We start from the raw sequence: 490,472 nt of genomic DNA on the forward strand, positions 1-490,472 counted from the left end.
GAGGAGCTTAATGAGGGAACATAGAAGATCTCAGGGCAGACAAAGCACAGAGGTATTTTGTGTTCTCCCTGGGGACTGAAAAGTAGGTCATGAGACATACTTCTCAATAGCTCTTCCCTCAGCAGGAGGCTTGAGGACCACTTGATCTGATGAATAGAGGTATGAGGAACGTAATAAATGCCTTACAGATTCTAAGATATGTGAAAACTTTCTAAACAATTGAATTGGAAAGGAAAAAGCATTTAAGCAAGAAAAGAAGAGTAATTAGGTGTAAACCTATACTCTCAGTAGCTTTCAATACCAGAATTGACTCATACTCAATGGGAATTCTTACTTTCTTAACGTTCTATTTTTTTTCTCTCTTTGAAACTATTGTAGATTTACAATTATAAGAAATAGTACAAAGAGATTCAATTTGCCCAGTTTCCCCCAGTGGTTGTGTCTTGTAAGACTATTGTGCAGTATTACGAGGACTTCGAGGACTTCGTTCTGGCGTAGAATTCACCATTGTCCTGTCGCGGAAGGTGAAAGCATTCACAGGCTCAAGGAATAGAAGTTAGAAACTTTATTTAAGAAGAAAGGCGCCAGCAGAGAGGCCACTGGGGGTGGGTGGTACCTGGGATGCATCGCACAGTCTCCAGTGGACAACCGCATCTAACTTTAGGTTAGCTTTTTCTTATATAGGAAAGAGGAGCCAGTCAGGCAGGTTTGAGGGCTGACATCCTCACATTGTTTCCTGGGTCTGGTCTGTTTGAAGATAATGTTATCTCCGGACTCCAGACTTGCGTTCAGCCTGGGGTGGAGTGCAAACAATTACATGAACTGTTATAGGATTAAGAAATTACTCTTTTTCTGACAAATCAGACTTGACATTAGTTAGAGAGCTTTTTAGGGTGCTCAGTCTCATTACCAAGACTGTGGAAGAAGTGTTTATAGATGATGCCCGGGCAATTATATGTTTTTAAATTTCCCCGATGAGTCTTAGACCAGCCAGCTTTGGGCAAGCCTGCGTCACAGCACAGGATATGAATTTATAGGATAGAAGAGAGAGAAGGCTGGGGAATTAAATTAGAACTGTCTGCATTTAAGTTGTGTAATTGATGGACATTTGTCACTCTGATTCCACCTGCTGTTTTTCACAGTGAAGAAACCCAGGATTTAGTAAGAAACATCTAAGATTAGTTATTCTCCATGCCAATTTAGACAAAGGAGCCACATTTAACAGCAAAGTGACTGTTATGTTTACAGTAGTTCTTTGAACTATTTATGTTGACACCATTAGCGATATCTGTGATAGACCAATCCTTCCAGTGAAGGACAGTTTAGGGAAAAGTAAACTGAAGCCTCGAGTCGAAGTTGTTGGGAAGCTCTTTATATTACACACACACACACACACACACACACACACACACACACACACTGTTGTCCTGGACATTGACAACATACTTCTGAAGAACCCATGGGTCAGTGAGGAAATCAAAAGGGAAATCAAATATATCTTGAAACCAATGAAAATGGAAACAACATACCAAAACTTATGGGATGCAGCAAAAGCAGTTCTAACGGAAGTTGATAGAGATAAACACCTACCTAAGAAAAAGAGAGATCTCAAATATATGAGCTAACTTACACTTTAAAGAGCTGGAGAATGAAGAACACATGAAACCAAAGTTAGCAGAAGAAAGAAATAACAAAGATCAGAGAAGAAATAAATAAAATGGAGCCTAGAAAAACAATAGAAAAGACCAATGAAACCACCGTGTTTCCCCGAAAATAAGACCTAGCCACACAATCAGATCGAATGCGTCTTTTGGAGCAAAAATTGATATAAGACCGGGCCTTAGATTAAGTTTTGCTCAAAAAGACGCATTCTAGCTGATTGTCTGGCTAGGTGTTATTTTTGGGGAAACATGCTAAGAGATGATATTTTGAAACAGGGAACAAAATTGACAAGTCTTAGCAAGACTAAGAAAACAGAGAGAATATGTATTTTACATGTACATTATATACATACATATATTTACTGATACCACACTGTCTTGATTATTGTAGCTGTTTAGTAGTATATACTAAGACTAAAAGAATTAGGGTCAGTGTTCCAGGTATAGCCATGTTTCTAGGCATGTGGTGGCATTTCATTGTTGTTTTTTCATTTAAGTTTCTGATGGCATATGTGGAGCATCTTTTCGTATGCTTATTTGCCATCAGTTTATCTTCTTTGGTGAGTTGTCTGTTTAGGTCTTTGTCTCATTTTTTAAATCGAGCTGCTTGTTTTCTTATTTTTGAGTGGTAAGAGTTCTTTGTATATCTTGGGTAACAGTCCTTTATCAGATGTGTCTTTTGGAAATACTTCTCCTGGTCTGTGGCTTGCGTTCTCATTCTCCTGATGTTGTCTTTCACAGAAAAGTTTTAAATTTTAATGAACTCCAGTGTATCAGTTATTTCTTTCATGGATCAATCCTTTGGTGTTGTATCAAAAAGCCATCCCCATACCCAAGGTCATCTAGGATATCTCCTGTGTTCTGTTTTAGAAGTATTGTAGTTTTACATTTGTATTTAGGTCTATGATCCACGTGAGTTAATGCTCTTGAAAGGCGTAAGGTCTGTGTCTAGGCTTTTTGCATATAGTTATCAGGTTGCTCTACTGCCATTTATTGAGAAAACTATTTTTACTCCATTGTGTTGCCTTTGCTCGCTTGTCAAAAATCAGTTTACTATGTATATGGGTATATTTCTAGGCTCCCTATTCTGTTCTACTCACCTATTTATCTATTCTTTCACCAGTACTACACTGTCTTGATTATCAGTTGATTTTTGTCGAGAGTTCCAAGATAATGAAATGACAAAAAAAATAGTCTTTATAACAAATGTCGCTATGACAACTGGGTAGCCACATACAAAAGTGTAACTTCATACCCATAATTCTCCCCATATACAAAAATTAACTCAAAATACATCAAAGATCTAAATGCCAGTACTAGTACTATGAAACTCTTAGGAGAAAACCTAGGTGCAAATCTTCTTGAGCTTGTGTTAGGCTGCAATTTCTTATATATAACACCAAAAGCACAAGCAACAAAGGGAAAAAATAGATGAGGTAGACTTCATTAAATTAAATAAAATTTGCATCAAAGGACACTATCAATAAAGTAAAAAAGGCAACCCAAAAATGAGAGAAAACATTTGCAAGTCATATATCTAGTAAGGACGTAGCATCTGGATTATATAAAGAACACTGCCATCCTTTGTCTTGACTAGTTTTTGAGAGACAAAGAAAATAATGTAATTTCCACCCAAGCCTCAGAAATTGTGCAATATCTTTAAATAGACTCTGCAATTCATTCAATTGTATACATGTCCTACGTTTTAGAATATAAGTCCATGTTGCCTAACATTTGTGATCATAAGATTGACCTGGGTAGTTGTTAACTTTCAGTTATCCAGATCTGTCTTCTAGAGATTTTTATTCCTTTGGGTAAAGAAGAGCCCTGTAACTTTAATAAACAACCAAGCGATGTACTATTTTTTCACATTTTATAATATTTATGCAATTATAATAAACAAAAGTATTCATGTCTTTCAACCCATTAATCAACCAAAAAAATGAAGATAATATTATTTACCATTTTATTGATTGAAATATTTATGATTGTAAATTGCATCAGGTTTGATATTTTTGAACACAATTCAGATAGTTTTTCAACTCTCATGGAATAATTGAACAGAAGAAAAAATGTTTCAATTAAGGTTCTTCGAGTTGGAAAAAATCTTCAACATCCTACATTCCATCTTGTGTACAATAGAAGACTTTGTCTAGTCATCTAGGAATTTAAAGCCCTGATTAAGAATATTAATTGGTGGTTAGAATCCACTGCAAAATAGGGTTGCAATAAGCCATAGGAATGTGTCGCTCAGGCAGAATCAGCAGTTACCAAAATGAGCAAATCCAAATGTTCTGTCACTTTTTCTGTAATAAGAGAAAGAGAGAGAAAAAGATATTACTAAAAAGATCATTTAAAATTACCTGGGTATGATACTAGTTGCTTCTAAAAGAGGAGAATTTTAATATGGGACTGTGTAGAGAGGGTATGCTCCACTTCCACAAGCACCTGGGATCCACCTGCTTCCCAGCCCTGCACACGTCCTCCCCCCAACTGGGACAACTTGACTCTTCCTCCATGCTCAGTCCTCACTGAGTCTTGGAACCCACCCAGACCTGAGAGAGGAGAGGATTAGAGGTTGTTTCAGTGGTTTTCTAGAAGTAGAAGCCAATTTTGGGATTAAATAAGAGGAAACACCTGAGAGAAAATGAGACGAGAAGTAGGAAGATCGGCTGAACCTTTAGACTGCAAATGTCTTCAGAGTAAAGGGTACAGGAAGGGAGGTCGGATGGAAGTGTCCTAGATGGTCCTGCTTTCTAAGGAAGGATTGCAGTCTGTCATGGAGTTCAAGAGTAAAAGTGGGGCATCAGTGGAATCCCTTCCCACCTGAATGGGCCCGTTAGGATGGATTTCAAATGTCTGTAGTCAGTAGGATTCCTTGCTCAGTTATGCTCCCTGTAGCTTGAAGCTACATCACAGAGATTCTCAGTTATCATCTGAACTTCAGAATTCAATGTATTGGTCATAGATCACCATTAGTAAGTCATAATAATTAAACTAAATTATTTGATTTATACGTTTGCAGAATATCCAGCAGAGTTATACTGAGAGGTCAAATACAAAACTTTAGAAATGAGAACTTCAGGGAAAGGTAGAAGTGTGTTTCTGTGGCATTTGCAGAAATAGTCATTATTTACTGTGTACAGTGTGCCTAGGCTATCAGAAACATGGATTGTTCTATCATTTTGTGAGGGTTTCCTCATTATGTTGAAAAAGCCAAAATTTAATCTTGTGTTCTTACATCATTTCAGTACAGAAAAAACATGGATTGTAGTAAGTTATGCCCTTGGTTGTACAGATTGGATCATGTTCTCCGGTGCAACTATCGTCCGGATCTTCATACATACTACAGTCTGGCTGTTAAACATAAATAACAACATAAAATTGGTCATATTATGAAATTTTACAATAAAGTGTTCTTTATTCTTAAAACAAGATACCATGCATCAAAATGGAATGAAAATATTTGAGGTTTACAAACAGGAATCAAGGTACCAGAAACCCACTTAGACATAAAATATTATTGATATATTTCTACAACCCCAGTATCATTATTAAAATAACAGACAAATGACTGAATGTATTTTTATAATGTAGCCACTCAGCTCCTGCTTTTCCACATACCTACGTCCAGGCTTTCCCCATTGTTTTTACCACAAGAGATCATAAAACTGAATTTTTTATAATTCCCCTGTCTTCCTCAATGGCTTCACTACTAGATCATCTGACTATTATCACCATATATGTATGTAGTCATATATATTGGTACTTCATGTGTGTATGTAACTATATATATATATATATATATGTATAATTTCTTTAGTGATGACTCAATTCATAATTTACATACATAAACAGTATTGTGTATTCCTACATGACCTGCTCTTAAATGTTTTTGTAACCTGTATTCAGGTGTTTAGAACTGAAGTTCATTTTCTTCACCTCTATATAATATTTCTACTCTGTGAATATGTGAAAATTGTTCTTTTATCCAACTTTGTGGAAAATTGTTGTTTCTAAATCCTCTTGTTTTGCTAGGATAAACATTTCTGCTTTAAGCATGCTGTAACCCATACCAGATGCTTGCTTATAACAAGGTTTACAGTAAATAATGGAATTTTTTGAATAATAATGGAATATTTTACCTTGTCTAAAATGCCAAATGGTTTTATATGGCTGGCAAGATTCCATTTCTTGTACTTAGGTAATAATAACACATTTCTTTTATAACTTTTTGGAGAATCATCCTGTTGTACATTTTGTTTGGTGAAATTTGCTGTTAAGACTTACAATATAGAAAAAATTAAGTTTACCTTTTTTAATTCCCAAATTAACCTATATTAACTTACCACTTTGCGAAGGGGTTTTGGACGTGGATAAGCAGTTTCTGCAATCAGCACCCAAAAGAAAAGTTGAAAATAAGAAGAGGGGAAAGCAATTAGTCTCTGGTAGGAGTACCCACGTCTTTTAGTAACAAAATACCATGCAAATTGTCTGCTCACGACCTGCAGGTTCTGAGATGAGCCTTTTGTGGCAGTATCAAAGCAATAACTTAACAAAATAACTCCAAATCTGGATTCATAGTTCCATATTAATCTAACTCTGTTAAAAGTAATGTATGTGTTGTTTAATAATCACCAAAACCACCTGTGAAGATACCGTAGTTGTTTTTGTTTTTTTAATAGATGAGAGACATCCTAGTCAGAGAAGGCAATACTTTACTTTAGCTTTAAAGCCACTTAATATGCTCTCTATAAAGTATTTAAAGTTAAGAAATTAATTCCTACTTAATTAATTAGTACTCAGGTCTAATTTCAGGGGTCTTTTCAACACCTCACAGTTACTTTGCTCTGAAATTCATCCTCTAAAGGACTTGAAATTCCTTTAAGTCCCCTTGTGCTTAAAGGAAGATAAATTGTCAGGAGAAGGATCAATGACTTCTTTCTTTATACGGAGCCCTGACTTTAGTGGACTCAGAACTGGCAAATGAGAAATGAGTTTCTAGGAAATATCAGATCTAGAAGACATCATTACTCTCCACACTCTGCATTTAGCAACTATGCAATCTGACCTCCAAAAAGAAAAAATGAAGTCAGGTAAATACATTTAGTCATCAATGAACAAAAAGCTAAGTTCTGCTCTTTCTAACACACCTCTCTGTCTTCACCTCCCTAAGGTGGGAAATGAGAATAAGCAATCCACTGATGCAATTTTAAAAAGGGAATTTATAACATGTCCCATTTAATTTTGCCAGTTTAAGTATTACAAGTCTAACAAAAGAAGCTCCTCCATTTCTAGATAATAGTAGTTGTTTCCTGCATTTTCTAAAATGTGTGAATTGCTTCATCCAGAACTGAACAAAGTACTCACCAGAATAAAGAGGAAATGCCAAGGAAATGATGAAAATCGCTTTGATCAATGATGAGAAGAAAGACATTTTTTTCAAGTCTGTAGAAGGAGCCCAAAAGAAATGTTTATAACACATGACAGGGAAAAACTGCCCATTTCCAAGTGAAAGTTTCTTACAGGTAAAGGATCTGCCCACTCTCCGAGATTCCTAATTATAGTGAACTGTTCCCTGTTTTCTTCCCCCAACCCAGGTCTAAGACATGCATGTGACCAGGAGGCCTCATAGAGACTGGGGAGAAATACTAGGACATGTGCTCTTGGCACATTTAAGAAGGAGCTGCTCATTCCCCAACCCTCGGCTCAGCCCACAGGAACCTGACTGCATGTAAGGAAATATGCACATTGGGGTCTTAGTTTTTCCTCACAAAATAGAAACAGTTATTTCAGGAAGGAGTGACCCGGAGCAGTCCTCGTAGTAATTCTACACGCCAGAGCTACCTTTGTACATTCCCCACCTGACCTACCTGGAACAGAGAACGCAGTGGAGAGTGAGGCCTACAGCTCTAGAGACTGTGCCTATTTTGTTCACCTTTCCTTCTTAACCACTTCCACCCAGCTGAGGAGTCTCCTTATTGGGCTGTAGGTGAGGAGCTTGATGAGGTAAAACCCATTGCTCATGACGCATAAGACATGGAGGTATTCTGTGTTCTGCCTGGAGGCTATAATGGAGCATGTGAGAGATGCCACACAAATAATTCTCAATAGTCTTTCCTCAGCAGGAGGTTTCGGACAATTTTATCTGATGTACCCAGAAATATGGGATGAGGGTTAAAATAATAATTGTTGCTTTAAAACCCTAAACTAGAGAAGAGATGTGTAAGCTTTTTATGCTACTGAGTTGGAAAGAAAGGAGAATCAAAGCGACAAAGAGAAAAAAAAGTTTGGGGAACTATAATTAGATAAATACCTAGGCCCTTAGTGTTTTGCACTAGGAGCACATTAGACTTACTTGGCTATTTGACATTTATTAAAGTTCATATTTTGAGATAAGTGGACATACTGATAAGGTGTGAGTACTAGTACAGAGATTTCTTGTATTCCTTTTAAGCAATTTCCTCCAATGGGAACATCTAGTAAAATTGTAGTATAAATTCACCATTAGAAGTGCTCAGAATGTTCCCAGGTGAGTCTTGGTGAATCAGCTTTGGGACCTGGCCTGAGGACAGCATGTGAATATTAAGACCAAGAGAGAAAGAAGCCCCAGGAATGAAATTGACAGCACAAGGGACAATGCCCTGCATTATATGTTGAGTAATTTGATCTGAGGAATAAGTGAGGAAAAAAGATGTGGTCAGTATAGCTAAGCTGACTTAGAATACAGTCTGGATAGTCCAGCTGACCGAACTGGGTCAGGCCAAATGGGCTGATTCGTTTATGCTCAGTTGACAGATTTTTACCTCAGAGTTAAGTGGGAGACCCTGCAAGGATTGAAGTGGAGAGATTTAATCAGAACTGTGTAATCTGCTTCACACTCTCAGTGGGAAAAGCAAATGAAAGTCCTGAGTTCAAATCCCATCTACCACAGAGTAATCTTGATGCTATATTCAGACTTTCTAATCCACAATTTCCTCATTTTAAATGTGAGAATAATAATTTTTGTCTCATAGGATTGTCTTAAGTGTTAGGGATAATATTAAAACAGTCTGCACTTAGGTGGTGTGTTATACTTACATTTGTTACCGTAATCTAATCCGCCTGTTTTTATTAGAAAGAAAGCTAAGATTTAGAAAAGAAACTTTGAGGCCAGAACTGTTCCAGGCCAGTTTAATGGGAGGATTCAAAAGCTCATAAGTTCAATGATTAAGGTCATTGTCAAAGTTGCTGAAAATATTTGACACTAAATATTCCATTTTGGGGGAACATAAAAGTAACCACAATATCACCTCACACCTATTAGAAAGGCTGTCATCAAAAGGACAAGAGGTGACAAGGATAGGCAAGGCTGAGGAGAAAAAGGAACACGTGTGCACTGTTGGTGGGAATGTGAATTGGTACAGCCACTGTGGGAAACAGTATGGGGGTTCCTCAAAATGGAACTGTCATGTGATCCAGAAACCCACTTCTGGGTATATATTTTCTTAACAAATTAAGAGCACAACATAATATTTTTATCCGTAGGCCCTAAGTTGGACAGCACATATCTAGAACTTTTTCACCTTGTATAACTATATACCCATGAGGCCATAACTTACTTCCCTTTTTCCGTCCCCGACCCCTGGCAGCCACACTTTATTTCCTGCTCCTATAAGTTTAACTCTGTTATTTATCACATATAAGTGGAATCATGCAGTATTTATTCTGTGACTGACTTACTTCACTTAGCATAATGTCTTCCAGTGGCATGTTATCGTAAACATAGTCTTTCCTTCATTTATAAGGTTGAATACGTATGTGCATATCACACTATCTTTATCTGTTTTCCTCTTGGTGGACATTTGGCTTATTTCTGTATTTTGATTTCTATGAATAGTGCTGCAATCAACATGGGACTGCAGATATCAATCTTTGGGATATATACCTAGGAGCAGAATTGCTAGATAAATGGTAGTTCTACTTTTAATTTTTTTGGAACCTTCATACCGTTTTCCAAAGTGGGTATACATTTTACATTTCCACTAACAATCTTAGTGCAGCTGGGCTGCTATAACAAAATACTACAGATTGAGTAACTGAGGAACTTAACAGTTTTGAAGGCTGGGAAGTCCAAGATCAAAGTGCCGGTACGTTTACATTTTGGTAAAGGTCCTGTTCCTGGTCCTTATCTGGTACCTGCTCACTGTGCTCTCATATAGTAGAAGAGGGCAGGGAGCTCTCTGAGGCCTATTTTATATGGCACTGATTGTGTTCATGATTGTTCCACATAAAAAGTAACCACAATATCACCTCACATCTATTAGAAAGCATCATTCTGATGACTTCAGCTTCCAACTAAGCATCATTCTGATGACTTCAGCACCCCCAGAGGCCCCACCTCCCAATATCATCACGTTTAAGAGTTAGGATTTCAACATCTAAATTTATGGGGGGCACATTCAGACCATACCATCAACAGTGTTCAGGTTTTCCATTTCTCCACATCTTTGACAATATTTGTTATCTCTTGCTTTTTTTATGATATACATCCTAAAAGGTACGAGGTGATATTGTGATTTTGATTTGCATCTCTGTGATGATTAATGATGTAGGGCATATTTTCATGTTCTTGTTGGCCATCTGTATATTTCCTTTGGAAAAATTGTCTATTCAGATCTTCTAACCATTTTTAATTGGATTGTTTGGGTTTTTGCTGAGTTGTATGAGTCTATATATTTTGGATATTAGCCTCTTATCAGGTACGTATATGATTTGCAAATATTTCCTCCCTTTCAGTAGTTTGCCTATTCATTTTGTTGTTGGTTTTCCTTGCTGTGCAATAGCTTTTAGTTTGATATAGTCCCACTTGTTTATTTTTCCTTTTGTTGCTTTTGCTTTTGGTATCAGATTCAAAAAATTATCTCCAAGACCTATATCAAGGAACCTATTGCCTACGTTTTCTTCCAGGAGTTTTGTGGTTTCTGGTCATGTGTTCAAGTCTTTAATCGATTTTGAATTAACCTTTGTATATGTTGTAAGGTAGTGATCCAGTTTTATTCTTTTGCATGTGACTATCCAATTTTCCAACACCGTGCCTCCATTCCCACAAATATTTATGGAATGATGACCATGCACTTGACATAGTAATAATGGTACATTTTTGTGTTCAAATATTAAATCAATATTTCTGTAGTAAAATTAATTCTAAATGACAATCTGGCCTTCCAACTAAGCATCATTCTTAGAGGTGGAGAGTAATGGACCATCTGCCGTATATCCCAAAATGGAAGACTTAAGTTGTGGATGGCCAGGTCTCCCCAGCCCAAGTCTATCCATCCAACTCAGAAGCATTACATGAAAAAATGAAATCATAAATAAAGGTGCTCTACTCTTTTGTGTCTATTATGTTAGTTCAGTCTGTATCCTAACAAATACAGAAGTTTAACCAAACTTCTGTACAGAAGGTACTTTTCTTTGAATGTTAAGCACATGTATGATGTGGGTCTCTGACTATTGATCGTGATGCTAACAGCTAGGAATGCCTGAGGTCCAGGCCCCGCAGACATTTCCCCGACAGGAGCCAACGTTGTGGCTGGACCTGCCCTTGCAGTTATTGTGATTGTACAATGCACTTGGGGGGGTGTCAAAATATTGGGGAAATTTGAGAAACAAAATGTATTATAAGTCCTGGAGGATACAAGGAATGTCTGAGGGCCACACGGGTATAGAGCGAAGGAGTGAGAATAGACCTGGACTTAGCCTCTATTAGGGTCTGAGAACGGGGTACCTAGGGTGTTGCGGGTTCACTCTTTATTGGTGAATTTAAAACCTAAGAGTGGGAATTAGGGCATGGGAAGGGAAAAGCAGGGTCACTCAAGTGATCAGTTATCTAAGGTACCCAAGGCTTTCTAAAAGGGGAATTTTATGGGTGGGGAATGCCTGGTTCCTTAGCTGGTTGTTTTGCTAGTAGCTGTGTCGTGCAGCTGGCAACATGGATAATCAAAGTGGACATCTTTAAAATGGATGCCTCAGCAATGAAAAGCTTAATGTTAGGCACTTACACTACAACATTTTAAGCTAAAACTTCTTATCCAGTGTTTGCCTAACCTAGGACGTGGGTTAAAATATTAGGCACTACACTTTTCTTTTGAAGATTTTGATTCATTGGAATAGGGAGGGTCTTAAGTATCTATGCTTTTTACATACACTAGAGGCAAGCTATTGTCCTTTCAGGCTTAGTTGTGGAGGTCACAGCTCAGCTCCAGGTCCAGTTGCCATTGCTAGTTACAGGGGGCGCAGCCCATCATCCCTTGTGGGAGTCGAGGAGTTGAACTGGCAACCTTGTGGTTGAGAGCCCACGCTCCAACCAACTGAGCCAACCGGGAGGCAGCTCAGCTCAAGGTGCTGTGTTTAATCTTCGTTGCAGGGGGCAGAGCCCACCATCCCTTGCGGGACTTGAGGAATTGAACTGGCAACCTTGTGCTTGAGAGCCCCCTGGCCCATGTGGGAATCAAAGCAGCAGCCATCGCAGTTAGGAGCATGGAGCTCTAACCACCTGAGCCACCGGGCCGGTTCAAAATCTCTCATCTTCTGATCATAGATTTGTACAGTGACAAAATGGCTGAGAATTGTAATAATGAGTTTTCCTCTGTTGTAAAACTCACTTGGAGTGATTATAAAAATATAGTCTTCCAGGCTTTACTTGGTCTTCTATAATGGAATTTTCAAGTGATTGTCATAAAAGTCTGTATTTTTAATAACCAGCCACACTGCTACATTACGGTTAGTAATCACTACAGTACATGATCATTAACTTCCTTTCAAATTAAAAAGCCTTGTTCTCTCCTCATCCCCATTAATAGAGAATGTACCTTGAGGTACATCCAGTTGTATCCCCATTAATAGAGAATGTACCTTGAGGTACATCCAGTTGTATCCCCATTAATAGAGAATGTACCTTGAGGTACATCCACAAGTGCTGACCAGCACTGGAGAAGGATTGCACTTACTCATACTCTCTGTCATCAAGGTGGCTTTGGGCTTAATGTAAGAGGTATCACTGTCATTAGCAGTGCCACAAAAATCACCAGAATGAAGCTCATACCAGTACTGAACCTAAGACTTTCATAATTTCAGTATTTTAAACCACGGAGCTAATTAGCCACAACCTAATATTACAGACGTAATCACAAAGACAGAGGGAGAATCAAGACTGTGAGAATCAAGACTGTATGTGTAGACTTCTTTATTCCTCTTTCAGGAATTTAGAGATGTAGCGAGAGACATGAATCAAAGAACAGAGATTGAGTTTGTCCTTGCCAGTCTATATTTGGGTGAAGTCTTTAAAAGGAAGGCTCTGCAGTGGACTGGCCTCTGGTGTGGGCAGTTGGGCTGGATAACAATGATGCCCAACTAGAGGCCACAAGCTCAAGATGGAAAGCTGGAAGAAGAGCTTAGAGAAGGACCCGCCGTTGTTTGCTACCTTGCTAGCTTCGGGGTTAGCACACAAGGTGGGAAAACAAATTAATAAGTTGGAGTCTGTAGCATGCCATTTTACAAAGCCAGGCGGGCACAGACTGTCAAAGATTGTAATAGTTCTTGTGACAAACTATGTAGGGCACTAAAAGGTGGAATCCCTGGAAAGTGAGGAGAACTAAGGGAGGGGTGTTATGGTGGTTGGAAATGAAACAGATGGAGAGCCCATGCTGTCCAATCCCTATTACAAAGGGAAATTTTAAACAGTAAGTCTAGACTTCTGATAATAGAGAAATATACCCCGAAACTTTTGGTAGAAAACTTACATTCTTTCTCTGTCCTTGAAGATGTAAATCTTATGTCTTCGATATGCATTCTATGTATAGTGTGTTTCAATAAATCCAATTTGTAGCCGGACAAGATTCTAGTGGAGACTGAGTACCCCTATCACCTAGGGATGTGAAATAACTCATCCATCCCAGTGGGACACCCCACTGCCAATTGCAGTAGCTAATGCCTTTCCCAGGAGTGATGGGCTTGGTGTTCTCAGTGCCGTAGCACATTGATCCATGGTGAGCGTCAGGGCAATGACTGTCTGCCGTGAATTTTATATCTTTATGGTATTGGGTGTCTTGGCAGAGGTCCCCGATCTGGCAAATGGGGGTAACAGGCTCTATTGTTTAATAATTCAAATATATTAAACCCTGGAATAGTACTTTAGTCCACCCGGACAAGGTGGTTTTACCTGTTAGTAATTTAATCTGCTATTTTAATATTCCTTTCTTCCTTTATATTAACCCTCATGCCTGTGGTTTTTAGAGAGATGGAACCTGCTTTTAGTGTCATCTTCTTTTGTCCAGTCTTGCATTTCGTAACCTTTGAAATGTGACCCTTGATCTTTTTGATAAATGTATTTGATGAGTGTATCTGTATGTGGTGCTCAGCTTCTCTAATCCCTTAATGATGGCAGCCTGGTTTGCATTGCAACAGGAAATAGCTTGGCTTAGGCCAGATGCAGGATACATACAAAACAAGGTGTATTTAGAATCCTAACTTGGAGGGAAGGAGACCAATATAATCAATTTGTCAATTTTCCACTGGTTGTGAACTCTGGTGAGGATTCCCAGACTTGTTTGGCAGTTGCCTTGGGCTCTTCATTATGTTCTGTTGAACTTTGCATCTGTTATTTCACCAATGTACCTTTATAGTACATCTTTAGGTTGAGAAGTGTGAGCGCTATAGCTTTGTTTTCCTTCTTCATTATTGTGTTGGCTATTCCAGGTATTTGGATTTCTATATAATCCTAGCACCAGTTTGCAGATATCTACAAAATTACTTGCCATGGTTCTAATTGGGATCACATGGAATCTAGAGATCAAATTGGGGAAGAATTGAGATTTTAACAATATTGAATATTCCTATACACAAACAAGGCATATCTCTGTATTGAGATCCCTTTTGATTTCTTTCACCATTTTTTTTTTGTAGATTTTTGAAAACATACCTTGTACAAATGTTGTTAGGTATTATCTAATGTTTTCGGTGCTATTGTAAATGGTGTTGTCCTTTTAAAATTTCACATTCAGTTGCTCATCTCTGGTGTATAAGAATGGAATTCACTTTGTATATTGACCTTATTTCCTGCAATTGGTAACACACTTATTACCTCTGGGATTTTTTTGGTAGATTTGGTGGAACTTTGTACATCAATGATTATGTCACCTGCTGATGACAGTACATAATACATGACAACAAAGGAAAAGGTTTGATAGGCTGAGATAAGGTGGCTCATAGGCTTTACTTTAAAGATTTGAAATAAGATGGAACTTCAATTATGTACAAAACAGGCAGTTACTACCAAACACATTCATATCACTTCTTGAACAACTATAATGGTCGTGAACAAATAAGTAATTTTCTAACATCTAATTTCCTCACAAGAGCTTTGTACAAGGATTGTTTCTCAATTAACTATAAATAAATCTTTTAAGTATTGATTGTATTCCTTCAACCACTTAAAGATCTGAGAGTTACCGAGAACAAGAATCCACAAGAGGCAGTACATTTATGCATAATTAATCTTTTTTATTCATGAAATCCTTTTTTTCACAGGAAATTATGTATGCCCTGTTTTCTAAAGTAGGGAATTCATTAAAATCATATAGAGTCAGAAATATTAATTTGAGAATCCCTGTACATTAATAGCCGAAAGAATGAATAGGTTATATATTATGTGTGCTGAGATTCCTTACCTTATGCATGGAAAAAAAGTACGGAAATATCTTTCAATGAAATAGGAAGATTAAAAAGTTTTTACCTTTTATCATCAGATACTTTTAGATTGAAATGAAATTTCAAATGTTTATAGATCTATACTCTACAATAATATATTGTAATACCTGTATAGAATCATACCAACTTTGCTACCAATCTGTCTAGAAAATGACTGTATCCTTTATGTATCTTAGAGTCATTTTGTTTAATGACAAGTTTATCCATTAAGATCAAAATAAAATTGTTCAAACAGGTTAATACAGTCACAATTTCTGTCTTTCATACATTCAACTATTTTCTACCTAAAAAGACGATATATGTCCCTATTTTTCCAAGTCCTCTGTATGTGAAGAACACATAAGAAAGTGAACAAAAGCCTCTAAGGAGTTATAAATACAAAGGTAATTGCTAGAAAAAGAGATAAATCTTAAACACCAAAAACATTTTAGAACATAAAAATGAAAGAAAGAAGTCATGTGGGGAAAAAACCCACAGGAAATGTAGTATAATAAAAAGTAATTATTTTAACCAAAAAATATGACATTTCAGACAAGTATTGGTCATCTTTATATATGGCAGTAGACCTAACTCAATAACTGAATTTTTAAAAAAATTGATAAGGCTTACAAAGTAAAATCCAACTGTATGCTGCATCTAAGAGATACTTTCGTAACAAAGTGATTCTTAAGAATAAACTAAATGACAGATATATCTAGGACTCCATGTCTGGACTTTCTAATGTGCATTTTATGTATTTTAACTATGAGAGTAATAATTTCTGTCTCAGATTTGTCACAGATAGGAGAAATAAAATATTGAAACTGCCCACACTTAAGTTGTGTATGAGGACCATATTTGTCACTCTCAATCTACCCTTAATTTTTAGCACTGAAGAAATCTAGGATTGAGAAAGAAACTTTGAGACTGCTAATGTTCAAAGGCAATTTAAGGGAGGACACAAGTTCTTACAAGTATCGAAAATGCTCCCTTAGTATATACTAAAGTGACATTACACTGCCAGTGGCTTTTTAACTTTTCCACATAGACACTATCAGAGAAATCTTCAACAGACTAATTCTTCTGATGTAGGGACATTTGTGGGAAAAGTAAACACAAGTCTACAGTGAAATTACTGGGAAGCCCTTATGTCCAGACCATTAAACTGCCTTTGTGTGTATTTACTAGCAGAAACACTATTATACACAGAATGTATAAAGATTTTTTTAAAAAATTAACCCGTAGAAATGTTAGACACATGGATTATGTAATACGGTTTCACAAAGAAAAAAATACACCGGTTGCTCAACTGTGGAAGAGGTAGAGAATACTATGACTTTGAGACAGAGATTTGAAATAGAGAAAATGGGACCAAGAGGAGGCTCTAGTCTTCCCAGTGTCAGTGACCCCATAGATTATAGGTAAACTACCTCACCGCTCAGGGAAGTAATGGGGGGGAACAGCGTGGATTTAACCTAAATGTGAAAAACACCAACAAAATTCCTATTTGGCCCTCCCACAGATTACTGGGTAGTGCAAATATTTTTCTGTAGACTGCATTCTGTTGGGAGCAGAATTACAGAAGTCTAAATTTCATAAAGTTTCATCAGACTGAAAAACTATATTCTGTAAAATACTGGGTAAAAATCTGTTGTACATCCATACAATGTAGTACTACCCGGTAATAAAGAGTAATAAATTATTGGCACATGCAACAATTTGGATAGCTCTCAAACACATTAATGAAAGAACATTTAAATAATAAGCCTAAAGAAGAAAATCTCAAAATTGTACTTAGTTATTTTATTTATACTACATTCACACAGAGACAAAATTCTAAGGATGAAAACATTACTGATTGTCAGGGTTCATGGCTGGAGAGAGAGTGTGACAATAAAGAGGTGGCAGAAAAGTGTTAATTTGGAGTGATAGACACTTCTATATCGTGATCGTGGTGGTGGATATACATGAAATCTATTTTTACATTCAATAAAGTTTAAGAGAACTATGCACAAAGAGAAAAAAAAGTAGAATTCATTTTATATACGGTGGACTCTTAATACGGTATTTAGTGTAGTCAATAGTGGTATAACATCAATTGCCTATCAATACCATCTCAATTGGTTTTGACACAATACTATGGTTATGTAAAGGGTTATCATTTATGAAGGTAGTTCCAGACTATACGGGAAGTCACTATTACTTATGCAATTTTTGTGAATCTAAATTCAACATAAATATATTTAACAAACACAGAAAATAGATACATAGTTTTCAGGGCTTGGGGGTGGTGGAAGCAATTGACAACAAAACGGCACAAGATAATTTTGGGGGATGAAGACAAAACTTCTATTGCTTGTGGAGTTGGTTATGTCATTGTCTAAGTTTGTCAAACTTATAACCAAAAGAATTGCATTTTAGTATGTGTAAATTTACTTCAATAAACCTAAAACAGGTAAAACCGGTCAAACTTTAATAAGTATATCTTCTATACCTAATTCTGTCAGGATTTACCTACATTTATTACTATTAGAAGAATATATTTTTGTTGTTGTTTAGAACAGTGTGATTGGTAAACTCTAAGCCCGCTGTGTTTTATTGAATAATGTGATGTGGATGTGGAGACTAAGAGATGTGGTTCTTCTTCACAATTTTAAAGCATCCCAAGCATTTCTGAATCTTCAGATGGACATTGTGCCCCATTGTTAAAAGCGGAAAGTTCTTTATTATTTTGGTCCTTTAAAAATAAGGTGGATTAAATGCCTTACTATTCAGTGCAAAATTATTTATCAAACAAATACAGTAACACGTGAATTTAAAAGTTTTGCCATGGCTCTTGATGTTAAAAGTCATTTCAAAGAATTCAACTAATATAATCTGTAGTTTGAAATGATGGCATTTGATGTGCAAATGAATCTTTTATCAAATGTTATTACCTTACATGATATATGGCTTTCGAATGCTACACTGTAGTTTAGAATAAATAAAACTTCAGATTTTTCATACTGAACAAGTTGAGTTAAAGTACACCTTTCTAGCTGCATTTGGACTGATAGTTGTCTAAAGCATTTATTTAATTCTGGGTATTTTCTCTCTGTATATGTGTCTGGAGAGTGACAGGAGGCAAGAAGGACTCCTGGTGGTGACTCAGGAAAGAGCAGAGCAGATGCTTGTGAGTTGGATCCTTGGTGTAAGGAAGGAGACACAGGGGTCTTTCCTTGGTCTTCGCCACAAAAATATTTGTCTTAAGCCATTCTGTTCTCCCTGGACTTCTGGATTCCACATTCAACTCTTATTCCATAAGCTCAGGTTGCACAATTGAGAATGTTATATGAATGGAATAGATTATTTAGGGCAAGCTTCCCAGTTTATGTACTAACTGTCCTTTAGAATTGTGTGCTGCGAGGTAGCTTTTGCAATGATCAACAAAACACAAAACTACTTGAAAGTGTGTGCCTTGTACAATTTGGTGTAATACAGGAGTCGGAAGGCCTGTAATACAGGAGTTGGAAGGCCGTGACAGCAGGAGAATTCTTGGAAAAGTACAAGATGGCTCAGAAAATTTAATTTCTGTGTGTCCAATTCATGGCTCTGAAAGCATTATGAAATGGATGGTGTCTTGGTCCATTCGGACTCCCATAACAAAAATACCATCAGCTTGGTGTTTATAACGTTTATTTCTCACAGTTCTGGAGGTTGGGAGTCCAGCGTCATGGTGCCAGCAGATTCAGTGTTGGCTGAGACCCCACTTGCTAGATGGTCATTTTTTCGTTGTAACCTCACATGGTAAGGGACAAGCTATCTCTCTGGGGGTCTCTTACATCAGAGCATTACTCCCAATCATGAGATCTCTGCCCTAATGCCATAATCACCTCGCAAAGACCCACCTCCCTACACGATCACCTTGCGGGTTAGGATTACAACACAGGAATTTGGAGGAGGAAGACGATCACTCACTCTGTAGTAGATGGCAGTGATGACTTTGCCTCCTGACATCCAGCTGGTTTGAGTGAGTGCACAGGATTGTATTCAATTCTCCCCTGGAGCTTAATAAAACCAGCGGTTAGTCTGCGTGCCATTCTTGGGACTGGAGGAGAAACTTGGTATCTAATGTCACTATTGGAGAACGCTTAATTGGGTAAAATTTTAGCTCATATTAGCAATAATACACATTGATTTTCTTTTATTTTTTAAAGTTAATTTTTCCACTATGATAGTAAATACATCATCAGTACCCTAAAGAGAGATATAGAGATGCAGAAGAAAAGAAAACCTTAATTATATAAACCATAAGCAACTGATTTAATATTTTGATACATTATCTTCCATTAAGATTTGACCTTTTAAAAAATTATAGCAATTTTGTACTCGTGTACTGATTTAGATAGTTTTATGATTATAAAAATAATAAATGCCTATAATCAAAAAAGGAAAGTAATAAAATGTGTTCGTTACGATATGGAGAAACTGTACTCTCATGCATTGTTGGTGGGAATGTAAGAAGCCACTTTGCTTAACAGGCTCTTAAAATGTTCAACATATACCTACCATATGAACCATCCATTCCACTCCTGCTATTTACCCAAGAGAACGAGAAAACACATATGTCTACCCAAATACTTGTGCATTAATGTTCATAGTAGCATTATTCATAATAGGCAAAAAGTAGAAACAATCCAAGTGCCCATCAACTGGTAAATAACTAAACACAATATGGTTGATCAATGCAAAATGGATTACCATTCATCATTTAATTTTAATAAACAACTGACACATGACATAAAGTGTATGAACTTCCAAATCATTATACCTAGTGAAAGAAGCAAGTATAAATGACTACATATCACTTTATTGATATGAAATGTCTGGAAAAGGCAAAATAATGGGGAGAGAATATATGTTAGTGGTTGCCCGGGGATGGAACGAGGAAGAGGGATTAGTTGCAATCAGGTCAGAAGACCCTTTTTGGGGTAATGTAAATAATCTAAAATTGGATTGTAGCAATGATTTCTTATCTCTGTATATTTACAAAAAAACATTGTATTATAACTAAAAATGATAAGGTTTTGGCAAGTAAACATCTCAGTAAACCTCAGAAACAGTAATTTTAGTCAATAGAATGGAAGATCCTAGAGAATATTGAAATCTGATTTTCCTGACCATCTTATCCTTGTCTGATATAGTACCTAACACATAGTAGGCTTTTATGTAATGTGTTGAAGGAAAAAAACCACATATGAACATACCATATTTACGGAAGAACTATTTTAGAAGCTTCTGTCAAGGTAAAGGCCATGCAGCTAGGTGAATGTATTTTTATATTGTAATGAAAATGCTGCCTTAATTGTGAAAACAAAGAGTCTAATGAAGATATAATCATTTAATGTTTTTGAGTGAAACATTTAGGATTTTAAAGTATGTTAGGTTTCATGTTATCAAATATATACTATGTAAGATATTAGTTTTCTAATTGTCATTCAATTTGAACATGGAGAATCAAAATCCTGATATCACAAAATCTTAGAGCGGCCCGAAATGAACATCCTGTGTTCCATCTTGTTTTCCATAGGATTTACCTGATCATTATTAATTTAAGGCCCTGATTGAGAAGGATCTACCAGTTCTACTTGCAGAATCCCCTTCAAAATGCGATCACATTAGAGCCATATGGATGTATGGTTTCATCAGAATTCAGCAAGCACGATAATGATCAAATTTTAATTTTTATGAAGAAGTCTGTAGGGAAAGAAAGAGGTAAGGAAAAATAAATTCTTAAGCTAGTACTCCTTGGGAAGTGCACCGAGTGCTTCCCAATGAGAAGAATTTTGAACTTGGGACAGGGTGGAAAGGCCGTGCTCCACTTCTGTGAGTAGCTGATCCCCACCTGTACCCTGACCCTACACACCTCCTGTTGTGGGATAAGTGACCCTACCTACTTGTTCAGTCCTAACTCCTTCTTTTCCATACCTGAGAAAGGAGAGGATTAGGGATTGTGTTTGTGGTCTTCGAGAAAGAGATGTCAATTTGGGGATTTTAAGAAATGCAAAGATTTTATGAGAGAAAATAGAAAGGGGTCAGGAAAGCTGGTGGCACCTTCTAGTTTTGTGCCCTCCCTATTCCTCCATGATATCACCACACATACCCCCCACACACACACACACACGTAATTTTGTTGGTTTTCACAGTTTTGGTAATTTGCGTAAATAACACAATACTTTGTATTCTCATGTGACTTACATTTTACACATTTCTGTGACCTTTATATAGTCTGATATTTAAGCTGTAATTTGTTTTTTAAAATCCATAAATACAAGAAAATTAGCTTTTTAAAATTGATAATTGGATTGGCTCTTTTTTTCCTTTTCTTTTACTGGGATGAACATTTCTACTCTTTAACCTTTAAGTTCTCTCAGAGGCTTGCATGCAGTAAGGTTGATGCCCCAAATAGAATTATAAGGAAATAGGATATGCGCATTTTTCACCTTGTCACGATTATATCAAATGATATTTTATTGTTGACCGGTATGCAATTTCTTAAATTTAGTGTATTGATAATACAGATTTTCACTTTTTGAAGATTCACCACGTTTGCACATTTTGTTTGGTGAATTATCTTAAAATTTACAATATAAAAATGTTAATACTTTACCTTTTTAACTTCCTAAAGAATCAGTATTACCTTACACTGTTGTATCAATGAAAAGGAAGCTTCTGCAAAACAAAGGAAATAAAAAACACACAGAAGAAAATGACATAAAAGGAAAGTAAAAAAAAAAAGTCTCTGGTAGTAAGTGATCGAATCTCTTAGTAGCAAAAATGTACGAAATTTGCCTGTATCAAAAATGAAAGTAACATGATTCTTTATGGCAGCAGCAAAACACTAACTGTGCAAAATATAGCAAAGTCAAGAATGAGTTTTTCCAAAATTAACCTTACTTTGTGAAAAATGATTTCATTATTTTTAATTATTCCCAACACCTTGCTTAAGAGATATCAATGTTTTTTTAACCTTTATAGTTGAGAGCCCAGTCCAGGGGAAAAATGCCTTGCCAAAGTCACTTAGATATGAAGAAATTAATCAGTTATTGGTGTAACGGTGTGTCTCTATCCGATACCGTACAGATTACCTTATTCTGAAAGTAAAGGACCACCATAGCTTTAGGAAATATAACTTGTTACCAAGGTTATCGATAAGTTGCATCCTTACACAAAGCCTTGAAATAGCAGCATCACAGCTGGCAAACATCAAATCAGATTGTCAAGGAATACCAGAGCTAGAAGAGATCATTTCTCTTCACACTTTGCAATTAACAATAATGGAATGTGAGCCCCCAAAAGGAAAAAAAGAGTTTAGTTGAAGTTCTTGGGTTATAGATGAACAAAGACCTGAAATCTACTGCTCATTCTAACCTACCATTGTGTCTCTACTTCTCTAATGTGGGAAATAAGCAAAAGCGACCCACTGATGCAATTTAAAAAAGACAACTTGTAACATGCTCAGTTTTACGTTACCCGTTTAAATATTCCAAACTTAATCAAAGCAGTCACAGCATTGTTTCCTGAATATCTAGGATATGTGAAATATTTCGTTTACCTAAGACTGGAAAATTTACTCACCAGAACAAAGAAGTGCAAAGAAAATGATGAAAATAGCTTTGATCCATGAGGAGAAGAAAGGCATTTCATCAAGTCTGTGAATGAAACATTCAGAATGGTTTACCCAGGCTCGGGGACATATCCTTATTTTTCTATGAATAGACCAACAGAATCCACATTCCACATGTGATAAATTTCTTACTGGTAAAGGAACTGTTCCAATTCCGTAGATTCCTAATTTAGGTGAACTATTTCCTTTTTTCTTCTACCAACCCTCAGATTCAACAAGATGTAACAGTTCAACAAGACATAACATGTGACCTGAAGTCTCCATAGATATGTGAGAGAAAACCTGGACCAAAGCCTGTTTGCACATGCAGAAGGGGCTGCTTGCTGTCCCAGTCCATTAGGTCAGCTGATAGGAACCTCGCTCCATTTAAGGGAATGTGCACACTTGGAGCAGTCCTCACAGCAATGCTCCACACCAGGCTCCTCCCTAGATCCCCACCTGACCTACCTGCCACAGGTAATGCCGACAGGCCCACAGCTCTTGCAATTGTGACTCTCTGGTTCACCTTAACTCCTCAGTCTATTTCATCCACCTAAGTCGCTTTTATTGATATATAAGTGAGGAGCTTAATGAGGAAACATAGAAGATCTCAGGGCAGACAAAGCACAGAGGTATTTTGTGTTCTCTCTGGGGACTGAAAAGTAGGTCATGAGACATACTTCTCAATAGCTCTTCCCTCAGCAGGAGGCTTGAGGACCACTTGATCTGATGAATAGAGGTATGAGGAACGTAATAAATGCCTTAGAGATGCCAAGATATGTGAAAACTTTCAAACAATTGAATTGTAAAGGAAAAAGCCTTTAAACAAGAAAAGAAGAGTAATTAGGTGTAAACCTATACTCTCAGTAGCTTTCAATACCAGAATTGACTCATACTCAATGGGAATTCTTTCTTTCTTAACATTTTATTGTTTTTCTCTCTTTGAAACTATTGTAGATTTACAATTATAAGAAATAGTACAAAGAGATTCAATTTGCCCAGTTTCCCCCAGTGGTTGTGTCTTGTAAGACTATTGTGCAGTATTACGAGGACTTCGAGGACTTCGTTCTGGCTTAGAATTCACCATTGTCCTGTTGCGGAAGGTGAAAGCATTCACAGGCTCAAGGAATAGAAGTTAGAAACTTTATTTAAGAAGAAAGGCGCCAGCAGAGAGGCCACTGGGGGTGGGTGGTACCTGGGATGCATCGCACAGTCTCCAGTGGACAACCGCATCTAACTTTAGGTTAGCTTTTTCTTATATAGGAAAGAGGAGCCAGTCAGGCAGGTTTGAGGGCTGACATCCTCACATTGTTTCCTGGGTCTGGTCTGTTTGAAGATAATGTTATCTCCGGACTCCAGACTCGCGTTCAGCCTGGGGTGGAGTGCAAACAATTACATGAACTGTTATAGGATTAAGAAATTACTCTTTTTCTGACACGTCAGACTTGACATTAGTTAGAGAGCTTTTGAGGGTGCTCAGTCTCATTACCAAGACTGTGGAAGAAGTGTTTATAGATGATGCCTGGGCAATTACATGTTTTTAGATTTCCCCGATGAGTCTTAGAACCAGCCAGCTTTGGGCAAGCCTGCGTCAGAGCATAGGATATGAATTTATAGGATAGAAGAGCGAGAAGGCTGGGGAATTAAATTAGAACTGTCTGCATTTAAGTTGTGTAATTGATGGACATTTGTCACTCTGATTCTACCTGCTGTTTTCACAACGAAGAAACCCAGGATTTAGTAAGAAACATCTAAGATTAGTTATTCTCCATGCCAATTTAGACAAAGGAGCCACATTTAACAGCAAAGTGACTATTATGTTTACAGTAGTTCTTTGAACTATTTATGTTGACACCATTAGCGATATCTGTGATAGACCAATCCTTCCAGTGAAGGACAGTTTAGGGAAAAGTAAACTGAAGCCTCGAGTCGAAGTTGTTGGGAAGCTCTTTATATTACACACACACACACACACACACACACACACTGTTGTCCTGGACATTGACAACATACTTCTGAAGAACCCATGGGTCAGTGAGGAAATCAAAAGGGAAATCAAATATATCTTGAAACCAATGAAAATGGAAACAACATACCAAAACTTATGGGATGCAGCAAAAGCAGTTCTAACGGAAGTTGATAGAGATAAACACCTACCTAAGAAAAAGAGAGATCTCAAATATATGAGCTAACTTACACTTTAAAGAGCTGGAGAATGAAGAACACATGAAGCCTAAGTTAGTAGAAGAAAGAAAATAACAAAGATCAGAGAAGAAATAAATAAAATGGAGCCTAGAAAAACAATAGAAAAGACCAATGAAACTACCGTGTTTCCCCGAAAATAAGACCTAGCCACACAATCAGATCGAATGCGTCTTTTGGAACAAAAATTAATATAAGACCAGGCCTTATCTAACATAATATAAGACCAGGTGTTAGATTAATGAAATGGTGACATTTCATTGTTGTTTTTTCATTTAAGTTTCTGATGGCATATGTGGAGCATCTTTTCGTATGCTCATTTGCCATCAGTATATCTTTTTCGGTGAGTTGTCTGTTTAGGTCTTTGTCTCATTTTCTAAATCGAGCTGTTTGTTTTCCTATTTTTGAGTGGTAAGAGTTCTTTGTATATCTTGGGTAACAGTCCTTTATCAGATGTGTCTTTTGGAAATACTTCTCCTGGTCTGTGGCTTGCCTTCTCATTCTCCTGATGTTGTCTTTCACAGAAAAGTTTTAAATTTTAATGAACTCCAGTGTATCAGTTATTTCTTTCATGGATCAATCCTTTGGTGTTGTATCAAAAAGCCATCACCATACCCAAGGTCATCTAGGATTTCTCCTGTGTTCTGTTTTAGAAGTTTTGTAGTTTTACATTTGCATTTAGGTCTATGATCCACGTGAGTTAATGCTCTTGAAGGGTGTAAGGTCTGTGTCTAGGCTCTTTGCATGTAGTTATCAGGTTGCTCTACTGCCATTTATAGAGAAAACTATTTTTGCTCCATTGTGTTGCCTTTGCTCCTTTGTCAAAAATCAGTTTACTATATATATGGGTATATTTCTAGGCTCCCTATTCTGTTCTACTCACCTATTTATCTATTCTTTCACCAGTACTACACTGTCTTGATTATCAGTTGATTTTTGTCGAGAGTTCCAAGATAATGAAATGACAAAAAAAATAGTCTTTATAACAAATGTCGCTATGACAACTGGGTAGCCACATACAAAAGTGTAACTTTATACCCATAATTCTCCCCATATACAAAAATTAACTCAAAATACATCAAAGATCTAAATGCAAGTACTAGAACTATGAAACTCTTAGGAGAAAACCTAGGTGCAAATCTTCTTGAGCTTGTGTTAGGCTGCAATTTCTTATATATAACACCAAAAGCACAAGCAACAAAGGGAAAAAATAGATGAGTTAGACTTCATTAAATTAAATAAATTTGCATCAAAGGACACTATCAATAAAGCAAAAAAGGGAACCCCAAAATGAGAGAAAACATTTGCAAGTCATACATCTAATAAGGACCTTGCATCTGGATTATATAAAGAACACTGCCAACCTGTGTCTTGACTGGTTTGGGAGAGACAAAGAAAATAATGTAATTTCCACCCAAGCCTCAGAAATTGTGCAATATCTTTAAATAGACTCTGCAATTCATTCAATTGTATACATGTCCTATGTTTTAGAATATAAGTCCATGTTGCCTAACATTTGTGATCATAAGATTGACCTGGGTACTTGTTAACTTTCAGTTTTCCAGATCTGTCTTCTAGAGATTTTTATTCCTTTGGGTAAAGAAAAGCCCTGTAACTTTAATAAACACCCAAGCGATATATTATTTTTTTCACATTTTATAATATTTATGCAATTATAATAAACAAAAGTATTCATGTCTTTCAACCCATTAATCAACCAAAAAATGAAGATAATATTATTTACCATTTTATTGATTGTAATATTCATGATTGTAAATTACATCGGGTTTGATATTATCGAACATACAATTAAGATAGGTTTTCAACTCTCATGGAATAATTGAACAGAGGAAAAAAATGCTTCAATTAAGGTTCTTCGAGTTGGAAAAAATCTTCAACATCCTGTATTCCATTTTGCGTACAATAGTAGACTTTGTCTAGTCATCTAGGAATTTAAAGCCCTGATTAAGAATATTAATTGGTGGTTAGAATCCACTGCAAAATAGGGTTGCAATAAGCCATAGGAATGTGTGGCTCAGGCAGAATCAGCAGGTACCAAAATGACTAAATCCAAATGTTCTCTCACTTTGTCTGTAATAAGAGAAAGAGAGAGAAAAAGACATTACTAAAAAGATCATTTAAAATTACCTGGGTATTATACTAGTTGCTTCTGAAAGAGGAGAATTTTAATATGGGACTGTGTAGAGAGGGTATGCTCCACTTCCCCAAGCAGCTGGGACCCACCTGCTCCCCAAGTCTGCACACGTCCTCCCCCCAACTGGGACTACTTGACTCTTCCTCCATGCTCAGTCCTGACTGAGTCTTGGAACCCACCCAGACCAGAGAGAGGAGAGGATTAGAGGTTGTTTCAGTGGTTTCCTAGAAGTAGAAGCCAATTTTGGGATTAAATAAGAGGAAACACCTGAGAGAAAATGAGACGAGAAGTAGGAAGATCGGCTGAACCTTTAGACTGCAAATGTCTTCAGAGTAAATGGTACAGGAAGGGAGGTCGGATGGAAGTGTCCTAGAATATCCTGCTTTCAAAGGAAGGAATGCAGTCTGTCATGAGTTCAAGAGTAAAAGTGGGGCATCAGTGGAATCCCTTCCCACCTGAATGGGCCCATTATGATGGATTTCAAATATCTGTAGTCAGTAGGATTCCTTGCTCAGTTATGCTCCCTGTAGCTTGAAGCTACATTACAGAGATTCTCAGTTATCATCTGAACTTCAGAATTCAATGTATTGGTCATAGATCGCCATTAGTAGGTCATAATAATTAAACTATTTCATTTATACATTTTCAGAGTATCCAGCAGAGTTATACTGAGAGGTCAAATACAAAACTTTTAGAAATGAGAACTTCAGGGAAAGGTAGAAGTGTGTTCTGTGGCATTTGCAGAAATAGTCATTATTTTCTGTATACAGTGTGCCTAGGCTATCAGAAACATGGATTGTTCTATCATTTTGTGAGGGTTTCCTCATTATTTTGAAAAAGCCAAAATTTAATTTTGTGTTCTTACATCATTGCAACACAGAAGAGACATGGATTGTCGTAAGTTAGGCCATTGGTTGCACAGACTGGATTATGTTCACTGGTGCAAGGATGGTCCGGATCGTCATACATACTACAGTCTGCCTGTTGAACATAAATAACAACATAAAATTGGTCATATTATGAAATTTTACAATAAAATGTTCTTTATTCTTAAAACAAGATACCATGCATCAAAATGGAATGAAAATATTTGAGGTTTACAAATAGGAATCAAGGTACCAACAACCCACTTAGACATAAAATATTATTGATATATTTCTACAACCCCAGTATCATTATTAAAATAACAGACAAACGACTGAATGTATTTTTATAATGTAGCCACTCAGCTCCCGCTTTTCCACATACCTACGTCCTGGTTTTCCCCATTGTTTTTACCACAAGAAATCATAAAACTGAATTGTTTATAATTCCCTTGTCTTCCTCAATGGCTTCACTACTAGAAAATCTGACTATTATCACCATATATGTATGTAGTTATATATATTGGTACTTCATGTGTGTATGTAACTATATATATATATATAATTTCTTTCGTGATGTCACAATTGGTAATTTACATACATAAACAGTATTGTGTATTCCTACATGACCTGCTCTTAAATGTTTTTGTAACCTTTATTCAGGTGTTTAGAACTGAAGTTCATTTTCTTCACATCTATATAATATTTCTACTCTGTGAATATGTGAAAATTATTATTTTATCCAACTTTGTGGAAAATTGTTGTTTTTAAATCCTCTTGTTTTGCTAGGATAAACATTTCTGCTTTAAGCATGCTGTAACCCTTACCAGATGCTTGCTTATGACAAGGTTTAAGGTCAGTAATGGAATTTTTTGAATAATAATGGAATATTTTACGTTGTCTAAAATGCCAAATGGTTTAATATGGCTGGCAAGATTCTATTTCTTGTACTTAGGTAATAATAACACAGCTCTTTTAAAACTGTTTGGAGAATTATCCTGTTGTACATTTTGTTTGGTGAAATTTGCTGTTAAGACTTACAATATAGAAAAAGTTTACCTTTCTTAATTCCCAAATTAACCTATATTAACTTACCTCTTTGCGAATGGGTTTTGAACGTGAAAAAGCAGTTTCTGCAATCAGCACCCAAAAGAAAAGTTGAAAATAAGAAGAGGGGAAAGCAATTAGTTTCTGGGAGGAGTACCCACATCTTTTAGTAACAAAATACCATGCAAATTGTCTGCTCAAGACCTGAAGGTTCTGAGATGAGCCTTTTGTGGCAGTATCAAAACAATAACTTCACAACATAACTCCAAATCTGGATTCAGAGTTCCATATTAATCTCACTCTGTTAAAAATAATGTATATGTTATTTAATAATTACCAAACCCGCCTGTGAAGATACCATACTTGTTTTTGTTTTTCTGATAGATGAGAGACAACCCAATCAGAGAAGGCAATACTTTACTTAAGCTTTAAAACCACTTAATATGCCCTGTATAAAGTATTTAAAGTGAAGAAATTAATTGCTATTTAATTAGTACTCAGGTCTAATTTCAGGGGTCTTTTCAACACCTCACAGTTACTTTGCTCTGAAATTCATCCTCTAAAGGACTTGAAATTCCTTTAAGTCCCCTTGTGCTTAAAGGAAGATAAATTGTCAGGAGAAGGATCAATGACTTCTTTCTTTATACGGAGCCCTGACTTTAGTGGACTCAGAACTGGCAAACGAGAAATGAGTTTGTCAGAAAATATCAGAGCTAGAAGACATCATTACTCTCCACACTCTGCATTTAGCAACTATGGAATCTGACCTCCAAAAAGAAAAAATGAAGTCAGGTAAATACATTTAGTCATCAATGAACAAAAAGCTAAGTTCTGCTCTTTCTAACACACCTCTCTGTTCACCTCCCTAAGGTGGGAAGTGAGAATAAGCAATCCACTGATGCAATTTTAAAACGGGAATTTATAACATGTCCCATTTTGTTTTGCCGGTTTAAGTATTACAAATCTAATAAAAGAAGCTCCCCCATTTCTAGATAATAGTAGTTGTTTCCTGCATTTTCTAAAATGTGTGAATTGCTTCATCCAGAACTGAACAAAGTACTCACCAGAATAAAGAGGAAATGCCAAGGAAATGATGAAAATGGCTTTGATCAATGATGAGAAGAAAGACATTTTTTTCAAGTCTGTAGAAGGAGCCCAAAAGAAATGTTTATAACACATGACAGGGAAAAACTGCCCATTTCCAGTGAAAGTTTCTTACAGGTAAAGGATCTGCCCACTCCCCGAGATTCCTAATTATAGTGAACTGTTCCCTGTTTTCTTCCCCCAACCCAGGTCTAAGACATGCATGTGACCAGAAGGCCTTGTAGAGACTGGGGAGAAACACTAGGACATGTCCTCTTGGCACATTTAAGAAGGAGCTGCTCATTCCCCAACCCTCGGCTCAGCCCACAGGAACCTGACTGCATGTGAGGAAATATGCACATTGGGGTCTTAGTTTTTCCTCACAAAACAGAAACAGTTATTTCAGGAAGGACTGACCTGGAGCAGTCCTCGTAGTACTTCTACACGCCAGAGCTACCTTTGTACATTCCCCACCTGACCTACCTGGAACAGAGAACGCAGTGGAGAGTGAGGCCTACAGCTCTAGAGACTGTGCCTATTTTGTTCACCTTTCCTTCTTAACCACTTCCACCCAGCTGAGGAGTCTCCTTTATTGGGCTGTTGCTGAAGTGCTTGATGGGGTAAAACCCATGGCTCATGACGCATAAGACATGGAGGTATTCTGTGTTCTGCCTGGAGGCTATAATGGAGCTTGTGAGAGATGCCACACAAATAATTCTCAAAAGTCTTTCCTCAGCAGGAGGTTTCGGACAATTTTATCTGATGTACCCAGAAATGTGGGATGAGGGTTAAAATAATAAATGTTGCTTTAAAACCCTAAACTAGAGAAGAGATGTGTAAGCTTTTTATGCTACTGAGTTGGAAAGAAAGGAGAATCAAAGCGAGAAAGAAAGAAAAAAGTTTGGGGAACTATAATTAGATAAATACCTAGGCCCTTAGTGTTTTGCACTAGGAGCACATTAGACTTACTTGGAGATTTGACATTTATTAAACTTTATATTTTGAGATAAGTGGACATACTGATAAAGTGTGAGTACTAGTACAGAGATTTCTTGTATTCCTTTTAAGCAATTTCCTCCAATGGGAACATCTTGTAAAATTGTAGTATAAATTCACCATTAGAAGTGCTCAGAAAGTACCCAGTTGAGTGTTAGTGAGCCAGTTTTGGGACCTGGTCTGAGGACTGCATGTGAATATTAAGATAAAGAGAGAAAGAAGACCCAGGAAAGAAATTGACAGCACAAGGGACAATGCCCTGCGTTATATGTTGAGTAATTTGATCTGAGGGATAAGTGAGGAAAACAAGATGAGGTCAGTATAGCTAAGCTGACTTAGAATACGGTCTTGATAGTCCAGCTGACAGAACTGGTTCAGACCAAATGGGCTGATTCGTTTATGCTCAGTTGACACATTTTTACCTCAGAGTTAAGTGGGAGACCCTGCAGGGATTGAAGTGGAGAGATTTAATCAGAACTATGTAATCTGCTGGCGAGGATAAATGGCGGCGTGAGGTGAGCCTCTGTAAAGCTCTCCTGGAATTTACAACGAAGTGAACAACAATAACTCCACAAAGGACTCCCTGCACAGCAGACAGGCAAGACGATGAGGCACACTAGTGAAATCACCTACAGGTGGGACATGCGTGCGAGCTGGGGGAGGAAGGAAGGGAGAAGTGCGGAGATGGAGGTTCACGGGCACAGGACGCAGACCTAGCTCAGTGCTCCGAGCTCGCTGCTTCCTGGAACTACCGCAGCTGTGGGAGAGGGAAGAGCTCGAACTGCTAAGGGTGTGCTTATGGCACACAGGGTTGAGGGGGCACCATATAATACGGCTGAACCCAATGCTCACGGCAGAGACCTCGGAGAAAAGACTGAGGGAAGAAGGCTGAAAACAGTGGTTTAAGCCCTCACTGCTGAGCAGAGAACAGAAACCTTAGACACTGAGACTAGCCGCCCCCTCCCTACCCTCCCAGAGCTCGCCCCGCCCCCACCTGCCCGGTGCTAGAAACAGAACAGTAGCAGTGTCAGATCAAAAGTACAGAATATGTGCTATTCTGAGAACTGTGGACCACAGACACAAATTCTCAGCCCAACTAGTTCCGGCAAAGGGGAGGGAGCTGTGGAAGCAGGACCGGCTGTGGTAGTGGTCAACTCCATTGCTCTGGGCCACCTCTCACTACTCACCCCACCCTTGACCCCACAGATAGGCAGTTAAATGAACTCAGAAACACAATCAAAGAACAGCATGAGCATTTTACGAAAGAGATTGAAATTTTTAAAACGAACCAAATAGAATTTCTGGAGATTAAGAACTCAATAGAGGAAACTAAGAATTAAATAACCAGCTTAGGTAGTATAGTTGACCAGATGGAGGAAAGAATCAGTGACATCGAAGATAGAAACCTGGAAATGACACAGATGGAAGAAGAAAGAGACTTGAGACTTAAAAGAAATGAAATAACTCTACAAGAACTTTCTCACTCCTTCAGAAAGAGCAATATAAGAATAATGGGCATACCAGAAGGAGAAGAAGGAGAGAAGGGAACAGAGAATATATTCAAACAAATTGTCAATGAGAACTTCCGAAACTTGTGGACAGAACTGGACCCTCGAATCCAAGACACAAATAGAACACCTAATTACCTCAATCCAAACAGGCCTTCTCCAAGGCACATTGTATTGAAGCTGTCTAAAATCAACGACAAAGAAAGAATCCTCAAGGCAGCCAGGGAAAAGAAGACGGTAACTTACAAAGGAAAGCCCATTAAATTATCATCAGATTTTTCAGCAGAAACTCTACAAGCCAGGAGGGAGTGAAACCAAATATTCAAACTATTGAAAGAGAGAAATCATGAGCCAAGAATAATATATCCAGCAAAGATATCCTTTAGATATGAAGGAGGAATAAAGACCTTTCCAGACATACAGAAGCTGAGGGAATTTTCTAATACACGACCTGCACTACAAGAAATACTAAAGGAGGCTATTCGACCACCATCAACAGGGACAATTTGTGGCAACCAAAACTCAAAAAGGGGGTGAGTAAAGGCCTGAACCGGATTAAGGGAAATGAGAAAGTAAGCGTGCTGAAGAAAATGGAATACTCTAAATATCTAACTTTCTTTTACATAAACTTAAGGGTAACCACTCAAAAAAAAAAAAAAAAATCCAGAACTGAAATATATACTGTAATAAAACAAGAAACAGAGGGAAACATCATAGAATACCACCACTCAGAAATAATAGACAACAACAAAAAGGCAAAGAAACAAAGGAGACACAGCCTTACCAGAAAACTAAAGCTAGAATGACAGGAAATCCTCACATATCAATAATCACCCTAAATGTAAATGGACTGAACTCACCAATAAAAAGGCACAGCGTAGCAGTTGGATCAAAAAACTAAACCCAACCATATGCTGTCTCCAAGAGACACATCTCAGCTACAAGGAGAAGCACAGACTCAAAGTGAAAGGGTGGAAATTGACACTCCAAGCAAATGGTACCCAGAGAAAATCAGGTGCAGCCATATGATATCAGATGAAACAGACTTCAAGGTGAAAAAGATAACAAGAGACAAAGATGGACATTTCATAATGGTGAAAGGGACTGTACAACAAGAAGATATAACAGTCATCAATATTTATGCCCCCAATCAGGGAGCACCGAAAACTACCAAGCAACTACCAACAGAACTAAAGGGAGAAATTGACCAAAACACAATTATACTAAGGGACTTAAATACATCATTGACAGCTATGGATAGATCATCCAAACGGAAAATAAATAATGAAATAGCAGCCCTAAATGACACATTAGATGAAATGGACATAATTGACATTTATAGAGCACTTCATCCTAAAACATCAGACTATACATTCTTTTCTAGTGTACACGGAACATTCTCAAGGATAGACCATATATTGGGACATAAAATCAGTCTCAGCAAATTTAAGAAGATTGAAATCATACCAAGCATATTCTCTGATCACAAGGCTTTGAAATTGGATATCAACTGCAAAAAGAAAGAGGGAAAAAACACAAATACATGGAGATTCAACAACATACTTTTAAAGAACGACTGGGTCAAAGAAGAAGTTAGAGGAGAGATCAAAAGATACATAGAAACAAATGACAATGAAAATACATCCTACCAAAATTTTTGGGATGCAGCGAAAGCAGTTTTAAGAGGGAAATTTATCTCATCACAGGCCTATCTCAAGAAACAAGAAAACTCCCAAATAAATAACCTCATGTTACACCTTAAATAACTAGAAAAAGAAGAACAAATAAAACCCAAGGTCAGCAGAAGAAAGGAAATAACAAAAATTAGAGCAGAACTAAATGAAATAGAGAACAAAAAGACAATAGAAAAAATTAATGTGACAAACAGCTGCTTCTTTGAAAAGACTAACAAAATTGACAGACGCTTGGCTAGACTTACTAAGATAAAAAGAGAGAAGACATGAATTAACAAAATCAGAAACGAAAAAGGGGAAGTTACCATAGACACCACAGAAATACAAAGGATCATCCAAGAGTACTATGAAGGACTATATGCCACCAAATTCAACAACCTAGAAGAAATGGAGAAGTTCTTAGAAACATATAGCCTTCCAAGGCTGAACCATGAAGAACTGGAAAATCTAAACAGACCGATCACCAGTAACGAAATTGACTCAGTCATCCAAAACCTTCCCAAAAGCAAAAGTCCAGGACCAGATGGCTTCACTAGTGAATTCTACCAAACCTTCAAAGAGGATCTAATACCAATCCTGCTCAAACTCTTCCAAAAAATTGAAGAGGAGACAGTACTCCCTAACTCATTTTATGAGACCAACATTACCCTGATACCAAAACCTGGCAAGGGCAGCAGAAATAAAGAAAACTACAGACCAATATCTCTGATGAATACCGATGCAAAACTCCTAAATAAAATTCTAGCAAATCGAGTACAACAATGCATTAAAAAGATTATTCATCACGACCAAGTGGGGTTGATGGCCGGGGCACAAGGATGGTTCAACATCTGCAAATCCATCAATGTGATACATCACATAAACAAAATAAAGGACAAAAATCATATGATTATATCAATTGATGCAGAAAAAGCATTTGACAAGATACAACATCCATTTATGATTAAAACTCTTAATAAAATAGGCCTGACTCACGAGTGGGGCCAACCCCCAGACCCAAGAAATTAGTGAATGAGACAGAGTGATAGTTTAACCCTTGGGTCTCTCACTTTACATGCACTTCTAGTAACTGTAAAAGTTATATTAAATTAAGGACTTAATTAGTTTGAGTATTTGAAAAGTCAGCATCATCATGTACCGCTAAAACTAACCTGCTTTCAGAAGTGGGGCTTCCAGGATAAGGTTTAAAGATATGTCCTCTGGCTTAATAGAAATTCTATGGTTGTTTACTGTGTACAGCTAGTCCTTGAGTAGTTTTTTTCAGTGTTGTTTTATTATAACATTGATGAGAGGCCATAGGAACTAATTCTTGTTTATATCAAGACACTTAATTTACCAAAATATGGTCCTTCATAGATATATTGGTATTTGGGAAGATAAGCCTTAATATTGAGACCAACAGAAATGACTTTCAGTCCTGGCATTTCTCTTTTATAGCTGTGTGATCTTTCTGAGTCTCATTTTCCTCATCTGTAAAATAAGGATATTAAGGGAATGTCCCTGTATGGACAATTAAATGAAAGGATGCATGACAAGTGCGGAACATAGTGGGTGAGACATAGTAAGTGTTCAACAAATGTCTACTAGTATTGCCAGTCTTAAAGTTTAATAATAAGACTATTAGATTGAACACAAGTGTTGTTGCTATTAATTCTTCTGCCTTGATATTTCCTACATATAAGACATTGGGCAAAATCTCGCATTTTTTTTTTTTTCAAAGATTTTATTGGGGATGGAGAACAGGACTTTATTGGGGAACAGTGTGAACTTCCAGGACTTTTTCCAAGTCAAGTTGTTGTCCTTTCAAACTTAGTTGTGGAGGGTGCCGTTCAGCTTCAAGTTGTTGTCCTTTTAGTCTTAGTTGTGGAGGGCACAGCTCAGCTCCAGGTCCACTTGCCGTTGCTAGTTGCAGGGGGCACAGCCCACCATCCCTTGTGGGAGTCGAGGAATTGAACCGGCAACCTTGTGGTTGAGAGCCCGCACGCCAACCAACTGAGCCATCGGGGAGGCAGCTAAGCTCACGGTGCTGTGTTCAATCTTCGTTGCAGGGGGCAGAGCCCACCATCCCTTGCGGGACTTGAGGAATTGAACTGGCAACCTTGTGCTTGAGAGCCCCCTGGCCCATGTGGGAATCGAACCGGCAGCCTTCGCAGTTAGGAGCATGGAGCTCTAACCGCCAGAGCCACCGGGCCGGTTCAAAATCTCTCATCTTATGATCAAAGATTTGTACAGTGACAAAATGGCTGAGAATTGTAATAATGAATTTTCTTCTGTTGTAAAACTCACTTGGAGTGATTATAAAAATATAGTCCTCCAGGCTTTACTTGGTCTTCTATGATGGAATTTTCAAGTGATTGTCATAAAAGTCTATATTTTTAATAACCACCCACACTGCTACATTACGGTTAGTAATCACTACAGTCTTTGATCATTAACTTCCTTTCAAATTAAAAAGCCTTGTTCTCTCCTCATCCCCATTAATAGAGAATGTACCTTGAGGTACATCCACAAGTGCTGACCAGCACTGGAGAAGGATTGCACTTACTCATATACTCTCTGTCATCAAGGTGGCTTTGGGCTTAATGTAAGAGGTATCACTGGCATTAGCAGTGCCACAAAAATCATCAGAATGAAGCTCATACCAGTACTGAACCTAAGACTTTCATTATTTCAGTATTTTAAACCACGGAGCTAATTATCCACAACCTAAAATTACAGACATAATCACAAAGACAGAGGGAGAATCAAGACTGTGAGAATCAAGACTGTATGTGTAGACTTCTTTATTCCTCTTTCAGGAATTTAGAGTTGTAGCGAGAGACATGACTCACAGAAGAGAGAATGAGTTTGTCCTTGCCAGTCTATATTTGGGTCAAGTCTTTAAAAGGAAGGCTCTGCAGTGGGCTGGCCTCTGGTGTGGGCAGTTGGGCTGGATAACAATGATGCCCAACTAGAGGCCACAAGCTCAAGATGGAAAGCTGGAAGAAGAGCTTAGAGAAGGACGCGCCGTTGTTTGCTACTTTGCTAGCTTCGGGGTTAGCAGACAAGATGGGAGAACAAATTAGTAAGTTGGAGTCTCTAGCATGCCAATTTACAAAGCCAGGCGGGCACAGACTGCCAAGGATTGTAATAGGTCTTGTGACAAACTAATTAGGGCACTGAAATGTGGAATCCCTGGAAAGTGAGGAGAACTAAGGGAGGGGTGTTATGGTGGTTGGAAATGAAACAGATGGAGAGCCCATGCTGTCCAATCCCTAATACAAAGGGAAATTTAAAACAGTAAGTCTAGACTTCTGATAATAGAGAAATATACCCCGAAACTTGTAGTAGAAAACTTACATTCTTTCTCTGTCCCTTGAGGATGTAAATCTTATGTCTTCGATATGCATTCTAGGCATCGTGTGTTTCAATAGGTCCAATTTGCAGCAGGACAAGATCCTAGTGGAGACTGAGTACCCCTATCACGTAGGGATGTGAAATAACTCATCCTTCCCAGTGGGACACCCCACTACCGATTCCATTAGCTAATGCCTTTCCCAGGAGTGATGGGGCTTGGTGTTCTCAGTGCCATAGCACATTGATCCATGGTGAGCGTCAGTGCAATGACTGTCTACAGTGAATTTTATATCTTTATGGTATTGGGTGTCTTGGCAGAGGTCCCCAGTCTGGCAGATGGGGGTAACAGGCTCTATTGGTTGATAATTCAAATATATTAAAGCTTGGGATAGTACATTAGCCCACCCGGACAATGTGTTTTTACCTGTTAATAATTTAATCTGCTGTTTTAATATTCCTTTCTTCCTTTTTTTAGCCCTGATGCTTGTGGGTTTTAGAGAGATGGAACCTGCATTCAGTGTCATCTTCTTTTGCCCAGTCTTGCATTTCATAACCTTTGAAATGTGACCCTTGATCTTTTTGATAAGCATATTTGATGAGTGTATCTGTATGTGGTGCTCAGCTTCCCTAATCCCTTAATGATGGCAGCCTTGTTTGCATTGCAACAGGAGATAGCTTGGCTTAGGCCAGATGCCGGGTACATACAAAAGAAGATATATTTAGAATCCTGACTTGGAGGAAGGAGGCCAATGTAATCAATTTGTCAATTTTTCACTGGTTGTGAACTCTGATGAGGAGTCCCAGACTCGTTTGGCAGTTGCCTTGGGCTTTTTATTATGTTCTATTGAACTTTGCGTCTGTTATTTCCTCAATGTAACTTTATAGTAAATCTTGAGGTTGAGAAGTGTGAGCGCTATAACTTTGTTTTACTTCTTCATTATTGTGTTGGTTATTCTAGGCATTTGGGTTTCTATATAATCCTTAGCGCCAGGTTGCAGATATCTACAGAATTACTTGCCATGGTTTTAATTGGGATCACATGGAATCTAGAGATCAAATTGGGGAAGAATTGAGGTTTTTAACAATGTTGAATATTCCTATACACAAACATGGCATATCTCTCTATTGAGATCCCTTTTGATTTCTTTCACCATTTTTTTTGGTGTAGATTTTTGAAAACATACCTTGTACATATGTTGTTAGGTTTTATCTAATGTTTTTGGTGCTATTGTAAATGGTGTTGTCCTTTTAAAATTTCACATTCAGTTGCTCATCTCTGGTGTATAAGAATGCAATTCACTTTGTATATTGACCTTATTTCCTGCAATTGGTAACACACTTATTACCTCTGGGGTTTTTTTGGTAGATTTGGTGGAACTTTGTACATTGACAATTATGTCACCTGCTGATGACAGTACACAATACATGACAACAAAGGAAAGGCTTCTGTAGGCTGAGATAAGGTTGCTCATGGGCTTTACTTTAAAGATTTGAAATGAGCTGGTACTTCAATTATGTACAAGAACAGGCAGTTACTACCAAACACATTCATATCACTACTTGAACAACTGTAATGGTCATGAACAAATAAGTAATTTTCTAATATCTAATTTCCTCACAAGAGCTTTGTACAAGGATTGTTTCTCATTTAACTGTAAATAAATCTTTTAAGTATTCATTGTATTCCTTCAACCACTTAGGGATCTGAGAGTGACAGAGAACAAGTACCCATAAGAGGTAATACATTTATCATAGTTAATCTTTTTTATTCATGAAATTCTTGTTTTCACAGGAAATTATATATGCCCTGTTTTCTAAAGTAGGGAATTCATTAAAATCATATATAGTCAGGAATACTAAATTTGAGAATCCCTAAACATTAACAGCCATAAGAATGTATATGTCATATATTATGCGTGCTGAGATTCCTTACCTTATGCATGGAAATATCTTTCAATGAAATAGGAAGAGTAAGAGGAGTCATTTCATACATAAAGCTACATTAAGTAATCAGCATGGAAAAAATTGACTACATTTATGTTGGCCACCACGTTCTCTAAAAAAAAAAAAACTTGTAGATTATTACATTAGGATCCTGTATGAGGCCCATCGTGTTTCCCCAAAAGCATGATTTGACTAACGGAGTCAACATGGTGGAATCTGTTTTCTAGTGCCCAGGCTTTGTCTTCTTTAGGCCAATAAAATGGCATTTGCTTGCTCAATGTGCTTCTACAAAAACACACATTTTGACCTGACAAGAGTGTGTTTGTAGGAGTAAGAACCAGCCTTCTCTGCCTCAAAATTAATTGACATTGTTGCCTATTTAATTTCTGTAGTGTATGAGAGCTTTGTGTCCTGTACCCACTGTCTTGATTCTGATCTTGCTCTCCATACAGATTCCTACGGCTTTATTAACCCCAGTTTGCACTGGGGAGCTACAATTTGGGCAGATCCCAATGAAGTGTACCTCAGAGGCTGGTTGATCATCTACCCAGGTTCTGAGTATTTCCTAACCCTCAATTCCCTAGGAAGGCTTCCCTCTTACTTCTTACCCCAGCTGTGGACCAGGAGGACAGACATCAGCTGCGGCTGCTTGCTGGGCCTACTTTCTCTATTGATGCTTCTCCAGCTATGACAGTCCTCCTGCTGAACTTAATTTGCCTGAGTTTTATTCCTCTAGTATTGTCTTCCTGCCCATCCCTCTCCCTGTTCCGAAGCATCAAGAGCATATTGATCCAATCTCTGAAAGCTGTGATATTTTGAACCATTTTTCACAGGAAGGGAAACTTTGTGTTTTATTCTATTGATTGATTCACACTGGAATCTTTAGTAGATTCTATCTTTAAATAAGACACAATTGAATGCTTACTTTGTGATAAAGTGAATACATGAAAATCAAGCCTAATTAAGAGTTACCAGAATTTCTGAAATCCAGTTCAAATATAGTATGTAAGATACATTCCTGTTTTATACTGTTTCATCGTATCTCCAGTCACTTTGTTTTTCCTGGGTTGTTTGTGATTATGATCGAATCAGAAACATGAGAAAAATCTAAAAGAAGTACGTCCTGCAGATAGAAATTTTCAAAAATTTTGTCATGAATATATTCTTAGTCTAATTAAAATAGAAGCCAAAGATTGTCTAGAGGTGTAGTAATTAATCTATGATTACTGTTGTTAGCAGCTTAATGAAATTTTATTAATTTAGAGGTGATGTGTTGTTAGAATAATTACAAAAATAGCCCCACAACAAAATTGTTCAGAAATGGTGATTCCCTTACATTGATATAGCATTTGTGCCTGAGTTCTTTAAATGTGTTTGAGTTAATGCCAGTACTGATTATCTAAGATTTCTTAAATGAGGCATTAACATTTCAGATAAGCAGATATGCAGATTTTGTTTCTTACTTAACCTCCCTGCAAAAAACACATTCATTGCTATATGTATTGCCATCTGATCCACAGACAGGAAAGTGTTCAGTGGTGCAACCCATCTTTCTTTCTACATACTTGTCACAGTCAGGCTGTAGAAGTCAGAGGCATTTTAAGCTAAATGACAATTACAGTATGAATAGCATCCCCCACATACTGTGAACATCCATATGTACAAAATTTAGTTCTTCTTGATTTGAATGTTTGGGTATTCTAATTTGAATATTGTAATTTGAATATTCGAATACTTCTTGGAACATAAGAAAGGTTCTGTAATTATAGTGAATGAATAAATGAAAGGAGCTAGACCACAAATCCTATTTATATCATGTTACATCATTTTCTACTATCCTGCTTGGCGCTATTGTCACCTCTTGCAGGACACTTGCAGTACCCATGTATTCAAGTTGTCTGATTACAGCTATTTTAATAGCTTTCAAAGGTTTATATTGAATCCCTTCATTTTTTGCTAAAAATACTGCTCATTTTTTCTTAGGATCAGTACTCCAATTCTTAACAGCGTACGAGACTGTTCCTGGCTCTCATCTCCTATTTCTGGTCATTTCACTTGTATATTTTGATCTCTCTCTTTGTGCTCTAGCCTGAGATTTTTCAATTTGGGTCAACATTTCTACTTTTCGTTCACTGTTATATATGTAGTTGATTTGCCTCTTGGGTCCCCAACACACCTACAATACATAATTTCCCATCACATATTTCCTCAAACAACCAAGCTGTAGTCCAATCTTGCTATCTCTTGTCTCTGCTCAGAAATGTCACTCTGTGCTGCTGGGGAAAACAATATATGCTATCACACATTCGGATGATATAACAAATACCAACTTTGAATTTGTAATCATCCAGATGAAAGTTTATTGGATGTGTTGCCACACTTGCTGGAATTCCAGAGAAAATACCTGCAACCAAAGCATAGATTAATAATAATAATGATAATAAATAATTTATTCTTTGACTAGTTATCTAAAGGCAGAATAAATAATATTATTCTGTATAAAAACAAAATGAAGTATGTATTTTTGGTAATGTCTCTGTTACCCAAACTGGATATCAATCGGCAAGAAAAATCCAAAAAATAAATCTCAATCAATATGCATTCATTTCATCTGCTGTGAGCACACTTTCACATGGTAGTTTATATAACTGTAGCAAGAAATCTGTCAAAATAGGTAATGTGTCCTCTTTGTAGATGAGAACATTGAAGTATAGTAAGAGCATTGATGTAGAAGTACATAAAGACACTCAGTATTGAAGGGGTAGAATCTGCAATCAAATTCATGATACTTATTCTAAGTCTAGTTGGCTTTAAAAGCACTCCTTCATCATCCATTGAGGATTGTGGGCATCAAGAAAAATCATCAATGAAGTCCCCATACATCGTTGGCCCAATTTTTGACAACTACTGAATAATTAAAAGTTTTCCATTGACTAAGAGAAAAGTTATTCACCAGAGAAAATGGAAGACACCAAAATGAAGAATGAAATAGCCTTGATCATTAGAAAGAAAGCCATTTGGTCTTTTCTGTGAACTTACAGTGAGGCTCTGGGAAAAGCAATGAGTTCACATAGCAGTCTGAGGAGACACAAATCCTTGTGTGGGCAGTGAAAGACAAGCCCAGAGGCTACTTCCATGAAGGACGCTTGCTTGAAAAGACTATCTCTGCGCTCGAATCTGTCATCTCTACACTCCTGATTAGAAAGGTCCTTATGCCTCAGTCTTAAATACCTCATGGAGAATAAAAATGTGTATTTTACTAAAAAATTCATTCTTCATTACCTCTTATCAAAAAAGCAGGAGTATGTATATACATATGTATACGTTTTTTTTAAAAAAGAATGAATAGTACAAAAGAAGGATAGAAAGATTACTGAACACAATCCTTGATTTTCTGTCACTATATATTAGAATGTATTCTTTTTTTTTCTGATTTCATTCATTTACAATAATTATTTTTGAGATTCATCAATGTTATACGTACAGATAGGTGATTCTTTTTTTTAATCAGACAATACTATACCATTTTTATGAATACAACATAGTGTGCATAGCCATTTACCTTTTGATGGGTGTTGGGTTGTTTCTATTACAAACCAAACTGTTGTGATATTCTTGTACATAGCTAGAGCTATCTATCTATCTATCTATCTATCTATCTATCTATCTATCTATCTGTGTGTGTATATATATATATATATATATATATATATATATATATATAGAGAGAGAGAGAGAGAGAGAGAGAGTAATTAATGAGGAATTGATTGGTTGAATACTGTGATGGGTGTATATTTTCCTTTTTAGGAAACTGCCAAATTGTTTTACAGAATGCTTTTTCATAATTAAATCCAATATATCACTTTTTTCTTTTCTGAATCATACTTTTGTTGTCATATCAAAGACATTTTTGCCTTTTGCCTAACTAAAGGTCACAAAGATTTCCTTTATTAAAACTCAGTTTTAAGTTTTACATTTAACTCTAAGATATTTTTTGTGTTAATTTTTGTGTATGGTGTGAAGTATGAATTGAAGTTTTTTGTTTGTTTTCTCTTTTTTTTTTTTCATAAAGTTTCATCAGACTGAAAAACTATACTGTGTAAAATACTGGGTAAAAATCTATGTACATCCATACAATGTAGTACTACCCAGTAATAAAGAGTAATAAATTATTGACACATGCAACAATTTGGATAGCTCTCAAACACATTAATGAAAGAACATTTAAATAATAAGCTTAAAGAACAAATCTCAAAATTATACTTAGTTATTTTATTTATACTACATTCACACAGAGACAAAATTGTAAGGATGAAAACATTACTGATTGTCAGGGTTCATGGCTGGAGAGAGAGTGTGACAATAAAGAGGTGGCAGAAAAGTGTTAATTTGGAGTGATAGACACTTCTATATCGTGATCGTGGTGGTGGATATACATGAAATCTATTTTTACATTCAATAAAGTTTAAGAGAACTATGCACAAAGAGAAAAAAAAGTAGAATTCATTTTATATACGGGGGACTCCTAATACGGTATTTAGTTTAGTCAATAGTGGTATAACATCAATTGCCTATCAATACCATCTCAGTTGGTTTTGACACAATACTATGGTTGTGTAAAGGGTTATCATTTATGAAGGTAGTTCAAGACTATACGGGAAGTCACTATTACTTATGCAATTGTTGTGAATCTAAATTCAATTCAACATAAATATATTTAACAAACACAGAAAATAGATACATAGTTTTCAGGGATTGGGGGTGGTGGAAGCAATTGACAACAGAACGGCACAAGATAATTTTGGGGGATGAAGACAAAACTTCTATTGCTTGTGGAGTTGGTTATGTCATTGTCTAAGTTTGTCAAACTTATAACCAAAAGAATTGCATTTTAGTATGTGTAAATTTACTTCAATAAACCTGAAACAAGTAAAACCGGTCAAACTTGAATAAGTATATCTTCTATACATAATTCTGTCAGGATTTACCTACACTTATTACTATTAGAACAATATTTTTGTTGTTGTTGTTTAGAACAGTGTGATTGGTAAACTCCTAAATCTGTTATGTTTTATTGAAAAATGTGATGTGGATGTGGAGACTAAGAGATGTGGTTCTTCTTCACAATTTTAAAGCATCCCAAGCATTTCTAAATCTTCAGATGGACACTGTGCCCCATTGTTAAAAGTGGAAAGTTCTTTATTATTTTGGTCCTTTAAAAATAATCCATCCTTAGTGGATTAAATGCCTTACTATTCAGTGCAAAATTATTTATCAAACAAATACCATAGACACGTGAATTTAAAAGTTTTGCCATGGCTCTTGATGTTAAAAGTCATTTCAAAGAATTCAACTAATATAATCTGTAGTTTGAAATGATGGTATTTGATGTGCAAATGAATCTTTTATCAAATGTTATTACCTTACATGATATATGGCTTTCGAATGCTACATTGTAGTTTAGAATAAATAAAACTTCAGATTTTTCATACTGAACAAGTTGAGTTAAAGTACACCTTTCTAGCTGCGTTTGTACTGATAGTTGTCTAAAGCATTTATTTAATTCTGGGTATTTTCTCTCTGTATATGTGTCTGGAGAGTGACAAGAGGCAAGAAGGACTCCTGGTGGTGACTCAGAAAAGAGCAGAGCAGATGCTTGTGAGTTGGATGCTTGGTGTAAGGAAGGAAACACAGGGGTCTTTCCTTGGTCTTCGCCACAAAAATACTTGTCTTAAGCCATTCTGTTCTCCCTGGACGTCTGGATTCCACATTCAACTCTTATTCCATAAGCTCAGGTTGCACAATTGAGAATGTTATATGAATGGAATAGATTATTTAGGGCAAGCTTCCCAATTTATGTACTAACTGTCCTTTAGAATTGTGTGCTGTGAGGTGGCTTTTGCTATGAACAGCAAAACACAAAACCACTTGAAAGTGTGTGCCTTGTAAAATTTGGTGTAATAGCCCTAATATACAGGAGTTGGAAGGACATAACAGCAGGAGAATTCTTGGAAAACAACAAGATGGCTCAGAAAATTTAATTTCTGTGTGTCCAATTCCTGGTTCTGAAAGCATTATGAAACAGATGGTATCTTGCTCCATTCGGACTCCCATAACAAAAATACCATAAGCTTGGTGCTTATAAACAACGTTTATTTCTCACAGTTCTGGAGGCTGGGAGTCCAGCGTCATGGTGCCAGCAGATTCAGTGTTGGCTGAGACCCCACTTGCTAGATGGTCATCTTCGTTGTAACCTCACATGGTGGAAGGGACAAGCTAGCTCTCTGGGGGTCTCTTACATCAGAGCATTACTCCCAATCATGAGATCTCTGCCCTAATGCCATAATCACCTTGCAAAGACCCACCTCCCTACACAATCACCTTGGGGGTTAGGATTACAACACAGGAATTTGGAGGAGGAAGACGATCTCTCACTCTGTAGTAGATGGCAGTGATGACTTTGCATCCTGACATCCAGTTGGTTTGAGTGAGCACGCAGGATTGCATTCAATTCTCCCCTGGAGCTTAATAAAACCAGTGGTTAGTCTGCGTGTCACTCTTGGGACTGGAGGAGATACTTTGGTATCTAATGTCACTATTGGAGAATGGTTAATTGGGTAAAATTTTAGGTCATATTAGCAATAATACACATTGATTTTCTTTTACTTTTTGAAGTTAATTTTTCCACTATGATAGTAGTACCCAAAAGAGAGATATAGAGATGCAAAAGAAAAGAAAACCTTACTTAAATAAACCATAAGCAACTGATTTTAATATTTTGATACATTATCTTCTATTAAGATTTGTACAGCGATTCTGTACTCGTGTACTGATTTAGATAGTTTTATGATTATAAAAATAATAAATGCCTATAATGAAAAAAGGAAAGTAATAAAATGTGTTCGTTAGGATATGGAGAAACTCTATCCTCATGCTTTGTTGGTGGGAATGTAAGAAGCCATTTTGCTTAACAGGCTCTTAAAGAGTTCAACATATACCTACCATATGAAGCATCCATTCCACTCCTGCTATTTACCCAAGAGAACAAGAAAACACATATGTCTACCCAAATACTTGTGCATTAATGTTCATAGTAGCATTATTCATAATAGGTAAAAAGTAGAAACAATCCAAGTGCCCATCAACTGGTAAAGATATAAACACAATGTGGTTGATCATGAAAAATGGATTACCATTCATCATTTAATTTTAATAAACAACTGATACATGACATAAAGTGTATGAACTTACAAATCATTGTACCTAGTGAAAGAAGCAAGTATAAATGACTACATATCACTTTATTGATATGAAATGAGTGGAAAAGGCAAAATAATAGGGAGAGAATATATGTTAGTGATTGCTCGGGGATGGAACGAGGAAGAAGGATTAATTGCAATCAGGTCAGAAGACCATTTTTGGGGTAATGTAAATAATCTAAAATTGGATTATAGTGATGAATTCTTATCTCTGTATATTTACAAAAAAACATTGTATTACAACTAAAAATGATAAGTTTTTGGCAAGTTAACATCTCAATAAACCTCAGAAACAGTAATTTTAGTCAATAGAATGGAAGATCCTAGAGAATATTGAAATCTGATTTTCCTGACCATCTTATCCTTGTTGTCTGATATAGTACCTAACACATAGTAGGCTTTTATGTAATGTGTTGATGGAAAAAAAACACACGTATGAATATACCATATTTACGGAAGAACTATTTTAGAAGCTTCTGTCAAGGTAAAGGCCATGCATCAAGGTGAATGTATTTTTATATTGTAATGAAAATACTGCCTTAATTGTGAAAACAAAGATTCTAATGAAGATAAAATCATTTAATGTTTTTGAGTGAAACATTTAGGATTTTAAACTATGTTAGGTTTTATGTTATCAAATATATACTATGTAACAAATTAGTTTTCTAATTGTCATTCAATTTGAACATGGAGAATCAAAATCCTATATCACAAAATCTTAGAGCGGCCCAAAATGAACATCCTGTATTCCATCTGTGTTCCATAGGGTTTACCTGATCATTATTAATTTAAGGCCCTGATTGAGAAGGATCTACCAGTTCTACTTGCAGAATCCCCTTCAAAATGCGATCACATTAGAGCCATATGGATGTATGGTTTCATCAGAATTCAGCAAGCACGATAATGATCAAATTTTAATTTTTATGAAGAAGTCTGTAGGGAAAGAAAGAGGGAAAGAAAAATAAATTCTTAAGCTAGCACTCCTTGGGAAGTGCACCGAGTGCTTCCCAATGAGAAGAATTTTGAACTTGGGACAGGGTGGAAAGGCCGTGCTCCACTTCTGTGAGTAGCTGATCCCCACCTGTACCCTGACCCTACACACCTCCTGTTGTGGGATAAGTGACCCTACCTACTTGTTCAGTCCTAACTCCTTCTTTTCCATACCTGAGAAAGGAGAGGATTAGGGATTGTGTTTGTGGTCTTCGAGAAAGAGATGTCAATTTGGGGATTTTAAGAAATGCAAAGATTTTATGAGAGAAAATAGAAAGGGGTCAGGAAAGCTGGTAGCACCTTCTAGTTTTGTGTCCTCCCTATTCCTCCATGATATCACCACACATACCCCCCCCCCACACACACACGTAATTTTGTTGGTTTTCAACAGTTTTGGTAATTTGTGTAAATAAAATAATACTTTGTATTCTCATGTGACCTACATTTTACACATTTCTGTGACCTTTATATAGTCTGATATTTAAGCTGTAATTTGTTTTTTAAAATCCATAAATACAAGAAAATTAGCTTTTTAAAATTGATAATTGGATTGGCTCTTTTTTTCCTTTTCTTTTACTGGGATGAACATTTCTACTCTTTAAGCTTTAAGTTCTCTCAGAGGCTTGCATGCAGTAAGGTTGATGCCCCAAAATAGAATTATAAGGAAATAGGATATGCGCATTTTTCACCTTGTCACGATTATATCAAATGATATTTTATTGTTGACCAATATGCAATTTCTTAAATTTAGTGTATTGATAATACAGATTTTCACTTTTTGAAGACTCACCGCGTTTGCACATTTTGTTTGGTGAATTATCTTAAAATTTACAATACAAAAATGTTAATACTTTACCTTTTTAACTTCCTAAAGAATCAGTATTACCTTACACTGTTGTATCAATGAAAAGGAAGCTTCTGCAAAACAAAACAAAACAAAGGAAATAAAAAACACACAGAAGAAAATGATATAAAAGGAAAGTAAAAAAAAAAATCTCTGGTACTAAGTGATCACATCTCTTAGTAGCAAAAATGTATGAAATTTGCCTGTATCAAAAATGAAAGTAACATGATTCTTTATGGCAGCAGCAAAACACTAAATGTGCAAAATAAAGCAAAGTCAAGAATGAGTTTTTAATTCCAAAATTAACCTTACTTTGTGAAAAATGATTTCATTATTTTTAATTATTCCCAACACCTTGCTTAAGAGATATCAATGTTTTTTTAACCTTTATAGTTGAGAGCCTAGTCAAGGGGAAAAATGCCTTGCCAAAGTCACTTAGATATGAAGAAAATAATCAGTTATTGGTGTAACGGTGTGCCTCTATCAATACCATACAGATTACCTTATTCTGAAACTAAAGGACCACCATAGCTTTAGGAAATATAACTTGTTACCAAGGTTATCGATAAGTTGCATCCTTACACAAAGCCTTGAAATAGCAGGATCAGAGCTGGCAAACATCAAATCAGATTGTCAAGAAATACCAGAGGTAGAAGAGATCATTTCTCTTCACACTTTGCAATTAACACTAATGGAATGTAAGCCCCCAAAAGGAAAAAAAGAGTTTAGTTGAAGTTCTTGGGTTATAGATGAACAAAGACCTGAAACCTACTGCTCATTCTAACCCACCATTCTGTCTCCACTTCTCTAATATGGGAAATAAGCACAAGCGACCCACTGATGTAATTTAAAAAAGACAACTTGTAACATGCTCAGTTTTACATTACCAGTTTAAATATTCCAAACTTAATCAAAGCAGTCACAGCATTGTTTCCTGAATATCTAGGATATGTGAAATATTTCATTTACCTAAGACTGGAAAATTTACTCACCAGAACAAAGAAGTGCAAAGAAAATGATGAAAATAGCTTTGATCCATGAGGAGAAGAAAGGCATTTCATCAAGTCTGTGAATGAAACATTCAGAATGGTTTACCCAGGCTCGGGGACATATCCTTATTTTTCTATGAATAGACCAACAGAATCCACATTCCACATATGACACATTTCTTACTGGTAAAGGAACTGTTCCAATTCTCTAGATTCCTAGTTTAGGTGAACTGTTTCCTTTTTCTTCTCCCAACCCTCAGATTCAACAAGATGTAACAGTTCAACAAGACATAACATGTGACCTGAAGTCTCCATAGATACGTGAGAGAAAACCTGGACCAAAGCCTGTTTGCACATGCAGAAGGGGCTGCTTGCTGTCCCAGTCCATTAGGTCAGCTGATAGGAACCTAGCTCCATTTAAGGGAATGTGCACACTTGGAGCAGTCCTCACAGCAATGCTCCACACCAGGCTCCTCCCTAGATCCCCACCTGACCTACTTGCCACAGATAATGCCGACAGGCCCACAGCTCTTGCAATTGTGACTCTCTGGTTCACCTTAACTCCTCAGTCTATTTCATCCACCTAAGTCACTTTTATTGATATGTAAGTGAGGAGCTTAATGAGGAAACATAGAAGGTCTCAGGGCAGACAAAGCACAGAGGTATTTTGTGTTCTCCCAGGGGACTGAAGAGTAAGTAGGTCATGAGACATACTTCTCAATAGATCTTCCCTCAGCAGGAGGCTTGAGGACAACTTGATCCGATGAATAGAGGTATGAGGAACGTAATGAAATGCCTTACAGATTCTAAGATATGTGAAAACTTTCAAACAATTAAATTGGAAAGGAAAAAGAATTTAAGCAAGAAAAGAAGAGTAATTAGGTGTATACCTATACTCTCAGTAGCTTTCAATACCAGAATTGAATCATACTCAATGGGAATTATGTCTGTCTTAAACATGTTTTTTTATTTTTTTTTTTATTTTTACTTTGAGACAATTGTAGATTTACAATTATAAGAAATAGTACAAAGAGATCCAATTTGCCCAGTTTCCTCCAGTGGTTGTGTCTTGTAAGACTATTGTGCAGTATTACGAGGACTTCGTTCTGTCGTAGAATTCACCCCTGTCATGTCGCTGAAGGTGAAAGCATTCGCAGGCTCAAGGAATCGAACTTAGAAGGTTTATTTAAGAAGAAGGCGCCAGCAGAGAGGCCACTGGGGGTGGATGGTACCTGGGATGGGTCGCAGAGTCTCCAGTGGACAACTGCATCTAACTTTAGGTTACTTTTTACTTATATAGGAAAGGGGAGCCAGTCAGGCAGGTTTGAGGGCTGACATCCTCACATTGTTTCCTTGGTCTGGTCTGTTTGAAGATAATGTTATCTCCGGACTGCAGACTCGCATTCAGCCTGGGGTGGAGTGCAAACAATTACATGAACTTTTACAGGATTAAGAAGTTACTCTTTTTCTGACACATCAGACTTGACATTAGCCAGAAAGCTTTTGAGGGTGCTCAGTCTCATTACGAAGACTGTGGAAGAAGTGTTTATAGAGGATGCCTGGGCAATTATATGTTTTAAATTTCCCCGATGAGTCTTAGAACCAGCCAGCTTTGGGCAAGCCTGCGTCAGAGCATAGGATATGAATTTATAGGATAGAAGAGAGAGAAGGCTGGGGAATTAAATTAGAACTGTCTGCATTTAAGCTGTGTAATTGATGGACGTTTGTCACTCTGATTCTACCTGCTGTTTTCACAGTGAAGAAACCCAGGATTTAGTAAGAAACATCTAAGATTCATTATTTTCCATGCCAATTTAATCAAAGGACCCACATTTAACAGTAAAATTACTATTATGCTTTCACTAGTTCTTTGAACTATTTATGTTGACACCATTAGCGATATTTGTGATAGACCAATCCTTCCAGTGAAGGACAGTTTAGGGAAAAGTAAACTGAAGCCTAGAGTCGAAGTTGTTGGGAAGCTCTTTATATTACACACACACACACACACTGTTGTCCTGGACGTTGACAACATACTTCTGAAGAACCAATGGGTCAGTGAGGAAATCAAAAGGGAAATCAAAAATATCTGGAAACAAATGAAAATGGAAACAACATACCAAAACTTATGGGATGCAGCAAAAGCAGTTCTAACGGAAGTTGATAGAGATAAACACCTACCTTAAGAAAAAGAGAGATCTCAAATATACGACCTAACTTACACTTTAAAGAGCTGGAGAATGAAGAACACATGAAACCAAAGTTAGTAAAAGAAAGAAAATAACAATGATCAGAGAAAAAATAAATAAAATGGAGCCTAGAAAAACAATGTAAAAGACCAATGAAACTACCGTGTTTCCCCGAAAATAAGACCCAGCCACACAATCAGATTGAATGCGTCTTTTGGAACAAAAATTAATATAAGACCAGGCCTTATCTAACATAACATAACATAAGACCAGATGTTAGATTAATTTTTGCTCCAAAAGACGCATTCGAGCTGATTGTCCGGCTAGGTCTTATTTTCAGGGAAACACGGTAAGAGTTGATATTTTGAAACGATGAACAAAATTGACAAGTCTTAGCAAGACTAAGAAAACAGAGAGAATATGTATTTTACATGTACATTATATACATACATATATTTACCGATACCACACTGTCTTGATTATTGTAGCTGTTTAGTAGTATATACTAAGACTAAAAGAATTAGGGTCAGTGTTCCAGGTATACCCGTGCTATTAGGCATGTGGTGACATTTCATTGTTTTTTTTTCATTTAAGTTTCTGATGGCATATGTGGAGCATCTTTTCGTATGCTTATTTGCAATCAGTATATCTTCTTTGGTGAGTTGTCTGTTTAGGTCTTTGTCTCATTTTCTAAATCGAGCTGTTTGTTTTCTTATTTTTGAGTGGTAAGAGTTCTTTGTATACCTTGGGTAACAGTCCTTATCAGATGTTTCTTTTGGAAATATTTCTCCTGGTCTGCGGCTTGCCTTCTCATTCTCCTGATGTTGTCTTTCACAAAAGTTTTAAATTTTAATGACCTCCAGTGTATCAATTATTACTTTCATGGATCAATCCTTTGGTGTTGTATCAAAAAGCCATCACCATACCCAAGGTCATCTAGGATATCTCCTGTGTTCTGTTTTAGAAGTTTTGTAGTTTTACATTTGCATTTAGGTCTATGATCCACGTGAGTTAATGCTCTTGAAGGGTGTAAGGTCCGTGTCTAGGCTTTTTGCATATAGTTATCAGGTTGCTCCACTGCCATTTATAGAGAAAACTATTTTTGCTCCGTTGTGTTGCCTTTGCTCCCTTGTCAAAAATCAGTTTATTATATATATGGGTGTATTTCTAGGCTCCCTATTCTGTTCTACTCACCTATTTATCTATTCTTTCACCAGTACTACACTGTCTTGATTATCAGTTGATTTTTGTCGAGAGTTCCAAGATAATCAAATGGTCTTTTAAACAAATGTCACTATGACAACTGGATAGCCACATGCAAAAGTATAGCTTTGTACCCATAATTCTCCACATATACAAAAATTAACTCAAAATACATCAAAGATCTAAATGCAAGTACTAATACTATGAAACTCTTAGGAGGAAACCTAGGTACAAATCTTCTTGAGCTTGTATTAGGCTGCAATTTCTTATATATAACACCAAAAGCACAAGCAACAAAGGGAAAAATAGAAGAGTTAGACTTCATTAAATTAAATAAAATTTGCATCAAAGGGCACTATCAATAAAGTAAAAAAGGCAACCCAAAAATGAGAGAAAACATTTGCAAGTCATACATCTAATAAGGACCTAGCATCTGGATTATATAAAGAACACTGCCAACCTGTGTCTTGACTGGTTTGGGAGAGACAAAGAAAATAATGTAATATCCACCCAAGCCTCAGAAATTCTACAACATTTTTAAATAGACTCTGCAATTCATTCAATTGTATACATGTCCTACGTTTTAGAATATAAGTCCATGTTGCCTAACATTTGTGATCATAAGATTGACCTGGGTACTTGTTAGAATTCAGTTTTCCAGATCCCTCTTCTAGAGATTTTTATTCCTTTGGGTAAAGAAAAGCCCTGTAACTTTAATAAACACGAAAGTGATGTATTATTTTGTCATCTTTTAAAATGTTTATGCGATTATAATAACAAAAGTATTCATGTGTTTTAACCCACTAATCAGCCAAAGAAATAAAGATAGTATTATTTACCATTTTATTGATTGAAATATTTATGATTGTAAATTGCATCGGGTTTGATATTATCGAACAAACAATTCAGATAGTTTTCAACTCTCATTGAATAATTGTACAGAGAAAAAAAATGTTTCAATCAAAGGATCTTCGAGTTGGAAAAAATCTTCAACATCCTATATTCCATCTTGCGTACAATAGAGGACTTTGTCTAGTCATCTAGGAATGTAAAGCCCTGATTTAGAATATTAATTGGTGGTTAGAATCCACTGCAAAATAGGGTTGCAATAAAAAGCCATAGGAATGTGTAGCTCAGGCAGGATCAGCAGGTACCATAATGACTAAATCCAAATGTTCTCTCACTTTTCCTGTAATAAGAGAGGGAGAGAGAAAAAGACATTACTAAAAAGATCATTTAAAATTACCTGGGTATTATACTAGTTGCTTCTAAATGAGGAGAATTTTAATATGGGACTGTGTAGAGAGGGTATGCTCCACTTCCCCAAGCAGCTGGGACCCACCTGCTCCCCAGCCCTGCACACGTCCTCCCCCCAACTGGGACAACTTGACTCTTCCTCCATGCTCAGTCCTCACTGTGTCTTGGAACCCACCCAGACCTGAGACAGGAGAGGATTAGAGGTTGTTTCAGTGGTTTTCTAGAAGTAGAAGCCAATTTTGGGATTTTATAAGAGGAAACACCTGAGAGAAAATGAGACGAGAAGTAGGAAGATCAGCTGAACCTTTGGACTGCAAATGTCTTCAGAGTAAATGGTACAGGAAGGGAGGTCGGATGGAAGTGTCCTAGAATGTCCTGCTTTCTAAGGAAGGATTGGAGTCTGTCATGGAGTTCAAGAGTAAAAGTGGGGCATCAGTGGAATCCCTTCCCAGCTGAATGGGCCCGTTACGCTGGATTTCAAATGTCTGTAGTCAGTAGGATTCCTTGCTCAGTTACACTTCCTGTAGCTTGAAGCTACATCACAGAGATTGTCAGTTATCATCTGAACTTCAGAATTCAATGTATTGGTCATAGATCGCCATCAGTAGGTCATAATAATTAAATGGAATTATTTCATTTATACATTTGCAGAGTATCCAGCAGAGTTATACTGAGAGGTCAAATACAAAACTTTTAGAAATGAGAACTTCAGGGAAAGGTAGAAGTGTGTTCTGCGGCATTTGCAGAAATAGTAATTATTTTCTGTATACAGTGTGCCTAGGCTATCAGAAACATGGATTTTTCTATCATTTTGTGAGGGTTTCTTCATTATGTTGAAAAAGCGAAAATTTAATTTTTGTCCTTACCTCATTGCAACACAGAAGTGACATGGATTGGAGTAAGTTTTGCCGTTGGTTGCGCAGACTGCATTATGTTCTTTGGTGCAAAAACCAGAAAGATCGTCAGGCATACCACACTCTGGCTGTTACACATAAATAACAACATAAAATTGGTCATATTATGAACTCTTACAATAAAATGTTCTTTATTCTTAAAACAGGATACCATGCATCAAAATGGAACGAAAATATTTGAGGTTTAGCAATAGGAATCAAGATACCAACAACACACATAGACATAAAATATTATTGATATATTTCTACAAACCCAGTATCATTATTAAAATAACAGATAAATGACTGAATGTATTTTTATAATGTAGCCACTCAACTCCCGCTTCTCCGCATACCTACATCCAGGTTTTACCCCATTATTTTTACCACAAGAAATCATAAAACTGAATTTTTATAATTCCCTTGTTTTCCTCAATGGTTTCACTACTAGATAATCTGGTGATTATCACCATATATGTATGTAGTCATATATAGGTATTTGCATGTGTGTATATAATTGTGTATATATATATAAAATTTCTTTAGTGATGACACAATTGATAATTTACATACAAAAACAGTATTGTGTATTCCTACATGACCTGCTTTTAAAATGTTTTTGTTACATGTATTCAGGTGTTTAGAACTGAAGTTCATTTTCTTCACCTCTATATAATATTCCACTCTGTGAATATGTGAAAATTGTTATTTTATCCACCTTTGCGGAAAATTGTTTTTTTAAAATCCTCTTGTTTTGCTAGGATAAACATTTCTGCTTTAAGCAATCTGTAACCCTTACCAGATGCTTGCTTATAACAAGGTTTACAGTCAATAATGGAATTTTTGAATAATAATGGACTAAAATGCATTGACTAAAATGCCAAATGCTTTCATATGGCCGGCAAGATTCTGTTTCTTCTACTTAGGTAATAATAACACAGTTCTTTTAAAACTTTTTGGAAAATCATCCTGTTGTACATTTTGTTTGGTGAAATTTGCTGTTAAGACTTACAATATAGAAAAAATTAACTTCACCTTTTTCAATTCCAAATTAACCAGTATTAACTTACCTCTGGGAAAATGTGCTTTGAATGTGAAAAAGCAGTTTCTGCAATCAGCACCCAAAAGAAAAGTTGAAAATAAGAAGAAGGGAAAGCAATTAGTCTCTGGTAGGAGTACCCTCATATTTTAGTAACAAAATACCATGAAATTGTCTGCTTATGACCTGCAGGTTCTGAGATGAGCCTTTTTTGACAGTATCAAAACAATAACTTCACAACATAACTCCAAATCTGGAATCATAATTCCAAATTAATCTCACTCTGTGAAAAATAATTGTATTTGTTTAATAATTACCAAACCTGCCTGTGAAGATACCATAGTTGTTTTTCTTTTTTTAATAGATGAGAGACATCCCAACCAGAGAAGGCAATACTTTACTTAAGCTTTAAAGCCACTTAATATGCCCTGTATAAAGTATTTAAAGTGAAGAAATTAATTACTATTTAATTAATTAGTACTCAGGTCTAATTTCAGGGGTCTTTTCAACACCTCACAGTTACTTTGCTCTGAAATTCATCCTCTAAAGGACTTGAAATTCCTTTAAGTCCCCTTGTGCTTAAAGGAAGATAAATTGTCAGGAGAAGGATCAATGACTTCTTTCTTTATACGGAGCCTTGACTTTAGTGGACTCAGAACTGGCAAACGAGAAATCAGATTGTCAGAAAATATCTGATCTAGAAGACAGCATTACTTTCCACACTCTGCATTTAGCAACTATGGAATCTGACCTCCAAAACAAAAAATGAAGTTAGGTAAATATCTTGAGTCATCAATGAACAAAAAGCTAAGTTCTGCTCATTCTAACCCACCTCTCTGTCTTCACCTCCCTAAGGTGGGAGATAAGAATTAGCAATCCACTGATGCAATTTTAAAAAGGGAATTTATAACACGTCCCATTTCGTTTTGCCAGTTTAAGTATTACAAATCTAATAAAAGAAGCTCCCCCAATTCTACATAATCATAGTTGTTTCCTGCATTTTCTAAAATGTGTGAATTGCTTCATCCAGAACTGAAAATTATACTCACCAGAATAAAGAGGAAATGCCAAGGAAATGATGAAAATCGCTTTGATCAATGATGAGAAGAAAGACATTTTTTTCAAATCTGTAGAAGGAGCCCAAAAGAAATGTTTATAACACATGACAGGGAAAAACTGCCCATTTCCAAGTGAAAGTTTCTTACAGGTAAAGGATCTGCCCACTCCCCAAGATTCCTAATTATAGTGAACTATTCCCTGTTTTCTTCCCCCAACCCAGGTCTAAGACATGCATGTGACAAGAAGGCCTCATAGAGACTGGGGAGAAACACTAGGACATGTCCTCTTGGCACATTTAAGAAGGAGCTGCTCATTCCGCAACCCTCGGCTCAGCCCACAGGAACCCGACTGCATGTAAGGAAATATGCACATTGGGGTCTTAGTTTTTCCTCACAAAACAGAAACAGTTATTTCAGGAAGGACTGACCTGGAGCAGTCCTCGTAGTAATTCTACACGCCAGAGCTACCTTTGTACATTCCCCACCTGACCTACCTGGAACAGAGAACGCAGTGGAGAGTGAGGCCTACAGCTCTAGAGACTGTGCCTATTTTGTTCACCTTTCCTTCTTAACCACTTCCACCCAGCTGAGGAGTCTCCTTTATTGGGCTGTAGGTGAGGAGCTTGATGAGGTAAAACCCATGGCTCATGACGCATAAGACATGGAGGTATTCTGTGTTCTGCCTGGAGGCTATAATGGAGCTTGTGAGAGATGCCACACAAATAATTCTCAATAGTCTTTCCTCAGCAGGAGGTTTCGGACAATTTTATCTGATGTACCCAGAAGTATGGGATGAGGGTTAAAATAATAAATGTTTCTTTAAAACCCTAAACTAGAGAAGAGATGTGTAAGCTTTTTATTCTACTGAGTTGGAAAGAAAGGAGAATCAAAGCGACAAAGAGAAAAAAAAGTTTGGAGAACTATAATTAGATAAATACCTAGGCCCTTAGTGTTTTGCACTAGGAGCACATTAGACTTACTTGGAGATTTGACATTTATTAAACTTTATATTTTGAGATAAGTGGACATACTGATAAAGTGTGAGTACTAGTACAGAGATTTCTTGTATTCCTTTTAAGCAATTTCCTCCAATGGGAACATCTTGTAAAATTGTAGTATAAATTCACCATTAGAAGTGCTCAGAAAGTTCCCAGATGAATGTTAGTGAGCCAGTTTTGGGACCTGGTCTGAGGACTGCATGTGAATATTAAGATCAAGAGAGAAAGAAGCCCCAGGAATGAAATTGACAGCACAAGGGACAATGCCCTGCGTTATGTGTTGAGTAATTTGATCTGAGGAATAAGTGAGGAAAACAAGATGAGGTCAGTATAGCTAAGCTGACTTAGAATACAGTCTGGATAGTCCAGCTGACCGAACTGGTTCAGACCAAATGGGCTGATTCGTTTATGCTCAGTTGACAGATTTTTACCTCAGAGTTAAGTGGGAGACCCTGCAAGGATTGAAGTGGAGAAATTTAATCAGAACTGTGTAATCTGCTTCACACACTCAGTGGGAAAAGCAAATGAAAGTCCTGAGTTCAAATCCCATCTACCACAGAGTAATCTTGATGCTATATTCAGACTTTCTAATCCACAATTTCCTCATTTTAAATGTGAGAATAATAATTTTTGTCTCATAGGATTGTCTTAAGTGTTAGGGATAATATTAAAACAGTCTGCCCTTAGGCTGTGTGTTATACTTACATTTGTTACCCTAATCTAATCCGCCTGTTTTTATTAGTAAAGAAAGCTAACATTTAGAAAAGAAACTTTGAGTCCAGAACTGTTCCAGGCCAGTTCAATGGGAGGATACAAAAGCTCATAAATTCAATGATTAAGGTCATTGACAAAGTTGGTAAAAATATTTGCCACTAAATAAACTATATATTCCATTTTGAGGGGAACATAAAAAGTACCCACAATATCACTTCACACCTATTAGAATGGCTGTCATCAAAAGGACAAGATGTGACAAGGATAGGCAAGGCTGTGGAGCAAAAGGAACACGAGTGCACTGTTGGTGAGAATGTGAACTGGTACAGCCACTGTGGGAAACAGTATGGGGGTTCCTCAAAAATGGAACCGTCATGTGATCCAGAAACCCACTCTGGGAACATATTTTCTTAACCAATTAAGAGCACAACATAATATTTTTAACCATAGGCCCTAAGTAGGACAGCACATATCTAGAACTTTTTCACCTTGTATAACTATATACCCATTAGGGCACAACTTACTTCCCTTTTTTCCCTCCCGGACCCCCTGGCAGCCACACTTTATTTCCTGCTCCTATAAGTTTAACTCTGTTAGATACAGCATATAAGTGGAATCATGCAGTATTTATTCTGTGACTGACTTATTTCACTTAGCATAATGTCTTCCAGTGGCATGTTATCGTAAATATAGTATTTCCTTCATTTTTAAGGTTGAATACGTATGTGCATATCATACTATCTTTATCTGTTTTCCTCTTGGTGAACATTTGGCTTATTTCCGTATTTTGATTTCTATGAATAGTGCTGCAATCAACATGGGACTGCAGATATCAATCTTTTGGATATATACCTAGGAGCAGAATTGCTAGATAAATGGTAGTTCTACTTTTAATTTTTTGTGGAACCTTCATACCGTTTTCCAAACTGGTATACATTTTACATTTCTACTAACTATCTTAGTCCAGTTGGGCTGCTATAACAAAATACTACAGATTGAGTAACTGAGGAACTTAACAGTTTTGAAGGCTGGGAAGTCCAAAATCAAAGTGCCGGTATGGTTACATTCTGGTAAAGGTCCCGTTCCTGGTCCTTATCTGGTACCTGCTCACTGTGCTCTCATATAGTAGAAGGGGGCAGGGAGCTCTCTGAGGCCTCTTTTATATGGCACTGATTGTGTTCATGATTGTTCCACCCTCATGACTTCAGCACCCCCAGAGGCCCCACCTCCCAATATCATCACCTTTAAGAGTTAGGATTTCAACATCTAAATTTATGGGGGGCACATTCAGACCATACCATCAACAGTGTTCAGGTTTTCCATTTCTCCACATCTTTGACAATATTTGTTATCTCTTGCTTTTTTTATGATATACATCCTAAAAGGTACAAGGTGATATTGTGATTTTGATTTGCATCTCTGTGATGATTAATGATGTAGGGCATATTTTCATGTTCTTGTTGGCCATCTGTATATTTCCTTTGGAAAAATTGTCTGTTCAGGTCTTCTAACCATTTTAATTGGATTGTTTGGGTTTTTGCTGAGTTTTATTAGTCTATGTATTTTGGATATTAGCCTCTTATCAGGTACGTATATGATTTGCAAATATTTCCTCCCTTTCAGTAGTTTGCCTTTTCATTTTGTTGGTGGTTTTCTTTGCTGTACAGTAGCTTTTTAGTTTGATGTAGTCCCACTTGTTTGTTTTTGCCTTTGTTGCTTTTGCTTTTGGTATCAGTTTGAAAAAATCATCTCCAAGACCTATGTCAAGGAACCTATTGCCTACGTTTACTTCCAGGAGTTTTGTGGTTTCTGGTCATATGTTCAAGTCTTTAATCCATTTTGAATTAACCTTTGTATATGTTGTAAGGTAGTGATCCAGTTTTATTCTTTTGCATGTGACTATCCAATTTTCCAACACCATGCTTCCATTCCCACAGATATTTATGGAACGATGACCATGAACTTGACAGTAATTATGGTACATTATTGTCTTCAAATATTAATTCAGTATTTCTGTAGTAAAATTAATTCTAAATGACAATCTGGCCTTCCAACTAAGCATCATTCTTAGAGGTGGAGAGGAATGGACCATCTGCCATATATCCCAAAATGGAAGACTTAAGTTGTGGATGACCAGGTCTCCCCAGCCCAGGTCTATCCATCCAACTCAGAAGCATTACATGAAAAAAATAAAATCATAAATAAAGGTGCTCTACTCTTTTGTGTCTATTATATTAGTTCAGTCTGTATCCTAACAAATACAGAAGTTTAACCAAACTTCTGTGCAGAAGGTCCTGTTCTTTGAATGTTAAGCACATCTATGATGTGGGTCTCTGACTATTGATCGTGATGCTAACAGCTAGGAATGCCTGAGGTCCAGGCCCCGCAGACATTTCCCCGACAGGAGCCAACGTTGTGGCTGGACCTGCCCTTGCAGTTATTGTGATTGTACAATGCACTTGGGGGGGATCAAAATATTGGGGAAATTTGAGAAACAAAATGTATTATAAGTCCTGGAGGATACAAGGAATACCTGAGGGCCACACAGGTATAGAGCGAAGGAGTGAGACTGGACCTGGGCTTAGCCTTTATTAGGGTCTGAGAACGGGGTACCTAGGGTGTTGCGGATTCACTCTTTATTGGTGAATTTAAAACCTAAGAGTGGGAATTAGGGCATGGGAAGGGAAAAGCAGGGTCACTCAAGTGATCAGTTATCTAAGGTACCCAAGGCTTTCTAAAAGGGGAATTTTGTGGGTGGGGAATGCCTGGTTCCTTAGCTGGTTGTTTTGCTAGTAGCTGTGTCATGCAGCTGGCAACATGGATATTCAAAGTGAACATCTTTAAAATGGATGCCTCAGCAATGAAAAGCTTAATGTTAGGCACTTACACTACAACATTTTAAGCTAAAATTTCTTATCCAGTGTTTGCCCAACCTAGGATGTGTGTTAAAATATTAGGCACTAGACTTTTCTTTTGAAGATTTTGATTCATTGGAACAGGGAGGGTCTTAAGTATCTATGCTTTTTACATACACTAGAAGCAAGTTTGGAAAGATTGCCTGTATTGGACTTTTGTGACCCCACTGTGCAACCTCAAAGGTAAAACTTATTTTAATCAAATAACTACCACTTGACATGTTTATTGAGAAAAGTATTTAATGATTGAGAAATGTCTTATATTTCACGTGTAAACATATAATTGAACTAATAGGTTTTCAGATTTTGACAGAGTTAAAATTTGAAATTACAGAATTTTGGAGTTGCAAGAACCTTCTAATTATCTTAGAGTCCATCCTGGCTTCCAAAACCAAATGTATCTACTCATATAGGAGCTTAAGACACTGATTGAAGAGACTAATATTCTGTGGCATCCAACAGCACAATAGGAGTATAAGAGGAGCCATATGAATGTATAGAGCCACGTCACGAAGATCAGCATCGGCCACCATGACTGTAAGTAGTTTTCTGGTTACTTTTTCTGTAGAGAGAAAACAAATTAAAAAGAAAACAATATGTTACATTCCCTCATTGTATCCCAAGTATTTCTCGGGACTGAGTATTTGAGCAAGGTGGAGAACCTGGACGTTACTTCAGGCAGGTGCACCCTGCAAGTCCCCAGGCCCTGCACGTGTCCCCTGTCCTGCTGTGGGGCAGTTTTCTCAGGCCTGACTCACGAGAGGGGCCCACCCCCAGACCCAAGACATTAGTGAATGAGACAGAGCGATAGTTTAAACCTTGGGTCTCACTTTACATGCCCTTCTAGTAACTGTAAAAAGTTATATTAAATTAAGGACTTAATTAATTTGAGTATTTGAAAAGTCAGCATCATCATATACCGCTAAAACTAACCTGCTTTCAGAAGTGGGGCTTCCAGGATAAGGTTTAAAGATATGTCCTCTGGCTTAATAGAAATTCTATGGTTGTTTACTGTGTACAGCTAGTCCTTGAGTAGTTTTTTTCAGTGTTGTTTTATTATAACATTGATGAGAGGCCATAGGAACTAATTCTTGTTTATATCAAGACACTTAATTTACCAAAATATGGTCCTTCATAGATATATTGGTATTTGGGAAGATAAGCCTTAATATTGAGACCAAGAGAAATGACTTTCAGTCCTGGCATTTCTCTTTTATAGCTGTGTGATTTGAGTCTCATTTTCCTCATCTGTAAAATAAGGATATTAAGGGAATGTCCCTGTATGGACAATTAAATGAAAGGATGCATGACAAGTGCGGAACATAGTGGGTGGGACATACTATGTGTTCAACAAATGTCTACTAGTATTGCCAGTCTTAAAGTTTAATAATAAGACTATTAGATTGAACTCAAGTGTTGTTGGTATTAATTCTTCTGCCTTGATATTTCCTACATATAAAACATTGGGCAAAATCTTGCTTTTTTTTTTTTTTCCAAAGATTTTATTGGGGATGGAGAACAGGACTTTATTGGGGAACAGTGTGAACTTCCAGGACTTTTTCCAAGTCAAGTTGTTGTCCTTTCAAACTTAGTTGTGGAGGGCACAGCTCAGCTCCAGGTCCACTTGCCGTTGCTAGTTGCAGGGGGCACAGCCCACCATCCCTTGTGGGAGTCGAGGAATTCAACTGGCAACCTTGTGGTTGAGAGCCCGCACGCCAACCAACTGAGCCATCGGGGAGGCAGCTAAGCTCAAGGTGCTGTGTTCAATCTTCGTTGCAGGGGGCAGAGCCCACCATCCCTTGCGGGACTTGAGGAATTGAACTGGCAACCTTGTGCTTGAGAGCCCCCTGGCCCATGTGGGAATCGAAGCGGCAGCCTTCGCAGTTAGGAGCATGGAGCTCTAACCGACTGAGCCACTGGGCCGGTTCAAAATCTCTCATCTTATGATCAAAGATTTGTACAGTGACAAAATGGCTGAGAATTGTAATAATGAGTTTTCCTCTGTTGTAAAACTCACTTGGAGTGATTATAAAAATATAGTCTTCCAGGCTTTACTTGGTCTTCTATGATGGAATTTTCAAGTGATTGTCATGAAAGTCTATATTTTTAATAACCAGCCACACTGCTACATTACGGTTAGTAATCACTACAGTACATGATCATTAACTTCCTTTCAAATTTAAAAGCCTTGTTCTCTCCTCATCCCCATTAATAGAGAATGTACTTTGAGGTACATCCAGTTGTATCCCCATTAATAGAGAATGTACCTTGAGGTACATCCAGTTGTATCCCCATTAATAGAGAATGTACCTTGAGGTACATCCAGTTGTATCCCCATTAATAGAGAATGTACCTTGAGGTACATCCACAAGTGCTGACCAGCACTGGAGAAGGATTGCACTTACTCATACTCTCTGTCATCAAGGTGGCTTTGGGCTTAACGTAAGAGGTATCACTGGCATTAGCAGTGCCACAAAAATCACCAGAATGCAGCTCATACCAGTACTGAACCTAAGACTTTCATTATTTCAGTATTTTAAACCACGGAGCTAATTATCCACAACCTAAAATTACAGATGTAATCACAAAGACAGAGGGAGAATCAAGACTGTGAGAATCAAGACTGTGTGTGTAGACTTCTTTATTCCTCTTTCAGTAATTTAGAGATGTAGCGAGAGACATGAATCAGAGAAGAGAGAATGAGTTTGTCCTTGCCAGTCTATATTTGGGTCAAGTCTTTAAAAGGAAGGCTCTGCAGTGGGCTGTCCTCTGTTGTGGGCAGTTGGGCTGGATAACAATGATGCCCAACTAGAGGCCACAAGCTCAAGATGGAAAGCTGGAAAAAGAGCTTAGAGAAGGACCCGCCGTTGTTTGCTACCTTGCTAGCTTCGGGGTTAGCAGACAAGGTGGGAGAACAAATTAGTAAGTTGGAGTCTCTAGCATGCCAATTTACAAAGCCAGGCGGGCACAGACTGCCAAGGATTGTAATAGGTCTTGTGACAAACTAATTAGGGCACTGAAATGTGGAATCCCTGGAAAGGGAGGAGAACTAAGGGAGGGGTGTTATGGTGGTGGGAAATGAAACAGATGGAGAGCCCATGCTGTCCAATCCCTAATACAAAGGGAAATTTAAAACAGTAAGTCTAGACTTCTGATAATAGAGAAATATACCCCGAAACTTGTAGTAGAAAACTTACATTCTTTCTCTGTCCCTTGAGGATGTAAATCTTATGTCTTCGACATGCATTCTAGGCATCGTGTGTGTGGGGGCAGAGCCCCGGAAAGTAGTTTCCAGGCTCTCAGCCTCACATAGACAGGTGCTGGCTCACGTAGTAAATGGCCAACTGTGATTGCATGGCCATCAGCTGTGGCTAGTTGGCCGTCAGCTGTAACCAGTGAGCCATTGGCCACTAATATAACTGCTGTGGCTACGCTAGCAGAGAGAGGGAGAGAGGAGAGAAAAGAATGGGGGCTAGCAAGAAGATGGCGGCTGGGCTGGCAAGTGTGGATGGCGGTTTGCGGACAGTGTGGATCCAGCCTCCAGTGAGAGTATAGTGCCGCCAGAGAGAATATAGTGGTATGACTCCCCCATCTATGGCTCCGTGGGTGTTCCTTTTTGGCCTCACCATATCCTGCGTTCTGGTATGGGGAGCGGGAGCAGAGACCCCGCAGGCCTCCCTGCATGACAAATGGCGCAGCGAGCAGGGTCTCCCGCACGACAGTGTGTTTCAATAGGTCCAATTTGCAGCAGGACAAGATCCTAGTGGAGACTGAGTACCCCTATCACATAGGGATGTGAAATAACTCATCCATCCCAGTGGGACACCCCACTGCCGATTCCAGTAGCTAATGCCTTTCCCAGGAGTGATGGGGTTGGTGTTCTCAGTGCCGTAGCACATTGATCCATGGTGAGCGTCAGGGCAATGACTGTCTCCCGTGAATTTATATCTTTATTGTATTGGGTGTCTTGGCAGAGGTCCCCGGTCTGGCAGATGGGGATAACAGGCTCTATTGGTTGATAATTCAAATATATTAAAGCTTGGGATAGTACATTAGCCCACCCGGACAATGTGTTTTTACCTGTTAATAATTTAATCTGCTGTTTTAATATTCCTTTCTTCCTTTTTATTTGCCCTGATGCCTGTGGGTTTTAGAGAGATGGAACCTGCATTCAGTATCATCTTCTTTTGTCTTGCATTTCATAACCTTTGAAATGTGACCCTTTATCTTTTTGATAAATGTATTTGATGAGTGTATCTGTATGTGGTGCTCAGCTTCTCTAATCCCTTAATGATGGCAGCCTTGTTTGCATTGTAACAGGAGAAAGCTTGCCTTAGGCTAGATGCCGGGTACATACAAAACAAGGTGTATTTAGAATCCTGACTTGGAGGGAAGGAGACCAATATAATCAATTTGTCAATTTTTCACTGGTTGTGAACTCTGGTGAGGAGTCCCAGACTCGTTTGGCAGTTGCCTTGGGCTTTTTATTATGTTCTATTGAACTTTGCGGCTGTTATTTCCTCAATGTAGCTTTATAGTAAATCTTGAGGTTGAGAAGTGTGAGCGTTATAACTTTGTTTTACTTTCATTATTGTGTTGGCTATTCCAGGCATTTGGATTTCTATATAGTCCTTAGCACCAGGTTGCAGATATCTACGAAATTACTTGCCATTGTTTTAATTGGAATCACCTGGAATCTAGAGCTCAAATTGGGGAAGAATTGAGATTTTAACAATGTTGAATATTCCTATATTCACACATGGCGTATCTCTCTATTGAGATCCCTTTTGATTTCTTTCACCATTTTTTTTTTTTTTGTAGGTTTTTGAAAACATACCTTGTACATATGTTGTTAGGTAATATCTAATGCTTTCGGTGCGATTTTAAATGGTGTTGTCCTTTTAAAATTTCACATTCAGTTGCTCATCTCTGGTGTATAAGAATGGAATTCACTTTGTATATTGACCTTATTTCCTGCAATTGGTAACACACTTATTACCTCTGGGATTTTTTTGGTAGATTTGGTGGAACTTGTACATTGACGATTATGTCACCTGCTGATGACAGCACAGAACACATGACAACAAAGGAAAAGCTTTGATAGGCTGAGATAAGGTGGCTCATGGGCTTTACTTTAAAGATTTGAAATAAGATGGAAATTCATTTATGTACAAGAACAGGCAGTTACTACCAAACACATTCATATCACTTCTTGAACAACTATAATGGTCGTGAACAAATAAGTAATTTTCTAACATCTAATTTCCTCACAAGAGCTTTGTACAAGGATTGTTTCTCGTTTAACTGTAAATAAATCTTTTAAGTATTCATTGTATTCCTTCAAGCACTTAGGAATCTGAGAGTGACAGAGAACCAGAACCCACAAGAGGTAATACATTTATGCATAGTTAATCTTTTTTATTCATGAAATCCTTGTTTTCACAGGAAATTATGTGTGCCCTGTTTTCTAAAGTAGGGAATTTATTAAAATCATATAGAGTCAGAAATACTAAATTCGAGAATCCCTGAACATTAACAGCCATAAGACTGTATATGTCATATATTATGTGTGCTGAGATTCTTTACCTTAAGCGTGGAAAACAAAGCACAGAAATGTCTTTCAATGAAATAGGAAGAGTAAAAAATTTCAACCTTTTATCATCAGATACTTTTAGATTGAAATGAAATTTTCAAATGTTTATAGATCTATACTCTACAATAATATATTGTGATACCTGTATAGAATCATACAAGCTTTGCTACCAATCTGTCTAGGAAATTATTGTATTTTTTATGTATCTTAGAGCCATTTTGTTTAATTACAAGTTTATCCATTAAGATTCAAAATAAAATTGTTCAAACAGGTTAATACAGTCACAATTTCTGTCTTTCATACATTCAAGTATTTTCTACCTAAAAAGACGATGTTTGTCCCTATTTTTTCAAGTCCTCTGTATGTGAAGAACACATAACAAAGTGAAAAAAAAAAGCCTCTAAGGAGTTATAAATGCAAAGGTAATTGCTAGAGAGGAAGATAAATCTTAAACAACAAAAGCATTTTAGAACATAAAAGTGAACGAAAGAAGTCTTGTGGGGAAAAGACCACAGGAATATAGTATATTGAAAAGTAATAATTTTATCCAAAACTTATGACATTTCAGACCAGTATTGGTCATTTTGATATATGGAAATAGACCTAACTCAATAACTGAATTTTTTAAAACATTGATAAGGCTTACAGGGTCAGATCCAACTGTACACTGCATCTAAGAGACACTTTCGTAACAAAGTGATTCTTAAGAATACAGTAAATGACAGATATATCTAGGACTCCATGTCTGGACTTTCTAATGTGCATTTTATGTATTTTAAATATGAGAGTAATAATTTCTGTCTCAGATTTGTCACAAATAGGAGAAATAAAATATTTAAACTTTCCACACTTAAGTTGTGTATGAGGACCATATTTGTCACTCTCAATCTACCCTTAATTATTAGCACTGAAGAAATCTAGGATTGAGAAAGAACTTTGAGACTGCTAATGTTCAAAGGCAATTTAAGGGAGGACACAAGTTCTTACAAGTATCGAAAATGCTCCCTTAGTATATACTAAAGTGACATTACACTGCCAGTGGCTTTTTAACTTTTCCACATAGACACTATCAGAGAAATCTTCAACACACTTATTCTTCTGATGTAGGGACATTTGTGGGAAAAGTAAACACAAGTCTACAGTGAAATTACTGGGAAGCCCTTATGTCCCATCCATTAAACTGCCTTTATATGTATTTATTAGTAGAAAACACTGTTATGCACAGAAGGCAAAAATATTTTTTTTAATTATACATGAAATCTATTTTTACATTTAATAAAGTTTAATAGAACTATGCAGAAAAAGAAAAAATGTAGAATTCATTTTATAAACTGGTGAACTCTTAATACGGTATTTAGTTTAGTCAATAGTGGTATAACATCAATTGCCTATCAATAGCATCTCAATTGGTTTTAACACAATACTATGGTTATGTAAAGGGTTATCCTTGGATGAAGGTAGTTCCAGACTATACAGGAAGTCACTATTACTTATGCAATTTTTGTGAATCTAAATTCAATTCAACATAAATATATTTAACAAACACAGAAAATAGATACATAGTTTTCAGGGCTTGGGGGTGGAAGGAATTGACAACAAAACGGCACAAGATAATTTTGGGGGATGAAGACAAAACTTCTATTGCTTGTGGAGTTGGTTATGTCATTGTCTAAGTCTGTCAAACTTATAACCAAAAGAATTGCATTTTAGTATGTGTAAATTTACTTCAATAAACCTAAAACAGGTAAAACCGGTCAAACTTGAATAAGTATATCTTCTATACCTAATTCTGTCAGGATTTACCTACATTTACTACTATTAGAAGAACATTTTTTTTTTTTTTTATTGTTTAGAACAGTGTGATTTGTAAACTCTAAGCCTGCTGTGTTTTATTGAATAATGTGATGTGGATGTGGAGACTAAGAGATGTGGTTCTTCTTCACAATTTTAAAGCATCCCAAGCATTTCTGAATCTTCAGATGGACATTGTGCCCTATTGTTAAAAGTGGAAAGTTCTTTATTATTTTGGTCCTTTAAAAATAATCCATCCTTAGTGGATTAAATGCCTTACTATTCAGTGCAAAATTACTTATCAAACAAATACCATAGACACCTGTATTGAAAGTTTTGCCATGGCTCTTGATGTTAAAAGTCATTTCAAAGAATTCAACTAATATAATCTGTAGTATGAAATGATGGCATTTGATGTGCAAATGAATCTTTTATTAAAAGTTATTACCTTATATGATATATGGCTTTCAATGCTACATTATAGTTTAGAATAAATAAAACTTCAGATTTTTCATACTGAACAAGTTAAGTTAAAGTACACCTTTCTAGCTGCATTTGGACTGATAGTTGTCTAAAGCATTTATTTAATTCTGGGTATTTTCTCTCTGTATATGTGTCTAGAAAGTGACAAGAGGCAAGAAGGACTCCTGGTGGTGACTCAGGAAAGATCAGAGCAGATGCATGTGAGTTGGATGCTTGGTGTAAGGAAGGAAACACAGGGGTCTTTCCTTGGTCTTCGCCACAAAAATACTTGTCTTAAGCCGTTCTATTCTCCTTGGATTTCTGGATTCCATATTCAACTCTTATTCCATAAGCTCAGGTTGCACAATTGAGAATGTTATATGAATGGAATAGATTATTTAGGGCAAGCTTCCCAGTTTATGTACTAACTGTCCTTTAGAATTGTGTGCCGTGAGGTGGCTTTTGCAATGATCAGCAAACCACAAAACTACTTGAAAGTGTGTGCCTTGTACAATTTGGTGTAATACAGGAGTTGGAAGGCCTGTAATACAGGAGTTGGAAGGCTGTGACAGCAGGAGAATTCTTGGAAAAGTACAAGATGGCTCAGAAAATTTAATTTCTGTGTGTCCAATTCCTGGTTCTGAAAGCATTATGAAACGGATGGTGTCTTAGGCCACTCGGACTCCCATAACAAAAATACCATAAGCTTGGTGGTTTATGAACAACATTTATTTCTCACAGTTCTGGAGGCTGGGAGTCCAGCGTCATGGTGCCAGCAGATTCAGTGTTGGCTGAGACCCCACTTGCTAGATGGTCATCTTTTCGTTGTAACCTCACATGGTGGAAGGGACAAGCTAGCTCTCTGGGGGTCTCTTACATCAGAGCATTACTCCCAATCATGAGATCTCTGCCCTAATGCCATAATCACCTCGCAAAGACCCACCTCCCTATAGGATCACCTTGGGGGTTAGAATTACAACACAGGAATTTGGAGCAGGAAGACGATCACTCACTCTGTAGTAGATGGCAGTGATGACTTTGCATCCTGACATCCAGCTGGTTTGAGTGAGCGCACAGGATTGTATTCAATTCTCCCCTGGAGCTTAATAAAACCAGCGGTTAGTCTGCGTGCCATTCTTGGGACTGGAGGAGACACTTTGGTATCTAATGTCACTATTGGAGAACGCTTAATTGGGTAAAATTTTAGGTCATATTAGCAACAATACACATTGATTTTCTTTTACTTTTTGAAGTTAATTTTACCACTATGATAGTAAATACATCATCAGTACCCAAAAGAGAGATATACAGATGCAGAAGAAAAGAAAACCTTAATTATATAAACCATAAGCAACTGATTTTAATGTTTTGATACATTACCTTCTATTAAGATTTGACCTTTTAAAAAATTACAGCGGTTTTGTACTCGTGTACTGATTTAGACAGTTTTATGATTATACAAATAATAAATGCCTATAATCAAAAAAGGAAAGTAATAAAATGTGTTCGTTAGGATATGGAGAAACTGTACTCTCATGCATTGTTGGTGGGAATGTAAGAAACCACTTTGCGTAACAGGCTCTTAAAAAGTTCAACATATACCTACCATATGACCATCCATTCCACTCTTGCTATTTACCCAAGAGAAAAAGAAAACTCATATGTCTACCCAAACACTTGTGCATTAATGTTCATAGTAGCATTATTCATAATAGGCAAAAAGCAGAAACAATCCAAGTGCCCATGAACTGGTAAATAAATAAACACAATGTGGTTGATCAATGGAAAATGGATTACCGTTCATCATTTAATTTTAATAAACAACTGATACATGACATAAAGTGTATGAACTTCCAAATCATTATACCTAGTGAAAGAAGCAAATATAAATGACTACATATCACTTTATTGATATGAAATGTCTGGAAAAGGCAAAATAATAGGGAGAGAATATATGTTAGTGGTTGGTTGCGCGGTGATGGAACGAGGAAGAGGGATTAATTGCAATCAGGTCAGAAGACCATTTTTGGGGTAATGTAAATAATCTAAAATTGGATTGTAGGGATGATTTCTTATCTCTGTACATTTACAAAAAAACATTGTATTATAACTAAAAATGATAAGTTTTTGGCAAGTTAACATCTCAATAAACCTCAGAAACAGTAATTTTAGTCAATAGAATGGAAGATCCTAGAGAATATTGAAATCTGATTTTCCTGACCATCTTATCCTTGTTGTCTGATATAGTACCTAACATATAGTAGGCTTTTATGTAATGTGTTGAAGGGAAAGAAAACACGTATAAATATACCATATTTACGGAAGAACTATTTTAGAAGCTTCTGTCAAGGTAAAGGCCATGCAGCTAGGTGAATGTATTTTTATATTGTAATGAAAATACTGCCTTAATTGTGAAAACAAAGACTCTAATGAAGATAAAATCATTTAATGTTTTTGAGTGAAACATTTAGGATTTTAAAGTACGTTAGGTTTTATGTTATCAAACATACACTATGTAAGATATTAGTTTTCTGATTGTCATTGAATTTGAACATGGAGAATCAAAATCCTGATATCACAAAATCTTAGAGCGGCCCGAAATGAACATCCTGTGTTCCATCTTGTGTTCCATAGGATTTACCTGATCATTATTAATTTAAGGCCCTGATTGAGAAGGATCTACCAGTTCTAATTGTAGAATCCACTTCAAAATGCGATCACATTAGAGCCATATGGATGTATGGTTTCATCAGAATTCAGCAAGCACGATAATGATCAAATTTTAATTTTTATGAAGAAGTCTGTAGGGAAAGAAAGAGGGAAAGAAAAATAAATTCTTAAGCTAGTACTCCTTGGGAAGTGCACCGAGTGCTTCCCAATGAGAAGAATTTTGAACTTGGGACAGGGTGGAAAGGCCGTGCTCCACTTCTGTGAGTAGCTGATCCCCACCTGTACCCTGACCCTACACACCTCCTGTTGTGGGATAAGTGACCCTACCTACTTGTTCAGTCCTAACTCCTTCTTTTCCATACCTGAGAAAGGAGAGGATTAGGGATTGTGTTTGTGGTCTTCGAGAAAGAGATGTCAATTTGGGCATTTTAAGAAATGCAAAGATTTTATGAGAGAAAATAGAAAGGAGTCAGGAAAGCTGGTAGCACCTTCAGATCACAAACTTCAGAGTGAAGGAGAGAAGGAGGAAGTTTGATGAAGTGTCTTGGACTTCCCTGAAGTCTGAGAAATGTCAGAAAGGTTGTCTTGGAGGTTCAGGAAACCGTCAGAGGAATTCGTTTATAAAATAAATGGCCCGCTGTGATTGATTGCATAGTATCGCCATAGGATCCCGTATCAGTTACCCTCCTTGAAGGTGGAGGTCTGCAAGGTTGATTCTCGTGGCATCACCAGGATTTGCTGTGCAGCCTCAGGGATTCTGAATTACAACATATTGGTCACAAGGCTGCCATTAGTAAATTATGGTAAAACTAGTTAAGTCAAATTAATTGAATTGCAGAATATTCAGCAAGATATATCGAGAGCTCTAATGTAATCCTCCTTTTCAGAAGTTAGAATTTTAAGGAGCGGTACAAGTGTATGTCATACATATTTTACAGAGTTAATGACAGTTATATTGTGTATATGCTGTGCTTAGATTACAGATTTTTTTTTTTAGAGAAAACTATTTTTGATCCATTGTGTTGCCTTTGCTCCCTTGTCACAAATCAGTTTACTATATATATGGGTGTATTTCTAGGCTCCCTATTCTGTTCTACTCACCTATTTATTGTTTCACCAGTACTACACTGTCTTGATTATCAGTTGATTTTTGTCGAGAGTTCCAAGATAATCAAATGGCATAAAAATAGTCTTTTAAACAAATGTCACTATGACAACTGGATAGCCACATGCAAAAGTATAGCTTTGTACCCATAATTCTCCACATATACAAAAATTAACTCAAAATTCTTCAAAGATCTAAATGCAAGTACTAGAACTATGAAACTCTTAGGAGGAAACCTAGGTACAAATCTTCTTGAGCTTGTGTTAGGCTGCAATTTCTTATATATAACACCAAAAGCACAAGCAACAAAGGGAAAATAGAAGAGTTAGACTACATTAAATTAAATAAAATTTGCATCAAAGGGCACTATCAATAAAGCAAAAAAGGCAACCCCAAAATGAGAGAAAACAATTGCAAGTCATATATCTAATAAGGACCTAGCATCTGGATTATATAAAGAACACTCCCAACCTGTGTCTTGACTGATTTGGGAGAGACAAAGAAAATAATGTAATATCCACCCAAGCCTCAGAAATTGTGCAATATCTTTAAATAGACTCTGCAATTCATTCAATTATATACATGTCCTACGTTTTAGAATATAAGTCCATGTTGCCTAACATTTGTGATCATAAGATTGACGTGGGTAGTTGTTAAAATTCAGTTTTCCAGATCTGTCTTCTAGAGACTTTTATTCCTTTGGGTAAAGAAGAGCCCTGTAACTTGAATAAACACCCAAGTGATGTATTATTTTTTCACATTTTATAGTATTTATGCAATTATAATTAACAAAAGTATTCATGTCTTTCAACCCATTAATAAACAAAAAAAATGAAGATAATATTATTTACCATTTTATTGATTGAAATATTTATGATTGTAAATTGCATCAGGTTTCATATTATTGAACACACAATTCAGACAGTTTTTCAACTCTCATGGAATAATTGAATGGAGGAAAAAAATGTTTCAATTAAGGTTCTTCGAGTTGGAAAAAATCTTCAACATCCTATATTCCATCTTGCGTACAATAGAAGACTTTGTCTAGTCATCTAGGAATTTAAAGCCCTGATTAAGAATATTAATTGGTGGTTAGAATCCACTGCAAAATAGGGTTGCAATAAGCCATAGGAATGTGTGGCTCAGGCAGAATCAGCAGTCACCAAAATGACTAAATCCAAATGTTCTCTGACTTCCTCTGTAATAAAAGAAAAGAGAGAGAAAAACACATTACTAAAAAGATCATTTAAAATTACCTGGGTATTATAATAGTTGCTTCTAAACGAGGAGAATTTTAATATGGGACTGTGTAGAGAGGGTATGCTCCACTTCCCCAAGCAGCTGGGACCCACCTGCTCCCCAGCCCTGCACACGTCCTCCCCCCAACTGGGACAACTTGACTCTTCCTCCATGCTCAGTCCTCACTGAGTCTTGGAACCCACCCAGACCTGAGACAGGAGAGGATTAGAGGTTGTTTCAGTGGTTTCCTAGAAGTAGAAGCCAATTTTGGGATTAAATAAGAGGAAACACCTGAGAGAAAATGAGACGAGAAGTAGGAAGATCCGCTGAACCTTTGGACTGCAAATGTCTTCAGAGTAAAGGGTACAGGAAGGGAGGTCGGATGGAAGTGTCCTAGAATGTCCTGCTTTCTAAGGAAGGATTGGAGTCTGTCATGGAGTTCAAGAGTAAAAGTGGGGCATCAGTGGAATCCCTTCCCACCTGAATGGGCCTGTTAGGCTGGATTTCAAATGTCTGTAGTCAGTAGGATTCCTTGCTCAGTTACACTTCCTGTAGCTTGAAGCTACATCACAGAGATTGTCAGTTATCATCTGAACTTCAGAATTCAATGTATTGGTCATAGATCGCCATCAGTAGGTCATAATAATTAAATGGAATTATTTCATTTATACATTTGCAGAGTATCCAGCAGAGTTATACTGAGAGGTCAAATACAAAACTTTTAGAAATGAGAACTTCAGGGAAAGGTAGAAGTGTGTTTCTGTGGCATTTGCAGAAATAGTAATTATTTACTGTGCACAGTGTGCCTAGGCTATCAGAAACATGGATTTTTCTATCATTTTGTGAGGGCTTCCTCATTATGTTGAAAAAGCCAATATTTAATGTTGTTTTCTTACATCATTTCATTACAGAAAACACATGGATTGCCATAAGTTTTGCCGTTGGTTGCACAGACTGGATCAAATTCTTTTGTGCAAATATTGAGAAGATCTTCATACATACTGCAGTCTGGCTGTTAAACATAAATAACACGATAAAATTTGTCATATTATGAACCCTTACAATAAAATGTTCTCTATTCTTAAAACAAGATACCATGCATCAAAATGGAATGAAAATATTAGAGGTTTAGAAATAGGAATCAAGGTACCAACAACCCACTTAGACCTAAAATATTATTGATATATTTCTACAAACCGAATATCATTATTAAAATAACAGACAAACGACTGAATGTATTTTTATAATATAGCCACTCAGCTCCCGGTTCTCCTCACCTACATCCAGGTTTTCCCCCATTACTTTTACCACAAGAAATCATAAAACTCAATGTTTTATAATTCCCTTGTCTTCCTCAATGGCTTCACTACTAGATAATCTGATAATTATCACCATATATGTATGTAGTCATGTATATTGGTATTTGCATGTGTGTATGTAACTGTATATATATATTTCCCTAAAGAAATTATATATATATATATATATATAATTTCTTTAGGGAAGACAGACGCAATTGGTAATTTACATACATAAACAGTATTGTGTATTCCTACATGACCTGCTTTTAAAATGTTTTTGTAACCTTCATTCAGGTGTTTAGAACTGAAATTCATTTTCTTCACCTCTATATAATATTCCACTCTGTGAATATGTGAAAAGTATTATTTTATCCACCTTTGCGGAAAATTGTTTGTTTTTTTTAAATCCTCTTGTTTTGCTAGGATAAACATTTCTGCTTTAAGCATGCTGTAACCCTTACCAGATGCTTGCTTATAACAAGGTTTACAGTCAATAATGGAATTTTTTGAATAATAATGCAATATTTTACGTTGTCTAAAATGCCAAATGGTTTTATATGGCTGGCAAGATTCTATTTCTTGTACTTAGGTAATAATAACACAGTTCTTTAAAACTTTTTGGAGAATCATCCTGTTGTACATTTTGTTTGGTGAAATTTGCTGTTAAGACTTACAATATAAAAAAAATTAAGTTTACCCTCTTCACTTCCCAAATTAACCAGTATTAACTTACCTCTGGGAAAATGGGCTGTGGATGTGAAAAAGCAGTTTCTGCAATCAGCACCCAAAAGAAAGTTGAAAATAAGAAGAGGGGAAAGCAATTAGTCTCTGGTAGGCGTACCCTCATATTTTAGTAACAAAATACCATTCAAATTGTCTGCTCATGACCTGCAGGTCCTGAGATGAGCCTTTTGTGGCAGTTTCAAAACAATAACTTCACAACATAACTCCAAATCTCGAATCATAATTCCAAATTAATCTCACTCTGTGAAAAATAATTGTATATGTTGTTTAATAATTACCAAACCCGCCTGTGAAGATACCATAGTTGTTTTTGTTTTTTTAATAGATGAGAGACATCCCAATCAGAGAAGGCAATACTTTACTTAAGCTTTAAAGCCACTTAATATGCCCTGTATAAAGTATTTAAAGTGAAGAAATTATTTGCTATTGAATTAATTAGTACTCAGTTCTAATTTCAGGGGTCTTTTCAAGACCTCACCATTACTCTGCTCTGAAATTCATCCTCTAAAGGACTTGAAATTCCTTTAAGTCCCCTTGTGCTTAAAGGAAGATAAATTGTCAGGAGAAGGATCAATGACTTCTTTCTTTATACAGAGCCCTGACTTTAGTGGACTCAGAACTGGCAAACGAGAAATGAGTTTGTCAGAAAATACCAGATCTAGAAGACATCATTACTCTCCACACTCTGCATTTAGCAACTATGGAATCTGACCTCCAAAAAGAAAAAATGAAGTTAGGTAAATATCTGGAGTCATCAATGAACAAAGAGGTAAGTTCTGCTCGTTCTAACCCACCTCTCTGTCTTCACCTCCCTAAGGTGGGAGTGAGAATAAGCAATCCACTGATGCAATTTTAAAAGGGAATTTACAACATGTCACATTTAATTTTGCCAGTTTAAGTATTACAAATCTAATAAAAGAAGCTCCCCCATTTCTAGATAATAGTAGTTGTTTCCTGCATTTTCTAAAATGTGTGAATTGCTCATCCAGAATTGAAAAATGTACTCACCAGAATAAAGAGTAAATGCCAAGGAAATGGTGAAAATCGCTTTGATGAATGATGAGAAGAAAGACATTTTTTTCAAATCTGTAGAAGGAGCCCAAAAGAAATGTTTATAACACATGACAGGGAAAAACTGCCCATTTCCAAGTGAAAGTTTCTTACAGGTAGAGGATCTGCCCACTCCCCGAGATTCCATTATAGTGAACTATTCCCTTTTTTCTTACCCAACCCAGGTCTAAGACATGCATGTGACAAGAAGGCCTCATAGAGACTGGGGAGAAACACTAGGACATGTCCTCTTGGCACATTTAAGAAGGAGCTGCTCATTCCCCAACCCTCGGCTCAGCCCACAGGAACCCGACTGCATGTAAGGAAATATGCACATTGGGGTCTTAGTTTTTCCTCACAAAACAGAAACAATTATTTCAGGAAGGACTGACCTGGAGCAGTCCTCGTAGTAATTCTACACGCCAGAGCTACCTTTGTACATTCCCCACCTGACGTACCTGGAACAGAGAACGCAGTGGAGAGTGAGGCCTACAGCTCTAGAGACTGTGCCTATTTTGTTCACCTTTCCTTCTTAACCACTTCCACCCAGCTGAGGGGTCTCCTTTATTGGGCTGTTGGTGAGGAGCTTGATGAGGTAAAACCCATGGCTCATGACGCATAAGACATGGAGGTATTCTGTGTTCTGCCTGGAGGCTATAAAGGAGCTTATGAGAGATGCCACACAAATAATTCTCAATAGATCTTTCCTCAGCAGGAGGTTTCGGACAATTTTATCTGATGTACCCAGGAATATGGGATGAGGGTTAAAATAATAATTGTTGCTTTAAAACCCTAAACTAGAAAAGAGATGTGAAAGCTTTTTATGCTGCTGAGTTGGAAAGAAAGGAGAATCAAACCGAGAAAGAGAAAAATAAGTTTGGGGAACTATAATTAGACAAATACCTATGCCCTTAGTGTTTTGCACTAGAAGCACATTAGACTTACTTGGATATTTGACATTTATTAAACTTTACATTTTGATATAAGTGGACATACTGATAAAGTGTGAGTACTAGTACAGAGATTTCTTGTATTCCTTTTAAGCAATTTCCTCCAATGGGAACATCTTGTAAAATTGTAGTATAAATTCACCATTAGAAGTGCTCAGAAAGTACCCAGTTGAGTGTTAGTGAGCCAGTTTTGGGACCTGGTCTGAGGACTGCATGTGAATATTAAGATCAAGAGAGAAAGAAGCCCCAGGAATGAAATTGACAGCACAAAGGACAATGCCCTGCATTATATGTTGAGTAATTTGATCTGAGGGATAAGTGAGGAAAACAAGATGAAGTCAGTATAGCTAAGCTGACTTAGAATACAGTCTGGATAGTCCAGCTGACAGAACTGCTTCAGACCAAATGGGCTGATTCGTTTATGCTCAGTTGACAGATTTTTACCTCAGAGTTCAGTGGGAGACCCTGCAGGGATTGAAGTGGAGATATTAATCAGAACTGTGTAATCTGCTTCACACTCTCAGTGGGAAAGGCAATGAAAGTCCTGAGTTCACATATCATCTACCACAGAGTAGTTTTGATGCTATATTCAGACTTTCTAATCCACAATTTCCTCATTTTAAATGTGAGAATAATAATTTTCGTCTCATAGAATTGTCTTAAGTGTTAGGGATAATATTAAAACAGTCTGCACTTAGGTTGTGTTATACTTACATTTGTTACCCTAATCTAATCCGCCTGTTTTTATTAGTAAAGAAAGCTAAGATTTAGAAAAGAAAATTTGAGTCCAGAACTGTTCCAGGCCAGTTTAATGGGAGGATACAAAAGCTCATAAATTCAATGATTAAGGTCATTGTTAAAGTTACTAAAAATATTTGCCACTAAATAAACTAAATATTTCATTATTTTGGGAACATAAAAAGTAACCACAATATCACCTTACACCTATTAGAATGGCAGTCATCAAAAGGACAAGATGTGACAAGGATAGGCAAGGCTGAGGAGAAAAAGGAACACGTGTGCACTGTTGGTGGGAATGTGAATTGGTACAGCCACTGTGGAAAACAGCACGGGGGTTCCTCAAGAATGTAACCGTCATGTGATCCAGAAACCCACTCTGGGAACATATTTTCTTAACCAATTAAGAGCACAACATAATATTTTTAACCATAGGCCCTAAGTTGGACAGCACATATCTAGAACTTTTTCACCTTGTATAACTATATACCCATTAGGGCACAACTTACTTCCCTTTTTTTCAACCCCCCACCCCTGGCAGCCACACTTTATTTTCTGCTCCTATAAGTTAACTCTGTTAGATACAGCATATAAGTGGAATCATGCAGTATTTATTCTGTGACTGACTTACTTCACTTAGCATAGTGTGTTCCAGTGGCATGTTATCGTAAATATAGTATTTCCTTCATTTATAAGGTTGAATACGTATGTGCATATCACACTATTTTTATCTGTTTTCCTCTTGGTGGACATTTGGCTTATTTCCGTATTTTGATTTCTATGAATAGTGCTGCGATCAACATGGGACTGCAGATATCAATCTTTTGGATATATACCTAGGAGCAGAATTGCTAGATAAATGGTAGTTCTACTTTTAATTTTTTGTGGAACCTTCATACCGTTTTCCAAAGTGGGTATACATTTTACATTTCCACTAACAATCTTAGTGCAGCTGGGCTGCTATAACAAAATACTACAGATTGAGTAACTGAGGAACTTAACAGTTTTGAAGGCTGGGAAGTCCAAAATCAAAGTGCCGGTATGGTTACATTCTGGTAAAGGTCCCGTTCCTGGTCCTTGTCTGGTACCTGCTCACTGTGCTCTCATATAGTAGAAGGGGGCAGGGAGCTCTCTGAGGCCTCTTTTACATGGCACTAATTGTGTTCATTATTGTTCCACCCTCATGACTTCAGCACCCCCAGAGGCCCCACCTCCCAATATCATCACCTTTAAGAGTTAGGATTTCAACATCTAAATTTATGGGGGGCACATTCAGACCATACCATCAACAGTGTACAGCTTTTCCATTTCTGCACATCTTTGACAATATTTGTTATCTCTTGCTTTTTTTATGATATACATCCTAAAAGGTACGAGGTGATATTGTGGTTTTGATTTGCATCTCTGTGATGATTAATGATGTAGGGCATATTTTCATGTTCTTGTTGGCCATCTGTATATTTCCTTTGGAAAAATTGTCTATTCAGATCTTCTAACCATTTTTAATTGGATTGTTTGGGTTTTTGCTGAGTTGTATGAGTCTATATATTTTGGATATTAGCCTCTTACCAGGTATGTATATGATTTGCAAATATTTCCTCCCTTTCAGTAGTTTGCCTTTTCATTTTGTTGGTGGTTTTCTTTGCTGTGCAGTAGCTTTTTAGTTTGATGTAGTGCCACTTGTTTGTTTTTGCTTTTGTTGTTTTTGCTTTTGGTATAAGATTGAAAAAATCATCTCCAAGACCTATATCAAGGAACCTATTGCCTATGTTTTCTTCCAGGAGTTTTGTGGTTTCTGGTCATATGTTCAAGTCTTTAATCCATTTTGAATTAACCTTTGTATATGTTGTAAGGTAGTGATCCAGTTTTATTCTTTTGTATGTGACTGTCCAATTTTCCAACACCGTGCCTCCATTCCCACAAATGTTTATGGAATGATGTCTATGAACTTGACATAGTAATTATGGTACATTTTTGTCTTCAAATATTAATTCAGTATTTCTGTAGTAAAATTAATTCTAAATGACAATCTGGCCTTCCAACTAAGCATCATTCTTAGAGGTGGAGAGGAATGGACCATCTGCCATGTATCCCAAAAAAGGAAGACTTAAGTTGTGGATGACCAGGTCTTCCCAGCCCAGGTCTATCCATCCAACTCAGAAGCATTACATGAAAAAATGAAATCATAAATAAAGGTGCTCTACTCTTTTGTGTCTATTATATTAGTTCAGTCTGTATCCTAACAAATACAGAAGTTTAACCAAACTTCTGTACAGAAGGTACTTTTCTTTGAATGTTAAGCACATCTATGATGTGGATCTCTGACTATTGATCGTGATGCTAACAGCTAGGAATGCCTGAGGGCCAGGCCCCGCAGACATTTCCCCGACAGGAGCCAATGTTGTGGCTGGACCTGCCCTTGCAGTTATTGTGATTGTACAATGCACTTGGGGGGGGGTGTTAATCAAAATATTGGGGAAATTTGAGAAACAAAATGTATTTTAAATCCTGGAGGATACAAGGAATGTCTGAGGGCCACACAGGTATAGAGTGAAGGAGGGAGAATGGACCTGGGCTTAGCCTTTATTAGGGTCTGAGAACGGGGTACCTAGGGTGTTGTGGTTTCACTCTTTATTGGTGAATTTAAAACCTAAGAGTGGGAATTAGGGCATGGGAAGGGAAAAGCAGGGTCACTCAAGTGATCAGTTATCTAAGGTACCCAAGACTTCCTAAAAGGGGAATTTTATGGGTGGGGAATGCCTGGTTCCATAACTGGTTGTTTTGCTAGTAGGTGTGTCATGCAGCTGGCAATATGGATATTCAAAGTGAACATCTTTAAAATGGATGCCTCAGCAATCAAAAGCTTAATGTTAGGCACTTACACTACAACATTTTAAGCTAAAATTTCCTATCCAGTGTTTGCCTAACCTAGGACGTGGGTTAAAATATTAGGTACTAGACTTTTCTTTTGAAGATTTTGATTCATTGGAACAGGGAGGGTCTTAAGTATCTATGCTTTTTACATGCACTAGAGGCAAGTTGGGAAACATTGCCTGTATTGGACCTTTGTGATCCCACTGTGCAACCACAAAGGTAAAAGTTATTTTAATCAAATAACTATCGTGTGACATGTGTATTGAGCAAAGTATTTAATGATTGAGAAATGTCTTATATTTCACGTGTAAACATATAATTAATAGATTTTCAGTTTTTGACAGAGACTTAAAATTTTGAAATTACAGAATTTTGAGTTGCAAGAACCTTCTAATTATCTTAGAGTCCATCCTGGCTTCCAAAACCAAATGTATCTACTCATCTAGAAGCTTAAGGCACTGATTGAAGAGACTAATATTCTGTGGCATCCAACAGCACAATAGGAGTATAAGAGGAGCCATATGAATGTACGGAGCCACATCACGAAGAGCAGCATCAGCCACGATGACTGTAAGTAATTTTGTGGTTACTTTTTCTGTAGAGAGAAAACAAATTAAAAAGAAAACAATATGTTACATTCCCTCATTGTATCCCATGTATTCCTCGGGACTGAGTATTTGAGCAAGGTGGAGAACCTGGATATTACTTCAGGCAAGTGCACCCTGCAAGTCCCCAGGCCCTGCACGTGTCCCCTGTCCTGCTGTGGGGCAGTTTTCTCAGGCCTGACTCACGAGAGGGGCCCACCCCCAGACCCAAGACATTAGTGAATGAGACAGAGCGATAGTTTAAACCTTGGGTCTCTCACTTTACATGCACTTCTAGTAACTGTAAAAAGTTATATTAAATTAAGGACTTAATTAATTTGAGTATTTGAAAAGTCAGCATCATCATGTACCACTAAAACTAACCTGCTTTCAGAAGTGGGGCTTCCAGGATAAGGTTTAAAGATATGTCCTCTGGCTTAATAGAAATTCTATGGTGGTTTACTGTGTACAGCTAGTCCTTGAGTAGTTTTGTTTAGTGTAGTTTTATTATAATATTGATTGATGCCATAGGAACTAACTCTTGTTTATATCAATTAGCCTATGGTAAAATTGGTTTTAATATACATTGTTTCACTTAAAGTTGCAGAACCTATGGATGACATTAAGTGAGGACTTATTGTATATGGTTACTAGATTAAGAGAAAAACAGTAGTTCCTAGTGTACTGACACTGTTCTAATAGTAGAAAAAGCAAATATTTGCTATTGTGCTCTTACCTATATGCCCTGCAAAACATACACAAATTACCATAGGTCCTGCCATCTGATGCACAGACCGGTGGGTGCATCTTATTGCAATCAAATGTTGTGTATCTGGAACAGTTCATCTGTAAAATGCAGAAACAAAGAAATAATCAGGGGGTACACATCTGAAAATATGTTCTTAATATCTTACTGCGAAATGCCACACATTAAAAAAATGTAATTTAAATGATTTTGTCAAAGGCCTATAACAAAATAAACAACCCTGTAATCAGAAACCAAATTAAAAAAATAAAACATTTTTTACAAACTTAGCCTTCCCCATCAGATACTTCTCTCAAATCCCATTCCCCTCCCATCTCAGAAGTAATCATTAAATTCCATTTTCCATTTATCATTCACTTGCTTTTCTCCATAGTTTTATCACATACTCATATGTGTTTATTCCTAAAACTGTGTATTATTTAATTTTGGATATTTTTGAAGCATATGTCTAATCATTATAACCTATTCTGGTTTTCTCAAAATATTTCAGTAAATAAAGATTACTTCCTGTGAAAGCTTTTATAATTGTTTATTGAAATAATATAATTTAAAAACCTTTAGCACATCAGTGATTAATTATTGTGTCTCTGATTTGAATCAATCATAGATTGCTAGTAAAAGAAACTTTGTCATAATTTGGCAATATTTTTATACACTGCTGTGTTTTGCACACCAAGATTTTATTTTATTTTTGGATCTATGTTTAAGACTGGTACTGTTTTCCATTGTTAAAGTTGAGGAGTCTGATGACAATCTAATTCTAATATCTTTGTTGATAGTCTTTCTTTCTGGCTACTCTTAAGACCACCTCTTTGTATTCATTTATTTATAGTTTTGTTACAATGTGTGTGTGGATTCTTAAATATTTTTCTAGTTAGAGTGTACTGGGATCCTTAAATCTATTAACAGTAGAATAGAAATTATACAATGTCTGCTCTCAGAGCACAGTGAAATTAAACTAGAAATCAATGACAAAATGGTAGCTGGAAAATACTAAATACTAAAATATGGGAAGATTAAATAAGACACTTCTAAATAATACACAGATCCAAGAAGAAATCTGAAAATAAATTTTAAAACATTTTGATCTAAATGGAAAATAAACTTGCAACTTTTCAAAATTTGTGGGATACAGCAAAAGCAGTACTTAGAAGAAATGTTTTAACATTGGATGCACATATTAGAAAAGAAGAAGGATGTAAAAGCAATTATCTAAGTTTCCACCTTGGAAAACTAGGGGGAAAAAAGCAACTTATAGCCAAGTAAGCAGAAGAAAAGAAATAAAATTATGGCAGAAATCAATGCAATTGAAAACAGGAAATCAAAGGAGAAAAATAAGTGAAATCAAAAGCTGGTTCTTTGAAAAGAACAATAAAATGGGTAAGTTCTTTTCAACTTGACCTATGGATTCAGTACAATCCCAATCAAAATCCCAGCAAGTTAATTTGTGGAGATTAAACTAAATCTAAAGTTTATATGGAAAGGCAAAAGACTTATTATAACACTGTAATATTCAAGACAGTGTGATATTGGCAAAAAAAGAGACAAATAGACCAATACAGCAGACTAGAGAGCCCAGAAACCGACCCCCATAAGTATAGTCAAGTCAATGATCTTTGACAAAGAAGCGAAGGTAATTCAATGAAGCAAAGATTGTCTTTTCAAAAATGGTGCTGGAAAAATTAGATCCACATGCAATGAAATAAATGTAGACACAGAACTTTACCCCTTGCAAAAATCAACATCCAGAGAATGAGAAGACAAGCCAGAAACTGGGAGAAAAGATTTTCTTTCTTTCCTTTTTTTTTAAATTTATTTTTTAAATTTATTGGGGTGACAATTGTTAGTAAAATTACATAGATTTCAGTGTACAATTCTGTATTACATCATCTATAAATCCCATTGTGTGTTCACCACCCAGAGTCAGTTCTCCTTCCATTACCATATATTTGATCCCCCTTACCCTCATCTCCCATCCCCCACCCCCCTTACCCTCTGGTAACCACTAAACTATTGTCTGTGTCTATGAGTTTCTGTTTCTCATTTGTTTGTCTTGTTCTTTTGTTGTTTTTGATTTTCAAAAGACACATCTGATAAAGGATTGTTATCCAAAATATACGCAGAACTCTTAGAATTCAGCAATAAGAACATAAACAACTTGGTTAAAAAAATGGGCCAAAGACTTTAATAAGCACCTCACCAAAAAAGATATACAAATGACAAATAAGCATGTGAAAATATGCTGCACTCATATATCAACAAGGAAATGAAAAGTAAAACAACGGTGAGATTCACCGCACATGGACAATATCCAGACCACTGACAACACCAAAGGCTCACAAGGACGTGGCAACATACTGCATGACTCCAACTCTATGACTTTCTGGAAAAGGCAAAACTATGGAGACAGTAAAAAGATCAGTGGTTGCCAGTGTTGGGGAAGTGGAGTGATGAATAGTTGGGGCACAGAGGATTTTTAGGGCAGTGAAAATACTTTATGTAATTCCATAATGATGGATATATGTCATTATACAATTGTTCAATCTCATAGAATGCACAACACCAAACCACAATGAAAACTATAGCCTTTGGGTGATTATAACGTGTCACTGTGGTTTCATCAGTTGTAGCAAATGTCCCACTCTGGTGGGGGTGTTGACAACATGCATGTGTGGGGGTGGGGGTACATGGGAAACCTCTGTATTTTTCCCTCAATTTTGCTGTGAACCTAAAATTGCTCTTAAAAAATAAATTCTTCATTAAAAAAATACATGTGCACAAGGTTGTTCTCTGATGCAGTATCTGCAATCTCAAAAGTTGGAGCCATTTTAAATGCTGAAATATGAAAGACTGAATTATCTCTTGTACTTTCACACAATAGAGTACTATACAGCTTGTAAATAAGGAATAATATCTGCATGAATAAATGTGCTTCTGGAGCGCTAGGATTTCTGTATTTTCTCCTGGAGAGGGAAATAACTTAGGATTTTACTTTGTAATACATCATTTTTGTTGCAAGAATTTTTCCATATAACAATTCATTTTATAATAATTTACAAAAATTAAATGTTTTCAATTTCCTAATAAGAGGTAACTTACCAGTATTGTGTCATTAGGCCTTTCAGTCAATTCAGTTCCTGCACAAATAAAAGACATTAAATAACATGGTATCTCCTATGATATTTCCACGTCTAGTATTGTGGGAAGGCACGGATGCAGTTCTTTCAATGAGGAAACTACAAGGTATTAAGTGAGCCTTCTTTGGCATTGACTGTGGGTGGGAAAGTCAGATTGCAAAAACTGAACACAGCTGATTTCTACCGTAGATCTAACTTTGTCTCAAAATCATTGTATTATTTAAACCCCACAACACCTTCCTTTGAAGATATCATTTTCTTTGGTGCCTACATTTTATAGATGAAAAACTGAAGATCAAGGAAGACAAGTTGTTCAAGTCATTCTAATATGAAGGAAATTAATTGATTTATTTTCATTGTTTTCCAGTGCCAGAAGAGTGGCCTCACAATTAAAGTAATAGATGACTCTTGGTTTTAAGGTAGATTAATTGTCCCCAGAGATATCAATGAGCGTATGCCTGTCATAAGTGTTGATGTTAGAACTGATAACTGGAAATATCAGACCTGAAAGAGATTATTCTAACAAATTCCATTGGAAAAGATGACCTCCAAAACAGAGAAGGATTTAGTTAAAAGACTTCAGCTATCGAGGTGAGAAAAAAGATGAATTGTATCCCTGCCCTCGTGTCCAATGGCCACTCAAATCCATTACACAGTTTTTCTCCTTTTACAATACAGGGAATTTTTTTTAAATCCATTAATACGAGGGGCATTTGCACTGTATCCTATTTTGGTTTACAAGTTCAAGGATACGAAACCAAATGGAACAACCAGTTTTGTTCTTAGATGACACCAAATCTTGCCTGTATTTTCTAGAATATGAGAAATGTTCTACCAAGGATTGGGAAATGTACTCACCAGAAAAAAGATGAATTGCCAACATTCTGATAAAACTGACATTGATACGCACTCGAAGTTAGCCATTTGATCTCCTCAGTCAGCCTTGAAGAAAGTTTTAAAGAAACCTTCAGAATGTTTAAGACACAGCCCATAAATCTTTTAGTGAGCAGAACCAGAAAGAGAGACCGCTCCCTGGATCCTCCAACTTGAGAAAGAACAGCTACAACATCTGAGCCATTAAATTCCTTTACTTTTCATTAGGGAAGGCTGTTCCCTTTCTTCCTCCCCCTCCAAAATCACTAAGAAATAAGCACATTAAACAATATATAAACAATATATACGGAAACAATATCTCAGGACTATCTTCTGTGTAGCATTTAAGAATATATGCAATTTTGAATGTTCAATTTATCCTTCAGAGAACCAGGCACAGATTTTTAGAAGGAATGGATCTAGAGCAGTCCTGACAGCAATACTACACAAAAAAGCCACCATAATTTATGCCCCCAAATTACCCACCTCAAGAAGAAGAAACAATACAAAGAGAGACTGTGGCTGTCTTATTGACTCTAACCTCCTGAGCTACCTCTGGTATACTGAGTAGTGTATTTTTTAAAAAAATTTGTGTAAGGAAAACAAGTTAGGAGAGATAAGACACAGAGGTATCATGGGTCCTGGCAGTGACTGGGAGGTGGCCTCACACAGATGTCAGCAAAGGTATTCTTATAGCAGGATGTTTAGAGGACAGTTTCATGTGATAGGCACACATGAATGGGGAGGGGAGAAAATTATAAGTGTGCTTGTAGGTCCTACAATAGATGAGAAATGAAATCTTTCTAAGTAAGGGAGCTGTGTAAGTTCAAGAGAAAGGGCAAGAAAAGAATTCCAGATACTACAATTTATGAATATGACTATAACCTTAGTACTTTTAAAACCTAGACAGCTATGAAAACCACCTGGATAGCTTGGTAATACGACCAGTGCCCATGTTCCTTCCCCAAGACTGTGATTCAATTTTCTACATGTATTAGACCCTAGTAACTGGTACCTTTCTTAAGTTTCCAAGATGGTAGTCACGTGCAGCTACAGGTGAGAGTGACTGAGCTAGAGCCACAGAACAAGCTCTGGAAGAGTCTTACATCGTTCTTTCTACTTTTCTAATCCACAGCTTTCATGTTTAATGGAAATATATACAAACCTGTTTGTGGCTAGCTTTATTCATGAAAATTTTAAATAGGATTTCTTTCCAAGTCACTGTATACAAATCAGTTTATTTTATTGCAACATATAATTCATCTAGTGATACACCAACATAAATTAATTTAAATATACTTATAAATGGAAATTTAGCTTGTTGCAAATTTTTATGATCCCCTCTCAAAAAAAAAAGGAAACTAAACCAAAAAATTATAACAATGACTTAAGAGTCTAGAGCCAGACAACAGTGCTTCAAGTCCTAGCTCTGTGGCATAGTAGGTGAGTGATTTTTAAAAGTGGCGTATATTATCTCATTATAAGTTATCGCATTTGTAAAAAGGAGTAAAATAAAATACCAGCTTGTAGTTGTTAAATGATTTGTTACATACAAAATCCTTAAAAGTACCTGATGTTATGCATTCCACATAAGCATAGAATAGAGCTGTAGGAAACGACTGTAGCATTTTCAAATACTTAATGAAAACTTGTTATATAAAAAGCTATATCAGTTATTGACAGAATAGCAAATTGAGAACAGCAATATTTTGAAAAAGATTATTATCAAGTAGGATTTCCAGGACTTCAAGGTTGATTCAGCATTCAAAAAATGAAGATATGTGTTATTCACTATGTAAACAGAGAAAAAGAGAAAAATCATATGACCATCTCAATAAACAGTTATTCATATTTAAAAAAACATTTTGATGAATAAAAATGTAAGTAGACTTACTCAGTTTAATAAAGGACATCATGAAACACAATTAACAGCATAATTCATGCTGTAATTTTGATTGCTTTTCCCATAAGATGTGGCGCTCTCAGTGCAATACAGAAACAAAAAAGAAAAAAGCAGAAGGACAGGGGAGTTTAAGATTGAAAAAAGAAAAGTAAAATTGTCTCTATTAGCAAATGGTCTCTGCAGAACATCCTAAGAACTGTATATTTGAAAAAGCAACTGTAAAAATTAAAAAGGAATGCATTATAGTCACAGGATACAAGGTCAATATGTACTAGAAACAAAAATTGAAAAGAAAAATTTTGTGATTTTTTCCCAACAGCTTTATTGAGGCATAATTAACATACAATAAACTTCATATACTTAATGTGTACAGTCTGATAAATTTAACATATGTATACACCCATGAAACTATAATCACAATCAAGACAGTGAACATATAACATCATCCCCCAAGGTTTCCTCGTGTCCCTCCTATCCTCTCTCACCAGGTAACCAATGATTTGTTGTCACTCTAGATTAGTTTGCTTTTTCTAGAATTTTACATAGGTAGAATATATCATATGTACCCTAGTTTGCCTTTCATTCAGCATAATGATTTTGAGACTCATCCATGTTGTTTTTTGTATAAGTACTTTCTTGCTTTTTATTGCAGAATAATATCCATTATATTGCCTGTCCGTGGACATTTGCAGTTTCCAGTTTGTGGATATTACAAATAGAGCTGTTACGAATATACATATACATGTTTTTCTTAAGTATATATTTACGTTTCTCTTGGGTAAATGTCTAGTAGTGGAATGGCTGGAACACAGGGTGGATCGTAAGGTTAAATGTTTCTTAACTTTTTAAGAAACTGCCAATTTTTTCCCCAAAGTGTTGTACTACTTTACATTCCCACCAGTGGGTCCTGAGAGTTCCAGTTGCTCCACATCCTCACCAACACATTTTTTGTGGGAAACGAGTAAACTCGTCATATCGCTTTTTATACCAAAGCGCGGGAGACGAGAATAACACATATTTTGCACCTCTTTTTAAACTAAAACACTGAAAGTTGCATAGAAAAATATCAAATAGATCGAGAGATATGAATATTTTACGGAAAGTCTAATTTTGGCGAGAAAATGTCAAAAAAGCCCCGCGTTATGACGCAATTTGGCGGGGAAATGCCCGCTTACAAAGTATTGTATGATCAGTCTTTGTAATTTTAGTCAGTCTAATAGGTATAGAGTAGTATCTCACTGTGGTTTTAATTTGCATTTCCCAAATGACTTTGGCTTTTTTTTTTTTTTTGGTTTATTTTTGGTACGATATAATTTACATATAAAATTGTGTGATTTTAAACTGTAAAACATGGTTATTTGATACATTCATATATTGCAATAAGATTAACACCATAGCATTAGATAACACCTCCACCACATCACATAATCATTTCTTTTTTTTGTAGTGAGAACATTTATGATCTAGTTTCTTAGCAACTTTGAAGCATATAATACAATATTGTTGGCCGTCTTCACAATGCTGGGCAGTAGATCTCCAGAACAAATTCATCTTCTAACTGCAAGTTTGTACCTTTTGACCAACATCTCCTCATATGTCCCCACCCGCAGCCCCTGGTAACCACCGTTCTACTCTCTGTTTCTATGAGTTCAGCTTTTTAAGATTCCACATGTAAGTGATATTATACAGCATTTATCTTTCTCTTTCTAATGTTTCTCACTTGATATAATGCTCTTAAGGACCATCCATGTTGTCACAAATGGAATGATTTCCATCTTTCATAGGGTTAAATAATATTCTATTGTGAATATAACAACTTTATCCATTTATATGTTGAAGGACACTGAAGATGTTGCCATGTCTTGGCTATTATGAATAGTGCTGCAGTGAACATGGGAGTGTAGATATCTTTTCGATATTCTGTTTTCATTTCCTTTGAACATATACCCGGAAGTGGGATTTCTAGATTATATAGCAATTCTATTTTGAACTTTTTATAAACCTCTGTACTATTTTCCATAGTGGCTATACCAATTTACATTCCCACCAGTGGTGTATAAGGATTTTCTTCTCTCTTCATCCTCGACAACACTTGTTATCCCTTGTCTTCTTGATGATAGCCATTCTAACAAGTGTGTGGTGCCATCTCATTGTGATTTTGCTTGGCATTTCCCTGAAGATTTTCCAGCACATTTTCATCCACCTGTTGGCTGTTTGTATGTCTTCTTAAGAAGACATACAAATGTCCCCTGCCCATTTTTAAATTGTATTTACTATTATTATCATTATTGAATCATATGAGTTCTGTACATATCTCAGATATTAACTCCTTATAAGATACATGGTTTGCAAAAATTTGCTCCCATTTTGTAGGTTGCCTTTTCATTTTGTTGATTGTTTCTTTTGCTGTGCAGAAGATTTTTAATTTGATGTAATCTCACATAATCATATGAATAATTCTGTAATTTTGAGCTAATGATATCTTATTTTATTTATGTATTTTATTTTATTTTTAATTAAAGTTTATAGGGGTGACCATTGTTAGTAAAGTTACATAAATTTCAGGTATACAATTCTGTATTACCTCTTCTATAAATCACATTGTGTGTTCACCACCTAGAGTCAGTTCTCCTTCCATCACCATATATTTGATCCCCTTTACCCTCATAATGATGATATCTTAAAGCTGTTCATAGCTAATTGCTGCTGAATTATAAAAATGAGTGACCTGAAAGCTTTGTGGGAGGTTTTATCCATTATATTGAACAGTTTCAAGTAGCATAATTCCAACTTTTAACAAATAATATGTTGTTTTCTAATAAAGTATGATTCTTAAAAGTAATCGATGAGGGTAAGGGGGATCAAATATATGGTGATGGAAGGAGAACTGACTCTGGGTGGTGAACACACAATGGGATTTATAGATGATGTAATACAGAATTGTACACCTGAAATCTATGTAATTTTACTAACAATTGTCACCCCAATAAATTTAAATTTAAAAAAAAAGTAATCGAAATAACCTTACTGTGAGTAGAACAACAAGGTGGTCTATGAGACTATTAATGAGTTTACTAGAATACTTTCAGTTGAGTTCTATACCAATAACTAAAAATACTGAGTATTCGTGAAAGAATTTGTTCAATGAGAAACCAAGGTGTGATGAGACTAGCCTATTTGATTTAGACAAATGTCACCTCTCTCAGATGTTGGCCTTACCGTGAGAAAAATTAGTGATCAGATCTGTCTACTAAATACCTAATTTATCCAGAGATAAAATCAGATAGAGGCAGGGGAAATAACAGATATTTGACACAATTTCTTGGCCTTCTTCTCAGTCCTACTGAATCAGAATCTAAACTAGAGAAGTCTAGGAATCAGAAATTTTAGTGACACCTCCTGTGATTCTTAATTAAGTAAATTAGGAAAATGCTGATTTCCAAGGTCTTTGGAATGGAAGTTAAGATTAAAGGGTCATGACTTCAGGAATAGATGTTTCCCATACATAGGTGGGATGTGGCCATACTAACGTGGATACATTTTTCAATAACAGGTCTTTTGTGAAACATTCTAGAACATTTACTTTAGGAGAGATTAATAATTCTAGGAATAAGTTGAATAAGCACAAATTAATGTTGTATGTCTGGCCTTGGGTTATGTTTGCCACTGCCATCACAGTAGTTAAAAGGAAAGCAGGCAAAATTAGAATATGTGTAAAGCAAATACTCTATCACACTTTGAAATAGTACAGCATGATAGATCAATTTTAAAATGCTACGAATCCAACAAACCTTGTATTGGGTTGTTTTTCTTGTTAGGAAATCAGTGATTTTCCAGTGTTTTATTTACAGAATCAGTCCTTTTAAGATACAACTATATTATTCTTTAGCTCTGGGTAATGTTTCTAATTTGAAATGCCTCCACAAATATCCAGAGTGTCCAGCATTGACAGAGAAGGTCATTAGCCTGGCAGGACATTTGGTCCCATCCAAAATGTCAAATGAGATATTTGGTCCACACCAAAAGGTCCTTGATATTTGGTCCTGTCCAAAACATCCATGGAGACATTTGGTGCATAGTTAACTTACATCCTGCTCCTGTGCAAGACTCGAGCCCCGACCCGTCTACCTAACCCCACATGGCATTACCTGTGAGGCTACCGAGGCAGGAGGGTTATTGTGGGCAGTACAGCCACAGCACAATTATTGAACCAATAAAACATGACAGCATTTTTAATGTATTAATCCTGTCAGACAAAAGAATAGATCAATGTTATGGACTATTTGAATGCAGGGGTGTTTTCTTAAGTGTGGATATTTTTGACATACATACCTTGCCTTCTGCGGCAAAGATTTGAGAATAAAGTAATTGATTTGTGAGACAAATCCAGGACACATCCGTAGGAGATTGGGAATGTGAGGCAGGAAAATGAAGGGAGTCAATGAACAGTGTATTTTCCAGCAGGTTACCACTGTGGGAAAAGAAGTTTATTCCATCCTGAGACTCTGAAGGTAGCATGAAACATAAATGTCAGACTTATCCTATTTGAAAGGCAAGGGAGCTGGTATGTTTATATACCAACCCTCATCAGTCATTGATTGAGAGATGCCACCAGGATGTATTGACTTGCTAGTGCTTCTGACATTCTACATGAGCAGAGTATTTAGAGAAAGCCTGTTAGCAAACAGATGGAGAGGCTGGTAGTTGGAAGTTGAGCCCCATGAACTGATATGTAAGGCTCAAAAGAATATGATCAAACAGTGACAGCACTACATCAGAGTGGAGATATCAGATGAAGAATCTGGAGTTCAGAAACAATGATTGGAATATAAATTTGTGAGACACTGACATAAAAATGGAATTAAAAATTCATGAGACTGGGTTAGATCACTCAGGGAAAGAGAGAAGAGAACTATACATTGAGTACTAGCACAGAAATAATCAATGAAATCAATAAAAGAAACCGATAAGGAGCAAGAAACGATAAAGGAGAAAAATCAAAAGACTTTCATATCATTGGAACCAAGTTTTTAAAAATACATGAAGAAAAAAGGAGTAATAAACCATATCAGATGTTGCTGACAGGTAGAAAAAATGAGAGCTGACAATCCACTCTAATATTGCCAACACAAATGTCACTGCTGACCTTAACAAGAGTTAGTCAAGTGATAAATGTGAAAAGCTGATGGGAATGGGATTCAGAGGAAGCGGGCAAATGAGAAATTAACAAGCATAGACAACATTTTTAAGGCATTTTGCTACAATTAGAAGTAAAGAAATGGCACAATAGCAGGTGGAGCAGCTGGAGTTAAGAGAATGTTTCTAATATGGTATAAAAGCAACCTATTGTATTCTGACTGGAAAGATACAGGATAGAAGAAAAAGAAATCATGTAGAAGAGAGGGGATATTCTTGAAGTCAGAGGAAATGAGAGTTAATTTGTCTAAGGTAACAGACAGTAGGCAGAGAATCCAGACACAGGTCTGGGGAGCAGATGTGGTAGTGGGAGTCTATGAAAATTCTCTTCAGATTGTTTCAGTTTGCCTCAGTAGTGCCAGAAGTAAAGTCACTAGATGAGATTGAAAATGAGGCAAGAGCTTTGGGAGTTTTGGAGACATAAATGAGTGACATGTTCATCTAGAAGAGAGTGAGAGCCAATGGCCTAAGACATATAGTATGAATGATTTTCAGGTGGCATTAAATGCCCTCTTGAGTTTTGTGGTAAGGAGCTACTGTGACCATACACGGTGGTTATGGGTGTTATCCCCACAGCTGTGTTCTGCTTCAGGAGTACAGGCACAAACTAGGCAGAATGTCACATTTAACCAGGGATGTCATTCGGCCAAGTGAGTAGGATGAAATCAGAGAAGGAAAGATGAGTTGTGTGTATGTATCTTCATGGAAGAAGTTAAAATGATTGACCATGAAGGCAAACAGAGTAAAGAAGGAAGAAAAGAGATTAATTGGGGAGGGAGAGTGAAAAAGTGGAAAGATCAATATATCTGAAGTCTCGGTGGGATAAAAATCTCATTGGGTTTGGGGTACTAGCGAAAGTGAGCTGGAAATATAGGATGTGTTTGTCAGAAAGTTAGATGCATGAAATTGAGATTATGGAGAGGTTGTAATTTTTGAAAATGACATTGTCTAGGGTGTAACCATAAAAGCAAGTGGTTGAGGTATGATTGAGGACTAAGTCATTGGAGAATAGCTCACAGAACTGAGAGGCCAGGATGTTGCAACACGGTTCATGGAGATTTTGAAATAGCCAAGATTTAAGAATGGGATACTGATAGAGAATGGCAGTAAGCCTGGAGCTAGCATTGTCAAGGGGTGCCCCCGTGTCCATGGATATCAACAATGAAAAATAGTGGGTAGCAGAAAGATAAGCCCCGAATAGTTTATTCATTAGCTATTACAGAAGGCCAGCATAAACCAGCTATATAGGAAAAGTACTTTGACACAGATGTTTAGAGCCGGGAGCTATAAAGAAGAGATAGCGTTGTTTTAAAAACTGAGTAACCCAGGCAAGCGTAAGATAGCTAACTTGTATAAAGGACACTATGTTCAGTTGTCACCACTGCCGGACACCAGAGGCAGGACTGCCTAGGTTATGAATTGTAGTCATTAGTTTAGGAGCTGAAAGGAAAGGTCCATACCACAGGGAACCCCAAATGCAAAGATTCAAGGTGTATAAGGTGTGCATGAAATGTAGCTCTATTTATTTTTCTATCTATTTTTCTAGTAATAAACTTAGTTCTTATCTGGAATTTCCATTTATCCCAAAATCAGAAAACTGGATGCCAGTTTAGAGAAAATCAGTATTTTATATGCATGCCATTTCTCAATTTATATTTTCCTCTTCCCATTTCCTCTTCAGGTGGCAAAGAGCAATAATAATCGTGGAAAGGTTTCATCTTTGGTGCCTGTTCATAATGACATAAACTGAGAAGAACGCTGTTCTTCTTGGTTTTCAGTTTTATCACCTTTCCATGCTGGCTTCCTTGAGGTATCATTGTCTTCATCTGATTTCTAAATTTAATCCTATATCACCTTAAACTGACTTGGAAGTTATACTTTCATCCTGGCCTAAGAGCACATCCGTGGGCTCTCATGTTCTGTTCCTCACCCCTCTTTACCAAATGGAGACAATGTTTGGCTGTTTCTGATACCCATTTACATGGATGGTGGCCCTTTAAGTCTACCCCAGGTCCATCACCTGGATGCTACAGACAGGAGGGTCTACCCACCACTCCTATGTCAGAACAAGGTCATGAAGTTTGTGAGAGCTCACTGACGGCCAATACCTTGAGGAAAGATGGAGGTACAGATTTTCAGTACTCTTGAATACCCAAACAAGTCTGAATTCAGCCAACTCCCTCTGGATACCCATCTCTCCCCGTGGTTGATGGGATGATGGGCCAGAATCCAAAGTCACTCTTCTGAACTATCACCAACATCAAAGTCACATAATTCTTCCCTAAATCTTCTGTCCTCTCAATCCAGAAAGCATTGGATTTGACAAATATAATCAGAAATCTTTTTTTCTTATGGACAGTGATTTTCTATCTAAAAACCAATAATCCATTTATTGGTTTCATTTATTGTTTATCCCAATGTCTTCATATATATATGACTAGAGAAAGAGCTCGCTTGCTCAGAATGAAGTCATCATGTCAGTGATAAAGCATAGGTAATTAACAGCCAAAAGCCTCTGAACTTTTAGCAGATAAAACTCTCTTTAGTTAGAAAGTGCAGGCAGTTTTCTTTTCCCACTTAAATTTAATTTCTGAAGTTACCACTTCTAAAGACACAAAAAGGTTGACACTAGTGCTAAGCATGTCCAAAGACCTTCAAACTTATCTCCTTCCCTTCATACTTCACTTTAATCTCCATGTCCTGTCCCCAAAGTCACAGGTCCGAAGATATTTTTTGCTCATCAGTAGTATTTGGATGTTCATAAGCAAGGTGATTTCAGCTATACAAAATAAATGTTACATTTCTTCACATTCAAGTTTTACCATAAATAATAAGCCCATAATATAAACAATGAAGAGTCAATGGAAGATTTAAGTAGGGCAACAAGATCAGATTGGTGTTCTAGAAGTAGCATTCTTGAAATTCCTATATATTGAGAGAATGGATACATTCCCCTGCAAGTCAAAAAGAAGGCATATCACATTCATGCATGAAAAGACTATATTATAAAGATGCCACTTTTACCAAATTTATGTGACTCCAATCAAAATTCCCGTAGGATTGTGTCTTGGTGGACTGTATCCAATGTCTCTAAAATACATCTGGGAAAACACATTCTCAAGAATATCCAAGAACACAGTAAAAAAATAAATGATGGGTGGATTCCTTCCATTCTTCCTTTCATACATATTACTAAATACCTATCAAGTGGTTTTTTAAAAAAAACTTGCAATGCAGTGCTGTTACAAGGTCAAAATTGGGTATAGATGGGGTTTTTTTCCTTCATAGTCCATACAATCTAATTACCTAGAAGGCAGTATTGTAAAGGGATTAAAAGATGTGCTACTGGCTTTGGAAAGGAAAAAATCAAAGATGTTGGCCAAAAAAGACATAAGGTATCACACAAGACATTCATGGTATTGGTCTGATAAGATTGATGGATAATAAGTTAAAGGGAACATTCATTTTCTAAGATGAGAGAAAATATAGAGAAAGTAAGAGAACATGGGCTTTGGAGTTAAACACATATTTGAATCCCGTCTCTGCCTATTAATAGCTTTGTTAGTAGGTAGTTAGCACCAGCAAATGAATTTACACCTCTAAGCCTCAGTTTCTTTTATACAAGTTTCAGAGTGGTATAAAACTCTCTGGGATAATTGTGAGGAATAAATGTGAGAGGAATGTCAACTGCATTGCCTGATACGGGCAGAAAGAAAGGGATAGATGAATGTGTAGATGCCTATGTAAGTTGATATGGAAAGAATAAAAATAGAAAGAGAGGTAGATGGTAAAGTTTCCAGAATTATAAGGCAAAGAGGAAAAGAAGTTCATCCTGAGGCTTCCCTACTCAGTAAAGAGGAGGTGAAGTTTTGCATTCAAAGAAATGTAGGGAAGGTATGGTCAGATAGTTAAAAAAAAAAAAGAAAAAAGGATAAGTAAAGGAAATGATATGGAGATAGGTGGCATAGGAAGCAACATGACATTAAATAAGAGGCTTCTTTGGGTGTCTGCAGGGCTTAGGTTAGTGGTGATGATAGCAGGACTGTAGATTCCACTGAATGGAATTTCTTCTGTCCTTGCTCCACAACCAATTTCTGGAGCAGAAAAATACGAAACTGAATTTATCCCAAGTTGGAAGAAAGAGGAAGAATAAAGAGCAGGATATCAAGAGAGTGTAGTCATGTCAAAGGGCTAAATATAAATGCCAAACTATGGGACTCAGGCTGGGAAGGGGACTACAAAGCAGCAAAAGGAGTACTAACTCTTCTGGGAGAGTTCACAGTCTATGAGATAGAAATTTTCCAGATAATGCAAATAATTTTCAGGCTTGCTTAAGTTGAGATGGAGTGGAGGGAAGCAAGTGGAGAAATTAGGAGGCTTGAGTATTGCAAAGATTATTGGTTGTCATGCCAGAGTTTCCCAGGCTGGTATAAGAAATTGTCCTAGAAAGATAAAACAGGTAAACCTTCTGAGAAGCAGGATGGACTAGGTGACGGGAGGAAGAAGAGCCAAGGAAGTCTAGAACCAGTATAAAATTCAACAAGCAAGTTCAACAGGTCCTCTGGAATGCGGTAGGTCATTTATCTGATTTGCAGAGGTCATCAGATATTAGGATGCAAATCCTGCTTGTTCTCATGAAGCACAACCAGAAACCACAAGTCCAGATCCTCCAGATCTGTCCCTGCCTGCTGGCGCATGAAATAGCAGAGGAGGTACTTCAAGGCGGGGCTCAAACTACGAAACAGCCATTAGCTGTCCCTGGCTGCAGGAACTTTGCTCAAGGCTAGCTGTGACCTCAGAGTGGCTACAGCAGGCTCCCATTTTGTAGCAGCCTTATTCAGGTAACCTCTCTTCCCCTCTCTCCTTAGGCCAAGGCAGTAACGGGGTCTCTTTGGCTTTCTTCTCTGTCAGTAGGTTTCCCTGTCTGTTTGTTTTCCTCCAGCACCCTCCCGTTGTCTTCTCTGCATATGAAAGTAGGGAAAAACTTCCTCAATAATAAGGTTGCCCCTCATTTCTCTACATGTCCCCCAGCTGCAGAAGAGACAGTTGGAGAAGAGACAGAATGGATAGAGTAGGTAGGGCATGAGGAAGTTGATGAAAGGACTTGGAAAGTATCTTCTCTCTGTGCCTACATATTTCCGTCTTCCTAAAAGAAGAGTTTGGCTAACAAAAATGGAAATTTAGAATGGTTACACTCTTATAGCAATATCACTTGATCTTTTGAATATCCTATGAAGTTTGTACTTTTTTCTGAGGCTCGCATTTCTAAGAGATGTTGAAGCTAGAATTTAAAATCGGATATATACACATATGTATGTATATACCTATATATGAGTACCTATATATGAGTCATGAAAGTTAAAAAAATCATAAAAATTATATCTAGATCTAGCTATAGATATATATCCTGGTTGGTATACATAATCTTTATGATCCAGGACCAACAATTCCATTTTCAATCCATTCTTTGTATTTGAGCATATGTAACTGGCCTGGGAGAAGAAGCTTAGGAAGGAAAAGGAGGACTTTAATGTGGGAGAGACCGGTCCATCCCAGAGAATCAAATGACCTGCATTATAGGGTGGCATGTTCTGATTGTACAGGACAGTTCACATCTGGGATTTTGAAATTCTTATAAATTCTTAGAGTCCATATTCACTAACATAAATGGACCAGTTTAGATGGTCTATTGTGGGGTGAACCTATTGGTAACATGCCTGAGGTCAGCCCTGGTGAGAGCCCTAATTCCTCTTTTAAGCCGGTACAGTGATTATACCCTGGCTGCTGGTAGAAAAACAGGGGAAAAAAGGAAAGAAAGAAAGAAAAAAGGTCTTTTTAATTGTTTCCTTTCCTTCTTTAGAGTAGGAAGGCCCTCTCAGGTCAGAATCCCATACCACTGTGAGACAACCATGGCCAAGTTTATGGCAATGGCACCACCTCAGGGTAGTGGGTTCTCTCATGTTTGGAAAGCCAGATATGCAACAGATTACGTATAAAATATCTTGAGCATTTTCACAGGTCTCCCCAAAGCAGGACATTAGATGAGATCAAATGGCTGCCTTTCTTCACGTGACCATATTTTTCCTGGTATCCTGCACATTGACACATGTTTTTTCAGGTAAGCAACTTGGGAGGGAAACATCTGATCGTCTTTCCGTTGTAGGAAAGAAAAAGGATAATTTGTGGCTAGATAGGAAATGTTTTGCTGAAACATTATGGGCTTGATAATGCAAATTGGTATCCATTGGACATCACAGTTGGAAAAGGGAGTTACTATGGAAAATCCTCCAATATCTGCAAACTAAATAACATACTTCTACATAATTCATGGGTCAAGAAAAATCAAAAGGGCAATTCAGAATTATTTTGAACATGAGGAAAATGAAACAAAATGAAAAAAAGTTTAGGTTGAAAACTGAGTAATTGCCTCCATATCCTTTTCCTGTCACTGCAATGTCACCCCCACCCTGTATGTAACCAGTCTCATCAGTCTCTGCTGTATGTTTCCTATGTTTCTTTTTGCTCAAATAAACGTGTACATTTTGTTATTCTTCTACAAGATAGCCTGCTATAGATGACTTTTGAGTTTGTTTTTGTTTGTTTTAATTTGCTCCTTTTTGTTTTATATCTCACATGAGTGAAATTATAAGTTCTTGTCCTTTTCTGTCTGACCTTTTGCACTTAGCATAATACTCTCATTTGAAACCATGTATTCTAGAATACTTTAAATATCATCTAACAATGAAAGATAAGGAAGATCAGAACTACAGGTCTTTTCTTACTTCATTCTCCCACAGCCAGCTGGTCATTTTCTATCCCCAAGGCAAGACCTGCACCCCTCACGCAACAGTCTCACTAGAGCCAAGGAACTCTAAGTTTCTTGATCATCATTCACTGTCATCTTTAGTTTGGCCTCTTGGTAGGAACTGGCCTAATACTTTGTTCAATATGTCATATTTAATTTTTATAACAATCTTCCAAATGCATACACTTATCCTAATTGTAGCAAAGAGGAAACTAAAGCCAACAAAAGCCAAGTAACTTACTGAAAATAGCATGGTTGGCAAGTTATGCCTATAACCCCAAACAGATTTTACCCTTTCCTCAATGACAAAGCAAATTTATAAATGAAGTCAAGACTGACTGTGAAAATGAAAGTAAGAATAAATAAATAAAGTAGTCACCGCCCACAAATTCTGTTGTGTACTTTTGTGCAAATGAGCAAATAAATCACATTTCTTTATTCAGTCAGTAACTTCAGTGGGTGAAATCATATTCCATGGAAAACTATTTCTTTTAACCTATTGTGTCTGTACTTTATTTCCAGACATTTTGAAACAACACAACCACACTAGATGGCCTAAGGTAAATTTAAATTTCTCAGTTCTGAATTCTGATTTTAATCTGATCCCTGTCTTGTTATGAGAAACCTAAAACATAGTGGAATGTTTCTGTGTGACCATGGACACATATGTTAACCTCTCCACATTTAGATTTACTCCCAGGTAACACAAGCAGGATAATAGTAAAATATACCTCTGACCATTAAATGAAATAACACTAGTCATTTGCTCAAGGTCACAAGGTTAAAAAGTGGTATGTATGTGAGTGATGTCTGAAGCATGGCAGCGTGAGGGTTCCCCTTGACCTCTCCCCTCAAAGTTACAACAAGTTGAGCAGCTGTAATTCAACAAAGGATTCCCTGTGCAACACACAAACACGTGAGTTAGATCCCTGCATCGAAACATTTGAAAGTGGGTGAATCGGAGCAAACAGGGAAGAGGGCAGGGAGAAGAGCAGAGATGGATGCTGCAGACACAGCCTGGAACTCACTGCCAGTCCAGGAGAGGGGAGGGGGGGATTCAGGCTGCAGGTATACTCTCTGTGGGCCCAAGCACTCCTGCCTGAGTGATCAGCATATAATACAGCTGGACCCAGTGATTGGGGCAGAGACCAAATACAGAAGTGCAACAGCTGTGTTCTAGCAGCTGCCATTGCCAGGCAGAAAACAAAGCCATGAAGCCTGGCACCTAACAGAACTAAAGGGAGAAACTGACAAAAATATACTTATAGTAGAGGACCTAAATACCCCATTGACAGCTATGGATAGATCATCCAAACAGAAAATCAATAAGGAAATATTAGCCTTAAATGACACATTAGGCCAAGTGGACATAATCAACATTTACAGAGCCTTTCAGCCCAGAACATCAGATTATATGTTCTTCTCTAGAGCACATGGGACATTCTCAAGGACAGAACATATGTTGGGATGACAAATTTAAGAAGATTGAAATCATATCAAGCATATTCTCTGACCACAGTGCTTTGAAATTGGAAATCAAATATGTGGAGATTAAACATGTTATTAAAGAACAACTGGTTCAAAGAAGAAATAAAAAGAGAGATCAAAAGATATATAGAAACAAATGAGAATGAAAATACTACATATCAAAACCATTGGGATGCAGCCAATGCAGTAATAAGAGGGAAGTTTATATCATTACAGGTCTATCTCAAGAAACAAGAAAAATCCCCAGTAAACAACATTATATTTTAAAAACCTAAAAAAAGAAGAACAAATGAAACCCAAAGTTAGCAGAAGGAAGGAAATAATAAAAATTAGAGCACCATTAAATGAAATAGAGAACAAAAAGATAATAGAAAAAAAATTAATGCAACAAAGAACTGGTTCTTTGAAAAAATTAATAAACTTGACAAACCTCTGGCTTTACTCACTAAGGAAAAAAGAGAAAAGATACAAATAAACAAAATGAAAAAAAAGTTATGACAGGTATCACAGAAATACAAAGAATCATACAGGAATGATATAAAAATATATGCCACCAAATTGAATAACCTAGAAGAAATGGACAAGTTCTTAGAAATATGTAACCTTTCTAGACTGAATCATGAAGAACTGGAAACAACTGAATAGATGATTGGATAAAGAAAATGTATATATATATATATATATATATATATATATATACACACACACACAGTGGACTATTACTCAGCCATAAGAAAAGATGAAATACTGCCATTTGCAACAACATGGATGGATCTTGAGATTACCATGCTAAGCGAAGTAAGTCAGACAGCAAAAAGTCGAGAACCATATGATTTCTCTCATACGTGGGATATAAAACTGAAAGCAACAAACAAACAAGACAAATAAACAAAAACTCATAGACACCCACAGCAGTTTAGTGGATACTGGAGGGTAACGTGGGCGGGGGAGGAGGTAGAAGAGGGTAAAGGGGGTCAAATATATGGTGATAGAAGAAGAATTGACTTTGAGTGATCAAACACAATGCAATATATAGATGACGTATTATATAATTATATACATCAAACCCATATAATTTTATTAACCAATGTCACCGCAATAAATTCAATAAAAGATAAAATAAATTTAATACATCAGAGAGGTCAAGTAAGGTGTTTTTTTTTAAAAAGTGGTATATACAGGATTGATTCCCATTCTTAATACAAACGCTCACTCTCAACAACTGTATTTGAGCCCCTGTCCGCTAGAAGTTCACAAACACATGAATATCTCTATTAACACACTTCTTATAATGGCTTTCTGATATTGGGACTCCAAGTTTAAATGAAAACTTTGCATTTGGGGTTTAAGCTTAGATATTACAATGCTCATGACTTTAAGAAATGTTGGGACGGGTGAAGACACTGCAATCAGAAAAAAACTTGCCTGACCAAAGCTCCGGCAAAGGAAATCCTTGAAAAGGATCATTTGACTAGTTATATTTGACATTATTTCTATGTGGGGCAGAAGTGGCAGAACAAGAATAAATGAGAGGAAATTTATCAATTGTTATCTATATGATACTTTATAATATTTGCAGCCCCCATGTAAAATGTACCACCCAGTGGATCCCTTTTATGACTCAAGATGTCCAGATATAACTGCACCTGTTTGTGCTAGAAATGGCCGCACTTACCAGAATGAGTGTGTCTTTTGTGTTGCTCAGTGGTAAGTTCAAAGTAAAATACCATTATTTTTTTCTCTATATATTTCTTCACAGAAATTTCAAATAATCTTAGCCAAGGAACTAGATTTACTGATGCATGGGATTTTTTTTTTTAAAACAGCCTCTATTATTCACAAAAGATTGTGGACAGACTACATATAAAGTGATGTCTTTTTTTAAAATGTAGTGAACATTCAAAGTTGACTCATTAAAAAGGCAAAGAAAATGTTACATGACATTTTGGTTGAATTGTGCAGACATATTAGTAGATAGTCTATATTCAAGCAATGAATAGAAATCCAATTTTTAAAAATCACTCAAATTTGCCATAACAACTCATATTGACATACCTATGAATAACATCCATAAATGTTGTTTGGTAGGTATAAATAGATTATAGATATAGATATAGACATAGACATAGACACAGGTGTAGATATACACACATGAGTAACAATATGGTTATGTGGTAAAAATTGACAGTTGACTTTTAACAACTTTTAAATAAATTCAATATGAAATTTAGATTTTAAAAAATGAATACTATTCCTTGTAATATATTTTAACTCCATTAGAAATTGTTTTTACAAATCATCTTGTGTCTTGTCAATAACTCTTCCATGACCTATGAGATCTGTGTTGGTAGTCCCCAAGACTACTGTCAGGTTTGATAATTTGCTAGGAGGACTCACAGAACTCAGAAAAGCTGTTATACTCATGGTAATGGTATATTACAATGAAAGGATACAGATTAAAATCAGTAAAGGCAGAAAGCCCACACAATGGAGTCCGGGAGAAAACAGGCACAAACAAGCTTTCAGTTGTCTTCTCCCAGTGGGTTCACACAGGCAATGCTTAGTTTTCCCAGCTATGAAGGGTGACAACAGGTATGAAGTATTGCCAACCTGGGAAGCTAACAAAAGCCTTGGTGTCCCAGCAATTTGTTGGGGGCCAGTCACCCAGGCATACAACACCTGCATGACTGACAAGTACTTAGTCTCCAGACCACTCCCCCACACACCGAAAAAAAAGAGAAGAACATCAAACTGATACAGAGGACCCAGGACCACAGCTGAAAAAACAGGCATTCATCTGAGCATAAACTATCTGCCCTGGCCTTCGACCCTGGGTTACAAAGACACTCTTATCAGGCAGGATACTCCAAGGGTTTATAGGTTATTTCCCCAGAGATAATTTGAGCATCCCCAGTCTGCTAGTTAACTTTTCATGCACATCTTCCTTTGAAAAGAATCCTCATGTGCTTTCAGCATCATATTCCCATCCCATGCGGAAACATAAATACCAGACGAAGGAGAATAAAGTGTAGCCTATGAGCATGCAAAGCTAGTGAAGATTTGAGCAGTGTTGTGAAATGTATGAAGTACTATGCATTGCGGCATTTCTGTGGGTATCTTTTCTTGGTAGAAAAATCTGGCATTGCTATGTTGAATGGAAAGGTATCAAATGGGAATGAACAGGTTAAGGAATGAAAGATTCTCTGCTGAAGCACTTCACAACATACTTTTTGAATAATCAAGACATAGACGAGGAATGTGCAAGCGGTGGTGATGATAAACAGGAGTGGAAGAGAGGTGGGTGTAAAGGGAATTGTAAAAGCAGCTTGCTTTCTTAGGATGTCTTTTGGAAGCTAAGAAAGTGTGAAACAATGCCCACTTTCCTTGTAATACTAATCTTTTTTTTTTTTTTCTTCTTTAGGGAATTTGGTAGTCATCACATTAAATTTGCCAAATATGGAAAGTGCAATTAATGGGTAACAGAGTCCTATACTCATTATTTTCACTACTTAATGCTGAAAATCATTTCTTTTGGATTTTGAAGATATATAAGAAATAATACATTTCTGTGCTGCACCCAAATTTGCAGCAAAATCGAAAACAAAGGAATTAAACTAATGGAGAACCAAATATTGTATTTATTACAAATAAACATCATAATAAAAGAAGCAGTAGATACTCATCTCTGTGTGCTGATTGTTTAAAGTCAGCTTTCATTTTGCTTGGGTCTAAGGTATGTTGTCAAGTAGGCTTACCTGACACTCCCTTAAATTAAATTTACTGCAAATTGCAGGCTTATCTACAAAGTCAGACCCTGCCCCACTAATCTCACTTAAAGACATGAGCAAAAGAGAAAAAAACCCCCACACACATAGAGCTGTTTGAGGCTTTCTACCTCATATTCATGAATGAAGCCCACCTTCGTTAGGTGAGGAAAATGTCCACATGCTAATAGAAGAAGGGAGGAGGAGAACCAAGAGTTTTTTATTGGGGGGAAGTGAGGGGGCCGACATGTTTTGGAAGGACCCAGAGGAATTGATATCATTTGACCCCCTAGTTCCAGCATACTTAATTCCCATTTCATCCCATCATTACTATTACATTGATCAATAAATTCCCTTTGTGGTTATTGTTGCTTAATCTGCCATATAATCTGTCACTTATAACTGAAAGATCTTGACTAATACCGGGAAAAGACGTTATTATTACATTTGAGGCTGGGGACGTGAACAGTAAAACAAGTTCTTGGCCTCTGGCTTCTGTGCTCTGTATCATTACCTGTTTTGGCCACTAGATGTCAGCCTCACTTTTCTATCTTAGTCTGGCTAGTTCTTTATTTAACCAGAAGGTCCAAAGGAGGGCACACAACTACTTTCTCCATCACCTTCCCAGCTAATATTCAGTCTACCTCTGCCGGCAACAGGGACCCTTCTCCTCTTACAGCTTCCTCCGTCCTTGATTTTGTACATGTTTTTGTATATAGGCCAAGGCCGACCCTATTTTAATGAGCCTGAGCATCCATGTTCTGTGTTAATTCTCCGGGAGATTCTAATGCTCATCCGCATTTGACAACCATTTTCTAGACTGAGTCCCCACATTCCTGCATATCCTCAACAGCTGGTGGAATGGAAAGAGCAGGTAACGCAGTCACTAACGAAGTGACATCAGGGAAAGTAACTTCTCTCTGGGCTAACTTGTTTTGTCTATACAATGAGAATTTAACTTTGATAATAAATATATAATTAGCATTTTATCATATACTTAATATTGCTATGTATCCTGCTTTATCTTTGTCACTATATCAAACATGACTAAGCCCAAAATGCATTGGCTGAGAGCCTAATTCAGGGAGATCTAGGCTTTCTGAATTGGGCTGAGGATTTACACCATCTGAACAATCTCTGACTTGTTCCATAACACTGCTAATGGGCTAACATCTACCAGGATTTCCCACTGATGGGAAATTCATGCACGATGAAGCGTGAACACTGCTGTGGAGGTCTGATTGTAAGGAAGCCTGCTTACCTTGCATCCAAACCTACATTCATGATGCTTTCAAAAGGCAGAGCCTTTCATAACAAAACAGAAGTTTACTCTCTCTTCCAATTAACAGTAGAGGACGAATTTTCTGTCTTCTACTCAGTACATACTCAAATGTCTTTTCTCCAGGAAAAATAAAAACGGAAACAAAAAAACTCTAGTTACTTCAGTCATTTCTCAAGTCTTATTTCTTTCTATCGGGTCTGGACATGCTATATTTAGGTAGTTCTCATCTTAAAGTATGTAGACATAACCTTAATTAATTAAGCCTTTTGATAAACTGATAAATCTTATTTTTATAGATTATGTTGGGACACTATTAGGATTGGTGGATTCTTTGCAGTGATGCAGTGGTGGGAGCAGCCAGGAAGAAGTAGGTGGAGGTTCTGTCAGCTCTACTGGGTACATATTTACCTTGTGGCCTTTGCCACTGAAAGGAACTCTGCAGAGGGGCCCTTGCTCACTCAGACAACAGAGTGATTTCCACTGAAAAATGATTCTGAGTCATTTGGAAAACGTGGAGGAGAATGTGTTAAATGTTTCACGGTTTCCTCTTCTTATTGAAGTTAAATTCAATCTAAAATGATTGAATTATTTTAAGATCCAGTGAAATAAGCTTTATTTCTTGTTAAATTCACTGATGTGAATTTAACAGATTATTTCTCCCAAATGCTGGATGAAGTCTGTGTTACTCTACCTTTTGGCTAACAGTGTGGAATCTTATGACTCTTTGCTCACTTAGTAATTATTTATTGAGCAGTTCCTACTCTGTGGAGTGCACTGTGCTAGATACTGGTCTAAGCAAGCAAGCGAGACAGGCAAGATCCTGTCGTGGAACCTGCATTCTAGTGGTGAGAGGTGAATAATATGCAAATAGAGAACAGACAATGGTGGGTGGTAATGAATGCTGTGATGATAATGAATAAAACAGGTCATATAATAACATGTGAGACACACAATGGGAGTTCAATAGCTAGACACTTAATGAATGTTTGAGACCATAAAATCCTAGACACAGACTCTAATTGAAATCATCATAAGAAATCTTGTAATAGAAAATAATATGAAGAAAGAAACATGGAGAAAAGGCAATTAAGAAAAATAATTAGAATTTTTTAATCCAATCTCACATAGAAGTCACAGAATTCAGTACAAAACATTTAACCTAATCACAGAAGACATAGGCTAGAGCATGTCTGATTTACAAGTTGAATGTTTTTAATGACAAAAACAGCCCTTTTACAGAATACTGGAATTGGAGAAAATGGAATCTGTGGACTCGCTCCTTCTTATCATTCAAGTGTGTATTCAAATAGCATCTCCTCTGATCACCAGTCTAATTTGGTGCATATTTCCATATTATTCTCTAGCCCAATATCATGATATATTTTCTTTTACATACTTGTCAACATTTGAAATCATCTTATATTCTATGAATCTTTTCTTTTTCTTTCTTTTTTATTCTACAAGAAAGTAAGTTGCAAGAAGAAAGGCCTTGGCTGTCTTGTTCATCTCTGAACCTCCAGTGAGGATAACACTTCCTGGAACAAAGAAGGGAAATGGTGAAGTTGATTTTTACTTGTGTTTCACTGTTATTAATAATGTTAGGTTAATATGTCAGGGTGGGGAGGACTTACAGGACTACATACCTGAAACACTAAAGAAGCCGATCTATATTATCTGGAGAAAGAAGACCTTTCTAAGCACTCTAGAGCTGTCTTTGCACATCTGAAGGGATATACTTGGAGAGAGAGCAAACTTGTTCTATTGGGGTCCATTGTCGAGAACCAGATTGAATGGAAGCCATAGAGAGATGGGGTTCTCTTTAATATGGTAAAAACTTCTTCTAAGCAGACTGGAAATTCAGTGATCTTTCTTGGTATTGGGTCTGTATATTGAATATCATAACTTCATGGGAAATTGGAGTAAATCCTTCTTTCTTAATATTTAAGAAAATGCTAGTATCCTTATAGATGTTATTAAATGTTCTGTAAAAAGAAAAATAAGTAAACTGTGGCAAATTAAGTTTTGGGGACAATTGAGTTAAACAAAGTGAAAATATTTCTGTGTTGCAAAAAATTTAATACAGCCTTTAATATAACAAAGTACATTGTGAATCCCTCCTAAAGAAATAGAGTATCCAGGGTTTCCCAAATCTGGTTGACCAAGGAATCCTTTTGTCAAGAAATACTAGTTAACATTTTAAGGGATACCAGTGTCTTGTAGATCAAAAGTTTATGATTATCTGTGTGTAAGAAGAACATGAATTGGGGGGTAGTGGTGCAGAGTGCAGAATGTCATAGATTGAATTGTGCCTCCCCAAAATTCATGTGTTCAAGCCCTAATCCCTAGTGTAACCCTATTTGGAGACAGTGCTTTTAAGGTTAAATGAGGTCATAAAAATGTGGCCTTAATCTAATAGGACTTTCATCTTTATTAGAAGACGAAGAGACATCAGGGGTCATACACACAGTGCAAAAGCCATATGAGGACACAGTGAATAAATGGCCATCTACCAGTCAAAGGGAGAGGCCTCAAGAGAAACTAGTTCTGCCAACACCTTGATCTTGAACTTCCAGTCTCCAGAACTGTGAGAAAATTAATTTCTGTTGTTTAAATCACCCATTCTTTGGTATTTTCTTATGATAGCCCTAGCAGACTAATATCTTCTCTAATGTTGGCTAAGTCTGGGGTTACAGGTGTTCCCTTCAGCACTGAGCACAGTAGACATGATTTTACTAATAGGTGCTGGGAGGTTTAGTGTGTGTGTGTGTGTGTGTGTGTGTGTGTAATCTAGATCCATATGGTGTGAAGTTGTGAAGTCACCTAGGAGCAACATAAACCAATAGGAAAAAATAGTTATTGTTTATTCACATCATCTTCTTCCATGATTGGAACTCTTTAGCCTCAGTGATTCAAAGAAAGTTGAATAGAACCAAAACATAGGATCCCTGCGTGTGCTAACTCCCTGTTCCCATGAGACACAAGATCCAAAATGCAAACATCCAGATCTCTTGGTCACTGAGCCTCAGTGCTCACAGAGGCATGATCACAGTGGGGGCTACATCAAAGAACAAAAAAAAGAAGATGAAAAAAAAGCTGAAGTGTGAAGGCATCACACACAGGGAAGGGAGAAGAGGACAGACAAAAGGCGAGAGCTAGTGCAGTCAAATCTAGGCCACTGATTTTAAAACTGTCACAGGCCTGGAGGGTATTGGGTGGAGTGTGCGCTGACTGCTAAGAAGGAAGGAGCCTGGGGGTTGGGGTGGGCTGAGGCAGCAATTAGGAGGGCAAGACAGAATCACATAGGAGAGTTCCAACTTCTTTCCACCCACCCACAATCCTCAGACTTATTTATCATTGGTACATATTAGTATTCCAAGGAGGGACTTTTAACTGAAAAATGTGAAGAAACAACCTAGGCTAATCTCACTAGATGCTTGGGAATCAGAAACACAAGTGGAAAAGGGACTGTCACAGCATTGCACCTTCGATAGATGAGGTGGGTGCACAGGTAGAATCCGTGTTGCCTGACTCTCAGTCATCCTCTTTCCCCGCTGGGACCCTCCTTCTTTCCACATGACGCTCATACATGAAAATCCATGACCCAGCACTCGGTGGCCTCGGCTGCTCATTTAAAACAGCAGCTGTCCCTCCCGATGGCTCTGATTTGGACAGTTTGACTCCCGGTAGTCCCATTTTCAGTGTCTCCAAATCCACCTCTTAGATTTAGATTTAAAGGCAATACACCAGAACAATTAAAAGCTGTGGCTCTTAACTTTAAACTATCCACTTCTGTAAGTCCCTGTTACCTTAGCTAAACAACAGGGTGAATAACCGTATGTATCTCTAAGATTATTGTTAAGTCTTAAATGAGATAATTCACACAGCAGCTATAACACAGTTCAAGCACACAGTAAGTGCTTAATATGTGGTTTTCTTACAATTTTCACTTCCTGTAGCCATTTTTCTATACCTGGATTACTGCTAACTGTGGTGCTGATTTCCCTATTTCCCTCCAGCTGACTAACCCAGAAACTCTTCATTCAGGCCCTTCTCCGATTTAGTTCTCGCACCCATCTCTAACTTTCTAACTTTTCTTCCCTGTGGCACCTGAGATCCATTGGGGAAGAAATTAGGGATTCAACACTCTCAAATTTTTCTTTCATGTTACATTTTTCTGTTTATGTTTTTAATTCTACCCTGTCTTCCCTAGAATGGCACCATTGTCATAGGGATCCTCTGTGACAAGGCCTCAAGTTTGGGCCCCTTGCAGGGCTACAGGGAGGAATAAACAAACTGCCTCAGTGTAAAGTGGGCTGCTTTTTTTACTTCACAGGCTTTATCTTTCATTCCTAAAGGACCCTCCATAATTTGTGACTCACTGTGCAGCTTGAAATTTTCTTCTCAGTGTAAACAGCTGCCCAAACCCAAAGTGACCCACATCTGATGGTTTGAGCTTACTTTTCCTCACCTTTCTAAATCCAAAGACCTTTACCTCCACCCATTCTTCATCTACTTTATCTTTGGATACACCCTGAGGATCATTATGTCAGCCCCACCCTTGAGAAATTAATCTGACACTTTGCCTGGTAGCCACCGCCTCCATAAACAAGTGTTCATGTTCCCCACACCCACCAAGTTTGCACACAGCCTGAACCTCCAAGACCTCTAAACGCTTAATTGCTCACACCTTGCACAGTCCCTCAGAACCTTCTTGAACACTTGACTCTCTTCCCAGCCTACCAGTCTTAACGGCTCCCTGCTCAAGTCTAAGATGCACACACTCCCTATTCATAAAACGCTTTTTTTCCATTTCTCATTCAGTATCATAACATGCGATTTTGAGAGAAGTGTTCAGCCTGGTACTGTTCAAATCCAGTGCTAATACCGCCTAGTGCTCACTGATTATTGTACCCCCGTTGGCTGTCTGACATGCTCGGGTCAATGTCTGTGTCAGGCCTTCTTCAGCTTCCAGAACAACTCAATTCTTCCACTGCACGAGGCAACCCCAGAACTTTATAGCTGGAGCCAACTTTACAGGGGGTTCCCCTTCATCTTTCTTCCTCTCCCTTTCAAAATATCTCTGTCTTTACATTCATCTACTCTTCTCTGTTCCCTATGTTTCACCAGTGCTTTTCGTCATATTTCCTACTTTCCTATCTTTTAATTAGCTACCCTCCACTATGTATCTTAAATTTCTTCTTCTCCCCTTAACTTTAAGATATGCTCAGTCTATCCTAAAACTTGCTAAAGCTTTAGCTTCTTCCATTCCCCTCCTCCCTTTTACTATCAAACATCTAAAAAAATGTTGTAACTGTATCTTTCCACTTTATCCTAATCACACTTTGATCCCATTCCCACTCTTCTTTGATAAAATTGCGTTTTCAAATGACAACAAAGACACCTCTTCTTGAAACCAATGGCCTTTACTCAGTATTCATTCTCTTCAAATGTTCATAACAACCATAAAACTTGTCTTTGTTATTAACAAAGACAACCACTAACAAAGACAACCATAATGAATTGTCTTTGTTAGAACATTCACTTCCCTTCTTTTCCATGACTGAAGTCAACATAGTCTTTTCCATTAATTTGTATCATGATCTGGGGGAGATTATTTAAATCCTCTGAGCCTCAACGTACTCACTGGTAAAATTGGGGGTAATAAAAATTCCTTCCTTAATGAGTTGTCATGAAGCTCACGTTCCATGTCATTAGCTACCATATGTCAAGCTCGGATTGTGATCTTAGCAGGCTGATACACACACACACACACACACACACACACACACACACACACACGACACTGTATATATCATCTCACTTAACTCTGACCACCACCCTGTGAGTTAAACATTATTTCTATGTTACAGATGAGAAACTGAAATGTCCAGAGCTTAACCTATGAGTATATACTCAAAGTCACAAAGTCAACACTGATTAGAAACATGATTCCAAATAAAACCCATTGGGCTCCATGCCCATATTCTTAACTAATGGATTATATTGCTTCCCAAAAAGATGTAAGAATCAGAATTTTAGGGAGTCACGCAGTGTTATTTATTATTAGCTTATTATCTTTTGTAGAGACTGTGTTTCGACTGCACTAAAATAAACCTGCCAAGTAAAGCACTGGTGAGCAGAGCCGTTGGCCTTGTCCCAGGCTTTCATATAACATGTCCTGAAGCTCAATAGACAAACTACAGCCATTTGAACAATTGTGCCTGCACAATACAGTTTATAAGCTAATGTCAGCAACCCCGAGCAGAGACTCTTGGCTCGTCAATAGTAATAATAAGAATCACCATGACAGTTATGTGCACTGCACTTTAGAACCTTTTCATGTAAATGACTCCAATTATGTGAACTCTACTGTGGAAGCAATAGTTCTCACTCAGCAGGGGATGGAACTAAGGCGCTGGGCTGCTTGCTGTGTCATTTGCCAATTATTTCCAGTTCTCCCCCTTCTGATCTTCAAAGGACAAAGTGAGATCACACTCCATAACATCTATTGTTGGGCCACGCCACGTGATGGTGAGGGAAAGTGACAGTGGTGTCACATCTGGGCTAGAAAACTTAATTGTAGAAAAGAGAAATCTTCAAGAACACATCTTCACTTCCCCTTGACAATGAACAACATTCCAAATAGCGACCACTCTGCCCACTTGAGATCCATTGAAGGCAGTGCAGCACGATCGGCTGACCACCATACTGTGCAGCCTGAGTAAAAAATAAACTTGTATTAAGTCACAGAAATCTCGGGACTATATGTTACCAGAACATAACTAGGTCTTCCTGACAGATACAGGCTCACAGCACATAAGTGACTTATCCAAAATCACACAGACAGAAAATGTCAACGCTCTTCCCCAGATTTCTTTAATGCTGAAGTCATTCTTCCTTCCACAAGGTCCCATTGCCTCAAAAATAAAACAATATTTCCCTGGAAGCCAAAATATAAACATAAGTGTGATCTGCCTAATCTGGGTTTAATAGTCTCCATTTTTGTGAAATAAAGTTTGATATTTTTATTTATTTCATAACTAGGCCAAGCAGCCTATACTTAATTTTTTCTACTAAATGAAGTATAGAATTCTAAGTCACAGTCCCCACCTCTAGGGCAGACAGAAAAATACTTCTCACCTCATGTAATTAATGTGTTGGTCAGATAGGAAGTAGTAATTAAGTGACAAGGACAGCAACCCCACCCAGGGTGTGACATTGTGCTTTGAGAGCCTCTCACAGCCAGCACTGACTCTGGATGACCTCATAGGAAAGGTGGAGAAGCAAAGCATTGCCATATAAACATGGCCCCTTCCCGAGAACATGGCTGGTGCAGTTGCTGTGACAGCCCCAAGCAGCCCCTGCCTCACAGCCACCTCCACCATGAAGGTCGCTGGGAGTCTCCTTCTGCTCTGTGCAGTGACCTGCTTCTGCAGCAGCTCAGGTGAGTTAAGGCGTAGACGGTGCCCATTATTCCAAAAACCTCTCCTGGGATGTGAGCATCTGAGAGAAATGTCTGGTCATGTGGATTTAAAGTCTATTGGCTTAGAATAGAAAATGTACTGATTTAGAATAGAAACAGCCCTGGCCTGGAAAGGGAGAATCTTATGTCTCTGCTAGAGTTTGGGGATTTGGGTCTAGTGTCTTCCCTTTCAAGGATTTTTATTTCTATCCATGGAACAAAGAAATGAACTAGTTTCTTCATAAGACTACCATTGCATAAGGACACTGGAAGTTGTTAGATACTATTAGATACTATTCCTGTTATTAGATACTATTCCTTGGTGCAAAGATGCAGAAAAACACGGCTGCCTCTCAAAATCAATCCAGGAAGACTGACATAAAACACAATTCTCCAAAGGCCAGGAGTCAACAATTAGACTCTTACCTGGTTGAAAAATTACTTAGATAAAATAATATTCTAACACCTTTAAGGCATTCCATTGCATTCCTTTATATCAATTAGGAGGGGGAGAATATCAGAGAAGGTGCTTCTACTTCTTAGGAGTGGTGACTGCAATACTGCCCATTGCTATCTGACTTTGAACCATTATCAAAGACACAATGAGCTCCAGAAAACACCCCATGTAATAATGAATAGCGGAAATTTGGGTCATTCTCTTTCCTGAACCAAGGGCTTACCTAACCCATTGGCCATTTGGCTTCCTCAGAAAACAATTGGAATTTTGTGTAAGGGTGGAGTATGTGCATAGACTCATTGCCAGAGGAAATGGAGTCTTAATCTATAGGATCTCATTTACATTACTTAATGAAACTTCAAGTCTTTATTTTTAACATTTCCATCTGTATCTCTCTTTCAGAAGCTGCTAATCTGTCTATAACTATGGTGAGTGTACGGAATTGCATGTTCATTTCAATTCCTATTAACTGTCTTTTAGTCAGCAAATACCTATGAATATATATGTAGGAGTAATTCAGTATGGTTGGAGGGGTAATAAAAGGTAAAGGCAGATGCAGATAAAGAAATCTCCTCTGCTGTTTGAAGAAATGTGACATACATATACATAACCATAGCCTAAAAGGTATTCCAGTGTGAAGTGAGGAAGAGATGGCTTCCAGCTGAGAGGCTGGTGAAGTCTTCATGGAATGGACACCAAGTAAGAGTCAGGACCTTGGTGAATTGCACAGGCTCTGGGTTCAAATCCCAATGCTACCACTTTCTAGCTTTTATGTTATACAGATTCTCTCTTTCAAGCCTTCATTTCTCGCATCTGTAAATAAGGACAATAATAGTAGAACCTACCCTATTCAGTTGGTCTGAAGGTTGAACAAAGAAAATTCCTGTAAGATTTAAATTTAATGCCTGGCATAGAAATGCTCAGGAATTATTAGCTGAATGCACTAGTAATAATAGAAGTAGCACCAGTTGTACTAGTACTGGTCATAGGGGTAATAACACTATTGATAGAAGTATCCTCAGCAGCATCAGAATATCTGAGCTGGGACTTCTAGGATGGTATTTTGCTTCCTGTACTATAGAGGCCAGGGCGCCCTCACTCAGGGGCCAGGAGAAAAGCAGGGTACTCACATGTGTCTGTCACAGGTGGACTGTAGCGTTTACAAGAAGTACCCAGTGATGGCCATCCCTTGCCCCATCACTTACATGCCTGTTTGTGGTTCTGACTACATCACCTATGGGAATAAATGCCTCTTGTGTGCTGAGAGCTTGTGAGTATCATGGGGAAGAAGAAGAAGCCGGGCCCGTGTCTTCCCCCACAAACCTCTCCTCTCTCCATGAGCCTGCTTAACTCTCCATAAACTCTACTCATTCCCACCCAGAAGCAGCTGGGAAAGAAAGAAAACTGACTGCCTCACAGTCAGACTAGGGTTGGGCCCCCATGTCTGCCAGCTTGTCCCTTCCATCACAGAACCTCTAATTCCTGTCAATTATGGTAATCCAACGGGGCCATGGGTTTTCAAATAGCTGTCCCAGAGCCCAGAGGTGCTGTCAGGAGTCACCACAGGGATTAAGGGGATCATTTGGGGTGGTCTCCAATTCCAAGCTCAGCTTTTGACTATTTTAAGTAGTGGACTTCCAGGCAATATCTTGTTTGAAATGATGATCATACGTGCAGAGAACAAACGGATGTTGCCAGAGTGGAGAGAGGTTGGGGGGCAGGGTGAAAAAGGTGAAGGGATTAAGAAATACAAATTGGTAGTTACAAAATAGTCACAGGGATGTAAGGTACAGCATAGGGAATATAGTCAATAATATTGCAACAACTATGTATAGTGCCAGGTGGAATTGGGGGGAATCGCTGCATAGATTATATAAATGTCTGACTACTATGCTATACACCTGAAACTAATATAAAATAATACTTCATGTCAGCTTTAACTGAAAAGAATTAAATAAATAATAAAAATAAATAAAATTTACAAACAAAAATGTTTTAATAATAATTGAAATCCACTATCCTACATGACTTATAAGAGGCAGTAAATACAGCTTGTTCCTTGGATAAACTGTGGCTAGAGGGTGTTTATCCTCAATTTCCTAGTGGCTCTAAATATCTGTAGCCTTAAGGGGCATAGAGGGGACAAAGCTACTGCAAAGATATATTTTTCTCTTATCTAAAATAGGGGGATGTAAACTGCCAGTACTTGTACGTAAATCCATGGACATGTTTTGTTTAGGTATTTTGTTTGACCTGCACAGTGTTTTTGAAGGCAATACAACTAGGAAGATGTGACTTCTTCGGTGCAGAACAGGCAACTTAGCCTTTACTGTTTTACAGCAAGTCTGCTTTGTTCGTTGATAACGCTACGTGTATTTTAGACCACTGGATTTTGGCCACATCTTAGATCTTGTGGTTTTCATCTTTGTGATTATCTTAACAAGTTAGAATATCAGGTTAGGCCCTGAGACCAGAAGGATATGTCTACATATTTATTCCTGTGCAGGAACATTTATTTCCCCGAAGGGAAGCTTCTCCACCATGCGCACACACTAGGCCCTGGACCTAGAAACTAGCTTTCGTTCAGGCGCACTGAAGGGGACTTGCGGAGAACGCTCTCCTCACTAAGGCAGGATCCATTCTCATCACAGGTCCTGCTGACCAGGAAAGGCTGAGGGGCAGACCACTGCAACTTCTCTGTCAGAATCCCTCCTTCTTTGTTGTTTTAAGACACTGGGTGATGAGCCTGGGCTCTGGGATCAGTGGAAGCAGCAGGTGGGGTAGAGGTATCACTGGATTAGGGAAATTCTGCTTCTGCCTCTGTCAGAAACGGCCTGTGGCAAGCACATTCCTTTTCAGAGACTCAGGTACCTCACCTGTAAAATGAGGTTTTGTCTCGTAATGTCTATAGTTCCTTTCACCTGTTTTACAAAATGTCCTTTTGTGTTAATGCATCTTGTTAACCATGTCTTCCCATAGGAAAAGTGATGGAAAGGTCCAGTTTCTTCATGAAGGAAGATGTTAACTTCTCCATAGATGTGGGTGCAGAGCAATGATAATCCTCAGTGTCATCCTCATCGTCCTTGGGCTCTGACTGCCTTCGCCCTCACCATGGCCAAGTTCTGGGGGGAGGAAGGTGCAGAGATAGATGCAATCTCCCCAAAGGCCTCTTTTTTTTATTATTTTTTGTTAAATTTACTGGGGTGATGTTGATTAGTAAAATTATATGGGTTTCAAGTGTACAATTCTGTAATACATCATCTGTATATTGCATTGTGTTCACCACCCAGAGTCAATTCTCCTTCCATCACCATATACTTGACCCCCTTTACCCTCTTCTACCAACCTCCTCCCCTCCCCCATTACCTTCTAATAACCACTAAACCGTTGTCTGTGTCTATGAGTTTTTGTTTGTTTGTCTCGTTCGTTTATTACTTTGTTTTCTATCCCACATATGAGTGAGATCATACAGTTCTTGACTTTTTCTGTCTGATTTATTTCACTTAGCAGGATAATCTCAAGATCCTTTATCTTTACTTTCGTTTGAATTATTTTCTTAGATCAAGGTACTATCTCAATTTACAAAGAAAACTGAAGAATATACAAATTTGGTTGTTCAGGAGAATGTTTTGTACAAGGAATCCAAAGTGGCTTTCAAGAAAAAATGCACACGCGCACACACACACACACACACACACACACACAAATACACACACGTGATCAATGATAGAATGGAGTTCAGATCAATTAAAGTTCAGGCTCTAGAGGGGGAGATAAACATGAATTAAAAAACAATTATGCACTCTAATAAATGCTGTGATATAAGTTTATACTAGGTACTATATTGGAGTACTCTTTCTGTAGGGTAGATCTGATTCTATTATGTCTCTATTCAAAATCCTTCATTGGTTACCCATTGCCTACAGGATAAAATCCAGATTCATGAGCATAGTATTTCTGGCTCAGCCTCTATTTCCCCCATGATCTCTGAAGAACTCTGACTTTAAGCACTTGTGTGTCCCCCAGCCCTCTGTGTCTATGTATGCACAGTTTTCTCTGCTGGAAATGGCCTTCATCCTTCTGGTTTCAGCTCAGGTTCCTCCTATGAAGACTTCTCTGCATTTGGTTTGGCAGAGCTATGGCTGAGGAGTCAGGGGTTGATTTGTAAACAAGTTCTGTCACTTGCAAGTTATATAACTTTGGGTGGGTACTTAAACCCTATGCGGATTATAGAGCTTTTATAGAGATAATTAAATAATACAAAGCACCTTACATGTGACACATACACAATAAATGTTGCTACCTTTTCCTGACAGCCCATTATTTGCTCATCTATTATTTCATAGCATTTTATATAGTACAGTATATACTAGTGATTAGTATACTGCTCAATTTATGGTTAGTATTTCATAAACATTTCTAAATTGCTATGAGGCCATAGAGGAAGGTGAGTCTAATTCTGCCTGGGGTATTGAGGAAGCCTCCTCTTGAGTTGTAATTCATCGGAATAAGTGTGGGTGGGGTAGGGGACAAGTAATTCCAGGTAAAGGGAAAGTAAGTACAGAGGCACAGAACTTGAAAAAAAAAAAATGCATGGGATTTAATTACTGAGCACAACTTCTCAATTTGTAAAAATATATATTGAACACCTACCATGCTCATATCTGAAACCAAACTTTTATTTGTCTATTTTTTTTAAAGATGCTTATTGAGGAAGGGAACAGGATTTTATTGGAGAACATTGTGTACTTCCAGGACTGTTTTCCAAGTCAAGTTGTTGTCCTTTCAATCTTAGTTGTGGAGGGTGCCGTTCAGCTTCAAGTTGTTGTCCTTTCAGTCTTAGTTGTGAAGGGCGCAGCTCAGCTCCAGGTCCAGTTGCCATTGCTAGTTGCAGGGGGCACAGCCCATCATCCCTTGCGGGACTCGAGGAATTGAACTGGCAACCTTGTGGTTGAGAGCCCACGCTCCAACCAACTGAGCCATCCGGGAGGCAGCTCAGCTCAAGGTGTCATGTTCAATCTTAGTTGCAGGGGGCAGAGCCCACCATCCCTTGCAGGACTCGAGGAATTGAATTGGCAACCTTGTGGTTGAGAGCCCACTGGCCCATGTGGGAATCGAACCGGCAGCCTTTGAAGTTAGGAGCATGGAGCTCTAACCACCTGAGTCACCGGGCCGGCCCCTGAAACCAAACTTTTAATTTCAGCTGCCCAACTTGCTCCCTCAGCAGCATCCCCCATCTCAGGAAATGATACTACCATTCATCAGTTGCTCCAACCAAAAGCTTCAGAGGCTTCCATGATGCTTCTTTTTCTCTAACTCCACATCTAATCCATTAGCAGGCCCTGTTGGCTCAAATGTTAAAATAGCTACAAAATCTAATCACTTTTCACTACTTCCAAATCACCCACTCTAGTGAAAATCTCCATAATCTTGTACCTGGACTACTGCAAAACCTTCAAGATTAGAGCTTTTCGGCGCATCAATAAATCCATGGCAAAGGTGATAGACATAAGAAACTGAATTTGGTATTTTGGGATGTATAATTGGCAAAGACACAGTAATTAATTGAAAATGTTTAATGAAAGAGATGAAGGTATTTAATGGCATGTAGTTATGCATATTGTGGTCAGATTTCTAGTTTCTGGCTTGGGTAATCAGGTGGGTATTGAGAAAAGTTATTTATGTTAAGGGTGTCTTACATATTAAAAGCTTAATTTGTTTGTAATATTGGAGTCACTTTTAGTTATGAAAGCTAACTAATGAATATCTGTTGGTAAAAAAATATAGATAGAGGCTATTCTCTCGTTCAATAAAGGAATCACCTCTGTAGGATTCCCGAAGGTTAGTCACCTGGTCTCCAATGGGACACTTAAAATGATAAGGTTCCCATTACCTTTAGTGATGATCAGACATCTCAGATCATCACAAAGTTTCTTTTTCTATCGTGTCAGGATCTATTATTTCCAGTAAGGCCTCAAAGATCCCATCCCTTGCTTATTTTAAGATGGTTCCTAAGTGCTTTCTAAATGTTTTCTTCTCCAGATCACTGTCACCATCATCCTCTTCATTATCATGGTCATTGTCATCAAAATTAACATTTGTTGAGAGCTTAATATGTGCCAGACCCTAAATGAGTGCTTTACATATGCAGTCTCATTTAGAACGCACAATGCGATTATGATGACAATGCTCCCATGTTTCCCAAAAATCAGACCTAGCCAGACCATCAGCTCTAATGCATCTTTTGGAGCAAAAATTAATATAAGACCCGGTTTTATTTTACTATAATATAAGACTGGGTCTTGTATAATACAATACAATACAATACAATACAATACAATACAATACAATACAATACAATACTATAATATAATATAATACTGGGTCGCATATTAATTTTTGCTCCAAAAGATGCATTAGAGCTGATGGTCCAGCTAGGTCTTATTTTCTGGGAAACATGGTATTATTAACTTTATTCCATAAGCTTGTTAAAGAAAAATTATTTGACAGTTCTTAAAAGAGCAAGGAAGACATTATTCAGGGTATAGCTTTGAACACCCCAATGCAATAGGGGAGAGAGATTGGGCTCAACTCCAAATACAAAGGGGATTTATAGCCAAGGAGTGGAATAAGGAACTCAGTAGATGGAAAATTCCTAACAGGAGATATCAAGGGTAGGGGGATTCTTGCTAAATTGGACTAACAATTCTTGCTGAAGGCAGGCCAAGGGCTTATACGTTACAAGTGGGGGGTGAAGAACTTGATTAGATAGTGAGGGTGATCAAATATCACTAGTGGGGGGTTACTTAGCAGGGTTCTATGCTAAGACCTATGCTAAGGGCGAGGCAGGCCAAAGGTGTGGGGGAAGGCCGGGGTGAGGTCAAGATCTAGTCAAGAAGAGGACTCAGAGGAGCCTAACTAAAGTGTGGCCCAAGAGAGTCTTTGTCAAGCTGCAATGAAGACAGAGGCAAAGTTTCTCATTAATCACGCTATGTTCAAGTTGTAATATGACCTCTAAGCCAGAGTAAATGCACATAGTTACTATATGATCAAATGAAGATTTAAAAACCTAAGGATTCACAGTGAAATTACTTGCACAAGCTCATGTAGGGAATAGTGGAGCTGGCAATGAACTCATGTCTGCCAGACTCTCAGAGTTCCAGTTCTCAATAATATTATGACACTTGCCCTCCCTGCTCTCAGACCAACACATTTCAGCTGTCTTTATCCTTTTGAAGGGAAACAAATATGGATTTTAGTCTCCCAGCGTTTGACACTACTTCCGTTAGCAATATGGACAATGTCTTCCAACTCTGTCTACCAAAACTGCAAGAGCTGCTTCCATGATCTTCTCATAGAGTCACTCTATTTGAAAATTGACACATTCTAAGATAAGTGTCCTTGTAGCCTTTCTCAAATGTTTCAAATGAAGCATAGTTTGCCCAAAGTACAATTAACCTTATTTAAACCACAGCCAAATGATTGATGGCTTGTCTATTGAAAGGTATTAGTGGAAGATGTCACTGGCCATGTATGTAACCACGGCCCAGGGCAAAGTTAACATCTGATTTTTGAACCATCAGTCTGTGTTTGGAAACTAGAGAATCATGGCCAAAACTTCAGTGACAGTCCAGCCACTGCAGCCACTAGACCCATTCTTGGTTAAAGTGGCCACAAAGCTCTTTATTGTTGGCCTTGAGGGGGCCTTCTCCTAAGGACTCTTGATAAAGCCTCCACCAGCTAAATGTAGTGTGAATACTCACCAGCTCCATCCATTCTACCGTCTCCCCAAATTTGGGATTCTTGGGAAAGCTATCTCCCATAAAGAGTATGATACCCCTAATGCAATAGGGGAACACCCTATAGGGAAACAAGAAACATTGCTTGTTTCTGTTAAATCAAGACTTGGGTTTTGGTGCCTTTTCTCTGTGCTGTCTGGAGTCTCAACCGGCAACATTTCCCATCTGATGCTGGAGAAGAAAGGAAAGAGGGGAATCTGGGAAAGTGTCAAAACCTAAGTTGCCATGCTGATGACTGTTCCTGGATAAAGTAGTACAACAAAGAATGGACAGTAAATCCAGTGAAATCACTTCCTTGTATCTTCACTTCCTCATGGTAATAACTATGTGACAGATTTATTTTGAAGATCAGATTGTGTAACAGACGTGAAAGCACTCAAAGTTTTAAGGACATAAAGAGGTAAAGAAATAATGCCAGCTCTATTGGTTCCTATGATCTCTTAAAATGTTATGTAACATCATCTGGCTGTCACAATAAAAGAATTTCCATACCTATCAGGTGTTCCTGACCACTTCCCAGGATTCTGTAAAATAGCTATTTCACATTTGAGGCAGGAACTCTTGACAGTATATAAGGCAGCACTCAAGTGGGCTGGGCAGACCCCGGAAAGTCACTTCTTTTGCCTCCATCTGACTGCCCTTGGCCACTTCAACATCATGAGAGCAACAGCCTTTGTCCTCATGGCTCTGGCACTTACAACCATCTTCAGTGAGTATCTCCCTGATAGCACTGCCCTGCCCTGATACCAATAGCTCACGTCATCTTCTGCCCACTTCTGGGATATACCCATCATATAGAAAATAGGCAAAGCTTTCTGAAATGCATTTTTCCCTCCCCCAATAAATCACTAAATCATATTATCTCAGGCACTGAGCAGACCTAAATGGACAACTAAGGCCAAATTCTTATCCATACACTTTGTGTAACTTCTTTGGGAATTGTTCATCCAAACTCTGCTTTGACTTGATATTATTATTTATGAAGACCTCCCTCATTTCTTCATAAAATAGTCCACTCCATTGTTTGACAGCTTGAAATATTCTTTCCACTGTTGAGTTAAAATATGCCTCCTTTGAATTTTCAACCACTGGTCCAATTTCTGCCATCTCTGCCTGCTATATAAGAGCAGACACTTCCTAAATATAAAACTCGCTGTTATTGTTTTTTTTCAAAATTTCCTAAGCTCTAGACTCTCTCCTCCTTTCTCTCTCTCTCCCTCTCCCTCTGCCCCACTCTCCTGCCTCAGCTAGGCCCGTTCTCTTCCCTGAGAACATATCACTAATACCAGAGGCTTACACCTCTCTCTCCAACCTTGGCTAGGCCCATTCTCTTCCGTGAGAATGTATCACTAATACCAGGGACGTAGGCTTCTCTCTCTCTCCGCACATCTCCCCAACCTTGATTAGGACCATTCTTTTCCCTGAGAATGTTATCACTAATGCTGGGAGCCTATGCCTCTCTCTCACCTTGGCTAGGCCTGTTCTCTTCCCTGAGAATGTATCACGAATAAACTGTGCTTGCATATTTAAAATTTTTTTTTTCTAAGCTCTGATTATGAGATGGGAAAGAATAAGACAAACTCCTCATTATTATAACAGCTTTTCCATCCTTTTGGCTACACTCTAATCCCGCTCCAAAAAAAAAAAAAGATCAATGTTGAGCTTCAACCTTTGATAGTGTGCTGATACACAGTTCTGAAGAGAGTCTTATATTTTTATGACAGGTTGAGAGCTAAAACATAAATCAAAGATTAGGTTCTTCCAGAGTTTAATTTTCACTTGTACTTGTTTTTCTTACAGATGTGGAATGTGCCAAATACGGTCAGAAGGTCAGTGCATCCATCTTGATATGAAAGTCCTACTTACTTTTAAAGCCAGCATCAGTAAGGACATTTTTGGCACTATAGACTCATATAATTAAATGTCTACGTGTTTGAAGATTTATTTTTTTAAGTATCAGAACTGCTTTTATTTCAAAAACTAGACATACCTTCCTAAAATGGAGATGATGAAGCCAAGTGGTCAGACCTCAACCACCAGACTTATAAAGTCCTGGGCTTCAATTCCAGGTCTTTGGTCGTGTGGCCATAGGCAGCAGTACGTGCTCACAATAAGATTATTGTGAGACTTAAAGCCAGAGTGTGTGAAAAGGGCTTTAGCATAGTACCTAGCACATAGTAAAACTCAGTAAGAACAAGCCATAATTCTTACAGCTTTTAAATAAGTCACACACGTCTTTGTTCTCTCTATTAAAGAAGGAAGATTTTAACTTAAGCTTTCCTTTATGGCTTATATTAAGTAATGTCTATTGTTGAGAAAATCTAGGTGGGGTTGTAAATTTTTTAAACCAGCAGTCAGGCAATTTGGGTTCTAGTCCAAGCTTTTTAGCTCTGTGACCCTGTGGCCTAGGCCCCTCCTTTCATTTCTTTGAGTCCTTTACCTATTAAAGAAAATCATAAGGTTAAGAATATAAATTTCAGCCCCTGACAGGGCTGAATTCAAGCCGTCCTTCATGATTTGGTAGTTGTGTGAGAATAAAAAGGGTTATCGAATATTAAGCCTTGGTAGTTGCCTGGTCATAGTGTGAGTATTCCATCAATTCTGGTGCTGAGGGTTGAGCAGGTAAGGAGAGGAAGTGGATTCGTGCTGGCGTATACTCACCGTGGAGCTCTACACTTTCTATTTTGCTCCATTAGCCTGAGGTCCTTCTGCTCTGACGCCATACTTACTGACCTTTGTATTGTTAGCACTCAGCTCAGCCCTAAAACTTAGGACGTACATGGAGTATAGTAACTGAAGGAATGAATAAATTAATTACGTATCTGAAGGGGAGGAGGAATTCAACTTTAAGTTTGAGCATATTTCAGGTTATCCGAGTGAAGATATTCAACAATTAGTTAAATATCATGGCTGGAACTCTGGGACAGAAAGAGCTGGAAATGCAGCATCTTCTGTATAGAGCTGGAGTTTGTGTAGACCTCGAAGTTAAAGCCAAGGGATGGAAATAATAGCTATTGTTTATTTATTATTTTCCATGCTCTGTAGTGCTAAGTATTTTACACATATCTTCTCAGTTATATATTTTTTACTTTAATCCTACAATGCGGGTGTATCACCTTCATTTTGCAGATAAAGAAACTAAGGCTTAGAGAGGTAAACTAATTGTCCCAGGGTCATAGCATCAGAATTTGAATTCCAGTGTGTTTGACTTTACTCTCCACACTCTTCAGTTTGCTCATAGATGAAAGGCCCAGAAAATTTTTTCTTGGTAATCACCTACTTGCTCTCACAAGTGGCTCATCAGCTTGGCTTTGCTCCAGGAATTTTGAACACTGGTTCTCAACTACAATGTTAAAATATATTTGTCTGTCTATGTGCTGGTGAAGTGTATAGCAAGTAATTTGTTACCAATACTTAGTGGTAAAAGTTACCAGTGATGTACTAGTTATTAAAACTACAGTACTTACTTCTATACTACATCTCACACTTGCATTTAGATAGAACTTTTTAAGTGAAAGAAATGGCAGGACATGTAGAAAACTGATCCCACTCTCTGTGATCCCAGGAGAATGGTTGTACTTGTGAATGTGCCGTGAGTGTTGAGAACTGATGCATCAACCAGTACCGTGGAAAAGAATGTACATTTAAATAAATTATGGTTTGGTTACCAGCTACCATAAAGAAATTTATCAGTCATGATTTTATATCTCTTATAAAAATCTTTACAGTGGATAGAAACATTTCAGACGTTAGATGAGGACAGACAATTGAAATAAGAAACAAATGTGTTGAGAGCCTTCTGAACTTGCTTGGAAAATTCTAAATCCTGGGAAGAAATATTTGGTTGAAGGAATTGGAAGTTTTTAATATGTATTTCCAGGTTAATTGCAGTAAGTATAGAAAGTTACCACCAGGAGAAGAGAGATCTTGTTTTAGAATATATGCACCAATTTGTGGATCTGATGGCAAGACTTATCGCAATGATTGCTTCTTCTGTTCTGAAGTTGTGTAAGTATTGAAATATTTTTATTTTCTATATTTAAGGAATAATAATTATGTGTTAAGACAAATGTGCCTTAATTCAAAGAAGTGGTTTAGGACACAAGGAATATGTGAATCATCCTGTATCAGTTGACTCTGATAAACAGAATTCCCCAATTTATAGGACTTGGGAGTCATGTATATCCCTACATATTCTGGCAGTAATAGTCAATCAGAGAAGACTAGCATCTCTAAGTTGGAAGGAAACCTAAGGGTCAACTAGTTCAACTTCCCCCTCCTAGTTTATTGCTTAAACTCCTTCTACAAAAGTCACCAAGTCTTCTCACAGTGTATGCTGGATTATTTCCAGGGACAAGGAACATCCCTCCTTGTAGACATGCGAGTCCACATCTATTAGAATGGTTATTGTTGAGCTTCAACAACCAAGTTTGAATACAGTAGAGCCTCCTAATGATTGGTACAAAAGGGGGACAATAGTGGAAGAAACCTTAAGATCTTGTTCTGTTTCAGAGTATGATATCTCAACAAAATATATGTTTGAGTGCTAACAAAAATTAAATTTAGAAAATCAAATAGCCAAAAGTAGTTTAAAGATTACAAAGTAATCATCTGTAAGATATATTTGAGTCAGCTCAAAAAAATTAAATGATGACTGATATACCAGTATTATAGAAACACAGAGTTCCTTTTAAGTATTTTCAAAACATACATGGATGAAAACAAACACCTAATAGATACGACATTTTGTTCTGGTTCTTTTTTTTTTTTTTTTTAATAATGGGCTATTTTTTTTTAACTTTTATTTTTTTAAGTGTGTTTTTTCAGGACCCATCAGTTCCAAGTCAAGTAGTTGTTTCAATCTAGTTGTGGAGGGCGCAGCTCACAGTGGCCCATGTGGGGATCGAACCGGCAACCTTGTTGTTAAGAGCACTGTGCTCTAAACAACTGAGCTAACCGGCCACCCGTGCTTCTTTTTTAGTAAGAAAAAATTACAATCTTTTATGAAAAGTGTCTAAATGTGCGCATCCCCTTTAAATTTAAAAGAAAAACAAAACCCATTAAAATATGTTTGCAGGGATGTAAGCTGTGATATATTTAGAACATTGTCTTTATGTAATCAGCGCCAGTTGCTAACATATTTCTAAAATGCAGTCACTTCTGTTAAAAACATCAGTAAGTGGAGAGACTTGGGTACATTTTCAGAGGTTCATTGGTGAACTTTGGATGCTAATGAAATGCCTAAGCCTTCAGCATATCTCATTTGTTACTATTTTCTCTCCACAGGAAAACTAACAACAAACTTAGCTTTGCACATGTTGGAACGTGTTAAGTCTATCGTGTGATTCCAACTCACAAGAGACATTTCTTCTCCCATATAATGTCGCCACTATTACATCTTGATTTCTTTGTAGAATAAAGTAGACCTAAGTGAGATAAACATGTCTGACTCTTTTTGTTTAGGAATTGAGTCTTCTAGACTAGTTTCACTTTTGGGGTGACATCTAATAGACCATCATAGGGCCATATTCTGGGGGGAGGGGAAGGGCTAATTAAGACCAGCAGCAGGAAACAGAAAATCAAAGAACCTGAAGGTGATGCCTTCTTCTCTCTCAAGTTAGAAAAACATCCCTGAAAAGTTCTGCAAAGTAGGTTTTCTGAGAACTACTTAGTTCTGAAAAGTGAACAGATAAAGAAGGGGTTCAATTAATGCTTCATAAATTAACTAAATTAAGTTAAAATGAATTGAATTTTAGTTATATCAACAAGCAAGCAAGGAAACTATGGTGTCTTACCCCAGATAACCTGGAGGTCAGGTATCAACTCCTGATCTAGCTCTGGCATTAGAATGTATAGCTCTCTAATGTACAGCAAGCAGTGTTTGCTTTCTGCACCAACCCAAACTCTGAATTGCTTCCTCTAGTTCCCATAAAAAGAAGCCACAGACACAAATAATAGAGAGTGGTTGCCTTGCATACCCACAGCCTAAAACTCATCTTTACATTCCTATCTTCTACAGTCAACTCTTGCAACACCGCCGTGCAAATCCTTGTCATTTGTAACATGAGAAGAGAATTGCCATGCAATTTTAAAGATGTACAAACAAAATAAAACTAAAACAATTAAATACATTGCCAAAACCGGTTACTGGAAGTGACGCCTACTCAAAATCTAAGCAATCTCACCTTGTTTCCTTTTAAATTAGTTCTTCCTCATATTTAAGCACAGCAGGCACTACTACATCCCATAAACCGGTCTTTCTGGAATAGGTACCGCCTGTCTCTCAGAGAACCAAGTTAAGCTGAAACAATGACTTTGGAATTTTAATTAACAATAAGAGTACACATCACTAAATGGAAGGCAGATCTACAAATACATGTCTTATCAAAACACAGACACATGGATGTGTCCTGAAAACTTAAGAATTTCTTAGAAAAAAGAAAAAAAAAGCACTGAGTCAATACAAAATTAAGCTTTTTAAGAGTGCCTGCTTAAACACTGGAAAAGAACTATTAGAGTTCTGAAAAATGCTTCTGGAGAGTTTACGAAACTATCCAATCATTCTCAGTTGCTTCTTTCCTAAGAGGTGAGGCACTGAATGCTCAAAAATAGGTTCAGAGCTTATAATCACTTAGGCTGGGCCCAGCCAAGCCCTGAGTGACTCAGCAAAGAAGAGGCCTGGGTTTGGGTTTTCATTCTCCCTGAGCCCAGGTACTGAGTCTCACTCCACATGTGCAAGACCTCAGTTCTGACCACTGCTGCTTCCCCCGCCTGAGGTCCCTACCTCTCTAACCCACAGAGGAGCCAGACCCTCTGGTTCTTTGCACTTCTGGGCTGTGCTCATTGCTTCTTTCCTCCTCTCCACTTTGCCTCTCCTAGAAATGGAGTCCAGTGGCAGACTCCTCAAAATACTGGCAGACTTCTGTGGTGGCGCTCACCTCCCTGGTCGCTCTATCTCTGTTTTGGCTGCCTGCCTGGGTTCCAGTTATTACTTGTTTATGAGGCCCACAGATTGCCTGAGCTACCATGTTTGCTGCCATACCCTGTAGATAATAATGTGTCCACCCTTTCCAACTGAAATTATTTGGTTATAATATAAATGCTTAAGACGTAGAACCATTGGTTAAGATGGTGGTCATTTTGCAATATATATACAACTATCTACCCATGATGTTGTACATATGAAATTAATATGTCAATTAACCTTAATTTTTTAAAAAATGCATAAAAATAAAAAAAAACTTGAAATTAAAAAAAAGAAAAGAAAGAAAAGATGGGGGCTTTGGAGATAACCCTGGGCTCAAATCTAGAATAACCTTGAGTTCGTGGTTTAACATCTGAGTTTCGTTCCTGAACTTCAAAGTGGGGGCAACAGAAGTTCCTTATGGACTGGCATGAATCAATGGGCATACAGTACATAGTATTGTGCCTGGTACATAATTAGCAAATGATGAATGACTTCAAAAATAAAAACAGCTAAAATCTGTGGTTGTCCTGAATTTGTCCCTTAAACACAATGGCAATAGATGGTTCTATGTTAGGTTCTGGCCCCTCATTGTCTTCTTCCCAACCCCACCCTATCACCCCTGGCTGACCCTCTTCTGAGAGACATCACTATGAACCTTCTGTTAGAGCAGGTGGTCAATATTACAGCCACAGAAGTCAACAAAGTGGTTTGATCGCAATGAAATGGAAATACACAGCCTCCCATCAGAGAGTTTGGAAAGACTTTTTAAAACTTACCCTCATTTTTGGTAAAAGAAAAAAAAACAGAAAAAATATATATTTTCTGGTTTTAAGATCCCTGAGAGCAGGGAATTGAGTCCTGTTCATCTTTGTGTTTAAAATGGATAATTGACCATGCTTGACATATATGTACATATATATGTGAGTTTTAAAAACTGCATCAAAAGAAACTTAGAGTCAATGTACTCAAAGACTTGTATTCGACGTCCTAATGGTATTGAGAGTTTCACACTAAATTCTGCCGTGCCTGAAAATCACAAGAGGAACCTGTATTATTTATTAAAGAGCAGAGAACAGAAGAACCAAGTTAGTTCCTCCACAGATTGAGGAATGTTTCTAGTGATTGAGTAACATCCTTGTTGGAGGAGAAGACGGGGCTAAGTTAGGTGGGAGCTGGCAGCCTGAGTTAGGGAGTTAAGGAAGCAGCATATAAAAGGTTGCAGATACAGCTTGTGCTGTTTCTTTTTCTTTTTCTCTCTCCTATGTGAAATATGAAAAAAAAATTTTTTTACTTTAATTTATTTTTAGTGTTGGTATTTTTCTAGGGAACAAAGTTCTTTGGGTTTTTTATTTTTAAAGTATAATTGATATGCAATATTATATTTGTTTTAGGTGTACGGCATAGTGATTGATCTTTATATACCATATGGAATGATCATCACGATAAGTCTAGTAACCATCCATCACCGTACATGGTTATTACAGTATTGTCGGCCATATTTCCTGTGCTGTATATTACATCCCCATGACTTATTTATTTTATAACTGGGAGTTTGTATCTCTTATTCCCCTTCACCTATTTTGCTACTTGTGCTATTTCTTAAACTGCATGATAGACACACGAGCATTTGTGTTGTTGTTTAATTAATATTATTAGTAGTATCATTTAAATTGTATATGTGTATTGTATATACTCTTTTGTATGTATGATATATGACAAAAGAGAGGAAAGAGAAGGAGGAGGATAAAGAGAAAAGCAGTAGGTACACTCAAGTATAAACTGGCCTTGAATTTGAGATTTGCTAAGGGAAAAACATCAATGTTGGACTTTAAGGCATTCTCTTCCTTCTCCAATATCTACAGGCATCTGACACTTTTTCCTCAAGGACAGAGACTTACTCTTCTCCTAAAATTGTCCTAAATTGACCAGAAACTAATCCATACAGCGTCCTACGTTATAGAGAAAATGATGCAGGCTGGAGAAGGTCATTAGGTTTCTCAACTGGCCTGACTATTTCCACTTTCTCCGTGAAAGTTCCCATGAAGAGCAAGGCCAAGAATCCAGAGCATCTAGAATATTCATGGTATAGCATAATAAGCATCAATAAGAACTATCATTACTATTTAGAAATACAAAACACTGATGCTTACAATCCTCACACTCAAGGAAGGATGGCTTTTATGGGATTCCTAACAGATAGTCATGCAGCTGCTTCTTGGGACTCTGAGTGAGACGGAGATCCCTCCTTCCTGAGGCAGTCATTAACGGGGTACATGCATAATATGTGGGGGCTCAAGGGGAGAAGTAAAATGGAAGCCCATGTACTGTATGTCTACAACATATTCAGCCCACCTATTTAAAATTCAGAGCTAACACACACATAAAATCCTCTCCTCCTGCCTCAGCAAATATAGCTTCATTGAACCATGGAAGTTCAGTTTGAAATTTTAAATTCTCAAATTCAGTAGAGTTCCTCAGTGGAATATAGTGACATGGGAGAAGTCGGCCCCCGAGCCCCGGTCTCTCTTTTGGCCTGCAGTCGGTCTTCTCTCTCCACCCCCCAGTTCTCTCATGCCTCGTGAAAAGTCTTGTGCACAGGCACACCAAAGCCTGCCTCGCCCAAATCCCAGCAAACAGTCACTCTGAGGTCACATTTTGGGGTGAAGGGTGTGCATGCCAGCAATACAATCTGCCTTGGGGCAACAGACCTGGGGAAGTTTACACAGGCCTTGTAAGCAGGATCAAGTTTGCTTGTAAATGAAGTTCAGGAATTTAGGATTTCAGGGTATAGTCTAGAAGGAGATTACAAGTGTGTATAGGGCAGATGTCCTACAAGCTCCTAGCCCTCTGGGGAGAGGCATAGGTAGAGAAGAGCCAGAGGGAAGCCCTCTGAAACTTGAGACTCCATCGCAATGAAGCCCTTTTTGCATAGGTTTAGAGATGATACCGTGATACTTACCTTTCAAAACTATTATAAGGATTAACAAATAACATGGAAGGAAAATACTCAGAACATATATGCATGACAATTGTTAACAATGTTAAATGATATAAAGGTTGTAGCTGCTGTTGCTGTTGTTATTATTGGAATATGCTTGGAAAACCGTTAGGTGCCACAGAAACATGGGTAGTATTTTGGTACTGCTGACTCCTCTGGTACTGCTGACATTGAAAGGCTTTGTTATTAATTATTACATCGAGGAGAATCTACGTCTATCATGTCTATGAGTCTGCAGAACCTTTTTAAAACCTAAACCAGAAGCATAGGGGGTATTTCTGAGGGGTTTGAGAGGTCTTGTATCCCTATTTCTACTTTCTGGTTCTAAATTTTCTTTTCCTAAATGAAGGCTTTTCATAGCTCAGCAAATATGCTAGCATGTTTTTACCATCTCAAATCACTAAGAAATATTTTTTTAAAAATATTTTATTGGGGAAGGAGAACAGGACTTTATTGGGGAACAGTGTGTACTTTCAGGACTTTTTTCCAAGTCAAATTGTTGTCCTTTCAATCTTAGTTGTGGAGGGTGCCGTTCAGCTTCAAGTTGTTGTCCTTTCAGTCTTAGTTGTGGAGGGTGCAGCTGAGCTCCAGGTCCAGTTGCCATTGCTAGTTGCATGGGGTGCAGCCCACCATCCCTGGCAACATTGTGGTGGAGAGGACGCGCTCCAACCAACTGAGCCATCCAGGAGCTTAACGGCAGCTCAGCTCAAGGTGCCATGTTCAATCTTAGTTGCAGGGGCGGAGCCCAACATCCCTTGAGACTTGAGGAGTTGAACTGGCAAAATTGTAGTTGAGAGCCCACTGGCCCATGTGGGAATCGAACCAGCAGCCTTCGAAGTTAGGAGCGCGGAGCTCCAACCACCTGAGCCACTGGGCCAGCCCCACTAAGAAATAATTTAATAATCAAGATGAATTTCTAGCTTGAGTATAATGTAAGGACAGGAAGCTTGGCTGACAGTACTAGGTCACCTGTCTTGACTCCACTTCACCACCTTTGGTCACCTCAACCCCCTGAGGCCAGCACTTGCCTCTTGTCCCTTTGTCCTTGCCTTTGAGTTTATCTTCAGTGTATATGTCCCCTTCACCAGTGTCCTTACCCCTGTCTCAGGCAGCAGCAGCCCCATGACCATCTTCTGCCCAGAGAATTCTGAGATACTATTGCGTCACAGACAGGTGCATATATTTTCACCTGGAAGACATTGTAAAATGCATTTTTATCACTATCAAGAAATCATAGAATCACAGAATCTCAGAGCTTGAAAAAAAGTAAAGATCTTAGCCTTCAACTTTCTATTCAGTTTTATTCTATATCTCTGAGAGGTCATCATTTAACGTTTGCTTCTGTCTGGGTATCCCTCAGGATGGGGAATTCAGGCTTCCATAAAGGAGCTTGTTTCATTGTTAGGCATCTTACGTGGTCAGAAAATTGTTTGTTCACCATCTTTTAGCCAATATTTACCTATGCATTATGTGCCAGACACTGGGCTAGAGGCCTAAGATGCAATGATGAGTAAGACCATCCTTGTCATCAATGAATTCTTTATTTTGAGACAAAATGTTAAATAACACAATCTTAAGTTTGTGAGCACTGGGGTTAGATTCCCAGGTTTCAATGCAGTCGATAATACAGTGCTTACACAATTTCAGCTATAAGATGGATAAAGTTTAAGGATATAATGTAAAATGTGACTATAGTTGATAACACTGTGTTGTATAATTGAAATTAGCTAAGAGAGTAGAACTAATGTTCTGACCAAAAAAAGAAGGATAAACATTTGAGGTGATATGTGTGTTAATTAACTAGATGGGAGAATTTTTTTCAGAATCTTATATGTATATCAAATCATCACAATGTATACTTTTAATATCTTAAAATTGTATTTGTCAATTATAACAATTGACCAAAACAATTAATTGAAGTGCAAATGATTGTATTTCTATAATACTATTTGTATAATACAAATACATAACATAAGACAATACAATTGTGGTTAAACTGACTTAGCAGAGTTCTTGCTAAAGCTAGATTTTACAAGGAATTGCACAGATGGGCCCAGGAAAAAGTTCAGGAGCCTGATTCCTGACTAAAGTTTAGTTAAGTAAAGAATCTTGGTCACTAAATTGAAAGAATTATCTGTTCTAAAATGTCCATCTTTATTATTCCAACCCTAGTGCTGAGAAGAACCTCATGTGCCGGGAAATTGGAGAACTGATGGCATTTTTAAAAGACTTCCTTCCTTAAGACTTAGGTCTGATTTTCTTGTGAACTACACCCCATTGCACTTGGTCACCACACAACTTCAGTGTAGAATTACTGATTTTTCATGAGCCTCAGGCCCCTGCCCTGTTATGCAAGCCAAGTATAATAGAAGTCACAGATAATGGACTTGCATTTCCATGTATGTTTCTTGGTTATTTTTAAAATAGGTTTTATGTTGAATATGAGACAGTCAATTCTATGACCAGGGAAGTAGGAATAGATATGTTAATAATAATGGGTAAAGAGATTGCCCTTACAGAACAGAACAATTACCTTTACGGAATAAGGAAAGAAAGGACCCAGAAAATTAGCCCATTAGTATAAAATTGTGGTCTCCTAATCCATCAGTTCTCAAAGAAGTGAATCAGCAATTTAAATGTGTGTGTGTGTGTGTGTGTGTGTGTGTGTCTGTGTGTGTGTGTTCGTGTGTTATGTCTGAGTTACACTCTGGACCTACTGAATCAGCAACTTTGGATTGAGCTGGTGTTAAAGGCAGACATGTAAATTTTGAAAAAGTTCCCAAGAATTACTCATTATAAATTCATCATTTTTACATTTGTTTCTTCTTGCCAGTTGGAAAAACAAAATGTTTTCTATGGGACTGAATAATAATTTAACAGTCAAAACAATTTTAAACCATGCTGTCATGCAATAGCTCTACAGCCTGTTAAACATGAAATATTTTTCCTGGAAGTTTTCTTGGTCTTTGGTGACTTGATGACTTAGCCATTGGTGTCACATGTAAACAGATCCTTTGCAAAGTGACTTCATAATAGGGGCTGAAGTTCTCACGATGGGGCCATAGCCCCTGTTCATCAAGAGAACTGAACCTTGGAGGATTTGGTAGGAAACCCTTGACTGAAGGAAGTCCAGTGGATGACTCACATTGTTCCTCATGGAAAAGATGAAAGTTTTCTTTGTGGTTGTCTTGGTTACTGGCTATTTCTCATGTAAGGATTTGTCAAAGAACACTGGGGAGGGAGTAAACATTTGATCTTCCAAGGGAAGTAAACATTTGATCTTCCAAGGGAAGTAACAAGCCAATGATAACTATTTCCTAGATGTAGGAAGTTTTGAAACTTTGAAGTCTCTCTCAGAGATAAAGAAAGAATTCACTAACTATCGCAACTGCAATGAATATCAGTAGTTAAATCCATTTTTTTTTAATATTCCAAGAACTCTGCCATAGACAGGTTCAGACCGCAGATATTTTAGGGGGTGATGTATGAGAGGTGAAGTCAATATTTGACAGATAATTTGGTGTTTTGAGTTGATAATCAATTTCATCTCTCCTCCCTCTTCTTCCTAATACTTTCCCACCATACCTCCCCCCACACTGGTTATTTCATGTGTGTGTACACACACACAAATGCCTTCTGCACAAAGCGGTGTCCGTTTCTGACATGGCTTACTAACAGAGCACAACCCAATGTTACCAAATCTTAAGAGAGGGCTCAGCACTTCCTAATTAACTCCAGCAAAATGACAGCAACAAAGGATGCCCATTATGTGAAACTAAACCTGCTGGCATCGTGGCTCAGGTGGAGGGCAAGGTAAGGAGGAGGCTCCGCTGCAACAGCTGAAAGAAGACAATGCTGTGAAACAGAATGTGAAATATGAAGGCAGAGGAACTGTTAATACTTTGGGTAAGCAGTTGTTGACACAAAGGTCCCAAACAAAGGAAAAGGCTTCCTTAGAAGCAGATAGAGTTTAGAAAAAGAGTATATTCAACACAGGCAATCGTCAGAGATGAAGGCAGTTATCTGAGATTTCATCAGCAGGTAGCCAGGATGACTATCAAGAACTAGACATTTCTCGAAAATGGATCTACCCAATGAGCAGCCCAACAGTAGATGATATGCAGTCCCAAAGGCAAAAGCTTGGGTTCTCTTCTGCCTCCTAAGAACTGGCTAAGGTTGAATTCTCAGATGGGACACTAAGTGTCCCAGGCATGAGGTGAGGAAGAAAACCGTGTTTGGGAACAAGGCATGGCCAGATAAACCTTGTGATGTTATTGGTTATTAATTTGTGTGATTAATTAATGGGCTAATTAGCTGTTCATATCTCAACACGACATTAGTTTCATCTGATCATTTTTTCTAAACGTTTTGTTTCAGATGTTTTTGGTAAAATTCCACATAAGGTAAGTTGGCTACTTCTTGCATGAGAATGATTTTTCCAATCTTAGGCTTATAGTATTTCTATTAGGTTGAGCTATATTAAACCATATAAAACTGCTAATAGTTGACCATTTTTGATCTCCATAATGGCAATTCATATTGTTCAATCTAAACATTTCTATCAACATAGATCCTGGGAAAACCAGGACTCATCCTGTCTCTTACTGCTCTTTCATGTGCTGATATACCACTGGCAATTAAAGTGCCTCATTTAAAAAAATTTTTTTTTTCCCTCCCTCTAAATTTGTTGCTTTTGCCCATTTTCAAGGCCTTCTCACTTCTTGCCTGTGTTATTGCAATAGCCATCTACTGGTCTCCTTGCATTTAGTCTGATCCATGGGTTGGGACACTACAGTCACCTGTTTTTGAAAATAACAGTTTATTGGAACACAGACATACTTGTTGTTTATATATTGTCTCTGGCTGCTTTCAGCCTATAATAATAGAGTCAAGTAATTGCAACAGAGACCATATGGCTTAAAAATCATAAAATATTTATTACTTTGATCTAAATAGGAAAAGTTTGTCAATCTCTGCACTAATCTTCTCCACAACCACAATAAGGGGCCTTCTAAAAGGCAAATCGAATTGAGACATCCCTTCTCAAGACAGAAACTTCTGTTACTCTAGGAATCTAGTTTTTTTGCATGTTTTACAATAATACTCTCCATAACCCAGCCTCTTTCTCCCTAAAAGGAGAACTCTTCTTCTCTCACCTTAGCTTCTAGTTAACCTATTTTGGAGTTCATGCTATTCCAGTTTTGTGTTTGTGTATGTAATTTCCCCTAATTAAATTATCCTTCTTTCCATACTCATATCTAATTCTGGAAGTCATTTTCATCTTTTAAGAACCCATCAAAGAATCAACTCTTTGGTAAAGGCTTCCTGAACAAACCATGTCGACTTAATCATTAAAAGAGGAGATAAGAGACAGAAACAGTGTTCCCCAAAGAGTGATTTGATTACCTTCTAATAGCATTAGTAACAATTTTAGTTAATATGCTAATGAATCTTTGTTTTTATTTAAACATTCAATGTACTGTTTGATCACACCTCATACATACAAACCATTACTAGTATATATTTATATCCTTGAGATGGAGGCCATTGGATAAAATACAATTTCCAAACCTTAAAATTTTAGCATATTAAGTAGGCCTAATTAGTTTAATAACCCCCTTTTATTAAGAGGGAGAAATTTTCTTTGAAATGCTTCAGGGATCCTTATAAAGAATCCCAAATTTATTCTCAGGTTAAGATGAAGATTCTATTTAAATTTTGAAAATTTGGAAACTTTGTCAAATACATAAAAAGTTTTAAAACAGTGGGTCAAATAGGATTATAGATCACTGTGAAATAATTCTTAATTATCCATTTAATCATTGCAGGCTATTACAGAAAGTTAAATGGCTGGAAGTGAATTTCAGCTCTTTTAATATTAAGATTTTATATACCTAAGCAATCAAAGACCTGATGATAGAAAACATAGGAAATAATTTTAGTAAAACATGAGATCTTTGCTTTTCCTTTATAGTTTGTTATTAAGAACATACCAATGATAAAAGAAAACTCTCCTTTTAACAGAGAAAACCAAACTCTAATTTTGTATCAGTGTACTCTTGATATATTTTTTTTCTTTTTCTTTCCTTCTTTTTTTTTTTTTTTTTTTTTTTTTATATCTTTATAGAGGATATCTGGAACTAGATCAATCTTTTTTCTTTTTTTAAACATTTTTTTATTAGTTTCAGGTGTACAAAACAATGTAATAGTTAAACATTTATCATTTAGATCCCTCACACGGTGATAAACCCTCTCCCCCCATCTACTACCCTCTGACATCGCACACAGCCATTACATTTCCACGGCCTCTATTCCTAATGCTGTACTCCACTTCTTGTAACTATATATATGTATATAAAATTGTAGTTGACATTCATTATTGTTCAGCTTCAGCTTCAGGTGTACAGTGCAGTGATCAGGCATCTACATCATCCCTGAGGTGGTCTCCCTAATGGGACAAGTGTCCATACCCTACAAAATCTTTACAACATTATTGATTACATTCCCCAGATTGACTTTCATATCCCCGTGGCAATCTTGTGGTTACTGACTGTGCTTTCTAATCCCTTCACATTCCCCTTTATCCCCAATGCCCCCTCCCATCTAGCAAACCTCAGTTTTTCCTCTATGTCTCTGAGACTGTTTTTGATTGGTTCATTCATTTATTCTTTACTGTAGATTCCACATATAAGTGAGATCACATGGTTTTATCTTTCTCTGTTCGACTTATTTCACTTAACATCATGTTTTCTAAGTCCATCCATATTGTTGCAAATGGTAAGATTTCATTCTTCTTCATGGCTGTGTAATACTCCACTGTATAAATATACCACAGTTTCTTAATCCAGTCGTCTCCCAATGGGCATTTTGGTTGTTTCCATGTCTTGGCTATTGTGTATAGTGCTGCAGAATATCTTTTATGGCTTTTCTTTAATGTGTGTTACAAAAATAATTACAACTTCAAATCCAAGATATCATGGATAGTCATGCTTATGACAAATCTAAGGTGAGTAGTCAAGCTTAAAAAGGCAGCAAACTCAACAAAAATATTTTAAAAGAAAAATGACACATGAATTTGGAAGGAATCACGAACCAAGGGACTGAAACTTGGGCAACATTGCTGTAAATAAAGGGAGCCATTGAAGTTTGGTGGACAGGGTAGTAGCCTGATGTGCTGGATATGGAAATATCCTGTAATCTGAACCAATGCAGTAGCATATTGTGGCAGCTCATTCCAAATCTGTTCATTACATAATACTTAGGACCTTTCCAAGCCCCCTTCTGCCTGTAGACAAATTATTCTGTTACTCAAGGTCCTCTGAGTCCACCTTACTCCAACTCTGGTAGTACTGTAGAAAGCGAACAAAATGGGGAGATATTGGGAAAATCGGAATCTGGTACATTCTTCTCTCACTATTCCAGCCTCCTAGTCTCTAGAAGAGTGGACTATATAATATATAGCCTATACCAGAGTGGGACCACACAGAGTGACCCAATCCAGGCACCCCAGTTAAAGGGGTGGGGGTGGGGGTGATGAACTAAAAGGATGTCAGAAGCACCTGGACAGTGGTTGTAGCCATTCTCAGACAGTGGTTATTGTCATTTTTGTCACTTCCCAAAATGGTTTGCTTCCCCTCTAACAGGTTACAGGTGTGTATTACACAGTCAAGGATGCAGACTATATAGCGTCAGCTGCCTTTCAAAGTGGAAATCCTAAATATTCTGGCTGCTGAATTTAAAATAAGGAAGTTTTGATCTCTGAAGTTTAAAAGAAGACATTTTTTTCATTGTCTTCTCACTGCGCAACGTAAAACTCCCAAGCATTTATAATAGAAACCATTAAGAGAGCACTACAGGATGGAAAGTTTGACCTGTACGTTTCATTTTAGGAAATTTCGTGCAGTTTTTATGAAAAGAAGTCCATCCAACGGCAGCACGTATGCTCCATAAGAGTCAGACCAGTATGCGCCTCCAATAATGTTACGTACTCGAATTCCTGCGTGTACTGTTTCGCTAACGTGTAAGTGAAAACACCAAATCCAAAACAGAATCCTCCTTTGAGAATATAATGTGTCGCTGACTGACAACACTTCCACGTATGTTGGAAAATGTGTGTGACCTCAAGATGTCATTCTGTAAACTAAAAACAGTATCACTGGGGTTTCGGTTTCACTGGCTGAACCCAAGGTGGGTGAGGGCAGCAGGGACTAAACAATTGAGATTCTGAGTCCTCTCCTCCAACTCCAGCAGAGAAGTCTTGCTTTACCTGTTTTGAACATTAAGTTTCAATATGAAACATTTATCCCCTTCAGCCTGCAGTTGCTTTCTTCTCAGATTAGCAAGGCATTCCACTTGTTCGGAACACGAGGGGACCAAGCACACCTTTATACTAAGTGCACCTGTGTCTCCCTCCATACCTCAGGCTCCAGTTCACATTCTGCCTGGTACTTTCTTACTACATCCTGGGGCAGTTGAAAGGTTGATTTGCTTCAGCACCAAAAGTCTCTGGTTGAATATTTTGCTTAAAGGTTCATATGTGATTAAGCCATATGTGACTAAAAAAAAAAAAAAAAATCCCACTAGACATTACATATCAAGTTTTCAAAAAATAATCATGACACAATGTTAAGTTGAAAATTGAAAACATAAAGATATAAAAGGATTTATAACAGCATGATCAGACTTTTAAAAAATATAATTTTATTACATATACACAGATATATAAAATATGAAGGAGAAGGCATACTGGAGATTTTTGGCAAACTTGTGAATGCGCCTGACTTTAATTTAATGCTTATTGTATGCCAGGGACCGTGCTTGGTGCTACGTAGGAATGATCTCATTTAATATTCAAAACAATCCTATGAAGTAGGTATTGGTGTTAATATTTTATAGATGATGAAACTGATGCTTAAAGCAATTTAGAGACTTTTCCAAGATATCATAGCTCATGAGAGGAGAAACCAAGAAACAAATCCTAGAATCTGTCATCCAAAGCCCTCAGCTTAACTTTGCATTTTTTAACCTCATGATTAGAATTTCATATTTGCCCAGAGTTTTAGGATGTTTCAAAACAATTTCTCATATTTATCCATTTGTCCCATGAATATTCAATGAATGCCTAGTAAGTTTCCCTACTAGGTGAAGGGAAAGCAAAAAAAAAAAGATACTATTCTCAGGCTATTATTTAAGTAATACATGATGATAAGCCTGCTATCACTTAGAAAGTACTCTCCGTACCGGGTGCCTATGAGACCCATATCAATACTGCATAGCAGTAGACAGGATGAAATGATTCATTTTTTACACATAAAGAGAAAAGACTCCCAAGTTACTTGTTTTGCCCAGTGTCAAATAGGAAATATTCACCGAAGATTAAAAATGTTTTTATCATTTTACGGAAGCTCCTACATGGCTATTAACCTTTTTTAAATGGACCACTCTTTTTGTGAAAAACGCAATAGCAAAAGCCCATTGACTATAATGTAGCACGAAATGTAGTTATTGGCTTGCTGTTGTTATTACTGCAGAAGAAGACATATTTTCACTGAAGTTTTCCACCCTGCTCTATTTATCTTGTTCTTGATCATTATGCTCTTGGCCCCCGACAATGAGTCCTTCCTGTTTGTAGTGCATAGAGCACGTTCATGGTCAGCCTCAGTAGGTACCCAGCATTATGATCATTTTACAGATAAGGTAATATCTACTTCAGAAAAGTGAAAAGATTTTTCCAGGGTTCCTCAGCATGTCATTTTTTTCCCCCTCCTTCCACTTAATAACATACAGGTTTACACATTTGCTAAAAGATCTAATAATATTGCACCATGATTACAAAGTAGGGGGGTCTTCGGGGTGAAGGGAGTAGCAAGGAGAGATGTAAATCTCTGTAGTATGGGTTATTTATAAGTCAGGAGTTTTCAAATCAAGGCCTGTCTTCCCTTAAAATACTTACTGTAGCACAACTAGGATAGGAGGAAGAAAGGTTATGTTTCATAACAATGGTCTCTAAATATTTATGTCAATTTTCCCTCAGAGCTTTGCAACTCACTCTTCACATTCAACACTATGGAAAATGCCGAAAAATCTTGAATGTGACATGATTTTTCTTCATCATGAGTGAACCCATGTGAATTAAGCAACGTCTTTCTTTCAAAAAGAGGAATTCATTATACTGCCTTTTTTTTTTTAAATCAATAAATCCTATGTTATGGAAAGCTGCTCTTTAACTCAAGATATATTTAATGAGATGCGCCACAACTGTATTTGTTTCTAGAAGTACAGAATTGAACAGGAAGTGGCCCCTGACTTTGAGCAACTCACAGTCTGATAGGCTAGTTGGACAATTTATTCATTTATTCAGTAAATAATCTTTAAGAGCTTGTGAGACTGAGAGACTTGGCTAGACTCTGGGTCCTCAGTGATAATCAAACCAGGTCTGGGGCCTTGTAGTGTATAATCCAGTAAAAGAGCAAGGAAACAAATGATTATTCAAAATATGATAAAATGTGAGAAAGAGAAAATCCATGGTGTCCAAGAGCCGAACTTGACTTTGCTATAGGTTGGCCTCTTGCTCACAGCTAGGCCTTGATATTCTCCTGTTTAACATAATTTCACAGATCATGAACATCTGACAAAGCCACTCTGTAACCAAAGACAATACCACTCCAAAAGCATGTCTGAACACAGGCAAAACATGAACATTATCCTAACTACAAAATACCAAACATCCCCTATCTAGACTAATATGAGTGAGTGCTGCTTCTTTACCAATTACAACTCTAGCTTTTGGCTCTTCTTCCCTCCTGCAAAATAAAACTTTTTAAGATAACAAATCACAGTGTTACTCCCACTTCCTGAGGATATCCAATCCAGAGGAAAGCCAGTCTTCCCTAAATGTTCCCCAAATTAACCTAATAATCCCCAATCCTACATCTTTTCTAATATCCTTTTACTGAGATTGCCCTATGGCTTCCTGTGTGTGTTTCCTCTCTCCAACTTGTTCAACTAAAGTATTTTTGGTGGTCTTTGGCTAGAGGGCATCACTGACAAATGCAAAACTGGAAAGTGGCTATAATATAATGCCTGTTGCTCAGACCCTCTTTTCTCACTTCTCCAAGGGCATCAAGAATATGAAAATAGGTGACACTTGAACTCTTAAATCAAGGGGTAGGGAATATTTTATTCATTTATTTATTCATTCATTGACTCATATGCTACCTTGTTCCAAGTATCATGTTGGCCGACATTACTCAGTGGATTCAGAGATACAGAATGGAGGGCAGTTCTCTGAGAACATCATATAAAAACACACTCTGATCAAAGAAAACCTCAAGACAACGGAACCCTGAGGTGGGATTAGGGTATCCCAAATGACACTGATGTTTAACAGGACACCCCTTCCCCCACAGCTGAGACTCCCTGTACCCTTTCCCCAACCAGGGATGACATGCTGATTACCTGCTGTGAGCTTCTACCTAATTCCTTGTCCCCATATGATCTTCTTCCCTTTGCTGGAGACTCTTCATTGCCATCTCTCAGTGCCTATTCCCTCCTGACAACGAGCTCCATCTGGTTTCAGGATCTAAGAAAAAAAAAAAAAATCCTCATTTTTCCCCCTTTAGTCTTAAAGAATTTTAGAAGCTCTAGTGTAATCCTCAGGTAAATCCAAGTCAAGTCACTCTTGCTCAAACTTAATGATTTTCAAATAGATTGGTACTATTCTCACAAGAGGAATTTCAAATATGTGGGGACTTGATTTTTGCTTGTCACAGTGATTGGAGTGGTACTCCTAGCATTCAGTGGGCTAAGGCCGCACAATGCACTGGACAGTCCCACACAGTGAAGACTGACCCCTCAAAATGCCATAGTACCCCTACTGAGAAACATCTCACCCATAGGTGGGAAGTATATCACATCCAACCCTCCTGCTTCTCCCCATGCTCACACCAGATGTCAGTAATCAGGGATAGTATGTACACTCCACTGAGCTGGATGTGGCCTCAGAATCTTTCTCAACATGGCAATCCAGGCATGCCTTGACAATCAGGATTTGGTATGGAAGACAAAACCTATTCGCCATTCCTACCTTTACCTTTTTTCTTTTTAAGACTAAGGAAGCTTCATTTAAAAAATTTTTTTTAGAGATCAAGTTTTCACCTGGCACCATAGTCCTATTCCATTTTCTATGCCTGTAGCCATGCCTTGGTTACCTGACTGCTCTCCGCGTCCTTTTAAGATAAGGGCTCTCTCTATCAGGATTGTGAGCTTTGTGGCTGGGACACCGCACCATCCCAACAGGTCTCTCTGTAAAAGCCTGTCTGCCAGTATGCTGTCTCTGAACAAGTGCCGTGAGTGAGCTACGCCCTCTAGTGGGGAAACCACGTGTAGCATATTGAACTTGAAGAACACCTCCCAAAACAATCCAATTCAAAGTGACTGGAATCGAGAAAAAAAGGGGATGGGGCTGTTGCGGAGAGCACGTCCATGTCTCCTGTACCTGAAAAATCCAGAGGAATCTCTGAATTCAGGCATGGCTGGATCAAAAGAGTCTCAAAAAATGTTGCCAGAAAATTTGCTCTTCGTTTTTTTGGATCCATCCATGTTTTCCTTGATGCTGTCTTCATTCTCAGGTTGGCTTTGACCACCCCACCCGACCCCCGTCCCTCTGGTAGATCCTGACAGTTGAAGACTTACAATTTCAATAGAAGAGAGCTTTTCTTTGCCAAAACGTCTAACCAAAGGTTGAGGCTTATTAGATTAGTTGGGATAAGATTCCTGAATCTGTCATTATAGCTCTAAGCATGCTTAACTCTCATTGAAATGAACTGATTACAGGGCACTGCAGGAGCCAGGGGTGAGGCAGTCCCTACTATATGGACTAGAAGAGGATAAAGAATTGTTCCCCAAAGGAATATTGAGGCACTATTGCCAGGAGAAATGAATGCAAGTCAAGCATAAACAAAGATGCTTGGGCACCATCTTTCCTGGCTGCTGTATTTCCCTCCTCTGAGTCTGAGGTTGTCCTCAGGTCTGCCCAAAGCTCAATCTCCTGCTATTTTTCTGCCCTTATTAGCACTAACTACTTAGCCTATTTGTATCATAATAAATTATGATACTCTCAGGAGCTGAAACATTTCACTACCCTGGTAGAAAGCAAAGAAATGTCACCCAGAGATCTAAGCCTCCTGGAAAACACACTTGCATAAAAATACAAAATGATTTGAATTTCCATTCCACAAACCACAGGAAATCTGGTGTCCTCCCAATTTCAGAGGACTCCAGGGCATTTATGTTTTCATGGTTACTACTTACTCTATATCCCTAATTTTTCAGAGTTCGCCATTGGCTCCTCATTTCACCTTCTGATTCTCATGCCTCACTTCTCTACCACTTTGGTGCATGGTAGACCCTCCCATCTTCCTTCATTTCTCAAGCACTTTCAAGGCTACTTGGGGTAACATGTTTTCTGAAGGTTTGGGATAATAGAGGAGAATAATGGTTAAAACAGCATAAGAAATATATCAGGATTCTTTTGGTTAGAGTGATGAAAATCCAACTGAAACTTAGTTTAGGCCAAATGAGAAATGTGTGGATTCATGCACTTAGGAGGGGCCAGGATGGATCTTACTTAATTCAAGCACAGCAGTATCCACAGACTTAAGCAACAGGAATCTTACTCTACATCTCTGCCCTCTGCTAGCCTCTGAATTTCATTAAATGCTGGTTTCATCATCTCCCGTAGAGACTCCATCTACATGATGAGATAATAACTGCTACCACCTCAGTTATGTGTCCTTATAGCTCATGAGCCAAAAGAAAAAGGGTTGGAGGTAGGAAGGAAATCCTGGGGCCCAGCCAAACACCCATCCAATCAGTATGCAACTGCAATTCCCAGATATGGGAAATCGAATGGCTTTTTAAGTGATTGTTTTATAACCCCCAAAAGATTCAATTTAAGCATAGAAATGAGGATTAAATCATATTTATATTATTTTCTGTTAAGAAAGTCTGTAAATAATTGTCATTTAAAATATTTGTCACATAGTAAGAAAATATAGCATCTTAAGGAAAATGATGGATAAGTCTTATGATTCTAATTTGAAACTTTTAACTGAGTATTGATTTAAACTTAAAATTTTAAGTTGTAAAAATAAGAATTTTATTAAACCTAAATATTATTGGCATTTTGAGGAAAAGTTGTCATTTGCCATATTTATATGTTTAATTGAATAGAGTTATGACATTTATTTATTTGGCAAATTTTTTTTGTTTAAAAGATGTTTTTTGTTTGTTAAATTTAAATGCTTAAAAGGAAAATTTGAGTATATTAGATTTATCCACTAATTCATTAATTCCTTTATTCAACAACTTAACTGGGTGCCAACCCCCATCTCTTTATTTCTGAAAAATTGATTCACCTGTACGGTTATTTGATTGTCTCCCCTTCCCAAACTGAAAGTAGAAACATAGCAACTTCTCACAATTGTTTTCTTACAATTAGGCCAATGCCTGGCCCCAGAGAAAGTACTCAGGAAATATTAAATGAATGAATAAACCATGTCAGGCTCAAAACACAACCAGCTTTTAAAAATTACAACTGTTTTCTCCCTGTTACTTTTAGAATTTAAGGACTTTGTTGCTTAATGCTCACTCAGAGCTCATGTTTATAAAATCCTCCCATGTTTTGTTGGTTTGGTTTTTTTGGACCTAACCTCCCACCTTGTGTTTGATTTTGAAACTGCAGTTCTCTATGCATATTGCCTCTGAACAGAGTCCTTTCACAGAATTTCATTATGTAACTTAGAAAAACTTAAGATGCTTTGAAAGTAAACTTCAGAAATATTACATGCCAAGAATTCAGCGCTTGAAACTTCAACTATCGCTGAGAAGGAAGGAAGAAAAAGAGGTCTCTGAACAATCAAATAATAGCTAACCTTTGTGGGGCTTTTGCCAGACACTGTTCTAAGTGTCTACCTACCCACAGAAAACAAATGAGAGCAAGGATGTGAAAACATTGGAATGCATGTGCGCTCTTAGTGAGAATGTAAACTGGTACAGCTACGGTGGAAAAATTAAAGATAGAATTGATCCAGCAATACCACTTTTGGGTATAGATCCAAAAGAATGGAAAGCTGGATCCAGAAGAGGTATTAGCACATCCATGTTCGTTGAAGCATTATTCACAGTAGCCAAGAGGTGGAAGCCATCCAAATGTCTATTGATGGAGGACTAGGCAAAATGTAGAATGCACATAAAATAGATTATTATTCAGCTTTAAAAAGGAATTCTGAGAGATGCTACAACTTGGATGACTCCTGAAGACATTATGCTAAGTGAAAGAAGCTAAACACTAAAGGGTAAATATTATATGACTCCACTTATATGAGATACCTAGAGACAGAAAGTAGAAAGGTGGAGGTGGTAGTAGAATGGGAATTGTTGTTTAGTGGGTACAGAATTTCAATTTGGGAGGGTGAAAAACTCCTGGAGGTCAATGGTATTGTAATTGCACAACAATGGAAATATATTTAATGCCACTGAACTGTACACCTAAAATGGTAAATTTTATGTCATGTATATTTTACAATTTAAAAAAATCACGTAAAGAATCTTTCATGTGCAGACTCAAGCCTTTATACTTGAGACTCACGACAGTATACTTTATACTGGTGCAGCTACCAGTTTTCCTTTTTGATAACTGTGCTAAGAAAATGTACATACATCCAAAAATTTAAAAACAAACAGATGAGGTAGTATGGTACATTAAAGATGGCCACAAACTCTTTGCTACTCCTTCAGTTAAGAGGTGTTGTCTTATTCTTTTCCCCTTGATTCTGGGCTGGCTTAGTGGCTTCCTTGACAATAGAGTGGGACAGAAATAAGTTCTGGGACTTCTTCTAAGGCTAGCTCATAAGTCCTGTCCTGTAGCTTCCTCCTGTGCTGCTTGGAACAGCTCACTCTCTGCACTCTGTGTCCAAGTACTTCCTATCAGAACCCAACTCTTTGCTGTGAGAAACCCAAACCAGAGGGAGAGGTCATGTGTAGGTAGGTACTCTGCTGGATAGCTGTGGGGGAACTTCTAGAAGGCTTCCAGCCTGAATTGCCAACAATGCATCATCCATTTGAGCCTGTAGGTAGTTACAGTCTCAACTGACATCTGGCTACAACGTATAAGAGACCTCAAACTAGAACTGGCCAGCTGAGCCCAGTCCAACCACAGAATCATGCCGATCATTAACAAATGGTGTTAAGCCACTAAATTCTGCAGTGGTTCATTATGTAGGTACCATAATGATGTCCATTTTCTCGTGACAAATCTGAGACTTAGAGTTGAAGTGCTTGTTGTGGTCTCTGCCAGTTAAGTGGAGGAACTCACACTCGAACCACCTCTTTCTGGTCCGAACGCCTGCATTGCTGACCACTAACGACAGTTTCTCGGTCAAAACAGTAGTAATCGCGGAGTCATGACTAATTCCCGGGTGTCAGACTCTAGGCGCATCCCGCGCGGCGACGCGGTCACGTGAAAGAAGGACAGTTTCCCCCCACCCCCGGCCCGTCGGAAATGCCACTCTTAACATGGCTGCGGTGCAGCAACGCCTGCGTCTCACACCCAACATGGACCCCGGGTACCGGCCCAGCCCCGGATGACAACACTCCGGAAATGCTCCGGCGGCGGCGGCGGAAGCGGAAGCGCCGCGGCGGTGGGGGCCGCGGGAAGCGTCGGTAGGGATTCTCCCTCCCTCTCAACCACAACAACAGCCCCGGCCCGGCGTAGGTAAGGCGGTGGCCGGTGGGCCCGGGGACGGGAGGCGGGCCGCAGAGCCCGGGGTGCGTGTGGCGGGCTGCGGGCTCCGGGGCTCCCGATTTCCTGGCTTTCGGTCTCGAGCCCCTCTCGGGCCTAGAGCTCCCGGGAAGGCAGGGATTGGGTCTGTGGTGCTTGGCCTTCTAGGCCTTGGTTGCGAGGTTTGCCACCTTGTCTGAATCGGGCTCAAGATTCCAGCATACAGAACCCTCGGTGGATCTCGATTTCTTCAACAAAAGGAAGGAGTTTGGCTGCGACCGCTTCTGGGACCCCCGTCCCCTCCGGGCGTCCTGAATTCCACGGTTTTAATGTTCAGTCTCAGCGTTTAAGCCAGTAAATTGAAGGGGGCGTGTAGTCCGCGTACTGAGGGGATGTGCCTGCGCCGGACCCAACGAATACATCTGTGAGAGACGCCAGCCCCGGGGTCAGGAACCCCAAGTGCTAGTCTTACCGACTCACTATGTGTCCGTGCCCAGGTCCATTACCTGTACTGTGGTAAGGATGCTTATCTGTAAAATGAATGTTTTGGGTGACTCTCATGCCCCTCCCAGCTCTGAAAAATCAGATTCTCAACTCCCTTTCAAGGAGGCTTTCCTTAGAGACAGACCTGAAAAGCGTGTCTTCCTTACATACTGTATAGCCAGGAGCTGACTGATCAAAGACGTGTATCGTGGTTTTTTCCCCCCGACCCCAAGCCGGCCAAGGGCAAATGGGCACCTAGGAAGGGTCTTGTGCAGTGGGGAGCTCTGTCCCGCAGACTTTGTTTTAGGACCTCATACCAGCAGTGTAAAACACACCAATCTGAAAAATAGGAGACCTTGGGTTTTTTTGCTGTTATCTTGCTGGTTCACTTTGGGCAAATTCTGTCCTCTCTCAGGACTTGAGATTTCTCATCTGGCAAATGAAGGTGTTGAATTGGGTCCCTGGTTCTTAAGCCCCCTCCGTATCCCGTACTCTCAGCACAACTGAAGAATAAAATAATGGCCCTATAAGGCCATGATTCTCTGGGGGAGAGTAAACGTGAGGTGTAGAGGGTACATATGTAGTCAGATAGATGGAAAAATCAGTGTGTGTAATTTTTAACTTTCATTTTTGACAATTACTGTGTAGGTGATCCCTAAACCTTCTTCCCTGTCTTTAAAATTTGTGATGCAGCGATTTTTATGTCTTGTTTAGGTAAAGAATTATTCCAGTAAGGTAAAGGAACATAGTGAAATAAAATTGGGCTGGAACTGGAACTGACGCGTTGGGTCCTTGCAGTTGTGTTTTGTGACTTTATGACTTAGGGCAACCCAGCTTACCTCTCTGGGCCTCACTTCCCGTATCTGGAAAATGAACGATTGGACTGGGTGATTCCTATACCCTTTCGGCACTGTAGTTGTTTGTTTTTTATCTGAGCACCTTGGTGGATGTGGTGTGTTATTTCTTTAGGCAAGAGAGGCTGTCCTAGGTAGGAGACATGGAAGATGTATGATATGAGAATGGGATCAAGTTAAGTGACATGAAGGATTACTTTGATATGAGCAAGCTGAAGCCAGTAAAAACTGAAGAAAGGCATTAGAAAACTGAAGGACAGGGAAGCCCTTGACCAGTTAAGATGATGACTTTGGGCGTTTTAAATGGGAAAGAGGTGAGGGTAATGAAAAGTAATTTAAGTTGTAAGAATTGAAATGAATTGAGTTGTAAGAAACTGGATAGAATGAATCTATCTCCACTCTGAGACTGTGAGCTTCATGGGAAGAAAGACTTTGTTACCATCTAGCACTTAGAAGGAAGTAAGTAATTGATTGAGTAAAGGATGGATTACTTAAAGGATAGATCAGAGGTGTCCAAACTTTTTTCAGTGGTTTTCACCAAGGGCCATATGCGGTAAAATACACAAATAGCTGGGCCACTCACTCGAGGTGAAGTACGTATTGCCTCACCTGGTTTATTTAAGTAAACTAAATATATTTTTGGAATTTGCTGCGGGCCAATAAAAAATGGATCGCGGGCTGCAGTTTGTATACCCCTGGGATAGATGGATGAGTGGATGGATGGAGAGATACATAGACAGATAGACAATAGCAATCAAGAAAAGGAGGAATTTCTCCAGAGAATTGTTACTAGTTAGAATGAGAGATTGATACAGAATTGTGAACATTTTATAAAATAAGAGGTCCCTAAGATTTCTGGTTAGCTGTAAGGTCAGTTTGTTTATCTGCCCTGTAAAGTATGTAAGAAGAGGCAAACAAATACCCTGGAGCATATGATGTGATCTGGGGAAGGGAGTAATTAGTAGAATAAGTCAGGGATGGAGGAGGATGTTGACAACGATTGACCAGGTATAGGAATTGACGTACCTTTACTCCCTAAATGTTAGTTGTGACATTTAGGGAGTAAAGGAGTGAATTTACATAGGTCTTTTATAGATATCAGCGGTTGCGAGAATTGTGAATAAGTGTTAACACCTCTATAATGGTAATAGAGGATTAAAAGGAAAATAACTCGATTTTATAAGCAAGGAAATGTTGGTGCTCCCCTACAAGAGGTGGAGATAGCCTTGAGGGCTAAGGGGCTAAGGATTAAAAAACTGATCAATTTTGGGAACAATTTGGGAACAACCAGAATGAACTGAATTAGCAGAGGATAGTGTCGTTTTGTTTGGGATGGGTGGAGATTGGAACTGGCAGGTTAGAAGAACAGTATACCGAAGAGGAACTGTGTTATGGAAGAATACTCACAAACAACACAGGCTTACTACTTAGAATGTAGTTGGGCTGCCAGGACAAAAATGGTGCTTCCTGTGGCTAAGGTCTGCAATAGACAGCCACAGAATGACTGTAGCGTACCCAGGGCTGCTGGAGGCTACTGTGTGGGGGCCTAAATTAGATGGACCACAAACCCTAATTTGTGAAAGAGGGTGCAGTCAGCAGGAGTTCTGTCAGAGCTTCCAGAAGCCCATCTCCAAGCACTGGGGCATAGACAGCCCAGGTGCGAGGACTGACTTGATGATAGGGGGGTAGTGTGAGGTGGGGAGTCTGAATCCCCCGTCCTGTGCCCTTGGGCAAGTGACTTATCTTCTGTGGTCCTGTGTCCATCTGAAAATTGAGAAAGCCATTCTTGGATAGGGACCTCTGGATGAGCTTTGATGTGTCTGTGAAACCCCTGCTGTAATTCAGTGTACATGAGGCTGCATATGTTTTGTTTTTCTCTTGGGGAGAAGATGTGCGGCTTTCATCATCATCTCAGATGGGTTTGTAACTCCAAAAAATTAAGAACTGTGTGACGAGGTAGCCTCTGTGGGCCCCTTCAACTTATAATATTCTGGGTTTCTGTATTTCTGTAGAATGACGTTTTTTTGAGGATTGGAGTTTAAGCTTCCAGAATTTGCTAACCTTAGAAATGACCCATTGCTGCAAACTATAGTCTTCACACATTTATGCTCACTTGTTACTTACACTCACCTCTCCCTTAACCTCTATGACTCCTTTGCTAAACCAACTGCAATGTCCCATCTTGATCTATTGCTGATAACTGGAATGCTCCTCCATTCTTTCCCTTTTAACCTGCTGCTGCTTTGAACCTTCCCTTCTTTGTTGACTTTCTCAAGTGGCAAATGGTAATATTTTTAGGAGATAGGGGTAGGAAGAAACTAAGACCTAGAAAGCTAGTTGTGGCAATTTTCTGTGCTCACTTGCTTTTATCCCTCATCCTAGTGAAAGAAAAGCAATTAAGAGAGTGCACCGTACAAGAGATCACTTGGGACTTTGCATGTCTTGCATGGTGTTTTCTTCTCACACAGGGATACCGGACTGCTCTTAATCTGTGCCTGGGATGAAGTGCTTATGGTCTAGCTGTTAGTTCACGTGAGTGAAGATGAAGCCAAGTTTAGCTGAAACAATTTGCTGTCCTTTACAGTTTGAGTGATGGGAAGGCAAGATACGTGAATCCTTTAATGAGGAAGCTTTTTATCTCCTGAACATTTCCAGGGGCACCTCCTTGGACTGATGGGTTTTCCCTGTCTCTAGGTCCTGTCCTGTTAAACCCCTAGTTATAGGACGGAGATCTTATCCTTTCCATCAGTGTTCCTCTCCACTAGTCCCTTCCCCACCAGACACTTAGAGTAGGGGGCGCTCTTCCGCCTACTGCTGAGTAGGTATTAGCTACATGACCAAGACTTCAATTCTAGGCATGATATGGCGAGTACACATACAAATTCACCTACACTTTCAGTGTTAGACCTGCTAATTTAGGCCCCTTGGTAATGTTAATGCCTTCTGTACGTTAAACCGATTTTTGTGGGCTTGCTGGAAACATAACCTCTATATGATGTTGTATAATGTCATATCTGTGAGTAAATATTTTTCTGAGTTCCGAACAAGTGGACTTGATGAACTCAGTGATACTTAAGATGCCCTCTATTTGGTTTAAAAATGCAAATGTAGTTTGTTTTAAAAATTCGAATGGGGCTACTGAATCTGATTCACTCAAAACCACAGCATTGCAAAAAAAACAAGGTACAATAAAAGGTGGAGTCATAAGATGAGGATGTAAATTAAATTATTAAGTGGTGTGGATTTGGTGAAGAAAAAGAAGGGGGAAGGGCTAAGAAAGATTTTTACTTAAATGATGAGAAGTCAAGCACATGTTATCCGTGAATGTTTAGAGTTGTCAAGATGCTTAAAGGTGAAGTGTGTGCTAAAACATAACCGCTAGAGACTTAATCCATGGTTGGATTGCTCTATACTGGTTAATCGTCTTGTTGACTCATTTCAGTGCTGAAGAGTAGCTGTTTATTATGGGTCTTTATTGGAGTCAAATCTGAGTACACGATTGCCAGGGTTATGGGCTTGTTGCTGAGTTTGAGTGCTGTGGTAGCAAATAGGAGCGTGAGATGGTTCTAGCAGCCTTGAAGCTACTGGCTGCATATGGAGACATGGAGAGATCCATCAGTCACCTGAGGATTTGTCATGAGTCAGGGCTTATCATCTATAGGCGGGAGATGGAGAGCTTTTCCTTTTCCCAGCACAGACACGACTAATAAAATATTGCTGTAGTAGAAGCGTATGTTAAGTCTTTCAGGGAGTTCAGAAAAGGGGGTGAGCAGAAGTTTTCAGAGTACTTAACATTTAAACTAGATTTTGAAGGCAGATTAAAAAAAGAAAACAGTGGTTTTCTAGGCAAAAAACTAAAAGGAAGGGAAGGACATTCTAGTCAGAGTTAATAGCTTAGTCCGAATGGAAGATCAGTGTGTTTGGGGAAACCAGGCTATTGGTGCACTTGGAGTGAGTCCTGAGGAGCAAGTGGGAAGGATTGAAAGATGAGCTTGAAAAGGTGGCTTGAGGCCAGATTGGAAAGATTTTACTCTAGAAACTGGATTCCTTGCAGGCTGATTTTGTCTTTGTTTGTTTTTTAACAAATATAATATACATGACCAATCTAAAATATTCAAAAAATATGAAAAGTAAAAGTCTCTGTCTTACTTTCCTAAACCTCTGTCTCCCTCTCCAGAGGTTAACCACTGTTAATATTTTGTCGTGGATGCTTCCAAAAATGTCCCATGCACACACAAACATATTTTTCCTTTTTCTTATATGCAAATTCTACATCTTGCTCTTTTCACTTACGCAAGCAGAGGAATGTTTTTAAAAGCTAACTCTAGCTTCCGTGTGGTATGGTAAGCATTTATTCAGCAGATTATTTAATGTGGGCCTACTGTGCCAGACCCTGGGGGTACAGTGGTGGCCATTACTTAGAAGCCATTGCAGTAGCCCGGTGAGTGTTGATAGAGGCCTGAGAGCCAGTGGGATTTGATGCAGGAGCAGTATTGTGGTAAAATTGATCAGAATAGCCAATCGACTGACTGTCGGAAGTGAGAGATCTTACCTTACAGATGAAGAAATTGAAGTTTGGAGAAATTGAGTGAATTAGCTAGGAAGTGTCTGAAAAGAAATTAGATTCCAGGATTCCTGGTTCCTTAGATTTTTACTTATTCTAAATAATGCGTTTCTGTATTCTCTACTGCTCTTCAGAAAACGATGTTCTGCGCCTTTTGTGTAATAATTTTATTAATTTGAATGTGGTCTGTACCGTTTGTTATAGCACTACCTTTGTCTGCCTGTATTTTAAAATAAATGTTTTACCTAGGTTTCATAGGGATAATTTCTGCATCTGGGTTTGGTGCTTTAGTCTATTCTCTGCTTGGTTTCAGGTGCTTTGAACTCAAGTAACCAAGAGGAGAGATTTGCTCTTTGATACTGGAGATAACGCAGCAATGGGTCCACGAAAGAAAAGTGTTAAAACTTGTCTCATGAATAATGAGATCCCTGAAGAATCTGTATCAGATGAAACGAAGGACTATATGAATCAACTTTCACATGAAGTGCTTTGCCATATTTTTAGGTAAGACTTTGTTTGGTTGACTTACACCTACCTGGAATGTGTAAGTACAAACAAATCCTAGAGTACGCTGTCCAATATGGTAGTCGCTAGCTACATATGGCATTTAAACTTACATTAAATAAAATTTAAAATCCAGTTCCTCAGTTGCAGTCGCCCTATGTGGCAAGTGGCTGCTGTGTAGGGCATCGCAGGTGGTGAAGACAGAGAATATGTATTTTGTGGCAGGAAGTTCGATTGGATAGCGTGGAGTTCTTATTGACTGATTTGTTGAACTGTTATTACAGTACTATACATAAGGCAGTGTTTCTGACTTTTCTGACTACCGTCTGCAGTGAGAAACACCCGTTTTGCTTAGTATGTGCATACACGTAAGTGATTGAAACAAAAGTTTAGTGAAATACCCATCATTACCATATGCAGTGCACGTATTACAGTTGTTTGGTGATAAGCTTTTTCAAAATCTTTTTCAAAATTATATTTTAATCCAAACTGCATTATAACAGTAGTTAAATAAACAAAAAACCCAAAACAAAACAATAGTTAAATAAACACAAAAATTCTAGTTCCCCTTGCTCCCTTCTTTCAGTCATTATCCATTCAAATAATTCCTAACATACTGGAGTTGGGTACCTGAGTTTGAATCCTGAATCTCATTTACTAGCGGGTGGACCAATGATAGATATAAAGATGTTATTATAAGAATTCAATGAGATAATGCTTTTAAAGCACTTAACACATTGTATGGCTTAAATGCTTGGTAAGTGTTAATGGTTATGATTGTGTACTGCCTATTTTCACATGGTCTTCATAATTATCATTTTAGTCATTGAGTTCTATTCTTGTGACACGATAATTACCTTTTCCCTAATGTCTGGATTGTTTCCAGTAGTTTATACAATTACAATGAACTTTTCGAAGCTTCTGGATTTTCATTTATTTTAGGTTATTTACCTAGGGGAAATTTCCGTAAATGAAGTTCTTAGAAATGTTTTGAATTTTTTTAAATTATTGAATATTTGCAGATTGAAAAATTGTAAAATAGTGATAGCAGAGTTACTTTGGGGAACCATAAGCATTTTATCTTTCTTATATAAATTTGTATTAGTCCTTATCTTCTGCAGTTTCTTATTCTGTGACGTAGTGTAGTTTTTGTTCAGTTCTGAATGGGAATAGAAGGTTCAATTAAAATAACACTTTTTGTTTTTGTTTTTTTAACATAACAATGATACTAGAGTTGATCTGGCAGAAAAAAGTCTGCCAGGATAGCTAAATTTTTTTGGTAAAGGAGTCTATAATCTTACCAGATGTTCAAATATGAATATATTCTAAAATATACAATAATTAAGTATTTGGTATTGGAGGAGATATCCAGACATTTGAGTAAAACAGACAAACTGCTTATATAGGCTCCATGTGCGGACTCAAATATATTTGGGGTCTAGTTTATGAAAACCTTGGTATTCACATCAATGAGGAGGAGCTTTGTGGATTATACAGCAGTGATGTCACAACCTCAAAACCATTTGGAGAAAAGAATAAAAGGATGTTCTTATGTCTCGTATCTGACAACTAAATTCTAAATACATCAGTGAAATAAACAATAAAGCTTTTACAATTCTAGAAGAAATCATAGGTAAAATTGTTTCCAGGCTTGTGTGTTAGATGCTGTTGAATAATTGTAGGACATGGGAACAAATTGGACCATATTTTAAATTGAGAGTGGATCAAATAACATTATTCAGTTCAAATAATATTCAGATGGAAGTATTGGGATCTAGAAGGATGTTACCCTGCTTATAATGTAAAAAAAACATGTAGCAAATTGGCAGAATGTAAGATGAACTGTGAACTAAGCTGAACACTTGAATTTGGTATGAGATGTGAATTCTAAAAAAAAGGTTTATTTTTAGGCTTCTAAAGTTTTTATCTCAGGACCCACATTGTAATTTTGTAGTAACTACTTAGCATGTTTTCATGAAACAAGAAAAACTGGCTTCCTTAGAAACCTAGTCTTTGCTCTATGTGCCATGTTAACACATCTTTTCTAAAATGTATTTGATCTGCCTTTTGAACTCTAGCCCATTGACTATATATGAAGGAAAAATACATTTGTTTTTCTGAGGGCAAATGTGATGTAAGATAAACTTCAGGTGATTACTGGTCTGTTTGTATTTAAAGGGAATATAATATTAACTCAGGCAAATACTTTGGATAACAATCATTTTGGGGGAAAATGTTTTAGTGGCAAAACTTGATTTAGAAAACAAATTTAATATTTTTCATTGCTTATAAAATGTGAAGTTGTATAGTTTCTGAAAATTGTCCTACTTATACTGAGTTATGGAGAATGCACATTAAGTTAGCAGTAATGGTTTTTCTGTAGAGAATTTGATTTGATTCTCTTTTTAAATAGTTTCCAAGGAAAAGGGAAAGGGGCCAGAGATAGAAAAAAATGGAGTAGAGAAATATTCAGCAGGCATACTTGGACTTTTGTTTTAGAATTAGCTTAATTTTTAGGAATTAGACCCACCTGTGTAGACATCCCTGCTCTTCCTCTCTCTTAACTAGGTGTTGACTTTTTGCAGATAAACTTTTTTGAGCCATGTCACCACTTGCAAAATGAAGTCAGCACCTACTTTATCATTGAGGGTTCTAGCAGAAAACACTCAGCTGGAACTGGAAGATAATTTAATGAAGGGACTATTTAGAGAGGTGTGGGTAGGGTTAAGGGAATCAATGAAGGATGTTGGAGAATTGAACTAAGGGACTAGCAACAGCAGAAAGCCTCTGTTTGTTCTTGACAGTGGCCAAAGTCAGCTGATAGCCAGAGGGGGAGGGTACACAGCAGAGCAGAGGAAGGAAGAAAATGGATTGGGGGTGAGCTGTGTGGCAGACAGAACAACCTATCTTGTCAAGTTGTGAAACAATAACTTCCTTACATTTTCTGTGACACAAACCAGCTCAATAAAGGGTAGTGTTTACCATTAAAAAAAGAAATGAATCTAGGTATGCATGAAGAATGTTAAAGAGAGAATGAGATTTTCTGGTCTTTCAAAATAGACATTGGTATCATTGGAAACAGAACAAAAGTAAAGGTTAGTTGAAAAGTTTCAGGAAGGAAGAAATAACAGGAGGTTGGAAAAGAGGAAATGGTTTTTCAGATGAAGTGTCTCAGTGCTTATGCAATACTTTTGTCAGAGTGTGTGGCTGAAAAGGTAAAAGATCTAGGAAAAAATTATATACAATATACTTAGTATACATATCTCTTGATGGAGAAAATAGTAGAGTTTGTGGGTGGTCTTAAGGGAGCAGAGAGGAATTTTTTAGCCCTTATAGGAAGTGGATCTTGTAAAAGTTTTGAAATAATGGTGGCCATGTTCAAATTGATCAGTTCTCTCTGATCTTCCTTACAGTCCTTTAGTTGCCTTAAAATGTACTGATATTTTTCTTCCTTTTTTTGTCTTTTGACAGTTCCTTTGTCCTTAAAAACTTAAAAGAAGTTCTATCAAATGCCTTGTGTAGGGAATGCAATACTTAAATATTTGCTGACTTAACCTGTTTTTAGTAAAAAGCCATATACGATGTTAATCTTAAAAACCCTGTGAATACCTAAGGTCTTATTTCATTTGAGAGGTAGGAGAATGAGGGAAGGAAACAAATAACCCATCAGGGAGAGAAATACTTAACCCACTTGATAAATACGAGTTTCTTTCTCTCACAAAGGTACCTCCCTCTGCAGGATATCATGTGTATGGAGTGTCTTTCCCGGAAGCTAAAGGAAGCAGTGACCCTGTATCTAAGAGTTGTGAGGGTTGTGGATCTCTGCGCAGGGCGGTGGTGGGAATACATGCCCAGCGGTAAGTGGATTTGGCCTGTAAGGTACAGGGGAGCCCTACGAGACACTAACAGTAATGTTCCCATCAAATGTTACTTGTCGTCTTGAGATAGGTCATCGGAATCACCTTGTAAGTAGGGAGGCAGGATTTTATCTAAATTATTTAGGTTAGTTTAGGTTAATACAATACATTTTGCCTGATGCTTGACTGTTTTAGTGGTCTGTTTTCATTTCCTGCTCCATTAAGGAACTACATCAGCCTGTTCCACAATATATATGATTAGAGAATACTTATTGAGCCTTTTATTAACTAAAGATATGTCTATCACATTAGACAAAGTATCCTTTGTTCTACGATGCAGGTTTTCATAATTTTCCTGTACCCCTTAATGCACCTCTGGTTAAACAAATATTTATCAGTTTTTGTAAAGCTGTGCTATAAGCCACAGAAATTCCATGTTTGGAACTTTAATTTCTGTAGCACTTTTAAAAGGCCCGTATTAGGTCCTGGAGATTCTCAAATAAGGCATTGGCCTTGCAGGTCAAACCATGCCAAATGGACTTCAGATAAAGAGAGCAGGAGAAAAGAAAGTTGACGACTTGGTTAAGCAGAACACACATGAAAGGCAAGAATTAAAATTAGGAGCCAGTCAGACTTCTTTTTGGTTAACATCAGTCCATTAATTAGTGCTTTTTTTTTTAACCTGTTGTTTAGCAATTTTAAACGTCTTTTAGCCACCTTTCATCAGCAATGTTCAGATTCTGATATTTAGAAAACTTGATAAGACTGGGTAGCCGGGAGCCTGGACAGAAGTGAAGGGTTGAGGAGATAATTGTCTTGGTCTGTCCTATTGTGTGGAACAGAAGAGACTATCTCTGGCGTGATGGAATATTGTACAGCTTGGGGTACTGTATCCTTGCAAGAGGGTCATCCGTCAACTGGTAACTCTTATCAGTTGGCCAACGTATTTACCAGTGTATACCTTTTGTGAAGAACATTATAAAGACCTGAGGCTAGCACTTGGCTTGGTAGAAAGCAAACCACAATCGTCTTTAAATACTTTAAAGAAACCATCCTAAGAGAGAAGGAGTCATCTTATTCCAGAGTGTGATCATTTATAGCAGGAGAGAAAACAGTAGGGCTGTGTGAAAATGACTGTCATTCCTTATATTGGATTTGCTTTAACAGAGGTTAGGCCAGCAGGGATTCTGGAGACGGGATCTGTATAAGGACGAGGATAGTGGAGCTCCCACATGATACAGGCTAAGAAGAATTTGTATGCACATTGCTGACTTCTTTCAGACTGGGAGAAATACCTTGAGCCCAAAGCTTCCCATCCCTGCACTGAATATAAAAAGAAAGTCACAGCACACAGTCTGTAGCCTAAATAAGCTCGTCCTGACCCTGATTGCTAGTGCATCCTGGCCTGTTCCCTGGGGTTTAAAGCCTGGTCCTCTGTATAATAATGCTCACTAAGGTTTTTATATAATACCTTATGGTTTACATATGTGATCTCTCTGGATTCTCATGCCATCTCTGTCAAGGAGGTTGAACTTGAACCACATTTTAGTGAGACGCAATGGGTCACATACCACAAAAGAGGATGGACATTGGCAGAGGTTAGACTTGGTTTTGAATTTGGGCTCTGCCACTGCCACATGATAGCTTTTAAACTCCTCCAAGATCTGTTTCTTTTTTTTTTTTTACATTTGTAAAGGGGGTGATAACCTTTTTCATCAGGTTGTAAGAATAGATAAGAAACATGTAAAATGATTAACACTTTGAATAGTTCAGTCAGTAAAGGTTACTATACAAGGTAATAATATGAACTGTTACTATAATTAGAGAGACCAAGTAATTTCTGAGGTCCCTTCTTACTCTTCAGTTTCATGATTGTAAAGTTAACATATCTGGAGTAGCCCTGTACAAACAGAACAACTTTTGAGAACTGTAGTGTGTAAGACTTAGTGACTTAGGCTTCATTTTTATTCTTGAGTGTTAATGTTTTTATTTGTCATTTGTGAGCAGACAGTTGGCTTTCTGACAACCTGTATTAAAAACAAAAAGCCCCAGATAAATAAAGTACCATCTATATGAGACTTGTTTCCCTACTTATGTCACCAGCACCTTCTGCTGTGGCAGTAACCTGCCTCCTTCTGTTCCCATCTGGTCGATTCCCACTGGGGAGCACAGCTGGCCTCAGAGATAAAGAGCCCTCTGCCAGCTCAGCGTCCTCTTAGTTTGGATCGCTTATATTCTCTTATCAACTTGCATCTGTCTTTGTGAAAGGAATGAATTGTCTAAAATGTTCAGGGAGTCATCGTTAAACCCAGGACAGAGTAAATAAGAAATGGATAGATGAAGAGAACCAGGTTTGAGGTGGGATTTAGGTTAGAACTATAAGCTTCCTGGAGATGAGGATCATAGCTCACTCGTTTTTTTGTTGCGTGCTCTGCAGAGCCCTTGAGGTCTTATGGACCAGAAAGTACTTTTGGGGAAGGAGGAGGGTGGTGTTGATCAGGTAGGTGGTCCTTCCTCACCCACCCATCATATAGTCCAGGTTATCTGGGTTACAAGTGTGTTGTTCCTCGTTGAAGATTTCTGTGCCTTAAAAGCAGCAACAAAAACAAAAAAAGGCAATAAGCAGTTAAAAGCCTCAACTATAAAGTATTAACTCAGAATAAATGAAGTTTCTGACACATTTTCTCTGTTACTAAAAGACTAGATTTTCTGTTTAGCTGTTTGTTCAGCTGTGTTAGTCTTATGAACATTTAAAAAGGAAACCTCTTTTTTTGTTGTGTTATCTTTTGGCAAAAATTACAAGCACCTAGTAAATGTTGATGAATGGAAAGATGAACTTGGCTCTAATACTTTTGAACTTCTCAGGTTTCACAGATTCCAGTTTTCTGACACTATTGAAGAAGATGCCAGACGTCGAACAGCTATATGGCCTTCACCCTAGATACCTTGAGAGGCGAAGGGTACGGGGTCATGAAGCTTTTAGCATTCCAGGAGTCCTGGAAGCTTTGCAGGCATGCCCAAACTTGGTGGTAAGTACATCTGGTTGAGCATTTGTCTTAAACTAGTTGATGAAATAAATCGAAAGAGTGATAGAACATGTTCACTCACATGTAAATTTCATTAATAACAAACTTTTAAGCTCCGTTGCATAGTTAATAACTTATGATACAGAAATATAAGCTTTGGATGCTAAATTAAAAGCTTTTTTTTTATGCTTGCTTTGGCATTTTCTAGGGTGTAGAGACCTCTCATTTGGAATTGGTAGAATCCATTTGGACATACATGCCACATGTTCATATTTTGGGGAAATTTCGTAATCGTAATGGAGCATTTCCAATTCCTCCTGAAAATAAACTGAAAATTCCTGTAGGAGCCAAAATTCAAACTTTACATTTAGTTGGTGAGTACCTGTTTCTTGGCTCACTTGTGACTCCTTAAAATGCCATATAACTGAAAATTCACTGAAAGGGAATAATGAGAATTTTAGAAATGGCTTTGTTGTTTGATGATGGCAAAAGATATGCTTGTGAGACTTGTATAAAAATTTCCCATTAAAGAGCTCTGGGTGGGAGGTAGGGGGGTGAGAGAAATACTGCTTCACAACCAGTCTATTTCCTTTTTTGAAGACAGTTTGAGTAGTTGAAAGTTGTTGGGTTTTTTGTTTTTTGTTTTCACAGAGCCTGAATCCTGCCCTTGTTCTCTAATATCCACCTTTTCGTCCTAGTTCTCCCCTCTGGAGGGGAGTTCTCCAATATAACTGTGTGTGATGTTGAAAATGTCCTATATTGATACTATCCCATGTGGTTTCCACTGTGGCTAATGAAACAGAAGGACTGAATGTTTTATTTTATTTAATGTTAATTCATCAAATAGCTACATGTAGTTAGTGGTCACTTTATTATACAGCTCAGCTCTAAAACACTGCGGAATGAAAATTCCTAGATCACTCTTATTTTAGTTGTATCTTCTCCAAGCAGGAAATTCTGCTGTATTCTTCAACCCAGATCCAGTGGGAAACTGCTGCTTCTCTTTTTCCCCGAGACATGGGGCAGGTGTAGTCTTTTCCCAAAGGCACCTTATTTGCGGTGCTCATAGTGTGCATTCTCCATCTAAATGTTCTCGGATATTATATCCCAATAATTTCAACCTAAGTAAATGACAAGGGCAAATATTTTCTCAAATTTAATTTGTTGATTTGGCTTAGGTTGCTGAAAGGAATTTGGGGGCCTTCTATTACTATAGTCTGACTTCTAATACTTACTTATTCAATGTTTTATTGAACACATACATATGGAGTATCTGCTGTTCCAAGCATTATTCCAGATGTTTTGGGGATGATCCCAAAGAACTGGAAATTACCACAACTGGGTCAGGTGGTGAAGGGAGAGCAGCAGGGGATGATAAGGAGTCGGTCTTAGATAAGACTTGTGCACAGTTATGGAAGAAGAGTAGAGCTCTCTAGCTACCTTTCATTTACAAGATCAGGGAGTAGTTTTGTTAGGGACTTGGATATCTAGTTTGAAATTGGATTTTAGCTGTTGTGCCAAAGTATATAATAATAAGCTCTGTAAAATCAGAGGTTTTGTTTTTGTGTCTTTATATTTACCATGTTTGTCACAGTTCATTGCAAATATAAGTACTTGGTAAATGTTATTGAACTGCATTAATTCATTTGATTCATTCAACAGTTTAACACTGTGATGGTGATACAAATGTGTATAGTAAATTAATGAACATGCTGGGGAAGACAGATAACTGTGTCCTTTATCTATAAAATAGATTTGGGGCAAAATATGGATTAGGCATAGGATGTAGTTGTCTGGATCTGTCTCACCCTTGCTACTTTGGGTTTTTTAATCAGAACTGCCACCATCATGGTAGATGCTAAACATCCCTTTGTGGATTCTGCAACCTGAGTCTCAGTCTGCACCCTGCTTCTTGCGTTTCCTCCTTTGCTTTCATCCCCAGTTTTATTCCCCATCTGTTGCCATACAGTGAGTCTACATAGTTCAAAGCTAACGTTAACTATGCTTTTTTGGGAGGACCAGGTTAAGGAGTCATCTGTACAGTGGGAGCGTTCTGTAGCATTCAGCTTTTAAAGAACTGTTCAAGTACTCCAGTATTGCTAGTTACTGTTGCTAAGAGGCCTTCTACTGACTCAAGTTTAAAAGTTTAAACTGGTTTTCCCAACTACCGCTTATTATTAGGTTGGTGCAAAAGTAATTGCGGTTTTTGCAATTATTTTAACTTTTAAACCGCAGTTACTTTTGCACCAACCTAATAAATGCCATCACGCTGGATCCTTGGTTTTTTCTCAGAGACGTGTCACTCCCCTGGCTTTTCTGTAGCCTACAGTGTTTAGACTCTTGGGCAAGTTTCTCGAACTGCTTCCTTCCATTTAGAATTTACAAGATTTACCTATTTCCTTTCTTCTTCCATATCTCCTGACTTTTCCTCCCACTCTGCATCCCCTTTCTTCCAGATATGGTCCTCCTCAGGTACAATTCCTAGCCTTAAGCCATTCATGAATCAGAAGGGTAAATATCTTTATCAATTTGAAATATTAAAATAAATGACTGGCGGGTTTCTCACTTTCTCAGTGTAATGCTGAATGGCTCTTACCACACATTTATAAATCCTTAAGATTCATACATTTGTAGAAATATCTTTAAGCTCTGTCTCTGGATATCATCCTGAAACAATCATATTTAAAGCCAGCTAGTCTACCTTTGTGTTGAGAAATTTTGTTTTCCCACTGGTGGGACATTGGGCATTGGTAGTCAGATAGTAATTTTGTGTATTCCTTCTACATCTTCTTTATTTTGCTTTCAACAACCTATTTTCATTTGATATCTACTGGGCATATATATCCTGGAAGGGTGAATTATGAGAAAGATTTAGAATTATGAGACTTAGTATGTATAAAACATAGAAACACTTTTTAATACTATCTTCCCATGTACCTTTTCGAAAGAAATAACAAAATACTAGTCTGGTTATGGTTTGTTTAAAATGTTCTTTATAAGACTGTTTTACACCAATCTTACAGACTTTTAATTAGGTAATTTGTTCTGATGAAAATAGCCATGAAGGATAAATTATCAGCTTGAAAAGTAGACTCTTGAACTTATACACAATATACAGTCTTTTAGTGATTTCCTTGTTTATTCTTTTTTTGTATATATGTTTTAGGGGTGAATGTTCCTGAAATTCCTTGTATCCCAATGCTAAGGCACCTTTACATGAAGTGGGTAAGACTCACTAAGCCACAGCCATTCAAAGACTTTCTTTGCATCAGCTTACGAACTTTCGTCATGAGGAACTGTGCAGGTAATGGTACATAGTTATGGTGGAATCCTACAAGTAGTAGCCTAAAGCAAACGCCATAGCTGCATTTGTAAGGGAAATTATATTTTGCTATTACTGTTTATGTTTTGTAACTTACTCACCTTTTGAAGATCAGTGTACTTTTTGTTTAAAGACAGAAGACACATGCTTTGTGTTTAACACTATCCCAGTGTCTCGACGTATTTCTTATAGGCACTTTTACATTTTATAGTATTGTTTTAATAGATTTCTATGTGCTTTCTTTGTCTCTGGCCTCCTAGTCGTTCTGCATGTAAATAATTATCTGACCTAATCTGCCTTAAAGCATAAAACACTGCTTTTCTGATACTACTTTTCTGTTCAGAAACCTTCAGTGTCTCTGCTTCCCAAGAGTGTTAAGTGGGAACTATTCTGCTTCTGAGTTCATAGTAACCAGCGCCCCTCTTGATATCACTTCTGACTCGTTTCTAAGATACACCTTTTTTTCTAGTCAGGCCTGCCTATTCACTGTACCCTGCAACCTTCACCTTAGTTTCTTTCCTTACACTTTATTATCATTTCCTGGTCCTGAGTTACACACTTCCTTCCTCCTCTTTACTTATAAACAGCCTTCAAGTTCTGCCTCTTTCTGCTTCCCTTACTCTTCTCTTTCCTTCTTTTTTTCTTTTTTTATATAGTGTAGAAGAAGTTATTTTTGTATTTGATATGTTCCATCTTTTTATAATTTTTTCATGTTAATTTTATCTTCATGTCAAGCACAAACTCTTTGACCAACAGGACCCTATGTCTTGTGATCATCTATAACACCTAATAAAAGAGTCATTGCTTAGAGAGTTATTTAAATGACTGAGCTATTTACATGAGTGAAGCATCAAATTTTCAACTTGGCTTTCCCCCCTTAGTTATTTTGAGCTCAAAACTATTGAGGCTTCAGGGAATTTACAAAAAATACTAAACACCTCTCCCGTGTTGCTGAAAAGGCCTTATGCTAAATAAATATATGGTTAACAGGCTAATGCCTTCATTCTATTAAGTAGAAATTGCAGCGAGGCAATACTTGGCTGTCATTTTCTGACATAGAATTTATAAATTATTTGTTTCAGCTGCTGATTTGAAAATTCATCTTCAAGGCAATTTATATTGTTTCATTGAATTTTTTTTTACCCTTCCCCATGCCAGGACCAACGAACTCTTTGAAATATGTCCCTCTAGTAACAGGCTTAGCCTCTGCCCGAAACTTGGAACATTTGGAAATGGTTCGAGTTCCTTTTCTTGGAGGTCTTATCCAACATGTAGTTGAAGACAGTTGGAGATCAGGTATTTGTTTTTCTTTAGTTACCAAATATTTTAAAAATCAATATAAAAAAATCATTGAGCATTTTACTTTTCTTTTGAGTCTTTTTTTTTAAAAAAATGCTTATTAGTAATTTCACTTTCTGTCTGTTGTATTTCATGGAGAATAAGTAACCGTGAGCGCGAGCTAGTATTCATTTCTTTTTTATGCAGTGTTAAATCTTCCCAAAATAAATAATACAGTGATAGGCATGTTTTCTGGCTTGTTAATACTTACTACTTAGTAATACATATTTGGAATCTTTCTGAGAAACGTTAACAGGGATGTCTGTTGCCCTTTGATGATGAGATATTTTTTGACTTGGATGCCCTAGGCCTACAAAAAAACTCAGGTATTAGTGATGTCAATATCTAACATTTGTTTAGTATTTTATAGTATATAAAATGCTTTTATGTTTATCACTTGGATATAGATCCATCCATCAGATGATGGCTTTTAAAAAGAAAAATCATTTTACTCTCTAAGTCCTTTATATTTTAAATAATGATGTGTAATATTAATAGAATGCTCTCTGTGTTAATCGTCTTCTCATTGCAGCAAAAGTACCAAGAAATTTGGCTAGATAGATGATTAATAGTTGAGAACTGAAAAATCTAACTTTGGATATTCAAAGTATAAATGGAAAATCATCAAGTACCATTTGTAAAAATAGATATTATCATTCACAATGTTAATGATAATGGTACTTTAAACCCAACAGAAACGCATAATGTATTCTTCAGGAGACGGACGGTCAAGATTGTCCATAGTAACGTTGTTCATAGTAACCCCAAAGTGAAGACAGCGCACATGCCTATCAGCAATAGCATGCAAAATTAAAATATAACATATTCACGCAATGGAATACTGTGCAGCAATGAGAATGAACAAACTATAGCTTATATGCAACAATGTTCATGGATGTCATAAACAAAATGTTTAGTAAAAGAAGCCATGTACAAAAGTGTACATACTGTGTGATTTTATTTATAAAAGTTCAAAACAAATCAATCTTTTGTGAAAATTCATCAAGCTATGTATACATTAATGATTTGTGTACTTTTTTTGCTCTACCGAGGGTCCCAAAAAATGTACACACGACTTGTATTCATCTTTTGTTATTGGTATATATTGAGTATTACAATTTTAATACAGTTTTTTCCTTTCTGAAAATGTGTATACATTTTTTTGGCACCCTCTGTATAAGTTTAAAAAACATGAAAAAAAACTAGTTGAAATTAAAGTAGTGCTGGTCTTATTCCTTATAATATGTTGGAGGTTCAAACTTTGGCCAGAAAATGTCGGGATCCCTTTTTTACAATTCCCTCATGAGCTTCTGGTTTTCAGTGAATTCTTACTTAAAAATCTAAATAATTTGGACTAATTTTTAGATGCTGTCAAAACGTATTTTTAGAATGACAGTATCTGTTTTCATCTTTTTTTTAGGAAATGGCTAGTAGTCATAATTCATCTTGAGATATTAATATAAGTAGAAGAACAAACAGACTTACTTTTAAACAAATAGTTATCATCTAAAGTGTGTATAAATGCTTTAATAAAAATGATGTGGTCAAATGAAATGTTTATTGTTTGTTCCTTTTCTCCTTTAACTAGGTGGTTTTAGAAATTTGCACACTATTGTTTTGGGAGCTTGCAAAAACGCTCTTGAAGTAGATCTTGGTTACCTCATCATCACTGCTGCCCGTAGGTATGTTTCCTCTTCACCTTGTGTCTTTTGTTTAGAATTTTATGTTTTTCCCTTTTTTACAAAAATTTGGGGGATTGTGTATATGAAGTTTGATCATGCGTTATTCAGCTGTAAAATACAAAGGAGTTGTTTTACATAGCAATAGGGTTATCACTTAGTGGTAGCTTATGTCATAACTGATGACCAATTGGTCTGCACTCCAGACCCAGCAAGCTCTGAAAGGGTGTGGTCTCATCAGAGAAAAGCAGTCACCTGTCTGGAAGTGCCTGAGAGCCCAACCAAAGTCAAGCACTGATGCTCCGCTGCCTGTAGCCCTCTTGGGAAGTGTTGTCTCAGCCTCTGCGACTATCGGAATTGGCGTTAGTTAGTTGCAGATAATATTTGCTATTTAGAAATCAGTGTTTTAAATAAGCTTTTTCAGAGTCCTGACCTTGTAACACCTTTATATTTTAACACACTTTCGTATCTACTTTATGCCACATTTACTATTTCCTGTGTTATGAAAAGTGCCTCTATTTCCACTTTTATAAATATTATTTAAATTGAATTAACCATTTTTCATTTATTCAAAAAGAAAACTTACTTTCCATCAGTAGAATGTTAAGAGTATAAATAAACCCATTTCTAAGTTTAATTTAGTAGGTTTTGTTACGTACTGTAGAACTATACTCTTTGTTAAAATGGGACTTAACAGCTAGCATAAAAAATACGTTATAGAAATATCAGTACCAGACACAGATTAATCAGATCTCCTTGACTTAATCAGATTTAAGGAAGCATTAGAAAGGATTTAAGACTCTTACTGTGTAATTCATTGTTACTTAGTGTAACTTCAGTGTGCCACCTAAGATGTGCCCACATTTTGCAAAATACTCCTTTAAAGGAAACACCTCTTTAATGGAGGGGAAAACGTTTGCATTTGACACTTCAGTAAGATAAACTTCTTTCAGAGCCTTACATTAGTAGAACCTCTGATTCTAATGGCTTTCATTTTACTCTGCTGTGTATCTCTTTGTTTATAGGTTACATGAAGTTCGGATCCAGCCTTCCTTAACCAAAGATGGTGTCTTTTCTGCCCTAAAGATGGCAGAGTTGGAGTTCCCCCAGTTTGAAACCCTTCATCTGGGATATGTAGATGAGTTTTTGCTGCAGAGTAAGACTTATCCCATTTTATTCCCTAGAATTGCTGTAGGGAACTTACTTGACAAGCTGACACCTGAATGGGGATGGGCCATATTATCCGGACTATTAAGAGAACTTAAGATCTTAGGAGCTCTACTTCTTGAAAAAGAAATTTTTAATTTAAAGTTGAAGTGTCAATGAATTTTTCCAATATTGCCTCAGATTTTAGCATATTATAGAAGGTATAGTGATTAACAGCATACCAAAAAAAATCCTTATCTACATTTGATGCTGTCTCCACTTTGCTGCCCAAGTTTCTTTCCCATTCTGCTTCATTTTTTTCACAGAATGTCATCCTTGGTTCCATTTGTTGAATTTGATCTGCCATACTTCTTGAAGCTTTTGATGGTCCTCTCAGATGAGGTCCCATTCCCTGCCCATGCTCTTCATTTCCATAATAAGCCCGCTGGGGGTTCTGGATTTTCCAGATAGTGTGAACACATAATGGTCAGTATTCATTTCATGATGATTGCTGTTGAAAGGCTTGTTCACAGCATTTTCTGGAATGTATTTACAATGGGGAACGCATTCCTTTGGGTTTGAATGCATGTCAGTTCATTATTCAAACTTTTTTCCCCACATACATTAGTTAGACATTCAAGAACACCAGCATGTTTTTATTTTTGCAAGAATTAATTATTTCCCCATGTAATTTGCAACAAGTCTTTCTTAAACTCACTATCATACCAAATGGCATTTTTTCTTTGGATTTGATTTGCTTCATAGGAGACCATAAGAAAGCTTCATGACTGCTCAGGGCATTGCAGGCCAAACAGCATGAGTGTTGTCCTTTTTCATTTCTGACATATGTCCGATTAATAGTCGCTTTGTTTTGTTTTGTTTTGTTTTACTTTGTTTCAGTTCTCATTAATACAGGTGAAGGGTTAAAAATCAAATCAAATCACCTTCTAGCCAATTTAACACGGGAATCACTTTTATTCCATATAGCTTTGAAAAAGATCAGCTTTTCACCGACTTAGCTTTAAAAGGCTAAACTGGTATAGTAATTCCATATAAAATCAGTGCACAGTAAGTCCCCCTTGACATCCTTGATAAGTTCTTGGAACTGCGGCAAAACAGTGTTCATCTAATGAAACCAATTTTACCCTAGGCTCATTGATACAAACAAGAGTTCCTACGGCATCTCATAAAGGTTATAACAAAGTGATGTTATTCGAGGACCTGCTTTATTTGGTATCAAGCTTTTCTGTTTTTGAATGAGGTTGCTAACATTCTCTATCTTTCTCCAGTATCTTTGTAGTAACTTAATAAGATTATTAGCTTGGTAATTGGTGTTCTTTCTATAATCTTGTTTTTTATTCTTTCCGAAAGCTCAAAACTTGACAAACTTTGTATCTTCAAGATAGCCACACTTAGGCCCAGGGAAAGGTTGTCTTTGACAGTTAATTTTATAACCAAATTCCCTATAGTGTTTCTTTCTCCTCAACACATACTTTCAATAGAAAAACAGTTTACCTTTTGACTACCATTATTTTACACTTTTCAATATAACTATTTCACAGTCTCATTCATATTTAATAGACTTTTAGTTTTGACCTTTTTATAAGCTGTTCTTTTCTTCCTATTTGCTGTAGTTCATGCATTCCTCCCGTGTACATACTCTCCTGTTTCTTCAAAGACAGCCTAGGATTCTCGGCATCAGAATTGGGGCCAGGGGCCTCTAACAGACTATCTAGAAAGGAGTGAGAGGTCCCTCCCTGCTCACGCGCTTTTAATTACTCATCCTTCTCGGTAGTTTAGGTTTTGAAGCATTGCTCCAGGAGGTGGGGGTAGCCCCTGGTAAAACGTGCGTCACATTTTTGTTACGAAGGGTCTGGCAAAATATAAAAAGAAACATCACCTTTGTCCTCCATAATTTATGGTACAAAATGACAGTGCCAGATTAGGGGTAGAGATGTGCTGAGAATCAGATGCTGCGTGTTAGGAATATAAGAAAAGCGACCCAAGGATGAATACTTAGAGAAGGAGTCTTGGTTTGCATAGATTTACGATCTCTGAGCTTCGTGTGAAGGTGATGGGATGTAAAACATTAAAAAGCAGAAGCTGTATGAAGTCTTCAGTGCTGGAGCTTTGGAGAGAGATGGACTTGAGGCCCGCCTGTTACTAATCATGGGACCTGGGGCAAGTTACTTGTTAAGTTCATTTTTTTCTCATTTGTTAAATGGTACTATCTTTAACAAATAAGAAAACACGGACTTTTTATTATTACAATCTCTGGCATTTACAAAACATTCAGTAATGGTAGCTTTTACTTTTAGCACACCTATGGGCTGAATTAAAAAAAGAAACAGAAATGAGTCCACGGCGATGTCATCAGGGTTTTGAGAGAGTGTGACAATCAGGAGGACCCCAAGATCAGGAAGAAGTGATAGTCTCAAAGGAATGAGCGTAAGACAAGGATTTGTTGTGTGAGTCTATAGCATTTATGCAGATAGCGCCCAAGGAACAGAGTCAGTACAGGATTTACCCGATCATAAGGGAAAAGGCAAGTGTAGAGTCCAAAGAGCAAGAAAAAGGGTTTTACCAGGAGGCTAAAGAAAATTGCTCAGCTAAATTGTGAAGGATGGATTAAGGTGAAATCTGCAAGAAATGCCAGTAAATACCAAAAAAGGGGAATATAGTGGAGAGACCATGAACTATATGGAAAGTGACATTGGAAGAGTTTGGGATAGGTTGGCTGTTTTGAACACGTTCCAAGCTAAAGGTATAAATCTTTGTAATATGCAAGGCAGCTTCACCAGAGCAACTGTCTTTTCTCTGTACTTTGTGTCAGTTGATCACAAGGAATGTGAGAGGTGTTTTTTGAGTTCCTATATCCAAGCATTATGTTGGACATTGGTAATGTCACTGTAATCTAAATAGATGCAGTTCCTTTTTTTCCTTCAAATTTTTTATAGTCAGATGGACCATCCTGGAGAGGTGGATGGGAGGAGCGATGATAGGAGACACGGGGTGAAGTGTGATTTCCAGTGGCATAAACCAGGATGGAGGACCCTCTTCTGCTTTACCCACACCCCTAGTCTGTGACAAGGCAGCAGGCACTAAAGCCAGTGGCAGAGAGAGGGTGTGCTGAGTTAGAAGTCCACTTTCTGGGGATACAGTCAGATTGACTAACCAATAACACGGGCCCTACAATGAATCTGAATCCCCAGAGTTTACTCCTCCACTCATGGGCACCACCCCCCCCCCCGGCTCCAAAAACATGACCCTGACACTGAAAGACTTACATTTTAACATATTTTTCTCTTAAAAGATAAAACTAAAAAGCACTGTAAATGTGAACTAATAGAATACATCCTTCGGTTTTGCTTTAAGATTTTTGCTTTCTTTTTTTCCTTAACAATTGGAAATAATTATTTTCTTACTAGCTGTCCCCTGACTTTTAATATAAAATCTTATTTTGCAAGATAAATGCTACCCCATTCGTACAGAATACCTAACCTAAATTTGTACACGAACCTGAACCTGATGATGGACAGATGACACAGAATTATCATAGAGAGTAATCATACTGGATGTTAATATAAAGTATTGTGAGCACTTCATGACGCTTAAGAATTTTTTTTTTTTTAATCGATTTCTCTTTCTAGGCAGAATGGCTAATGCAGATCTGGTGAAGTATGGTTTGGCTGATGTGGTAGAAAATCCTGGTATCATCACTGATATAGGGATGAAGGCAGTCAACGAAGTGTTTTCCTGTATCAAATATCTGGCAATTTACAATTGCCCCCATCTACATAACCCATACAATTGGATCTCAGGTACTATAGGCTTAAGTACTGCTGCATTTTACGTTGAGATGATGTGTATCTTTTGTGTGTGTGCTATGAATTGCATCCTAATATAAAATGTAGATATTTTATGTGGATTATTATTCAAGTTCTGGGAACTTTTGATAACCATGTTGGAAGTATATTCAGTGCCTCTTTGAACTCCTGAAATTTTCTGCCGAAAAATTTACACTGTCCAGGTTATGGATTCAAGTGTCCTGATCTTTATAGACACTTCCTTGGGCCAGGCACTTACAATGAAAGTTACAAATCATTGCCTGGGATATTATAGTTGTTTTCTTTGAATCACCTTCAAATGACACATCTGAAAGGACAGAGTGAGTATATATATTTAAAAAATACTTCTAAGTGACATATTAAACATGAACTTATAGTGAAATTTTCTACCACTATAAAATCCTAGGCTTTTTCAGACCTCTCTTCCCCTCCCCACCTGATCTCCTGTATATACAAGTGTGACTTCTGCCCTTGTTATTTTTCCTATGGGTGGAGTTCATTTTCCTCCCTAAGAGAGTAAATACTATTTGTTTCTTTAAAGGCCCTTCTTAAATACCTAAATTCCCAAACTTTTAAGTAAATTCAGAACTAGAGAATTTTCATTGTGACGTCCTCTTTAACCAAACCAAGACCCCCTTCACTGACACCTGCAGAGCAGCCGCCTCTGCCGTCTGCGTTGTCTCCCACGGATACTGTAGTTCTCACAAAGCCCGTCCCAGGCCTGTTTTGGAGCTCGGGGGCCTCTGCTGACATCACTCATTAGAATGGCCATGTCTCACCCACCAGAAGGGAAATTGTCTCCCTGGGCCAACTGCAGCAAGTTCCTGGGAAATACGAACTTTGGGTTGTAGCAGGCATAGATCACTTTTGAAAAAATAACATTTATTGGGTTTTTGATTTGTTTGTTTTCTTAAATACAGAAGAGTATAAAGAAGAACACAAAAAAAATGGCCTATAATCCTATCACTCAGAATTCCTGTTAACACTTAAAAACTAAAAGTAATACATGCATTTGATAAACAATATCAAACAGTACAGAAAGGTACAAAATGAAAAGTCTCCTCTTCTCAAAGGTAACCACCATCAACAGTTTCTTATATATTCTTCTGGACAGATTATTTTGTGCACATTGCAGCCTATGCATATGTAGCATTTAAAAATGATTTATGTATACAAAGGGAGCCTGCTGGGTATACACTGTCCGTCCTGTAGCTTGTCTTTTGTACTAAATGTTTTGGAGAGCTTTGCATATTAATATACAAGCATATTCAGTTCTTCAGTCTTTTAATAGCTTCTTAATGTTCCATTAAATAAACGCACCAGTATTTCTTTAATTAGTGTCCTGTTGAATAGGTATATAGGTTGTAGAGTGGGTTACATTTAAATCAAGGCTGACTTGGTTTCAAGTTAATGATTCCCAAGCTATCTAGTTCTCACAATGAAATTAGGTATGGAAATATCAGTGTACAGTCACGAAGTTTTAGCGATCATGAGATAAGAGAAAAGTTCCTTAAGGAAACAGAATTTAAAAGTGACAGAATTCATCAGTAACGGAGAAAGTGTTAACTTATATTCTCTCTGGCCATTTCGTCAACAGACCACTCACGATGGACTCGACTGGTTGATATCAACTTAGTGCGGTGCCATGCTTTGAAGCTGGACTCCTTTGGTCAGTTTGTTGAATTGTTGCCCAGCCTGGAGTTTATTTCACTGGACCAGATGTTTCGTGAACCACCCAAAGTAAATCACATTTGAGAGAGTTTTTGTTCATTTATTTTGGTACTCAAGGAAGAAAACAACCTACATTATTTTTTTTTCTTTCTAATATAATATGCCTTTACAGTGTTATGATTGGACTTTTTACTGCCAGCCTCAGTGAAGGCATAAAGGTTATAATAATGCATGGCCTCTTGTTTTTGTAAATGAGTATTAAGGGGTTTTCAAAGAAGGGAAAGGAAAAAGTTAAGTGGAAAGCTGTTCCCATTAGTCCTATAAACTGAAAGTAAGGTAAGAGCAAAGGTGGAAATTTGAGCTAAGACAAATTATTACTTGGAGTAATTAGTTCGGAGATTAAATCTATAATCAGGAATCCAAAATATAAATAAGGATTAGGAATTTATTTTGGAAATGTTTTCCTTTGCTGCTATCTTTTTCAGTCAGTTGTATATCCTGGGAAATCTGAGGTTGCCCAATTGTACAAAAGGTTATTTTAAAACAGCTTAACATAAAATTTACACTCTCACCATAATAAAAACTTAATGTGTCAACTAATTATGTTCTGTTTTACCAGTTCTTAATTAACTACATTTCCACTGTTGAAGCAGTGTGACAGAGTGGGGACAGCTCAGGATTTGAGGTCAGATTACTGGGTTTCAGGTCCCAGCTGTCCCACTGACTGGTCATGTGCTGTTGAGCAGATCTCTTCCCAAAGTGCATGTCATCATCTGTAACTCAAGAATAATAGCAGTTTTTCTTGCTTGAAGTGTTGTGAGCCTTAAGTGAAGTCCTGTATGCATATGTAAAAGCACTTCATGAATAAGGTGCTATATAAATAACAGAGATGAAAGGTGCTATAACTAGAGATGCATGAAGGGATATTAACTAATAAGCATGTGGTTCCATCTTGCCTTAGGGCTGTGCTCGAGTTGGTCTGAGTGCAGGCACAGGAATCGGGGTGTCCTCAGCCCTTGTGAGCAACCAGAACTCCAACAACGACAATGACAATAACGCCCAGAATAATGCCAACATCCACGACAATAACCACCATCAGCCAGATGACTCGGATGAGGAGAATGACTTCCGGCAAGACCTCCAGCCAGGAGAGCAGCAGTTTGCAGCCGACGGTAACCCAGACCTTTTGTGAGCTCCAAAATGAAATGATTTTTTCCTTTTGGATTATATTTCTCTGATTCTATTTCTGTTACCCCTGGGCACTGAGGAGATAGTGGTAAAGGGGGTAGACATCCGCTGCCCTCTGGCTTGTGTCCAAGCTGGGAATGTGTAGGACACCGTGAGGGCGTCGTGGGCTGAGTTCTGGGAATACTGACTTGGGGATTGGATTTAATCTTATAAAAAGCCAGCAAAGCCAGGAATTATTTCATTTAGGGTCCTCTTTGAAAAGTGAGCATTTTGTATTGAGAGTAAACTGATTAAAATTTATCAATCTGAAATTGTTCACTGCACTTATCCTCTGGAAAATTATAAATAAAATCACACATTCCCATTCACTGATAGGCACTGATAACTGTAGTGAAAACTTTTTGGTGCAAATAAAACATTTGAAGTGATATTAAAATGTTAAAAAAGTACTTGGTATATTTGTTAATAATCCTTATCACACATTAGCCAAAAATGATACCGCAGCCTCTAGAGAGTAGGAAGAGAAACGTACATACAGTTTGAGCTTGCCTGCCCAATACTTCCTGGTTTAGTCAGCAGATACTACAAGGCTAATTGCTTGTGACTGTAAGGTCTTCCCTTAGCTGGGTCTCACTCCCTCCAAGCAAACAGCTTAGAAGGAGACAAGAGACAAGCAGTTGCCTGATAACAGCCATCCCTGGTAACACCTTCAGGAATGAACTGGGTGCTTTCTCTCAGCTGTGTGCCTCTGCCCTTGCTTTCATCATACAGTGATGGACTTTCTCCAACAAGTGATGCTTTCCTGTCTGTGATTTCGTCGCCTACAGAAGAAGTGGACACTTCTTGTCAATGTTGATATAACGAAGCACGATTACGTGCTCTTCTTCCAGAGTAGGCGTAGTAATCACAGGGCTGTTCATTTCTCAGGGGTGCCCCAGTTTGCCAGCATTGTGCTCATTGTAGAGCTCTCCTGTTTGACTTGGTGTTTCTTTTTGTTTAAGCATTGAATGAGATGGAAGACATGGTGCAAGAAGATGGAGAGGTGGTGGCCGAGAGTGGACATGAGACTCCAGCTCACAGTCAGGCAGTTATTCCTGTGGATGGTGACGAGGAACAAGCAGGTAATCCTGTTACCTCCCGCATTCATGGTTCTGAAACCTACGGCCTGACTCTAATGAAGGCGTTAAAACACTGAATGACTCTTTCTTGTCATCACAGATAGTGATGTGTTGTATGCTTTTACTTACTGAGGCCTGTATTACATTGATGTTCTCCTTGCTGTATGTATCTTACTAAAGTTTGGTTTTGATTTTTTATAACTGCAGCAACAATTCCTCTGTCTGTATTAGCACACACCTGTGTGTGTGTGTGCGTGTGTAAAGAAAGCACTTAGCTTGTTGATGGAAAAATAAATGACCTGATTAAACATTCTGCTTGCCCTCCCTTCATTTTGGTGGAGAGGAAGAGCAGTGGAGAAGTTAACCTGGTTTAGTAAATAGACCAAGATCTAGTCTCTGGTCCAAGGCCCTTAAAATGACCTAATAAAATTCTGCATTTTCCGGGCGGCAAAACTTAATATTCTCTCAAAAGTTTGAATGATATGTTCAGGACCACTCAGCCAAGGATCAAGGAGCAGAACTGAAATTAGAGCTCAAGTTATCTCCCCGCTAGTCTGTCAGAAGGCTACCTTGTCTTTGAATTGAAAACACCTTTAACTACCCTTGTTTGAAGTGTCTTACAGATGCAGTCACTTACTCAACAAATACTTACTGAGTGCCCACTCTGTGCCAGGCATTGTACAGTGTTAACAGGAAAAAGACAGGCCAGGTGCCTTGGAGCTTACATTTTGTTGATGGAACAAATATCAGTCATTCTTCAGCGAGAATTGGGTCATACAAGCTAAAGGTTTACAGTGTGTACTGCCAAGCAGATAACACGTTTTACATAAGTATAAGTAAATAACTGGACTCTAACATGCACATGGCCTTTTATGAACGTGTCTGAACTACATCCAGTGAGATAGACCTGTGCTCAGTTAAAGAATGCAGAGTTCTCACTGGTCCTGTAGATGTCTGAGGTCCTCATTTCCTTTGCCTTCATTTGCACATTTGCAAAATTGGAAAAACAGCCTATTATTTTGGTGATTATTATGACTGTTATTTTGATTATTTTTAGGATGAGTTATGAGACTTTTTCAAATAGTGAAGGTCCTGAAGGGGGATGCCACATGATCTTCTATTTTAATTTGCTTACTAATCATACTTAATGTTTATGTGAAGTTTTAGAGTTAAAGTGCTTTCACAGTACTCATCCAAGTATGTCCGTATTCCATTGAAACGAGTGATCAGGGAGGCTGCATACAGCCAAAGCACCTCTGAGCCTAGATCCCTGGAAACAGCATTTTGAGTGCAAGTCTTTCTTAGGCAAAAAGTAACTGTTAGGTCTGTGCTTTTTGTTTTAGGACCCAGTGGTCTTCAGCGTGTAGTAAAACCAACGCCGATTACTGTTCATGATTCAGAGAGTGATGATGAGGAAGACAGTCTAGAACTCCAAGAAGTCTGGATTCCTAAGAATGGTGCTCGGCGTTACTCTGAGCGTGAAGAAAAAACCGGAGAGCCTGTGCAGTCCAGGGAATTGTCAGGTGAGAGATTGTGTCTTCCTCTGACCTGTTAGAGTCATGAGAACTGACACACTTGGACTTTTTATAATAATGTGTCCCTATCACAGCGTGTGGTGCAGTTAACATCTCCTTACGAAATGTGACAGGAGACGAGAAAGGCAACAGCTCAAGGGAGAGGGGAGTCTGGGTGGTGTTGTCGAGGGCAACTGTAGTACAATTTGGGGCTCAGGGAAGAGAAGACACGAGCATTGTGAATCCATAGCTTTAGGAAGTTGTGGCATCAGGGTCAGGGATTAGCAAGGGGCCTGCGCCTTGGGTAAGGGAAGGCCCCTGGTCATTTAGAGTAGTGAAGACAGATATTCCCCAGTGGCTAACCTGTCCAGCTGTGCTCAGTGAATGTCAGTGGCTATTCTGGGGCTGGAGGGAGCTCTTCCCATCCCGTGTCTCCCTTTAAATTTAGCCAACAGCCTTCTGCCCTTTGCCTCACCAAGAAACTGTAACTGTATCTCTTCATACTTCCTCCTTGTCTTCCCTTCCTTTATGTTTCTCAGAACCATATGCTTACCACTTTGAGCAAAGGATGGGGTTTTTAAAAATTGTCCACTTATTTTTCCTTGGGTACCCTATTCCTTAATGTATTTGAATGTTCAGTACTCATTTTACACTGAACCTGAAATACACACTTCGTATATGGAAAACTCAGTTCTTTAGTGGAATAATTTACTAAGTGTTGACTAATTACTCAGTTCTTATTTTATTCTTCTCAAAAATTTAGATATCTTGACATTGTAGTCGAAAGGAGCTTTTATGGAAAGTAAAATTTAGGAAAAGTAATATGACCAGCTGACTAACCTAATGTTTCCTAGAAAGTTCAGTTTCTGAATTTAGAAGCTAGATCTTCTGTCAGCCAGACAAAACCTTACTTGTTTAAGGATTCCTTTACATATTGGCTGAGCCTTACTGTGCCCCAGGTACTGTGTTAGGTGCATAGATGAGTAAGTTAGATACATAGATGAGTAAGTCATGATCTCTCACTAGGGAACCTCTAGCCTCATTGAAGAGTCAGGTCAGAAATGTGTAATAAATAATGTTACAGGGGATGCACTGCAGTGGTTTTGGGGTGGGGCTGCAGAAGAGATGACAGAGGCCCAAGTCTGAAGGATTGGTAAGAACAGAGACCCCAAGGGAGTAAAGCAGGACTGTGTATAGTGAAAGAAAAGTTTGGGCTGGGATGTAGAATGTATATAGAGGGGGTGCGAATGGAAAGTTAGTTTGCAGTTAGGTTCTGGTGAGCCTTGAAGGCTGAGCTAATGTGTGTGAACCCGGGAGGCACTAGGGAGCCATAGAGAATTTGAGCAGCTGAGTTATGTGGTCACCATTATACTTAGGAAAACTGGTGTACATTGTTTCCTGTTCCAGATTTACTCTTGCCTTTTGTCCAGAATTTGTACTGAAACCTTTTCTTTTCCTCGGGCCATTCTTCTTTTTCTATAAGCAGTAAGTGGAAAAGGCAAGACTCCACTTCGAAAGAGGTACAACTCCCATCAGATGGGCCAGTCGAAGCAGTTTCCCCTCGAGGAAAGCAGCTGTGAGAAAGGCTGTCAGGTCACCAGTGAGCAGATCAAAGCCGATATGAAAGCAGCTAGGGATATTCCTGAAAAGAAAAAAAACAAGGATGTTTATCCCAGCTGCAGCAGCACCACCGCCAGCACAGTGGGAAACTCCAGCTCACACAGCACTGCTTCTCAAAGCCCTGCCTTTGTAAGGACGGTGACCAGCGGCGGCTCTTCCGAGCCTAGCCCTCCAGAAGTGGATGTGTCCAGGCAGTGTGTCTGCTCCCCCGCTGGGTCAGAGGACTCTGAGGCCATGGAGGAGGGAGATGCAGAGAGTTCTGTCTGCCCCAGATGCTGCTGTCACAGGCCCCAGGAACCCCAAAGGAGAACTAGCAGGTGTTCTGATGAGGAACGTCCTTCAACCAGCCGAGCCTGTGTTGTGAATGGCCCGGATGGTACGAGATCCGCCTTTTCCTTTAGGACTCTGCCACAAGGGGGGTCTTCAGGCCCAGCACATGATGAGAGGACTAATGGGAGTGGCTCTGGGGCTACAGGTGAGGACAGGAGGGGGAGCTCCCAGCCTGAGAGCTGTGACGTGCAGTCTAATGAAGACTACCCTCGGAGGCCCCTAACAAGGGCCAGGAGCAGACTGTCCCATGTACCGCTGGTATCTGAGTCAGGTATGACAATGCTGCCAGGCTTAGCAACTGCAGGATAGGACTGGAGACGGGCATGAACTCATTCCATAAGCTTTCTTAGGTAAAGCCAGATTGGCAGACTGAATTCGGTGTTGGGGTTCTGTGGTCATACAGATTTGGAGCTAATTTTCAGCAGTGGTGGGGGGAGGGTATGGAAAATATCTGACGCAGGAAAACTCAGAAAGTTAAGTTTCTAAGAAAAATATAACTGTATATTGATCCTAACTACACTGCTGATTCTCATGTTGTAAGTCCCAATAGATAAACTCTGCTCCCATCCCACACTTAGGGAAGTCGTAACTGTTAGTGAAGTTTTAAACCTTAGCCAAAAGATACGGGCCTGAAGTTGCTGGGGTGGGGGGAACATGTCCTATGGGGATCCCCCTCTATCTGCCTCTGCAGTACTTAGTAATTTTTTCTGAAGTCTAGTTTTGCGTCCAGTTAGGTTTGCCAGGAGATAAGCCGGTAAGTATCTAGCTTAGCTGAGAATTATTTTGGTGACGATATACTGAAAAAAAAAAAAAAAATTGTGTGTGTGTGTGTGTGTGTGTGTGTATAAAATTTCATTAATAATATTATAATGTGTATGCCAAGGCATTGGGTAGGGTGGGGATGAACACATTTCTTAATCATAATTCTGTTTATATATCTGACCTTATTTTTAAGTCATCTCTTCTGCCTGTAAGTCATGTATACCTGTCAGTGAATAATAATATATTTTAACTTTATCCAAGTCTCCCTCACTTTTAAAATCTTAAAATCAGACCCCAGAACAGAGTCCATACTTTTTATATGTTAATAGATGATCGAATCATGTGGAGTTAAACAAAAATAAGCTTTCATAAGATAAACACAAGAACTTAAGTATGTGCTAATTGTAGTAGCATAAACTTACGAGTTTTATTTAAAGATCCATTATGTTTTGCAAACACTAGTCCTGACGTATGATGAAAATACTTTTTCTAGCTTGAATTTTAAATGTTTTATGATAATTTTTATACATAACCTAAAATTTACCGTTTTTAAACATTTTGAAGTGTCCATTTCAGTGGCTTTAAGTATCTTCTCATTGTCGAGCAACCATTACTACCATCCATCTGAATTTTTTCATCGTCCCAAACTGAAACTGTACCCATTAAACAGAAACTCCCTAGTGTGACACCTTTCGTTGCAGGTTTTTTTCACGTTTGTAATGTCAGGTGTATGTGTTTACCTTTACGAATTTTTTCCTTTACTTCTATGCTGTGGAAGGCCTTCCCTGCACCTGGTTCAGTTAATTGTTCATATCTTCTCATTCTTTTATTTACTTGTTTATTTGATTTTAATTCCTTATTTTAATCTGTGCTAATTAACTTGATATTTTTGTTTTTATTTCAAATTGTCACCAAGTTGTCTCAATACTATTTATTGACATCCATTCTTATATCATTATTTTAAAATGCTCTTTTACCATGTGCATTGTGTTCTGTTCCAGTGCCCTTTCCTCTTTCATTATTCTTTGTCAAAATGTCCTTGGCTAGTCATACATTTATCATTTATTTTTACAGTTGTATGTTGTAATAACTTGGTCAAGCTCTAAAAACAAATCTTTGTTTTTGTTTGGAATTCTATTACATTGATCAACTGGAAAGATTACTGTCGTTTTTGCAGCATTGAGTCTTCCTATTTAGAGACTATTTTGTCTCCAATTTGTCTTATGTCTCTTGGTAAAGTTTTATGGTGGTTACTGTTTTGGGGATTTTGCTTTGTTTTGTTTTTGTTTTTAACATAGATCTTTCATATTAACCATAAGGGGCTGTGATTTCTTTTTTGCCTGTGTTCTACTATCCCCTTTTCTATTTCCTTCTGACTTGTTTCGTGACTAGTACTTTTTCTTAGGTAAAATAGTTCCCTAGAATTTTTTTTTTTAATCTCATGTAGTGCTTTTTACTTTTTTGGGTGTATTACATCCATTACCTTGTAATTTTACTTTTCAGTTTGAGAAGACTTCTAATGTATGTAGCTAATGTGTCTATAGTAGGTAAATTATTTCCTAATATTTATTAAACAGTCCATATACTTTCAGTGACCACTTTTCTGGAGAGGTGTCAAAGTGCTGATTTTAATATTTTCCAGATCTCTTTTAGGAAGAAGAATAAGTTATTTGGGTGGCTTTCAACTTGTTATTTTTAATCTAGCATGTTTTTAATATCTATTCACCATCCTGCTTTAAAAATTTTGAGGAGAAAAGTCCAAACTAATAAAGGAACAGACTTCATTGAGTGTTAGGGATTTTTTAAAATCACTTTAAAGAAAACGTCTGAGGTTTTTATTAGTTTTTAATTTATGGCCTTGTGTTAAAACCATGTTAGAAGCTAATATAGTTATTCGTCTTGTGAATTCCTTTTTTGGGAATATATGCCTGTAAGTTCTTTTTATCGTCACTGTATAATACTTTATAAAATAAATATCACAAAAATAACTAGTTGGATTGTCAAAGAATAGCATTTAAGATTAATATGGTATGGTTCTCATAAATACTAACCTCCTTCCCTGACACCCAAGACTGGATTGGTCTTCTGTTCTGTGTTTCTGTAGCATCTTCTAATGTTAACCACACTATGTTGTAATTCCGTGTTTTGCTGTCTGTCTCTCTACTAGACTATGAGCTGCATAATGGCAGGGTCAGTGTCTGCTTGTTCGCCATTATAGTCCCAGCTTAGCACAATATCTTACTACATGGTATGGGGCTCAGTAATTGTGAACTTTTAATTGTAAGTGGTAGGAACCATCATTTGAGGTATATTGATGCCGGCGGGTATATGAAATCACTAAGAATTGTCCCTAGAAAGATTAATTGTTCCTAAACAAGGAGGGAGGCAGAAGAAAATAATAAACAGGATGAACTCTTGTTTTCATTTTACATTGGGAAGTCCTTGGTTTTTAAGGTTATCGAAATGTAAAGTGTGACTTCGTTTTATAACTTTTCTTAGAAAACATAAACTGCCAATTTGGGTCCTCTGGAGAGCAGGAAATTTAACTTTGAACCCCATATTCTGATGAATTAAGGGGAGAGAGCAGTCCAGCAAAGGGAAAAGTTTGAAAATCGGATCATAAAGAGAATGCTAAGTAGAAGATTCTTGTTCGAACTCTGTCATAAAGGAATGGAAACAGACCTGCTTTTTTTTGTATGTTTGTTTTCATTTTTGTGAAATGGGGAGAGGGAGCCAGGGCCTTTTTATTTGTTGTAACGAGTGTGTGCATTTTGTCTGTTACGTGAAATGTGCTGCCTTTTGAAGATTCTTTGTCAATGAAGATACTGGATTCTGCACAAAGTTCCTTCAGGAGAATACTGTGAAGGGAGGCCTTCAGTGGGTTACCTAGATCAATGGTTTTCATGTTTTTCCAGAACTCCAGGGTGTTGCTTGGGTTCCCAGTCCTTGGAGGAAGATTGATGAGTAGAACTCTTGGGTTCTTTCTTAGTCTTCAACCGAAGTAGCTCCTTTCTATTTCTATTGTTTTGCATAGTAAGGTTTCACAAAGACTTCAAATAGTGGAGGAAAGGTTCTGGTGTATAAAAAAGTACTTGGACTAGATCTCTAGAGTTCCCATCTAATCCCAACCTTTGGGAATTTGCAGTATTTGCATCTTTCTTCCCTCTTTCTTAATAATCTTTCATGTTTGAAGTTAGAGAATTACCAAGTGGGAAGAGCAGTATAGCGGGATTTAATTCATGAACGGCAATCTTATTTCATCCAATATAAGCTTTGCTACAGAATGATTATGAAAAATGAGGACAGTGACTTCTACTGTCTTGTCTTAGAATATATATGTGCTTAAGTTTTAGAGATGAATTTAGAACTTGTATATAAGTCATATTTGCTTTTATAATTAATCTGTAATGTTTCAGAACAATACTAAAAAGTGAGTTAGCGCCTTACTGACTAGGGTTTGGCAGATAAAAGATGGCAGGTTTTCTAGCGTAGTGACTGGCACCAGATTGCCTGGTTCTGACTCCTGGTTCTACCATTTACACCTTTGGAAGCTGTGTTACCCTCCCATGTGTCAGTCTCCTAACTTGTAAAATGAGGAGAATAATAAATCTATCTCAGAAGGGCCTTTAGAATGATTAAATTAGTTTAATACAAGTGAAACCTTTAGAAAAGTGCCTGATACACAGTAAGCGCTCAGTAAATATTTGCTATTATTGTTATTCCACTTATGTATTTCTGCTGCATTCATTCATTATTCAATTCATTCAGTGAATGTTGAGTGCCATTCATTTCAATAAATGTTCATTTTAGCTCACTGCTGGTGGTTGACATTGGTACAAAAATGAAATAAGATGGTGTTGTTGCCTTCGAGGAGCTTTTAGTTTAAATGGAGAAACAGAGCAAGTATACAGGGAATTAGAAAGCCATATACGAGGTGTGGGGATCCAAGTGATTTGTTAGAGCAGGTGGCATTTGAGATGGTCTTTTCAGGGATGCGTAGCATTTCAAAAAGTGAAGTTAGGAAAGGTGTTCTGGGCAAAAGGAGCTAGAATGATTAATGGCTTCCAAGGCTTTGGCAGTGGGAGATGACTAGGATATGGTATGGAATAAAACTGAGGACAGACGGGGCTAAAGCATAGCTCCAAAAGTCAGGTACTGAAATGAGTTCATTAAGCAGTCATTGATAATTTAAAGCTGTTTAGCAGGAAATTGGTGAGTTTCATCCATCAATAGTATTGAGGTTGGGTTGAGTGACTAGAGATTGGGATGTTAATTAGGTTGTTGGAATGGCCCAGGGATAACAAGGGATATTATGTTTGATGTAGAGATACTTGAGGTATAGTGGAGGGTGATCTTGCTTTGGAACAGTCATTGGGAAATAGGGGTCTGACTGGATTCCTGTGGGAATCCAGTCACAGATTTGAGAGTTGCCTTGATGGAGTTTATACACATGGAATTGAATGTGCTCTCTTGAAGGAAAGAAAGCAAGGTTAAAATTTGCATTTTTTTTCTTGCTTTTTCTAGAGGTTGCCAAAACAAAGCCACGTCATGCCATGAAGCGGAAGAGGACGGCAGATAAATCCACCAGCACCAGTGATCCTGTGATTGAGGATGACCACGTACAGGTGAAGGAAAAAACCCTCATACCTTTCAGTCCAGCCAAGGTCCTGAATAACGTAAAGGAACTGAAATTTCCATCTTTACATAGTTTCTTTGCCCTAAGGAAAAAAAATTGGTAACAGTGGCTTGTCATTTGTGCCAATGAAAACATAACATTTAAGCATAAAAAAAAAAAGGTACAGAGATCTCTAACTTAAAAATTTTTGTCCTTGTAGGTCCTTGTATTAAAATCCAAAAATCTCGTTGGAGTCACTATGACCAACTGTGGAATCACAGATCTAGTGCTAAAAGATTGTCCCAAGATGATGTTCATCCATGGTATGTATTTAGGCCCATGGCATACAGGAGCATCGTGAACAAGTTGAAAGAGCTAAGGACTCACAAATGCTTCAGTAGCATGACTAGATTATTTTTTTGAAGGAATCTTTATGTTGGATTACTTATAATTTTGTCCTCGTTCTGTGGTTCTCAAATAATTACCCCGTAGTATCTGCGAGGGACCATGTACAGAGACTTGGTTCATCTTTTAAAATAGCATCTTCTCCCGTTTCCTCCAAATGATCATTGCTCCCTGATCTGATAGGACAGAACAACAACATGTATAGGCTTTGGAGTCAGATAGACCTCAGCTTGAATCCTGTCTCTGCCATGTGCTAACTGTGTGATACTCGATATGTTTTGTGTGTAAATGTTTTTGGGGACGAATGGTGACTGGGCCTTAAGTGCTTACCTGCTCTGGATTAGATTGACGTGATTAATCATAACTTCAGTTCACGGCACATTATCATTAGTCCAAGTCCCACTTTTCTCTTTAGTCCCATTTGTCTCTCATTGCCAGTCCCATCGGCTCCCACCATCTATACTCATGTGTTTAACATACATCCTTTCCAGTCCATCTTTCATGTATTTGCGTATGTACATATTTGTCTCTGAAAAATAGGATATTATTTTGTGTGAGCTTTGAAAATTTGAGATACATAGTACTGTATTTTCCCATGCATAGTGCGCACTTTTTGGCCCAAATTTGTGAGGGGAAAATAAGGATGCGTTATACTTGGATAGTACTAATTCCTTATCTATTAATTATATATATATAAATGTTTTTAATTCTTTTATTTATGTTTATGAGTTAAAAGTACAATAATAAATAAATATTAAAATTCCTTTATAATACAAAAAACAAGTGCCTAAATACAAAAAAATAAAAATTTGAATTAAAATGAAAGATTTTTTTTCCCTGAAAGTTTGGGCCAAACACGTGGGTGTCCGTCCTCTAAAGATGATTCCAAATAGGCTGTACATTGCTCAATGATTTTGCATAAATTATTTGTAGAGCTTACCGTGGTCTTCATTTCGTAGCTACCAGGTGCAGGGTACTGAAACACTTAAAAGTAGAGAATGCGCCAATTGTAAACCGGTTTGACTATGCACAGTGCAAGAAACTGAACATGGATCAGGTACTAGACCAGATACTACGGATGCCTCCTGAGAGAAACCGCATCATATACCTACGCCCAATGCAGCAGGTACCCAGCTCTGCCCCTTTCTGATGACACACGTATTGCAGTGACATGTTTACTTAGTCTTCAACATTTTCAGACTTGACATTTATTCATTTGCTCAACCTATAGTGGTGATCCTTTACATTCTTTTAACCAAGATAGACTACTTTGCCAATCTTCCTTAATACTTCTCTGCTAGATTTTTGTGGGTATTTAGCAAGTTGTGTGATGAGAGCAATTGTTATTCAGCAAGAGTTCATACTTATTCAAAGTTGCTTATGGTTAAGTGCAAAGAATGATTTCACACTGCCTGATTCAAATTCTGGTTCACTGACCTATAGCAGATGACTTAACTTCTGTGTCTTAGTTTCTTCATCTATAAAATTAGAAGAATAAAAACGTACAGTTATTGTGATAGTTAAATTAATACATGTGAAGTGCTAGAACAGTTGCTGACATATAGTAAGTGGTCATGATAGCTGCTATTATTATTATTTTCATTATTATTAAGAGTAAACATTGCACCTATATGATTATAGATGTTAGCTGAACCTGTGCTGGTAATCATTCACAGTATTTGTCAACCAAACCAACATACCATATGCCTTAAATTTATATATGATGTATGTCAATGATTTCTCAAACAACAAAATAAAAAGTAAACATTATATGTAAGGCTCTGCTTAATTGCAAAAGAAAGTTTAAAGGAAATATTAAACCTTTGTAGTCAGTTGGCACCTGGCCCCAAAAGAGTCATTTCAACAGATTGTTTGTTGATTGGCTCTGATGTGCTGGGGCTGAAAAGTACACAGCACATCATCCTTCCCTTGAGAAGCTTGTCTTTCCGAGAAAGAGATAGATTAGATGTGAATACCCTTAAGATGGTAGAGTGGGATTTCATAAGTAGAGCTAGGCAGAGGGCATTCCGTGAAAAGAGAGTGACGTGAATAACGGCTGCAAAGAGGCAAGGAGCTGGAATAGGCAGTAGTCTAGTTTGAACGGGGGATATGGTACTATGCAGCTGCAGGTCTGTGATGCAGTCACTGTCTGAATCTATGAAAGACATGCTTGGAAGCGGACTCCTGGGCTCTGTGACCTGATTGTGATTCTCCGATTTAGTGGGCATTTATATAACAGTGAAATGTCAGTCTCTCAGCTTGCTAGACAGAAGAGTTTGCTAAACCTTACTTCCAGTGTGGCAAGCTGTGTTCAGGGCTGAATGTGACTATTTGATTTTCAAATCAGCCAATGATTTTAAAACGTAGATCCCCAGGGAAGATTATTCAAGCTCTCAGAGACAGATTTCTAAGGCATTCTCTTCGTTGGCCCAAACCCCTCTCTGTGATGTCTCCCACAGGTGGACACACTAACACTGGAGCAGAAGCTATTCAGCGGGCCCTACCCCTATCACATCTGCATTATCCATGAATTCAGTAACCCTCCCAACGTCCGGAACAAGGTGCGCATTCGCAGCTGGATGGACACGATAGCAAACATCAATCAGTAAGTAAGGCCATTTCAGTCATTTCCTGTTGCAAGGGCTCCCAGAAAAAAATCCTAATTATTCTTTATTTTAAATGTTTTCACTGGGCTTTTTAGGTACTGAAACATACGAAATACAACGTAAGTGAAAATCTTGAGGAAATGAGGACTTAAAACTAAAAATGTGTTTTTTGTAACTTTTTATTTTCAGACAGAAAAATTCCAAGATAAGGTTATGCACGTACATTTGACTTTATTCCTCTACCCTTAGGGAATGGAAAAGAGGTGAATTAAAGACCTTAAAACTGCAATGCTATACATCATCAGGAAATTGGGCTTTTTATACATTTGTTATATAAACATTATATTAAGCACCTTGTACACACAAGACATTTGATTAAAGAGGGGCCTTCTTTCTTTACCTGATAGGATTTTGAAGGTAGTGAAGAAAGTAATTTTGACCTGCTGGCTGTGTACTCTCTAGTTTGAGTATACCCTTCTTCCGTTAGGTACTTATGTGTAGTTTGAGATGCTCGTCAGAATCTAGGCCTGACACAGGTTTGACAGTTCCTTTCTGTTGCACACCCCAACATTTTTTCCAGTTTTATAATTTTTATTTATTTTTTCTTGTTGCTACCAGAGAGCTCATTAAGTACGAATTCTTCCCTGAAGCCAAACGAAGTGAAGATGACTTAAAGAAGTACCCCAAATACCCCTGGGGAAGAGAAATCTATACTTTAGAAGGTGAGCATTTACAGGTAGTTGGAAAGCTAAGTAGCTGTAACTGACTAAATGGAGAGACATGTCTTAGGGAAGATAGGAATCTTCAAAATAATGGGTATTTTGAATATCTGTGGGGAGCAGGAACCAGAGAAATCCTATTCTCCCTACGTATGTCTTTACCATCCCTAAAATAATCAGAGGCAGTGTTGAAACACAAAAAGTAGAAGAAAATTGAAAGTTGCTGTAGTTTGAGAATTGGAGGTGACTTGAGGGCACCTGTCTCAGCCTTTTTGTTTTATACATACAGAGGGTGCCACAGAATTGTGTACACATTTTAAGAAACGAAAAAAAGCTATTAAAATTGTAATAATATATACCTATAACAAAAGATAACTACAAGTCACGTTTGACTTCTGCAATTACAAGAGGTGCTCAAAGTGGTTACCAATTTTAATATGTTTTTTTCCTTTCTTAACAATGTGTATACATTTTTTTTGGCACCCTCTGCATATATACATAGAGAGAAACTGAGGCTTAATGAAAGCAGAGGATGTGCAAGGTCAGGTGCCTGAGCAGCAGCAGAGCTAGAATTGGGACGTGCATCTCCTGGTGCAGAGCGTTTTCAGCCCTGAGGAACGAAAGCACATTTTGGTACAAAATACCGCCTCTTGGGCCCTGTCATTACTTCTACACCCGGAGCTCTGTTATCCTGTCTTCCTCTTCCAGGTGTTGTGGATGGTGCTCCGTATTCCATGATTTCTGACTTCCCTTGGTTGCGATCACTACGGGCAGCAGAACCCAACAGCTTCGCCAGATACGATTTTGAAGATGATGAAGAAAGTAATTATGACCTGACTTGATTTATATTCTCTAGTTTGAGTGTATTCTACTGTGTTAGATGTTTGTATCTTGTTTGAGAGTTAGAAGCAGTGCAGCTTTTAATTCACGTCCCATATAAATGTGTTTATTTGCTTTTCGTTATTGTTTGGTTCTCCCCTACAAAAAACAGCTCTACATTTGTACAGTAATCAGTTGACTTACCAGGGACATATGGAGGTTGGTGGGAAGGAATCCTTTAGACAGATTTTCCTACCTAGATTTTTTTATTACCTAAATGTTTGTAATTTTGTTACTCTTTATTTTCAACCATATTGTTTCAGATTGGTTCCAGTTATGCTAATTATTGTTTAGCTACTTACAAGCAGTTTTTAGCATACGTATTGCAACTTATGATTTAGGTGTAGATATTTGGGGAAAACTTGAAAGAAATTTTAAATATAGTTCATCTAAGTGTTAGCACAGTTGAATATCCATTTGTGGGATGTTTGTTAAAAAATGTTTTATGAGGGCCTTCCAGTCAAGATGGTAGGTAGGTAAATGCTGTGCGAGCCTTCTTCCACGATCACATGAAAATTACAAGTCAACTACAGGACAGCCATCATTGAGAATCAGCTGAAGTCTAGCTGAACTGAAGCCCTACAACTAAACACATACAGAAGAAGCCACCTCAAGACTGGTAGGAGGGGCTGAGACGTGAGACGGGCTGGTCTCATGCCTACATGTAGTGGTTAAAAATCAGGAGGGATATCTCAGCTGCTGTACCCTCCGCAGGAGCAAGGGGTCCCAGCCCCACACTGAGCTCTCTAGCCCAGGCTTCCAGTGCTGGGGAGAGAAGTCCCCACAACTTCTGGCTGTGAAAACCAGCAGAGATTGTGGCTGAGTGAGCCGGAGAGCAGCTGCACTCCCAGGCGCTGCTCTTAAAGGGGCTGCACATGGACTCTGCTCGCTGACTCACTCACTCTGAGCTCCAGCACTGGGACAGCAGCTGAAAGCCACCAGGGACATATGGAGGGGAACTAAACTGTCTGGCTTCAAGGCAAGGGCAAGGCAAGGGCAGCTTACTCCCAGACAGAAAGTGCTGACAGAAGCCATGTTTCTTTTTTGAGCCCTCCCGTCACCCGGCCTGTTTGTGCAGGAGGGCGCCATAGCTGAGTCTCCATCAGCTTAGCAAACACCATATGCCCTGCCCTGGTGATTCCTGGAGACCTTGCTCCATCCAACTTGTGGGCCTACTCAAGCCACTTCCACTGGCTTTTCCATACAAAAGACCTGTCTTGGTTCATGCTGCAGACATTCCTAAAATCTCTCAAAGGTCACAAACTCCCAACAAGTAGCATCTGGCCTCAGCATGTCCTATACCTCTGGCTGAGCAGCCCCAAGCCTGGCACTAGCAACAGCTGGCCTCAGTTTGCAAGTTAACCTCTCCCAGGCACCTCCAATCCCAGCATAAGTGACAACATCTGCAGAACACTTTGTAGCTCATACCAAGTGGCCCTGGACAGGGCACAGGCAGCAGCTGACCTTGGCCTATACCAGAGCCCCTCCCAAAAGGCCCCAGAATCAACACAGCCAGTGGCCAGCTTCAGACTACACCAGAGCACCACCACCCAACCACCTCCACAGACAACACACCCAAAAGGCAGTCGCAGCAGGCATCAGAGACCTGCTAAAGCGAATCCTGCTCTATAAGGTCAGCCCCTGCACAACAGCTCCTCCACTGTAATCAGCCAATCCTCACAACCAATCAACCAGATTGAGAAGGTCAGTACCACCTATTGACATGCCAACCGCAGTCAAGGTTCAGCTACAACGGGGGCACACACAACCCCCAAGGGGCACACCAGGAACATCTGGCTAGGACACCAGGGGGACTGTGCCACTGGGCCCCACGGGACACCTACTACATAAGGCCACTCCGCTAAATGGGGAGACATAGCAGCCCTACCTAATACATAGAAACAAACACAGGGAGGCAGCCAAAATGGGGAGATAAAGAAACACATCCCAAATGAAGGAAAAGAACAAAACTCCAGAAAAAGAACTGAACAAAATGGAGACAATCTGCCAGACACCAAGTTCTAAACACTCATTATAAGGATGTTCAGTGACCTCAGGGAGAACTTCAACAAAGAGATAGGAAACATAAAAATGGGGATAGAAAACATGAAAAAGAACGAGTCAGAAATGAAGACTACAATAACTGAAATAAAGAATACATTAGAGGGAATCGACAGTAGATTGGATGAAGCAGAGCATTGAATCAGTGATTTGGAAGATAAGGTAGCAGAAAATACCTAGTCAGAACAGAAAAAAAAAAAAAAAAGATCAACAAAATGAGAATTAAGGGACCTCTGGGACAACATCAAGTGTACTAACATTTGCATAATGTGGTTAACAGAAGGAGAACAGAATGAGCAAGAAATTCAAAACTTACTTGAAATAATGACTGAAAACATCTCTAACCTGGTGAAGGAAACAGACACGCAAGTCCAGGAAGTGCAGAGTCCCAAACAAGATGAACTCAGAGGCCCACACCAAGACGCAATTGTAATTAGAATGGCAGGGCTAAAGACAACGAGAGAGTATAAAAGCAGCAAGAGAAAAGCAGTTAGTTACCTACAGGGGAGTTCCTATAAGATTATTAGCTGATTTCTCAACAGAAACTTTGCAGGCCAGAAGGGATTGGCACAAAATATTCATAAAGTGATGAAAAGCGAGGACCTACAACTAAGATTACTCTTACTGAGTAAAGCTGTCATTTATAATCAAAGGACAGACAAAGAGCTTCCCAGGCAAGAAAAAACTAGAGTTCCTCACCACCAAACCAGTATTGCAAGGAATGTTAGAGGTACTTTTTTAAGAAAAAGAAAAAAAGATAAAAAATAGAAAAAATGGCAATAACTACATAGCTGGCAACAATTACTTTAAATGTAAATGGATTAAATGCTCCAATCAAGACATAGGAGGGTTGAATGGATAAGAAAACAAGACCCTTAAATATGCTGCCTACAAGAGACTCACTGTAGGTTGAAAGACGCACAGACTAAAAGTAAAGAGATGGAAAAAGATATTTCACAGAAATGGAAACAAAAAAAATAAAAACTGGGGTAGCAATACATATACCAGACAAAATAAACTAAAAGGCTCTTACAGGAGAGAAAGGACCCAGTAATCCCACTTCGGGGTATTTATCCACAGAAACCCAAAACACTAATTCTAATCGACATGGGCATCTGTATGTTCATTTCAGCATTTTTTACAACAGCCAAGATATGGAAACAACCTAAGTGTTTATCAATGGGTGAATCTATAAAGATGTGGTAAAGGAATGAAGTCTTGCCTTCTGTGGCAACATGGATGGACATAGAGGGTATTGTACTGGGTGAAATAAGTCAGAGGGGAACAAATACCATATGATTTCACTTATATGTGAAATCTAAAAAACAAAATAATCAAATAAACACACAACAGAAACAAACTCATGGAGACAGAGAACAGATGGGAGCGGGGGTTGGAGGAATGGGTGGAAAAGGGGAAAAGATTGTGAATCAAAAATTGGTAGTTACAAAACAGTTCATGGGCATATAAAGTAAAGCTGAGGGAATTTGGTCAATAATATTGTAATCACTATGTTGTATACCAGAAACTAATATAACATTGAATGTCAACTGTAATTGGAAAAAAAAAATTGTTAAAAATATATTTTGTGAGGAAATGGATTTCAGACACTGCATGTACATGTGTATGCCTTACCTCTCTGATGCATTTTCACCTTGGGCCCCTAACCATGTATGCTTTTAGGCATCAAACATGGTGTATAACTAATCTGATGGGGACCCATACCGTGAGCTATACACATATCCGTGGCATTGCATTATAGTATTATAGGCATGTCTCATGGACCAGCTTAATCAAGTGTCCTTCCAGATAGTTCTGATAATCATGCGTGTTTCCCCTTTTCATTCTAATTTCCAAGGCACCATCTATGCTCCTCGAAGGAAAGGGCAGCTGTCTGCAGACATCTGTATGGAAACAATAGGAGAAGAAATTTCAGAGATGCGTCAGATGAAGAAGGGTGTGTTTCAGCGAGTGGTGGCAGTTTTTATCCACTATTGTGATGTCAATGGGGAACCAGTAGAAGATGACTACATTTGACCGGTCCCTCCTACGTCCCAACTCTTCTGGCAGAAAGCTGCGGGGGCCGTCCGGCTGCCGGCGACACCATGTGGACTCGGGCCGTGTCGTTGGAGGCCCTGGTTCAGTTTGGAATATAGGAAATCTATAAGGAACATTGAAGTTGTATACAAAGATTTGTACATAGAGGAGATATACAGACACTTCCTAAGTACCAACTTTATATCATATGTTTATACAGTTTAATTTAAAAATTCATTTTAATGAAGGCAGATAATTGGAAAGAGTTCATTTTTCCTGACTTTGTTCATAAAGTGTCACTTTTTGGCTGAGCCTCCATTTACTATATTCTTAATGATCACTGTCATCCCCTTAAATCTGTGCCTTTTTCTTCTCGAGCAAAGCAGTTTGAGTAAATCTGTTGAAGAGTCTTTGTGTCTTGTGTGCTTTTTTTGTTACTATTAAAACACAGACTGAACCCTATAGTCAGAAGTGGCTATATGTTTCTGTACAAAATTGTGGTTCTTTTTTCTTTTGGTATTATAGTTGCCATACTTCTTAATATCAAATAAAAAGACTCATGGAGTTCAAAAACAAAAACTGAGTTTGAGGGGGAAATGCGAAAGTTTCCAAAGCATTTCTAGTTATTTATTTCCACATTCAATTGTGTATATGCTTTATCTTGACTATAAAAATAAAAGTTTATTAAAAACTTTTTTTGCCTTGGACCTGAATCCCTCTTTTTAAAGAAAAGTAGCAAATACGCAGAAAAAGAATGTTTAGAGTTGCATCTAAATAAGATTCCAGTATAGTCCACCTTCTGATCTCTCTCTTTTTAAGTTCTGTGGCTGCAAGATATTCAACTCACAGAACTGTACACAACAGAATACTGGGAACAGCAGAGCTTCCCAGGATATCTGGTCATCAGAAAATGGCCTCTCCTTTCTCGAAGAGAAACTGCCCAGCTAGGGCAGTGATCTCTACAGTATTAAGAGTGTCAGATCAAGAGCAAACAAAAGCCTTAGAGCCGCAGCAGCTGCGGTTGAGGGTCAGATTTGCCATTTGCTAGCTGAGTGACTTCAATAAATTGCTTAAACTGAAGGTCTGGGGGAAAAAATACAAACTTTTCAAATACAGTCATGTGCTGTGTAACGACCTTTCAGTCAACAAGGGGCCACATAAACATTGGTGGTCTCCTTATAATGGAGCTTAGTTACATCATAGCCATCTGGGAAAGTCTTAGCTCAACACATACTGTAGGGTAAGCTCTGACAGTTTTTTGAGTCCCCCCCCCCCCCCCCGCCTCCTTTTCATAATGGAAATGTCTGACTTAAGCTTTGCAGACTCATCTCAAAGATGGCTATCTCAAACACATTGCCAGTCAGGACTATAAAAAGCCTGGCCACCTCTCCTGAAGGTCCTTTGTTTTAGAGATTGGTTGATTTCCACAACCGACCATTTGACCTACTTTTTATTTCTCTTCCCACGCTTTTAATTCCTGCTCTTAATGTTTTAAATTCAACGAAGAAAGAGCCTTTGAAATCCGTTTTTATTTATTGGGGGGCCCCCCAACCTTGACCCTAATCAAAGAGAACCTCAGACCTATGCTCTCTTTACCCTGAAACTTGGTGTGTGGCCCCACCTGTACTGTAATTTCCAAGTCTGGTAATAAACCTTCAAAGTTTCTTGATGGTGTTGCTGAGGGGCGTCTTGCAATCATCAGAACCACAAGGGTTGGTCCAACCACAACAATGAGGCGACTAATAGGTTGAAACCAGTGCAAAACAATTATGTGTTTGTGGAGATGCTGGTGTAAACACACCTATTGTGCTGCCAGTCCTATAAAAGTATAACTCGTACAATTACAGTGGTAGTTTCTGTAAGTGCACTCTGATCACAATGACGAAATCGCCCAGCATTTCTCAAAACATCCCCTTCGTTAAGCAGCGCATGACTGGAGCCTATGTAGTTACCATCTGTATGAGGGGTAAAGGCCCTTAGAACTTATCTAATCCAACCCCTTCATTTACAAGGGATCAGCTGAAGCCCAGTGAGTTCTCAGATGGTCGAGGACTGGTTAAGGCCAGGTGAGACAAGAATACAAGTGCCTGATTCCCACAGGGTTGTCTCTGTCTCATTTAATGTGCACAGAAATGCAAGGATGCCAGCAAGTTTTCCTAACGCTAAAATAGTCTGAATGATATTCTTTCTTCAAAGTTCTCTCTTTTCCAAGTCTTTTAAAACCCTATTAGGAAGACTGGTAGGTACTACACTAAAATCATTATTACCTTGTTTTTAAATCTGCTAACTTCCCTTTTAACTAAAAGGGTGTGTTCCACTCTCCAGATTAGAACCGTTATCAGTGAGAGTCAGGAAACAAGTTATAGAACATTCTAGATATTTCAAAATAATACAGAACTCCCAGCCCTCAGCGAAAATTCAATCCGAATCTGTTTTTTTCATTGTAACCATAACCAAATAATTTAAGTAATGCTTTAGGTTAGCCACTAGATGTCGCTGCTCTGTAACTTGGTGATCCTCTATCTCACGCAATGCAGTTAGAACAAGTAGACGTACAGCAGGGGGCGCTAAAGTCATTCTAAAGATGCCCAGAGTGGCCCAACTGAAAACATTTGGAAGATCCCTATTTTTTTTTTTTTAATTTCCCCCACCTTCTTCCACCTCCCTCCCCGACTCCCGTTCAAGCCTGTTGTTTCTCAGTCTACTTGTGTAGGACACTGCTCCCTGGCTCATGCTGGTGTAATGCAGGGATTCTGGTCCCGCTCCCCGCATAAGAACGCAGGATATGGTGAGGCCAAAAAGGAACACCCACGTAGCCATAGATAGGGGGTTCATACCACTGTATTCTCACTGGCGGCTGGGTTGGAGACACAGGAGCCACATGATCCACAATCTGCCATCCGCTTTTCTGCCAACCAACCAAAACCCCCTGCCAGCACAGCCACGGCAGTTATATCAGTAGCTGATGGCCAACCGGTAACAGCTGATGGCCAACTAGTCACAGCTGATGGCCATCTACTACCTGAGCCAGCACCTTTCCACGAGAGGCCGAGAGCCTGGAAACAGCTCTCTGGAACTCTGTCCCTACACTGGTATTATGAGCCTTGCGCTCCCTCCCGGCTGAGGCAGTAGGTCACCGCTCGTGGCCAGAGCAGCTGCTGGCCACTCATGCTGGCTTCCGGCCGCCACTCATGGCAGCACACCATAGCACAATAGGGAGAGCCATTGTTCTCAATCTTAGCTGTAGAGGGCGCAGCTCACTGGCCCATTTGGGAATCGAACCGGCAACCTCGGCACTAGGAGCCTGGCGCTCCAACCACTTGAGCCACAGGGCCGACCTGGAAGATCTCTATTATAGTAGACATTTGGTAAATGTCTATGGAATGAATGGTTGGATAGCGATTGCCCTACAGCAAGAGTCAGCACACTTTTCCATATGGGGCCAGATAGTAAATATTTTAGGCTCAGACAATTACTCAACTCTGCTGTGGTATGAAAGCAGCCATAGAAGATACATCAATGAAGGGGCATGACTGCATTACATTGAAACTTTATTTATGGACACAAATTTGAATTTCATATAATTTTCACATGTCTCAAGATACCTTTTGATTTATTTTCTAACCACTTAAAAAAGTAAAAATCATTCTCAGTTTACAGACTGGAGGATTTGCCTACACCATAGAGAACTGAGTTGTCCCCTATGCATTCAATTATGTGTCACCGGCATGTAGAGCAGTGTCTGACATATTTTTAAAAGGCCTTAAGAAAAGTTTCATGGATGGATTACTGAATTACTGTCAATGTCAGAGAGAGAATCAGGTCTCTGTCCTAACGCTGCCAGGTGTGTGTCCTAAACCTCGCTCTAAATCATAGCTGGCACCACAGTACTCACAGGGATTTCGCATTTGGAATCAGTAGACCTGAGTTCAGATTCTGACTCCCTCAAACGACAGCCTGGAGTTGCTCACAACCCTGACTCTGGAGCCCTGGTTTCCTCATCTGTAAAATGGTAACAGTGAATAATATACCCACGCCACAGGACAGTTGTGAAGGTCCAACGAGAGTCTTCAGTAGACTGGAAAGTGTGATGCAAGTGGACGTAGTATTGCTCCCACTATAACTCCCTTTATTATGAAAGGTTTTTTGTTTTCTAATCTTCCCATAACTTTCTATTCCTTAGACCACATACCAGAATGGCAGGAAGCACAACTGGTGAGGCCATTAAGAGGAAATAATACTATGAAAGCATTTTTAGAAGCGTTTACCAAATGCTTCCTATATATCCTCATACTAACACTTTCAAATGTGTTTGATCGTTATGTCCTCTACTTTACTGTTGGGGAAATTAGGGTTAAACATCTTGTTGAAAAACACAAATCTAGGAAGTGGTGGAAGCAGGAAGCCGGCAATCTGACTCCAAAGCCTGTGCAACTTGAGCGAAGTTGTCTCAGCCCCTCAAAGGGAGGGAGGAGGCAGGGAGCCCATGGAAGGGCCGGTTTTCCCCACAGGGAAGCTGCCAAATCAGAGCTGCCGGTTAAACTTGAAACCACTCCACCGACCTTCACTTGGTTAGCACAGTCCCACAAAAAGGGGGCTGCTGATTTTCCGTTGCCTCAAATGCACCACTCAGACACGGGGCGCAGCCAGAACGTAAAAGAGACAACACTGCAAAAACTATACGTCTATTGTATGAAACGCATACACGGCAACTAAAAAGAATGACGAAGAAGCACGTGTCTCTGTGAAATGACGTTGACGGTGTACCGTTGAAAAAGGCAAGTCGCAGATTATTACAGATAGCTTCATCTTATTTCTGTAGAAGAACAAAACAAACCCGTGCATTTGTATATGTACATTTACACATGTGTAAATACACAGAACACGTTCTTGAATTACATAAGCCAGGCAATGAGAGGAATTACTTCTTGGGTGGGGAGTGGGATTGAGTTGGAGTCAAGGGGTATTTTGCTGTATCCATATTATTAAAACTTTTTATAACGAGAATCGATTGCAGAAATATATGTATAACCCGTTATTTGTATAGTCTAAAAATATAGAATTTGTATATTTTGAAATCAAATAAGTTTAAACAGGAGGGGGAAGAAAGCAGTCTGTTAGAATGGAGTGGCCTGAAAAGTGTTTTCAGTCCTGACTTCTGTCCCATGTATGCTCTCTGTCCTTGGACACATCACTTTCCCTGACAATGTCTGTTTCCTTTTTTATAAAATGAAGTCAATCACTAGTTCCCCCCATGCTGCCGTGAGAGGCTCAGGTCTTGTGCAAAGGGCCTGCCGTGGTGAGCTGATGGGACCAATGGCAACCTCTCCACAGAGTGCGAAGGTTCCGACTCAAAAATGTGCCCCTTCCACTGGGGAGCAGCAGCCCCGGTGATGTCTGGAATACACAAATATATATTTGTGGCTGACTCCTTTGGCTGACATATCTGATTCTCAGGGTCCATTGCTGGTTACTTGGTGATTCCAGGTGCTGAATACTGAAAAGGCTACAAAAGATCAGTGCAGAAGGGCCTTTTCTGCTGATCAACCGTCTAGTACCTGTATCCCTCTGTTGTTTAAAGATGGAAATCGAGGCTCAGAGAGTAGAAGGGAGCAGAAGAGAACAATAGAGCAAGTGAGTGGCAGAGGTTCCCACGGGAATAGGCACATTCCCCAGCTCCTCTCCAGGTCCCAAGCTGATGCGAAAGGGAAACTCTTACTGAGGCAGCATGAGATGAGGGAGGGGACCATACTTGGTTTGTTCACTGCTCTCTCCCAGCGTAGGGTCCAACACAAGAATGTGGACTACGTTAATCCTGAAAATGAACAGTGTTGCATGTGTTTAGGACTGGGGGCTTTAGCATCAGACGGCCTGTGTTTGCGTTCAACTCCACACTTCCCAGGTCTGTTTCATTGGGCTAGGCAGGCAGCAGGTCTCTCAGCTGAGGTTTGCTTGGCTGTAAAACAGGGTCATTTTGGTACTTATCTTGTAAGGATTTCATGAGGGTTAAATGAGATAATCTATGTAAAGCACCACAGTGCCTAGCAGAAAGGAGCTCATTAAATGTTAGCTTCTCTTATTATTGCTACATTATTATTATTATTAACTAAGATATGTTCTGGGTGAGCTAAAAAAAAGGGGGGGAAAGGGAAAGGAGAAACCTAATCTGAATTGAATATAACAGTACTTAAAAATATAAGCCGTTTCACGTCCCTTCTCTCTACGTTTCCAAAAAGTGTGGAATGCAACTTGTCATTGAATCACATTAACTAATAAAGTTCGGAAGTTCATCTCTGGTACATTCTCTTTCAACCCTCAAGGGAAGTGGCCCTACTGCTCTCCAAAACTCACTCGTCTCCCTTTTAGACACTGAAGCATTGGGTAAGCTCTGACCATTGGCTTCTCGTTAGAATTTAATGACTTTGTTTTGTTGTCATTTATCTCCATGGCTGCTTTCTATTTATGGCGAGTAATACTGATTTTCTATTTAGGGTACTGATATAATGTTTCTTCCTAAAATAAATTTATGTAAGTGAAAACGTGAATTGACTTAAATAAAAATATTGCATAAATAACAGGACAGGCAGGACACATATTTGGTAAAACTCCTCACAGTGGACCTTGGCTGACGCATGTTGGAACACTCACAATCATCCTACCAGCTCAGAGATTTCCTCCATTTTGTAGATGAGACAAGTGACACTAGTGCCGTTTAAGTCCCAACATGACATGGTGTCCCAAACTCGGGCCTTTGTTTACGTTCAAACCAAATATTTGGCCTCAGTTTTCTAGACTGGATGGAAAAGATGTTGCAAATGATGGCTAGAGGAGGTCAAGGCATTATTAGTCTCTCTTCAGACCAGCTATTACAGGAATGACTTTGACCAGAGCAAAGCTGAGTAATAGAGAAAAAGAATAAAGCCACACTGATCTCTCTTTGAGATCCAACACCAAAGAGAAAAATGCATAGGCAGCACGGCACCCAGAAGACACTACTTATGTTCTTACTTGGAGACAATATTAAAGGCAATTTAATTATAGCCACTCCTGGCCCTGCCCTTGACCCCCTCCCTCATCCATCCTCATGCCCACCCCCCATTTCCCAGCTAGACAGCAATTTTCTCAGGAAAGAGCAAGTTAGCAGCATGAAGGGGACATGTGGGTGAGACGAGCAGGTGAAACCTCAGAAAAAACTGGTTTTTCTACAAGCACGTACGTGGGTGTCTGTTGAAGAAGTTGTTTTTTATCTCTTTTGCTTTCTAGCTGCTGACCATGAGCTGGACAGGGAGTTTCAGGGCTACTTCCTGTTTAGCCCTGCAGGTTGGAGAGTTAAGTTGAGAAGAAACACAGGTGAACCTTTTTTATCCCCACATGGGGCAGTCTGGTTGCAGCACCCATCACCCCACTGATTGTCAAGGCCATCTGGCTGACATGGCTGGAGCAAATGCCCTCCTCCCTGGAAGCACCTCTTCTTGATACCGCCAGCTTCCAGAAAGAGGGTGGCCTTCTCAGAGAAGAGGGCAAGATAGAGGTCTCCTCTTTCTTGGACAAGCTCTAAGTTTCCTCCTTTGGAGGCTTCCGTACACATGCTATATTACCTGGATTCCCAGAAGCCAGAGATTGAAGTAATGCCAGGCTAGTAACTGTCCAGATAGAGCAAGTCTGGTTCTGCCCTGGAACCACCAATGTGGACATTTGGAGCCTCACCCATATCATCCCAGCCCTGGTCTAAAGAGACAGCAAAGTTTGCCTTGAGACCCTCTCTGCAAAAAAGACCATCTTTTTACCAGTAACAAGGGCTCCTATTCCCTCAAGTGCTGCCCTTTCCCTGGTCCAGAGTGCTTATCACCTCTAGAGACACCAGGCGTGGGCTGGCCCACAGAAGCATGTCCAGAGTCCAGAAGATATGGCCCCGTGACACGGGAAGATCTCATTTTCCCACCTATGTTGTAGTCTCTGGATCCCTGATGAATCCAATGTGCCTTTTAATATGGTAGATCTGCCACTGAGAAATATTTTACATAAGCAGATATGTTTGCTAAGCTGCTGGGAAAAGAAGCATTTCATAGGCAAGAAATCCTACCGTGTTTATGTATGTGTGTATATACGCATGTATTAAAAAGTAGATCCTATCCACTTGGGGACATTAAACAAAGTTTACCAGCTGCCTAAAAGAAAGTGGCTAAGAGCAAGTAGAAGGACCAGGAGAACTGGTAAGGTTAGGAAGTTCTGGCATACCTTTGTCTTGTAGGGTGTGTGAGATACGAACCTCCTCACCCCCACCCACCCATCCACCCATGTTGCTTGCTCCCTAGGTTTCCCTATGAGGACCAGCAATCAATCTTTTCAACAGGGTTTTTATCAGTAGCCAAAAGAAAGGCAACTGAAAAAAATTTACCCTCAGAGCCTCAACCTGGGGGGATAATTCACCCCACAATAAAGTAATCTGGTGGAAGCTTTGACACTAGGGAAATAGCTCCTTAGGAGGTTGGAGGAGGGGAGCTGCTGGTAAAAGATGTAGAAAAGTGGTAGCCCTAGGAGCTTCACAGACAGGAGCCAATGAACTGTCCCAAGAAAGTTGGGCTGTGGTTCTGTCTTTGCCCAGCAGCTGCCCTGCCTGTGACCAGCCGCTGCCTCAGCACAGAGCCCTGAAAGTCCCTGAGAGGTGTCTGATGGCAGCACCCCCCTTTCCCTCCCCAAATATGAGTTGTAAAGCTGTTCTCAATCAGCATTCTCCGTAAAGGCATGGGTCCATTTCCCATTGTCATGGAAGGGAAGGGAATCAAGATCCATTCCAAAAGACTTCAATGCCAGTATGCCAATGAGAAAATGTCACCTTGAAACACATGTCCACATCAGACTGGCTATAAAGATGCCTTTTGGTAATGGATCTGAAACCAAAACTGAAGCAGAGTTTTCAAAATCTACATTCAAGATAAAAGAAAAATGTCCATGTCTGTGAACTGAAAAATACTGATACTTCACTTATCAGTGTTTATGTGCTTCTGGATGGGTCCCTTGGCTTTGATGTCAACCTAATTTCATTAAAAGAGCCTCGATTAATTCACCCACCAAAGCATGTCCAGAAGCAGATGGCCAGAATGGAGAGAAAACTGGAACTGTTTAGTTTAGAAAGAGGAATTAAAAGGGTGAGTGGGTGGCAGCTCATTGTCTTCTAATATCCAAGGGCTCTCAAGAGCAAGAGGGGGCCAACTGCATGGCCCAAATGGAAGCTGGAGCACTGACAGACTTGTGTTCCAACACAGAAAAGAACTTCCTTATACTGAAAGTTTCCCCACACTAGAAGGAACTGCATTCGGAGGTCCTGAGCACCTGTCTCTAGAGGTGTGCAAGCAGAGACTAACCAACGTCCAGGGCTGCTGTGGGACCTGCTGCTCCTGCACTGGGTGGGAGGCTGGATCTGACAATGCCTCAAGTCCCTTCTCAACTCTGAGAGCCTCCATGCTCTGGCCTTGGGTGCTAGCCAACACTGATCTCCATGTACTGTCCCTGGGCCCTCAGCCCCACCGCCTCGCGCCTCACGGGTGGTGATGGGGGTCAGGAGAGGTGCCAGGGTGCCCTGTTCATGCAGAGATGAATGGGAATGAATGGCTCAGTTGCAAGCCATGTCCTCAATCAGAAGCATGATTCCAGGGATTCTGGGTCATTGTGTATGGGCAGTTTCTCGAGTTCCTGGTGATTTCCGCCGTGCAGAACTGTGTACCTAGGGAGAAAGGAAAGAAAGCATGAGAATTCAACAGGCATCCTTCAAATGCACCAAAGAGAGCATTCCCACCAATCCTGATTTCCTTTCTACTGCGTGCTTCCCAGAGCATGGTGAGGTGGGGCTTGATATGGGTAGTATGTCATTGAGAGGGACGTCCCAAGAAATGGATCCAAATTGCTCATTTTAAAGGTGAGGAGCTGAAGGCCTGGAGGAAAGGCCAGGCCCAGTGGTACACAGATAGGGAATCACAGAGCTGGGACTAGAACCCAGATGTCTTTTCTCCCAACAAACCCTACAGCTCTTGTGTTACTCAGCAAGATGGACCCTATGTAGCACCTCAAAGCTGTACTTGCAGATGTTAAGTTCTCTCTACCAGGGATGGTTCTGGCAACATCAAAGTGTTGACTGAGATTACTAAACCACTCCGAGCCTGGAAGACCATGTAACTGTATTTGTTCCTTTGGTTCCTTTCGGTGACATTTGGAACAGTAAATCCATTAGATCAATCAAACAGCAACTTGACTCCAAGCATCACAGTGAAACTGACTACTTGACAAGTGTTTATTATTTTTCTGTAGGATCACACAGTTGCATGCAATATGTTAATTGTATTTAAATCATTCTCTTGGTGGGAATGCAGATTGGTGCAGCCGCTATGGAAGGCAGTGTGGAGGATCCTCAAAAAATTACGAATAGAATTACCGTATGACCCAGCAATCCCTCTCCTGGGTATCTACCCCCAAAAAACTGAAAACCTGTATACATAAAGACAAGTGTGCTCCAATGTTCTTTGCAGCTTTATTTACGGAAACAACCAAAATGTCCTTCGCTAGATGAACGGATAAAGAAGTTATGGTATATATACACAATGGAATACTATTCGGCGGTAAGAAAAGAGGATATAGGAACATTTGTGACAACATGGATGGATCTTGAGAGTGTAATGCTGAGTGAAATAAGTCAGAGAGAAAAAGCAGAGAACCATGTGATTTCACTGATATGTGGTATATAAACCAAAAACAACAAAGGAACAAGACAAACAAATGAGAAACAGAAACTCATAGACACAGACAATAGTTTAGTGGTTACCAGAGGGTAAGGGGGATGGGGGGTGGGAGATGAGGGTAAAGGGGATCCAATACATGGTGATGGAAAGAGATCTGACTCAGTGGAGAACTCATAATGTGATATATAGATGATGTATTACAGAAGTGTACACCTGAAATCTATGTAACTTTACTAACAATTGTCACCCCAATAAACTTTAATTAAAAAAAAATCATTCTCAATTGCAAGTGGGTCTTGTCATCAGTAACCCAGATTCCAGCATCTGACAGTCATTCTTATAAAATTTCTAGAGGGTTTAGGGGCACCATCAACACTCACTTCTCTGAGACCAGTGCAAACCCATTCAGTAAAACAAACACACACACACACACACACACACACACACACACACACACCTGCCCATTTGGCATTATATGCTGACAACCAAGTTGGTGGTTTGTCATGAATTACATTAATGCTTTGCTTTGAATTATAATAATTTATTGCTGACTTGTACTGATTGGTTTGTGTCTACCAGGAAATGTACTAAACCCTCTCCATGAATTACCTTATTTAATTTTCACAACAGCCCTATGAGATAGTATTATGTTCATTTTTCAGTTAAGCAAAACGATGCATAGCTTCAATGACGTGCCCGAGGGAATACAGGTAATATGTGAAGATACACCCCATCAAACCTGGTCTATCTGATGCCAACACCCTCACAGCCCACACAGTGCATCCTCACACAGCCCAGGGACAAGGTATACACTTAGAACAGTGGGTCTCAACAAGACCACTGGGGAGGCATTTCTGTGTGTCATGGAAGGGGCAGTGCTGTTGGCATCCGGTGGGTAGAGACCAGGGATGCTACTAAACATTGTCCAATACACAGCATAATCTCCCACAACAAAGAATTATCTGGCTCAGAAGATCAATAGTGCCAAGATTGACAGCCCTTGATCTAGACTGAGTTCCCAAACCAGGCTCTACCACTTACCGGCTTTGTGATGTTTAGCAAGTTATTTAATCTCCCTCTGCCTCACTTTCCTCCTCTGTAACTGAAGGTGACACCTACCTCCTACTACTGGTGTCTGGATTAAATAATGTAATGTATGAAGACATTAGCACAAGGTCTGGCACAGAGTAGAATCTCAATATATTGAAACTAAAATTATTCTATTTAGTTCTTTCCCTCAATACCCCATTTAGTTAGGAGTATGTAACAAAGGCAATATACATATGTGTAAATATATATATATATATGGCAGTTTATTGTTTACAAATATTTTCCTTTTTTATTTCCTTTATAGGTAAAACCTGAAAGGACTCAAGATATAGGAAACTCCCCTCTCTTGCCTTTCTCCCTTCTCAGAGTCACAAGCTCTCATTTGGTAAGCAGGCACACTAAAGCAGCACTAATGGATTTTTCCATACACAATCCTTTAAAAATAGTTCTGCAGTCCAGGCAAGGCAGAGAGTAAAACCAATACTCTAAGGAGGAGGAAAATGAGGCACAGAGCAGTTGAGTGATTATTTGAGCATCATGGTAAGTGAGTGGCTGGGCCTGGCCAGGCCCATAGTCAGACTCCTGCCCATTGCTCTTGCCTCTGAGTTAATGAGTTGCTTAATGACTTAAATACAGGTCTTCAAAAAAGGGTTCAGAACCTAACATCTCTGTGGAATGGGGCTGTACTCCAGTATCTGAGATACAGGGATATCCCAGAAGTGCATGCTTATGTAGAAGACACTCTGAAGATAATGATAAATGAGGATGTCTACCAGGTACCATGTGTAGTAATTACCTATATGATTTCATTTATATCATTTACTTTTCACAAACCTTTAAGCAGTAGCTACTACTTAGACCTACCTTACAGATGAGAAAACTAAGGCTCAGAGAAGTTAAGCAACTTATATGAGGTCACAGTGTCCATAATGCCCCTATTCTTAACCTCAGAACAGCCTCTGAAACGCCTAATAAGTCATTTTCACTGGCAATCAACAACAGCTTCTCCTACCAAGTTCACATACAGAGGGTGTCCCAGTTAAGGAGCCAAACTGATATTTCTGATCATGTAAGACGTGCTGCCATGGAATGTAGGCACATCTCCACCGCAGCCTTACACACAGCTCTTCTAAGTGTCTAATTCTTATGTGCTAATGAATGAGTCGTTCAGGAATAACTAGAAAAGAGGGACTGGAGTGGTTATTCCAAGTGGGGTTTCCCTTTATCCAGAATGCAGTTGAAAGGCAACAGCTCTCATTCAAGATGGGAGTAAGCAGACAAACACGTTTTTCTAGTGACATTTGGGAGGATCCTGTCACCACGGTATGGTGGGTGATACACACAGAAAGAACTAGTCTGAGATTTCTTCGGCAGGACCCTAGTGAGGGCAGTGTGTCTCAAATGAAGTCTGGCCTGCAGAGATATTCCCTGAGCTTGGGTGTCGCCAGGTCTCCAGGGCATATATGTCTTTTAATTTGGTATCCTTACTTTGACAGTAAATAAATAATTTGAGCAGATTTGGGATCAACTGCATGGCCACCTTATAAACTCACATTTATTACCTTGTAAACTGAGGTGACATTTGCATTCCGGCCCACCCCAATGCTGCAGTGACAGTGGCTAACTTTACACAGTATTTCTCTCACTAGGGTGCATGAACCCCTAAGAGTCTGCGGGCATATTCATGATGATCTACACATCCCCAGTGTGAGGAATATTGAGGGAAAGAAAGCACAAGTTACTGCAGGCAAACAGAATAGCATTCAAATCCCGACTCTGCTATTTACTAGTTGTGTGACCTGGTCAAGCAGGTTAGCTCCACCAACCTCTCAGCTTTGTTGTGATGATGATAAAATGAACATCTATAAGGGGCTTAGCAAAGAGCCAGATACATAGAGGGTGTAGGAATCTTCGTCGTTAAGGAAACCAAGGTTCAGAAAACGTGACTTTCCCAGGGTCGAAGAAGGATTAATAGTTGCGTATGGAATGGTTCAGAATACAGGCTTTTGAGGCAGAATGCTTGGGTTTAAATCCCGTCTGTGGCACAGACTCACTGTATGAATACTTCAGAAGTTTTGGGTTGTTGTGGGCATTACATGAGCTAATGCACATAAAATGCTTATTAGAATAGTGCCAGAAACACTCCATAAATGTTGATTTGTACTGTTACTGTTTAGTGACCAGGGTAAGGCTCGAACCCAATACCCCACTGCTGATTCAGTGCAGAAATCCATGCCTTAGAAATTGATCAGATGTTTGTTCACTAAGCAATTCATCATAGGGTTGAAAGAAACCTTCCAGATGGATTTACAGATAAAGAAACAGCCCCAGAGAAAGGCTGTCATCTGTTCAGAGGGGCCCAAGTCTTCTGGCTCTGTCTGGTGTAAGGTCTTGCTTAAGGTCTTACAGCTACTGTTGTGCAGGTCGGCCTGCGGGGTCTCAGCTCCCGCTCCCCACATAAGAACACAGGATGTGGCTAGGCCAAAAAGGAACACCCACAGAGCCATAGATAGGGGAGTTATACCACTATATTCTTGCTGGCGACTGGGTTGGAGACATAGGAAGCAGGAGCCACACTGTTCGCAACCCTCACCGCACCCCTTGCAGGCTCAGCCACCATCTTCTTGCTAGCCCCCATTTCCTGCTAGCGTAGCCATGGCATTATATCAGTGGCCAATGGCTCACTGGCTACAGCTGACAGCCAACTAGCCACAGCTGATGGCCATCCAATCACAGTTGATGGCCATTTACTACCTGAGCCAGCAGCTTTCATGTGAGGCCGAGAGCCTGGAAACTGCACTCCTGGCTCTGTCCCCACAGCTGCACTGGTGGAAAGCAGACCCCAGATGTGTGAGTGTACCTGGGCAGCGTCAAGTCCAAATGAAAACTCTCCGCGGTTTCCCAAGCAGCAGCAAGGCAGGAAGCAGCTCCCTCTAAGCTGGGTTGCTTCTCCCCTTTGTATTAATTTACTCAAACACAAGGGGAGCTACATTAGATTTGATAATTACCTGAGTCTACAATTCATTCACGGAACAATTAGCATTGCACTTAGAGCAGCCTGCATGTGGCAATTAGTAGCACAATAATAACAGCCCCCCTCTGCCAGGCCAGCCTGACATTATAAGGAAATAATTAGACTTTATTTCATATCACCCCAACCCTTCCCTGTACAGCAGTGCTCACACAGGGATGCTTGCAAGAAGATGTTTTAATTATTAAAATATAAGCTGCATGGGTTTAACGGGATTCAACCTTAAGGCAGAGTTTCACGGAAGCTGGAGACCCATTACCTGGAAACAAGGATCTTACCTTGGCTATTTTCTGGGTGTTGAGTGAGGAATAAGACTTTCAAATCCTAGGCACTTATTCATGCAGTCACTTATTTACTTAAAAACGTATTTTGAGTGCCTGCCACAGTCTGGGCAGTGTGCCATGTCCTGGAAATATCAAGGCAGTGAGGAAAATCTCCATGTTTGCCGTCCCCGTGGACCTCACAGTGTGGTGAGGGAGACCCACTGTTCGATGCAAAAGCATAGCCGTGAGAAGTATTAGGAATGAGAGATATTTGGTGCTGCTGTGAGAGCATGTCATGGCGGGATGTGGCTGAGGTCAGTGTGTCAGGGGAGTGTGACTGAGGAAGTGACAGAGATGAGAACTACAAGATGGAGAGGGTTAACCAGGAGGAGGCTGGCAAAGGGGCAGCAAATGCAAAGGCCCCTGTGGAAGGGGCAGACTGGTGCTCTGAGAGCAGCATGGGGGAGCGCCCGTGTGAGATGAGAGCTGAGACTCAGCGGGGACTCACCACTGAGGTTGGGGTGGGAGCCCAGAGGCAAATTAGGTGGATTAGCTTCCTACGTATGGCTGCTGGAACAAATGACCACAAATTGACTGGCTTAGAGAACACAAATATATTATCTTACAGCTCTGGAGGTGAGAAGTTCCAAATGGGTGTCAGTGGGCTAAAATTAAGGTGTTGGGCAGAGCTGCATTCTTCCTGGAGGTTCTAGAGGACAACCCCATTCCTTTCCCTTTTCAGCTTCTAGAGCAGGGGTGTCCAAACTGCGGCCCGTGGGCCAACTGCGGTCCGCAATCCATTGTTAATTGGCCCGCAGCAAATTCCCAAAACATATTTAGTTTACTTAAATAAACCAGGTGAGGCAATACATACTTCACCTCGAGTGAGTGGCCCGGCTGTTTGTGTATTTTATCGCATATGGCCCTTGGGAAAAAACATTGAAAAAACTTTGGACACCCCTGCTCTAGAGGCTGCCCACATTCCTTGGTTTATGGCCTCACTGTTCTGACCTCTGCTTCCAACATGACAGTTCCTTCGCTGATTGATACTCAGGCCTCTCTGTGATAAGGATGCTTGTGATTACAGGGGCTCCACACAGATAATCTAGGTTAACCTTCCCATCTCAAGATAAGTAGTGTAATCACATCTGCAAAGTCCCCTTTGCCATCTAAGGTAATATAGTCACAGGTTTCAGGGATTAGGATGTGGACCTCTTTGTATAGCCATTCTTTTGCATGTCGTAGGTGATTTTCAAGGTATACAGGGATGTTGGTGGCTCAGAGATGTAGGATGGTAGCAGTGGACACGTTGAGAAGTAGTCAGGTTCAGGATAAATCTAGAAGGTAGAGCTGATGGGACCTGTTGATGTATTGGACATGGGGACAGTGAGGGCAGGAGAGGCACAGCATGGGCTAGGAAAAGGTGCCAAGGCAGGAAAGGGCACAGAGTGGCATGCCTTGTTTGAGGAATGGTCAGTGCTCTAAGAGTATGTCCTACATGTTGGGACCCTCAGGATGAGATTAGTGTCCTTATAAGAAGAGGAAGAGAGACCAGAGCTGAGTAATCCCACCGTCCCACCCTAGCCCCACCACGGGAGGATCCCATGAGAAGGTGTCTGTCTCCAAAACAGGATGATGTGAATGTTCAGGCACCTTGATCTTGGACTACCCAGCATCTAAAACTGTGAGAAACAAATGTCTGTTGTTTGAGCCGCTCAGTCTACGATATTTTGTTACGGCAGCCGGAGCTGACTGATACAAGGAGTCAGAGAAAGAATGTGTATAAAGAGAGAAGAAACACAGTTTAGGTTGTGGACATAAGACTTTTTGCCGTTAAGCTGTTCATTTAGAAAAACCCGATGCATCAGGAGAAAATGAACAAACAGCGGGGCATGTGCACGTTATGTGTTTCTGTGAATCTTTTACTAGTAACACTTCATTTATCCCAAGGTCAGGCGTCTGGTGACCTTAACTATACAGAAACCTGCACCGAGGTGTTTTTTGTTTGTTTGTTCTTTTTCAAGATCTCTGAATCATCAGAGTAGTTGTCACAAAGGTGTGGACTTTTCTTGCTGCCTTTCTCAGTTTAGAGACTACATAAACTTAGTTTGCGTATAGCTCTAGAAAGTTAGTTCTTCCACACACAGCAGAGGAGACGCTGGGAACTAGAAGGGAGATATGCAAATGCTAGTGGAAGATAAGGTGATTGTACGAAAAAAAATGATAGCGGATGTGTGCAAAGAGAAGAGCCGGTCAACAAAAATCAACACAACAAACTCAACGAGGGTCATTTAACGTAGAGGAAAATATTTCACACGTCCCTCAAGGGCATCACTGTAGTGTAGGATAACTAACAATGGAAATTCAAAATAATAACTTCGACTCAAAATCTGATTTGATACTGGGGGAATTCAAATAATGTCTGTAGTTCAGTTAATAGTACCCGATAAATGCCAATTTTCCAGCTTTGATAAATGTCCCCTGGTTATGCAAAATGTTAGCCTTAGGGAAGGCTGTGTGGAAGGGATACAGGAAGGTGCTGTACTACTTTTTTATAGATATAAACGTGTTTCAAAATAAAATGGGTTTTAAAAACGGAAAAGACTTATAAAAACACCTGGGTTTAATCGCAATCGTTTGTTTGGAAAAGATGAAGGAATTCACCACGTATAGCCAATGAGACACAGGATGAATGGGAGCCTGGGATGACCTAGATGAGAGAACCGCTGAGGACAATGATTACACTGGCTGAATTCAGGTCCATGGCGGGCTCCTCATCCAGAGGACTTGGGGAGGCTGTGCTCCCAGAACACAGAAGAAGCCCAACGCAAAATTTTAAAATTAAGGAATAGAAAATAAAGTAAAGCTTCCAAATCATATGACTCTTTGGCTTTCAGATCAATAACACTCAAGAGCCAACTCTGGGCTTGCTGTGTCTCTGCCAACAACCATGACGTTTCCACGTTATGTGATATACTCATTGGACTCAACCTGGTCTGGTGAGGACAAAAGAATGTGCAGCATCCAAGGACATTTCATAGGAAGATGTGAGCTGACAAACACAGACAGACTCACAATGCAGTGACAGACTTACAGAATACGCTCAGAGTTAGACAGGAACTGGTCTATTGCAGAAGAGCAGGAGGAAGCTGGAGACAGAGGAACAGCCACTTTTAGTTGAAACAGAAAACAGCCACAGATGAGGGAGAGCCAAGCAGAAGTGGAGAAAGAAAAAAAGAAAGAAAACACCGAGGTTAGTGGACAGGTGATCTCAGCCTAACGGAGCATTCTAGTAGCCTCAAAGTTCCTTACTTGGGGCGGGGATAAGGATGACAGCATAACTATTGTACCATATGATTATACCACACCTTACGTCTACAAAGACATTTGATGTATATGTTGAATCATCACTAAACCCCTAAAACATATGCATTATTGTCCACGTCTTACATGTAACAAAACGGGCATAGACATGTTAAATCTTGTTCCAATTCTACCGAATGACAGAATCTGAATTCAAACTCAGGCTGGTCTCATTCCCAATCTCAATCTTTAGTTTTCAGGAACCAAAGAATTCTAACCAATAAAACAAATGTATCATAATTTATTTACACTGATTAAATATATACTTAAAAAAATAAAAAGCACTTTTTACAGCTAGTATCTCATTTGAGTCTCACAATAACCTGGCCGATTCACAGTGCAGGTACTACCTTAATTTATCAAGAAAGGAAACAGGCACACAGAGGAAAGTATCTGTCCCAGGGCACCAAGCTGGTTAGCAGCTAAGTCAGAATGTAAGGCAACTGTTCTGAGTTACCTTTCATGGCGCCGTGGACAAAACATGCACAGAAAGCCACTCTCCTCCCCTTCCTCTTTGCATCGCTAGCCAGGTCCCATCCTGCTCTCCTTATATGAGGTATTCCATATAACATTCCCATATACAATATCCCCGATAATACTCACGTCAACCTTGTGGGGTAGGTACTATTAACCCCCATTTTCTGATGAGGAACGTAAGGCTTAGAGGCAGTGTGATCAAGTTAACCTAGTTATCTGGAAGGGAAACCATCACACACTTGACCCCAGGAGGCCCTCTGACTCAGAAGCACACACCTTAAACTCTGAGCATCATGATTCTCAGATCCTCGCTTCTAAAAGCCTTAGCTTCCTGTGTTCCCCACTCCCCAGGCAGATTCTGGACCAGGCAAGCAATGAGGCTCTTTACTTCTTGAGCTTTGAGTCCCTTTCTAAGAGGGAAAAGTCATCCATAGCTCCCTTATATTTCCCAGAGATACCCTAAACCCTCGCTGTATTAGGAAACCCCATCCAAATATCCTCTCCACACCTTCATGGCTCCCGGTTCTAAAAAGCTCTCCTAAATCTGCCCACTTCTTCCCTCATCAAGACATTAAGTTCCACTTCAGATGAAGCAAGAGGCCAGGCAGAAAGCCAGGACCTTGGAATTAGGATTTTAAAGGGCAATATGATTAAAATAATTCACCATAAGGTTAAAAAGCAAAGACCATACTTTTTTTTTGGCCCTCTTCTCCCTTCTTTAGCTAATCTATGAAACGTCTATGTTGAAGAATCTTTGAAATATCGTTGGGTATATATGGCCACTTCCTCTATACAGCCATCTCAGACCACCTCAATGTAATATTCCCTTTCCCTCTTTTATGCATGTGTAGCACTTTCTGCTTCTATAATTTATTTGGCAATATAAGCAGCCTTGGGATAGCCCTTGATGGAGTGTGTTAAATGCAACCTGTACATGAATTTAAATAGCATGTTTCCAGAAAAAACTACAGGCTTCTTGCAGGTAGAAATCATGACTTATTCATCTAGCGCAGTTAGGTATTTTATTGACCGTTAGGTAGGTATTGTGTTTCCCCAAAAATAAGACCAAGCCAGACCATCAGCTCTAATGCGTCTTTTGGAGCAAAAATTAGTATGAGACCCGGTCTTATATTATATTATATAAGACCTGGTGTTATGTTATGTTATGCTATGTTATGCTATATTATATAAGACTGGGTCTCATATTAAAATAAGACCAGGTCTTCAATTAATTTTTGTTCCAAAGGATGCATTAGAGCTGATGATCCGGCTAGGTCTTATTTTCGGCGAAACATGGTAATAGTGGTGGAGAGTCCAATGTCATGTCCAGTATTCTAGTTGCAGTTTCATTACTTGGTAGCCTGACAACCTTGGACCTCCCACGACCCACCTTCTTCATCAATAACATAGGAATAAGAACAGTAGCTCCCTGAGCGAGTTTGGGTGAGCGTTAACTGGAGCAGGGCACACTCACCATGCCCTCATTGTGCCTGGCGTGCACGCGCTCATTAAACGCTAGCTGGTAAAACTCCAGGCAAACTTTATGTTAAATGGGGAATTGGACCCCCAACGTTTTCTTCCTTCAACTGGTTCTTTCTAGTGCTTCATAGTCCAATGCTATGCCTTGGTGTATATCCTTCACTGACAGAGCTCTCTAAAGGTTACCTTCTGAACATGACATATATTCTGTGAATATTGCCAATTTCAATAATTCATATGCTGGCCTGGAAATTTAAGAAAGAAACTCAGAAACTTTCAGTGGGCTATAAATAATCAGTTAAAGATTTAAATATCTGGGGATCTCTTTGCATGACATGCTTTCCTGGAAATCAGACAATCAGGACCCAGCCACTCCAACACTAGGAGCCATGTTGCATGTTGGCACAAGAGGAGCTGAAATGACTCCTTTGCTCTGGGTTTTCCACAATTCAGTGGTTTCGAGTATTCCTGTGGGGCTAGGATTACACATGGGATAATACAATTGTAAACTATTAAACATGTTACATATAGAATAACTAATACTTGGTGTGTGTGTATATATTAATATATCTATGGGTACATATAGATATAGATTCACACACAATCACACAGATGTTCTTTTATAACACTTAATATTTAATTAAAAATTTAACTATTCTTACACATTTGTTTATACATTTCCTTTTAAATGCAAGTAACAATATTGTTTTTCTTGGATGCAACACATAATGTGTCTAATGAGTGAACTCTTGAGAGTGCAATGTGTAGGTAAGTTATAGACATGTCTGAAAGTAGTGAGCAAATTCTGGCAAAAAAACCACAACTTTTCCTTATGAAAATCTCAGAAGAAGATATAATTCTTACAAATACTTCTTTTTTGCACTGCACTACACTTAAAAGTGGGAGCTATGACTAATGTTACACATTGAAGTAATGTTAAAATTTAACACACTAATATAAAATAAAAATTTAGATTTTCAGAAATTTAAAAATTTGTTTTAAACACTTTATCAACTGTCCCCTATCCATGCCAACCTTGCTGAATTAACAGGATAGTTTTCTTTTGTTTTTATTATTTTTTAAAGATTATATTGGGGAAGGGGAACAAAACTTTATTGGGGAACAGTGTGTACTTCCAGGCCTTTTTTCCAAGTCAAGTTGTTGTCTTTTCGATCTTAGTTGTGGAGGGTGCCATTCAGCTTCAAGTTGTTGCCCTTTCAGTCTTAATTGTGGAGGGTGCAGCTCAGCTCCAGGTCCAGTTGCCACTGCTAGTTGCGGGGGGCACAGCCCACCATCCCTTGCGGGACTCGAGGAGTTGAACTGGCAACCTTGTGGTTGAGAGCCCACTGGCCCATGTGGGAATTGAACCGGCAGCCTTCGGAGTTAGGAGCATGGAGCTCCAACCGCCTGAGCCACCGGGCCAGCCCAGGATAGTTTTCATCTGACTTCTGGCTTTTTGCGTTTTCACTGGCGAGAGTGATCATGTAAAACCATACCCAGTTGAAATTATGTTTTTTATATACAGAGACTGTTTCTTACATTTGTACTGTAGACCATCATCTAAAAAGCTCTTTGACATTATTTTATTTTTACTCACTACAAACCCCTAAGAATGGCATTGTGAACGTTTGAATGGAAAAGAAGTCACCCATCCCCTTGCCCTGCCCGGACAATGTAGAAGACTTTCAGTGATCACAGTGGACCATGCAAAATGGTCAGCTTTACCTTCCTGAAGTTCAAACATGTTTGCTCCAGGCAAGGCCTCAGCCTAGCAGCTTGGGACAGAGCTGGTGTAGGTCACAGACCCAGGAAGCCGCACAATGCAGGCTGCCTTGGCAGTGTTTGGATGGTGATATGATACGCCAGGGATTGGTTGATGGTTAGCTAACTGCCTGGCAGCAGGTGTTAGGAAAACTCAAAGCTGAGAAGATAAGGCTTGGTGGCAGGCAGAGGGGAGAGGCCAGGCAGAGAGCTGGGCTCTATAGAATAAAGGCCCGGAGTGCTTCAAACACCTGGATGGCTCCGGCAACCTGCTTTGACATTCCAAGAACCCGGGCTTTTCTGATTAGCTCCACTCTAGTTACTATGGGAAGAACTCTTGGCTACTTAATAGGCTCTTATCCACAATATTGAGTTAACACTTTACAATCATTTGCCATAGGCTCAGAAGAGAAGACTACATCTGGCCCAAGACAGGGAACTACAGGGGTGTCTTCCCTGGGCAGGGAGGTCATCTCGTTCTCTTCCTCGGAATGAGAGCTCTACATCTCCTGGACAACAGTTGAGGAACAAATCACAGCTTACTGCCATAATTAGAGGCAGATTATTAGCTTCTCCCAGTATGACAAATCACTACCTACAAAGTGTACTTCCATTTATTCTGCCCAATACATCAGGGGCAATGCTGAAGCTCCTTTGGGGGTAATTTTTATTATTTTTGCAGCAACAATATTAGGAAAAACAACTTTACATAGCTCAACAACAGAGTCTATTGGAATCTACTATCTTAAAAGCAATCTAAGCTAAAGTTGGTTTAAGCCAAAGTTGGTAGGAAATGGCAGGGACTCTACGCGAGCAAACATTGAAACGTTACCTATTTTTATAGTCATCAACACACTCAAAGGCTGTACCACTATGATCTTAACAACTTGCTTTAAATATCACCCTGAGTGCACATTTTGCTCAAATATGTTTTAGCCTTTGGCCAAGACTAAATAAAATGCAGTTCTGATCAGAGCACACCACCCGCTCTGCTGTCAAAAATGTCCTGGCCCCTCACCTCACACATCCCTACTCCAGGTACTGCTCTCTGCTTGTCCCCAGTGGCAGACTAAGGTCTGGCACATTCTGAAGCCATCTTTGTCTTGGATAGGAACTGTTAGAAGGGTGTTGGCTGCTGTTGATGAATTTCACTCTCTGCAGCATAAACAATGAGGTGCTGTGGGAGGCTTGTGTTTGTTTGGTCAGGGCTTTTTCCATTAGGCTTGGTCATCAGCAGTTGGCTGGTTACAAATGCAGTCCTAAGATCGAATGGCTGGAATCCAATTATCCCAGCTTCCTGTCTGCAGAGCCTTGCCAGGGAAGAACACAGTCGTGTTTGCCTGCCTTGTCAGGCTCCCAGGACTCAAAGTCTATCATTTGGAGAAAACTAACAAACAACAGATCCTCAGATGTTTTCATGGCGAGGCCACCTGGTGTGGAACGAGGATGCACAGAACACAAAATCGAGCGCTAGTCTATATTCTGCCTCGTCCTGGCTCAGCGTCTAGCCCTTCACTTCTCTGAACTTCAGTTTCTCATTTTATTAGAGGAAGATCGTCACAACCACTGGGTTGTGGGAGCTTCTCATGAGAGGATGTGAAAGAGCTTTGGAAACTAGAATGATGAGGGTGGTGGTGATAATAACGAGGTTAGCAGACATTTATTGAGTGCCTCCATGGCAAGGGCACCATACTGTGTGTTTCACGGACATTATCTCATTTAATACTCACAAACATCCTCGAAAGAACTGGTGATGATGGTAACGATAACACTAATAACAATAGTAACATTCCTTCAGCATTTACCCTATACCCTAGCCTTCACATTTTACGCATGAACATAGGTAATCCTTACATCATGGGGAATAAAGCCTAGGATCGTCTACTTGACATATGAGAAAAATGAGATTACGGAAGTTGGCTAATTTGTTCAAGATCATACTGCTGGTAAGAGGCCACAAGGATTCAAATATTCTGAATCTAGAACAGGAGTCTGCAAACATTTTCTCTAAAGGGCTAGACGTTTAGGTTTTGGGAGCTACATCCAGGTGCTGTTGCATCTCTCCTCTTCCTCCCCCTTTCCCTCCGCTTCCTCCCTCTTCCCCTCCTCCTCTCCCTTCTCTTCCTTCTTATTCTCCTTCTTTCTGTTTAGTTTTTTGTTATTGACGATTTTTGCTTGTTTTTACAATCCTTTACAAATGTGAAAACCACTCTTAGCTCAAGGGTCACATAGAAATAGTCCGATGGCTGGACAGTAGTTTGCTGACCCTTGTTCTAGAAATAATTTCGGTTTTCTAGATAAGGAAACTGAAGCTCAAGAGCTTCATTGAAATCAGGATTTTACTCCAGTTTTGTCTGCTTCCAGAAACTCTGTCAATGCAAACCCTAGTGCTTTTGTGTATGCTGTTAAAATGTACGATATTAGCACTAAGTTAGGGAGACTGTGCTCAGCCCAGTCAATTTCCAAAGAGAAAAACCTTCTTCCTCTTGCAACAAACTTGCAGACAAGAGAGCAGCCGAGATTTGACAGTGCCTGGCACATAGTAGGTATGCCATAAATCTCTGTGGAAACAATTCTGATTTCTGACTGGATTCAGTGATTCACCAAAATCTCAGCTATTTTCTCACATTCTTCTAGACCTTGCATTTGGGTCTATAAGTGAAAGCAATGACATATTCCTTTATGTAGCTCATAGGAAATCTGTTACAATTTATGAGATAATTTCCATAGAGCTATTTGGAAAAAAGAAAGATGTTATGTGAAGAAATGTAATCTCTACAATGAATCATTCTGTTGACAGAAATGGCACTTGGAGACTGTATGCATGACTTTGACACAAATACATCACTAACCAGAGGCAGGACAATAGAAAGAACTCTGTGACTTCATCAAGTCAATATTGTCGTATCCACTAATACAGTCTAATCATGGGTTTTTACTTCAGGGAGTCAATGAACTTCTTAGAAATGTATTCAAAAATTCTGTGCCTATGTCAGATTCTTAGAGAAAAGGCCCTAGATTTTATCAGGCTCTCAGAGTTTTATTATGTCCCAAATGTTAGAGCTACAATAAAATTGTTACAGTGCAGTTTATCCCTGATGAGGAAAAGGGAAAGAAGAAACTTGCTGGTGTGCAATGATCAGTGTTAAGTTTTCCAGATGCCCTCGTCAGTATGATGTTTCCTTATACCCTCAGGATACCCACTTAGGGTCCCACAGCTACTTGCCAGTTCCCTTCTGGCACAGGTGTCTGGTCTGCACAACCACCCAGAAGATTTATCACCAGTCCAGGCTGGCTGCAGTGACCAGCACTCAGGGAAGCCAGCAGGGTAAAAGCAGCCACAGAATGCAGCAAGAGTCTCTTCCATTCTATCTTCAGCTCCAAGGTCAGGCCCACAGAGACTACTGTAATAAGCCTCGAGGCTAATTTTCTCTTTTTGCATTATTAGCACCTAGCATAATGCCTGGCATACAGTGGCTGTTTAATAAAAGTTTGAATGGAGATGAGGTTAATGATGAAATTGATAACAATTATTCTTTACATTCCTGGCATGACTAATAAGGCTGTTTCATTCAGTTATCTCTTGAGATATTCTATCTATATGAACTCATTGGTCTTTGTCAATTAGAGGGTGTTTTCACTTTGTACTGTTGGTTGTGGTGGTAGCTTCATGCTAAGATAGCTAGTTTGGGTATTTCTCTTTTGTGTGTGGGCCTGACAGCACCCTTCCTTGGAGATTATGATTGTGACCCCAAAGAAGTAGGTCCTGTGGACCTAGACCAGGGTGGGCTGGATTAGGCTTCACAGACAAGGTTGTCCATGAACTAGGCCTTGGTTTTAACAGGCAAGTGGTGGGAGAAAAGCATAGTGGACCACAGCAAGCAGGGAGAAGTCCCATATGGACCTGACAGCTGGAAAAGGAAGTGGGACTTGGCCCATTTTTACTCATTCTACTCTGAGTTGGTCATAGTATTGTGGGTGTGGATGACATATCAATGAGCAACTGGAGACCACTTTAAGTTTTTGAGTAGCATAGTTGAATATGGAAAATTTTTAGCATATGGAAAACTTTAAGGGGGTGTTACTCTACTTTTTCTTTTTGCTAGTTGTCACGTGTATATGTGTGATTTTAAAAATAGATGAACCAATATAGATGTAAAGAAAAAATAATTAGAAGATAATGGTAGTTATATAGTATCAGGTAATAGGGAATAAGCTCTAAAGAGGTGCCAGTGAAACTGGAAAGACTAGATATAGGTCTTTTCAAAGGAAGAGAATTTGGAGACTAAATGTAAGCAGACAGAAGGTAAAGAAATCAGAGATGACTTCCCATCTGGAGTACTGGACAAACTAATAATAACGATTATAATAATAGTAGTAGTAATGGAGATATTTTGCATTTGTTGCCCAGTCCTACACATTTTAGAAAACGGTCTTAATTAACCTATTAATGTGGAAGCCACAAAAGGCCAATGAACGTTTATTTATTAATTTATATTTATCTCTCCTCTGGCAGCGCAAAAACTTTTGCCAAGTGAATAAATAAAATTTGGTATGTGAGGTAGGTGAGGGCATTTTTCTTTCTTTCTTTTTTTTTTTTTTCATGAGAAATTTGAAACCCAAAGTGTTTCAAACTGGCTTGCCAGAAGTCACCCAGTTGGTGAGGGCAGAATTCAAGGTGGAATCAGAATTCATGTTTTGTTTTTATTTTCCCCATCCTACAGACTACCACAAGTGAAACCATCATCTGCAATAGGAAGGTTTGAATAGCAAATAAATACCCGGAAATTAGAAAATAAACAGAGACTGCTCTCCACTGAGAGGGCTACTATTAGATGAGACAGAATTCTGGAATGACTTTGGCCTTTTACTTTTATGAGCTCAATGTTTCCGGAAGGCTTTGTGTTGAGGAGAGGAGATGCAGTTATAAGGGTGACCCTGATAAGACTACTCTTTCCTGGTTTCTTCCATTGACTCACATCCCCTTGATCAACTGCCCACTCTCTGGCTGGATGGGACAAAAGGTCCCGCCAGAAATGGTGCCTTGGTTCAGCCAGCCAGGAGCTTTTCACTTGAAATTATGAAACCCTGGCTCTACTTCCCTTTCACAAAGCTTTAGTAATGGATGACTCACAGTCTCCTCCATGGCAAGTCCCTAAGGATGATAAAGAGAGATTGGTATAAGGCTTTGGGGAAAGAATGCGGGGTGGAGGGTGGGCTGGGCTGTGTTCTGGCCAAGAATTTCATCATTAAGCAGTGGCATATGGGTCCCCATTTGGACCCTGTTGACAAGAAGACCATATACTAATGATTACCATGCCAATTCAGGGGACCAAGGCTGGAATGAAATGACGAAACCTCCTAATGGTATTCAATACTGAAAAAGACTTGATTGAAATTAAATTATCTGACCTCAACCAAGTTTTTTTCAAACACAGATAATGTCTGACCTTTCATCCAAGGATCCAGACCAGTTGAAATGACTACCCATCCAGGCTACCAGGACACTCACTCATACATGTTAGAAAATGTCTTCTGATTTCAGAGAGAGTAGCTCTTCAAAATTTGATGGTATTGCTTCTGTCTCTTACCTTCTACACAGGCAGAAAAATAGAGTACAGATTCTCAAGACAGGCAACACTAAGTTTGTATCCAGGCTCTGCTCATTATTACTTGTATGACTTTGGTTCAGAAACTTGGTCTCCTTACACTTCATTTTACTTATCCACAACATGGGGGTTATTATATAAAATAACCAAATAAATAAATAAATAAATAAATACTCCCAATTATTTCCCTGGTGATGTTCTATTTGCTATCATATACACAATTTTATTTAAATCACACACCTCTAATTACTCATGAAGAAACTGTGGCTCAGAGAAGTTAATTAACTTGCCCAAGGAAACACAGCTAGCAAGTTGGGAAGCTAGGATTCAATCCAATCAATACTTTTTTGGAGGATTACATGTTTTAGGATATGTAAAGTGTCAAGGTAGTACTGACAGATCTTAGGTATTCAATAAAGTTATGTCCATTTACCCTCTTAGAAAATGAAGTGTGACTATTGCTTAGGAAACTCATGAATTGGAGACAATAAAGACACATTTTAGGTGTCCCATAACAAGACACTGAATGACAATGAAACTCCATTTCCGGTCCATGCTTATCATATATCTCTTCTCTGACGCCGTAACCAAATCCCTACTATCTCCATCTTCTCCTGAGTAGTGTTCATAGCGGCCCCTTCCCAGAGCACAGAACTGGGAAAGAAATAACCACTGCCTGCCAGCTTCACCATTCTCCACCCCTGGCTCCTCAGCACCCTTTCTATATGACTCTACATGCAGCTTCGGAACTTCAAATGCCATAGAATCCAGAGTGATACTAGTGAAGCTACACTTCAATGAGTGCCTACTGTATGCCAGGGACTGTGCTCCACTATTTACAGGCTTTAACCCACGGAAGCCTCACAAGCATACTCTGGGGGATGTTACCCCCACGCTAAGAAGAACCTCAGGCTCAGCTAGTCAGGAGCGTGCCCAAAGTCACACACAATCAGTAATTGGTAGAGCCTGAATCTAAAGGCATGTCTCCCTAATGACAAAGCCCAAGCAAGCTTTTAACCACAGAAAGCTTCTCAATTTATAGATGGCAGAACTTAAGCCAGAAAGGGGCAGGGACATGCAACAAAGTCATACAGCAAGTTAATAAGCATGTCGGGGGAAAGGACATATTTTTCAAACATTCTCTATCACACTGTGGCCTGCGCAACTCTCACTCTGTCCATTCCACATCCCTGGCTTTGTCCCACCGTTCATTCACTCTGTGCTCTGTTCTGTCTCAATAAATGCCATTATTGGTGACAACATGGCTAATGTTCTCTAGGGTCATACAATGTCAAGTACTCACACAACGTCAGTTTGATTCACCATGACATTCTATAAATACAAACCTTCTAAAGCTTAAGTTCTTTTCAATAATCATGAACCAAAAGAAAAAAAGGAAAAGCTTGCCATGAATTAGGAAAATTGTGGTATTTTAAAATTCTAATCCTTTTGCTACTTGCAAGAAATATGATCAGCATCTTGATTTTATTCAAAACTGTCACAGAAGGGTTTCCCTCTTATCAGAAGGCTGCAGCTTTTGCAGTGGGTGGAGTATTAAATGCCAGAGCAGCAGTGTGATTTGGGGGCTGAAAGAGCCAAGTGGGATGGTGCAGTGGGGACGCTGTAAACAATGAAAAGCTACAAATTCTTCCAAAGAAGTAAATTCAATGAATTATTTCCAGCACACAAAAACCTGAGTTGGGCATGAGATTAAAAAAAAAAAAAAAAATAGATGACCAATAAGAGCTGGCTGTCCTCAAGGCACTCAAAATCTGGTAGGGAAGCTCAGAAAGGGCATGATTAATGAACCGCACTGGAAAGCAGAGCCAAATGTTAAGAGAGAAGGACAAATAAAGTGTTTCGGGGATTGGAATAGGTCAAAAACCCTCATGCTGCCCTGGAGGCTGGAAAAGGCTTCAGGTAGAAGGTGGCATTTGAGATGGACTCTGAAGAGATGCTGGGAGATGTGCGTCCAAAGGGAAGAGAGCAGGACCAATAGACCAAAGGTGAAAATGCAAAGAGAGAGTGCAGTCTGGAGCATATTGTTTGCTTTGCAGAGATAGAGAGTTTTGCAGGCAAAACTGTAAACCGTAGACTTAGAAAAACTATGGAGAGCCCAGAATTTGGTGGGCAATGAAGAATCTCTTAGGGGTTTTGATTGGGAAAATGACATGAGAAAAATCTACTCATTATAAATACAACCAGATTGTATTACCTCTTATTTCTGATAAAATGAACAATTTTAATAGCAGACCACTTTCTGGCTGGTCAAGAACTGGTTTTTGACTTCTAATTAGATGCTATTTGGAACGAGCTTATTTAAAATCGATGAACCACTGTTTAAAGGCATCTTTATTTGTTTTCGGACAGCCAAGACTCCATGGAGAAAGAAGGGAGGCAAAGGAGGAGAGATGTACAAGAAGAGAACTCATGTGTTTCAAGGATGGTTCTTGCTGCTAAAGAGAACAGGCCTCAGGGGGATCAGGTCCCCTCAGCAAGTTATGTGCAGGGGAGAAGGGCTAGGCATGGCAAGGTCTGGGTTCCATTTCCAGCTCCAAGTAATCTCTGTGTCCTTGGGGAAATTCCAGGTTCACTTCTCTGAGGTACAGCTCAGTTTCCTCATCTACACAGTGGGAAAATGACACTTACCTTGTAGGGTTTCATCTAGAATGCTTCCCACCAACCCCGGCAGGTAGGAAGTAACTAACCAGTGGTATGTAACCGAACTATCATTAGTTTTTATTACTTCTTGGAGCCCTTCTCCTACCCCTTTCCTCATATTGTCTGAGCACCAGCCACACGTATCAAAACTCACTTCTGCCTCAGCATCTTGTGTGTGCTGTTCCCTTTGACTGATATCATATTCCTTCCAAATAAACACATGACTGACTCCTCTCCAGCATTTTTGTCCCAGGTCACAGGGCTGACCACACTCCATGAAGTTTTCCCTGAATACCCCAGATAACATACATGCCCCAGCCCCATCTCCATTTTTCATGGTCTTTATAGCACTTGTGAGTATCTAAACTTGTCAGATTCATGTGTATATGTCTCCTTGTTTATTTTCTGGTTCCTGACGAGGAAGAACAGAGACTTTATCAATACTATTTATTAATTAACCTCGGGTAACAGACCCTGACACATAGTAGATGTCCAAAAAATACCTGTTTCTCTGAACACTAAGGTAGTGCTGTTGATAAAAGGAAACTATGTAACAAACAAAAACTATCTAACACATGGTAAGTACTAAATCAATGTTAGGTTTTCCTCCTTGGATGGGTTGGGAGAATGGCTGCTCTAAAGTGAAGAAAGACAATTGGGAAAGAAAGCAAGAAAGGGGACAGTCGCCCCAGGCTAGGTTGGTTGAGTTTCTGAGGTCTAGTTCTCTGCCTGGATACAGTGGATGCTTCACAGGAGGTGAAGGCTCAGGACGTTATTCTAGAATAGAACTTTCAGGAGATGGGGCCTTTTATTTTCATTTATTTATTTTTGTATAGAGGAAGAGGTAGATAGGTGTGTTTCAGATAAAAATGTGGCTATGTGTGATTCGGAGGAAAGGCATCTGGAGCAATAGCTCACAGAGGTCTTACGAATTCTTTAGAAAAGCTAAGGAGGAGGGAAAACCAAGTACCATTGCAGACTTTTAGAGGAGGTGCCTAGTCCGGCTATTTAGGGTCTTAAGCTGCCAAGAAGGCTCCTATCAGGGTTGGATGAACAGAGATGGAGGATCCAGACCCAGTTGTTCCCCATCCTATTTCGGCCCACATTCAACGGGGATCCAGGTAAATTTGCGTATGAAGAAAGGCTTCTGATTTGATGACCTAATTCTTGTCTACCCCCAGCATTTTATATGTGAGATGACGGAGGTCCCAAGGCTTAAACAGAGAAGCTGGGACAAAATACTAATTGCCAATGGGAGGTTCTTTCCACTGCCCCATACTCAAAAGTGACGGGGCTTGAATTTCATTGACATGTGCCCTAGGTCTAACACCCCAGGGGCTCCAGGGCAAGGCAGCTGGATTCCAGGCTCCTGGGTGGCTCATAACACCAAAAAAAGTTTCAGCAAAGAGGCACAGGCTTAATAACCTCAATCCAAGACCTGTGGATGTACAGCTGCCATGTTGCCTTGAACGGCTCCTATGGTATGTGCCCCGAGAATGGCTGGGCTGGATCCTCCCCCACCCCGTTCTTGGGATGCCCATGTCAGAGAGATGCATCCCAGTGCTTGAGGCCTTGATGAAGGTGGCAGACAGACAGACAGACAGACAGAATCACACTTTCTAGGGGTCCTAGGCTTCTGACTTTACCTTGAGGAGAACCTGAGACTGGAGACAGCATCTTCTCCAGCTTCAAACACCCAGAGCTTCTGAGATGGGTTGGGCTACGGAGGTTCAGACCGGCTCCACAGAACTGAGGCATGTCATTAATTTTTTATTGTGTATTCAAAGTTCAGTTATTAGTTTTAAGATGTAAGATTTCCCTCAATATATAATTTATATAAACATGTACAGAATGCACAAATACAAACATACGTGTAATTTATCAATGTTTATCAATAAATAGAATTTATCAATTAAAAAAACACAAGTCTATGTAGGCTCCTGTTTTCCCCAGAACACATTACTGGGAACTGTATCAAAAAAGTATATTACCATAAAGCCAAGGGGGCTTTTCATAGAAACAAATTAGAATCGAGGATCTTAGTACCTTCAAAGCTTAAGCTTCAAATAAATCGTAGGTATAACTAACAATTGTATAAAACCAAACATAACAACCATTATTAAAATGTGTAATCCTTTGAATTATATAATTAAGTTCCATGTTCTATATAATGGGAACATATGTCCTTTACACGCTGATTACACAAGGGGACTCAGTGCGTTATAACCTGTACAAGTGGCCCCACTTGTAATTCTACTTTATTAAAAATGTAAACAAAATAAGGTGCTAGCTAAATAACATTAAACTATAATTAACATTTACATAGACTGTCAGATTAGGAAAAAATCTCAAATGTTATTTCATACAGTATCTTAGCAGACTCACAACATTCTTGTCAGCTGGTCATTCATAGTTTGGTCCAAGTTTGAGGTTTTTTTCATGGAATTTATATATATGTTGAATTTACAGGGTAGGGATAATTTTGATGACCCTTTTTCTCCAAATAAGTGTTTACATGGCAAAAAAGGCATTTGAATTTATTCCATGTGACTTTGAAGTTACATGAAGTTAGACTCATTCTTACCAGAATTAGTCCCCTTTTCTCTCTCCCCACTCCTTTACTTCAAGACCAACAAAAGCCCTTCAAACAAGAGGGTTTGTAATGTATAAATTTGCAAGGTTGTTTTGTGTGTGTTGCACAACCTGGAGTCACCAAATGAGGAGAATGGATTTGGAAGAGTGGACCCCCAAAAGGTGTTCCCTCAGCATTGTTTTTCAACATAGAAAGCTCATTCTCTAAGCTGGTTCACTTCTTCTTGGTGAAGAAATTCTTAGTGCATCCAAAGCAAGCCAAAGTAATAATAAACATACAGAAGGGCATTTTATGATTTACAGAACGTTTTCACGAAAATCATTTATTGCTGCTACAGCTTTGTGAAGCAGACAGGAGAGAGTCTCTCAGAGGCCAGAGAGGTCCCGCTGTTACTTGAGGGTCACACAATAAGTCAGCCATCCGCTCAGTGCACATGCTGCTTCTCTGCTGCCCCCACCCCGACCGCATGCGCACAAAGGCAGTGGGCAGCATGGGCAGCCATCAGAGTAGGTAGTTTGGGTCTCATCGCCACATTCGTGGCTTTGGGACTCAGAACCTTGCTGCTCCCTCTTTTGTATTAGAAAAGGATCATCCTTAAAATGGTGGATGCCTGCCAAGCCCCAATCTAATAGTGGCAGAGGATGGTGACTTGAAAAAGCAAAGGGGATTGGTCCTGCCAGAGTGAAGGTGCAAGGTAGGACTAAAATAAACTTTCTTCATGTTTGAGGAGAACAGCTCCCTGGTTGAATCTGCTCCACTGACCAGCGAGGGCCCCAGGCTTCTGAAGCATTTCGGCGTGCTGCAGTATTTCTCAATAGCATTCAGGAGTTCTACATAACATTAATCTTTAAAGGCTTTTACCCTTCCCTAAGGCATGACTTTCTCTCCAGTAAATTAAGTCTTCACAGGACAGAGGATTTTTTGTGGGCTTTTTTTTTTTTTTTTTTTTTTGCATTTGGCTGGTTTCTGGGCAATCTTTTCTTCCTCATTCCAAAGTCTCTTTCCCGTCTGGTTTGATTCCAGAACTAAAGTAAACATCAACAGAAATGGCAGCTGATATTTCTTAAGCAGCGGGAACAAAGTGAGTATGAGAAAGTCCTGAGATGCTATCAAATCACAGCCAAGATCAAAGTGAAAACCTCCCATGGTTCTGCGAGGTGATGGTGTTTCCTTCCCTGGGCTCTTCACTCGGGCAACCCACAAGAGCCGTGGACTCAGCTTTGAATGAAGGACATCCAGGTTAATCTGAGGGGCAAAGCTGGCAAGGTCAAGGGTCTAGAAGGCCCAAATGAGGCAGCTAGTTTCTTTGAAACAGTCAAAAGGCAGGCTGGCCATGGCTTTTCGAGGTAGCAGACAGCTGCAGCAGCATCCCATTGTCCTGGAAACGGAGAGGAATCTTAGAGATCCCCTAGTCTCAACTTCAGTTGACATAGGTAGAAAGTGGGGTACAGGGAGGGAAGGGCTGGATCAAGATTTCACAGCATGTTAGGCGTAGAGCCAGGGCTAGAATTCGGGTCCTCCAAGTTTTCCAGCCCCAGTACTGCTTGGTCCTACCTCCTCCACCGGGGGACTGCAGTGAGTGACAGGTCTCGGCACTGTGAGCTCTCAACAGTTCTCTCCTTTGGGAGCGACAGGGCCTGATTCCAGGATTATAAACTGGTACAGTGGTCCTCACCACAAGCTCATGGGAAAGATTCCGAAGTCTTTTCATAAACACTACGATAGCGCTGGCCCTGCCCAAGTCTCCCTACAAGAAGATGCTGTGCTAGTTCAAGAGGAAGGAGGGCATCTCGGAACACAAGGGCCTGAGGCCATGGCGCTGGGAGGGAGCTGTCTTCTGTTTCCCTCCAAGGTTGCTGCAGAGACCGTTTTCCTCGGGTATATCTTTGCCCCAGTTTCTTCCTTGGTAAATAAATGGAGCATGTCCCGAAGAGAAGGATATAAGGAACAGCCAGTGGAAGTCTGTGACTGACACAAGGGCTGGTCAGAAAGACACACCTTTGGACCCAGACACCAGGAGGGAAGGATGCTAGTGTCAGGCACAGAACAGGACAGAGATGAGACAGTGAGTCGTTTGAACATAGCTGTGAACGAGCAAGAAATGTGTGCTTTTGGAACAAGACTCTGACCAAGACAAAGAGAATGTGTTTTGACAGTGTCTGTAAGGAGGCACAGCAAAGAAGGCATAGTTAGGGACATCTATGACTGAGATAGGACACGGTGAATGATCCTGTTTGGAACATGAGTGAGACCAACTAGGCACAGGAAGGGGACAGACTGGGAACAACAGACAGTGTGAGGCAAGGGCGAGATGCCAGGAAGAGGGAGTTCTGGGAAATGAAACATCCCTTCATGGGAGGACTCTCTGGAGGAGAACCCCGAGTGAACAACCGGGCTGTCCTGTCCCCTGACTCTCACAAACGCCGCCTGCTGCAATCCCGGAGGAAAGCCCTGGTGGGCATGGTGCCTGTCCCGACGGATGGAATGCTCCAGTGAAGAGAATACCAGGTGCAGTCATGCACAAACAGCAGCTTAGGACCTGGCCCTCTCTTGGAGGGATGGCTGTCTTCTGAGTCACTGCCCCAGGGGCCTAAGTGTCACTAGGCTGAGCAGCCACCAAAGGAGAAGTTGCTGGGGGGTGGCACTGACTCTCCCATTGGCCACCACACTCCACTGCGTCCCTGGAGAGGGGAGAAGATCATAGAACCTCAGTATTGGAGCGATGTCACAGAGGATCTCGTGAAAGAGCCCACCCAGTGCAGGAAAGCCCTGTGCCACGCAGATGGGTGGATGTATAGACTCTACTTGAGAATCTCCATGACCAGCCGGGCCATATTATTTTTCAGCAACTTTATTGAAAGGGCTTGCTATTGTTATTAGAAAGAACTCATTATTAATGTTCAGCCAAAATCTGCCTTCCTAGTGGAACTACTGTGCCCTCCAGGCCCACTTAAAATTTTTCCCTCTACTAATTAGATCCTCCAAGTTTTCTCTCTCCAGGCAACACATTTCCATTTTCTTTAATAGTTCATTATATATTATGGTTTCCAGATAGTTGCCCATAATGGGTGCTGTCCTCTGAACACAATCCTTATTACGATTATCTCTCTTGAAGTAGGGTGCCAGGAAAGAACACAAATCTACACAGTGAGCCTGACCTATTATGCACTTTTCATCATCGATTTAGTTTACTTCTATGAATACTGTCAACATTAAGTTCATTTCTGACAATGCTAATATGCTATTGGCTTATATTGAGTTTGTTGCCAACTTGTCTTTTTTTGATACAAATAGTTGTGAATTCCTGTGGTTGGTTCTTCACTACATTGGTGCAGTTTATGTTGTTTGTTTGTTTACTTGAGCCAAACTAGGGCATATTACATTTGTTTCAGCTAAATTTCATTTTACTGGCTTGGTATCATTTTAGTTAATTGAGAGTATTCTAAATTGTAGCAATTTCAACATTCAAGATGTGATTGTTTAGCACCAGCTAGACGTAGACTTGAAGGATTTTACAAGCACACAGGAGGTTAGATAATCCATTGCTGCCTAGATTTTTCAGTTTACCGTCATCTGCCTCTTTGGTCTTCAGTCAAGATAAAAACTGTTGATTAGCACGGGGCTAACACAGAGAATTATGGCACACCACCACAGACTGCCTTCCCAGCAAACAGGTGACAGTCTGTACCTGGAATGGACCTACCCACGGAAGGCTTTGCCCAATGCCTTGCTGAAATGTCTCTGCCAAGCAGTAAATCTGTCCTAATAGATAATGAAATTAGTTGGCCTGAATTATTTTTTTAATGAAACAATACTGACTCTTGCTCACAAATCTTTTCTGTTATAACTGTCTTAGAATTTTGGTAAGTTGTATTTCAAGCTATGAGTCTATAGTTTCCAGAGTCTAGTTTAGTCTCTCTTTAAGAACTGGGACAACGTTTACTGGTCTCCGGGCTGCCATCATTTCCCTAATCCTCGAAAGAGCACCAGTCAGAGGTTTTATCAACCAGTTCCTTTAATCCCCTGAGATACAATACAGCTCGGCTCAGCGACAGTTAAATGTTTTCCATCAATCCCGGACAGCAACTTTTTCCCCATAATATTCTCTTTTTTTACCGGTTGGAAGATTATTCTTGGTGCAGCAAAATATGCGAGATTTCTTCCCCAAATAACGAGATCTAACTATTTCTGGGTTTGCTGTTTGCTCTGAACATAGCTTTTGACTCATCCTTAGTTATACATTCCTTCTTCCAGATTCTCCACGTGCCATTTTCAAGTATAAACTCACTAGACAACTCAAGATGAGGCCTTGTGTCTTTATATACCCCCCACAACATTTTTATCTGTCTTATTCATTGAACATATTTATTGAGAGAAAAAGAAGGAATAGAAAGGGTTTCTCATTTCTCATGAGCCAAATTCCCTTCGCATTGTACTTATTGTTATAATTATTGGTAACAATAAAAACAACCACTCACGAGGGCAGTGCTTATGTGCCAGGCACTGGACTAAGTGTGTTATATGCATAAATACGTGTATTTTTATAGCCATTTAACAGACAAGGAAACTGAGTTTCAGAGAGTTTTGATGATTTGTCCAAGTTCACTCAGTTAATAAATGGCAGGATCAGACCTTCTATTTAGGTCACTGTTGATATCAAAGTCTGTGCTCTTCACCGTCTGGATATACTGTCACTTAGCTTCCTGAGAACTACCCCTGCTAGGTCTGGTATTCAGGCACTGCTGTCTCTAACACTTCCCTCTCCCACTATGATGGACTCAAGGTTAAAAGGAGTATGTACAAGGGTCCATATTTCATTTATTCTACCTATGGGAAGCTTACAGTGTGATGTCGCTCCCCCTTTTACTGAAACAGTGTGACTGGGGTGCTAACACAATACTCTCCTGCTATCCCCTTCCGCCCACCAAAGGAGAATCTTTCCCAAGTGGCATGTATATTTTCTGCGATGCAGAACTGGGGAGACTAGATGGAAAAGGAAAAAAACAACAACAACACAAAAACCTGCAAAGGAGGGAGAAAAGTAGGGAAGACAGAGTCAGAGAGAAAGGCTAGGTGAATAAATGTAACAAAGAATGAGGAAAGAGGATTGAGACACGGCAGAAAGATGGAGCTAAAGAGAGCCACAGAGTTAGGTGTGTGGAAGGCTCCAGAGCTGTTGAGGAGAATGGAAGAGGTCCTCTGAGAGATGTTTCCAAAGATTGTATTGGCTCTCTCATGCCGTCTTTCCAGAAATTCAAGTAGAGACTGAGATTACTGTGGAATTATTGTTGGATGGATGCCTGCTGTCATTCCATTTTATTCAGGATACATCAATATAAGCCCTTGCCAAAGACTAGAGTCATGGAGAAAGAAGGACAATGATCCCCATCTAACTCCTTGGAGGACTCATAACCAACTCACTCTTTGCAGGGCAAATGGGGCATTGAGAACAATGACAGGGTGATCTTGCATTCTGGTTGGCCCGCATCAGTCTCAGTTTATGCTATTGTACTGATCTCATTGTTAACAGTTAGCAGTTTAAAGTCATCTGCCTTTTAGGTCTTCGTTCAAGATACAAAATTATGGTGCAATATGCTGCACCCCAAAAGACCTCCTTCCAGTGCAATAGATCACACGCAGTGGACATGGCTTTAACACTCAGCGAGCCCCTTTCACTTCCAACTACAAGGTCACCCTACTAACTTAGCAAAGGAAGCAGCTGAGTGCTGTCATGTGAGTAGTCAACCAGGGGACAGGGACCTGAGCTCTAATGCCTTTTGAGCCTCCATCCATGCCTGATTCTTATGACTTTGTCCCTTTCCTGTGCCTCACTTTCCCATTTTTTAAATGAGGAGGAGGATTATCTATAAGATCCTTTGCAGCTCTGACATTCTGATTCTATGAGTAGCAGAGATGGTGGGTGACAGATACAGACCTTCTGATTGGGCACCAGCTGTGTGTAGGACTGTTCTCCAAAGCTGTGGGTAATTGCTTCGATTTTGGCTTTTAATATTCTATTGTTAGTATCTGATACTTTATATTCTGTGTGGAGGGAAGAGGTTTCACTGGAAAAACAAGGGGGATGATATTTGGATTTGGATTCAAGATCCTGAAAAACCTTAATTTCTGAATCTGTGAAATTACATTGCAAAACTGTTGAATGTATCTGGGTAGGGTAGGATGGTGGGGGAGGGGGCTGATATGTCACAACTTAAAATGCAGCGAGATCACAACTATCTCTCCTCAACCATATGCTTGATCAGAAACATTGGCAGAGTTGCTCAAAATCTCTGATGCAAAACATCATTAAAAAAAGAATCTCCGATATTTTAACAGAAATTTTAAAATGCAGTTTCTTGTTTTAATAGTTTTTTAGTAGAAGTCCTCTACAATTTATGAAGCATTTTTTATATCTTTTTCCACATTTAATCATCAACACAAATCTTTAAGGAAGAAGGGTACAGAATATTATTCCAATTTTAGAAGAGGAAGGAGGTCAGTGTCGGGGTATGAATTGATTGATGGCTAGGGGCGGATTCAGTGCTATAAACCAGGCATTCTGCTTCTCAAACCAGGAATTCAGTCCATTGGGAAACATGGAAATCATTTGGGTGGTGGGAAGAGTTCTGTGATGAAATTTAGGATTAACAACTGATGAAATAAATTACCTGTCTTCCAGAATAATAGGAAAAAGGAGGAGGAGGAGGAGGAAGAAGAAGAGAAGGAGGAAGAGGAGGAGGAGGAAGAGGAGAAGGAGAAAGAGGAAGAGGAGGAGGAAGTGGAGGAAAAAGAGGAGGAAGAGGAGGAGGAAGAGGGAAGGAGGAGGAGAAAAGAAGAATCACTAGTGCAGTCATCTTTCACAAAGTGGTCAGAGACTGTGTGTACCAGAATTATCTTGGGCACCTACAACAAATACAGATTCCCAGTGTCCACAGCAGACCTCTGACAGCAGGCTGAGGAGAGCAGCAGGGAGAGCAGAAATCTGCACATTTAAAAAGTGTTCTCAGATGATTCCTATGTACGTGGGAGTGTGAGATCCCCTGAGAAGGTGGCTATCCAGTCGTCCTACTCATACCTGAGGCAGAGCTCAGACCCAGAGACTTCGGCAGCAGCAAAGAGAAAGTACCGGAGAGTGGCGAGGGCCAGAGCTGGAAGTATGAGGCACTCAGTGATGCCCCACAAGGGCTCGGCACGGAAACACTGAAACGCAGGCAAACAGTGCATTGTAGCAAAGTGGACAAGGGGATATTCATTGGTTTTCATGACATTGAGGATGAATACACGAGAAAAGACTTGGTGATGAATCATGAATATGAGAAAGCAAAAATGCAAGATTCACAAGCAATGTATTTTTAGGTGTTCGTTATGTGATGAAAAAATAGAATGCTTGGGTACAATAAGCTAATAAAAACTAACTGAATTGTCTATAAACAGTGAGCCTACACGCTAAGTTATCAGTAAGTTACATTGCTCAAAAGGCAATGCCCTCGGTCAGTTTATTTATCTTTAGATTCACTATCAACCAGAATAGAACTGACTCTGGGCAATGAAGTATTTCCCAAACATGGGATGTGATCTACAGGTGATATGCCAACCAATGGGCACAACATTAAATAATGTGAGTCATAGAAGGGGATTCAATATTTCTTTCACTCTTTCTGATTATTTTATTTTATTGTTATTTTAAAATCTTTTTTAGCTTATGGTTTTTAAAATTTATTTTTCAGTTACAGTTGACAATATTATATTAGTTACAATATATATTAGTTTCAACTGTACAACCTAGAGATTTGACATTTATAGACCTGATTGCGGTGATGTTTCTGCTTATTTTAAAGAGAAAGACTCAGTGTGGCCCCACTCTGGCTTTGACAAGTCTCTAATACCTAACGAATGGAGAACAGGTCTCAGGCTCAGAGAAAGTAATAGGATCAAATCAAACTTAATAATAGTAACTTACACAAATAATAATTTGCTTTGCCTTCACTGCATTTATTTTTAAATCATCTTCTCTATATGGTTTTGCATTTAAGGTCATGATACAGAGTTTCCTTATATATTCATTCAGAGTAAGAATGTGTTAAAGGACAAATAATAAGTTTATAATATGCTGATGTGGTAAAAATTGTGAAGGTAGCAGGCAAGTGACAAAAGCCCCTATCAGAGAGATGAGAAAATGGAATTGCAGAGACCATGTCGTGGCAAGGATACAAAAGCAACACATCCATAGGGCGGAAGCTATGGGACCCTACGCCAGGGCTCTTTCTGCTATTTTGTGCTACTTGCAGAAAGGATCCCAAACAGCTGAGTGTGTACAGTTTGGAATGCCTAACCTTGTGGCCTCGGGACAAAATGTGGCTCCTTAAGTCGAAGCCTCAGAAAGGTCCATGTTTCAACCCTCCAAAGTGCAAGATCAAATCAGTGGTCATAGCTGATTCTAATACCAGTGCAACTGCTTTCTTACTTCTCAATATGCACGTGCAACTAAGGTCAAATCGATCTCCTTGTGAGATTTTTTTCCTATTGTCTACCACCGTTCCTAAATGACGAAAGATTGGAACTTTGAGTCTTTGGGGGATCAGACGGTCTGCCTGCTTTTTCTGCTTAACTATGTCTATATGATAGAACCTAAAAATATGTAGGAGAAAATGCCTTAAAAGCATGGATCCATAACAAAAACAGCCAATATTTACTGAGTGTTTATTGTGTGCCAATTGCTGTGCTAAGCAAATCGCGCAGTAGCTCATATAATTTTCACAACAATCCTACCATATAGGTTTTATTATGTGCAGGTTGAGTGGAATGAGCCCTAATAACTTGCCAAGTCAAACATACACGGAGACTGGAGGGTGTGTCAGGTGCATGAAAGTACTTACGATCCTACAGCTTCCAAGAGAAGGAGAAGCAGGTGGTAAGAGAGCCCAGAGGAGAAAGGGATTAGTTATTACTCGAAGATCGAGGGGGCAGGGATCAGGAAAGTTTAGAGAGCTCGTATTGGAACCATGCCTTAGAGAATGAGTTGGCTTATACCAGGCAGGAAAGTCAGAAAGAGCATTTGAGGCAGCAGAAATAATTCAGAGGCAGGATAATTCACTATTTATTTGGGGAACATGGACCAATCTTGCATGCTGATTGCACAGGGAGTTGAGCTGGGGAAGAGTTGAAGGAAATGAGCTGGAAAACCAGACTGGGTCAGGCAAGATGGACTTTATATGCCTTCACCATCTTCCTACCACAAGTCACACTATGTTGCTCAAGGTTATTTTACTACAACTCAATCCAGCTAGCATTTACAGTTTAAAATCCCACGTGCCTGTCTGGCCTTTCCATCCTCTTGAATAATACATGTGAAATAGCTTCTCTCTCCATGATTATATTGTATACATAGTCCCAAAATAAAATCAGAGGTACAAAAAAATTATAATGTGCCACCCTGTCAGGGAATGGTCACTCTAAAATCACCAAATATGTGAATAGCCATGAATCCAATCTTACAACCCCGTCTTTTGGAAAGCCATGGACTGAGCTGGACTGAATGCAGAGGAGATTACATTTATTGCATTTATTTTTAAATCATCTTCTGGGCAGTCTGACTCTGTGTGTGTGTGTGTGGGTAAGGGGTGTCCACAAGAATAGAGCCTGAACCATCAGAATGAAGTGAGATGGTAAAATCTTGACTGTGAACTCCTTGATAGCAGGGATCTTGCTTGTCTATATCCCTGTTGTATCCCACTTTCTAGAACAGAACCTGGACCATATTAGTCATGTAATAAAAAGGTAATGGATGAATGAGTAAATGAGAATGTGGGCTAGGAATTCTGAGACTTGGATTCTGATCTTTGTTCTTTTGCTGATATACCAGCATGATCTTAAGCAAACATCTTAAGCCTTTGAGGCTCAATTTTCTTGTCTGTAAACTACTGGGTTCAGCAGTCTATTTCGACTTATTCCTAACAAGACTTTAACAAATAACCCCATGGAGGGGCCATAGCATGTGCTAGCAGGATGGGGTCAATGGTCATGATTCTGTGCACACACACCCCCTTTGAACATCTGTTTTGATCAAAGCAGTTCTACTTCTATTGTTCAGAGTTCCACGTAAGAGTCTATTGGAACAAAACAATTCTACACCTCAAAAAAAAAAAGTTTAAGAACCACTGGACTGCTAGAGTTATTACCACTTCTAGCTATAAAACTCTAAGCTTTGATGGTGCTAAGATACAGGGAAGTAAAATTTAATCTAATTTTGCAACAACTACGGCTATTCAAACAATAGACTGTCTTGCCTTGGATAACAAAGAGCTACCCCTCATTGGGAGGAAAGATAGACAACTACCTACCAGATAAGTTGTAGAAGAGATAACTGCATTGGTGGGGATATTTGACCAGGTCACTTCTGAAGCCCTTCCCATGCCTAAGAATCAAAAGTTCTGCATTTTTTCAAGAGTTTTCAATGAACTGACAAGGAGCATAGTTTAGTGGCTAACAACAAGGGCTCTGAAATCAGATGAACATGGATTAGAATCCTGGCCCTACAACTAATCAGATATAAAACATTGACCAAATCATTTAATCTCTCTGAGTCTCAGTTTCCTCATCAGTAAAATGGGAATCATAACACCTGCTCCACAGAGTATATTAAGATTCAATGAAATGACATATGGAATGCACCTAGCTTGATGCCTGGTGTATAAACCAGTGCTCAGTAAATGGTTGATGCTAAGCTGAAGATGAGGAAGGTGAAGGTGGTAATGTCTGGACCAGGAAACCAAAGCCAAATTATTCCTAAAACAACTAGTTACTATACATGATAATCAGATATTTATGTACATATATGTGTGTATACCTATGTATGTATATATATATAGTATATGAGTGTGTATTCATATATACATATTCCTTTCCCCAAAGTCCTTAAAGTATCCATAAATAGAGGAAAAAATTTCATTATACCAGCTTGCAAAGGAAATAAAAGTCATAAAAGGATAAAAGAAACATAAGCAGGCACCAAATATGTTTGTTAGGTTTATCAAAATATAGATTCACCCATTTCTTAGAGAATAAAAACCTCTTCAAGAACAATTCTAACTGTGAAATATTTCGAAGAATCTTGTTAAAAATAACCTAAAATAGTCATGGAAATGAGAAAAGACAGTTCTGAAATCATTTCATGAAAAGCAAGTTCTTAGCTCTTTGGTTGACGATAACCCAGAACACACTCAGTTGGTTTGTTTCTAGAACTAGAGCCATTCTATTGGGTTTCCTCGCTCAGGGGTTGAAGATGATTTCCCAATAGGATAGCAGCTAGAACCTTCTGGATCTCTCCTTCTCCACAGTCCCCCGATCCTTACAATTAAAGTACTTTCCCCTTCTCCTTCTAAATTAATTACTCAGGAACTATCCTGTCCCTTATTATGGTGATTTTGACACCAAACATTTCCTTTCAGAGCCTGTGCTGACAATGAACCAGTGTTCCAGGAATAGAAGCCTATACTTACCTGTGTTCCTGACATTTTGCTTTTAAAATATGATGAGGAGGACAATGAGAACACACTTTATCAATAACTTATGTGTTCCAGGCTCTATAAGTATAGGTAACCCCCATATGACACGGTTGTTAGGTTCCTAAAAAATGCTGTGTTATGTGAATCCATGTTATACGAAACAAAGAACTAGTACAAAAAAGAGGGTTAAGTTCCAAAATTTTTTTTTAAATACAATTATATTTTTATAATTAAGAGAACTATCTTTGTTAAAGCAATTTTCACCAAAAGTATAACATTAATGTGTATTAAATAATGTTTCTTCGTCATCACTACTAAGCACCATTAACCGAGTCTGTTTTCTTTTTGACAAGGTATCTTCATTCTCTGAACTTAATACTCCACAAACAAAATGGATTTAAAATTCTAATAAATTTTAAAATTCTGCAGTCAAATCTGATACGACATGCACACTTGAATGAAAAATTTCAAATATCTATTGCTTTTAAAAGCTCTTATTATGCTCCGTGTTGTTCGTGGATTTCTCTAATTCTCAAACTGTGTTAGAGTGAAACCGTGTTCTAGGATGCCATGTTGTACGAGGGTTTCCCCCAATTCTCGAACCGTGTTAGAGCGAAGCCATGTTATAGAAGTGCCGTGTTATACGGGGGTTACCTGTACAATATTTCACACAACCCCGACAACAGTCTTATGAGGCAAGAACCAGCTTTACCTCTCTTTTGCACAGGAAGAAACCTAGGCACTGAGAGGTCAAGTAACTTGCCCAGGATTACACAGACTCAAAGTGGTAGGGCCTGAAGTCACACTGAGGTCCATCAAATACCAAGTCCTATGCTGCTGGCCATAACACTAAACTGCTTCACCAGTCCACTGCTTCCTCCCGGACTGGTATCCTGCCTTGTTCTTTCCCCAGCCTGAAGGCCTGGTCCTAACTCTCTCTCTGTGAAAAGGGAAGACCGTGAAAACCAGACCGAGGGCATGTTTCTTAATCCCAACCCAGGGCTTCGTCTCCCTACAAATCATTAAATAGCAATTCTGTTCATAGTAAGGCCTCAAACAACAGAAAGTTATCCTGATGGCTAGATATGACAATATTTTCCTCAAACGGAATCTCAGGCATCAAATCGGCTGTGTACCACAGAGCATCCATAGAGGCTGAGGAGGTAGTTCTTGCTTAGATGTGTCTACATTTCCTACCAGCCACAGGCTGCCAGACGAATCATAAAACAAAACAAAAATAGACCCTGAAATTGACAGTATCACCTCTGCCACATCTCTTCTCACTGTGATCTTTCCAGAAGCTCTAGCTTCAACTGTTATGCCGGCTGAAGTGGGTTTTGTTCTCTCATGCACTATGGGAGGACCACCGCGGTTCTGTGACCCACACAATCACAAAGGAAGGGTCTGAGACCATCTCCTTCCATCTCCCGGCCCTTCCTCAGCAATGCTCACTAATGATCAGTCAATGCTTCAGTGACTGATGGTCAGTCAACACTTCTACGTGACTGGTGGTCATCCGACTTTCTCCTTCTACTTTATTAGGAAGTCTCTAGGAAGACAATCCATTCCATTGTGTAGTAAAACATGTATTCTTAAAATCTCAATCCCTTGTCCCTATCTCTCTCCTTTCAGACCATGCAGAACAAGTCAAGTCCCTGTTTTCCACAACAGCCTTTATAGACATAAAAAAAATGGTTATGATCTGGATCTTCTTTAAACCCTAAGCTCAGCAGCCTCAGTTCCTGACATTGTTCTTCATGTCATGAATTCCACAAAGAAAATCCTGGTGTTAACCCTCTTCCGGACACACTCTAGTTTGTCGACATCCAATAGAAAAAGAAGCTTTACGACTCCCATGGGCCAAGCACCAGCATCATTGCATTGCGGACTACACACTCATGTACACGGGGGTGTGGTTTTTCTGGTGGCTCTCTTCGTGTGCTTTGGAGGCGATTCCTTCCTGAACAGCTGCTCTGACTAAATTGGGACGGCTGTGTCCCTGCCAAGTACATGCTGTAAGAGAACAAGCTCACAGAGCCTGCCTTGTGGAAAGGGCTTATCTGCAAGGTTATTGCCGGCACTCTAAACACAGAAATTCAGGGCCCTTCCTACCAGAAACAACACCAATTGCCTTCTACAGGGTTTTTTTTTTTTTTTCTCCTTTTCTTCTTATTTTGTCCTGGAAATGGATGTGGATTAAGAGGGGCCAAATGGTACAGGGGCTGCACTGAAGTGGGCAGATAAAATCATTTACACCTCCTGGCATTGTTCAAAAACCTCTCCTGCTGTCTGCTAGCAGTGGTGAGGAGGGTCTGTGTGGCAAAGCCCAGAAGATTCGTTGAAAGCAAGGCTTCTCAACCTCAGCACTATTTTGAAATTTGGGGCCAGACAATTTGTTGAGGGTAGGGGGTTATACCATGCATTTTCAGATGTTGAGCAGCATCCCTGCCCTCCATCAGTAGATGCCAGGCACCTCCACCAATGGTGACAACCAAAAATGACTCTAGACATGCAAAATGTGCCCTGGTAAACAAAATGGTCCCCAATTGAGAACCACTGGTTTAAACACACACTATCTCAGTTGTTTAAGACATGAAGCTAGGCCTACACTTGAAGCATTATCTACTTCAACTTCCCCATTTTATTGGTGCTGAGAGAGAGATGATGGCTGTTTGGTGATCATCTCTCCGAGATTAGAAGTAGGAGATTAGAAGACAGGCTTCTTTCTCTTTCTACTGCACCAGTAATTCTCAATTCTGCTGCCCATTAAGAGATCCTAAAACATGCATTTCTGGTTCCCACCTGCACCAATTAAAATAGAATCGCTACAAGTGCAACCCAAGCTTGGGATTGTTTAAGAGTCCCCAGGAGACTAGTGTATAGGCAGGATCGAGGGTCAGAGCACCACACCACACAGCTCCCATTCTGGAGCTTGGATAAAACACCTTGGGCATCTCTGAACTGTGTGTTGTTTGGGGATTTGCCCCGCATGGTGGCATGCACAATCCCTTTGTATTGTGGGCACCAATCTCAGAGGGCAGGCACACAGAACCTTAACACCCAAACAACAGGGGCACCTGCAGAGCCAAAGTGGGAAAAATACACACAGAATATACCCAACTTGTTTGATACACTTAGCATGTTTTATGTTGGGTCAAGGAATTGCCTACAGGTAATTTAAAAGCCAGAAGTCCCAATAACAGTCCCAACCATCCAGCACAGGGCATGATGTTCCCAGGAAACAAGCTTTTCCTCATGTTAGTTAAACAATTATTTATGCACAGTGTGATTCATTTAATTTAATTCATTTCTGGCTTTTCTTCTAGCAGAGGGAGCTCTGCCTTCCTTGTTTAAGGAGCAGTGTTTAGACCACAGAGATTTCTATCGACTCATTTATTAAGAAACGCTAATCAGGAAGCTGAGAAAATAGCTGGAGAAGGTTATTTAGCCAAGATATGAACGATGTTATGCATACAATTATAATACCAGCAATTGTAGCAGCTTCCGTTCATTGAGTGCTTTCTGTGTAACAGGAGCTGGGTTCAGCTCTGCACATACGTTATATCAGACTGAACCTTAACAAAAGCCTTAGGAGACAGGTTCTAATATTGTTCCCACTTTAGAGATGAGGAAACAGAGACTCGGAGATGTTTGGTCACATGCTGAAGAGTATGTCAATAGTAAATGACAGATCTCAGACAGGATGGAAACCCAGGTGTGCCAGACTCTAGAACCTACAAGCATTGTGCTACACAGGGTGGGAAGCCCCTTCGGTTACATACCAAAGTCTCCTTCCTCTAAGTCAGAGGCAGGGACTTTTCCTGGCAATATGTCTCAGTGGAGGGGATGATGTTTAGGCCCCAGCACTTTTGCCTGAAAGTGGGAATCCCGGAGGGCAGCTTAAGCCACTTGGTTTTTTGCAGGTACAAACAGCACTAACTTTTCTAATTCTGCGTATTCGGTGAGGCCAGTGGAGCTCTCCTGATATTGTTATTCTACTGTATTCCTGGCATGATCATAAACAAGAACATTGTTTTTTGAGAGGCTGCTTTAGGTGGAAATTGGGGCAGGCCTGGGGACAGGGCCAGCTTCACAGTTGTGTGACCAGTGCAGTCACACAGGAACCCAGAGCTTGCTTTAATGCTCTACTTGTTATTGCCTTGAAATTCTTCATAACTTTATTTTTGAACTTGTGAAGTCTGAAGGCACAATGGAGCATGCACATGAGCAGAGGTGATGTGTACAATATGTTCCTTGTTGTCCAATCACATTAGCTATGGCTCATGAGCATGGAATCCTGGCAGACCCACGATGCATAGTTTAGAAGACTCAAAGCAAATACACGGTAAACACATTATACATATGAAGCATTTTTCCTTTCTTCCATCGTCTGTTGGCAGCTTCTATAACATGCTTGCTTTGTATTCACTTTGAGTCTTGCCGAATTCCATGGGTTCACTAGAATTCTGGGCTCATGTTTCATGTCAACACATCTGTGACTTAGTAATTGGGAATGCTGTCAGCCCCGAGAGGCCATGTTTTCCATTTGATCCAGAACTTGCCAAATGCAGAAAGAAGGCAGTGATGTTCTAAGAAACAAGAACCACCAAGGAACCCTATCAAGTCTTTTCTTACTCGTGTTGCTTCCCTGTATTAGCCAAGCCCTTAGGCTAAACATACTGACATAGAAAGAAGGGATAAGAGGGCAACCATGGCTCCTTTCACTTTTAGTCCTTCTTTACTCATCAGTAAGCTGAAGGTAGACTGTTATCAGTATGTGTGTGTATCAATAAGTGAAATAAAAACAGTTACATTTGTTTTGTGCACTGTGTGCTAAAAACAAATATGTAAGCATGTCTGAACTACAAAATAAAATTTGTGCTAGTTGCAGAATTTGGGCGATTTCACATATAAGTTTAATGTTCCTATATTTGCATTTAAACCTGGCATTGCACAATATAAAGATGAATGATAGATTTATGCTAATAATCTACAATTCTATTTTATTTGCTGAGAGAGAGATGATGGCTGTTTGGTGATCATCTCCGAGATTAGAAGTAGGAGATTAGAAGACAGGCTTCTTTCTCTTTCTACTGCACCAGTAATTCTCAATTCTGCTGCCCATTAAGAGCTCCTAAAATATGCATTTCTGGTCCCCACCTGCACCAATTAAAATGGAATCTCTACAAGTGCAACCCAAGCTTGGGATTGTTTAAGAGTCCCCAGGTGACTAGTGTATAGGCAGGATAGAGGGTCAGAGCACCACACCACACAGCTCCCATTCTGGAGCTTGGATAAAACACCTTGGGCATCTCTGAACTGTGTGTTGTTTGGGGATTTGCCCCGCATGGTGGCATGCACAATCCCTCTGTATTGTGGGCACCAATCTCAGAGAGCAGGCACACAGAACCTTAACACCCAAACAACAGGGGCACCTGCAGAGCCAAAGTGGGAAAAATACACACAGAATATACCCAACTTGTTTGATACACTTAGCATGTTTTATGTTGGGTCAAGGAATTGCCTACAGGTAGTTTAAAAGCCAGAAGTCCCAATAACAGTCCCAACCATCCAGCACAGGGCATGATGTTCCCAGGAAACAAGCTTTTCCTCATGTTAGTTAAACAATTATTTATGCACAGTGTGATTCATTTAATTTAATTCATTTCTGGCTTTTCTTCTAGCAGAGGGAGCTCTGCCTTCCTTGTTTAAGGAGCAGTGTTTAGACCACAGAGATTTCTATCGACTCATTTATTAAGAAACGCTAATCAGGAAGCTGAGAAAATAGCTGGAGAAGGTTATTTAGCCAAGATATGAACGATGTTATGCATACAATTATAATACCAGCAATTGTAGCAGCTTCCGTTCATTGAGTGCTTTCTGTGTAACAGGAGCTGGGCTCAGCTCTGCACATACGTTATATCAGACTGAACCTTAACAAAAGCCTTAGGAGACAGGTTCTAATATTGTTCCCACTTTAGAGATGAGGAAACAGAGACTCGGAGATGTTTGGTCACATGCTGAAGAGTATGTCAATAGTAAATGACAGATCTCAGACAGGATAGAAACCCAGGTGTGCCAGACTCTAGAACCTACAAGCATTGTGCTACACAGGGTGGGAAGCCCCTTCGGTTACATACCAAAGTCTCCTTCCTCTAAGTCAGAGGCAGGGACTTTTCCTGGCAATATGTCTCAGTGGAGGGGATGATGTTTAGGCCCCAGCACTTTTGCCTGAAAGTGGGAATCCCGGAGGGCAGCTTAAGCCACTTGGTTTTTTGCAGGTACAAACAGCACTAACTTTTCTAATTCTGCGTATTCAGTGAGGCCAGTGGAGCTCTCCTGATGTTGTTATTCTACTGTATTCCTGGCATGATCATAAACAAGAACACTGTTTTTTGAGAGGCTGCTTTAGGTGGAAATTGGGGCAGGCCTGGGGACAGGGCCAGCTTCACAGTTGTGTGACCAGTGCAGTCACACAGGAACCCAGAGCTTGCTTTAATGCTCTACTTGTTATTGCCTGGAAATTCTTCATAACTTTATTTTTGAACTTGTGAAGTCTGAAGGCACAATGGAGCATGCACATGAGCAGAGGTGATGTGTACAATATGTTCCTTGTTGTCCAATCACATTAGCTATGGCTCATGAGCATGGAATCCTGGCAGACCCACGATGCATAGTTTAGAAGACTCAAAGCAAATACACGGTAAACACATTATACATATGAAGCATTTTTCCTTTCTTCCATCGTCTGTTGGCAGCTTCTATAACATGCTTGCTTTGTATTCACTTTGAGTCTTGCCGAATTCCATGGGTTCACTAGAATTCTGGGCTCATGTTTCATATCAACACATCTGTGACTTAGTAATTGGGAATGCTGTCAGCCCCGAGAGGCAAGGTCACCCTCATCCATCTTTGATTCACCCAGATTAAGTCTTTGGCTCAAAACAATCAGGTAAATGTTGAATCCAATTGCAACCTCCAAAGTTCAAGGTAAAGGCCAAAAAATGGCTTTCAAAATGTCAAACAACTTTCTAACATTAGCAGAATACTCCAAGGATCCAAAGTAAATCAAACCTAAATTATTTTTTCATCCACGATATTCCCCCAACCCACAGTGTGAAAACATTCATTTAAAAGGGGAATTCTGATGTGTTGAAATTAAAAGTTGGCAAGTGGTTTCACAGTGAAAAAAACAAAAACAACTATTCCAATTATGGCATTAATAAATATTTTCAAAGTAGTGAAAACTTATTTGGGTATATATCGTTCAGGGGAACAATAGGGCCTAGTAAAAGCATCTATTCATTCAACCAATAAATGTAATTAATTGATCAATATGGTACATTCTAGGGGAACTTTTAGGCATAACATCGATATGTTACCTGTGCTTATTACTGAGAGTCTGACTGGGGAGATAGATAGTAAACAAGAAGAGAGAAAATAAATACAATTATAAATTTTGATCATTGTTATTTATAAAGAAAACAAAGGGCAATAACCTGGAAGAACTTTTTTTCTTCTACAGCGTTTTGTGGGAGCTTCATTCTCATTGCCTCTTTCTCACTCTCCGTTTTTCTCTATCCTCGCATTTTCCTACTCTATTCCATATATAAATCTGAACATACTAGTCTTACACGTGGAAATGTCAAAGACAGGCTTACATAGCACATCCACTAGAACATCGGTTTCTTTATTATTGAGCTTTGGTTGATAAGAGCAAGTTGGAGGGAAAGTGTATAATGCCTCCTTCCAGAGAGAAGACTCCCATTGCTCCAAAGCTGTTCTGTGCAATAGAACTCTTTGTGGTGCTGGAAATATTCTACACTTGTGCTCTCTAATCCGATAGCCACCCCCAACATGGGGCTACTGAGCACTTGGAATGCATTTAGACGTTATCCTATTGGACAGCATAGCTCTAGGCATCTCCAAATCAATGGAAAACCTGTTTATCAGGGTGACTGCAGGTAGATAATGGAGGATGGTAGCAAAGAGCCAAGTTAAGTAAGACAACAAATTCTTTGGAAGTGCTTTCAGAAATTCTGCCTTCTCAGGAACTGGGTGAGTATCCTAGGGTTGAGCAAGGTCTAAATTGGGGAACCAGGGAAGAGATCGAACCTGGCATGATAGTAAAGAAAACCAGCTCTAAAGCTAAGCTTTAACAATCGCTGCTTCTGTTACCTAACTTATCAACACTCTGTTCTTGTAACATGATTATCTCTCCCATGAGGACAGAGCTGTGCAGTTAGCAAAGCAATTTCACATCCATTATCTTGTTTGATTTTCACAATGAAGTAGTGAGAAAGGCAGGACAGGGATTATTTACCCAAGAAGCCCAAACTGGAATCCTCAGCGGATTTCACTTAAATAAAATCTCTATTCTAAGGTTACCGTCAGCACCCCAGTCCCTACTCTGCCTTGGATCACAGGGGCTAATCTTCACAGAGACCGTTAAACAGAAGAGAAGCTAAGCCAGGGGACAACGGACAGAAGCATTCCTCCTTCCCCTTGTCAAGCCTCACAATGTTTCAGGTACTTTACTAGATTCTGAGGATACAGCAGTGAACAAGGCTGGCAAGCTCCTCGGCATTTATCCAATGGACAAAGAACTCCAGAGTCAAATCCCCAAAGAAGCTCAAGACAAATCAATATGGCTTGTTCCTATCACCAGTCATCCATATGGCGACAGTCTATATCAGGGGTGTCCAAACTGCGGCCCGCAATCCATTGTTAATTGGCCCGCAGCAAAGTCCAAAAATACATTTAGTTTACTTAAATAAACCAGGTGAGATAATACGTACTTCACCCCGAGTGAGTGGCCCGGCTGTTTGTGTATTTTACCGCATATGGCCCTTGGTAAAAAACGTTGAAAAAAGTTTGGACACCCCTGGTCTATATGGTTGCACTATGCCTCCCAAGTGGGGAGTGTCACTTGGCTTGAAGAATGATTGAGCTGAGACAAGCTTCCAAAGGAATTTTCTCCCATATTTTCCTAGTTAACATCAGATTAAATTATTACCCTCTAAGAGAATCTAAAAGAACTTAAGAATTGTGTGTCCTAACCCTGAAAGCACAATCAATAATCAGCAAACATTGGACCGTTCCGATTCATGAAAGTCCAGGATTGTGGTTCTCAAAGTTTAATATGCATAAAAGTCATCTTGGAAAAACATCATTTCCCCTAATCTGCCCCAATTCAATGAATAGCACCCAAGATTCTGTGTTTTTACTAAGCTCCCAGGTGATTCCAATGTGAGTGGTCTGCTGCCCATACTTTTAAGGGAAAATGATCAAGAAAAATAAAGGCTACACATAAGGGGACACAATTATGTTCTCCAAGCCTTCAACAATATTGCATGGACAGTAATGGAAGAAATTGGGATATTTAGCTTTTAAAAGAAAAGCCTCAGAAGGGACATACAACTAAAATATACAGAAAGGGTTATTTCAATAAAAAAGATGTAGCTGGGTTTTATCTTGCTCAAGGCACTAGGGCCAGTAGGGAGAAGACTTTTAAACTCTAGAGCTGCTCAGCCATTGAGAAGGCTCATGAAGTAGTAAGGTTCTCTCATTGCAGGAATTCAGTAGATGTTAGATGACCATCACCAGTGATGACAGGGAAACTGTTGGTTAGTAGCAATCAACTACCATTAAACCCGTGCACAACTCCAGGGATGTCCTCTGTACCATGACGACTTGTTCATGTGTCTCTTTCCTCAGTTAGGCTCTGAGCTCAGTAAGACACCAACTCTCATTTGTCTTTGTATCTCCTACCTCATACACAGTGTCTGGCACATTAGATGCTCGAGTTCCAGAATTTGCAAACCTGGACTTGTGATGAGTTTCCTGTAACTTCAAAAGAAAACGTGGATTTTATAGCAATCTCATCTGGAGTCACAGAGAACCGCTGTATCCCTGCTCTTCTCTGTAGGAAAGTTTTAAGGTTTCCCTCAGTAAATGTCTCACGTTTCTCTTACATTTTTCAAGTAACTTTAGTTATTGCTTCTGTAGTGCTTTTCCTAATTCCCGTTCTAATTTCTGAGATGTAGGAGTCTAGTATCTAATGTCTGGAATTCATTGTGAAATATCTTAGTTTTCACAGTTTATGGAGGATTTTCCTGGTAGATGATCATATTGTTTATGAATAGTGGCATATTCACTCTTTCCCCCCAATTTTAACACCTCGCATTTCTTTTTTCTGCCATTTGGGTTTTGCATGTACAATGTTGAACAGTAGAAGTGACACGCGATCTTTCTCTTATTCCTGACTTGAGTAGGAAAGCAGACGATATTTTCTCATTGGGTTATTTCTTCCCTTCTCTACCATTATGTTTTATGTGAGTTTCCTAGAGTGATAAAAGTGACTCCTATAAGATTAAGAGAGATATTGGTGGATGAGTAAAACCGCTATAGAGCCAGGTTAAGGATGTGACAAGGAGAGAGAGGCCGGCTCCAAATTCACTAAGAATCAGTTCTCCAACATGATGAACCTCTTAGAATCCATTGCCCACATACGGGCACCATGCCTCTTTCTCGTATGTGTATACATATGCATACAAGTTAAAAGTGGCCAAAGAAACATTTATATGACAATAATTCATGTTTGGAAACTATTTTTAGAAGGCTATGTAGCCTATAGATCTAGAAAAACTATTCATCAGCCAAACAAATGGTATCTTCACTTCTTATCCAACAGAAAACCAATGACAACTATATACATCTCTGCTACGGTGTACATTAGTACAACTGAGTGATCAAAGTCCTGTGGAATGTCTTGCAAATGCATATTTTATTTCACTGGCTACCCATCTGCTTGTTTAATGATAAAATGTTGTGTAAGTCCAAGGGCCATAAGGATGGAACCTATTAGTTTAAACCACTGGAGCCAGATTAGCCTGTGTTTTATTTCCACCTGGAAAAATGAAATTCCACTCTTTTAGAAAGATTTTAAGAGGAAAAAGACCCCACAATTTCAGAGCGTTGTCATGACCTGGCTTTTCTCCAATGTGAATCTTGGGTTGAAGACTAAGTCCTCTATGCTTTTTAGAGTCTCAAGAAAAATAATTTTAAAAACAGACAATTTTCGATTTTGAATGTTTTAATCTTTCATTAACCTGAAGAAAATCATGAAGACATTTCATCAGCAAAAGTGTCTTGATCATTTGATCATCTACTATTTTGTAAAGAGTGTATAAGGGACTGTATGGTACATAAATAAAAGAAAGCCATGGTTACTTTCTACCCTTAAGGAATATTTGGTCTTATTCCTATAAGAAATAAGGAATTTAAATAAGGAATTCTATAGTCTAAAGCAGCATAAACACCAAGAAAAATAGAGTCTAGGGGTAGGAGTAGCAGAATAAAATCTGATTTTACTTTTGATGGTTTAGGTTTTAGATTTCTTGAATTCATCTGAATTTGATGATGTCCTGCTTGTGGGATTTTTAAGAAAAATGTAAATTTTTCTTAAGTTATGTTAATAAAGTTGATCTGGAGAATTAATTGTATGGCTTGTTAATTTATTCAGCAAGAGTTTAAATTCCTACTATATATCAGGCAACAGATTGGGTATTTGGTATGTAGCAGTGAATAAAACAGGCAGGATTCCTTTCCTGGCATGGCTTATGCTCTAGTGGATTCAGGTTTCAAACAAACAACCTTCTTTTCTCTGGATAGGCTGCCTCCACTCTGATAAGATTGCCCCCCACCCCCCCCACCCCCCCACACACACAGAAAAGTACCTCCCACCAACTTTCTGTACTTTTCATGACCTCATGAAGAAATGCAAGGAATACGGCATGGACAGTAGATCTATAAGCCACCTCCAAACTGCAGTCTCTGCTTTGCAATCACACTGCAGATTTCCAGAAGCAGCAGGGATAAAACAGTACAGTATTAGGCAAACAGAGTTTCTTGGGCTGCGCTAGAAGTCCCCCTCCCCCAAACTCTTTCTGTGACTGTTCCTATGGGAGAAGGCCACCCAGTTGCAAACAAATGACCTAGCAAACACACTGCTGAAACACACTCTGTAAGCTGCCGACAGCCTATATGCAGGCAACTGTTCGCTTAAATAGCTCAAAACTATCTGGCACCCACACAGAGGTTCTTGTACACACATTTGATGCTTGGATCCTTTCTATGACACTCACTAAGGCATAATAATTAAGAATGCCAGCTTCTAGGAGTATCCTTGGAGGCCCTTCCACCAGCTGGAATCTCAACACCATACTAGGTTTTACCTAGAAGTCTGCTCACACTGTGAGCAGAAAATTGAATTCATGCTTCTGAGCAGCCCCTGAGGCAAAGCGTTTATATTTCACAGCAATTCCTATTTTCTCTTCTTTATTTCCACATGCAAATGAAAAGTCCCCAATTTTCAGCTGCCAGAACAGTTGAATACTGTCACCATCAGGAAAATCAGGTGTTTGTCTCAAGGAAGGAACTGCTCTTTAGAAATTCCTGTGCATCTCAGAGCAAAGACAAAAATGTCGTTGACAGTTCATCTTCGCTACAGGATGAATGTACTTATCACACATGGCTTTTCACAGCTGAAAACAACACTAGATCAGGGTAGCCAGAAAATTCTCAGGGTTTAGAAAGAGGCTTCATGACTAGTCACTGAGCATTCAACTCCAAAGTCACTCTTACATCCATCAACCTATGTGACCTTGGGTAAAACACTTGACCTTTCCACCTTGGGTAAAACACTTGACCTTTCCATGCTCTTTCATATTCCATTTCCGTCCTCAGGCTGTTCTCTCTACCTGGACCGGCTTCCTTGATATCGCTTACAAGTCTCAAATTCTTATAAGATGCTGTCCGGTGAAGCCCTCCCTGATTCCCTTATGCCAAATCAGCTTCTTTCTTACTCCTATCCCCATTCTCGATCGTCCATATCTCCATTATGTTATTTATCACATGGCATTATTACTGCATCTTTATCATCCTGTTTATTTTAGTTTATCATGTTATTTTATGGCCATCTTATAGTATTAGGCAATATGCTATCACTCCTACTCCTACTAATATTAATAACATTATCAGTAGCATTAGGAGTATTTACTATGTGTCAGACCTTATGTGAATACATTATCTCTAATTGTTCAAGAGCCCTATGAGATAGATATTATTATTTTTACTATTTTTTTATAGTTGAAGAAAGTAAAACCAAGAAGGATGATACAAATGGCAAACAGTGACACCAGAGTCAAAATAAAGTCTATTTTACCTTAAAGCCCATGCTTTTCACCAATACCCTAAAATACTACCTGTAAATAATAGATGATATTTACTAAGTGCTTACTAGATGTCAGGCTCTGTACCATATGCTCTATATACATCTGATGCTCACAAAAACCCTGTGATATTGATACAGTAATTATGATCTCAATTTTTTAAAATGATGAAATAAAGGTTTAGAATGGTTAAATGACCTGCCCAAGGTCACAGAACTACGAAGACTGGATTTGAATGTAGGTCACTCTCCCCTAGAGCCTGAGCCCTTACCCACTACTCTATTCCATGACCAAATGGTAGCTTTTCTTTCATCTTCGTAAACACTACACAGGTTTTCAAGAATAACCCCTCTGGAAATGGAAAACGGGAGAGTTACCCAGTTTTCTGAGTCATTCAAATAACGAGATCTATCAAGCCCCTAAGCACTCACCTTAGCACATGGGTGGATCCATTAATGGTTGTGGTTGAACAGGGGACAGTCTGGCCCAGAATGGAAGGTCTTCGGTAGCGCTCATCATCACAGCAGAGGATGATGAGGAAGGCACGTCTGAAAGACTTATTCAAGAAGGCGTAAAGAAAGGGGTTCAATCCAGAATTGATATAGCCGAGCCAGAGGAAAGCGGTCCACACCTGTCCAGGGACAGTGTAGTCTACGAATGGATCCACAATATTGGTGACAAAGAATGGAGCCCAGCAGAGGCAGAAGCAACCCATGATGATGCACAGGGTCTTGGCTGCTTTGGTCTCTGTCCTCATGCGATGAGTGCTATGCTGGTCTGCCACCTGGGGTCTGCCCTCTGAGGGGGCTCCTGCCCGTTGTAACATTTGGATCTGGTGGGCGTGCTCCTTAGCTGTGACGTAGATGCGATAATAGGCCAGCACCATGAGCAGAAACGGGATGTAGAAGGCCACCACAGAACAGGTGATGGCGTAGGGCTTGTTGACCATGAAGATACAGTACGTAGAGTTGGAGTTCTGATGTAACTTTCTTTTCTCTATCTGAGAGTTGGAGGGAGAGAGGAAATGAGGAAGAGAGAGGGAAAAGGGGAAGGAAAAAATAAAGAGGAAAAAGGAGAAAGGGAATGAGGAAAATTGAAAAAAAGAAAAAGGATGAAAAAGAAGCGAAAAGGAGAAATGGGAAGGTAGAAAGAAGGGGAGGGGAACAGGAAGGAAAAGGAAGAAAGAATAAGGAAAAAGGAAAGAAAGGAGGTTTATCAGTACAGCTTTCTGGTTTTTTATAAGCCTAGAACCTTGATGGTAGAAAAGGAATATGATCGTATCCCAGGACTCAGAGGGCTTATCTATCCACAAGGAGCTGTGAATACCCCAGTGAAGAGAAGAAATACAATAGAGGCACTATCACTCCTCATTCTATCGACCAAACCAGTAGCGGCTTTCTGCCTCTTTCTCCTTCCCTGTCTACTTCTACACAGTTTATCTGGCAGTAAAAGTCTTCGAACTGTGTGGCTAACTTTCTGTAAGACTGTTTTGGCTATTCTTGTATCTCAGCATTTCCCACATAAAATTTAGAATTAGCTTATCAATTTCCATAAAAATCTTTTAGGATTTTGATTGGGAACAGAATAGAATGATTGAGGAAAACTGACATCTCTATCGTGTTAAGTCTTCCCATTCACAAACATGGGAATCTTTTCCCTTTACTGAAGTCTTTTAATATTTATTTCACTAATATTTTATTTTTTTGGTGTGTAAAAATCTTGCACATCTTTGGTTAGGTTTATTCCTAAGTATTTGACTTTTTACTCTATTACAAATGGTATCATACTAAAGTTCTTAATCCTAATTGTTGGTTGCTAGTATGTAGAGTTCAATTAAATTTTTTTTGGTATATTGACTATGCATCCAGCAACTTTGTTACTAATATTTCATCTCTAGATTCTTTTGAATTTTCTCTATGAACACTCATGTGATCTGCAAATAATGACAATTTCATTTTACTATTGAACTTGACAAGTGCTCCAGCATAATTTTGAATAAAAGCCGTAAGAATGGACACCATTGTTCCTTTCCCAGTTTTAGGAGGGGCGTCTTAAATATTTTACTATTAAGTATGATACTTGTAAGTTTTTTGTCAGTGCTTTCTCTGTGACTGAGAAAATTCTCTTGTATTCTTAGTTTAATGAGGATTTTTAAAAATCATAAATGGATATTGAACTTTGCAAAAATCATTCATTTTTGGCAGTAATGACATTATGTGGATTTTCCCTTCTCTTTTATTAACACAGTGAATTACATTGATTGCATTGCATTCCTCACTTGTGTTGGATACTGTAATACACTGGATCCCTTTAAGGATTAAAAAAATTTTCTCCCAACTGTAAACCCTGCGTGTTGACAGTCTTAGCTCTATCAGCCTTTTCTAGGAATAGCCCTTGGCTGTAGAGAGCTGAATAACAAAATGACACTTCCCTTCCTGAGGTTATCATATCCAGTGCAAATGCACACATGAATAAAGATATGAATAAAAATATATATGATACACATATTATTACTTGTATAATAAAATGTATAAGTAATTTAGTATCATGTCTTACAGTATATTACAAGGTTATAGTATATCCTCCTCTTAAGTTGACATTTTATCATTCCTAAATAGCTCTGTTCATATCTCAAGTAATATTACTTGCCTTAAATTTATTTTATCATTGATTATAGTACAGCTACCTCAGCTTTCTTTTGATGACTCTGCATTTATATTTTTCTTTATTTTATCTTCAACCTTTCTGTCACCTTATATTTCATGGGCCTCTCTTACATATGATACACATATTATGTATTGATTAGTCGATGAAAATATTATGACCAGAGACTTGGAGGAACCCAACTCTTGTATTTCTCCTAGGAGCAAAGATTCAGCATTTGCTAATTCAGTGTTTACACAACCTTATAGAACCTAATTACCACAAATAACGAGAATCAAATGTATATATATTGTGAACATGTGTGTTGTGCTTTCTTCTCTCTAGGCAGATTCAATGTGCAAATGAGTGGAAAGCTATGAAATACAACCACAACATCATGGAGCGAATACCAGGCATGCTGATAGTAAGCAGATGCCCCACTCCCAGTTCCACAAAGTAAACAGGACATGCCTCTATCTCAGTCTCATAAATGGACAAAAATTCCCTACATTATTTCCCTTGGAAATTCTCCGTCAGAAGGTAAGAGCCCTGTGCCCGTAACAAGAGTTCTGATGCACAAAAGCTTATGCTTCCCCAAGGTTTCCTCCACTAAGGAAGAATGTTAGCACAAACAGTAAAAGCGTAGATTCGGGAGCTCAGCAAGTCTGGTCTTAGATATAGTCACCACCACTCCCTACCAATGTGACTTTACCTAATAACTCAACCTCTCTGATTCTTGGTTTCCTGAGGACAATGATAAGATCTACTTCATAGCCTTGCTGTGAGGCCTGAGTGAGGGTCACAAGAATAATGATTAAGTTAACATGGGGTTCAGCACACAGTAACTATTTGACATTTGTTGGCCATTGTTCTATTCTGGTGGTTGCTGAAAAGTTGAACTTCATTACCCCCAAGAATGATAAAACCGAAGTTCAAAAGAAGAGGGACAGGATTCAAGAAAATATCCATACAGCCTCCCTTGTACGGATCCCCTCTCACTTCTCCACTCCTTTGGACCCAGCACTGCTTTCAGAAGCCCCAGGAACTCTGGTTCTGACATACCACATGCAAATCCTGGCCCAGCCTTGGTTTGGATATCCTTTCCTGGACAAAGAACAAGGCAAGATTAGGGGCTAGGAATGGGGTAGAGAGAAGAAAGGGCAGCTCCTATTCTAACTGGTTCTGCTGGGTCAGAGCTTGCTCTCAATCTCTCCTCTCTATTCCCCTTCCTACCTTGACATGGTCCTGGGATCAATTTTAAAGTGACTGTCTGACAACTTCCTTAGCGAACATATATCCCTGCTAATGAATCCGGACTGATCTTCATTACATAATTGATCTTCATTACAAGTTTGGTGTTGCGAACACAGTACGTCAGACCTGGATGACTCTTAAAGACCATCTTGATCTTTAAGGGTTTGATCCATGCCCAGCACACATGCCACATGCTGTTCTCCTACATCCAGGAAGACACTAGTCTCCACGGAGAACCAATGAATCTTCTCATCATAGCCCTTCAGGAAGGGGGTCAATGACAGCGCTGGGTTCAGGGTTCAGCTCTCAACTCCTGGCCCAGGGCTCTCTTCATTCTCCAGAAGCCTCCACCCACGTGACATGTCATTGAAAGCCTCATAGACTCTCAGCATGAAATAGGATGGAGGACTCTTGGGGCATTATCACGTACCTCAGGCTCTGGAGTCTGAATGCTAAGCTTTGAACACCTGTGCTGCTATTTACTGGGCATATTACTGGGCATGTTACTTCACCTTTCTGAGCCTGACTTTTCTCATCGGGATGCGATGGAGCCAAAGATGTTGTCAGGATTATAGGTGAAGCGTTTAGCGTATTTTCTGGCATACAGTAAGCATTCCAAAATGCTAGCTTGCTTTTTTGTTGTTCTTGTTACTGCCGTCACTCAGACCATGATCAGAATCTTTCTTAGAATATTGACCCAAACCTGATCCTGTTTGTTTATTGAGAATCCCAAGCAAGCAAAGTGAATTGGACAGTAACCAGTGGGATCTACTCACCAAATCAATTATGCCAATGTTATTCCAGCCTTGCATTATAGGGAGAAAAGAGATAAACATGGGGATGACCCAGCAGCCTCCCAGCATTAATGCGATGCGTAGTGGGGTCATCTTGTTCCTATAGACCAAAGGCTGGCAGCAGATGGCATAATACCTGGAGAGAGAGAATAGGGGGGTGGGTGCCATGGGAGAGGAGAAGCAAGAGGGAGAAGAAGGGGTGAATAATTGATGGGAGAGAAGAGAGGAGAAGAAGGGGTATAAAAAGAGGAAATATTGGGAAAGGGGAAAATTGGAGGGGGAAGTAGAGAATAAAAGTAAGGAAGAAAGAAAAGGGAAAATAATGGGGGTCAAAGGGGAGAGTGGGTAGTCGAAGAAGGGAAGGAAAGGGGAAGAGAAGTGAGAAAAGCACAGAGGAAAGGAAAAAAGCAATTATACAATAAAGTATGTTATAGTGGCCAAGGTGGTTCTGCTAATATAACCATAAACCTTAGATGACATCTGAGAATCACTGCGTGGAGTCCACCCCACAGCCTCTTCCTCTCCCAGTGCCTGAGGCGCACGACACCCCGAGGGTCCGCTCTGTCTCAGGCACAGTTCCAACACTGCCCGTGCCCGAGCTTCTGTCTAGCCCTTTGGGCCTCAGCGTCCAGGCTTCTGTGGTCCTCTTTGATAACAACTTAAGGTGACCCAGGCTTGGCCTAACATCTGAGCTCTAGGAACTGTATCTCCGATTTGTCCCCATGCTCCGCTGCCCAAACTAAAGTGATGCTCATAGCCAGTGTTCCTTAAATTGTGGTCCAGGGATTCCACCCTGTTCCCCTGCATCAGACTCACCTGAGAAGGCCTATGTAAAATGCAGATTCCAAGGTCCCTGCATTGGACCTGGAGTTTGCATTGTGACAAGTGGAAGTTATTACTGCTCTTTGCTAAGTATGCCTAGTTCCTCCTTCTGGGCTCAGGTGACTGGTCACTGAGTCACGAACAGAATTGACGTGTGTTACTTCTAGGCTTGACAATTTAATTGTTTCTCTGATGCCGATCATTTAAATTTTGCAATATTTCCTGTTTTTTGAGTCTATGTTCTGCCTAGGGTGCTGGCTTTCTTCTTATCTCCAGACAGAGATGCAACCTGCCTCACTTAATGAGTAAGTCTCTAACTCTCAGACCGCTCCTTGCGTGTTGTTCCAGCCTTGGAGACCACCACTCCCCTGCCCAAGCAGTTCATAGACTCTGACGACAGGCAAAATACCACAGCAGACCTATCGGCTATTTGTCTTTGGAAGAATCTAAAGAATAAATGTAAAACAACAGCCTGGAGGCTAATTTTATTCTTTAAGGTTTTATACCATTTAATGGTGAGCCACCCCCTTATGCCCCTCATGATTATTTTTCCCACCTCTTCTTTTCTTAATTCGAAGCATAACTAATAAAACAATGGTTTTAGTTTTTGAAGAGGTGGGGATGGGATGGGTTGGGACAGGGTGGAGGTATTCCTGGTGAGGAGAGCCCAGGGTCAGAGCACGAGAAGCGGCGGCTTCAAGAGATGGGAGGGGAGGATTGCCTTCTAAGTCATCAAGGAGCAGCCGGCCATAGTGTGCTTCCTGGGGCCAACGAGACAGTGGGTATCCTGACCTGGAACAGGGTGCAGGAAACAACCGACCAAAGAATGGAAGAGGGGATTATTCAGGAACTCACTTTTTTCTGTCTATAAAACTGACATCGTAGCCAAATCTAACTAAAGACAACTCAGTAATGGAAGGAGTCATGATTAGCTGGAATTCCCTCCATGCTCTTGACTTATAAGGAAGACAAGTCATATCAGAGTGGCAAATTTTTCCGAATGGCTATACTAATAATCATCAGAGGTTTATTATTAGTATTGAGTTGATGAATTAGGAGTGTATAAAAATGTACTTTTTCCCCCCCAAATTTTGCTCCCTTCCCTTCCCTGCTAGAGGGAGTAGATTTGACATTTGGCTGTGTCCATTTAGCATTCTTCTTCCTTTCTCTTGGTAATAGCATCCCAAATCTTTGGGGAATTATCTCGTCTGTTGCTGTAGTGGTGCTGAGCCAGCAAACCATGGGGCTCTGACATTTCCAGTGAAGGAGTCACCTTGGCTTTCTCCTGGGACTCTGAACATCAGGCAGAGTGACATAAAGATGGGAAACTCAGCAGAGGTCCCTCTATTCCTGCAGCAGGCTCCTGGTGGGGCTGGGAGTAGCTCCCATTCCTTGGATCTTTGGGAGGCCACGCTCTTGCCCTTTCAGTTCTTTATTCTTTAGCTTTTCTTTCAATTTAATAAACCATCTCATTTCTTTTCAATAAATTCCCTTTTTGCTTAAGTTGCTATTATGGGTTGAATTGTATCCCTCCCACCCCCCAAAAATATGTTGAAGTCCTAACCTTCAGTACCTTGGAATGTGACCGTAATTGGAAATTGGGTCTTTATAGAGGTAGGCAAATTAAAATGAGCCCATTAGAGTGGGACTTCATCCAACATGATTGATGTGCTCATAAAAAGGGAAATTTGGACACAGAGGCAGATAGGCGCAAAGAGCAGGAGGCCATGTGAAGACAGAGGATTGGAATAATGCATCTACAGGCTGAAAAACACCAAAGATGGCCTGACGCAAGCAACCTAAAGCTGGGAAGAGGCAAAAAAAGAGCACCCGCTTGATTTTATGGCTTCAAGATTCTTACGAAGGTCTTGGCGCCCTTGAGGCAACTACCCTAAATAAGTCACCTTTACGATCTTTGCTTTCTAGCAAAGAATCTAGAAAAATAAACACCCTCTTGAAGACTGTATTGAAAGATCTAAATTAAGTAGATGCAAATAAGCATCACTGAATAAAATGATTAATAAAAATTAAGTTCCAGTGCTAACTGACTACTGGAGCTTCCTTAAAATTCTAATTTTGTCTATCAATCAAAGACCAGATAGAAGTCCAATAACTTGATTTTTATCTATTATGGTTGCTTTTAAGCCCTATGTTTGGAATATATTACCCCTGCTAATAACAAAAATAGTAATCCTACCATGAACTGCCACCAAAACACATGTACAACACCACTGGACAGAAGTAGCTAGTTAAATTTGCAAGTTCTCTGGAGGTGAGGCAAAGCCCCTTGGCTGAGTTAGTGATAATAGCTACTATTCATTTACTTATCAAGGACTCTACCTGTATTATCTCATTTAGTCCTCAACACTACTTTTGAGACAGGATCTATAAGTGTACCCATTTCCCAGGTGAGGAAACAGAAACACAGAAGTCATCGGCATTTGTTCAAGGCTCCACAGGTGGTAAGAATGGGCCAGCTCAGACAGCCTGACTCAAGGCCAGGATGTGTTAAGCTCGTTCTATTACTTTACTCAACTTCCTCCCCCAAGCCCCCAAGGGATTATTCTAATTCTTTATAAGCCACTTGAGAAACAATAAAAACAAACGCCAAATCTCAGAATCTTGAAATCCCCAAATCCTCTCTACAATGGAGTGTGTATCCCAGCCTCCAGGAATGAATACCAAGGACTGAGAATTTATTAAGTCCTACTGCAGTGCATTCTAGGATTCAGGCTGTCCGGAAGTTAAGGACCTTTCACAGCACAGGGAATAGAGTCAATGGAATTGTAACAGCTATATAGGATGTCAGATGCGTAGTAGATTGGGGGAGGGGGTTATCACTTTGTGAGGGGTGTAAATGTAACTATTACATTGCTTTGTACACCTGAAACAAAAAAAAAAAACTAAATAAATAAATAAAAAATAAAAAGACCCTTTCCTCCAAAATTGACTTTCTGTAACTTCCAGCTTCACCCTCTGGCTCAATTTAAAACTCTATCTCTAATTATTTTCCTGCATAGTGGTCCTACAGACATCTGAAGAGGGCTTTTCCATTTTTCTGAAATCTTCCTTTCTGCAGGTAAAAACACTCCCAGTTGTATTCAACCAGGGTTGACTTTACTTGCCAAGGGATACTGGGCAATGTCTCGAGACCTTTTTTGTGTTGTCACAGCTGGAAAGGATGATGGGTCCGGCATCCAAAGGGTAACCCTCAAGGACACTGCTAAACACCTTACATGTGCAAAACAGCCCCCACAACAAAGACGCATCTGGTCTACCATGTCAGTAGTACTGAGGTTGAGAAACTCTGGTTTACAGGAGGTGATTTTCCACGAGGAGAGCGTAATACTCTGGTGTGTCCTATACGGACCGGAGAAGACTAGTCCAGCCCCTTCCACCCGGCACACTGTAACTTAATACAGCCTGCGAAACACTAGAAAGTACAGGACACCTGCACTCCCTCCAAGAGCTATGACCCAGGGTGGGAGATAAGAAAAGTCTTCCCCTAACTGACTTAGACATTCCAGAGGCCTTTGCCTTGTTCACCACTGTCTCCCCAATGCCTAGTACAATGCTAGGTATAGAGGGCATGCTCACAAAATGGGCTGAGTAATAATAAACCCTTAATCAAGACCAATTGAAATAAATTACATTCAAATGTGGGACCAAGTTGTTGGGATGTGAAAGGCTGTATTGAGTAGAGGCATGGGGAGGCTTTCTCCAATAAGTGTCTTTTAAGTTGGACTTTAGAGACTGGGTAAGGATGGTGGAGGAGAAAGTACAATACGGGTGCTACAAAGAGCATGGACGAAGGCTCAGAGACAGAAATATTATATATGATATATACATATATAAAATATATAGAGATATAAAATACATATTTTTAAATATATATCCATATATCCACATAGCTGGATAGTAGAGTGTTTATAAAGAAGTAGAAGGAAATAAGCTTAAGACGCAGCCCTCAGAGCAGTGGTTCTCAAATTGTAGCATCCATCAGAGTCACCTGGAGGGCTCGCTAAAAGCAGATTTCTGTAGATTTGGAGTGGGACCCAAGAATCTGCATTTCTGATGCATTCCCAGGTGATGTTGCCGTAGGTGGTTTGGGACCACACTTTGAGAACCACTGTCATAGAGGTTTTTGGATGCCATGCTGGGAGAAGTCACCAAAAGTTTTTTGAACTAGAAATGTCCATTGCAATCAACACTTCTGGATGTTCTACTAAAGGAGCTGAATTACAACAAAATCAAGATAAAAAGTTGTTGGTTCATAACTTAGGTGACAGCGTTCATCAGGGAAAGCAATTCCGTCTCATCTCAGGAATAGATTTATCTGCAAGGTCTGTTCTCTGGCCTTCCAATGGACAGTTCCTATTCTTCTTTTATAAAGTGGTTAAATGAATGGCAAGTGAGGTTCCAGATGGCCAGGATTAACTAAGATGTACAAAGTCATTTCTCATGCAAAATATTTCAAAGTGTTGCTTATAAAACTCCATTAAAATACCCTTTGGTAGACCAGCCACCAGCTTCTCCAACAGCAGCCATATGTAAATGTGTGATCAAATTGCTTTTAAATGTCTCTGGGGACATAATTTACTTTGACAACTCTTAGACTACAGTTATTTATTTTAAGCTCCATGCTAATCTCTTCCCCTCTCTTCCTGAAATTAAGAAAAATTCTTCCTCCTCACTTCTTGCCCTCACAACCACTGGAAAGGCAAAGGAGCAAGGAGAAAAAGTTGGAATCCCAGACTCTCAGAGTTAGAGATTTTAGCAGTCAACTTTATGTCTTCACATCTGGGTGCCAACTCTCCCTGCCTTAACCACCTATTAGCTCTGTAATCTTTGGATCAGTTATTTCACCTTTCCAAGACCCAGTTTCCTCATCTGGAAAGTGTGGGTCATGATGCCTACCTCATTGATTAGCTGTGAGAACTGATGAAATAATATGTTCAAAACTTAGAAGTTCCTGGTACATGAAGCTTGATAAATAGCATTATTATTTACTCGCATTCCTCTCATCTTATATATATATATATATATATATATATATATATATATATATATATATATATATATTTGTTTCATATATATTGTAAACAGATTCAAATACATTTTGGAACCAAGGGCTCTAAATTATTTAATAAATAAAATAGAAGTCACTTGGTTCAACATCTCTCCCAGTAGTTGATTCTAAAAAACAGAAAAATGAATGGATTGGTCCCTAAAGGAGAATGGAAGCATTGAGATCATATTGGCTGCCTGCAGTGTAGTTGATTATGTGTACCATCCTCTCAAGGACTTAACCCAGGCCCAGCCCTCCTACCGAGATGGCTGAAGATGGCATCCTGCATGATCATTGAGACCAAATCTCTAATTAAGGTCAACTAAAGAAAGAAATGTCAACCACAGGAGAGAAGAGATGAAGTAGCAGCTGGCTGCTAAGACCTGACTATTATTCTATTTCCTGAAATGGAATCAGGAAAACAGAAACCTTTTACCACAGATTGATTTTTTCACAAATTCATAAACCACAAGTGAATGGTCTTTAACATTTAGGACTCAGGGGATAAAGAGCTCCACGGAATCAGTAAACTTGTGAGTTACACGGAGCAATATGCGTTTAGCAAAAAAAAAAAATCAGTATGTTCTAGTCCCAGATCTTTCATAGATTGTCCTTCTGACTTTGGACAAATGACTTGGTGTCTTTGTGTCTCTGTTTTCTTTTGCATAAAAGAGGGATTAATTACATCTGAGTTTTTGTAAGAGGTTGCAGTTGTGATGGATTAAAGATGTCCACAAATTCTTTGTCACTCCTCCCATCCAGAGGTGGGGAGTCTGCCGCCTTCCCTCGGATCTGGGCTGTAGGCTGCTTTGACCAATGGAGCTCATTGGAAGTTGTAGGCCACTCCCAGGCCTAATATTCAAGAGGACTTTTGGTTTCCCAAAGTCAGGAGCTGTCATGTGAAAGTATCTAACATGTATTAACATGAGATCACGTATAGAGACTGGGGGCCACATGGACAGGGAGAGGGGCCCAACTGAGCCCAGCCTCCCAGATGACCCCATCAAGGTGCTATGTGTGTGATGAACACCTTAGACCCTCCAGGCCAGTCTAGTCTCCAGCTAAATCCCATCAAGGGACTTCAGCCAAGCCCAAATTCCTGATGCACAGGATTGTGAAACATGATAATAATCATACATTGTTGTTTAAGCCACTAAGTTTTGGGGTAGACGTTATGCGGCAATAGACATGAACAACAGGAGTAAACAGGTGATATGTAATCTGAGATAATTGTAGGGTTCACTGGCTGGGTAGCAGTCTTCCCTACAGGAGGTGATCCAACCAAGTATTATGGCAGAGTTCTGGGAAAGAGACTCACCGTTCTGCTCTTAGTAACTGGTTTTGCTTTATTTTCAGTTCTGGTTTCCTTTTGAGGAGGTGGAGAAGAGAGAAAAGCAGCAGTAGCTTCAAGAAAAAAATGAAAGGCCTTTCCCTCTGGTTCCCAAGGGGCTTGGCAAACTGCCAGCCACCTGGAGGATCCATGAGGAAGACCCCAGCAGGGATATTCACTAGAAGCCAGGGACAGGAAGGGGGGGCTGAGAATGTAGCCAAGAACAGAGTTAGAACTTCAGATTTTAGAAAGCAAAAATTATAGCGGTGGGGGGACAGGGAACAACTCTTTCCTGTCAGAGGTCTGGAGGACCTCAGATGGAACTTTTGCAGGAATCATAATCCCATATGCAATCTGTAGATTTAATGTTTACTATATTCCTCTCTGTTAAATACTTTTCTGTATCTTCATGATAAGGAAACTTGCAAGAAGGGGAGTACCAGCTGTCTAGGAAGGTGTCATCCTGAGTTATTGTAGACTAAAGGAAAAAGAATAATCTGCCAAAAACATTATCTGAAAAGATCTTGGCAGGGCTTACTGGACACACACAAAGGTTACCACGGTATACTTTATGACACGTATGAACTGATCAGGAGACACTGGATGGCTGTCCCATCGACCCTTCCAGACCCAGCTCAAGGATCACATCCCCTAAAAAGTTCTTTCTGGCCCCCAAAAGCACAGAGAGAGACTGTTTTCTGTCAGAGATATGAATTGATTCCCCATTTCTGCCCTGGGGTTTTATAGTACCTTGTCTATTTCTGTGATACAGCACTTCTCTAACTATATTGCAATTGTTCCCTTTCTTTTCCACTGCTGCAACTACTCCTGTTCCTACCATACACATAACCCAGTTATTGAGGATACACTATGTGGCGGGAAGTGTATTCAGTGTGATCTCATTCCTATAGCAACTCTGCAAGGCAGCTGTCATCATCCACATTTTCAATATGAGAATACTGAGTGCCAGAGAACTTAGTGCACTTGCCTAGCACCACAGAGCCAGGATGTGGTAGAACTGGGCCTTAAACCCATATGTGCCAAGAGCCCATGTCCTCAGAACGCTGGTAAACAGGCAAGGCTAGACAAAAGCAATGCTATCCAGGAAGAGAAAGGAGAATATGCAGTGCCCTATATAAGCTTTGTGAGCTGAGGACATATAGAAAAGAGACAGATGAACCTGACAGATACGATAATAACTAAGAAGCTATTGGGAAAAGAAAAAAATCCAGAAATAGGATCAGAAGAAAGGAATAAAGAGGAGGAAGATGGATTTGAAAGATATTTCTGACAATATAGCTACGATTTGTCATCCAGCGGGTCATGTAGATAAGTGAAAGATGACCTCAAAGAATTACGTTTAAATGACTAAAAGATGCCTAATAGATGCACCTTTGAAATAAAAGTAGAAGAGGATATTATAGTTCACGATGGAAATTTCCATGTAGAACATGTTGGGTTTGAGAACACAGAAAGATGTTTATGGTAGACATTGCATGAGCAGCTAGCTGTTCAATGGAGCCCAGAGGACCCCAGAGGCCAGCAAGGGACAAGACTGCAGCACAGATGAGAGCAGAGGTGCAGGTGAAGCCACAGAGTGGGTGAGCTGCCAACGGAGATTGGCGAGACACCCAGGGCTGGAAGGCTGAGTGTCTCACCTTGAAGGGCGCTCAGCTATGCAGCAGGAAGAAACATACAACTAACTGGCGGTGTCTGGGAAGGCCCCCACAACAGCCACTCGGAATTTGCATTTGGAAAGGAAAACAGTGGAAAAATACTTGTGGCTAGCCTTGACTGAATGCTTACTAGGTGCCATGCCCGGGTTTATGTTCTTTGCGTATACTCAGTCATTTATTCTTCACAAACTCCAAACGGACTGCACTACTATTAACACAGTTTTACTGATAAAAAGAAAAAAACCAACCCAGAAAACTTGAGTAACTTCCTCAAGATGACCCACTGATAACTGGTCAAGCTGGGACTGAATCCAGCTGGTCTGGTACTCACACCCCAGGCCTCATTCTTAACTACTTGCTGTATGGAGACTTCTAAAAGGGCAGAAAAACTAACACCAACGTCATAGCAAATAACCACAAGTCACATCTCCAAGCATTCCAGGGAGCATGCATGGAACAGCTACTGTGGCCTGTAAGGGGAACACAGGAACGGACGAGCAAAAGGTTGATTACCAAGGAGCTGACAGTCTATGGCAGGGGTGTCCAAACTGTGGCCCGCGGGCCAACTGCGGCCTGCAATCCATTTTTGATTGGCCTGCAGCAAATTCCAAAAATATATTTAGTTTACTTAAATAAACCAGGTGATGCAATACGTACTTCACCTCGAGTGAGTGGCCCGGCTGTTTGTGTATTTGACCGCATATGGCCCTTGGTGAAAAACGTTGAAAAAAGTTTGGACACCCCTGGTCTAGGGTGAGACAGACAAATAAACCAATTATTAAAATGAGTGATAACTGCCATGCTTACATTGAGCATCCTGTGGGAGCTCAGAGGTGACAGTGAGGAATCTCTTTTGGGAATGAAGCCTGGGCCAGCAGTGAAGGTGACACATCTTACCTGAGTATTGAACAAGGGTGGATGTTCCAGGAAAAGAAAAGGAACTCAAGACACAGGTAGCAACATAGAGTTCTGAAGAAACACATCATACTCAGGAAAAGGTAACAGACCAGTCCTGGCTGGGAGTGCAGATCGGAAAGACAGACACAGGACACACCGGGAATCGCACTGAAAGACCAGCTAAGGATTTAGCCTGTAGTTCACAATGAGTCACTAAAAACAAACAAAACACCTCTATGGCTTTGCACATCTGTTTTCTGGAACTGTCACTCCCCATGCCTCACCCTCTTCCCCTTCACCTACTGACAAACACATCATCCACAGATCCCACCTTCAGTGTCACTTCTTCTGAGAGCTATCTCTGCATTGGAGGCCACGTGCTCCAACAGTTCCTTTGACTTCTCCTTATTCTATTTCAATGCCACCCCGCCCCCAATTTTCCTAGAATTACCTACTCATTATCTGGATTCTCCACTAGATTAAAACCTCTGTGATTTAGAGTTTTTTTCTGAATGTTGCTTCCGATGCTGTGCTCAGCTCCTGGTAAATTAGTAAGCACTCAATAAATATTTGATGAAATGAGTATAAAAATAAGAGTTCATATCCTCTAGCATGAAATTCAACTCGACAAATACTACAATTATGTACAAAGCGTGACCCTGCCCTCAAACAGTATATGAAAAAGGGAGATTTATCATATGCTCTCCTTGCAGAAATGCATTTCAATCCTATTGGGAAAACAAATGTAATTGTGTGACACAAGTTCACAATGACAGACACTTTTCATTTATACATTACAAAAGAGTTATGCTCCAGGAAGGTCATTAAGAAATGCAGACACACTTATCTCCAGCACAGGATGAAATACGCGTATGCAGCTTTTGAGTCAGAATTGCATGTTTTACAAGTAAACCTGTTTTCAAAGAAAATCTATGACTGAGAAACCATTGAAGGATTTTTGCAGTGAAAATACATCAAGTTCCTGGGAGAAGAGGAAGGGTGACAATTCACTTGGACCTATCAAAGAAAAAATCTTGCAGTGTTAGAGAGAATGCTACCCTCAAGGAAGTGAAGTCGATTTTTTAAGGGAATTGCATATAATGCAAAATACAGAACAAAGTACAGCATGATCAGAGAAAGCAGACCAGAATGGTTAAGTCTGAAGAGTATAGCATATGAAACCAGAGGAAGAATGTAAGGGTGTTTGGAGTAATATAAACAAGACTTGGGGATGACGCACCTCTACTTTATCACGGAGGCTTCGGAAAGATACCTGTATGTCCTTCGGCCAGCCTAAGAGAAGTTGATGTCTTGTTCTTGTCTGTCCAGCATCCCTCTTTCCAGCAGGATCTGCCCTTGTACTATGCCATATGGTCCGGTAAAGCCAGCAGCTCATGGTGCCTCAGCAGCCAGATGTGTCATCCCCACACCACAATGACTGGTCAAGGGAGAGTATTTGACTCAAGCAAAGCCAACCAAAGTTCTTCCACGAGAAACAGCATTTAGGTTTCTCTTCCTGTGGACTCAGAGTTCAGGACAGTTTAAGACTCATGTTGTCTGTGCTTATTTTTCTGGACCCAACCTGAGAAGGAATCCATCAAGAAAACAGCACAGGAACAAAGAAGAACAGATAGAAAGATAGAAACAGATAGAGAAACAAGCACCGAGACAGAGAGGAAGACAAACGGAGAGAAAAAGAAGGAAAGACGGAGACAAATAGGAAAGGGAAACAGAGACAGAGGGAGAAAGCTAGACTAGATGACATTGTTCAAACCCTGGAGAGCCATGTCTGCAGCCAGACTTTTCAGCTAATTGAAACAATCAATTTAGTTTCTGTCACATGCTGCTGGGAAAGATCTTACTAATGTATCATCTGATAAGCAATTTGGTAAGAACACTAGAGTCAGGCAATTCATTGGGCTATATACAGGGAAAGCCCTCTTCAAAGCTTATTTAAAACATAAATTCACTTGGGTAAGCTAAAAATATATTCACATAACAAGTCTGCTAATTACATATGAATTAATTAGAATTTACAAGAAGCTACTATTTATAATGGTTACCTCTAGGGTTTACAGCCGTGGAGATGGTGAGAGAGACTTGGGAACATTTTTATGTTTTACTTGTGAAATGATGACTTTTCTTTTTTTTTTTTAACAATACTAGGTATTATTGGTATGAGTTTTTAAAAAACTGTGAAGATTAGAAAAGAGATTGTTGAAACAGATCAAACACAAGGTCGTGAAGATTGATATAAGGTCTACGGGAGGAAAAATCTACTGACAGGAGATGGCAAGGGCTCCTCTCCCGTAGGGGGAGAATCTAGGGCATTTTGTGAGAAAGCAGAGAGAACGTACTGGTCAGAAAGATTTCCATGTCCACTGCCTTGATCTAACTTCATGGGGAACTCCTAACACTAAAGTCAGAATGTTCTCAGCCAATTGAGGAATGTGCCGTCCCAGGGGCACTTTCAGCTAAAAGGTTATTATGGCTGCTGTTGCATTTGAGAAGTGTTAACTTCTAACAAAGAGAAAATTGAAGTTTAAAACACATATTTCAGAAATTAGTAAAAGTAAAGGCTCCCAACCTCTATCCAACTGACTGCCCAATCTAGCCAGCACCAGCCCCCGTGGCCCCCGTATAACCATCAGTAATGTTTTGGTATACCTTGTCTCTCCCTCCCCCCACTGCTCACTCCTGTAAACCCAGATGCAAACATCTATATATTTATTGTACAAAAGTGGAATTATTCTAAACATTAAGGTCTGAAACTTGCTTTTTTTTTTTTTTTTCCCCACATAATACACCACTGATATCTTTCTAGGACAACACACACAGCTCCCTTGTGGTTTTTAATAGCTGCGTTATATTCTACTTTTAAAACCAGTATTCTATTAGATACCTGGTTGGTTTTCATTCACCACAGAACCTTAGATTTAAAACAATCAATTCTACCTTATGCTGTAATGCAGTTCTTGACTTCTCATGACCCATGCTATATGATGCAGGTATTTTAATTATGCTTTGGAAATTATTTTTAATGAGGCAATAAGCTTGCATTGAAAGGATTCAATTCTCAGAGCACCAGGAAGCACAGTGGATGAAAAGTGGTAGTTGGGGAAACGTATCTCATAATATTTTGCTTTGATCCAGGGGTCTGCCATCTGGGTGTAATTTGGCGTCACAGTGAGCATTCTTGCTCGAGAGGCACTACCCTTTATCAGACTCACTGCAGCTCCAGAGAGGACAAGACGTCTTGCCAGGAGTTACATGGTGAGCAATGACATCTCACCTCAGTGAGACACTCACTCTGTGCCTTTCCCCAGCCTGGCCCAACTGTCATGGGAGGGACACAGCAAAAACAGAAACTAGATGATACATAAAATCATACTCTTCCAGGCTAAAATGTTGCCCTGTAATGTCCAAAGTGGACCTTCCAGCCCAGTAAAAATATCACTCTTGGGATAGGAAATGCTTGAGACAGATGGCAAGTTTTCCAGGCTCCTAAAAGAAAACAAAACCATTTGACTCCACTTGACTTACGGTATTGGAGTTTTTGATGTCCACTATCAGAGAAGGGAATGGAATTATTGACAGCACTGTTGAAAAAGAGAATGCATTGAACACTCCATTTGTTCCAGTGTTTACCAAATACCTAAATCCGTATTTCTATGATTGTTAATTGTCAATCTCCCCATGAAAAGTTTAGTTCCGTGAAAGTGGGGACCTTGCCCTTATGTATATGCTTGCGCTTTCTCCCATTGGGGGAGACAGAGACATTTAAGAAAAAACAAAAGAAAAATTAATTGTGGTTTTAATCATAATTGCACTAAGTTCTCAAAGGAGAAGAATGGGTTTAATGAGGTCAAAGAGGGCTTCTGCAAGGAAGAGAGGATTGAGCTGAAATCTTAAAGACACCAAGGAGTGAGGTGGCAAAGGAGCTCATCAGGCAGAGGAGCGAAGGGCCTAAGGTGGCTGAGCACAGAGCACTGGAAAGAGAGGGCAGACCAAGACAGTGGCGGCCCTGACAGTGATACTGGCTGACAAAAGACATGAAGTGAGGCTGGGACGCAGACAGGAAACAGATGGCGCAACACTCTACAGGCTAAGGAGTTTGGTCTTGATCCTCGGTGCAATGAACAGCCATTGCAGGATTTTAAGCAAAGGGGCCACAGGATCAGAGTTGCAATTTTAAAAGATGGCTATGAGAGCTTCTTAGTAGAGCGTGAACTGCAGGGGAATAAAATAGATGTGCAGAGAATAATTAGGAGGTCGATGCAGTGACTTATGCAAAAGATAACAGTTTGGACTAGGACGATAGAGACAGAGAGAAATAGACTAGGATCTGTTTAGGAAGGAAAAATCTATAGGACGTATTTAAATGGAGGGGATAAGGAAAGACTGCATAAGAATTACTACGCGGTATCTGGATGAAGCAGCTGCGGGAGGTCCAAGTTTGGTAAGAAAGATCATGGGTTGGGTGGGTAGTTACAAGAAACTGAAATTAACATCCACTAACATTGAGTGCTGTGCCAGCTGGGTCAACGCTATGCCTTAAATGGATTATCTAACTTTATCCTAACTGCAACCCTATAAAATAAGTGCTATTGCCCCCATTTTTAGAGAGGAGAAAACTGAGACTCAGAAAGGCTTAATAAACGTATCACCAATTTCAGAGCTACAAATTGGCACATCAGTTTTAAAGCAGAGGGTTCTTAATGACCAGTCCATACTGTTTTGTGACAACTCAGGGAAAATTTCATGATTTCAAAAGAACTAGACAGTTAATCTGGAACTTGGAAGCCCAATCTTCCTAGGAAAACTTCAGTCCTTACAGAGCTGCCCAGAGTAAACTCTCCACATTAGGAAGAGATTCTACACTTCCCTCTCAGCTCATTTTCTTCCCCTTACTTTGGCCCGAACCTCAAGGTTACCTCCGGTTGCCCTGATCCCTCAGCTTTGCCGTCTCCAGCTTCCTACAACACTTTCAGTCTCACCAGTCATTTGGGCAATGATCGCATGCAGTCTACCCTGCACGATTTCCATATATTTTCTATTTCCTTACATTTTATTTTTTTCTAATTTGAACTTTCATTCAGTATATACTGTCTTAAAACATCTTTCACGTATTGAAGTCAGATTGTTATAAACAAGCTAATAAACACAAATTTCAAACTATGAGACACTACGGATCTGGCTGCCAATCAACAGTTCAGTTTTACCAGTGTCATTATCTCTAACTGTAGACTGGAGTCTCATTATACATGCATTTAACTTAAGCATATTTACCTATATGTTCTTGGCAGAGTGAGAGCGAGAGCGAGAGTGAGAGGGCAATTTATATAGGGTAAGCTTGCCATTCCAATCAATAAACACATGTCCCAGGGGATGCAAGATAAAACGGCTGTTCCCTCAGCTGGTTTTAGTCCCTAAGGACCTTTCCCAGTGTGAGTACTTCCCTGAGAAGACTCTGATTTTAGTGTTTAAAGGCATGTATTTTCGATATACCACAATCTCTAATTTTAGCCAACTGCTTTTCCTATTTCTCAATTAAAGAAATGGTGACCTATCCCAAGACTGGAGGAAAAACTGGTCTGTTGAACGACTCAAGAGACAGTAACAGATTATCCCTGATCATTTTGATAATGTAATTTGTACACCACACTTGGTTTTGAGAACTAACCCCTATGATACGGCTATCGTGATGGCTGCATACGTTCATGCAATCATCTGCATTTTAAATTGCATTATTCCTTTACTTTTAAATACAAATGAGCAGGAATTAGAAAATAAAAAGTGCTGATACAACGAATAAACCCACATCTCCAACAAATGAGGCAAAGATGGAAATCACTAGGCCTTCTGAAGTCAAATGTGGAAAAGAATGAAATTAAACCACAGGAATAAAATGCTAGCCCTGGGTCCAAAAAAACAACAACAATTACTGGGGATTTTATAATCATCTTTAACCTTCTGGAAAAGTCTCCACAGTCACAGGTACATACCTAAATATGCACATAAAATTGTAATACAGACACATTTTCAGGAGAAGGTCATGTTCAAACATAGAACACCATCATTCTGAACCACCCCTGCTGCCTATTCTTGCCACTCAGCTTCCTCAGAACTGTGTGCATGCCATCACTATAAAATTTAGTGCTTTGCGGTAAACTTGATGGCTATTACCTGTCCCTATCAAGAGTGTAAGCTCCTTGCAGGCAGGTTCTAGGCCTTCCTAATCTCTGTGTCCGCAGGGCCTCAAAGAGCATCTGACTAACAAGGGGCCTTCTGCAAAGAAGGACCATGAATGAGTAAGTGAATAACCGGTAGGGAATCTCTAAGATTCACTTCTTCTAATGAATTAGGGAAGAAAGAAAGACACATCTCCATAACCATTAGCACAGAGCTCAGCTATGCACATGGCTTTGTCCTTACCTATCCAGAGAAATGCAGCAGAGGTGAAAAATTGATGCCGTTGTCAGCAGAACGTCTAGAGAGGTCCGGACCAGGCAAAACATCTCCCCATAAATCCAAACGTCTTGAACCAGCTCAATGGCACCAAAGGGCATCACAAGTATAGAAACCAGCAGATCCGCAAAGGCAAGAGAGACAATGAAATAGTTGGTTTTTATTTTCCTGTGAGTGAAAAAATATAAAGGGCAAGGCAGAGGAAAGGATGAAGGAAGGAGGTTAGTGGAAAAGAAGCAAGAGCGAGAAGAGGAGGAAACAAAAGCAAAGAAAGAAAGGAAAAAGGGAGGGAAGAAAAATAAAGAAAAGTCAAATGTGTAATGTATTCTGTGAGGTTCAGTTTCCCCTGCTGTGACCTGGCTGGAAAGACCCTGCATGGTCTGGCCTCTTCTGAATTCTCTAGACCTCTCTTGCACCAAAGCCCTCTCTTCCTCTCCCCTTTGGCCCGAGTCGCCTGATTTGAGACCCTTGTGCATGGAGCCCCTCCTGAGAACCTTTACACAGGTGTGGCTCTATCTTCCTACTATCGGCCCTTCAGGCCTCTGTTTGGTCATTCTCAAGGAACCCTCCGAAAGTGCCACCCTCACAAACAGTATCAAATTCCACTGTTTTCCACTCTGAGACTGACTACCACGTGTCTCACATTTGCGACACATATCAGAATGTGCATTTATACTTTCTTGCGTCATTACTGGATTAGGGCATGTTTTGTATAGCGAGGAAGGCAGTAGATGAGGCAGGACTGCATCTTTTATCCTCTTTCTGGCCTGGTGGTCCTTAATCCAGGCTGCACACCAGAATCACTCAGTCAATTTTGATAACATTGATGCCCAGGGCTCACCCCAGACCAATTAGTTCAGGGACCCTGGGTGATTAACACACTTACCCACCCCCCAGGGTTGCCAGATAAAATACAGGACACCCAGTTAAATTTACATTTCAGATTAGCAATGAATTATTATTTTGTCTAACTATGTTCCAAATATTGCATGGGACATACTTATACTACACGTTAGCAATTTTACAAAGGTCTTCGGATGATCTTAATTGCAGTCAGGGTTCAGACTGGTGAAGTGGAAAGAGCAAACCTCCAGGTTTAAATCCTAGATGGGTCACTAGTCAGCAACCCCTTCCCTGAACCGATTGATAAAGTGGGGAGGCTAGATTAGATACGCTCTTGATGGTTGCATATCTAGTGATCACAGTTCCTTAAAAATCCAACAACGTGAAATGCAGGAACACAGAATGGAAATGCACTTAAGTGATTACACGGGTCATGCTAGAGTTATGTGTGATCTTTTTCCCCCTGCTTTATTATAATCAAATTATAATGGAAATTACAAATTCAGACCCCAGCTCTCCAGGGAGATCCAAGAAGTCCTCAAGGTCACCTCATGCTACTCACCTGAGCTGCCTGTCCCTGCATACAGCCACCATCACCAGCAGGTTCCCCAAGATGGCCATCAGGATAACCGCCGAGAGAAACGTGAGCAGCACGACCTTCTCCACTGACCTGAAACCCTCCTTAGAACTGAAAGACATACATACACACACACACACACACACACACACACACACACACACACACAAAGAATTTAAGGAAACTTTGAGACATGGGGAAGAAAAGTAATCTTTTCCTCATTTATCTTCAGGAATGTAACTTCGCCATCAGCAGCTGCAACACACATTTATTGTGCACCTAATATATGTCAATGTCTGTCCTGTCACTTTACATGTTATCCTAGTGAATGCCTACATCATGGGGAGGCAGCAGCTCAGAGAGGTGATTTAACTACCTGGAGACTGCAGTTATTCTCCATCCGAGAACTTGTGCCTTTCCTTCAGAGCACTTCCTTGTACTCAGAAATGCATTTGGTTGATTTGTTTTGTGCACCTACCCAGCTAGGTTGTAAGCTCCAGAGGCAGGGACCTCGTCTGCTTTATCTGTTGACAAATTCAATTCTAATGTGCCACTCATGTTTATCGGATGAAGGAAAGATGGCCCTGGATGAATGAATGATGGTAATTTGAACAAGGATCTGCATGAATACAAAAGCCACCCTGTTTTCATTAGTCCTTCCCAGTCTACACAGAAGCTGCTGTGTACAGGTGGGCTGTCCCTGGAACAGGTCACAGCCTGAAGCTTGTTCTTATATAGCTGACCTGGACTCAGGTTCTGTGAAGTCATTGGAACAATAGCAGCCAATCAGTAAACTCAGGGACTCCTTTCACTGCCCTGAGAAGAAACCACATTTCTTTTGGTGCCCCACATAGCAGTTCAAATTGTGTTCTTGTCCATTTTGGTATCTAATTTGATTCTATAACCCCTGCCATCCGCATGTAAATCATTTTGTTTTATTAACTTGTAAGTGAGTGTTCCCTATCTATAACAGCATAATATCTGCAGGTTATTCAGAAGCTACAGGAAAGCATTTTATTTTTTATCAGAGTAATAAAATGCTCTTTTTAAATGAAGTTTCAAGGGATCTTAACATTCTCGGGCTCAAACCCCACACTTCAATACAAAACAACTAAGGCCCAAAGAGAGGAACTAAGTCGTCAGAGAACGTTAGTGGCTGATGTGGAAGAAGCTGCTTGTCCTGTGAGCCCACTACTGGAAACACAGGGTCCCAGGAATCAGGAAATACGTATCAGTCTGTATCGAGCTCCTCTGACTGAAAACCAAGATGGCTGCCCGCCCCAAATGGCAGCACCCGCCAAGTGCTGGCTCTGGTCTTGTCCAACACTTTTCCCATGAGGCTTGGCACAAAAGACAAGGTGCTGGTTAGAATAAAGAACCAGTATTGCAGCGGCTGGAGAAGCAGAGAGTCCCTCCACTCTGCTGACAAGTGCTGTTAACTGATTAATCGATTGTTTGAAGTCTTTATGGCTAGGGCTCAGACAAAAAGAAATTCGAGGTATGTTCATCTAAATCACTCTTCCACACCTAAATTCCAATTGTCAGCAATACAAATATCAGACAGGGAAGATTAAACTCAATGAGGAAAAAGACCTTAACAGGGTGATGTGGCTACCCAAAACTAATCTGATCTTCAGCCACGTTAACTGAGGTAAAGTGTCTAACAAAGGAAGTGACAGTAATTTATTTATTCAAGTCTCAGATTAAAGTTAACCCCCACTTAATGTACCACAGCCAACAAACATTATTTTCTTTATAGCATGTATTGTTATCTGAAATGGCTTCTGTTATTGATTCTTGTCTGTGCCCCACCCCCACAGATTGACCTCGGTTATCTTTTTTCAGCACAGTGTCGAGTGCCAGGCACAATGTCTATTCTACAGTAGGTGTCGTGTGTAGGCATGTGCAGTACATAGGAAGTGCTCAATTATTTGTTGATTGAATGAAAGAAAGACATTTTATTCATAATGGTGAGGTTTATCCTTCAACATCTTTGAAAACTGATTGAAGGTACAGAGAAGATTTTACCCAGAGAAAAGAAGACCCAGTACAAGACACACAAGCTATTTTTAACTACCTGAAGGGCTGTCATTTGAAATAAGAGTAGATTTGTGCATTCACAGTCATTCAACAATACTTTCTGAGCACCTTCTCTGCATGAAGCATTGTTGTACGTTCTAGGGAAGCAGAAATAAGCAGAGCAGAGAGCAGGCAATGAATAGATAAAAAGAATTATGTGAAGTGTCAGCTGGTAATATATACTACAGCAAAAAATCTAGGAGGAAAAGGAGGACAGGCCTGCCATTGGTGGATGAAGGTCTGGCTATCTAATAGGGGTCATCAGAAAGGCTCAGTGACAGGGTTGTCACACCTTAGGTTGTATAACAAAGTAGATGAGTGAGCAGGCTTTAAGCAGTGGATCTGGACTTTGGCTGCATATTGAAATAACGTGAGGAGACTCAGTAACTGATGATACCAGCTTCTCCCCCCCCCACCCACACACATACACACAGATGATGATTTCACTAGTTTGGGTTACAGCCTAAATATTGGAATTTTTGAAAGTTCTTAAGTGATTCTGCTGTGCAATCAAGGTTGAGAATCACTGATAGAGGGAAGAAGATGTAGTAATGGTGAATAAGAACTTTCTAACACCTAAGGATGTTCTGCAATAGCTTCCTGGTGTTACTTTGAGCTCCCTGGCTCAGGAAGTGTTTAAGGAGACCTAGATGTCAATGATATACGCCTTCACACCCAGTAGGATGGCTATTATAAAAACAAAACAAAACAAAAATGAACAATAACAAGTATCGGTGAGAATGTGGACAGATTGGAATCTTGGTGGATTTCTGGTGGAAATGTAAAATGGTGCAGCTGCTGTGGACAGCAGTTTGGTGGTTTCTCAAAAGGTTAACTATAGAATGACCATATGGTCCAGTAACTCCAGATGTAAGGATATACCCCAAAGAATTGAAAGCAGGGACATGAATAGATATATGTACACCAATGTTCATACCAACATTATTCATGATAGCCAAAAGGTAGAAACAACCTGAGTGTCCATCAACAAATAAATAGATAAATAGAATGTGGTATATACATACCATGGGATTTTATTGTCATAAAAAGGAATGAAGTTCTGGATAAACCTTAAAAACATTATGCTACGTGAGTTAAACTAGGCACAAAAAAGACAAATATTGTATGATTCCACATATATGATAAGCCTAGAGTAGGCAAATTCATAGAGAAATAAAGTAGAATTGTGGTTACCAGGGGCTTGGGTGAGGGGAGAAGGAAATGGGGAATTATTTAATGAGTACAGAGTTTCTGTTTGGGGCAGAAATGAAAAATTCTGGAAATGGATAGTGGTGATGGTTGTATACCATTGTGAATGTACTTATTATCACTGAATTATACATTTAAAAATGGTTGTTTTATGCATTAATGGTAAATTTTATGCTATATACAATAGATTACAATAAAAAAAGAATACATAAATGACCATATATCAGGATATTGTGTAGGGCTTCTATATTGGAGGCAGGTCTAGCTGATTTTAGGTCCCTTTCTTGTTTATAGACAATGGTCTGAACATATCCTTCGAACATGGATTGTCTGTCAACCATAGCTTCACCATTAGAACCACGTCCCCTGTACTGCCTTTCCTCTTGTACGAGGGGAAAAAAAAAAAAAAGATGCAGAGTCTGTGGTGACAAGCTCTGGCTCCAGAGAAGGTATATCTCAAATTAAATGGGAATGTCAGGGTCATAGAACCCCAAGTTCAGTGTTATGGTTCATTTGTGGCATGCCAATTAGGAGCTCGAAATAGCTAAACTTTAAACTGAGTGACAAGCAAAATTTAACCATGGAAGGAGCTTTCTTAATTAGGCAGAACTGTCAGTTGAACTGTAAATGTAAGTCCAGTAATAATAATTAAAATAAAGTAGGAACCACTTCTGCTAAATCCATGTTACATCCTTGGGTTACCACTGATATCTTCCAAAAATACTGTCAACCATTGCCAGACAGTTCCCATCTGACCAAAGAGCTCTGCCTACTCCACTAAATGGATTCTGCAACAGTTACTCTTATGAAAAATTTTACTTTCTCTTCTTTTTCAGTGATCTCTTGATCCATTAATAAAAAACAACAACAACAAAAAACTCCACAAACTTGTTGGCTCTGTTTTCTCTGTTCTTAATAAAAGAAAAACTACACCATTTTCTCTATTCTTAATAAAAGAAAAACTACAATAAAGTTCCACAAACGTTCTTAAGAACACCATTTTCTCTGTTTTTAATAAAAGAAAAACTACAATACAGTTCCACATATGTGAAAGTGGACTATAAATGACAAAGTATATTATAAATAAGTAATCATTGCTATTAATATTAGAAGTCTATACAGGGACAATAGCTAAAGAATTTTTAGGTTATGTTCTGTGATATCATCCAGAATAATTGGTTTCAAGGTCCCACGCACACATAATACACTTCGTTAGGAGTCAAGAATGCTCTTCTCTTTTTATTGCACCAGCTTTGTTCATAACAGCTATGTACCTTCAAAAAGTCACTTTTTCTGAACCTCAGTTTCCTCAGGATCAACTGAGAAAGTCAGATGAAATCTCTCATTTATCAAATATGTACTGACCGCCAACTATTTGCCAAGATCTGTGCTAAGTACTGGGACACAACAGTAAAGAAAGTGACAAAGTCCTCACTTTCACAGACCTCACACTGCTGATGGAAACAGACACTAAACAAGGGCACAACTGAAAAAGTAAAGAAATAAAGTTTGTGATCAGGTTTCAAACTTTAATGTTCATATGAATCTACTAGGGACATGGTTAAAATGCAGATTCTGAGTCTTTTGGTCTGGGGTGGAGTCTGGGGTTCTGCATTTCTGACAAGCCCCTGGCTCATGCTGAGCCTCAGTGCTGCTCATGCTGCTGGTTCATGGGTCAACTTGGGGTAGAACGAGTATCAAGGGCATTGATGGTGTTATAGAGAACAACTGGGTTAAAGGGAAACTTTAGGCAAGCAGGGAACACTGGAGGTGACGCTGGTTAAAACACAGAGTGCTGGACCCACCCACACAGTTTCCATCCCAGTACACCTGGGGTGGGTCCCAAAGTTTGTATTTCTGACAAGTTCCCAGGTGATGCTGATGCTGCTGGTCTGGGGACCTCACTTGGGGGACGTTGGCCTAGAGCATCGTGAAGGATGCCCTTCACCCTCACCCTCATTTCCACACTGCAAATTGCTTTTGCTCGTAGGTTTGGAACTTCCTGCTTGAAGGTGGGTAGATTTGACATTGCTTTATCAAGCACCTACTATAGGGCAAACGACACACTAAGGAAATTTTCGATGTTGGCTCATTTCATCTTCATAATTACCATGTCATCTAATATCACGATGCCCTGTTTTCAGAAGAGATGGGTGTTTAGTATGGTGAGGAGACATAAGATCCCATGTTTTCCTTGCTTTGGTGGACCTGAGATTTAGACCTGCACACTCTGATTACAAGTGCAATGCTTTTCCCACGAAATTTCAAATGTGCTCGTGTAAAATAGAATTTCCTTTAAAAAAAAGGCATGCTAAAGTGTTACGTTTTTGTCCAGAAACTTAATACCCAAAATGTTGACAATGACAGCTTAATACACCTTGTAAAATATGCTGGCTATAGAAAATGATAGGGGGAAAAAAGGAATCCTTTCAGGATGGAAATTACACATCATGGAGTTTCTGTGCAATTCTAAAACAACACTTTTTGATTGTTTTTGAAGACACTATAGAGGAGAGTAAGAGGGTGGGGGATGGTGCATAGCTAATGAAGGTCAGGTATTTTTCAAATATAAATACATGGAGAAAAATTCTTATGGCAAGTTCTTAATAGACTTTTCCAGGGCCTCAAAGATCACACGTATTGGGCATGACAAAAACTTCAAAGCCCAAAGAGGATCTGTCTGCATAGAATATAATAAAGTTCAAAGCTGCAAGGAATACAAAAGATACCAGGATCAAAGACACTGTTCTCTGAGGTCATGCCTGAATGTAAAGCCAAGCCACAACTGACGTGACAAGGTGAGGTCAACATTTGGGAAGATTGTCACTACTGCACAGCGTGTAACTACCAGGGCTTCCATTCTTCTTGGAAACAAAAACACTCAATGGTAGTGCCAGTAAATTATACCTTAGATGTGAGTCTCACTTTAAGAAAATCCATTTTTTTTCAAAATCGAAACTGACCAAACAGTTCCAGAGACAGATTTTTTTCTTTACAGTACATTTTTTTCTTTATATGCTGATCAGTGTAGCGTCTGTGGTTTGCTTTGCAAACGGCTCTTTACCTACAATTGTTCAGGGTACAGAAATGTCCATCAGATAATGTCTTCCTTTGGAATAAAACACATGGCCTGTTTTCAGAATTTGGCTGATCATTTCCTTGACATTTTTCTTGTGATTTTGAGAAATCCAGCCCAGGGAAAAATGTGGACTACATGGAGCCTCTCCAATGTGGTCAATCATTTACCCCAAGGATAGGAGATCAAGGAAAGGTGGAATTTCCCACGCTCTGAGAACAAGCTGCTCCCCATTTCTTTGCTTTAGGTGGCCTCTTTTTCTGTGCCCAATTTCTAATGTATCCAGCTCTGCATATTTGCCTGGGTCCTGGCTGGCTGTTGGAAAGTAGTATGATTTCTCTTCTCAGCTCCACTTCTGACAGTGTAAAAATCTTATGCTCAGATGAGAGAAGAAACTGCTTAGTGTTGCTCTACTTCAGGGATAACCAAACATCAGCCAATGGGCCAAATCCAGCCCACTGCCTGGTTTTGTAAATAAAAGTTCATTGCAACACAGTCACACTCAATTGCTTTTGTATTTTCTATGGCTGATTTCCACTACAGAGGCAGAGTTGGGTAATTAGAGCAGAGACTATATGGCCTACAAAAGCTGGAATTATGTAGTCTTGGACCCTTTATGAAACAAGTTTGATGACCTCTGCTCTTTTGGATCAGAGAGAAGTTTGGTCTAAAGAAGAATATGGTATAGAAACACTAAGACCTCCAAGACCTTACTCAAAGAAATCTATTGAACTGGAGTCATTCAAACCTCTAGATTTTCTAAGCACAAAGCAGCAGCATTCCAGTTGACCAGGCCAGAAATCAGGCACCTTACTCCATTTCTTCTTCTCCTTTACCTCAGTCATTAGCTATTTTGAGTGTCTCTTAAATTTCTTCACGCCTCTCCAGCCTGCTGTCAATCCCCTAATGGAAGCCTTTCTGTTATCTCTGCCTAAGACTACAACAGTCACTATTGCCTACTCTGTCTTCAGTTGTCAGTCTATTAGACAGCTTAAATTGAACATTTCCAAAATCAAACTCTTGATTTGCCTCCCCTCAAACCTATTTCCCATCACAATAAGCAGCAAAGCTATTTTTCCAGTTGTGCAGGCCAAAAACCTGGGAGTGATTCTTAACAAATGTCTTTCTTCATCTCTCACATATATCAACAAATCCTGTTAGCTCTACCTTAGAAACGTCTCCTGATTCTGACCGTCTCCCAGCTCCTCCACCATTAGTGCTCTGGTTTAAACTACATTGTGCTTTAGCCAGGTGATGGGAAAGCAGGAACTTGGTCTGTTACATTACTGATATATTTCTAGCACCTAAGACAGTGCCTGCCACACACAAATACTCAAAAAGTATTTGTGGACTGAATGAATGAATGAATGAATGAATCACCTCTTAATCGGTCATCTGCCTTGACTCTCCCTCTTTTCTAACCATTATCAGCACTGAAGTCAAAATATTTTGTTTTGTTTTCAGAAGGAATTTGCTCATCTCCCTCAGCCTGTACAAAATCTTCTAATGTCAACTCATTGACATTTTGGTAAAACACCAAATTTGACCTGGTTTAACCTGGCCCCTACTTAGCTTTCCAGTTTAATTTCTGACACTGCTCCATCATCAATTCTATCACAGAGAAGTACTGTAATGCTCCTCGGGAGGTGGAACATACTTGTTACGCCCCCTTCCTCTCCTTTCCCTTCTCTACCTGGCAAATCCTTGAGTGTCCTTTGGTGCTCAGTTAAACATCTTCTTCTCTGGGAAGTCATCTCACCCCTTACTCTAGGGCCTTGCTCTTCCTATACACTTTTACAGCACCCTATAATTATATATAATAGCTTTTATCACACTATATTTTAATTATTCATTTAAATATGTCACCCCAACCATACTGCCTTATTCATTTGATATCCACAATGCCTGGCACAAAAAAATATATAGTGCTAAACAAGTAAAAGAATGTACAAGTTAGCTCTTGCCTGGAAGAAGCTTAAACTCTAATAATCAGCAAAAAGGTTTTCCTTTTCTTGTCTTCCACTCAATAGTCCTTTTAAATCCTGTGTCGAAACCACTCCTGAGTCAGGTGTAATAAGGCCAACAATTCTATCTTTGAGTTACAACGTACAATTGTTGACATCATATGCAGACTACTGAGTAGTCAGCTAGTTTCACCAGAGAATGTCAGATGCTTTGCCCAAGTTGTACTCTGAAGGCTAACAATACTTCTAAATCTATTTCTTAGTCATCTCCTGGGCAAAGAAATTGTTGCGAGGATTAATTAAGGAAATGCATGTAAAACACTTGGGACATTGCCTGGCATATACTACATGCTCAATAAATGCTAACTATTGTTATTCATCTTTTCTATTCATTTCAACTATAAACAAATGACACGCACATTTATCCTGGTTCTCTAGCTCATAGTATAGCAAGAAACAGTCTGGTCGATGACTGATCATTATGACAGTATGTTGCAGTTTGGCTGGAGGCTGATGAAACAACAACAAGTAAAAATAGAGTCCAGAGAAGAGAGACACTAGTAAGAATGTACTGGAGTTTTTCCACACATAACTAGTAGAAAAGCAAATATGATAGAGCAGAGAAGGAAAAAAAAAAATGTGCTTCAAGTTCATAGAAGTGGAGATGGAGTTTGGAAGGTGGTATACAAATGCAAGGGGCAAGAATTTGCTGGCATATTAAGCTGCCATGAAGTATAAAATAAGTGGGGAGCATCCAATATCCTGATGGGGCATGAGAGTTTTGAACAGAAAGTCTCTGCATTCAAGTTCATTGTCAACATGTGCACACACACTAACACTGACACACCCTGTCATGCACACAGTCCATAAGAGCAGGCTGGGAAGTGATGGGAATGGAGGAAGGCAGGCAGAGAGGCACTGTGGTGTCACCCAAGGTTAGCCAGATTGAAGTTCAGATTCTCTACCTGGATGGCACTGGGCATCCCCAGAGCCGAGAACAGAATCATATAAAGTAAGCTCTTAAATATGACTGCTATGGCATTCCAACCTGGCAAATCTAAGAACTGTATTACAATTCATAAATGCATGTCCAGACTGTGCTTATGACAATTTTAAAAAGCCTTAAAAACATCCACACTTCAATAATTCCACCTCTAAGAATTTATCCTAAAGAAATAAATGATTAGAGCTGCTCTTAGAGACTCATGGATAATATGACTCACAACCCTATTGCTTATAATTGAGAAAACTAGAAACAACCTAAATGTCTAAATTTGGGTATCAGCTACACAAACAATATTTTTTAACATTTACATAGCCATTAAAATCCAGGTTTGAAAAGAATATTTCATGACAGGGGAAAGTTCTCATAAATATTTTCAGTGCTAAAAGCAGGTATGAAACAGTAAGGCACAAGTTCAATTTTCTATAAAAAGGTGTATTTAATATGGGTCCAGAAAAATACTGAGAGATTAACTTGTGACATTTTTCTTAAAATGATTAAAAAAAAAAAAAAAACTAGAAAGAATGAGAGGTTATCTTCCTCCTGGATCCCAAGAAGATAACTAAGATTTGTGTTTCAGGTTATCAGCTATGTTGGTTACGCATTTTTCAAGCTGCAGGGCCAAAGACAGAGGTTTCTGGCACCAGGCCAAATCATCTGATCTAAAGGCAAAAGTAGCCAACTAAGGAGCAAGGCTTGAAACGCTGTGACTTGGTGACAGCAAAGGTATACAGATTCCAAGAAGAGAAAGAAGGAACTCTGCAGTCTCTCTCAGCACCACACAAACCAACCACTAGATGGAAGGCTCCAGTGTCAAGCTTGGCATAGAAACAGCAAAACCCCCTGCCTTCCAGGGACCAGGCAGGAGTGGACAACTATCCCGGCGATGGTGACCAGTGTGGACTGACAAGCAAAAGGTCCAGCTCAATCCAGAAAGAGAAAGAGGCCCACAAAATATCTGAGATTGAATTTCCCCTCAAGACCCAACTGATGGGTTCATTAAAAAGTTAACTGATTTCGACATTAAAAGAAATGTGGCATTTCTTACACATGAATTTTATAGAGTAAAATCTAATGCAAGCCTAGTATGTGTACGTGAGATACATAAACATATATACATACTTCCATAGACACACATAGGGACAGGTCCATACATAGTATCTATTATTTACACACATGATAATATATATATTATATATAACCCATATATTGAAATTATATACCCAACATAGTTATAAATAATGCCATTCTAGAAAAATTGAATTACTTCTTTATATTTTTCTACCTTCTCCCAATATTTCACATCAAAAGTGTATTACATTCCAATGCACGAGTTATTTCAAAATGCATTACTTATATCTAGCTCTGATCATAGAATTGTCTTGATAAGTATATTAAATCTGCAAGTATTGTTTCTCCAGCCAATTATTAAATTTACTAATTGGTGTGCTTGATTTAAAAAGCATTACTAATTGCAAATGTAGCTGTAAACTGTGCAGCTTAAAGGAACGGATTCTCTCTTAGTATTTGCCCATTGAAGCTGCTATAAAGAGAGAAGAACTAATACTTTTTATAAATTCTTTTCCCTTCCATGGATGTTTGGGCGTTTCTAATTTCTTCTTTTTTTTTAATGATTATCTTCTTTTTTAAATTTTACTGGGGAATATTGGGGAACAGTGTATTTCTCTAGGGCCCATCAGCTCCAAGTCATTGTCCTTCAATCTAGTTGTGGAGGGCGCAGCTCACTGGCCCATGTGGGAATCGAACCGGCAACCTTGTTGTTCCTGCTCTAATCAACTGAACCATGAGCCACCCCGTTTTTAATTTCTGACCACTGCTCATCAGCATGACTAGTATTAGCCCAACCTTCCACCATTTTAAACTTAGTTTCTTGCAGTAAACTCTTCCATTCCCAGTCCTATGGCCTCTTTCCCACACAAGAGCCAGAGTTACAGCTCTAAAAGTGAAGGTATACAATGTATGTTCCCTGCTCAAAAATCTTTGATGGCTTCCCAGTTTATGTGGACTATCTGAAGTTCCTACCATGATCTCAATGGGTATACGAAATCTGGCACCAGCTGCCCCTTTGACCTCAATTCACGTCCAACAGAAGCCACAAAATTTGTGCTCTCCAAGTGCCATTGCATTTATAATAAACCAGTTAAAATATTTCCTTTCAGAATTTAGGATTCTTAACCACCCTTACTCCCACTTTTTGTGCTTCCACAAGTGTTGCGAGACTCTTTCTTTAAAATTACTTTTACTAATTATTTCTAGTTTAAATTATTTCATAGCTTCAGAGAATTTTTAAGTGTAAATGAGAGTCTGGTAATCTGTTAACTTATAAATCAATCAACTTCCCAACCAACCAATATTTGGTATATATCTAACATGCTTGGCCTTGGGGCTACAGTGGAGAATGAGACAGAAATATTCCCTGTCCTCATGGAACATGTGGTATAAATTATATATTGTAGGTCACTCTTTTCCACAAATGGTCTGATAGTTTGCCTAAAGATGCATACATTTACAAGTAGTTAGGAAAATGTAATTTAAAACAATGGGAGTTAAATTTTACCCAAGAGACTGGAAAAACACTACACTGGTAATATTTTAAGTTGCAAAGGATATGCTAAAAGAGTAATTTCAGGACTAGTTGAACGAAGATAGATTGGAATAGATTGGCAAAACTTTGTGGATGCTATTTTGGTAGTATCTTCGAAAATTCTGCATGAACATTTTCTACATATCTATACTAGGGAATTGCTGAAACACTTAGGTGAGCAAAGATGCATGCAGAAGGATGTTGCCACATTGCTTGCAGGAATGAACAATTGGAAACAATATAAATGTCCACCAATCTGGGAATGAATAATTAAATCATGACTCTTGATACCCTTAATATTATGCAGATGTTAAAAATAATGAGAAGGGATGCATATATATATATATATATATATATATATATATATACACATATATATTAAAATTACACTGATAATAACAACTTTGAACACGTCTTGTAATTCATCTTTTGTTATTGGTATATATTGAGTATTACAATTTTAATGCAGTTTTTTCCTTTCTTAAAATGTGTATACATTTTTGGCAACATATATATATACATATAATACGTATATATATATGAATTCAGAAGTTATGACCATAATAATGCATAACCAATTGTTAATCATAAATATTTGGGGCAGGAGAGTCAAAGCTGATGGGAGACATTTTCATCTGGGGTATTACTGGAATTTGAAACTACAAGAATACTTCCTTGTATTACTTGTTCAACTAAGGAACTCCCTCTCCAATGAATCCCATCTTCTCTTGCACTCTGGACAAACTCACAACACTTCTTACTTCACACTGGAATGTGAACATATTGTTCCTGTCAAACAGGTCATACATGAGAGCATTCATTTCTCTAAGCTTAGAGCTCTGCTTAGAGCAGGAGTATCCAAACTTTTTTCAACGTTTTTTACCAAGGGTCATATGCGGTAAAAACCACAAACAGCCGGGCCACTCACTCGAGGTGAAATACATATTGCCTCACCTGGTTTATTTAAGTAAACTAAATATATTTTTGGAATTTGCTGCGGGCCAATTAACAATGGATTGCGGGCTGCAGTTGGTCCGCAGGCTGCAGTTTGGACACCCCTGGCTTAGCAGTCTGCTTAGAGACACATTGGGAGTAAGCTCTGCTAACCAGAAAACAAACAAACCCACTGATTCAACAAGGCTTGGCTAAGGAATGTCAGCTTAGCTATCGGCATGTTTGTTCATTTGTTCATTCAACCCTTCCTTCATCTATTCAGCCATTTGTACATTCACGCAACAGAATATTTGAGAATCTACTCTATTTCAGTCACTGAGAAGAGAAAGAAGGCATGGTTCCTTCCCTCAGAGAGCGCAGAGGCTACCAGAGCAAACAGACGTGAATCCGATAATTGTGTAAATGTAAAATTACAGCTGTTGTGGAGGTTATGAGAAGAAATATACATGGTGGCATTAACCCTGATGGGAGATCAAAAAACACTTTCCTGAGGGAGTGATAATTGAGCTGCAATTTAAAGGAAGAATAGGAATTGACTGCAAAAAAAGCAGGAAATGTCAGGGGCCAGCGCTGGAAGCACTGCAGTGAGAATGATATGACTTATCTAGCAGCTAATAGACCAATGTAACTGGAACACAGGGAGCATCACATGAAGCCAACAAGGGTCAGATAGGGAGGGGATTGGAGTCTGGGCTAAGTATTTAGGTCTTTATCATCAGTTCAGTGGGGAGTCACAAACTGTTTTAAGAAGGTTGGTATTGGGGGTGACATGATCAGATTTGCATCTTAATACATCTAGACTGTCGAGGCTCAATAGTGGGTCTTTTTTTTTTTTTTGAGGATGGACTTTGGCCTTAGTAATTTAAAAATATTTTAATTGTATGTACTGTGTTTCCCCAAAAATAAGACATAGCTGGACCATCAGTTCTAATGCGTCTTTTGGAGCAAAAATTAATTATAATATAAATAATTAATTTTATATTAAAATAAGACCAGATATATAATATAATATAATATAATATAATATAATATAATATAATATAATATAATATAATATAATATAAATACCGGGTCTTATATTAATTTTTGCTCAAAAGACGCATTAGCGCTGATGGTCCGGCTAGGTCTTATTTTCGGGGAAACACGGTACTCCTGTCAACCTATCTAGAACACAATTCTCAGCAGAAGTGGTATCACCCCTAGAAGCTGTTTGAAATATCTGTGGGGCTTTGGGTTATGGTAATGATTGGGGAACATTACAGGCATTCAAGGGAGGACCGGTGACATTACAATATGAGGGACAATCTCTCAATTTAAAAATTACCACCCCATATTCTCCATGATTTTAGAATGTACTACAGCCATTTGTGTGAATGAAAAAATTTGTTTATTACCTAATCTAAACTTCATTTCTTTTACATATAAACACAAATAAATTTTTGCATGGTTTTACACACACACACACACACACACTAAATGAAGGGAAGATTATGCTTTCATTGTGCTGGGCTTTGTTGGTAGTTGTTGCATTCGTGGTAATTTAACATACTAGCCCATATATCTGACTGCTTTATGTTTTCTATTGTAGACGAGTCTGAGCATTTATATCATGAAATATATTTTATTATAAATCGCTTTCACTTTATTGTTTTCTTGTATTCCAGTTAAGGAATTATGTGGATGATTTTTAAATTGTGTATAGATGCATAGGTTATATTAATCACAGATTTCATTTCAGTGTAGTCAAGGGGATATTACCAAATATTTGTTTTAAAAAGAGCCGAGCAGTGGTTGATGTGATATGATCGAGATTCACTGGTCTAGAAAAGCATAATGACTTTCAAGAGCTTGGCTGTTTTCTTGAACATCAGGTATCTTGTCTAAAATGAGTGCATGGAGGTGTTCCTGATTTATCAATACCGGACATGAGCAGTTAAAGAAGATCAGTGAATATCAAAGGTTAGAAATAATAGAGCAGAGGCAGAGGCAGAGGCAGCATACAACTACGTCTCTACAGAGAAAATTAGAAAGATCTGCTCTAGCTTTATGCTTGTCTCATTCAGAGCTCTGAGGGATTTTTAATAGCTGTAGTACACATCTTCCATTAAAAAGCTATATTTAATTATCTTACGAAGATCTAATTTGACAATATTTGCAAATCAAATGTGTAGAATTCTGGGGTGTGTTTGTACGTGTGTTATTCTTGCTCAGAATAATTTATGGGGTAAAAGTGCTTTCATGTGGTAGAAACTGCTGAGACAGAAAAATTAATTTTGTGGTTAGCTTGAAAATAAATGCTAGGATGCAATATATAATAACATAATGTAACGTAATGTAGTATCATGTAATGCAGTAAGGATATCCCCTTACGGTTGACTGTGGCAGCTTTCTAATCATTCAGGCCGCTTAGGCCTCTCTCCTTTAATAATAATGGGATAAAGAATAGTTATCATTATCTGAGTACCACCATGAGCCAGGAAAAGTGCTGTTTTTCAAGCGTTAACTCACTCTATTGTCAAAACAAGCCTATGAAGATAGGTGTTACTTCTGTACTCAATTTACAGATGAAGAAACTGAGACTCAAAGACTTGAATCGATGTGCCCAAAGTCACATAACTAGTAAGTAATAAATTCAGGTCTTCTGAACTCCAGAATCTATGATGTACTAGGATGAATGGTCCAAAATGTTACAGAAAATTTAATAATTAACAGCATAACCTATGGAGATAATCTAAAAGTTAAAATAGGTCCTCTGGAGTACAGATGAATGTAAATGCTTAACTCTTATTCCTATAACTCCTTTGAGAACTACAAATTCGTGAACCTGCTCTCGTCCTATGAGCTTGTGCTTCATACTTCCTCAGTTATTCACCCCAATGTTCTGACCTTGGACTTGTCATTACCAAGAGTTGCAACTCTCAAAATCTCCATTGCGAATATTTCACTCTCCACCATCATTTCCTATCTTTAGAACTCTGACTCCAGCAATTCTTTGACCCTTGGGATTTTCAATCCATTGACCTGAACACTTTTTCACTATCCTTTATCCTTCTCACCTAAAAACATGACAAAGCCTAGGAAGGTTATGGAATCTTAAAGCTATGAATGCTAACGTTGCTAGAAGTCCAAGGGTACCCTGAGAATTGTCCTGGGTAATGATCATACAGACACACTCAAAAATATCTACACAGAGCTAACCAGAATATTTTTTAAAGGCCTTCAAAGTATTCCCTGCATCACAAATAGAGTAGTTGAGGAAATGGGGATTTCAGCCTAGAGACCAAAAGGCTTAGGTGCTGGGGTAGCCTAACTTCAATCTCTAAAACACTGTTGTGTAGCTCTAAAGAGTGTGACTGGGTCCAGCGAGGGAAGATACTGGAAGTCAGAATTCAATTCAAAGAGAAAGTAACAAATTCCTTTCTTCTCATATTACAAGATCCATGGACTTGTATAGTTGAAATGCTATACTGAGGAGATTTCTGGGAAAGCGTACTCAAGCATCACTGTGTCAGTCAGAATGGGTTAGATTATACTCTGGTAACAAATAACCCCCAATCTTCAGCAGTTTAAAAGAACAAACGTTTATTTTTCATTCACTGTACATGTCCATTCCATTGTGAATGGTCAATGAACTCTGCTCACCACATTCACTCAGGGACCCCAGACTGATGGAGTAGCCACCATCTTAAATGTTGCCAGTTGCCAAGCTAGAAGGAAAGAGAACTTGAGGGTGTGTGTGTGTGTGTGTGTGTGTGTGTGTGTGTGTGTCACAAACTGGTAATGAAATGCTCCCACTTAGACGTGACTCACATCACTTCCAAAACTCAACAACTCATTGGCCAGAACTAGTTACATGGCCCCACCCAACCATAAGGGAGCTAGGATGTTCAAACCTCTAATATGCCCAGAAGGAGAACAGTGAGTAGCATAAAGAACACCACACGCAGGGCAGTGAGCAGTTAGTGCACCGCCTGGGTCCAGCAGAGGCATTCTGGCTTTTAAGTCTGGTACTTTTCATTCCTGCCCTGATCACCAGAGCTGCCCTGCAATGTCTCACCACGTAGCGACCTCCCCAACACCAAAGGGGTGCACAAAAGGCTTAAAGGACTGTAGATCAAAGACACCATCAAAGTTATTCCTTTATCTAATAGACTAGAGGAACAATTAGGAAGCCTGCAGTTCTAAGTTTCTACATGAGTCCCTTATCACACTGAAATAAACAGAATTAGACATTGTGGAACCCTTAACCAAGGATAGCCGGACCTTTAGAGGGAAATAAGCCAGCTACGTGGCCGAGCACTGGGGCAAGTTTTACTCAACTGGAAAAGAGCAAGAGCTGGGCTAACCCATTACTGTCGCATCATTGCTTCTCTTCTCCACAGGAGAGTCAATCATATTACCTCTCTCCCTAAGGAGAGATAATGATGAAAAACACTCAAACAGAAAGCAAGGCCAATGATTTCTATTGGGAGAAACCCCTACAACAAAATTTTCAGTGCTACCAATCTTTATAAACACCAGAACCCGACTAGCAGCCTCCCGCTTCATCTACAGACAGGATAGCAAATGGCTAGGTGAGAAAATGATTTGCTCTTCACCCAAGCCCATTAACAGTCAGTCAGACTAATCAGTGATGGATAAAACATCTGAGAAAATGGCAAATCAGCATTAAAGGCGTATACACACACACACACACACACACACACACACGATAGATTTTAAAAATGAAACATGTGAATTCAGCCTTCAGTTAACAAGTGCTTCCCTGGCTATTCCTGTTTAATCCACATAATAAGATCATTATTATAATGTTTCCTTTTAGATGAGAAAACTCAGATTCAAAAAGATTAATTTCATTCACTCACTTATCTCTAAGTGGGGCTATATACGTGGTGCCACTGGAAATCACCCGAATGTGTGTGTGCCAAAAACTGACTTCCTACCCTGTCAAGGTTGACATAATGGAGAAAAAACCACCTCATCACCCACGGCTTCCCCACTGCCAGAGTCAGTGCTGGAATTATGGGCTTGAGGGACCATGAGTCCTGTAATATATGACACTTCTTATGTTCTCAGGGAAATTACTTATCTTTGACATTCTATATTAAGTCAAATTTCCACCCACCACAGAATTCATTTTAGTTTTTCACAAATTGCCAGGTGACATAAAATAATTTTGTCTGGTTTCTGCTGTTAAAATGTCCTCATAGTGGAGCTGATTGTACTATCCCAAGAGGAAGCAAGTACTATAGGATAACTAATGAGTATGTCCACGTGACAGTTACCACCATGCAGCCTAGAAGAGCCGGCCCATCTGCAGATATAATGGCTGACTGGCTGATGGAACTATGACTCACTGGAACAGTCAAGAGAAGAGCTTCTAGGTGCATCTCCTCTCTATCTTCCTGCTTCTACCTGTCTCCACTCCCCAATTTCCAATTCTGGGGCTAATACCACCCTTAATGAAAGGAGAGGTAAGCAGTTACACAGAAGTCTAAAACCTCCACTCAGCCTGCCTGTGACTTCAGTTTGGCCCTATCCAAACACCCAAAGTTGCACACTGGTTCAGCAACTGGATTCCTTTCTTTTCCTGTGCCTGATTTCTTTCTCCCCACCCCCTCCCTGCCCATCATATAGTAGCCTACTACACAGGAGTGAAAAAAATTTAACTAAACTAGATAAACATATCAATATTGATACATTTTGCTAATATAATGCTGAGTTTTTAAAAAAGCAAGTTGTAGGATAAACGCATGCAGTATATTAATGTAAAGTTAAAAGCATGAAACAATAGCTTATTAACATATTAATAATAATTAAGATTATTTTTGAATACCTGCTTATGTATTAAAAAGTATAAAGAAATGCATGGGAATGATAGACTCCAAATTCTGGGTGGAAATTACTTCTGTGGAGGGAAGTGAGGGGATGCAAAAATGGAGAGGTCAACTGTATTTGTCCCCCCCATTTCCTAAATTACATGATGGGTACATGGCAATCTGTTCCGTTATATTCTGCTATTTTGTTAGTTTGACCTATTTCATAATAAACTGTAAATACTCTAGGAAAAAATTCAAACATTTCAAATAAACCTAAACCTCACCTTGACTATTACCTAATACCTAATCCCTGGCACACTCCAGAGGTATCTACTGTCATTAGTTATTAGTTTTTTTCTACCCAATATACGTAGCATTGTTTGAACAAGTGTATCTTTCCTTTTTCTATAAGCGATAATATAACATGTATACTTTCATTTAACATCATGCCTTGGCCATATAAATGTACTTCCCTCTTTAACAAAAATACATTTTCCAGGACCTTTAGTTTTTTTTCCAGGGAGAAGGGTAGAGAGGCTAAGAAAACAGCATTTGGAGACATGGCTGGGTTCCAGTTAGTGCTTAATACTCACCGAGGGCAAGTTATTCAAGTATTCTGTGTTTTAGGCTTCTCATCTTCAAAACAGATAATCACAAGGATCAACTCTTAGGATTATTTGAGAATTCGAGGAGGAAAAGTCATGTGAAGAACTTAGAAAGGTGCCTGGTGAGTGGGGGGTGGGAGACGAGGGTAAGGGGGATCAAATGTATGGTGATGGAAGGAGAACTGACTCTGGGTGGTGAACACACAATGGGATTTATAGATGATGTAATACAGAATTGTACACCTGAAAGCTATGTAATTTTACTAACAATTGTCACCCCAATAAATTTAAAATAAAAAATAATAATAATTAAAAAGAAAAAGAAAGGTGTCTGGCACACAGTGAGCCCTTGATACAGATTGTATTATTATTATTATTATTATTATTATTTATAGCTAGAGTCTAGGATTCATGGGGAAGGATCCTTATGGTGACATCCTTATACCACACCCAATTCATGGCCACTCCATAGAAGAATCATGATGTTCCTTTGCCCACGTCTGATAATCGCGCTAGTCTTTGGAAATCAGTTGCCCTTCAAAACACTGTAGACCCCGTGGCAATATCCAGTCTGCTGGTTCCTGCACACCAAGTTCTATTTGTCCAAATTCCAGGCATTCCTTTATTGCACAAAAATTTCTTCAACTCACTCATAGCTGTCAGTTTCTGCCAAGTTAATTTGGCCACTAGAGAAATGTACTTAAGTATTTATATATCACTATTCTTTCTTTAAATTAAGTCTGGGGACATGGCAAACCTTCCTTTTTCTCATTCATTCTAATAACACTTTATGTTGAGTTACACATAGAATATGTAACTTGCAGGCAATTTATTTTCTTCATAAATCTCAGCGTTTACTTCAAATTCATCACACCATTTATGTGCATTTTATACTTGCACTTAGGAACTTAACATATCTAAGCCTATTTCTTGCTTAACATAAAATTTGGCATTTGCATAATTCTCCAGTATAAGAGAAATTCAGAACAAAAGCTTTGGAGTGAGCCAGGCCTCAGTTCAAATCCTAGCTCTGCCACGTGCTAGTCATGTGCCCCAAAGTAAGAATTATTCGTTTTTTAGAGCTAGATAACAAATTACCTCATAGTTAACGGCTTAAAACAATGCCCATTCACTAGTCCATAGTTCTTCATAGTTCTGTTCATAGGTCAAAAGTCTGGGCATGATTATGACTGAGTTCTCTTCTCAGGATCTCACAGGCAGAGATGTAGGCAGAGATCACTGCTGGTCTCCTTTGGAGCTCAGGGTTCTCTTTCGAGCTCACACGGTTGTTGGCAGAATTCAGAACCTTGTGGTTGAGGGATGGAGGCCCCATACCTTGCTGCTGTCAGCTGGGGCCACTCTCAACTCCTAGAGACTACCCACATTCCATGCCACGTGGCCTTCTCCACCATCAAAGTTGTAAAGGATTTCCCCTCCCATCAAATCCATCTCCTGCCTCAAATCTCCAATTTCCTCACCTCTTACTTGTAGACTTAGATTTAGAGGGCTCACATGATTGGGGCAGACCCTATTCTAAGGTCAGCTGATTTGGAACCTTAATGACATCTGCAAAATCCCTTCATAGCAGTACCTAGATCAGTGTACAATTAAAGAAGTAGGAGAAGGCGTGTGTACTCCGCAAAGCAGGAAATCTAGGGGGACATCTTAGAATTCTGCCACTCATAGCCAGCCACTTCAGTTCCATGAGCTTCAGGAGTACAGCGGGGGCAATGGAGCTCACTACATAGAAAAAGTCCGTTGGATACGAAAAACAATGATGAATGCTTCCAAGTACTGACCATGCTCAAGATTAGGTTCTCCGTTTTCATGATTTCATTACATCTTCTGAGAAGACCTTTTGAAATAGCCTAGTACAGAAACTGCTTGGGTAACCGGTGCTCATTAGGTTCCTAATAAGTATCCACTATGTGAAAGAATGAGACAAAGACTACTATTATCCACATTTTATAGATGAAGAAACTGAGGCATAGAGATAATATCTGTAAAGCAGTTATCACAGGTTCTGGAACACACTAAGAACACTCATATCGTGTTTCCCCGAAAATAAGACCTGGCTTGACAATCAGCTTTAATGCATCTTTTGGAGCATAAGTTAATATAAGATCTGGTTTTATTTTACTATAAGACTGGGTCTATAATATAATATAATATAATATAATATAATATAATATAATATAATACTGGGTCTTATGTAATACAAGACTGAGTCTAATATAATATAATATAATAAATATAACATAACATAATACCAAGTCTTATATTAATTTTTGCTCCAAAAGACACATTAGAGCTGATTGTCTGGCTAGGTCTTATTTCAGAGAAAACATGGTAAATACTAGCTGCCATCACTACCACCTACCACCACCACTACCACCACCATCATCATCACTCTTACATTAGAAAGGAGAACCCTAAAAGCCTACAGTAGCTCCTGCCACACACCCACTCTTTACACAGACCAGGCAAAGACCATGGAGATGACCAGCACCTTGCAAGGCACTTCTGAGGAGTCACTGTTTCCTAAGAAGAGACCCAGTCATTTTTTTGGCTGCTTCCCTAGTACCCAAGGGAGAGCTGCTATTGAAGCTCTAGTCCTGGAACCGACCATGTGTTCCAGACCCTGTGAAAACTGCCAGAATCCAGAAGCTTCCAGTCTCTAAATACCAGGTTGATGGTGGAATTTGCCTTGCTTAGCGCAAAATGCAGCCCTTTTAGCATTTACATTTGAACTCTGTTTTCTGCATATATGATGTCCTTCATCTAATCTTACCTGTTATTTATTTTAAAGCTTTTCACCCCATCTTACCCACCCTTCAGTGGAGACAAGTAGTATTTGAAAGTTCTTGTAAATCTTGTAGCAGCATATAAAACATTTTGTGCCTATTAAACTAACACCCTTCCTTCTTCTCAAATGTCAATCCATAATCGATATAAATAAGGTCAGCAAAGGGTGGTACTCACCTAAGCTTTAGATTTCACCTGGTTCAAACTCTTCTTTATATTAATGGAAACATGGAGGAAAGGATTTTCTTAAAGTCCTGAATTACTGGCAGAACCAAGACTAGACAGACACCAAAAGCTCCCTCACCCAGTGCTGTGCCATTTCGTTACACGATTCCACCCAGGGTCTGGATCACAGTCCCCAAGGCTCTGCTTGGTGACTAGCTGCTTTCATTCCCTGTGTGTATATTTATATATAAAAACCCAAACAAGAAATTATAAACTGAAAAGAGCTCATGATAGCTTTCAAGTACGCCTGAGCAAGCAGAAATCCTCTGTGACAGTTCGGTGGCCAGACTGTTCTACAGACACTGACAACTGCCTTCCCAGTAGCCATTCTCTCCATCTTTCCGGGTAGCAGAACTTCACTTTTGTTTGGAGCACCAGTATGCCCACCTCCATCAAGCTCCTCTCTTTTCCAATCTCCCTGTTGCCAGGGGCGACAGATGCAATTTTACCCAATAAGCAGAAGTCAGGTAGGGGGTTGGGAAAGGCTTTGCCCTCTGTAGAAAAAGGATGGACTTTGCTGAATCATCCTTTCTCCTCTCTTCCCCTTGAACTTGAATTTGATGTCTAGAGCAATAGCAGCCATACATATGGAACAACAAAATGAAAAACTAGAAGGAGCATGGGTCCTTAACATCACTGACCTCCGTCACCAACCCGGAAATACTGGTATATTTTGTGCAGGACAAGAAACAACCATCCAGAAAGCATTATGTTATACTGCTTGAAAGCACTGCCTGTGACAGACCTGGGTTTGAGTCCTAGATAGTCACCTGACATTGAGAAAGTTACCTAACTTCTCTGAGCGTCAGTTTTCCCAACTCACAGGATTGTTTTAAGATTAAAAAAATAATAATGCATATAAAGTGCCATATTATAATGGTGCCAGGCACAATGCATTCCATCAGCGTATGGTAGCCTGGTTAAATCCAGGAATCTGTCTCCGAAATTACTTTATTATTACCATCTAATGTATAACCAGAGAATATATGCAGAGTCGATCTAATCGGTCAGCAAGTAACATATTTTTTACACTCACAACTTTATATCTAGATTGGTTGTGGAAGGCACAGATTACCAAAACAAGGCTAATGAATATTCATAAAGATTGCCTCAAAATCCTAGAATGCTAAAGCTAGGAAAATTGCTCAATGTTTATCCAACAAATATTTATTGATATAAATACATGTTCAGCACCACCCTAGTCATTGGAGACATATCAGTAAATAAGTGAAACAAGAGTCCTATTCTCATAGTGCTTATGTTCCAGTGGGGTGTTTGCTATGACCATCTCATTTTACAAAGGAGGGAACTGAAGCCCAGAGAGGTTAAGCGACTTGCACACTTATCTTGGTCACCAGCAGTTAGTGGCAGATGACGGAGAAGTCCAGCCTCCTGACTCCTATTGCATTGATCTTTCATCTGCATCCACACACTCCTGGGTTTAAATTCGTGTATATCATCACAAGACTTGCCTTGCTATCTGCCATGGTAAGAAACAAACTCTGATTCCTGCGTTCACTTCCCTTCCTCAAACTTGTCAAACTCGATTCTGTTTTAGGACGTGAATGTAGTGATCCTCTCTGACAGGTTGCTCATCTTCCCTCGTTTTATTTTAGTTGAAATGATGAGACTTTCATCAATTCAGTCTCAGCTTGAATGCCATTGTTTTTATCACCCCCTAGAAGATACCATTCCCTACCCCATTCCTTTTAGCTCCTATAACCAGTTGAAATCATCTTACTAATTATTTTTCCTCCCGTGCTTGTAACTGGTCTGCAGAAGTTTGGAAATCTCGTCTGTCTTGCTCACTGCTGCATTCAAGAGGCCAGAACAACGCCTGGAACCAGAAGCGGCACCCAATAAATAACTGTCAAACGAACACTGAATGCCACTGTCAGCTCTAGAATGCCAGGCTCTTGAGGCAATGTTCATCTGATGAATAATTGTGAGCTATGCTTGGCAATGTGTGTTGAATGAATGAACGAAGGAAGGGAGGAATCCCGAAGCCATTTCATATTTAGCTTCATAGACTGTAAGATGCAGAAAAAAATCTTGGAACAAATCTTTACTCCAAACCTTTCATGTGAAACAGAAGGAAAGTTAAATCCAGGACTTGCCTCAAGATCCAACTGCCTGCATTTAACTGATGTGGGGTTGGGTGTGAAATCTATCTCAGGCTACCTATCTAAAAAAGCTAGATGAATGCTGAGTTAGACGGCAAGTGATGATCGACTGTAATCTGCCCTTACCTCTCTCACCTCTTCACTCCCTGCTACCCCGGGGTCTTCTTAAGCCTCTGTGACTAGCGACTGAAATTCCATCACAGATTCTCCCTCTCTTTAATCAGGGGCTGCACACTAGGGACACTTGGCTCAAACCCATGCCCAGAAGAGTTTTATTTGTTCAGCACAGTGTTTATGAAACACCTGCATGCAAATGCCTTTGAGTAAGCAGACACTCTCCAGTTCCCCAAAACCTACACTGCTCCCCACTGTGTCACACCTCCCGGCTTCAGAAATGTGTGTTACCTCCCTGGTCCCTGAAGACATCTGAGTTTACTATCTTTGCATTAGGGCTAAAATGTAATTTCTCCAGCTGTTAGCAGATCACACTTAACCATCAGTGAATGATCCAGTGCTAATTTTGTGGCATGGAGGACAATATCTTCAATATATGTATAGTTGCATAGGATATCAGAGTCAGAAGAAATTTAGAAATCGTCCAATTCCATTTCTTTCACGTTAGAATGAAGAAACTGAGGCTTAAAAAAGGAGGTGATTTGTTTAAGGTCTCAGAGCCAGGTAGAGGCAGAGCCAGGACAGGAAATCAAACTTGTTTGTGTCACACCGAACTGGCCTGATACAGGGCAGGAAGGCTTTGAGGTACTGGGGGTGGGAGGAAGCTAGGTGGTGGGTGGTGGGTTTTCAGAATGGCATCAAACTTCTGCCTGGGTTGATCCCACCTTCTCAGGCTTCTCCTCCCAGCAGAACTCTGCAAGGTGGGATGCTTGCTCCTCCCGCATAATGACACATTTGTGCCTTCATCCTCCTTCACTAATTTGTATCTGTATCTTTTCTGTCACTTTATGTAACTAATTACTGTTTACTCTTTCTGAGCAGGTTGTGTGGGGATCCAAACTGTGGGAGAGAATGATGTTCCTTTATTGAAGCTTTTGAAGAAACAAGACTGTCAGGAACAGGGGGAAACTCGGGCTGCAGAATGCGCTATCTTCTTGCACACCCTCCCACCTGAGCTTCAGGGAAAGTCCTATAAAGAAGATTCAGACTCAACATCTCTCAACAGATACCAAAGCTGTGCCCTGGAGGTGCCCAGCAAATTGTACTGGAAGCCCCTCACCCCTACATTTCCTCTTCTCGTCACACCTGCCGCTGCCGGAGGATGAGTGCCTCCAGCTTTTCCTACCTCACTCCCTTCACTTTCAGCCTCTCCCTGCTATGTTTCTAACTGGACTTAGGGACTTCTGAAGTAATTTTAACCACATAGGGAAGCAATCTGGCCAGCTGGAAGAAATAAAAAACCACGACTCGTAAGTCTCGGAGCTAGTTCTGCCACCACCCAGCTCTGGGTCACCCCTGCTAAATCATCAATCAGCTCTGTGATTATAGGACTAGACTTTTCTCAGCATCTGTCTGATTTACTCTCTGTATCACTTGGCATTGATGATTAAGCTCTTCTTTAAAAAAAATTTTAAACAATTTCTAATTATGAAATATTTCAAATATTCCAAAAAGTAAAGAAAATAATACATTGAGTTGAGGAAACAAGGATGGAATGACCAGACACACAAGCCTGAGCAATGTTGACTGGGGAAAGGGTCTCGGTCCAGGAGCAAGTGTGAGGGCAGGGATCTGGCACAGTTGACTGAAAGTTAAACTCAGGACGGTCTTGGACTTTGACAAGGGAGGAAAACCAGGTATAGCTAGTCTCCATTCTTTCATCCTCCCTCCCCCAAAATTACCATGACAATAATGTGGTTGTGTATCATTCACAGGTATGCATTAGTCCTTTTATTACATATGTGTATAGACAGAAAAACATATTCTCTCTATGTTATTATATGTTTTATGTATTTTTATGTTAATGTACCTAATGGTATTATGCCGCTTGTATTCTTTTTTATTCAATGTCATGCTTTGGAGACCTATCTGTATACATATATAGACCGAGTTAGTTCACCTTAATTGGTACTTCACCATATGAATAAACCACAAGCAATTTAATTTATCCATTCTCCTATGAGGGACAGGTAATTTATTTCCATTGTTTCACTATCATAAACAAGCTGCTATAAGCATCCTAGTACAGGAGTTAAGAGTTTCTCTAAAGCAGAAACCTAGAAGCAGTATTGCTAAGTTACTGGGTGTGTGTCCCTTCATTGTATTGCTGTTCAAAATAGTTGTACTAAAATTCTGCAAAATACAAAGTTGAAAATTTTGCCAAATGCCTTTCAAAATAATTATACCATTTAATCCTCCCATGAATGTGCTCTTGTTTCTCTACATTCTACCAACACTTGGTGTCATTGATTTATTAACTTTTGCCAATAAGATGGGTATCAAATGATATCTCACTGTGTGATAGTTAGTATTTCCTTTCCTTTCTTGTGAGACCATGTAACTTTCTATCTATTTATTGGTCATTTGGTTTTCTTTTTCTTGTTTCTCATTTTCTGCTTGAGTTATTTGTTTTTTCTCATTAACAGAAAAACCAACCAATATTTTGTTGGTTATATGGTTTAAAATAACTTCTCTATTTATTTGTAAATTCATATTCTTACTAAACATATACTAATTTTCCCTCTGTTCTCCATGTTTTTTTTTAATTTTCAAATACTTATTCTGTCTCTGTGCTGCAACAGTGCCAATTTCCTCACTTCTGTCTTTCAATTCATTAATTCTCTCTTCAGCTATAGTTTATCTCACCTTTAATCTTCCTTTGAGTATTTTTAATTGAAATTACTATATTTTTCTTTGTAGAAGTTCCATTTGGTTATTTTGGCTTATTCTTTATCATAGTGTCTCATGATTGTTTATAGTTTCAATTTCTCTTTTAAAGCTTTATTGATTTCAAACAATTACTTTGTAGTTTCTATCAAATCAGTCTATCATCTGAAGTTCTCAATGTTAAAAGCCTGCTGAGTTAGGGATCTGCCAACTCTCACTAAAATCAAATTTTTCTCTCATATATTTTGCAATTTTGGACTGTGAGTTCATCTTTGGTGGAACTTTATGTGTGAGAATTCTAGACTGCCTAGGTTCAGCATGTGTCTCTCTCCAGAGGAGTTTTATTTTCTTCAGGCAGGAGACCTGCCAAGTCAATTTTATGATATTTTCTTAGCTTGCCAGTTTCCAGACCACAGAAGCATTAGAAATTTGAATCCCATGTCTACATTACAAAATAGGGGCTTTCATCATTTGTTCCCAAATCTACTCTTCCTTTTGATTTTGTGCCAGTCAACTACGGTAACTAAGAAAGTAATACAGTATCATTCTTAATGCCTCACATTTCCTTACTCACTCATCCAAATATGTGAGTTTTATGGCTTTTATCTCCTTGCTTTTTCTGGAATACATTTACTTCCCTCCACCTGTAATGCAACCAATTTAGTTTTTAAATCTCATACCTGAAATAAGCCTCTTAGTTACTCCCTCTGCCACAAGATTTGACCTCCTCTAATTCATTATCTACAGTGCAGCCAGACTAGTCTGTGTAAAATTCAAATCTAATCATGTCATTCTTCTGCTTTAAAACCTTTATTGCCTCTTCACTGCCTTCAACATAAAACCCAAAATATAAGATGAAATTCAAGGCTGTTGATAATCTGATCTCTGTTGTAGGCTCTTATCTCTTACCAATTTCCCCTCAATGCCTCCAAATGACCAATGCCTCAACCATACTAAATTTTCATTCTATTTTAATTCCCCAGAATATATTTTGAGTATGCTAGAAAAATCAATGATTTGATCTATAAAGCCCAGGTACACACTTCTCAGCATGAGAATACCTTTCCTGATGATGAAATTTCTTTGAATAGTCTTCATTATACTTAATAGCAAGAACATTTTGAATTGTAGTCAGCAACAATATTCTACTTTGTAAGTACTAGTGGATTTTCATTGGTTTATATTCCAGTCATAGCATAATATATATTCTTAATAAAAATATATTGTATGTCTTATGAACATCCTGTCAGTGACAAATATAATAATAGAACACTCATAAACAGATAAATGTCTGTCTTAAGGGAAGTGAGCTTTTAAGGAGAATTAGCTTCTTAGATAATATGATTAGAAACTGCCAGACTAAAAAGTTGAGGTTAAAAAGGTCTTTTCCAACTCAGAATTCTATAATTCTGTGTGTGTTTGTGTGTGTGTGTGTGTGTGTGTGTGTGTGTGTGTGTGTGTGTAAAGCTATCTGGTAATATAGTAGGGCAGGAAAAGTAATATAATTATAGAATCTTAGGGCTGAAAGGGACCTTGCAGATGACTTGGCTCCACAGTTTCTCAAATGTGTTACTAGCCAGAAAACTTACTTTCAAAGAAAACTTTGAAATCCTACACACGAGACATATAAGAACATCTGAATCTCCTCTGGCTTATTTTAAGGTATAGGACACTGCATGCCGCACATGTAATCTTTCTCTCCTTCGCCAGAAACACAGAGGCTACACAGAACCAAGTTTAAAGGTCACGATGTACCCCAACCCAGTCATTCACTGTGCAAATGAAAAGAACAGAGCCCAAAGAGGTGATGATGTACTCACGGTCACAGTCATCAGTCAAAGCCGGCATGGACCCTGATCTCCAAAATCTCCATCAAGTTCCATGGCTGTGACTCTTATTTTTTTTTACAACAATTTCAACCCTATCAGCAAGCCAATAAGGTTTCTCATTTCTTATGTTCCACAAATGGATTAGTGCTATGAAGTAAAATCTTTTCCAATTTAAATGAGTTTTCCCATGAATTTACTCCCCAGAAGCTTTGACATAAAAAATAGGTGCTTGTTGTAGACATTTAAAAAAACAAACAAACCACAAAACACATAAAAGATTGGAATCTCCACAAACCCCACCTAGCAGAAATAACCACTGTTACATTTTTTTTCTATGCAAACATGATTTATTTTAATGGAATAGGATCATACAGAGGGTATTAGCCAGCATTTCTAGTTGCAAGTAGCAAAATCCTCTTCAGCTAATTTGGGCAGAAAGGATACTTATTGAAGAACATTAGGAAGTTCCACAATCTCTAGGAAGGTCAGAGAGTTAGGGGTGAAGTCAACCCAACCTGAAAAATACTCAAACAACATTATGGAACTGCTCCAGAGAAAATTCCAGCACCATGACCACCATTGGGCCCACATGTCACAACTCATATGTTGAACTCTCGTGTAGGCATCAGAGCCACTACCAGTTCTATTGCCCACCAAAGCCAGAAAATGGATTTCCCATGGCCTTTGCATCATCACATTCCTCCCTTCCAAACACTTTATTAAGAGGAACCTCACTGATAGTGCCCAGGACACAGGACATACCATCCCCACAAGAACAAAAAATGCCCCAAACACAGGAAAGGTGTTCGAAAATCATACAACGCAAAGACATGACTTTTTTAGCAGGAGAAATCTTCATTTATTTTTGTTGCTTTCACTTGTACTGACATCATTCTATTAATTACTGGCCTGATAAGACTGACATGTCGACCATTCTATATGAATTACCTTTTTGAAAGCAATTAATATTGATTCCAAATGTAATGAATAATTTAATTTGTCCTTTCCAATTCCTTTGTGTGAGATGTGAGAGAGGATTTCTTGATTTTCCATGGCCCTTTCCCCACTCTCCAGCATCCTCAAAAAATTGTCTTAAAATCTTTTCCAATTTAAATGATATAAATTCTAAAAATGATACAACACATTTATAGGGATGAAAATACATAAAACTGTGGGCTGCATGAAGAGTTAGAGTAGTGACACATTTATTTACTGCCATGACTAATAATCACCGCAACATCGTGTTTTTATCTCACTGAGTTAAAAATATAGTACAGAAGATCGGTTGCCTCAGACACCAATCAGCGACCCACATACTTCCGATCAAAGTCTGTAGCTGCAAATCAATTGTAGCATATGGCATTTGTGCTTCTATTATAACCTGGAACAGCAACTGAGGACAGCAAATGGTAATTAAGCAAATCTAATGAGCAGTCTAACAATCCAAGAATGTATGGATTGTAGCTATTTGACACCCATTTTAAGTGACAAGCACAACCTCTGATCATAATGGCCTACTACTAGTCTCAGAATGTGTCTTTGGAAATTCTTTCTTCTTATTTTTTTAAATTGAGATGGTGCAATTATTACTAACTCACTAACAAGTATAATCCTGACACATCTCCTGGAGGTAAACCCCAATTTCAGTCATTCCTCAACTTCAACTTTTGATTGACTCTCCCTGTGTACTGACCAGTTCTTACTCAGGGATTCAAAGCTCTCTACTAAATGCTGTAAGGCAGAGGAATGTTCATCTGAGATGACCTAAGTATCTCTCAGGTTTGAGTCCAGTGAACTCTGAGAGAAGATTCTGAAATTAAGAGGAAACAATAGGACCAGGGAAAGTGTAGGTAGGATAGGACAGGAGGAGAAAACAAGGAAAAGATAGATTTGGGTAGAGTGGTAGGGGGAATGAAAAAAATGGGACAGGTAGGTAATGCTCAGAAGGCCAGGAGTTGAGATCAAAATAAGTGAAATCAGTGAAGGTAAGTGATCAATGAGACCATCAAGCCATGTGGTTTAGCATTTTGAAAAGTGTGTTGGTACATAGTAGGTACTAAATAAACATTTGTTGAATAGATTCTGACCAAATCCCCTTCTACTTAAAATAATTCTACTCTTTAGTAGTATGGCAACTTCTTTGAGATGCCTGCCTAGTAGCCTTCCTTCTGGTAACAAAATCCATGTTGAATGGTAGAATGGTTCACTGGTGGTGATCCAGGCAGTTATAACTGCAGTTATAAGACACAGACTTTAAGTTAACTGTAATTAATATGTTCAAGTAAATTAATAACAAAATAAACAGAATTTAACAAGACAATTTCAGAATCTTTTAAGAACTTAAATAAAAATTCTAAGACAATTAAAGTACAGCTATTGAAATTAAGAGTTTAATAGACTTAATAGCAGATTGGATGTGAATAATGAGAGCATTAAAAAAGGAGATATGTATGTAGAAAACATACTGACTGACTCAAGAAGATAAAAACAGAATGGAAAATTTTAAAAATGCACAGTAGATAGGACACACTGAAAAGGTCTGACATAAATGCAATCAAGAAAGGTGAAGAGAAGGAAGAAGCAAAGTTAGTATTTGTAGAACTTTCTAAAACTGCTGAAATAAATCAAACCTCAAATTCAAGAAATACTATGAATCCAACAAAATAAATATAAAGAAAAAGCACACTTACACACAAAATAAAAAAGTAAAAAACTGCTTAAAACTCAAACATAAATGGAAATTTTTAGAAGCAGCCAGAAGAGAAAACAGACACATTCTTTCAAAAGATCAACAAGACTTATAACTGACTTCCCAACTCTAAGTATGGAAGTCAAAAGACAACAAAATTATATTTTTGCAGCACTGAGAGAAAACAAAACTGTCAACCTAGAAATTTTACATCCAGTAAAAATAGCCTTTAAAAATGAAAGAAAAATAAAAACACTTCCAGGCAAATAAAACTAAGAGAATTTATTATTATCAGACCTGCACTAAAGGTAATCTTTTTTTTTTTTATCCATCTAAGCATTTTTATTAAGAGATTCTCCTTGTGAAGGAAAATGACCCAGAGAAAAATATGGAAACACAGAGGATGAGGAGCAAGGTGAAGGGTAAACATATGAGTAAATCAAAACTATTTTACTGTACAAATAATATATAAAGTTGTGTGGTGTTTACCTGAAACTAATATAATATTGACTGTCAACAGTAATTGAAAAATAAAAAAAAATATTTTAAGGCCTTGTGGTGTTTTATATGTAGTTAATATGCAAAACTGAGAGAGGAGAAGAAGATAAATGGAGCCAGACTGTTTAAGGACTTAGGGTTGTCTAAGAAGTGGTAAAAGTACAAACTTATATTTAACTTTAATAACACAAGAATGTATATTTTAATCTTTAGGGCAAACACCAAAATATATATCTAACAAGCTAATAAAAGAAATAAATGCAATAAGAAAAAATAAATTATTAGTCCAAAGTAAGGCAGGAAAGCATGGAAAAGAATCATAAAATAGTTGGAACTAGAAAATAAAAGTTAATATAATAGACATAAACCCAAATATACTGGAATGTAAATAGCTTACACCAAATAAAATTAAAAGATTGTCAGACTGGATAAAAAAAATATAGGCTGCTTATAATAAAAATAGTTTAAATATAAGGACACAAGTTATATATATATCACTAAATAAAAAAACTGTTATAGTTACTGTAATATCAGACCAGATAAACTTAAGACTAGAAGTATTTCAGAAATAAAAATATTTCAGGATGGCCACAGTGTCAATTCATCAGAGAGATACATTTATTACAATTTTTTACGTATTTAATAACATATCTTCAAAACATAAAGAAAAAACTCTATATGCACAAAACTAAAAAGCAAAATAGACATATCCACAATCAGACTAGAAAATATTAACACACTTTCTCAGGAACAGATAGGAAAAGAAGACAAAAAAAATCAATAAGGATTGAGGATTTATATTACCAGACATGTCCTAACTGACACATAGAACACCAGTTAACAAGGAATTTTTTTTTTTTCAAGTACACATGGAAATTTGCCAAACATGACCATATGCTGGCCAAAACTGTATTTCAAGAATTTTTTTAAAAAATTAAATCATTCATAGTAATTAATTGACTGCAGTGGAATTGAGCTTGGAATAAATAACAAAATAACTACAAAATTTAAAAATATTTGGAAATTAAACAATATACCTCTAAATAAACCATGGTCACAGAAGGACTCAAAGTGGGAACTGGAAGTATTTTGAACTGAAATGATAATTAAAATACGACGTGTTAATCTTTGCAGGATGCAAATAAAGCAGTCCTCAGAGGGAAATTTATAACCTTAAATGAATATATTGTAAAAATTGTTGAGATATAATAAAAAGTCTTTAATTATATATGTAACACATATATGATACATGATTATGTGTATATATATGATTATATATATATATATATATGTATGTATATATATAATCTCCAGAGCAAGTTAATCCCAAAGAAATTAGAATGAAGGAAATAGAAAAAGCTAAAGGAAAAATTAAACTGAAACAAACAATGTAGAAAATTAACAAACTAAAACTTCCTTCTTTGAAAAAATTAATAAAATTGATCCTAGACAGACTTATTATTAAATTTATTTTTAAAGAGAGAGATAAGGCTCAAGTTTTATGCATCAGGAATGACAAATGGAACATACCTGAGAGTCTACAAATATTACAATGGTAAAGAAGGGAAATATGAATAACTTAATGCTAATGAATTCCAACTTTAGATGAAATGGACAAACACCTAAAATCATAATTTACCAAATCAACTTAATAAGAAATTTTTAAAATCTGAATAGTCCCATGGGTATTAAAGAAAAATTTTATCTATAATCAAATCAAAATTTTCCATAAAATCTCCAGGCCCAGATAACTTCACTGGTGAACTCTGCCACACATGTAAGAAAGGAATAACAACAATCTTACACAAAAACTTTTGGAGAACAAAGGCCAGAATGGCCTTGGTACCAAAATCTGAAAGGACATTATAAAAAGGATAATTATGAACTAATTTATCTCATAAATATAGATTCAAGAATCCTGCACACAATATTAAAACATTGAATGCAATAATACGTAAAACAACAAATGAGCTATTCTAGTAATGTGAGGCAGTTTAACATTCAAGCATAAATCACTGTAACTCTCCACGTTAATAAAATAAAGAATACTCATATTATCATCTCAGAAAAAGTATTTGAGAAAATCTGACAACCATTCATTATTTTAAAAAAAACTCTTAGGAAACTAGGGATAGAGAGAAAATTTTTTGATTTAAAGGAATATACTACAAAAACATTACACACTAAATATCATACTTATTAGGGAAATAGTGAAAGATTTTCCATAAGATCAAGAAGGCAAGGATGTCCACTTTCACCATTTCTAGCCTACAGTGTGCTAGATGTAGTAGCAAGTGTACTAAGGCAAAAAAATAAAGTATAAAGATTGGAACGCAAGAAGCTAACTCTCATTATTTACAAAGAGACGGTGATCTAGATAAAAAATCCAAAATAATCTAAAAACAAACTTAGAATTAATCAAAGAATTTAGCAAATTTGCTGGATACAAGGTCAATTTAAAATAAATTTTATTTCTACATAACAGCAACAAAATAATCAGTAAATAAAATTTTAAATGATGCTATTTATAGAAGCATACTAATACATCAAATATCTTGAACTACAGTAATTAAGAGTGTGATGTTGACCTAAGAATAAACTAACAAAAAGAACAGAATAGGGTCCAGGAACACATCCCCACATAATCATCAGTGACTTAGAATACTGAGTAAAATGGGGGGGAAATGGCTTTTTTAATGAATGGTGCTAGGTCAATTCGACATCTGTAGTGACAAAAATTCACCTTAATCTTTACTACATACCATATAAAAGTTCAACTCCAAATAGATTATAAATCTAAATATAAATGATAAAGTAATAGAGTTTCTAGAAGACAACTTAGGGATATATCTCCTTGACCTTGAGATAACCAAAGATTTTTTAAATATGATATAAAAAAGTACTCACCATAAAACATAACCACTGATAAATTGGATTGCATTTTTAAGAATTTTCTTTAAAAGAGGGGCAGAAAATATTTATAACACATATATCAGAAAAAAAAAGAACTTTAATTCAGAATATAGAAGGAGCCCCAACAATCAATAAGAAAAAGGTAGTGAATTTAACTGTAAATGGGCAAAAGATCTGAACAAAAACTTCATTAGAAAAGGATATCAATATCGCCAATACCCGCATTGGCAAGGATGTAGAGCAATTAGAATTCCCACATACTTTTGGTGGAAAACTAATATTATCACCTAAGGCTGAGCATACTCATATGCTGTCATCTAAGCAATCTCACTACTAAATCCTAATCAATGCACAGTAGAATGTTTACACATATCCACACACAAACACAAAAAATCTGTAGGCACTAATCATCACAGCCTAAAACTGGAAACAACTCAAAAGCCCAACAGTAAAATGAATAAATAAATTACGGTATATGAATACAATGGAACACGTACTTAACAGTCATGAGAATGAACTAACTACTTCTACAAGCAAGGAAATGAATAAATCTCAAAGCTATAATGATGAGTGAAAGAGGCCAAACACAAAGAATACAGAATGTATGATTCCATTTATATGAAATTCAAAACGAATTTATGTCAGACGGGATAATGGTTACCTTTGCTTGGGAGGGACAGTGACGAGGTGTTCTGGCATTGCTAACCTATTTCTTGATCTGGGTGTTTGTTACATAGGTCTTCTCAAGTTGGAGAAAATTGATCAAGCTGTATTCTTATCTGGGCGCATTTCTAAGTATATTTTATACTTCAATAAAAAATTTACTAAAAATAATTCATTAACCACATTTTCTTTCCTCATCAGGCTCTTCTTCAGTCTGTTTTCTCGTATGCAAGTCATTTCCTAGTTCTCCTGATGTTTTCCTGTGACTTTATCATCCAATTTTCATTTGAAAGAATTCCAAAAACACCCTTATCAAAACTGACATTTTAACAAGATAATAATGCCACTTACATAATACAGAAGGTTACAAATACAGAATACTTCAGCCCTCATATAGCTGCAACTGTTGTGAAAGCGGTGAAATCACAGCCACAGCTGTTCCAAGAGTAACATTTCTTCCACTACGTGTGTCCCTGAGCCAGCTGGGTAGGAACAGGACAAGATGGCTGGCTACCTAGTGTGTTAAATGAGATGATGAAGGAAAAACATTTGTAAACTGTAAACTAGTATGTAAAATAAGATATGTATCATTATACCCATTCCATTATATAGCTCAGGCAATAGAGAAACTCACTGAAATATCTCACATAACCACAAGAAAGGGTGTTGGCTCAGTTGAGTATCACGGCCAGCTGGACCCAGAAAATCTAATGTGCACCCAGATATCCTGCTGTGTGCTCTCTGGGGTATCTGCTTTTCTACACAAGTCTGATTCTTTCTTTGCTACTGCAAATTAGATTTCCCTACATGGGAAAAACTAGTATCTGACAGCTCCTGGTCCTCATAACAACAGATACCACTACAAAGGAGAGTGACATACTTGTACATATTCAAGTCGGTATGTAATAATGATTAAAAACCAGCTTCTGAGTTATTGTAAATTATGTTGAAATTTGTGTATGTGATGCTGTGGCTTAAATCCATACAAAAATATTTGTTGACAGGAACCTATCTATATATCTATCCATATATCTCTATCTCTCTATCTATATCTATACCTATATCTATATCTATCTATATATATCTATATCTATCTATCTATATGTATATATATATCCATATATATATAATAGGTCTATAATTCAGTTGTCACTTCCACAAATTAACCTCATATCAAAAATAACAGTATTGGGAGTTTCCAATATTTGACTGAAGGATGTGGATAGTTTGCTATGAACCAATCAGCACTGTTTCAAATCACTGTAGATAAGAAAGCTAACTGGTAATGTTTTTATGCCCCTCTAGCTTAAGCAATGTTACAGTAAACCATTTCTGAAGAATAAAGGGTCTCTTTCTCATCGTGGCAGAAGTCAAAAGGTATTGTAGGGAAAGCACTGGCTTTGGAGACTGCTTGATATAGACTGGAGTCTCAATTCCATTCCTTCCTCTTTGTCTTCAGAGAAGTGGCTTAATCTCTGAGGCATCCAATTCCTCATTGGTAAACTGAGAAAAGAGTACTTATATCATTAACACAGTGCCTAGGCACATGATATTTACTTCTTTTCCGTGTTCTCAGACCACCACAAAAACACTGAAAAAAACAGTGGACACAGGCTGAACAGAAAACATGATACTTTTTAAGTTCCAATGTTGACCTGGCATGTCCAGCTCTCTGCCACAGGCAACAATAATGAGTGCTGTACAGGGCCATGAACTGACTGAAGAGAGTTGAAGGAAATAAAATAAATCGGTTTGGGTGGGTCTTTGTTATTTTTATACCCCTCTGCCCAGGATCTTCTCCCCATTCTTCTCCTAATAGGACCCTAAATCATCTTTGATGATCTCCCTACCCCCACTCACAGTCCAAGTGACCTGGGGAGGTGGGGATGGGCACCACCTGCCTCCAGAAACGGAGCATGTGACCCAGGTCTGGCCAATCAGAGAACCAAATGTCACTGGCCACAGTGATTGGTTCACCACTATGCACATGATCCAAATTGGTCCAATCATAAAAATAAGGAGACCTGTGTAGGAGCCACCAGGAGAAGATTCTGTTTTCTCTCTTTCCTGTTGGGTTTGAATCATTAGAATCTAAAACATAATTGAAGTCCCACGGATTAAGCCCCCCTCTACTCAGTGACTAGAGTTTTTAGATGAGTTAATGTGGAAATGGAGAAACCATGGAAGTTATGTAGACTTTCCAAGTTAGCTTGGCAAAGTTTTATACTGCCAAGTCCCTGATCCCTAGCAGATTCTAATCAGAATAGTGGAGGGTGGCAGTTAAGATGAGGGATGGTCCAGAAGCCTAGACCCTTAGTCTGGACTGTCTAAATACAACTGAAAAGTTAGGGAGTCTGGACCATATCCCAAGGTCTACAGTCCATCCAAAAATGTAGCCCATGTAGTCTTGCCTGGATGAAGACCTCTCTTATCAAGAGGCAACTAAGACTGTGTTGGAGCATGAGATGGTACTCATTCAACTAATATTCAATGAGCCTGTATTGTGCTAAGAAATTAGGTAAAACAAGACAGTGTCTGCCTTCATCTATCTTAAGGCCTTGTAGAGGAAACAAAAAATAGGCAATTATCATGTAGTATCGTAAGTGCTATAATGAAATATTATGGGGACATCTTAGTAGGACATCTAATCCAGGCTTGGGTGGTCCACAAAAGCTTCCTGGAGAGAGCAACATCTAAGCTGAGACCTGGAGGACATGATATAGGTAAGAAATGGGGAAGAATGCTGTCAGTAGCAAACGCACATAATATATGGAAAAATGGAAGCATGGTACTAAAATGTAAGCAGTAAAGTGAAGAGCGGTGTGATTCACCAGAGATAGACCAGAGGCCAAATCACAGGAATCATTAAGAGCCATGTGAAGGGGTTTGGCTTTTAATCTGAGAACAATGGGAAACTGCTAAAGGCTTTTAAGCAGGGAAGTGGCATAGCAAGATTCACATTTTAGAAACATCACTCCAGATGTAGTATGCAGAATGGATTGAAGGGTGACCTTCAATCAGTGTGACCAAGGAGGAAGCTGTTTCAGTAACCCAGGTGAGAGATGATCAAGACATTGTCAGAGAGCTACAAAAAGATTTCAGAGGGCTTAAGGAGGTAAAAGCAGAAGGACGTAATATTTTATTGGTCCTTGAGCTTGTCAGATCTTCAACCATCAGCTCCTAGGTGGCTAATCAAGATAATATATTCTATTAAGGATGTTAATAAAGAGGGGATTCTTATGTCAGATAGAGGATTGGTTCATATCACTCAGGGTTCCTTCATGTCTGCAGTATTTTGGTTCTTTGGTTCTGGGACGACAGGGAATAAGAATGAATCATTATTTAGTCACTGATTTCTTGAACAATAGAAGCAGGGATCCCCCTGTTGCCTGAAAATTGATGATATATTGGACATAAAAGTAAAGGTCTACTTTGAATGGAGCTGTGTTATACGCTCATTTAACCTACTCTGAGAGAAAGAGAGGGAACAATTGAATATTACAGACAATTCTGCACTCCACTGAATGACCACAAGCCCACAAATAAGTACGAGAACTAGTATCTGCTGCTCCTTCAATCAACTCAGCTCTCCTGGCCCTCACAGAGTACAAACCTTGCCACTCTGCTTATAATGCTTGTGATCAAAGAGATACATTTTTTAAATTTTCAAAGAACACAAAAATATAACTCAACTACTTTACACAGCTCTCAAGAGAAGAAATAGTGATCTGTTGCACCACAAGAAAAATGGTGATATGGATCTATTGAGAGAGGGCATAGTGATTTTTTTTTTTACTATGTGAAAATACACCATAGGTACTGGCTTTAGAAACTTTTGGTGAGATTTGACCCTAGGGAACAGTAAATTAATGAAATTTATTATCACAGAGGTTGTAGCACTGAAAAATACAAATGTTATATGTTCCAGGAAGATGATAAGGGGTTTCAAAACACCCTTAATATGATGTCGTCCTTCTGTCCAAAAGGAGTGAGTGGGGCTTTCTTGAGCCCTCGTGGCCATGTAGATAGAAAGTTCCTGAAGGAACAATTAAGTTCTGGGACCTCCTTTCTTGCAGACTGGTCAGGGAAAATGCTGATTCAGGACTTTCATCTGCCAATGAATTCCTCAGGTGGGATCAAAATTATTTTTGAAAAATGTTCACCTATTAAAATTACTCAGATGCTATGACTTAATTTGCAGCTGGAAGATAAAGTCTGGGCACTTTCTTTTTCAGTTTGTTTTCCATAATCTTTTTCTCTTTCCACCCTTTCCATTTTTTTGATATAAAATAAAGGACAAGACTTTACAGTGATTAAGAAGCACACATAGCAATTCCACTAATGTTGCTAGGCAACCAGGACCATGTATGAGCTCAATGAATGGATTCTGAGCATCTGCATGAAGAAGAGATAGGAGGAGCCGTAAGTGAACTGTCTTGTATTCACCTGAGAAGGGGAAAGGCACACTTATTTTAAACCTTCCTGGTGGCTTATTTTTCTAAAACTTACTTATAAGTCTCCTTGATGGCAAGCTGACACACTATGTTATGATGCCCATCAGCTCAAGATGGGAAAGTAGGGACAAATGGCCTCAACTTCTATTTCCCTAGTGCACGGCTGCATCACCTGTAGCTTGGGCTGTTTCCTCCTGTACTTGGGCTATTTCAAAAGCCTCCAGACTGATCTGGGCGTGTTTTCTCCCTTCCTGCAACACTTCATCTCACCTAGCTGATTAATTACAAGGGTATTTTCTATTCCCTGGTCAGTAACTCCCAACCCCTGTGATCAACATTTACCCTCTTCGGTTGCTGTGAAAAATATAACATTATTGACTATATTTAAGTCTGTTTTATTTTGTTCTTATTACAAAGCAATGCATGATCATTAACAAAAAAGCAGAGAAATACAACACTTAAATGAACATTAACATCCATTATCCTGTTCACAAGAGACAAGCAATGTAAATATCTTGGTGCATAGATTATTTTCTGTGCATACATGAAAGATTTTTTTTTACAGGATTACATTACCTGTATGAAAGTCATAACTTGCCGTATAAACTCAACAATAGCCAACATAGTTTTTATTAGATTCTATACTATACCATAATTATTTAACCATTTCCATGAAACTTGGGATAATTAACAACATACATGAGCCGTTACAAGATAGTTTTACTAATGGAATTATCACAGAGGTTTAGTATCACAGAGGTACTAATCTTATTGCATCTTCCTATTCATCCCTTGAACCTAAGCACAGCTAGATTTATTAATTCTCCAGTCTTATTTCCTTTCCATTTCTACCAGTATTACCCTAGTCTAAGCCTTTACCTGGCCTCTTATAGTAATTAATTCATTAGAACTCCTTTTAAATGTGAGAAACTCCAACTCAAAGTGGCTTAAGCAAAAGTGAATACGTACGTGTATGGCTGCATGGCTGAAAGTTTCAGTAGCAGGGGGTAACTGAATGCATAGTGGGATCCAGAGACTCAAATAAAGTCAGTGAGACTTGGCCTCCCTCCCTATACTCGCCAGCAATTCCCTCTTCTGTAATGGCTTCTTTCTTGGGTAGGCTCTCCCCCAAAGGTGACCAGATGGCAGCATCTCTACGCCTTCATGTTTTCAGGAAGTCCAGGGGAAAAGCATTTCTGTGATTTAGTCCTATGAGTCATTGATTGTACCCACCTGAACCAATCACAGTGGCCAGGGGCCAGGTGCTCTGCGTGGGGCCAGGCCTAGAGAACAAGGCAACTCTGGAGCCCCACCCAAAGCACAAGAACCCAGGAGTGAGGGAGGAGTCACTCCTTCAAGCAAAATCAGGGTGCTGTTCAGGGAAAGGAGGAATAGAGACCAGGCAGTCAGAAACAATATCTACTCACTACCCTTAGCCTGCATGCTCCCTTAGGTCCTTCAGCTCCACTCGCCACCCTGTTCCACCTGGGCTCTATGTTGTAACCATACTGATCATCTCCTTTTCCCTCTGGCTTCTGGTTGGGTTTAGTCAATAAGAGGCATCCGTATGAGAGTGAGGTGGGAGAGTGTCTCCATCTCTGTACTTGCTGAACCACAGGTTGGTTGATAGTGGCTGTGTTCCTATACTGAAGACTACATACAGCTCCTATTTTCAAAAAGAATGTGGGTGAATTTCTCCAACCAACTGTAGGCCTTTCTGGGTTCTGGTACTAACTGTCTTCCCTTGTCCCTTCAGGCATAGGGGTGGTAGCAGCTCACTGCTGCTGTGACCTCCCGGGTACCCCACCACCCCTAGTTGTGTTAACCCTTCACACACTTTTACCCCGTCTGTGCCTTCTCCTTCCTGTGGGACCCTGACAGATGCAGCATCCAACAGGTGGCTCAGCCTATCAGCGCTCCTCATATCAACAGCAAATATGGTTAACCATTAGAGTCCTCCTTCAAGAAACAGATGTGAACACGGGAAATGCAAGGCTAAGAGCTACTACCAATTTAATTCAAATTACCGGTCACTGTTACTAGGCTTTGGTGACCACAAAAGTGCACTGAACACTGAAGATTGTAAAACATACCAGTAATTCCTACTGCATTCCTATTAATTGATTTACTATGTTGTATTTGGAATATACCTCTAAAGGTTATAGTTTAATGCAGTGGATCCCGCTTCCCTAGTAGAAACTGAAAGAAAAAGGAAGGAAAGAAGGAATAACATGAGGGAGAGAAAAAGGGAGGGTGGGAGGAAGGAGAGAAGGGGAAGAGTGAGGGAGGGATGGGCAAGAAAAGAACGGCGATAAAAACTTCTGACCTTGGAGTCGGGGAACCTGGAAACTACATCCAGCTTTGCCTAAGACTCATTGTAGGTGGCCTTGGGACCACTGTCCCTGTTTGCCTTGATCTGTCAAACACTGAGATTGGACCAGATCATTTTCATCTTTAAAGTCCCTTCCAGTTTTAATAATCAAGTTCTAATGAACTACAATTAATGATGCTTGCAAAACAAATGCATATACAAAGAAAAGACAGACCCTTTACTGAGTTGTCTAAAAATGTCTCTCTTGACCAAGACAGCAAATTCTTTTTTTAAATTGGACAATCATTTAAGTTAATAATGGAATGGAAACCGAAGGCACTGACCTCAAGCCAAAACACAATTGTTTGGTTTTGGGGGGGGGTTCCTGCTGCATAGCAAATTTTATGTACAGACAACATGGGGCTATCAATAGGGATTTGCAGTGAAGTCCAGGAAAATCACTAATGAAGCCAGTGGGAGCCCACACAGCCTGGCCATGGGCACACTGCAAGATTAGAAATACAGCTACAAATTGCACAGAGGAGGGAGTCCCCACACTTGGATGTGTAGTTTGCCTGGCCCAGACAAGATCGTGGAAGCTGTAGGAGGAAGATCAAAAAAGGCTCAAGCATGAAATGAGCTGTAACTTGATAGAGTCACACACACACAAAAAAAACCCACAAAAAAGCATGTGACAAATCAGGTCCAAGGATGGAGCTTGGAAAATGTAGCCTGTTTATTCAGAAATGAGGCAGCTGATAATATTAAGAAGGATTTTTAAAAATTAAGCTCTGAGGTATTTCATGCTGAAACTATCCATTGTAAATAGGCAGGTATAAGAACAGGCAATGGACAAACTGAGTGTGGGAAACTAAACTCATTGGTATATTGTAGGGGAAAGAAGGAAAGACTTTGCTCCTGAGGGCCTGATGGTTACTCAGGGCAAGGTAAGGCAAGGACAGAACACCTGCACCAGAACCCAGGGGAGAGTTGAGCAGCCTTCGATAGGAAGGTGGAAGAATATGGAGGAAAAGTCAGAGGTGGAACTATCTGCATTGGCAAAAGGGCTTTAAGTCACTTGCTGAGTAACTGATCAGTTGGTAGTGGATGTCTCAAAAACAGTTAAGGAGGGTCAAGTCACAGAACCAGGACATGGAAAGAAAGAGCGGTAAATTGGCAGTGTTTGCAGTTGGGGGTGGGAAGTGGGTTAAGAATGGGGAGTGGTGGCCCATTCAAGTAATTTGCTGACATTGGAACAGGTGTTCTAGAACTGCACTGTCCATTATGGTAACCACTAGCTACACGTACATTTGAAATGTGACTGGCCCAAATGCAGATGTGCTGTAAGTGGAAAATACACACCAGACTTTGAAGACTAAGTAAAAAAAAAAAAAAAAAAAAAACATGTGAATTCTCCCATTAATAATTTTTGCATCGATGATATGCTGAAATAGTGTTGGGATATGTTGAGTTAAATAAGATAAATTGTTAAAATTAATTTCACTTGTCTCTTTTTACTTACATTCAACATAGTGACTAGAAAATTTTATATCACATATGTGGCTCACACTTGTTCATGTTGTATTTCTACTGGAAAAAGCTATTGAGTAAAGTCCCTTGCTCTCTCTCTAGATTTCTGTGATATTATGATATTGGGGAAGACTTGACTTAGCTCACTGTCTCTCCAATCTCAAGCGGAGGTTGGTTTCAGACTAACTGAAATAAAACCACACCGAGACTCAACAGCTGCTGTATCCACACAACTCACACCCACTTGGGAATATATACTTACTTAGAAGAACAGTCACCACAGCCTCCTCACATCGTACACCCACTTACCATATATGTACACAAGCATATTTGTATGTGTCAGAATAATATCCATAAATAGGGAAGGAATATTAGCAGAATCATTAGTTACAGTGAGATTTACGTTTCTACTGTCAACCTTAATCATTTGTTTGAACTAGGAAGAGTCATTAGTGCTTGTTAAGAAGAAGAGGTTCTTTGAAATTCAAAAGAGTGTTTGAACTTCATGTCTTCCATTTCCTAACAAGAAACCAGTTCACTGAGAGGTGATTGTAGGATAAGTCTTCTATCTAGAGTTCTACAAGAGTTCCAGAGAGTAAAACCCAAGCTTTTGCCTTGAGATGAAAACCTCTAGTGTGATCTACCAACCAGCACAATTTTGTTTCCATTCTCTTAGCCGTCTTCTCCAGACTTTGCTCTCTCTAAACCCTAAGAGACACCTGCTCCTTCCGGCCTTGTCAATTCCACTGGAACCTACCATCTGGCACATCTATCTCTCAGTACCTGCTACTTGTATCAAGCTCCTGGTCCAAAAACTACTTGGTCAGTCCATGGTGACACAATAATGTCACATAATGATCCAATTCAGATCATACTTCACAACCCAACTTCAAAGAACTCTGACATTTGAGGTTAGTCTCCTCTATGGAAGGATTTTAGCCCTTGTATTGAACATCTGCCCTTCTAGGCTATTGAGAATTCATCCTCCCTTTGTCTAGTAAGAGAACTCCATTTTCCTTGGGGGAACCATCTCGTCCCTACCCTAGTCCATGTAGTTTGGGTGGGGCTGAGCTATTCTCTCCCACCTGCCCCAGGACAGCACATAACCTAGGCCTGGACAGTTACCATATTTAATTCTCCTGGAAATTCCACTAGAAATACAATACCCACCACAATGGAGCAGAGATGGTTACATGGATGAAACTGGTCCAATGGACTTAATTCTGGTACTTGGTTGGAATTACCGGGAAGGAAGACCTTTGTTTTATCTGCATTTGAAACTGACAGGGTGTGAGCCTGGAACTTCAAGGTATCGCTGCATGGAAAGACCCTGCTTAAGGGGATGGCAGAGCAGAGCAGAAAGACAAACGGATCCCGAGGACATTGTTTGAGGCTCTGATCCAGCAAGTTGCACTCCTGAACTTTGCAATTTGGTGAGCTAACAAAAATACCCATCTTTGCTTAAACAGCTTTGAATTCGCTTGAAACTGAAAGAATCCTGACTAACAGCACTCTTCAAATATTTAGCCAGTATATGGATAATCTATATTTTTCCTACACGTCAAAGGGGACATTCTCATGAGGTCTCCCCTGAATTTTCCTTTTCTTTGTCCTTTTCAATAAACAGCCTGTAAGGCACATTATTATTATTAGGACTTGCCTTGGAGATCTGGTCCATCCATAATCAAGGGAATTCAAAGGTCACTTCAATATTTCATGCTGAGTTACTGACAATACTTGACATCAAGTCATCCTTGTGGTTCATTTGGATTACATCCCAGCACTGGATTCTTGGCTTCTGTATGGATCCTGAGACTTAGCTGCCAATTTGCATTCCAGCTTTGACTAGTATCCAAATGCATCCCTATCTTTCTATCTCTTATAATAACTGCCCCAAGCCCCAGTCACTTCAGCATGAGGAGTCTACCTGACGGGTCCTCTTTCCCACTCTAGAAACCGTACATGGGTCCCCAGTACATTTTGAGAAACTTTTCTAAGGACAACAAATTACGTGGTTTAAAATAATTAACTTCCAGATTCCTCATTGCTGTGGTCTGAATATTACCATTTGCTGGATTTGCTGCTTGTTATAACTTCACTTTATGCGCTAATCTTTCCATCGTGTACCTGTTATGTTCCCCCAAAACCAACCCTATCCTGATGGATAAATGTGTTTTCAGATCTCAGCCACTTCTCACCTCACAGGGTCAGGATGAGCCTCCCTAAAATGTGCCACTTTGGCATATGGATTATTTGAAGCTGAAAGCAATCAAGACCCAGCAGACTCAAGAAAAACTTTTACCTCTCCTTTATAATCTAAAAGAATTTAGACAGGGGGCCCAGAAAGAGAGCTATAACCAGAAATAACTTTTTATCTGAATGACCTATCTGTACAGTAGGACAAACATCTAATTATTAAACATCTGCTCTTATTGTCCTATAAAATACCCTCCTCTCCTTTGAAGTCCCAGCCCCCTATCTCATTCCTTAGTTCTGGATGGCATGTAAGCCTCAACTGCCCGACTTTTCCTTAGGTCTCATTGTCTTTGTGGGCCCCCATATATACATAATTAAATTTGTTTTTCCCCTATTAATCTGTCTTAACATTAATTTTGTTATTAAACCAGCCAAAGAACCTAGAAGCGTACAGAATTCTCCTCCCCTAGACACCAAACTTCAGTTAACTTTTCCAAATATCCCAGCCTAAGCCAAACATCGTAAAACCATCATGGCTGTTTACCTACATTTTAGCATCTTATAGCAATCACTGTTATCACGTTGAGACATACTTATAATACTCCTGTTTTCACTCATTGACACATGTATAGTGAACAACCACTGGACTAAGAATCAAAACATCTGGATTCTCATATTGGTTCTGTCATATACCAGTAGTGTGACTTCAAGTGCAAAAACCTTTCAAATTTTCATTTCTTTTATCTGTAAGTTCGGTTAATAATGCTTGTTCTATTTGATGGATGCTGCGAGACTTAGATAACAATGCATGTAAAAGCATATTATACACTTTGAAATATCATGTAAATAAGCTATTCATATGAGGTCTTATCACTAGCCAGAACTGTTATCTCATACTTTTTTTAACCACAAACAGCCACACAACATGTAGACCGTCGGTGAACACTTACCAATTCGCAAATACGTATGCAAGTGTTCCTTAAAAGTCTATTTGTGCAACAAAAGGGAAATGCTTGCCAATGAACCAAGTGAGGGGTTAGGAGAGATAAAGATGTTGAGAGAGAGAAAAAAAGAGTAGAAAAACGTGGGGTTGTAGATGAAGGCAGGGAATGTTAGGTAGAGTGGAAAAGCAAGAAAGAAAGAGAACAATGGGAGACGGGAAGTGGGATACAAGATGGTATGTCAGTAACATAATGTAGGAGAGGAAGAGGAGGAGAGGAAAAGACAGCAGGGAACAGGAAAGAGTGACAGGGAAGAAAAGGCCTCAGCCATTCTTAAACCAGAGTTACCTGCTTGGGAAACATCCAGGGCTGGAGATGGAAATGAGCTCCTGGCCCCCCAGTGCCTTTCAACAAGATAGGAAAGTACTGGCCATCTGAAGTTGTCTTAAGAAAAGGCATCCAGCCAGTCTGGAGCTAGTGACTCAACCTCCTCCCAGGAGGCAGGTACAGACAATGCCGACTCTGTGGGGAGTGATGGGGACAGTAACTGGACAAATGAAAAACAATGGCACAGAAAATGAGAGAAAGAGTAAAGGGCCAGAGGGCGAATTTAGTCTACAAGATAAAATCTATTGCCAGATCTGACTAGAAAAATATTGTATCATTTGACACACTCACCGTGGTTGCTTTTTTCACTGAAATACCTAATAATCCAGACTAAGTTGATAATGTTAAGTCCAATTTAACCAATTCCCTGGACATGACTTTTTAAAAAGACTGGAATTTTCAAGCAGAAGCAGGTGGTTAGTTTCTAGGACATTGCAGTGGGAATTCTGATACGTGACAGAGGCTTCAACTCTCTCAAGGCCTCTTAGGACCATTACTGTGTAACATTCTAGGTCCCCAGCTGATCTCAGCCACCTCTGAGGATGGAAAAAGAGGACAGAGGTAGCTTACCTAAAGGATTTCTGATTAGAGATGAGGGAGAATTCCTGAAAAATGAAACAGTCAAAGCGAAACAGAAAGTCTGTTGAAAAGGGCCTGATCTCTGAGGGGCCACAGGACACACGGGCTCCTCTCGCCGGGATGACACAGGCTTTCTTAGAGTGGGCTCTTTCTATTGCCGCCTCTGTGACACAAGGTACTGTTGAGGTAGTGCAGAGAGGACAAATCATAGAATTCACAGTAATAGTTGGAGTGTTAGTAGAAGTTGTAGAAGTGAGAGGAGCAGTGGTGGTCTAAGGACGTGGTGTAATAATACCAGTGTCTGTGGTATGTGGTCTAGTGGTACCGAGGAAGCTGTAGTCAGTGGTCAGGAGTCAGACCTCCTAAACTTGGATCCTTGGCTCCATCATGGATTAGCTATATGAATTTCAGCAAGTTAATTACTCCTTCTCTGTCTCAGTGTTGCTACCTATAAAATGCAGCTAAGAGCACCCCCTTCACAGAACTGCTATATGGAACGAATGAGGAAACACTTACAAGGGGCTGAACACAGGGCCTACATGATTGAGTGCTCAATATGTGTTAGCTAGAAATCTCAGGAAAGGTGGGGGGGATGGCAGCACCGCAAAGGAGTCCATCCCAGGGAGGGGACACAAGATAAAGGGAGCACCAACCCTGGCACCAGAAGTCCCCTGCCATGGAATCTGTACACACCCACAGCAGAGGCCTTTCAACGCCCAATAAAGAACTGGTGGTCCTTCCCTCCTCCCATCTCCTCTCCAAATCCCACAGCCTCAGAATCCATAGTTGCAAGTGAAATTTAGTGTGTGGGGGGTGGAGGGAAGTGATGACTGTTAGTATCCATTTGTACAATCCTATCTACGACAGACCTTCTGTGATGATGAGAGTGTGCCTAAAGGGTTGTAAAGTGAACAATAAAGGCTTTCTCAATTTTAGTTAATTTCTCCGACACTATAATATGGCAGACAGTGTGCTAAAATCTGGGCACAGGAAGTCCAGCACAGGAGGCAGACATATTAAATAAATAGTTGCAAACAACTCTGACAATTACAAATAACGGATAACAGCAATTGGTACACAGAGCTCTGAAAGCATAGAGGGGAGGTGGGGAAGGCTTGGGGTTCAGTAGGAGGTAAATGAGTTCCGATTTGAAATGTGAAGAGGAAGGTGACAGAAAAAAGGGGATGGGCATGATCGGACTTCAGCTATAGAAAGAGGGTCCGTCATCTGGCTGCTGAATGAAGTGGAGTTGAAACAGCCATAGTCAAGAAAGGAGTTTGGTAATGATGCTAATCACTCGGAAGAGACGTGGTGAGGGCTAATGACAGCAGTGACAAGAAGGGCAGGAGAGGGTGGCAGAGTCAAGGTTACATAACTCTAAATAAAACTGTGCTAAAATTAAGCTGGTGCGAAAAGGTTACTAGTTATTTCTTTTTTTCCACAGAGTAAAACCTCAGTTCAACATAATTAGATAGAAATATGCCACAATTGGTTAAATATGAATTACAGTTGTTGTTTTTTAAAGAATATGACTAACTGCTTAGGGTTTTTTGACTACATGAGATATTTTAAATACTTTTCAACTTCCATGTTCTTACTAAGCAGCATCAACATTCCTGCAAACAATTAAAGTGAGGGTCTTAGAAGTAAAATTTGTTTTTGTTTTTCTTTTTTTCTGAAGTGGATGGAATTTTTCTTCTGACTTTGTTCCCCTAATCCTGGATTCTGAGACCCACAGCCAATTCCTCTTTCACTAGTGTACAAAGTCATAACTTTGACTTCAGGCTGACTGTCCAGAAAACTGACCTGAGAGGCCTATACAAGCTCTTAACATAGAAGACTGTTTGGCCAATACTTCTCCCTGTCAATCAGGGGTTTTAAACTGCATGATGCTCGTCCATCCACAACACAAGCACAGAAAATACCATGTGGGAAGTTACAAACAGAAACCGGCCACAATATTCCTGATTCTCAGGATTCTTTGGGGCAACTCAACTTGTTTTTCCAAACTCCTGTCAGTGGTGCAATGGCAAAATTCAGTTCAATCCCAGGACAAGCCATCAAAACACTCCCTTTTAGGGAAAGGATTTTATCTTATCATCTACTAACGTACTAAATTCGTTGAAATTCTTAATTATCATAGCTTGTCACAACTCACACTAAATCAATGCACTATTTTCCAAACACTTGTCCATTTCTTACATCATAACCCTCATGAGTCATGAAGAATTTATTTACTATGAAAAAAATATTAAACTCGATTTTCACAATCACACTGACTACAAATGAAGTACAAAGAAAATAATTCACTAATTCCAGATTCCCTAAAGATATACAACAGGTGGCTTGCTCCCATAAACTCTGAGTGTAGGAGGTCAAAAGGTCATAGTTCTAACTTTTACACACACCTTAATTGAACAAAACTTCCTTAATACTTGCAAGTTAAAAGAATGAAATGTTTCCTGAAGTCCCAAGAAGGAAGACGCTTCATACTCAGGCAATCTCCTTGATATTAATATTTGGAGAGCTACATTCATCTCTCCCGGGTCTAGAAGATCATTAAAGCTTTTGGGGGGATCAATTTCTAGTTTATTCTATTCATCATGCAGCAGATGGGATCAGAATCTTCCCCAAAACAGTTCCCCACTGAGTTTCGCACCAATTTAACCAACTTTCTACTAGATGTTCATCATCAAATGTCTCACAGTTTTCTCCATCTCAACCAGCTACAAACTAAGCTCCCATGAGCCCTACTGCTTCTCCATGGTCACCTTCAAAATGTCTTCCTCTTCCTTCTCATGTAATTATTCACCTTCTAGCATGAATTCTACTTCCTCTAGAATCTGTTTCCTCTTCCTCTATCCCCACTCCCTCAGTCTTAGTTCTGGCCATTATCCTTCCTCCGTGGACACATGTAACAGTCTCCTGAGTCCCCCAACCCCTAACACTTGTCATCACTGTAATTCAACCTGTGCTCAGCCAGAGTCATTCTCCTAAAATACCTGACATGATTTTTCCCTCTTCTATCGCATTTCTGGACCTTCCATACCTAGTTTTCTTCATTTACTATTACTAACATTTTTTGAATGCTGAGAAATGACTTTCTAGTTTTATATATCTACACACACATTTTTCTGAAACTCAACTTTTGAGAGTTTGGACTGCAATAATTAAAAATAATGAAGAACGGTGATACTTGAGATAAGGTGAGGCTAAAAATGTCAGTTACACTGTTGATAGTGAGACCATATAATAAATATGCACCTATATCTGACATGCATAAAGGCATGATAATACTGAACATTCAAAAACGAGTACTTTGTATAAAACCTTTTGCAAGCAGTGAAATTAATAAAGCCATAATAAGTTAAGGAACAAGTGAGTGGGAAGAGGGGGAAAAAAAGATTATTCTTACAGTTCTTTAGAAATGCAAATAAGAACACTGCCTGAACATCATTACCTGACTGATAAAATGGTAATCATTTAACAGGTATTTATTTAGAAACCTGTTCTAATTCCTTAATTGAAAAAAGTTCTTAAATTCAACACAACCCTATTTGCTAAATGGTAATAAAACAAATTTCCACAGAGAAAATGGAAGGGACTAAATGTCATTGTATGGTCTATAAAATTGCAGATAATTCATACCACTGTTTTCCAAGTTTAAGTGATAAAATAAAAAGCCTCAAGGGCCTGGCAGGCAGGCAGAACTCCCTGACAACTGGACACTGTGGCTGTGGAAGGAAATATAATAGTTTCAATGGCTTCTTTTCAGACAGTAGGAATCATTGTTACTCTGGCAAATTGGAGAGTACCCAGCCTCCCTGAAGGCATTTAAGTCAATTTTTTAAAACCTGGACAGGGACAGGCCCAGCAAATGTAACTGTCAGGCCTTCAGTTTGGAAACCCAGGTCTAAAAACATCTAATGACAGACCCTCGACCACACAGAAATCTCTGCACAAGCAAACTGAGAAGCTCAAAGGATAGACTCCCACATCAAGTAAATCTGGGTGAAAATACTGGCTGCACCTCTTCACCACTCGAAATGTGACTTTGCACAAAATAATGATCCCTCTCTGCCTCGGTCACCTTACATGTAATACCAAGGACACCATCAGTGAGTGTCTTGGTCAGTTTGGGCTGCTACAACAAATTACCATAGACTGGGCAGCTTCAACATTTATTTCTCACAGTTCTGTAGATAGGGAAGCTCAAGACCAAGGTGCCAGCAGATTTGGTATCTGGTGAGAGTCCACTTCCTGGTGTGCATACAGCCATTTTCTCATTGTGTCTTCACATGGTGGAGAGCAGAGAGCTCTCTCGGTCTCTTTATGAAAGTGCTAATCCCATCGACAAGGCCCCACAAACATTCAGCCCTTAAGAGTAAGGAACTCACAGAGTGGTCAGGATTAAAGGTGATCACACAGGCTACGTGCTTAGGAACATCTGAACCATAGCAAACTATTGTTATAAAGGACCAAGGCAACGAATAAGAAGTGATGTAATATTTTCCCAGTTCTGTCTAAATCCATGTTTCAGATTTAGACATGTTGAATCAAGTAACATTCTAATCTAAATTATATACCCTTTAGGAAATAGTTTGCTGTCTTTGGATAGTTGGAAAAATAATTTGGAAAAAAACCGTGATTTCAGAAGCAAGCACTTGGGTTTTCTCCTCAGGTTAATCATCTGTTAGCTGTGGAAAAGCCACTTAACCTCTCTGAAACACTTTGTGTTTCTCTTGTGTACTGTGCTTTGTGAGACATCAAGAAGGTATAGGCCCTAGACAAGGCTCCAGATTATGGAAAGGAGTTTGTAAGAGATTTCACATAATTCTCAGCATCAGTCATACGCTTCTTGAATTTCATAACAGCTCATTCTTCTAAAGAGGGACAAAAAGACCCTGTTTTTTAGGGAATCCAGGTGCCCTGACAATACAGACCATGCTCTGATCCTATCAAACACAGATGAAATTCTGACTGAACTGGAGCTGAGAATCAAACAGATCTTGTAAAATATTTTGTTAAATTAGGCAATACCTCAAGCCCCGCATAGCTGTTTGCATCTACTGATTTGCACAGGTCCTGAGAAACTATCTAGAAAAATCTTATGGAAATTTGAGATTTAAATAAAGCTTAGTGATGGCTGGCAGGACTCCCAAAGAACTAAGCTGCAGTAAGGGATGACGACATATCATAAGAAAAAGAACCTGATACAACAGAGTTGACTAGGCAAGAGACTCAGAAGGATGCATGTGAGTGGTAACTGTAAACATGTAACAGTTGATACCAACATTCATCAGGACCCAACCCTTCTGTGTACCCCTGAAAAAGGTGAGGTCTGAGATTTGGAAATGCTGCATTGCTGGTTTCTGAAACACTTCTGTCTCAAGTAACTTTAGTAGGGGACTCACTTTGATCAAGTATTACACAAAATGTCTATCCTTCTCACTTTACATGTCAATAATGTAGTTTTTTTCAGTATCAAGAGGCTCCTGTTTTACTAGAATCAGGTGCAACCTTTGAGTCCTGAGGACTGGTCATTCATCAGGATAGATTCAGAGTAGCACCTCCGTGGAACGGTTAGAGCTGGAGGCTGCCAAAATTTAGCTCGAGAAACAGAACAAATTCAGAGACACTTACAAGGACTCACTTTCAGTAATAATCGAATGCCCAGAAACACTTGGACAAGGTGAACTGGGCAAAAAACAGCTTCCTGAAGTCAAGCAGATGGCGAATCAGATACAGAGATTCAGATGTTTATATTGATGTGATCACATGTGACCTTGCAGGCTTGTGAAGCCCAATGCATCAAGTTCCAGAGCTGTAAGTTCCAAAAGAAAGCTAGGTTACAGGGAAGAAGATATACGTGTTATTTATCACTCTTTCAGGCACTAATTTCCATGGGAGAGGGTAGAGGCCTGAAAACTACATTTTTCATACTTCCTTGTCCACTGGCTTCTGCTTGTTTCCCAAATGGGAGGCTCAGAAAAGGAAACTGGACTCCAAGAAGGAAAAAAGGAACCATTTTTCCCCATCATCCAGAGGTGCCTTCAGCAGTGAGTATAGCAGCAGATGGTTCCATAAGCACCAGATGTGACAGCAGCAGTGCTTCCAGCAGATCAATGGCAGAGGTGGGGCTCATGAAGCTTTCTGACCTCTGGTTAACATCCCCTTCTTCCTGCCCTTCCAGGAAGCTAGCTTTGTGACCAATTCCCTGCTTGAAATATATTCAACAGTTCTCCATTTTCCCAACTGGTCATTGACAGATACAAAAGCAGAAAGAAACAAGTCAGAGTTATTTTCCTCTAAACAGAGATATTCAATCAAGAGGTTTATTGCATATAAAGGAGAGCTGGCTGTAGTGAACAGAACACAAGACTAGGAGTTAAAAAGACCCAGGACTGAATCCTAGACCCTCCAATTCCCAAACAGGAATGTGCCCAAGTTCATGGAAGCTGCAGAGTGAAGAGAAAACAGGACTGAATAGGGTATAGAAGAGAAGTCTTATCCCAATTACGTCACTTACAAGCCCCAATATTGAGGTCTTTTATCACCTTGGAAAGCCTCAGTTTCCCCACCCAGAGAATGGGTACAATCAGGAACAGACAGTCAAAGAAATTAACAACTGATTCATAAAGACAGCCAATTAAAGGGATACCAAATTTAAGCAATCAAAAAATGTATAGAGTGTAGTCATTGACTAGCAGTCCTAGAGGTTATAAAAGCCTACATCTCATGATTATTGTGACGACAAATGGCCATATTTACCATTTGTTCAATGAGTACTATGTAGGAGATACTATGCTAAGAGTTTTACCTATGTTACTTATGAATCCTTACAAAAATCCCATTTTCAGATGCCAAAACTAAAGGCTTAGAGAGATTAAATAATTAGTTCAAGGTCATTGAGCTAGTAAGTGGGAAAGCCAAGACTTGAACACAAAACCCCACTCTTCCAGCGTCCTGTGGTGTTGTTAGTTGAAATCACTGTGGCATATTTACTTTAGAAGCTGCAAAGTGTGACATGCATATAGAGGATTACTAGTTTCGTTCCACAACCAGCAAATGTCATACAGTGCAAAAGACCATTGCTTTAGAAATGTAGAAGTATCCTCCTCCCTCCGATAGGTCTCGAGGTCTCTAACTTGAGGTCCCCTGTGATCCCATGAACCAAAGGGGTTTTTCACCACAGGGTGAGTTCCAGTTCATATGCACTGCGCTCCTGATCTAATCAAAAGACTAACTGAATTATCACCACTTTATCAGTCAAGCAATACAATTGAATATTATTCTCATTTACATTTCTGAAGCAACATAAAAATAACCCCTTTTAAACTACCCACTCACTTTCTCCTTATATGCTAATGCATGTCACAATTTCAAAGCCTGAAGAGAAATTTCCTGCAAAACATTTCATTGCCTTGAAGTTGCACATGTTCACAGTTCCAATTGGCAGGTTACAAACATGAATTAACTCTGGTTACATATCAATTACATATTGATAAGTCTTTAGGGCAGACACTGATTTAAAACTCTGAGTTATTTCAAGGCTTTAGGATATTTAGCATTAAAAATTCCAACTCAGACTTTAGAAAATATTAGGTTGGTGCAAAAGTAGTTGCAGTTTTTGCAATTATTTTTAAACTTTTAAACCACAATTACTTTTGCACTAATCTAACATATGTATTGTCACCAGTATTAAAAATCAAACCCAAAATCAACTCCCTTATTTAAAAAATTGCTCCTTTGCTCTTTGCTAAAATCAGATCATTTCAATTAATTCTTGTAATCATACAAATAATCCAGTTATTTCAATGTCTTGATTTGAAGTAATGAATTTCAGCTTAGTGCCATGACAGAATTAAAGCAACTGCATAATTAATTCAAAGTCAGCTGCCCACCTTTGTCACGGTTTTTAATTAACAGTGTCACATGTGAACAGTGGGTGACTGCATTTTCATCAAGAGTATGTATTTTATATCTGAAGTACACAACTTTTGGTATTTATTCAGCTTTTCTGTGTTTTATACAAAAGCTTGCCTTTTTGATATTATGTTCAAAAATGATTTAGTGGCTTCCCAGCACATGGCATCAAGTCCTACCAACAGAAGAAGAGTCTCCCTCTGGAAAACTGTTTCCTTCTTGAATTCCTTTCTCCCTTTCCTACTCACGTCTGTCCTTCCTTCTTTAAAGAGCCTTACAAAAATAAACAATATAAGATATTGCTAACAAAGCAAAGGAAACAAGATGAAGTGACAAAAAGAGATGGAAAATGAAAATAAAGGCCGGTCAGAAACAGTGTAGGTGCCTGAAGATCTTTTGTACTTGCTGTGTGGTAATTATAAATTAGGCTCTGAGTTTCCCAGAAACCCTAGCAAAGAGCAGAGAAGGCTACCATTTATGTGATTCTTCATTCCTATAAGACACTTTTCTGGTTGCTAATGTGAAACATGAATGAGAAAGCACAATAATTATTCTGTAGAGGAGAAACAGATCTTAAACCAAGGTGTTCTTATTAAAGAGAGGCACTGCAACCATCAAAATGTTGCCAGCTGGGGATCCAGTCAAAATGGTGGAGTAGGTAAATGCTGTGCTTACCTTCTCCCACAGCCATATCAAAATTACAACTAAACTACAAAAGAACCATTATTGAGAAGCTCCTGAAGTCTTGCTGAACCAAAGCCCTACAACAAAGGACAAACAGAAGAAGCCACCTTGAGACTGGCAGAAGGGTCAGAGACGTGGAACGGGTTGGTTCCACACCCACGTATGACCATTAAAAATTGGGAGGGATATCACGGCTGCAGAGGTCCTCCCAGAGGAGCGAGAGGTCCAGGCCCCTCCCCAGCCCAGGGTTCCAGTTCCAGGGAGAGAAGTCCCCATAATTTCTGGCTGTGAAAACCAGCAGAGATTGTGGCTGAATGAGACAGAGGGCGACTGCACTCCCAAGCGCTCCTCTTAAAGGGCCCCCACCATGGACTTACTCGCTGACGGACTCACTCTGAGCTCCAGCAAAGGGGCAGCAGCTCAAAAGGTGAAAGGAACATGTGGAGAGGACCTGAGTTGTGTGGCTTCAGGTTGAGAACCGGAGGGGCAGCTTTCTTCCAGATGGAGGAGCTGAGCTGGCGGAAGCTATGGTTTCTTTGTTGAGCTCTGCCCCTGCCCCGAGTGCAGATGCATGCAAATGCTACATCTAAGTCTCCATCAGCCTAACACTGTTCATTGGCCCTGCCTTGGTAATTCTGAGACCAGCCCCACCCAACTAGTTAGGGGGATCACTCTTAAATTGTATAAATGTCTAACCACTATGCTGTACACCTGATGTAAGGTACAGCATAGGTAATATAGTCAATAATATTGTAGCATGCTATGGTATCAGATGGTTGCTGGACTTATGGTGATCACTTCTTTAGGTATATAAATGTTGAATAACTATGGTGTACACCTGAAACTAATATAATATTGTGTGTTAGCTATATTTTAATAAAAATCTTTAAAAAATGTTGCCAGCTGAGAGGGGGGTTGGGGGAGTGAGCAAGAAAGGGGAAGGGATTAAGTACAAACTGGTAGTTACAAAATAGTCATGGGGTTGTAAAACTTAGCATAAGAAATATAGTTAATAATATTGTAATAACTATAGATGGTGTCAGATGGGTACTAGATTTATCTGGGTGATCACTTCGTAAGTTATATAAATATCTAATAACTATGTTGTATACCTGAAACTAATATAATATTGTATGTCAACTCTAATTGAAAAATAAAATAATTATTAAAAAAAAGAAAAAGACAGGAGGTGCAGCAGGAAAGTATGGTGAGCCCATGGGGCAAGGAGATGAGGAAGGACAGAAGGAAACCACAACTAAAAAGAATTAAGATATAAATTAAACTTTTTTCTTCCTTCAGAGTCTGGGGTCATAATCCTGAGAAATCTTCAAAATGGAAGTCTGTATATATTTGGACTTGCATCCACTTACTCATCTCCTGCCTAAACCTGTACCTTCTGGAACTAGAAATTGATAGAAAAAATTCTTTGAAAGCAGAAACTTTTTAACTGTTATAAACAGCAGGGAGAAAAGGATGGAGACCTAGAATGCCTTAGGGAATCTTACTTGAGCTGAGGAAACTTACACATCAGTGGGAAGAATCTGGTAGTTAAAAAAAAACAAAACAAAACAAAACAAAATGCATGGGCTATGCCTGAAGTCAGGCAGTGTTTCAGGCCCATATGTATGGGCTTCGGGACAGCACAGGGGTAAGCCACCACCAGGCTCAATGCCCAAACACAAGTAGATGATGTTCTACAAAGACTTATCTTGTGCAAAATCACCAAAGCCACCACAAAAATGCAGCTGTCTCCTCTACAGCCCCAACAAGAAGCAAACAGCCGAACAAACAATATCAGTTGGGTGTCAAATTGTCTGGAAAGAGCTGCCTGCTTACTGCTAAGTTTGTGAGACACTTTACCAAAGGAGAGAACTTGTCAGGAACTTCCCTCTCCAACCAGGCCTGATTCACTGCCAGCTTTCATCACGAGTCAATCCATCCAACAATGACTACTCTCTACAATGGACGCCCTTGAGGGAAAAATACTGGTACTGCTTCTCATATTTCTAAAACCAAGCCCTCGTGTTTCTTTTTTCTTTCTTTTTTCTTTTTTTTTTTTCAGTCCTACCTTATAGTTCACTGAAAACATAGCTCACTGTATACCTCACTATTAAGGTTCTTTTGTCATTGTATTAAATTCTATTTGTTTGATCATCTTCTAGCTAGACCATGGGATCCTTAAGAATAGGCACTTAATGTTAACTTCCTGGCATGTAGTTCAGGTGCTTAGTGAAAGTATAGCAAACAGATTAAGGAACCCTGACTTACCTTTATTTATACGTGGAGCAACATTATTTGAAAACATAGATAACTCCAACTGCTACAAAAAACATGGAGTTTGACATTGGTCATATTTTTCTATCCGGTCTCCATTTCCCCTCCCTAAAAAGCACCTATTTCTTTAGAGGACTAAACTTTCCTCCATTGTATGTCATCTTCCTAAGCAGTACCTGCCTCCCATTATGAAAGCTGGATAGTAAGTGGTCACATGACTTGGCTTGACCAATCAGATGTCATCTCCCAGGACTCTGACTCTTGAGCAGTATATAGAAAGAGGAAATGGCTAGACATTGTCCACAATGCAGAAATGTACTGACCACTTCTTCCTCTGGTTGGCCACTTCTGAGCTCTATTGGAACTCCCAATGTTCTTGTTTATACCTAGGACATCAGTTTCTAAACCCAAGTCCTGACCTCCAGCACTTCCTCCTTAATTCTTTGAGCTTGCACATTGTAGCTTCTCCGAATTACCTTTGAATATGTTAGCAAGTTAGTTTCTGATGCTTGTAGCCAAGAATATTGATAGATATATAATAATAAAGATCAAATGGAATTAGCAAACTCAATTAAATGAAACAAAACAAACAAAAAATGAAATGGCCAGTATGGTCTGACAAAATACTTAAATGTAAGACATTTTATTTAGCCCTAAATGTCAATTAGGACCTCTCTGTCCCTTGATATCTGCAAAAAATTGACTGGAGCCTCTCAATTCTACAGCGCAGACAGGTCTAACGCTTTCTCTCAGATTTCTGAAATTTCCCCAGGCACTTGTTGTCTTCTGCCATCCTGTGCCTTTCGGGTGTCCATTCTCACACATGCATTCTCTCTTCCAAATCACATTTACCCAGACAGGAATGTCAACCATCTCACCAATACACATGCACACACACATGCACGGTCACATAAGATATTTGTAGTACAGTAGGAGGCAGTGTGGTTATATGACCTTGAGCAGGTTACTTGACCTCTTTGTGCCTTAGTTACCACACATTGTGAAATGGGAATAACAATAGCATGTACCTCATAGGATTGTCTTAAAAATTAAATAAGATGATACATGTTAAGCTTATAGCTCATGATGCCTTCACACATAATAGACATTCAACACTCAATTCGTAGCCAAGTTGAAAAGTTTTGCTGAAAAGCTGGATCCTGGGAGTGGTCAGCATATACATCATACACATTTAAAACAAACAAACAAACAAAGATATGCAACCTGCAACCTAACTACTCTCAAAGTCCTTTATAGCCACCATGCCACTGGATGTTTCACCCTTTCCGAGAACAGCTCAAATTCTTTGAAACTTCTCTCTTCTCCAACCTTCTCCCTCCTCTCATTTTCTTATCTTCAAAGCATATAAAACCATGTTCATATACCACCTAAAAATACGTTTTATTAGTGATCCATGCACCACAATTTGTAAATGGCAACCTAATATGCGTCCTTGACCATGGACACCCAGAAGCTGGACTGAGGAGGAAGAAGGTGGAAAGTCTGTGGCATTTGCATATTACCAATCTTGTGGAGAGAGAGGGAGTGGGTGAGGATGACACGTGGTGATGGGATCAAGTTAGAAACCTGATAGAGAGAATAGTCCAGAGACAAGATTCTGGAGAGCGATGTTATCTTGTATCCTGCGCTATTATTCCACAGCACACGAGGCTAATGTTCATTTAATTGAATCGTATTCTGCCATTTGAATCCAATGCTGCTATAAATAAATGTTGAAAAGCTAGAAATCTGAGGGATCATATTATCTGAGTTATCCAAAAAGAAGTGCATTTTAACCAACTAATGCAGTTTTATACAGTGTCTGAAACTCAAAACAATTTCATAACTTCTCACCATCGATATTGCTCACTTTGACCTTTCAATTATCAAAAATAAAATTGAGATTCTCTAGGTTCCACCCTGCTTTCACTGTACAAATAACATCACAAACTTTCAGAGGAAAAATAAACACATGGCACCAGCCTAAAAAATTTGTGTTAAAGTCCTAAGACTCTGAACCAAGTCAGTGCGTTGGGCAAATAACAAAGTCCACGATGCCTCTATTGAGAGTGTAAAATGTTTTATTGCTAAATAGTCAGAGACTCTTTGCATATCTAGGTGTAGTAGAACACAGCCCTGTTGGGAATACATGTAGTAACAGCAACGACTGGCTGTTCAACACCCTTTAGTACATACCCACCACGTGCCAGGGATTATGCGTGAAACACATTCCACCCTTAAGGATTTCCCGGGTTTGGGGTGATAGTGCATTTTTGCAACTCAAGTCACATCTCACTAGAGTTTGCATCAAGACATTTGACAACTCCCTTTTGTCACAGCATTCTACTACATCACACTCAGAGGCACAATGCCCCTGATCTATACCTGAAACGTGCTTTTCTACAGGTCTCAAGTGAAAGTAACATTGTCCTGTGATTACATCAGGAATGTATTTTTTTAGAATGTCTTCCAGCGACTGGTATCCATGTCTAGTTCTCAGACTCAAATGCCAATCCACAACATGTAAGTCTTATTGAATGCAAGTTTCTTGCCCTATTCTGTTGTGCTACATAAAATGCAACAAGCCTTTAAAGAAATAACTTTCTTAGGAGCCATCCTATTGTTTGGTATCCACAGGTGGCAGGAAATTACAGGAAAACAAAGCATAAACCATTTCCATAACTTTACATAACTACAGCATGCAACTAGCATGTCACATAATCTAACGACCTGGCTGCAAAAAAGAAGTGGGCAAACAAGAACCTGCTATAAATCACTACTTAAGTGTATATTCAAAGTTTAGATGTACAGATAGTCTTAAGCTATTTTTACACTATTTCAATACAACTTCTTTCTTCCTATTACAGAGATGAATATCTACTTTACTATAACACCATCACCCATAGTGCAGACTTTTAGTATAGACTTCGGAAACATTTATAGCCCTATTGATTATTTAAGCAGAAGTGAAAAAAACACTTATAATTAAACAGAAACACACTCGTGATTATATACAAAACGTTGAAGAAAATCCATACCTATTAGCTTTCTAACTCTACTATCATAGATTGTTCAGAGGTCTTATAGTTCAAATAACCATAATTTACACCATAATATGTACAGAAATGTCACATACCTCACATTAGCATCAAGTTCGTCCATTACAGGAAATAGGCATGGGTGAGTTGGAAGTCAGTGCCCACGGGGTCCTATAATGTGGGAATAAATAAGAGGTTAGACCATAAGGTAATGCAAGAAAATAAAAGTCTTTGTTAAAGGAAAAATGTCAAATAATCATTGTTTCCTATTTATTAAGACTTTTATTTTACAGAGTATCAAAAAAGTATTTAATAAACAATACTACGGCAAAAAGCTACTGGCATATTGAGGTATGGTACAGCTGAGTTTTGCAAAAGTTTCTTTACGTTTTACTAATCTGGAGATTAAAACCTACAGGTACTTCTTTTTACTCTGTGTTAATCAGTTTATTTGTTATTTTTTGCTCTTCTCGGAAACATAGCTTATTTATATACATATGATCTACATTAGGACACTAGCTAGTGAAAATAGGTACGTACATTGTTATGATTAAAACAATACATTGCCTAAAATGGTCAGTCATTTTGTTTCCTACTGTGAGGATTTTCAGGGTTTTATTTTTCATTTACCCTTTTTGAGGGTGGGTAATCACATACCCCTTTGAGAATCTAGCACGCTCTTGAGAACTCTCTGCCCAGAAAAACATGGACGTGCCTGAACATACATACACACTTTCTGGGGAGCCCACAATTCCTTGAGGCCCATCCATGAACCCCAGGCTAAGAACTCCCAGTCGAAGGGGAGTTAACTTTCAAACTACCAGAAGTTCCTCTAGCACAGACTTTCAGAAGACCCTACACCGGTTAGTAGACGGACACCTACAGATCTCCACCAAATCGGCAGTCTTAACTGACTTTACAGTTGCATTTTTTTCAGAAGAATTCCTATTTTTCATCACATTTGTTCCACAACACAATGACTCAGAGAATGCAGAGGCAGAAGAGCTTGGTCTGTTTCTCCTGGCATTACCCTGAGCAAGTTCCTTTTTCATTCTAAGCTTCATCACCCTCTTCTCAATAAACAGACAGGATTGGAAGAGATGACTCTGGGTTCATTTCTGGCTCTGATATTCTATCATTCCATCTGCTGATTTATTAATCAAATCTAACCAAGAAGAAACTGTAAATCTGTTTACATAACAGAACTATGAACCTCAGCCTGGACCCTTGGATGCTTTGGTCAGGGTGGACCAAACACATATGCCTGGTAGCCAGGAAGAGAATGGCAGACCACCAGATCTGGAAAGGATACAGATCTCTCGGGGTTTTTCAATGTTCGCTCTTTAGAGCCTCTAAGATGAACATGGGTGCCTGTGGGCATTTCTACATCTGTGGCAGGTGTGGAGAAGGCTCAGCCTACAGGACTCTGAACCTAGACTCTGACCTCAAGCAAAGTAGCTTTGTCCACTTCTCTTTTACGTTTTGAATATGGAATAATCTTTTATTTGAAATACTTAAGTACAAAGCCCTAACAATCAAAGTGACGAAGTTCCATCCTCTTTCCTCCTCTACCTAAAATCATTCCTGAAGTAATCATATCCAATTCCACTGAAAATGATTGCTCTTTAGCAAGCCAGTGAGACAGCATACATTTTGTTAGAGTTGACAAAAGACAAGTTGGTGAACAGTGCTTATCTTGATTTAATTGATCACTCATAGTCCACTATTTTCTGCAGTGTTCACCAGGGATAACTAATCAGAACCACGATTACAGAGACACCTCTTGTCAGGAAGATCGCACAGAGTGAGAGGAGTATGCAAGGAACCAGTGCTTTTATCTTGCATACTTACATTTCTAGCTCCTTAACACTACCTAGTTAATTGATAATCATCAACTGAGCGCATCTCCTATGCTCAAGTACAAGCTCTGTCACTTCTAAAAGTTGTCAATTTGGAATTCAGTTAGACACTGTGTGTGTATATATGCACATGAGTGTGCGTGTGTTTTAGTGATAATCATGCTATATCCTACCACCTGGATAAAGGGACAAAGAGTGATACCCTCCATTATTGGTCTTCTTCAGAGAAACAGTCCTAGATAATTATAACCAGAAAAATAACATAGCAAGTCCTGGAAAAGAGGTGGAGGAGGGAGTCAAATAAACCCTTCTACCACGTGAGGTACAAATGAAGGTCTCGGTATTCTCTCAGGGCTAGGACAAGCTCAAGCCACTGGAATTATTCAAAACATACTTCCTGTCACAAAAGTTACAGTAACATACAACTCTGTCACACTCCTTGGAGCGTCTTCTCCTTGATGAATACATTCAGAATCTGATCTTTCCTTAAAAAGGGAGAAGAGGAAGAGATCATCTTATTATGCCACCCAAGGCTTCTTCCAACCCCTAGTTTTCTAGCTTGCACATTTTAAATACCTAAAGGGCAAGTACTTACCCAAAAGGTAAGTACATCCCATCTTTAACCTTGTTCTTTGATTCAGAATACTCTGAAAGATTGTTGTGGAATAGTCATTAATGGTTAACAGAAGGTGTGTAGCTGCATCTCGATTATAAAAAGTGTGAGCACAGTACTCACTTGTAAATTGTCCCCACCTATTCAAGTCGAATATCGATGTAGTTTGGCACAGTGCCAACATCTGCCAACCTGGAGCTATGTCATAACCTCAGCTTGCTTTGCTGCACTTTGTTTTGTTTTGTTTTTTCTTTAGTTTTGGCTGCATAATGGATATTCATGCATAACTGTGCATGAATTGACCACGTTTCTTTATAGAGTATGCCTACATGGGTTAAATTTCTACATCAAAGGGCATTATTTCAATACCTTTGTTTTGGACAAGTGTCAGTAGTAAGTAAAACATTATTTACCTAAATTGCCAAATTGAGGGTGGAAGTCTGACATATAGAAAGAGCACTGGACCAGGAATTACTGGGCCTGGGTTCACAGCCCCACCCTGTTAACTCAAGGTTTCTATTCTTACGCAGGTGTGGGGGAGGAAAAATAATTTTCCCTCTACCCTTATAAGCGCTTGGCTGAGAACCCCCTGTAATAAAAGACAGATAAACAGGAAAAAGACAAACAAGTTTAACAACATGTTTACCTCCTGTATACATGGGAGAGACCCAAGAAAACTGAGTAACTCTTCAAAATGCCCAAGCCACCACGTTAAAAATCATGTCCAGCTAAAGACAAAAGAAGATGGCAGGGGGCTAAGATAGTTAGGGGGAGTTACCAGGAAAAGCACAGCAAACAAGGGTAAGGTCGTTATGCAGATTAAGTCATTGCCTTCTCTACTGATAAGAGTTTCAAGAGTTTTAGAGTCATTCTTCTCTTCCTGGTACCAAGAGAGACAAATGGAGATTTCCCTTATAAATGTAGATGTTTCTTACAAAGCGTAATTTCTATGCAGTTTTCAGAGCTTTTCCTATGTCTGCTGTTTCTTAAGAATAATCAGCCTAAAATAACCCTTATGCCAAAGAGACATATTTTGGTTGCAAATTCTGCTCCCTTTCACAAGCTTGTTCACCAATCTGAGTCTCAATTTCTCCAACTGTAGAATGGACTGGGCTAGAGGGTGTTGGGCCGGGTAAACAAAGGCAGAAATTTCAATCACAGCTTCACAGAAGTTAAAGGAAATTTCAAAGAGCTGAGTTTCTCATCATTGGAGGCATTTAGGCAGCATGTGGGTAACTGTTTAAGGACGTCTATCTAAATGAGACGTGTGATTTTGGTGACTGCTGGGGATTCTTCCAATGCTAAAATTGGAGGACTGTGATAATCCATGTTATCTCTGCCTCCCATATTCCCAGAAAAAAAAGAAAAGGTTTTTGAATCATTTTATAATTTTAAAAAAGGATGAATGCTCAATTCACATATACTATTTCAAACAGGCACAATCACAGACATCTTGAGCAGGTGAGACAAAAATAAGAGCAATATAATGGGAAATCAAATAAGTCCAGATACTTATGAAGCATTAGGTATTCAAATGCTTCTCATAGGCCTCACTCATTACCTCATTGCTCTAACCCACTCCTGGCCACATGCATGAAAACACACAATCTCATCAGGATCAAACACACAAGCATCCCCAAATCCCCAAACCATCTTCTACATCCCATGGTGACCATGATTTCCTAATAAACTTCACTGGGAAAACAACTCTTGGATCACCTGAAAAATTACAACTGTGGAAATCCTCACTAAAAGGAAGAAAATAATTCATTCCTCTCCTTGGTTATTTACTTGGACTTTGTTTTCTAGAAAATATTTGGCAATTATAGAATGCTGTCTCAGCAATGTTTTTTGGTTTTCGGTTTTAACCTATGTGAAAAATGACATAAATGGAGCCATTTCGAAATGAAGTTGGAGCTGCCATTCTAGGGGAACTGCCATGGATGTCTTGATCCTTGAATCTTTAGACTGTAGACAAAAAGGAATACTATGAAAAGTAACCTCACAGGGTGATCTGATCATAAATTCCTAACTAAGTAGGTCATGGTGCGTAGTCACACCCGAGGCCTACAACTTCTTTACTAAAAGGCTTATCTTTGCCTTAAGCCAGCCCTGTCCATTGTTTCTGTGCATCTACTGTGTTTCCCCGAAAATAAGACCTAGCCGGACCATCATCTCTAATGCGTCTTTTGGAGCAAAAATTAATATAAGACCTGATATATTATATTATAGTATAGTATATTATTATACAGTGGTACCTCGGTTTTCGAGGAAACAAGATAGGTTAACACACCTCTGAAATATCTCTTTTCAGACCCCTCAGAAGAGAAACAATCCTCAAAAGAGCACATAATCTTGTAAATTCTCCTGCAATCTAATCCCACTGTGTTTCCTCCCACCTTCATGTAATCTTCCTTATATTATGTCCCTAATTCCAAATGCATAAACTAAGCTGCAAACTATCATTCTAAGTATTTTTCTCGTCTGTTGAGATCTTGCTTCCAGGCATAGCCTCTGTTTGGCTCAAGTACATTTTTTCAAAAAATTCTCTACAGTTTTGGACATTCTTACATCGACAAGACTGTTTGAACTGGACCAGATCCTTGGACTGGGCCAAACCAACATTGTCTTACAAACAATTGTTTATAAAACCAGCAGGAAAGTAGACATAAGGACTGATCATTAGGGACTCTCTCTATCTAAAAATAGAGCCAGTAACCAATAATGTATAGCAAGAATAGCTCAGTTTATCAGCATCGATAGGAATTCTTTCTTTTTTATGTTATTATTCCTCTTCTTTTCTACACCTTCACCCTGTAATTGGGACACTGTTTGGGTTTCTGCCTAAATCTGTGCTCCCCTAGTCGCAATTCTTTGATCCCAAGTAAACACTTGTTGCCTCTCATTTTGGCTTTTTAATTTTGGTTAATACCTTAATCAGTTAATACATACTCTTTAAAAGAATTATTCCCTGTAAATTACCCCAGAAAAAATCATATTATTTGTTTATTTATATAGACATCTAAATGGTAGTGTACAAGTGAAAATGTAAGCCATTTAAAAAAGAAAAAAAGAGCCTGCGTTCCAGAAGCTGGACCTTCATTTGCCAAGTATCTCGTTCTAGGGGTGGTAGTCAAAATGCCATTTGTGCTAAATCATCTAGAAAGATTTAGTCCTGAATAAAAGCTTCTAGCCATTTTATTTCCATAAAATCCATATAGATGTCAATTCAGTTACACTTACGGGACAACCAGGCTGACATGTTCAATTAAGATGCAAAAATGGCTTTTAACTTTTTTCAAAATAACTAAGAAAATAGTCTTCCTGGGTCATATATATATACACACACAAACACACACACATACATATATATGTATATGTGTGTATACATATGTATATATATATACATATATATATACATACCTACATATATATGTGTGTATATATGTGTGTATATATATATATATATACATATAAATATATATATATATATATATATATATATATATATATATATATATATCTAGATATATATCTCAGCTAGGAAGTTAGCCCCTTTGTCAAAAAAAGAAGAAAAAAAAAACAGAAACAAAAAACCTGATATTTAAAACAGCCCTTACCCAATGAAAGAATATTAAACAGGCATAAACAGACATACCCAATCTATCCTCCAAAGAGTGTGACCTGGGTTGTGAGGTTACAAGAAACCAGATCCAGTGAAGTATGGCTCTGGATATTTCATGAAGGAAAAAAGAACATTCAGGGGGCATTTATTCATGTATTTACTTTTTTGATCACTTGATTAATGTCTGAGTCCGAATTTGGCAACAGGTTCTATGAGGAAAGAGACACAGTATGTGATCAGTATCTGTTAAATGACTAGCATGACATAACATGAAAGTTCTATTTGATAATGAGAGAAGGAATTAGCCTTGTTGTTGTGTCTCCAAAGGAGAGACGAGCGTAGGTCTGAAGAGTTTGAGATTCACTATGAGGTAGATGACCCCACAGCACAGCTGTCCAATTATTGACCTGTGTGCCGTGGCAAGCGACAATGTCCATCCCAGTGGGAGGCTCAAACAGAAGCCAGAAAACCATCAGACAGTCACGTTTGAGGGGAGGAAGCAAGTCTTGGATGATTCCGAGTTCAATGAAATCCAGGAATGCAATGAGAGCAGAACTAAATTCAGAGACTGTTTAGTTCTCAAGTTTAAACGTGCATAAAAACCACCCTGAGGCCTGTTAAAACACATCGGCTGGGCCCCACCCCCAAGGTTCTGATTCAGTAGGTCTAGAGTGGTGAATTTTCATTTCTAATAAGTTCCCAGGAATTGCTGATGCTGTTGGTGTGGGGACCACGCTTTAAGGTAAAACATCAATTTCCCAAGTGTGGTTCTCATGCCACTGAAGAAAGCACATGACATTGGGTTGTAGGTGGGGCGTTAGTGCTATCAGAGATGAAAAATGCCTTTTCTTTTCATTTTCTATTTTAATCACAATTATTTACGTTGAAGAAAGGGACTCACATAAGTGTTAGCTTATCTTTGAATCCTTCCTGGTATTTGTTAATCTCGTTTTTCATAATAAAGAACAGGTCTCGGGCTCACAGTCTTTTGTGAGAAACACTATTGTCTTACTGGGGTCTCCCCAAGAAGCAGATCTTAAGGAGAGGATTACATAAGTGCACATAGTTTATTTAGCTGGCTGACGGGTGATGATACAGGGAAGGGAATGAAAGGCAGCCAATGAGGAATGTGTGAAGCCACTGAAGCTTAATCCAGAAGGGAAGGGAAACGGTGTAAAACATACGGGCAGCATTATCGTGGACAAGTGGGGAGGGAATTGGGGTACTGATACTCCCACACTTATCATTCATTAATTAAGTGCTGTCCACAGGGCGACACAGATTCCCAAGCACCTCCAGCTAACTGTGCTTATGAGCAAAACAGTCAATTCCAGCAGAGTGAGGGCAGTCCCCTAAAGGCGTACAGAGATATGGTGAGGGGATCTGCAAGAAAATGGGAGGGACAGAGACAGTGTCTGCTCCCACTGCCGGAACTACAAGCTGAGACACTGTTTTGTGTGTGTTGCATTTGTTTGTGCAATTACCTTCTATTTCTTGCAGTTGGTACTGGTTTCCACTTACATTTTTGTTTCTTTGGAAAATAAAACAAATTTATTTAAGGAAAACTAATTGATCTAAAGAAAAGTGCTATGCAGATAATGCTCCAGATGGCACGAGAAGGTGGCAAGAATTACAAAGGCAGTACTCAAAAGATTGGAGTTTGGGAAACACTGGCATAGTGGTTTAAAGCAGAGGTTGGCACATTTTTTATGCAAAAGACCATTTAGCAAATATTGTAGGCTTTTCGGAGCATAAGGTCATTATCACAACTACTCTAATTTGCTGTTGTAGTGTGCAAACAGGCACAGACAATATGTAAATGAATGAGCATGGCTGCTTTCCAATAAAATGTATTTATGGACACTGATTTGAATTTCATATCATTTTCACTTGTCACAAAATAATATTCTTTCGTTTTTTTTCAACAATTAAAATATGTAAAAACTCAGCTCCCAGGCCATACAAAAACCAGGCAGCTGATCAGATAGTTTGCCCGTCCCTGATTCAAAGCACAGCCTTGGAATCAGTCCTAGTTTTATCAAATACCAGTATGTCTTAGAACAAATTACGTAGTTTCTTAGCCTTAGTGGCCTCATCTGTATAATGGGGATAAGCATAATACTAACCTGAAAAGGTCATGGCAAAAAATAAATGAAATGAATAATTACAAAGCAGGTGTCCAGTGAGTTCACAATATAATGTTGGCCAGCTATCGTAACAAGGTGGTCTCCAGCGTGGCAGTGTCCCAGTCCTTGGAGGCTGGACATTTCCTACTCTGCTTCTCTACAAAGGCAGCAATACAGCTAGGGGCTGAGCTCCCCTACTCTTGGATGCGGTTACAGAAATTATTCCTCTTCTCTATAGGAGAGGCCCCTGAAAGCTGAGACTGAGAATGCCTAAAGGGTTTTGTCACCACTGATTTCACGGGCCTAGAATTGGGGGCAGGTCAAGCCAAATTTGCATTCTATCTAAACCGCTTTCACAATTAGTGTTTTGAACCTTGCAGCATTATGCTGCAGACAGCAGTGTTTCTCAAACATTAGAATACCTAAAAATCACTTGCAAAACTGCAGATTTGGGTGCCTCCCTCGAAGCCTCTCTCAATCAGTAGGTCCAGGTATCTGCATTTTAACAAAGAAATGTCCCAGTGATTCTGGTAGAGATCGTTCATGGAGAGCAGTTTGGGAAACACTGTGAGAATGGAGCACAACCCACACAGGTGAGCACATCCTTCTGAAATCCTCTTGGACAGTTTTTCCATATCTGTTTAAATGCTTCATTGGCTGAAAGACCTGGATTACAGTCTTTTCTGTGCATGCTAAGGGGAAAAAGTCTCTGCCAGCATTCTACCTCTTCTGTCCTCACTCTTCTCTTTCTTCTGAGCCTCCTGGATTAGGAAACAGTTTATACAGAACTCTCTGTCTCAGAGATCATGTGCTGATTATCAGACCCAATTAAGCATCCCCATGCAATCTTGAAGGACACGGACTATTTACAGCTTAGATGGAAATTCTGGAGCAGAATCTGCATCTTTCCTGGATTAATAAGATGTCACCTCCCAAAAGACTGCTGTCCAAAATCTCCTTCCAACAGTTCCCAAACAAACCCCTCAGGAAAAAGATAAAACTATACCCGTACATTTTAGAGGGACCCATGTAACAAAGAAGAGAAGAATCCCAGAGAGGAAACAGGAGAGGAATAATGACACATTTCTATAACTGATATTTGTTGAACACATACTAAGTACCAAACTTACCACATGTGTTACCTCATTTCATCTTCACATCACGCTATGGAGTATTGCAATTGTCCCCACTTCACAAACGAAGAAACTGAGGCACAGAAAGGAGACACCATGCAAAGCCACTGTCATGCGGGGTCTGTGGTCCCCCTCCCCTCACAAGAACGCAGGACATGGTGAGGCCAAAAAGGAGCACCCACGGAGCCATGGGTAGGAGAGTCATACCACCATATTCTCGATGGCGGCTGGTCGAGACACAAACGCAAACATCCACCAGTACCCCATGGGGGGGGGTCTTCCTGCAACCCAGTCTCGCTGGCGGCCGGGCGAGACACAGGAGGTAGGATCAACATGATCCGCAACCCACCGTCTGCTTCTCTGCCAACCAACCAACTCCCTTGCCTACTGCAATCTGCGCTTGTCTGCTAGCCAACCAACCAACCCTTCACCAACTACAATCCGCACTTGCTAGTTCAGTCGCAGCAGTTATATCAGTGGCTAATGGCTAACTGGCTACAGCTGATGACCAACTAGTCACAGCTGATGACCATCTACTACCTGAGCCAGCACCTTTCCATATGAGGCCGAGAGCCTAGAAACTGCTCTCTGGGGCTCTGTCCCCACAGCCACACTGCAGTGTTTTCAGATCCCAGACCCTTAACTTAGTAGTTAAGTTAGCTCATAAAGGATCCATATCTCAATAGTCCCCCATCTCAACTTTTCCAGCACAATTTTATTAACTAGATATTTATGGAGCTCCTTAAAGCCTACAGAATGTCTGCTGGCACTTGAAAGAGGATACGTTTTTTACCAAGGCACGACTTTCCTTTCAGCACCATGTGACTCTGAGTTCCTCATTTCGCTTCTATAAGCCCCAGGTCTCCAGCTGCTCAATGTGGTTAAGCTAGCCAGCCCACCTGTCTTGCAGATTTGCTACTACTCATAAAGTTCAAATAAGGTAACATATGGGAAGTCCTGTAAACATTGTAAAAAGTTATCTGAAATAGTAATTTCCCAGCTTGTCATTTCCAGAAATTCCTTTTAAATGTTGATAAGGAAGAAAGAGTATATTAGTTTTGCAAAATGATCTATGCCAAAAATCAGATTTTCCGGATATCTAGGAAGGTTGTAAAGTGCCAAATCTGAAGGTCTTTGCAGAGCAAGGGAAACACTGTTTCTGCTTGAAAAATGAACTATTTATCATGGATCAAGGTAATGGAAATTTCAGGAGCTTGAGAATCAGACCTCCTGGTGCTGGTCATTACCCTGCCACTGACTGACCTTGAATGAATCTTTCTCTCTCCCCTTCCAGGAGGTACAATGCTACTTGGTGGCTAAAAGTGATTTGGGGAATCAGACTGCCAGTGTTAAATGCCAGCTCCATCACCTATCTCCTCAGGAGGTGGTGACCTTGGGCAAGTCAGGTCAACTGACTTGGTTGCAGTTTCCCAATTATAAAAACGAGAATAAGAAACAGAAACATACTTTGAAATCATCCCCAAAATGGAATGATGAGTGGAGAGGTGGATAGATAGAAATATGGTAAAGAAAGTTAGTAAAATATTAATTGTAGAACAAGTCAGAGTAGTGTGAGGTGAGCCAGAGACCTGACATGAATGAGCAGAATGAGAAGCCAGGCCACATGACATAGAATCCAAGTGGACAGAGAGGAACCAGGATGCAGCCATATACGTATCAGAAACCAAGAGGTACCGTATGCATGAATGGAAACAGCAGAACCCTACGCAGGAATGCCGAACATGGTGGTGGTGATGATGGGGTGACCCTGAAAAGAAAATAGATGTTTCTCGATCAAACATCCTTTTGGTAGGAGAAAAGCACTGGATTTGGATTCAAACCTGAAATCAAATCCTGTCTCTGACATACTAGTTTTGTGACAACAGAAGACATTCATTCGACTGTCCACTAGACCACCTGTATTGGAAATATCTACAACTACAAAAGCGAGCCCCGTGGCGACTATGCTTCTGCTCTGACCTCTTGGTCATAAATAATTGGGCCAATCAGATTTTCTTTCTTGAGAATTTGAACAGAGAAACAACACCCTCTTGGGAATGTGTCACATTAATGGCAGAGTAATGGGGAAAAGATCGTGAACTCCTGGCACTGAGTTCTCTGGAGATGACCTGGTTCCCATCCATCCTGTGGTACAGTTCCTTGAATCCATGACAAAAGCCACATTATTGTTCCAATAAATTCCAATTTTTGCTTATACAAGCCAGTATTGACTTCCATTATGCATAAGCAAAAATATATACTTACTAATACAATTAGTCCTCTAACTAATACAAGAATTTTGTTAAAGTTTCCAGGCCTTGGTTTCCTCATCTATAAATGTGAGAAACATCCCTTTTCTCGGGGTGTTTATTTGATATAAAAATCAAAAAAGACCATAGCACATAGCAAATATTCAATGAACATCACTTAAATTGGATGTCAGTTTCAGAACCTCTAGATCTTTCTGAGCAAGTGCTTGGAGTCCCTCTGTTTAGGTGGAAGACATGTGCTCACACGAAAAAGAAACAGATGCTGACAGTCAAGAAGGAAGAGGTTGACTGCGAAATTGGGTTTTAAAAGAAACTTTTTCTGATTAAGGTTTTAAAAGTTTAACATAAATTTTCTGACTTGAGTTTTTGTTGGGTTTCTTCATGGTGCTAATACTGATTTGAAAGAGAAAGAACTACAAAGCACCTACACAGGAAACAAAAGCTGGATGGACAGGTAACATACCATTCTTAATCTCAGAGGAACAAGTCAGAATGTATCTGGCAGTAAACAAGATATTAAAGGACTTTTTATTCGGATTTTCCTGTGAGTAATGAGGGATTTTATCTTCCAAATTGAAGTAGCAGTGGGGGTGGGTGGAGGTAGGGACCATGAAAAGATCTAAGATCAGAATTAATCCAACTTAGAAGTACCACGGCTGAAAAAAGGCTGAGGCTTTTCTGAAATTCAAAATGAGAGGCAAAGCTTAGATGCTTCGTGAGAGATGTCCACTAGTCCTCAGCAGTTACTATTCTTTCAATCTTGATCTAGCCATTGATTTTCATAAATCCAAATAATTTTATCTTAGAAATACATTTTAAAAAAACAAAAACTCAGGTGGATGGGTTGTGAGCTTTACTTAGTTATTTAGGTCTTAACCACATGGTTCTCACATTGTGGTCCCTGGACCAACAGCATCCGTATCACCTGGGAACCTGTTAGAAATACACATTCTCAGACCCCAACCCAGAAGCACTGAATCAGGAACTCTGGAGGTAGGGAACAGCAGCATGCATTCTAACAGGTCCTATAGATGATTCTGATGCTTTCCAAAGTTTGAGAACTACTCTCCTCTTAACCAAACTCTAAGACTCGCAAAACCAAGGCTCTACTATCTATTCACGGGCAGCAATCAGACCTGCGGATGTGTTGATATAGGGTCTTTCAGGAAATAGTCAACTTTCTGAAGGCTTGCCTTGAATTTTCAAGCTCAATAGTAACTGGTAAGGTTGTCATTCTTACCCTAGCAATAAACCTACTTGACAGTCATTTACATTGCCCTTCTATTTCTCTGTCCAAAGGTGGACCACTTTCTACTGTGTCTGTAGTATAAAAACAGCGTGCAGAATAGAAGAATGAAAAGGGCAGGACAAGAATATGTAAAGGGGGAACTGATAAAAATATGGCAACTTTCATTTTGGTGATAGAAGAGACATCTCAAGTTTAGATGATGGGCAAGGCTTAATGGAAAAAGAAATGTCTCATTCATTGTTTGTTCCTTTTAGCCATCCTTCCTTTCCCCTGAGCCCCTCTCCCCCAATTTACCCAACCCAGCCACCACTGCTCTCACCCTGCATTTATGCCCTGGGGCTATTTCTGAATAACATGAATAACAAAGAGATTGGAGAAGACACAAAAGAGAGAAAGCCCATGATTTCATCTGGACACAACTGCCAACCTCACATCTCTAGCCTTTCTAGAAGCAGACTTGGTTCTACAATTGACCTAGAGGACGTTTCAGATCATTTCCACCCTGTAACATCAAGATGCATTTATGGAAGGCAGTTTCATGTGGGGCTTCAGAATACAGACTCTGGGGTCAGACAACACACCCACCAAGTCCAGCTCTAACACATCACAGCTGAGAGAACATGAGCATGTCACTCCATCTAAGATTGAGTTAGCTCATCTCTAAAATGGGGGGAATAAAAGCATCTCTCTCATAGGATTCTTAATGAAGATTAAATGAGCGTTGAGAACCATGCCTGGCACATATCAAGGGGTGGAGCAATGCGAGCTATCAGGATTATTATTATGTTGTCTCTGAAATGCTTCTCAGCCTTCAGCAGCATCTTGAGCATTTCCAGACATAGCAACAAGGCGATGAGAAACCAGGAGGCATAAAGGTAAATGTGTGAGGGTGGCCAAGTGGGAAGGGGGTGGAAAAGCAGCTAGCAACACAGCAATTCATCCATGTATTAATATACTTTATTGTAAGGTATTTCTGTACAAGGCTACAATACTTGTGTTTGAATTACACGTACAACAGTCGTTTTCAACAGGGATTGGGGCAGGGCAACTTTGTCCCCCAAAGGGACATTTGACAATGTCTGGAGACATTTTTGGTTGTCACAACTGGCGCTTGCTACTGACATCTAATGGGTGCCAGCGGTGCTGTTAAACATCGTATGATGCACAGGACAATCCCTCACAACAAAAAAGTACCTAGCCCCAAATGTCAAGGCTACAGAGGTTTGAGTAGTCTGAATTATAATGTTGGGTGACGTTATCTCAATAAGACTTGACACATTTTTTCAATTCTCAAACAGGTAATGGTAAGGAAGATTCTGAAGTTGATGGGAAAGTGAGAATGGGTGACCTGTAAGACTCCTTCAACTCTAAGGCATAGTATATGCACTTGACCCTCCACCACAAACTTAGGTCAACAGTGCAGTTCACCCTTTTCCCCTTTGCCTATTTCCTTTCCTTAAAGAAAAACTGAATTTTTTAAAAAGATGGTTAGATATTAGAAGGTAATGCTAAACCATTAGGAGAAATGTCTCTTGCTAAAACAAAGAACACGAATGACAATTAGATAATTTTAAAGCTGGAAGAAACCTTAGAAACGATTTAGCAGCTAGGTTTTAGTTGAAATTTTTCATCACATTTCACAAATGAAGAAATAGACTTAGAAAGGCCAAGATATTTGATCTAGATCATATAATGCTACAACCATCAGAAGGTCTAGGTTCTTAAAAAAAAAACATTTCACTTATTAGTCAAACAGTCATAATAATATCAAGGGTCTCCTTAACATTGGCTTTGCTTTTTTTTTTTTTTATTTCCCCAATGATCACAGTCTATATCTGTTCCTATTTCCAGAAATCCCTGAATATGGGTTTCTCCCAATAAGGTAGTGACAGTAGGAAGGAAAAAAACAAAACATAAAAACAAAAAAATTAGACTCAAGAGGTATTGAAGGAAAGCTAATAAAACCTGCCTATTAAGCTGTGATCACTACTGATGAAGGAAGAGAAGAAATAAAAAGATGACTTCCGTTTCCAGCCGAGTAACTCAGAACATGGTGGTGGTTCATAAACAAATGGGAAAATCAGGAGGTGATTTAGGATAGCAGGTTGCTTAGGTTGGGTTTCAGGTGTTCTTTGGGGAAAGAGATGAGGGGATGAACAGGGCCAGGGAGGCCTTGGAGAACTCAAGTGGAAGAAAACACATTTAAGTTGTTGGCCACTGTGGCCCATAGAGGGACCAGCTTCAGGAGTAAAATCCAGTTAACTCAGAAGAACCAAAAGCACCACTGTTCTCTGCACCCAGGGACCTCTGCCTGCTCAGTGGGGGCTGGGTTGGGCAATCCCTAAAGCTCCAGCTAGCTCTGTTGTGCTCCAGTTAAATGATGACCTGCTCAGCTGTATAATAATAATTATAATAAAGATGTTTCCCAAGGGGGGAAATGATGCAAACACAAGAGAGAATTTAGGGTCAGGGTGCATGGGAAAAATAAAGATAAGATTAAAAATGACTTATCTTTAGAGAATGCTGCAAATCCTCTGCTCTTTACTAATTTTTTCCACACTCATCACTACCTAGGTGAGAGCTGCTCCTCAGAATTCCACGAGTTTTGTCCCGTCCTGACTTTTCCTGTGATTCTAGGGCACCGCATCAATCACCAGTGTCCTTTTCCTTTACTACGTGTGCTCACCAGCAGCTCCCAGCAACTTCTCCCTCATCATTGATGGCGAAGTTCGACACAGGAGACCAGGAAAATACCACCCACCGCCCCCCAGAGTTACCCACACAGTTTTATGACTCGGGCTGTCCACCCAGCAATATCAATACAAGGAGGGCAAACCTGCCTCAGTGTTGTTCCATCAAAAGTCACCTTTGGTTCATGCCAAATCTGTACCCTAAGAAACATTTTTTGTTCATTTTAACGGGCCAAATGGAAAACCAAGCCAACATTTTTTCTTAACACTGAACTCTAGAAAGATGAGCTGGTGCCCATGACTTCGCCACCTCTGCCAGCCACCACTTCCCTGTATCAACAGCACAGTGCCACACACTGGGTAGCAAGCTGAGAGGAAATGCATCTTAAATTGGGATTGGGATTCTGTGGAAGACAACTGCAGGGCGCTAGTACTGGCAGTGACCGTGAACGCTTCATGCAGCACAACGTACTCACACACTCACGGTCACTCACACACACAGCCAGCTAGACACTCGGACGTGCATATCTTGTGTCACACACACACACACAGAACACTCTCTCCTTACACATCCAGGACCATCCACGCAATCCACACACGTATCTGGTTACACACAGATTATAGATGCACAACCTATGTTCCTCTCTTTCATTCTCTCCCTCTCCCTCTCTCTCATTTACACACACACACACACACACACACACACACACACCCTTACAGACACAATCTCCTATAGTCAGTGACCACACAAGCAGTTTCACAAGTACTTACGTACACTAGTGCAGGGCACTGGCCCCAACCCTACAGTTGTCCCACGCTGGAGACGTGTCCTACACAACCAGCCAGCCCACCTACCCCGAGTCGCCGCGCAGCCCATCTCTGCGGCAAAGCTCAGGCTCTGGACCAGAGTCCCCAAGCCCCTCGCCGGGTCGTGGCCCCGCCCCCGCTGCGTCCCCACCCGCACACGTGGGCTCCGGGGCTCCTGACCTCCGCGCACCCACCGCACCTACCCGCTGCCTGAGAGGGATCCAGGCGCCCTGGATGACTGGAGCGGCCACCTCTAGCCGTGGAGCCGAGCTTCTGCCGCCGCCGCTGCCGCTGCGCTCCCAGCCACTGCCTGCGCCCTCCCCGCCGCCCCCTCGGGTGCCGGCTCCAGCCCCCGCGCTAGGAGGCCGGCAGGCTCCAGGCGTGGGCCCCGGGCTACCGGCGGCAGGACCCCTGCCCGGGCTCACCTGAGCGTGCCGCACATCGTCCTCCGCCGTAGCTGGCCGAGCTGGGCTCCACGGGCTCAGCAGCCCTAGCCCCCGTGGTTCCCCTGCCTCCCTCACCGGGCGTCGGGGACAGCGGGGGCACGGCACAGGCGGCCCCACGCACAGGGGAGTGGGCGCAGAGGCGGGCGGAAACGACCTCACCCCTCAGGGCTGGCCAGCATCCGCCTTCCCTGGCGGGAACGCTGCCCTGGGCTCACTGGCGGCTCCTGGGTGACCTTGGGCAAGTTGGTTAACCTCTCTGAGTGCTTATTTCCTTTACTGAAAGATAATAAATAATGAAAGCTGAAAGCGCTTGTGGTGCCTGTGCCAAGGGAAAATCCTACCCCTGTATGGCTTACTTCCTTATGCCTCTGACTAGCAGGGCAGGGTTAGTTTGGGAGCAGGGTTCAGAGTGGTCCCTTAGAAGGTGCCCATGTTTTCCAGAGGCAATGTTTCATTTGCCTCAAGCCTTCATAAGTGCTCCTGCCAATATTCGTTAGTCCACTATTGGCTTCCCAGATGTGAAGGTAGCGTTTCTCTCAGCTCTGTCCACTTGCGAACTTGAGCATGGGATTAGACTGGAGCCAAGCCTCAGTGCTCCTATCTGTAAAATGGGGACCATAAAGTCACAGTTGTGTTGAGACCAAATCTCCTGCCTGTGTGTCACTTAGTAGTGCTTGTATCTCTGTGAGGAACTGTGACAGAGTGCAAAACAGTTTTCCTCAACACATCTGACAAAGGCCTCAAATTCCAGGGACAAAAGAGGTCAAGACTTAAGCCATGTTGGGAAGGCAGGTGAGGGGGCCAAAGGGTCTACTAGGTGAATTACTCATCCCCTCAAGGACCACTGAGTCTGCGTGGAAGCTTGACAAACAGAGAAGCTGTGACAGTAATTAACCTCCAAATGCAAATAAAACTTCCAAGACAATCTTAAAAATTATTAACATTGTGAGCACAACCCAAGTGAACTGGAAATTTAAATTGACCAACCTGCTCATGCCAGGAACTCCGAGTTGGTCCATTTGTCATCTCTCTGTTTGTATTCCTGGCTCTTATTTCACCCTTCTTTTGCTGGGTCCTGTCTGACTTTCTCATGGTCTATATTTCTTCCCCCTCTTACTTGTACATTATTTCTCTCTTCTTTCTCTCTCTTCCTATCTCAGTCTCTCCCTATCCTATTATCTTTTCTGTACCTTCTTTGTGCCCTGTCTTGGTATCCACACCTCATACTGTCAGCCATTCCCACTCATTACATCTCTCCCTGGAATGTTTATGTCCTGAATCTTTATTCATCTCATACTCCCTACTCAAAATTTAAAAGTGGAAAAGTTAGATTATTTTCCAAACTTAAGTTTACCACTATGCCACTTCCCTGCACCAAATACACTGAATAAGTGACAGCATTCTCCTCATAGTCATGGTAGCACAAAGCCTGAATCATCTTTGACAACTCTACCTCTGTTCCCCTTCTCCCACTGGAGACTCAGCCACTTGCCACTTCCCAGGGAGTCTATCCCAACCATGTCACTGGCATCTTTCCTTTCCTTTCCATCCCCACTGGCCTGAATCATATCTTTTCTAGAATCATCAAGATCTTCTAAGTGGTCTCTGCCTTTCAGTCTGTCCTGTCAGCATGTTCTTCTTCAGGCAGATCCCCGATGGTGTCAGTCTTGCTCTAAAACTCTAATGCCCGTGGAAGACAGGAAATGGCTCCCGAAGGTAACCATGTCTTAACATGTTCCCTTACATGGCAAAAGGGACTTTGCAGATATGATTAAGTTAAAGACCTTAAAATGGCAGATTATCCTGCGTTATACAGGTGGGTCCTTAAAAGCAGAAGATAGAGACACCAGAAGAGGTCAGAGTGATGTGATGTGAGAAGGACTTGACCAGCTGTTGCTGGCCTTGAAGATGGAAGAATGCAGATGGCCTCCAGAAACTGGGGAAAGCAAGTAAACAGATTCTCTACTAAAGTCTCCAGAAAGGAAGGCAGCCCTATGGACACTTTGATTTGAGTGCAATGAGTTGCATGTCAGACTTCTGATCTAGAGAGCTGTTCAATAATAAATTTGTATTGTTTTAAGCCACTATGTAATTTGTTGCAGCAGCAACAGCTAATATAATGCTTCTCTTCTACTCAGCTGTTCCTGATCTCTTTCTTCTTTGATTCCCCAGAACTCTGTATTTCTCAAGGTATAGCCCATTTCAAAATGTGCTTTCTAAGGGGACAGAAGGGAACAAGAGAGAGGAGAGGACTCTAAATGCACAGGTTGGAACTGTTCCTGGCTCTCTAGTCCCACAATGCCATGTTCATCTTTCTACTGTAGCAGTTACCACCACACTTGCTTTGTGAGTTATCCACAGGTCTGCATGACCCAGGATGGGGAGTGTCTCCAAGGTGGAGACCAGGTCTTACCTCCCTTTCGATGTCCTAGCCCCTAGTACCATTCCAGGCACACAGTAGGGACTCAGTAATTGTTTTTTGAATGAATAAATGAAGACAGCAAATGCAGTGTCTGGTTGCATTGAGCAGACAGAGCTATTAATAAAATTTTCTTGCACCATCTGTCTCTGTTTTATTGGGATGGTCAAAGATGGTCAAAATGAAGCACCACAGTAAATGCAATGTGGTTTTTAATGGGTCTGCTTTGATGTATAGCTTGAAACACAGACTTTTCTTTCCTTTTCTTTTTTTATTTTGTTTTTCTTTTGCTTTTACTGAAGAAGAGTCCCGTAATAAAAGGGCTATTCTTTTTTATCAATTTTATTTAACAGGGATACTATGGTAAATACATCATTATAAACAAGCAAACTCTTTGGCCCAACAATTCTACTTCTTAAAATGTAGCCTATGTACACAGATATTTATCCAAGAGAAGGTTTATTGCAGAATCTTTTATAAGAATGAATAAGTGGGGCCAGCCCGGTGGCTCAGGCGGTTAGAGCTCCATGCTCCTAACTCCGAAGGCTGCCAGTTCGATTCCCACATGGCACAGTGGGCTCTCAACCACAAGGTTGCTGGTTCAATTCCTCGAGTCCCGCAAGGGATGGTGGGCTGCACCCCCTGCAACTAGCAATGGCAACTGGACCTGGAGCTGAGCTGCGCCCTCCACAACTAAGACTGAAAGGACAACAACTTAAAGCTGAATGGCACCCTCCACAACTAACATTGAAAGGACAACAACTTGACTTGGAAAAAAGGCCTGGAAGTACACACTGTTCCCCAATAAAGTCCTGCTCCCCTTAAAAATAAAAATAAAAAATGAATAAGTGGAAATAGCCCAAACGTCCAACAATAGGGGATTAGCTAAATATATTATCTCAACCATGAAATACCATGTAGGTAATAAATATCATTGTCAATTGGTATGTATTATATAGAAAGATGCTTATGAATATTTGTATATTCTTTGTTGTGCTTATCTGTATTTTCTAACTACCAGACCATAAGCATATGTTTAAAAGTTAGGTTCAATTATTTTTTAAAAACAGCTTTGCCTCCAGAAGGAGAGTTGTAGAAAACTTCAGTATTTTTCCAAGTCCCAAGAAAACCCATCACAAATGCAATTCAATTCTCTGATTATAACAAAATAAGGGGAAAGTCACACAAGTCTTGAAATGTAATCTGGACCTGCCTTCATTTCTGTTCATGAATTCATCCTTTCTAGGAATAGATATTGTACCATTTCAATTAAGGCCTTTGATAGCAACAGAAAAGGACCCTAGCTAACTTCAGAAAAGGACAATTGTTGGACCTATTTAGGGCCTCACAGAATCACTGGGATGCTAGATGCCAGACTTACAGAAGCTGGTACAAGAAGGGCTTCATAGAACCGAAAAGCAAGAAGTGCAACAACTGGTTCATTCAGGATGGTGTGCTATCCCTCCGGATATAGTAAATGGTCTCCACCAGTTCTCCTTCCTTGGGTTACTGACCGAGGTTCAAAGTCGCTGGACCACACACCAGACTGGCCAAGGTTAGCTTTGTGTTTCCTCCTTCCCCCATTCTGAATCAGTGAGGAGGGAAAAGATTTGGTCCTTCCACCAAGATTATACACAATGGGGGGAGACTTTATTTCCCAATGAATTCGGGGTGCTGTTAGGAAGGTACAATGGAAGCTGGCAGCCTAAAAATAATAAATGGCCACTACGAGCCCCTGTGATGTGCCAGGCTGTTCCAGGTTCCACACTTGGTTTCTCTGCCAGGAACCCTCCAGTACCAATAGCTCAGCAGAGCCAGCAGGTCAGAAACCCCACTCAGAGGAGATTAAGAACTCTTCGACTCCATTGTTTTATTTATAAACTTGAAACATGCTAAGGATTTCTATTGTTAATTTCTTTGAGACTGCAGAAACGAATACCATTTTTCTCTTCTGGTTGTTCACACCCAGCTTGACTGGTACAAATGTCCTGTTATGTGCTCACTGCATAACAACTGGCCACAACCTAAGCTCCTTATCAGCACAGCACCATGGGGGTTATCTTAAAAGTCTCAGAGTTTGTTTATAATTTTTCAATTACAATTGACATTCAATATTATATTAGTTTCAGGTGTACAGCATAGTGGTTGGAGGAGTGTGTGTGTGTGTGAGAGAGAGAGAGAGAGAGAGAGAGAGAGAGAGAGAGAGAGGCGAGAACAAAGAGAAGGAACAAAGAAGATGGAAATTAAATGCCGAATCCAAAGTGCTAAAATAAATCAATGCTGCTCTTGAACTCACAAACTTGAGGCTTGCATACCTTCTATCCACTTAAGAGCTGCTAAAAATTTAAACAGCTAGTGTTTCAACACAGCTGCTCAGGAACAGAAATCAAATTGTGAATACCTTTCCTGTAATGAAGCCAGGGTGGGTGGCTTCATTTTAACAAAGTGCATAGAATAACTAAGACCCTAGAACACAATGCAGTGGCATCGTGGGCACACAGGTCATTCACTGGAGTCCTCAGCTTACTTTATAGACAATCATTCTATATCGAGACAACGTCTAAGAAAACCTCCTGCAAATGAAGTTGAGAGTGAAGGAACCTTTGCAATTTCTTGTTTTTAAGAGTCAAATCTGCCACAGAGGGCTATATTTAGTCTTTTTTCTCCATGACCTGGAGTGTATGATTATCTCCACCCCACCAAACCCAAACCAGACCTGGAAGAGGCTTGCAACTCAGATTCCTTAAGTTGGCCTCTAGGGAGCTCTTGTCTGGACTTCGCGTCCTGTCCCACCCCAGCTCATAGCACTCTCCTCCCGTTGTGCTCTAGCCATGCTGGGCTTTAGGTTTCTGGTCTTGCACAGCTATTTCTGGCCTCAGGACTTCAGCATTTACTATTTCAGAGATCTGAAGTGCTTTTCCTCGGTTCAGCTTTTTTTTTTTACAGAGACATTTCTCCTTGAAAGCTTATCCCGTCCCGTTACGTTCTGTCTTATTATTCTGTTTATGTCACTTGTAGCCTTTGTCTTACTCTGTAACTCATTCACTGATGTATTTTTTACTTGTTTACTCTCTGCCTCTTCAGTAAAATCTACACTGCTAGAGGCAACAGACTGCAGTTCGTGAAGATCCTGGCTCAGAGTGGACACTCCTTTTGTGAAAGTTGAATGGCTGGAACTATGAACCAGACAATTGGATTTATATTCAGAGATTCTGTGCTTTCCAGGGGGGCTAGAGTTACCCAAGAACCAAGAGCCCTTGGAGGCCAAAGGACCCCACATCTGCATGGATAAGAGGATGATCCCTCACTTCTATGACAGGGTGTGGTGTTGGGAGAAATAGACTTGTGTGCAGGAGGGGCTGTGAAACGGAACAGGTGGTTTAGATGCAGTGACATCCTGTCTGATAAGTGGATAAAGAGCCAAGAGAAAGAGGAGAGGTGCCCAGGCTGCATCGAACTAGGAAAGAACTGCCCAGAAGTCAATCTATTCCAAAGAGAATTAATGTGATTGTGCAAGAGTATAAGACCACATCAATTTAAGACAAAGTGTACTTAGTTAACTTGCTGTGTGGCCAAGTCTGTATGGACCTGCTATTTGAACAATGAAAAGCCAACTGCCTGTGGCAGCAGAGAGTAGAGGCAGATAAAAGGCAGCCACGCCGAGTTATTGCTGTCCAGATAAGAGGCTCCTGGCCCTTTTTTGTGTTGCGTTACTCTTTGTCCTCTAGTCTTCCTGACATTGTTGAGTTTAATCTATTTACCTTTGAAAAGGCCGTTAACTAATTCATGTTTTATTATCAGTAAAAATCAAATAAATTAATATTTAGCCTATCAGGAAGGAAAACTGAAAAAATTAAGTCTTCCAAGAATAGTTAAATCAACAAGATAGACATCACGAGTGTGAACTGATAGGCAAAAATCTGATGCAACTGAAAATTTACAACTTAGTTTGAAATTTATATGTAGTAAAATTTGCTGGGTTTTGGTGTGTAATTCTGTGAGTTTGGACAATTTTATAGAGCTGTGTAACCATTATCACATTTAGGATACGGCAAAACTGAATTTTAACATGGAGAAGGGTATTTGGGGATAAACCATAAATATTCTATTTAATGGGATGGTTTTGACTAGCTTTGGTTACTATGAACAACTCTCATCCTCCTCCACGCTGCCCATTCTCCCTGTCCTATATCAGTTTGTTCCATTCCTAAACCTGGAGGCTTTTGTCCTGTAACTAGGAGATGATACACTAATGAGGGTAGACGCTGCAGTGGGAGAAAGAGAAAAGTGGGCAGATATGTAATGAATGGCCTCTTGCCCCACCAGATTTCTTGGACTGGTTTGAGCTGTAGAGAGAAGGGGATAGAAACAAAAACCAACAGGAACATTCCAGAAGGATTTGTGAGAGGTTGGGCACAAGTCAAGACTCTGTGTTCAGGGCCCAACGAATGAAGCAGGACTCAGACCCAGGGAGGAGGTCATTCAGAGCCAGGGTCAGGGGCATAGACCCTGGTGGTCTCATGATGGGTAGTAGCAGCAGTAACCTGTCACAAAGCAGCATGGCCAGATGTGGAGGTTGTCAGAGCAGAGAAGGACAGGCAAGCATGGCTGACATGTTTGGATTGTGGGAGCATGTGTGGGATTCATTTGGAGTCTCCTAAAGATGTAAGGGGCACTTATAACAGGATGGTTAGTGGATAACTTGAACTATCATTTCATGTTTAAAGAAGGGCAACCTGGGTAGCAATGGGGTTGGCAAACATCAGTCCCACAATGTTTTTACTACTTTCCTATGTGGCAGAGCCTGTGACCAACCATGGAGAGATGATGAATAAGAAAGTGGATCCTTTGAGGATCTGGTCAAGATGGAGGAGTGGGTAAATGCTGTGCTTACCTTCTCTCACAACCACATCAAAATTGCAACTAAACTACAGAAGAACCATCATTGAGAACTGCCTGAAGTCTAGCTGAACTGAAGCCCTACAACTAGGGACATATAGAAGAAGCCACCTTGAGACTGGTAGAAGGGGCAGAGATGTATAACAGGCTGGTCCCACACTTACATGTGACCATTAAAAATTGGGAGGGTACCTTGGCTACAAAGGTGCCATCCAGAGGACCGAGGGGTCCCAGCACGATACCAGGCTCCTCAGTCCGGGGTTTCAGTGCCAGAGAGAGAAGTCCCCATAACTTCTGGCTGTGAAAACCAGCGGAGATTGTAGCTGAGTGAGACAGACAGCGGCTGCACTCCCAGATACTCCTCTTAAAGGGCCCATGCACAGACTTACTTGATGACGGACTCACTTGCTCTGAACTCCAGTGCTGGGGCAGCAGCTTGAGATGCAACAGGGACATGCAGAGAGGAACTGAGTCGTCTGGCTTCAGGGCAAGGGCGGGAGGGGCAACTTTCTCCCAGCTGATGAAAGCCAATGTTTCTTTGTTGAGCCCTCCCCCTCCCAGCATGCACACAGATGCCAATCAGAGTCCATCAAATTGTCTTTCACCTTTTGTCTGCCCCACCCTAGTGAGTCCCTGAGACCACGCCCCACCCAACTTCTGAGCACACCCATGCAGCTTCCAGTCGCTTTTCCATACAAACTGCCTGCCTTGGCTCATGGTGTAGACTTTCCTAAAATCTCTTAAAGGTTCACAAAACCCAAACAAGCAGCATCTGGCTTCAGCATGTCCCGTACCTCTGGCTGAGCAGCCACAAGCTCGTATTTGTAACAGCAGGCCTTGGTTTGCAGTTTGACCTCTTGAGGTACCTCCAAACCCAGCGCAGCTAGAGGCCATCTCTGGATAGTTTTTTGGCTCATGTCAGGTGGTCCTGGGCAGAGAAAAAGCTGCAGCTGAACTTGGCCTGCAGCAGGTCCCCTCCCAGGTGGCCCTGGGGCTGGCACACCCAGGGGCCAGCTTCAGACCCAGTCGAAGCACCACCCATCACCTCCAGGATTGACAGACCCAAAGGGCACACTGGGCATGTACCAGAACCCTGCTAAAGCAAATCCTGCTCTATAGGGTCAGCCCCTGCACTGTAGTCATGGTCAGTCCTCACAACCAATCAGCCTGAGGGTCAATCCCTCCCAGTGATATGTAAACAGTAATCAAGGCACAACTACAACAGGAGGGTACACACAACATACACTAGTGACATACCTAGAGCACCCAGCTCTGGTGATGAGGGAGACTGCACCACTGGGTCCCACAGGACACCTACTGAATAAGGCCACTCCACTAAGACCAGGAGGCATAGCAGCCATATATAGCAGCAAACACAGGGAAGCAGCCAAAATGGGGAGACAGAGAAATAGTTCCCAAATGAAAGAACAGAACAAGGCTCCAGAAAAAGAGCTAAACAAAATGGAGATAAGCAATCTATCAGACACAGAGTTCCAAACACTGGTTATAAGGATGCTCAGTGATCTCAGGGAGAACTTCAACAGATAGGAAACATAAAAATGGAGCTAGACAACATAAAAAAGAACCAGTCGTAAATAAAGACTATAATAACTAAAATGAAGACTACATAATAGGGAATCAACAGTAGATTAGATGAAGCAGAGGATTGAATCAATGATTTAGAAGATAAAGTAGCAGAAAACACCCAATCAGAACAGCAAAAAGAAAAAAGACTCAAAAAAACTGAAGATAGTTTAAGCGGCCTCTGAGAGAATATTAAGCGTACCAGCATTCGCATCATAGGGGTACCAGAAGGAGAAGAGAGATAATAAAGAATTGAAAACTTATTTGAGGAACCAATGATGGAAAACTTCTCTCACCTGGCAAAGGAAATAAATATACAAGCCCAGGAGGCACAGAGAGTACCAAACAAGATGAACCAAAAGAGGCCTACACCAAGACACATCGTAATTAAAATGCCAAAGATTATAAGCAAAGAAAGAATCCTAAAAGCTGCAAGAGAAAAGCAGTTACTTACCTACAGGGGAGTTTCTATAAGACTATGAGCTGATTTCTCAACAGAAACGTTGCAGGTCAGAAGGGATTGGCAGGAAATATTCAAAGTGATGAAACGTAAGGACTACAACTAGGGTTACTCTACTGAGCAAAGCTATCATTTAGAATCAAAGGACAGATAAAGTGCTGCTCAGACAAGAAAAGCTAAAGGAGTTCACCAATAGTAAACCAGAATTACAAGGAATCTTAGAGGGACTTCTTTAAGATGAAGAAAAAACAGAGAGAGAGAGAAAGAGAGAGAGAGAGAGACCAAAAGTATGAATAATAAAGTGGCAATAACCGCATTTCTATCAACAATTACTTCCAATGTAAATGGATTAAATGCGCCAATCAAAAGACATAGGAGGGCTGAATGGATAAGAAAACAAAATCCGGGCCGGCCCGGTGGCTCAGGCGGTTAGAGCTCCGTGCTCCTAACTCCGAAGGCTGCTGGTTCGATTCCCACATGGGCCAGTGGGCTCTCAACCACAAGGTTGCCAGTTCAATTCCTCGAGTCCCGCAAGGGATGGTGGGCAGCGCCCCCTGCAACTAAAAAAAAAATTGAACACGGCACCTTGAGCTGAGCTGCCGCTGAGCTCCCGGATGGCTCAGTTGGTTGGAGTGCGTCCTCTCAACCACAAGGTTGCCGGTTCGACTCCCGCAAGGGATGGTGGGCTATGCCCCCTGCAACTAGCAAGGCAACTGGACCTGGAGCTGAGCTGCGCCCTCCACAACTAAGACTGAAAGAACAACAACTTGAAGCTGAACAGAACCCTCCACAACTAAAATTGAAAGGACAACAATTTGACCATTGTTCCCCAATAAAGTCCTAAAAAAAAAAAAAAAGAAAAAAGAAAACAAAACCCTTACATATGCTGCCTACAAGAGACTCACTTCAGATCAAAAGACACACACAGACTGAAAGTAAAGGGATGGAAAAAGGATATTTCATGAAAATGGAAACAAAACAAAACAAAAAACTGGGGTAGCAGTACTTATACCAGACAAAACAGGCTTTAAAACAAAGGCTGTAACAAGAGACAAAGAAGGACCCAGTAATCCCACTTCAGGGTATTTTTCCAAAGAAACCCAAAACGCTACTTTGAGGGGATATGTGCATATATATGTTCATTGCAGCATTGTTTACAGTGGCCAAAATGGGGAGGCAGCCTGAGTGTCCATCATGGAAGAATGGATAAAGAGCATGGGGTACCTACATACAATGGACTATTGCTCAGCCATGGAAGGGAGTGGGTTCTTGCCATCTGCAGCAGCATGGATGGGCCTGGAAAGTATTGCACTGAGTGGAGTATGTGAGACAGAGAAAGACAGATGCAGTGTGATTCCACTTATCTATGGAATCTAAAGAACAAAATAAACAAACAACACAGAAGCAAAGTCATAGATACAGAGAACATTTTGACAGTTGTCAGATTGGAGGGGGGTTGGGGGCAACCAAGTGAAAAAGGGGAAGGGATTAAAAAGTACAAATTGGTAGTTACAAAATAGTCATGGGTATGTGAAGTAAAGCATAGGAAATGTAGTCAATTATATGGTAATAACTATGTATAGTACCACATGAGTACTTGACTAGTCAGAGGTACTGCTTCTTAAGTTATATAAATGTCTAACCACTATGCTGTACACCTGAAATTAATATAAAATAATAATATTGAGTGTCAACTGTAACTGAAAAATCAAAAAGGGGGAAACAAAGGTGAAGGGGAATAAGAGGTCCAAATTTCCAGATATGAAACAAATAAGTCATGGGAATGTAATATACAGCATGAGGAATATAGTCAATAATATCTCGACAGCATGGTGTAGTGTCTGATGGTTGCTGGACTTACCACAGTGATCACTTCTTTAGCTACATAATAACTATGGTGTACCCCTGAAACTAATATAATATTGTGTGTCAGTTGCATTTTAATAAAACTCTTTTTTTAAAAAAGAAAGTGTATCCCTCTTTTCAAAGCATTCAGAGCCAACTAGAGGAGATAGGGTTGGATATAGATAATTTCAACACATTGTGAAAGTTAATAAAGTTATATTAAGGTTAACAGGTGGCAAATGGAGCTATTAACATTTGTCATTGTTGTTGTTCTTTTATTATTACATAACAAACATTTTTTAAGCACATATTATTGGATAGTCACCCTACCAAGAAAGGTTAAGGAACGTGATATTCAGATGATGTGCCATTGCTAGAAAGGGCCAGAGCCAAGATTAGAATTGAGGCTGTCTGACTTTGAAATCTTTGCTATGAGCAATCGTGACATAAAAATCCTAACAATAACAACAACAACCTATAAACAACATTCATGATTGATGGTATTCTATCATTGGGCACTTTATCTCCTACTATTTCCAGAACTATTATGCAGATGGAAACAATAAAATCAGTCTGGATTTCTGATGCATGAGAACATAGAGCAGGGGCCGGGATATCACAGAGAAACAATTCAGCTTGGCGTAAGACTGTCTCAACATTTGGAGCCGTCTCGCACTGTAGGTACCCAAGCACAGACTGGGTGCCATCTGCCAGGAATGCGAAAGCAAGAACTCCTGTTCCAGGTGTGAGGCTCAGCGTCACCTCTGCGACTCCCCCAACTCATTGATTCTCTGATGCAGAGATTTCAAAAGCTCAGTCTCTTTTGCCAGCTCCTTCTCAGGCTAACACTTAAATGTCAAAGCCTTTCCTCTTCTTTCATTCTCTACACGTCCCCGTACTATTTCACCCACAATGCTTGCTTTAATCATGCTAACAAGTCCAAAGTTTTGCACTCCGTCCCAGAATTCTTTCCTGAGCTCCAGATTCACATCTGTGATGTAAGCTATCCATGCCACTGGTCATGGGAGTACTTGGTTTAATGTAGTCTGGATGACCAGGAAAGAGACATCTCTATGGGGGAAAAAAAGAGGTGAGTTAGTTGAAATAAGATCTTAGAAAACTGACAGAAATGGTAAAGGAATTTGGTGGCATTTAAAAACAGAAGGATTTGAACTTGAGTGACACAGACTTGTTTCTTTGACCACCCAGAAAGAAAGTGCAACCTGGCATACCATTTGGGACTTCAGGGACAATATTTATAATGTCATGATGATTTAAGCATTGTTTTCTGTTTAAAACGTCTAGAATCAACCTGTGGACATTTAAGAAGACTTAACTAGAATAGTCAGAATGTACATTTCTCAATGTCAACATTATATCATTAATGGTACCCCTGGCAATGTTTGAGATGTAAAAGTGAAAAGGTATGAATGGATGAAGACACTTTAATGTCCTCATTGTACAACATAGGAGTCAAGACATCTCCATTCCTGTGGCTAACAGAATGAACAACGAAGGTTTAATTGTGCTATTTAAAGTTGCAGAGGTGACCACAGAAAGAACTGAGAATGTGATACTGGGAACTCAATAGACAAGTGAAGAAATAGCTATGTAAGCATGTTACATAGAAAGAGGGAGGTGATTTCTAGAAGGGATGTAGTGAGCATTGCTTTCTCTATATAGCGACAGCCATACCATAGTCACATCTTCCCCATCCAGCCAATCTATGTTTTAGGCAAGCTTAACCCATTGCTAGTCCTAGAGATGACCTTGATCCTAAACCAATCAACGAATTCAATCTACCTGGTCATAATGACTAATGCAGGCATAAGCAAATGGCCCAATTTGAGCCAATGATACACAAAGAGACTTTGTTAGGAGTCTGAGAAGTATTTCTGCTCTCCTGTCAGAGGTCTCTGAAAAAATGTCTCCCTCCTTATGTGGAAAGTGTGATGTAAGGATATTATGACATGCAACAGCCATCTCTGCCATCCTAGGGAGAGCCAGTCTGGGGGTAAACACAATGTATGAGGAGTATGAGCCAGAGAATCTCTAAGAAACGGAACAAAAATCTGGATGATGGCATCAGCTGGATCAAAACATACCTGAAGCTATGCATAATTGTTGCACTATTCCGTTGTGTAAAGCAATATATTTTCTGATTGCCTACTCAGTATTCTTCATCTACTTCTATGGTTAATAAAATTGCAGTTTTAATAGGGGGGCATTGATCCCAAATAAGTGACTATATTCCCAGCCTCCTAGCACATGGCTGAGCTCTAGCCAATGAAATTTATAAACAGATGAGCTATATGGAACTTCCAGGAAGACTCCTTGGTGGTTCTTGACATGACTAGAGCATGTCATATTTCTTTTGCTCCTTACTCCTTCCTGCTGTGTGGACTGGGAAGCTCCAGCAGCAGACATTTTCAAATCTTTACAATGCAAGTCACAAGGTGCAAGAACATAGCAGAACCTAGGTCCTTGATCAATGTGGAGCTTCCAGAACAGAGATGGACTGCATATCTTCAGGTTTCTTTCACCTGAGAAAATAAATGATAAATGTTTTAGCTACTATTAATTTACATTTTCCATTATATTTAGTAAACCTATTCCTAACCACTATAGCTACATTTTCTGTAATTTGCAAAATTAAACAGTCCCAATTGTTGAACTCAAAAAATTCTCTTCTCTGGAGACAACTGATCCTTGGGTGGTGAAAAGATAGCTATCACTTTTCATATAAGCACTGCATTGTTTGATTTTCGTAAACTTTGACAGGAAAAATAGAATACGAAAACAATGTAATTAGCCATGGAGAAGCCCCAGTGTAAGCAGCAAAACATCAGAATCTATGATTTGTGGCTGTCTAGGGTTACCACACGTGGGGATTTATGTTATACAAGTCTTGGATAGTTCTTTAAAGGGAGGCTTTAAATTATAGAAGAAATCACTAGAAAGCATTGTGTACATGTGTATGCACACACACAAACATATCCAAACATGGCCTCATAGACATTAGACGACATGGGAAAATACTCACAAAACACTATCAAGAGAAAAAAGTGGAATGCCTAGCAACACACTTAAGAGCATCCCAAATGTACAAATGCCTGTGGCAGCAGATTGAAAGTCTATGAGGAATTTCACAAAATATTAGCAGTGGTTATCTCTGGGTGGCACAATAATACATCATATTTGCTTTTTTCACTTACACTTTTCAGTATTTGTCAAATTTTCAACACTGAACATGCCTTACTTGGTTATCAGGAAAAAAAGCAATGTATTTTCTCCCACATGTTGTAAAAATGTTTTCTAATTGAAAAGAGTCCTGGGCATTGATGACATAGCGATTTGGGAGCACCAGCCGGCATCAGCTGTGTTGAAGGAGACTAGCGTAGGGGGTGTGACTACACCCGGGCCCAGAGTGATGGGAAAAGGAACCCAGCTCTAAAGGCAAACTGGGATGATCTCATCATCATGTGAGGGCTCAGAGCAGCAGGTGTGGCCTGAGACAAACCTGCATAAGCAGAGAGTGAGTTCCGCACACCCTAAATAGACATGCCCACAGGAACCCAGCCACTCACCTCCAGGTATGGACAGCTAGCCCCAGGCGGCCAGGTTGCACTCTGGCTCCTTTCATCCTCTAGCCAGAGACGAACCTGGAAAGTGGAGTGGAGAAAACGAAGGAGCATGTGATAAGGGCAGGAGATGACACAGACTCAGGGCGTGTCCTTCTGCACACTCAGGTGATAACAAAGCCTGGCTTTGTGTGTTTTAAAGCTTCTAGTATCTTCCTGATCCAGAAGGCAGCCTGGGTCATAAAATACCTTTAGGAGAGAAAACAGAAGGTACAAAGTAGATGTAGATACTCTCTCATGTTGGCACCAGTAAACATAATAAACTCCAGATTAAGAGCACAAAGTCACAGAGGTGCCTTTGAAACAACTCAGCCAATTAGCTGTTAAAAACAAAGCAAAAATATCAAGATCTTAAGGGGAAAGTGAAGATTTTTTTTTTAAAGGTAAACATTTACCTGGCGAATAAATTGGAAATTAATAGTCCTCCATCTAAGCTTCATTTTATAGCCTGAAACATCAGATAATTAGACAAGACCAATGTTTTTAAACTTTCAGAAAGTTACACAGTACAATTACCCAAAGAACAGGATTTCAATATAAGATTGAAACTAGTTAATTAACAGATGAGTTCTCTTGTCTGCATGTCCCATGCAGTCTAAAACAGAAATATTTTCAAAGGGAAAAGGCAACAATTCGCCATTCCAGACTTTCTAACTCTTTTCCACTCAGGTCCACACAGTATGTGTGTCGTGCCTTCTCCGAAGCTCAGACGCCTTTCCATTCTGCCACATGGCCTAGTGCAGTTAGACCCATCAGGTACTAGAAACTTTTTCTAGCATTCCTTTTCCTCCAAGCCTCCGCCTCTTCCTTTTTCTAATAATAATGATAATAATGACAAGATAAAATGTAAACTGTTCATCTGACCTCCTAGAGAAAATATCCATAATGCTTCTGGGCATTTATTATTTAACAAGAGCGAATCCTTTAAAATGTCTGAGCTGCTTAAGGACAGAGATGGTCTCTTAAATCATGTCTGACTCCTCAGTACTGGGGACAGCATCTGGCACATAGGGACACTCAGTCACTCTTCTAAGAATAGTGAATGAACTCATGAGTTCTTCCAGCCCACCAAACATAACTACTTCACACCTTGCTACCATAAAAACTCCTCCTTGAGGAACTTTATGTATGATAGACCCATAATAAGCCAATGTTATTTACCAGAGGGGCTGGGAAGTAATATGCATGTTCATTTCACTTGCACAAATTCCATTGTACGTGCTTGTCAAGAAATAGAGAGAGAAACACAACAATTTAAATAGATAGGGGCAATTTTGCCCTCCATTCCACTCAAGAACTGTGTATGTCCTAGAGTTAGCATGAGATGGAGGAGTGAATTTCATTTCCCTCATTTGCTTGTACCTCTCCTGAGATGAACATTTCACTGTGCTAAGTGTTATGCACTTTTCATATAACGTTCCCTGCATACAAACAAGCAATATTATCTGACACTCAACTAAAGAAGCAGCATTCCACTGTAAGCTGGAGAAGAAATCGGCTAAATTGGGTTTATTCTGAGATGACATGCGAGTTCCCAGTGTTGTCCTTTATAAGGAAATGTATTAACACTATAATTTTTGCCCATTTTTTATTTTCACCTTTTAACGAACTACATGCAAAGTCTAAGATGCAACTGCACTGTAACTATCTACAGAGTCTGGGAAGAGTGATTGAGTGATTTGCTATGTGTGTGAACGTGCTTGTGAATGTGTGCGTGTGTGCATGTTGCCATGACAGGGTGCAGTTTTAGGCAGAATGGAAACTCACCTTTCATCACAGAGCTTCACATTCCTTTGCCTTTGATAGTTAAGAAAATAGATTTTGCAGTAATTATAGAGGTCCCTGCTGCAAGGGAATGACTTTTTGCTTTAAATTGCACATATGTTCTTTTCAAAGAGAAAATGAGATCACAGTTGGGGGCAAAAACAGTTGAGGGATAAGTCCATAGGACAGTGCCTCCCAGAGAATGAGTTCAGTGAGCGGGAACCATGGAGACATACACAGGGCATCCGTGTCTTGGAAAATACTGGTGCATTCCGTCATTCACAGCAATTGAAGCTATGAAGAGCATCAAAGTTACAAGCTATGTGACACTGGACAAGCTACTTCCCCTCTACAGATCTCATCTCTAAAATGAGCATAAGCATGATATCTACCTCATAGGATTAAATGAAACACCACATGTAAGAGCTATAACACATTCTCAGGAAGGCAAAACTTACTCCATAATTAGTTACTATTATCACTCATCACTCATAAAATGAGTGTTGGCATTAGTTTTGATATTATAGCACAGCACGATCCAATAGAAATACACATGCCACATACATAATTTTAAACTTTCTAGGAACCACATTTCAAAAAGTAAAAAGAAACAGGGAAAGTTATTATAGTAATGTTTTATTTAATTATATACATAGAACATATTTTCATTTCAGCATGTAATCAATATAAAATTATTAATGAGACATTTTGCACTCTTGGTCTTGTACTCTGTCTTTCAAGTTGAGTATGTATTCCATCTACAGTACCTCTCAGTCCAGACTAGCTGCTTTTCACTAGCCCAATAACTGCATGTCTACCATACTGAACAGTACAGTTCTAGATAACAGTGAGTACAGTTTCAAACTTAGTCATTTGCTTTGGCTGGGGACATCTAAAAAGCAATGCCTCCAAAGAACTTGAAAGTTAAGCATTGAAACCTTGGGTAAGAGATTGGGCTAGACAGAGATAAGGAAGCTATTCACATTGCACGGATGGCCACCACCAAGCCTGAAATCTTTCCTAAGGGGCCATCTGTTGGGTTACGGCATTATATCCACAAAGCAGTTACCGGAAAATACATTACCTTGAAGGAACAGTTGCAACCACTATTTAGATTTCTCCACGGACCTATGAGAGAGCAAGAAAAATTTTATTACACTTGTTTTCCTGATCAAAGCCCAGTTACTTCACAGTGAGTAACTGCAGTCCTATTTATCTACAATAATAATGAAAAGTTAATGGACAAGCAGAGTTGTAATAATGGTTAAAGGCATGTAAAGATAGTTTTTTGTTCATATGTGAACCAGAAAAACACTGACAATGAATTGTGAAGCAAAGAGGCAAATGACGGTGTTTGTATGTGTGTGTGTGTACGTGCACACATGCGTGTATCTGACCAGTGAGGCCATGTGACCTGCTAAGGAAGGATTGACTTAACTGTTGACCCAAGAATCCAAAAAGATTCTGAGCAGACACATGCCAGAGGAAAGAGAGGAATAAGTAGATAGGATTCCAGGGTAGGTATTAATAAGATATTGAAACTATCACTGATGACACTTGGGTTGATCTTCCCCCAGCCAGGGTGTTTCATGAGACTTCTCACAGCCTATAGGAAAGGGTCTACTCTTTCCTTTTCAGGCCTCTCTACATACAGTGGAAACGGCTCTTGTTGCATCCATCTATGACACCCAGACTGTGGGCCTGAGGATGTAAAATGACTAAACATTTGAATCAATTTATTGTCTTTCGATGAGTAAGATAGAGGGCTTAGGAGCTCCAACTTTAATTCTACTATCCCTGGGCTTGGATGCTGGCCCTACCCTCTGAGCCGGAGCCTAGGCTCTCCACACCTCTGTTCACCTGGGATACGAAAGCATCGAGGTACCTCATTCACAGGTTGTAAGTCTTGAGCGTGTCTCTGCACACAAACCTCTAGGCTCAGGGCCAGGCACCTCATTAATATCGTTTGTTCTAAACGCTCTTCCTGCAGACTTCACTTTGCTAAAGGGACGTGTTTAATTTGGCAGATCATAACCAAGAATAAGCACTTGGATGGTTCTATACATTTTATGCCACACTATGCATTTCATTATTTGGGGTAGTTGGAGGAAAGAATCAATAAAAATGCCAACAAGGAAGGCAATTTTTAAAAATGTCATTACCATATTCAAACATAAAAATAGAAGGAAAAAATGTATTCCAGCTTCATGAGGAGAATCTTTAAGATAGCATTATGATCCCACACCAGAATCTTCTGGGGACAAAAATTCAATAGAAGGAAATTATGTTCTGAGCCTCATTCAAGGGAGTTTAGCTATTAAAATATGAACATACAGCCTCACTTATCAGATAGTTCCTGGCCCTGAGAAGCTACTCTGACCTCCCCTCCAAGCATCTCAGATTTCTCATCTGTAAAGTGAGAGCATTATACTAAGATCCCCAATTTCCTTCTGCTTCTCACATCTGAGGATTCTGCATCTGACTTCAGTTCTGTAAATTCTGTTAATGAGCCTGTGAGAAAATCAAAATAACTAACTTCTGAGTGTCCTCTCCCACCTGAGAAGAGAGATCCTCCCTAGTATTCTTAGGATTATGGGATGCAGGACCAAGAGGAAATGACGTGGGTAAGAGTAAAAAAAAAAAAAAAGGACATGAAGATCTGGGGAGAAAGCGGGCAGAGAAACTGGAAGGCAGCAGCGGCAGTGTGAGAGGTGGTGGGGAGAAAGCAGGAAAAGAGGGAGTTTGAAGGTCCCTGGGGACTAGGTTTCCCCTTCACAGTTGTTGAGACATAGTTACTCAGGATTTGGTTTATTTTTAAATGGCTATAGGTAGCTGGGTGTGTTTTAATGACAACACCAATCTTTGATCCACCAGGTGGGCTGCTATCATCACCATTCCTACTGGTTGCAGAGAATCCAACAGTCACATGATCAGGTTCACTCCTTTTCAGATTGATGCACCTCACCTGCCCCACACATAACTAAGCTGGTCTCTTTCGTGAGATTATTGAATGTATCCTAAAGGTGGCTGCTTGACCCCTTTTATCTGGGAAAACCTAAGATGACAAATGTCTAGGATTTTATTTCTTACAGAGTTCATCATTTTCTTTACCTAGATCCAAGTTCATCCTTTGCACACAGACATAAGCAACGGGTGGACTGTATTTTTTACTTTTCTGAGGTTTAATTCCTCTCTTGTATTCTTTTCCCTTTTGTGTTCCAACTCTTAATACTTCTGAATTGAAATAGGAAAATAATTCACAATTGATGAGTGATTTCTTCCCACTCTTGCTTCCCCACCTTTTGCAGGTTAATTCCAGGATGATTCTCAAACACAATGCCAAGCATCGCATCAAACACAATTCAAGCATTGTCTCTCCAAACACTCTCTTGACCTCTCTCTTTTAACACCTTGTGCAAAGCCTATCATGTCACTTATCACACTGTATTGAGGTGACTGGTGTAGCAGCCCACTCTCCATCCTGGTAAGCACTGTATCTCATTCCCCTCCTTTTCCACAACGCCAAGCATCGCATCTGGCATTGAGCAAGTCCCAGAAAGTGTTCGTTGCCTGCAACCACCTGACAAACAGTGAATTTTGAAGCAGCTCCTGCAGGCCCATTTTCCTTTACAGATGCCTGAAGGGATGGGGGGAAATAGGGAAAGCTAGGGAAAGTCCCTGTCTAGGTTCCCATGGGAACCAAAATAAATATGGCAACAATTAAGGAGAAATGAATACACTAAAAATATCATTTTGTAAAGTAAGAGAATGTCACTTCTTCAAGTATTCACATTATATCAGCTGCCCTTTCTTTCCTTTAGAAGAATGTTGTAAATGGCTTAGAAAGTGATCTTTGTTACTTACAAAGCTTACCTTCTCTATTCTAATAATATAATTCATATGTATATTGTTATGGACTGAATGTTTATGTTTCCCTAAAATTCATATGTTGAAATCCTAACCCCCAATGTCATGGAATTAGGAGGTGGTGCCTTTCGGAGGTAGTTAGATCGGGAGGGTGGAGCCCTCAGAAAGAGATTTGTGTCCTTATAAGAACAGACAAGAGAGAGATGGCTTTCTCTCAGTCATATGAGGATACAATGAGAAGATGGCAATGTACAAACTAGGAAAAGGGTCGTGAGCAGGCTTTGGATCTGCCAGCACTTTGATCTTGGACTTCCTAGCCTCCAGCACTGTGAGAAATAAACATTTGTTGTTTAAGCCACCCAATCTACAAAATTCTGTTATAGCAACCCAAACTGACCAAGACAAATAGATAGATGAATGATAGATAGATAGATAGATAGATAGATAGATAGATAGATAGATAGATTAGATAGATTAGATAGATTAGATAGATAGATAGATAGATAGATAGATAGATAGATAGATAGATAGATAGATAGATAGATAGATAGATAGATAGATAGCACTGAAGGGTCTGAAACTATGACCCTCTCTCTCACTTTCATTTATTCATTCAGTCAGTTTTTGTTGAGTACCAACAACCAAGTGCCAGATACTGTGGTAGATTCTGGGGACACACTATGACTAACAGAAGCAGAGGAGTCCTTTCCTCACCGAGTTCACAGTCTAGCAAGAGAAACAGACAACTTAGAAGCAAGTCAACAAATAAATACATTCTTACAAACTGCACCGGTGACAAGCAGGAACCAGCAAGGTGTTCTGATGGAGACGAACGGAGAGATAGTTAGGAGGGGCCTTGCTCAGGAAGAGGCATCTAGGATGAGAGACTTGGAGAAGAGAGGAACTAGTCTATGAAGAGCTGGGGAGCCTGGCGGGGGATGGGGAGACTGTTCCAGATCCATACAAATAGCCTAAGGCAGGGTGAGGCAGGCGCTTGAGGAACAGAGAGAAGTCTCAGGCGACTATAGCAGAGTGAAATAGGAGGAGATTGACTGCATGTGGTGAACAGGAATTTAGATTTTGCTCGAAGTGCATTGGGAAGTCACTGAAGGATTATAATCGGGACTGTGTTATAATCCACTATACACTTCAAAGGTCACTGTGGTTGCTCCATAGAGAACAGTTTGAGGAGGTAACCAAATATGGATGCCAGACATGAGGTTTTCAAAACGTTCAGCACGAGATGGTGGTGGTTTAGACAAAGATGGTGGCAGTAGAGACAGGAAGATGCGAATGTGCTTAATGAATATTTTGAAAGTTGTCATGTCAAGACTTCTTGTGTCATTTCTCTGCTCAAAACCTTTCTATGGCTCTTATTGCTCAGAGTGTAAACCAAAGTTCCTGTAGAATCTGCCCCTTCCCTCACAGCTCTGTCCTCATTGGCCTCACTGGTCCTCGAACATACAAGCCATGTTCTCAGCTCTTCTGTTCCCTCTGCTCAAAATAATTTTCCCCAGGATGTTTGGATATCTTCATGGTTTACCCCCTCAACGCTTTCCTTTTTTGCTCAAATGTTTCTCCACAAATCCCTTCATGACCGTGTTCTTTAAGATTGTATCTCCCTACCCCAGCAGTCCTTATAACCCTTTCTGTGTTACTGTTCTCCTTGGCACTTTCCACCTTCTACCATGTGTCATTTCATTTTGTATTTTATTCATGGTCTGCCTCTCTATACTAGAATGGGGGAAACGTCCATGAGATCCCCAGAATGTGGAACAGAGTCTGCAACAGGTAGAACCTCAACAGATTTCATTTTATGAGTGCAGGAGGTCAGGGGAGGAATCAAGTGTAAGTTCCAGGTTTCAGGTATAGACAATTGGATTATGCTTTTTAATGAGATGGGAAACACTGGGGGGAGAGGGACTTTTTTATTCTATGATAGAATGAAAACAAGTTCAAGTCCATATTATTTTATGACAATGTCAGTATTTGGAATACAGTGGGGTTCAACTTGTTTTTTGTTTTTTTTTTCGAGAAGGTAGGAAATATTGATTTTGAGGATACTGAGAGTCCTAAATGGAACAGCTAAAGAGAGATCTGTCTGATCGCTCTCTTTCATCGTCTCTCCTTTGCCCCTCCCTTCTTCCACCACTTGCTCCCTTCTTGCACACATCCTTGGGCCTGCCCCATCCTTTCTGCATGGTAAGCCCTCTCTCCAACTCTTGCCCTCGTTGCTTATTAGCACTTCCGACATTTGCTTATAGATGTCACTTCCAACCAGACATAATTTGGCTTCTGAATCCCCTGCAAACAAACACAGTGGTTTTTATCATAGAATAAAATCACTCTACTAATTTTCCTCAACTCATCCTTTCAAACTATTCACCCACTTAATAATAGCCTGAACCATCCCCTGGGAGAATAAATTGAGACCAAACACATACCCTTCTCCACCTACTTGTTCAGGCCTTTCCCTCTGTGGTAGGCCCACCTCATTCCTCTCTATTATTTTGTATAATTAAACATGGGATTTATTCTGCAGTGACATGGCATAGCTAGTGGCTTTCCTTAGGACCAAGAAGACTGCTAGAAAGCCTTTGGTGAATAAAATAAACACCAGCATTTCATTAGAGAGCCAAGAGCTCATAAAAATGCATTTTTAATTGCTCCCTTAACTCTTTCATCCTGATGTTAAGCATCGTGCTCCTTGCTGGCCCTATTAGAAAAGAAATCTTTGAATTTTCTGTTTGAATGACACACAGTTGTGGAGAAGATTAAATGAGGTAATACACGCAATTAGGACAGTGTTGGCATCTAAAAGATGCTCAGTAAATGTTAACTGTTCTGAACTATCAAAGCCCCTCTCCCTCTGCCTGTTATTTGATCAGGGCTCATCCAAAGAAAAGACCCCCAAAAGGATCCTCAAAATCAGGCTAAAACCTTCCCCTTGCTGAAAGAAGTTCATCGCTATTTCATACTTTTGAGCCTGTCAATCTTCATCTGTTTTCAGCCAGAGACCTCATAAAGGGGTTGAAATTGCTTTTTTGGAAATATTGAAAAACTTAGTTCACCAAAACAAGATGGTTATTAAACTCAAAATCATGAACCTTAGTGTTTTTTGTGGTTTCTCAATGATAGACGTTCAGTGGCAGGTAGAACGTAAGAATGTGAGCTCTGAAAAAGACCTTATCCGATTTTTTCATTTTCTTTTTCTTATAGGAAATTAAGGTCCAGAGGGAGAAAAGACATTTGCCGAAGGCTATGTAGTGAGTTTGTGGCTGAGCCAGGATGAAACCAAGGTTTCCAACTCATAGTCCGGTGCCCTTAAGATAATCTTCTTTCACTGGCGGGGAATTCTTCATAGAGACCTGCAGCCAAATCTCATTCCACACAATGACAGAGAAAGGGAATCCTTAAGCCCTGAGAATCCAAGACACTGACAGCCCCACGCACTCATGGAAACATATCAGTCACAGAGAGAGAGCCAGAAACCAGGGCAAACGTCCTGGTTGGTCCCAGGCTCCTTGAACTAATCCAGATTGGACCTAAACTGAGTGCCAATTTGCAGAATCAGGAGCAATCCAAGGACGAGGAAGGGATGGAAAAGGGAAGTGGTATGCACATCCTACATTATGCTTTTTTTAAGGCAAGGGCCATATTTTTGTAATCTTATATTTCTCAATATTTGTTGAATGAATGAATAACCTCTCTGGCCTTTCTCTGTCACTATCTTTAAACAATATGTTAAACACATTCTAAACCCCTGTCAGAGCATCAGACAGTTATATTAACTTGAAAATTCAAGAACTAGACAAAATTAAGAGCTAAAAAATAAAGTGGACCAAAAACTAAGCTCCAAATAAATGTGCCTAATGGACTCATTTTCTAGCTCATTTATCTTCTTTCACGCAATTTCTTAGTTCAATGTTGTCTTAAAAGTCGTCTTATTTTGACAATTTTTAGACAAAATATGCATAGTCTCTCCAGTCATGGAGGAAAGACAGACAGTAATCAAATGATCACACCAATAAATGTATAATTACAGTTGCAGTAAGTAGTAGGAAATAGGGGGAACTATGAGCAACAATAACTTAATTAATAGAGGCCAAGCTTACAGAATGTGGGAGGTGATGGTCTACTGCAATTCATATTCTTCTCCATGTTCGAGCTCTGTGTTCAGTTCTAGCTGCCTTCATTTTAAGACCCAAGCAAGAAATTCTCCTACTACCTCAGTGGTTAATTTGATTTTTCAAGTGCCATTCTTTTAGGGGCTCTGCTTCACTTCAAAGCAGGAGCAGAAACAGACAGGAAACTAGATTTTATTTATTCAACGAATGTCTGTGGAGTGCCTGCTATGTGTCAGGCATTACAGTTTAGGATACAATGGATGGCAAAATGGACCTGGCTTCTGCTCTTCTGATGCTACAGTGTTGTAGGAGAGGCAGATGGTAATCACATGATCGTACAAATAAAGATATAAATACAAATTATAAGTGCCAAGAAGTACAGGAACCTATGTGAAAGCATAATTTAATTCCAATTAAGGTTCTTGACAGGCTTTTCTAAGAACTGAAATTCACACTGAGATTTTTTTAAACCACTTTATTAAGGTATGATTGACATGTAAAAAGCTGTATGTATTTAATATATACAACGCGGTGAGTTTGGTGACTAGTATATACTTATGAAACCATCACTACCATCACAACCATAGACATATCTATCATCTTCCAAAGTTTCCTCCTGCCCCCTTTATTATTATTGTGTGAGTCGGGGGTGGGTAAGAACACAACATAATATCTACCCTCTTAGCAAAACTCAAGTATATAATACAGTATTGTTAGCTATCGGCACTAGGGTATATAGTGGATCTCCAGAACTTACTTATCTTGCATAGCTGAAACTTTGACCATCACCTCCCCATTTCTCCATCCTCCCAACCCCTGGCCTTCACCATTCTACTTTCTGCTTCTTTGAGTTTGATTATTTTAGATTCTACATCTAAGTGAATTTATACAGTATTTGTCTTTCTGTGTTTGGCTTATTTCACTTGGCATAATGCCCTCCAAGTCCATCCATGTAGTTGCAAATGGCAGGGTTTCCTTATTTTTTAAGGCTAAAAAATAGCTACATGCAAAAGAATAAAACTGTATCACTGTCTCAAACCACACACAAAAATCAACTCAAAATGGATTAAAGACTTGAACCTAAGACCTGCTGAAGCCATAAAACTCCTAGAAGAAAACTTAGACAGCAAGCTGCTTGACATCATACTTGGCAACAATGTTTGGATCTGACACCAAAAGCACACACAACAAAAGCAAAAATAAACAAGTGAGAGTACATCAAACTAAAACGCTTCTGCACAACAAAGGAAACCATCAGCAAAATGAAAAGGCAACTTATGAAACAACAGAAAATATTTGCAAACAATACATCTGATAAGGCATTAATATCCAATATATAGAGAGAACTCAATAGAAAAAAAAAGAAAACATGATTTAAAAATGGACAAAGGACCTAAATAAATATGTCTCCAAAGAAGACATGCAGACGGCCAACAGGTATATGAAAAGGTGCTCAACATCACTAATCATCAAGAAAATGCAAATCAAAACCACAGTGAGCTATTACCTCACACTTGTCAGAATGGCTATTATCAAAAAGATAAAAGATAACAAGTGTTGGTGTGGCTGTACTGAAAAGGGAACCCTTCTGCACTGTTGTTGGGAATGCAAATTGGTACAGACATTATGGAAAGCAGTATGGAAGTTCCTTTAAAAATTAAAAATAAAACTACCATATTGAGATTTAAAGAACGATAAAAGTAGAGAGGAATGATGTGCTGGTATAGATGGAAAAAGACTGCCATCAGGCCAGGTTGTCCCTGGCAGATTATTTGACCCAATGATTTAAACTGTAAACTAGAGGGAATTGAGTATTCCAGAGTAATGAGCTAAATTGCTGAGGCCAGAGAGCCAAATCTGGCCCTGCTGCCTGTTTTTGTACAGCTCCTGAGATAAGATTGGTTTTTACTTTTTAAATGGTTGAAAATGATCAAAAGAAGAATAGTTCACGGTATGTGAAAATAATATGAAATGCACATTTCAGTGTTTAGAAATAAAATTTCATTGCAACAGGATTGCACACATTGGTTTTCATACATATTGTCTATGGCTCGTTTCATGCAACAGCAGCAGAACTGAGTATTTGCGACAGATTGTATGTCCTGCAAAGCCTGAAATATTTGCTCTCTGGCCCTGTACAGAAAACATTTGCCATAACTTTTTTTCTGGATTATGAAACAGTGTTTCTCTTGAGACAATAATATTTTCAGTATTGACATTGCTGTTTGAGGGAAGGATTTGAATGTTTAAAGTAGTGGAATTATATTGGTTCCAGGAAAAGAGCTTTCAATGTGTGTAAAAGTGATTGGCCTGCTCTCTGGCCCCAGGCGTCCCTAAAAGATAATGAGACTCCAGTTGAAGCCTTCACTTCCTTATAAGCCACTCTGCCCTTATTAGAATGAGTCAGTCACTTGCAGGGGTGGGGGCATTGGAATTCCAATTGCAGTGGCCTATGTGCAAAAACAAACAACAAACAAACAAAAGTCATGCCTGTGGGACTTGTCCTCTCCCCTGTCAGAAGCAGATAGCCAGCATCTGGTGCCACCAAAGCTGCGAGAACCTGTAATCCTCATTTCCCTCATCTTGCTGCACAGACTCAGGAAGGGTGAAAAGGAGCTTGCACACCTAGGAGTGCTGACATTCTCTGTTCCTCTCTGTCAGGGTCAGTGGCTCCGGGTGGAGGGTGTGAACAACAAGAAGTGGACATGCTTGGTTGCCCATTTGCTCCATGTGCATCTAACAGCTTGCAGAAACAGGGCCAAGAAGTTTAAAACAGAAAATAGTCCTGCTTTGATCCCTTCCTTTGGGAGGAACATTATAAAGAGGGGAAGAGTATTCTAGGCAGAGGAAACAGCATGCTTGAAGGCTCCCAAGTGAGAAAGATGTTAAAGAACAGAAAGGAGGCTGGAGTGGCTGGAGCTGAAAGAGCAAAGGAGGGAGTATAGGAGGTGAGGTCAGAGAGAGGCTGAAGCCAGCCCATGCCGGGTCATCTCAGGACATTGAACTTCATCTGTGCTACCTGAAATCATGGAAGGGTATTAAGCTCTGGAAATTGATGAATGGTATCCAAAGGAATAGCTCATTACATTTTCCAAAGACGGCCACAGCACATATCCCAACCCCCATGCTCCTCTTCCAATGTGAAGTAGATATTCCTCCAGGGAGAGACGCGGTCTATGTTTCCTCCCCTGAATCTGGGCGGGACTATGACGAGAAGTGACCCACAGGACTTCCTAGACTAGGTCATAAAAAAGGGTTGCAGCTTCCACCTGGTCCTTTTGGAACTCAACCATCATGCTGTGAGAAAGCAGGGAAACCACATGGAAAGACCACGTGAAATCTTTCTGCCCCCACTGAGGCCCCAGTGAGCAGCAAGTGTTAACCTCCAGACCCATGAGTGAGCAAGACTTGAGATAATTCCAGCCAGCCCCGATTTGCTGAGTCACTTCAAGCATTCTGGTATTCCCAGCTAAAGTCCCAGACATTGTGAAACAGGGGCAAGTTTCCCCTCAATTCCTGACCCCCATAATGTATATGAGCATAATAAAAAGTTTGGTGGTGTTTTATGACACTAGTTTGCAAGGGGGAAGGAAATTAGGTTCCACAGCAACAGCTAACCAGAGCAAGAGGCTAAAAACCCTATAGTCTAGATTTCCTAAAACCCATTCTTGTCAGTTCCCTTCCTTTTTCAGTTTGTAGAATATCTACAGGTAATATTTCCCTTTGGTGTTTAACTTAACTACATAGGACAATACAGGACCCTTTCCAGCCTGATCTAGGGCTCCCTTACTAATTCTGTTGTAATGGCTTCAGCTTACAAGTTCAATTCTTATTTTTTTTCTTTTATGTTGTATTTATCTTTTTAAAAATTTTTTATTAAATGTATTGGGGTGACATTGGTTAGTAAAATTGTATCGATTTCAAGTGTACAATTCTATAATACATCATCCATATATTGCATTTTGTGTTTACCACCCAGAGTCAGTTCTCCTTCAATTCCCTTTTCCCTCAACCACCCTGTCCCTTTGCCCTCTGGTAACCGCTAAATTGTTGTCTGTGTCTAGGAGGTTTTTTTGTTTGTTTGTTTGTCTTGTTCATTTGTTGCTTTCAGTTTTATATCCCACATATGAGTGAAGTCATATAGTTCTCAACTTTTTCTGTCTGACTTATTTCACTTAGCATAATAATCTCAAGATCCATCCATGTTGTCACAAATGGCAGTATTTCATCTTTTCTTATGGCCGAGTAATATTCATTTCTTTTGCACAACCTAAAAACTCATAGTATAACCTGATAGGGCATTTGAAAAAGACATCTTAACAGAATTTGCAATTTTATCTTGCTTCTCTTCAGAAATATAGCCCCTCTAAGGAGGAAAAGAAACAAAACAAAACAAAACAAAACAAAACTGGTAAGCCAAAATCACTCTTGGTAACTACTGAAGATTACAAAAGAAATGAATATTATCTACAAATCTGGTTTTACCTGGCTGCAGAAAAACATGGGAAAAATTACCACCTCATCAAAAGTTGTCACCTTTCCCACAAACCCTGACATGATTCACTATTCAATCTGCATGCAAATTAGACCAGAACGCTGCTTTCTTACTCATCATAACCTGTTTTCTTGGAAACAAACCCCTCCTGGGCTTACAGGAAGTTTGACATCACTGCCCAGGTTTCCCCCAAGTGCTAACAGGGAATGCTCCATGGTGCCTTGTACCAGCCACAGCCTTGCTTGCCCCTCACCTGCTTGTCTATCCTTGTTGCCCTGATACCCCGAGGAGGAGGCTTCTAGCTAACAGAAAGGGAGGAGAGGCAACTGACCATCTCTCTGCTCTGGTTCTTGACCTCCAGCTTTGCAGCCTCTTCTTTCACAAAGAGGACCAAGTAGATAGTGGGACCGCTGGTGAAGGCTATTTTCCCACCAAAAGGGACTGATAACCCTCAAAGGGGAGAGTAATTTGTTCTGCTTTTGACAGGCCCTTGGGCTGCTCTTTTAAAAAACTGTTCGATTTAAATATAATAGCCTTCCAGATCAAATACTTTTCATTTCTCAGAGTAGATCAATTCCAATTTACTCCTGAAATTCTGCTTTCATGAAATAGCCTGTTTTACCATCTTATGGGATTCTGGCTTTTATGGTAGATCTTATTGAGCTGCTGAGATGGATGAGGTGGGTACGTGAAAGGGTTCTGCAAAGCCTCAAGAGCCATGTTACAGGAAGAAGAATCCTGCTGACTGTCCCACTAACATTTTTGAGCACTTATCAGGTGCCAGCCATGATGATAAGCACTGTCCACAAAGGATTTTGTTTCATTCTCCCAACACCTTTATGAGTTGAAAGTGAAATTGGCACCATTTTACAGATGAGGAAACTGAAGCTTGGAGAGCTTAAGCAACTTTCACATGGTCACTCAATAGCTGGGTAGAGACAAAGTTGGGATCCAACCCAAGTCAAACAGCTCCAAAGCCAGCATTTAACGGAATCCAGAGTTGACTCTGACATGGATCGGAGCCAAGTCTGGGACCCGACAGACAAAGCCTTCCAGGTTTCATTCAGTTCTAATCAGGCAGCAGATCAGCCACACAACACAGTTTTGTAGGATGTCTGATCTCAGTTGATGAATGATAATCACTGCCCACAGTGTTTGCAATTTTTCTTCTTGACTGTTTGGATATGGTTGTTTTTAAAAACCCTTGAAAAAGTGCTTCGCGCCTAAAAATACCCCCAGTAAACTATGTAATGTGGCTTCTAATTTGAACTCACTTAGAATGGAATGCACAGTCATCATGATATTAAAAGTAGAAGCTGCCCAGGATTGGAGTTTGAAGGTCTGGATTAGGATTCCTGTTCTGCCCAGATTTGTGGGGAAACTTGGACAAAGACAACTATCCCACCCCCATTTTGCGTGATCCCAATGGGGGTGTCAGTAAAGAGCCCCTAACCTCTGCAAACTTAAGGCTGGTTCCATGGCCCTTATCAGGGCGCTCAGATTCCCTGGGAAAGTAAACCCTGGATTTCGAGAAAAGCACAAAAGTAGAGCACATTAATGTTCAAGAAAAGACTCAGCTTCAGAGCTTCACTCCTCAGACGCCCAGACCTGCTCTTTCTAAGGTCTGGTATGTCAACTTTCCTTGGAATCTGTGACTTACCCCAGATCTTCCCAATAAATTCCTCATTGGCGTATACTAGGCTGAGTGGTTTCTGTTGCTTAAAACCAAATAACTTAGTAGAGTGCTTCTTAGAAGGAAAAAAAATAAAAACCACGGCCTAGGTGGTCCCTAAATTCTCCTCCAACCCTAGTATTTCATGGTTTTTATATGTCCGTCATCCTAAGACCTAAAGTTGTTTCTCTGCCACAGCATCCATCCTTCAGATGCAGGATGAAAAGGAAGAAAAAAGAATCTGGCAATTTGACATTTTCCCTACAAGCTTCAAAGTAGCTAACTACATGAAAATCTGGGAAGGTTTGCCTGAAATTTCCAGCCTTTATATTTACTATAAAATGTGATTGTGGTTAAGTCTGAGGAAATTGGAATGAGCTTTGGAGCTGAGAGACCAGCATTTAAAATTATCACTGCCATAGAACATTGTTTCATCTCTCTGAATCTCAGTTTGCTTCTCTATAAAATGAATGTGGCACAATGACTGATTAAGACATTAAATTGTGTTTTATTCTCACTCTGTTTTTAGCTTCCACAAATGCCCATGCACATGCACGTATGCATGTGTATAAATGCACGTCATTAACACAAATGTGTGTGCATAGACTCACACACAAGTACACACACAGAATTCTAAGAACAAGAATTCCAAGAATTCTAGGCCTTTTTGTGCCTCTGATGTAGAGCCAAAATGAGATGCCTGCAAATAAAGCCTGCTTCTGGGCCTGGAACTTCAGGAGTGATTTGTGCTAAAGCAGGGGGTACAAGAGGAAGGACCATCCTCAAGACAAGACAAGAAGGTCTCTGGGTTCCATGCGTGATGGGAACGTGGACCCTGATTCCCAGAGCTGTCCCCAAGGAAAGACCAGGACCTCAGAGAGAAAGTCTAGTCTCAGCAAAGTTTCTCCACAAGCTTAGCATAGAAGGTAACTTACTGCCCAATCGAGGACACGGGCAAGTGTGGACAAAACAGGTTATCAGTGGTCACCATGGAAGACGGGGACCAGGGGATTTGTATGTGACTGTAGTAAGGGAGGAAAACTAGCCCCAAATCCTCTGGATTGAATTTCCTGCCCTCCTGTCAAGATGGGGACTCAGAGTCAGATTTCATTTAATTTAAAAAAAACAATTTGACATTTCTTATATGTATGTATGCATATGTATACATATATATGTACATATATGTACACATATATTTACAAAACTCAAATTATGCAATACACCATACACAACATATATATTCTGGATGCTTCTCATGGCAACACATATAAATACGACTAATAATTTTTCAATAAAAGTAGCACATGCTCATGGTTAAACAAATTCCATATATAGAAGGTATAAAACACAAAGTAGAATTGTCCCACTCAGTTGCAGAAGTTACCACTGTTCACTATTTCATGTGTATTCATTTGAATATTTTAAGCATATCTGAGCAGTTCTTATGTCTGTTTTTAATTAGTCTTCACCAAGATCGGTTATTGTGCTTCCAATTTCTTCTCTCCCTGTGGCGATCTGAACTGTCTCTCAACCAAAAGATCCTACAGTCTGATTTCTCAGCCATTCCCTAAGTAGAAGAGTGGTTAGAAATAGGAACTCCAGCAAAAAGATTTCTATTTCTAAAAGGGCCAGATATTGTGTCTTCTAATTTTTTTGAAGCCATAAATAACAGACAGTGATTAAAAGAAGATACACAGGCTACTAAACAAAACATATATAATTTTGTGTGTGATCTAGTGTTAAAAACAGACCATAAATGGCTTTTTGCAACAAATCTTATCTACTTAGTCTCAATAATGGTAAACCCAAGTCCAACTTTCATGCTTACAAACCTGTAATGGAAAAGATTTTCTAGTCTGTTTATTCAACGCATCTCTCATCTATCACATGACATCTCTGTTAGTCCCAGTTTCCCAAGCCAAAAGTAATTCAGGAACTTAAACAGCTGCTAATGACCAGTGGAATTTTCAGAAGACACTATTGTAAAAACAATTTTGATTACATATCCAGTCTTCTCTGTATTCCTTACAACGATTTCTTGTATGTGGAGGAATCTTGATCATGTCAAAAGTTAAGCTCAAGACCACACTACATTAAGCCCTACTTGACACTACAGTTATTTGTATTGTCGTGCAATTCCCAGTATTGTCCCTAAAAGGAGCTCACTCAAATGCCATGGAGAAGGGTGTGCACTTCTGCAGGTAATAATAGGGAGTCATCAGAAACTTTTAAGTAGGAATGGCACCCATGGTCTGCCATTTGGAAAGATGGCTTTAGCAGCCTCAGGAAGAGGTATTAACGTGGCTAGAAGCTAGAGATGAAGCCCAAATGCATGGTCCAAGTAAGACATGGTGAAGGCCTGAACCCTGAAAGTCGCAGTGGGTGAAGTGAGCCAGGCAGGTCCAGGAAGATAAAACCAGTAGGATTGCTTGACATTATACCAGGTAAGAGAATGACAGGGTCACAATGACCTGGAGGTTTGTACCTTGAGTGGCCCAATAGTGGCCTGGAGTTCTAAATGCAGGGGAGGCATACCCTCGTGGGGGAGCGGGGGTAACAAGGAGTTCCATTAAGGAAAGTTGTACTTGAAACATCTATTAAATGGCCTCCACTTCAGGTACAAAGAGAGCAAGCGAAATAATCCATCATGGAAATCAAGACTATAGTTGGAAAAGTATTAAGGGCGAAGAGGGAGAAGATTATATGAGAGATGTAGCAGCAATATAAAGGGACACATAGGAAACTTCCCACAATTTCAGTTCCCAGGATCACAAGACTCATTTTTACCCAAACTTGCTATACTCAACAAAGAAGCTGACAATGGAACCCGTCAGCTGAGCCCAGAGGGACTCCCAGGGCTTACGCTACTAAACTTCATCTCCTCACAAGTATCCAAACAATGCCAAGGACAAAGGCTTCCCCTTTAGAAAGGAAACCTGACAGCCAGCTTTCTCCCTCTGCCTTCCAGATGGTATTACACATGTCGATTAGAAATGTTCAGGAAGCGCTTTCCTCTTTGTAACCAAGAGAAACATTTTCCTTCTTTGGAGCCTGCTCCCACTATCTCTCCCTCCTTAAATGGAATCTGATGTGTTTTTTCCCCGAGTCATCCATGACTGGTCCTTTGCACTGTTTGTGCTCTTGGTAGATACACTGCAGTGGGCAGATAAGGATGGAGCTCAATGACGTACACGTCTGCTGGTTTCCTTAGCAATGCCCCAGCAGACTCCCCGTTCCCCTACAAACCTGCTACTGAGTCAGCCTGCTTTCAGCTACAGCCCAGGCTCTGCCAGAACAGCACTTTTAAAATAATAATAACTCTTTCCATCATGGCACTTTACAGTTTATAAAGATCTTTTGCTGTCTTTATTTCATTTTACCTTCTTTACGTTATTTTCTCTTACAGAGAAGATATTATCGTCACCATTTTTTCAGTAAAGAAATCAAGGCTCACTAAAGTTTAATGACTTGTCTAGATGGCAAAGCAATAAGTCAAGAGGATGAGGCTTGGAAACAGGGGCTCATGGAATTTGGGCAACAGTGGCCACTGAGTCATAGCCAGACTTCCTCATACAGTCTGAAGACCAGATAGGGGTTATTCCAACCCAGGGTGAAATAGGAGCAGTTCTTCCCTCTGAATTAAAATATGTTTAAGATTTACTGGAAAGGTCTAGTTCATGGGCAGTAATGATAAAAGGCTTCTTAATTCAGCCACCAGCTTGCACCCCAGGCAAGCTTTGTGGTCGAAATACAATAATTTCTATAGTGCTCATCATATAACAGTTGTGCTATAGACTTATCACAAGTGTGCTTCTACCGTTGGTCAATATGTAAATTTAATTTTGCTTTCACTGTTAATTGGCACTGCCATGGCAAAGTGTCAGGTGGAACATTGAGTTGAGTGCTTTATTGAAATAGTACAGAGTTGGTAGAACGTGTTTGAATAATTGGTACAGCTTAATACCCAGCTGGCATCTAAGAAAGGGTGTGTGTTTACTGGCATATGGGTGTGTGTGTACATAGGAGGGGCTGGAGATCCACATGCTGATGGGTGATGAAGCTACACAGTACACTGGAAGCTATGGATGCTTCTGGTACATGGGACTAATGTTTGCATTGTAATTATTGCTCACTTGTTTAGAGACCTTTTGAATCTCTTCATCTCTGGAAAGGAGCTCTCGATTTCTAGACTTTGATTGTGAGTCACACACTCAAAAACCTGAGAACTGCTATTCTAACTTCTCTTTCCGGCACAATCAAAATAAACACGTAAGACATTTGATTTGAAAATGTCCTTGAAAGGCCATTGGAAAAAAATTTAACAGCCATTGAGTTAAACTATCCATTCAGATTTAGACTGTATCTACAAAAAGTTATTCTACCTACCCCACCCGACTCATTGATAGGAGTCCCATTACCTCAAAAAATATCTGATGTTTCTACCACACATTTTCCTATTTCCAACAAATTATTCTAGCCTTCTTCAGGGTCAGTACCAGTAGCCTGCAGGTCGCAGATTCCCTGTAATTTTTGTGGACAGAGGATCACAAGCTTCTGCTTGGATCCTTCCAGCAATAAAATGACCCACCACCTCTTAAAGCAGCACTTCCTTAATATTTTTCTTTCATATTGATTAATATTTTGCCTTTTTACAGCTTCAAGGAGAAGCAATTAAGCGAAAACGATAAGGTTTGGGGTTTTGAAGTCGGATAACCTGTATTTAATTGCCAGCCATGCCACTTCCTGGTTCTGCAACGTGGGATAAATTACTTAACACTTTGCATTCGTAATGTTCTAATCTATATATAAGGGAGAATAAAAATAATAACAATACCTGCATCTTGTGACTGTGATAAGAATTAATTAAAATAATGCATGTAATATTCTTATAGCACAGTGCTTGGCACATAGTAGTTATTTGATTGACTGTACCTACTATTAATATGCTACACCTTGTTCTCAGCTTAGTCTTATGGAGTCTTGTAAAATAGAGCAGCAAGCTCTTCCACACATAAGCCTTCCCCTATATTTGAAAACTGCTCCCATTGACACCCATGCCTTCTGTTAGGGTAATTGATCTTAAGTAACCCTGCAAAATAAGCACAAACCATTTCTGTCCTCCCAAAATTAAATAAAAGATAATAATGCTCATCATTGACATTTTGGAGAATAAGACTTGGCTTCTAAATAAGCCTGGAAGAGATTCATAAAGAGGTAACATGGTAAAGCAGTGGAAAGAAAACCCAGCTGGGATTCCCGAGAAATGGATTGTATAATACTTGCTCTATACCCTTAGGCAAGTCATTTGACTACTCCAATATCTTCAGTTGCAGGAGAGAGGAAATGAGACAAATGTCACAACACTGTCATGGGCATTAAGGAGATACATACGCAAAACTACTATGAGAACAATGCTTAGCACATAATAGACATTCAACTGGTTTAGGTTGATTTTTATTTCCAGGTCCAGACACTTGGACACCACTTTAGTATTCTCAATCTAGATAGTTGTCTGCAGCCTTTCCGCTCATGGTTGTGATGGCTTCTTTTACTAGTTTCCCTTCTTTTAGTCTATCCCTGAAAGTCTGGTTCTAATCACTTGTTCAGAATCCAGTAGCAGAATATAAAAGGCATAATTTTTTTCTTTCTTCTTGTGATTATTTTGAGGTTTTCTATTTTTAGGATGAAAATGTGGAAAAATATAACTAGTATAGGGTTTGAAGACCTGAATTTGAATTCCAGGTGCATCTCTTAGTAGCTGGGTGAACTTGGACATACAGCTTCATCTCTCTAAGCTTCAGTTCTTGGATGGAAAAGGAGGACAGATATTTATCTCGTAGGGTAGTCACACAGACAAGAGGAAATGTACATAAAATACCAGTACTGTGACAAAGAATATGGTCAGTACCCGGTAAGTGATGATTCCCTTGCTTTTGAGAAAATACTTTATTTCACATGGAAATTTAAAGTAATTAGCATTTAACTGTGCAAATTGTTTCACACATTTTTTTCCCTATTATCCTGGATGCTCTATTTCTGGTCTCATTTATAATTTTATTAGTTTTTAAATTAATTTACTGTCCTTTGGCCATTTGTTAGTCTTTTTCAGCCAGTAATTTTTTGTCATATAAATCACTTTTTTTTTTCACTTTTTAAGTTATTTAGCTAATTTAACTAATTATTTGTTTATTCTGTCACATTTACAGTTTCCTGTTCTCCTGTGGGATTTTTAAAAAACTCATTTCCTTGTCTTATACAATAAGGTGAGAACTTAGTTAATTTTTTCTTTCTTTCTTTTTTTTTTTTTGAATACCCAGTAACTAAACATGTTGAAAAATTGTTCACATACCACACAAACAAAACTGGATATACTTGTTCAGATCAAAACCTGTCCAAATTTTCAAATAGCAAATAATAACCTATCTACCTACATCATTCCCCCAAAAAGGAAATAATGGCAAACTACCTAAAGTACTGTAAAGGGAAATATTGGTCTTAATTATGATTGTGATTAGGGTACATACACACACGCACACACAACACACATATATACTACAGTGAGCTTTCGCCTTATAGACATACATTTTCTTTTTAATAAAAAGCCAATTGAACAAAGTGATGAATTATTACGTACTATAAGATGATATCATTTACATGAAATTTCCAGAAAAGGCACATCTATAGAAACAGAAAGTGGATTAGTGGTTGCCCAGAGCTGGGATGGGTGAGAGGGCAGGAGGTAGTCATACCTAAATGGTATGGAGTTTCTTTTTGAGGTGATAAAATTGTTCTCAAATTAACTGTGGTGATGGTTACACATATTTCGTATATTTGTGAATATACCAAGAACCATCTATTAGTTTGCTAGGGCTGCCATACCAAAACACCACAGACTGGATGGCTTAACAGAAATGCATTCTCTATTAGAGGCTAGACGTCGACCATCAAGGTGACAGCAGGGGTTCCTCTGAGACCTCTGCCCTTGGTGTACAGATGGTCACCCTCCTGCTCTTTGGTCCTCATACGGTCATCCTTCTGTGCACGTGCACCTCAGGTGTCTCACCCTCTTTTTATAGGACACTAGTCATATTGGAGTAGGGCCCCACCTTACCAGCTTCATTTTTACCTAATCACTTCTTTAAAGACCTTCTCTCCAAATAGGGTCCCATTCTGAGGTGCTGGGAGATGGGACTTCATCATATGAATTTGGGGGTGAGAGGGACACAATTCAGCCGATAGTACTATCAAATTAAACACTTTTAAAGGATGAATTATGTGATCTCTGAATTCTATCTTAATAAAGCTGTTTTAAAAACAGTATAAGAATGCTCACTTAACACGATAAAAAAAAAAGTCTTTAACTGAAAGCCAAAATTAAACTTAGAGAAACATCAGTCATTCTTAAAAACAAAACCGTGATATTACAGCACATTTGGAATGAAGGCTATACGGCTAACAGATGGGATAAGAGAAGAAAAGGGCGCTTATAAACGCGTGAAGGAACAGAAAACTACTAGGCAAGAGAGGAGATGACATCTCCATGACACTACTCCTGACCCTGCCGTGCGTCCCATTAAACCATCGTATTATTCATTCACTTAGCCAGTTTTTGAGCAGCTACCGGCACTCCGTGCTGTGTGCTAGGGATTCTTCTAGGTGTGACATACAAGAGCAAACAAAATGAAGAGCCCTGCTGTCATGGAGCTTCCAGTGTAGCAGGAGCTAGAAGATGCTAAGAGCTACTGAAAAAAATAAAAGGTTTGACAGAACACAGGGACCAAAAATTATTGAGGCGCGGCAGGTTGAACGAGTGTTGGCTATACAAATATTTGGGCGAAGAGCATAGAGAGCCTGAGGTACGAGTGTGTCTGAGGTGCTCGGCCAATAGCAAGAAAACCAACATTGCTGGAAAGTGGGCAGAGAAAAGAAGAGAATAGTGAGACTAGAGCAGGAGGTAATGAGAGCCAGGTCATGCAGGACCCCGCGTAGGCACTTGGGCTTTTCCTCTGAGTAAGATGAGGAATCATGGCAAGGTCAGGAGCAGAGAAGTAACAAGATAATCCTTCCATTTTAGAAGCTGCCCTCAGGTTGCTATATTGAGATTAGAAGGTAGGGAGCCAAGGGTAGAAACGGGGATATTTGGGGACTATTGTGTGCAAAAATAATGAAGACTGAATGTGGATTTTATTGTTTAAATGGTGGTATATACAGATGGAGAGGATGCAGGGATAAAGTAGAGCAGGGATGATATAAGAGTCGAACCACCATCTTCCATATCAAGGAGTCAAGTAGGGAGTAACTGAAACTAATACATAAAGGAGGAAAAGCATAGCATTTAGAGATAGTAAGTTAATAAAAATAAAATATAGCTAAAAATCGTTTGAAATGATTGTCACGAGAGAGAGAAACTGGGGAAGAGGGACAAGGAATAGCTGCTTTTTTATGTCTTTTCCACTTGATGGTATTAACGATATGAATGTAATCCTTTGACAAATTTTTAGAAAGGACCAGAACAAGGTTGGTATTTAAGTTCATAGTTAATGTTGGGTTGGGGAATTGTGCAACTGTGATAAGTTACAAAGGAAGAAGTCTAACTGTTGAGACATTATATGTGGAATACTAATTTCAGATGGCAGAATGCCTAGTTAAAATAAGAGTCAACTGAAATAGTTCAGTAAAGTGATCTGATAAAGAGGCTTTTTTTTTTTTTTTTTTTTTAACTTACTGGCTAGTAGAATGTCATGTCTAATGAACGTTTCTCTTAACTGGACTAGAATTGTCTTTACTACTACAAGTTCAGTGCTGAATTCAGCATTCAACTATAGTTCATGATTAATATCCTAGAGACCTGCTCTTTTTAATCCTTAAAAACTGAATCACCATTTAGTTTTATCTGTGGTTTAATATCATTTACTGCTCTGAGTTCATTTGGGAAGAAAAAACATGTTGTATCCTTTCCTCCTGGATATTTCTGGTTTAGAAACAAGTGCTGAGCAGACCAACAAGCAGTTCAAGCACATGATATGCTCTTGTCAAAAGCCAAGGGCTGGTCCCTACAGGTGACTGTGAATATTTACTTCCCCTGCTCTGGAAAGGTGAGCAGAAAGTGGTTTCCGTATGAGTTCCCGTCAACAAGTCATACCTTCACTCATCCATCCATCCACTCATTTATTTCATCCATTGTTCAAATCCTTACTGAGCAAAAGTAAGCCGGGCATCAAGATTCAGGGAGAAAGATTTACCCGCCAGCTACCAGTGGGCTTGTGTGAACAACACATTAAAGGCCAATTACAGTGCACTGCCGGAAGGACTAAGACAGAGGCTTGCCCAGAGTCGTAGCCAACTCTGAGTTAGCAAGGGTGGAAAATGTTGGGAAGAGGATGTGACAGAGAGGCAGGAAAGGAAGTGGATTGTATTGGTTGAGTAAAAGGTGATAAGACAACTGAGCAACTGCAAAGGAGGGAAATGGCAAAAGATCGTGCTGTGGGGGAACTATGGATATATAGAGAGAGTGTGTGTGTTGTTCAGTGGTCCTAACCTCAAGTGGCAGAGGAGCCATGCAGAGCAAGCAGAGTGAGCTGGGTCCTGGGACAGACAAGAGAGAGTAGTGCAGACTATGGCAAACTGTGAGGGGACAACTGCCCCCCAGAGCTCCAGCTTTTGACATGAGGCAGGACCTAGTATTCCTACGGCTTCTAATTCTTCAACAGAAATCTAGACTTGTGTTATGGTGTGTGTGTATGAAACTGGTAGTGAATTCAAATGCTATAAGATTATAATGATAAAATCTGCTGTGCTCTCTCCTCCACTCCTCACCCCCCCTCCAAAAAAAATATATGGCTGATTTCAATGGCTGAGAGCGATTAGTTTTTTACCCCTGGCATAGTGGTTGAGTTGTTCTCACTTTTAACAAATCACTAAAGTTATCCTAAGCCTCAGGCTCTGCATCTATAGTGATAAGAGCATTTAATCTAATTTATTTAAATTGTAGGATTTTTGTGAGAATTAAATGAGGAAATTAATGTCCAGCTACACTGCATTTAAAATGCTGCTTTGCTATAAAGTTGTCTCTCATATAGTTTTATTAAAATACACTGCATATACATAGAAATGATTGCAGTATGTTACATATAATGAATCATTACAACATACTCTATACACATATATATTTCTTCTCCTCCAATGAGAGCTCAAGAACGAACTACATGGAAGGGATTCATGAAGGTCTGTAGTTTACTATGATGTTCATTTCTTTTCTGCCATTTATTTTGCATTCTGCCAAGTAGTGTTGACCTGTAACAGCTGATCAAGATTGGGCAGGTAACAGTGCTGGATCGTCCTTAGGGTAACAAAGGAAAGGTGTCAACCTGCAATCTGAAATGCAAATGTCCCACCAACTCCAGGAGGCTTCAAGGAAATGGCTGGAGCACAAAGGATGTAGATGAGCTGGCAGTTGGGTTGAGTGCAGACCTGGAGAAGTATGAAAGACATCCCTGCAGCCCAGGAGGATCAACTAGAAATTGAATTAAGGGGAATTGATAGAAACTGTGATTAAAGACACATGATGGTCTCAGGGTATTTGAAAAGAATGGAACCGCAATAGCCAGTGAATAACGTATGCAAGCATCTATACGGAGCATGGCCCACAGACCTGCAGTTAGTCAGCAATCCCATTTCCAGAAATTCCTACTTTGAGCTAAATGGTAAGTGTTTTGTATAGATGCTGGCTCAAAAACGTGAGCTTTTATTATTATTTGCTTGATATGGTTAGATTATATTGTACATATTAGAAAGTGATAAAAATGTGAAGCTGAAAAGGTAGATGGCCAGAGACCAGATCACAAAAGGTCTTAGAGGTTATGTTAGGGAGTTCAGAATTTCTCCAAAAAGTTGGGAATGCCCTGAAAGATTTTAAGCAGTGCATTAATCACCTATGTTAAATATGCTATATAACAAATAGTTACTGCTTTCATTCAACTATGAAATGATTGACAGGAAGCTGAAATACGTGTAATGGTTTTGTTTTTTGTTTTTCAGTTCTCGCCAGTGTGACAATGCATCTACCAAGTGTAATCTTTAGAATCTGCCTTTAATTAATAGCATATGTCCCAGTGGAGAAATGAAATTTAGGTTCCATATGTTCTCCCCAAACGGTGACATTGCTTCTGAACCTTGCATACTGGTGGCTGCTCTAAGATAGCATTACCAGAAGACGAGGACAACGAGACCTCATTGGAAGAAAGTCGTTTCCACATACTTGAACCACAACCGAGATAGGAGACAGCGGAAGTGAATCAAAGGGTATATTAGTGCTGCTTCCTGCTCTCTCAAAACAACAGCTGATGGAGGCAAGACAGGGCACTAAGTGGGTGGTAGGAGAGAAAGAAGCTGCATTTTGCTGATGGAAATAGCTCCTAGGTAAGGTCTAACCCACAAATACGAAATAACCTCCCACTGGGGGAATGTTTTCTAATCCTTGATATGAAAATGATCTCAACACTTTTGCCTCAGTTTCTCTCATTATTTCTGGATAATGACACAAAATGAGTTGAGATCAAATGCCTTTGTAAGATGATCTCCCTGGCACTTCCTAAACTTCCTAGCCCCCGAACCATAAAAGGCACAGAAGGAAATTAACATTGAGCACCTACTAACCTGCCATGTCTCTTCCCTACACTGCCCCCCTCCCACCAACCATCTGTCCTTATCTCTCTGCGGCAGAAAGATTTTGAAAATAGTCAATAGCCAGATCGTTGCACTATGAGTATCTTTTGTTTTGTTGTATTGTTGGTGCCCCAAGTCTAGAATTCCACAGTGGCCACCTGCATCCACTGTTGAGATGCATTCCAATTGATATCTAACACATTAAGCAACTCACCTTAAAAATGCACTGCTCTATCTACTGGAGAGGACATACGTCCAACTGGAAGAGCAAGAGAACGGAATGCTGAACAGAAAGCACCAGGATATTGTGTTCTGTGCCTTTACTCCACAGTGATTGCAGGTGAACCTCCTGGAAGGCATCTAGGGAAGTTAGGAGAAGTTCAACTTAATAAAATCTTTGAGAAGGCTTCTCCCTCTACATCTATTTAGGATGGGTCATTGCTGGGTACCATATGGCAAATAAAGATTTTCTAATATTCCTCCATATAAAATGGTCTCTGTGTTCTCTTAAGTCACTGAAGACCCCAAGAAGCCATGACCACTGGAGGAATCAGTTTTGACAACCTAACATACTATACAAATACTAGTAATTATTATTGAGTTAAGGGTTATTACTTAAGACATAATGTCAAGAATGCTATATGATAGAAACTGATAACTGCCTACTTTTTACCCATCATTACTTCTTCCTTATTATTAGAAACCTGATCTTGTTGAGGTCATCAACATGCCATGATGCAAAACTACTTTTTCCAGCCTGACCTCAAGATAGGGGTAGCCAGGTAACTAAGTTCTACGTGAGGGTTTCAAGAGGGGTGCTAATTTAGTTGGGAGGCTTTTTAAAAAAATTTTATTTTTCATTTTTTTTGCCTTTCCTCTTTTTTTCCTGCCTGGAATTTGGACTTCATGTCTGAAGCTGCAGTGGCCATCTTGCACCTTGAAGATGGCAGTCACGTGTTAATGGTGACAGAACAATAAGGTAGAAGAAGCCTAAGACATAGATTGTATTAGGCTGGTGCAACAGTACTTGCGGTTTTTGTAATTATTTGTTACCTTTTAAACTACAATTACTTTTGCACCAACTTAATATCATAGAACTACTATAATAACTATAGAAAGTCAGCCTCCAGACTGCCTCTATTTGAGAGAAAAATAAACCTCCATCTTGTTAATCATTTTATTTCCGGTTTCTGTTGTTAGCCCCCAAATGCAATTCCTAACCAATTCATCTTCTGTGTAGGAAAACAAGAAAATGGGTGAAAATGCAATCAAGATATGAAGTAAAATAATATAACATTTAAATCCTATCGTTTGCAGGGCATGTTGCATTATCTGTGTGGAGGGAATTAGTGAGTTGGGTCCATGGGGTAAGTATGACGTCCAAGTTGGGGGGTAATTTCTTGTAAGAGAAAGCTGTAAGAATCCAGCAGATTTCACCTGTGGCTTTCAAACACTTTGCCCTTTATGGCGATTATAAGCCTGCATTATTTATCAACATTGAATTTGCCTGGTCTATGGGAGAAATGACTGATCCTTGGACAGTGTTTCCCATGTGGGACCTGGGAGACTTCCGAATCTGTTTAATGAAAAATGAAATAAGACAGCATAACAAGTTCAAGTTCATTTAAGCCAACATCAATGCCAGGTTCTCCAGAAGAAGCAGGAAAAAGACCAGCAGAGAGGAAGGTAATAAAAAGCTCTTGGTTCTGCTTTCCTAATTACCCCTAATCCAATAAAGAGCTGGACATCTTACACATGCTAATTAATTAAGCCCCCTACCAGTCAAGTGATAAATCCAGGAAGAGGCCTCTCTGCTAAAAGTATGGACTGTGACAGAACAGGGTGGGCTGGAAATAGACATCTAAGGAAGCCGGCAGTGTTTGAAATCCTGCAAGAACAACTAAAGCAGTGATAATCGCTACTAGGACTGTAAGAACAAGAAAAGTACTGCATAAAGTGGAGAACTTCTAAAAATCAGCATGTGTGAAACCAGTGATGATCTCTTCTTCATACTATCCCCCAATCAGTTTTCAATTTCCACCTCACAGTGGAATAAACATATTGCACCCTAACCTCAGAATTCTTTACCTTCTGGAACTCTTCCAAGTTCTACCTTTGTCCTGTTTCAGCCACCATTAGCACATAGTACTGGCCAGAAATGACCATCTCACAGTGTTATCCTGTTTTCAGGTTTCCCAAATTGGGTTCTGCTAAATCATGTTGCAGAAGACGTTTGAATCAACCATGATGCTCTTGGTTGCACATAAAAGAAAATTCAGCTCAAATCGGCTTAAACTGTAACACAAATTTATTGTTTCTGGCTCACTTAACCGAAGAATTCAAAGGTGTGTTCAACTTCAGGCATTGAATTAAGATTAGGGCTCTAGTTCCATTTCTCCTGGTGTTATTCTTATCTGTTTTCTCTTTCCTCTGATTTCTATCATATAGTAACAAAATGCTACAGCAGTACCTGGTGACACCACCATATAACACAGCATCCGAAGAAAGAGAGTGCCTCTTCTCCCAGATGTAACAGAAACGGCTTGAGCTTCATTCGTAACAGACAAAATGAGGTTAGGCACACACCCTTGAAAAATGTTCACTCTAGTTCAACACATGGTGTAGGAGTCAGCCTATCCTAAGCTGTGCTGCAGTAACAAATGGCCCTAAAACCCCAGTGGCTTGCAAAGCAACAAAGGTTTATTTCTCATTCAACTTGCACATTGGCTGTTACCAAACAGCCAGGGCTTCATCCATGTCTTCTTCATTCTGGGAGTAAGACAGAGGAAGAAGCCAATTTCTAGGGCATACTAATCTTGTGGCAGAGGAAAGAGTGATGGCAAAGCCACATGCTGGTTCTTAAAACTTCTACTTGAAAATGGCACATGTAACTTCCACCCACATTTTATAGGGCAAACAAAGTTCTTGTCTAAGCCTGTTGTTAGTAGGATGGGAAGTAAAATCATTCTAAAAGAAAGTCCAGATAGGATGAGTTTTATATATTTTGAATATAACACAATCTACTGCAAATGCTATATACTGGTGGGGTTGCTCATTCCTGAACCAATGACCAAGGAAGGGAGATACGATTATATTTTTGGGTTTACATCAATCAAAGCCTATTCCTCTAAGTGGAAATGAGATCAATCACACCGAGACCACATGGTCTACTTCATTTACCAATAGATAAGGCAGATCGGATCCTCATTTTACAGATGAGAAAAACTGAAGCTTAAAGCGACTGTATTGGTTTAAGATTGATTATAGAGTCAGAATTCAAAGCCAGGTCATCTAAGTTGATATTCAATCCTTCCATTGTACTACAGACTTTGAATTTATTACTACTGTGTCTAAAAATAACCTCCTTACTTAGCTCATTCATTTGACTAACAAACTTAACTAACATGGGTAGGAATCATGTGGGAAATTTACTGTTCTTCCCGGACAGTAACCATCTATAAAATATTTCATAGTTTTCAAATCTGAAAAGGCCAATAATTTGGAGATAAAGTCATAAAAGGGCACATTTCATCTAGGAAACATGCAGCTTCAAGCAATGCATTCAGAATATACATTGTATAAACTTCCAATAGATCAGTGTGACAATGTCTAGCGAGAACTTTAAAATATGCACGTTGATTGACCCAGCAAGTCCACATGTATAATCAAAACTTATAAAAATAATTATGGTTGTGTGGGAAAGTTAACAAAAATAAACTACAAAGATTTTCAATGCAGCAAAATTTCTAACCTAAGTATCCTAAATATCCTAAAATTTCTAACATAAAATATCCTAACTATTTAACCTAAATATTCAACAACATGGGATTTATTAAGTAAACCAGGGAGGATGCACTGAACACCATATGACCTAGCTATTTAAAAAGAATCTCATGTCTGAATATTTAATTACATACGATAGATATTTTTTAAAAATTCCTGTAGCAAAAGAAAATGATCAAATAGTATACTCAATATGTTTCCTTTTACATATATGGAACTATAGAGGATTTGGATTTTTCTTTTTGTTTATGTTTATGTTCATATTTTCTACATGAAATGTATATGACTTTTATACTAAGAAAGTAAACAATGAAATTTTCTTTTTTTAATGAGTCACCCTCCAAAACTAAAGCCAAGAGGAACCACGTGAAGCAGATGAAATTACCATCTGCAGAAGTAATAAGCTAATGTGTTGCTGATTAGACTAAGATGTCTCTCATATATGATGGAGGAAATGAAAATATAAATTAAGCTACATAACCCATATGTGGTTCTGTGCTAGCCCAAGAAAATAGGTCTAGGAAAATGAGAAACTACAATCAAGAATGGTCAGTGTGACTCTAGTACTGGCCACCGGGAAGGGTTGTAGTTTTAATTACCCTCATCAGAGAGTCAGGCAGAATTTTACCCAGAGAGAAGTTGACAATTCATCCAAATGTGCCAGCTTGGTGTTTAAAAATATCAGCTTCTTTTCGTTTTAATCCTATACTGACCCAACTACCTTCTGTCTGAATTTCCTCTTTAATCAAAAAGCAATGCCTATGTCAATGACACATGTTACTTTTCCTGACTGGTTGAACTCCCACGAACAAGGCTCGCTAAAAAATTCTGGTCTATACTGCCAGTTTGGGGTGGGGGGCAGGGGGAGACATAATCAATGCCTCTGTGTTTGTCAAGGTCATTTCAACCCAGGGTAAATTAACCCCACCAAATGGAAGACAGCCAACTGGCTTCTTTATTTTTAGTAATGTTTCCTCTTTGCTTTCTACCTGCACAATTCCTTGTGTAATCAGATGTTTTGACCAATGTTTCAAAATTGTATCCTTGAGTTCCTTAAAACGTATGTGTAGGTGTGGCCTTCAGTGATTTATTTAAAATGTTTGGTTTAGCGTTCTAGAAAGAGAAATTAGAAGCTTCCTCCATCACCTGACCATAATTCCCCCTACTGTCACAGCGATAAATCTCGTTTAGTACAGTTACGGTGGATGAGCACACCTTGCATGTCTACATCATTGAGCCTCTGTTCAGACTCTTCCTTAAGTCTTGAACCCTTCCATACCATATGTCAACATTCTTCTCAACCACCAATTCCCAGCTGGGAAAACAATTCTCTTCCCCAAATTCCTTAATTCTAGAATTCTATTAAGTAAGATCCTATTAAGTAAGAATGCAAGCTCTGTAAAGGCAGGTCCTTTATTTTGTTCATTTCTGTAGCTCCATTACTTACTGAAAAATGCCTTGTGTTAGTAGGTAATACAAATTGCATGGATTAATGTAATTGTCTTATTCCTAGCTTCTCCCCTCACCAGACTGAAGAAACAATTTTCATCTGAACCTCTCATGGTATTATATAGCCTGCATGTTTAATTTTTTATGCTAATAATGTTCAAACATGTAACTAAGTAGAGGTAATAGCTCCAGCCCAAATAACCCAGTTTTTAATTTAACCAGTTTTTCCATACCCAACAATGAATGTCTTGAGCAAGTCAAAAATGCATTCATGCATGAACCAAAGGTAGAGTGATTTCAAGATACAAAATCAAATTTGTATCCTAAGTATTAGATGCCTCACCCAAAAGCCAAAACTTTCAAGAGTTTAAAAGTCCAGTTCCTAATTTAATGGATGAATTCAATAAAACTTCCCTAAAATGTCACTTGGAAAATGCAATTAGCAAGCAACACGTCTGGCTGAAGCCTAATACACCGGTATTATTAATATAATTTGTACTAGTTTACAAAATTTTTTTCATAAATGCCACATCCTAAGGCTTCCTGTTATGATCGCTGAGCTTGCTGCATTTTTCCCCAAGAAAAGAAAAGGAAAAAAAAGTGGCAGAGAGAAGCACTAAGATTATCCTAGGTGCCAGCACGTATTTATCAAGAATATTTTAAAAAGAAAAATGGAGTGAAAAGTAAGGCTATGTCCCCAGCTATCTCTACATTATTGAGCTTCAAAGGAAATTCTGGCCCAGACCATTCCTGGTGTATCTTTCTTCCTTTTCTACAATACAGAGACTTATTTTTGAAATGATAACACACTTCTGGACTTCACCAAGAGGTAATAGAATCTTTTAGTTGAAAATATCATAAACAACTTGAACTAGAACCGGGAAGACAGAAAACGTAAGGGAAGAAGTGTGAACAAAGAGGAGTGTCCTGGGCTAGGGAAGGGGTTGGTCCCCCAGAGATGGGCAGCAGGCTTGTAGCTAACTGCCCCCAGCTGCAGCGGGCTCAGAGATCCAAGGTTGCTGATACAGAGAGTTGGGCACTGTAGAAGAGTCTACTCATATGTACAGGGAATATTCTGCATCATGTGAATGGTAGCATCGTGCCCCAAATATGTCTGTTAGGTTTGCAACAGGACTCCAGGGGGATAAAACAAGACAAAGAAAGGGGAAATCAGGCTGGTGGACAGACTGGAACTCACTGCCAGGCTCTGGATCTGGCAAGGACACAGTACTAAGCTTAGAAAACCAAGATGGAAAAGGTCATAGTCTAGATTTTGCAAGAGTTGGCTGGGATAGGACAGAGATAACCAGAGAAAAGGACTAAGGGACTTCAGGGCTGTAGGGAGGGAAACTGCTGGGCATAAGCAGCCCGTCCTCAGCATCCAAGATGGTGACGCATGTCTTCACCGTGCCCTTGTCATTTGAGGACACCAGGAGGTCCTGCATGTCCTTGGCTCAACGATTCTATTTCACCAACTATAAATTACACATAGCAAGAGATACTCCTGGGATTTAAATGAGGTCATGAGGCAGTGACTGGGGCTCTAGACTCCAAAAGCTTGGGTTATAGTCCAAGCTCTGCTACTTGCCATCTGTGGGACCAGGGGGCAAGGTATTCAATTAGTTATTTATCCCAATTTCTTTATCGAAGAAATTGGAATAAAAATTATTTAGCATATACAGTTGTAAGGACTAGATAAGATAATCCATGTAAAACATGTAGAACCATACTTAGCACATAATACATGCTCAGTAAATGTTTCACGGAGTAGTAGTGGTAACATTAGGAGGTAATGCATGTAAAGATCTGGTGCAAAGTCTGGCACACAGTAGGCCCTCAGTATTTGGTAGCTATTATTACTCTGGCTTTCCCTGCCTTTAGCACCAACTCAAAACTATTGTCTACCCCCAAATCCTGCCCCAGTTCTAACCCTTCACTGTAACAGGAATTCCCTGCTTCTCATTGCTGGAAAGTGAATCTCATCTCAAATAAATCCTGACCTAGAGAGATACTCCCAGAAACTCGATGAAGTCAGCCCAGGAGGTTTCTGGAAGGCAGTAATGGCAAATGAATCTCTTAATTACTGGTATTAATCAAATGCCTCCTAAATCTCCTCACTTCATTGCTTTCCCACGTGACCACATCCACTCAGAGCCAACTCCTTTCTTTGGCACAGCTCTTGACACCTGCTATTCTTAGAGTTGTTTGATTTGAGACATAATAAGTTACTGGTTTGTTGTACAAGAAAAGCAGCATTTAACCAGTGGAAGGGAAAAGTGGTGGACAATAGTGAGCCAGAATGAAATCATGAAGCCCCAAATTGGACGTGGCGTGGCTGGAGGAAGGCAGGAAGGAAAGAATGCAGAAGGCACGGAAGCAAGAGTAACCACAGGCTTCAGGGTGGCTAAATATTAGACTAGTCCCCTGAGAATACAACTGATGACTTTTGTCATTTCCTAGTGTATGGCCCATCAGGTGCTAGACAAGGAACAAGTTCCCTACAGGAGCATCAAGATGCTGCTGCAGAAATAACACTGGCACCATTTTACAAGTGCCCCCAAGTATGCCAGCTGTTGTACCTGCATAACCTCATTTTATCCTCACAACAGAACTGCAAGGGTCATTACTCAAATGCATATTTCACGCACATGTTTGTTAAATAAAATGCTACAAAAAGCTACATACTGAGAAGTACCCCTCCTATTTTTATCTCCATCTACCCCATTCTTATGCTCACTCCTTATAGGTAACCACGTTGATTTGTACCTTGTTTTATCTGCCTGTTTCTGTTTTTGTTTGTTTTTAGTTTTTGCAGACACACACAAAAAAGTAAAAATATATATTCTTATTTTCCCCCAAGGGAGGTAGTATTATGCATGCTCCTTACACACAAGGAAACCAATGTTTAGAGAAGTTGACTGATTCTTCCTCTGGTCTGACCTTTGGCTGGTCAAGAATCCATCTACTCTTAGGGTCATTGTTGGTTATAGGCTCCAACCTGAAAGTCAAGGCTGGAAGTGACCCTAGAGTCTGAATTCAAGGTTCCTGGTTGAGTCAGCAGATTGGAAGGTTTAAAAAATGTCATGCTTTTGTCCTATGGTCTTACCAAATCCACTTTGATTATCATTTACCATCGCTCACTCTGGACCACTGCTCTGGGCCCTTCTGCTGGTCACCTCTCTCCATCTCAAAACTGTCTTGCAGTCTCTCACTGTAAGACTTTCTCAAAGGACACAGCCCCAAGGACATGGCCCCTGTCTTAGGGTAGACAACACCAGGAGGACATAGGCCCTGTCCTAATTCTCCACAGGCCCGCACATGCCAGCTATAACGCACTACTGAGATCTCAAGAATAACACAAGGAAAAGAAACACTTTAAACTGGATGTTAGATAGCACAGCTCCTAGAATATACAGGTCTGGGATTGGATTCACTCCCTCTACACACAGCTATATTTCAAGGGTTGGCTCACCTCACCCATTGGAGTTTTGTTTAATTTTCTCTTTTGCCCCTTGAGTCCAAGATTTTACACCCTTCAGCCCTAAAGAAATGAGGAATTAAAGCCATTATCTCCCCTAATCCAAGAAGAAATATGAATTCATTTCTTCACCAGGATGAATCACAATAAGAATCTACCCCTCCCACCATGTCAGGTCCAAACAAGGCAACTCCAGAGGTAGAAAGTACAATCCTCCACATATGTTTATATGGTCTTAAAAGATGTGTCAGGGGCACTGAACACTTTAATCCACAATGAACTACAGCTCACGCCCACACACATCTTGGAAGAAAAGTCAGGCCTGCCTGCTGCCTGTTGAAAGAAATCTGTCTTGTGATAACCTAACAACAATATATAAGTCAACATATTTCCCAAGAAAAAACTAGTGATTTCCTGGAATAGTTCAAACAAAATCTACGTGGAAAAAAAAATATCTCTGTAAGGAAACAGTCCTTTAAAGACACTCTCAATCTGTGTGTTACTGACAGAGCATGTTAAATCCTAATCTTTGGCTGGGTGAGTGATTTTGTGGGTTCAGAGTTCCCCTGAGTATAACGAGCATTTGTCTTACATGTATATGATTACACATTCTCACCAAGAGTGAGGCTAAGAATGCAGCTCAAGAAAGAAAAACAAGCCTCAATTTCTCTGGTGAAGTATTATGAACAATATAAGGAGGAATTTAATGAGCAACAGGCTGAAAGTTCATGTTGCAAAATGGTGCTTTCAGCAGCAAGACCCAGTCTAAGAATCAAATGGAGCCCTGTTGCCAGCAAAGGCAGGTTTCCATCGTTTTTGTTATAAGTGGCTTATCTTTGGGCCACAAAAGTTTCAGTCCTCAGTAATGATTCAGAATGCCACAGGAGTTGCTAACAGCGAGGGCTAAAGGGAGGACTGTGATTTATTTCTTGCTGGCATTGGTTCTCTTGTAGCTGCAAGCCTGAAAACAAAGTACCAGTAGCAAGAGCTTCCTATGCCAGAGAGGTCCGCAGAAGGCCCAGGAGCCCTGCAGCGCGTGGGCTCCCAGTCAGGTCTTGGTCATTTACAACCTGGTTGGCTATAACTCTGGACACTGGCTAGAAAACAGCAGGTCGACTAAGAATTGGGGTTGTGTTTTAAGAGTTCGCAATCATAGAGGACTAGGGGGGATTGACAGAAGTCAGCTCATAACTGATGGCAAGAGAAAGAAACACTGGCCCCATTTTACAAATGTGCAGCTCCTGCCTGTCAGATAATCCTAGCTCCGTTCCCCTCATAATTTTTTTTTTTCCTTTTCACGCTTTTTGCAAAAGTTTAAATGAACTCCAGGATAATTCATTTGACAGTAGTAATTATTTACTGTTATGGAATTACCTCAAGTTGTGGCCAAACACTGCCCTCTAGCGGTCTGAAAGTTGAAATGCCTCTTATTATTAAATTATTTTTAAACTTCATGATCATTTTCAATAGTTAGGTGACCATTGCTGTCGTATCCATCACGTTTTAGAATGTCAAACTAAAAGGGACTTTAAAATTCATAATTCAGTCCTTTCAAAACTGTACCTGACTCTTGCTTTAACACTCAACTTCCATGTAAAGATCACAGGATAAAACCACATCACAGAAACTTCTCACATCTGATGAAATGGTTATTTTTTTCTTTTAAGGCCAATAATTTATCAGCAAAACAAGAGAGGAAAAGGATACTACTTGAATCATAACCTTTTAGGTTTGGCCATGAAAAGAGATTCTGATGTGAGTGAGTGAAACTTCTAACGCCACCCTGAGAGCAGTTAGTCAACAAAATACTGGGGATTCAAAATGAAATTCTCTAATTGAAAAATGAATAGAAAGCTACTCTCAGCTCTCAAACAATATCGTGAAGGAGGGAAGACAAAATGGCCCCAGAAAAGTGGGAAGTTTAGTAGAATCCATCTACACCATTTCAGAGGAACTGTAAACAAAGCTGTTCCTTGTCGAATGTGAGCAAAATGAAAAGAAGTACGGAAATTGTACGAATCTACTACAACAAAAACAGACAGTATCAGGCAAGAAAAAGACAAAACAAACAAACAAAAAAGCTGACGGAAAAAAATAAAACGCAAAGGAGAAATAAATGCTGATTTTCTTTGACTGTTCGAAGGATGTTAGAGTAGAGAAGAAATCATGAAGACTATGAATTCAATAAAACGAGAAAAATTATCAAACAGTTGACTAAGATGAAAGAAGAGATTGTAGAGCTAAGGGAAAAAAAATGAGAAGCAAAACGAAGTTGTTACAGATCTAATAAATCATAAATGGAAAAGGGGAGGAAAAAGCGGCTGAAAATGGCATGGAGAGATGGCGGGGATAATAATAGAAAATACAGAATGAAAGACAACACGATTAAAGTAAAGATGAAAGATACAAACAATTATTCAACATGAGGACAACTGGCACCCTTAGAATATAGAGAAAAGCAAAAAAGAATTCAAAGATATAACCTAGGAAGAATTTTCCTGAAAGGAAGAACTGTATTCACAGATAAACAGGGCACACCTTCAGTTAAGAAAAATTGATGCAGAATGATCAAAATTAAGATATTTCCTGAAACTATTAAATGTTAAGGATAAAGAAAAAAAGTCTTCAGACATCCAGGGAAACAAAGGCAAGTCAGCCACGTAAGGGGAAGAAGACCAGTGGGTTTTAAGGCCTTCCATGGCAACTCCAAAGCCGGGAGACAGTGGAGCTGGGACCACAAACTTCTGAGACAAAGAGTGTAACCCAAGAATATTATACCAAGTCGGGTGTTATTAAGTATGGAACTAAAAGACAGATATTTTCTGACATGAAAGAGTTGGGGAAATATTAAACTTTTGAACTCTTTTAAAAATAAAAATAAACTAAACAAAACTATTCGACAAATAATCCTACCTGAACAAGAGTTAAATAATAAAGAACGCATGCATGAGGAAACTATGAAAAAAAATACTAGTGTGACTATTGCTATGGTCTGAATGTTTGTGTCCACCCAAAATTCGTATGTTGAAATCCTAACCCCCACGGTGATGGTGATAGGAGGTGAGGCCTTTGGGGCTGAGTAAATCGTGAGGGTGGTAACCTCATGAGTGGGATTAGTGCCCTTATAAAAGAGGCTCCAGGGCTATCTCTCTCTCCTTCCTCTCATGCGAGTTTATATGAAAAGATGGCCATCTAGGAAGTGGGTCCTCGGTAGACAGCAGATTTTCCTAGGCCATGATCTTGGACTTCCAGGCGCCAGAACTGTGAAAAATAAGTATTGTTACAAGTGACCTGTTTTATGGTATTTTTGTCATAGCAGCCCAAACGAGCTAAGATAAACACCAAGTTTATTTAATGTCACAGCTAAGGGCTAATCATGTATAGCCATAATGGCAGCATAAAAGCATAGACATATCATAAACCCTAACAAATTAAAATAATAGAAGCAAAATCTGGAGAAGTGAGGTGGAAGGAAGAATAAGCACAGTAATTCTCTTACCTTTTGTAGTAGACCCAGCAAACTACAGCGTTGGGCCAAATCCAGGCCACCACCCACTTTTATAAATAAAGGTTAATTGGAACAAAGACACAGTCCATTTACATATCGTCTCTGTCTACTTTCTTCCCACAGAGCAGAATAGTTATGACCAAGACTTTTCAGCACTATTTATAATAGCCAAGATATGGAAGCAACCCAAGTGTCTATCCATAGACGATTAGATAAAGAAGATGTGGATAAAATATTTACTATCATAAAGGCTAAAATATTTACGACCTGGACCTTTACAGAATACATTTGCTCACCTGTTTTGTAACACTGAAATAATATCCCTATATCTAAATTATATAAATATATACATATATCTAAAAGGAAATATGTGGCTTAATAATGAGTGTATCTTTTAAACTGTTTTAGTAATTTTTGTTAACTGTAGAGGGATATTTATCCAACCCATATATATATACATGCACATGTCTAAAATAATGTTCATCAAATGTTAATACTTTTTACTTCTGAGTGGTAAGATCTGGAACAATTTTTTGTTGTTTTTATGTTTGTGTACTGTCTGATTTTATTTTTGTAATGACCATGTATAATTTTTTAAAACCAAGAAAGTGATTAATTACACTAGAAAATAAAAGAGCCAGTTTATTCCGTCTCTACCCCAGCTTCACTGAGATTGAATCTATTGGTTGAGAACTTCTTCATCCCCTCCGTGACTTCACCTGAAAACGGTGATATTTTGGAAATGTGATTGGAGAATTTCTGTACATTCCCTGATTAAGAGCTGGGAGGTTCCTTTCCTGGCTTCCTAGAAGACCCGCCTTCAAAGGAGAGTTAGAGTACTTGAAACAGCAGGGGGCGCCCTGCTCTACATTTCTGGGAATGTAATCCCGCTTCCTAGCTCCCTGTGTACCTTGCCCAGCCAGCCCTGATATTTAGACGTTGCGTGAATGGCAGTCACTGAACACCTCTGAGACTCAGTTCCTCCACCTCCCACTCCTGCCCACCCCCAATCCATCCTGCACACTGCAGAGCAGACCATGCTATCCTCCCGCCAGCAACACTTCTGTAACTTGGCATCGCGCCACTCAAAATCCATCCCAAACTCCCAAACGAAGGCTGACAAGGCTCCTGCTATCTCATTCCACTCACCATATCATGCCCTATGCTTCTGCACACTGGCATTTTGTCAATACCTAGAACACATTAAGCTGTTTCACACTGCTGGGCCTTTGCACTTGCTATTTGTCTGATAAGCTCTTTCCTCTCCCTAGCTCTTTTGCATTAAAGGGATCCTTCTCAATGTTTAAACCAGATTCACTGTCAGCTCCTCAGAGAGGTGGGTCCTAATCCTATCAAAAAATCTCACCTAGTTTATTTCCTGTGGGTATGGTCTTACTTGCACTTATCACCATCTGTAATTGTTTTATTTCTTTAATTGCTTTTTGCCTGTCTCTCCCACTAGAGCCTAATTTCCACGAGTTCAGACCTGCCTGTCTTCTTGATTGTTATATCCTCTGTTCATATGTATGCTCCACTGTGCCATTGGACTTTACCTACAAAACATATGTTCAAGAATAAAATCATTAAGAATTTCAAGATGGCCACAGCCGAGCGGAAACCCTGAGTGTGGGTCTCTGTGCAGTTAAACAGAATGAAAGCCCTGGATGCCAGCCCTGAAAAAAAGAGAAGCCATCACTCAAGAGCAAAGAAATAAAGTGGGCTCCAGACTGACTGCCAGTAAATTCCCAAAGAATAAGTAAGCATGATGCCGAGGTCCCCAAAGCCTTTCTATAAAGAAGTACAAAGTTCAGTGTCCAGCCCTCAAGAGAGAAGACAGGAATTAACGGTCGCTCGCTACTAATTTTCACTATTGGCGTGTAGTATCCTGGGTCCGGTGGGCTTTGTGAGCGAGACTAACAACGTATAAAGCATAAAACCATTTCTCTAGGGAAACTGAGTTCCCAAAGACCGACTTGCAAATCTTTTGGGGAACCCACCCTATTTCTAAGGTAAAAATCATTTGGCGCCTGTGAGTCCCCAGAGAACACTCGGCTTCTTAGCAAGGCAGAGCCCAGCTGGGGGCTTTGCTGAGACCATGAAGAGGTGGGTAGAGGCAGCCAGGTGCAACGGAATCCCTGGGCTGGAAGCCTGGAGACCCCGCTTGGCGATCAGCTCTGATAGTAAGCGTGTGACAATCAACTCACTCAGAGTCTCATTTTTCTCTTCTGCAAAACAAGAGAGTTGGATCTGATGATCCCTGAAGGCTCGTACTGAGCTAAAAATAACCAGAAACAGCAAAACTTTTTGTGACAGAGAAGACAGAGAGAAAAGAGTGAGAGTCACATGGAATAACTTGACAGTGCAAATGAACCAGAGACGCTTTTAGAAACCACTGTGGGCTGGTCTTAACTGGCTCTTCACAGGTCTTGAAAGCTCCCTGGCTGCTTACGGTCTTTCTTCTTCCAGGCCACGGGAATGTGGGTTGGCCAGTGGTCACCCATCAGCTTTACAGCCAGTTTGTTTTCTGCCTCTCCACCTGGGGCAGTGCCTTTCCCTTTGTCACACTGTAGTCTAACTGTGGCCAATTTGTGATCCTGGACCAGAGGAAGATCCTGAAGGACTTGTGACCTTTCTAAATTTTTTATCACTCCGGTTTTTCTTACTAACTCATGCCTGGCCTCTGACCTCCTTAAGTCTCTAGGAACATTGCTGGATACAAAGCAGTCAAGAGACAATAAGGTTTAGAAGAAAGTAAGGTGGGGTGGTCACCTGAGATCTATCTCTGATGCTAACAGACGAGGTGACCTGAAACAGGGAACTTCTTCCGGTGATTATTGGTTTGTTTGTTTTTTTCTTCCATAGCATCTCTTCTCAGGTAACAGCACCCTGTTTTTCACTTGTGAACACACTCTTCTTCTATTATAAAATCCCAATGTTTGGGTGGAGTTGACCCTTCCCCCAGCTCTGCGAGTAGACTCTCACTGTCCCAATCTAGTTGAACACAGCTCATCCATCTGGCCACAGTGATGGATCAGGGCTAAGAACTGGACCTGATTAGAGCCAATGAGAACACTTAAGACTTGTAAGGGCTTCTCGGAGAGAATGAAGCCAAAATCACCCCTGGGTCTGAGCCAGTAAATCCCTTTGTTTATTTAAGCTACTGTAAACTGAGGTTTTGGTCACTTGTAAGAATAATAATCTGAACTGCTATACTTTACCTCTTTGGACCTCAATTTCCTCTGCTATAAAGCGGCTCTTTTGTGGACAGTAATTAGCATGCGCCAGCATAATGGTATTACCTTTTCAGGAGTGGCCATAGTTCCAGCAAAAACATGGCAGCAAAGACAAGTTTTCAAAATGTCAAGGACTGCTTTCGTCCACAGTAAGCATCAGATCTCACAGCATTGTGTGCATGCTACGTGGCAGCTTTTAACATATGTCATCATAATTGTTCGCATTTCATATAATTCTGTACTTTTAGCCAAGGTCTCTCTTTTGAGTCTTAGATGCCATGTCCAACTGAATACTGGATACCTTCACATAGATGTTTTATAGTCCTCGCAACCTGGCAGGTCCCAAACTGAACATGGGTCCTCCAACCCTCCCTACCCCTTCCTGTGTTCCCAATCAAAACGAATGGCTCATTTGCCCAAGTCTGAACTTGTAAGTTGCCCTTTCCTTCCTAATCCATTCCATTTGCAAGCCTCGTGAAGTCCGCCTTCAAAATTGCTCTCATATTTTCACCTTTCTCTCTAACTCTCCTGCCACTGCTATGTCAGGGCCCACCAATACCTTGCCAACCATTGAAAAAGATTTCTAATTGGTCTGAAGATGGCTCTCTCTGTCCGGGTTCTGGTTTCAGCCCCCGCCCCAATAGCTCTGCTGCTACTATCCATGGCTGACCACAGGGCTCCTCTTTGTAAATAAACCTTCCCTGGATTGTTCTAATGGAAGGGTCCCATCTGTTTCCCACTAGGAAACCTTACACATCTTCCCGCAGAGCAGTTCACTCCCCACAAGGCTGACCCCTCTGATGACTCTCTCTCTCTCCTTTCCGCTCCTCCTCTCCTAGGCTTCTGACCATGTAGCCGGGAGAGGAAGGGAGGAGGAAGCTGAGAGACCGATAATGGCAGAGCCAGTTTTGACTTTTGGGAAGCCCTGGGGATTTGTAGGGGAAGGAGTGTTCTGGCTCCAACTGTTGCTGGCTTTCTTTGGAATACTGGACTAGCTCCTGTTTGGGGCCCTACTTGTCAATGCTGGAGCAATAGGGAAAATATGACCACCCTCTGGCAGATGGCCTCTGGTGCAGGACTTAAGGAAACCTCCAGACACACAGAGGCTTCATCACCATACACCTTTGTAACACTAGATGATATTTTCTATTTATTAAGTTTCTTACTAAAGCTTTGTCTTGAATGCTTGGGTGTGGGCAGTACTCAGGGAGCTTGCGGTCACTCCTACCTGGAGGCAAGACAGGTGAGGGAAGCAGAACAAACACACCCCATCTGACCCAGTTGGTAGTGAATTTTCTGCATCTGAGAATGTCATATTTGTGTAGCACGTTACAGTTTAACAAAGGCTTCCATCCCCCAGTGGTTGGCACATGGCTGAGCAATCAATAAATGTCTTGTAAATGATTGAGTGAATCTGTAGAGTCATTTCCCCCTCTTCAGAATAACCCTGGGAAGGGGGATTATTATTTCCCACTCTACAGAAAAGGAAACTAGGGCCCAAGGTGGTGGAATAAGTTTCCTGAGACCATACCACCAACAACAATAGCAGCTCAAACCAGAACCTCGGTGTATCAGGCACCTAAGTGGGTTCATTCTGAGAGGACAGGCTCCCTGTCAGAAGGGCCCAGGGCTTCTGGGTGGGTCGGAGGTCGGGTCGCATGCCTTTCTCAGCAGGCACTGCGACAGCATAGCACGGGTGGGAGCTGCCAGGGAAGTGGATGGGTAGGCAGAAGTTCAGGCTGCTAACCAGCTGGGAATTGAGCAAAAGGAGAAAGCAAAGACTCCAGTGCCAAGACTCCAGGCAAATGTTTGTTGACTTTTTGCTTGGTATCGACTACTTCCAACTAGGTAGTGAAGCTAACTTTCTGATAGAAGGGCTCCCTGGGGTGGGTGGGGAGTTCACGACCTCGTTGCTATGGTTCCCCAGGCAACCGCAAACCCACAGCAGCCTAGGGATGATGCTTGAATTACGCAGAAAGTGGAGAGAAGTACGGAGAAAACAGAGCACTCTGGGGAAAGTGGGGACAGAACAACAAGAATTAAAGGGCAAAATAAGAGCCGCTACAGGGCCAGGCAGCGGTCAGCCCCACTGTGCCTCCAGGACGCCACGGATGCGTCTCCCGGAGTCCTTTGTCACCAAATTGTCCCTGATAACATTCAACTAGGAGTGGTCCAAAGCGGAACCAGCGGCCCTAGCTCTCAGCCAAATCTCTTCAAGTGGATTTCTCGATGGAGTAACCTGAAAACATGGATGTGAACGTTCGCTCCCCTGCCCATCAGCTCTCCTGGCGCCGTCACCTGCAGAACGAAGTCTGCGCTTCCTCACAGAGCTCACAGTTGCTCCTGAGTTTCAGTCTCCAACTCCAACAATTCTCTTGAATCTGGGCATTTGTGCAAGTTTCTCTCTCTTTGGCTAACTCCTGTCTGTCCTGAGGTTTGAGCTTCAACGTTACTTTCTCCAGGGATATCTCCTCTGACCCCGTTTCTACCTCAATATTAGGTCCAGTGTTCATTCATTCACTTCCTATGGTACCATGGACGTTTCATAATGGCCACACTGCCAGCACCACTGGGGATATGTGTGTCACTTCCTCAGCTGTATCTCCCACGTGATGCACAGGTCCTGACACTTAGAAAGTTTCCATTAATTGACTGTTGAACAAATAAAGATAAACAGGCAACTTCTCTATAAGAACCTTCTGGCTCACCAAGCAAGGAGGGAAAAGGAAATAACCAAGTGGGGGGATGAGCAAAGAGCTTTTTCCTAAGGACTGAAACCCAGAGAAATAAATGGCCCTTAATTTAGGGGCTGCCAAGGAGTGTTTCATGTCCTTCATAACTGTGCCGTGATTATCACCTCTGCGGGAAACAGGGGCCTTCTTGGAAGCATTTGAGACGTTTGGAGATGTCCTGCCTTAGGAATAAAAGCAGAGAATTCACTTTTGTCTGAATATGTGCAAAAAGAGATCACGCTCAAATGAGTGAGTGGACGGAGTGGACAGATGTGGGCTGACAGAGGAGCCCCGACTAGAGGAGCAGCTGCTTCTCAGCTCCAGCCAACTGTTGAAAGGTAAGAATGCAGGGCACTGTTGTCTGATTTTCCCAGAGAAGCCGGAAGTCCATGTGGGAGGGCTCTGTGTGTGTGTGTGTGTGTGTGTGTGTGTGTGTGTGAGTGTGTGAGTTTCAATCTCCCCAAGTTGCTTTTATTTTTTTTTATAGTTACTGATCAGGCCAGAAAAGCAACTTGTATAAGGCCCAGAGATGCCTGTGCTTGACCTTTGCACTAAGAAAACTGACCTTACATGGGTCTGTTTATCTAAACCTGCCGGCACCAGAGCTCCAAACAACGTAATTCACCCATACACAGTGACCTGTCCATGAGTGACTCCATGAGGACAGAGACTTGTCTGGATCAATCATTGGCACAGAGTAAGATGGTCAATAAATAGCGGCTGAGTGGAAGAGAGAGAATAAATAAATGAAGGTATGTCTGCAGTTCAAGATTTCTACCACTAGATGGTGAAGTTCTTTTTTTTTCTTTTTTTCTGTAGATGGAAGCCTTGTTTTGTTGGAGATTTCTGAGTGGGAGGATTGACGGTAGAACCAAACAGTTCTGCAGAGAAATAACATCTTTTATTAAGATCGTTTTACGAGCACATCTACAAGTCATGCATACTTAGCTTGAACATCCCACAAATACCAATAACTGCTTTCTCATTATTGTTGTTCTGCCTCCTCACTTCCCACCTCAGTCATCTCTGAGTACAAATAAAGTCATGAGAAGGAGACGATTTCCCTTGGAGTCAGTAACATCATGGTTAGAAGTTGAGAATGATGGCTCAATGGTGGAGGAGGGAGAGGTTGGGTATTCAAGAAGCTCACCGACTTTTGGGGGTACATAGACCTTTAACCCAGTTACAATACAGTGTGTTTGATACTCTAATGCTGGTGTATAGAGGATGCTTTGTGGGCCCAGAGGACAGAGCAACTACCCTATCTTGATCGAGGAGGGTGCAGGAAGTCCTCAGAGGAATAGCTCATGGGCTGGATGGACTTTGAAGGATAAGAAGGAATTCACCAAGGTACCAAGGCAGGAAGAACATGCACTCACTTGTTCATCAAATAGCCACTGAGTATCTATGTGTGGTTGGCACTCTGCCGGCCATTGCAGATGGAGCAGTGAGAGGACACAAGGGCTCTGTTCTTAAGGAGCTCACAATGTCTTGGGAGAGACATTTACTAATCAAGAGAGGAAATAGTTTGTGGTGTGTTTTTTTTAATTACAGTTTGTGGGAACAATTAGGAAGGAAAGTGGTCAGATGCTATGATAGAAAATAGGAAGCAAGAACTATATTATACAGGGTGGTCCAGTGAGGTTTCTCCGAGGAGGGGACTCTGTAGCTGCAATGGAAGGATGGGAAACACCTGTCATATAGGTGAGGGAAAAGATGGATGAGGCACGAGGGGCATAGGGGGCTCCTAGCAGAGGGAATAACAAATACTCTCCCAGAAGAAGACCTAACCATTGTGAAACCATTTGTGAGAGGTGGGGAAACCTGCAGGTATATATTACGATGTACAGTGGGAAAGGGGGAAAGACATTGGTGGGAGCTGAGGCCACGGAGATGGGCAGCGTCCCATTTGCAAAGGGGCCCAGACTTTATCTGAAAACTCAGTCTTTCCCAAACAAGTGTCATACCTGTAACAACCTCACCACTTCTGCCATATTCTCATTCCATCAGAACTATTATTTCTTGTTTTTCTTTCAATGAACTTAATGTCTTACTTAAAATATTTTTAAGGAAAACTTAATATTATTATTGTTACTATGTATAGAAAAGCAGTACCATTTTCCATTAAGAACACGCACCAGAAAAATAAATACAAGACTAATGAAATTTAAAAATGGTAGTAGAGGAGGGTAAAGGGGGTCAAATACATGGTGATGGAAGGAGAACTGACTCTGGGTGGTGAACACACAATGCAATATATAGATGATGTATTATAGAATTGTACACTTGAAACCTATACAATTTTACTAACCAATGTCACTGCAATAAATTTAATTTAAAAAATTTTTTTAAATGTCTCAAGTGGTTCACATCCTATACTTTAGGATGTGGGAATGGAAGCCATGGAGGGATTTTAATTAGAGAACTGAGGAGATGAGGTTGCATTTCAGAAATCAGTGCCGAAAGCACTATTCCATTTATATCTCCTACAAAAACGGGATGACGATCATGACAACTATGAGAAGGGATATTCCCGGACAAAAGCTTCTCCCCCCAAGGGGCTTTCCAGTGGAGAGCTCCATGAAACCAACTTCGAACGCCCTGATGACTAGCAGGCGACTATGTAAGAATTCAGAGAGCAACTGGGCTAAGGAGAACCTGCTCTCTGAAATTCCCGTGTTTAGTGGCATTTCCTCCAGCTTGAGGAGAATTGCTTAGCTCCTTGGCAGAGGGTAAATAAAGGGATTTAGATAAAGCTGCTGAAAATGAGGAACTAGCTCATAATTCTTGACTGGGAAAAGCCACAATACAAAATCTAATAGACTCTTTTGTTCTTCTTGCAAACTCATATCTGGCAGCTTACAGAAAGAAGTCCAGTTAAGCACCCATCTCCTGGAGCTGTTTAGCCTTCCATTTTTGCCATTCGACAAATATTTAGGAAGCACTTACAAAAAGTCAGATATTGTGTAGAAATCAAAAGCGCTTAGTGAGGTTACACATTCAAATGCCTAACAGGTGCTAGGAGAGAAATATTAAGGAAAGCAGCAGCGCAGTGTAAGACAATAGGGAGTGGTGGGGACTGGAGTGAATGGGAGAATACAACCCCCATTTGAAAGGGGTACCTGCTCCTCAGCTCCAGTCAATAGTAATAATGCAGGAGTGAGAGACCTGTGTTGACAGGACTTCAGATATTCCAAACGAAAAAGCAATGCACAATGGTCATTATATTTAGGGGGAAAGTCGGGGTTGGGAGGAATACCTCCTGAATTTTAAAAGCTGGCAAGTAAATAAAAAAAGTTTTAAACACTCTGAGGGCCAAGTGTGTTTACATGTACAGATGGGATGCAATCCAAGGGCCAGTGGGTGGCCTCTGGGTGTGACACAGTCTCAGCCTTCTGGGGGCTTGGGTGTGAGGAGATAAGACATGTTCATAAATAACTCCAGCAGAGAACATGGTGATAAGCGTGGTGAGAGCAAGATGCTAAAGGAATTCAGAGGAGGGAGGAATGAGCAGCAAAGCCCTAAGTGGAGAGTAGGGGTTTCTCACAAAGCTCTTTCTGGCCACGTATCAAGAAACCCACAGAACTCACTGAAAAAGGAAAATGATGTGTCCAGTGAGCCCGATAGGCTGGTCAGGGAAACAACTAAGGAGGTCAGGACCAAGCAGAAGCATGTCCCAGGATACACATGTCTAACTAACTCTTACCCCAGATATCCAAAATAGGAGTTTCTTGGGTTGAGAATTATACACCCAAATTAAAAAATGTCTCTTCAGTTAATTCTCATTACAGCCCTTCCCCAAGAACCTCTCCTCGAAGGAGGTGTCCCCAAAATGGTGACTAAAACAACCAATATGGCTCTTTTGCCTGTCCTATTCCCTCATATTCAAACAAATGAGGATTCATGGGCTGTCAGTGATTCCTCCTGGAGTCTATAGTCTGCCTGCACACACGACCCCAGCTATGGGCCTTGGTAAAGCACTGCCTTAGCCCAGAGAAGGCATCTTCTTGCCCCTGGTCCCTTGGAGCAGACGCCATGTTGTTGTCCCCCCAAAGGCACTCTGTGCTAGAGTGGCCTGCAGGGTGCACGGGAATTGCTGTATTTCCCAGCCATCTTTCCCTCAGTCTTATCTAGTAACAAATTCCATAACCTTATGTTGACACAGGTTATTAGAAAATGCAGCCCAGAGTATATAATGAGTTTGCTTGGAAGTGAGGATGGGATGTTTATTCAAACTGTGATATAAATCCAGGAAGTTGACCTACATTTTTCCAACTTATAACTCCAAGTCCTATCAGAATCTTTCCATCTCTGCCTCACTTTTCAGCTTCTTTCAGGCATAGCTGGGCTCAGGTTTCACATCAAAGAAACCCAGCAAGTAGGCCTCGTTGTTTCACTATTATTGTTGCCACGTGAGAGATTTTTCTGGGCTCCAAATCCATGGCCCCTCTCCCCATCAACCATCTCTCCTGAGGGGTTGCTTATCTAAACACCAACCTACCCTCACAACTCTTGCTTCAAACTGTGCACTGTCCCAAAGAAATCACACCGAAAAAATGCAGTGTTCTTTGGTTGTTTGAATCATGTACAATTAAAAATCAAGGAGGGCTTTTGCATGCAGAAGTTGGTGCCTTTCTTCGCGTACCCCTCCTCTTTTGAGCAACAACCACTCTCTTCCATTCTAGATTCCAGGAAAAATACAAGTTGTACATGCCTTCTAAGCTGTGAAGTGAAAAAGACTGGATAATGGGAAAGCCTTCGTCCTATTAAAACTAATGACTCCACGAAGCCCTAGCAGCTGTCATTAAAATAGAAATATTTGCAAACTACACATGCTGCCCAAAATAAAATAAGGGGAATACCCTTGACTCCTGCAAGAGGAACTGACCCCAGGAAACGTGAAGTTGCCGTCAGTAGGGTAAAGACTGCCCATTCAGCTCGATTATGCCCTTGTGTACTTGACAAGGGGATAACAAGCCTTTTAAATATGATTACTTCATGTTGTCTGTATTTTAGAATTTAGAAACGTTTTTATACCCACAGCCTCATTTCATTTCACAGCAGTCTTCAGTGGTGGGTAGAGCATAATTATTATAATCATTTTACAAAGAAACTGGGGCGCAGAGAAGTGATATGCAGTGGATACATTATGTGGCTGCCAAATGTCCCTTTACCCTTCTCCTAGTTCTCGTCTGGGGACACCCTCCCCTGTTCTCAGTCCCTGTGCTTCGAGAGGATCTGACAACACCATCCATCACTCTCAGGATGGGGCATGTGAATCAGACCATGAGACTCTTTAGGGCCCACAAATTACTTCAAGGATGGGCCTATAGATTTAGCTAGAGTTAATGAAATGGAAGAAGACTTTTACTGGTTGGTGGAGATATGAGTCCACTTTCCTTCTTACCATGCTGTGATATCTGGAAAGCAAGCAAACACAGAAGAGAGCAGAACCATTCAAAGGAGAGAGACTTGGTCCAGGAGGAAATGATTGAATCTCCTATCTTGGAGCAATTTTTTTTCCTTAAAACTTACTTCTGTTGGGTTTTGATGCTTAGAACTGAAGTGTGATTCAAAATGCTTATGGTATTCACTTGCCCGTAACATCACTTTGCTCGTGGGCAACGGAGAGCTCTAGCTCTTTGGTATCACCTTCCTGCATTCATGGGTGTTGTCAAGTGGCAACTTCGCTGCAAATTTCAGCCAGCTCCTCTTTATGCAGTCTAAAAACTTGTGGCTACTGACCAGCCAATGGATTACATACCCTTGGCTCAAGTGCACCCTCCCTTCCTGACCCAACCCACAGTGGTCAGAGGGTGGGGGTGGGGAAAGGCTGATGTGTGATAAGGCACAGGACATGGCCACTTAAGCAGCAGAAGCTTTGAAAGGGCAGTTCCCTTAGAAAGAGGCTGTAGGCACAGTAAACAAATCACAGCACGTGTGTTTCTCAACGGTGTCTCAGAGATTCATAAATTCTTGGGCATCTCATGATAATGCTATAATTTTGCTTTTGAATTTTATGATCATTCAAATATTTTTTAATAATGGGGTCACCTGCATTACTCTCGGGATTTCAGCGCCTGCATTTGTTGACTTTATAAGCAAACTGGCCCCAAGTAATACCACTAAGGCTAATGAAAAAAAAAAAAAGAGACAGTCTTAATAAGTGATGTGTTCACATCAAGTGAAAGCCAAATGACATCATCACAGAACTTTACGGAACAAAAGTTTTGTAACAATGCAAGTAGAAAACCTACGATAGGCCATCTGAGGCTCAGGGGACTGTACACAAGACAAATCTTTGAGGACCTTGTCAGAATAGGAGTGGGCAGAGAATTCCTTTCAGCCAAACAGGATTATCCATCATACTAAATGCATTTAAATCATAGTTGTTTTGTAGTTTTATTTGCATTTCATTCATAACTTAGTTTTTATTATTTCAGTTGTATGCAAGCTACAAAGTGAGCCATTTATGCCTGCTTTTCTGTGTGTGTATATGTAGATAACATTACAATTAAAAAAAATATCAACGCTGGGAACCCTGAGAAATTTCTGTTTTCCTTTTAAGGGGTTGGTCAGCATCTAAATCCTGAAAACCATCATGGCAGTGTCTCTCTCAGGACTACTCCCCTATTTCTGACTTTTTCTTTGTGGTTTTGGCCATACAATACCCTTCTAATGGTTCTTTCTGCCTCGGATCTCTCCACCTTCTAATCCACCCACCACAGAGCTAATCTTCCTTACGTAATTTCTTCATGTTGGTTTTAGACTCAAGAATTCCAGTAGCTCCCACATGGCTATCAAATGTAAGTCCAAACATCTCTCCTAACATTCAAGCCCTGAGCCTGGCCCATTGTACCGGCTTTGCTCTTCTCATCGACAGACATGCTTTAATGAACTGGTGAATGAGGATCTCCTAGGCTTCCCTCTTTCTACTAAATCTGGCTCATCAAGGGAGTTCCTCGATTAGGCATCTTATTTCAGCTGAGAAAAATAAAAATTATGAGTAGGGGTGGCCGGTTAGCTTAGTTGGTTAGCACCAAGGTTGCCGGTTCGATCCCTGCATGGGCCACTGTGAGGTGTGCCCTCCTTAAAAAAAAGAAAAAAATCATGGGTGGTCACAATCCATATTCAGTAACTCGTTGCTGAATGTTTTAGTCATTCAGTCCTCCTCCCATTTTTGATGGAAAAACTATCTTCAGTGGAAACTCATCAATTAGGAGTTGTCTTCTAAAGAAGAGGCCTTTGGGGTACCCAAAAAGTCTCCAAGTATTAATATTTAAATGTCATTCCAGAAAAATTTATAACACGGACAGCCAGATGGCTCAGTTGGTTGGAGCGCGGGCTCTGGACAACAGGGTTGCTGGTTCAATTCCCACGTGGGCCAGTGTGCTGCACCCTCCACAACTAGATTGAAGACACCAAGCTGCCTCCAAGCTTCCAGAGGGGCGGACAGATGGCTCAGTTGGTTGGACCGCCAGCTCTCAGCAGCCGGTTCAGTTCCCGTGTAGGGTGTTGGGATGCACCCTCTGCAGGTGGAGATTGAGGATGGCGACTGGACTTGGGGCTGGGCTGCACCCTCCGCCGCTAGATTGAGGTCTGACGACTAGGAGCTGATGGGCCCTGGGGAGACGCGCTGTTCCCCAGTATTCCCCAGTAAAATAAAAAATTTTTGTAAAAGTCTTTAAAAAAATTTTTTTTATAACACTTTAGTCCTCAAAAAGATCCCTTACCTCTCATTCTCATGGCATAACACCTTTGAAGTTGGTCAGAGACTTTCTACTTTTCCCTACAGTTGGAATCCTGTTGAATTCAAAATTGATCTTGTGATCAAAGTATTTATTATTAGTTTTTCAACATCCATGTTTTATGGCAAAAGCCAAAGTAACCCAGCAAATCCCGGGTGACCTTAGGCAACACTCTACACACAGCCAAGTTTCCATGTACAGAAATGCAATTTACTTTCTTGACAAGTGGATTTGTGAAATTTCAACATAAAGAATTATCCAGTTCAACTTTTGGCCCATTGTCTTTCCACACATTTCAGGAGTTACAAAAAAAAAAAAAAAAAATATATATATATATATATATATATATATATATATATATACACACACACACACACACACACATATATATATATATATACATACACATAGGCTCCAAATGTTGAAAACTTTCTGGCAAGTAGAACATCCATAAATCCATAAATATAAACTATAGTCATATTTACCGCAATAAGTCACAAGGAGACCCCCAGAAACTGGAGAAGCTATTGTGCAGGGAGCATACATTTATTCACTAATTCACACCTACTCATTCAGATAAATCATGTCCCAAAATAAATATAGCCTTTGTCATTATGGAGCCTACATTCTGATGGAGGTTAGGCCTACCACTTCGCTACTTATTTTCTATTTGTTTTGTTAGTTTTTGTTCTTCTATCTTTCCTTTCCTGCTTTTCTTGAGGATAATTAATCATTTTTAGAATCTATTGACTTTTTAGCTATATTTCTTTGTATTATTACTATTATTCAAGTGGTAGCTCTAGGGAGTTGCAAAATACATTTTTAATAATATAGTCTCCTTAATGTTAACATTCTGCCACTTTGTTTAAATGAAAGAAATTTGCAACAATATAAGTCCGTTTACTCCCAACACTGGTCCTTTATGCTATAGTTGTCATATTTTTTTTTATATATAAATGTTAGAAACCCCAGAACTCAAACTTACAATATTTGCTTTAAATAGTCATATGTATTTTAAGGATGTTAAGAGGAAAAATGGCTTTTCAAAAAATATTTACCTACATGTTTATATCATTTCTAGAATTCTTCTTTTCCTACTGAAGAGCCACGTTTCAATCTGGTGTGATTTCCCTTCAGCCTGGAGAAGTCCTCCTGATTTTCCTTGAAAGGTCCCCTGATGATGAATTCTTCAGTCCTCTTTTATCTTAAAATATTTTTATTTCACCTTAATTCTTGAAGGATGAATGTTTTTACTAATGCAGAATTCCATGTTGACAAGTTTAGTTTCTCTCTCTCTCTCTCTCTCTCTCTCTCTCTCTCTCTCTCTCTCTCTCTCCAGCACTTTCAAGATGGAGTTCCATTCTCTTCTGGAATCCATCACTACTAATGAGAAGTCAGAGATGATTTGTAGTGTTGTTGTTCCCTGATGAAATGTGCCATTTTTCTCCGCCTGATTACAAAATTTTATTTTTTGTCTTCAGCAGTTTGACTATGATGTACCCAGATATGGTTTTATTTGTATTTATTCTAATAACTTGGGATGACTGTTCTCCCGGAATCTGTAAATTTATCTGTAAATGTGTTTCTTCAAAGGTTGTGGGTTTTTTTTTTTTCTGCCCAAATTCCATAGTGTGGCATGTGGGTCTCATGGCACATGACTCTTTCCTCTCGTTTTTTCAGCAACTGTTTTTGTGCCCTTCCAATGTGTTGGAGAATAGGGAAGAAATGGCGACCACGACCTTTATCCTCCCATTGCTAATAGTCTAATGAGGGACACAGAGACCAGTTTCAATTTCATCTTTCTCTACTTCCTCCTCTGCCTTCACAGCCCTCCCTAAATATTCTCCAGTACACGGAATGTTTTGCCATAATTAACCACTTTTTTCTGTTTCTTGATACCTCTGAGCCTTTGTACATGCTGTTTACTCTTCTTTTCTTTCCTCCTTCCCTTGCTGTTAAAAAGACCTAAACCGAATACCACTTTTTCTAACTCCTCACACTTTGGTACAATCATTTTTTTCTACCTATTCATTCAACTCTCTATTAATAATCTACTTATTGGGGATCAGACACTTTTATACCAGTCCTTATAACTTTTCATTTAATTATTGATCTCCTCGCCTGTGTCTTGCAGTGAACTGTAGAATCTCTGGGGGCGGGAGCTGGTCCAAGTCACCTTTTGCTCTGTCATCTAGCATACTGCCCCTGCCCCTAGTTAACAATCAATTGTTTATTGACTTTTTTACACTCTTCCATTTTACCAACGGGGAACTAAAAGTCCAGAGAGGGGAAGTGACAAGTCTTGCAAAACTGTCTTGGAGTTGTTTTAAGATCACTGTTTCTAAGGGTGAGGGGTAAGGGGTTGTCACTATTTCTCTGAGCAACATACTGGAAGGTTTTGTGGAAGTGGCAGGACTTGAGATGAGGTGACAAGTCTGAGTAAGATCTGGGATTCTGTATATACAAGTGGGAGCTGGTAGAAGTTGGGTTAGAGGTGTGATATTTGATTAGTGGCATAATGGCTACCCCAAACTGAATCTATGAACACAGATTGCTAGCTGGAAAACAGAGGGGCTGTGATGGAAAGAGAACTAACCTGCAAGGAAAAAAAAAATAACTTGTTTCTATTCATAGTATACACATCACTGTGTGGTCCTGAACACGTCCTGACTTATTTCAGGGCACCAACTTCTAATAATAAAATAAACAACATCAACAATAGTAATAGCAACCACTTACAGTCACGAAACCTTTACTATGTTCCAGATACTATTCTAAAACCTTTATGTTTTACAGATGCCTACTTTCAGAGTTGAAATAATTTGACTAAGAAGCAGTGGAGCTAGGGTTTTTCTCCAGAATGTTGCACTCGATAATCTCAAACCCACTTTAACTAGAAACATCTTAAAGAAGTGCCTTCCACAACAAACCTTCACCCTTCCTGGGCTTATGACAAGAGTCACTCCCTTCTAAGGTAACCTGCATGTCTAGCTCCCTCCCAGTTAGACAAATCTCACCTGGAAAGCACAGAGATAATCTCTGGTTTGCACACACATAAGACACATGAATCATTTGAGATTCTAGTTATGCCCTGAATTAGCTTGAAAGGAAATCAGTATTTTTAAAAACAGTTTCAGCTCACAGAAGTCTTATTTGCATGGTCCTATATTTCACTGCTACTTTCCATCTTTAAGTATTATTTATCATATCAGCAATTTAGCAAAACACTTTCACATACATTATCTTTTTCTGTCAACACAACCGCCTGTTTTCCAGGGGAGGACACAGAGACTTCACCAGCGATTTTCCTGAAAGCACACAGACAATAAGTGATGATGGTGTTTGAGCTCCAAATACCTTTCTCTGCTATCTCCCCACCTCTGGAACACGGGTTAGCCGCAAATACAGGTAAGCTTATCTATAATTTACTGAAACCACCAGAAATGTACTAAATTACTGAATCACCCAAAGAACTTTCTTTGATTGGCTGCTTTGAATCACGTTAGAAGCTCAGAGCTGGAAGGGTTCCTAGAAGGTCATCAAGCTCACCATCGCTCTCCTCTCTTCACTAGTTCCATCCTCTAATTTTTGAGACCCCCTTCCCCTTATCAGGTAGAGGCTCAGCCTCCCAAAGTATCCTCTTTTATCTCTGAGCAACTTTGAAGGTTATTAACCTTCTGCTATTGAATAAAATCTGCCTCCTGACATTGTCTCACCCACTGGTCCTTGGTCAGCCTTTTCCTGTTACCCTCTAGAAAACCCTTAGATAATTGATTTCAGTTCTCATCACCCGTGATTCTTTTCATTTCCTCTGTGAACCTGTCTACATCTCAGTTTCCTCATCTATAAAATGGGTAGATGAACTGGTTTTGTCAGACCTCCGTAAAGCTTTCCTCCTGTGATCCTATGGTATTTTAAATGTCCACATAATTGTACCCCAAAACAGAAAACTTGCTCACTGCCAGGAACTCTAAAAGGAAAGTGTTTCCTAACATTTTGCCCATTGTGTCCTTTCCTTCCTTCCATTTTGTTTGTGTGTGTGGCTTTTTTTTTTTGGTTTTTTTTTTTGGAGATGAAGAAGATAGTCCAGAGAAGGTGGGGAGGCACTTGCCTCATTGTTGATGCTGCCATACACTGGAGCTGAGAAGGGATTTGAAGTGGTTAGCGATGCTGAAAGCACAAAGCAGCCCCACCCTTTCCCACCTTGGCTTCCAGCTTCATTTCCAAATTATAGGGAGGTTTCTAGATAAAAATCCTGATTGACTGGCATTCACCCAGGGTCCCACACAGCCTCTTTTCTGGCACCTCCTCAGAGATCCTCATATAACTTAAGTGTTTCTGTGACCTCTGCCTCACATCTCCTCTGATGAAAGAATAAAGCCTTTCTGTGGTATTTCTGAAAACACAGAGAGGACCAAATGTTTACAAAATCTGATTAGAGCAATACACTGGCTATTGTGTGAAACAATAACAATAAAAGTAATAACAACTACGTATTTGTTGAAGAGTAAACGCGTTCCAGACACCAGGCTAAGAACTGTATTTTCTTCATTATTTAATTCCCACAATACCACCACTATGAGGTAGCTATGATTTTCATTACTGTTTTATAGATGATGAAACTAAGTTTTAAAAGGATATATATGTTACCTGCCCAGTGTCATACAACTGACAAATGGTGGAGCCAGAATTCCAGCCCAAGTTTGTCTAACTCTGGTGTCTGAACATTTTACACTATACAAACTGCCTTATTGTTTTAAACTGTGTCTTAAAATTTTTTCATCTATGTATCACTTCTTCCATGAAGCCTTCCAGGATGCCCTCCAACTCTCATTTAGAGATCGCCACTGTGTTTCATTGTATCTGTGTATCCTTTTATGCTAATGCTTACGACACTACTTAAAATCTTTCATTTGTCTTTCTTCCACTCCAGACAGTAAACCACTTGAAGGCAACAGCTGTGTGTCAATGTGTTTGTATTCTTTGCTCCTAGCACATCTTTCTTCTCACAGATAGGATTTTAGGGCACTCTTGCTCTAGAGGGTTGTTAATAGCTTTTGGTTTTATGGTCAAAATCGAAAGTTGCTGGATGAGGGGATGACAAACCCCAGCCAGCCCTCTCTAGGCATGTAGGGGATTCTTCTGAATGTTCCCAGAAGAAATGGCATCTCTTTGCGTTAAAGAGAGGGAATGGTCCAACTGAGAGGTAACTTCCCTGACATTAAGGAGTATTGTGGCATTTCGGGATTTTTACAGAGAACTTTCTGGAGTACTGGCTGCCAAATGTCTGGATTATGGACTCTAAGCCATGTGTTCTTGAGAGAAGCAGAGAGAGTCTGTGTAGCTGAGCTTGGACTCAGTGTAGAAAAAGAGAACAAAGACCACTGCTGAACCCATCTGGAGGACCAGTGACGGCCAGCAGCAGCCACAGCAGGAGTAACAATGGTGGGTACTTGCGCTTCAGTCAGAACCCAGGCTCCCCCACTTTTCATACCTTTTAAGTTTCTAAGAGTCTTATACCACCCTATGGAAGGTAATCCTTCAAACATGATAGATTTCATTTACTACTGTGTTTCCCCGAAAATAAGACCTAGCCAGACAATCAGCTCTAATGAGTCTTTTGGAGCAAAAATTAATATAAGACCTGGTACTATGTTATATTATATTATATTATATTATATTATATTATATTATATTATATTATATTATAGACCTGGTTTTATATTATAGTAAAATAAGACTAGGTCTTATGTTAATTTTTGCTCTAAAAGACGCATTAGAGCTGATTTTCCAGCTAGGTCTTATTTTCGGGGAAACACGGTATCAACTTTCATGTTTGGGAGCAAAGACATTTATTACACCAAAATCATGGAGCAAAATCAGACCTGTTCCAATATCATCTATTCTGCCATATTCCTGGCTTGGCTCTTTATATATAAGCCTCAGAGATTCGAGAAATATTTTTTATCCCTCTCAATGAGATTTTTTTTTTTACAAGTTAACAGTATTTAATCATAGGCTATAAAACTCTAGGAATTATTAGATTATTTGAAATAAAAATAACTGGCTTAGTATTTTTTAAAATATTCCCATAAAACATTCAAATTTATCCAGGTAGTTTTTCTCAGAGATCTGAATCATTCAAACCATCTTCCAGACTTTCTTTATTTGATAAATTAAGGGAAAAGGCAGAGACAGGCAAATTAATATTTACTGGGTGTCAGCAATACCTAGGCACTGGGCTAGGTGTTTTATATTGTTCACTTTCTTTAATCCGCATAATATGCCCTTTGTGTAGGTATCATTCCCATTTTACAGAGGATGAAAATGAGTCTCAGAAGAGATTATATAACTTTCCCAGGTGATCTGGCGAGAAGTGTTGAAGCCAAGATTCACATTCCATGCAGCCGGTCCCAAATCACATTTGCTTTCTCATTTTCTATGGTAAAAATGATCAGCCATTGAATGTTAGCCTAGTGCTGTACTTAAGTTTCATGTTCTGTATGTGCTATTTATAGCATATGATGCCACTTGCAATGATCAATGGACACAATATATTTATGACTGTTTTTCTAGGTTTTGGAGTAAGCATGATATAATAACCTTAAATGTCAGTGATGGTTGATACGTAGCTGTACCTTTGCTTTTCAGACCTATTGTTGGTCCTTCCCTTGACTGGTTTGATGTGGAATCCTTGGTTACCAACAAAGAACAAACAATAACACTACTGGGAAAATTAAACCTGCTGTTTAGTGATTTGCTTTTCAATACAGTGTCCAGGAGAGTATTACAGTGAAGAGAAGGCATTATCTGTACACGTAAACATGGATTTCCTGAGTGTCCCCAACTCAGAGGAAAGGCTGTAAGTCCCACTAAGAGTAGACCTCTTCACTGAGTCCTTCTGTGGCATGCAGAAAGAGTCACAACTGACATCCTGGCAATTGAGCCATAAGAGTCCCCAGGGATGAGGGCTGTGTAAGTAAATATAACTTTCTCACCATGAAAATCCTCTCAGGCCTACAGGGAAGCCTGTGACCCACATACCCCAACAAAGATAACAGCATCAGCAAAACACTTCTTAGATTCAGTACCTGAAACTTCCCAGAGCACAGATGAAATAATCACTCCATAATTAATGAACAACTCACCTATTTCCAAAAAAGAATTCAGGTGCCCTATGACAATAATAGCTGGAATTATACACAATGTGTTCCTCATATATGGGTATAATTCAAAATTTAAATTTACTCATATTCCATAAAATGTACTTTTTAATAATTTAAGTCATATATCATATATTTGTATATATAGATACAGATACGTGTGTGTGTTATGGGAGTTACCATAATTTAGAAAAGAAAAAAAACACTGACTAGAATTCAGATTTAAATTATAATATTAGCTTCTTTAACCACACACTATAAATCATTGAAGTTTTCTAGGCCTCAGTTTTCTGAGCTGTAAATAAAAAATGTTGACTTCCTTTAGTATCGGCTGATACATATTAAATATAAGATATCCTGCACATCTTTACGATAAGTTACTATATTCATTTCTCCTGGAAATTAGGTTAAATTGGCCTTTTATATGTTCCCAGTGAACCTTCATAACTCTTATTGTAAATGAAATAAAATAATACCTTCTGTAATTTTATTGTTTAATGTTTGTTTCTTTGAAGACACATAAGATCCAAAAGACAGAATTGTGTCCGTCTTATTCCGCATTGTCTGCGCCTAGCTCAGTACTGGCTCATTTTTTTTTAATGAATTTATAGATAATAAAAGACAATAATCTGTGAGAAATCTTCAGTGACTTGAGTGAGCCTTTACAAAACTAGAAATGACTAAAATTGACCCAAAAAGAAATAGAGATGTAAACTGACTAATGAACCAAGGGAAGAATTTTAAAAAACTGTTATTATTACCACAAAAAGATCATTATTATTACAGGTAATTTTTCTTTCAAATTTTCACACAAAAGAAAGAAAGAAAGAAAGAAAGAAGGAAGGAAGGAAGGAAGGAAGGAAGGAAGGAAGGAAGGAAGGAAGGAAAGAAAGGAAACTCCATGTTTTTAAATAACAAGAAAATTGCTATAACTAATTCATTTTCTTATGGGATTATTCTAAATTGAATCTCAGCAAATAGAATCCATCCATGTGGTAAGAGAGTTATTCTTGGTGATTAAATGCAGTTTATCCTATCTATGCAAAACTGGACAAAATTCAAAGAAAACTACGAACACAGTAAGCAAAAATAAAAACCAGCAAAAAAACTTTCAAGAAAATTCTCTATCAACCTTAGACAGAAATCAGACTCATATTGGTAATAAAAGGAAAAATATTATAAATTAACTTTTCTGTCCTCCAGGAATTCAGTGTGATTTTTTTATATTAAAAAAGGTAAAAAGCATTGTTATTTAATACGCAAGAAACATTTGATAAAAAAAATAACTGAACGTTAAAGTCATCCACTCATTGAGCAAATAACTTTGGAAAAATGTATATAAGTCATACACTCTTGGTTAGTTGACTGGATAAAGATGAGTAAGACACCAACACTGCATTCGATAACCATGGTCATCATCAGAGTTGTTATTATAAGAGCAGACATTTTTGGAGCAATCCTGAAGTGCTAAAGCTGAAAACCTTACATAGCAATAGTGACCAGTAGCTCCTCAGTTGTAATGGAAAAGGCAGGTGGGTGTTTGAGCCAAACAGACAGGATGTTGGATCACGTATAAGAGGATTGAGGGAACTGAGAGAGGAGCGTGTAAGCAGGGAAAGGAGCTTGGGAGCTGGGGATTCTGGAGGTGGGGCAGTTTCAGGTGAGGACAGGTACCAGATGCTACGTGGTCATGCCATGAATAATGACAAAATGGAAACGATTCAAATGCCCCAAATTCGAGTAAGATAAAGTCCACCATGACACCTTAAAACAATGGAGGCATAAAAGAAAAAACTACAAAAGCCATAAAGGTACATATATAAAATAATGCTAAATGGAAAAAATAAAACAATAGAGTACATTAGAGTACTAACCCAAGGATTAGAGCTGAATAAAATCTCCATTTGCACGTGGATAATGACAGGAAGAAACCACAGACAAGTGTACTAGCTTCAGAAAGAGCCTATTTTTGATTCCCTCAGAGTGTTATGTAAACATGCATTGGTCACTCCCAAATTATCGCCTCCACTGAATCAGAAGAGACCTGTCATGACTCCAGAGATTCCAGAGGAAATGCTTCTCTTTCTTTACTCTTGGGCCCACAATTAGTTGTGCCTTATGCAAGGGTGAGGGAGCATTCATAAATAAGACAGCTTTAATAAACCTGTTCTTTTCACCACATAAGTCCCAGTTCAGAAAATCCAGCAAATGTCTGAAACAGCAAAGAACAATGGATAAACTTGTTGCTTTAGTTTAACCTGGAATATCCATGGTGTCAATGAGTTTTATAGCTGGAAGGTAGTCTAGAAATTTAGTCTGGTGGATTTTAAATTCTGTTCCACAGAGATGGCTTAGTAGAGATCACCTTTGGAGAAAAGGGTGACAGGGTGAACAAATAAACACAGTTCCTTTTTCTCTCCCCACACACTTGCCCCTGGTGCTCCAAACACACACACACAATTCATTCAGAGCAGTTTAGCTAATATCTGTTCTATTTGTATACTGGGGTTTCCCAACTTGGAAGCATATGGGAATCAAATGGGAAGCATACAGAGTCCTGCAGTGGACCCTGCACCCCAGACCTACTGAACTAGAATTTCTAATTATGGAGTCCAGCAATCAGTCCTGTTTTCAAACTCTTCAATGAATTATGATGCCATCCAAATACAGAAAATCCCTGTACAAAGTACTGGAAAGAGAGATAAATGGCCATTGCTGGAATGCTTCCAGTTATGGAAGCTTCTTCCCCACAGAAGGCATTTTTAGTTACTAAAGGAAAATCAACTTTCCATGGAGCTGAACGCACTCTCCTTTTGTCCTCTCATACTGTACAGGGACCAATGAGCACCCTCATTCCCAGCACAGGTGAGATGACAAAAGCTAGGTGTCTTCTCCCTTTACGGTAGTGCTGTCACCCTTTCTTCTGCTAACCACTTCCATCCACTTTGCCACAATGGTCAACAATATTCAAAGGTCATTTGATCATAATTCCTCAGCTTCTGGCCCGAGTTGGAGACCCAAGCCAATCCAGTCAGAGTATTTCTCCAAGACTTTTAAAAACTAAAGCCAGAATTGAGAATCTTTTCTCTGTGAAATCTTAGGGTTAGAAAAATATAAATCTAGGGCCACTGGTGGCCATGTCTTCAGCCTTACTGTAGTGGTTGCTATGCTGGGCCATCAGACCTGCCACCAGACTCAAAACTGATATGCTGACATTAACTCTCCCAAATGCTGCAGTGTTACCTGCTGGAGGCTCACAGCTGACTCTTTTCTCCGGATAAAGGGAGCTGCCTTGCCCGTGCTTTTGCCCTCCTCGGGTGCAGCCAGCCCACACCCAGTCATATAGAGGCTCCTGGGCCTCAATTCAGCACAACCCTGAAGGGATCTCCCAGCTCCAGAGGTCCCCATGGGGTAGGCTGAGGTCTTTGCTGTGAGACACTGCAGGACACAACTTCTCCCTCCACCCAATCCTGCTTCCTTTACTCCAACACAGCTGTGGTTCTAAAGAGCACTCCCAAGCAAATCTCCATCTGAAGGTCTGTTTTCCCAGGGAACCCAACCTATGTCACTATGGAGGAATCCCATCTAGAAGGAGGAAATGGGGCTGAGCAGCAACAACTGACATGAGAGATACTCAGAGGGAACCCGCATGTCCCATGTGGTTCCCCAATTCTCCTCTTCTTCCTCTTCTTCCAATTGTGTATAATCACACACGGTTCCAAACATCTCACCATCCTGACAATATGATGCTCAGACCCAAGTATAATTGTCCAAATGTGGGCCTGCTAAGCTAGAGTATGAGGGACTGTTATACTCAGCATACTTGTATTAATTTAGCTACGGATTAGCTCAGCTTTGCAGCAGCCCAAAAATTCGGTTGGTTTATTGGAGTTTGTGTTTAACAAAGATTCCTGCATCACTTGCTGTCAAGACAGCTCCCCCTCTCTGCATCCAAACATTGTTTTGGCTTCTCAAAAGACTGCCTCAACTTTATGACTGGCAATATTTCTTACCCCTTTTAGACACATACCCCAAACATGAGCCAAGAGCTGGAAGGGGCTGGAGGAAGGGGAGGTGGAGAAGTTTTTACAATTTATAGTATGAAAATAGTAAGTATTTGGAACATACTTTTTCCCCAAATGGCACACATTGTTCACCATTCCTATGTTCAGCCCCCTTGAGAATTGGAGAGGATATTTCTTTTATGATGACTTGGAGTTCTTATAGTTCTTATTTGGGACATTTAATCAGATCTAATGTGTGTTGTGCACATAACAAAAGTCCCAGGGACATTCACTTTGCCAGTAATGTGGCTATGTGTGACAATTAGATGCCCTGGTGATTGAAAACAATCACCACTGAAAGAGTTCACTGAAAAAAATGAAGTGGTGACAGATTTGGGTTAAGTTTATCTTCTTTAATTTCTAAATATGAAAAGTCTGGAGCTAAGTGGGACTTTAGAGATCTATTGCCTGAATGGCAGACACTCCACTCCCCTGACACTCTTGCCCCAAGAACCCATGGCAGACATTGTTAATCAAACCCAGTGCTCTAAACACAGGGCCCCAGTGCTGTCACTTCCCCTGGGGTCTTCCCCAGGGCCAATTGACATCCCATAATTCCCAGCATACCACATCAGACAGCTGCTATCAATTAATTGGTTCTGGCAAGCTAGATCAACTTAATTTTTTTTTTTTTACCTGTCCCAATAACCCTGCTCTCTTAAAGGCGTGAAATCATTGATCCAAATTTATATTATGCTTAGTAATTGGGCTTAACTTCCTGATTCCCAGTTCCATGATCTCTCCATCTGCCCCTTTCTGAAAATTCTCCAATATTTTCAACCATGATAAGCCCTCAAACTGGTCAGATACACAGAATTCTGAGCCCCAATTCAACATTACTGAATGGCTATGTAGCCATTCCTCATGATGCTTACGACATGTATGGGACATGGAGATCATCTGGAGGAGGAGAGACGGCCAAGCCATGGCTCAGTATCCACGGGGCTTCACACACTTTAATAATAATAAAATGCTAAGACAAATAGAAACATGTCCTGTACCCAGTGACTCATAGCTCTAAGCTAATCCCACAATGGCTCCACCTCACTAGAGAGAGAGAGAGAGAGAGAGAGAGAGAGAGAGAGATGGAAAAATACAATTCCATGTATGTCCATCTGTTTGGTAACCACAACAACCAACCATAAATGGGAAGTGACTACTGACAAATGGTTTTGTTTGAAGTCGAGGCCACATCTGGCCCCTGGGTTATATCACCTAGAGCCTTGAAAACCAAGTGGTCCTTGGGATACTTGGCCCCTCGAAAATGCTGCATACCTGGAGGATGGCAGAGCGGTAGGCAGAATGGAAAACAATTGGCTGGCAGTACATGTCCTAGGAGCCAATCAGAAATCACAGGATGATGTATGTGTCAGAATCCAGGAAAATATGTCATTCTTTCTTGTTAGCACAGAAAGAACACACCTGAGTCTCCAGCCCTCATCCCAGAGGGTCTGAATACCAAAGTACAATAAATAATCTGGACAGCAGACGCAATCCTAACACTTAACATATAAAATTGAGGCCCAGAGAGAGAAAGAGACATGACCAAGAGCGCGCAGCAAGAATGTCTGATGTTTCTAAGAGCAGGTTCTTTGAAGAGTAAAAAGAAAGAAGCTGGGAACAAGTAAACACCAGAAACAATGATAAACAAACAATTCATCCAGTGAAATACCACGTGGTCCTTACAGAGCGGCTCACCATAGAAAGCAGAAGTCCCATACTCAACCCCTACCCCGCCTCCCCCGCCAATGGGTCTCCCTTCTTTCCAGTTCTGACTCTTACTGTGGCAAAATGTTAGCTGCAAAGTGACTCACTTTGGAAAAGTCTTTGTCACTCAGCTTCTGCTCTCTAACCACTAGACTAAACTCCTCGAGACTTTAGGGGCCTTTACATCTATCACAAGCTGGCAAGACAGGGGTCCTTCTTGCATTAAAGATAAACAGGTATTTTGTGGATCAATGACCCATTGCATGAAATAAAAGGCAAAGTAATTCATAATTAATTTAGCATGTTTGAAGCTAAGATTAATGCTCAGATGCACCATCCCTTTTAATCCTCATAACAACCCCATGAGTAAAAATGATTCTTCTACGTTTTCAAGAGCTAAGGGACCGAGATGATAAGTAACTAGAAATGGAGTTTTGAAGAAAATGGGTGACTTGCCCAGTGGCCAGAGCCAGGATTCAAAGCCAAGTCATCCTGGTTTCCTCTCCTTTGACCTCACTTCCCAAACCCCACATGACCAAGGCATAATTACCTCTGTTACTTTATCAACACTACAGTTCTGTGGAAAGTTGGCCGAGTTTTGTCACATTAAACAACAAACAAAAAAGACAGATTTTGGAAGTAGAAAATCCATGTGGCCTTGAGGGACTCACATCCTGTATGTAAGCCTCCGTCTTCCTCATCTGTATGGGGATAATAAGAGCATCTACTTGACAGGTTTGCTATCAAGATGAAATGAGATAATAATGTAAATGAAAAGCACTTTATAGTAACTGCTAAGAGTCATTCAGTGAAAAGTGAATAAGGTCACAGAGGATGACAGAAATGGTCAAAGGACAAGCAAAAAAACTAACCCAGTGAGCTGGGTGTAGTATGAAATCATTACTGGACTCACAGCAAGTGATAATAGCAATACAAGATATCTCCGTAATGCCTAAAGCTATATTAAGTTTTCTAGAACACATTTCTCTTCAAACCAATAACCATAGCCATGGTTTGAACCTCTTATCTTTTTTATTCAGTATAGCCATTTACAGGTCTCAGACTGTAACATATATGCTAGGAAAGTTGCAGCGGCCTGTGTTACAAACTATATCTAATTCTAACCACGCTCCTCTGGAGTTGGTGCTGTGCAGTGATGGAACCCCGGGGCACATGGATGCCTGGCCCCTGGCTCCACAGCCAGTAAGTGGAGGAGCTCAGTTTGAAACGTAGGTCTGGCCTTGCTCTCAGACTCGCTAAGTACCTGGCCTTCCCAGAGAGACACAACTTTCCTGCCCCATAAGCAGTAACAGAGGGCAGAATTACCCACTTGGAAAAGAGCAATGTTTAGCCCAGAGGAAGGAACCTGAAAAGTCCTTCCCTAAACTCTAAAGGGCTGCCCTGGTGACGAGGATACAAGCTCTCCCAGTGTCTCCAGAGTTCACCTCAAATGACTTTCTCTACCCCCTGTGAACAGCTCCCCATGCTGCTGAGTCAGGTCTCTTGCTTCTTTCTCATTTGTCTCCCTAACATATTTTCCCACAGTGCTTTTTCTGGACTTCTTCTTTCCGTCAATCCTCAACTCACCCCATAGAACCCTGCCTCTCCTTTCTCTCCAACCTCACTTCCCAGTTTTCCTCTCAGCCTATTACTTCTCCCTGAGTTCACTGGAAAGGATGGCCCAGCCTCCGTCCTGCATGCATCGTAGCCCTCCCTGGCCTTGGACAACAGGGTGGCATAAGGTTTAGGGAACTGGCTAGAGTTTGACCCTCTGAGTCTAAATCCAGGCTTTGCTCTTAGGGCCTGTGTGACCCTGGATAAGCAGCTTGGCCTTTATATGAGCTCAGAGGCCTGCTCTCATAGAATCAGCATGAGGGTGAAAGGGTGAAAGGAGGTCATGCCTGACAAGGGCACATTACCTGAGACCCATTATCAATGCACTTGCTGCACGTCTGATTCAGTTATGGCTATTATCCTTTTCCCATCTCTCCTCCCGTCTCTGGGGAAATATCTCTCCCTCTTTTTTTTTTCTTAACTCAAATCCTCTATTTCCTCATCCCTTCCGACCTTCCCTAGGAACCTATTCTTCTTCTCCATCTACTTTCTCTCCCACCCCACAGCTACTCCTCTGGGACCCCCATCTCTTATTACAAACACTACCATCCTGGTGGCCTGGGCTGGAAACCTGACAATCTGGCTGATTGCTGTGCCTCTACTTCATTCATTCATTCCTAATCACCAAGGCCCACGATTCTCCCCATACTGCCTCCCGGGCTTGATCTGTCCTTGCTCCTCTCACTATCCTCCTTGCTGTCAACCTCACCCCCTTAATCACCACACCTCTCCCTTCCCAACCTTGCCCCTTTGCTCTCTGTGTTCTCAATCTCCGGAGAATCCTTTCCTCCCCACTGCACAGCAGGTAGTATTTATCCTTCAAAGCATAACTTATCTGGGTGTCTGTCATCATTTCCAGCTACTGTTCAATTCTCATAGGCTGCCCAGTTTTCAAATTATATTATTATACATTTATGCTTTCTCCCTGAGTAATAAGCAACTGAAGTACACATCACATATGTCTATGTTTCCCTGACAATGCCTAATAGAGGGCCAAATAAAGAAAAAGCCCTTGGAAAGTATGCAGTGATTGACTGACAAAGGTTCAGTTTACAAGCTTGAGTAATAAGGCAATCTAAGTTAAGAATTATATTAGCTAACATTTTCTACATTCTTATTATGTGCAAGGTGTGCAGTTAGTGCTGGAAAATCAAGATGAGAGTAGAGTAGCTACCACTGTGCCAATATCTTACTTGCATTGCTCATTTAATCTTCACGGTAGTTATATGCAGCAAGTCCTATCATTACACCCATTTTGCAGAAAAGATTCCATGACTTTCCCCTTTGTCATGTCAGAAATGAATGTTAGAGCTGGGCACATTTCTATTTGCCAATACATTCAACTCAGTATTTATTAATGTCTCCCATCTCCTCTGTTTTTTTCTAAAACTCATTCAGGACTTACAGAATCCTAAAAGTGTCTGTAGACGCTTCAAGAAGTGAGATAAGCATGTAGTCCAAAGCTTTCTCAGCCCCATGCCTTTGTCTCACTGCTTGTGAATCAAGATATGCCTTAAATTCAATACAAACAGTAACAAATAGCACCTATACCTATATTTAGAAGCCACAGAGACTGTATGAATTCTTCACAGAGCTCAAAGTTAATACTTTGAAGGTTAAAATTGCATTTGCCTTGAAAAATCATAAAAAGCGTAATAAAACTCCATTACTATCAAACTGAAATACTCTAAAGAATGCTATGTATTTCAAAGCATTTAATGAATTGTGCTAATCTGAGCTAGAAGGAATCAGCTCTACAGTGCCTTTTATTTTTAAGAACCTACACTTGTGTCTATCAGCTGTGGAATGATAAATAAAATACCATTCCTTTCTTCTCGAGTTTATAGTCTAGTAATTGAGCGGTTGAGATGCGTATAATAACAGAAATAATCAGGCAGTCTCATTTATTAAAACAATTAGCCCTAAGGGAGAGAAACATAAATAGAGGCCCAGTTATTCCACTAAATCATGCAAACAACCAGAATTTGAAACTTGACTAAACGTTTTTAGTTATTCACTTATTCAACAAATATTTCTTGAATTTCTACTATGCGCCAGACATTCCTCCAGGCTCTGAGGATAGAGTGGTGAAGAAGGCAAGTAAATTCCCTTCCCTCTTGAGTCTTATATGACCCAAGATTATATGACACAAGGAAGGCAGTGCTAAAACCATGAAGAGAACGCAGCACAGTGTGGGGTCAGAAAATAGCCAGTAGAGGAAGTGGGGAGCTGAAATCCAGAGGTCCAGGATGACCTCAGCAAGAGGGTGATGTGTGACAGAGACCTGAGTGAAGAGAGGGAGTGAGCCATGTGAGGTTTTGGGCTCAGAGCATCCCACATGAAGGGGAGAGCAAGTGCAAAGGCCCTGAAACAGGAATGAGTTTGGCATGGCCAGTGTGATAGGAAAGATGTAAGAAAGGAATAGAAATTAGGTTGGAGGAGCAGAAGGACATATCACTGGGCTCTAAAAAGTCTGTATTTTCTTCTGCATGCTTTGGATAGTGATTTAAGGGTTCTGAACAGAGGAATGACATATGTGATCTGTGCTTTTAAAAGACTACCATGTAACTGATTATTACACAGAGCTGTCTGTGAGAGTCCAGGTGATTTCTAGAACAACTAGGGTTTTGACTGATGGGTGCCAGATGGGAGAGCGGATTGGGTGGGCTAAAAAGGTGAAAGGATTAAGTGTAAATTGGCAGTTACAAAATAGTCACGGTGATGTAAAGTACAGCATGAGGGATAGAGTCAATAATATTATAGTAACTATGTATGGTGCCAAGTGGGTACCAGTCAGGGGGACCACTTCGTAAGTTATACTTGTATAAATATCTAATCACTGTGCTGTACATCTGAAACTAATATAATATTGAATGTCAATGGTAATTTAAAAATAAATAAATACAAATAAAATAACTGGAGTTTTGTGGGTTATCCTTGTTCATCTGGGATGATTTCATTAAGGAGTGAACGTGGATTACAGTGCACAGAAGACAGCTTGACTCACAGGAAGGGAGAAGTCATTCTCAGTGATGGTAAACACATATGTGGTGATGTAGGCAGAAGTCAGTAAGTTGTGTTAAGTTAGCATTTCTCAAATTATTTTATGTTAACACTAGTTTTGAGGTGTGTGAATGAATTTTACACAATAAAAGGCCAAATAAGCCTGAGAAATGCTCTGTTCAGAAAAGGTAACCAGCCCTCTTTACTGGAGGCCTTCTCAGAATTTTCAGGGTACTCATTTGCATCTGGATTCTTCCAGATGGGGCTGAAGTTGGTCAACCTTACTTGACTACAGAATTCTTCACATAAAACACACACTCAGTGTAAGGACTTCAGCTTAAAACCAGCTAAAACCTATTCGGACATGAAAACAGTGATGTAATAAGTAATAGACCTTGAAGCCAGTATTCGGGCATTATGGGTTAATATGAGGCCAATGTAAACATCTCAGAGTGTGACAAAGCTCATAGTAAATAAAAACACAAGAAGGTCACTTTTGCTATCCTGTTTAGAACTATAGGATAGAGCAGAGGTCTCCGAATATTCCAGGGAGTTTGCAAGATGATCCACTGGAGTGTGGGAAGAAAATATTTATGATATCTGTTTATATTTGTATTGTTCAAAAAATCATAAAAAATTAATATTCTAATATTCAAAAAACATATTGAAAGTGGTACATGAGATATGATTTATAAATATGTATACATTGGGCTTGGATGTTCAGAAATGTTGTAGGTAGGGATGCACAATCATGAAAAGCTCAGAAATTAGATGACCTGGAGAAGGAAGTGTCTGGAGCTTACACTAAGCTGTGGTTATAGAAGTAAAGAGGAAGGAATAAAACCAGAACTTGATGGGAGTGGGCTTGGGGAAGAAAGGGTATTAGGGAGCTGGATGGAGGGGGTCATCATCAGCAACTATGACAAAATGAGTGAGGAGTGGAATGAATGATGAATTCAAGGCTAGGAGCTAAGAAGATGGTTAAATTTCTGTTGGGGAAATTAAGAAGAAATAGAACAAGGGGGCCAAGCAATCACTATGCTCCCATATACTGCAGCACTAATTGTAGTACTTATCCACTGTCAGGACCTAAGTGTTCAATCAATGTTGGCAAGATGAATGAATCAGTGAGTGAATTAATCAATGTGTGATATGCAGTGGGCTCAGGAGAGAGAGAGAGAGAGAGAGAGAGAGAGAGAGAGAGAGAGAGAGAGAGAGATCCAAGATAGCAGAGTAGATAAACACTGTGTATGCTTCCTTCCATGAACACATTAAAATTACAACTAAATTATAGAACAATCAACCTGGAGAATCATTTGAAGTCTTAATGAACAGAAGTTTTATATCTAAGGATATAGAGAAGAAGCCACATCAAAACAGGTAAGAGGGCCAGAGATGTGAAACGGGCTGACCCCAAACATTCATGTGATGGGTGAAAACTGAGAGGAATCTCTCGACCACGGAGGTTCCCTCCAGAAGAACAAGGGACCTCAGCCCCAAATCAGGCCCCCCAGACTGGAGTACTGGTGCCAGAAAAAGGAGCCCCCACAACACGTGGCTGTGAAAAACAGTAGGGATTTGCACCACGCTGGTGGGACAGAAGGCTGCAAGAAACCCAGACATCCTCTTAAAGGGCCCACACACAACCTCACTGCAGACACCCATGCCAGACTCCGGCATAGAGGGCATTGGAGACACAGGAAGAGACTAAATTGTGTGGTTTCAGGGCAAGAACTTGAGGGACAGTCACCATTTTACCCAGCAGTTGGCAGGCAAGCAACATCTTTCCTATGTTGAGCCCTCCCCCACAGGCCAAATCTGAATCTGATTGGTCTTTTGAGCTCTGCTGCTCCACCCTGCTGTCTCTGCTGGGACCCCAACCCACCCAACTCCCCCAACACTGGAGGCACTTTCTCCTGAACAGCCAGCCCCGCCCACACTGCACTCTTTCTTAGAAAACTATCAGGGTCCATGAGACCCAGGTGGGTGGCAACTAACCTTGGTAAGCTCTGAGACTTTTGCTGAGTAGCTCCAGGCTCAGCACTGGTACTAAACCAGAGTCTACATTAACCTGGTGACCACAACTCTTCCCACTCTAGTGATTTCCAGACTAGATGAAGCAGAGGATCAAATCAGCAATTTGAAAGACAAGGTAATAGGAAACACCCAATCAGAACAGCAAAAGGAAAAAGGACCCCAAAAAATAAGGACAGTTTAAGAGACCTCTGGGACAACATCAAGTATAACAGCATTCACACCAGAAGAAGACAGAAAGCAAGAGATTGAGAACCTATTTGAAGAAATAATGACGGAAAATTTTCCTAACCTGGCAAAGGAAATAGACATATGTCGTGCAGGGCGTCCGGCGGGGTCTCTGCTCCCGCTCCCCATACAAGAACGCAGGATATGGTGAGGCCAAAAAGGAACACCCACGGAGCCATAGGTAGGGGAGTCATACCACTATATTCTCTCTGGCGGCACTATACTCTCACTGGAGGCTGGATCCACACTGTCCGCAAACCACCATCCGCGCTTGCCAGCCCAGCCACCATCTTCTTGCTAGCCCCCATTCTTTCTGTCTCTCTGCTAGCGTAGCCACAGCAGTTATATTAGTGGCCAATGGCTCACTGGTTACAGCTGACAGCCAACTAGCCACAGCTGATGGCCATCCCATCACAGTTGATGGCCATTTACTACCTGAGCCAGCACCTGTCTATGTGAGGCCGAGAGCCTGGAAACTACTTTCTGGGGCTCTGCCCCCACAACATACAAGTCTAGAAAGCACAGAGAGTCCCAAACAAAATGAAGCCAAACAGGCCCACACCAAGACACATTATAATTATAATGGCAAAGGTTAAAGACAACGAGAGAATCCTAAAATCAGCAAAAGAAAGGCAACCAGTAACTTATAAGGAAGCTCCCATATGACTGTCAGCTGATTTCTCAACAGAAACTTTGCAAACCAGAAGGGATTGGCACAAAATATTCAATGCGATGAAAAGCAGGGGCCTCAGGGACAACCAAGGGTCCTCTACCCAGAAAGACTATCATTTTAAATCAAAGAACAGATAAAGAGCTTTTCAGACAAGAAACAGCTGAAGGAGTTCATCACCACCAAACCAGTATTACAAGAAATGTTAGAGGGACTTCTTTAAGATGGGGGGTGGGAGGGAAGATCAAAATTATTAATAATAAAATGACAATAATTACATATCTATCTACAATTACTTTCAATGTAAATGGATTAAATGTTCCAATCAAAAGACATAGGGGGGGTGAATGGATAAGAAAACAAAACCCTTACATATGCTGCCTACAAAAGACTTCAGATTGAAAGACACACAGAGACAAAAAGGAAAGGGATAGAAAAAGTTATTTCATGAAAATGGAAAAAAAAAAAAGCTGGGGTAGCTATACTTATGCCAGATAAAACTGACTTTAAAACAAAGGCTATAACAAGGGACAAAGAAGGACCCAGTAATCCCATTTCTGGGTATTTATCTGAAGAAACCCAAATTGCTACTTCGAGGGGACCAGTGCAACCACATGTGCTTTGCAGCATTGTTTACGATGTCCAAGGAGTGGAGGCAGCCTGGATTCTGTCAGTGGAAGAATGGATAAAGAGGAGGCGGTACATATATAAGAGGAGGCGGTACATATATAAGAGGAGGCGGTACATATATAAGAGGAGGCGGTACATATATAAGAGGAGGCGGTACATATATAAGAGGAGGCGGTACATATATAAGAGGAGGCGGTACATATATAAGAGGAGGCGGTACATATATTAGAGGAGGCGGTACATACAGTGGAATATTGCTCGGCCATGGAAGGGAATGGGTTCTTGCCATCTGCGGTGGCATGCATGGACCTGGAGGGTATTGTGCTGAGTGAAGTGTCAGACAGAGAAAGACAAATATAATGTGATTTCGCTTATATGTGGAATGTAAAGAACAAAATGAATGAACAAACAAAACAGAAACAGATTCATAGATACAGAGAACATTTTGATGGTTGCCAGATGGGAGGGGTTTCGGGATTGTGTATGAAAAAAGGGGAAGAGATTAAGAAGTACAAATTGGTGTTAAAAAGTAGTCATGGGGATGTAGGGTATAGTATAGGAATACAGTCAATAATATTGCAACAACTATGTATGGTGTCAAATGGGTACTAGATTTGTTGGGGTGATAGATGGGGGTTGGAGAAAGGGTGAAAAAAGTGAAGGGATTGAAAAGTACAAATTGGTAGTTATAATATAGTCATGGGGATGTAAAGTAAAGCATAGGGAATGTAGTTAATGATATGATAATAACTATGGATAGTGCCAGGTGGGTACTAGACTAGTCAGGGGGACAACTTCTTAAACTATGTAAATGTCTAACCACTGTGCTTTATACCTGAAATTAATATAAATTAATATTGAATGTCAATTGTAATTAAAAAACTTAAAAGGGGGGAAAGGAGAAGGGGAATAAGAAGTCCAGATTTCCAGGTATAAAACAAATAAGTCATGGGAATGTAATATACATCACAGGGAATATAGTTAATAATATTGTGATAGCGTGGTCCAGTGTCAGATGGTTGCTGGATTTACAGTGATCACTTCTTTAGGTGTATAAATGATGAATAACTACGGTGTACCCCTGAAATTAATATAATATTGTACCCCTGAAATTAATATAATATTGTATGCTAGCTATGTTTTTAATAAAAATCTCTTTTAAAAAAGAATGTTCATACATAAGGTTGAATACATAAGGTTTAGTATTCTTATTACTATATTGTTTTTATTGAAAGTATTTATAAAGGCTTTGTTCCTAATAAATTCAATGCATGTATTTTTCTTATGAATTTAAGTACAAACACAGAGATTTATAGGGGTAAAAATAGAGTAGGAAAGTTTGGCAAAATGAAAATAATCTCCCTCATCAAGATTCTACACAATGCCATTTCCTAAAAATTAAAAATAAATAAAGCATAACCTCTGATATTTGTTAATTTTCTTAACATGAGATCAATATTATTTTCAAAAGAGTATGAATATATGTACTATACTTGTTTTTATGATCGCCTTTAAAAATGTTATGTCACGTGTTTGTTGCAGAATAATCAGAAAATGCAGACATCTATACCTGTTTTTATGATCGTCTTTAAAAATGTTATGTCACATGTTTGTTGCAGAATAATCAGAAAATGCAGGCAACCAAAAAAGGGGGGGGAGGGGAGTGTAGCTAAAGCTTGTTATACTACCACCCAGAGATAACCCAGGCATATTTTTACAAAAATGGGTTTATACTATATATACAACCTTGTAATTTTCACTCACTAATATGTTCTAAGCATCTATGCATGTCAATAAATGTGCTTTCATGAAGCCATTTTCAGCATTTGCATAATATTCCATTACATAGAATTATTACAATATACTCAACCAATCCTCTGTTATTGCACCATAAAGCTGGAGTGCTTTTTTGTTTTGTTTTTTTTTTGCTTGTTTGTTTTCATTATAAAGAGGCTGCAATAAATACACAGCCACTACATCTTTGCCCGTATTCTTAATTAGTTTCCCAGGCATACTACCTGAAGGTCGGATTGCTGAGTCATTTACAATGTCTTTGATATGCATTTTCAAATTACCCTCTGGTAATTTTGAGTGAGAGTTCATAATTTATGTGACCGCTTTAGTTCAAACTATACTTTCACATGTATTCATACTTGACTTGATTTTGCAGCAACTCCATGAGCCAGCCTTGTTGTCATTTCACAGGTGAAAAAGAATTTCAAAGTAGTATAAGCCTTTCTCAAGGTTACACAACACTCATTCTGAGCTTCCACCAGGGCTCTTTCCACATCACTGGATAAAATGCCAACAAGTCAATGAAAAATACCAGTACCCTGATCTGAGCTTTCCTCTTCAACAACAAAATACGTGAGCTCAAGTTTCGAATGAGGGTGTTTCAAAATTAAACAATCGTTAGATATTGCCTGCTTGACATTGGATTCTCTTTCCTTGTAGAGAAGGCTTCCTGACTTCTTGCCAATAACTAACTTTGCTCTTGAGTAACTCCCTTTGTTAAAATATGGTTGCTTCTAATTGGTGCCTGGCTGTTCATACTGTTTAAGGTGTTTGGATATTCTTGTTTGCCTTTAAACGGAAAAAGGACCAGAGAAATACAGAGCTCAAAAGAGCTTTGCAGATCATTTCAACTCCACCATAGCTAGGGGAGATAAAAAAGTCTGTCTGTGTCTAATTGGGAAGTGATTTGTCCAAGGTCATAGAATCAGTGAATAGCAGAGATAGGATCAGAGGGCAAAGTCACCTGACCTCCAGCCAGCGCTCTGGTTACCATCACAGTATCTATGGTTAGTTTGTACCTTAAAATCATGGAGTCTATTCACATAATTTTGCATTTGGAGAAACTAAGGCCCAGAAAGGAAAAGTAACTTACTCAATGATGCACAGGTAATTAATAGTAGAACTTGAGTGTTGCCCAGATGTCCTGACTCCCAGTTATGACGCGGGTCTCAGACTTCACTCTGCCCCGCCACCCCAATCCACACCAAAAAGCCAGGATCGGGGTGGGTTGAGCGGGGCATTCAGTTCAAGTGCAAATTTTAGAGGGGAACTAGGATAAATAATATTTTCATACAACATTTTTAAAAATCACAATTAATACAAAACATCCATAATGAACAAAATATCCAAATTTTAAATAAAGACCCGATCTGACCCTGTATTTACATGATTCGTCTCACTCACCTCACACTGATCCTCGCCCTAGTAGATCCTGTCTTTATTTTACAATTTGATATTTTGCTCATCACGGATATGTTAGTATTCATTTTTGTGCCTCAGGCAAGTGCCTCATCCACGTCACCCTAGTCCCGAGCCCTGTCAGGGAACCTCCAGAGTCTGGGCCTAAGGAGACCTTTTAAGTAAGTCTCCAGTGATAAGACCAATTGCTCACAAGGTGCTACAGGCCTGTGACTAATGAGACCAATCACTTGGTCAGAAGAGCCCTCCAGCTGGGTTCTTGGGCCCTGGAGAGATGGCAACTGAAGAAATTGTTTATAGACCTAAAGTTGTTAAGAACTCAAGTTCTCACTATACCAACTTGAGCCATCCAAAGATAATTATTTAGGAATCTGTGTAAAGTTTGGTACTTAGTTTTGTAAAATCAGCTGTTCAAGCACTAGGTGTGATGAACTGATTTGTCAACTAATATGAAAATCTCTGGGCCTCAACGTGAACTTAACATGAGTCTATGAGGGCAGGTGGCTGCCAGAAATGCAAATGGAATCTTGGGTTGTACTCACGGGCTTGTGGTATTCAGGAGGTATGAGCCTAATTCCATGGAGCCAAGAGAAGATAGTCTGACCTCTCTGTAGGGAAGGCTCAGATTGTTATTAGAGGCCGGAAGGGTGCTTGTTACGGGTTGAATTGTGTCCCCCGCTGTCGTGCGGGAGACCTTGCTCGTTGCACCATTTGTCGGGCAGGGCGGCCTGGCCTGCGGGGTCTCTGCTCCCGCTCCCCACATAAGAACACAGGATATGGTGAGGCCAAAAAGGAACACCCACGGAGCCATACCACTATATTCTCTCTGGTGGCACTATACTCTCACTGAAGGCTGGATCCACACTGTCTGCAAACCGCCATCCACGCTTGCCAGCCCAGCCGCCATCTTCTTGCTAGCCCCCATTCTTTCTTCCTTTTTGCTAGCGTAGCCACAGCAGTTATATTAGTGGCTAATGGCTCACTGGTTACAGCTGACGGCCAACTAGCCACAGCTGATGGCCATCCAATCACAGTTGATGGCCATTTACTACCTGAGTCAGCACCTGTCTATATGAGGCCGAGAGCCTGGAAACTACTTTCTGGGGCTCTGCCCCCACACCCCCAAAGCAAGTTGTAGTCCCAACCCCCAGTATCTATGAATGTGACCTTATTTGGAAATAGGGTTTAGCTGATGATAAGGTTAAGGTAAGGTTATTAGGGTGAGCCCTAATCCGCTATGACTGGTGTCCTTATACAAAGGAGAACTTTGGACACTGGGATAGACAAAGACACACAGGAAAAGGCCATCCATGTGCAGATGAAGACAGAGATCAAGTTGCAGTATCGCTAAGCCAGGGAACACCAGAGATCGCCAGCGAACACCTAGGAGCTAGGAGAGAGGCCTGGAAAAGATTGTCCTGCAAAGTCCTCTGCAGGAACCAACCCTGCTGACGCTTTGATTTTGGAGTTCTAACCTCCAGAACTGTGAGACAAGGAATTGTTGTTATTTTACGCCACGCAGCTTACAGCAGCCTGAGGAAACAAATAGAGTGCCCCAGGAAGCATTTGGCCCAGGAGCACTTGGCAGCCCAAATGAAGCAGTGAAAACCCATCCATTCTGATTCACATAGACAATGCCATTCCCCTGCCTAGCACAGGGCCTGGCACATAGGAGACCCACAGTGACTCTTTATTGAGAAAGAAATGAATTTCAAAGCCATCTACTATCATTAAAGGAAAAAAGAAGAGGTAGACACACCAGGTTACCTTCCTTCAACTTCTTACTCATACTAAGCATGAGCCATTTTAACCTCGTTTTATTTTCAGGGGATGAATCATAGGATGTGAGACACAGACAGCATCAGAGAGATTATGGAGTTCATCCCTCCACTCTACAGACGAGGAAAATAGGATTTCATGACAAAAGGGACTAATTCCTTGCATATGCACATCCCATACAGGGGAACCCTTTTCCCATTTTTTCCATCATACAGTAACACATCCCCTAGTACTTTGCTGCATCTACAGCTTAAAATTTAAATGAGAAATGATTCAAGCCTACCAGAAGTCAGGAAAGATATGGTTCCCGCTGATGGTTCTCTTGAAGGAATAGCAACATCTAGTATTTATGCAGAATTGATTTTGTGCCCTGCACAAAGCACTTACACCGAATTATCTCATTTAAGGCTCGCAGCAATGCTACTAGGTAGGTTTTATTGTATCACTGACTTACCTGGGAGTAAAACAGATTCAGAGAAGTAAAGCAACATTTGCCCAAGAGGTAGGATTCAGGTTTAAACCAAGGGTAGAAGGTTTCTGAAGTCCATGCTCTTAATCCACTCTGCTGTGCCAGGACTGGACAGTCTCCAGAGGCCACATGAAGCAGCAGAAAGAAGTCTGGGCTGGAAGCACAGAACTTGGAAACCATCTGCATCCAGCCACCAACAAGCTTGGAAACTTAAGCAAATTTCTTCACCTCCCTAGGTCTTCATTTCCTCATCTGAAAACTGAAGTGGCTGGCCTAAATCATGCATGTTGAAGTCTTTCTATAGTGGACTTTAGCTTTGTTCATTCATTCCACAAATATTTATTAAGTGTCCATTATGTGCCAGGCACCATTCCAGACACTGAGAATAAAACAATAACCAATATAAACAAAGTCCCTGCATTCATGAAGTTTGTATTTTGGGGGTGGGGCTGATGAGGACTACAAAATAAACAGGTTAAAAGGTTCAGTAAAAGATAAGCCCCAAGAAGAAAATAAAGTAAGGTAAGAGACTGAGAGTGACAAGTACGGGATGGTGGCTGTTTTATATGGGGTGGTCAGGGAAGGCACTCTGAGGAGGGGACCTTTAAGTAAAGAATGGAACAATGCAAAGGAAGGCATACGAAATGAGTATACACAGGCTACATGGAACTAAAGACAGTAATACCTCAAGAGGGTCCAGAGCTAGTAAATGACTACTGAAAATTCCTCAAATTTAAATCAGATGCATATGGACACTTTGTTTAAGCCTCTCCCCCTTTTTGTCAGTATATCTTTCATCATGAATCCAATTCCATGATGTGATTTTAGTATAATTTAATAGCCTCAAAATTATGTAATTTTCTCAGGTTCAATTGTAATTGTTCTAAGCTTAATTGAGTGACTGAGCCAGAGTAGTTTGCAGGAAATGACCAGCGATCGATGAATATACATTATTGCTGGGGTTCCAGCTACTTGGGTTAAAAAATGACTTTACTGAAAGATCTCAGATGATCTGGGGTCATTCAGATTGTATTTGACCCGTTTACATGTTAAAAAAATTAAGAAGAAATGGTTTCTAAAGTCCATGGATTGATTCTACCTTTACATAGCTCTGACATCTGTTCACATCTCTCCATGTCCAGTCCTACTGCTCAGGTCCAGTCCACCACCATCTTTCATCTCTGTCTCCACTCTTGCCCCCTTCCAATTCATTTTCCATACTGTAATAGCAAGTTTGATTCTAAAATGGAAACTGTATCATGTCACTGTTCTCCTGAAACCCTCTAATGGTGGTGGCTACACAACTCACGATGGTGGTAGTTACACAACTATGTGCATTTGTCAAAATCCATAGAACTGCACACCTAAAGACAGTAAGTTTTACTGTATATAAGCTATACCACAATAAAACTGACTGTAAAAATCTCCAGGGATAGCCATTGATTTCAAGGTAAAAATCTAACCTTTCACAGGGTAGTGATATTATTCAGTGGTTAGACATTCATCCTCAGCCTGGATTCAAAGCCCAGTCTCATCACATCACTAATGAAATGGATAACATTGAGCAGGTCATCTAACCTCTCTGTACTCATTCTCCTTATTTGTCAAAATGAGATAATAATAGTAACTACCTCTTAGAGTTGTCATGATTATTAAATTAGTTAATTCCCATAAAGTACTTAGTACAGAGCCTGTTGTATAAGTGCTCATTAAATGTACAGTATTACTAACAGAATGACCACCTAATACCCTGCATGATTAGAACCTGTATTAGTGTGCTAGGGTTGTTATAACAAAGGACCACCAACTGGATGGCTTACACAACTGAAATTTATTGTCTCACAGCTCTGGAGGCTAAGAGTCCAAGATTACGGTGTTGGCAGGGTTGGTTCCTTCTGAGGGCTGTGAGGGAGACTCTGTTCCAGGCTTTTCTCCTAGCTTCTGGTGGTTTGCTGGCAATCTTTGGCATTCTTTGGTATATAGATACATCACCTCGATCTCTGCCCTCATGCGCACGCACGAGCACGCAAGTGTGTGTGTGTCTGTGTCCCTGTCCAAATTTCTCCCTTTTTATAAGGATATGAGTCATATTGTAGGGGCCCACCTTACTCCAGTGTGACCTCACCTTAACTAATTACATCAGCAACAAATTCTATTTCCTAATAAGGTCACATTGTGATGTGTATATATAGAACTTCGATATATAAATTTTGGAGAGACATAACTCAACCGATAACAGGCCCTGACATGTTCTCTTATCATCTCTGCCTATAATACCGCTTCCAGCAACCTCCCACACCCACCAGATTTTTTTGGCAATCTCCTTCACTTCCCTCGGCTTTCAGTTAGCTATTGCTTTCTTGGAAAAGTCCTCCCTGACATTTTGCCAACCCATCAATAAGATTAGGGCCCTTTCTTATGTTCTTCCAGTGTGTCTGTACTTACACACCTCCCACAACCCTTATCACTTTGTACTATACTTGCTTATTTACTGACCTGTCTTCCCACAAGACTTCAAATGCCTCATGGACAAAGATTACTTAATATGGAGTCTCAGAACCCAGATGGATTCTAAGTAAATATTTGCGAAGTTAATAAATACTAATGTCTCTTTTTATATTCTGAGCATCACCTACTTCATTTTCTATAAATGGCTAGATGTTAAAAAGCTGCAAAAATTAGAAAGCAAAAGTTTTTAAGCAACATATCATTTGGTGTTTAGTTTGAGGCTCAGAACTCTGCCAGGTATTTCAAATAAAAGGTATTTAACACAAGAAATCGATTGCACTATTGTTGGATGGATGTAAAAGCAAAAAGGGAATACCGAGAAAAATCCAGATACAAGTAACTGCAAGAAGTGGCCACCACTCCTAGGACTGAAGGAAGAGAAAGGAAATGGAAAGGTTACCAGAAACTAAGAGTCAGAGGATGGTGTCATTTTGGCTGAGGCTGAAATCTCAGAGAGGCACAAACCTCGTGGCTGTAGCTTGGACCTCTGAACTGAAGAACACGAAAGCTGATACAGGAAGTGCTGAAAGTTGCTGGAGGGAGAGCCATGACTGTCCTCTGCTATCAGAGGGAAACGCAAGATACCCAGCAAGGAGCTCCGGGAGAGGAGTTTGCAGACTTCCAGCCCCAGCACCACAGAGCGGAAATAAGGAGGCACAAAACCAGCACAGGAAAGAACCCAGTACAAAGGTAACTGGATTTCACATAATTAGGAAAGATTCTGTCCAAGGGTTTCTAACCCTGGCTCTGCCACAGGCTGACCACATCCTTAGACCAGCAGATTCCCTCCTCTGAGCTTCAGGCTCCCCACCCGTGGCAGATGATCTCTAAGGGCCTTTCCAAGTATGAGGAGGAATTTGACAGGAGAAGCACCAGGAAGTTGCTGGGGATTTCTGAACGATGTTGTCACTCTCTAGAAGATCCTATCCCAGGCTTTAGCCATCAAGTAAATACGACATTTCCTTTTTCCTATTCTGCAGCTACCGTTCAGATATTTCAAAGAAAGCAAAGGAAGGAAGAGTCAGGGCTGCATTTCTCCAGTATGGTGACTCCCTTAGACAAACTGATTCCCAAATAGCCATTCAGGACAACGTTTCACATTCAGTTAAATGAACAAATAACAGAAGTGCAGGGGGTGGGGAAAAGGTAGGGAGGAGCAAGTGGGGAGGACGGGCGTAAAAAGAGCACCTGTTATATACAGGGCCTGACACTACTGTGTGTCTCATTCACATCAACACTGTTTTCTCTGGTCCTCTTGTCCTGGCCTTGCTCTGCCTCCCATGGCCTTGTTGGGAGTTCAATCATGATGTAGGGAGCCTCGGTTCAAGTCTCAGCATAGCCACATGCCATCCAGGATACCTAAAGCAAGGCATTTATTTTTGCCTCCTGTGAGCCTTGCTTTTCTCCCTGCTGTTCTGCCTACCTCTCAACATCATAAGCATCAAATGAGCTAATATGTGTGCAAGTGCTTTTTCAACCTCAGTACTGTTTACAAAAGTGCAGTCATTTTATGAAAACGCATTAAATATGAAAATGCATTTATAAAAATGTATTACATATACTTAAGATTTTTGCACACAGATGTGTGCTTTCGACTTCAATAAAACAATTACCAAAAAAAATATAAGAAGCAAAAGGTGATTTAAATGTAGTGTAATGTATGAACTAATGGCCGTATCAAGTGATAAGAAGTGACCTACTTAGATAACAGAGCCAATAGCGTGAGTAAATAGATAAAGGAGAGCTAAGTACTCTAGATTTTATAGACATAGCTAAAATTCAGTAGGTGTATCCCTTACTTAGCTCTAGCTTTGCAAAAGGAGCCCATGTTTAGTGCAGAAAATTTGGGAACTATAGGAAAACATGGAGAAGAAAATAAAAATTACCAAATTTCCCCCTCATGCACACAAAATTAAAATTTCTCTGTGAATTACAAGAGCAAATGGACTGAGGGACTCCCTGGTAAAAATGTTCTTTCTTCTTTTCCTTCTTTTCTACTTCTTGACAGACTCAGAAATCGAGAATTCATATAAGCCAGGCAGGGATAGCAACGCAAGGGGTCTACAGAAAACAGGAAGGTGGAATGGCAAGTGAAACAGCTAGGATGAGCCATTGCAAGTGCCATGATAAATGGCAGGTGACCCCTGGCCTGAAAGACAGGGACATTAGGGAGTGATGGAGACTGCAGCAAGCTCAAGACCACGTGTCCACAGGGTTGCTTAGCTCCCAGCCATTATTCCATATTTCCAGGATGGCTGGGTCACGGATATTTTTTAAGAGAAGTTGGGCATCTGGAATTTTATGTGAAAGTCCCCAGTTTTTTAAATGTTAGTACCTAATTAAATTTTTAATTCTCTAGGCCAAAGACATCTGTAGGCCACATGTGACCTGTGTCTGCCAATTCTCAACCTCTTCTAAAGGCAAAGAGGGTAGGGGTTCATTGTAGGTCTTTGGCAAGAAAGTAAAAGGAGCAGATCTCTAGTTCAGAGATCTCCTGAGGCAGCTGGCGTGAAGGCGGGACTGGAGTGGGCAGAGACTGGAGGTGGTGAAAAGAGAATATTCCAGGTAAGTGATGATTGGGGCAGTGGAGAGGGAAGCTGGAGAGGAGAGGAAGGGTGGGGCATGGCGTTGGGAAAATTGGTACAGGGTGGGGCCTGATGCCCAAGGGAGGTGCCAGTGTTGCAGTTTTGCCTAAAGTCCTAGGGACCCACTGCTCAATTTTGAGGAAGGAAGTACCTTGTTTGGTAACACAACTGCAGAGGAGGAACTGCTTAGTATTAGAGATACCTCCTCCCAAAATAGCAAAAGGACTAAACAAGCCATTGATTCTGGGGCTTGAAGACAGAGCCCCAAAGGCGGCTGGGAAGGGGACGTCATGTGGGCTGAGCAGTCTCGACCAGAAAACAAGGGAAGGGAAAGAGGAGCAGAGTGGGAACCAAGTCCTATACCTTGAAGGGATTGGGATGCTTAGTGTAAAATAAAAAAGGCACAAGGGACACACAGGGAGCAGGCAACTTACTTGCAAAAAGTATTTACTGAACATCGTGTGGCAGGGTTTCCAGTTGATGCTACGTAGGTTCAGGGGGTAGAGTGATAAGCAAAAGCGAATAAAATCCATGTTGTCTCTGCCCTGAGGGAGCCTTCTGGAAAGACATCGATTGAATAATCTCACCAATAAATGCACCAGTGCCAAACTGAGATAAGCGCTGGGAAGGAAAGGCACCGAATGCTGAGGGCGTGCCTTGAGGGTGGGGACCGAGACTTCCAGGGGAAATGAAGATTCAGCTGAGAGCTAAGCGATGAGTAAGCACTGAGGAGGTAAACAGGGGAAGGAAAGGCTTGTGGGTATCAGGAACAGCGTGTGCAAAGGCCTTACCCACTGGAAGGACAGAGAAGACCAGTGTGGTTGGAACACACCAGGAAGGGCGATGGGATGGAGAGGGCGAGGCTTGTTCTATAGGTTCTGCCAATGCCTCCATTGGGAAGGCTGCAGACACACTTAGTAGAAGATACTGATGGAGATGTTGGGGATGTGTTGTTTGCTTTCAGTTCATTAAAATAGAAAGCAGCCATTTATTCAGTTCCACATATCCTGGGCCCTGTCCTAAATCATTGTCTCATGAATCCACACAATAACCTCAGAAGGTGTGTGTTCCCTTTACCATTGCTGTCTAACAAACACCCTTAAAACTTAGCGGCTTAATAAACAATCATTTTATTATCTCTCTTGATTGTGGAAGGGGCTCAACTAGGTGGGTTTTGCTTGGAGCTTCTCATGTGTCTACCATTAAATGGTGGTTAGGGCTGGAGTTATCTGAAAGCTGGGGCTGCGCTGAAATGGTGGGAAATGCTGGGGGCACCTCTCTCTCTGTGGCTTCTCCACCTCGTGACTAGTTTGGGCTTCCTCTTTGCATGGAGGTCTCTGGGAAGTGTATACGGTAGAGGTCTTCCCCTAGAGCAAGGCATTCAGGAGAGATAGGCAGACATGGGCACTCCTCATAAAGACTGACCCTAGAACTGCCTCGATGTCACTTCTGTTACACTCACTGGCCACCGTAGTCACAAGTTAGACCAGATTCAAGGGAGTGAAATAATAAATTCCACCCTTCGATGGACCATGGCATGAGCATATAGGAGGGAAAGAATCGGTGATGGCCATCCAGGAGATAAGCCATCATAGTAATTACAGTTACTATCCCTGTTTTACAAATGAAGGGATCAAGGGTCAGAGAAAAACTTCCCCAAGATCCAAAAGCCAGCAGCAAGTGGCAGAACTAGAATGCAGACCCAGGTCTAACGGACTCCAAACCGTCCTGCATTTAACCACTGTGAGATTCCTTTAGTGGGACAGTGGAGCAATAGGAGAAGCCCTGGGTTCTGCTCCCAGCAATGCCTCCAACTCACTGTGTGACATCGGGTAAGCCTCTTCTCACCTATGGGCCTCATGTATGCAGTGAGAGTTGGGCAGTTCTAGGGTTCTCGGGTTCTGAGGGTCTGTGCTGCACCCTCTGAGCTGGTTGGTCACCAAACGGCTCCTTCCCCCTCTTAGCCCATCAACATGTCAGCTCCAGGTTGGGGCAGGAGCCTCTGCTCTTCCTCCTTCTCTTTCCTCATAGCAACGCTCTCTTTGCTCCCAGGCTGCTCTGTTTACCCAGCCTCTCCTCCACTTTCCCCCTTTACTGTAACCATAACCAATAAGCAACGCCTTCGGCCTCTCCTTTCCACAGCTCCATAGCCTCCCTTGAGTGGCTGATTTCACTCTTGACTTGCAACTTTATAGAGGCTGAGGCCAACATCTTTTTTATGCCAGACAGAGCACATCAGGCTTTGCAAATAATTGGTATGTACGAGAGTGTGTCGAATGAGAGCTTGTATAAGAGAATCCATGCTCTTGTTTTGTGCAAACTGCCAAACTGTACACTAGAGGGCAAACCCACTGTGGTCAGGAATTGCATCTAACTTACTGGTCACTGTACCAACAGTGCCTTAAAAAGTGTGTGGCTCACAGTAGGTAACCAAAATATATTTGTTAGTTGCACCAGCTAATATTTTTTTAAATCCTGGGCATTTAATTCTTTAAGTTTCCACTTTATGGTTCAACTCATCCTCAAAAATATTTGAGTTTAATTTTCCTCTTCTGTCTATTCTAATTCCTGATATTTCTTTTCTCCTTATTGGTTTTTGTGAGTCTGATGTTTTTGTCCTAGGAACATTCCCTTTCAACTTAAGCCATCAAAATTTAAATTTGCCTCTAGACCAGGGGTGTCCAAACTGCGGCCCGCAATCCATTTTTAATTGGCCTGCAGCAAATTCCAAAAATATATTTAGTTTACTTAAATAAACCAGGTGAGGCAATATGTACTTCACCTCGAGTGAGTGGCCCGGCTGTTTGTGTATTTTACCACATATGGCCCTTGGTAAAAAAAAACGTTGAAAAAAGTTTGGACAACCCTGATCTAGACCTTTCACTCTTCTTTACAATCTCAACTAAAATGTTAAGGATAAGAAGCTGTAAGAGAGATTGAGAGTCAGAAGCCTCAGCTTCTAGACCCATTTCTCCTACAGTCTCTGTGATATTTCTCAAATTCCTTCCTTCCACACTGTGGATCTCGATTTTCCCATGCAGAATGTGAAAGGGTTGGAATATCAGTGGGTACCTTTTTAGCAATGCAGCGTTTGCACAAATCTAATTTTATGCAGAAGCAGCAGGACATAGAAAGCAGCTACAAGTGAAGCAGCCCTGGTTCGGGGTGACCCTTGCTTTCTGTGGCTGCCTCTGAGGCCCCTCTGCTGAAACAGGGGCTCTAATGAGCTAGGCAATCCTTAAGGGCCCTCCAAGTCTGAGGCAAAATGATTCATAGGCCTGTTAATCCACTGGACTGTCAAAAAGGCCGTCATCACCAGGCAGAGGCAGGGCTACACACTCATGTACACTCCAAACCGAAAACAGGCCCCAGAAGCTGCTTTAGCTAGCTCAGTCTTTTACTGCTTCCTCATTTGTTCAAGCTTTTGCCTTCTTTATTTTCATTTCCTGGTTTCTTCTGACATCCTTCCTCTTACCCCTCCAAAGATGTTACTAATTGTTACTAAAAATTCTAACAATGTCTACTTTTACTTCTTGGCTGCTATCTGTTACACATCCCCTCCCCACCCCCACCTCTGGTCTCCATAGTCACTGACTTATGATTGAGTTCACTAACGTTTGCTTAAATTGCACCTCAATTTCTTCACCATAAAAAGGTAGTGGTAATCAAAGGAAAGGACTCTTGACGGTATATTCTAGGATTCTGTGGGCCATTATCCTTTTTTATTAAATTTCACTTTTTAACAGTACGCGTAGTAAAAACTCAAACAGAACAGGTGAGTTAAAAAATGAAAGTAAAAGTATACTGTCCTGTCCCACCTCCCCCCCACCAGCACCATCTGCAAATCCCTAGTCCATTAGACACTATTCACTGTTTCTGAGTGTTGTTGAAAATACGGTTGTGGAAATAGAAACACGTCATTTACACAAAAAGGTGACACACATACGTGTATTATTTTGTTTCAACCCTTTTCACTTACTGTCTTGGAGATCTTTATGAATCAACACGTATATCTACCTCATTCTTTTGAACTGTGGCCTAACATTCCATTACACAGTTACACCCATTTGTTGAATCTATTTACACGTTTCCCTATTGATGCATATTTGTATTGTTAGGTAGATGTCACATACAATAGTTTGTTTACACAAATGGGGACACGTTACACTGCTGTGCAATTAGCTTTTTTACTCAATGATATCTTTTGGATATTGCTTCACACTACCTGGTACAGAGCTCCCTCTTTTTAAAAAACTAACAGATTTTATTTTTTTAGAGCAGTTTTAAGTTCACAGCAAAATTGAGAGGAAGGTACAGAGATTTCCCATATTACCCTGCCCCACACATGTAGAGACCTCCCCTCTTCACCCCACACCAGACGGTACATTTGTTACCACGATGAACCTCATGAACACATCATAATTACCTGAAGTCCGTAGTTTGCGTTACGGTCACTTTTGGTGTTGTACATTCTGTGGATTTTGAGAAATGTATAATGCCATGTGTCCACCATTATAGTATCAGATAGAAGAGTGTCACTGCTCTGAAAATCCTCTGTGCTCTGCCTACTCATCCTTCCTTCCCCCTAACTCCTGGCAACCACTGGTCTTTTTACTGTTTCCATAGTTTTCCCTTTTCCAGAATGTCATATAGTTGGAGTCATGGAGTATATATACATACCCTTTAAGATTGGCTTCTTTCACTAACTAATATGCATTTGTTTCCTCCATGTCTTTTCATGGCTTGATAGCTCATTTCTCTTTAGTGCTAATAATATTCCGTGATCTGGACGGACCACAGTTTCGTTATCGACTCACCTAGCAAAGGACATCTGAGTTGCTTCCAAGTCTGGGCAATGAATGAACGTGAATAAAGCTGCTACAAACACCTGTGTTTGCATAATAGTCCATAGTATATCAATACATTAATTAATCCAGCCATTTTCCTTTCACACTCATTTAGATTGTTTCCGGTTTTTGTCTTTGTATTATACTAAACAATATTGCAGTGCCAATCCTGTACAGATATCCTTTACGTAGCTGTGTGCATATATCTCCAAGAGAAATTTCTAGCAGTGGAATTGCTGGGTCAAAGGGTATATGCATTTTAAATTTGAATGGGACAATAACTGTGTCTACTTGAGTCTAGTACCAACCCTGAGTTTTTGCAAAGCATTACATTTTGCTAATGTGGTAGGTAAAAAAAAGATTTCTCCTTGTTGTTCCCGGTTTTCGCATGTGGATCCACTCACTTCCTTTCATCCCTCATGGCCCAGCTGACCACTCCATATGCTCCACAGCTTGCCACACACCCCTCTCTCTGTGTTTACCTGAATGCTTCACTTGCTGAGGTCTGTCCTGTATTTCCTCGCCGTAATAATCACAATCCCCTATAGGAAGGAAGCCTTCACTGTCAGCCAGCCCCATAGTCACACACACATTTGTGCATTTGATTCTCACCACCAGTCTGGGGGCAGGTAGGAGAGGAGTAAAAATCTGCTTTACAAGCGAGGAAATAGACCTGGCACCCAGCACAGAGATACGGGAGCAGTGCCCTACTCTTGCCAAACTGGTTTCTTTCCTCATCCATTCACTTGGCACGGGGCTGCTGGGCCCATCTCTGTGAAACAGCCTCATTTATGCCACGGTTGGCTTTTTTCTGGATCATAGTGTCCCGTGGTCTGTCCCATGCCTCCCATGATTTCTCTTAAACCTCAAGTCCTTATCCCAGCATTCAGGGGTTTTCCAAAGAAACAGCCCAACTCATATCTTACTGCTTCCTTCCTCATATACCAGATAGTGTAGCGCTCCTGGAATAACCACTGGTGCTCCAGCATCGTTCAAAGTTTCCCACTTCCACGCCCATTCGCACTGTTTCTTCTCCATGGTATTCCCACCTTCCACTCCTGACTGCCAACATCACACCTATTCTTCAAGCCCTGCTCAATGGCCACCAACTGAATGAAACGTTTTATGATTTCTCTTTATCTCCCCCCAAGTAACTAACAAGACCAGCCTTCTGTTGAATGCACGTCTCTTTTTTATACCTCATTTGTAGGCTTTATCATCCACCCTGTCATATCATAATTACCCTTCTTATCTTCACAGTGTTACCATAAATCTTTGAGAGGCAGCACCATGGTTAACTGCTAACTATGCCCCCAAGAGCTTTCAGCGGGACCTGGAAGTAGTAACTAAGGTGCCTAAAAATTCTCAAATGTATGTTTTTTAGCATAACAAAAATGGAACCATTTTATACAATCTGGTATACAATTTGCTTTTTATACCTTATGATAAAGCATGAAAAACTTCCTGAGTTAGTGCATTTAGATTTACTTTATTCTTTTTGATAACTACACATTATAATAGTGTATGTGTTTCATGTACATTATTAATATTTAACCATTGCCTCTTTCTGAACAATTAGTTTTTTAAATCTTGCTTTATTACAAACAAAATTGAAACACTGTCTTTATGAACAAACGTGACATTTATGGAACAAATTTCTAGCAATGGAATCGCTAGGTGAAAGGATAGTATGCATTTTACTTTTTAATGAATTCTACCAAACTACCCTCCAAACAGTTGTGCCAATTTATTTTCTTTTTAAAAATCCCATTGGTCTCTTGGCTAAAGACTCTTTGTTATCCACTGCTCACCTGCTATTTTGTAAGCCTTCCCTGTACCTCTTCCCCAGTGTTTATGTGGGGAGACGGGGTACTGAATTAGTCCTTTTCTGCCCACTATATCGAGTTCCTAGCTCTAGCATAGCATTTATTCCATTACATGGAAGTCAGGTTTATGCAGCAACCCTGCTACTAATCTGGGAGCTTCTCAAATACAAAGACCCTGTCTTGTTCATTTCTTTATATCCCTCAAACCCATACTTTAAAAATATCGTGTGTGTTTGTGTGTGTGTGTGTGTGTGTGTGTGTGTGTGTGTGTGTGGTGTACTACTTGCCTTCTGTATTCTGGACTCTGTGTTGGGGTGCTGGGCATACAAAGATGAATCAAATAGCATTTGCAAGCAAAATGGGGAATAGTAATAATATAGGGTAAGTGCTTTTGTATGGGGTGACACAAAAGCATATAGAAGAGGCATCCAACCCTGTCTATAGTCAGTAAGTTTTGCTGGAGAAAGCTGACAAAGCATGAATGTGGGAGTGATGTGTGTGTGCATGAGTGTGGGAGTGTGTGTGAGAGTGTGTGTGTACATGTGTTGGGGTGGGGGTGGGGCCAGTGCAGAGACGAGAAGAGAAGGGAAGGGGGATGCTATGAATGGAGGAAAGGGCAAAGCCCAGAGGCTCATGGCCAATGACTTACAACCTCTCACATCCTCCTTCTCTGTTCAGAAATCGTGATGAGGATGCTTGGTCCCAAACCTTGGTCATTTGGCTTTTTTCCCATAACGGATTGGAAGCTGCTGCCTCTTTGCGCCAGCAGTCTGGTACAACTTAGCTGCCAGACGCCAACACCCAGGGCACATCCACCTCAAAAGCCTAAACATGCGGTCTTTCTTTGAGTCTGGACTTCTGCATCTGAGTATCCTGAGTTAGTGGGTCAGAGGCAGCCTTTTGGTCCGATAGAGCTGGGTTTGAAGCCCTTCTGCTCCTTTTACCTACCCTGTAACCTGTGGCAGGCTGCTTAACTTCTACTAACCTCAGTTCTCTCATCTATAAGTTGGGAATAACTGTGCCTACCTCTCAATATTGTAGAGAAATGAGAATAAAACAAGAGAATACATAGGTAAGGTGCTAAGCCCAGCTCCCAGTATCTAATACATACGTAAGTAAAAACTATGCCTATTGTCTTTCAGTCCTCTCAGCAACCACCAATTGGTTACGATGCAATCACTTCATTCAAACTTCTCACTTGACAGATGAGGAAACTGAGGCCCGGGGGGGGGGGGCAGTCACAGGAGGTGTGAGGGCCAGGGCAAGACTCTCCTTCCTCTGAGCCCACAACATGTTTCACTGCCCCACAGAAATTAGACTTAGCTGTGGCATCTGCACCACCTCTCCTTAACCAAGTGAGGTTTATCCTTTGGTGCCACACCCACAGAAAGCACTGCTTTGGAGAGAAGCCAGCTCTATTTCTATTCCTGAGTGAACTGAAGGCATTTCTCTTCCTTTTCCCTTCTTCCCCAGCCAGAGTCAGCTTTATCTTCTCCCTTTGTTTCCCCTTTAGCCCTGCTCCTTGCCTTCCTTCTCTCCAGCAGACACTACTTGATAGTTTCACTTCTTCTTTTCTGCAGGGCCCACAAGATTTCTTTTTCTCAGCTTCCAGCACTGGACAGTTTGTACTTGGGCGATCTTCAGCCCAAGAGGTTGTATATACAATCTCTTCCGTATGGGAGGTTTCCTGAGTGCCAGAACTTTCAGACCTTTCCATGGCTTCTCCAGGTTTAATATCAATAATTAGTTTAGCACTTACTATGTGCCAGGCCAGTTCTAGCTACTTTGCAGATATAAACTCTTGTGATCCTCATAACAACCCTGTGAGGCTGTGATAATGATTATCAATAGCCCCAATTTACAGATGAGGGAATCGAGACACAGGAAGAAGAAATAACTTGTTCAGGGTTTTACAGCTATCAGACGAAGCAGGACTTCAAACCAAGCAGTGGGCTTCAGTGTTGCTCCAGAGCTCCTCACGGGATCGCGCAGAGCCTGGCTCTTCGTCTAAAGCCAGACACTAGCTTTGCTTCTCCCACTCCCTGGCTGGCTTCCCTTGGGAGCCCTTCCTTCATCAGTCACTTGTACCCAAATCCTCCTCTTGCTGCCAGGAAATCCAACTTAAAACATCTCCCAAAAATCTACCCCAAAGGTAACCACCATTAGTAGTTTGACACATACAAAGGATTTTTTTCCACCCTGGTTGGATTAATTAATTTATTCATTTGAAGGAATGCCCATCGAGAAACAAATGTAATGCCCTGCAATCGAAGCTGTGCTAGAACATCCAGAATGATGACAGTGATGGTGGTGGTGGTGATGACGATAATGATAAACATGGTTCTTGGAAACACTGTGTTAAGTTCCTTAAACGCATTATTTCATTTAACCATCAGAAGCATCCCCAGACAGTACCACTATTCAGGGAACAGTTCCACGGTAATGATAACCATCGACAGACACATCACCCCAAATCTACTTATCTCCTAATCACTGTGGTATTTTAACTTCTTCTTTGATGTCCAACCAAAACCTCAAATTCGATATGACCATATCTGAATTCATCACCCCTTCCTGTCTCCTACAGACACTCAGGCCACCGCTGTCTTCTTCCCTATTTGGCCCTGGTCCCACACTTTTGACTCATCCCCCAACCCCCAGCCAATCCAAGTTATGCTGATTTGTTCCACTGTCATGTCTCTTGGTTCTCTCCCTTCTTTTCTAAACCCAGTTTTTCATACATTCTCTCTACTCCCTCAATAATCCTCCAAGGACTTTTAGCTTCATTTTTCATAGGAACACTCTGAAGCCCAGAGGGTTTAAGCGTATTGCCTGAAGCACTCAGCTGGTTAAGGACAGGACCAGGATTGGAACCCAGACCCATCCAGCTCCAAAGCCCATGCTTTTTCTATCACAGCAATGTGTCTCATTAACACAAGGCTGGGATTGAGATACCTTTAGATATAATAGAAATTCTTTTAAATCCTTCAGTAACACTACATTAAAAATAACACTGTACTAATTAGCAGTTGTCCCCTTTTCAATTTCCTTTCAGTCTTTTAAAATAGATGGAGAAGTCCCAATTAGTGCTAGAATACCATTAATATCTCCCTAGGACTCGCTAATCTTCCCTTTCAATAAAAAGAGAGAGGGACTCAGGTTCAGAACTTTGGCAGGCAACAAAACCTAGCTAGAATTTATTAACATTGTTCCGTGCTCATGGTTACCTGCTATTTATGGCAGATGACACCCGTCTCCCACATGTCGTAATGGAAGGAAAACAAAATTTTCTTTAAAAATAAATGTATTTGAGTTTTAGAAGTAAGTCAACATCCAGAAAAATATTTAGTAAATAACAGTACACCTGCTACTCAGAATAGCAGGAATCACGATGGTGAAATATGGAGAAACAATAACTGAGTTGTTTTGTAGGATATTGACAGTTTTTGCTTGCCAACTCCTCAGTAGCTCTTTAGAGCAGGAACTCATCTCCTCAATGGCCCTCAGCATGCTTCCTTCCCATCATAGGCTAGTGCTGTTTAGAATAGGAAGTCTCTTAGATGTCCCTGAGCCCAAACTCCTACTCCCATTTCATGGATGAAGATTGAAGCTCAAAGAAAGAAGGTGACTTCTTTAAGGTTATGTACTGGGGGTGCCAAAAACAAGAATACAAGTGGATACTTTGGTCAATGTTGCTCAAGCAGTAGTTTGCTGAATCAGAATTATCTGGACGCTGACGGTAACCACTTTGAGCACCTCTTGTAATTGCAGAAGTCAAACGGGACTTGTATTCATTCTTTGTTATTGGTATCTACTGAGTATTACAATTTTAATACATTTTCCTTTCTTGAAATGTGTATACATTTTTTGGCATCCTCTGTATAACAGTATAGTTGTTCTGGGACCAGAACCTAGTTCTACCAACCCCCATCCATGCTCTCTCCTCTGCACCATAGTGCTTCCGTCACAAAGAGACATTCATCAATATACACTCTTTATTCCCAAATCTGGAGGAGACTCCATCCAAGCAATCCCACTCAGATTCAGCAAGAAAATTAAGCCCGATGCCCTAAAGCATCCATTACATAGTATGTAATAACTTCATCTCTATGAAGTTATAGGGTAATAGCTATGTACCATCCTTGGGAGAACTGGGAAGAATAGTCACTCAAACAATTTTTCTGTGTGATTTAATTCCCTTGTAAAACTCTAACTGAGGAAAGCTACTAGAGTTTAGTTCTTTTGAATAATTGAATCTCCTCAGACAAGAGTCTTTCATATGACCAACTGAAGTCTCTCCTTCGTTAATTTAATGTCATCTCCCTTTGTTCAATCCCCCTGAGATGCGGAAAATTTATTAGCATGTCTCTCATAAAACGCTAGCATAGCAGGAAATTAAATTCATCTGGTATAATCAGCTGTTCTGAAAGCTTTGCTGGTTGCTCTGCTTACTCTATGGTTGCCAAGGTGACTGCAAATTGATTTGTTTGATGACTTGTTCTAGGATCATTCCAGGTATTGATGTTAAGGTTAGACAGCGACAAACCCATGGATGGTGAAGGAGACTCCAGACCCAAGGCAACAAGGAATATTTAACCTGAGGAGGAGAGAGCTCAGAAGAATCTAAGGAACTCTCCCAAAAGTTGAAGAGAGAGGAGACTTGTTTGAAATGGCCTCAAGGGGGCAGACTTAAGATCCACGGGTACACGCTATGAGAAGATAAAGTTCAGTTCAATATCTGAAGAGTTGGAAAAATACACCCTGACAAAAGAGCTGGTGAGCTTGCTTTCACTAGAGGTGGCTCTCGAAGAGTTATGGTGGGTGCTATTGTATAAGGAGCTGACTAGACATGAGATGCTTCATTCAAAAACCACTCACATCCCATCCAGCTCTATAATTCAATGATAATGCTGATTTCCATTACTGTTCTTCTTCCTAAGGAACCAAGCTTTGTGACCTTTTTCATTCTTTTTCAGAGCAATTCAAATTTAAAATAAATTACTCATTACCCATGTTCAAAGGGTCCTTTCACAATATGATCTGAAAAGACAAATATGTACTCGATATATACATTTTGATTCAAAAGAAGATAATGACAGTAACAGCTATCTAAGGCAGCATGCTAAGTGCTTTACATGCATTTAATCTCATTTAATAAAAATTTAACAAGATGATACTGTACAGAGATAAATATTAAAACCGATATTTAAGACCATCATTTAGAAAGAAATCTACAAATGTTTCTCTGCACAGAGGATCATGAAGATGGAACGAATGTTGTCTAAACCAAGACCAGGGTAAGATTTTCCTAAGCCGTCCTGCTATTGGTGTGAGGGCATTCCCTGGTACCACAGAGCCTTACTCCTGTTCAAACATTCATTCGGTAAATCAAAGTGTGTGTGTGTGTGTGTGTGTGTGTGTGTGTGTGTGTGTGTGTGTGTTTTCCTGTTTGGCAGGCAGGAAATGACAAATCAATGTCTTAAGGGATTGACAAAATATGTAATTAGACACTATCAATCACCATTTTAAAAAGCCTGCTTTTTCTTCCATCAGATAAAGGTATATTTAGTCTACTAAGAACTTTCCAGTTTAACTGAAGCATTAACTCTCTAAGGCCAGAAGCCCAATAAACAGTGCCAGTCAAACTCCTCTGCTGAGAAATCAAAGAGCACTGAGCAGTGAAAACACATGAGGGCAGGAGCAGACCTGCCTCCTGGGCTTCCCTGCCACCTTCCCCTGGACACTTCTTATTTCCGCATTTTAGTTCCTCATTTGCAAACTGGAGCGGGGGGAATAAACTAGATGATCTATTGGAACTCTCTCCCATTCTAACTCTCTCTAATCCTACAATTCTAAGAGGAGGTCTGAAGAAGACTCTTGGCATGAAGATAATATGTTGAAATGCCTACCAGCTTGGTAACACAGGACAGGGAGAAAGAGGGACAGAGGCAGAGAAATTGTCCATTTTGCAAGGCTGGTGGGCAAAGGTCTGGACCATCCTTGTTGACATAAGCCGTCTTCCCCTCTTGATTTAGTGTTCCTGGGTTTTTAAAAAGGTGTTTCCCAAAATATTCCATGTTAAATTTTTAAGTGACTTATGTGTATATCTAAATGATCAATTAGTGTTTGTCATAAAAGGACTTTCTTTGTTCTTTTTTTGTTATGGGAAGGTTAAACAATATGCTTATTTATTCCATAGCTTCACAAACAGGAAGGAGGTTTTAAATGACTTAATTCCACAATTCAGGGTAGATGTATATTTAAAGAAATGTTGTTGCATAACAGACACTGCCGCTTCCTAAAATGCATCATACCAGAGCCAATTTTGGAACACACAAATATGAGGTGGGTATATTTTGAAAACTATGTGAACATAATAGATGCTTAATATTTGTGGGTTTTATGGGAAGTATTTGTTTTTTAAGGCATCTGTCTTTGCAAGCCATTTCTGCAAGTGAAGGAAGTTACAGGGGGCAGGTAGGTTAACTTTTGCTTCTGAGCTTTGCTTTTAGAGTAAAAGTCCCAAGTTACTTTTGTCCTAAAGTATTTTATTGTTCTATTAGAGCAGACTAACAACATATTCTAAACTACTGAGTAATTTATATAAATTTCATTTATAACCCACACTTGTGTGACATTTATATGTGCAAAAACACTTTCACATTTATTATTATATCGTTTGATTCTCACTCAGCCCAAGGGAAGTGACTTTATTACCCATTTAGAGATGGAGGAAATTAGGCTCCATCTTTTTGATTTGCCTAAGGAAAGAGAGCTATAAAGTTCTAAGGCAGGAAGATCTGAAGCTTGGGTATTCCAATTCCAGTTGTAGTCCTTTTTCCCTATTCTCCATCCTTTTCTGCAAATGATGACACAGTACATTGAAAGGATTAAAAGATGGGTTTTTGACTCAGGCAGACCTGGGTTCACCTCCTGCTACTGACACTGCCTCACCCTGTGCCCTTGGGCAAGCTAAATTCCTCTTTGAGCCTCATTTGTGAATTAAGCTAAAAATAGTACCCCCCCACCATGGGACTGTGGGAAGGATTAAATGAAATAATGCATGAAAAGCACATGGCAGAATGTTCCATAAACGTTAGCCATTGTTATGTTATTATGTAATCTACAAAGTATGTTGGTTACACTGCATGAAATACTTTCAGTTTTTCAAAGACACTACTCATACATGTGAAATCAAACCCTGGAAGTTAATTTCTTTTTAACAGTAAAGTCACATGCCAGATGCACAGGATAGTATTTCATAGACAAAAACCCTAGTTTGAAGGCCTGGTTTGACTTTTTTTTTTTTTAAGGAACAATTATCTTTTGCTTTCTGTGGCTTCAAAACGTCCTTCATGTTAACATTCCTAATAAACTGTCATATGAAATTGCCGTTTTTTTAAAGTCAACAGTCACAGAATAGCAGCAATTTCAAGTGGCTCAATCCAACATATCTACAAACTTCCTAGAAGACGAAGGAAATAATTTTTCCAGTTGTAATGGGATTACTGAAGGCCTTGAGGTAAAAAGAAACTTAATTCCATTTTCAACACATTTTCATTTCAACCAATAATAAGGGAGTGATGCCACACTCCCCAAAATTAAAAATTAAAGCATCTCTTTCTATCCCAAAACACATACAAGACAGACCAGCTCCAAATGAAACCCGAAGAGTGAAATTGTGTCTTGATGCCTGTACATTTCCAAGGAGGGCACCAAAAGTACTTTGACAGCGAGCGTGCTGAGGAAATCGCAGCTGTTGAAGTCACCTCCTGTGGTCTTGCCAAATGTTTGAAAGGGAATATGCCTGTGTCCGCTCGCGCGCTGGGGGCGGGGTGAGTGTCGTGGAGGTCGGGGTGCATGGGTGTAGGGTTTGGAGTACCTGGATGGGGCGCTCTGCTTGCCTCCAAGTGAGCGTTGGTGTGTTGTTTACTTCTTTCTCTGCGCGTGCCCATACCTTTGTGCTTCTGGGCGCTTCTGTTTGTTTCTGGCCCTATCTCTGTGTTGGACAGGGACGGCGCCTGTAGGTTTTGGTGCGCGCGCACGCGTGTGATTGTGGGTGCGCTGGACGGGTGTGTCTCAGTGTCGGTATAAGCCTCAGCATGTCTGTTGGGGTGCATGTGTGCCTGTCCATGCGTGTCTCCGTGGGCACTCGTCTCTGTTTCCGATTGTGGGGGAGTGCCCATGTACTGCCCTCCGTCCTGAGACCTCAGGCCACATAGGCGCCCAAGGCGGACAGGTAGCAGCCACAGAAGAGCCCAAAGTTCCAGGCTTGGCTGGTAAGCACGCCAGCCCCAGCTCCAGCCCTCCTGGGCCAGCCAGATGAGCCGGGAGGGGAGGTGGCCCGCCCCGGGAGCAGAGGGCTCCGCCCGGGCCAGCCCCAGGAGGGGCGGGAGAAGGGAGGAGAGGGGCGGGAAGGGGAGGGAGCCTCGCCCCTTTGGGGCTGCCCGTGTGCCATTGGCGGAAAGTTCCCGCACGTCACCGGGAAGGCAGTTCCTCTAAAGTCCTGTGCACATAACGGGCGGCGCGCACTCTGAGGCGGCTTCTCCAGATAGCAGGCTGGGATTGACAGGCACCTGGAGCCCAGAGCACCCCACAAGCTGAGTGCAGGACGCGCCCCTACCACACCCACCCCCAGGCCCCTGGATGAGGCTTCCAGACGTCCCCTCGCTGCCCGCAGCGCCCCGCCGAAGGTCCGCCCTCTGAGGCGCGGCCAGTGAGCCAACAGCCAGTGCGCTCACCTGCCAGCCTGCGCGCCATGGGACAACCCGGGAACCGCACCGTCTTCTTGCTGGCGCCCAACGGAAGCCATGCGCCGGACCAAGACGGCACGCAGGAGCGGAATGAGGCATGGGTGGTGGGCATGGGCATGCTCATGTCCCTCATCGTCTTGGCCATCGTGTTTGGAAACGTGCTGGTCATTACAGCCATCGCCAAGTTCGAGCGTCTGCAGACGGTCACCAACTACTTCATCACCTCCCTGGCCTGTGCGGACCTGGTCATGGGCCTGGCGGTGGTGCCTTTTGGGGCCAGCCATATCCTCATGAAAATGTGGACTTTTGGCAATTTCTGGTGTGAGTTTTGGACTTCCATTGACGTGTTGTGCGTCACGGCCAGCATTGAGACACTGTGCGTGATTGCAGTGGATCGCTACTTTGCCATCACGACACCCTTCAAATACCAGAGCTTGCTGACCAAGAATAAGGCCCGGATGGTCATTTTGATGGTGTGGGTTGTGTCAGGTCTTACCTCCTTCTTACCCATCCAGATGCACTGGTACCGGGCCACGCACCAAGAAGCCATGGAGTGCTATGCCAAGGAGACCTGCTGTGACTTCTTCACGAACCAAGCTTATGCCATTGCCTCTTCCATCGTGTCCTTCTACCTGCCCTTGGTGGTCATGGTCTTTGTCTACTCCAGGGTCTTCCGGGTGGCCAAAAGACAACTCCAGAAGATCGACAGATCTGAGGGCCGCTTCCATGCCCAAAACCTCAGCCAAGTGGAGCAGGATGGGAGGAGCGGGCACATACCTCGCAGGTCCTCCAAGTTCTACTTGAAGGAACACAAAGCCCTGAAGACTTTAGGCATCATCATGGGCACGTTCACGCTGTGCTGGCTGCCCTTCTTTATCGTCAACATCGTGCACGTGATCCAGGATAACCTTATCCCTAAGCAAGTTTACATCCTCCTAAACTGGGTGGGCTATGTCAACTCTGCTTTCAATCCCCTCATCTACTGCCGGAGCCCGGATTTCAGGATTGCCTTCCAGGAGCTTCTGTGCCTGCGCAGGTCTTCTTTGAAGGCCTATGGCAATGGCTGCTCCAACAGCCAGGACAGATCTGACTACACAGGGGAGCAGAGTGGATATCACCTGGGACAGGAGAAAGACCGCAAACTGCTGTGTGAGGATGCCCCAGGCAAGGCAGACTTTGTGAACCATCCAGGTACTGTGCCTAATGATAGCATTGATTCCCAAGGGAGGAACTGTAGTACAAATGACTCACTGCTCTAATGCAGTTTTTCTACTTTTTAAGGACCCCCCCAAAAAACACTACACAGACTATTTAATTATTGGAGTGTAATGCATTTAGAATAAAGTTGTATAGAGATGTGCAGAAGGAGGACATCCTTCTGCCTTTTTTTGTTTTTTTTTCTGTTTTGTTTTGTTTTGTTTTTTATTTTTCTAAGCTGTAAAAAAGAGAAAACGTATTTGAGTGATTGTTTCTTGTATAGTTTGGTTCCTCTTTGCATGGAACTTGCAAGTTGATGTCTGAAGGGCTTCGGTCCCAGAGGACCTGGGGCTGCTGTGTTTTGATGACTTTTCTGTGTATCTACCTCATTGGTCAAGTATTAGGGGTAATATATTGCTGCTGGTAATTTGTATCTGAAGGACAGCTTCCTTCCTGCACCCTTGGACTGGAGGACCCTGAGTCTCTCGTGGACCTTGCAGCTGTGAACATGGACTCTCCCCGCTCCTCTTATTTGCTGAAACAGGGTGTTGTAGGCAGGGATTTCAGGGGTAGCTTCAGTTGTTTTCCTGAGCAAAGTCTAAAGTTTACAGTAAATAAATTGTTTGACCATGACTTCATTGCACCTGTTTCTCCAAAACCCCTTGACTGGAGTGTGGTTGCCTCCCCCCCTGGAGACGGCAGGTAACTATTTGTAATAACTGCGCAGTGACTTAATGTGGCATGGCAGAGGAATGACACACTCTGATTGCTTAACCCTTTCATTTGCCTTTGAATCTGCGGCTGCCCACCTGTATCTCTCCTAATGCTAGGGCCCCTAAATCAGTTCTGCCTGCTCCCAGCCTAGCTTATCTCGCTGGTCTTATGGTGATTGTTCTGTGTTGTTACATCAGAAACACTGACTCATAGAAATGGAGTTACAAGCATCTGTTGTGTCCCTCCATGCACCCCTACCACCCACCTTCCAGTTCTGCTTGCTTATTAGCTGCTTACATTTATGTCTCTGCCATGTCTTCTAGTGGAGATCTTTGTGCTGCATCAGGGCTTGGCATCTGAGGGCTAAGGAAGGTGTCCGGGTGAAAAAGCTACTAAACATCACCCCATAATTCCAAGGGAAACTGAAAGGGCATTGGTCAGAGGGAGAAAAGCTGGAAAACACTTATCTGATGAACACCTCAGACCTAGACATACAGTTCTAGCTCTTTTCCTCCTTCTTTACTTCTGTCCTCCCCCCGACCCCGCCTTTGACTCCCATCACTTGAGTATACACCAAGATTTCTCAACCTCAGCATTATTATTTGGACCAGATAATTATCTGTGGTGGGGGGCTGCTCTGTACATTGTCAGATGTTCAACAGCATCCCTGGATTCTACCTATGAGATGCCAGTGGCACCCCTGAGTTGTGACAACCAAAAATGTCTCCAGACATTGCCAAATACCCCTTGAGGGGTGAAATCGCCTCTGATTGGGAGCCACAGGTACAATTCAAAAATCTAAACAGATTTTTAGATTCTGTGTAAGGTAAGCACTTTATTTTGCTATCTCAGACAGGGATTTTTCATGGTTCACTCAGTCGGTTAGTGACAGAGCTGGGACCTATGTTCTTTCCACTGCATCCTGCTACCTTCTGAGCTTAACTTTCCAGCTGCCCACATACTGACTGGGAGATGTGAATCGTTTGGGAGGGTTTATCAATGGAGGCCAGGCCTAGGCGCCATGACTGCCTGTTTGTGGAGAGACGATAATGCTGTTAAGAAGCGCATGAGGGAAAATCACAAAAGTAAACACATTTCTTCTCCCACCCCCTTTCTATTTTTGCCTGTGCGCCTGAGCCAGAGCTTGGCCCAGGTCTGACCGAGTGGATCGTCCTCCTTGGCAACGCCAGCCTGGAGATCAGCCTGCAGAGTTCATTGCCATTACTCGCTCATGAAGCTGACTCCACTTTTCTCTTCCCTGCTGTCCCAGCCAAGGTCCCCAACCAGAAAAGCATTGGCCTCTTCTGCTTCCTGTCAGCTCAGTGATGGGTGGCTGGTTGACCACTGAGCTCTCAGGAGAAAGTTAGGTGCCCATGATTTTGGAATGTGCCGTGGTGAAGAGTGTCTGCCATTCAGCACTTTCACTTTTTCTCCAAGGGCTTGCATATCTGTTATCATGTTCTTCTTCTCCTGCTCTGGGCCTCACACCCAAAGATATAGGCAGCTTCTCCAGCTAATCTTCAGACTCTTCGTAGCCTCACGGGATCTTGGACTTGGAAGAGCCCATAGAAAGCATTTGACATCAGAAGAGACCAAAAGCCTGTGAGGGGGGATGACCTACCCAAGGTAAGAAGCCAAGGATGTCAGTTCCTGTCATTCCAGGAACTGGTATATTCTCTCTACTACACACTCATTGAATTCTGCCCTTACCCTCAATTATGGAGGCTTTTCTCTGCGGCTGTCACAAAACAAATTCATTTCAGTGGATGTTTTTATTGCTTTGGGGTTCTTAACAGAAAATTCAAGCAATAAATAATCTGCTCTAGGGACGAGAGAAAGATGTGATCTTTTACCCAAAAGGATCCCCTAGGATGTCCTCAGCATTTAGGAAGCTGGGAGATTCCTTCACTCTTTATGACCCATCAGGAATTTCAAACCATTCCAGGTAGAAATTTCCCATAGTCTTATGTCAAAAAAAAAAAAAAAAGTTGAAAAGTTTCCTCATTTGTAAGTCCCATGGACAATAAATATTATTAATGCACAATGTTGTATGTGTACTCTTTTGGTTAGAAGAGCATCTGACATCATTGCAGTTAAAAGTTCAGCCATAAATGTTAGGTCAGATTCCTAGCTAACGGTCAGGTTAGCCATGTGCAGGGACCTTTAGGAAGACTTGAAGAACTTTGATCAGTTTTAAGTGTCTTGACAAGCAGGGACATTTCAGGTGTGTCTCCATCCCTTGCTTTCTATCTCCATTTGTTTTGCTTTGTTTCTTTTGCGGGGCAGGAATTTGTCGGTGTCCCTCTGTTCCTCTGTTTGCTGACAGGTTGATTACATAAGGTTTGGGTTGGCTTCCTCGTCATAAAGTTTTCTTTGCCTGGACAGCAAGTTCTCAGAGTCTGTCAAATGAGAACCTTATCCTGAGATGCAAGCTGACAAGTGTGCACAGGGGCAGGACAGGGTGGGTCTCCCCACCGAGATCATTGTTGGGGGAGGAATCTGGGGAAAAGGAGCTTGGACATAGGAACTATCATTACAGGATGCTTAGAATGTTGCTGAGGAACCTACTGCCAAAAGAAGCCTACACCAGAATCAGTTGAGGGATATTTATGGAGCACCTACTATGCGCAATATGAGAAAAATAGAGGCTTCAGTCTCTGCCTTCTGTAGCGTAATATTAATAATATTATGGACTCTTACTAAATGTTAGGAACTGTGCTAGGCACCTTTTAGGCCTATGTCATCTTGACTGTCTTATGATGTAGGTAACATAATTGTCCTCATCTGACAAATATGAAAACTGAGGCTCAGAAAAGTTAAGTAACTTCCCGAAGCCACACTTCCGGCTAGTTGCAAAGTCAGGACTAGAACCCAGGTTCCTGTGAGTCCAGCACCCATGGAGCCTAGCACACATGCAAACCAGGAAGCCGCACAAGGCAGCTTATAATCTGTGCCAGAACAAGTGTAAGAACTGGAAATGCAAACCTTGTTGAGAGAAGACGAAGATTGCTGTGGGCTGGGGCAAGGAGGAATGTTCCTTCGGAAGCATGTGACTGCAGGGTTGCTGGAGACGGACAGGAGCCAATCACTGAAATAACCTAGTTTGCCTCTCTGAGACGTTGCTGTGTCTTTTCATCAGAAAATCAATCCAAACTGAAAAGAGGATATGGAACCTTTAAAAAAGCCCAGGGTGAAGCAGAAACACAGCCTGCCTTATGTCCTGGCAAGTTCATTTTAGGTTCTAAAATTGAGAAGTTCTCCTACATTGAGCAGTTAGCTGAACCTCAGGGAAAATTTGGCAGGCCTGGGTGGCCCTATCGGTGTGTTGTCCATTTTGAGGTAGCATTCTACGTAAGGGAGCTGATCTTCCGACAGCAGAGAGCAAGGCAGGGCAATACTCTGAATGAGACTTTTCATGGACAGCACAATATCCACTAAATCTAACTCTGTACTGATCCCCACTTCACTGACAGTGCAAATAAAATGCGAAAGAGGAATTTTTGAAATACCTAAGAGAACAAACTTCCCAAGTACTTTCAAGAACTTGAGAAACACTGGATCTGATGAATAATAGGAGGCAGGGTGAGGCAAAAAGAGGCCCGGATCTGTAAAATAATGGGCCCAGTACAGGTGGTCTCTATACTCTGCTCAGCTCTGCATAGAGGCTAATTCAAGACAGCAGTTTATATTTCTAATTCAGGTTGATGACATGGGTCATAAAAACCATGATTGAATATCCTAGCGATGGTCGGCTTGCAGCAGAGAATGTGAAGAAGGACTATTTAGTGTACGATAACTGCCTTCAAATATTTAAGAACCACTGGAGGGAGAGGAGTTTCATATGAAACTTATCAGTTTCATATGAAAACCAGAGGGCAAGCAGAACTTCATAGGAAGGTAGATTCCAGTTCAGGTGAAGGACGGACTTTTCTAAGAGTCAAATAGGTTATCTATCAGAATAGTGAGCTTCCTGCCATTAGGAGCATTCAAGAGAAGCTTAAATGAAGGTCTGTGTGGGGTGAAGCACATGGGATTCTTATACTGAGCAGGAGCTGGACTGAGCTCCTTCCAAATCTGTGATTCTATGTCCTTGAAAACAACAGACCTGAATGCTTTGAAAAGATCGTTCCCTAACTCCAGCTAGCCTTCTCCCCAAATCCTCTGGATTTTAAAGGTTTCGCTGCATTCCTAAACAGGAAAACCTCCAGGGGAAATCAGGATCTCAACAGTCCTTGGCTGTGGTGGAAATCCAGAAATAGAGCAATAAGGTTAAGCAGTTTTCCAAACTATTAGGTCTTTTCATCAGCTGCTCTTCCCATGCCTTTTGCAAATGACCTACTAACTCCCAGAGAGAGAATAATGAGAGCTGCACAGTCCTCTCTGCAAAGGCGATTACATCGTTCCCCACCCTTGGAATCATTGGATTTCCTGTGGTCCTTCCGTCACCCTCACAGGCGTGGAAGGAAGGGAGGCAGGTCTTTGGCCAGCACGGAGCACTTCAGAGCCCTCTGGCCCAAGATCCTGGAGACCTGGGGTCTGGCATCGCCCATTCACTAACTGGCTGGGCAACCTCCGACAGGTCACTTTGCTTCTCTAGATCTGTTTCATCATCTCTAATGAGAAAGAGTTTAGTTTACATGAGTCCTGTGTTCCCTTCTTTCTCTAAAATTCTGTAAGATTTCAGGAAGTCTTCAGTGAGGTACATCTGGCTCCAGTGCTTTTATTTTAAAAGCACATTTTTGCTTCCTATAAAGGTGGTAGAACTCATTGTAGAACATTTAAAAATATTTGAAAGCGCACAATGAGATAAATCACCCGTAACGTTACCAGCCTGAGATAGCCATTGTTATCTGGGAGGCACATGCTCCCAGGCTTTGTCCTAAGTATGGCCATCTAATTGTGTAAAAATACATTTTTAAATGAAAATGGAATTTGATTATTCATAAAATTTTAGACTCACTGCTAAAACTTTTTCAAATGCTTCCTTGAATATATTTTATGTGTAATATGATCCAGATATCATAATTTCTACTGGTCTATTGGCCTAGCAATGTACAATGGTCAGCAGTTTTCAAATTTTATGGGGTACAAAAGAGGCATCAGCCCAGAGCCTCTGGATTGGGACATGTGAGCTGGGCTAAGAATCTGCATTTTAGCATGTTTGCCAGGTTTTTCCAATATGGGTGGTCCATGGACCACATTTTTAGGGACAAGGTTACAGAGATACATTTTGTAAATTAAACAGAATGTGCTGTTCCCCCCAACCCCACCCCTTGCTAGAGATGAAAATGTGTTTCTATACTTGTGTCTTTGAAAGCATGCTCTCTGCACCTGGGCTCTGATCTGATTTCAAAACACGGGAAACTCACCACGGAACTCCCAGGGCAGGGTTTTTTTCTGCCTTGTTAAATGCCACTGCCCTAGTTTGTGGACTTGTGTTAAAATAAGTCTATTCAAGTTATATAGTGACCGACACCTACCATTTGAAAAGTGTACCAGCAGGTTTCTGTTCCACAGAGCACCTGTTGCGATAACAATGGCTAATGATTATATTTGTCCCCATTTGATAAATAAGAAAACTGAAATGTGCGGGGGGTTAACTAAGTAGCTGAAGATCCCATAACCCATTGGAGGAAATGGGACATTTTTAATGGGTACATTCTGTTTATTCTCCAGAGATTTTTATTTATTTATTTATTTATTTATTTAATTTATTTTTGGAGAGGCCTGATTAATTTCTGAGCCTTGGAAATAAGGGTCAAGCCCCTGCCATTTAGGTAGGTTGTGGCTAAGCATAAACTAGGAAAGCAGGTTGCGCTGAGACCCGCAGCACACTGTCCTTTACCACTTTTCAGCGCGATGGGAGTGAGCTGCCCCTGCCAGGCAGGATGCCGATACAGGCACCTGGGAACAGTACACTGGTTTGCACTGAGTCAAATCACTACTTTTGGGTCAGGAAGCCCTTGACATCTGCACATGGGGTGCTCTTCCCGTTTCTCTGCCCCGGTCTGTGTCAGTATCTGAGGTTTCACATTAGAGAATATCAGGGTGGGATGGACATTGAGTGAACCCATCGCCTCCTCAATTCAGTGACCTGGAAACCCAGGCTGAGTCAGGTGGGGTCAGCCATAAGGGTGAGGGGGGGACAATCTCTCCTGGCTTGTTTTGTTATTATTTTTCTAGTGCTACGAGGATGGGAGTTTCTGAATGTGTTCATTTTTCCAGGAAGAGAAAACAGTTTTTAAAATCACAATAACAACAGCCATGAGAAGGCGAAAGGGGAGTCCTAGGGAACTCCTGTTTTCTTTTCAACCACACCACAACCAACTTTGCAGCCCCAGGCCTTGGATCCAAAAGCCAGAGCTGCCTTTTCTGGGGAGTTTCTTTCATTATCCCAGTTCTGGCTCTATTTTACTGCCTAGTTTTTCTCTTTACAGAAAGCCTATTAGATGTTTCTAAATATCACAGACAACCCTGACAATCTGTTGGTGGATGGTTTTGTTTTGCTTTGTTTTGTTTTGTTTTGTTTTGTTTTGTTTTGTTTTGTTTTGTTTTGTTTGAGAGGTACTCACTGTTCTTGTGATATGTACTGTACCAATAAGCCTGTTCTCACATACACTCAGCCTCCCTGTCTTGTTTCAGTTCCCACAGTCTCTCTATATAAATTCAAATACTCACCTAGCTTCCTCAGCCTAAAAGAACCTAGGGTCAACCTCAAGGGCCTAGTGGCCAGCCCTAGAAATCTCTTTCTATAGGATTGTGGAAGGGTCAGCGGTGCCAGTTTTGGTGTGAGTTTCCTGGCATTATTTTATTTTATTTTATTGCAGTGGGTCCCAAACCCTACAGAGCCCCAAAATGATTTGCAGGAACTTCTCAGACAATACACCTTCCACCCCCCACCCCTGCCGCCCCCAAGATTCTGATCTAACAAGGCTATGGTGGAGGGCCAGTAATCTGTTTTGCCACAACTTCCTCCACGGGACCGCGAAACAGATGCTCTGAGGATCAAAATCTGGGGACCTAGAGATCACACTGTCTTCCCCTTTCCACCCTTCCCCACTCAAGGGCACACAATGTAGGCATGTAAAAAATAATCCCGTGCAGCTCTACGCATTTACAAAAATAATCATTCTCTCAAATAAACCGAATCCTATTTTCCTGTGTTATCAAGTAAAACAATATAGATTAACAAAAAAACAATTTATAAATAAAACATGACTATAAAAGAGGAAGGTGATAATCAACTGCTTTAGGCTAATAGACACTTAACTTAAAGTGTGTGTGGTGACAACAGGGCATCTCCACAGTCATTCCCCCAATAGAATCATTGTCACCTGGTCCCAAGATGGGGCAGTAACAGCACAGGAAGAAAAGGGAATTTTAGCTCCAGTGATAGGATGTTGCTCCTTCATCCTAGACACTCTGCCTTCGTTAAGTCAAATCCTACTAAGGACTCTATGAATCAATTTGCCTAATGTACATAAGCCTCCTACTTAGAAATCTGAAGGGGGACCCACCCAGCTCCAGCTACAGAGAAGAGTATGACTCATACATATACCTACACCTCTGTAGACACACACACTCACATAAACACACACACACACACACTTTGACACTGATGCCAACACTTGTAGCCACACAGATACACACATGCGTTTTCAGATACCTGTTCACATCTGTGCTCTTTTGTGTATATCCCCATGTACACACATAGAGGATACAGACATACTCCAGCCTAAATGTTCTCCCGTGGATAAGTACACACACAGGGGCTCCTAAGCGTTCTTCTGTGTGCTTTAGAGCAGTAAACATGTTCTTCCAGCGGTCACAGTGCCACTGCTACCCCAGTGCTACCGACAGACTGTCTGGTTCATATGCTAACCCCTCCTGCTAGGTAAGTATACACACCCTTGATTATTCAATACTTGTCTAGTGTAGTCTTATGTGCCAGAACCTACTAGGTGCTGAAGATCACTGGGTGAACACAAACAGTTTACCTTTGCCTTTACTGAGTCTGTGTGTAAGGGGAGGGTGTGTTTTATAAAATACACGCAAATACAAAACTGCAACTGTGGTCGGTGCTACGAAGGAGATGCAGGGTGATTTGAGGAAATCTGACCAATAGGGAGAGCTCAGGACACATTCCCCCAAAGACGTAAGTCGGGTTTCAGCTGAGAGCTCAAGGATGGCTAGATAATTTCTAGAAAAAAGAGAGGAGGGAAGAACATGCCACTTAGGGAGAAAAGCATGTGCAAATGTCCTGTACTGACAGGGAACCTTGTGCATACAAAGGACTAAACAAAGGTCAGTGTAGCTGGTGTGCAGAGAGGGGGAGCTTAGCAGAGTGCAGGATGGGCCTGCAAGAGGCACACAGGGGCCACGCGTGAAGGGCTTTCCAGGCCTTATTAAGGATTTGAGCCTTTTTCTTAAGAGCATTTAGAAGCCATTGATATGTTTATAGCAGAGACCAGATTTGCATTTTGAGACTATCTCTGAAGATAGGCCTACTCATACAAAAGCATAGATAAGTGTGCATCTCTGGGTTCATAAGTGCACTTGTGTGTGTTTTCTTGGAAATGCATATTTGCATGTAAATACTCTCTTACAAATGCTGCCTCTGTGAACACACCCGTATGTATTTATATGCATGGTATATATAATCCCAGTGGGTGCTGGGAGACACCCTCTTTCCCCGGGTACCATCAAGACTAAGCCAGACTTTGGAGAGGGACTAGAAAAGTGGTGTTATCAGAGCTGAACCCTCTGACTTTAGAGCTTTGGGCTTTGAGGCTTGGTCTCATGCATGTGCCTGCAGCTTTGCTCCCCATTCTCTTGGCTCCGAGCACCCAGTGACAAGGTGGGGTTTCTTCCAGAACACGCTCATTGACTATTCTTGGCCCAGGCAAGGAGGGGAGGATGGGCAGGTCGGGTTGCATAAAGATTGCCTTGTGCCTTCCCAGAGTTGTAAGCAGAGCCTCTGCCCAGCTCCAAGCCTGGAGTGCTCTTTGCATAGAGTTGGCAATGCTGAGAAATAAACATAAGGATGGGAAGTCAGAAGTCTGCAGGTCCTGGTGGGGACTGTGGTGGCACCCGAGGTAGTACGTTCCATAAGTAACCACTGCGGGAATTATGACAGTGGAGGAAGAAACAGACCGAGCCCGGCAGGAAAACCTTTCCAAGGCAAGATGTCTGACTCTGTCCCTACTGCCTTGGCACCATAAACTCATGTACACACAAATTTACACATTAACAAATTTTCCCCCAGCGAGTGCAGCATCTCACAACAGAGGAAGTAGCAAGTAATTTATCAGCCACAACACCCTGCATTATTTTCCCTCCATTGAACTCGAGCTACATTTGTGTACATTTTGCTCCTGTTTACCACAAAAGCAGCAAGGCCCTTGCCCAGAGCCAGCAACAGACTCCAGGGAGACCAATAGGAACATTCATGCAGAATTAAAGACTCACCTATAGCCTTATATCGCAGGCCCATAAAGATGTTCCCAAGTGATGTTTTCAGAGTCGAAAGACTCCTGCTCACTGAGATTTTATGTTTTCAGATGTGGGCTTGGAAAATGTTTTCTTCCATAATTAAAGGGAATTGCATAATGTAATTTGAAGCTCTTTTTATTTTGCTTCAGGCTGTGTAAGGAACATCCTTCTTTTCTCCCAGTTGGGTGCTCTTTTATGCTCTCCTGGCAGGAAGCTACTAGATACATCTAGTGCTGGAGACCATAGTACTGGGCTAAGGGGACGCTGTGTCGCAACAGTTCTCACATTGATTGAGCACTTGGCAGTTCGCAGGGCTTTTATATCTGCCGTCTTATCTAAGCCTCACAACTCTTGGGTCAGCATGGTTGTTCCTATTTCACAGATAAAAAGACTGAGGTTAAAAGGTTTGCCCAAGGGCCTGGAGCTAACACATGGCAGGGTTGGGACTTGAACTTAGCTCTTCATACTCATCCGCAGGAAACAACTCAAGTTTGACAACACTTTGCTCCCTGCCTGAGACTCAGGGCTCTTTTCACTGTGTTTTTCTGCTTTCTGCTGTATTTTATCTTATAAATCCATGGTTAACCCTCCCCAACACTGAAACCACAGCTGCCGAGCTTCAGATAAGTGATGACCTGCTCCAGGGACAGTCCCCAGGATGATTTCAATACTGACAAGCCCCAAACCTGAGTGAGCTCATGCTGGGAGTGGGCAGTGCCCAGTTCTATGTACTGTGGCAAAAACTCCAGGCCTTTCGGGTTCCGCATGCCAGACATCAAATGCACGTTCACCAAATCAAAGCTATGGGATGATGTGTCCTGCTTCCTATACCTGTCCTGCTGGCAGCTCAGGGCTCTACTGAGGCTGTCCTTGTTCACTTTGCCTAATTCCTCTTGGATCCGGATGTTTCTGTGGGAAGACCCAGGGTGATTTGCCCCAATCCCACACCCACTGGGCACAGGCCAGCCGGCTTTGGAGGGCCAAGTTCCACACCTCGATAAAAACTGCAGGCTCCAAGAAGTAGTTCAACTTCTTAAAAACGGCTTGTGTTTGGTTGAAATGTTTTATTTTAGTCATAGCAATTAGATGTTCTTGTTTTGCACACACATCCTCCAACAGAATTGGCTTCAGCACAGGTGAACAGAATTTCACGGGTCTGGGAAAGCTTGGGGTGGATGACAATCCCAACCGCGAGGAAATCTCCCATTAGCAATCTCTTCTCCTCGGAGTGTTAGCTTATTTGGTTTACTTTCCAAGCAATGTGTGACTGATTCATTCATTCATTTATTCAAAATATGTTTGAACACTTACTTATGCCAGAACCTGTGCTAACGATTGGGGAATACAACTGACCAATGTAGCCATGGTTGGTCCCTATTTTTCAGTTTCGTATGGTTTAATAGAGAAGACAGACAATGAAAATAAAATTATAAATGATATTTGGATCAAGCTCCCTAACACTAACACCAGAGAAACTTAAATATAATTATGAACAGGGGTGAGGGATGGAAAATTGGCTTCTGGATTTTGCCAGTAGATTCAGAAAGATATCTGGTATCTGTTAACCTCAGACTGGCCACCGACCATTCATAAAAATATTACCATTTTCCTTTTAAAAATGTCACACGGAAAAGCAGAGTTGATGGTGGCTCTGAAGGATATCAATTGTCTCAGTCATGGTCCACCTCTGGGACACTGTGTCCATTTCTGAGGGTCACATTTTTCAAGGAAAGGAGGACATTTAGGGGGCTTCTAGGTTTGCCAGACTTAGCAAACAAAAATACAGGACATCCCATTAAATTTGAATTTCAGATAAGCAATGAATTCTTTTTTTCATAGAAGTATGTTCCAAATATTGCATGGAAGACACTTATACAAAAAAAAAAAAAAAAAAAGAAAGAAAGAAAGAAAGAAAGAAAGAAAAAAAAAGACTGTTTATCTGAAATTCAAAGTTAACTGGGCATCCTATATTTTAATCTGACAGCCCTCCTAGAGAACAAGGAGATAATAAAGAAACCCAACATTTTGTCTCAAAATGAATAGTTGAAGGAGCCTGGCTTTTTAGGTTGGAGACGATACCGAGAGTAAGAACATAGATTTGTGTAGGGAAGCATTTTCCAAACAGTATTTCTAATAGTATATATGCGAAGTAGTAAAACATACACTGGAAGAAAAAATAGTTTTGAGTTCAAAAATTTGGGAGGTCAAAAGTTTGGGAAACGTTGCCTGCCCAGGATTCTCCTCCTGGAGCTGGCACTCTGCAGCAGCTGGGTAACAGTTCTGAACAGTCTGGCAGGAAACATACCTGGTTGACCTTGTTTAACCTAGCATGCCCACAGAAGGCTATTTTTGTGCCTTTGTCTGTTTGTTTTGATATGTTTGTTTTATAGAGGACACCTATTTAGCATCATGCAAACTTTCTACTCTGCTCAGCACACTTTGAGGAGCACACATAAAAAATGAAAGTTGTCTTCAAATTATCCCAAATACACCTGGGTAGGGAGCAAGCGGATTTCATCTTTGCAAACCAAAGGGCAGATCTGGACTCAATGCATGGACATATCTGGGAGACAGACTAAGACTAGAACTTGCTAATAATTACAATAGTCTGAAAGGTAATCAGCTTCCTGTTCCTGGAGACATTAAAGCAGAAATGAAATGCCATCAGGGACACTAGAGGAAATTCTTATTCTGTGTAGGAAGTTCCCAGGGTCTGCTCTGAAAGTGTGTTCACATAAAACACAGAGGGGGCCTCCATCAGCTAACCTCCTTTAAACTATCCCCCAAGTTCTATATCCTTTCTGCAGTCGGAGTCAATCCCTTTTGGATCCACTCTCACTGTGTTCCCTTCACATCTGTGGGTCAAACCCCTCAAGGAGATCAGTCCTCACAAGTGAGTGATCTTTGCTCTGCTATGAGCCCCTTCACAGCTTCTCCGGGTCTTATCTGTCAGGAACCCATCCTGAGCTTCTGGGAGGGGCTTATAAAACTGAGATGTAATGTGGCACTCACAGCAGAGCTGAGCAGCCCAGAAGAGGGTGGGATCCTGTGAATCCTAGCCCCATACCACCCTGGGACTGTGGGCCTGCCTCGTGCACTGCCCATGGTGTAGTACAAATCACCACATATAGGAGGTGCTTGGCGTCATAGAAACCAACAGAGGGTCAAATCCCAACTCTGCCCCTTCCCGAGTCTATGACCTAAAGAAATTGCTTAGCCTCTTCAAGCTGTGTTTCCCCTCTGTGAAAAAAAAAAATATATGGAACTAATGATACTGCAGTATAGTATTATGAAAATCAAAAGAGATGAAAAGTAAAACACCCAGCAGTGTCGAGTACATAGTGGACATTTCAGTTAATGTTTATGTAATGGATGGTTGTGATTGATCCCATGATGGTGAAAACTGTCAAAGAAGTTAAAGGACTTCCTCAGAAATGCACTAATAATCAGTGTGCCAAGCTGCCAGCCCCAGACAAAGTAATATGCTAGAAATTGCCTACAACCTTTACCACCTTCCTTTGAGAATCTGCTTGAGAAGAGAAGGTAAGGCGTGTGTGTTAAAGAACACAGCTCTCCTTCCTGCAGTCCAGAAACAGCACTGGACCTGGGGGCAGGTTGCCTTGGTTCCTGCTTTAAGTGACTCTTCAACCTGGTCCATTCTGGATTCCAGTCCTCCTCTGTGAGATAAAGGGGTTGGACTAAGGTTGATTCTAGATTCCACAAGCTGTGCCTTTGAATTCAGGGGCAGTGAACACAGATGTTTAAGTAATACTAATGGCCTATGGTACTTGATGAAAAAAGACCTTGTCAAACTAAAGCTGTGTGTGTGTGTGTGTGTGTGTGTGGACATGGCAGCATGCACTATACACAAGGTGCTTTGACATCATGTGAGTTGTCCCCTGCTCGTGTGCCTGACTGTAGGTTTGGCAAATAAAGGGTCAGATCCAGAATTAGTTGTGAAGACTGACTTCTGAATGAGGAGAGCTGGGTTCGAGTCCAGTTCTGACTCTACAGGCCAAGCTTGTTTTCTATCACCAGGGACGCTCCCCTCTATCCCCATCTTTCACGTGAGGGGTTTGGTCCCAGGATCTCCAAACTCTGTGTCTCTTGGGAAAATGTCTCTGATCTATTTTCGCTTGGATTCGCATGCTCTCCGCAAGGATTATCGTCTGGCTGACTCAAATTGTGCTTATTTCTTTTGTTTGATCTGCTCTGGTTTCATAACACAAGTTCTACAGCCAATTTTAGCCCTTCTTGGATTATGGGAGTGTCAAGGGAAGGTATTGGAGTATTTGTCACGGTTTCTGCCGAGGATACTTGCCTCCCCCTTCTCCACCCCGCCCCACCCCGACGCTCCCTTCCATCTGGCACAGGCAAAACCCCTCCCCCTCCGTGGATGACACGCTAAGTGGAGTCTGGTTTTCACATTAGCTGAGAGGAGGCCCTGAAGTCAGAAATCCTTGGCACATGAGTCACTTTTTGTCTCTTTGTGCCTCATTTCCCCCCAACTATAAATAGGAGGAATCTTGCACTTTCTCGTCTCCTGGTGTTTGCAGCTCCCGGTAAAGGTGGTTTTGTGCAGATGAGGTGTTCCTTTCCCCCTGGCAGGTCTCTACTTTCACAGGTGGTCTCTCTCTCTCTCTCTCTTGAATGTCACAGACTCTCTAGTAAAACAATTGTCTCTCTGTCTCTGCTTCCACTCGTAGCCCCCTCCGGAACACTTTCACCACTGCCTGAATGCACTTTCTAACACGCAGACGTCAGCTTCGCTGAAAAGGCTTCAGTGGCTCCCTACAGTGCATCCCCAAAAATAAGACCTAGCCAGACAATCAGCTCTAATGCGTCTTTTGGAGCAAAACTTAATATATATAAGACCCAGTCTTATTTTACTATAAGACTGGGTATAATATAATATAATATAATATAATATAATATAATAAATATAAGACCCAATCTTATATTAATTTTTGCTCCAAAAGACACATTAGAGCTGATGGTCCAGCTAGGTCTTATTTTCGGGAGACATGGTATTAGCTTCAGGACAAAGGCCTGAGCAGGTGAGTTCACAGGAAGCACAGTGGAATCTTGCACTGAGCACGGTGACACAGCCTGCAGGTACCAGCCTGCAGCATGCAGTGTGCTCCTTCAGTGGGGCCTATGAGGGGCGAGGCTGGGTGCTAGGAGTAGATGGGGAAACCAAGGCTTGGCCCTGGGTCTAAGAAGCTTATGCATGTTTTTAAAAGGTCAACGGGTACACAAAAATGTTTTTATTTTTGAAGTCCTGGAAGTGCTCTTAGAAATCATTGACCTTGCCCAACTGTCTCACTTTACAGTAGTGGGAAGTGATGTCACAGAATTGGCAAATTAGAAAGAAAAACATGTCTTGGAGAGGTCTCCCTGCTTCTACTGTGCCTCTACCCCCAGGAGCGCCTCTCTGCTCTGCAGCCAGAATCATCTTTCGGAGCAGCTTGTGACCGTGTCGCTCTCCATGGGAAAGTTTTCTGTGGCCCCCGCTGCACCTACAATCAGAGCCAAACTTCTTCCCAGACCTGTGGTGCCCAGCGTGGTCAGGACCCCCAGCCTGGCTGTTCCCTCTGATGGGAAAGCTCTTCTGCCAGGTCTTTGGGCTTCTTTGTGTCATTCAGTGTCAGCTCTAATGGCCTGTCTGTGGGGCTGCCCTCCCTGGCCGGATGTGCCAGGGGGATAGGTGCACAACCCCACTCCCTCCCTTCCCGTCTCGCTGACTGGATGTGTTCACAGCACGTACCAGCATCCGCATCTTCTTGCTTGTTTAACTGATTCTTCTTTATTATCTGGGTCCACTCACCACAAGGTAAGCTGCAACAGGACCAAGACTTGCCTCTATCACTAGCGTCTACAACATAATTGGCTCACAGTTGACACATAAGAAACATGTGCTGAGTGACTAACCAAATGAACATATATCCATGGCAATTTGAAAATGCAGAATAATAAAAAGAAGCAAATAAAATACTTCCTCCTTCTGGATATTACTTCTGTTAATATTTTGAAGTTGTTTTTTTTTTTTTTTTCCAGGTCTTTTTTTTTTTTTTTTTTGTATATGTATGGCGTGTAGTGTACATTTAATAAAAATTAAGATTATGTTAAATTATGGTTTATATCCTGCTTTTTTCACTTATCATTATATTGTATCTCCTCGTGTTGCAAAATACTATTTTAAATGTTGCATAGATTTTCACATGAATGTTACAAAATTAATTTAAACATTTCCCTATTGTTGTACCCTGATACCTTAATTTTTCTTTCTAATTGATATACTGTCTGTCCAAACCATTCTAATAGAATTTGGTTTTTAAGATACTTCTGGTCACTGTTCCTCACTATGAGTAGTTGGGTAAAAGATGTTACTTTCTTTCCAGAAAATGTCAACAGACCAACCCTTAGTTTTGTATGTTTTCTGTGGCTTCTTTCAGTGGAGACTGAGTTGGTTGATGATCTAGTTACTAAACCAAAGATATGTGGTTAGTAAAGGGTTGTGTTTCTAAAACTTCCTGTTTGAAAGATAAATCAATTTAAATGTTCATAACTGAATGAAGTGAACAGGAAAATGGAAGCCAATCCTGATTACATCTAATGCAGACTCTTAGACCAGGGATGTTTTCCTGTTGAAATTAATGAACACTCAGGTACAGAAGATTCAGGAGTTTCCAAATATTCATAGACATAAAATCTTTATGAACTAAAAGAATATTAAAGATAACTAACTCTTTCACTTTTTAAGAAAAAGGAAATGGAGACTCAGAGAGAAGCCACCTCCTGGCGAGGATGTCACAGCAAAAATGGTGGAGCCTCTTTCCATCCCCTCCTTCTCTCTCCCTTGCTTTCCTCTGTCCCTTCCTTCCGCCTTTCGGTACTTTTCATGAACTAGATTTCAGGGAAGATTTCACAGACCTGGGAGAGATCGGAGAGATGAACTTCTCCAACCTCTTCATTTTTGAAGATGAGGAAATGGAGGTCCAGACAAGGGAAGGGCGTTGTACCAGGTCACACCACCAGTTTGCGGCAGGGCTGCGATGAGAACCCACTTCCTCTTCCTTCTCATCCACCAGTCTTTCCACTGGCTTCGCTTTGTGGGGCTTATCAGGTCAGCACTGAGCAATGTCTGCCCTTGGGCTGTCCTTCCTTGAGTGCTTAGAAATCGTGTTATTCCACATAGAGAACGGAGAGAGCAGAGCTGTGAACACAAGCCAGCCAACATTTCCCGCATATTGGCTGTGAGCACAGCAACAGAGCAGTGCTGCGATAAAACAACACAGACAGCTGCAC

General features: G+C 39.8%; 6 protein-coding genes and 5 long non-coding RNA genes across 26 annotated transcripts; 6 read left to right on the forward strand and 5 right to left on the reverse strand.

Moving 5' to 3' along the window:
* Window positions 1-3,801: 3,801 nt before the first annotated feature.
* On the reverse strand, window positions 3,802-7,100 carry LOC141567139 (uncharacterized). Its single transcript, XR_012489534.1, has 4 exons — window positions 7,032-7,100; window positions 6,011-6,048; window positions 4,903-5,018; window positions 3,802-3,967 (listed from the first exon to the last, which is right to left on the reverse strand). It is a non-coding gene; the product is annotated as an uncharacterized LOC141567139 (long non-coding RNA).
* Window positions 7,101-20,932: 13,832 nt separating this feature from the next.
* On the reverse strand, window positions 20,933-23,304 carry LOC141567124 (uncharacterized). Its single transcript, XR_012489518.1, has 3 exons — window positions 23,188-23,304; window positions 23,007-23,080; window positions 20,933-22,100 (listed from the first exon to the last, which is right to left on the reverse strand). It is a non-coding gene; the product is annotated as an uncharacterized LOC141567124 (long non-coding RNA).
* Window positions 23,305-48,967: 25,663 nt separating this feature from the next.
* On the reverse strand, window positions 48,968-50,287 carry LOC141567125 (uncharacterized). The gene is made up of 3 exons (XR_012489519.1): window positions 50,129-50,287; window positions 49,948-50,021; window positions 48,968-49,029 (listed from the first exon to the last, which is right to left on the reverse strand). It is a non-coding gene; the product is annotated as an uncharacterized LOC141567125 (long non-coding RNA).
* Window positions 50,288-99,928: 49,641 nt separating this feature from the next.
* SPINK13 (serine peptidase inhibitor Kazal type 13) lies at window positions 99,929-107,136 on the forward strand. The gene is made up of 5 exons (XM_019734304.2): window positions 99,929-100,027; window positions 101,205-101,304; window positions 102,514-102,551; window positions 105,059-105,186; window positions 106,901-107,136. The coding sequence occupies exons 2-5, from the start codon at window positions 101,238-101,240 to the stop codon at window positions 106,950-106,952; spliced, it is 285 nt and encodes a 94-aa protein (XP_019589863.2). The 5' UTR covers window positions 99,929-100,027; window positions 101,205-101,237; the 3' UTR covers window positions 106,953-107,136.
* Window positions 107,137-115,848: 8,712 nt separating this feature from the next.
* On the forward strand, window positions 115,849-119,816 carry SPINK7 (serine peptidase inhibitor Kazal type 7). The gene is made up of 4 exons (XM_019734288.2): window positions 115,849-115,969; window positions 116,847-116,872; window positions 117,590-117,714; window positions 119,424-119,816. The coding sequence occupies exons 1-4, from the start codon at window positions 115,849-115,851 to the stop codon at window positions 119,467-119,469; spliced, it is 318 nt and encodes a 105-aa protein (XP_019589847.2). The 3' UTR covers window positions 119,470-119,816.
* Window positions 119,817-124,900: 5,084 nt separating this feature from the next.
* SPINK9 (serine peptidase inhibitor Kazal type 9) lies at window positions 124,901-150,731 on the forward strand. Its single transcript, XM_074314107.1, has 5 exons — window positions 124,901-124,952; window positions 126,044-126,064; window positions 127,756-127,766; window positions 128,124-128,251; window positions 150,656-150,731. Exons 1-5 carry the CDS (start codon window positions 124,901-124,903, stop codon window positions 150,729-150,731), a joined length of 288 nt encoding a protein of 95 aa, XP_074170208.1.
* A 125-nt stretch (window positions 150,732-150,856) lies between these two features.
* On the forward strand, window positions 150,857-197,544 carry FBXO38 (F-box protein 38). Of its 5 annotated transcripts, none has more exons than XM_019734360.2 (22): window positions 150,857-150,982; window positions 157,203-157,393; window positions 161,117-161,250; window positions 164,116-164,279; window positions 164,485-164,650; window positions 167,443-167,580; window positions 168,757-168,894; window positions 170,525-170,618; window positions 171,641-171,771; window positions 175,412-175,582; window positions 177,207-177,349; window positions 178,242-178,452; window positions 179,470-179,589; window positions 180,930-181,109; window positions 182,587-183,321; window positions 188,337-188,437; window positions 188,648-188,750; window positions 189,792-189,958; window positions 191,292-191,437; window positions 192,057-192,160; window positions 192,866-192,979; window positions 196,956-197,544. In XM_019734360.2, the coding sequence occupies exons 2-22, from the start codon at window positions 157,266-157,268 to the stop codon at window positions 197,132-197,134; spliced, it is 3,567 nt and encodes a 1,188-aa protein (XP_019589919.1). In that variant the 5' UTR covers window positions 150,857-150,982; window positions 157,203-157,265; the 3' UTR covers window positions 197,135-197,544. The 5 variants fall into 5 exon arrangements, with proteins under 5 accessions (XP_019589919.1, XP_019589921.1, XP_019589922.1 ...); XM_019734362.2 differs by having other exon boundaries at window positions 182,587-183,096; XM_019734361.2 differs by lacking the exon at window positions 150,857-150,982 and adding an exon at window positions 151,386-151,504.
* A 4,259-nt stretch (window positions 197,545-201,803) lies between these two features.
* On the reverse strand, window positions 201,804-356,641 carry HTR4 (5-hydroxytryptamine receptor 4). Of its 8 annotated transcripts, XM_074313739.1 has the most exons (9): window positions 356,280-356,581; window positions 339,581-339,653; window positions 277,248-277,373; window positions 275,810-276,010; window positions 259,564-259,717; window positions 258,596-258,637; window positions 255,322-255,890; window positions 215,306-215,381; window positions 201,804-206,858 (listed from the first exon to the last, which is right to left on the reverse strand). In XM_074313739.1, exons 2-8 carry the CDS (start codon window positions 339,604-339,606, stop codon window positions 215,321-215,323), a joined length of 1,179 nt encoding a protein of 392 aa, XP_074169840.1. In that variant the 5' UTR covers window positions 339,607-339,653; window positions 356,280-356,581; the 3' UTR covers window positions 201,804-206,858; window positions 215,306-215,320. The 8 variants fall into 8 exon arrangements, with proteins under 8 accessions (XP_074169840.1, XP_074169839.1, XP_019589927.1 ...); XM_074313738.1 differs by lacking the exon at window positions 215,306-215,381 and having other exon boundaries at window positions 356,280-356,580; XM_019734368.2 differs by lacking the exon at window positions 258,596-258,637 and having other exon boundaries at window positions 356,280-356,577.
* Window positions 356,642-366,587: 9,946 nt separating this feature from the next.
* LOC141567289 (uncharacterized) lies at window positions 366,588-483,231 on the reverse strand. 5 transcript variants are annotated; one of them, XR_012489819.1, is made up of 5 exons: window positions 451,228-451,491; window positions 373,997-374,040; window positions 371,095-371,337; window positions 369,893-370,050; window positions 366,588-368,578 (listed from the first exon to the last, which is right to left on the reverse strand). It is a non-coding gene; the product is annotated as an uncharacterized LOC141567289 (long non-coding RNA). The 5 variants fall into 5 exon arrangements; XR_012489818.1 differs by lacking the exon at window positions 451,228-451,491 and adding an exon at window positions 483,141-483,231 and having other exon boundaries at window positions 366,588-370,050; XR_012489821.1 differs by lacking the exon at window positions 451,228-451,491 and adding an exon at window positions 456,770-457,039 and having other exon boundaries at window positions 366,588-370,050.
* Window positions 454,302-468,395, forward strand: LOC141567290 (uncharacterized). Its single transcript, XR_012489822.1, has 3 exons — window positions 454,302-454,440; window positions 456,110-456,315; window positions 467,513-468,395. It is a non-coding gene; the product is annotated as an uncharacterized LOC141567290 (long non-coding RNA).
* On the forward strand, window positions 471,467-473,591 carry ADRB2 (adrenoceptor beta 2). Its single transcript, XM_019734409.2, has one exon. The coding sequence runs from the start codon at window positions 471,767-471,769 to the stop codon at window positions 473,018-473,020; it is 1,254 nt and encodes a 417-aa protein (XP_019589968.1). The 5' UTR covers window positions 471,467-471,766; the 3' UTR covers window positions 473,021-473,591.
* Window positions 483,232-490,472: the final 7,241 nt, after the last annotated feature.

This window comes from Rhinolophus sinicus, linkage group LG10 (assembly GCF_036562045.2).
Source record: "Rhinolophus sinicus isolate RSC01 linkage group LG10, ASM3656204v1, whole genome shotgun sequence".
NCBI classification, from domain to species: Eukaryota; Metazoa; Chordata; class Mammalia; order Chiroptera; family Rhinolophidae; genus Rhinolophus; species Rhinolophus sinicus.

Bases quoted from the DNA above. Each gene is read 5' to 3' on its own strand.
- SPINK13 (XM_019734304.2), top strand. From the start codon at position 101,238: ATGGCTGCCTTTCTTCACGTGACCATATTTTTCCTGGTATCCTGCACA. The intron at 102,552-105,058 runs GTAAATTTAAAT...TAATATTTGCAG, and splicing joins ACCACACTAGATGGCCTAAG to CCCCCATGTAAAATGTACCA. The intron at 105,187-106,900 runs GTAAGTTCAAAG...TTTCTTCTTTAG, and splicing joins GTCTTTTGTGTTGCTCAGTG to GGAATTTGGTAGTCATCACA.
- SPINK7 (XM_019734288.2), top strand. From the start codon at position 115,849: ATGGCTGGTGCAGTTGCTGTGACAGCCCCAAGCAGCCCCTGCCTCACA. The intron at 115,970-116,846 runs GTGAGTTAAGGC...TCTCTCTTTCAG, and splicing joins CTGCTTCTGCAGCAGCTCAG to AAGCTGCTAATCTGTCTATA. The intron at 116,873-117,589 runs GTGAGTGTACGG...TGTCTGTCACAG, and splicing joins CTAATCTGTCTATAACTATG to GTGGACTGTAGCGTTTACAA.
- SPINK9 (XM_074314107.1), top strand. From the start codon at position 124,901: ATGAGAGCAACAGCCTTTGTCCTCATGGCTCTGGCACTTACAACCATC. The intron at 124,953-126,043 runs GTGAGTATCTCC...TTTTTCTTACAG, and splicing joins GGCACTTACAACCATCTTCA to ATGTGGAATGTGCCAAATAC. The intron at 128,252-150,655 runs GTAAGTATTGAA...CGGTCAAAACAG, and splicing joins TTCTTCTGTTCTGAAGTTGT to TAGTAATCGCGGAGTCATGA.
- FBXO38 (XM_019734360.2), top strand. From the start codon at position 157,266: ATGGGTCCACGAAAGAAAAGTGTTAAAACTTGTCTCATGAATAATGAG. The intron at 167,581-168,756 runs GTAATGGTACAT...TCCCCATGCCAG, and splicing joins CGTCATGAGGAACTGTGCAG to GACCAACGAACTCTTTGAAA. The intron at 177,350-178,241 runs GTAAATCACATT...ATCTTGCCTTAG, and splicing joins TGTTTCGTGAACCACCCAAA to GGCTGTGCTCGAGTTGGTCT.
- HTR4 (XM_019734364.2), bottom strand. From the start codon at position 339,606: ATGGACGAACTTGATGCTAATGTGAG. The intron at 277,374-339,580 runs GTATGTGACATT...TATGTCTTTCAG, and splicing joins GAACTTGATGCTAATGTGAG to TTCTAAGGAGGGTTTCAGGT. The intron at 255,891-258,595 runs GTATGTCAGAAC...TCCAACTCTCAG, and splicing joins TGGGCCAGGATTTGCATGTG to ATAGAGAAAAGAAAGTTACA.
- ADRB2 (XM_019734409.2), top strand. From the start codon at position 471,767: ATGGGACAACCCGGGAACCGCACCGTCTTCTTGCTGGCGCCCAACGGA.